Source organism: Zonotrichia leucophrys, chromosome 28 (genome assembly GCF_028769735.1).
Source record: "Zonotrichia leucophrys gambelii isolate GWCS_2022_RI chromosome 28, RI_Zleu_2.0, whole genome shotgun sequence".
In the NCBI taxonomy this organism is placed as follows: domain Eukaryota; kingdom Metazoa; phylum Chordata; class Aves; order Passeriformes; family Passerellidae; genus Zonotrichia; species Zonotrichia leucophrys.
The window spans coordinates 4,469,468-5,020,130 of record NC_088197.1 but is presented as its reverse complement, the minus strand read 5'-3'; the positions used below and the strand labels follow the sequence as shown (position 1 = coordinate 5,020,130).

The 550,663-nt window shown below is 53.7% G+C and overlaps 24 protein-coding genes, 1 long non-coding RNA gene and 2 other non-coding genes across 56 annotated transcripts; 12 read left to right on the top strand and 15 right to left on the bottom strand.

Moving 5' to 3' along the window:
- Positions 1-3,515: 3,515 nt before the first annotated feature.
- Positions 3,516-26,181, bottom strand: TIMM44 (translocase of inner mitochondrial membrane 44). Its single transcript, XM_064734463.1, has 13 exons — positions 26,123-26,181; positions 24,991-25,098; positions 23,502-23,672; positions 23,000-23,080; positions 22,042-22,191; positions 20,147-20,286; positions 18,766-18,851; positions 17,953-18,045; positions 16,112-16,236; positions 12,583-12,633; positions 10,924-11,013; positions 6,452-6,562; positions 3,516-3,996 (listed from the first exon to the last, which is right to left on the bottom strand). The coding sequence occupies exons 1-13, from the start codon at positions 26,144-26,146 to the stop codon at positions 3,877-3,879; spliced, it is 1,350 nt and encodes a 449-aa protein (XP_064590533.1). The 5' UTR covers positions 26,147-26,181; the 3' UTR covers positions 3,516-3,876.
- Positions 26,182-27,054: 873 nt separating this feature from the next.
- On the bottom strand, positions 27,055-40,186 carry HNRNPM (heterogeneous nuclear ribonucleoprotein M). Of its 4 annotated transcripts, XM_064734026.1 has the most exons (13): positions 40,093-40,186; positions 38,791-38,985; positions 37,733-37,886; positions 36,784-36,833; positions 36,434-36,494; positions 34,449-34,550; positions 33,821-33,865; positions 33,334-33,408; positions 32,447-32,545; positions 29,747-30,528; positions 29,403-29,454; positions 27,630-27,833; positions 27,055-27,526 (listed from the first exon to the last, which is right to left on the bottom strand). In XM_064734026.1, exons 1-12 carry the CDS (start codon positions 40,168-40,170, stop codon positions 27,670-27,672), a joined length of 1,857 nt encoding a protein of 618 aa, XP_064590096.1. In that variant the 5' UTR covers positions 40,171-40,186; the 3' UTR covers positions 27,055-27,526; positions 27,630-27,669. The 4 variants fall into 4 exon arrangements, with proteins under 4 accessions (XP_064590096.1, XP_064590095.1, XP_064590097.1 ...); XM_064734025.1 differs by having other exon boundaries at positions 27,055-27,833; XM_064734027.1 differs by having other exon boundaries at positions 27,055-27,833; positions 34,449-34,547.
- Positions 40,187-49,852: 9,666 nt separating this feature from the next.
- On the top strand, positions 49,853-56,751 carry YJU2 (YJU2 splicing factor homolog). Its single transcript, XM_064734172.1, has 8 exons — positions 49,853-49,953; positions 50,638-50,738; positions 50,973-51,117; positions 52,797-52,931; positions 53,115-53,296; positions 53,645-53,765; positions 54,767-54,938; positions 56,089-56,751. Exons 1-8 carry the CDS (start codon positions 49,930-49,932, stop codon positions 56,169-56,171), a joined length of 963 nt encoding a protein of 320 aa, XP_064590242.1. The 5' UTR covers positions 49,853-49,929; the 3' UTR covers positions 56,172-56,751.
- Positions 56,752-58,478: 1,727 nt separating this feature from the next.
- SHD (Src homology 2 domain containing transforming protein D) lies at positions 58,479-62,301 on the top strand. Its single transcript, XM_064734253.1, has 6 exons — positions 58,479-58,676; positions 59,213-59,297; positions 59,385-59,597; positions 59,920-60,049; positions 60,809-60,928; positions 62,061-62,301. The coding sequence occupies exons 1-6, from the start codon at positions 58,494-58,496 to the stop codon at positions 62,245-62,247; spliced, it is 918 nt and encodes a 305-aa protein (XP_064590323.1). The 5' UTR covers positions 58,479-58,493; the 3' UTR covers positions 62,248-62,301.
- Positions 62,302-63,240: 939 nt separating this feature from the next.
- LOC135458970 (uncharacterized) lies at positions 63,241-65,328 on the bottom strand. 2 transcript variants are annotated; one of them, XM_064734500.1, is made up of 5 exons: positions 65,000-65,328; positions 64,110-64,475; positions 63,784-63,807; positions 63,595-63,696; positions 63,241-63,441 (listed from the first exon to the last, which is right to left on the bottom strand). In XM_064734500.1, the coding sequence occupies exons 1-5, from the start codon at positions 65,034-65,036 to the stop codon at positions 63,290-63,292; spliced, it is 681 nt and encodes a 226-aa protein (XP_064590570.1). In that variant the 5' UTR covers positions 65,037-65,328; the 3' UTR covers positions 63,241-63,289. The 2 variants fall into 2 exon arrangements, with proteins under 2 accessions (XP_064590570.1, XP_064590571.1); XM_064734501.1 differs by having other exon boundaries at positions 63,784-63,804.
- A 605-nt stretch (positions 65,329-65,933) lies between these two features.
- On the top strand, positions 65,934-71,798 carry FSD1 (fibronectin type III and SPRY domain containing 1). Of its 2 annotated transcripts, none has more exons than XM_064734373.1 (13): positions 65,934-65,997; positions 66,748-66,855; positions 66,931-67,062; positions 67,558-67,659; positions 68,294-68,316; positions 68,530-68,651; positions 68,945-69,154; positions 69,263-69,361; positions 69,456-69,615; positions 69,691-69,770; positions 70,520-70,771; positions 71,323-71,411; positions 71,489-71,798. In XM_064734373.1, exons 1-13 carry the CDS (start codon positions 65,986-65,988, stop codon positions 71,591-71,593), a joined length of 1,494 nt encoding a protein of 497 aa, XP_064590443.1. In that variant the 5' UTR covers positions 65,934-65,985; the 3' UTR covers positions 71,594-71,798. The 2 variants fall into 2 exon arrangements, with proteins under 2 accessions (XP_064590443.1, XP_064590442.1); XM_064734372.1 differs by having other exon boundaries at positions 70,498-70,771.
- A 77-nt stretch (positions 71,799-71,875) lies between these two features.
- Positions 71,876-75,809, bottom strand: STAP2 (signal transducing adaptor family member 2). The gene is made up of 10 exons (XM_064734374.1): positions 75,508-75,809; positions 75,188-75,259; positions 74,708-74,803; positions 74,335-74,391; positions 74,037-74,260; positions 73,625-73,765; positions 73,333-73,402; positions 72,891-72,987; positions 72,333-72,458; positions 71,876-72,113 (listed from the first exon to the last, which is right to left on the bottom strand). Exons 1-10 carry the CDS (start codon positions 75,598-75,600, stop codon positions 72,052-72,054), a joined length of 1,038 nt encoding a protein of 345 aa, XP_064590444.1. The 5' UTR covers positions 75,601-75,809; the 3' UTR covers positions 71,876-72,051.
- A 336-nt stretch (positions 75,810-76,145) lies between these two features.
- MPND (MPN domain containing) lies at positions 76,146-79,955 on the top strand. 2 transcript variants are annotated; one of them, XM_064734056.1, is made up of 13 exons: positions 76,146-76,221; positions 76,826-77,043; positions 77,549-77,779; positions 77,855-78,017; positions 78,088-78,172; positions 78,252-78,348; positions 78,468-78,540; positions 78,614-78,690; positions 78,765-78,933; positions 79,011-79,081; positions 79,199-79,288; positions 79,488-79,580; positions 79,665-79,891. In XM_064734056.1, exons 1-13 carry the CDS (start codon positions 76,215-76,217, stop codon positions 79,749-79,751), a joined length of 1,461 nt encoding a protein of 486 aa, XP_064590126.1. In that variant the 5' UTR covers positions 76,146-76,214; the 3' UTR covers positions 79,752-79,891. The 2 variants fall into 2 exon arrangements, with proteins under 2 accessions (XP_064590126.1, XP_064590125.1); XM_064734055.1 differs by having other exon boundaries at positions 77,549-78,017; positions 79,665-79,955.
- Positions 79,956-80,203: 248 nt separating this feature from the next.
- SH3GL1 (SH3 domain containing GRB2 like 1, endophilin A2) lies at positions 80,204-106,066 on the bottom strand. Of its 6 annotated transcripts, none has more exons than XR_010442922.1 (11): positions 105,883-106,066; positions 90,136-90,204; positions 89,961-90,033; positions 89,347-89,490; positions 87,162-87,295; positions 86,168-86,326; positions 85,694-85,797; positions 84,943-85,067; positions 84,451-84,507; positions 81,738-82,384; positions 80,204-81,675 (listed from the first exon to the last, which is right to left on the bottom strand). XR_010442922.1 is itself a non-coding variant. In XM_064734057.1 (10 exons), exons 1-10 carry the CDS (start codon positions 105,925-105,927, stop codon positions 82,188-82,190), a joined length of 1,107 nt encoding a protein of 368 aa, XP_064590127.1. In that variant the 5' UTR covers positions 105,928-106,066; the 3' UTR covers positions 80,204-82,187. The 6 variants fall into 6 exon arrangements, 3 of the variants coding, with proteins under 3 accessions (XP_064590127.1, XP_064590128.1, XP_064590129.1); XR_010442923.1 differs by having other exon boundaries at positions 80,204-81,706; positions 81,800-82,384; XR_010442921.1 differs by having other exon boundaries at positions 80,204-81,768; positions 81,842-82,384.
- A 789-nt stretch (positions 106,067-106,855) lies between these two features.
- CHAF1A (chromatin assembly factor 1 subunit A) lies at positions 106,856-121,085 on the top strand. 2 transcript variants are annotated; one of them, XM_064734190.1, is made up of 15 exons: positions 106,856-106,935; positions 107,493-107,543; positions 107,722-108,476; positions 109,990-110,046; positions 111,783-112,024; positions 112,426-112,486; positions 112,868-112,936; positions 113,304-113,527; positions 113,659-113,827; positions 113,983-114,063; positions 114,143-114,232; positions 114,394-114,655; positions 115,930-116,375; positions 119,485-119,572; positions 120,766-121,085. In XM_064734190.1, exons 2-15 carry the CDS (start codon positions 107,495-107,497, stop codon positions 120,843-120,845), a joined length of 2,673 nt encoding a protein of 890 aa, XP_064590260.1. In that variant the 5' UTR covers positions 106,856-106,935; positions 107,493-107,494; the 3' UTR covers positions 120,846-121,085. The 2 variants fall into 2 exon arrangements, with proteins under 2 accessions (XP_064590260.1, XP_064590261.1); XM_064734191.1 differs by lacking the exon at positions 106,856-106,935 and adding an exon at positions 107,348-107,366.
- UBXN6 (UBX domain protein 6) lies at positions 120,688-126,895 on the bottom strand. Its single transcript, XM_064734192.1, has 11 exons — positions 126,670-126,895; positions 126,279-126,439; positions 126,006-126,067; positions 125,758-125,880; positions 125,435-125,532; positions 125,029-125,104; positions 124,860-124,944; positions 124,440-124,659; positions 124,225-124,355; positions 122,723-122,868; positions 120,688-122,208 (listed from the first exon to the last, which is right to left on the bottom strand). The coding sequence occupies exons 1-11, from the start codon at positions 126,750-126,752 to the stop codon at positions 122,080-122,082; spliced, it is 1,314 nt and encodes a 437-aa protein (XP_064590262.1). The 5' UTR covers positions 126,753-126,895; the 3' UTR covers positions 120,688-122,079.
- Positions 126,896-128,789: 1,894 nt separating this feature from the next.
- On the top strand, positions 128,790-137,661 carry HDGFL2 (HDGF like 2). 4 transcript variants are annotated; one of them, XM_064734415.1, is made up of 16 exons: positions 128,791-128,969; positions 130,531-130,607; positions 130,681-130,819; positions 132,460-132,639; positions 133,001-133,117; positions 133,259-133,330; positions 133,561-133,702; positions 133,885-133,960; positions 134,040-134,325; positions 134,907-135,001; positions 135,386-135,456; positions 135,772-135,842; positions 135,983-136,084; positions 136,187-136,400; positions 137,032-137,155; positions 137,318-137,661. In XM_064734415.1, the coding sequence occupies exons 1-16, from the start codon at positions 128,898-128,900 to the stop codon at positions 137,397-137,399; spliced, it is 1,920 nt and encodes a 639-aa protein (XP_064590485.1). In that variant the 5' UTR covers positions 128,791-128,897; the 3' UTR covers positions 137,400-137,661. The 4 variants fall into 4 exon arrangements, with proteins under 4 accessions (XP_064590487.1, XP_064590485.1, XP_064590484.1 ...); XM_064734414.1 differs by having other exon boundaries at positions 137,315-137,661; XM_064734417.1 differs by lacking the exons at positions 130,531-130,607; positions 130,681-130,819 and having other exon boundaries at positions 128,790-128,969.
- Positions 137,662-138,436: 775 nt separating this feature from the next.
- LOC135458891 (perilipin-3-like) lies at positions 138,437-141,452 on the bottom strand. The gene is made up of 8 exons (XM_064734349.1): positions 141,360-141,452; positions 140,925-140,982; positions 140,525-140,720; positions 140,181-140,263; positions 139,620-140,100; positions 139,324-139,514; positions 139,115-139,237; positions 138,437-139,042 (listed from the first exon to the last, which is right to left on the bottom strand). Exons 2-8 carry the CDS (start codon positions 140,973-140,975, stop codon positions 138,698-138,700), a joined length of 1,470 nt encoding a protein of 489 aa, XP_064590419.1. The 5' UTR covers positions 140,976-140,982; positions 141,360-141,452; the 3' UTR covers positions 138,437-138,697.
- Positions 141,453-142,224: 772 nt separating this feature from the next.
- Positions 142,225-146,566, bottom strand: LOC135458892 (perilipin-3-like). Its single transcript, XM_064734350.1, has 8 exons — positions 146,329-146,566; positions 145,285-145,346; positions 145,010-145,205; positions 144,704-144,786; positions 144,435-144,621; positions 143,600-144,021; positions 143,400-143,513; positions 142,225-142,887 (listed from the first exon to the last, which is right to left on the bottom strand). Exons 2-8 carry the CDS (start codon positions 145,333-145,335, stop codon positions 142,465-142,467), a joined length of 1,476 nt encoding a protein of 491 aa, XP_064590420.1. The 5' UTR covers positions 145,336-145,346; positions 146,329-146,566; the 3' UTR covers positions 142,225-142,464.
- Positions 146,567-147,307: 741 nt separating this feature from the next.
- On the bottom strand, positions 147,308-168,077 carry SEMA6B (semaphorin 6B). Its single transcript, XM_064734331.1, has 17 exons — positions 167,974-168,077; positions 155,609-155,757; positions 154,799-154,928; positions 154,362-154,422; positions 154,160-154,222; positions 153,750-153,851; positions 153,305-153,395; positions 153,112-153,231; positions 152,935-153,023; positions 152,310-152,527; positions 151,397-151,528; positions 150,911-151,060; positions 150,226-150,420; positions 149,561-149,701; positions 149,375-149,452; positions 149,180-149,238; positions 147,308-149,103 (listed from the first exon to the last, which is right to left on the bottom strand). Exons 2-17 carry the CDS (start codon positions 155,721-155,723, stop codon positions 148,121-148,123), a joined length of 2,727 nt encoding a protein of 908 aa, XP_064590401.1. The 5' UTR covers positions 155,724-155,757; positions 167,974-168,077; the 3' UTR covers positions 147,308-148,120.
- Positions 168,078-188,784: 20,707 nt separating this feature from the next.
- Positions 188,785-196,960, top strand: TNFAIP8L1 (TNF alpha induced protein 8 like 1). Its single transcript, XM_064734351.1, has 2 exons — positions 188,785-189,358; positions 195,595-196,960. The coding sequence occupies exon 2, from the start codon at positions 195,597-195,599 to the stop codon at positions 196,155-196,157; it is 561 nt and encodes a 186-aa protein (XP_064590421.1). The 5' UTR covers positions 188,785-189,358; positions 195,595-195,596; the 3' UTR covers positions 196,158-196,960.
- A 1,061-nt stretch (positions 196,961-198,021) lies between these two features.
- On the bottom strand, positions 198,022-201,751 carry MYDGF (myeloid derived growth factor). The gene is made up of 6 exons (XM_064734353.1): positions 201,557-201,751; positions 200,597-200,647; positions 200,000-200,061; positions 199,642-199,723; positions 199,035-199,107; positions 198,022-198,752 (listed from the first exon to the last, which is right to left on the bottom strand). The coding sequence occupies exons 1-6, from the start codon at positions 201,734-201,736 to the stop codon at positions 198,673-198,675; spliced, it is 528 nt and encodes a 175-aa protein (XP_064590423.1). The 5' UTR covers positions 201,737-201,751; the 3' UTR covers positions 198,022-198,672.
- A 2,105-nt stretch (positions 201,752-203,856) lies between these two features.
- Positions 203,857-223,610, bottom strand: DPP9 (dipeptidyl peptidase 9). The gene is made up of 21 exons (XM_064734332.1): positions 223,481-223,610; positions 221,661-221,748; positions 218,817-219,070; positions 216,115-216,227; positions 215,269-215,442; positions 214,496-214,664; positions 214,220-214,333; positions 213,841-213,969; positions 213,283-213,344; positions 212,668-212,768; positions 211,164-211,341; positions 210,826-210,991; positions 210,665-210,744; positions 208,733-208,885; positions 208,450-208,585; positions 207,585-207,730; positions 206,915-207,061; positions 206,623-206,775; positions 205,973-206,115; positions 205,564-205,675; positions 203,857-205,166 (listed from the first exon to the last, which is right to left on the bottom strand). Exons 2-21 carry the CDS (start codon positions 221,714-221,716, stop codon positions 205,074-205,076), a joined length of 2,679 nt encoding a protein of 892 aa, XP_064590402.1. The 5' UTR covers positions 221,717-221,748; positions 223,481-223,610; the 3' UTR covers positions 203,857-205,073.
- Positions 223,611-224,188: 578 nt separating this feature from the next.
- Positions 224,189-224,260, top strand: TRNAG-UCC (transfer RNA glycine (anticodon UCC)). The gene has a single exon. It is a non-coding gene; the product is annotated as a tRNA-Gly (tRNA).
- A 345-nt stretch (positions 224,261-224,605) lies between these two features.
- TRNAV-CAC (transfer RNA valine (anticodon CAC)) lies at positions 224,606-224,678 on the bottom strand. Its single transcript has one exon. It is a non-coding gene; the product is annotated as a tRNA-Val (tRNA).
- Positions 224,679-238,411: 13,733 nt separating this feature from the next.
- LOC135458895 (uncharacterized) lies at positions 238,412-254,950 on the top strand. 2 transcript variants are annotated; one of them, XR_010442945.1, is made up of 6 exons: positions 238,412-238,997; positions 240,708-240,758; positions 243,104-243,178; positions 245,898-246,010; positions 246,270-246,394; positions 253,907-254,950. It is a non-coding gene; the product is annotated as an uncharacterized LOC135458895 (long non-coding RNA). The 2 variants fall into 2 exon arrangements; XR_010442944.1 differs by lacking the exon at positions 253,907-254,950 and having other exon boundaries at positions 238,430-238,997; positions 246,270-246,442.
- A 641-nt stretch (positions 254,951-255,591) lies between these two features.
- FEM1A (fem-1 homolog A) lies at positions 255,592-259,640 on the top strand. Its single transcript, XM_064734348.1, has one exon. The coding sequence runs from the start codon at positions 255,785-255,787 to the stop codon at positions 257,777-257,779; it is 1,995 nt and encodes a 664-aa protein (XP_064590418.1). The 5' UTR covers positions 255,592-255,784; the 3' UTR covers positions 257,780-259,640.
- Positions 259,641-262,530: 2,890 nt separating this feature from the next.
- Positions 262,531-266,102, bottom strand: TICAM1 (TIR domain containing adaptor molecule 1). 3 transcript variants are annotated; one of them, XM_064734345.1, is made up of 2 exons: positions 266,035-266,102; positions 262,531-265,257 (listed from the first exon to the last, which is right to left on the bottom strand). In XM_064734345.1, exon 2 carries the CDS (start codon positions 264,763-264,765, stop codon positions 262,705-262,707), a length of 2,061 nt encoding a protein of 686 aa, XP_064590415.1. In that variant the 5' UTR covers positions 264,766-265,257; positions 266,035-266,102; the 3' UTR covers positions 262,531-262,704. The 3 variants fall into 3 exon arrangements, with proteins under 3 accessions (XP_064590415.1, XP_064590417.1, XP_064590416.1); XM_064734347.1 differs by having other exon boundaries at positions 262,531-264,903; positions 266,035-266,090; XM_064734346.1 differs by having other exon boundaries at positions 262,531-265,053; positions 266,035-266,082.
- Positions 266,103-266,615: 513 nt separating this feature from the next.
- On the bottom strand, positions 266,616-279,147 carry LOC135458887 (perilipin-3-like). Of its 6 annotated transcripts, none has more exons than XM_064734338.1 (8): positions 279,041-279,147; positions 271,749-271,825; positions 271,127-271,322; positions 270,500-270,582; positions 269,028-270,243; positions 268,432-268,631; positions 268,118-268,246; positions 266,616-268,044 (listed from the first exon to the last, which is right to left on the bottom strand). In XM_064734338.1, the coding sequence occupies exons 2-8, from the start codon at positions 271,806-271,808 to the stop codon at positions 267,484-267,486; spliced, it is 2,445 nt and encodes an 814-aa protein (XP_064590408.1). In that variant the 5' UTR covers positions 271,809-271,825; positions 279,041-279,147; the 3' UTR covers positions 266,616-267,483. The 6 variants fall into 6 exon arrangements, with proteins under 6 accessions (XP_064590408.1, XP_064590405.1, XP_064590406.1 ...); XM_064734335.1 differs by lacking the exon at positions 279,041-279,147 and adding an exon at positions 275,501-275,580; XM_064734336.1 differs by lacking the exon at positions 279,041-279,147 and adding an exon at positions 272,199-275,430.
- A 1,558-nt stretch (positions 279,148-280,705) lies between these two features.
- UHRF1 (ubiquitin like with PHD and ring finger domains 1) lies at positions 280,706-295,453 on the top strand. Of its 4 annotated transcripts, none has more exons than XM_064734340.1 (17): positions 280,706-280,893; positions 281,703-281,865; positions 284,596-284,859; positions 285,606-285,778; positions 286,183-286,398; positions 286,535-286,641; positions 286,812-286,998; positions 287,688-287,811; positions 287,886-287,993; positions 288,759-288,863; positions 289,653-289,759; positions 290,247-290,409; positions 290,497-290,634; positions 290,962-291,073; positions 291,192-291,349; positions 291,595-291,693; positions 294,014-295,453. In XM_064734340.1, the coding sequence occupies exons 2-17, from the start codon at positions 281,713-281,715 to the stop codon at positions 294,158-294,160; spliced, it is 2,361 nt and encodes a 786-aa protein (XP_064590410.1). In that variant the 5' UTR covers positions 280,706-280,893; positions 281,703-281,712; the 3' UTR covers positions 294,161-295,453. The 4 variants fall into 4 exon arrangements, with proteins under 4 accessions (XP_064590410.1, XP_064590411.1, XP_064590412.1 ...); XM_064734341.1 differs by having other exon boundaries at positions 280,706-280,933; XM_064734342.1 differs by having other exon boundaries at positions 280,715-280,842.
- Positions 295,454-297,148: 1,695 nt separating this feature from the next.
- Positions 297,149-371,041, top strand: KDM4B (lysine demethylase 4B). Of its 4 annotated transcripts, none has more exons than XM_064734082.1 (23): positions 297,149-297,232; positions 306,747-306,897; positions 308,091-308,266; positions 309,197-309,311; positions 310,499-310,692; positions 324,124-324,173; positions 326,440-326,543; positions 328,434-328,571; positions 343,910-344,106; positions 344,568-344,600; positions 347,558-347,727; positions 352,308-352,747; positions 353,770-353,890; positions 356,297-356,475; positions 357,753-357,975; positions 360,722-360,798; positions 361,393-361,448; positions 361,916-362,024; positions 367,185-367,370; positions 367,797-367,961; positions 368,655-368,774; positions 369,587-369,679; positions 370,345-371,041. In XM_064734082.1, the coding sequence occupies exons 2-23, from the start codon at positions 306,757-306,759 to the stop codon at positions 370,528-370,530; spliced, it is 3,273 nt and encodes a 1,090-aa protein (XP_064590152.1). In that variant the 5' UTR covers positions 297,149-297,232; positions 306,747-306,756; the 3' UTR covers positions 370,531-371,041. The 4 variants fall into 4 exon arrangements, with proteins under 4 accessions (XP_064590152.1, XP_064590154.1, XP_064590155.1 ...); XM_064734083.1 differs by lacking the exon at positions 297,149-297,232 and adding an exon at positions 299,670-299,705; XM_064734084.1 differs by lacking the exon at positions 344,568-344,600.
- Positions 371,042-381,683: 10,642 nt separating this feature from the next.
- Positions 381,684-499,385, bottom strand: PTPRS (protein tyrosine phosphatase receptor type S). The gene is made up of 35 exons (XM_064734076.1): positions 499,364-499,385; positions 477,186-477,353; positions 460,404-460,549; positions 459,448-459,589; positions 450,144-450,332; positions 439,668-439,778; positions 427,339-427,608; positions 424,284-424,865; positions 423,358-423,491; positions 423,064-423,208; positions 417,387-417,692; positions 415,186-415,379; positions 414,723-414,749; positions 412,750-412,867; positions 409,849-410,439; positions 409,076-409,173; positions 408,689-408,942; positions 408,248-408,341; positions 407,299-407,514; positions 405,630-405,787; positions 404,868-404,879; positions 403,094-403,206; positions 400,521-400,568; positions 397,067-397,164; positions 394,936-395,059; positions 392,071-392,246; positions 391,421-391,540; positions 390,087-390,241; positions 388,159-388,444; positions 387,635-387,813; positions 386,776-386,902; positions 386,554-386,679; positions 385,228-385,382; positions 384,398-384,533; positions 381,684-383,939 (listed from the first exon to the last, which is right to left on the bottom strand). The coding sequence occupies exons 1-35, from the start codon at positions 499,383-499,385 to the stop codon at positions 383,871-383,873; spliced, it is 5,889 nt and encodes a 1,962-aa protein (XP_064590146.1). The 3' UTR covers positions 381,684-383,870.
- Positions 499,386-550,663: the final 51,278 nt, after the last annotated feature.

Here is a 550,663-nt window from a genome sequence, read left to right as displayed (position 1 = left end):
CCGAGGGAAAACGAATTAAGGCTGTTTTAAAAAGCACCTCAGCTGAAAACATCCCGGGGAAAGGCGAGGTGGAGATCAAGGATGGGATAAAATCAATGGATCCATCCCTCAGCCCGTGGTCTGCTTTGCAATCCAGCCCTCCCGGAACACGCATGGCTTTTAAGGGATGGCACAGAGGTGTTGGATGCCATCCCTGCAGGGACATCCCCCAAAGCTCTCTGTGCCCCTTTGGTGCCACCCATGGGTGCTGGCACATCCCAGCTGCTCCAGCCCCTCTGGACTGGGGATGCTGTGCCAGGATCCTGCTCCTGTTGGGTGTCCAGCTGCTCCCAGGGGATGTTTGGAAGATTTTTTCCCTCTGGAAAACAAATTCTCTGCTCATTGTGCAGCCCCAGCCCAGCCCTCAGCGCTGGCATTTGGAATTTTCCTGCTGCTGCTCCCACCTCCTGCACTTCAGGGGCTGAAACCCCTCCAGTCCCACCAGCCCCATCCAACACCTGGACACCTCCAGCCACGGGCAGAACCTTTGCAAGTGGAATTTCCTCCCCGTGCTCCGTGGGGAGAAGCGTTCTCCAAGCCTTTGCCTTAAATTGAGCTTTATTTATTTCTTTTAATTGGCAGCAACAGTCAGAGGCAGAAGGATCCCTCAGTAACTCATCCCTGACAAAGCCCCCGCTCCTTCCAGCAGCTCCAGGGAGAACTCACAGCTCTTGGAGCTGATCTCAGACAGGAGAAAAATCATTTTGGAATCGTTCATCACAAAAAAAAAACAACTCAAAAAAAACCCCAAACCCAAACCATCTCCGAGGCTTTGGCAGAGGAGGCAGCACAGGAGGCTGCTGCTCCATGGATCTGTCCCAGATGAAAAACACCTCATTCAAAAAATCCTCCCCCCTCTAATGAATTGTTCCTAAACGAGCTTGGTGCTCGGGGCTTGGCTCAGAGCTGTCGTTTGGCACGGATGCTTTGTGTGCTAAAGGCTGGAAAGAGGAGCCCCAGTGCCAGAAAGGCCCAGGGAGGACAATTCCACCTGGCAGCAGGGGCTGCATCCCTCAAAAATGCACTGGAGGGAGGAGGAGAGGAGCAAAGAGCACTGAGGGATCACTGGGGACACCCCGATCATCCCATCCCATCAAATCCAGCACAGAACTGGGAAAAAGCCCCAAAAATCTCAGGGTGACAGTGATGGGATGGCCCAGGGGCAGCTGTGGGATCACAGAATGTGGAATGGGTTGGAATCCTCTCATTCCAACCCTGTGCAATCCCCAGAGCTGCCCAGGATCCCTGGCAGTGCCCAGGGCCGGGCTGGAGCTCTGGAGCAGCCTGGGGGCTGTGGGGGCTCAGAGCCCCCCACGGTGGGATGGGAACAACCCACGGGGTGTCACCGGCAGCAGGAGCAGCTCTGAGTCACCATCCCAGCATCCCCATCGCCATGGCAACCCTGCAGCATCCCTGGCACGGAGCCAGGGCAGGGCTGGCAGTGCCCTGCATCCATGGAACCCCATGGAACCCCCCAGAGGCCCCCAGGCCTTGGCACCAGGGCTGGAAAAACCCTCAGGGCCACCAGCACCAACCCTGCACTGCCCTGTCCCCAAGTGCCAGCACTGCCCTGTCCCCAGGTGCCAGCACTGCCCTGTCCCCAGGTGCCAGCACTGCCCTGTCCCCAAGTGCCAGCACTGCCCCTGTCCCTGAGTGCCAGCACTGCCCTGTCCCCAGGTGCCAGCACTGCCCTGTCCCCAAGTGCCAGCACTGCCCCTGTCCCCAGGTGCCAGCACTGCCCTGTCCCCAAGTGCCAGCACTGTCCCTGTCCCCAGGTGCCAGCACGCCCTGTCCCCAGTCCAGCACTGCCTGTCCCCAGTGCCAGCACTGCCCTGTCCCCAGGTGCCAGCACTGCCCTCCCCAGTGCCACACCCCTGTCCAGTGCCAGCATGCTGTCCCAGGTGCCAGCCTGCCCCCAATGCGCACTGTCTGTCCCCAAGTCCTCATGCCCTGTCCAGTGCAGCACTGCCCTGTCCAGGCAGCACTGTCCCTGTCCAGTGCACATCCAGATTTAATCCTGCAGGGTGGGCTCACTTTACAACCCTTTCCATGAAGGAATTTTCTCAATATCCAACCCAAACCCGCCTGGCACAGCTCGGGGCTGTTCCCTCTTGTCCTGGTGTCCCCTGAGGGCAGAGCCTGCTGTCCCCTGGCTGTCCCCTCCTGGCAGGAGCTGTGCAGGTCCCCCCTGAGCCTCCTTTGCTCCAAGCTGAGCCCCTTCCCAGCTCCCTCAGCCTTTCCTGGGGTCCAAACCCTTCCCTGGCCTTGCTCCATCCCAGCCTGGAGCGTTCCCTGGGCTGGCTGTGACCCAAATGCCACCCCCAGCCTGCCCTGGGGGTGACACAAACAGGGAATGTGACACCCCCAAACCCTGGGGGTGCTCCAAGGGCCGGGGCAGCCTCTGCTGCTGGGGCTGTCCCATGCCAGGGATGTTCAAAGCTGCAGAAATTCACAGAAGAGGAACTGGAATTATTCTCTTTAATCACTCTGGCAGGGCACAGCTGGCCTGCCTCACCCTCAGCACCACAGCAATCCTTGGATTTCCTCTCCAAACCTTTTCCCAAGCTCCCTTTCCACGGGCAGGGGGTTCCTCAGCCCTGGCTCAGCTCCCAAACCCCTCCAGAAGCCCAAACCCCACAAGTTCTGCTCCCCCTCAGCCATTCCCTGTGAAAGAAGCTCAAGGTGAGGGCCCCAAAATGCTGCCACTGAAATCTGAATTTGGGGAATTTTTTTCCATGATTTGGGATTTTCAATCCCCAGTTTTTAGATTGGGATTTCACTCCAGCAAACTGGGAATGTTTGTGCTCCTGGACCTGGGCTCTGTGCAGGGATGAGGAGCAGACAGGGCCAGGGAGGTGAGCAAGGAGCACAATGAGACAGGATGGGACAGGAAAATCAGGATGGGACAGGAAAACCAGGATGGGACAGGAAAATCAGGATGGGACAGGAAAACCAGGATGGGACAGGAAAATCAGGATGGGACAGGAAAATCAGGATGGGACAGGAAAACCAGGATGGGACAGAAAAATCAGGATGGGACAGGAAAATCAGGATGGGACAGGAAAATCAGGATGGGACAGGAAAATCAGGATGGGACAGGAAAATCAGGATGGGACAGAAAAATCAGGATGGGACAGGAAAATCAGGATGGGACAGGAAAATCAGGATGGGACAGGAAAATCAGGATGGGACAGGAAAATCAGGATGGGACAGGAAAATCAGGATGGGACAGGAAAATCAGGATGGGACAGGAAAATCAGGATGGGACAGGAAAATTCAGCGTTCCCAAAGCAGTCCCACTGCTCTGACACCCTCCCTGCCCCACACCGTCCCCACCACCCCAAGGGATGCAGCCGTGGCTCTTTGTGACCAGAACCAACACCATTCCCCCTTCCAAGCTGTGGATAATCAAATCTCCCCCCTGGATATTCAGCTATCAGCCCCATCCCACCACCAACCTGAGGATCCAACACCTCCATGTGCAAAGTCCTGGTTGTATTTGGTTTGGGAAAGTGCAAGACACGGCAGGGAGGCGAGGCTGGAGCCTGGCCAGGACTTTGGCAGCCAGGAGCCCCCTCCAAGGCCCTTCCAGGGATCTCCAAGGGTGCCAGCAGGTGGGAATGACAGCTCTGGGGGTCCCCAGCTGCCCAGGAGCCTCTGAGGCACGAGGATGAAGCAGCAGCTGCTCGTCCCAGGTGTCCCCGAGCAGGGATTCCCATTCCTCAGGGATTGGGATAATCAGGAGCTCAAATCCCAAATCTTCAGCTCCCCGTGGGGGTTCCAGGCTGGAGCAGCTTGCAGAGGGTGGGAAGGGCCCAGCCCTGAGCCCAGCCCTGCTCAGAGCACCTGCTCCGTGCTGGAGGAGGAAATGTCCAGCAGCCTCCAGGCCATGTAAGGGTTCAGCTCGTCCTGGTCCCGGCACAGGGCCCACACGTAGAGCATCCTCAGCACCTTGTCCTGGACAGACAGACAGACAGACAGAGGAGAGAGTGATCTGAGGGGCAGGGCCAGGCTGCCAGCAGGGCACCAGACAGCTCCTGACAGCCCCAAAACTCAAAACTCAACTCAAATCCTCCCAGTTCCTTCCAGCCCCAAAACTCAAACTCAACTCCAATCCTCCCAGCTCCTTCCAATCCCAAAACTTAAACTCCAATCCTTCCAGCTCCTTCCAGCCCCAAAACTCAAACTCAACTCAAATCCTTCCAGCCCCAAAACTCAAATCCTTCCAGTTCCTTCCAGCCCCAGAACTCCAATCCTTCCAGCCCCAAAACATAAAACTCCAATCTTTCCTGCTCCTTCCAGCCCCAAAATTCAACTCAAAACCTGACAGCTCCTTCCAGCCCCAAAACTCAAACTGAATTCAAATCCTTCCAGCTCCTTCCATACACAAAACTCAAATCCTTCCAGCCCCAAAATTCCAATCCTTCCAGCTCCTTCCAGCCCCAAAACTCAAATCTTTCCAGCCCCAAAACATAAAACTCCAATCTTTCCTGCTCCTTCCAGCCCCAAAACTCAAACTCAACTCAAATCCTTCCAGCTCCTTCCAACCCCAAAACTCAACTCAAATCCTTCCAGCTCCTTCCAGCCCCAAAACTCAAAACCCGAAGCTCCTTCCAGCCCCAGAACTCCAATCTTCCAGCCCCAAAACATAAAACTCCAATCTTTCCAGCTCCTTCCAACCCCAAAACTCAACTCAAATCCTTCCAGCTCCTTTCAGCCCCAAAACTCAAATCCTTCCAGCCCCAAAACTCAAATCCTTCCAGCCCCAAAACTCAAACTCCAATCCTTCCATCTCCTTCCAACCCCAAAACTCAAACTCCAATCCTCCCAGCTCCTTCCAAACCTCCAATCATTCCAGCCCCAAAACTCACATCGATCCATCTCCTTCCAGCTCCAAAACTCAAACTCAACTCAAATATTTCCAGCTCCTTCCAACCCCAACACTCAATTCAAATCCTTCCACCCCCAAAATTGAAATTCCAACCCTCCCAGCTCCTTCCACCCCCAAACTCTGGGGATTTGAGGTTTCCCTCTCCCCAAAGCTCCCCGTGTTCAATATTCCAGCAGCTCCACCCAAGCCCAGGCTCCTGATTAAAGCTGAGCTTTGGGCTCCACTGGAGAATTTCAATTCCTCTCCCTGATTTATTGCAGCCCTGGAGGGATCTGACAGCAAACAGACTTTGATATCCTGTTCAATAATTATCCCATCAATATTTATCTCCCAGGAATGCAGGAGTTTAATGCAGGGAATCTCTGGATCAGCTGTTTCTGCCCTGCTTGTGAATCAGCCCAGATGGGCCCCAGCATTCAAATGAATCCCATTTTTCCAGCCTGGACCAAAGGCCAGGGCTGCAAAAGCCAGTATTTGTTAAAAGCCTGTATTAATTACAAGGAAAATGAGCTGCCTGGAGAGAGAAATATAATAATAGTAATATAATAAATATAATATAATAAATATAATATAATATAATATAATTGTAATGTAATGTAATTGTAATTAATATATAATTAATTATATATATATATATAATATTATATATATATAACTTTTATAGTACAAAATATATATTATATTTTTATATATTCATCAATAATAATAAAAATTATTCTATTACATACAATAGAATAGAAATTATAGATAATAATTACATATTATATTCATTATATATTAATAATAACTACATTTTATTTTATTTTATTTTATTTTATTTTATTTTATTTTATTTTATTTTATTTTATTTTATTTTATTTTTTTTTATTTTTATTTTTATTTTTATTTTATTTTTCCTCCTGGAGAGAGAAACATTTATTCAGGGAATTCCACGGGCCAGGCTCAGCCTGGAACCAGAAGGGAAAATTCCCAAGGGCAGCCCAGGGTACCCCAGATGTGCCAGGGATTTGTCTCCCCAAAAACCCCACACAGCTCCAAGCAGGGTGGGAGGTCCCTGGGAGATTTTCATGGAATTAAATTCCTGCATTCTTGGTGGGAGTGTGGGGAGCTAAAAATGTGGATTTGGGGTTTTTTTGATGCAGTGACTCAGCCCTGCTCTCACCCTGTTTGCCAGAGGGCTCTGCCCTGCCAGGGAAAGGAAAAGGGGAGGGAACCCCAGCAGGGTTAGCTGGGAATGGGATGGAGCTGGGATGCAGTGGGAGACCCCAAACATGGCCAGACCCCAAATGTGACCCAGACCCCAAACCTGTCCCAGGCCCCAAATGTGACCCAGACCCCAAACCTGTCCCAGCCCCAAATGTGACCCGCCCCAAATGTGACCAGACCCAAACCTGTCCGCCCAAATGTGACCCGACCCCAATGTGACCCAGACCCAAATGTGACCCAGACCCCAAACCTGTCTCAAACCCCAATAAATCCCAAACCCAAACCTGTCCCAGCCCCAGACGTGCCCCCACTCACCGGGTCCCCTTCCACCACCTCCCCCAGGTGGTTCTTGATCACCATCACCACCTGGGCCTGGAAGGTGATGATCAGCACGGGCCCCTGCTCCATCATCTTCCCCATGGCCAGCTGGAGGGACAGAACCCCATGGACATCAGCCCATAAACCTCATGGACATCAGCCCATAACACCACGGACATCATTCCATGAACCCCATGGACATCACCCCATGAACCCCATGGACATCAGCCCACAACCCCATGGACATCACCCACAACCCACAGAGATCACCCCACAACCCCAAGGACATCACCCCATAACCTGATGGACATCACCCATAACCCAACAAAGATCACCCCATAAACCCCATGGACATCACCCCATAAACCCCACAGACATCACCCCATAACCCCAAGGACATCACCCATAAACCCCATGGATATTACCCCATAACCCAACAAAGATCACCCCATAACCCCATGGACATCACCCCATAAACCCCACAGAAATCACCCCATAAACCCATGGACATCAGCCCATGGACATCACCCCACAACCCCATAGAGATCACCCCATAAACCCCATGGACACCGCCCCATAAACCCCACAGACATCACCCCATAACCCCATGGACATCAGCCCATGGACATCACTCCATAACCCCAAAGACACCACCCCATAACCCAACAAAGATCACCCCATAAACCCCATGGACATCACCCAATAAACCCCACAGAGATCACCCCATAAACCCACAGACATCACCCCACAACCCCATGGACATCACCCCATAACCCAACAAAGATCACCCCATAAACCCCACAGAAATCACCCCATAAACCCCATGGACATCAGCCCACAACCCCAAAGACACCACCCCATAACCCAATAAAGATCACCCCATAACCTGATGGACATCACCCCATAATCCCACAGAGATCACCCCATAACCCCATGGACATCACCCCATAACCCAACAAAGATCACCCCATAAACCCCACAGACATCACCCCACAACCCCATGGACATCACCCCATAAACCCCATGGACATCACCCCATAACCCCATGGACATCACCCCATAACCCCCCATGGACATCACCCCACAACCCCACAGAGATCACCCCATAATCCCACAGAAATCACCCCATAAACCCATGGACATCAGCCCATGGACATCAGCCCATAAACCCATGGACATCACCCCACAACCCCACAGATATCACCCCACAACCCCACAGAGATCACCCCATAATCCCACAGAGATCACTCCACAAACCCATGGACATCAGCCCATGGACAACACCCCACAACCCAAAGACACCACCCCATAACCCAACAAAGATCACCCCATAAACCCCATGCACATCACCCCACAATCCCACAGAGATCACCCCATAACCCAATGGACATCACCCCACAACCCCAGGGACATCACCCCATAAACCCCACAGAAATCACCCCACAACCCCACAGAAATCACCCCATAACCCAACAAAGATCACCCCATAACCCAACAAAGATCACCCCATAAACCCATGGACATCACCCCATGGACATCACCCCATAACCCAATGGACATCACCCAATAAACCCCACAGAGATCACCCCACAACCCCACAGATATCACCTCATAAACCCCATGGGTATTACCCCATAACCCAACAAAGATCACCCCACAAACCCCACAGAGATCACCCCATAAACCCCACAGAAATCACCCCATAAACCCCACAGAAATCACCCCACAACCCCACAGAAATCACCCCATAAACCCCACAGAGATCACCCCATAAACCCCACAGAGATCCCCCCATAAACCCACAGAGATCCCCCCACTCCTGCAGGCCCAGGGAAGATCTCCCACACCCCCATTTCCCCCTGGCTGCTCAACCACATCAATCCCATCATTCTGATACGATGGAAAAGCTGTTTCCCAAAAAAACAAAAAAATCCCAAGTAAAACCTTGGGAACCCAAACCTTTCCCCAAACTGTTGTGGGTTTTTTTCATTATTTCCCCAAGTCCATAAATCTGGGAAATGGGAACGAGCTTTGCACCGTTAGCTCCAATTAGAAAGCAAATTCAAAGACACCCTGCTCTCCAAAAAAACGGAATTTTCTGAAGGAAATGTTTGGAACCAGAACATCCTGAGCTGGAAGGGCCCCACAAGGATCAAACAGAGCTTTTCTCCTTTTTTAAATCCGTTTTTGCCAGGAAGTTGTTCTGAACCAGACAAAAACTGCACAGAAACACTTCAAGGTGGGAACTTTTGTTTGCCAGGATTTTTTTCCCCCTCTATTCCCAGGCTGTCCCATTAAATATTTAAACACTTTATTGCAAGAGGAGTGAAAATTCAGCTTTTTTTTTCTTTTTAAATTCTCTTTCCATTGTGGGAAATCTCTTTGCATCCCTTTTTTTTTTGGGATGCTGCTCTTCAGCTCAGGAATTCCTGCCTGTGCTGCCCCAAAAGGAGCCACAGGCACTGAGGACAGCAGGATTTTCCTCTTTTGAAATGTTCCCAAACATTCTGTTTTATCCCTAATAAAGGAAGCAGCAGCAGGGCAGGGCTGGGGCTGTGTCACAAAGGAATAAATTTATTTTTAGGGTGATTTTCCTGCTCCCTGAGGGAATCTCAACAGCTCTGCCACATTCCAGGGAATGAGCGTCCTGATCCCAATCCACACCTGGAAGCTCAATCCATCCGATAAAAACCACAATTTTCCACCCAAACCCAAGCTTAACTCAATTTCCAAGATATTTCAGATATCTTGGATAGCTGGGATTTTCCCTTCCAGCAATGGGATTTCTCTTCCAGCAATGGGATTTCTCTTCCAGAACTGGAATTTTCCCTTCCAGCACTGGGATTTCCCTTCCAGCACTGGAATTTTCTCTTCCAGCACTGGGATTTCTCTTCCAGAACTGGAATTTTCCCTTCCAGCAATGGGATTTCCATTCCAACACTGGGATTTCTCTTCCAGCATTGGGATTTCCCTTCCAGAACTGGAATTTTCTCTTCCAGCAATGGGATTTCTCTTCCAGAACTGGAATTTTCCCTTCCAACACTGGGATTTCTCTTCCAGCAATGGGATTTCCCTTCCAACACTGGGATTTCCCTTCCAACACTGGGATTTCCCTTCCAGCACTGGGATTTCTCTTTCAGCAATGGGATTTCTCCTTACAACAATGGGATTTCCCTCCCAGCAATGGGATTTCTCCTTCCAAAACTGGGATTTCCCTTCCAGCAATGGGATTTGCCTTCCAGCAATGGGACTTCTCCTTACAAAACTGGGATTTCTCTTCCAATACTGAGATTTCTCTTCCAGCAATAGGATTTCTCTTCCAGAACTGGAATTTTCCCTTCCAGCAATGGGATTTCTCTTCCAGAACTGGAATTTTCCCTTCCAGCACTGGGATTTCCCTTCCAGCACTGGGATTTCTCTTCCAGCACTGGGATTTCTCTTCCAGAACTGGAATTTTCCCTTCCAGCACTGGAATTTTCTCTTCCAGCACTGGGATTTCCCTTCCAGCAATGGGATTTCCCTTCCAGCACTGGGATTTCCCTTCCAACACTGGGATTTCTCTTCCAGAACTGGAATTTTCCCTTCCAGCAATGGGATTTCTCTTCCAGCAATGGGATTTCTCTTCCAGAACTGGAATTTTCCCTTCCAGCATTGGGATTTCTCTTCCAGCAATGGGATTTCCCTTCCAGCATTGGGAATTCCCTTCCAGCAATGGGATTTCTCTTCCAGCAATGGGATTTCCCTTCCAGCACTGGGATTTCTCTTCCAACACTGGGATTTCTCTTCCAGAACTGGAATTTTCCCTTCCAGCAATGGGATTTCTCCTTACAAAACTGGGATTTCCCTTCCAACAATGGGATTTCCCTTCCAGCAATGGGATTTCCCTTCCAGCAATGGGATTTCTCTTCCAGCACTGGGATTTCTCTTCCAACACTGGGATTTCTCTTCCAGCAATGGGATTTCCCTTCCAGCAATGGGATTTCTCTTCCACAATTGGGAATTCCCTTCCAGCAATGGGATTTCTCTTCCAGAAATGGGATTTCCCTTCCAGCACTGGAATTTTCCCTTCCAGCAATGGGATTTCTCCTTACAAAACTGGGATTTCCCTTCCAGCAATGGGATTTCCTTTCCAGCACTGGGATTTCTTTCCAACACTGGGATTTCTCTTCCAGAACTGGGATTTCTCTTCCAGCACTGGAATTTTCCCTTCCAGCAATGGGATTTCCTTTCTAGCACTGGGATTTCCCTTCCAACACTGGGATTTCTCCTTCCAGCACCAGGATTTTCCCTCTGGGAGCAGAAATCCCAAACCCCAGAGCTCAAACCCAGCATTCAGAGCAAACAAGGTTGGACTGGATGATCCTGGAGGGTTTTTTTCCCCCAATCCCCCTGATCCTAAAAAGCCCCTCCTGATCCCCTGAGTTGGATTTTTTCCCCCATAAAAAAAAGGAATTTTGCAGGGAACTCACGTCGATGTTGTCGATGTCCAGGATCCTGGAGTGGAACTGGAGCCCCAGGGCCTTGGCCTGCTGGATGGGATGGGCCAGCTGGCTGTAGGTCTAAAGGGATGAACAAACTGGGGTTGGGAATTGTTTGGGATTTTCTGGCACCATCAAAGGAAAAAAAAATAAAAAAAAAAAGGGAATTTTTGCTCGGAGAGAAAAAAAAAAAACTCGCGAGAAAAATTCACTTTTTTTTTGTAAATGTGGTGAAGGAAGGGATTAAAGAACTGCAGGAAATGCTTTGGGATGCACAAAAATCCCATTTTTACTGGGAAGAATGTGAGGACGTGAGAGCAGCTGAGAGCTGAGGGACTCACAAATGGAGTGAACGGCAGGAACAGGGAAAATAAAGGAAAAATGGGAAAATAAAGGAAAAGAAGGGAAAAACAAGGAAAAGCAGGGGGGGAAACGGGGAAAACAAGGAAAAACTGGGAAAAACAGGGGGAAAAGCAGGGGAAAAGCAGGGGGAAACTGGGAAAAATAGGGAAAAAACTGTGAAAAAAAAGGGAAAAAAACTGGGGGAAAAAACAGGGAAAAAACTGGGAAAAAACAGGGAAAAACTGAAAAAAAAACTGGGGAAAAAACAGGGAAAAAAGTGGGAAAAAAACAGGGGAAAAACTGTGGAAAAAACTGCAAAAAAAAAAAGGGAAAAAACTGGGAAAAACTGGGAAAAAACAGGGAAAAACTGGGAAAAAAACCTGGGAAAAAAACAGGGAAAAAAGTGGGAAAAAACCAGGGGAAAAACTGGGAAAAAACTGCGAAAAAAAAAGGGAAAAAACTGGGGAAAAAACTGGGAAAAACTGGGAAAAAAAACTGGGAAAAATGGGAAAAAAATGGGAAAAATAGGGAAAAAACTGTGAAAAACTGGGAAAAAAACTGGGAAAAAAACTGGGAAAAAAACTGGGAAAAAAACTGGGAAAAAAACTGGGAAAAACTGGGAAAAAACTGCGAAAAAAAAGGGAAAAAAACTGGGGAAAAAACTGGGAAAAACTGGGAAAAACTGGGAAAAACAAAATGGGAAAAAACAGGGAAAAAATGGAAAACAAAAACTAGCACACGGGAAATATAGAGGAATTGATAACCTCAGCAAGGATCCATAAGGGATATCGAAGTTCCAGAAATCCATTTCCTCCCCTGGCTTATCTGACTGATTACTCTGGATTTTGGGGCTTCATTTCCAATTCCAGCTGCCCTGGGAATGTTTGATTTTGGATTTTGGATTTTCACAAAGTGCAGGGAAGCTGCTGCTTCCCTCCAGAGCAATCCAAGGTGTCATTCCCAAGGTTGCTGGAAGCAGGGAAGATTCTTTGCTTTCAGATTGGATTATTGTTATATTAAAAAAAAAAAAAAAAAAAAAAGAAAAAAGCTGATCAGGATTTATTAAATTGAAAAAAAAAATTGGCTCTTTCAGCCCTCTGGTGGTGAGGAACAGCACTTGGAGAAAATCAGTTCTTGGATTAATTTTGGGACTTGGAAGAGCAGAATTATTTTGGATTTTACAGCACAATAATTTTGGAGGAATGAAGTTACTCCCTGAATTCCAAGCCCTCAAAAAAAAAAAATAAAAAATCTCATTTTCAAGGGAGAATCTCAAGTTTTGGGGAGGTTTTTGGGAGCTTCACTCACGGCCTCATAGCACCAGTCCTTGAGGATGTCGAGCTCCCCCGAGATCAGAGCCTGAGGAGGAAATCAGAGAGAACATTTTGAAAGAAAGAAACATTTTAAAGCTCCTCCTATATCAAAGGAAATCAAACAGAACATTTTAAAGCTCCTCCTATATCAAAGTTGGGACCAATCAGCCCTTCCAGCCTTAAATCCCACGTTTTGTGGGACTCTGGGGGGGAACTGGAGCTGCAAAAGGGGAACAGCAAAAAGGATTTCTATAAAAACACAGGAGCTGAGGCCAAGGGACATAAACCTTGGGATAATTAAACTCTCTTAAAGCTTCCAGCTGAATTTTCCCGTTAAATCTCCCTGTTCCAGCTGCCAGGGAGGCAGCAGAGCTCCCAGTGCTCACAAATCCTGGGATCAAACGGGAGCAGAGCTGCAATTTCCCTGGGCACAGAGGGAACAGGACAATCCCACCTTTGGCTCCTCAAATCCCAGATTTCCAGCCCCTCCTGAGTCCCTCTGAACAATCCCTGCTCTGTTCCAAATCCCAAATCCCAAATTCAGAACGATCCCTGCTCTATTCCAAATCCCAAATTCAGAACAATCCCTGCTCTATCCCAAATCCCAAATTCAGAACAATCCCTGCTCTATTCCAAATCCCAAATTCAGAACAATCCCTGCTCTATCCCAAATCCCAAATTCAGAACAATCCCTGCTCTATTCAAAATCCCAAATCCCAAATTCAGAACAATCCCTGCTCTATTTCAGATCCCAAATCCCAAATTCAGAACAATCCCTGCTCTATTCCAAATCCCAAATTCAGAACAATCCCTGCTCTATTCCAAATCCCAAATCCCAAATTCAGAACAATCCCTGCTCTATTCCAAATCCCAAATTCAGAACAATCCCTGCTCTATTCCAAATCCCAAATTCAGAACAATCCCTGCTCTATCCCAAATCCCAAATTCAGAACAATCCCTGCTCTATCCCAAATCCCAAATTCAGAACAATCCCTGCTCTATTTCAAATCCCAAATTCAGAACAATCCCTGCTCTATTTCAAGTCTCAAATTCAGAACGATTCCTGCTCTATTCAAAATCCCAAATTCAGAACAATCCCTGCTCTATTCCAAATCCCAAATCCCAAATTCAGAACAATCCCTGCTCTATTCCAAATCCCAAATCCCAAATTCAGAACAATCCCTGCTCTACTCCAAATCCCATTTGTTTAAATATAAATATATAAAATATGTGTGTATATAATATATATTTTATAACGTAAATATATTTATTTTATATATTTATAATATAATGTATATATAGCTCCATATAGATATCTATAAATAATTTATATTTATATTTAAATATATAAATCATATATATTTATAATACATTTAATAGCATATGTTTATATATTTATAATATAATATTTATATGTATTTATCATATTTATCTATTTATTATCCCATGGTTTCAACCTACCTTTATGTATATATTTATATATTTATAATATGAATTATCTATATATTTATAGTATTTATGTATTTATTTACACATTTATTATCCCATGGTTTCAACCTACCTTTATGCATATATTTATATATTTATAACATGAATTATCTATATACTTATAATATTTATGTATTTATTATCTATTTATTATCCCACGGTTTTAACCTACCTTTATATATATATTTATAATATGAATTATCTATATATTTATAATATTTATGTATTTATTTAGACATTTATTATCCCATGGTTTCAACTTACCTTTTTATATATTTCATATATTTATAATATGAATTATCTATATATTTATATTATTTATGTATTTATTTATACATTTATTATCCCATGGTTTCAACTTACCTTTTTATATATTTTATATATTTATAGTATAAATTATCTATATATATAATATTTATGTATTTATTTATACATTTATTATCCCATGGTTTCAACCTACCTTTTTATATATTTTATATATTTATAATATAAATTATCTATATATTTATAATATTTATGTATTTATTTATACATTTATTATCCCATGGTTTCAACCTACCTTTATACATATATATTTATATATTTATAATATGATATAATATGAATTATATATTTATAATTATATATATTTATAATATGATATAATATGAATTATCTATATATTTATGTATTTATTTATACATTTATTATCCCATGTTTCAACCTACCTTTATATACATATATATATATATTTCTAATATGAATTATCTATATACTTATAATATTTATGTATTTATTTATACATTTATTATCCCATGGCTTCAACCTAACTTTATATATATATTTATAGATTTATAATATGAATTATCTATATATTTATAATATTTATGTATTTATTTATACATTTATTATCCCATGGTTTCAACCTACCTTTATATATATATTTATATATTTATAATATGAATTATCTATATATTTATGTATTTATTTATACATTTATTATCCCATGGTTTCAACCTACCTTTATATATATATTTATATATTTATAATATGAATTATCTATATATTTATGTATTTATTTATACGTTTATTATCCCATGGTTTCAATCTACCTTTATGTATATATTTATATATTTATAATATGAATTATCTATATATTTATATTATTTATGTATTTATTTACACATTAATTATCCCATGGTTTCAACCTACATTTTATATATTTTATATATTTATAATATAAATTATCTATATATTTATAATATTTATGTATTTATTTATACGTTTATTATCCCATGGTTTCAACCTACCCTTATATATATATATTTATATATTTATAATATGAATTATCTATATATTTATAATATTTATGTATTTATTTATACATTTATTATCCCATGGTTTCAACCTACCTTTATGTATATATTTATACATTTATATTATAAATTATCTATATATTTATGTATTTATTTATACATTTATTATCCCATGGTTTCAACCTACCTTTATATCTATATATATATATCTATATATCTATATATCTATATATCTATATATATCTATATATATCTATACCTATATATATCTATCTATATATATATATATATAATGAATTATGTATATATTTATAATATTTATGTATTTATTTATACATTTATTATCCCATGCTTTCAACCTACCTTTATATATATATGATGGTTTCAGCCTTTTTGTATATTTTATATATTTAAAATATGAATTATATATATATATATAATATTTATGTATTTAATTATACATTTATTTTCCCATGGTTTCAACCTACCTTTATGTATATATTTATATATTTATAATATGAATTATCTATATAATATTTATGTATTTATTTATACATTTCTTATCCCATGGTTTCAACCTAAATGTGGGATCTGATTCCCTGCCCAAGGTCTGTGCAAAGACCTTTCCTGTGCAAAGCTGGAGAAGCAAATCCCGACCCAACTTTTGAATTTAGCGGTGCAAAAGTAAAGACAAAAATCCCATTTTCCATGGGGAAACGAGGGGGAAATGAGGGGGAGCACCTCGAGGACGTTGGGGATGATGTCCCGCTCACACTGCTTCAGGAAGCGATCCTTGTCAAAGGAGGGATCCACCCGCAGGATCTCCGTCAGCACCTCCGACATCTCGGTCTTGGAGAACAAACCCCCTGCAAAAACAGCAAAACAGCCCGGGGGTGCTGGCACTGCCACCAGCACGGGGACACAGGGACAGAGCCCTGGGACAGACAGACAGAGGGAAAAACAGCTGGATACAGGGACAGAGCCCTGGGACAGACAGACAGAGACACCAGGACACAGGGACAGAGCCCTGGGACAGACAGACAGAGGGGGGAAAAACAGCTGGACACAGGGACAGAGCTCTGGGACAGACAGACAGAGCCACCAGGACACAGGGACAGAGCTCTGGGACAGACAGACAGACAGAGGGGGGAAAGCCACCAGAGAACAGGGACAGAGCTCTGGGACAGACGGACACAGAGGGAAAAGCCACCAGGACACAGGGACACAGGGACAGAGCTCTGGGACAGACAGACAGAGGGGGGACAGACAGACAGAGGGGGGAAAAGCCACCAGAGAACAGGGACAGACAGGGAGGAAAAGCCACCAGGACACAGGGACAGAGCTCTGGGACAGACAGACAGAGGGGGAAAAGCCACCAGGACACAGGGACAGAGCTCTGGGACAGACAGACAGAGGGGGAAAAGCCACCAGGACACAGGAACACGGCTCTGGGACAGACAGACAGAGGGAAAAACAGCTGGACACAGGGACAGAGCCCTGGGACAGACAGACAGAGGGGGGACAGACAGACAGAGGGGGAAAAGCCACCAGGACACAGGGACAGAGCTCTGGGACAGACAGACAGAGGGAAAAACAGCTGGACACAGGGACAGAGCTCTGGGACAGACAGACAGAGGGGGAAAAGCCACCAGGACACAGGGACAGCCAGGGAGGAAAAGCCACCCATGGAACGACTCCAGCCTTGAAGCCGAACCTGAGGTTGATCCCAAGGATTGTCCTCCCATCCCTCACCCACACAGGGACCCTGGAGGTGCTGCAGGGCTCTGGGACGTGGCCAGGGCTGGCAGCCCCAGCTGCAGGAGCAGCTCGGGGGTGTCCCTGGCCCTGTCCCTGTCCCCTGTCCCTGTCCCTGGCCCTGTCCCTGTCCCTGTCCCTGTCCCTGTCCCTGTCCCTGTCCCTGTCCCTGTCCCTGTCCCTGTCCCTGTCCCCGTCCCTGTCCCTGTCCCTGTCCCTGGCCCCGTCCCTGTCCCTGGCCCTGTCCCTGTCCCTGGCCCTGTCCCCGGCCCTGTCCCTGTCCCCGTCCCCGTCCCTGTCCCTGTCCCTGTCCCTGTCCCTGTCCCTGTCCCTGTCCCTGTCCCTGTCCCTGGCCCTGGCCCTGGCCCTGTCCCTGTCCCTGGCCCTGTCCCTGTCCCTGCCCCTGTCCCTGTCCCTGTCCCTGTCCCATCCCTGTCCCTGTCCCTGTCCTATCCCCGTCCCTGTCCCTGCCCCATCCCTGTCCCTGTCCCATCCCAGCCCCTGTCCCTGTCCCATCCCTGTCCCTGTCCCTGTCCCTGTCCCTGTCCCTGTCCCTGTCCCTGTCCCTCCCTGTCCCTGTCCCTGTCCCTGTCCCTGTCCCTGCCCCGTCCCTGTCCCTGTCCCTGTCCCTGTTCCTGTCCCTGTCCCTGTCCCTGTCCCTGTCCCTGCCCCTGTCCCCGTCCCCGTCCCTGTCCCTGTCCCTGTCCCTGTCCCTGGCCCTGTCCCTGTCCCTGTCCCTGTCCCTGTCCCTGTCCCCGTCCCTGTCCCTGTCCCTGTCCCTGTCCCTGTCCCCGTCCCTGTCCCTGTCCCTGTCCCCGTCCCGGTACCTATCAGGTCGGTGACGCGGTCGGTGACGGCGCGCGACGCTCGGATGAAGGCGTTGTCGCTCTCGTCGTATTTCATCTTCATCTCAAAGAACCCTGCAGGGAACAGAGAGCTCAGAGCCCTCCCAACCTCTCCTCCACCCCTCTGTCCAGCACCAGGCTTGCTCTCCAGTTTTCTCCCTGTTTTCTCTCCATTTTATTCCCCATTTTTCTGTTTTTCTCCCCATTTTATTCCCCATTTTTCTGTTTTCCTCCCCCATTTTCCTCCCTGTTTTCCTCCCCATTTTATTCCCCATTTTTCTGTTTTCCTCCCCCATTTTCCTCCCTGTTTCCTTCCCCATTTTCCTCCCCGTTTTCCTGCAATGTTCTGATCTCTCAGCAACTCCTCCTCTGCTAACACTCAGATTTAACCCCTCTGGGAATGGTATTTATCCAATGGAATGAGCAAATTCAGGATCAGGCTCCCTTTGAGCAGTGCTGTTTCCATCCCTGGAGGTGGCACTGAGGGTGACAAAGTGAGCCTGGCTCCAGGTTGGACTCAAAAGGTCCTGGAGGGCTTTTCCAACCTAAATTCTGCGATTATTTTCAGGGCATTTGCAGAAAAAGCCACAGATGATATCAAAAGTCAGCTTTATATGACAAAAAGATCACAGGATTTTAAAAAATTTTTTTAAAGCCTTTCACCAATTTGGAAGTTGTGTGAAACTCCCTCGATTTTTCAGGATTTTTCCTTGTTTCAGGCTCCAAGCCCACAGAGAAAAGTGGGAATTTGGGATTTGGAGGCCCAGATGGGAGCAGGGAATGTGCACAACTCACTGTTAAAAACCACATTGTTGTCCTTGAAATCTTTCCACTGCTGGTACCACTTGGAGTCTTTATGCAGCACCATGCCCATGGCTTCCCTAGAGAGGGCAGAAAACAGGGATAAAATGTGGATTATTTGGGAAAAATGAACTTGCAACAAACACAGACAACACCCTGAGGAATATCCCTGCAGCAGTTGGCATCACTGAGGCTGAGACAGCACAGAAATGATGAGCTCAATTACAAGATAAATGATGGCCCCATCAATTATACAATAAATTGCAGCCCCATAAATGATCCATCAGATAAATGAAACACCAGGCAAATAAAAACCCAGATAAATAAAACATTAGATAAACAAAACTCCAGATAAATAAAGCTGCAGACAAATAAAACTCCTCAGCCCAGAGGAGAAAAGCACCCCAGAAAAACAGAGCTCAGCTTTAGCCCTGCCAGCATCACCCAGCTGCAAGTTAAAACTGAACACAGAACAATGCCCAGCTCAGGATTTTGTGGGATCTCAGGATCTGAGTCCTGAGGTGCCACCGAGAGCACCCTTGGGGGGCTCGGGAGTCCTGGAATGTTCCAGAAGTGTCTGGTGGCTGGACTTTGATCCTACACAGGAGACGACACCTGTATGAGGATAGGAGGGTTTCACCGGGGTGAATGGTGAAGGGATTGGTTAATTAGAGGGTGAGACACAGGGTTTAGGATTTCTGTACAGGGGGGTTTAGAGAAGTAAGATGGAGGAATTGGGGCGTGTCCTGTCCTTCTTCTTCTTCTCCTCCATCTTCTTTGGTGATGGTGGCACTTTTGGATTGGTTATTACTGAAAGTGCACCGGGTAATAAGAATAAATGGTATTGGGGAAAAATGATAAATATTGTACACGTAACAATGGGTATAAAGATAGGTGGCTGCCCGGAGGGCAGCACAGTGTGCTCATGGCTGGCTGCTGAGCAGAGCTCTGTCGGGCTGAAAGAAAATCTTTTAGATAAACAATTAATAAACATAAAAACCGAAAGAAGAACTGAAGCCTCTTCTCGTCCTTTGATACGCGGGCTGCCCCAAGGCCACTCCGGGCCTTTCCAGGCCCTCCAAACAGCCGAAAACCCGACAATTGGCGTCCCTGGGTGGGCTCGAACCACCAACCTTTCGGTTAACAGCCGAAAACCCGACAGGATTTCACCTCAGAACATCAAATTTCACCTTTAGAACTTGAAATTTCCAATTTTACCACAGGAAGATCCAGGATCACCCACTCCTGCTGGGAACGTGCTGGACACCCAGCTGCTCCCCACAGCTCCTGGATTTTAATCCTTGACCTGTTTTTTTTTTTACCTTTTCCATCAAATTACACACAGAAAGATCCCCCCTGAGGAGCCCTCACGTACTCATTGGCTTCAAACACTCGCTGCTCTTTGATCCTCTCTCCGGAATATTCCGTGCGCTTCCGCAGCCGCTCCGGGCGCCTGTAGGGACCAGTCTGCCCCAAAACACTCTCATCGATTTCCTTCTTTACAGTTTCCACTCCCTGCAAGGAAAACAGCCCCGTCAGGGTGGGTTTAGTGCCAAAAGCTCAAAATCCCCATCCTGCGATGCTTTGGGACCTGGGTGGGTCAGGGGTGGGGCAGCCACAGCTTGGCAATAAAACATTGGGTATTTTCTGTGTTTCCTGCAAAAAGAGGGGTTTGAGAAAGCTAAAATTCCTCTGGAGAGGGGCATTTTCCAACCCTGCATGCAGGGAGCTCAGCGCTGCCAGGGGAGGTGTGATTGCACCCCTGCAGGATTTCAAACCTGCAGGATTTCAGATTTCAGATTTCAAACCTGCACAATTTCAGATTTCACCCCTGCAGGATTTTAAATTTCAGACCTGCAGGATTTCAGATTTCAGACGTGCAGGATTTCACCCTTGCAGGATTTCAGACTCCACCCCTGCAGGATTTCAGATTCTACACCTGCACAATTTCAGATTTCACCCCTGCAGGATTTTAAATTTCAGACCTGCAGGATTTCAGATTTCACCCCTGCAGGATTTCAGATTTCACACCTGCAGGATTTCAGATTTCAGACCTGCAGGATTTCAGATTTCACCCCTGCAGGATTTCAGATTTCAGACCTGCAGGATTTCAGATTCCACCCCTGCAGGATTTCAGATTTCAACCCTGCAGGATTTCAGATTTCACCCTTGCAGGATTTCAGATTTAACCCCTGCAGAATTTTAGACCTGCAGGATTTCAGATTTCAGACCTGCAGGATTTCAGATTTCCCACCTGCAAGATTTCAGATTTAACCCCTGCAGGATTTCAGACCTGCAGGATTTCAGATTTCAGACGTGCAGGATTTCACCCTTGCAGGATTTCAGACTCCACCTCTGCAGGATTTCAGATTTCACCCCTGCAGGATTTCAGATTCTACACCTGCACAATTTCAGATTTCACCCCTGCAGGATTTCAGATTTCACCCCTGCAGGATTTCAGATTTCACCCCTGCAGGATTTCAGATTTCACCCCTGCAGGATTTCAGATTCCACCCCTGCAGGATTTCAGATTTCACTCCTGCAGGATTTCAGATTCTACACCTGCACAATTTCAGATTTCACCCTTGCAGGATTTCAGATTTCACCCTTGCAGGATTTCAGATTTAACTCCTGCAGGATTTCAGATTTCACTCCTGCAGGATTTCAGATTCTACACCTGCACAATTTCAGATTTCACCCCTGCAGGACTTCAGATTTCAGACCTGCAGGATTTCAGGTTCTACACCTGCACAATTTCAGATTTTAGACCTGCAGGATTTCACCCTTGCAGGATTTCAGATTTCACCCTTGCAGGTTTCAACCCTGCAGGATTTCAGATTTCAGATTTCAGACCTGCAGGATTTCAGATTTAACCCCTGCAGAATTTCAGATCTGCAGGATTTCAGACTCCACCTCTGCAGGATTTCAGATTCCATCCCTGCAGGATTTCAGATTTCAGACCTGCAGGATTTTAAATTTCAGACCTGCAGGATTTCAGATTTCAGACCTGCAAGATTTCAGACTCCACCTCTGCAGGATTTCAGATTTCACCCTTGCAGGTTTCAACCCTGCAGGATTTCAGATTTCAGATTTCAGACCTGCAGGATTTCACCCCTGCAGGATTTCAGATTTCAGACCTGCAGGATTTCAGATTTAACCCCTGCAGGATTTCACCCTTGCAGGATTTCAGATTTCACCCCAAACCTCCCCAAAAAGGCCCTCCCGAGGTTCTGGGTGCCCTGGGAGCCCAGGGAGCAGCAGCAGCAGTACCTGGGAGATGGCTTTGAAGGCTGCAGTCCTGCCCAGCTTCTCCCCTCCCCTGGTCACAGACTCTGCAGATTGTTTGGCTGTTTTGGCAGCTTCCTCCACCCCTTCCTTGATCTTCCTGCCCAGGTCGCTCTTGCTGACCTCGTCCAAACTCTGCAAAGGAAAAGGGAGAAGGAAAAGGGAGAAGGGAGAAGGGAGAAGGGAGAAAGGGAGAAGGGAAAAGGGAGAAGGGAAAAGGGAGAAGGGAAAAGGGAGAAGGGAAAAGGGAGAAGGGAAAAGGGAGAAGGGAAAAGGGAGAAGGGAGAAGGGAGAAGGGAGAAGGGAGAAGGGAGAAGGGAAAAGGGAAAAGGGAAAAGGGAAAAGGGAAAAGGGAAAAGGGAGAAGGGAAAAGGGAAAAGGGAAAAGGGAGAAGAGAAGGGAAAAAAGGGAGAAGGGAGAAGGGAAAGGAAGAAAAGGAGAAGGGAGAAAGGGAGAAAGGGAGAAGGGAGAAGGGAGAAGGGAGAAGGAGAAGGGGAGAAGGAAAAGGAGAAGGGAAAGGGAGAAGGGAGAAGGGAGAAAAAGGGAAAGGAAAAGGGGAAAAAGGAAAAAGGAAAGGTCATTGCAGCTCCAGGCTCAGCCCCAGCCCTTCTGGAGCTCCGCTGGGCTCTGAGCTCTCCCTGGAGCCCTCTCCCCTCCAGGTGAGCACTCCCAGCCTGGCTCCAGCCCTGGGGGCTCCTCTGCATTCTCTCCATCCTCATTTGGTGCTCCCAAGGCCGCAGGTGGGGTCTCCTCTTCTCCATCCCCCCAAATCCCAGCGGAATCCCTGCCTGGCTCTCCTCAGATCACACCCAACCCAGTATTTTGTGAATGCCTCTGGTTTTAAAAGCTCCAGGAGCTGCAGCACCTGCGCCCAGCAATGGCAATTCCAGCCCCACCAAAACCCAACTTCAGCAGAGCTGCCCTGAGGAAAATTCATTTTTACCTCTTTAACCGTCCCTGTTATTTCTTCAAGCTTCTTTTTAATCACTTCTGAGGTCTTCACTGTTTCAGATTCAATGGTTTTCTGGGGGAAGAGAACATTAATCAAGAGACAGAAACCGCTCAAACCCAGCTTGGATGGAGCACAATCCATTAGGGCTGGAATTGAGGGCAGAAAAAGGAACATTTCAGGAGTTCACGGCCTGAGTCAGCAGCAGCTTTGCAAATGATGATGCTCAGAGCTCTCTGAACAATGCAAAAGAAACATTTGATGCTCAATTTGATGCCTCATTATTTGATCTGCTCAGAAATGCAGCCAAGCGTCTGCTGGAAAGGACTTTCCACTAGAATAAAAAAATAAAAAAAAACCCCAAAACATTCCAACAAATAAACATTCTGAGGCATAATGAGTGCTCCCAGCCAGGCAGAACAGCTCAGCTGTGGATTTAATGCTTTCACTCAGAGCAGTAAAAGCTCAATAAACCAGGGAAACCCCAAACACTCACATATTTCCTCCTGGCTTCCCTCAGGGCATCCGACTCCTCCAGCTTTTTGGCTTCATCTCGGAATTTTTTGATGCTTTCCTTCATCTCTTTGTTTTTGGCTAACTCCTGTTTGATGTTCTCCACAAAACCTGAGATGAATCCCTTCCTTCCTCCCGAGGAGTAGCATCTGGACTGGAGAAAACCATTCCATGTTGGAGAATCCCATGGAATCAGAGCAGACAGGACCCAAAAAATCACAAGTTTTGGGCTTGAGGATCACTTTTAGAACATGGGGAAAAAATGGAGCTGCTTGGAAAAGCAGCAGCTGATCCTTCAAAGAGCCACAAGGCCAAGGGATTTCATGGAATTTCAGCATGGATTGGGGTGAAATGACTTTAAATCCCACCCAGTTCCATTTAAAAAGTGGAGATTCCCAGCCTGGAACTGTCCCCAAAAATTCCTTTAGTTCCACTTAAAAAGTGGAGATTCCGAGCTTGGAACTCAAAAATTCCTTGAGTTTCATTTAAAAAATGGAAATTCCCAGCCTGGCACTTCCCAGAGCCAAAAATTCCTTGAGTTCCACTTAAAAGGTGAAGATTCCCAGCTTGGAACTGTCCCCAAAAATTCCTTGAGTTCCATTTAAAAAGTGGAAATTTCTAGCTTGGAACTGGCCCCAAAAATTCCTTTAGTTCCACTTAAAAAGTGAAGATTCCCAGCCTGGAACTGACCCCAAAAATTCCTTGAGTTCCATTTAAAAAGTGGAGATTCCCAGCCTGGAACTGTCCCCTAAAATTCCTTGAGTTCCACTTAAAAAGTGGAAATTTCTAGCTTGGAACTGGCCCCAAAATTCCTCGAGTTCCATTTAAAAGGTGGAGATTCCCAGCTTGGAACTGGCCCCAAAATTCCCTTAGTTCAATTTAAAAAGTGGAGATTCCCAGCCTGGAACTCACCCCAAAAATTCCTTGAGTTCCATTTAAAAAGTGGAAATTTCTAGCTTGGAACTGGCCCCAAAAATTCCCTTAGTTCCATTTAAAAAGTGGAGATTCCCAGCTTGGAACTCACCCCAAAAATTCCTTGAGTTCCATTTAAAAAGTGAAGATTCCCAGCTTGGAACTGGCCCCAAAATCCCCTTAGTTCCATTTAAAAAGTGGAAATTCCCAGCCTGGAACTGTCCCCAAAAATTCCTTGAGTTCCATTTAAAAAGTGGAGATTCCCAGCTTGGAACTCACCCCAAAAATTCCCTTAGTTCAATTTAAAAAGTGGAGATTCCCAGCTTGGAACTCAAAAATTCCTTGAGTTCTATTTAAAAAGTGGAGATTCCCAGCCTGGAACTCACCCCAAAAATTCCTTGAGTTCCATTCCCAGCCTGGAACCGTCCCCTAAAATCCCCTTAGTTCCATTTAAAAAATGGAAATTCCCAGCCTGGCACTTCCCAGAGCCACATCCAGCTGAGGGCTGTGCTGGGAACTCACCCTGGGGTGGAAATGGAATAAATTCAGGGGGCACCAACCTGTGGGGTGCCCAGGGCAGGGCTGCAGATGCGGGGCAGGGCGATCCTGGGGAAGGCAGGGCCGGGATAACGCCGGGAGAGCAGCCAGGGCCCGCGGAGGAGACATTGCTGCAAGGAAAACACACGGAGCGAGCTCAGGGCAGCACCCAGAGCTCCCCGCAGGCGGATTTGGGACGCACAAATCCACCTGGAGGTGAAATGTGAGAAGCGCTGAGGGGTTTTTATGGGAAAATTCCTCCAAAAGGAACTTTTCCCAGTTCTGGAGGGTCCCAGAATAACCCCAGGATGGTTGTGCTGCCCTTGCCGAGGTCAAACCCGCAGATCCAGCTCTGGAAGGGGTCAGGGCTGAGCTCAGGGCACAGTCACGGAAATCCCACAAAAATCTGAGCTGGCTCCCGAGCGGCACCGGGGACCGGGACAGAGATCCCGAGCAGCACCGGGGACCGGGACAGAGATCCCGAGCAGCACCGGGGACCGGGACAGAGACCCCGAGCGGCACCGGGGACCGGGACAGAGATCCCGAGCAGCACCGGGGGCGGGAGCCGCGGACCGGGACAGAGATCCCGAGCAGCACCGGGGACCGGGACAGAGATCCCGAGCAGAGGCACGAACGGAGCAGAGACCCCGAGGCTCCGGGCACACCGGGCTCATCCCGGCCAGGGAGCTCCGGGGGCAGCTCACGGTAAAACCGCCCCCATGGAGCCCCGGGAGAGCCCCGGTAACAGCTCCGGGCTCGGGAGCACCGGGAGAACCCCGGGAGAGGCCCCGGGAGCAGCTCCGGGCTCGGGAGCACCGGGAGAACCCCGGGAGAGGCCCCGGGAGCAGCTCCAGGCTCGGGAACCGCGGGATCCCGGAATGGTTGGGCTGGAGGAGCCTCGACCCCTCCAATCCCGGGGTCACGGTCCCGCTGGAGGCTCCGTCCCGCCGGGCCTGGCGGGAGCACCGAGCGCGGAACCGGAGCCACCCCCGGCCCGGGTGTCCGCACCGGGAGCCGCCAGCACCGGGGCCCGGCGGGCGGGGAGGGATCGGCGGCTCCGGGCCGGCCCCGCCGCGCCGCTCGCTGTGCCCGCCGGGCCGGGCAGGCCCCGGGGGTCCCGTCCCGCCCGCTCCCGGCCGGTGCCCCCGCGCTCACCCGGCACCCTCCGGCCGCCGCCATCGCCCCGCGCGCCCCGTGACCTCCGCGCGCCGCCGCCGCGCCGTGACGTCACTGCCGCGCGCCGCCCGCGCCACGTGGCCGCTGAACGGCGGGAGCGGGCCGGGAACCCCGGGGCTGCTCCGGACCCAGTGGGGCTGTCCCGTATCCTCCACAGCCCCACCGGGGCCGACCCCGATCCTCCCCGGCTCCACCGGGGCTGCTCCGGACCCTCCACCGGGGCTGCTCCCGATCCTCCCCGGCTCTACCGGGGCTGCTCCGGACCCAGTGGGGCTGTCCCGTATCCTCCCCGGCTCCACCGGGGCTGTCCGGGATCCTCCCCGGGCCCTACCGGGGCTGCTCCGTACCCGGCCTGGCCCCACCGGGGCTGTCCTGGATCCCCCCCGGGCCCACCAGGGCTGCTCCCGGCCCTCCCTGGCCCCATTCGAGGCTGTCCTGGATCCTCCTCGGCCCCACCGGGGCTGCTCCCGATCCTCCCCGGCCCCATTCGAGGCTGTCCCCGACCCTCCCCTGCCCCACCGGGACCCCCAGTGCCCCTCCATGCCCCACACCCGATCCATTTGTGTTAAAAGCGTTTCCTGCAGAAAAAGCGGAATTCTCCCCTCCTCGCACCTGCAGCAGGTGTTTGCTCCTTACCTGTCTCTGCCACAGGAGAGAATAATGAGGGTTTTTTAACCTCAATGCCACGCAGGGGAGATTATTTTTAAACCAACATTGCCACTAGAGAAAAAACTTGAGCTGGGACTGCCCATGGATTAGGTGGGATAGAGAAGAGGGAAGATCCTGCACCCTTGGATACATCTTAAAGAGATTCTGTCAGAAATCAAGGGGAACACTGAATATTTCTGACAAACTGGAGTTTACCTAGCTGAGCTGGCAGGGACTTTAAGCAGAGTAAAGGATGCTGCGACTGAAATACTGAACTGGCATTTATTATCAAAGTCAGACTGTTTACATCTGTCAGGTCAAGGAAATTCCACAACTACAAAAAAAGATTGTGCACATGGCAGTTCCAATGCAAAAACCAGTAAAACGGGGCTCCCTCGGTTAAAAAAAGGACTTAAAATTACTCCAGAAAGCAACCGGGTCGGGCTGAACAGCTTTACATCCAGTCAGAGAGGAGGAGGAGGCGCGGGGCAGAGCTGCAGCCCTGCAGAGGTGCAGAGCAGAGTTGCAGCCCTGCAGTAGTGCAGGGCAGCGCTGTAGAGGTGTGGTGCAGCCCTGCAGTGGTGCAGGGCAGCGCTGTAGAGGTGTGGTGCAGCCCTGCAGTGGTGCGGTGGTGCAGGGCGGAGGCGCGGGCCCTGCAGCGGTGCGGCCCCGCAGTGTTGCAGCACAGCCCTGCAGCATTGCAGCCCTGCAGAGGTGCAGCACAGCCCTGCAGCATTGCAGCGGTGCAGCACAGCCCTGCAGCAGTGCAGCCCTGCAGAGGTGCAGCACAGCCCTGCAGCATTGCAGCCCTGCAGTGGTGCAGCACAGCCCTGCAGCAGTGCAGCCCTGCAGCGGTGCAGCACAGCCCTGCAGGGTGCCTAGGCGTTGCGGTCGATCCGCACGTCGATCTCGCGGCCGCGCAGCTGCAGCCCGTTCATCATGCGGCACGCGCGCTCCGCCACCTCGGGCGACTCGAAGCGCACCACGCCGCAGCCCTTGGACTTGCCGTTCTCCATCTTGATGTCAGCATAGAGCACGTGGCCTGCGGGCACAGCACGGTCAGGCACTCCCCACCCAGGCCCTGTTCTCCACCCAAGGACTGCTCCCCATCCTGGCTTTGCCATCCTCCATCCAATCCCCATTCTCCACCTCCCCACCCTGGCTTTGGCACTCTCCATCCAATCCCCATTCCCTACTCCAAGAACTGCTCCTCACCCTGGCTTTGGCACTCTCCATCCAATCCCCATTCCCCACCCCAAGGAGCGCTCCCCACCCTGGCTTTGGCATCCTCCATCCACTCTCCATCCAATGCCAACTCCCTACTCCAAGGACTATTCCCCACCCTGGCTTTGGCACTCTCCATCCAATCCCCATTCCCCACCCCAAGAACTGCTCCCCATCTTGGTTTTGGTGTTCTCCATCCCAAGGACTATTCCCCATTCTGGCTTTGGCATCCTCCATCCACTCTCCATCCAATCCCCATTCTCCACCTCCCCATCCTGGCTTTGGCACTCTCCATCCAGTCCCCAATTCCCCACCCCAAGGAGTGCTCCCCCCACCCTGGCTTTGCCATCCTCCATCCAATCCCCATTCCCTACCCCAAGGACTGCTCCCCATCTTGGTTTTGGTGTTCTCCACCCCAAGGACTGCTCCCCATCCTGGCTTTGCCATCCTCCATCCACTCTCCATCCAATCCCCATTCCCTACCCCAAGGACTGCTCCCCATCCTGGCTTTGGCATTCTCCAACCAGACCCCATTCCCCACCCCAAGAACTGCTCCCCATCTTGGTTTTGGTGTTCTCCATTCCAAGGACTGCTCCCCATCTTGGCTTTGGCATCCTCCATCCAATCCCCATTCCCCACCCCAAGAACTGCTCCCCATCTTGGTTTTGGTGTTCTCCATCCCAAGGACTATTCCCCACCCTGGCTTTGGCATCCTCCATCCACTCTCCATCCAATCCCCATTCCCTACCCCAAGGACTGCTCCCCATCCTGGCTTTGGCACTCTCCATCCAATCCCCATTCTCCCCATCCTGGCTTTGGCACTCTCCATCCAGTCCCCAATTCCCCACCCCAAGGAGTGCTCCCCATCCTGGCTTTGGTGTTCTCCATCCCAAGGACTGCTCCCCACCCTGGCTTTGCCATCCTCCATCCACTCTCCATCCAATGCCAATTCCCTACCCCAAGGACTGCTTCCCATCTTGGCTTTGCCATCCTCCATCCAATCCCCATTCCCTACCCCAAGGACTGCTCCCCATCCTGGCATTGGCACTCTCCATCCAGTCCCTCTTTTCCACCCCAAGGACTGCTCCCCACCCTGGCTTTTCCATCCACTCTCCATCCAATCCCCATTCCCTGCCCCAAGGACTGCTCCCCATCCTGGCTTTGGCACTCTCCAACCAGTCCCCATTCCCCACCCCAAGAACTGCTCCCCATCTTGGCTTTGGTGTTCTCCATCCCAAGGACTATTCCCCACCCTGGCTTTGGCATCCTCCATCCACTCTCCATCCAGTCCCCAATTCCCCACCCCAAGGAGTGCTCCCCCCACCCTGGCTTTGCCACTCTGGGAGGTTATTCATATTAATTCCTCAGAGCGAGGAAAATAACTCACCACATTCATTGAATTTATCTTTCAGCATTTTCCATGTAAAATCAAAAGGCAGCTGTGGGAAGAGAGGAATAAACCATTACTGAGGCTCTGCTGAATCAGCTGCAGGCACCCCCAGCTCCCCAAAACCAGAATCTATCCCAGGACAGCCACTGCCATAAAACCATGGATCACAGTCAGCCAGGAGCTCTCCTGGTAAGGAAATGGCTCCAGCTGTCCCCAAAGAGTGGCAGCATCCAGTATCAGACATTGGGACTGGAAAACGAGCATGGATGAGATCAACACACCAGTGACAATGGGAGGGCAGGGAAAGGGCAGCAGTGGGAGAAGGCAAAAGGGGCACTCACATTTCTCACAAATATCTGACAGGCTTTCCGGGCCACGCCGGGCGCAGGGCCGCCGGCTCCTCCCAGGGACCCTGCAAAATTCCCTGCGAAGTTGCCCCGCTCCATGTCCATGGGCCGCTCGAAGTTGCCGCCCATGGGCAGCCCCATGCGCTCCATGCCCGCCCCCATGCCCTGCCCCATGGGCGGCCCCATCCTCTCCATGTTGGCGGCCCCGATGCGCTCCAGCCCCATCCTGTCCATGGGGGCGGCTCCCATCCTCTCTATCCCGATCCTGTCCATGGGCGGGCCCCCGATGCGCTCCAGCCCCGCGGGCATCCTCTCTATCACCTGCCCCATGCCCGCGCCCATGCCGGCGGGCACCATGCGCTCCAGGCCGATGCCCATCCTATCCATGCCCGCCCCCATGCGCTCCACGCCCGAGCCCATCCTGTCCATGGCGCCGCCCACGCGCTCGATGGCGGCGCCCATGCGCTCGATGCCGAAGCCGATGCCGGAGCCCATGCGCTCCATGCCCGGCCCCATGCGCTCCATGCCCGGCCCCATGCGCTCCAGGTTGGGCGCCAGGTGGTCGATGCCCAGCGGCGCCATGCGCTCCATGCCCGAGCCCATGCGCTCCACGTTGGAGCCCATGCGGTCCAGCACCAGCCCCATCCTGTCTATGTCCGAGCCCACCCGCTCCATGCCGTGCCCCATCCCCGCCGGGAGCCGCTCGATGCCCGAGCCCATGCGCTCGATGCCAGGCGCCATCCTCTCGATGCCAGGGATGCTGGCGTTGCCACCACCTGCAACACAGCACAGACAGCGTCAGCAGGGTGGGCGTGCAGGGAGCTGAGGGCTGCTCGCTCTGCTGGGATCAATGCCCAGCGCTCAGAACTCCCCCAGGCCAGGGCTCTGCGCCTGCAGGGTGAGGGAAACGCAGAGGGCTCAGCTCAGACCCCCCTGCAGAGCTGCCCCAGCCCTGGGACCCCAAAACAAGGATGTGGAGCTGCTGGAGAGAGCCCAACCTTGGGATCCCAAAATAAGGACATGGAGATGCTGCAGAGAGTCCAGAGGAGACCTGGAGCTGCCCCAGCCCTGGGACCCCAAAATAAGGACATGGAGCTGCTGGGAGAGAGCCCAGCCCTGGGAAACCCAAAATAAGGACATGGAGCTGCTGGGAGAGAGTCCAGAGGAGACTCTGGAGCTGCCCCAGCCCTGGGAGCCCAAAATAAGGACATGGAGCTGCTGGAGAGAGACCAGAGGAGACCCCAGAGCTGCTCCCAAGGCTGGGACCCCAAAATAAGGACATGGAGCTCCTGGGAGAGAGTCCAGCCCTGGGACCCCAAAATAAGGACATGGAGCTCCTGGGAGAGAGTCCAGCCCTGGGAAATCCAAAATAAGGACATGGAGATGCTGGAGAGAGACTAGAGGAGACTCTGGAGCTGCCCCAGCCCTGGGAGCCCAAAATAAGGATGTGGAGCTGCTGGAGAGAGCCAGCCCTGGGACCCCAAAACAAGGACGTGGAGCTGCTGGGAGAGAGTCCAGCCCTGGGAAACCCAAAATAAGGACATGGAGCTCCTGGGAGAGAGTCCAGCCCTGGGAAACCCAAAATAAGGACATGGAGCTGCTGGGAGAGAGTCCAGAGGAGACTCTGGAGCTGCCCCAGCCCTGGGACCGCAAAATAAGGATGTGGAGCTGCTGGAGAGAGCCCAGCCTTGGGACCCCAAAATAAGGACATGGAGATGCTGGGAGAGAGCCCAGCCTTGGGACCCCAAAATAAGGACGTGGAGCTGCTGGAGGGAGCCCAGCCTTGGGACCCCAAAATAAGGATGTGGAGCTGCTGGGAGAGAGTCCAGCCCTGGGAAATCCAAAATAAGGACATGGAGCTGCTGCAGAGAGTCCAGAGGAGACTCTGGAGCTGCTCCCAAGGCTGGGACCCCAAAATAAGGACATGGAGCTCCTGGGAGAGAGCCCAGCCCTGGGACCCCAAAATAAGGACATGGAGATGCTGGGAGAGAGCCCAGAGGAGACTCTGGAGCTGCCCCAGCCCTGGGAGCCCAAAACAAGGATGTGGAGCTGCTGGAGAGAGTCCTGCCCTGGGAAATCCAAAATAAGGACATGGAGCTGCTGGAGAGAGCCCAGCCCTGGGAAATCCAAAATAAGGACATGGAGATGCTGGGAGAGAGTCCAGAGGAGACCCCAGAGCTGCTCCAAGGGCTGGAGCCCCTCTGGAGCTCAGGGAGAGCTGAGGGTGCTCACCTGGAGCAGGGAAGGCTCCAGGGAGAGCTCAGAGCCTGAAGGTGCTCCAAGAGAGCTGGAGAGGGACTGGGGACAAGGGATGGAGGGACAGGACATAGGATAAGGTCAGACAGCTTGATTCTGAAATGTTATGATTTGGTCATTAAACCAAATTAAATCTGGAAGTTGATGGAGCTCTGCCTGCTTGGGTTCAGCTTTGCTCCAGAAATTCTGCACTTTCATTACTGAGATTGCCCAATATTTCCAGGGAATGTGCTTGGAAGTTAAATGCAGCAGGAGAAGCAGGATTTTGTTTTCACTGACAAAAATGAACAACTTCCCAACAGCATTTAAAAGCCAGACAGCAAATTCCTACAGCAAATCTAAAATCTGCTTTTTTTTATCTGTAACACCCCCATAATTTTTGTGAGCAGTTCAGGGATAAAAAGCAGGAAGGAAATGGATTTCACACACTGCACTCACCTATTCCCCTCTCCAGGGGCTCTCCAAAACTCCGGGACATTCCCATCTCATTTCTTCCAAACTCCCTCTCAAATCCCCCTCCCATGGCTCGATCCATCTCTGCAAAGAGGAAGTGGAGAAGTTTGCAGGGGGTTTTATGGCCCCTGAGAGAACATTTTACCACAGGAATCATCCTGAAGATTCACAGAACATTTTACCACAGGAATCATCCTGAAGATTCACAGAACATTTTACCACAGGAATCATCCTGAAGATTCACAGAACATTTTACCACAGGAATCATCCCGAAGATTCACAGAACATTTTACCACAGGAACATCCGAAGATTCACAGAACATTTTACCACAGGAATCATCCCGAAGATTCACAGAACATTTTACCACAGGAATCATCCCGAAGATTCACAGAACATTTTACCACAGGAATCATCCCGAAGATTCACAGAACATTTTACCACAGGAATCATCCCGAAGATTCACAGAACATTTTAGCACAGGAATCATCCTGAAGATTCACAGAACATTTTACCACAGGAATCATCCTGAAGATTCACAGAACATTTTACCACAGGAATCATCCTGAAGATTCACAGCACAGGAAGGTTTTTGTGATTTTCTCCTGATCATTCTGTCATGGCTTCAGGAGCATAAAGCCCCAAGGAAGAGCAGGATTTACCCCAAACACATGGGACAGAGCCATAATATTTCTGAATAAACCATGCAAGGTCCCATCAATAAATCAGTGGGTTTGTGCAGCTCAGAAACCACGAGGAACTTGGGGATACAACTGGAAAAACCCCAAATTATTCCCATAAAACTGAGAAGAGGCTTTTGGCAAGAGGGATCCCTGCCAGGGAAGGCAGCAGGACACACAGAGCCAGGGCCTACCGCTCATCCTGCCCATGTTCATCCCGCCGGGGAAGCGGCCGATGTTCTCCATGCCACCAAAGGGACCTTCCATTCCTGAAAAACACATTTGGGAATTCTTCAGCAGGGCATTCCACACTGCACAGCCAGCAGCTGCTGCCACACAACAATCCCACACTGCTCCCCTGCACCAGTTCCCAAAAAGGGGTCAGGATTTGGGCACAGCGTTATAAAACCATGGAATCACAGAGTGGGTTGGGATATTGAGGATCCAGTTCCAACCCCCAGGATGGCACTTCCAGATCTCCCGAGCTAAGGAAGCACAGGCCATGTTTTATGGGATGGACCCACCCTCCCCACACACCTGCAGCTGTTTGAATACCCAAAAAGGACCCAATTCTTGCTGAACTGGTGATGATTCCCCAGCACACCAATTCCTGCCCCACACACACAGCTCAGCCTGCAGGACTTGCACAAAGCTATGAACAGAGCAAGAAGCACAGCTTACCTCCCATTTTATTCATTCCAAAGCCCATGCCTTCCATTCCCATTCCTCAAAATAAAAGAGAAAGCTTTATATAGCAGGTGTCAGCCAAGAAATTCCAGCCAAAGGCTGCAGAACTCAAACCACACAACACATCCATGGCTTGGGCTGAAGAGCTTACATGGGATAAGTCTGAGGAGATTTCAACATTCCTGCTCAGAAAATCAAGCAGCAAAGGGGAAAAACCCACTGGCATTTCGACATGGAAAGCTGAGTGTGTGCTACTTTTTAGGTGGCTCTTTGAAACTTGTGCTATTTCAAGAGATCCTCACCAAAGATTTGCAAGCCCACTAGAGGTGTTAAAAGTGAGAGATGGTTTGGAGTTTCATGGATCTTTGCAGTGTCTGCTGCTCATGCTCAAGAGTCAGAAAATGAGAGCTGTGTCTTGACCACAGTGAAAAAAAAAAAAAATAAAAATGGAGCAGTTGGTTAAATTCAAGTTTCCATTATCAAGCTGAACAAAAAAAAAAAACTCATTTGGCTTTAACATTCCTAAGAAGCTACCAACTTTTTGGGGAGGCAAACAAAGCTATCTACCTTCTACACAGCTTAAAGCTCTCATGAAACAAAAGCATAGGAGTAATCTTCTTACCTCGAGGTCCCATGTTGCCCATTCCCATGCCTTTGTTTATATGATTTGCATCAATAGGTTGACCTCCAGGTCCTAATCCCATGCCAATACCACCAAGACCATCTGAAGAAAATATTCAGATATCAAAAAAGCCTTCTTTCCATAGTTTGACAAAACAGCAAGTTTTATTTCTTAAGTAATTGACTTTCATTCTCCAAAAAAAGCTTGCTGTGTCCCCCCTGTGGGGTGTGTACTGAAAGCAGGGAAGTGTGGAATAAATCAAGAGTAGATGTGTCTTGAAATAGGCTAAAAACTATCTCCAATTATTTGCCTTTCTATTTAAATTTCCATCTTACTGCTGAGAAAACTTGCTTTGGAGCTGACTCCTGAAAAATAACTGGCTAGAACACTGCTTCATTTGGGCAAAGCCCTCGTGTGAGGAGGGTGGAGTGGGCAATTTGGGAGAAGATCCCCTAAAGCTGGGCACAGTTCTCACCTCCAGCCCTGCCAGGGGAGAACTGAGGCACCCAAGGATCACTGACAGCCACCGATGCAATTGGAGCACACAGCCAGCCTCTCTCTGAGCAAACACAGCAGGCACGGAGCCCAAGCTGCCTCAAGGATTCCCCAGCCCAAACAAAGAAGGAAAAGCCCTTTTTTTTTTTGTTTTTCCTGAAGCAGGAAGAAAGCTCTCTGCTTGGCACAAACACCAGCTCATGGCATGCTGTGCCTGCAGGATTCCCTCGTTTCCAGCTCGGCACTGAACACAGGAGTGTTGAATCTTGTTTTAAAACAGCACAAGGTCCCCCTTCCCCGCCCCAGCAAAGGCCAAAATCCAGGCTTCCAGAGGGATTTGGGGACTTTTACACCAAGGTCATGGAACTGGAACCCAATGGTTTTGTCCTGAAGAGAGGAACATCCTTACAGTGACTCTGCTGCTGAGGAGGGCCTTGACAGGCACTGAGAGCTGAACTAGGCAGGGACTCATTAATGATCATTAATAATGGGCAATTTAGCAGCACACAACAGGCCTGGTTCCCAGGAAGAAAACAGCATCTGTGTGAATTCAGAGAATCCCAGAATGCCAGACTGGTTTGGGTTGGAAGGGACCTTAAAGCTCATCCACTCCCAGCCCCTGCCCTTGCACAGCCCAGGCTGCTCAGGGCAATTCAAATTCCACCAATTTAGCTGTGTTTGAGGCAGCTCAGCCTCCAGCTCTTCCAGTCCCAACTCTTCTCTTCAGCATTGCAGTATCTCATCCCAGCATGGCCGAGCTTGGGAGGGGCCTCAGCTCAGCCCAGATCACATCCACAGCTTTGGGAACTGCCAGGGATGGAGACTCCTCAGGAGCTCTGAGCAACCCAGTCACCCTCCCAGGAATGTCTCCTTACATCCACGTGGATTTCCACTGCTGCTTTAGACTTGATCTTTTAGTTCATTCAAATTCCAAGTTGGAAGGAGCAGCTTGGGGCAGCCAATTATTCTGAATTTTCATCTCCTGGGTTTTGGTCGGTGCTTTCTGCATCCTGCACCTCCAAGAAGAGCCTGGTTCCCCTCTTCTTTCCATATTTAATACATTGATAAGATCTCCTTTGGAAATGTGAAGGCCTGGAAGGCTCTCAAGTCCTGAATTCAGCCCTTCCAATTTAAGGGAGAATATTCCATTCCCAGAGCACCATCCCACAGCAGGAATTGCTGACTCACTATATTTCCATTAAATCCCACTATTAATGGAAGGCTCTGGGATCCTGGAATTGCAATGGAGAGCTCTGGAAGCCTTGAGAAGGTGAATGTTTTAAGACAAGCTTCTGGCCATGAGCTGAAAGAAGTATCCAAAAAATCACTGAGCAGCTCTTCTTCACTATTCCCCTTTCTGAAATGATTCAGGAATTTGGATCCCAGTTTTCCAGTCTGAACCAGAGTTTTACTGGGGCTGGGACTGGCTCCCAGGTGCTGAACAGCCAAATAAAAAGCAGAAGATGTTGAATCATGCAGGGGACACTTACGAGGGAGTTGTTGGGGTCGCTCTGGAGGGAAGAAATCTCCCTTGGGGAAGGCTCGTTCATCCTAAAAGGAATTCAACACATTAAAGCTGGCAGGGAAAGCAGGAAATTATTTCCTGGTTCTTTAAACTTTGAATTAAAATACAGGAATTTCCGTTAAAGCAGTCTTGACTGTAGTTTTGATTTGTCTTTTAGCAAAATAATCTGAATTAACCTTCCCTGATTACATCAATTCAGCAGGCAACAGGCAAATCACACATTTCCTCCTCTGGATTTTGATCCACCCTGGGAACCACAAATTCCCCCCAGATCAGGAGGGCATTGCCAGTCAGTGGGAATGGGGGTGTCCTCACCATTTTGACGTGCATGGGTCTGTCAAAGAGCAGCTGCCCATTGAACATGGCTGGGGTTGTTAAGGATCATTGTTCAAGCACTGAGGGCTCTGACAGGGAGCACAAAAACCCCTCAGAAAATCTCATCTCCTCAGTTATCAGTCACAGATTATCCCAAATGCTTCTGCCTTCTCCAAAACTAAAAAGCCTTGAAATACAAATATACCAAAAAAAGGCTTTTTGAAATTAAAAAAAATTTATAAAAACACATTTCTGGGTAAGATTAAGTTCACAAAGAGATATAAAATGTAACTCTAAGTCAGCCCAAGTGTTTTCTCAGTCACTTTATCCATTGAAAACAGGGAGAAGCTCCACAGCAATACCAATTCTGAAGTGTGCCATGCCAGCAAATCCTCTGCCCAAGTCTGGCTCACACGAGGTTTAGTGGGTGCAGTGCAGAAGGGAATTAACACTCACAAAAAACTTTGGGAAACGACAGTGGGAGTATTTTCTTCTTATCCAAACCATAAACAGGAGCTGAGAAAGTCATATCTGGAATTTTATTGCTGTTTGGTTTCTAGGTGGCAAATCATTGCTTGGCCAGTGAAAGGGAACAGGAAAACAGCAGCTCCGTGTGCCTTGGCACAGGGACCTTTCTCCTTTCCAGACAATTGCATTTGAATGCTAATTACAACCTAGAGACAGAAACTCATCTGGGATAGAAGTACATTTATCCAGGTAGGAAAGAGAATTTCCTTTGGGAAAGATCCTGAGCAAACTGCAACAATTCCTTCAAGAAGGAAAAGCGAAAGAGGGAAAAGCAAAAGAGAGACAAAATTCCCTTTTCCATCCATTACAACCTGACCTTCCCTGCCATGGCTAACATCCTGCTTTGGAATCCAGCTCCCCCCTCTCCCCTGGTGTGTTCCCTGGGTTCCCTGCCCCACGCCCAGGCTGCTGCCAAGGATACAGATGGCCTGCACGGCCTCGATGGCCTGCTCGAAGGTGACGGTGCCGATGCCGCGGCTCTTGCCGTCCTTGTCCTCCAGGATGTCGGCCCGCACCACCACCCCGGCCATGCTGAACACCTCCTTCAGCTTCTTCCAGCCCACCTTGTAGTCCAGCTGGAAAACAGGGCAGCGTTGGAAATGCAACAGAGAAAACAGCTTTAGTGGGCTCCTGTCCTTGCCTGGTATTGGCACTGAAGCTGTCAGAGAGCTGAGATAAAACTCAATTAAAGTTCACAGGTTTGTTCAAAAATTCTAATTAACAGAGACTGTGGTACACCTTAACTGAAAACCTCCTTTGCACAGATGCTGTGGTTGTGTTCTTAAGTTCGTTAGTTTGCTCCCCCCATTTTCTGTATTACTTCCTGCTGCTACCCTGCCAGTTAGGTTGCTATGGAAATGAAACTGCTCCTCCCTTGGTTTCTCTTATAAAGTGAAAGTTGTTTCCTCCTTGGGGTCAGTCAATCACTCCTTTTCTCCTCCCAGGTTTCGAGAATTTTCTTTTCTCTGGGAGGTATGGTTGGCTGTAGCCCCGGAGCCCCTCCTATGATTTATAACAGTTGGTTACTTTGGTATATCAGTTATGTTTCGTACCTCCAAATATGTATTTCTATTGGATAGCTGGGTTTCCCTGCCTTCTTCCCCCCTTTTCCCTTAAAATCCTCTCCTGCCCCTTGTTCGGGGCCATTTGCTGGGTGTTTCCCCTCCTTGTTGGTTCTTCTGTAATAAACCGACAGTTTACCCCCAACAAGTGGTCGCCTCCTAATTCGTCTCTCACCGCGCTGCTCCGAGCTATCCCCCAGCTCAGCCCGAGGCCAAGATGCCGAGAGAGGCTGGCTTTGGATGCACAGGGGCCCTGGCCTTGCCCCTCACCAGACAGCCGGATTCCAGGGCTGTTCACGCCCCCGCGCACACAGAGAACCAACAGGACACAGAGGAGCTTTTCCTGGCATTGCCAAGGCTTTTCCTGCCTCAGTTTGCCCCAGCTGAGGGGCTGCCATGCAGGATTTGCAGCACTCACGTTGGCCACGAAGACGGTGCTGCCGAGGCGGCCGGCCTGCAGGGCGTGGATGATCTCGTTGGGGATGTTGGGGTTGTTCAGGATGCTGGGGGGGATGTTGATCATGCCAGGGCCACCAGGGCCGGGCCCGATGCCCATCCCTCCTGCTGCCATCACCTTCTGCATGGCCCTCCTGGCGTGCTCCCCGTCGGGGTCCTGGGGACACAAACACACACTCAGATCAGATCAGATCACATCAGATCAGATCCCCCATCCACCAATCAGTGCCAGGGCTCCCACAGACACAGTTTCCCTTTATCCCAGGATATCTGCTCCCTAAGCATTCCCAGCCAACTGCCTCCCTTTCATTGGCAATTTATATTTTATTTACACCCAGCACCTTTTTATCATTTAAATGATACAGACATATTTTATGAAAAATCCTTTCATTAGGATCTTTTCTCCTGAGAAGCTGGGAAGTTTCAGCTTCTCCATGTTTTGCTGCTTTGGAATGTGATTTGGAGAATTGTTTACCCAGCACGTGAAATTGTTTTTACTTGATGACCAATGACAGCCACCTATGTCAAGGCTGTGAGCAGCCACAAGATTTTATTATCATTCCATTCCTTTCTATTCCTTGCTAGCCTTCTGATGAAATCCTTTCTTTTATTCTTTTAATATAATATAAAATAATAAATCAGCCTTCTGAAACATGGAGTCAAGACTGGCATCTCTTCCCTTGTCAGGGCTGCCTGCAAATTCAACACCTTCATTAATGGTACCCTTTATTATTGGAGTTATTCCTCCTCAGGCATTTCCCTGGTTCCCAAGGTGTTTATCCATCATTAATACCAAGAGCAAACCTCTGTTACATCTGTTCCAAACCCTGATAAATCCCCAGTGCCACTGGAGAGGGTTTGGAATGAACTCCCAGGACTGGCTGTCAGCAGCAAAGCCACTAAAATGGAAACACATCTTTGAGGTATTCCAGGAAAAAGCTGATTCTATGGAATTGGTGGTGGAATCCATTCATTCTGACGCAGATCCAAAGGGAAGTTTGTAAAGAACAAACATGAGGGTTTCTGTGTCAGATCATTAACAAAGGAACTGCAGTTAAAGCCAAACTCCTGCTTTGTCCCCACATCCAATTTAGTCTTGATAATCACAGTTCAGCAGTGGTTAAAACGATTAGAAAAAGGCTGACTGGGGTTTTTTATCCTGTTTAAGTCCTGCTTTCTGTCCATTATCCTCTGAGTCAGCCCTAAACCCTGAACAAGAACTCCCCCTTCCCTCCACCCCTGCCAGAACAGATCCCCTCCTTACTTCTTTCACTTTCAGGGGTCTCCCACCAAGACTGTGCTTGTTCAGAACTTCAGCAGCCTTCTTCATGCTCTCCTCCATCTTGAACTCAACCACCCTGTGGGGACACAGCACAGCTCAGGAGGTTTTGTTTGGAGAAGCCTCCTTGGGTTTCTGGGAAAAATTCAGAGAGAACTTACGCGCATCCCTGGCGAGGCGATTCCCCAGGGCAGTCACAGGGAGGAGGGAAGAGAGAAGAAATAAAGTCAGTGAAAGCCCAAACCACACACAACTATTTTATTATTAAAGCCAAATCACATCAGTTAAGCCCTAGCAGCGAAAATAAATGTAACCTTACACAGGCAAGCCTCCAATAGTGGAATTCCATAACTTCTTATGCCTTAAGAGGATTAACCTGGGGTCTCTGAGCTGCTAACAAACACTAAATCCCGACTCTCCAAGAAATGCCACACGCTTCCTGTGACCTGCTCTTCTTCCCTGGCATACAGCAAAACCCTCCACACTCTCACCCTACATCCATTTCCTTCAGGACACTTTGGAGTGCTCCTATTGTCTTCCCTGACCCTGGGCTCAAGGCCCATGAAGGCACTGAACGTTTCCATTTAGGAATTTCAATTTCCCTCTCTCTACTGGCCCAGGAGTGGAGCTTGCAGCACCCTGCTGTTGCACCCTGGCCTTTCCAAACTCAGCCAACCTCTCGAGTGACTTTTCCAAAGCACAGGAATCTTGCAGAGCCCTGTCCTGCCTGCTGGGCTCCAGGCTCACACGGCCAACGCCAACGGCACGCGGGGAACAGCTCCTGCCTGCAGAGCCCACCCCGCTCCTCCCATCCCACGGCACTCCTGACCTAGAGCCGCTGCACATCCACACTCTGAGCCTCCCTGGCCTCCTGTCCAGCACACAGAAACATTTCAGGTAGAAAATCCACAAAGAAACTCTCAAACACTTACCCTTGACTTTCCTTCAGCGTCCATTAAGAGCTCCACGTATGTTACCTCACCAACTACAAATCAGATTCCAGACGACACAGATACCAAGGGAGAAAAGCCAAGAAAACAATGGGAATTTAGAACAATCAACAACCGTGTATGGAGCCTCTGCCTTATAAGAAAGCCCAGAAACACTCCATGTTCTCTAGACCACAAAACTGGACAATTACAGGTATGCAGTAAAGGCTTCAAGCACTTCAATATGTTCTTGGTTTTCCTCCACCTCAAAAGACAAATTTCCACAGTTTCCCTGGATCTTTAGTGCCCATTCGTTACCTGAGGCAATCCAAACCCATGGGAAAAGCTGCAGGAACAAACTTCCCTCACTTCCCACAGGATGCAGTCCTGGCTCCACAATCCAGAATTTCAAGTGACTTGTTTTTGTCAGGATTTAAAAACAAAAAAAGAGTCACACTGAACCAACAGATCAAGAGATCACTGCCTGCTTTATTTTAACAGGTTGAACTGCATTTATTTTAACAGGTTTTTGTTAAGCCACAATAAATTCTATTTTAGCATTAAAATCTGCCATGTTTGCTCTCAAGACAAAACTGTCAACAGCAAAAGGCAGTTTATAAAAAATTCCACCTTTCCTCACAGGATTGGGATTGCCTCTCTAGGACCAAATAACCCTGGCAGGGACCTCCAGAATGCACCTACCCAAATGGCTGCTGCCTTTGAAGGGACTGGCATACAGAAGAATTGAATAAACACTTTTCTAAAAATATTTTTCATTTCTGGTTTTAGAAGTCCTAGGGTTTAAATTTAAACCAGGAGGACTCCAAGCTGCATTATCAGGACAGTGGAATGTTTAATTTGTGGGAAACCAGCTGAGCATGAATAGCTGAACTGGGGTTTCACAGGACTCTGCCAGGCACACAGGGAGATGCTCAGCCTGACCTCCCCAGGCCCAGCAATTCACAGGACACTGTGGAAAGCTGACAGCCTGGAAGCTGGAAAAAACCAGGAATCCTTAACAAAACCACTGATTTGTAATCTCCATTTCTTATTTTAAACAATAATTTAGCAGTAGGAGCATTGCAGCCAGAACAGGATGAACAGCTCTGACCCACTCCTGCTTTTGGGAGGACAATGTGTGAGGCTGGAGAAGGCTGGCAGGTCCCTCTGAAAGGGACTCCAGCAGGGTTTCCATTACCACCCACAGCTCCAGCAGCTGGATCCACGTTGGGATCAGCCTGAGAAGGAATTCCAGCTGGAAATCCCTCTGAGCTCCCACAGCACACTGGGGCTGTCCCCAAGGAGCCCTGAGGGCTCAGCAGTGCCCTGAGGTTCTGTTGCCATCCAGCTCAACAGCAGCAGCCAGAGTCCAGGATTCAGCTCTTCCCAGTGAGCTCCACTCCAAACCCTCTCTGAGGCCCAGCCTGCAGGGCTGGCACTGCCCACTGAGGGCTCTGCTCTCCTCTCCCACCTGCAGCTCCTCACCAACAGCTCCCAAGGACTCTGCCAAGCTTGAGGATATCCAACACCATTAAACATCTGCTCTTGTAACCAACCCCTGACTCTGAAGCACAAGATCTCCAGGAATCCCTTGGAAAGTTGAGCCGGTGCCAATTTTGCTCAGAGCTTCCTGTTGGAGCCTTACAGATCCATGAAAATCCAAATGTCCAGCCTGAAGTAGCTGCTTGGCTCTGAAGGACACCTGAAGTTCCTCAAGAGCCCAATTTCAGAAGAGCAGAAGGGGCAATGACAGCCCCACTGCCACAGCTCTGAGCCACTGCCATGAAAATGCAATAATTTCACCCTAAAATGTGTGAGAGGAGCCAACCCAACCCCTCTGCCACGAGAACCTGGTCTGCAGCTGGCAAAGGAAACATTTTTTAAGAAGCCAGGCTGGGTCACATTTTATTTGGGGTTTTGGGGTGCTTTTCTAGATCCCAAAGCACAGGATGCCATGGAAAAGTACCAGGAGCAGATATTCAGGTGCTGGACCAGGATAAATGCCCAGGGAGCCTGGCAGGACTCCCTTGTGCCAGAGAACAGCTGGATTCTGACAGGGAACATCGCAGAGAAATTTAATCCAAGCACAAAACCTGTCACTCCAGGAGCTTCCCAAGGGAGGAGACTTCCCAAAGACACTGGCTCCAGTCACTGCAGGTTCCATGAAGGAACATCTTCCCCATGGTGTCTTCAAGGCTTAATGCAGGGGAAACTGATTGATGGATTTATTTAAATCTCACACTTCAAGTTTGGAAATGCAGCTTTTCCCAAACCAAGAGACTGAAGCAGAATTTACTGCAATAAGCAGAAATCCAAACTGAAGGAAGCTTCAGTGCTATTTATCACAGGCATTATTTTTAATTATCTTTAAAATTTTGTATCACTTTTATCAGTCCAGAAAATGCCAATGTTGAAGCTGGGCTGCTCCAGCAGAATTCCAATACCCTGCAGGGCCTGGCCAGGAAGCTCAGGTCAGGATTCACAGGGTGACCTGAGGCCCTAAAGACACATCTGGGATCTCCCAAGAACAAGCTCAGACAGAAAGAACAACTTTAGCTTGGGCAATTTGATTTGAACAGTTTGTGACAAACCAAAGAGCTCTGAGAGGCGTGAAAGGTTCAAAGGGAAGTGGGAGCAAACACAGAACTGGGACAGAGGAAATGCTTTGTAGCAGTTATTCCTTGGCCTCTAGGGCCAAAAGTAAATACTAAATATGGAAGGAAAACCCCAAACTGGCTGGATGTCTCCTCATCTTCTGAAGAACCAGTGATCCAAGAGGATCAGAAAGCTTCACATTTGCAGTGTGAGGCAAAGCAGAGCTGGCCACAGCTCTCCCTCAATCACAGGTAAAAGCTTGGGACAGACAACCCCTGAAAAGTTACAGGGGGGAGAACAGGAGCAAGTTTTACATATGCAAAGCTTTGGCTGAAAAGGGAGAAGGAAAACCTTCCCAAAGCAGAGACAGCAGCCTGCACTTGTGTCCCAGATGGGGAAGGGAAACTTCCCTTTTGCAAGGGAACACCCAGACCAAGTGATTTGGGCTCTTGAAGAGCTCGGGCAGCAGAGGGAGTGAAAAGCTCCCTGCAGCCAGGAAGGGCTGAGATCCCTTGGAAAGATGGTGAAAGCCCAAGGGAAACAGAGCAACTGATCAGAGACTTCAGCCAACAGAAGGGGGAACAGGCCAAGGGCAGAACAGCACATCCCTCCCCCATCCCTCCCTCCCTGGCTCCCCAGAACCCCACACTGGGACTCTGCACTAAGGTAACACCTCGTGCCTGCCAGCTAAACCAGGGAGTTCCAAGCAAGAACATCTCTTCATTGCATTACCAACATTCCCACTGCATACCTGTAATTGAGTTTCTCCAACCAATCCACTGGGATGCCCGAGCCACGGCGTGGGGAGAGCCAGAGGTGGCGCCTGGACAGCCCCGAGCTGAGCTCCTGCTGCCACAGAGCCCTCACACACCCAGGGCTTCCCCTCGGGCACAGAACTCCACCTGCTCCCACAGCCTGGGACGTTTGGCCTGGCGTTCTTACGCTTCCAAAGCAAGAATTCCAAGGGGTCGGAGTTCCTGGGGCCTGGAACTGCTCTGCCTCGGGCCAAGGACTGAGCACAGCTCCAGAGAAGTCCAGAACAGCTCCAGGGCAAATCCGAACTGTTGGATTCACCAGCAGTGCCAAACCCCAGGAATGACCCCAGATTTAGCAGGACAAGCCCTGCAGCCAGAAGGAAAAGGCTCCAAGGTTCCCTCAGGAGCTCCTGCTGGAATGAGCAGCTGAACAGCCCAGCAGGAAACAATCCCAGCCCGGCCTCTGCCATCCACAGGAACTGCAGAGAAACCACAGACACTGGGAACGGGATCCCACACAGCTCAGAGAGTTGGACACCTCCACACCCGGAACACCAACGGCTCTGGGGCAGCCAGGGGGCACTGGGGGCTCCATCCACCATCAGGGTCTGCTCAAGCAGCCCTCGAGGCTGGCACTGCTGCCATGGCACAAACCCACTGCAGCCTCTCAAACAGCCCCTCATGAGGGAAGCTCCCAGTCCCCACGGCTGCTCCACAGACTCTGTTCCCTTCTGCCACTGAAGACAAACCATTGAGACCCTCTGGAACTTTGTTTTCCCCTTCTTTAGGCCACACCTCAAACACCTGAGCTGGCAGTCCTTGCCCAGCTCCAGCACAATGACCACTGCCCGCTACCCTGGCTGAGGCTCTGCATCCAGAAGTGCCCACAGGAAATGTTGTGCTGTTACTCTGAACTTGGTTTTTAGACATTTTAAGGCTGGACAAGCCAAGGATTTTCTTGCCACTCCACTGCACTTCCAAAGTGACTTGAAAACTAGAAAGCTGGGCACCAGCCTGAAGAAATGACACCACTTTAGACTTGTCACTACCTGAGTACTCAGCTCAATCTCTTCATCTTCCCCAAGAGATGAAGGTGTTCAGGTCAGCAAAGGCAGCTCCCATCCACACGGAATTAAAGGGAATTGTGGAAGGGGGAACACCACAAACCTGATGTCCAAAGCCCTGATTCCACATGCCAAAGCACCAGCCTGATTGTGCACATCACCCTTCCACACATTGAACTGCAAGCAATGGCAGAATGGCTCTGGGAGCCAGCCCAGAGCCCTGCGAGTCCGGGGACACCGCTGGATATCCACACACCAGAGCAGCACGTAACCCTGAATGCCCAGAAACATTCACATGCTTCAGAAAGTTCTGCTGCACTAAAACCTGCTGAAATCCTGGGGCTGGATCCCTAAGGAAACACTGCTAATGCTGGGATGAGGCTCTATCAGCTGCAAGCCACAGGAACCATCCCTGGAAGGCTGCCAGGGACGAGGTTGTGCAACACCCAGGAGGCTTCGGGAAGAGTTTTCCCAAATTCTCTGGCCAAGTGCACCCAGAGGTGAGTGCTGAGCTGCAGAGAGAGCCAGGCACGGGCTGGAGCACACACAGCCTCTCCACCTGAGCTGCACTTTACCTTTCTCTTTGACCAGGTCCTTCAGGGACTGCCACTTGACGTCGAAGGGGATGTTGGTGATGAAGGCTCGGTACCTCTTGGCGGGGTTGGCGTAGGGCTCGAAGCGATTCCCTCCCCTCTTCATCCCCTTCTCCTTCTTCTTCTCATTGGGCGTCGGGCGCTCGCCTTCGCTGCAAGGAGAGAGCCTGTGAGCTCTGGGGATGGGGCAGAACAGAACCAGAGGGACAGAACCAGAGGGACAGAACCAGAGAGCCCTGTGAGCTCTGGGATGGAGCCAGGCAAAACAGGGGACAAACAGAGGGACAAAACCAGAGGGACAAAACCAGAGGCCCTGTGAGCTCTGGGATGGCGGCAGAAACCAGAGAGCCCTGTGAGCTCTGGGGATGGAGCAGGGCCAGAACAAAACCAGAGGGACAAAACCAGAGGGACAAAACCAGAGAGCCCTGTGAGATGCTGGGCATGGAACAGGGACAGAACAAAACCAGAGGGACAAAACCAGAGGGACAAAACCAGAGGGCCCTGTGAGCTCTGGGGATGGAGCAGGGCCAGAACAAAACCAGAGAGCCTGTGAGCTCTGGGCATGGGGCAGAACAGAACCAGAGGGACAAAACCAGAGGGACAAAACCAGAGGGACAAAACCAGAGGGACAAAACCAGAGGGACAAAACCAGAGGGACAAAACCAGAGTGGACACGGGAGAACAGAGGCGACAAAACCAGAGGGCACAAACCAGAGGGCCCTGTGAGATGGTGGGCATGGAAACAGGGGGCCAGAACAAAACCAGGGCTGCAGCACTGACCCCTGAGCAGTCTGGGTGGGAAAAACCACAGAGGGAACAAAATCAGAGCAGTTTGGGTGGGAAAGGACAGGTAAGGAACAAACCAGGGCTGCAGCACTGAACCCCTGAGCAGTTTGGGTGGGAAAGGACAGGTAAGGAACAAACCAGGGCTGCAGCACTGAACCCCTGAGCAGTTTGGGTGGGAAAGGACCCCAAAAGCCCAACTCGACTTCAAAGGAAAAAAAACCAAACCAAGTGAAGAAAAAGCTTCAGCTTCAGTCTTACATAATTCCTTTCACTAATCCAATTAATCTCCTTGCTCACTCAGTTGGAGAAGATGGACCAACACCTCTTGAGGAGGAATTCAGAGCACATCAGGTAAAAAAGCTGAAGTTTCTACAATCTCTCTGGCCTGAGCTTTTCCCAACCCAGCACCTGTGCAGCCCTGCAAATTCTGGGTCAGAAATCCCAGGAAATCCCTTCAGGACCATTTCAACACAACAGCCTGCAGGGAAAAAGGAAATAAAGAATGTAGAAACCTCTGAAGGTTTCTTTTGATAATATTTCTGTTCTGCTTCCATCACTCAGCAGCCAAAGCTTTTCCAGGCACAGGGATGGGAATTTTCCAGTCTTTCACTGAACTTTTTAAAAGCTTTTTAATTAATGAAACAATTAAAACTTCAAAATTAGACTTGAAATAGGACAATCCTTTTTCCACCTTCATTTCTGTTTGGTTGATGAAGTAACACAAAGTGCAGCTGTGTTAAAAGCTGCACTCAGATTTTAGTTGTTATTTCTTAAACTGCATTTCCCCAAGGCCACAGGAGTGTTGGTGTTATCCCTGTGGAAATGTGGAGCTGGACATTCCAAACAGAACTGCACCTGCAGACACAAACAAATTCCCTGGAGGCATCCCAAACCTCACAGGGTCAGGAAAACCAAAATCACAGCACAGATATCTTTATTTATACTTCCAGGAATGAACTGGCTGCTCATGCAGACAAACTGCTGATTGCACATTCCCAGGAGTGCTGGGAACAGAATCCAGGGTGGGAAACCTTTCCCTGTCCCTGGGATGTCTCTGGCCCTGCCTGGCTCAAGCTGCAGAGTCAATGAAATGTGTCTGTCACTATTTTATTGCCCAAAGCACAGTCTGACTGCTCTCCAATGGAAAACAAAATGAATATGGATCTTTTTCCCCTAAAGCGACACTTGGAAAGCTGTTCCTGGTCTCGGCAAACACAAACCCAAGCTCGAGTCTGCAGCAGGAATCACAGCACACCAGGTTCAACCTGATTCTTATCACCCCGCCATAAAACCGAGCGCAAAAACGCCCTGAGGGAGAGAAGAACTTTCTATTCAGTGCATTTGGCACCAAAACCGGCTTTGCCAACTGTGGAATTTCCATCGAGCACCAACACGAGGAAGTGAGAAGCAGCAGAGGCTTTTTGTGCCCTTCATCCCCACGTTCACAGAGCCGGAACTGCAGCGGGGCCGATTCTGGTTTGAATTTCTGTAACGTTTTACCGAGGGATTGTGCAACCCCTCCCCGGAACCACCTTAAACTCTCTCACCCTCGAGGTGTGTGCGCTCCTAAATCCCCTCACGCGTAAATTACCTCCAAAAAGGAGCAAAAAAGCGAGCAGCAGGATCAGGGGGGTGCTGAGAGCAACGGAGTTCTCACAACTTACTGAGAGCACAGAAAGCAATGAACTTAAACATCCCCAAACTCCGCCAGAACTCAGCAGCAGCTTTTCCTGAGGGGATCCCAGAGGACTGGGGTGATCCCAGAGGATTGGGGTGATCTCAGGGAATGGGGGTGACCCCAGGGCTCCCCGCCCGCCGGGACCCGGCCCAGAGCGCCGCGGGAGCCCCGGAGGCGCCTCCGGGACGGCCCCGCCCGGGATCCCAAGGCGTGCCCGGAGGGAGCAGCGGCCGCAGCGCCAGGAGCGGCCCCGCACCGGTAACGATCTCTCCGGGACCCCCCGCCGGCCCCGGTCCGTCCCGCCGCCCTCAGGCCGGGCCCAGGAGCGCGGAGGCCGCACGCGGCCCCTCGGCCCCACCGGCAGCGCGGCCCCTCACGGCCCTCCTACCTCTTGGGGGGCGGCCCCCCCGCGCCGGCCGCCCCGTTGGGCGCTGGCGGAGCCGCTGCTGCCACCGCGGCCGCCGCCGGGGGCGGCTCCATTTTCCCGGGGGCGTTTTGCGAGGCCGCGGCCGCCGCCATTTCCCAGCACGTCCTTTGTGTGGGGAGCGCGGGGCACGACGGGACGGCGGCGCAGGCCGGGCCGCCAGGGGGCGCCGCTCCGCGCATGCGCGCGACGGGGAATGGGCGGTGCTCGGGGAGGTGGAAACGGGCGCGTGATGCACTGCGCATGCGCGCTGAGACGGCACCGCCGGCGGTAATGGCGGATCTGCGCGGGCGCGGAGTGGCGGCGCCGTGCGGGAGGGGCGGGCAGCACCGGCGAGTGAAGATCTGACAGTGCGCAGGGCTGCAGCCACGCGGTGCGGGCGGGGCAGCCGGCAGCGGCACCTGGGGCTACCCGCGCTGGGAGACGCGCTGTACGGAATGGCGGCAACGGCAACGCCGCATGCGCAGTGCGGAGGTGCCGTACAGCATGGCTGCCATGGCTGCGCATGCTCAGTGGAGTGAGCGAAAAAACGGCTGCAAACTTAACAGGACTCAGAGTCCTCGGTTTTTAGGAAGAAAGTGACATTTTAAACACGAACCAGACGGTTTAGGGACTGTTAGCTACATGATGAGTAGGTGTCAGGGGAGATCAGGGGAGACCGGGGCCCACATCCCATGTTGCTGTGAGGAAGCCGAGTTTCCCCAGGCCCAGATCGCAGCCCAGGGGAACCCCAGCCAGAGGACATCCGCCCGCCAGGACCCAAGAATGTGCGGAACCCCTTGTGAGGTTGCGGCTTTCCGGCGGACTCTAGGCTGGGTTGCACAACAGCCGTGGGCGGGTCCTTTGACAGGCAGCTGGATCAGCCAATAACAAGCAAGGGGCGGGAGGCCGCGGCTCGCTGCGCCAATGAGCGGCGAAGGGGGCGGAGCCACACCCGGAAGCGGTGAGGAGCGCGGAGGCCGCGCCGGTAGCACCGGGGATCGAGAGAAGCCGCAGCGATGTCGGAACGGAAAGTGCTGAACGTGAGTTGGGGACAAATCCCCGTCAGAGAGGTCACGGGAGCGTCCCGAGCCGGTCTGGGCCCGGGGAGGGCTCTGGGGGGGTCCCGGTTGATTCGGGATCACTCAGGCTGGAAAAGACCGGGGATCGAATCCCAGCTGTGCCCGGTGCCCGCCCTGTCCCCAGCCCCGAGCACCGCGTGCCCGTCCAGGCCGTGCTTGGGCACCTCCAGGGATGGAGACTCCAGACCCCCCTGGAGCTCATTCAGAGTTTATCAACCCTATTCCTTCTCATGAGGGAATTCCCGGTGTCCGGTTTAAATCCTCGCTGGAGCCGCTTCCTCTCATCCTGCTGCTGTTTCCTGGCAGCAGAGCCCGAGCCCCACCTGGCTGCAGCCTCCTGGCGGAGCTGTGGGGAGTGAGGAGATTCCCGGTGCTCCAGAATCCCCAAATCCACTCTGTGTCCATAAAAACACTCCCAGAACCCCCAAATCCGCTCTGTGTCCACAGAAACACTCCCAGAACCCCCAAATCCGCTCTGTGTCCATAAAAACACTCCCAGAACCCCCAAATCCGCTCTGTGTCCATAAAAACACTCCCAGAACCCTCAAATCCACTCTGTATCCATAAAAGCACTCCCAGAACCCCCAAATCCGCTCTGTGTCCATAAAAACACTCCCAGAACCCCCAAATCTCCTCTGTCCACAGAAATATTACCCCCCGGACTTTGATCCGGCCAAGATCCCGAAGCTGAAGCTGCCCAAGGACCGGCAGTACGTGGTGAGGCTCATGGCCCCCTTCAACATGAGGTGAGAGCAGCCCTGGAGCCCTGGGGTCACTCCTGGGACTGTGGGGTCACTCCTGGAATAATTGGATCACCCCTGGGATGGGTTGGGATGGGTTGGAATGACCTCAACACCCACCCAGCACCAGGAGCATGGACACAGAGTCAAATTCTCAATTCCACCTTCATCCTGGCGACCCCAAAACTACCCCACACCCTCCCTGCTGCCCCCTGAGGACGTTTCCCTGCCCCTGGCCAGGTGCAAGACGTGTGGGGAGTACATCTACAAGGGCAAGAAGTTCAACGCCCGCAAGGAGACGGTGCAGAACGAGTCCTACCTGGGGCTGCCCATCTTCCGCTTCTACATCAAGTGCACTCGGTGTTTGGCCGAGATCACATTCAAGGTGAGCCCCCCTGAGCCCCAGCCTGGCTGAGATCACCTTCAGGGTCAGCCTGGCCTCAGCATCCCAGGGTGTCACTGTCACATTTTCTGAAAAATCCCCTCTGCCCAGGATTTCTCTCCTGGGAAGCTGAGAAGCCTCAGAGAAAAATGAAAACATTAATTATCTGATTGCTTCTCCTGTGTTTTGCTGCTTTGGATGTTGAGATTTTTGAGATTGGTTTTTGAGATTTTTTTCATATCCAGCAGGTGGTTGTTTGATTGGTTTCATGTGAATTGTTTTTATTTAATCACCAATCACAGCCAGTTGTGTTTGGGACTCTGGAAGGAGTCACAAATTTTCATTGTCATTCTTGTTAAGCTCTCTGTCTATATCCTTTCTCTATTCTTTAGTCAGCATTCTTTGACATAATATAGATGATAAAATAATAAATCAGCCTTCTGAAAACATGGAGTCAGATTCAGTCATCTCTCCCCTCATTGGGGTTGCTGCAAATTCAACACCAGGGAGAGGCTGGAGCTGTGCCAGGGATGGAGATCAGGGAAAGATTTTCCCCCCAAGATGGTGGGGATGGAGATCAGGGAAAGGTTTTTCCCCTCAGGATGGTGGGGATGGAGATCAGGGAAAGGTTTTTCCCCTCAGGGTGGTGGGATGGAGATCAGGGAAAGGTTTTTCTCCTCAGGATGGTGGGATGGAGATCAGGGAAAGGTTTTTCCCCTCAGGGTGGTGGGATGGAGATCAGGGAAAGGTTTTTCCCCTCAGGGTGATGGGATGGAGATCAGGGAAAGGTTTTTCACCTTAGGGTGATGGGATGGAGATCAGGGAAAAGTTTTTGCCCTCAGGATGGTGGGATGGAGATCAGGGAAAGGTTTTTCCCCTCAGGATGATGGGATGGAGATCAAGGAAAGGTTTTTCCCCTCAGGATGTTGGGATGGAGATCAGGGAAAGGTTTTTCCCCTCAGGGCCGTGGGATGGAGATCAGGGAAAGGTTTTTCCCCTCAGGATGGTGGGGATGGAGATCAGGGGAAGGTTTTTCACCTCAGGATGTTGGGATGGAGATCAGGGAAAGGTTTTTCCCCTCAGGGCTGTGGGATGGAGATCAGGGTAAGGTTTAAGGTTTTTCCCCTCAGGGTGATGGGATGGAGATCAGGGAAAGGTTTTTCCCCTCAGGGTGATGGGATGGAGATCAGGGAAAGGTTTTTCACCTCAGGGTGATGGGATGGAGATCAGGGAAAGGTTTAAGGTTTTTCCCCTCAGGATGGTGGGATGGAGATCAGGGAAAGGTTTTTCCCCCCATAGTGGTGGGTTGAATGCCCCCAAGGAATGGGGGCTGCCAGGAGCCCTTGGACAGTGGGGTTGGTGGGGTTGTCCCACTCAGAGGCAGGAGCTGCTGTCCCTTCCAGCTCAGGCTGTTCCCTGATTCCCTGACTCCTGCCCAGCAAAGGCTGATGGAGTGGGTTATTTTGGTTCCCTGATTTGAGGATTTCTGGTGAATGTATTAAAGAGTGTGGTGGGTTTGGAGAACCACAAAACCACAGCAGCTGAGTCTCAGGGTGGGGTTTGGGCTGGATCAGCCCTTGCCCAGTTGATGGGGCTGGGGTTGTGTGGCTCTGGGGTGGCTCTGGGGTGCCTGGAGCAGGACCCCCACCCTCAGTGCTTGTGCTGCTGCTGTTCCCCCTCAGACAGACCCTGAGAACACAGATTACACCATGGAGCACGGAGCCACCAGGAACTTCCAGGCAGAGAAACTCCTGGAGGAGGAGGAGAAGAGGATGCAGAAGGAGAGGGAGGAGGAGGAGCTCAACAATCCCATGAAGGTACAAGGAGTGCAGGAAACCTCTGCCACTGCCTGAGCCTCCCCAGCCCCAGCAGAGACTTTGCAGCCATTCAGGCTTTGCTGTCCTACCCAAAATGAGGATGAGGAGGATCCTCTTGTGGGGAGGTGTTGGAGGCTCCTGTCAGGCTCTGCTGCCTCAAATATCCCAACTTCTCCCACCCAGGTGCTGGAGAACCGGACCAAGGACTCCAAGCTGGAGATGGAGGTCCTGGAGAACCTGCAGGAGCTGAAGGAGCTCAACCAACGCCAGGCCAACGTAGACTTTGAGGCCATGCTGAAGCAGTACAAGGAGCTGGAGGAGGAGCAGAGGCGCAGGGAGCAGGAGGAGGACGAGCAGGAGATGAAGTGAGAGGGCTGGGAGAGGGGGAATGGGTGACCAGGATTGGGGGGTGGGAGGAGATCCCAGCCTGTCCTGGCAGAGTGGTCAGGGGGAAGGAGTGGGGGGTCCTTCCAGGCCAGCCAGGCTGGGATCCTGTGGGGTCTGGGGCTGCTGGGGGGGTCCAATCCTCTGGGAAGGGCACAGTCCCTGCTCTAGGCTGCAGCTCCAGATCCCAGCGCTGCCACCCCTCAGGCTGGCACAAAACCCCTTGGGAAGGGGGATCCCGAGGCTCCTGTGCTGTCCCCAGCTCTGCTGGAGCCAGCAGGGCCTGGCAGAGGGATGGATGCAGCCCCAGCCCTCGTGTGTCCCAGCAGGGCCATGCTGGAACAGGCCCAGAACCGGCGGCTCCTGGAGGATTCCGACTCTGACGAGGAACCGACCAAAGCCCGGCCCAACCCCACGGCCCAGAGCAAACCCACGGACATCCTGCAGGAGGTGAGGGGGGCACAGCCTGCCCTGCCCTTCCCCAGCCCCTCTGCTCTGCCCTGGGGCTCTGTGTGTGCCCATTGTGTCCCTGTGTGGGTGACACCGGGCTGGTGTCACGCCTGAGCAGCTCCCAAAGGCCGAGTGCCTGTGCACTGGGCTGAGAGGAGCCGGGGATCTTTGGAGATTCCAGGCTGGGCTGGTGACAAAGGCAGGCATGGAGCTGTCCCCACGCTGTCCCCACCCTCCTTTCCTCGGGAAGAACAGGGCCCTGCTGCTGCTCCAGGCAGCGTTTCAGTGCTCTGGGCTGGGCTTTGGATTCAGGCAGAACAAAAGAGCTGGAGGGAGGGATTATCCCAGCAAACAGCCCTGCCCTCCCCCTGCTGTCCTCCCTGCCCCAGGGCTGCTGGGCTGGATCAAAGCTGCCGTGCCTGGGGTTGATCCCAGCCGTGCTCCCTGGCCTGGCACTAATCCCTGTGCCCAGGGCACCCAGACTCGCTGGGTCCATGGCTGGGCACCTGCAGGCACCCAGGGCTGCTCAGTGGCCTTGAAAGGAGCTGATAAAGCAGAGAGAAAACAACTTGTACCCTGCAGGGAGGGCTAGGACATGAGGGAATGGTCTGGAACTGAGGCAGGGGAGGGTTGGATTGGGTTTAAGGAGACTTTGGAGCAGATTTCCAGAGAAGCTGTGGCTGGAAGTGTCCAAGGTCGGGTTGGACAGGGCTCAGAGCCACCTGGGATAGTGAAAGGTGGGATTGGATGGACTTTAAGGTCCTTTAAGATTCTTTTCTCTGCCTCCTCAGCATCCCAGGGCCATCCCAAGGCTGGCTTTAGCTCTCTGCCAGTGGGACATGGATCTCCAGGGGCAGCTCTGCAGATCCACATCCCCTTTTGTCCTGTGCCATCCCTGCAGGGCAGAATCCCCCCTCAGCCCCCTCTCCTCGTGTCTCTGCTGCTTTTATCCCCAAAATCCCCTCCAAGCTGGAGCCCCCTGACCCTGGCTGTGCCCACAGGACCCCCAGCCCCAGAGCAAGAGGCCCAGGATGGAGAGCTGGGAGCGCAGCGTGGGCAAGCTCAGCACCAAGGCCCAGCTGGCAGGGCTGGTGGCCCGCAGGAAGGAGAAGGAGAAGGCAGATCCTGCCCTGGAAAACGGGATGGAAACCAGAGGGACCACAGCCAGCACTGGTACCTGCCCTGGCTGGGCCCTGGGGGGCTCTGACACCTCCTGGGTGGGATTTGGCTCCATGCTCAGAGCCTGGGCTGGGCTCTCTGGTGGGCTGGTGTGAGAACAGGGGGTTGTCCCCATTTCCAGGGGTTTCCTGTGAGAACAGGGGGTTGTCCCCATTTCCAGGGGTTTCCTGTGAGAACAGGGGGTTGTCCCCATTTCCAGGAGCTTCCTGGTGAAGCTGAGGCTCCCTCCTGGCTCTTGGCTCTCAGCCACGGCCTTGGGGACAGATTGGCAAGGCCAGGAGCTCCAAAACAGCAGATACAGCCCTGGGGACGTCACAACAGCGAGATAGGAGTGGAACAGCAGGAGAACTGCTTTGGTTTGGGGTTTGGTGATAAATCCAGCCTTGCTGCTGGAGCTGGGAAGCTTTAAGGACCACAAAACAAACTGGAAAATTTTTCCAGCAAGCCAGGGGAGCCATTGGGTTGGGGATGGATTTGTTCTGGGCTGGTTGATCCTGAGCCTTTGGCTTAGTGAGTTCCTCTGCCCTTGGGGCATCCCTGGGAAGGGCCAGCTCTTGGAATTGTCCCCTTGTCCCTGTGCTCCCAGCTCCCGCTTGGGGAGGGACAGCTTGAGTGTCCCCATGTCCTTGTGCTCCCCCAGCCTCCTGCTCTGGGAAGGGACAGCCTTGGAGTGCCCATTCCTGGTCCAGCCTCCTGTGGAAGGACAGCCCTTGGAGTGTCCCCATGTCCCTGTGCTCCCCCAGCCTCCTGCTCTGGGAAGGGACAGCCCTTGGAGTGTCCCCATGTCCCCGTGCTCCCAGCTCCTGCTTGAGGGACAGCCCTTGAGTGTCCCATGTCCTTGTGTTCCCAGCTCCTGCCTGCTGCTGTCCCAGGGTTGGGGTGGTGGGAGCCCAGAGCTGGAGCCTCCCAGGGGGCTGTGGATGGAGAGGGGGGTCCCAGACCTCGGTGCTTCCCTCAGAGCAGAGGAGGGAGGCTCAGCCGAGGGCTGCAGGAGCTGTTCATCCCCTGATTGATCCTCCCTGAGCTCCGCGTCCATCCAGGGATGCGGCTCCACCCGGGATCTCCCCAGGCTGCTGTTCCCTCACCGGGAACTGCCCTGGGGAGGCTGAACCTGACCGGATCCTCTCCCTCCCTCCCCTTCCAGGCTCCCTTCCAGCAGCAGCAGCCACGTCCTCGCTGGGTTTGTTGGGAGCCTACTCGGACAGCGAGGACAGCGCCAGCGACTGAGGGGACAGCGGGGACCGGGCAGGGACGGGGCAGGGACAGAGCTGTCCCCACTCCTGCTGCTCTGGAAGCGCCCCCAGGGGCCTGAGGGGTCCCGGCCATCGCTGTTGTCACCTCCAGCCCTGTGTTGTCACCTCCAGCCCTGCAGCAGCAGCAGTGCAGGAAGGTGTTTCCTTGCAGCAGTCCCAGCCCTGCTGCCAAGATGTGTTTGCAAGGCCAGGACTCTGCTGTGTCCATTCTGGGGGTGCCACTGCCCTCACCCCCTCCCAGTGACAGTGCCCAGGTTGGGTTTGGGGTGTCCTGATCCCCCCCCCAGCAGGGAGGGGAGCTTGGGGCTGAACTTCCACAGGGGTGCAGGGGAAGGTGGGTGCTCAGCCCCCCTCCTTCCCTGCCCAGGGTGTGTCAGGTGCCACCTTTGCACACACCCGGGGGCTCCTGCAGCCCCTCAGTGCGGGGACAGGGCTGTCCTGCCACCAGCAGCCCCCCCAGATGTCCCCAGGAGCTCGGGGACAAAGCCATCCCCGCCATTCAGCAGCCACACTCTGGAATAAATGGGATCAGGCAGAGCCAGATCTGAGCTTCATCTTCATCAGAGACTGATTTGTACGTGGGCACTGAGGGACCCCCACCCACCCCCCTGACAGGGACCCCCAGTGCCCACCCACCCCAAGTGGGGCTCTCCTCACCCATGGCCATCACATTCCCTCTCATCAAGGCACCCCCTCTAATTGCTGAGCAGCCTCTGGTTAATTAACGCCCTCACAGAGGGGTTGGGGGACCCGGGGGGGCTCTGGGGCATCAGGGAGAGCTGGACAGAAACCCACCCCCCCCATCCCAATTAGCATTCTGTGCACATGCCTTAATTAACCTCTTCAAATATTAATGCTGGCCGCTGGGCCCAGCAGGGGCTGGGGGGGCGTGAGGGGGGGTCTCAGGCCGTGTCCTCCCAGATGTGTCCCCCACTGCCCAGCTGTCACCACCCCCAGCACCAGGTGGGACCCCAAAAAGGGACCCCAAGAGTAGGGACCCGAAAAGGGACCCCAGGAGAGGAACCTTTGTTCTGGGCACAGACAATGCCAGGAGGGGACTCGGGGCAGGGCTGAGGGGGTCCCAACCTCCCGCCCCCCGTGCGGTGCCTGAGCCCCCCCAAACCCCGCGGAGGGGGGGGGCAGAGCCCCCCGTGCCCCCCAGGAGCTCCCCGGGGTGGGTGACGGAGATTGGGGGGTCCCTGCTCCCCGCAAAGCCCTGCAGCCCCCAGCCCCGTGTGGATCCCATGGCCGGGGCCTGGGGAGTTTCCCCCATCTCCCGCTGCGACCGGGGAGGGCCCGCCCGGTGTCACTCGGGGGTCCCGCCGTGTCACAGTCCCGGTGCCCCCCCGCCATTCGGGGGTCCGGCCGTGTCACGGTCCCGGTGCCCCCCCGCCATTCGGGGGTCCCGCCGTGTCACGGTCCCGGTGCTCCCCCCGCCATTCGGGGTCCGGCCGTGTCCCGGTCCCGGTGCCCCCCCGCCATTCGGGGGTCCCGCCGTGTCACGGTCCCGGTGCCCCCCCGCCACTCGGGGGTCCCGCCGTGTCACTGGTCGGGGCCGGTGTCTCCCCCCGCCATTCGGGGGTCCGGCCGTGTCACGGTCCCGGTGCCCCCCCGCCATTCGGGGGTCCGGTTGTGTCACGGTCCCGGTGCTCCCCCCGCCATTCGGGGTCCGGCCGTGTCACGGTGCCGGTGCCCCCCCGCCATTCGGGGTCCGGCCGTGTCACGGTCCCGGTGCCCCCCCGCCATTCGGGGTCCCGCCGTGTCACGGTCCCGGTGCCCCCCCGCCATTCGGGGTCCGGCCGTGTCACGGTCCCGGTGCCCCCCCGCCATCGGGGTCCGGGCCGTCACGGTCCCGGTGCCCCCCGTCATTCGGGGTCCGGCCGTGTCACGGTCCCGGTGTCCCCCCGCCATTCGGGGTCCCGCCGTATGTCCCGGTGCCCCCCCGCCATTCGGGGTCCGCCGTGTCACGGTCCCGGTGCCCCCCCGCCATTCGGGGTCCGCCGTGTCCGGGGCCCCCGCACGGGGTCCCCCGTGTAGGTCCTGCTCCCCTCCCGTGTCCGGTGCCCCCCCCCCCGGCCGACGGTCGGTGCCGCATTGGGGTCCGGGTGCGCCCGCGTCCCGGGGTCTCCCCCCGCGGTCCCGGCGGCGGCGCGGGGGGGTTCCGGGGGCTCCGGTCCGCGCCGCGCGCGGCGGCGACACAAAGCGGCTCCGGCGGCGGCGGCGGCGGCGGCGGGGGGGTCCCGGCGGGTCCCGGTGCCGCCGCTGGGTCCCGGCCGTCCCGGTGCCGCTCCCCGCCATGGCCAAGTGGCTCCGGGAGTACCTGGGCCGGGGGGCCCGGCGCTCCCCGCCGCGCCCGCCCCAGCCCGACTACAGCGGCCCCGGGGGCCCCCCCGGTGCCGCCGCCGCCGCCTCCCCGCGCCACCGCCTCGTGCGGGTGGGGGGCGCGGGCCCGGGGGGCGGCCCCCGCCGCCTGCAGCAGGTACGGCACCGGGGGGAACCGGGGGGAACCGGGCGGGAGCCGCGGCCAAGAGCCAGGAGCGGGGAGGGCGGCGGAGGAACCGGGGGGGCTGGGGAAGGGGAACGGGGGGCACCGGGAGGAGCGGGGGGGTCGGGCAGGTGTGAGCGGGGGAGCGGAGGGGATGAGGGACACAGAGAACGGGGATGCGGGAGATGGGGACCCAAAGCGGCCGGGAATAAGGACCGGGAGAGCGGGAACCGGGAACCGGGCAGAGCCAAGGGGTCGGGGGGCAGCGGGGCAGCCGGGGGGGAGCCGGGGTGACTGGAGGGGGAACTGGGGGGCGGCTGGGGGTGATGGAGGCACCGGGAGAGGGGGAAGGGGAGAGGGGGAGAGGGGCTGGCGGACAAAGGGAGCGGGTGGGCGGGAGCGGGCACGGGGCTGGGGACCCCCGTGCCGGGGTGTGGGAGCCCCGAGGGTCCCGTGAGGGCACCCCGGGACCGGGGGGCTGCGGGGGGGGGGCAGTGGGGGTCCCGTCCCACCCGAAACCCCCCCCCCAGGGCCCAGGTGAGAGCGAGTACTCGGAGCCCTTCGAGGGCGAGCAGGACCCGGCGCCCGAGGGCGGCTGCGACGAGGAGGCCACAGGTGGGTGGTGACACCCCGGGCCCCCCCAGCGCCCCCGCGGGGGTCCCGGGCGCTCCCACCGCCCCGTTCCCCGTTCCCCATCCGCAGGGTGCCCGCGGCAGGGCGAGGCCCGGCGGGTGCGGCCGCGCCGGGGTCCGCAGCTGTACGACACCCCCTCCGAGGAGTGGGACACGGCCGGGGACAGCCCGGGGGCACCCCCGGCCCGCCAGAGCCGCCTCCCCCGCGACGACGAGCGCCCGGCCGACGAGTACGACCAGCCCTGGGAGTGGAAGAAGGATCACATCTCACGGGCGTTCGCAGGTGACGGCGGCCCCGGTGCCACCTCGGGTGACAGCACCCATGGGTGCCGCTCCTGGCTCCCTCCTCCTTGTGGGGTCACCCCAGGGTCCCCCAACCCCACATCCCGCAGCTTCCATGGGTATCAGACCTGGATCTCAGCATCCCCCAGCATCCTGGGGTTCCCTCCATGTCCCCCTGCCACCCCAACACCCCGTGCCCCCCATGGGTACCCCCCAGAGCGCTCCTGTCCCCTGCAATGGGACACCACGGCGGGACAGAGCCACTCTGGGACATCCCTTTGTGGCACTTTGAGGAGCCGGGTGACGCCCCTTTGTCCCCGCAGTGCAGTTTGAGAGCCCCGAGCGCTCCCCCAGCCTGTCCCGGCCGCTGCCGCGCTCCCCCCGCGGCCCCCGGCCCGCCTGCCCCCCCAGCCCCAGGCACGTGGACACCTCGCTGCCCCTGGAGAAGCAGGCGTGAGTCTGGGGGCGCCCCGGTCACACAGCGTGGCACGGGGACAAGCCCGCGGGGGGAGGTCCCCAGGGGTGGCTCCTTGTGGGGTCAAGGATGTCCCTTGGTGTCCCTGGGCCCTTTGGCATGGGGGGTGTGGAGGGCCCAGTGGCGTGGGTGAATCCCATGGGGTTGGGTGCCCCATAGTGTGGTTGGGTGCCCCATGGCGTGTTGGGTGGCATGTTTGGGTGGCCCATAGAATGGTTGGGCGCCCCATAGGATGCTTGGGTGCTCTATGGGATGGCTGGGTGCCCCACAGCATGGTTGGGTAGCCCATGACATGGTTTGGTGCCCCATGGTGTGGTTGGGTGCCCCATAGGATGCTTGGTTGCCCCATGGCATAGTTGGGTGCCCCATGGTGTGGTTGGTGCCCGATGCATAGGGGGTACCCTGGCATAGGGGGTCCCCATGGTGTGGTTGGGTGCCCCACAGGATGCTTGGGTGCCCCATGGCATAGTTGGGTGGCCCATGGCATGGTTGGGTGCCCTGTAGTACAGGGGATGCCCCATGGTGTGTTTGAGTGGCCCATAGTGTGGCTGGGTGCCCCATGGCGTGACTGGGTGCCCCATGGCATGGTTGGGTGCCCCATGGCATAGTTGGGTGCCCCATGGCATGGTTGGGTGCCCCATGGTGTGGTTGGGTGCCCCATGGCGTGGTTGGGTGCCCTGTGGCCCAGGGGATGCCCTGTGGCCCGGGGGGTGCCCGTGTGACCCCGCTGTGCCCAGCTGGTACCACGGCGCCATCGGGCGGGCGGGCGCGGAGACGCTGCTGGCGCTGTGCCGCGAGGGCAGCTTCCTGGTGCGGGACTGCGAGACCAGCCCCGAGGACTACTCGCTGTCCCTCAGGTGAGCAGGGACACGGGCACAGCGCTGCCAGGGGCCGTGCCAGGCTGGGAGCGGGGCTGGATCCGTGTTTGGCTGTGCCAGCCCCATTGGGGATGTGTTGGTGTGTCCCCATGCATGGCACGGGCTGGAGGTGAGCTGGGTAGTGCCACCCCCTGCCCCTGCTCTGGCTGGGGTCCCCATTCCTGACCTGATCCCCACTGCTGTCCACATCTGTGCCCCAATCTCCACCCCAGTCCTCACCCATATTCCCATTCCCGTCCCTATCCTTGTCCCCCTCCCTGTCCCCATCCTCATCCCTGTCCAGATCCCCACTTTATCCCAATCCCCATCTTACCCCATCACATTTTCCCATCCCAATCCCATCCCATTCCATCCCATTATCCCGTTATCTTGTTATCCCATTATCCCGTTCCCGTACCTCATTTCCCGTTATCCCATTCCCATTCCTGTTCCCATTCTTATTCCCATTCTCCTGTTATTCCATTCCCGTGCCTCATTTCCCGTTATCCTGTTATCCCGTTCCTGCTCCTGTTCCTGTTCTTGTTCCCATTATCCCGTTTTCCCGTTATCCCGTTTCCATGCCTCATTTCCCGTTCTCCTGTTCCTGTGTCTCATTTCCCGTTCTCCCGTTCTCCCATTATCCCGTGCCTCATTCCCGTTATCCTGTTATCCCACACCTCATTCCCGTTATCCCGTGCCTAGTTTCCTGTTCTCCCGTTCCCGTTATCCCACGCCTCATTCCCGTTATCCCGTGCCTAATTTCCTGTTCTCCCGTTCCCGTTATCCCGCGCCTCATTCCCGTTATCCCGTTATCCCACACCTCATTCCCGTTATCCCGTGCCTAATTTCCTGTTCTCCCGTTATCCCGCGCCTCATTCCCGTTATCCTGTTATCCCACACCTCATTCCCGTTATCCCGTGCCTAATTTCCTGTTCCGTATCCCGCCATTCCCGTTATCCCGTTATCCCACACCTCATTCCCGTTATCCCATGCCTAATTTCCTGTTCCTCCCGTTATCCACCCTCATCTTCCGCGCCTCATCCCGTTATCGATCCCACACCTCATTCCCGTTGTCCCGTGCCTAATTTCCTGTTCTCCCGTTATCCCGCGCCTCATTCCCGTTGTCCCGCAGGAGCAGCCAGGGTTTCGTGCACGTGAAGCTGACGCGGACCCGGGAGCAGCACTTCACGCTGGGCCGGGCCGGGGCCGCCTTCCCGTCGGTGCCGGCGGCCGTGGGGCACTACACGGCGCGGGCACTGCCCGTGCGCGGTGCCCGCCACCTGTCCCTGCTCTACCCCGTGGCCGTGCAGCCCCTGTGAGCCCGGGACCCCCGCCCGCGCCCCCCGCCCCATTAAACCGCCCTGTCACACCGGGCTGGGGACGCTGTGCTGCCTCCGAGCGGGATCTGGGGATGTGGGCTGGGGGGGATTGGGGACAGGGGTGGGGACAGAGAAAGGGACGGATGACAGGGAGGAGAAATGGGATGGGATGGGATGGATGGGATGGGGATGGATGGGATGGGATGGGATGGGAGATGGGATGGATGGGGATGGGATGGATGGGATGGGATGGGATGGGATGGGATGGGATGGGATGGGGATGGGATGGGGATGGGATGGGATGGGATGGGATGGGATGGGATGGGATGGATGGGATGGGATGGGATGGGATGGATGGGATGGATGGGATGGAGAAAAACCTTTGGGATGGGTGAGGAACCTCTGGGATGGGATCCATGGGGTGGGATGGGGATGGGATTGGGATAAAGTGGGGATCTGGACAGGGATAAGAATGGGGACAGGGATGAGGAGCAGGGTGGAGGCAAAGACAGGGAGGGGGACAAGGATAGGGATGGGGATGGGATGGGATAATGGGGTGGGATGGGATGGGATGGGGTGGGATGGGATGGGATGGGATGGATGGGATGGGATGGGATGGGGACAGGGACTGAAATGGGGACAGGAACAGGGACAGGAATGGGTGCCTCTGGTGCGTCTGGGCACCCAACTCCGTGGTGTCCCTGAGGAAGGCAGGACAAGGTGGTGGCACTGCCACCCCGGGGGAGTCCTCGCTTCCCACCCCCAGTACAGCCCTTGGGTGCCGGGTGACACCACGCAGGAGCCCAGGGGACAGCAGAGTGGCTTCCCCTGAACGAGGGGTCCCTGTCACCCCTGTGGCACAGTGACCACGAGCTGCCCACACGCTGTGACCCGTGGGGCACCGGATGGCAGCGGATGGCAGCGGATGGCCCGGGGGCGGGGGGACACAGAGCACGCCGAGCCGGCTGACAGGATGCTGCCAAACACCTTTTTTGGGGGGTTTCCTGAGGAAGGCAGAGCCGGGGGAGGCTGTGGGGCGCCCTCAGGGCCGGGGGGGCAGGGGGGGGCCCCGTGCCCGCTGCGGCTCCACCTGGTACGGGCTGATCTCCGGCTCGGGGGGCGGCGGCTTTGGGGGGCCCCGCGCCCAGGGGGACCCCACGTTCAGGTAGATGGGCGAGTCGGGGTGCCCAGCGCCTGTGGGGGTCACTGCTGTCAGCCAGCACCCTCGGGGGACACACGGGGTGCCCGGAGTGGGGCACAAGCAGGGGGGTTTGGGGTCAGGGGACGTGGGGCAGGTGGGCACGGGGGCGTTTGGGTGTTGGGGAGGGGATTTGGGGACAGGCTGACCTGGGCTCCTGTGACAGCAGCGCTGGCCGAGCAGGACCAGCCCCAGGAGAAGGACGGTGCCCCCCAGGCTCCCCAGGCCCGCCAGGAGCGCCCAGAGCAGCGCTGCAAGCACAGCCAGGGTCACCCCGGCCCGGGGACACCGGGGGTGCCAGGGTGGAGGGGGCAGCAGGGACAGGGGGACACAGTTACCTGGCTGATGTCCTCCGAGAGCTGCTGCGGTGAGGGGAAAGAGTCAGAGATGTGTCCCTAGTTCCCGCGTCCCGTCCTTTCCCCCTGTCCTCCCCCATCCCTGTCCGCCATCCCATCCCTGTCCCGTCCCTGTCGTCCCCGTCCCTGTCCCTGTCCGTCCTGTCCCATCCCTCCGTCCCTCCCTCACTGTGGCCACCCAAAACCCCCCCCAGAATCTCCCCCAAAGGACCCCACCCACCGTGCTGGGGACCCTCAGTGACCCCCCAAGCCCCTCAGCAGTGCCACCTCCCCTGTCCCCCCGCTGTCCCCGCGGTCCCGGGCGGTACCGGGGGTGACGCGGAGCTCGGTGCCGTTGCCGGTGGCCGTGTCGTGCCGCGGGATCTCCAGGGTCACCCGGCACAGGTAGCGCCCGCTGTCGCTGCTCTGCACCTGCGGGAGGCTGAGGGTGGCCCGGGGGGGGTGCCAGGCCAGCTGTGCCCCCCCCGGGGCACTGCGGGCACAGGGGAGCGGGGACAGGGGCGTGCCAAGGCGCAGGCGGGTGGCACAGAGCCCCCCGAGCCCCCCGTCCCGCAGCCACTCCATCCGCAGCAGGACCTCGCCCTCGGCCACCTCCACCTGGCACTGCAGGGCCACCGTGTCACCCGCGGCCACCTGCAGCTCGGCCGGCTCCTGGGTCACCCGCAGGGCGCCCGCTGTGGGGACAGCCCTGGGTCACAGATGGCACCCCGGGGTCACAGGGGAGGATGGGTGGCACCCCCAGACCTGGCTGTTCCCCAGGACACCCGGGGGATGGGGGACGGTGACACTCCAGGCTCGCTGCCCACACATCCCCCGTCACCTCTGCCCACACACCCCATCCTGTCCCCACCACTGTCACCTTCCTGTCCCCACTGACGCTGTGTGCCCTCCACCCTGTCCCCTCCCCATGTCCCCCATCCATCCCCACCGGTTCCATCCTGTCCATCCCTGCCACAGCCATGTCACCCACCCTGTCCCCATGTCTGTCCCCACTCTGTGTCCCCAGCCCCTCTCTGGTCTCCCCCCCAGGACAGATGTCCCCCCTCACCCCTGGTGTCACACAGGGGCCAGCCTGAGCCATGTGCCCCCCCATTGTCCCTTGGGTGGCCTGTCCCCAGCCCCACAGCACCGCCACAGGGTCCCAGGCGCTGTCCCCGCTGTCCCCACTGTCCCCCAGCCAGCCTTGTCCCCCACTCACCTCCAAGGAGGGGGATGAGGACCCCGAGCTGCCACATCCCCCCTCCGGGGCCAGCCCAGCCACCCCCTCCTAGGGGCTGTGTCCCCAAGGGGTCCCAGCCCCACGCTGTCCCTGTCCCCAGAGCCTCCTGGCCCTGCGTCACCCGGGCCAGCTCGCTGTGACACTGTGGCTTCCGGCCCTGTGAACGGGGGAGGTGACAGGGACAGACAGTGGCAAGAGAGGGGGGAGAGGTGGGGACATGGGTGGGGGGCTGGGGATGGGGATTTGGGCAGGGATGGGGACAGGGAGAGGGAAAGGGACAGGAATAGGGACAGGGATGGGGACAGGGATGTGATTGGGGACAGGGATTTGGCAGGGATGGGGACAGGAATGGGACAGTGATGGGGACAGGAATTTGGACTGGAATGGGGATGGGGACAGGGAGAGGGAAAGGGACAGGAATGGGGACAGCGATGGGGACAGGGATGCGATTGGGGACAAGGATTTTTTCAGGGATGGGGACAGGGATATGGGACAGGGATTTGGACAGAGATGAGGACAAGGAATGGGGACAATGATGTGATTGGGGACAGGGATGGGGACAGGGATATGGGACACCATTCAGAGCGAGGACAGGTGCCAGCCCCTCCTCAGGCTCCACTTTGATCCCGGCTCCACTCCAGCCTGGGGGGAGCCCTGTGGGGATTTCCTCTGACCCCCCCAAGCAGGCTGGGGGGGGTCAGGCTTCCTGATCTGGGACCCCCCCTCACTGTGACAGTGTCCCCAGCGCCCCCCCCGCAGGGTGACAATGTCCCCCACCCCTCCCCTCGCCCCCAGCGCTCCCCACCCGCGGGGGTCGCAGCCTCCCCTCCCGGACTACAACTCCCATCATGCCCCGGGGGGCAGGGCGTGGCCGGGAGCGGGGCGGGGCCCAGGGGGGCGGGGCGGGGGCGCCGCTCCCCCTTTGTTGGTGTCGGCGGGGCCGAGCGCGGCGGGGCCGGCCCGGAATGGGCGACCAGGTACGGCCCGCACCCCCCGGCACCGGCGGGAGGAACCGGGGCACCGAGCAGCAACCGGGAGCGGCAGGAGGAGGGGATGGAGCGGGGGCGGCGGGCGGGATGGAGGATGGAGTGAGGGAGGGATGGAGGGGAGGGATGGAGGGGAGGGATGGACGGGTGGAGGGAGGGAGGGAGGAGGGAGGGATGGAGAGGGAGAGATGAAGGAAGGAAGGGCCGGGGGGATGGAGGAAGTGGGGATGGAGGGATGGGAAGGAGGAAGGGATGGAGGAAGAGGAAGGAAGAGACGAAGGAGGGATGGAAGAAGTGGGGATGGAGGGATGGGAGGAAGAGGAAGGAAGGAAGAGAGGAAGAGGAGATGGAGAGGCAGGGATGAGGAGCGCAGGTGTGGAGGATGGATGGAGCATGGATGGAGGATGGATGGAGGGCTGAGGGGTTCAGGGTGGCATCGGAGGGGTGCGGGAGGGCTGGGGGGGCACGGAGGGGAGCGGGGGGCTCGGGGCTGGCACACTCACACTCGCACTCACACTCGCACTCACACTCACACTGCCAAGTCATGGCCCCGCCATGCCGGGCAGCCCGGCCGGGTCCCCGCGGCGCCTGGCACGGCCCGGCACGGTCTGGCACGGCCTGGCACAGCCTGGCACGGCCCGGCACGGTCTGGCACGGCCTGGCATGCCCTGGCACGGCCCGGCACGGCGGGCCAGGCCCCGGGGGCAGCGCGGGCCCCGCGGGCACTGACGGCCGCTGCAGGGCGCCGGGCAGGAGTCTCTGCGCAAGATCATCACCACGCTCGCCGTGAAGAATGAGGAGATCCAGAACTTCATCTACTCCCTCAAGCAGATGCTCCAGAACGTGGAGGTAGCCCCGGCCGCCCCCCGCGTTCCCCGGGGCCCCGCGGGGCCGCCCCCGCTCAGGCCCCGCCGTTGTGCCCAGGCCAACTCGGCGCGGGCGCAGCAGGACCTGGAGGCCGAGTTCCAGTCGCTGTACGCGCTGCTGGACGAGCTCAAGGAGGACATGGTGATGAAGATCAAGCAGGAGCGAGCCAGCCGCACCTACGAGCTGCAGGTGAGCCCTGGCCCGGAGCCCTCCCTGGCCCGGAGCCCCTCTGGGCTGGAGCCCCTCTGGCCTGGGACCCACCTGGCCTGGGACCCACCTGGCCCAGACCCCTCAGCCCCAGAGCCCCCTCCTGGCCTGGAGCCCCTCCAGCCCAGAGCCCCCCAGGCCTGAAACTCCCCTGGCCTGGAATCCCCCTGACCCAGAGCCCCCTGGCTCGGGACCCCCATTATCCCAGAGCCCCCCTGGCTCGGGACCCACCCTGACCTGGAGCCCCCCAGCCCAGAGCCCCCCAGGCCTGAAACTCCCCTGGCCTGGAGCCCCCCTGGCCCCAGAGCCCCCTTGTCCAGGACCTGCCAGGCCCGGAGCCCCCCTGGTCTGGAGCTCCCCAGCCCAGAGCCCCCCCTGTCCCTGGACCCACCCAGCCCGGAGCCCCCCGGTCCCAGAGCCCCCCCAGCCCAGCCCAGAGCCCCCCCAGCTCGGCCCTCTGCCCTCCCTCCCGGGCAGGCCCAGCTCGTGGCGTGCTCCAAGGCCCTGGAGAGCTCCGAGGAGCTGCTGGAGGCGGCCAACCAGGCCCTGGGCACGGCCAACCACCAAGACTTCTCCCAGGTGGGTGCCCGCGGTGCCAGGGGTGGCCCTGCCCTGCTGTCCCCACGCTGGGGGCGTCCTGACCCCCCCTTGCCACCCGCTCGATGCCACCCTGGGCTGGGCACCCCTTTTCTGTCTGGGCTGGCTGTGCCTGGCGGGGCTGGGTGGGAGAGGGGACACCAAGGGTGACACAGAGGGGCACCATGGCAGGGCCACGGGGCATGAAGGGTGCTGTGCCAGGGGGTGCTGTGCCAGAGGGGTGCAGGGGTGCTGTGCCAGGGATGCAGGGGTGCTCTGGGATTTGGGGATGCTCTGGGATTCAGGGGTGCTGTGGGATGCCATGGGATGCTGTGGGATGCAGGGATGCTGTGGGATGCCCAGGGATTCTCTGGGATGCCCTGGCAAGCTCTGGGATGCTGTGGGATGCTCTGGCATGCTCTAGGATGCTCTGAGATGCTCAGGGATGCAGGGATGCAGGGTGCTGTGGGATGCAGGGATGCTGTGGGATGCTGTGGGATGCAGGGATGCTGTGGGATGCAGGGATGCTGTCCCGCTGGGTGCCACAGCTGGTACAGGTCCCGCATGTGCCCCCTGTGCCCGGCTCTGCTGCCTCACTGCTGCTTTTTCTCCTCCTCTTTCCCTCTGCGCTCACAAGGCGGCCAAACAGATCAAGGATAGGTACGGCCCCCCGAGCCCCCCACCCACTAACCCCTCATCCTCCTCCTCCTCCTCCTCCTCCCAGCCAGGGACCCACAGGGCTGGTCCTGGGGTGGTCCCGAGGGTGCTGGGGTGGCCCTGTTGGTGCAGGGGTGGCAGTGCCCACCCTCCCCAGGGCCCAGCAGGGCAGGGGCGTGCCCGGCCCCCCTGAGCCCTGTCCCTGTCCTGGCACAGTGTGACGATGGCCCCGGCCTTCCGGCTGTCGCTCAAGGCCAAGGTCAGTGACAACATGAGCCACCTGATGGTGGATTTCGCCCAGGAGCGGCGCCTGCTGCAGGCCCTGGCCTTCCTGCCAGGTACTGCCAGGGCAGGGGGACACGGGGGGACGGGGCAGGGCACCGGGGGAGGCTGGCACGGCGTGGGGCAGTGTCCCTGCCCAGAGGGGCAGGAGGGTGCCAGGGATGGGGGCAGGATGAGGGGTTTGGGTGCTGTGCCCAGGGGGGCAGCGGGGTCTCTGGGTGCCAGGGGTGCCACGCCTGAGGTTTGTGACTTGCTGAGCTCGTGGGGTGCCCTGGGGGTGCCCGGGAGTGCTGGGGAACCCCTGAGCGGCAGGGAGGGGGGACACTGGCACGGCTGCTCCTGCGGGCAGTGCCCAGCGCCCCCGAGATCGACCTGGCCGAGTCGCTGGTGGCCGATAACTGTGTGACCCTGGCCTGGAGGATGCCCGACGAGGACAGCAAGATCGACCACTACGTGCTGGAGTACCGCAGGACCAACTTCGAGGGGCCGCCCCGTGCCAAGGAGGACCAGCCCTGGATGGTCATCGAGGGCATCAAGGGCACTGAGTACACCCTCACTGGTGAGGGCACGGGGTGCCGGGCACTGGGGCTGCCCCAGGCTCTGCAGGGCACACGGGGGTGGCAGTGCCCTCCTGGTGGCCCGGCCTGTGACCCCGCTGTGCCCACAGGGCTGAAGTTTGACATGAAGTACATGAATTTTCGGGTGCGGGCGTGTAACAAGGCGGTGGCGGGCGAGTTCTCGGAGCCGGTCACTCTGGAGACCAGAGGTGGGTCCGGGGGGTGCCAGGTGCCCGTGTGCCCCCTGTGCCAGCCCTGTGGGGTGCTGGGGGTCTGGGCACCGCTGACAGGGGCTGTCCCCAGCGTTCATGTTCCGGCTGGACGCCAGCACGTGCCACCAGAACCTGCGGGTGGAGGAGCTGAGCGTGGAGTGGGACGCCACGGGCGGGAAGGTGCAGGACGTCAAGGCTCGTGAGAAGGATGGCAAGGGCAGGACGGCCTCCCCTGCCAACTCCCCTGCCAGGTAACGCCACCCCCGGGCCCCCCTGCACGGCCCCTGGGCCTGGCAGTGCCAACCTGCCCTGTCCCTGTGTGCCAGGGTGGTGCAGTCGCCCAAGAGGATGTCCCTGGGCCGCGGGGGCCGCGATCGCTTCACTGCGGAGTCCTACACGGTGCTGGGTGAGAGGGGCACCCAGGGGGATGGGGGTTTGGGCACCCAGGGGTGCTGGGTGAGAGGGGCACCCAGACGGGGGGGTTTGGGCACCTGGCCTGAGGAGTTTGGGTACCCAGGATGGGGGGCACTGGGGTACCAGGCCTGGGGCATTTGGGCACCTGGCCTGAGGAGTTTGGGCACCCAGGATGGGGGGCACTGAGGCACCCGGCCTGGGGGGTTTGGGCACCCAGGGCTGTGACTGAGGAGGGGGCACCCAGGGGTGTGGGGGCCTGGGCACCCAGGGCGGGGCACTGGGACACCCAGGGGTGTGGGGATTTGGGCACCCAGGGGTGCGACTGAGGAGGGGTCACTCAGGGGTGAGGATGAGGAGGGGGCACCCAGGGGTGTGGGGATTTGGGCACCCAGAGGTTTTGGGATTTGGTCACCCAGGGCTGTGACTGAGGAGGGGTCACTCAGGGGTGTGGATGAGGAGGGGGCACCCAGGGGTGTGGGGGCCTGGGCACCCAGGGCAGGGCACTGGGACACCCAGAGGTTTGGGGATTTGGTCACCCAGGGGTGAGGATGAGGAGGGGTCACTCAGGGGTGAGGATGAGGAGGGGGCACTCAGGGATCAGAGCACAGGGGGCACCCAGGGGAGCAGGGGACACCCCTGGCAGGGTGGGCACAGGGCGAGGCAGCCGCGGGTGGCCCGGGCAGAGCCGTGGCCGTGCCCAGGGCACACCCTGGTCCCAGGGGACACCCTGATGGTGCCCAGGGGACACCCTGATCGACGGGGACGAGCACTACTGGGAGGTGCGCTACGACCGCGACAGCAAAGCCTTCGGCGTGGGCGTGGCCTACCGCAGCCTGGGCAAGTTCGACCAGCTGGGCAAGACCCCGGCGTCGTGGTGCCTGCACCTCAACAACTGGCTGCAGGTCAGCTTCAGCGCCAAGCACAACAACAAGGCCAAGGCGCTCGACGTGCCCGTGCCCGACTGCATCGGCGTCTACTGCAACTTCCACGAAGGTGGGGCTGGGCTGGGCTGGCACCTCCCTGGGCATTGGCACCTCCCTGGGCATTGGCACCTCCATGGGTATTGGCATCTCCATGGGTATTGTCACCTCCCTGGGCATTGGCATCTCCATGAGCATTGGCACCTCCATGGGTATTGTCACCTCCCTGGGCATTGGCATCTCCATGGACATTGGCACCTCTCTGGGTACCAGTGTAAGCATTGTCACCACCATGGACATAGTCACCTCCATGGGCATTGGCATTACCATAGGCATTATCTCCTCCATGGCCACCACCATGGGCATTGGCACCTCCATGGCCACCTCCCTGGGCATTGGCACCTCCCTGGGCATTGGCATCTCCATGGGTACTGGTGTGGACATTGTCACCACCATGGGCATTGTCACCTCCATGGGCACCAGCATGTCCATACTCCAGCATGGACACGAATGTCCACCATGGGCATTGCCACCACCATTGTCACCACATGGCCATTGTCACCACCCCAGGCACTGTGCCAGGGTTGTGCCCACTCCATGCCCACCTGTCCCCCATCCCCACAGGTTTCCTGTCCTTCTACAACGCCCGCACCAAGCAGCTGCTCCACACCTTCAAGGCCAAGTTCACACAGCCCGTGCTGCCGGCCTTCATGGTAAGGGGGGCAGGCCCGGGGGTCCCGGGGGGCTGCCAGGCTGCCCGCAGCCCCCTGAGCCCGCGCTGTGCCCCCAGGTGTGGTGTGGCAGCTTCCAGGTGACCTCAGGCCTGCAGGTGCCCAGCGCCGTGCGGTGCCTGCAGAAGCGCAACAGCACCGCCAGCAGCTCCAGCCTGCCCTGAGCTGGGCACAGCACTGAATGTACCCCCCTGCCACCCCCAGCGCTGCCCGGGGGCTCTGCCACCCCAGCACTGCCCGCCGGGCGCTGCCAGCCCTGGGGCTGCCCACGGCCCCCCCACTCCGTGCCCCCCGTGTCACGGGGCTCGTTGCCCCCCCAGCACCGAGAGCTGCTTCTGGCCTGGAGAATAAATTGGGATGTAGGTGTGACCTGGCCGTGGATGGGGCACGGGGGGAATTTGGGGTCCCTGGGACACCCCCAGGGTGCCAGGAGCGGGATGGGACTTGGTGGGCACAGGGTTCTTTATTTACATCTATATGAGGGGGTTCCTGCCCTCTGCAGTGTCACCCCAGGCCTGGGGACACTGGGCACATTGAGGACACTGGGGACAGCTTTCCCTGAGGGTGAGGACGGTCCCACTGCCCCTGCTGGTACCACGGGGGTGTCCCCAGAGTGTCCCCATCACAGAGCCCGGCGCTGCTGCAGCTTCCTGTGCAGCTCCCTGAGCAGCTCCTGGGTCCTGCCTGTGCCACGGGGTGGGAGCTGTGAGCAGCTGGCAGAGAATCCAGAATCCCCCTGCCCCCCCATTGCCCCCCGAGGCGGTGACAGGACCCGGTGTCCCCATGCTGCCACCCCCCTGCCCCCCCACCGTGTCCCCTCATTGTGTTGGGGGTGACAGCGGGACCGGGGGGTCTCGGTGTGGGGGTGCCCCCTCCTGTCCCCGCAGTCCCGAGCGGCCTCACCGGGGTCGTTCATGTAGAGCTGCTGCTCGGGCACCAGCCCCAGGCCGGGGGGGTTCCTGCCCCTCCTCGGGGCCGCCCTGGGCACGGCTGCAGCCGGGGGAGGGTCCTCCTCTATGGGCACGAACTCTGGGGCAGAGCATGGGGGGGTCACGGACCCTCCGACACCCCCAGACCCCCCTGAGCCCCTCCAGGCTCAGACACCCCAGCAGCTCTGCCCCCCAACTCTCCAGAGCCCCGAGTACCCCAGACACCCCCCAGCCTCCCACGGCTGCTCCTGACACCCCAATAATGTCCCCCGACACCCCTATGGCATCCCCGACCCCCCAGCACACTGTCCCCCCAGGTCCCCCCCAGCAGTGTCCCTTGACACCCCTATGGCATCCCCTGACACCTCAGCAGTGTCCCCGACCCCCCAGCAGTGTCCCCGACCCCCCAGCACTGTCCCCGACCCCCCAGCAGTGTCCCCGACCCCCCAGCAGTGTCCCTTGACACCCCAGCAGTGTCCCCGACCCCCCAGCAGTGCCCCCCAGCCCCCCGCGCCCCCCAGCCCGTGCCCACCCAGCTGGGAGCTGTACTCGGGCTCCAGGGGCCGCAGGCTGCCCTCGCTCCTCCGCACGAAGAACTGCACCACGTCTGCCAGCGACGAGCAGCGGTGCTGGGGACACGCAGGGGTCACTCGGGGACCCCCCTTGTGCCCCCCATGCCCTGCCCTCCGCCCCGGGCCCCGCGTGGGGGTCCCACCCCCTTGGCTGCAGCTCTTTGGGGGTCCCAGTTCCCGGGGATCCCAAACCTGAGGGACTCTCTGTCCCTTCTTTTGGGGGTCCCAGTTCCTTGAGCCCCAGCCCTCGGGGGACCCCAGCCCCTTGGTGCCACCCTGGGGGTGCCCAGCCCTTGGCTGGCACAGCCCACACGGTGCCAGTCCCTCGGGTGACCCCAAGGGTCCCACCCCGGGCGCTCAGGGGGGTGCCCGGGGTTGGGGTCCCTGTCCCGTGTCACTCACCGGGGTCTCCAGGTCGATGAGGTAGCCCTGGGGCTCTCTCTTCACCCTGTAGTGCTTCAGCACCGCTCTCCTGCGGGTCGGGGGGGCTCAGGGGCTGGGCACCCCCTTTGTGGGGCACTCACAGCCCGCGGGACACCCCTCGAACGGGGATCTTCCCATGGGGCCACCCACCGAACCAGGACCCCCCCCAAGGGGACACCACTCACCCTGGGACCCTGCACCCATGGGGACCCTCACTCTAAGCCACCCTCGTCCCCCCTGGGGACCCCTTCCCGGTGTCCCCGGCACGGACCCGCCCTGCTCCTGCCGCGTGGTGACCGAGACGCCCTGGCCGTGTCCCCCGGGCCGCAGCAGGAGATTCCCCCCGGGCGCGCTCAGCTCCAGCAGCAGCTCAGCCTCGGCTCGAGTCACCTGGAAAAAACAGCTGGGGACCCTGGGGACCCCCTCTGTGTCACCACAGCCATACCCTGCCCTGCTCTGGGGACCCTCCCGCTGACAGTCCCAGCCCTGCCCGGCCACACTGGGACCGCCTCTGTCACTCCCAGCCATACCCTGCATTGGGGACCCCCACGCTGTCACCCCCAGCCCTGCATTGGGGACCCCCACGCTGTCACCCCCAGCCCTGCCCAGCCACACTGGGCCACCCCAGCTGGGCCATGCTGGTCCCCAGGGTGGATGGGGACCCCCCCCGGCCCCCGACTCACGGCTCAGAGGGGCTGGGGAACACGAGGCTGGTCGGGGACACGGAGGTGATAGGGGACACGGCAGTGGTGGGTGACACGGGGGTGGTTGGGGACACGGGGGTGGTTGGTGACACAGGGCTGGCCGGACACACGGAGGTGCCCCTGCGCTGCTGCTCCTCCCGCAGAGCCTCCAGCAGCTGGGAGATGTGTCCGGGCAGCAGCGCCAGGTCCGGGGGCATCTTCATCTGCGGGGGGACACGGGCAGGTGGCACTGAGGGGTCCCTGTCACCCCCGGAGCCCCGGGCAGCGCCGCACCCACCTTGGCCATGGTCAGGATGAATCCCCGCCACATCTCCTGCATCTCCCAGCTCTTCATCTGCCAGGGGACACAGGGACATGAGGGTGGCCTGTCCCCTGTCCCTTGTGCCCCACACAGGTCTCCACAGCCCCCTAAACCTGGCCCCAAATCCCAAAACCCGCCATCCCTTGTACCCCCAAGTCCTTCCGCTGTGCCCTCCAGTCTCCCCAGTCCCAAAATCCTGTCCCCTCTGTGTCCCTAAATCCTTCCCTTACCCACCTGCAGCCCGTCCCAAATCCCAGTCCCCTCATCCCCCCAGTCCTGAAATCCTGTCCCCTCTGTACCCCCAGATCCCCCCTCCAGGTACCCCCATTGCCCCCTGGCTGCCCCTCACCTTCATTGTCACCTCTTGTCCCCTCAGCCTGAGGATGAGCAGCCCGTCCTTGGCCTGCACGGTCACCAGCTCGCCCAGGTCCAGCAGCTCCAGGGGCTGGGGGCACCCAAGGGTGGGACCCCCGGCCCAGGGACACCCCCACCCTCAGCAGGGTCCCCCCAGTGTCACCCGAAGGTCCCATCCTCGGGGGTCCCTGCCCAGGAGGGTTTATGGGGACGGGTCCCCAATCCTGGGGGGGTTTTACCAGTCCCAGCTTGGGGAGGGGGCACAGGGGTCCCACCCTGGGGGGATCCTGCCCCAGGGGCATCTCTGGGGCCCGGACAGGATGGGGGGGTCCCAATCTTGGGGGTCCCAGCCCCAGCAGATCCCAGAGGCCCCGGTTTGGGGGAGCCCGCCCAGTCCCACCCGAGGGTTCTTGTCCAGGGGGTCCCACCCTGAGGGGTCCCAGCCCGGGGGTCCCGCCCGGAGGAGCCCCGGTACCTCCTGGTCCTGGGGCCCGCTGTAGAAGGCGAGTTGGAGCCCCCGCACCCCGGCCCAGACCTTCCGGTAGCCCTGCGGGGAGGGACGGGCTCAGGAACCGGGAACCGGGAACAGGGAAACGGCACCGGCAACAGGGAAACGGCACAGGGAGCCGGCACTGGCATCGGCACCGGGCTCGGCAGGGAGCACAGCCGGTGGTCCCGGGGGGGGACAGTGTCCGGGAGTGCCGGGAGCGGTCCCGGGTCCCCGGGTACCCCCGAGGGTCGCTCTTGGCGCTCGGTCCCGGGGGTACCGGGGTCGGTCCCGGCGGTGTCGCCCACCTGATCACCTGGCCCCCGCTTCTCCACGAAGCCCTCGTAGTAGTGCCGGGCGCGGGGCCGGGTTCCCCGGGACAGCGGCACCGGCCGCTCCATCCCCGCCGCCGCGCAGGAGCCGCCGCAGTTCCCGGTACCGGCCCCGCCCGGCGCGGGGCGAAGGGCGGCGGGCGGGAGTCCCGGCGGGGCCGGGGCATCCCCGGTGCGGGGCTGAGCCCCCGAGTCCCTCCCCTCGCACGCAGCAGGTGCGCCCCGACAGGTTCCTGCTCCCGTTCCCGCTCCCGGTGTCCCCCGTGCCCCTCCCGGGGGTCCCGGCCGGGCTGGGGGTCCGTGACCGGAGCGGGGCTGAGCCCCCCCCGTCCCCCGCCCGGTGCGGCAGGTGCGGGGCCGAGCCCAGCCGGTTCCTGCCCGTCCCCCCGCCCGGTTCCGGTGCCGATGTCCCCCCGTTCCCGGGGCGGCGGGCGGGGGGTCCCGCCGGGAGGTGTGTGGGGGGGTGTCCGTGTGTCAGTGCGGGGCTGAGCCCCCGTGTCCCCCCCGCCGGTGCTGCAGGTGCGGGGCTGTCCCGTCCCCCCCGTCCCCCCCCGCCGGTGCCGGTGTCCCCTCGCCCCCCCGGGCGGGGCGGGGCGCCCGGGGCCGCCCCATCACGTGTCGCCGCCGCCGCCGCCGCGCGCACCGGGGGGAGGCGGGAGCGGCGGGAGCGGCGGGAGCGGAGCATGGCAGGTACCGGGGGGCGGGGGCGCACCGGGCACCGGCTCCGGGAACCGGGAACTGGGAACTGGGAACGGGGAACGGGGAATGGCACACGCACCGGGCACGCACCGGGCACCGGACACGTACCGAGCACGCGCACAACGGGCGCGCAGCGGGCACCCGGTACCGGGCACGCACCGGGAAGCGGACACGCGCGCACGGACACGCGCCCCGGCCGGGGACGCGCACCGGTCACTCCCCCCCCCACCCCCGTACACCCGGGGCACGCGCGTGCACCTGCCCGAGCGCGCTCCCGCGGGACCTCGGCGGGCACATCCCGGCCCCGCGACCCTCAGCCCGTCCCTGTCCCCGCCAGCCGTGTCCCCGTACCCGCAGTCCTTCCCTGCCACCCTCCTGTGCCCTCACCCCCCTGTCCCCACGTCAGTGTCCCCCCTCCCACCCCCGAGTCCTCCTGTCCCCGTGTCCTGCCCCTCCGTGTCCGTGTGTCCCCTCCGTGCTTGTGTCCCTGTGCGTCCCTGTCCCCGCGTCCCCATCCGCGGGCAGAAACCCAGGGGGGACCCGAGGGAGCTCTGGGGGGACACCCGGGGCGCTGTCACACGCTGCCCCCCCGCAGCGCTCGCGGCCGCCTCCCCCGGCGGGGACGAGGGTCTGGAGGAGGATGAGGATGAGCTGGAGCCGGGGCTGGACGAGGCCGAGGCCGAGCCGGAGGTGGCGAAGGCGGCGGGGGCGGCCCGGGGGGCGGTGCTGACCCGCAGGGGCATCACCCTGAGGGTCCTGCTCCGAGACGGGCTCCTGGAGCCGGGCAGGGGCGTCCTGTCCATCTACTACCTGGTGAGCCTGGGGACAGGGGACAGGGGACACGGATGGGGACAGGGATGGGGACAGGGAGAGGGGATGAGGACTGGGAATAGGGGTGAGGACAGGGAGAGGGATGGGGACAGGGAGAGGAGATGGGGACAGGGGGCAGGGATAGGGACAGAGAGGGATGGAGACAGGGAGAGGGATGGGGACAAGGGGAGGGATGGGGACTGGGAACAGGGATGGAGACAGGGAGAGGGATGGGGACAAGGGGAGGGATGGGGACTGGGAATAGGGGTGGGGACAGGGGACAAGGATGGGGACTGGGAATAAGGAGGGGGACAAGAAACAGAGGTGAGACAGGAGACAGAGATGGGACAGGAGACAGAGATGAGGCAGGAGACATGGGACAGGGAAAAGGACAGCAAACAGGACACAGGATGAGCACAGGGGATGTGGGATGAGGACAAGGGACAGTGATGAAGCTGAGGGAGAAGTGATGTGGACACGGGGATGTGACTCCCGCCATTGTCCCCAGGGCAAGAAGTTCGTGGGGGACCTGGGCTCGGACGGGACGATCACCTGGCAGGAGACGGGGCAGGTGTTCAACTCTCCGAGCGCCTGGGCCACGCACTGCAAGCGCCTGGTGAACCCCGCCAAGAAGTCGGGCTGCGGCTGGGCCTCGGTGCGCTACAAGGGCCAGAAGCTGGACCAGTACAAGGCGGCCTGGCTGCGCAAGCACCAGCCCAACGTGCCGCCCCCCGAGGAGGTGGGACCGGGCTCGCCTCCCCCCGACGCCCCCAGCGTGCGGGGCGAGCTGGGTGCCAGCCCCGTGTGCCCGCAGAGCTTGGCCAGCGAGGGCGAGGAGGAGGAGCTGCCCGAGGATGAGGAGGAGGAGGCGGCCAGGGAGGGTCGGCTGGCGGTGCCGGAGCCGGCGGCTCCCAAAAAGCCGGAGGAGAGGAGCAAGAAGCAGCAGGGGAAGGGCCTGGCGGAGCCGGCGGGGACGGGTGAGCTGCCGAGGGGGTGCCGGGGGGCCCGGGCGGCCCGGCCGCGGTGACGGGACCGTGTCCTTGGCAGACGGAGGCAGCGCCGGGAAAAGGCTGGAGGTGAAGCCCCGGGTGCCCGTCCGCTACTGCACCCTGGGCACCCGCGACTCGGCCAGGTAGGGGCACCGAGGGGACGGCGGGGCAGGGCCGGGGACAGCGGGGACAGAGGGGACAGCGGGGCCGTGGCTCTTCCAGGAACCCCCAGACCCTGGTGGAGGTGACCTCCTTTGCCGCCATCAACAAATTCCAGCCCTTCAACGTGGCCATCTCCAGCAACGTCCTCCTGCTCCTGGTGCGTCCCCTCCCCAGGCCGGGACATCGCTGATGGCGCTGGGGACACCTGCAGCCAGCGGGGTGTCCCTCGTGCCATTATTTTCGTGCTAAACCGCTGATTTTAACCTTTTCCTTTAGGATTTCCACAGCCACCTGACGCGGAGCGAAGTGGTGGGGTACCTGGGGGGGCGCTGGGACACCAACACCCAGCGTAGGTGGGGTCCGGGGGGTGGGGGCGGCCCTGCCGTGGCCCGGGGGTGTCACCCAGCCCCGTGTCCCCGCAGTGCTGACCGTGCTTCGAGCCTTCCCCTGCCGGACCCGCCTGGGTGACGCCGAAGCCGCGGGCGCAGTGGAGGAGGAGGTGAGGGGCAGATCCAGCCTGGGGGGGCTCTGGGGGCTCTGCAGGCTCCGCACCCACGGTTTGTGCCCCCCCAGATCTGCCAGAGCCTGTTCCTGCGGGGGCTGTCGCTGGTGGGGTGGTACCACAGCCACCCCTTCGGGCCGGCGCTGCCGTCCCTGCACGACATCGATGCGCAGATGGATTACCAGCTCAAACTGCAGGGCAGCGGCAACGGCTTCCAGCCCTGCCTGGGGCTCATCTGCGGTACGTGAGCCCCCCGGGGCTGCCCGGGGGCTGCGGCTGCTGCCACCCCCCTGTGCCAGCCCCCTCTGTGCCCACAGGGCCCTTCTACCACGGCAACCCCGGCGTGGAGTCCAAAATCGCGCCCTTCTGGGTGATGCCGCCGCCAGAGGTAAGAGGGGGAGAATTTGGGGTGGAGTCTCCCCATCTGGCACCCTCGGGTGTCCCCAGGGTGGTGTCAGGTGCCAGAGCTGTGGGGTGACCCCTGCCTGGCTCCCCCATCCCCCAGCAACGGCCCAACGACTACGGGATCCCCATGGATGTGGAGGTCACCTACATCCAGGACGGATTCCTCACCAACGACGTCGTGCAGGAGATGGTGAGAGAGGGGTGGGGGCCCCCCAAAACCCCCCGAGCCCACTGGGACCCCACCACCTGTCCCCATCCTGCCCTTAGCCCCGGTGATGGTGGCCGTCCCATCTCCAGCCCCCATCGAGGCCTCGGTGCTGCAGGTTTGGGGTGGCCCTGCCTGGCTTTGGGGCACCCCCAGGCCTGCAGCCCCTCTGTCCCCCCCCCAGACGCTGCTGGTGGAGTTCTACAAGGGAGCCCCCGACCTGGTGAAGTTCCAGGAGCTGTGGAGTCAGGATCAGACCTACCTGGACAAGCTGAAGGTGGGAAGGGCTGGCAGGGCAGGGGGGGCTTTGCTGGGGCACCCACTCCCTGTGCTGGAATCAAGCGGGGTTCCCCCCCCTCAGGGCTCCCTGGCCTCCCGCACCCCCAAAGACCAGAGCTTCAGCCACGTCCTGGAGCAGATCTTCAGCCTGCTGAAGCTCAGCGGGTGAGGAGGGCCCGCGGCCCCTCGGTGGGACCAAGGCGCCTCCCGCAGCCCGGGCGGGGCTCGCAGCCCCGGGGCTCTCCCGGGCCCGGCCGGGGCAGCTCCCGGAGCGCCCCGGAGCCCGCCCTGCCCCGGGGGCGGCCGTGCCGGCGCGGGCTCTGTGGCTCGGTGGTTTGTGGAAGTGGTAGTTTGATTAAAGAGCAGTTCCTGACAGGTGGCTCTGCCATGGCCTGGACTAAAGGATGTGCGAGGGAATTCCTCCCTGGGAGGGTGGGCAGCCCTGGCACAGCTGTGGCTGCCCCTGGAGCCCTGGCAGTGCCCAAGGCCAGGCTGGATGGGCACTGGAGCAGCCTGGGACAGTGGGAGGTGTCCCTGCCCATGACCTTCCAGTGCCATCCAATCTGAGCCATTCCCTGACTCCACAAGGCAGCCCTTAGAAAGAAGAAAACATTTAATACTTTCATTCAGAGATACAAGTCAAGAATTGTGGGTCATCATTTTTCCCCCTAAAAACCAGGAGAAACCATTAAAAAAAAAAAAAACCAAACAAAAAAAACCAAACAAAACCCAAAATTAGACCTAGCGAGGTGTCCCAGCTGACAGAACGCATTTCAATCCACCTGAGCGGGAGCCAGTGTCCCCCAGCGGGGAGGGGACAGCGGGAAGGGCCCCCAGGACTCCGGTCCCATGGGCTCCCTGCCCTGCTGGGAGCAGGGGGGGCTGCCCTGTGCCCCCCCCGGGGCCGGGGTCACTGCTGGGGGGGGGGTCAGACACACGTGGACATGCACGGACCAAATCCTTACAGAGAACGGGGCAGGAGCTGCAGGGACAGGGACAGGGACAGGGACAGGGGTGCTGCAGCACAGCCCTGCACAGCTGGGGCTCACAGAGCTGCAGGGACAGAGGTGCAGCAGGGACAGGGGTGCTGCAGCACAGCCCTGCACAGCTGGGGCAGGGACAGAGGTGCAGCAAGGACAGGGGTGCTGCAGCACAGCCCTGCACAGCTGGGGCAGGGACACAGGTGCAGCAAGGACAGGGGTGCTGCAGCACAGCCCTGCACAGCTGGGGCTCACAGAGCTGCAGGGACAGAGGTGCAGCAGGGACAGGGGTGCTGCAGCACAGCCCTGCACAGCTGGGGCTCACAGAGCTGCAAGGACAGGGGTGTTGCAGCACAGCCCTGCACAGCTGGGGCTCACAGCAGGGCCCATCCCAGCCCCCATGAGTAGCAGAACCCACTTTTGCAGCAAGGGAAACCAAAGAGCCCAGCACACGCTGCCCTGTGGCCCCATGCCAACCCCATGCCCACCCCATGCCAACCCCCTGGCCAAGGAAAGCGCAGCAGAGGGAGAAGGGCTGGCAGAGGTGCCACTGAGATGAACCATCCCTTCTCCCAGCAATGCAGGGGCAGAGGGGGCCGGGGGCAGGCTGGGGGTGCAGGGAAGGCACCCGAGGGCCAGGTGAGCTCCAGCCACAGGAGGGATCCCCAGGAAGGGCAGAGGAGCCCCGACCTCTGTCCCATCACACAGACACCCCGGGCTGTGGCCCAGTTCCTCCCCTTCCAGGTGATCCTGCAGGTGGGACTGGCTTGGGAGAGTTTGGAGCAGGAAAAGCCTGAGGTCCATGAAGGAGCAGCCCCCCATCATGGGGTTGAGCTCAGTGGGGAGGGGGCCAGGAGGGCAGGGGACATCCCTGCTGTCCCTGCAGGGTGGGCAGGGATGGCTCTGAGCCCCAGGCAGGGCTCCAAGCCCCAGGCAGGCTCAGCTCCTGCCCTGCAGGGCTGTGTTAGTGTTCTCTGGCTGTTTTAGTGTTGCTGTGCCCCAGCTCCCCTCCCCTGATCCCTCTGGGATCTCCCTGGGATCCGTGGGGACAGTGGGGACAAGGGGCAGTGTTGGCTGGGGCGGGACTGGGGCTGCCCTGCCCTGGGGCCATCCCTGTGCCCAGGACACATCCTGGCTGTGCCACCTGTGCCCAGAACACATCCTGGCTGTGCCACTTGTGCCCAGGACACATCCTGGCTGTGCCATCTGTGCCCAGGACACATCCTGGCTGTGCCACTGGGGTCACCTCTGTGCCCAGGACACATCCTGGCTGTGCCACCTGTACCCAGAACACATCCTGGCTCTCCCACCTGCCTCACCCACGCACTGGACCCACAGGAAAGACGGGAAGTGGACAGGGACAGGGACAGGGCAGTGCCAGCAGCACGGCCAGGGGCTGTGGGGCGCACAAAGTACCGAAGTTCAAGCACCAGAAGGACCAAAAAAAAAAAAAGAAAGAAAAAAAAGGACCAAAAAAAAAAGAAAATAACCAAATTCACGGGGGGAAGGGGCCGTGGGACCCTTCTGGTTTGTTCCCTGGTAGCGCCTGGCCCCGAGGGGAGGCGGCGAGGGCGGGGCTGGAGCTGGAATGGAGCTCGGGACACTCGGGGCGGAGCGGCGCCGTCTCACTGAGGTAGCGGGACCAGCACTTCCACGTAGTTGAGCGGGAAGAAGCCGGACTGGCCGTGGATCATCCCCTCGTACCAGTTCTCGTCGATCTGGTTCGTCAGGGTGATGATGTCGCCCTCCTTGAAGCCCAGCTCGCCGTCGTTCTCGGGCTCGAAGTCGTAGAGGGCTTTGCAGCAGGGCTGGTCCAGGGGGGCTGTGGGGACAGTGGGGACACGTCAGCAGGACCCCACGGTGCCCTGGCACACCGGGCACTCCTGCCACGGGCTCTGCACCCTGCCAGGAGCGGCAGGGATGGCTCCAGTGCCCCTCACTGCTCCTGCAGGTCCCACACTGCCTCCAGAGCCAAGGGCTGCTCCTGCATCCCCACCTCAGAGGGATCGCAGACAAGCTGAGAGCTGAGAACCTGCCCTGGAGCTCGGTGGTGGGCTTGGACATGGAGGGGGACTCTGATGGGGTCACCCCACACCTGAGGGGGACAGCACAGCAGCTGCCTCCCTGGTCACAGGGCTCCAAATCCATAGGCAGCCCCTCAAAACTCAGGAGAAGCCCAAAGTCTCATCCCCCAGCTCAGCTCCAGGAGTTAAGCATCACCTTTGAGGCTGCAAAGGGATTTTCTGTGGGATTTCCTGCTGCTCACTCTGTGCACTGACATTTTGGGGCTCAGCTTTGGAGCTGGGAGAATCCCAGTGGGAAGGGACAGAGCTAAGAGAGACCTGCAGGACCCCCCAGCCCTCCCCACTGTGCTGGGGCTGTGCCAGCCAGGGCAAGGGAATGGCAGCAAGGGCACATCCCTGGCAGTGTTCCCAGGCCAGGCTGGACAGGGCTTGGGGCACCCTGGGGCAGTGCAAGGTGTCCCTGCCCATGGAATGAGATGGAATCTTGAAGGTCCCTCCCACCCCAAACCATTCCAAATTCCAGGACCCACAGCAGGGAGGGCCCAGCATGGGAAGAGCACTCAGAAATCACCACAAGCAGCAGCCAGACATTGATGGCCTTGAGAGAAATCCCCAAACCACCAGGCTGGCCCCACCACCATGGCCCTGCTCCAAGCCCCAGCATCCCAAGGTGCTGCAGGAGGAACCACAGACCTCACATCACCCCACAGCCCTCAGACTCTGTGAGCTGAGGCTCTGCCTCCTCCCTCCAGCCTTCCACAGGGACATGGGGAGCAGGATGGGAGAGATCCAGGCTGGGTGCTTGTGAGAACAGGGAAATCCTTGAGGTGTCTGATGTCTCTGGGAAAGCACCTGATCCCAGGGGACCAGGACATGCCTGGTGTTGATCCCAGGGGACCAGGACATGCCTGGTGTTGATCCCAGGGGACCAGGACATGCCTGGTGTTGATCCCTGGGGACCAGGACATGCCTGGTGTTGATCCCTGGGGACCAGGACATGCCTGGGTGCTGATCCCTGGGACCAGGACATGCCTGGGTGCTGATCCCAGGGGACCAGGACATGCCTGGTGCTGATCCCTGGGACAGGACTCTGATCCCTGGGACCAGGACATGCCTGGTGTTGATCCCAGGGGATCAGGACATGCCTGGGTGCTGATCCCTGGGGATCAGGACATGCCTGGTGTTGATCCCTGGGGACCAGGACATGCCTGGGTGCTGATCCCAGGGGATCAGGACATGCCTGGGTGCTGATCCCTGGGACCAGGACATGCCTGGTGTTGATCCCTGGGACCAGGACATGCCTGGGTGCTGATCCCTGGGGATCAGGACATGCCTGGTGTTGATCCCAGGGGACCAGGACATGCCTGGGTGTTGATCCCTGGGGACCAGGACATGCCTGGTGTTGATCCCAGGGGATCAGGACATGCCTGGTGATCGGGGATCACAGGGGATCCAGGACATGCCTGGGTGCTGATCCCTGGATCAGGACATGCCTGGTGTTGATCCCAGGGACCAGACATGCCTGGGTGCTGATCCCAGGGATCAGGACATGCCTGGGTGCTGATCCCTGGGACCAGGACATGCCTGGGTGCTGATCCCAGGGGACCAGGACATGCCTGGTGCTGATCCCAGGGGACCAGGACATGCCTGGGTGCTGGGAGCTGCTGCAGCTCCTCCGGACGAGCCAGGTCCCATTTTTGGAGGTGCAAAACCCCCAAAAAATCCCACTGGGGCATGGCTGGGTTAATTCAGGGCTCGGCTCAGGCTCAGCACAGGGGGATGAGCAGCTCCAAGGAGCAGCAGCAGCAGGGAGGAGCAGCCAGGGGGGGACACACAGGGAGCAGTGCAGAGGGAGGAAACTCACGGATACTCCTGACGGAGGCCCGGGACGGCTTGTCCGACCGGAAAGAGGTGGAAGCTGCTTCCAAACAAAAGAGAGACATGCTTAAACCACGGGAGACAGGGACAGGCAGGGCCCACAGGGGTCTGTCAGCAGCTACAGCAGGGCCCCCATGCTGTTAGGAACCCGCCAGGATCAGGGAGGGAGGGAGGGATGCAGCGGGAGGGAAGACAAGGAGGGAGGGAGGAATGGAGGCTTCGTTTTCCTGTCTGGCACTGACAGCGAGAGGCCCAGGCTGGAGACCCCTCTGGCACATCCCCAAAGCCAACACAGCAAAGGCTCCTGGGTCCCAGGAGAAAAGAGCCCCATCTGGAGGCATTCCTGACGTTTTCCAGAGCCACAGGCTCGTGCAGGAGCCTCCAGCACAGCAGGAACATCCTGTGCAGGCAGAGCAGCTGCCCCCCTTCCCTGGGAGGCTGCTCCAGAGGCACCAGGGAACACCTGGGACAAGGTTACCTGAGGCTTTGGGGGTGGGGTTGCAGGAGAAGCCCCCGTTGGACTGGTCAGGCTCCCTGAAGTCGTAGGTCTCCCTGGGCTTGGGTTTGTATTCCCTCTTGGGACGGGAGGAGGCCTCCCTCATCCTGGCACGGGGAAAGGAAACGAGGCTCAGTGCAACGAGGAGTGGAACAACACGGTGTTTATCCTCCTGGGGGCTGCACAGGGCAGGAAGGGGTTTGGAGACTGGGATTTGCACAAGCCCCTGTGCTGGAGCCTTTGGAAGGTGGGATTTCCTCAGGGTTTGGGATCTGCCCTTTGACAGGGCCCACACATGCCGGGTTTTGCTGGGGAATGCTCAGGAATTCAGGCCAGCAGAGGACACTCGTGCTGTAGTTTGGAAGCTCAGACTTGGCAGGGTCCTCCCAGCTCCTCCCAACTCAGAGCAGGCACGGGATCCACTCTGCAGCTTCTCCCAGGAGGGAACAGCAGCACTGCCAGAACCTCCCCAGAGTGGGGAGGCAGAGGAAGGAGAGGTGGGACTGAGCCTTCCTCAGCCAGGATTTGGGCTGGATCAAACACCCAACTAAATCCAAACCCCACCTGGAACAGCCAAAGGAATTGGCTTTATCAAGGCCAGCTTGGACAGGGCTCAGGGCCACCAGGGGCAGTGAAGGTGTCCCTGCTCTGTGAGCCCCAAGGTCCCTTCCCACCCATCCCTTGTGGCACTCTGTGATTCCAGGGGCACTCAGGGGATCCCACAGGGACTCACCTGCGCTTGAGCTTCTCGGCCAGCTCGTCCAGGATCTGCACGGCCTGCCTGTGGTAATCCAGCTGGGCATCCACCAGGGCTGACAGCTGGCTCACCTGCTCGATCTGAGCAACAGCAGGCTGGCATCAGCACCTGCCCACAGCTGCACAATCCTGCACTGCCCTGGGGCAGCTCTGGGATTGCCAGGACAGAGCCCATTCCTGCCATTCTGGCTTTGCCAGCTGGGAAATCCCTCCCAAAGCCTTCCCAGCTGGGTTACCTCCCTAAATGATCCCCCACCACCCCGAGAGGAGCCTGTTTGGTGCCAGGCAGAGCTGGGTCAGGGCTAAGCAAAGGGCTGTCATGTCAGATTTGGGCTTTCCCAGAGCAGAACCACACTCAGGAGAAGTGGAAACTGGTGTGCAATCAGTGCCTCCCTCAGGAGATGCCACCCCAGGGACACAGAAGGGCCCAGCTGTGCCCTCCCACACTCACATCTGTCTCCAGGAGGTTGTGCATGCTGGTCTCTGCCACTTCCTTGGACTCCTCAAACTTCTCCATGGCCTGGCGCAGCTCCTCGTCGGGGATCTTGCCCTGCCGCTTCTTCTTGTAGTCGAAGTCCAGGCGCCTCCCCTCCAGCTTCTTGAGGTGGTGCTGAGGGAGGATGGAGAGAGCAGGGAAGAGGGAGAAGCCAGAGGCTTGGGAGGGCAGCTCCAGTTACAGGCTGAGTTCACTGGTGTCAGAAACCTGATCTCCTGTGGCTCCCACCTTTGCTCCAGGTGGGACAGAGGCCCTGGGGTGTGATGGGGGAATGATTCCAGATCCTTTCCATTGAGGAATGATTCCAGACCCTTTCCATTCCAGGTCTGCTCCCCATAGAAGCTTTTTGGGAAGGTGAAGAGCTCTGCTGCTCCTTTCAGCTCCCCAGGAGCTGCAGGGGAATGTTTAAAGCAGCCCCATGGAACTGGGTACAGACAGGCACTGAGGTAACTTGGTGGTTATTTCAGCCAGGACAGCAGTGACAGTGAACACTCCCTCAGGAATTGGAGGTTGGGATGGATCCTGTTACAGGGCCTGCACTTTTCTGTGTGCAGCTGCTGAGCTCCCTGTTCTCCCAGTGAGACCCCAGAGAGCTCCTTGGGATGCTGAGTAGATTCCTGAGGGGAGCTTGCTCAGAGCTTGGAGCCCAAATTGATCCCATCTGGAAGCTCCCAGCACTAAGAGCCCAATGCAGCAAGCCCAGAAGGGTGTTGGGATGTATTCCCATGGCACCATCAAACATGGCAAATGGGGAACCATTGCAGCCTTTTGGGCTGCTCAGGAGCAGCAGGGAGGAAACACCAGAGAGCCTGGAGGGATAAAGCACACACAGAGTGCAGGCAATTCCTGGCAGCCCCTGCTCCCAGCACTGCAGAGCAGCAGCTCCGTGCCCCAGGAGCCAAAGAGAGAGCAGGGAGATGAGAGCAGAGCAAGGCACGGGGGAGGTTACCTGGATCTCCTTCAGGTCCTTGTCACACAGGTTCTGCAGGGGATCAATGAAGTTCTGTTTGACCTCGATGTCCAGCGAGTCCTTCACCTCCGCCAGGCGCTTCATGGATTCGCCGGCGTCCAGGAGCGCGTCCCCTGCAGGGACAGGGACAGGGACAGGTGTGGGATCTCAGCACCTCAGGACTGAGGTGCCGAGCCACCGAGACCACCCTTGGGGGGCTCGGGAGTCCTGGAATGTTGCCAGAAGTGTCTGGTGGCTGGACTTTGATCCTACACAGGAGACGACACCTGTATGAGGATAGGAGGATTTCACCGGGGTGAATGGTGAAGGGATAAGTTAATTAGAGGGTGAGACACAGGGTTTAAGATTTCTGTACAGGGGGGTTTAGAGAAGTAAGATGGAGGAATTGGGGCGTGTCCTGTCCTTCTTCTTCTTCTTCTTCTCCTCCATCTTCTGTGGTGATGGTGGCACTTTGGGATTGGTCATTACTAAAAGTGCACCAGACAATAAGGGGGAAAGGTATTGGGGAAAAATGATAAATATTGTACACGTAACTTTGGGTATAAAGATAGGTGACTGTCTGGAGGGGGGACAGTGTGCTCATGGCTGGCTGCTGAGCAGACCTCTGTCGGGCCGAAAGAAAATCTTTTAGATAAACAATTAATAAACATAGAGACCGAAAGAAGAACTGAAGCCTCTTCTCGTCCTTTGATACGCGGGCTGCCCCAAGGCCACCCCGGGCCTTTCCAGGCCCTCCAAACAGCCGAAAACCGGACAGACAGGGACAGGGGATCAAACACAGCCCAGCCCAGGGACCTGCCTCACATCCCCTCCTTCCCCCTTCTAGTGTGTCCCACAGTCCTGGCGTGGTTTGGCTTGGAAGGACCCTAAAGCCCATCCAGTGCCACCTTCAGCCGTCCCAGTTTGCTCCAAGCTGGCCTGGGGCAGCCCCAGAGCTCAGTGTCACTCACTGAAACCTGTTCAGTTCCATCCTTTCCTAAGGCTCTGGCCACTCTGGCACTTCAGCCAGGCAGGCTTGCAGCAAAGCATGTTCAGTGCTGGCTTTTCAGTGCAGAGGAAACACTTAGAGATGAAATGATTCCTGTGCAGCTTTGGCAAAACAACAATTGCAGCAGAGCATGAACACAGGAAAATACATGAGTGAGAGAGAGGGTCAAGGGAAAACATCTCTCCACTGTCCAGCTGGAAAAATCAATAGCCCAGAAGTGTTCTTTCAATTGTAATAACTCTGAATAAGCTGGAAGGGAGGGATGGAGTCCTCAGTGCTGCTTTAAGGAGGCCATTAAGGAAATAGAGTTTGCTGTGCTCTCCTAAAAGCTTCCTTCCCTTGCTCTCCTCAGTCCCTGTGAGCCAGAACTGCTGCAGAGCTCTGAGCTGGCCAGGGAGGATCTCCAAAATCCTCTGTCAGTTCCAAAAGCAGCCAGAGGTTTTTAATTTTCCTGAGGCAAGGCAGCTCCTCCCTGGCCTGGCAGGGCCAGCTGTGCTGCCAGGGGGCCATCACGTGCCTGGCCCAGGTTCCAGGGGATTAAAACTGATGTCACCAAAAGGCTTCACCCCCTCCTCCCTGCCAGCCACACGTGGCTCCAAGGAGCAGCCAGAAGATTTCTTGGCTTCAGCCTCCCCATGGAATCACAGCAAGGTTTGGGTTGGAAGGGATCCTTCAGAGCTGTGTCAAACTCCCAGTCTTGCTCTGTCCCGTTCCTGCTTCGCTGCTCAGTTCAGAGGGAAGTTTTTGTTTTATACAAATTTATCTCAGTGTTTAATAAAGAAAGTGGATTGAGATCCAGGATATTTGGGATCACAGAATGGTTTGGGATGGAATGGAAGGAGCTTAAAGCCCATCCAGTCCCAACTTTCACTATACAAGGTTGCTCCAGTCTGGCCTTGGGCATTTCCAGGGATCCAGGGGCAGCTGCAGCTGCTCTGGGTACCTTGTGCCAGGGCCTCACTCTCCCCACAGGCAGGAATTTTTTCCAATATCCCATCTAAACCTCCCCTCTTTCCCTTGCAATCTGCTCACTCTGGAAGTTTCTGAACCCCTTTCCAGCCCCACGCACAGTTCAGTGCCACAAAGTTCACCCAAACCCTTCCAGAATTCAGAGTGCCGGCTCAGCAGTGAACCAGCAGCCTGCCCCACTCCCCTCCCAGGCCCAGGAGCACTCACCAAAGTTGGAATCCTCTCCCAGCTCCTTCCCATAGCGGATCATGCACTCCCCCAGCAGCCCCTCGGACTGGGGGTAGCCGGGGTTCTTCACCTGCCCGCGGATCTTGGACATGGTGTTGAGCATGGTGAGCTTGGCTCTGGAAGCTGCCACAAAAAACACCTCAGCCTCTGCCCCCTCTGCATCCCCTGCAGCCCTCAGCAGGTTTCTGCTACACCCAAAGCCAAGAGGCTCCATTGTCTCCATCCCCCAGGAATATCTCTCATTCTTTTCCAAGACACAAAGCAAAAATAGTTCCCCACTGCTTGGTTAGGGAAAGCCAAAGGAGTTTCCCCAGCCCTCCCAGGTCCCTGGAGTGCTCTCTGGAGCAGCTGGCTGGAAGGATGCAGGGCTGACAGGGCCAGCCATCCCTTCCCATCCTTTTTTTCCCCTCCACCACTTTTCCTGGACATTCTGAGACAAACGGGGCCCCTTAGGGCCTCTCTGAGTCTGAGGCAAAAGCTGCACCTGGATTCAGGGCAAGAGGGGTACCCAGATCTCCCCCTGCTCCAAACCTGGAGCAAAAGGGATCTCCCTGTTTCCCTGGGAAGGGGACAGGGCAGGTGCAGGCCCTCACCTGGGTTGGGCTGGAGGTACTCTATGGTTCTGGTCAGGACTTCTGTGACAGCCTTGCTGGTCACGTCCACTTTCTGCAGGAGAGACAGGAGCCCAGTGAGGGTCAGCTCAGGGATTCAGCCAATCCCACAGGAGCCATGGGGTAATCTTGGGGATTCCTCTGCTTCCCCACTCACCTTTTCCATCTCCTTGAAGTCATCATCTAACTTGGTCCCTTCGGCCCCTCCGACCTTCTCGCTGACCAGCTGTGGGAAAGGAAAGGGAGGAGATCAGGCACTGATTGACCCTTCCCACCTCAAAGAGGAATTCCCTGGGACAGAATGGGAACAGGGAGGGTCCACACAGCACCTGCAAGAGAAAGGAGGCAGCAGGAACATCCCAAGCCCCTCAAAAATACCCCACCAAACCCCCAAAGATCCCCGAGCACCCAAAGCTTGGCTCAGCCAGGATGTTCCTCACCCACCAGGAGCTCCACAGCTCCCTAAATCCCAGCCCACGGCTCCAACTCCAACGCCTGCTGGAAAAAAACAAGCAGCACAAACGTCTCTCAGCTCCATTTGGAGCCAAGGAACTCAGTTTCACACACAGCAAAATCCAAGTAAACAGGGAATGAACACACTCAGCTCCCAGCAGGCAGCACAGCAGAGCCTGGGGGGAGAGCACAGCCACCACTCTGAACTGCTGGAGCAGCTCAGCATCCGGGACAGGGGCTGGAATTGTCAGAGGAGATGTCTGACAGGCTGGGAAGTCAGGGCTCATTTCATGGGAAGGCTCAGCAGCCTCCTGAGGGGATCCCTCAGCCCAAGAACAGCCCCAGCCCCTGACCCGCAGCGTTCCCTGCCCAGGGGTGACCAATGCCCCCCAAAAACCCCCCAAAGTGTCCTTCTGTCCATCCTCTGCAGCCCAGGCAGGGCAACGCTCCCTTCCCAGCCCCTGCACTGCCTGGGGAGGCAGGACACGGGAACTGGCCAAAACTGGAACCGTGGAATGGCTGAGGTTGATCACTGAGCCTGACCACGCTCACCCGTAACCCACGTCCCCAAGTGCCACATCTGTGTGATTTCTGGGCACCTCCAGGGATGGGCACTCCAGCACTGCTCTGGGCAGCTGTGCCAATGCCAGGCCACCCTTTCCATGAACAAATTCCCCCTGATTTCCAACCTAAACCTTCCCTGGTGCAATGTGAGGCCGTTTCCTCCTGTCCTGCTGTTCCCTGGGAGCAGAGCCCGACCCCACCTGGCTCCACCCTCCTGCCAGGGAGCTGTGGGGAGCAATTTGTGATTACTTTGCTCCAAACAGCAGCAAATTCCCCATGCAGACACCCAAAGTGCTCTGGGAAACCTGGCACTGGCTGCCAGGGCTCCAGGCCTGCCCCGGGGCATTGCCAGGATTCCTCCTGTTTGTGCTGAAAACTCCAGATCTGAAGGAACAATCGCGTTTGTTTACTCCAACATCAAATATTTGATTTTTATCGAGGCTTTCTTCCTCTGGAACACTCCTGCTCCCGTGAGGATACAAAATGGGGCTGGATGTTTTCTGAGGAAGAGGGGGAGGGATAATTTAGGGAATTATCCAGGTTCAGAAGCACCTGGAGACACGAAGGGAAGGGAAGGGAAGGGAAGGGAAGGGAAGGGAAGGGAAGGGAAGGGAAGGGAAGGGAAGGGAAGGGAAGGGAAGGGAAGGGAAGGGAAGGGAAGGGAAGGGAAGGGAAGGGAAGGGAAGGGAAGGGAAGGGAAGGGAAGGGGAAAAAAGAGAAAGGAAAGCTGTCTTTGTTAACCCATCTCTAGATTTCACTCTTTACTTTAACCCTCTGATAAGGGACAGAGGACACAGCCAGAGTGGACCAGGCTGGGCAACCTCTGCTCTCTGCTCTTATTCCCTGCCCCACCTCCCCCCTCAATCCCCAATCCCTGCTCCTCTCCATCCCTGCTCCCATCTGCTCCCCATTCCCTGCTCCCATTCCCTGCTCTCATCCCAATCCGCTCCAATCCCTGCTCCCATTCCCTGCCCTCCCTGCCCCCTTTCTCCAGAGCCCTCAGAAGCAGCTCCAGGGGATCCCATCACCCCCAGGAGCCCCAGAACCCCTCTGAGTGTGGTTTCCTGCCTTCCTTGGCTGCCTGCTCCCCGCCCCAGCCCCGAGCGGGCCAGGCACGCTTCTCCCTCGAGCCTGGCAAAGGTGCCAGGAGCAGCTGCCAGGCCTGCCAGGACAGGCTCAGCAGGGCACAGCTCTGCCCCAGCTGCCACCCCTGTCCCCTGCCAGGAACCCACAGCCAGAAGGGGATCCCTTGCACTGAGGTCGCACCCCTGGCAGCCTGCACTGCTCCCCAACACACCTGGGAAGGGTGCAGCCATCCCAAGCGGTTCCAACCCCACTTTTCAGCCTGGATTTGTGGCCTGGGAAGCTGTAAATAAATAACCCCTGGCAGGACTCTGCTCTGAGGGGCCTGCGTGCCAGGCTGGCAGAAGCCATCACCACAGTGATTCTGGAGGCTCCACACCCTCTGGAGAGCCCAGAGAAGCGAAGGAAGCAAAACCCCCTCATTTCCAGACTAATTTAATCCTCCTTTTGACGTCCAAGAAATGCTGCTGCTGCCCTGCTGGGAGGGAATAATGAGATTGAGGTTCTCTCCCTGCTGGCTCTAATTAAACTGGGAGGAGTCAGCATAGGAGGAAAGGAGGAGGGACCCCATCCCCACACCCCCAAACCCACCAGGAAGGGAGAGAAACCAACACAGATCCCTCAGACACAAGCTTGGAGGAGCTCCTTGTTTAACCTGGAGCCTCAGCACACTCAGGGAGGCAAATAAGGAAGGAAAGGGAAGGGAAGGAAGGAGGGAAAGGAAAGGAAAAGAGAAAGGAAAGGAAAAGGAAAGGAAAGGGAAAGGAAAAGGAAAGGAAAGGAAAGGAAAGGAAAGGAAAGGAAAGGAAAGGAAAGGAAAGGAAGGAAGGAAGGAAAAGGAAAGGAAAGGAAAAGGAAAGGAAAGGAAAGGGAAAGGAAGGGAAAGGAAAGGGAAAAGGAAGGAAAGGAAAGGGAAGGAAGTGGCGAAAGGGGAAGGAAGTGGCGGAAGGAAGGAAGTGGCGGAAGGAAGTGGCGGAAGGAAGTGGCGGAAGGAAGGGGCGGAAGGAAGGAAGGAAGGAAGGAAGGAAGGAAGTGGCGGAAGGAAGGAAGGAAGTGGCGGAAGGAAGGGGCGGAAGGAAGGAGGGCGGAAGGAAGGGCGGAAGGAAGAAGGGCGGAAGGAAGGAAGGGGCGGAAGGAAGGGCGGAAGGAAGGGCGGAAGGAAGGGCGGAAGGAAGGGGCGGAAGGAAGAAGGAAGGAAGGAAGAAGGAAGAGGAAGGAAGGAAGGAAGGAAGGAAGGAAGGAAGGAAGGAAGGAAGGAAGGAAGGAAGGAAGGAAGGAAGGAAGGAAGGAAGGAAGGAAGGAAGAAGGAAGGAAGGAAGTGGCGGAAGGAAGTGGCGGAAGGAAGGAAGTGGCGGAAGGAAGGAAGGAAGTGGCGGAGGAAGGAAGGAAGGAAGGAAGTGGCGGAAGGAAGTGGCGGAAGGAAGGAAGTGGCGGAAGGAAGGAAGTGGCGGAAGGAAGGAAGTGGCGGAAGTGGCGGAAGTGGCGGAAGTGGCGGAAGTGGCGGAAGGAAGGAAGGAAGGAAATGGCGGAAGGAAGTGGCGGAAGGAAGTGGCGGAAGGGGCGGAAGTGGCGGAAGTGGCGGAAAGTGGCGGAAGAGGCGGAAGGAAGGAAGGAAGGAAGGAAGGAAGGAAGGAAGGAAGGAAGGAAGGGAGGGTTTATCCATCCATTGCTTGACCTAGGGAAGGCAGCTGGAGGAATGCTGGTGCTGCAGATTCCAGCAGCCCTTCCCCCAGCAAGCAGCTATGGGGCTTTTTGGAGGATGTGCTGATTAATTTTTCTGCATTTTGAATTTCCTGAGGCACCAGGAGAAGGTTTGGGATACATCCCTGCTCCCCCAGCTGGGATCTCACCTCTCCTGAAGCCAGATTGGGCAAGGATGAAGGCAGACATGGAAATGGTTAAAAAACAAAACCAAACCAAACCAAACATTCCCTGGGAGTGGAAGAGCAGAACAAGTCTGGCCTCCTTGGTCTGTGGATGGGAAACATCCAAGGGGTTCACCCTGGGAGCAGTGAGAGCTGGAGCCTTTGGCCAAACACCTCCCAGAGCAAATATTGGCCCAGGGCGCTGCAGCTGGCACTGGGCAGATACAATCTGCTCCTGCTTGGCTGCTCCTGGCAGGGATTGCACCTGGAATTCCACAACTGAGCTGAGGGCTGGGGCAGCCAGCTGACAGCCAGCAGCTCACATCCCTCACTTCAGCAAAATGTCACAGCTCCAGTGAGCTCAGACAGCTCCAGCCTGGGATGGCAGCACTGCCTCAGCATTCCTGGGAGCTCAGCACCCAGCCAGGCTCAGCCTCAGGAGAGCTCATCCACAGGGATGGACACGGCCCCTGGCCAGCCAAGGATGCTCCAGAGCTTCATTCTGGAGCTCGGGTGGGATTTCTGCAGATTCCTTCAGATTCCTTGGCAGATTCCTTGGCAGATTCCCTCAGATTCCTTGGCAGATTCCTTGGCAGATTCCTTCAGATTCCATGGCAGATTCCTTGGCAGGGCTCATCCACAGGGACTGGACACAGCCCCTCTCCACAGCTTTGTTTTGCAGCTCACAGGGGATTCCTGCAGATCCCTTGGCAGGGCCGTGGGAATGGGAACAATCCCGACCTCCCCTTGTGTGGGGGAAGATCTCAGGAATGAAAGAACCATTGTTGGAAAGAGGCAGGGTGGCCAGGGGAGAGGCAGGAATGGTGTGTGTGCATGGAAAAGGGCAAGGAGGGATGCACAGGGACTCTCCTGGCAGCTGGGCTGGGATGTGCTGGGGTAAATCCAGGAGCTGGGAGGAGCAGGAGAGATTTTGGGAGCAGAGCTGGGGAATTCCTGCATCATCCCAGGTGGAGAGGTGGGAAAGATGTGGAGAATAAAAGGTGATTTTTGGGCTGCACCATCAGCAAAATCCCTGATAAACCTGGGAAGATGCCAGCAGCCAAAGAGCTCCTGGAAAGCTGGAGAAGGGCAGATTCCAGCACATCCACCCTGCAGGTCTCATCTGCCCAGCCCAGGGATGAGGGAGCACAAGTCTCTGTTATTCTCTGCTAATCACCAGCTTCCCCACGGGATTTCACAGATTTTGATATTTTGCTCTCCAGCCTTTAAATATTTTAAAACGGAAAATTATCCCTAATTCCCTCAGCCTCAGACAGGCAAAACACACCAAGAGAAACCCAAAAATCAGGTTTTTTTTTTTAAACTCGCTTTCTTTTTTCCATCGCAGTCAGCCCTATTTATAACACATCAAACATTTGCCATCCTTGCAATCAAAACAGTTCCCTACAGTCGACTGAAAACCTCATTCCTGCAGACTCTGGGGTATCAAAGCCTTCCTCTTCCTCCCCTCCACCCTCCCAACAGCGAGTTCCCCTCAAGAAATACAAAAACAAACCCACAGATGAGCAAACAGAGGAGCAGCTCTACCCTGGCTGCCTTCATCCCAGCCCAGGGCAGAAAGCCAACCTACAAACCCAGGGAAAAAGGGGTGGGAATGTTTTGAACCCCCAAAGTTTGGCACAGAAAGAGTGAAGGAAATTCAGGGTTAACTGGGATTGCTGGTGCCCAGTTTAATTTGTGGGATGCTCCATGGAACCTAAATGAGCAGGGTGTGACTCCCTGGCAATCCAGCTTCATTTTGGGTCATCCCCATCATCCTGCAGAGCCACCGTGACCCTGCCCAGCCCCGTGTGTGTGTGTGAGAGCTGGGGAGCACAGCAAAGCCTTCAGCCACCCAGCCAGTGGGGCTTGGCAATGGCAGGGCTGGAAAGGTCCCAAAACCTCCTGGAAAAACTCACCAGGCCAGCTGCAGCCTGGGAAAGCCTGGGGGCTCTCCTGGAGTGCCCCACACGGCTCCATGGGGCTCCCTGCAGAACCAGCTGGTCCTGGGAGGGGTCCTGGGCCACCCTGGGATCCCAGCCCTGGTGGGATCAGCCTACCCAAGGATCCCAGCCCATCCCAGGATCCCAGCCCTGCATCCCAGCCCTGGTGGGCTCAGCCCATCCCAGGATCAAAGTTGTGCTTATCCCAGGATCCCAGCCCATCCCAGGATCCCATCCCAGGATCCCAGTCCTGCTGGGCTGTATCTATTCCAGGATCCCAGCCCTGGATCCCAGCCCATCCCAGGATCCCATCCCAGGATCCCATCCCTGGATCCCAGCCCATCCCAGGATCCCAGCCCTGGATCCCATCCCTGGTGGGCTCAGCCCATCCCAGGACCCCATCCCAGGATCCCAGGCCTTGCTGGGCTTAGCCTATCTAAGGATCCTATCCAAGGATCCCATTCCAGGATCCCAGCCTTGCTGGGCTCAGCTGATCCCAGGATCCCAGCCCTGGATCCCATCCCAGGATCCCATCCCTGGTGGGCTCAGCCTATCCCAGGATCCCAGGCCTGGATCCCAGCCCTGTTAGGCTGAGTCTATCCCAGGATCCCATCCCAGGATCCCAGCCCATCCAGGATCCCATCCCAGGATCCCATCCCAGATCCCATCCCTGGATCCCAGCCCAGATCCCAGCCCTGGATCCCATCCTGGATCCCATTCCAGGATCCCATCCCAGGATCCCATCCCAGGATCCCATCCCAGATCCCAGGCCTGGATCCCAGCCCTGTTAGGCTGAGTCTATCCCAGGATCCCATCCCAGATCGCATCCCTGGATCCCATTCCAGGATCCCATCCCAGACCCCAGCCCCGTGCCTGCCCCAGAGCAGCAGGCAGCCCGGGTTGGGGTGAGCCGGGCACACCCACAGCACAGCTCACCCTGATCTGAGCAACTCCTGACCTACTTTGAGCAGAAGAAAACAGATCCCAGTGTTTGTTGTGCAGAGGAGGGGAGGAACAATTCCCTGCAGCCTTGGCAGAGGGAGGCACACCCCGAGCTCCCAGAGGCTGCCCCATCCCTGGCACTGCCCAAGGCCAGGGCTTGGAGCAGCCTGGCACAGTCCAGGGTGTCCCTGCCACGGCAGGCGGGACTCTGTGACCTTCAAGGTCCCTTCCAACCCAAACCACTCTGGGATTTCTCACATCCCCTCCTGGCAAAGCAGAGGAGGAGGAGGAAGAGCAGCCAGAGCTCTCTGGCTCCAGCCCCTCTGAGCACACCCTGCTGCTGGCTCCAAATGTCACCCCCACGGACCTGACCTGCCTGGGGACACCTGGACACTCCAGCAGCCCCTCCACTGCCTGGTTTTCCCCACAAACAGCTCCCAGGAACGTTTCCACCCCATTTTCCAACTCTCAGCCCTCTCCTGCAGCTCCTTCCCTGTGATTTCCCATTCCCATCTTCCATGAGAGGCCAGTCCTGGCTGAGCCTTGCACCCAGGAGCTGGGCATGAGCCCCATGATGGAACCATGGCAAGGACTCGTGCCAAGGCACTGGGGGTGCTCGGCTGCCTCCAGACACGTGCTGAGGGAAAACGTGGCTCGGAACACCCCGAGCCTCCCACCCCCTCAGCAGCTGAGCCTGGGATCCCTCCCTCCCTGCAGCACCACAGGAATTCCTTCATCTGCAGCAGGAAGGTCAGGCTGGAACAATGAGCAGCTCCTTCCCTTCCCTCTGCAGAGGAGGAAAGGCTTCCCAGTGACCTCGGGCCGTAATCTTATCCCATGGAACGGGCAGGGAAGAGCTGCACGGGCACAGGCAGCTTTCCAGAGCCACCTGCCAGCCCTCCTCCTCCTCCTCCTCCTCGGGCTCGGGTGACTCATCCCCATCCAGCAGATGGGCTGCAGGAACGAGGACAGCGGGAATTAAAGGCGAACCCGGGATTGCAGCAGCAGCAGCGGCCCCGGGGCAGGGCCAGCCAAGGGCACCGGGAGGATGCTCTGCAATGCAGCTGCTCCTTCCTGGCCCTGGCAATTCAATCCCTGCTCTCCTGGGCTGCAGGGCACAGCCCAAACCCTGCTTGGGAGCTCCCTGCTCATTGGGGTGATCCCCCAGCTCCTTTTTACCAGGAGACAGAGAAAGGCACAACCCAAGGTTTCCATAGGAGCGTTGGAATGCTGGTGCTGGAGGGATGGCATTTGCATCCTGTTTTCTCCTGTTATTATTTCTCACATGCTCTGAACCAAACCAGACACAATTTCTACTCAGCTGGGGAAAAACAAAAAAAAAATAATCATGGAATTGGGTCAAATTCCAGGGAAAACACAAACACAGCAGCAGCAGCAGCTCCTCTCTCCCCTCAGAGGCTTCCAGTGACTTCAGCAATGGAGAGGAAGTTCAGTAAACTGAGGGGAAACATGGAATAGTGGCCTTGCATCCAGACTTCCTGCACAGCCTGCCCCAGTGAATCACAGCCTGGCTCTCCCAAAGCTGCTGAGCCATCACTCCTGGGCAGCTCCACCCGGCCCCAGCAGCTGGAGCTGCTCCTGAGATGGGACAGCAAAGGGAAAAGCACTAAAAGAGCCTCCTAGGAATTGCAATCCTTGGTTTTTCCCACCTTTTCCTGTGCCTTGTGCTGCAGTCAGCACCCACACGGTGCTCTGAGGGATTTCCCAAAAAACAAGGGGGAAAATGAGGGTGTGAACAGCTGTAAATCCCTGGAGAGAACACCAAGCAGCAGAAGGGATTTCTGCTCCCTGTGAAAAGCAGGAGAAACTCCTCCCTGAGGTGCTGGCATCACCCAAAGTGAGGATACAGCAGGAGGCAAGTCAGGAGCTGGGAAGGAGCCAGAAAACCTCTGGGTTTGCAGGATGATGGGAGCAAGCCAGGCTGGGGGCACACACAGAGATGGTGACACGGCTCTAGAGCCATCAGGGACATCAAAAAAGCTCCAAATCCCCCCAAAGGAAGGCAAAATCCTGCTCCTGGTGTGGGCTGGGTGGGACAGCCCCGTGCAGAGCACGTCCCACACGGGGAGCAGGGCCCACACATCAAAGGGCCTGAGGACACTGTAAACACTCGTTTTCCTTGTTCCTTTGAATTCTAGGAAGAGCTCTGTGGCTATCAGAGCACAGCACAGCATCCTAAGGAAAGGGAGAGTGGCAAGGAGCGACCCCAGTGCCCCTAAGGCTGCCAGGGTTGGATAAAATCCTGCATCAGGTCCTTCCCCAGGGCCTTCCCCACATCCCAGGGCTTCTGGAAGCTTCCAGCCCATCCAAGGTGCTGCTAGATCTGGTTTTTCCCTGACTGCACACTGAGATTTATTTTGGGATGGTTTAATTGGGATAAAATCCCCCCCATAGCACTTGGCATCATTGTGGCATCACTGTGGCATCACTGTGGCATCACTGTGGCGCTCCTGCCCTGCAGGCACTGCCAGAGGTGGCTCAGAAATGCTGGGAGATGACATCTGGATGATGTTTTATCCCAGCAGGCACAAAAGGCCACAGCTTTTGCCCTTTATACCCCTCCCAGTACAATCAGGAGGAGCTTTACTGGGACAGGAGCTCCTCCAACATCTGGCACTCTGCATTTGTGCTGCCCCTGCTCCCTCACACTCACATCAGCAGCAAAAGGTGGTTCCTAAACCAGGGAAGAAAATCAGGAAAAAAAACCCAAAACAACCCAGCACCTTCTCCTGCAGTGGATTTGCTTTGGGTGTGGATCATTGTTTACCCTTCTTCTGCCTTTTTCATCATGAAAGTGGGAAAATTAAGTTTAAATGCAGCCAATCCTGGGATGCCAAACCAGATTTGGTCAGGAAAGTGGATAATAAATTATCACTGGGGAATAAAGTCTGGCCCAGCCAGGGGGTGCAGCCGGGTTTTCAGGCTCTAGGATGAATTATGAAGCATTTTCTCAATTAGGAAAAGCCCTTTAAAGCTTTAATCATGCAAATTTAACCTTCTGTCTCAAAGACAGAATTTCATTATGGAGATGTTTAACTCATCTTTTTTTTCTCCTTTGGAGCAGGAAAGCAATTTAATTAGTGACAGTACCGTGAACTTTATTAATAGCCAGGCATTAGGAGATCCTAAAATTCCCAATGGCTTTAAAAGGGCTGCTTCTATTAATTAGCTATTGGTGGCAATGCTGGGAGGGGGGTTAAGGCTTTTCTTGGAGGCAGGAACAATCCAGACTCTGCTGATGGATTCTCCAGGACCTTGGGGCACCTCCAGGCACTCCCAGCCCCAAAAACAGGAGAGGAACCCCCAGCTCTGAGTCTGGGCCAGGATTTTCCTGCCAGAGGAAACTTTCCTGAAAGCCCTGGGATCACTGACTGCAGGGATGGGGCTGAGGGGAACAGGAAATCTGTAAAAAAAAATATTAATTATCATTTTTATAACCCCGGAGAGAGGCCAAGATGGGCTGGATCCTGCACTAGGTCCTGTCATGGAGCAGCTCAGGAAAAGGGAAGCTCTGGGATGCTCTGGGGCTCTCCCAGGGCCATGGGCTGGATCTTTCCCATCTGATCCAGGCAGGAAAGCTGAGACACAGCCATGGCCCAGCTCAGAGGGAGCAGATCCACAGGGAAAGGCAGGCTCAGCCTCCTGCCTGTGCATCCACCCCAGGCTGGGTGAATCCGTGCAGTTGGGGATGGGAGGGAGCAGGGACAGCAACCTCAGAGTTATGAAACACCCAGGGCTGGGATGAGTTTCCATGTGAATGAGTTCAGCTGGAATTACACGGCCAAAACCATCTGGATTAAGGATTTCTTTCATTTCTGGGCTTTTCAGGGGCTCCCCATCCTGCCTGGGAGGGAGCCAGCAGGACCAGCCCCTCACAGCCCTGCAGGCACCAGTTTTGGCACTGGGAGGAGCTGCCTGAGGTATCCCCACAGGGATGGGGCTGGCAAAGGCACTGCCATGTGCAGGGATGGGGGAGAGGAGGAAGAAGAAGGAGGGAAAAAAAAAAATAAAAATAAAGTGCTAAAGAAATGAATCAGCTTTTACAAGGCAGGCCAGGCTGCCTGAGCTCATCCCCACCTTGCTCTTTCCCAGGAGGAAAGCAAAGCAGTGGCAGGGAAAAGGGGGAGGAAGGATTTCCTTTTGCTCAGGCAGGAAGCATCCCCTGTGCAGGCAGCTGGATAAATCCAGCATTTCATGACGTGGATTCAGCATCCCTGAGTCACAGCTCCTGCCCTGAGCCCAGAGTCCCCCAGCTGCAGGATAACACAGGATAACACTTTCCCTGGCTGACCATCAGGGAAGGGGAGCAAACAGGGCAGGATATGGAGAGCTGGATTTCCCCAGCTCTGCTTTCTGCCTCTGCCTTCCAGGAATCAGAGCTCCCATCACTGTCAGAGCCCAATGGCTGCAAAAAAACAACCTTAAAGTGGGGGAAAAACCAATTTATATAGGAAACTCTGCAGAGAAACAATCCTGGAAAAAATGAAAGCTGCTTGGTTCTGGGGCAGGATATGGAGAGCTGCACTTCCCCAGCTCTGCCTTCTGTCTCTGCCTTCCAGGAATCAGAGCTCCTGTTATTGTGTGCAAAAACAACCTTAAAAGGGGGGAAAAGCCAATTTATATAGGAAACTCTGCAGAGAAACAATCCTGGAAAAATGAAAGCTGCTTGCTTCTGGGAAACTCTGCAGAGAAACAATCCTGGAAAAAATGAAACCTGTTTGGTTCTGGAGCTGCTCAGCTCCAGCAATGATTGACCAGCCAGTGCAGGGACAGAATTTGATGGAAATCAGGCAGGAGAAGGAGAGGGAATCCACAGGAAAACATCCTGGCTGCAGGTGTTCCCTTGGATGTGGCACAGGCTCCTCTGTGAGGGGATGCCCTGGCACCTCATCCCTGTCTCCAAGAGCTTTGGGGGACACTCAGCCTCTGCTTTCCACCTGCCACAGGTGGAACCATGGATGGGTAAGGCTGGAAAGGAGCTTTAGGAGCCCTGAGTGCAGCCCAGCACCAGGCTCACCACAGTGTCCCCAAGTGCCACATCCACACTTCAGGGATGGGGACTCTCATTGCCCTGGGCAGCCTGTTCCACTGCCTGACAAGCTTTTCCATGGAAAAATTTGCATTAATATCAAATTTCAGCCTCACTGAGGCCGTTCCTGCCTCCTGTCACCTGGCAGAGCTGCAGGATGTCAACCCCAGCAAATCCAGCTTTGCCCCAGCCTCAGGAGCAGATGAATGTGGAAAGATAAACCCAGGAGAGGCAGGGGAATGCAGCCCAGGTTAATGTTAACACAGCAACATCAGTGCTGTGGGACAGAGGTTGGCAGGAGGCTCCAGGCTGGCAGCAATCAGCAAAAAAATCCCTCGACTTCCCAGTCCAAATTCCCATGTAGAGATAAGGAGCTTAGAGGCTGATGCTGCCAAATCCCTCCCACAGGAACTCCCTGCTCCCCTCTTTGCTCACAGGCTGCTCAGGCCCTGGCACAGCTCCCCAAAAATGCTGGGGCTGCCCCATCCCTGCAATCCCCCCTGGAAAAGCCCCCTACAAGGCTTTTCTTGGAGGCAGGAGCAACCCAGAACCTCCTGATGGATTCTCCAGGACTTTGGGCACCTCCAGGCACTCCCAGCCCTGCAATTATCCAAGGTTTGGAGCAGTGCAAGCTGTCCCTGCCCATGGAATGGGATGAGCTTTAAGGTCCCTTCCTACCCAAAACACCTCCAAGAGAAAGCCTGGAGAGGCCAATGGGAGCAGGGCTGAGTTAATATTAAAAAAACCCCAAAATTAACAAAAAAAAAAAGGAGTTTTTGAAAGGTTCACCTGGGAAAGGGAAGAAAAACCCCACGTGTGAAAGCAGAGCACAAAATCAGCACAGAGAACCTGGGCTGAGGAGGGAAGAAAGGAAGTGAAGGAAATCCCAGTTCAGCAGCACCAAGAGCAATGAATGACCACAAAGGCCAAGAAAAAGGGGAAATGCCCTTGGTGGCAGCTGCAGCTGTCCCTCAGTGTCACACACGAGCACATCCCCAGCCCACAGCAGCACCTGGAGGGAGCTCCCAGGGCAGGGAGAGCTTTCCCTGCTGGCCCAGGGAGCATCGGGCTCTTGATGGCCAAAAATACCCCTGGAAACCCTGGGAGCTGTCATCAAACACAGGGAAATGTGTGTGTGTGTGTGTGTGTGTGTGTGTGTCAAGGGCTGCTGAGATTTAATTAGCACTTGCCTTTTCCCCTTCTGGAAAACGGCTCTGGGTGAGGAGGAGGAGGAGGAGGAGGAGGAGGCTGGGCTGTGCCTTGGGCCAGCACGAGCTGCTGAGGCCAGGCAGGCCTGGCAGGGTTTAGGCTCAGCTCACACAGGCCTTGGGAGCACGTTAATCCAGTTTGGAATGGCAGGGCTGAGCCCCAGCCTGGCTGGGCTTGGAAGGGACCTCAATCCCATCGTGTCCCAGCCCTGCCACTGCCCCAGCCGGCCTTGGGCACTGAAAGGAGCTCAGATCCGAGCTCTCCTCCATCCCAAACCCTGCTGGGCTCCAGAGCTGGGAATGCCAGAGCTCTCACCACAGCTGGGCTCTGGGAAGGGCAGCACAGACCAGCCCTGGATTGCCTGTTCCCAAAGAGCTCCAGGTGAGCAGCACAGACCCATCCCTGCATCCTCAGAAAGCTTCTCCATGTCCAGGTGAGCAACACAGACCCATTTCTGCATTCCCTGACCCCAAAGAGCTCCAGGTGAGCAGCACAGACTCATCCCTGCATCCCCAGAGAGCTCCAGGTGAGCAGCACAAACCCATCCCTGCATTCCCCATCCCCAGAAAGCTTCTCCTGCTCCAGGTGAGCAGCACAGACCATCCCTGTATTCCTAGAGAGTTCCAGGTGAGCAGCACAGACCCATTTCTGCATTCCCTGACCCCAGAGAGCTCCAGGTGAGCAGCACAGCCCCATTTCTGCATCCCCTGTCCCTGCTCCTGCTGCAGGTGAGGCAGGAACCCCAGGATCCCTCCAGCCCTGCTGCCGCCCCTCAGGATTCCCCAGGAACGCTGTCCTGCCCACTGCCTGGGAGGATCTGCAGGATTTGAGGATTCCCAGCAGTTTGTACAAAACCCAAAGGGTGCAAAGGAAGCTGTTTGCACACCAGAAGGTCCCTGTGAATCCCAGGCTGGATGAAACCTTGGACCAGGCACTTCCCACCCTGTTCCCAGCTCCAAGCTGCTGCTGCTGTTTCTTTCTCCCCCTTCCTCAGGATGTTTCCTTCAGAAACATCTTTATTTTATTTTTTTTTAAATTTTTTTAGAGAACAGTTTGCCGCGAACAGGCAGAACCTGTTCTGGACACACTCAGAGCTGCTCCCCATCTGCAGCATTTGCCAGCACGACTCAGATTTATTTTATTTTTATTTTTTTCCAGGATACTCCAGGCTCTCTCCTGCGTGTGGGCGCCCGGCTGCCTCACCCAGGGGAGACGTGGGCTTGCAGGAATTACATGGAGGAGCCCCAGGAGCCAAGCCCTGCACCCCAAACCCTCTGGGGTCCCTGCAGACCCCGCTCCTGGCTCTGCTTGCCCTCAATTGAGGACAGCCGTGGAACGAAACGTAACGTTTTAGGAAAGATCTTCCACATGTTGGGCTTTGGCAGCTTCTGATGGTTTGGAGGGAGCCAAAAAATAACTAATCCTGCTCTCCTTCAGCCAAGGGCTGAGTGGGACCAGAGGGGAGAAAGGGGGGAAAGGGAAAGAAGGGAGGGGGAGACAAATAAAATGGCCAAACTGGAACCAGTGAGCTCCAGTTTCCAGTCAGAGCATCTCCAAGTCATGGACGCCACTGCAAAGGGTGGCAATTTGCAAATCCTCCAAAAAAACAGCTTCATCTGGGGTTTAAAATGATATTTTTGGGCTTAGGAACACGTTAGTCCTGAGTCACCGAGGGGTTTCCACCTCCTGGCACCAGCATAGCAAAATCCTCCCACAGCGAGCCCCCAGCACGACTTTTCCCCATGGAAGTTGTGGAAAAACACCCAAAACAGCACCCCAGGATGGGTTTGGTGGGAAAGGGGGTGGAGGATGACTTCAGGAATTTGTTCTTTTGCTTTGCTGGGTAAATGAAATGGATTTCGGGGAAACAGAGCCGAGGAGGAAGGCGACACACGTCGCGCACAGGGGTGGGATGAGCTGCAAGGGTTTAAATTCAGGGATGGAAAACACCACCCGTGCCAAATTCATCTGGAATTCAAACCAGGGGCAGGAAAGCGGCAGCAGCAGAGGGGGGATTTGGGATTCCTGAACCGTTCCCAAAATGCTTTAACAAAAGCTCACGACTGTGAACAGGAAGCGCTGGGAAGGGGAATTCTGCTCGGGGGGATTGGGGAACGGTCACCCCTCATTTCGGGAGAGGGAAAGGAGTTTGTGAGCCTTGTTTGGGGTTCATTCCCACAGGGAATTATGGAACATGGAATATTCCTGTCCACGGAACATCCCCTGCACCGCGCCAGGCTGCTCCAGCCCGGCCTTGGGCACCTCCAGGGCGGGGAAGAGCTCCAAGGCCGAACGAGCTCCTCCGTCCTGGCCGCGATTCCCGAACCTCCGGGGATCCCCAGCCCCGCACGAACCGGGAGCTGCCCGGGGTTACCGGGCCCGCTGCTCCCGGGGCTCCCTGCGGCTCTCCCGGCCGGTTTAGGGCAGGATCCGTCCCGGTTTAGGGAAAGGGAAGCGCTCCCGGGATCCCCGCGGTGTCACCGGCCCCGCACCCGCCGCTCCCCCCGAAGGAGTTTCCGTGCCCCGGTCCCACCGGAGAACGGCTCCCCCAAACCGGGCCCTTCCCGGCTGCTGAGCTCCGCTCACGGCCCGCACCGAGCCCCGGGAGCCTCACCGGGAGATACCGGGGGTACCGGGGGATGCCCGGCGGGCCCAGCTTCGGGATACCGGCACGGGATAACGGCGGGGAGCGGGCACCGCCGGGGCAGCAGCGGCTTCTCCGAACCGCCAAGGGAACAGCGGCCTCCCCGGAGCCCAACGGCGGCGGGAACGGGCGCGGAGTGCCGGTGTCTCACCTGGGTCGCTTTGTAGAACTGCTTCTTCAGCCCCGCCACCGACATGGTGCCGGTGCCTGGCCCGGTAGCGGCGGGGAGCCGGTGTGCGGGCGGCGGGACCTGCAGCGGGGGCGGCGGGAGCCTCGGGAGCCTCTGAACGCTCCGCCCGTCCCAGCCCGGCCCGTCCCCGCCGCCGCTTCCGCCGCCGCCCGGCCCCGCCCCCCCGGCAGCCACCACCGAGCGGCCCGGCCCGAGAGCCGCCAGCGCGCCCCCTGCTGGCCGGGCGGAACCGCCGAGCATCGCGACTGAGCGGCGATAGAGTCGTTCTGTCGCGACACGCGGGACGGGCGGTCATATCGGGAGATGACTGTGGTGCAGCCGTGTCTTTATCCTGAATGATCCTGTGGGGAGCGGACCGCGTGTGCGACACGGGGACAACCGGACCGGGAACACCGCCATAGGCCTGGGGGGAAAATGGGGAGATAGACACTCTAAATGGAAAACTACGACTCCCTGCATTCCTTGCGACAGCCACTGCGCCTGCGCCTCGCAGCGGCGGGCGCTGATTGGCCGCCGGAGCCGCCGCCATTTCGCGCGTTGGCTCAATGCCCGTAGCGGCGCGGCGGGCGGCAGTGCTGGCTCCGCCCCCTCCGCCTGCTGCTGCGGACGGGCCGCTCCGGCCCCCTGCGGCATCGGTCCCGCCCGGTGAGCGGGCAGGCCTCGGGCCCAGGCACAGGGACCCAGCGGTGCCCCACGGTCCCTTTACAAAGCCAGCCAATCAGCGCCTGCAGCGCGCCAGACCGACAGCCCCCTCCACCAATCAGCGGCGCTCGCGGCGGCGGCCAATCCAAAGGCGAGACGCAGCGGGGAGTGTGGCTGGGCGGGTCACGTGGGGCGCGCTCGGCCAATCAGCGGCGCGGGACGCGGGGTCGCCCCGGCTCCCGCCAAGTACGAGCGGGACGGGCCGGGCGGGACCGGGCCCGGAGCGGCGGGGGCTGCGCGGGCCGGGCCGCCTCAGGGTCGGCCGCCGCCGCCCGGCACCGCCGCGAGCCGCGCCCGCCGCCGCCGCCACAGGTAGGGCCGGACTGGGGATGCGGCGCGGCCGGGGCGCGCGGTGTTTCCGGCGGCGGTTGGGCCGCGGGGTGCGCGGGGCCTGCCCGGGGTAACAAAGGAGGTGCCGGAGCTGCCGCCGCGCCCCGGGGCTGGGCCCGGGCCCGCCCTGCAGCCGCACCCGTGCAGGCACAGACCGGTTTGGGTGGGGAGCGATCTGAGAGCCCATCCCGTGCCGGCCGTGCCATGGGCAGGGACACCCCGGGTGCTGCAGCCGGGCCCGGGCACTGCCAGGATCCAGAGGCAGCCAGGGCTGATCTGGGCACCTGTGCCAGGCCTGCCCACCCTCACGGCCAGGAATTCCCTCCTCGCATCTCCTTGGGTGCGGGCACACGCTGCTGGGGATGTTCCTGCCCCAGGACAGTGTGAGGGGGACAGGGTGGCTGCGGGACCCGGTGGGTCGGGGGTTCCTTTGGCTTGGGGGTGACACTGGGACCCCTTTGTGCTCCCTCAGCCGTCCCGGGGAGGCAGCAGCTCGCTGGGAGCTACCACAAATGCTGAATTGTTGTTTTCTTCCGTAGCCATGGAGTGCAGAGACAAAGCTGCTGTTCCTCCACGGAAGCTCGTCCAAGGTAAGGGAGTGTCTCTCATCCAGCACACATTAAGAACATCTCAGACTTGTATTTTATTAAATACACTGGCTTGGTTGTGATTAAATAATCTCTAAGTGTTATCTCAGTTTTCAATGTGCTCCAGAATGAATGAGAGCCTTTGGTGTTTCCTGTCTCTGACCTGCTGTTGTTGTTGCAGCCCGGCTGCCCTTCAAGCGCCTCAATCCTGTGCCAAAGGAGAATCTCGACGTCAGCTCAGAAGTCAAAAAAGTCAAGAGCTCCCCGAGTGCTTTTGCTGCCAGCAAGGATCCCTCCCTGGATGCCTCAGGTGCCTCCCTGGACAATGTGGAGAACGACTGCCAGCTGGGCTCCGACGGGAATTTGACTCCAAAACTCGTGAACGGGAAAGGTCCCTTGGACCATTTTATCCAGAAAACCCCAGGAGGTGACACGAGTGACCCTGGGGGTGCTCCTGAGCCCTCCAGGGACCCTGCCCACGGACCTGGGGACAGCACAGAGCGCGGGGCTGTGGATTCTACAGCTGCTGTGAGCAATGGCACCATAGGAAAGGAGCTGGGCTGCCTGAGCCCCGTGCAGAGCAGCCCAGCCGGTGACTCTGTGGGGACTGAGGGGCCCTGTGCAGCTGCAGGAGCTGGGAGCCCCCCACGCTCCAGCCCCACGGCCTGCCAGGATGCAGCAGGCAGGAAAGGCTCTCAGGGAGAACTGAAGGATGTGCTCTTTGAGGGGAAGGTGCCCGTGGTGCTGCTGGAGGACATCATGAGCCTGAAGTGCCCCCAGGTGGCCTCGTCGGAGAGCGAGGCCCTGGAGTCGTCCCACGAGGGGGACTCGGGACTGACCAACTCCTCCCTGAGCTCTGGGGGCTCCCCCGAGCTCCTGGCACAGAGCAAGGGCAGCAGCAGCAGCCCCCTGGCTGCCTCCACACCTGCCAGGAAGGTGGGTCTGCTCTGCTTTGGGCTGCTGGGGAGCAGGGTGACTGGGGCACTGAGGAGTGTAGGAAACGTGCTGGGGATTAATTACCAATTAATTGCTGAATTGTTGCCCTTTAGGGTCTCTAAATCCTTGATCCTCCCTGCTTCTGGCTGCTGCTGTATTTACATTTCTTTAGTGAAATGCCTTCTTGGGGCTTGGTGTTTTAGGAACAGCACTTCTGTGTTTAGGTGGTTTTTCCCAAGCTCTGTTCATCCTCCTTGGAGCTGCTGGGATTCCTGTGAGGATGTTCCCCCAGAACAGCCAGTGCAGGTGCTTTTCCAGCTCTGAATTTCTGCTCTCCTGCCTCATCCCTGGCACTGCCCAAGGCCAGGCTGGGTGAGGATTGGAGCAGCCTGGCACAGTGGCACATGCCCCATGGCAGGGGTGGCACTGAGTGGGCTCTAAGATCCCTCCCAACCCAAATCATTCTGGAATTCCATCAAAAAGCTCTGGGTGAGGGGGTTTTTGCTCACCTGAGCTTCAGCCACCCTGATTTTTGGGGCACTTTGGACAGAGAAGCTTCCAAGGGTGGCAGCACCTGCTCAGGTGGCTCCAACACCACGGGGATGGTTCTCCCAGTCCTTCTGTTGTGTTTATCAAGTCAAGTGATCAATTAATTCCTCCTCTGTGAAAACTCCTCATCTTCCCTCTCTAAAATAAACAGACACACTCCAGCAGGCATGAAGAATTTCCAGTGTAGCAGAACAGCAGAAAGCACTCCTGGTGTAATCCAGCACTGCCAGTGGGGCTGGATTTGCTCCTGTGCTGCTCCCCAAAATGAGGGTTTGTACCCCAAAGCTGTGCAGCTGGCAGCTTTGTTTTCCTGGGAGGAAACAGCTCTGAGGAGCTGAAGCCCCCACTTGACAGAACTGCTGTTTTCTATCAGATAAATATAGAAAATAAAGCAGTTGGGCTGTGTTAGCCTGTTAATCACAATTTAAATGTGATGCTGTGAATGGCAGCAGGAGGAGGGGGATCCAGTAAATCAAGTCCCAGTGTGCTGAAATATTGACAAATTAGGCTTTTAACCAGTCTATGAGCTGTCTTATGCATAAAAACATAATTTTTTTCTTTTTTCTTCCCCCATAAATAAAAGATAAATGAGAAATATGCCCTGACTGGAATTTAGGGTCAGTGAGCTGTTACTGGTGGAAGATCAAGTGGACTGTGATGACAACACAAGAAAAATGTTAAAATGTGGAAAACAGTCCTTGTGTTTATAAAGTTACAGCTAAATATCACAGCATGATAGGTGGATAAAAAAAAGACAAAAAAACCAAAAAACAGCCCAAACAAATATAAGTTTTGCTGGAAGGGACAGGAGGTGGATCCAGGCTGGGGTGGGAGTGGGGAGGTTGGATATTCCTGATCTGTGTCCTCATTCCCTGCTCTGGGGGAAATTGGGGTGACTGGATGGGATCTGCAGGGATCCTGTCCCTCAGGATCTCCTCTAAAACTTGCATTTTTGTAATTCCAGGTACCTCAGAAATTCCACAGGAGTTCAGCAGAGAAGGAGAAGCTGAGATTGCAAAGAGTAAGGCATTCCCCTGACACCCAAACCTCCCCTTTGCCTTTTATCTCAGCCCAGCTGCAACATCTCTTTTGCCATTTTTCCTCACCCTTAGGAGCGTGCAAGAACCTTTAATTCAGGCAGTTAAAGTGCTTGGCTCTTTGCAAAGCTCCTGAATGGATCTCTGGCTGCATTTTGGGGCTCTTTGGGGAGAGATTGAAGCCCCAAGATTTAGGTTCTGATTTTATTAATACACAAGGGAAATGGGGCACTCTGTGGCTTCCTAGATGTCACCACTGGGAATGCTCAAGCTCCAGGTTCTGTTTGCTTGGGTGCAGCTCCACAGCAAACTCTGCTGCCACTCATGTAGAGGAGGCTGAAGGGTCACTGCTGCAGGAATTGGGTTTTTTTGGGTTGTTTTTATCTGCACTGGCAAGGTTTGTGCTCAGGAATTGTGTGTCTCTCAGTGCCTTGTTTATAAACTCGTGTGTTTTATGTAAGTTGTAGCTGTAAAGCTTTTCAGCTTTTCCCAGTGCCCCCATATAGAATTCCAATCTGTTGTTTTCTTCCCCTTTCTATAGCTGTGTTAAAAATAGCAGGGATGGGAGGGAGAGAAAGGAGAATGGAAGCTAAAAATGATGCTGGGAATGAAGCAGAGCCACCAGTGAGCTGTCAGCTTCACACCAGCACCCTGCACATTCCATGACTCAGGCTGACAGTGTTGTTTCCTTGCCATTGGCACCATTTGGCTGTTTGGTGCCTTTCTGCAGTTATTTGTGTTGTGACACTGCTCAAGGAAGCCTCGATGTTGACAAGGAGAGATGTGAAATCAATAAAAGAAAACTGAAAATACCCAGGGATGAGTTGGGAGTGTCTGGGCACAGGCAGATCCTCCTTTCCTGGTGACATCACCAGTGCCTGCAGCACAGAAAAGCTTTTTCTCTTTAATTTGACATTTTTCCTCCTTTGTGTCAGCAGAGCCACGGTGGGAATTGCAGTTGTTTTGGCAGGAAACACCATAAAAGGCAACACTCCCAATAAAATCTGTTCTCAGAGTGCCCCTAGAAAAATCTCAGGGCACTGGTGATGTCTGATGATCTGGAATGGAAGAAAACAAGGGATAAGCTCCACAATCTGGGGTTTGGAAAATGAGTTTATTCCCTGAGATCATGGAATAGCCCAGCTGGGGGGGACCCACAAGGATCATCAAAGTGATTCCTGTGCTTGTGGAAACAATCAGAAAATCCTTGTGGGCTTGTGATGTCAAACCAGCTCAAATTCACTTGTAGAAGTGACACCACTGTAGCCCTGTGATGACACCAAAGCATGAAAAGCTTTGCTCAGGGGAAAATATTTTGCAAAGAATCTGAAATCTCCTATTAAATAAGGGAATAATTGCGATTTTTTAATTCCCATCTAATTTTCCATAATGCCACTGCGGTAATGAAGATGACTCAATACAAAGCTTTCTTTGATGCTTAGAGAAATGAAAATACCTTTTTTCTTTTGCTGAGGGAAAAGAATAATTAAAGCTTTCAGAGAGGCAGCCCAGGGAAGCTCAGCTGAGGCAGGGGGGCTGTGGATGTGCTCCCACCTGCATTCCTGAGGAAAATGAGGCTCCTTCCCATTCCAGGATATTTTGTGATGCTGCAGGTCAAGCACTGGGTGGGCCCAGCTTCCTTTTTGAGCAATCAATGCTGATTTTCAGCAGTTTTGGGGAGCCCAGAGCTGCAGTTCTGAGTGTCCCCTTTGTGCCCCAGGACCAGGAGCGTGCGGACAAACTCCAGAAGCTGCAGGCAGAGAGGGAGGAGAAGGGGAGGCTCAAGGAAGAGGCAAAAGCTGCGAAGGAACGAGCCAAGGAGGAGGCCAAGAAGAGGAAAGAGGAAGAGAAGGAGTTGAAGGAGAGAGAAAGGAGGGAAAAGAAGGAAAAGGAGGAGAAGGAGAAAGCTGAGAAGCTGCGAGTGAAGGAGGAGAAGCGCAAGGAGAGGCAGGAGGCTCTGGAGTGAGTGCCTGGGTTTGTGCAGCCCCTGTGCTGATTTCCATCCCTTCTTTCCCTGTCCTGCTCCAGCAGCATAGGCCTGGGGTCTGAAATGGGGTGGCTCTGAAATCCTGAGGGACTCTGTGCCCTGAGCTTCCCCTCCTGACCTGGCTCTCTTGTGCTGTTTGTGGAGGAAGTTACTGGGACTTGGTAACCCCTGGAACTCCCTGGCATGGAGGGAAACTTGAGGCAGCCCATGAACTTGAAATGGGTCAATATTTGCTCTGGAAGGAATGAACAAAGTCTCCTCTGCACTTCACCAAGTGTGGTTCTTGGCTGGGTTTGACAGATGATCCTCGTGGTGGGGTCTGGGGCTTCCCACCTCCTCCTCAGTGCAAATAAACCCTTCCATCTTTGTTTTCAAGGGCAAAACTTGAGGAGAAGAGAAAGAAAGAAGAGGAGAAACGGTTAAAGGAGGAAGAAAAGGTAAAAATGTTTTCTCTGGCTTGTCTCTAAATTCTTTCTGCGGTGAAATGGTGGAGCTGGTTCCTTTGGGTGCAGCCTGACCTGCTGGGGCTGCTCCATGCAGGTTTTACCTGTTCCTTTCACCCCTGTTGGTTCCTTTGCTTTTCCCCTCTGTGTGTGTGTGTTTCTGAATGGCCACAGGTGACCCGTGCCCTGGCAGTGCCACTGGAGCCCTGCTGGTGCCAGGGAGGACAATCAGAGCTGCTCCTGAGTCACAGGAGCTGCTGACTGCCTGAACTTTGCTTTGTGCCTCATTTGAAGTTGAGTCATGCATGAGATGAGCTCACCTGGCATTGCAGAGCTTTGTCCCACCTCACGTTTGCATTTGGGTTCTCGTTTCAGCGCATCAATGCCCAGAAAGCAGAGATCACCAGGTTCTTCCAGAAACCAAAGACTCCACAAGCCCCCAAGGTGAGGGATTGCTGTGTGTGTTCCTACAAAAATACCCTGATTTCCTTCTCAGCTGCCCCTTACAGCTTCTTAGTTGGTCAAAACATTGATTTTTCTTAATTTCCTGGTCTCAAAAGTGCAAAGGATTTTGAGAAAATGCCCAGAACAGAGGCTACAGAAGACATTTGTGGTTGGTTCAGTGAATCTCAGCTCTGTCTTCTGCATTGCCTGGAAGATCTGGAGTCCTGGACAGGAAGGGCTTAACTTAATCTTGACTTAACCTAAATCTTCACCTCAGACAACACCTCAACAGCAGGTGTTCCTTGCATGTGTTGGTGCTGCAGCTTCTCAGTGTCCAAACCCTGACATTCCTCACTTGATGTTTCAGACCCTTGCTGGCTCCTGTGGCAAGTTTGCTCCTTTTGAAATTAAGGAGAACATGGTCTTAGCCCCCCTCAGCCGTGTGGCCCTGGAACCAGAGGACCTGGAGCAGCTGGATAAGCTCCTGCACGCCCAGAATGCTGAAGATTCTTTCTTGAAGGATCTAAAAAGTCGTAAACCACGAAAAACTGGGCCCACTTTGGTCAGTGACAGCAGCGACAGCGTCAACAGGTCAGTCTGCACATGAGGGCTTGCTTTGCTTCTGGTTTCTGGAATGAAGTGCAGAGAGGGTTGGAGGATTGGAGAGGAGGGAAGGCTGGAGCTGCTCAGTGGGGCTCAGCCTCCTTCCCCTGTGTCCCCAGTGACGTGGTGGTGGTGGACAGCTGCCAGGCAGATGGTGTTCCTGAGAGGGAGAAGTTTGGCAGGATGAAGCTGCTGCAGTTCAGTGAGAATCACCGTCCTGCCTACTGGGGCACCTGGAACAAGAGAACCTCCCTGATCCGTGCCAGGAACCCGTGGTCCAAGGACACTGTAAGCACCTCAGCCTGCTGCATCCTTTGTGCTCTAGAAGTGAATGTGCTTGGCCAAGCCCTCTGCTTCCCTGGCATTTCTGAGCCATTTTGTTCCCTTTGAAAGCCCAGCCTGGCTTTGGTGCTGATGGACAGAAATGTTGGCATTTCTTGCAGAAACTGCTGGACTATGAAGTAGACAGTGATGAAGAGTGGGAGGAGGAGGAGCCAGGGGAAAGTCTCTCCCATAGTGAAGAGGTGAGGATCCTGCATGCTGAATAAAATCAGGCACCACTTGCTCTGGGTGTGGCTCTAACTCTAACCCGTTTGTTTGTAGGATGACGAAGAGGAGGGAGAGGATGAAGATGAGGACGATGGGTTTTTTGTACCCCATGGGTACCTATCTGAAGATGAAGGTGTGACAGAGGTGAGGCAGCTGGCTGTCCCTGAGTTCCCATGTGTTTGCAGGGAACTGTGCCATGTCAATGCTGGCAGGGGAGGGCAGCACGTGCTCTGTGCCTCAGGGAACACCAGGCAAAGCTGCCTTTAAAAAGCTCTTTTTTTATCCTTTGTCCCCTGTGGCTGCAGGAGGGTGACCCAGAGAACCAGAAGGTTCGTCAGAAGCTGAAAGCAAAGGAGTGGGATGAGCTGATAGCCAAGGGGAAGAGGTTCCATGTCCTGCAGCCTGTGAAGATTGGCTGTGTCTGGGACAGGGCAGCAAAGGACAACGGCACCAACCCCGACCTGAAGGTGCTCCAGCAGTTCACAGCCTGTGTCCTGGATCCACCTGTGCCAGAGGAGGAGCAGCAGACACAGAAATGTAGCAAAAAAAGAGCAAAAGATCAGCAAAGTAAGACCTGAAGGGCTGAGCAGTGCTTCCACAGGGCTGTGCTGTGCTTTGGAGGGAGTGGGGGATTAGTGAGTGCTGCATTCAGAGTGACCTGTTTGGGACAGGGCTGGAATCCAAGGAATCTCTGAGAGCTCTTGGAAAGGACTTTTCTGGCACTGCCTCTCCACAAAGTCTTGCTCTGGGCAATCTAGGAACTGAAGCCAACCAGACTTGAGCAAGCTCAGATTTAGGATGGGCCTGAGCCTGTTTATTGTTTGGGGGAAAACAATTTGATTTCTGTGTTTGGTTCCAGTCCTGAGCTTTTCCTGCACCTGATTAACACAAGGCTGTGAATAACTCACAGAAAGGCCAAGCAGGGGCTGGGGATTTCACTCCAGGCTGTTTCTACATCAGATCTAGCTGCTGTTACAGCCATGGAATCCCAGAGTGGGGTGGCTTGGGGGACACCTCAAAGGCCATCCAGTCTCTGCCATGGGCAGGGACACTTTGCACTTGCTCCAAGCCCAGCCAACCTCACCTTGGAGCCTTCCAGGCATGGGGCAGCCCCAGCTCCATCTCTGAAACCAATCCTGGAGTGCCTGTGCTGATTTCTGTCCCTGTGGTTTCTGAACCTTTAACCCATTCTGTGCCCCTTTTCCCCTCTGCAGTTCTGGAGTGCCCGTGCTGATTTCTATTCCCCCTGATTTCCCAGCCTTTAACCCATTCTGTGCCACTTTCCCCCCAAAGTCCTGGCCCAGCTCTGGAGTACCTGTACTGATTTCTTCCCCATCTTTAACCCATTCTGTGCCACCTTCTCCCCCACAGTCCTGGAGTGCCTGTGCTGATTTCCATCCCAAAGCTTTCCCAACCTTTAACCCATTCTGTGCCACTTTCTCCCCTGCAATCCTGGACCAGCTCTGGAGTGCCCATGCTGATTTCTATCCCGGATTTCCCAGCCTTTAACCCATTCTGTGCTGATTCCTTCAGCATTCTGTGCCCCTTTCCCCTGTAGTTCTGGCCCAGCTCTGGGGAGTACCTGTGCTGATTTTTCCCCACTTTAACCCATTCTGTGCCACTATTGCCCTGCAGTTCTGGGCCAGCTCTGGAGAGCCCATGCTGATTTCTTTCCCAGCCTTTAACCCATTCTGTGCTGATTTTTCCCCACCTTTAACCCATTCTGTGCTGATTTCTTCCCCACCTTTAACCCATTCTGTGCCCCTTTCCCCTGTAGTTCTGGGGAGTACCTGTGCTGATTTTTCCCCACCTTTAACCCTTTCTATGCCGTTCCCCCGCAGTCCTGGCCCAGCTGCTGCCGCTGCTGCACGGCAACGTGCACGGGAGCAGGGTGATCATCCAGGAGTTCCAGGAGTGCTGCCGCCAGGGACGCTTCAGCCACGGCCCCAGGAGCCCCCCAGAGCCCGGGGGGGGCGAGGACAGCGGCGTGCCCTCCAAGGCCAGGCTCAAGAGGATCATTTCCGAGAGCTCCGTGTACGAGAAGAGGCCCGAGTTCAGGATGTGCTGGTACGTGCACGCCGAGGTGCTGCGCAGCTTCGGCCAGGAGCAGCTGCCCGTGCCCTGCCAGTGGAGCTACGTCACCCAGGTGCCCTGCACGGGCAAGGAGGAGGTGGGCAGCGTGCCAGGAGTGCCCGTGCCCCAGCCCACCCCGCTGGCAGCCAAGAGGAAGGCCATAGGAAGCATGTCCATCACCAAGTTCATGAAGAGGCCTCGGGGCGCTGAGCAGGTGAGTTCTTTGTGCGCCCCTCCAGCCACTGTCAGACCCTTTTTGTGGGGAAATAAGTGAAATTATGGGGATAAAGAGATGGGTTTCTTTTGTGTTGTCTGCAGCTTGGACTCTGTGTTCCATTGGAAACGTTGCTCTCCTGCTGTTCCTCCATTCTCTGCTATTTGGCAGTGATTGCATCCAAGCTGTGAATAGTTGGAGAGTCTGCTTGGCCTTGGTTTTACAGCTGGGTGTAATTTGTGTGCAGGTTTTATGTGTGCCTGTGGCTGCCAGATGTGCAGCCCGGGCTGATGATTTACAGCAGTTGCATGTGAACGGATTAAATGTGGTTCCCAAGTGCTGCAACTCAGCCCAGAGCAGTCTGTAAAGGCTCCAGCTCATCCTGACACACATAAAGCTGAATTTCAAGAGCTGCTTTAAAAATACAATAACTCATAGGGACAAAATGAGGTGGAATTGCAGTGCTTGCTGCCTGGGAGCTGTGTTGTGGTTTTCCTGTTGTTGCTTCTGCTTTTCATGGTGACCACAGGTAGTGCTGGAGCCTCCTCATGACTGAAAAATGGGAGCATGGAATTCCACAATGGTTTGGCTTGGGAGGGACCTTAAATCCCACCCAGTGCCATGGCAGGGACACCTCCCACTGTCCTTGGGCACTGCCAGGGATCCAGGGCAGCCACAGCTGCTCTGGGAGCTCCATCCCACCCTCCCCACCATCACAGGGAGCAATTCCTTCCCCAAAAAAATCCCAAAATCCCATCCAGCCCTGCCCCCTGGCAGTGGGAGCCATTCCCTGTGTGCTGTCCCTCCATCCCTTGCCCAAAGTCTCTCTCTGTGTTCCCTCTTGGCCCTTTCAGGCCCTGGAGGAGCCACAGCTGGGTCCCCACAAAGCCTGGGATGCTCTGTGGAGGCTTTAGGTGCTGGAAATTGGGGTTACCAACCTCTGGCTTCCAATCCCCCGGGCAGGGCAGGGTGTGAAATCCCTGCCAGTGGATTTATTCCTCCCTCCCTGTGCACCAGCTTAGGAAAGAGCCCCAGAATGGTTTGGGTTGGGAGGGACCTCAAAGCTGATCTCATTCCACCCCCCTCCCATGGACCACAGATGAGGCTTTTGATGCTTTTTATGCTTTGCCTTCCCAATTTATTCTTGGCTTTTTTGGCTTTTCTACTGAAAAAGCTCAGCATTCAGGTATTGATAGAGATCAGAGGCTTGTGAGAAGCTGTTCAGCCCCCAAACTCCATCTGCTTGGGTTTTTTTCTTGTACACTAAATAAAGGCAGAGATAAAAGTCTCTGCTTGGCACCCACTGGAAATTCAGCTTATAAGGGAGCAGAAATAGCAAAACAAAGGCTTTTAGGAGAATTACATCACCAGCCTGAATGCTTCAAAGCTCCTCAGAGCTGTGCTGGGGAGGTGCAGCTCCGAGCAGAGGTGTCACAGCCCCAGAAGCTTTTCATTGCTGATGTCTCAATCAGGTGCTGAGATCCCACCCGAGCTGTGGAGCCAGGCTGGGGCATGGGCAGAGCCTGGCAAAGCCTGGGAGCTGCCAGGTCCCCACTCTGGCACGTGTTTCTGTGCTGGGGAGCTCACACCAGGGCTTGTGTGAGTCAAGGTGCTCTTACATAAGAGAAAAACGTGGTGCTGAAGTGGGCAGTACCTGCCCACGTGTAGGAGGGATTGCATTTGAGAGCTGGGATTTTATTGAAAGATGGAAATTGAAAATTTTCTTGGCTTGGAAGAGTTTTTTAGGGGATGGGGATCAGGATTTTCATTCCAGTTCCAGCTGAAGGAAAAATACCAAAACTCAACAGACCCTCAGAGCTGGGCAGCTTTGGTTTGTGTCACTCCTTGGGCTCTGTGTTCTCCATTCCAAATGGGGAATTTGGGCTTTTCCCCTGGCAGGAAACCTGGGCAGCAAGGGAGGAACTGGCACCACTCCCTGAATAAAAACTGATTGGCAAAGAGGAGGAGGAGCCAGGAGAGAGCAAGGTCCAAACTTGTCAAGCAACATTAATTCTCCATCTTCAGAAGGGAGAGCACATCCAAAGGGGCTCAGCCTGGAGCAAAGGAGGCTCAGGGGGGACAGCCAGGGGACAGCAGGCTCTGCCCTCAGGGGACACCAGGACAAGAGGGAACAGCCCCGAGCTGTGCCAGGCGGGTTTGGGTTGGATATTGAGAAAATTCCTTCATGGAAAGGGTTGTAAACAGCTGGAGCCCCCAGCCCTGCAGGGATTTAAAATCCATGGGGATGTGGCACCTGGGGACAGGGACAGTGCTGGCACCTGGGGACAGGGCAGTGCTGGCACTTGGGGACAGGGCAGTGCTGGCACTTGGGGACAGGGCAGTGCTGGCACTTGGGGACAGGGCAGTGCTGGCACCTGGGGACAGGGGCAGTGCTGGCACTTGGGGACAGGGCAGTGCTGGCACTTGGGGACAGGGCAGTGCTGGCACTCGGGGACAGGGACAGTGCTGGCACCTGGGGACAGGGACAGTGCTGGCACTTGGGGACAGGGCAGTGCTGGCACTTGGGGACAGGGCAGTGCTGGCACTTGGGGACAGGGGCAGTGCTGGCACCTGGGGACAGGGCAGTGCTGGCACTTGGGGACAGGGCAGTGCTGGCACCTGGGGACAGGGCAGTGCTGGCACCTGGGGACAGGGCAGTGCTGGCACCTGGGGACAGGGCAGTGCTGGCACCTGGGGACAGGGGCAGTGCTGGCACTTGGGGACAGGGCAGTGCTGGCACTTGGGGACAGGGCAGTGCTGGGGAGCAGTTGGACTCTCTGACCTTTATTAGGCTGTGATTCTATGAAAATAATAAACAGAGAGGGGAGAGATTTCCCTTCCACAAATGCAGCAGGAGTCAGGTTCCCGTGGAGCCTGAGCTGTGCTGCAGTTGTGTCAGAGGGAAGGATCCTGGAGCAGAGCTTGGCCCCTTTCCCACCGTGTGTGCCACTGCACTGAGCCCTTCTGTCACAGCTCCTGGCGTGTGGAGCTGGGGATTGCAGATTTCCTCCCCTCCAGATGTGCCCACCTGCCCACAGGGTGCCCAGCGCTGCCTGTGCCAGCTGTGGCACCTCCTGGCTCACACCTGGTTCCTGCTCTTTCCCTCCAGGCTGCAGAGATGGATGGATTTCAGGCAGACACTGAGGAAGATGAGGAAGATGATGACTGCATGATTGTGGATGTACAGCCAGGAAAAGGTGGGAAGGGAGATGGGTACCAAGGGAGCAGGACCCCCTAAACTTGGTTTTTTCTGCCCTTTTCACCATTCCTTGTGCTTTTCTCTCTATAGATATCTTATTCCAGATACTGCTGCTTTTTATCCTTTTTAAAAGAAGTTTCTTTGCTATTTATGGCCTTCTCTAAGCTGCTCTTGCCTTTTCTGCCCTCCTCCTCCCCTTTTTGTCTCACACAAAGCCCCTGTGAGCAGCCAGGGTGCCCTGCCTGTTCCTGGGGGCACAGGTGGGCACAGGTGGGCACTGCCAGCACATCCAGTGGCAAATGGTGGCAAACATTGCTGCCCTCTGGGGCACCAGAGCCCTTCCAGCCTGGCAGGGGCTGGGTTATCACCCCTGTGCTGCAGCCACAACCTGAGCACTTGCTCGTGTTTGTGTCCCAGTTATCCCTTGGAAATGGCTTCAAAGCCCCTGTGCTGCAGCCTCTCCTTCCAGGCCACGCTGGGATGAGGATGTGCAGCAGCTCCTTTCATCTCCAGGAGCTTTTGGATGTGATCACACAGATCAATGAGCTGACTCCAAGCACGTGCTGTGCTTTCCAAAGCTCTGGGCTCTTTTCTTGCTGCTCACAATGGAGCTCTCCCAACCTGCTCTGAGGAAAGTGGTTTGTGTTGGGCAGCTCCTCTGGCAGATAAGGACTCGTGCACAGAAATTCTGGAGTGTTTGACCCATTCCAGGCATTATCTGGGCTCTCCTTGCTCTCTGAGCTCCTCTCACCTCCCAAAACAGACGTTGGGACTGCCTGACAAGGAGCCTGGCTTTAATCTTAAGCTGCTTTTGCTTATTACCAGGCTCTGAGATGAAAACCTCGCCTCAGGTTCGTCCCCTCTTGTTCTGAGGATGCCACTGAGCAGCTTCCCTCCCTCAGGCCCTGCTGACACACAAGCAGCTCTGTTTGTTTGGCTCTGCCTGACTCTAAAGCACTGAAAAGATTATGGAAATCCTTTTTATGGTTGAAGTGATTTTTTTTTTTTTTTATTCTGGATTGGTGATATTAAATACGAAGCCAGTATTAGAACCAGTTTTTAAATAGTGTTGAAAAGGAGACTCACAACAGATGCAGGAAGCTAAGACAGATAACACATAAAGTAGTCAAATTTTACTGGATTAATGAGGATATTTATAAAAACAAACCCAACACATTCTCTCCTTTGCAGGTTCCACAGCTTCAGAATCCAGTGGCACAAGAGCTGCTCACCAGGACAGCAGCATGGTCAGCCCATCTAATACAATTTGAGACTTTAATGCTACTAACTCCTCTGTATGTATGTAGAATGAGCTAGGAAGTTTTAAACCTTGTGTATCTTTGACCAAGATACTTGAAAGTATTCCACATTTCTTGTAAAGAGAAGACAGCACTTTGTTCTGCTTCAGACCAGATGGAAGCTTAAATTTTTAGCTTTAGCTTTTTAGCTTTTTTTTTTTTAAATACTGCATATTAATCTGTCCTTAATAAAGCATTATTGAAATTTTGATACTTCTTTGTAATGGAAGGTATCTAAGTTATCTCTAAAAGTAGCTGAGGGATTTTGGAATAAGCTTATTGTGATGCCACTGGGGAATGACTGTTCATAATGTTGTACAGCGTGGCCTTGGGTATAAATGATGTACAATTATATATGAATTTATGCTCTTGTACCATCCTGTTTGTGGTCTTACTTGCTCCAGAGAACAGCAGCAGGGCTTTACCTTTGGAAGAGGGGAAAAATGCTTTGTTTCTCTTATTTTGGGACAGGCTGGACAGGTCAGGGCTAGATTCTCAGTCTCTTGTCTGCATCAGAGCTGGGCTCTGTCCCACAGGAAAACTCTGCTTGAGGTATTAAAGGACTGAGCTGGCATCAGACTTGGTGACACACAGGACAAACTTGCTGGGGCTTCCAGCTTTATACGACAGGTGAGTTATCAGTTATTTCTTTAGAAGATTGTCTGTAATTTCAGGTTGTTCTGTTCCCTGCTGTCACTCTCTGAAGGGACAAGGGGGTGATGCTGCCCCAGTAACACCAGTGCCAGCCCCAGCACAGACTGGTTTGGCATCTCAAACCTACAACAGCAATGCAACTCAAGCAACTGGGATCAGGACTGAGTCTTTAAATAATTCCATTTAATCGGACTAAGTGTAACTTTATCCAAATAGCTTCTCTCCAGTAGGAGTTACAGTGCACACAGAAGCAGAACGGGAAGCTGAGCTCTACACCCAGCCCCCTCCCCAGGCTCAGGCTGCTCATCCAGCCTTACCAGCCCCTCATCCCTGCTCCACCACCGCCTCGGGAACACCTCGGGCAGCCCCTGCTCCAGCTGGGTGTTGGCAGCCCCAGGGAGGAGCCGCCGGTGGGGCCACCTGTGAGTCTGGAGCTGGGAGGGGACAGCAGGGCCCGGCCCCTGTGCAGAGCCAACCAAAGCCACCTCCAGCAGTCTCGGCAAAAGGAGGGACGAGTCCAAAGCCAGCAGCACTGGAGGCTCTGCCCTTTATTTCAGGACAGGGGCTGGGCCCTGGCCAGCAGCTCGGGCCTGAGGGGGCTGCGCTGCTCCTCCGCCGCCGCCGCCTCCACGTCCGCCATGACCGCGGCGTCCCAGGCCAGGCTCAGCAGGGCCGAGGGCACCTGGGCACGACAGCAGCACTGAGCACGGCCAGGGGAGGCTGCCAGGAGTCCTGAGAGCCACCCAGGGCCACCCCTGCCTGGGGCAGCGACACCTCCCACTGCCCCAGCTTGTGCATCCCTGGGCACTCCCACACTGCTCTGTTCCCGAGGGTGGGACAGCCTGAGAGCTTTCAGAGCTGGGACTGCTCAGGCTGAGAAGGACAAGGCTGGATTCTGCAAGCAGCTGCTTTTAGGGGATGCTGCTTTGGGGTTTCTGTTCATACCCTCCCTCACCATCGCTGCCTTCCCTCTTTCCCAGCCCCTGACAGCTCTGTGCTCCAGCAGGAGGAACCTGCACTTCCCTCCACACCTCCAAGCCCCCCAAATTAACTGCTCTGTCCTTAAAATGAGGGGACAGAGCACAACTTGGGGCTCTAAAAGTACACAAACTTCCCCCCCAGCTCTGAGCAGCAGAAGTCTCTGACAGCCTCAAGATGCTCTGGAAGGTACCAACAATAATTTTTTTTTTACTCACCAACCCACATTCATTGAAGGCCAAGTTCTCATCAGTCAGTTTGAGACCTCCAGGTCCCAGGAGCTCAAAGGGCAGCCAGTCATCTCTGAGTGCTTCTCTCACAAAGTTGTAGAGCGCAGACACTGATTCTCGGGCATAAAAAGTCCCTGCCATGAGAAAACAAGGTGAGAGAGTCTGGCATTTACCAAAATCTAACCTTTTGTGGTCGGCTCCGTGGGGCTTCACCCACTGATGCTGACTTGATCAACGACTTCCCTGCCACACAGCCAGCCTGATTTAACTGAAACCTATAAAAGCAGAATCCCCAAAGAAAAATAGTCAATTGTTGGGAGCCCCTGCCAGCCTGTAACAAAGAGCTGGGGAAGCCTGAAATGATTTCCAGAGTTCTGTAGGAAAATGTGAAGAGGATTTATGCTGTTGTACAGTCTGACATCACACAGGCAGCCTCACGCTGGCTGCTGCCACACTCTGATCTAATGAGTCCAGCTTGGGAAGAGCAGACTTTAATTAATGATGCCTTGAGATTCTTCCCTCTCTGTCCAATCCTGGCTTAAAATCCCAACCCTGAGCAGGGGGAGGGTTTGGAGATGGGGAGAGTTTACAGGGAAACATTACCCTGGTGTGGTTTTGGGGTGGTTTATCCCACCAGCTGCACTCAGCACCTCGTCCTTACACTCCATGCACCCTCAGAAACTTCTGGAGGTGCCCAAAGGAAGGGTGAGGAATCCCCCTTACCCTGGAGGCTTTGGACATGGGGAGAGTTTACAGGGAAACATTACCCTGGTGTGGTTTTGGGGTGGTTTATCCCACCAGCTGCACTCAGCACCTTGTCCTTACACTCCAAGCACCCTCAGAAACTTCTGGAGGTGCCCAAAGGAAGGGTGAGGAATCCCCCTTACCCTGGAGGCTTTGGAGATGGGAAGAGTTTATGGGAAAACATTACCCTGCTGTGGTTTTGGGGTGGTTTATCCCACCAGCTGCACTCAGCACCTCCTCCTTACACTCCATGCACCCTCAGAAACTTCTGGAGGTGCCTGAAGGAAGGGTGAGGAGTCCCCCTTACCCTGGAGGCTTTGGAGATGGGGAGAGTTTACAGGGAAACATTACCCTGGTGTGGTTTTGGGGCGGTTTATCCCACCAGCTGCACTCAGCACCTCCTCCTTACACTCCAAGGACCCTCAGAAACTTCTGGAGTGCTCTCAAAGGAAGAGTTTATGGGAAAACGTTACCCTGCTGTGGTTTTGGTGTGGTTTATCCCACCAGCTGCACTCAGCACCTCCTCCTTACACTCCATGGACCCTCAGAAACTTCTGGAGGTGCCCGAAGGAAGGGTGAGGAGTCCCCCTTACCCTGGAGGCTTTGGAGATGGGAAGAGTTTATGGGAAAACGTTACCCCGCTGTGGTTTTGGGGCGGTTTATCCCACCAGCTGCACTCAGCACCTCCTCCTTACACTCAGAAACTTCTGGAGGTGCCTGAAGGAAGGGTGAGGAGTCCCCCTTACCCTGGAGGATGTATCCATCGGGGAAGCGCACCCTCAGCAGCGTGTAGTTGTACTTCCTCATCTCCCTCTGCTCGTCCTTCTCGCGCATGGCTCTGGTCCTCAGCATCGACGCCTTCTCCACCGCCTCTGTCCTGCGGGCACAGACCCTTGTAGTGCCCGAGGAGAGGGCACCAGCTGCTGTGCCCTGGCCCTGCCGCCGCGCCCTGAGCCCTCACCGGAGCCGCTGCTCGCGGCGCAGCTCCTCCGCAGTGAGGCTGAAGAAGTCGTGGGGCAGCTCGAAGCGCGCGGCCGCGGGCGAGGGGTGGAACACGGCCAGCTGCCGGTGCAGCTGCGCCCGCACGGGCTCCGAGCTCAGCAGCTGCTCCTTGTGCTCCCTCAGATCTTCCAGCCTGCTCAGCACCTCCTCCTTCAGCACGTAGAACTCCTCCGTGGTCTCTGCAACGGCAAGGATGGGGCGTGAGGCTCTTGGTCTTTAGGGCAGTGACACGGGGATGAGGAAATGTCACGCTGGGACAAGGAATGCGCAGGCTCAGAGGGTGTTTTTGTTACAGCTTTGGAGGAATGACCTCTGTGGAGCTGTCAGCAACCAGAGCTGCCCCCAGCATCCCCCAAACTCCACATTAATGAGTTCTTGCCTTGTCCTGGAACAGGCAGTGTTTTTGTCTCAAACCCGACAGCCTGGAAAAATTTATGTGTCCCTTCCAAGCAGCTTATCCTTTCCTGGAAAAAAAGGACAGAATTTAGATGGAGTTTGCTCCAAGCAAGGGCTTTCCAAAGCTGAGCAGCTGTGGTGCCTGAGCTCACCTGAAACACCTTGTTCTGCAGTTTGATTTTCCGGTATTTCTCCTCCTCTGGATGGAGATAGATGTTATCCAGGTACCTGCAGGAAGAGGAATGCACTGCCTGGATCAAAGCAGGACACTCCAAGGTCAGAGACAAAACAGAGACCTCACAAAGACAAAAAGCTGAGAAACTCAGGAAGATAAAATATATCAATGTTTTGGGGCGAAACTGAACAACCAGCAACTCCCAAACCTCTTGGATTAGTGGGACCAACAACTCCTCCAGGATGCTGACATCAGGTCAACTGACAAACTGGGTGGTTCAAGAGTTCCATTTTCTTCCGAAAAAATGACTTTGCTAGAAGCAGAGCAAGCAAACCCAGCAGGGAAGGAAGGGATGAGCTGCCCGTGCCCTCAGTGACACTCACTTGGCCATGGTCTCCACGCACAGCCGGACCTTCTCCCGGTCCTTGTTGAAGGTGTGGATCTCCATGATGGAAGCAGCCACCGGGTCCACGGAGAAATACTGGGGGAGAGGGAGAGAAGCTGCTCAGGGAGGAGCTGACCCCAGCCCAGCTCAATTGTTCCCCATTTGCTGGGCTAGAGATGATTGAACAGGTAAAATGAAATTGTCCTGGGGGAGATTTTACACGAAGGAGGTGGAGAGTTGGCAAGGTCACTGCTGAAGGGGAGCCACAGCACAAAAGGAGTTTGAAGAGGGAAGGGAAGGAGTTTGAAGGGAAGCACTCACTGCCTGGATGGCTTCTCGGAGCTGCTTTTCCTTCTGGTCTTTCCTCACAACAGTACCAGTCAAGGGGCAGATGAAATAAACCCCTGAGACAGAGGGAGCAGCTGCCCCTTCCTCCTCCTGCTCCTGAAGGAGATCAAACCAAAGTGAGCACGGGGAGGTTTTGGTGGGGATTATGTTTATAAATCCTCTCAGGATAAGGAGAGCAGCCCCAAGGGGTGCTGAGCAGGGAATGGCAGCATCTCCCTCACCTTTTCCTCCACGGAGAGCCGCTTCTCGCTGGCAGCTGCCTCGGCCATCAGCTCTTTCCTCACTACAACACACAAACCTCGGTTGGAGTGGAGGCTCAGCACATTCCAGAGCCTTTTGGACAGCTCAGCGCTGCCCTAGGAAGCAAACACCTGCCCAGGTGTGGCGTCCCAGCCCAGGGCTGCCCATGACCCCATTTCCAGGACAGCTGCCCCAAACAGGCAGGACAGGGAGCCGTCCCCGGGCGCTTTTCCAGCCGCGATTCCCGAACCTACCCTGGTTCCTGATGGCCTCCTGCGACGCGGACGGAGCCTTTCCTCCCTTGGGCTTCACCTCCAGCCGGGCCAGCGCCGCGGCCGCCGCCCTCTGCGCCTCATCCGTCGGGGCCTGCCGGGGCTTCGGGGCCACCTCGGCTTTCGGCTTCTCCCGGGGGGCCCTGGCACGGAGGACACGGCTCGGGGACGGCCCGTGCGCGCCCACCCGCCGGTGGCACCGCGGGGACAGGGGAAGGAGCGCTCGGGCCCGGCGCTGTCACCGCTCCCTCCCCGTGTGCCCCTCGTGCCCCGGGCAGGTACCGGGCCCAGGGCGGGCGGTACCGGCCGCGGAGGGTGCCCGGGGGTGGCGTTACCGGTGGTGGCGTTACCGGAGGGTCCCCCCAGCCCGTACCGGGACGGCTCCGAGAGCTTCTGCCCGGGCCCCGCCGTCTTGAACTTCAGGTCGGCCTTGATCTCCTGGAAGAACTTGCGCATGGCGGTGCCGGGATGGGACCGGGCCGGAACGGGAGGAGCACCGGGACAGGAACAGCACCGGGACGGGAGCAGCACCGGGACGGGAGCAGTACCGGGATGGGAGCGGGGCCGCCGCGCCCCCCCCGCGCTTCCGGCCCGCCCGCGCCGTCACCGGAACGGGGCGGGACCGGCCCCGCTCGGGCGGCGGGGATGGGGCGGCGGGGGGGGGCGAGGGATACCGGCACCGGCATCACCGGGGGCTGCGGCACCCGCGGAGCCGTGAGCGGGACCTACGGACCGCAGAACGGGACCTACGGACCGCAGAACGGGACCCACGGACCGCAGGACGGGACCCACGGACCGCAGAACGGGACCCACGGACCGCAGAACGGGACCCACAGACCGCAGGACGGGACCCACAGACCTCCACAGAGCGCCGGTTGCATCTCTGGAGCCCCGGCGGCACCCACGGAGCCTCAGGGAGCCCAGAGCGCCCCAGACCCCCCCAAACCTGCACCCGCAGCCCCACGGAACAGCCTCGGCTCGCGGTGCCCCGGGAGCAGCCCCGGTGTGAGCAAAGCAGGGTGAACGGAGCCCTGGGCAGCTCCGGAGTTGGGACACAGCCGGGTAAAGCTCATGGACAAGGAGCCTCGTGTCTCCCATACCTGGGAGATCGGCCGAGGGCTCCAAACCTGAGGATGCGCACAGTGAATATCCCCATGTATGCTGCGGGTTCACGGGGTTATTTCCATGGTACAGCTTCTGCTCGTCCTCCTCTGGGACACGGGACACTCGCAGCCGAGGAAGGGACTGCGACTCTCGGCATCGGGCGGACCCCACCCCGAACGGGGCTCTCGGCACCTGGCACTGTCCCTCCGGTGGCACCGAGAGCCAGGAGCACGTGGATGAAGGCTGGACACACACCAGCATCGCCAGTGGGAGTCACGGGCTGAGACACGGACCTGCCCTCCAGTGACACCGCCATGGCACAGGACAGGCTGAGGGGAATGTACAGAGAGAGCCCTGACGCTGCTGGGATGTGGCAGAGCTGGGAGACAGCACGGCCAGGATGTGGCACAGCCCGAAATATGGCACAGCTGGGACGCGGCACAGCTTGGGACACGGCACAGCCTGGGACATGGCAAGGCCAGAATATGGCACAGACTGGATGTGGCATGGTCAGGATGCAGCATGGATGGGATATGGCACAGCAGGGATGTGGCACAGCAGGGACACGGCACAGCCCGGCAGGAGCGAGGCCTCACTCACAGTGTGACAGGGAGCACTCCCAACACCCCGACACCACCTTCACGATTTCCCCTCCTCACACACCTCCCCCCAAACCCCTGGGAATGAGGAATTTCTCCCCGGAATCAGGGCTGTGGTTTGGGTTTTGCAGCCCGGTGTGGGCAGGGACTGTTTTCCTTTCCATGACCTTGCAGAGAAGCCAGTTTGGGTTAAAAGCGGGTTAAACCCCAGTGCAGCTCCCAGGCCAGCTGCACAGTGTTTGCTCCAGCTTAGCCAGGCTCAGCCCGACTTTGGAACCCCCTGGGTCAGATTCCCTCCATGTGGCCCCAGTGACTCTCCTGGTGGCCCTGTCCTGGGCCAGAGACATGGCCACCCACCACCCTCAGCTGTCCAGAATGAGTTTGGAGTCCAAGGATGGCCCCAGGGCCAGGAGCCCCATCCCCAGGCTGGGGGCTGAGCTGGGGGCAGTGAATGGGGTAGGATCAGCATTTGTCCCACCCATAGCCCTGACCCTGTCCCCACACCCTTGTCCCCCACAGCGCTGTCACCCTCCCATAGTCCCCAGCTCCCCCATAGGTCCCAATTCCAATCCTTGTCCCCATCCCTGTCCCCCCTCAGGCCTTGTCCCCGTCCCCCCCGCCCCTCAGGCCCCGCCCCCCAGCGCCCCCCGCTTCGGCGCCTCCGGCGGCGCGGCCCAATCCCGTTATCCCGCCATGCCGCCACCTCGCTCCTATTGGCCGGGTAGGCTGAGCGACGTGCTGAGGAGCCAATGGGCGGCGCGGTCGCGACCGGGGGCGGGACATCCTGCGTGCCGTGCGGTGCGGGCCGCCCCCGCCGCCTGCCCGGTGCTGCCGCGGCCTGGGCTGGGCCTGCCCGCGCCCGGTGCCCCCCGCGCCCACCGCGCCCCCCGGTGCCGCCATGCCACACAGCTTCAAACCCGGGGACCTCGTCTTCGCCAAGATGAAGGGCTACCCGCACTGGCCGGCCCGGGTGAGACCGCGGGGCCGCGCCGCGGGGGGACGGAGCGGGAGGGGGGCGGGGGTCCCGGACCGGGATGGGGGCGGGATCGGGAGGGGGGACTCGAGACGGGATGGGGATGCGTACCGAGCCTTGTCCCCGGAGCGGAGGCCCCTGCCGGGATGGAGATGCCATAACGGTACCTGTACAAGGATGGGGATCCCGCACCGGGATGGGGGCACGGTACCGGTGTGGGAACACGTACCGGGATGGAGATGCCGTAACGGGACCCGTACCGGGACGGGGAGCTGGTACCGGGGTGGACATGCTGTAACGGTACCTGTACCGGGATAGGAGGGTCTGTACCGGGTACGAATGGGTGTCCCGTTCGGGACGGGGTACCCAGGTCGGTGTCTGTCATGGATGTGAGCCGGTGGTGGCATGAGGGACCTGTCCCAGCACACAGACCGGGATGTGGGGTCACACCCCAGCACCTGTACCGGACTGCGATGTCCTGTCCTGGGATGGGGCCCGGTACCGGTGCGGGGTGTCCCATTCTGGGATGGGAGCTCCCATTCCAGCCCCTCCACTGGGTGGGGGCCCAGTACTGGAATGGGGGGTCCTGTACCGGAATGGGGACCCCACATGAGCGGCTGTGCTGGGATGAGGGTCCAGCACTGGCTCAGAGATCCCCTATGGGAACTCATGTTGGGATGGGAGCTCAGCACTGCTCTGTGGGGCCTGGCCTTCTGTCCCTTGTTGGGGACAGCGAGGGGACACTGGGTGTGACATGGGTGGGGGGCTGCTGTGAGCGCTCACGGTGCGGGATTAGCGGGTGCTGCTGCGCTTTGGGGGGGTTATTTGGGATGCTGCAGCCTTTGGGGAGGGGGACAGCTGGTGCCACCGGCCGGGTGACAGCGTCGTGCCGCGGTGCTCCTGGAGAGCAAGAGCTGCTTTGGGATGTGCTCAGCTGGGGCGTGCTTGGGGGCTCTGCGGGGAGCAGCGAGGGCACGGCAGGTCCCCACGCTGCCCTCGGACGGGAAGAGACTGGCAGGTGGAACCGTGCGGGCTCGGGGAGCTCAGGGGGCCGGAGCTGACACCGCTTGGCTGCACCTCGCCGAGAGACCGGGACTGCCGCTCCCGCCAGGACAGCCCCTCTGCTTTAGCTCGCTTGCTTTCTGGGGAGGGGTCCCCCCGCCCCGAAGACCTCCCCAGCACCCCCTGCTCACCCCGAGGCTCTCCCTGCCCACGGCCCAGACGCCCGGAGCACCGAAGACGGGGGTGTCCGGCCGGCAGCGGGGCCTCCAGCCAGGACGGACCCTGCGGCCGCTCGTCCATCGCCCCCGCCCGCGCTGCCGGGCCCGGCCACCGACCCCGGGGGAGTAGCGCAAGGCCCACGTTGCCCACAAGACCTCGGTGCCGGATCCTTCCCGTTTCTCTGGTAGAAATCCCGCAGGGACTCGGACCCGTAGCCAGGGCCCCGTCCGGGTGCTTTCCTGCCGCGCTTGGCTCCAAGCGGGTGCCGGACCCGACGCCGCTTGCCGGGGCTGAGGACGCTGTCTCTGACCTCCTGGTGCTTTGGGTTTCCTTTCAGATCGATGACATCGCGGACGGCGCCGTGAAACCCCCCCCGAACAAGTACCCCATCTTCTTCTTCGGCACCCACGAGACGTAAGCGCTGCCTCGCTCCCCCCGCCGGGCTCTGCCTCCGCTCCGGCCTCACCTCTGCTTTGTCTCTCTCCAGCGCCTTCTTGGGCCCTAAAGATCTGTTCCCTTACGAAAAATACAAAGACAAATACGGGAAACCAAACAAGAGAAAAGGCTTCAACGAGGGCTTGTGGGAAATCCAGAACAACCCCCACGCCAGTTACAGTGCCCCTGCGGTGAGTGTGGGCTGGGCAGGGCCTGGGGCTGCGGCCCCTCCGTCCCCCCGAGTCGCTCCTCCTGTCTCTGCTTCTCCTCGCTGCTGTGCCGATTGCTTCCAGCTTCCAGCTTGGCTTCCTTGGGGTGGAATTAGCTCCCCTCTGCTTGCCTGCCCTCTCCCTTCCTCAGGGAGTCTGCTCTCCTCATCTTCCTCCATGGAGGGGTTTCCCTCAGGCTTCCAGGAGCGCTGGAAGTTCCCACTTGCTCTGGAGGAAGGCGCTTCTGCCCCGTTGTCACAGTGGAACTGGGGTTGTGCTTTGTGCTGCTTGCCCAAAATCATGGAGATTTTGTTGTCAGAGCAAGAATTTGAGGCTTGCTCATCCCTTGCTCCTGGATCTGCTTGTGGACTGTTGGGAAGTCCCCTTCTCCATCCATTCCTGAGGTTCCTGAGCCCTCCACCAGGATTTGGAGCGAGCTGGGCCAGGGAACAGCTCTTTGTCAACTTCTTGTAGGAGCATTTCGTGACCGTAATTGGGATCCAGTTTCTTCTGTAAAGATCATCACAGGAGGCATCAGCTTTGTAGGCCGTGGGGCTGAAGAGGCAGAGGAAGGTTTGTAGGGTGGGCAGCAAGGTCCAGGTGGTCCCTGGAGGTCAGCAGGTGCAGGGAATGAGCCCCCAGGCCATGCCATGGCCAGGCAGGAGTGAGGATGTGGTTTGAGGGGCAGGGGTTGAGAAATGCTCCACCCAAAACTGGATGTAGGGTAAGGTGAGGCTGTGGAGGTGCTTGAAAACCTGGAGATTGGTGATGGTGAGGGAGGCAGCACCTGCCATGGCCAGGAATCTGCTGGGAACTCCCATCAGGGACCCAGCAAGGCTGAGGGTTCACCAACACCCACTGCGTCCTGTGGGCAAAAGGAGCAGGAGAAGACACTGAAGTTTCCTTGGCTTTGAGACCTGAGTGAAACGAGATGCCAGGAACAGCCAAGGGTGAGGAGAGGCTTTCCAGCAGCTGGAAGAACTCAGCTCTAGGAATGTCAGTGCTGCCACAAGGGTGGCCCAGCCAGGGGACACCGTGGCTCCATCACAGAGGAGCAGCCCAGAAGATGAAGCTGGGGTGTGATGTCCTGTGCGAGGAACCTGGAGAAACAAGGAGACCTTCAAGGAGCAGGACACAGGAGATCCCACCTGGGAAGAGCACCTGGACTCCTTGTGTGGATCTTTCCCATGGGGAAAGTGTGTGAAGAGCACAGGAAGAGGCCTGATCCAAGTGGAGAGGCTGAACCCGGCCACCCCGGCTTGTCTGGCGCCGTCAGGGCAGAGGAGGGCTGGGCTGGGCTCTGCTCCCAGCTCCAGGCTGCTCCAGGGGTTCTGGCAGGGCGTGAGGATGGGGGGCAGAGGGCTCTGAGGCAGCAGCATCCCAGCACTGTGTTACTGGTGCTCTCTGTGGGGCTGTGGGAAGGGGGACAGGCAGGGTTGGTGCCGTTATCCGGAGCTGCTCCGGAGGGATCCGTGCTGGGAGGGGGGGGCTGCCCTGCGCTGCTCTGCACACCCAGCTCTGCCCTCCTTCACTCCCCACCCTTGGTGCCCCCTCTCTGTCCTCTCCTGGCCCCCCAAATGCCCCAGAGCCCCCCTAACCCTGCTGTCCTCTGCTGCCTTTAGCCCGCGAGCTCCTCGGACAGCGATGTCCCCGAGAACGACCCCATGGCGGGCAGCGACCCCGGGGACGACGAGGACGACGCTGCCATGGCCACGGGGCCCGCGGACAAGGTGGACAGCGACGAGGACTCGGAGCGAGGCAGCGACCACAGCGGGCTCAAGAGGAAATCCCTGGCCATGAAAGTGAGTCTGGGCTGGGGACGGGAGGGTGGCCCAGCCAGGGGACACCGTGGCTCCATCACGGAGCTTTCCTTGAAGCCACCTCAGCAGAAGTGATGGAGAAACCAACTGCCTCTGGATTCTCCAGTGGGAAATGGGGCTCAGCGTGGTTTGGGGGTGTCACAGCTGTCTCATGGTGCCTGTGGGATGGTGGGATGGCCTGTCCTGGCTGGGTTTGCAGCCTGGAGGAGGATCCAGAGCTGCAGATCTGAGTGCAGGGCCCGTTGGGAAGAGTTGGAGAAAGCCCTTCCCAGGAAGCATTTGCTTTCCATGGAGGATGGAGAAGGAATGGGCTTCTCTCATCTTGTCCCCTCTCCTTTGCCAGATGCCTGTGACAAAACGGCCTCGGAAATCCTCCAGTGACTTGGATCAGGGCAGCCCCTCTGTCACAGAAGAGGAGAACTCAGAAACATCTTCTGAGTCAGAAAAAAACAGTGACCAGGTGAGAGGATTTTGGGATACACAGGGAGGGTTGTGGGGAGAGCATCCCTGTGGGAGTGGGGCAGAGGCTGAAGGGAACCCGACTGGTTTGATTTCATGGTGACACTGTTCCACATTTCCTCATATTCCTGTTTTCCTCCAGGATTTCACTCCTGAGAAGAAGCCAGTGGCCCGGGCTCCACGCAGGATGCCGGCAGCGGGGAGGAAGAAGAAGGTAAAGGACCCCAAATCTGAGGAAGGCTGGAGAGGAGCCAGGGTCTGCACTGTGGGGAGGGGGGAGCTGGGGGTGGCAGTGCTGTGCCCTGGGCTGGAGCACCTGGAGGGACCTCACTGAGCTCTTGGTGACCTGTGGGGGCTCTGGGTGCTGCATTGGGGGTATTGCTGGGACTGGGGCAGTGCCACCCCACAGCCACCCTCCATCCCAGCCCTGCTCTCTGCCTGCAGAAGGTGGAGTCTGGCTCTGACTCTGACTCCAAAGTGGACTCGGATCTGGAGATGGGCAATGCCACCGTGGACATGACCAAGTCAGACTCGGACTCGGACTCGGATGTGTCGGTGAAAAAGGCACCGCGGGGCCGCAAGCCAGGTACCCGGGGCTGCTCCTGCTCCTGCCACCACCTCAGCACGGGACTGTGGCATTCCCAAGGCTCTGGGCTTCCATCCCAAATCCTGGGCACATCCTGGAGCCCCTCTGCCTCTGGAGCTCGGGGCTGTTTTAACAGAGGGACGTGCAGGGCTCCTGCTGAACACGTCCCTGTTGTCTTGCAGCTGAGAAACCCCCTCCCAAGCCCCGGGGCAGGAAACCGAAGCCAGAGCGTGTCCCCAGCAGCTCCAGCAGTGACAGGTGAGCTCAGCTGGGACAGTGCCACCCTCGGGCTGGGCTGGGGGTCACGCAGGGGTCCCAGCCTGCCCTGTCCCGGCAGTGACAGCGACAGCGACGTGGATCGCATCAGCGAGTGGAAGAGGCGCGACGAGGAGCGGCGGCGGGAGCTGGAGGAGAAGAGGAAGAGGGAGCAGGAGGAGGAGATCCGGCGGCTCCGGGAGCAGGAGAAGGAGGAGAAGGAGAAGAGGAAGGAGAAGGCAGAGAAGGGAGAGGAGGTGCACTCGGACTCGGACAGCAGCGCCGAGGATGAAGCGGCCAAAAAGGGCCGGAGGGGCCGGGCCAAGGCTCCGTCCTCCTCGGACTCTGAGCTGGAGCAGGAGAAGGAGGTGAGTGTGGAGCTGTGGGGGCCTGGGGTGGATGGACAGCCTGTCACCTCCCTGTCAGGCCATCAGGGACCTGCAGGAGTGGTCCTGGGTTAGCCTGCAGCTGCCCACATGGTATTGGGAAGGGTTGTATCCATCCTGGGAGTGGGAGCTCTTCCCCTGGCCCAGGATGCCTCATCCAGCTGTGGGTCTCACATCTGGCACAGGGTGCCCAGAGCAGCTGTGGCTCCTCCATCCCTGGAAGTGTCCAGGACCGGGTTGGACAGGGCTTGGAGCACCCTGGGACAGTGGAAGGTGTCCCTGTGTCCCTGCCCATGACAGGGGTGGGACGGGGTGAGCTTTGTGTTCCCTCCCAACCCAAACCATTCTGTGATCTCCAAAATGCTCTTCCACCACAGTCAGGGGCTTTGCTGCACTGTTCCCCTGGAGCCTTTGGGAGCATGTAGGGTGCCTGTGTGCCATGGGGTGATGCTGTGCCATGGCAATGGGGTGACCATGGGTGCCGTTGTGGTGTGGCCGTGGCTCTGTCTGTGCTGCAGCAGGGAGGGCTCTGCTGCTCTCCCTGCATTGTTCTCTCCTCCAAGGTAAAGAAGCCGGCGAAGAAACAGCCCTCGGAGTTGTCAAGGAAACCAAACCAGAAGGAGAAGAGGGGCCGAGCAGAGGAGAAGCCACGGAACAAGTCAGCATTTCCACACCTCCCTCCCTCCCTGCCCTTTCCTCCTGGGAATGGAGCTGGTCCTGCACAGCTCCAGCCCTGGCGCCCCGGGGTGGGCATGGGGCTCCTGGGGCTGCAGCACCTGCAGAGGGGCCGGGCCTGTTCCTGCCCTCCTCCTGAGCTGAAGGGGCTGCAGGAGCTCTTGGGGGTTACCAGGATGACATTTCTGGTGTTTTCTTTCTCATGGGGCTTTTCCTGTCTGTGTTCCTGGGAAGCTGGGGCACAGGGGAGCTGTGACCAGGGTGGAGGGATCTTGGATGCTCCAGCCAGTGCCATCCCCCTTGTTAGCCCAGTGCTGAGCAGAGGGATCACCACAGCCATCTTCCCTTTTTCCTTCCCTTCACACAGACCTCTGAAAGTGGAACGAGGCCGGAAGAAATCCGACCCGATCCCTGAAAGGAGGGTGGAGAAGAAAAAGGGTGAGAAACCCACTGCTTCCCATCACAGAGGGGAGGAGAGAGAGGAGAGGGCTTCAGGGTTGGTTCCCCCATCCCTGGGACAGGGAGGGATCAGTGAAGTTGTGCCAGGTTTTTCCCAGCACTGCTTTGATCACTTCCCTGCATCCCCTCCCTGTCTTGGCACATCCTCTCCAGAGACATTCCTGGGGCTGGGCTCAGCTTTGGAAGTGCAGGAGGACACAAAGCCCTGCCTAGGAGTGATTCCAGGCCCCAGAGCAGACCCTGGGCTCTGCTGGTGCCCTGACATCTCAGGCTGTGTCTCTCTCTCTGCTCCAGAGCCCACAGTGGAGGAGAAACTGCAGAAACTGCACAGCGAGATCAAGTTTGCGCTGAAGGTGGATAACCCGGTGAGTGCCTGGCCTGGGACATCCCTGCTCATGCTTGCCCTGCTGTGATACCCAGGAATGCTCCTCCTCCTCCCTTTGGGGGTGCTGGGAGGCCCCAGGTGCCCCCAGGGCAGCTCCTGAGCCCGCTGCCACCCCTGCAGGACATCAAGCGGTGTCTGAACGCGCTCGAGGAGCTGGGCACGCTGCAGGTCACTTCCCACATCCTCCAGAAGCACACGGATGTGGTGGCTACACTCAAGAAGGTAGAGCAGAGGGCTGAGGCCTCCCTGGGGCGAGCAGGGAGCCTGCCTGGCCCAGCTTTAAGGGGGACCCTCCTCCTCCTCCTCTTCCTCCTCCCGGGGCAGATCCGGCGCTACAAAGCCAACAAGGATGTGATGGAAAAGGCGGCTGAAGTCTACACCCGGTTGAAGTCGCGTGTGCTGGGACCAAAGATGGAATCCATGCAGAAAGCCAACAAAGCTGGGCCTGAGAAGGACAAGGGGGAGGCAGAGAAGGGCCAGGAGAAGCTGTCGGGAGCAGAGACACGGAATGAGAAGGGGGAGGAGGAGACAAATGCTGGTAACGTTCCTGGGCATCCCTGAACATCCCTGCCCTGTCTGGGCAGGTCACAGTCCCCTCCTTGGGCATGCCCTGTCCTGCTGGGGACACAGGACATGGGGAGGTGGCTCTTGGCCTCGTGGTGGAGGGATCAGCACCTCCAGGCCCTGCTTTGCTGGAGTGCCAGGAGAGGGAAAGGGCTGGATGGGGAATGCACTGAGAGCAGAGGGCAAACCTCAAACTCCACACCCGGGCTCTGGGGGCCTCCCCTGCTGCTTTTTGGCTCAAGGCAGCTCTTCCCTGCCAGCCTGAGCTCTGGTCCAGGCATGGAGGAATGTGGAGATGTCCTTGGACACTGGCTCAGGCTCTTGCACAGGGAGTGGTGACTGGGATCTTCCACCCTCGGAGCCAGGTCTCTGTCTGGGGCCATCCTGGTGATGCTGCAAGAGCCTTCCCAGAGGAACTGACAGAGAAAATCCACCCTGATGGTGTCTCTGGGCTGGGGGATGGAGGTTTTTGGGCCCTTTTTGCAGCTGTGGGGGTCAGGCCAGTACTGGGGTCCATCCATGTCTGTGGCCATGGATCCTCAGTCCACGAGGGTCGGGATGGATGAGGGGGTCCGAGAGCCTGAGCCTCTCTCTCTTCCCTTCAGACCTGTCAGGTCCTGTGAATGGTGAATCCCTGTCCCAAAAGTCAGAGGGCGCAGAGGAGAAGGACAAGAGCCAAGGGCCAGGAGCTGTGGAGCTGGAGGCACCCACAGAGGAGCCCCACAACAAGTGAGTGTGGGGAGCTGGGGGCTGCAGGGATCGTTTGGGGACATCCTGTGGGTTGTGAAAGGGTTCTCCCAGCTTGGCCAGGAGCTGGGATGTGGGAGAGGGGCCAGGGGAGGCAGAGGGGCGTGGGGCTGAGCTCTCCCTGCCCCTGCTCTCCCCCAGCAGTGTCCAGGACTATCCCAAGGCCGGGCCGGAGCGAGCTCGCGGGGAGTCGGAGGCTGCGGATGAGGAGGAGGAGGAGAGCTGAGGAAGCAGCTCCCACGTGGAGGAGGAGGAGGAGGAGGAGGAGAGGCTGTGAAGGGAGAGCAGCCTCTGCCTCATCTCCTGCCTGAGTCACTTCACTCTGTCCCACCGTAGCCGATGTCCTTGGTCTTGTCCCGTGTCCCGTCCCTGCGGAGGCAGCACCCGCGGGGGGGCTGTGCTGGTGTCTGTATTTGTCCCCCACTCCCCCCCTTGTTTTTAATTTTTGGTTTGTTTTTTTTTTTTTTCCCCTCCTACCTAATTTCTTGTGATTTCAACCGACATTAAATGAATATAAAGGGTTTTCTAATGAAAAACACAAGGAACCGCAGTGTGTCTTTCTTGAGGCTGGGACGAGGGGAGAACCTTAACCCCCTGCCCAGGGCTGGAGAACACCCCATGGGTCCCCAAATTCCCTCTGACCAGGGTCAGGCACTCAGGAGCTGCTCCAAGCCCCTTTCCCCACCATCACAATCCTCTCTCCATCCAGAGGCAGCTGCTGGAATTGGATCCCTCTGCCCCAGGGGGAGCAGCAGGGCTGGGCACCAACTCCTTGGGGTAAAATAAGGGTAAAAAGGGTGTGTGCCAGGGAGGGACTGAGCCTGGCACCAGCTCAGTGGTTTTGCTGTGTTGCAAGGCTCCGGAGCTTTTGTCCGAGTCCAATAAAGAGCTCCCGGCCCCGCCTGCTCTTTGTGCCCGAGCCCCGGGGGAGGATGCCCCGATCCCCTCCCCTGCAGGCTGCAGTAACTCTGCCCTGGGGACACTCGGCTTTGGCTTTTTCCAGGACTGATTTCACACTCGCTCCGTAAACAGGACCTAAATAAAGCCCAAACCAGCCCCAGTGCCTCTTGCCCAACTGCTGGAAGTGGGAAGTTCCCTCCAGGACCCCGCTCCTGATCCCACTGCCAGCTCCTCTCGTCCCAGGGCAGGGACAGGCTGGGGAGTGGGGGCTCAGGACATGGGGGTCCCCAGCTCTTGGGGAGGGGGTTCTTCCTCCAGAGCCCAATTCCTCCCTCCCACACCCCCAAAGAAACCTCAGTCCAGTGCAAAACTAACCAGAGTTTATTGCTTCTTGTGCTCTTGTGACCCTACAAGGGTGAGAGTCTGAAGGCACCGAGGACACGGGGGACCTCCAAGAGGCACTTGGGGCAGCCAAGGCACACAACTGCAGGTCCCCAGCAAGGGGACAAGTGACAGAGCTGGGGCAGGCAGGAGGGTCCCCACAGAGACAGGCACAAGGTGAGGGGTGTGTAGTAGCAAAGACTCCTAACGAGGGTTTTTGGGGAGGGAAGCAGCCCAGAATCGCTACTCCGCCTCCGGCTCCACCGGGCGCTTGCCCGAGGGGGCGAAGGGTCCCACCAGCCACGTCAGGGGGGTGTTGAAGGCCACTTGTTCCACCAGCTCGTCCATCAGCAGCCGGGCTTGGGCGGCGTGGTCGCGGGCCCGGGCCAGCACGGGGCCCGTCACGTCCTGCAGGGAGCGGACCGAGCCCAGCGCCGCCCGCAGCCCCTCCACGTTGTGCCGGACCTGCCCCGCCTTGTCCTGCACGGCGGCGGGGAGGCCCTGCAGGCTGCACACCAGCGGCTGGCAGGAGCTCTGCAGCTGCTGGCTCAGGCCCTGCAGCATGCTCACCGTGCCCGACTCCACCGCCTGCGGGGGGACACGGGGGTGAGACCTTGGGGACACCTCGGTCACCCTGGGCACCCCCTGCCCCGCTCCTACCTCCGGTGGCACCTGGTCCTTGCCACCATCGGGCTGCTTCTTGCTCCACTCCAGCCACAGCTGCTGCAGCTTCTCCTGCCCTCCCTGCAGCTTCTGGTCCACGCCTTGCTTCAGGGTCTCCACCTGGCAGAGGGGCACAGCCCGGCTGGGTGGGGGGACCATGGGGGCACACCCCGGGGTGGCACAGGGAGCGCGGGGCTGGGTCTTACCAGGTCGAGGGTGCGCTGGAGCTGGGCCAGCTGGTCCTGGCAGCTCTGGCGGGCGCTCTGCAGTTTGCTCAGGGAGTGCTGGAGCGCTCGCTGCCGCACCTTGCTGGACAGGGAGCCCAGGCGCACGAAGTAGCTCTGCTGCTGCCGCTGCTGCTCCGGCTCAAAGCCCTCCACGGCCGTGGCCAGCTGGGCTGTGGGACAGGAGCTGCTCAGGGGGTGCCAGCAGCACCACCACCACCCCTCAGAGCCTCCCCTGCTCTGCCCACCCTGTCTGAGGGTTGGGATCAGCTGCTCACCCAGCTCCCCGTCTGTCAAGGGCAGGTAATGGTCCACCAGCTCCTCCGACTTGCCCAGCATGGAGTCCACCCTGCTGGCCACCATCTGGCCCACGGTGCTGACACCGCTGCTGACCGCTGACCTGGTCATCTCCACGCCACCCTGCACTGCTCCTTTGGTCATGTCCATCACACCGGTCACTCGGCTGGTCACCGCGTCCTTGGCCCCGGTCACGGTGCTGGACACTGCATCCCTGGCTCCGGCCACTGTACTGGACACTGCATCCCTGGCCCCAGACACCGTGCTGGACACTGCATCTTTAGCCCCAGCCACAGTGCCGGACACTGCATCTTTGGCTCCGGCCATCCTGCTGGACACTGCATCCCTGGCTCCGGCCATGGTGTTGGACACTGCATCTCTGGCCCCGGCCACGGTGCTGGTCAGCACATCCCTGGCCCCCGTCACCGTGGAGGTCACCAGCAGTTTGGTGTCTGAGATGATCTGGGCAGACACACAAAGCTCTGTTAAGCACTGGGGGGCCCCAGGTGTGCTGCCCACCCCAGCCCAGCCCACCCTGGTACCTTCTGGGGGGGCTGCTGCAGGATGGGCAGCTTCTCCTCCAGCTTGTCCAGCCCTTTGCAGGCGAATTCATTGGCAGAAGAAACTGGAGATGGGAAAAGAGGTGGGTTTAGCACCCTGCTGCCCCGCAGGAGCTCTGCCAGGCCCAATTTTCCACCACCCCAAAACTCAGGGCGTGCTGCCCCCACATCTTTTCTTCCAGCTTCTCCACCATTTACCCCTCAGCCACACAAACCAGAGACACAAAACCAGGTCCTGCCTCTCCTGGTTCCTCACGAGAGCTCAGTGAGAGCCACTTTTGGGGTCCCCCATCCCCGTGGGGTGCAGTTCTCCCCCTTGCACTCACTCTGGGGCTCCAGGCGGGTGAGGAGGGGCTGGGCCCCGCTCACCGCTGCCGCCGTCAGCGTCTTCACGCCCTTCTCAGCCACATCGCAGACGGAGCGCACGTAGGGGTGGCTCTCCTTGGTGCAGGTGTAGGCGGAGGACACCATGTCGTAAGCTGAGCTCACCAGGGGCAGGTTGGCCACGCGCGTCCCGATGTTCTGGGGGGCAGAAGGACTCAGCGTGAGACTGAGGAATCCCCCAAATCTCACAGGGCGTGGTGTGTGTTCCCAACACCCCGAGGATGGTTTTGGGGCACTCCCGTGGCTCTCCAAGCCCATCGGAGGGTGGGAGAACCCCGATCCCCGTCTCCAAGCAGGGAGCCCGAGGGTTGTCCCCAATTTCCCCGCCCTGCCCGCACTCACCTGCTGCTCCTCTGCCTTGGGCTGCGCCGGCGTGGGCTCGCTGGTGGCCATGGTGGGTCTGGGGGCACAGAGGGGACCGTGAGCGGGGCCAGGCCCCCCCAGCGCCCCCTCCTGCCCCTCCTGCCCCAAGTTACCGCCCCCGGAACGGGGCAGCTCCCGCGCGGTTGGGAAATCCCGGAACAGGGGGGTCCGGGGAACCGGGACCGGGATCGCGATCGGGACTGGGATCGCGATCGGGACTGGGACCACGATCGGGACCGGAATCGCGATCGGGACCGGGATTGAGACCGGGACCGGGATTGCCATCGGGAACAGGACGGGGATCGCGATCGGGAACAGGACCGAGATCGCGATCGAAACCGGAATCGGGATCGGAACCGGCACCGGGATCGCGATCGGAACCAGGATCGCGGGCCGGCCCCGGATCGTGCTCACCGCTGGCGGCTGGGGTCGGTCCTGCTCCGCTCGGTTCGGCTCCGGGCTCGCCCCGCTCCTCCCCGCCGCCCTTTATAGCCCGGAGCCCGCCCCGAGCGCATGTGACCGGGGCCGCCCACCGGGGCCGGCCCGGGGCGGACCGGGAGCAGCGACCGGCGGGGAGCGCGGGGCCGCCACCCCCGGGAACGGGAGGGCAGCGAACCCCGGGGAACCGCCTGCACCGAGTCCCCGGCCCAGCACCGGGTCCGCCGGGACTGGGCTGTGCTGAGCCCCCCGGGACCCCCCCATTCCTCGGTCGGTGCTGCACTGACCCCCCCACCCCTCCCCGGTACCGGATCCCCGGGACTGGGCTGCACTGAGCCCCCCGGGACCGCTCTGCAGTGACACCCCGAGCCCGGAACCACAGAACCCCCGCCCCTCCGTGGCACCGATCCCCCCGGGACAGACCCGCCCCGAGCCCGGGGCTCCCGGTGCTCCCGCCCACCTGGCCCGGTGGAGTTGGTCAGGCTGGCCCCGGCGGGACGATGGACGGTCCTGGAGCTCCCGGTGTCGCCCCGCGGGTGCTGTGACCCCGCTGCGCTTGTGACGTCGGGGATACCCCGGGCAGGCCCAGCCCCTCCACGGTGACAAGTGGGACAAAGTTCAGTGCCACACGGCCGCGGGGCACAGTCCAGATGTCCTGGCGCCTTGTGGCACCCTCTGTCCCAGTACCCCAGGGAACCCCGTCCCACTGTCCCACCCTGGCACCCCCTTATTGAGCCCCCTCAGGGGTGCCCCCGGCTCTGCCGCCCGTTCAGAGCCCCCCGGAGAGCCCGGCGCGGTGGCTCTGCCACAGCACTGCAGGCTCTGAGTCATTTTAAGGCCAAAAAAGTTGTTTTCTTCCTCTTTAAACTGGTTTGAAGCTGTTAAGACACGAAATTCCAGTATTCCAGGGGCTTAGGGCAGCGCTGGATCCCAGACAGACTCATGCTGTGTCCTCCTCGTGCCACCATCCCCACAGGAGTGGCAATGGGGTCCCATGCTGGGTCACCAGGTCCTTCACCCCCTCATTCCTGATGGGATTGGGGTTCATGTCCCTGGGTGGGTGCCCCAGCTCAGTGGCACCTCAGTGGCGGCCGCAGAGCTGGGGGGCAGCGGGCACCCGGCGCGTCCCCCCCACGGTGACACAGCCCTCCCACTTGGACATGTCCACCGGGACATCCTCCGGGTACTCCACCAGCGCGGGGGCGAAGGGTCCCAGGAGCCAGGGCAGGGGCGTGTGCTGCCCCACGTGCTCCAGCAGCCCCTCGAGGCTGAGCTGGGCCCGCGTCACCGCCTCCCTGCTCTGCGCCAGCACCAGCCCCGACAGCTCCTGCAAGGAGCGGGCGCTGCCCAGGGAGGCCTGGACGCCCTCCACGCCGTGCCGGACGTGTCCCGCTGTCTCCTGCACGCTGCTGGGGAAGGCGCGGGCGCCCGCGGCCAGGTGGGAGCAGGCGGCGTGGAGCTGCTGCAGGAGCCCCTGGAGCATGGCCAGAGTCCGGGCCTCCACCTGCGGGGTGGGCAGAGGGCAGCGGGGCTGGGGGTGATGGACCCCAGCCCCGCCTGGATGGAGCCACAGCTGGATGGATCTACAGCTGGACTCCATGGCTGGATGGACCCACAGCTGGATGGACCCACAGCTGAACTCCATGGCTGGATGGACCCACAGCTGGATGGACCCAATGCTGGATGGACCCAATGCTAAATGGACCCACAGCTGGATGGACCCACAGCTGGATGGATCCACAGCTGGATGGATCCACAGCTGAACTCCATGGCTGGATGGACCCATAGCTGGATGGATCCACAGCTGGATGGACCCACAGCTAAATGGACCCACAGCTGGATGGAATCACAGCTGGATGGATCCACAGCTGGACTCCGCGGCTGCTGCTCCACCCCAGGTGTCCCCACCCCAGGTGTCCCCTTGCCACATGTCCCCACCTCCAGGGACTCAATGGCCGCTGTCCCCACCCTCTCCAGATGGAGCCATCTGTCCCCCAGGGTCCCTCCAGCCCGTACCTCGCTGTCCTCCATGGGCACCGCGTCCTGCTGGCTCCACTCCAGCCACAGCTGGTGCAGGTGCTCCCGGGCGCTGTGCCAGGGCCCGTCCGTGCCCTGCTGCCCCTCCTCGATCTGGGGGGAGGTTCAGCCAGGTGGGAGCACGCCTGGGGGTGCCTGGGGCCGGCATGGGGCTGGCACGGTCCCTGCCCCGTCCTTACCAGCCGGATGACGTGGTGGAGCTGGCCCAGGAGCCGCTGGGCACGGAGCCGTGCCCGCTGCAGGTCGCCCAGCGAGCGCCGCAGGGCCCGGTGGGGCAGCCTGGCCGACAGGGAGCCCACGCGGACAAAGTAGCTCTGCCACCGCCTCTGCCGCTCCTGCGGGGCCACCTCCGTGCCCGTGGTCACCTCCGTGCCCCTGGTCACCTCTGTCCCTGTGGCCACCTCAGCGCCCGTGGTCACTGCCGTGCCCGTGGTCACCTCTGTCCCTGTGGTCACCACTGTCCCTGTGGCCACCTCCATGCCCCTGGTAACCTTTGTGCCCATGGTTACCTCCGTGCCCCTGATCACCTCCATGCCCGTGGTCACCTCCATGTCCGTGGTCACCTCGGTGCCTCTGGTCACCTCCGTGCCTGCTGCTGCCACTGTGGGAGCAGGGGTGAGGGCAGCGTGGCTGGGCCATCCTGTGCTGGGCACTGGAGCCCAGTGTGAGCACCCACAGGATGCTTGGCCACCAGGTCATGTGGAGATGCCACCCTCAGCGCCAGGTGGCTTCTGCAGTCACCTCAGCTGTGACATGGGGCCAGCTCTGCTAATGTCACCCAGTGCCAAGCTATAAATACCCAGGCGGGCACACGGGACTATATTTGCTCTTGGGTTTCCAGGTGAGAGTTCACCCAGTGCCATCCCGTGTCCTTCAGACAGGGACTGTCCCCTGCCTGGGGTCACGGTGGCCTCACTGGCACCACTGTGGGACCACCACCATGCATAACCAATGCCAGGGTGATGGTCCCAGGAGGGCTTGGCACTGGGAGATTTGGGCATGGTGGGCACTCACCCAGCTCCTGGTCCATCCCAGGGAGGTACCGATCCAGCAGCTGCTCTGATTTGCCCAGCACGGTGCCCACGCCCGAGGCCAGCAGCTGCCCCACGCGGGTGCCAACCACGGCCCCGAGCGCCGAGCGCGTCCTCGCTGCCACCCCGCTCACCGTGCCCGACACCAGCGCCCTGGTCCCGGCCACCACCTGCCAGGGACAGCTCAATGACAGCTTGTCCCCGCTGCTCAGCCACCCCAGAGCCCTGCCCGTGCCCCCCGGGTGGCATTACCCTCTCGGGGGGCTGCTGCAGCACGGGCAGCTTCTCCTCCAGCTTGTCCAGCCCTCTGCAGGCCAACTTGTTGGCGGTGGAAACTGGGGATGGGAAAAGAGGTGGGTTCAGCACCCTGCTGCTTGCAGGAGCTCTGCCACGGCAGGGTTTGGGGTACCCCAAAACTTGTGGGGTGCTTCCCCTTCAACCCTCCAGCTTGTCCAGCCCTGTATTTATTCATTGCTGATACAAAGCGGAGATGTGAAACCAGGTCCTCCCTCTCTGGTTCCTCAGCCAGTTTTGGGGTTCCCCCACCCCTGCACTCACTCTGGGGCTCCAGCCGGGTGAGGAGGGGCTGGGCCCCGCTGGCTGCCGCCGCTGTCAGGGTCCTCAGGCCCTTCTCGGCCGCGCTGCAGACGGAGCCCACGCTCGGGTGCCGCTCCTTGGTGCGCCCGTACGCCGCGGCCACGGCCCCGCAGGCACAGCTCACCAGGGGCAGGCTGGCCACGCGGCTCACCACGCTCTGAGGGTGGGTGGGGGACAATGACATGGGGTCACCAGAGCCACCTGCAGCCCCCCCGAACCCTGGGTGCCCCCCGTACCTGTGTGTCCAGCCCGGGCTCGGCCGGCACCGCGGCGCTCTCGGCTGACATGGCAGCAACGGCTGGAGCAAGGAGAGGGAGATTTTGGGGGGAGATTTTGGGGGGCCGTGGGTGGGTGAGACTGGTGGGGACCCCCCTGGGGATGACACCCCCAGCACCCCCCAGCCCCTGCTCCCTGAGGGCTGAGAGCCACCAGCTCATGGCCGGAGTGGGAGCGGCTGGCGGGTTCTGGGGGGCTCTCGGGGCTGTTTGAGGGGTCTGAGAGGGGTTTTGGGATGGGCTTGGCCTCTTCCCCTGCCAGGAAACGGGGGGACTGGCTCCCCTCAACTCCCCTTGGACCCCTCTACCCCCTCCGGGATCCCCACACCCTCTTTGGGCCGGGGAGGGGTTTTTGGGTGATTCAGCGAAGCCAGACGGGACGGGTCTGTCGCAATCCCGCGCTGGGGACTGGGGACGTGCCGCCCGTCACCGCCGCCTCGGCCGGGGCAGCCCCGGCAGGGAACCGAGCCCCGGCAGCCCCCCAGGACCCTCGGCAGCCCCCCGGGACCCCCGGCAGCCCCCCGGGACCCCCGGCAGCCCCCCCGGACCCCCGGCAGCCCCTCCAGACCCCGGCAGCCTCCCCGACCCCGCAGCCCCCCGGGACCCCCGGCAGCCCCTCCAGACCCCCAGCAGCCCCCCGGACCCCCGGCAGCCGCTCCAGACCCCGGCAGCCCCTCTGCCCTTTGGGGTCTCCCCCGGCCCGGCCCTGCGCTTTCCGGGGACGAGTTCTGGGGGGATTCAGGGGGCTTCGGGCAGGTCACGGCGGGGGACAGCTCCCCTGGGATCCTGCGCTGTTCCCCGGAGTTTCTCGGGGTGTCCCTGGGGTGTTCCGCGGACTTTGGGACCCCCGACCACCCCCGCAGCCCCCGGAGGCCCCCGGGGACCTCCGGACTCCCCCCGGGACCACCCGGAGCCCCCCACGGAGCCTTTCCGGAGCCTCCTTGGACGCCCCCGGCCCCGTTTCCCGCCCTCCCGCTCCCGCCAAGCCCCGGGCCCGGTACTCACGGGGTGGGGGTGGGGTTCTGCCGCGACCCCCGGGCGAGATCGCGACCCCGGGCCCCGCCCAGCCCGGACCCGCGGGGAGAGGCGGGAGCCAATCAGAGAAGGGGCGGGGCCGGCTCTCAGCCAATGAGGAGGAGTGGGCGTGACCGAGGGCGTGGCTTGGGGTTGGGGCGCGCTCGCCGCGGGGTCCGGAGACAGCGGCGGGGACAGCGGGGACAGCCCAGCCCGGGCGGCGGGAACGGGTCCCCGGTCACCTCTCACGTGTCCCCCGCCGAGGGACCCCGTGGCCGGTGTCCCACCCCCGCCTCAGGTGTCTCCGCCCCCGCTGTCCCCTCCCCCGGTGTCCCCACCGCAGGTGTCCCCTCGCCACGTGTGCCCTCGCCACTTGTTCCCTCCTCAAGGGACTCAATGGCCGCTGTCCCCACCCTCTCCAAGTGTCCCCATGCCAGGTGAACCAACTCCAGGAGACCCGACAGCCGCCAGCCCGGTGTCCCCACGGCAGATGTCCCCACGCCAAGGGACCAATGATTGGCGTCCCCAACCCCAAGGAACCCAAAGCCGGCTGTGCCCACGCCACTTCAAGTGTCCCTTTGCCAGATGTGCCCACCCCAGGTGTTCCCGTGCCACCTCAGGGTGCCGGGTGTCCTCAACCCTTCAGGGTGCTCAGGCCGGGGACAGAGGGCCTCGTGGGTGGCATCGTGGGGCGAGAGACAGCCGGGAAAGGGGACAGACAGGGGACACGGCGGGCGTGGGGTGGCACGGGCAGGGACACGGCACTGGCACCGCCTTATCCCAGGGGAATTCGTGGGGAAAGTGGGGTGGGGACCTTCGTGCGCGGGTGGGTGCGTGTGTGTGCGCTGGGTGTGCGGGTGCCCACGGAGCGGGTGCCACCCTGCGGCCCCTCCCAGCCCTGTGCCCCCCTCCCCGGCCGGTCCCGGCTCCCGGGGGAGGTGAAGAAGGTGCCGAGGCGGCGGCGGGGGAGTCGCCTCCGGTAACCGGGTGTTTATTGGGGCCGCGGGGTACAGCCCGCGGGCGGCCGCATGCATGGCCGCTGGGGGGGGGCTCCCGCCGCCCCCTGCCCTATTTACAGCCTGCCACCCCCTGGGGACCTGCCACTGCCCCGCGACGCGACACGCCACCCCGGGTGGGTGCCGGGCAGGGGTGGCACCGAAAGGGCACCCTTTGCCAGCAGAGAGTGGGTTCGGTGGGGACCCCCCCGCGGTGCCCCCCACCCCGGCTGTGCTTTCCAGGAGGGGGTGCCGGGGGGTAGGGAAGGATGGGCAACCCCCAGGCTGGCACTGGGAAAGGGCTGACCCCAGACTGGGGGTGGGAGTGTGCCCCATCCCCAGATATCGCCACACTCGGGGGGCCCCCAGCCCCCCGCCCCCAAAACGCTCACCAGGTTCCATCACCACAACCAAAGCACCCCCGGCCGGGTGTCCCCAGGGGGGTGGCAGCACCCCCGGGTGCCACTGGGGGGCTGCGGGCTGGGGGGCACAGCCCAGTGCCCGTGTCCGTCTGTCCATCCTGCTGCCCCCAGGGTGCTGCGGGCCCTGGCTCCGGCCTGGGGAGGGGACACTCTGGACGCTCCACCCCAGCACAAGGGACAACAACGCAGCCGGAGCGCAGGGCGCTGCCCCACGCCAGCCGGGGGCACCCCCAAACCCTATCGGGGGCACCCAGGGGGTGCCTGTCCCCCCTCACCCACGCAGCACCTCAGCCCGTGCCCGTCCCTGTCCCCAGCGAGCCGGGTCCCCATCAGTGTCCTGGCCGGGGGACGCGCACAGGTGCCACCCTATTTTCCCGAGGGAGTCCGCTCCACGCCGTAGCGCAGGAGGTGCTGCAGGTCCGTCAGCGGCCGCGGGGTGCCCGGTGCCCGCGCTGCCCGGTGCCCGGTGCCCGTCCCGTGCCGCCCGTAGCCGCCCGCCGCCGCCTCGCCGCTGTTGAACGTGTGGTTCCTCTTGAGGTGGGCGCCGGGGCGGCCCGTGCCGTTGTTGGCGTTGAAGTTCAGCTGCTCGGGGTGCCAGGGCGGCCCCTCGGTAAAGTCTCCCCCGTCCCCGCTGGGTGCCGACACCACCCGCCGGCGCTCGGGGCTGGGGTGCGGCGTCCCCCCGAAGTCGCCGTAGGAGCTGCGGGGCTGGCGGCGGGCACCGGCGGGCGGGTGCTGCCGGGTGCGGGGCCCCTCCTGAGCGTCTCGAGCCCAGTGCCCGTCACCTGAGGAGTCGCTGAGTTCGGCCTCCAGCTCCTGGTCCACCAGGATGGCGTGGCAGGACAGGGGGATGCCCCTCGGGGGGCGGCCGGAGCCGCCGTGCCCCCGCCCGGTGCCCGCGGGGCCGGAGCCGCCTCCAGGGTCCCGCAAGGCCGCGTTGATGATGTTGTGGCTCTGCTCCCAGGTGCAGTTCTGGAGGGCGCCGGGGCAGCGTTTCTGCTGCAGCGGGGTCTGCTCCGGCGTGGGCAGCACCCCCGAGTCCAGGTCGTGCTGGGTGACCTTGCCCAGCTCCTTGGGCCACCCGTTGGGCATGAGCGGGGCCAGCAGCGCTCCCCGTGCCCGCCGCTCGCCCAGGCGGCTGACGCTCACCACCGACTCACTGTGCGCCAGAATCGTCTCCTTGTCCTTGCGCCGCGCCAGCTCCTTGCGGTCCCGGTGCCCGATGAACCAGCACACGCTGAAACCGGAGATGACGGCGCCGATAACGAAGGCGGCCACGGAGGAGATCACCAGCAGGTTCACCGACACCAGCCCGTCCGGCTCGTCCACGAAGCTCTCCGTCACCAGCCCTGGCGGTGGGGACACGTCAGGGACCCGCGGGCGCCGCCACCGCGTCCCCGAGCCCGGCCCCGGCCCCGCACTCACCCTCGCACTCGCCCAGGTGGGACGTGCTGCCGCCGGCGATGTCCTGCTCGAAGGCCACCCTGGGGGGGCAAATTGGGTCAGTGGGTCCCAAACGGCCTGGCAGGGTCTCCCAGCTCCCGTCAGTTGGTTGGGGGCTGCAGGAGCTCTCTGGGGACACCCCTGTGCCCCACATGTCCCCAGGCCTGGCAGCGTTACCTGGGGCTGGGCTCCAGGAAGATGCAGGAGCCCTCGGGTGTCCAGCCACAGTAGGGATCCCGGCTGCCCAGGCAGTTCCTGGCAGGGAGCAGAGATGTCAGGGCCAGCCCTGATGGGAGGACACAGCACCCCGGCCTGTGCTGTGCCTCAGTTTCCCCAGGCACGCTCCCAGCCCCCAGCACTCACTTCATGCAGCCCGAGTGCTGCTGGCAGCGAGCCACGGGCACCCTGGCCACGCACGGGGGGAAGGCCAGCAGCAGGGACCCCGCAGCCTTGTCCAGCTCCAGCCCCAGGAGCCGCCGCTCGTCCTCCGTGTCCCGGCCACACCTGGGGACAGGGCAGAGCTCATCATGGCCCCAGCCCTGGGGGGCCCTCCAAAGCCTGGCCCAGTCCAGGGGAGATTTTCTCATCCATTCCCCACAGCCATCCATCCATCATCCATCCATCCATCCATCCATCCATCCATCCATCATCCATCCATCCATCCATCTATCCCTCCATCCATCCATCCATCCCTCATCCATCCATCCATCCATCCATCCATCATCCATCCATCCACCCTTCCATCATCCATCCATCCATCCTCCATTATCCATCCATCCATCCATCCATCCATCCATCCATCCATCCATCCACCATCCATCCGTCCATCATCCATCCATCATCCATCCATCCATCCCTCCCTCATCCATCCATCCATCCATCCATCCATCCATCCATCCATCCATCCATCCATCCATCCATCTCTCCCTCATCCATCCATCCATCCATCCATCCATCCATCCATCCATCCATCCATCCATCCCACCCACCCCTTTTACTGCCCCTTCCCCTGGCACCCTGGCACTCACCTCCCGGGCTGGTAGGTCTCAAACTCCTCCAGGAAGACGCTCTGGCTGCCGGGGGCAGTGGGCCCAGGGCTGCTGGTGGCGTTGGGCAGGATGAGGAACTTGAGCACGGTGCCGGTGCTGGAGCCCAGGAACACCACGGTGTGGTTGCCCCACGGCCCCGCCGCGTTGTCCACCACGATCTTACGGAGCTGGTACCTGCATGGGGGAGGGAGCAGTGCTGGGGTGTGGGGGAATCCAGGGGTCCCAGGGAGGGGGAAAAAGTGAGACCCCCCAGCCCCACATCCCCATCTCCATGTCCCCATCCCCAGCCCTGTATCCCCAGATCCAGTCTCACATCCCTGTCCCCATTCCCACCCCCCATCCCCAGCTCCCTGTCCCCATTCCATGTCCCTGTCCCCATTCCTGTCCCTGTCCCCATTCCTGTCCCTGTCCCCATCCCTGCTCACGCCCCGGCTGCCCTGCCGGCGGGAGGCTGCGGCCCAAGAGCGCGGCTTGATTAATTCCCCATCAAGCAGCAATTAAGGCAGATTTAATTAGGACGAGACAATCTTGACTGCAAAGTGTATGAGATTTATCAGCTCTCCCAGCGCTCCCAGCGCTGACACAAGCATGGAAAGGCAGCACGGGAGGCTCTGGCCAGCCCCTTCCAGCCCTCCCAGTGTCCCCAAGCCCCTCGGGCACCCACCGGGTCATGGTGCGGAGGATCCAGGGGGCGTTGCCCAGGGCTGGCACTGCCTCGTCCATCAGCGGGTGCGTTTTGACGAAGTTGAGGATCTCGTCGGGGAAGGCGCTGGAGGAGTTGTAGCGCATCCCCGGGGACGCGCAGCAGCCGGGCCTGCAGCCAGGGCACGGCTCAGTGGCGCTGTCCCCAGCCTGTCCCCAGCTCCGCTGGTACTGGCCGTGGTTGTCATCACCCCTGTCCCCATCTCTGTCCCCATCGCAGTGGGTACTGGCCATGGTTATCATCACCCCTGTCCCCATCTCTGTCCCCATCCCTGTCCCTTTCTCAGCAGGTACTGGCCCCTGTCCCCATGCCTGTCCCCTTCTCAGCAGGTACCGACTGTGGTTGTCATCCCTGTCCCTGTCCCCATCCCTGTTCCTTTCCCCAGTCCCACCACTGTCCCTGCCACTGACAGTCCTTGCCAGCTCTGTCCCCAGCCATGTCCCTCACCGTGGCTTTGGCACCATGTCCTCTGGCACGGGTGTCCAGATGGACTCGGGCGATTTCTGCTCCCGGAACCGTCCCTCGAACACTGCGGCCACCTGGGTCATGTCGAAGGCGCAGACGGCGGAGCCGGGAATGCTGTGGGGACACGGCTGTGGGGTGAGCATGGGGAGGCCCCAGCGAGTGCCAGGGGCCCTGCACATCCCAAATGGAAACGAGCCCATTTCCTGTCCAGGACCCATCACAGATCCCACTCAGGATCCAGCTTTGATTCCGCCCAGATCCCACTCAGGATCCAGCTTTGGTCCCGCCCAGATCCCACTCAGGATCCAGCTTTGATTCTGCCCAGATCCCACTCAGGATCCAGCTTTGATTCCACCCAGATCCCACTCAGGATCCAGCTTTGATTCCACCCAGATCCCACTCAGGATCCAGCTTAGGTCCCGCCCAGATCCCACTCAGGATCCAGCTTTGGTCCCGCCCAGATCCCACTCAGGATCCAGCTTAGGTCCCACACAGATCCCACTCAGGATCCAGCTTTGATTTCACCCAGATCCCACTCAGGATCCAACTTTAATTCCACCCATATCCCACTCAGGATCCAACTTTAATTCCACCCAGATCCCACTCAGGATCCAGCTTTAATTCCACACATATCCCATTCAGGATCCAGCTTTGGTCCTGCCCAGATCCCACTCAGGATCCAGCTTTGATCCCACCCAGACCCCACTCAGGATCCAGCTTTGATTCCACCCAGACCCCACTCAGGATCCAGCTTTGATTCCACCCAGATCCCACTCAGGATCCAGCTTTGATTCCACCCAGATCCCACTCAGGATCCAGCTTTGATCCCACCCAGACCCAGCTGGCACCCAGCTCTGAGCCCGGGCAGTCTGGGCAGGGCACAGGAGGCTCTGACCTGTTGGTGGGTGTGGAGAACACGGCCAGGACCACGGGGCGCCCGTCCAGCTCCAGGATGTCCGTCACGGCTTGGATGACGTTGAAGTAGAAGTGGGAATCGCCCGGCACGGAGCAGTTGAGCCGGGCCTTGAGGAAGGACGTCCACTGCTTCTCCAGCACCCGCTGCGAGCCCCCCATGTCGTTCTTGCACACCCGGGCCACCCGTGACACCACCACCTGTGGGGGGGACATGTGTCACCACCCAACCCCTGTGTCCCTGTCCCCACCCTGGGTGTCCCTGTGGGTGTCCCAGAATGGTTTGGGTTGGAAGGGAGCTATGGGATCATAGGGAAATATAGGTTGGATACTGGGAAAAAGTTTTTTACAGGAAAGGTGATAAAGTTCTGGAATGTTCTGCCCGGGGAGGTGGTGGAATCACCATCCCTGGGTGTGTTTAACAAAGCCTGGATGTGGCACTGGGTGCCAGGGTTGAGTTGAGGTGTTGGGGCAGGGTTGGACTCAACAACCTTTAGGGTCTCTTCCAACCCAGTGATTCTATGAATTCTGTGCATTCTGTGAGTTCTGTGAATTTGGGAGAATTTGGGGAATTCTGTGCATCTCCTCCCCAGTGGGACAGGTCCCACCTTCTCCAGGTAGTTGAACTCCATGGCGATCTCGCGGAAGAAGAAGTAGACGTGGCTCCTCCATTCCACGGCGTGCACAAAGTAGGGCTCTGAGGGGACAGCAGGGTCAGGGATGGCCCAGCGTGGGTCACAGGGGACACGTGCCCTGTCCTGGCACGGCCCAGGGTGGGGACACACCTTTGAACCACTTGGAGTCGTGTTTGACGGTGCGCAGGGTGGGGCTGTCCCCGAGGCTGCGGTAGATGACGGCGTCGATGGCCAGGAAATCCGTCACCGTGGCGGTGAAGAGCATCCCCCCTGCAGGGGACAAGGTGTCAGTGGGGTTTGGGGACACCGTGCCCACTGTGACAGCGGCAGTGCCACCACTGACCTGTGAACAGGGCCACGTTGGCGTGCTTGGGGTCGTAGGGACAGCGGGCCATGCCGCTGATGTTGTCCCCGACGGGCTCCAGCGTGTCCATCTAGAGCGGGTGACAGGGGGACGTGAGGACACACCCGGGCACGGGGGCACCCGCGCTCCCCATCCCCAGGGGGGCTCTGCCTGCAGCTGGCACAGACAGGGCTGAAGGTGCTGGTGCTGCAGACCCCTCCCATGGGTGCCCCTTTCTGCCTTCACCCCCACACCCTTCCTGTGGGTGCCCCCTCCTTCCCTGACCTCAAAACCCTTCCCAGGGGTGTTCCCTCCTGCCTTCACCCCAAACCCCTTCCCATGGGTGCCCAAAACCCTTCCCTGACCCCAAAACCCTTCCCATGGGTGCCCCCTCCTCCCCTGGCTCCAGCCCCCTCCCTCACAGTGACCCATCCCGGGGGCTCACGCTGTAGTTGGCACAGACGGGGTTGAAGGCGTTGGTGCCACAGACGAACAGGAGGCTCTCGTTCCTCACCAGCAGCACCTTGATGAAGTTTCGGCACTCTGCCTGTGCCAGGAGAGGGGACCGTCACCCTCAGCACTCCAAAACCCCCCTCACCTCATCCCACCCCGCCCAAACCCTCATCATTGCCAGGGGATGGCTTGGAGGGGGCTGTTCTCACCCCAGAACTGCATTTATGGGAGCTGGCAATGGGATTTCCGGCTCCCAAGAATTAATTACAAACCAATTTAGCCAATCAGCCAATAAATCAGTGACACAACCGCTGGGAGGGAGTGGGGTGGTGACACTGGGGAGGGGACAGGCTGTGACACGGCCACGGAGGGTCCCCAGGAGGGCAGATCCCACAGCTGTACCTCGTGCTTGCCCTTCATCCTGCAGATGCTGATGTCGTGCTGGTTCGAGCGCCACGTCAGCTTCTGGGTGGGGAAAAGCAGTGTGGGGATGGGGACGAGGCAACAGCACCCCCGTGAGACCCCCCTGAGACCCCCCAGAGTTCCCTGGGGCCCCTCAGAGCTCCCTGGGACCCCCAGCCCCCCCTGGAACCCCAGCACTCACCCGGTGGTAGCGCATCTCAGCAGCCCCGCTGGGCTCCAGGCTGACCCGATAGACATTGTCCCTGGGGAGGGGGACACGGGTGTCACCACCCCCCAGCTGGGGTGTGCCCCCCAGCACTGGGGGTACAGGATCCACCCCCACCCACCCCGGGAAGGTTTGGGGTGCTGGGGTGGACAATGAAGGAGGTTTGGGGTGCTGGGGTGGACAATGGGCATCACCAGGGCACTGTCAGTGCCAGTGACCCCCCAGTGCCCCATGGCAGGTTTGGGGTGCCCTCCTCCCCAGCAGAGAGGAGTGGGGAGGGTGTGGGGTGCCCCCCATGATGGAAGGGAGGTTTTGGGGTGCCCTAGGCAGGCTCCTCCCCAGCAGAGAGGAGTGGGGAGGGTGTGGGGTGCCCCCCATGATGGAAGGGAGGTTTTGGGGTGCCAGCTCCTGACCTGTCCCCGATGAAGAGGGTCCTGTTGACCTTGAGGATGCGCTGGATGTTGAGGCGCTGGGTGCCCCCTCCCTCGGGGCCCCCCGGGCGGGCGGTGCCGTGCCCCACGAACACGGGGTAGTGCTTCACATCTGGGGGGGCACGGGGGTCACACGGGCACCCCCACACAGCCCGGGTCACCTCCCTGCTGCCACAGGCCCAAAATCCCTCCCCACGAGTGCCCCTCGCCTGCCTTCACCCTAAAGCACCCCGAAACCCTTTCCATAGTTACCCCCAAAAATACCCCAGAGCCCAGCCCTGGTTCTGTCCTGTCGTATTCCAAAACTCTCCCTTGGGTTCCCCCTTTTCCCTTCACCCCAATTCCCCCCAGCGCCCCTTCCCTTTCCATGACAGGCCATGCCCCCCATGCCCCCCATGCCCCAGTGCCCCCTGTACCCCAGTGCCTCCCATGCCCCAGTGCCCCTTCCCTTTCCATGCCAGGCCATGTCCCCCATGCCCCAGTGCCCCCTGTGCCCCTTGTGCCCCAGACCCTCTTCCTTTCCATGCCAAGCAGTGCCCCCAGTGCCCCCCATGCCTCAGTGCCCCCCATGGTCCAGTCCCCTTTCCATGCCAACCTGTGCCCACCGTACCCCAGTGCCCCCCATGCCCCAGCCCCTCTTCCTTTCCATACCAAGCCATGCCCCCCACGCCCCAGTGTCCCCCAACCCCCAGTGCCCCCCGTGCCCCAGCCCCGCTTCCCTTTCCATGCCAGGCCGTGCCTGCCAAGCCCCAATGCAGGCCCCCGCTCCCCCCAGCCCCGGGGGGCACTCACAGTCCGGGGGGGCCGTGGCGATGGGCCCGGGCTCCTCGGGGAAGGTGCCCCTCGCCGTCCTCTCGGCCGCCAGCAGCAGCAGCAGCACCAGGGGCACACGGGCTGGGGGTGCCATGGTGGCCCCCGCCCTGCCAGGGCACCCACCGCACCTGCGGGCACAGGTAGGGGGCTTGGGAGGGGGCAGCACCCACAGGGAACACCCCCGAGCACCCCAAACCTGCGGGTGTCTCCCCTCATTGGGGCCGTGCTGGGGTTTGTCACCAGCAGAACGTGGGGAAGGGGTTGGGGACATGGGGACATGGGGACAGGAGGGTGAGGACACATGGACAGAGAGACACGGGGACATGGGGACAAGAGGGAAGCCAGAGAGGCTCTTCCCCCTCCCAAAACGCCACCGGGATGTCGTGGAAGATCTCCGAGGACGCCTCAGAATGTCACAGCACCCCCGCACCCAAACAGCCCCAGTGCCACCGCCAGTGTCCCCTCACCACGCCGGGCCACCATGCCCACCCTGCCACGCGTCCCCGAGGGGCTGGGTAATTAGCAGCCGGGCAGGGAATTAATTGATCATTAATTCCATGGGAGCCGGCAGCGGGAGCGATCGAAGCGGCGCCCTCGTCCCCCGCGGGGACCGGGCACGGTGACATTGTGGGGACCGGGGACAGTGACATTGTGTGGGGTTGGGGACAGTGACATTGCGGGGACCGGACACGGTGACGTTGTGGGCTCTGGGGGTCACGGGACACATCCCCAGCCCCTCCATGGTGTCATCGGCCCCCCGTGAGACCCGCCACTGTCCCCAACCCGTCCCCTGGCCGTGCCACTGCCCCCGGGGACATCTGACCCCGACCCTGCTGTGCCACAGCCCTGGGCAGGAGGTGACCCCGGGGGGACCCGACCCTGGTGTCACAGCCCCTCTGGGGACAACTGACCCCAACCTGGGACACCCAACCACGTCCCCACTGTGTCAGGGACACCCAAACCTGTCCCCACAGTGCCACAGCTCCCAGTGACACCCAGCTTTGTCCCCACGGTGTCCCCAAATTTCAGGAAATGAGCGTTTGTGCCCAGTTTGTCACAGAGCGGCCCCCGACAGCCACCGATCGCCGGAGGGAGGATGGGGGACCCCAAAAGCCACCCCAGGGCAGGGCTCGGTGAGAATCCTCCCTGGGGGGTTCCGGGGGGCCGTGCCGCGGCCCCGGAGCCCGAGCGGGGCTCCGGTGTCACCGTCCCCGGGCGGGCGGTGACAGCGAGCGGCGCAGGGAAAGCGGAGCCTCCGGCGCCATAAATGCCCGCGATTGTGCGGGGAAAGAAAAGGCAGCGGCGGGAGGAGGGGGGCAAGGGGAGGAGGGGGCACGGCGGGGAGGGGGACACGGCCACGGGGGGGGTGACAAACAGGGACCCATTCATGGCAGTGGCGGAGCAGGGGGACGGTCACCAGCGCGGCTGTGGGGAAACTGAGGCAGCGTGGGGGGACATGGGGATGTGCCGGGGGTGAGGGGGGGTCTCCACTCGGGTGTCCCCGACACGGAGCGGGGGAGCGGCCCCGGGCATGTCCCTCATCCCCGTCCCTGCTCCGTGCCTCAGTTTCCCCACGGCAGAGCGCGCTCAGCCCTCACCCCCACACCAAGCTTTGGGGGGCGGGCGGAGCTGCTTGGTCTGTCCCACCCCCCCTCCCCAACATCCCCGCGACCCCCGGCACTGGGGAATGGGCCAGGAAAGGGGGGGCAGCCCCAGTGTCCCCCCCTTGCTGCACTCCCGGCGGCTCTGAGCGCAGCGGGATCTCTGATCCCACTGATGGGGTGTCCCTGCCGGGGGGCCCCCCATTCCCGTCCCTTCCCGGGGGGGTGGGAGCCCCTCCCGTGCCATCCGCCCCCCCAGCGCCGCGCTCTGCCCACCTGAGCCGCTCCGGCCGCCTCCGCCGCCGCCCGGTGTCACCGCTGTCCCCGGGGCCGGCAGGGGGGTCCCATGTGCCACCCCCCCCTCCAGGACGCCCCGAGAGCCGCTCAGCTGTCACACCAACCCCCCGCGACCCCCGGGGAGGGGGCCCGCGCCCCCCGCCCGCGCCAGGTGGGAAGGTAGGGCTGATGTCACCGTAACCGGAGCCACCAAACCCCCCCCGCCCCGGCAGCTGTCACCCGGGGGGGCACCCCTGGGACCCCCCCCCGAGCGGCACCGCGGCGTCCCCGCGGGAAAACAGCGGCACGAGGGACCCTGAGAGCCCCCCGGACACGGAGCGGGGACAGAGGGACAGCGGGGACACCGCCAAGGGTCCCCCATCCTCATAAACCCCTTAGGAGGGCAGCGGGAAAGAGGGGGGGACACACCGGGAATGGGGGGGACACCGAGAAGGGAGGGACACCAGGGAGGGGGACACACCCCGGGAAACACGGGGGACAATGGGAAAGGGGGGACAGTGCAAAAGAGGGGACACTGGAGAATGGGGGGACATTGGGAAGGGGACAATCTGGGAAAGGGATGACGGGTGGCAAAGGCGCAGGACACCAACAATGAAATCCCCGAAAATTCAACTTTTTGGGACACCCCTCCCTGCTATAATCTCAATATCCACATCCCTCTCTGTCGGTCTAATGCCGGATTTTGGGGTCATTTCCTTCAGGAGGCGCCCAACGCCAATAAGAAATCAGTAATTAGTTATGCTAATGAGGCATTTACACACCACCCCACATGCTCCAGCCCCCCAAAAGGCGCTCGCTCAGTGGGGTCACCCAGCGCCACCCCCATTGGCACAGGGGGGTTTGGGGGTCACCAGCAGCGCCCCCCCAAGCGCTGCCCCCCTCCCCAATCCCAGCTGCCGCTGCCGCCGGGGCCGGGGGGCTGAGCCCCCCCCGGGTTTCCGTTCCGGGCCCGGTTCAGATGGCAGAGCCAGGAAGCAGCTGTCCCCACGGCAGGGCCGGAGCAAATGTCACCCCGGCCACCTGGCACCGCGCGCTGGCCTTGTCCCCGTCCCCGTCCCTGTCCCCGTCTCCTGTCGCCGGTCCCCCCCTTTGCGGGCAGCACCCCCAGAGCTGCCCAGAGCTCGGGGGAACACCAGCACCGGAGGGGTCCCCGGGCGGTGACAGGGCTGGGGGGTCACCAGGGGGGGACACAGCACCCACGGTTTACCTTGGCGCTTCCCCGGCCCCGCCGGCGGCTCAAATGTCCCCCCGGGCCTCCCGCTCCGGTTACCGGCTCCGCTTACAGCTGCCGTTTATAGCCCCGCTCCCTGTCCCTTGTCCCTTGTCCCTTGTCCCTTGTCCCTTGTCCCTTGTCCCTTGTCCCTGTCCCCTCCCCATCGCCCACCGGGTGGGGACACAAGCTCCGAGCCCCCCAGGACACCGCCAGGGACCAAGGGCACGGGGGTGGTGCGGACCCCGCGGTCACCTTGGGCGGCTTTGTCGCCCACCGTGGGTGCCCAGAGGTGGCCCCGGTTGCTGAGAGCCCCCTCGATGCCCCCCGGGTGCCACCCATGGGTGCCCCGACACGTCCCCTCCGGCAGCCGCCGGCGCTGGTGGCCGGCCAGAGCCGCATGGTGATTTGCATATTAAATCCAGGCTCATCTGCATATTAAGAACGGTTTCCTAGCGAGGAGGATCACGCGTCACGCCGAAATAAACCCCGGGGAGGGGGGGGGGACAGAGGGGGTGGCAGACGGAGGGCTGTGTGTCCCCCCTCCCCAATTCACAGCGCTCGTCCCCTGTTGTCCCCCCAGTTCAATGCCTTTGTCCCCTTGTCCCCCTCAGTTCCATGGGACGGGATCCTCCCGTGTCCTGCTGCTCTCCCCAAGCCACACAACCACCCCTGTCCCCCCCAAAACTGTCACCCCCCTTGTCCCCAAAGGGCAGGCACGTGCCTGACCCTCCTGTCCCTGCAAAACACCCATTGCCCTCATCCCCCCTGTCCCCAAAGCCCCACTTCACCCATTCCCTTCATTCCCATTGTCCCCAGGGCACTCACCCTGGTCCTGTGCCACCCCAGGGGCTCTGTGCCCAGGCGGGGTCCCCTCGGTGTCACCCTGCCACCCCTCTTTGTCACCCGCATGGCCCCAGGGCGGTGACAGGAGCAGCTCCGAGTCACCTCCTCCGGCCTCGTGCCTCAGTTCCCCTTTGGGGAGGGAAGAGGGAACCCCCTGTTCCTGCCCCGGCCTGGCACCGCCCTGGAACCCCCACCCAGAGCCATGCCAGTCCTGGATGGCACCTCCCCTGTGCACCCTGCCTGTGCCATCCCTGTCCCCAGGGGTTCCTGTCACCTCCTGATGGAGCCCCCGTCCCCAGGGTGTCACAGTCCCCCAGTGTCCCCTTTCCGTGTCCCCACGGGATCCCTGAGGGGCAGCAGCTCCCGGCTCAGCCCCACGGGGACTCTGCAATAACAACACCGGCAGTGTTTACATCCGGCTCAGGGAACCCTGCAATTACAGCCAGGACAGGGAGCCCCGGCATTCCGGGGATGGGAGGCTGCTGAACACACCCACAGCACCCACAGCACCCACAGGCACCCCAAACCCACCCAAATCCACCCCAAACCCATCCTAAAACCACCCCAAACCCATCCCAAATCCACCCCAAACCCACCCCAAATTACCCCAAACTCACCACAAACCCACCCTGAACCCACTCCAAACTCACCCCAAACCCACCCTGAACCTACCCCAAAGCCACCCCAAACTCACCCCAAATTAACCCCAAAGCCACCCCAGTGCTCAGGGAGCAGCCCTACAATCACAACCCATCGATCCCAGAGCCAGATGAGTTGGGGGAGGCTCTGGGAGGTCGGGACCAAGGGTCAGTCCCAAAGCCAGGTCAGTTTTTAATCCCTAACAAAGTTGCTTTTGGGGGTTTTTTGGGCGTTTTTGGGGGTTTGTTGGATTCAGGCCCCCCTCCCCGTGTCACCTATGCTGCCCTGCTGGGGACAATGGGGCTGCTCCACTCTGCAGGCCCAGAACCAGCAGTTCCCATTAGGATTATCTTCAAACTCCTACTTGTATTTAAATAAGGTTAAATATAAGTATCTGCTGGCTTCAATGGGCAGAGAGGGGCTGGGGGTGGCAGATCACCTCAGTGTCACCTCAGTGTCACCCAGTGCTGTCCCCTGCTGATGATGGCCCTGCAGGTGGCACTCAGGGTGCCCCCCTGCCCCCCTGGAGCCCCTCACCTCCCAGGGACACCCGGGATGGGGACACCAGAGGGGACAGGAGACAAATCTCCTCCTGCCACCCCTGCTGTGCCCAGAGGGTGACAAGGTGACAAGTGGCTTCCTGTGCCAAGGTGTGGGTGAGAGCACGTGAGCCTTCACCCTCCTCCTCCATCCTGCTCTCTGTTTTGGAAGTGTCCTCTGTCCTGGGGACAGGTGGGGGTTTGTGGGGTGACCCCCAGCCCCTGAGCCCCCCGGAGGGGCTGGGATGGGCCCTGGCAGTGCTGGGGGACGGGGGGAGTGGAGGAGGAGGAGGGAGGGTGCAGGGGGTGCAGGGGATGTGCAGATGGAGCAGGGATGTGGGATGTGCAGGGGGACGTGGGCTGGAGGCAGCGGGGAGGATGGGATGGAGAATGGGATGGAGGATGGGATGGAGGATGGGATGGAGGATGGAGGATGGGATGGAGGATGGGATGGAGGATGAGGATGGATGGAGGATGGGATGGAGAATGGATGGAGATGGGATGGAGGATGGAGGATGGGATGGAGGATGGGATGGAGGATGGGATGGAGGATGGGATGGAGGATGGAGGGTGGGATGGAGGATGGGATGGAGGATGGGATGGAGGATGGGATGGAGGATGCAGGTGGGATAGGGACAGGGTGGGATGGGATGCAGGATCCAGGCTGGGATGCAGGATGCAGGATGGGACGCAGGATAGGATGCAGGATTCAGGCTCTGGGACCCAGGATGGGATGCAGGATTCAGGCTGGGATGCAGGATGGGATGCAGGCAGGGCTGTGGGATGCAGGATGGGATGCAGGATGCAGGCTGGGATGCAGGATGCAGGATGGGATGCAGGATAGGATGCAGGATTCAGGCTCTGGGATGCAGGCAGGGCTGTGGGATGCAGGATGGGATGCAGGATGGGATGCAGGATGCAGGATTCAGGCTGGGATGCAGGATTCAGGCTCCAGGATGCAGGATCCAGGCTCTGGGATGCAGGCTGGGATGCAGGCTGGGATGCAGGATGCAGGCTGCGATGCAGGATTCAGGCTCTGGGATGCAGGATGGGATGCAGGATGCAGGATCCAGGCTCTGGGATGCAGGCCGGGCTCCGGGATGCCAGAGGCTCAGAACAAAGGGCCATTGTTCCCAGCGCCGCCTCCGCGCTGCCGCCTCGCCGGAAGGTCCGAGCGGCCGAGCCGCCCTCGGAGCCGCTCCTCGTTCTCGCACCGCTGCCACCACTGCCACTGCTGCCACTGCCACCCCCACCGCCACCACCGCGCCAAAAGCCTCGGGGCACGAGGGTGTCCCTGTCCCCTGCCAGGCCCTGCCAGGTGTGCCAGGTGCCATCTGTGCGTGGGGAGGTGGCACGTGTGCGCGGGGGGTGTCACCGTGTGCCATGTGTGTGTGCCATGTGTGTGTGTCATGTGTGTGCAGGTGTCGGTGCGCACAGCAGGTGTCACACGTGTCACATGTCACAGTCAGCGTGCGTGTGCAGGGCTGGCAGGAGGCACCGGGTGACACACATGTGCAGGAATGTGGGCACCAGCTGGCACCTGTGTGTGACAGCGTGCGGGCACCGGGTGGCACCGGGGTGTCTGTGCAGGGGGTGTCACACGTGTGCAGGGGATGTCACGCGTGTGCAGGTGTGTTCATGGCTGTCACATGTCACACATGCACAGGTGTGTTCATGGCTGTCCCACGCGTGACCAGGGCTGCACACCCAGAGCTGGCACGAGGGACGGAGCCCAGCATGGCCGGGTTATTTCGGGCACATGGCGAGGATGGATCTCAGCTCCCGCCTCCCAGAGCTCCACCCTGACCCTTCCTGCTTTCCCGGCGCTGTGTCCCGGCGCTCCCGGCGGGAGGCGATGGATGGGGCGGTCACAAATGCCCGCGGTGTTCCCACCATGCATCTCTGGGGTGACCCATCCCACCCTCCTCATCACCCTGGGGCTGCCTCCCTCCACTCCTGCTCCTGCTCCGTGCCTCAGTTTCCCCACCCGAGCCCTCACGGTCCCTCCCGCCGCCGCCGCTGCCCCGGGGCCACCGTGTCCCCTCCCGTGTCCCCTCCCGTGTCTCCCCCAGATCCCCCCGGCGCCAAACGCGGCGCTGAGCTCGGCCGCGGCGCTGCCGGGTTTGATGGGATTATCCCGGCGGGCGGGATTACACGGCAAGAGTGAGGATTAGCCACGGCGCATCGGCACGACACTGCCACTGTCACCACAGCCACCGCCACTGACACCGCCACCACTGCCACCGCCACTGCCATTGTCACTGCCAGGACACTGCCACCACAGCCACTGTCACTGCCACTGCCACTGTCACTGCCACAGCGACAGCTACTGCCACCGCCACTGCCACTTCCACTGGCATTGCCACTGCTACCGCCACCACTGCCACTGTCACTGCCACAGCGACAGCTACTGCACTGCCAGGGCACTGCCACAGCCACTGTCACTGCCACTGCCACAGACACTGCCACCACCACTGCCACCACTGCCATTGCCACTGCCAAAGCCACTGCCACAGCCCTGCCACCACCACAGCCACTGTCACTGCCAGGACACTGCCACCACAGCCACTGTCACTGTCACTGCCACCGTCACCACATCCATTGCCACTGTCACTGCCACAGCGACAGTTACTGCACTGCCAGGACACAGCCACTGCCACTGTCACAGACAGAGACACTGCCACTGTCACTGCCCTGCCACCGACACTGTCACTGCCACCGACACTGCCGCAGCCACTGCCACAGACACTACCACTGCCACCACTGCCATTGCCACTGCCACTGTCACTGCCACCGCCAAAGCCACCGCCACAGCTACACCACTGCCACAGCTGCTGCCATTGCCACTGCCAACCGCCCAAACTGGGCTGAACTGGGAGCAACTGGAGCCCAGGTGCGGTGCCAAGCCCCAGCCTGGCAGGGCTCCACTGGGAGCGGTGGCTTCAGCAGCCACTGTTTAATTAACCGGCTGCTGGGAGCCAGCACAAAGACACGAGAGGGATCTCTTTATCCCCCTCTTTTTTTTTTTTTTTTTTTTTTTTTGTGTTTTAATTTGACAAAATTGTAATTAAATAGGGAGCAAAATCCCGCCAGCACACGGCAGCCCCTCTGGGTCTCCTCTGTGCCAGCCCCCTGCTCTTCCTGTCCCCCTGCTTCACTCAGGGAATGCAACCCCTCATCATCTCCTTCTGGGGGATGCCACCACAGCCTGGGGGTCCCTGGATGGCACCGAGGCCATCGTGTCCCCTTTGCTGCTGGGGTGGGCACTGCCAGGGCTGCAGAGCCTCCTTGGGGTGCCCTGTTCTTGTTCCACCTCCAACCTGGGCACGGGGGGCAGAGCCTGGAGCTCCCTGGGACACAGCTCCCAAAGCTCCAGTGCCAATCCACGATGGGCACCAACAGGTTCAGCTCCTGCCCGGAGCTGGGATCGCTCCTGCTTTGCTTTGCCACTCTTTAATGTCCCCCAAACGCAGCAAATGCCACCACAGCGAAACCATCCCGGCCCTGCCGGCCTGGCACAACGAGGAACAGCCACCCTGGACAGCGTGGTGTCCATGTCACCGTGCCCGGTGTCCCTGCCCGTGTCCATGTCACCGTGCCCGGTGTCCCTGCCTGGTGTCCGTGTCACCGTGCCCAGTTCCAACCCCCCCAACAGGAGCTGGGATCCGGCCCCAGCTTTGGGAGATGCTCCAAGGGCCCGGCGCAGCTCAGCCCACTGAAAAATGAAATCGCATCCAAACTGGCAGGTTTAATTAAAAATATTCCAGCTTGTCTGGGGATACAAACCGCATCCGGCACTGCAGCAGGGATCTGCATCCAGCTCAGGGCCTGGCGGGCAGGGCCCGGCTGTGCCCCAGCAGTGCCAGGGGAGCAATGGTGGCAGCACAGCAGTTACTGCTTTAACTGGGAGCCGAACCAGCCAGGGCCGAGGTGACAGGGACACCCAGCCCGATGGGGACAGGGACACCCAGTCTGTGGGGACAGGGACACCCAGAGCTGTGGGGACAGGGACAGCCAGCCCATGGGGACAGGGACACCCAGAGCTGTGGGGACAGGGACACTCAGCCTGTGGGGACAGGGACACCCAGAGCTGTGGGGACAGGGACACCCAGCCCATGGGGACAGGGACACCCAGAGCTGTGGGGACAGGGACACCCAGCCCGTGGGGACAGGGACACCCAGCTCAATGGGGACAGGGACACTGAGCTCATGGGGACAGGGACACCCAGACCTGTGGGGACAGGGACATCCAGCTCAATGGGGACAGGGACACTGAGCTCATGGGGACAGGGACAGCCAGAGCTGTGGGGACAGGGACAGCCAGAGCTGTGGGGACAGGGACAGCCAGTCCATGGGGACAGGGACACCCAGCCCGTGGGGACAGGGACACCCAGAGCTGTGGGGACAGGGACACCCAGAGCTGTGGGGACAGGGACAGCCAGAGCTGTGGGGACAGGGACACCCAGCCCGGTGTCACTGCCCTGTCCCGTGCCTGGGGGCTCCTGCTGGGGCTGGGAGGGACACAGAGCCAGCAGAGCCCTGGTTTGTGGGGCACAGGAGCCCCCCCAGAGGGGACAGCGCTGCCGTGGGGGGCACACGTGGGCACCCCTGTGACTGAGCTGGGCCGCCCCCCTTTGTTTATGGGAATGTCACCAGAACCATGGGGGGCTCTGGGGAGGGGGGACGAGCTGTGCCCCCCACACTGACACCCCTGGCACTGCTGGTGGGGGCTGAGCTGCCCCTGGCACCCTCAAAGCTGAACCCGAGCCCGGGGCCACCTCCTGTCCCCCCACACAGCCACGTGTCCCGGTGGCAGCGGTGGCAGCAGTGACCCAGTTCCCGTGGCACCCCGGGGACGCTGCCCGGGGGCTGCAGAGCCACCCTGGCACCCAGAACTCACCAGGATGGCACCCCGGGACCCAGCGGGGACACCCACAGCACCCAGCCCGTGTGGGGGACACACGGCACTGCCCGGACCTGGCACACAGGGATGGACCCCAACCCTTGGCGTCGTTTTGTGGGGTACACAGCCAGGGGGACGCACAGGGGACCCCCAAAGCGACCCAAGCCTTCCCAAGGCTGTGTCTGTAGGGCAGAGAGCTCTGCCCCCCCTGACCCCTCCCCAGGACATCCCCGGGGTGGGACCCGGCCCTGCCGGACCCCAACAGACCGAGGGGGCACCAGGGGGGGACACGGCGGTGCCATTGTCACCCCCATCCCTCCCAGGCAAGCAGTGCCAGCGCTGAGGGGTCACTCATGGCAGGCGTCTGACCCCCCCCCGCACCCCAGGGCTGGGGGATGGATTGGGGGGGTCCCGTCTGCAGCCCCGCCGAGCTCATGACCTGGTTCGGCAGAGGGAAACTGAGGCACGGCACGAGGCAGAGCTCACCCAAGGTCACCCCGTGCCGATGGCACAGCCCCGTGGGCATCGCCCCCCCCCCCGCTCTAACGGGGGGTGCTGAGCCCCCTCCCCAAATGCCCTGCGCAGGGAGGGGCTCCTCACTCCCCTCTGCCCCATGGGGGGGCTGGGGGGGCTCGGGGTGCCCCAGCCCCGGCTGCTGTGGGAGATGTGGGCATGGAGGGCAGGCTGGGGGAGGGCAGGGGGCTTTGCTGGGTCTGGGGGTGCTCTGGGCACCCCAAGTGAGGGCGGCAGGGGAGGATTGGGGTCAGGCAGAGCCCCCCCAGCCGTGGTGCTTCGGGGTCCCCCCTCGGCTCCGTGCAGCGGTGCTGAGCCCCAAAAGGGGGCACGGAGCCCCCCCGGCCCTGCCCCGGTATCGGGGGGGGTGTCAGAGCCCCCCCCCCCGTGCACGGCGGGTCCCCCATTCCTGCCGGCTGCCCCCCAACTCCTGTTCCCACCAAGTTACAGCCCCGAGACAGAGCAGGGCACCCCCTGAGTTTGTGGGGGTCTGGCTGTGCCCCCCACCCAGCCCTGCGGGATTATTTGGGGTGGGGGGGCACAAGCACCGAGCCCCCCAGGCTGACCCTCGCTGCTCCCTTTTGGTGGCTGCACTGGCCGGACCCCCCCAGCCCAGCCGAGGCTGCCGGGGGTGGGGGGGCACAGAGGGACCCCTCCTTTTCACCCCCCCCCCCAAAAAAATAACAACAACGAGCCCTGGCTGCTGCCCAAAGAAACAGCGGAGGCAAAACGGAGCGCGACGAAGCAGAGACACCCCCCGATCCTCATCCTCATCCCCATCCTCGTCCCCATCCTCCTCCTCATCCCCATCCTCATCCCCATCCTCATCCCCATCCTCATCCTCATCCCCATCCTCGTCCCCATCCTCATCCCCATCCTCGTCCCCATCCTCATCCTCATCCCCATCCTCATCCCCATCCTCATCCCCATCCTCATCCTCATTCCCGTCCCCATCCCATCCTCCCGGCTCGGGGTTGGGGGGGCTCCGGTTCCCGCGCCCCCCGCCGTGTCCCGGGGCTGGGGGGGGGGGTCGCGGTGCCGGCCCGGGGGGGCTGATGGGTGGGAGGGGGCGTGGGAGGGGATGGGGGTGGGCCGGGGTGCTGGGTGAAGGGGATGGGGGGGCTCAAGGTGCGGGGGGGTGCCGGGATGGGGAGAGGGGAGCGGGATCGGGGCGCTGGGGGGGTGGGATGAGGATGAGGATGGGGGGGTATCGGGGCGCTGGGGGGTTGGGATGAGGATGAGGGGGGTATCGGGGTGCTGGGGGCACATGGGGGTGCTGGGGAGAGCAGGGGGGCTGGGGTGGGGGCATGGGGCTGCGGGATGAGGGTGCGGGGAGGGTGTCGGGGGTGCCGGATGAGGGTGCCGGGATGCTCGAGGGGTGCAGGGGAGGGCTGGGGGTGCGGGATGGAAGAATTGGGGTGCGGGAGGGACCCCCCCGGAGTGCCGGGTGGGGATGGCGATGCGGGATGGACGTGCTGGGGGGGCAGCGGTGCCGGGGGGGCTCAGGCTGCGGGGAGGGGGCGCAGAGGGCTGCGGGTTGGGGGGCGCGGGGGGGGCCCCTCCAGCCCGTGACCCTTCAAGGTTCCGCCCGCTCCGCTAACAAAAGCGCCGCTTCCCAATGCAGCAGCGGCGGCGGCGGGAGGGGGGAGGGCTCGGGGGGGGGGGCACCCCCTTTTCTCCCTTCCCCCCCACCCCAGGAGGGGCAGCGGATGGAGAAGAGGAGAGGAGGAGGATGGAGCGGGACGGGAGCGCATGGGGATGGGGGCGGGCGGGGGGGGCACCGGCCGCGCTCTTACCTCTCCGTCCCGGGGGGGTCCGGGGGGGCTCGGGGCTCCGCGCACCTGCGCCCACCGGCAGAGCTCGGCCCGGCCCCGCTCGGCTCCGCTCGGCCGCGCCGGGAGCGCCGGTACCGGGGCCGGGCGGGGCGGGGCCGCGGGGGGGGGGGGGGCCGGGGCCGGGCCCGCCCGGTGGCTGCGGCGGCACCGGGGCCGCTCCGGCAGCAGCGGCGATGGAGGAGCCGCCGCCGCCGCCGGCGCTCCCGGAGCGGCTGCGCCCCCCGCCCTGCCCCCGCCCCGGGGAGGCGGCTCGGCCCGGGCCCCCCGCCCCCGGCACGGAGGGGGGAGCGCGGGGGGAGCGGCCCCGCCTGCCTCGGCCCCCCCCCGGGCAGGGGCAGCGCTCCCCCCGCATTCCCGGGCACCGGCACGGCTGGCACCGGCCCCCCCGCGGCCCCTCCAGCAGTTTCGCCCATCCCGGGCCCCAGGAGGGGCTGGGGTCGATCCCCCCCCCATCTCCCGCCCCGGTTCCCTCCATTCTTGGCACCAAGAGGGGTTCATACCGAGCCCCCCCATCCTCTGCCTCCGTTTCCCCCAGCCCTGGCACGGAGAGGGGCTGAGGCCGATTCCCTCCACCCCTTGCCTCAGTTTCCCACCATCCCCATCCCGGCCAGGGCTGGGACCCCATTCCCCCGCAGCCTCCAAGGCGATTCCCCTCCGCTGCTGTCCCTGTCCCCAGGCTGAACCCCCACTCAATGTGAGCCCCCATCTCCTGCCTCAGTTTCCCCTCACCCTCAGGAGCTGCTCTGCCCCCCTCGGGCTGCAGGGGACACCAGGATGGGCCCTGGGGGGCACCCGGGGCTCTGGGGGTGACACCAGGGTGGGGGCCTAGCACGGCGATCCTTCGCTCGCTTTGTTGCTTTGTCCCGGTTGTTTTAGCCTGAAAAACCTCAAGTGAGGGTAAAACCCTGTCCGGGTGCCCGGGGTGCCCCGAGCCGTGCCCGGGCTCAGCCCGCCCTGGCCAGCAGGAGGTTCGGAGCTGATTCACCCCTTCCTGCATCCCTCCGGTTCCCAGGGCAGGGAGGGGACGGCCACCCCCGGGGGGACACTGACGGAAGGGGGGTCTCCAGGGCAAGGAAACACAGCCGTGACTCAGCGCCTGAATCAGCGTCCCCAGGGGCGCAGCGAGGGGACACCGCCAGCCCCTTGACCTGTTCACACAGCCCCGGCCCTCCGCTCCCCCAGCTCGGGCTCATTAGGGCCAATTAATCAACGCTCCTCGGAATTCATTCCTCCGCAATTGCTGCCGGCACCGTCCTGACGCCTTTCGCTGAACATCCTGGGGCAGGCACCCCGATATCCCACAGATACCCCGTGGCACCCCAATATCCCGGTACCCCCATCCCACTGCACCCCATACCCTATGGTACCCCAATATCCTCCGTACCCCCATCCCACTGCACCCCAATATCCTCAGTACCCCCATCCCACTGCACCCCACACCCTGTGGCACCCCAATATCCTCAGAACCTCCCATCCCACAACGTCCCTCAATATCCCACTGCACCCTAACACCCGGTGGCACCCCAATATCCCCAGGTCACCCCGACACCCCCGGGCCATGGCGGTCCCAGGACTCCTCCCGTGCAGGAATTTTGGCCGCCACTTTGGAAAACATCGGCCCTGGGAGGGCTCTTCCCATCCGCAGCCTCCAGCTCGGGATTTACTCCCGGATTTGGGGATTTGGGTGACCTTTAAGGGAAGAGCGGCGCCGCGGAGGAGTCCAAGGGCTCGGGTGGATCCCACGTGCGAGGAGCGGGGCCGGTGGGATCGGGGGGTCGGGGCAGGGCCGGTCTCACTTTGGGGTGCGGTGGGATCGGGGTGGGGGGGTCGGGGTGTGTCGGCCCCACCGGCCTCGTGCATCCCGAGCACGCTGGAGGCAGCCGGGACCCCTGGCCTGGCCCGGCACGCCTCGGCTCGGCACGGGATCCCAGTGCTGACCCCCGGCCTGGCCCGGCACGCCTCGGCTCGGCATGAAACCCCAGTGCTGGCCCCGGCCCCCCCCGCACCCTGCTGGGGCCCAGGCTGGGCTTTTGGGGAGCGGCGCCTCCACAGCCCCCTGTGTGCGCTGGTGGATCCCCCCCAGCTGGGGATGGACCTGGCAGCCCCTGTGCCCTGGGGAGGGGGCAGGAAGGAGCCCCAGTCCCGGGGTACCCTGGCACGGTAGCCCTGGGCCCCTCTGCCCTGGGGAGGGAATGTGGGGGGCAGGAGGAGCCCCAGTCCCGGGGTACCCTGGCATGGCAGCCCCGTCCTCCCCCAGCAGGACCCCCGGATCAGGCATGCCCCTCCCTGTGTGGGTGTGGCTGTGCACACACGTGTGGCTGTGGGTTTGCAGCTGTGTACATGTGTGTGTCCATCTGTCCGTGTGTCCATCTGTGTGTCCATCCATGTGTGTATCCATCCATGTGTGTATCCATGAGTCCATCCATGTATCCATCCATCCATGTGTCCATCCATGTGTGTCCATTCCATGTGTGTCCCTCCATGTGTCCATCTGTGTCCGTCCAACCATCCATCCATCCATCCATCCATCCATCCATGCGTCCATCCATGTGTGTCCATCCGTGTATGTCCATTCCACGTGTCCATTTCATGTATGTCTATCCATGTGTCCATCTGTATGTCCATCCATATGTCCATCCATGTCCATCCATGTGCCCATGTGTCCATCCATGCATCCATCCATGGTATATCCATCCATGATGTGTCCACCCATGTGTCCATCCATCCATGTGTCCATTCCATGTGTGTCTATCCATGTGTGTCCATTCCATGTATCCATTTCTTGTGTGTCCATCCATGTGTCCATCCATGTGTGCCCATCTGTGTTTGTGTCCATCCACGCGTCCATCTGTGTGTGTCCATCCAGGTGTCCATATGTGTGTGTCCATTCATTTGTGTCCATTCCATGTGTATGTCCATCAGTCCGTGTGTCCATCCATGTGTGTCCATTCCATGTGTCCATTTCATGTGTGTCCATCCATGGTATATCCATCCAGGGTGTGTCCATCCATGGTATATCCATCCATGGTGTGTCAATCCATGTGTGTCCGTCCATGTGTCCATCCATCCATGTATCCATCCATGGTATATCCATCCATGATGTGTCCATTCCATGTGTCCATCCATCCATCCATCCGTGTGTCCATCCATGTGTTTGTCCATCCATGTGTCCGTCCGTGTGTCCATCCACGTCCCCCTCTCCCAGCCACATCTAAGGCCTCCTTGCACTGCTGTGAACACGTGTGTGTGTGTTTGTGTGTGTTTGCACATGTGTCTGTGTGTGTATTTGCACATGCGTGTGTGTGCGTTTGCACAGGTATATGTGTGTATTTGCACATGTGTGTGTTTGTGTGTGTTTTCACACGCGTGTTTGTGTTTGTGTGTGCTTTCACAGGTATGTGCGTGTATTTGCACCGGTATTTGTGTGTGTTTGCACCGGTATTTGTGTGTGTTTGCACACGCGTGTGCCGCCGTTCCCGCAGCCGCCGCCCCCGGCCCCGCCGTTCCCGCAGCTGCCGCGGCCGTGCCGGGGCCGGCCCTTCCCGGCACGCGGGCGCTGGGGAGGAAGAGCGGTAATTAAGTTAATTTGCACATGCAAATCATCCGCAGTTGGAATCTGTTAATTTTATAATTTGATGTTTAATGTACATATCTGCTGTGTTTTCCCAGGCAGAAACCCAACATTTTCTGGGTGCTAATGATGGGGGCCGTGCCCCGGGCGGGGGGACAGGGACCCTCCGGGGGTGTCGGTGCTGGTGGGGCACCGGCGCTCAGCCACCACCGGGACTGGCTGTGTCCTGCCCGGTGAGGCCGGTGCGTGCTTGGGCCAGCCCCAAAACTGATGGGATTTGCCCCATTCTGGAGGTGGGGAGGCTTCTTTCCACCCCTCCTGCCCAAGGAGTGTTTTGGGGTGATGGGGGTGAGACCTGGAGACTCAGCTGAGGGGGTGTGGTGGCCACCAGAGCGTCCCCACCCTGCGGGGTCACCGATGGCATTGGTGGCATCACCCAGCACTGACCATCAGCACCCCAAAATGCAGGAGACACGGACAGAGTGTTCTCTGCCCTTCCCCTGCACCCAGGGCAGCTCTGCTGCCTCATCCCCAGCCCCAAGATCCTGCTCTGAGGCTGAGGAACACCCCAAACACTGTCCGGAGGATAAGGAACATCCCAAATACTGCCCTGAGGATGAGGAACAACCCAGATACTGCCCTGAGGATGAGCATGGCCCCAAATACTGCCCTGAGACTGAGAATTGCCCTAAATACTGCCCTGAGGATGAGAATTGCCCCAAATACTGCCCTGAGCCTGAGAATTGCCCCAAATACTGCCCTGAGGACAAGCATGGTCCTAAATACTGCCCTGAGGATGAGAATTGCCCCAAACACTGCCCTGAGTGAGCATCCCAGGACCTGGGCATCCCTCCAGGGCTGAGCATCACCTCCAAGTCGAGCATCACCCCAAGGCTGAGCATCACCCCAGGGCCAAACCTCACCCCAAAGCCAACCATGCCCCAGAACGAGCGGCTGAGGCCACGCCAGGCCGGTGCCCGGTTATCTGCAAGGCCAGCTGGGGCTTTGCATGTGCCGGATTTGCGGGTTCCCTTTGAAGCTCCGCTGCCTCGGCCGAGATAAGGCGGCACCCGCATCCCCGGGGCTCTGCAGGATGCGGTTCCCGCAGCCCCGGGGCTCGGCAGGACGCGGTTCCCGCAGCCCCGGGGCCCGGCAGGACGCGGTTCCCGCAGCCCCGGGGCTCGGCAGGACGCGGTTCCCGCAGCCCCGGGGCTCGGCAGGACGCGGTCACCGGCCCTGCCCCGCCTGGATCCGCCTGGGAGCTCCCAGCAAGGCAGGCACCGTCCCCCGGGGAGCAGGGCAGGGTGATGCCACCTTTCTAATGAAAACTAATTGCCATTAATCCCGTCTCATTGTTTACCCGGGGCTGATTTAAGCACATTTCAGGCAAGACTGAGCAGTTGAACATTTCTAATGTATTTTTCTTTCTGCTTTAATGACCTTGTTGCTGCCACCCCGCTGCCATCTCGCTGCTCCGAGAGGCGCCTGGTGACTTCATCGGGTTCCTCCGGAGGGACAAGGACCCTCCGTGGTTGTTCTGAGGGGGCTGGGGAGGAGCTGAGCTCCCCGAGCCCCGGGGGGACCTGGGACAGCCCCTTGTCCCCATCGGTGTCACTCATGGCTGTCACCATCCAGTTATGCCCCAAGGCCAAATCCAGATGTTTGCAGCCCTGTCCAGCCCCAGATGTGCCCGCCATGCCCCCAGTCCAGCTGTTCCCGCTGTCACCTCAGGGCCATCCATGCAGCTGCTGCCCCCATGCTCCCAAACCAGCTGTTCCCGCTGCTTCCCCATCCAGATGTGCTCCCAGGAGCCCGGTCTGTCCCGGCCCAGCTGTTCCCCCCCAGTCCATGGCCAGTGCCCCCCGAACCCCACCCCAAGCCCGTGCCCCCCAGCCCCACACCCAGCCGGGGTTATTTTTATCCTCCTTTATTTCAGCTCTCTCCTGCTCCGGTTCCATCCGGAGTCGGTGACTTTCACAACCTCCTTTATTCCGAGCCCAGATTTTCAGTTCTCCCTCCCTCTGGCAATGAACCAGAGCCGGGCTGGGGGAGAGCCCACAGAGGTGCCCCCAAATCCCCGATGAGGGACTTTGCCTCACGAAGAGCTGCCCCCACCCCTGCTCAGCTTTCCTCCTTTCTCCTCACCAGGATAAAATCCCCAAGATTTCCGTGTCCTACCAAGGAGCAGCAAAATCGAGGCTTTTGGGTGTGCAGGGCTTTTCCCCTCCCCGCGATCTTGGTGTGGCGATGGGGGGATGCTTCACTTCACCCCCAACCCCGTCCCCTCCGTCCCTTTCCCTGAGCCCGTCCCTCTCAGCTCGTGCCTCAGTTTCCCCAGTGACCCAATGCACCAACAGACCCCCCCAAACCCAACCCTAGCCCCCCAAAATGACCCTGCCAGCTCCCAGGAGCCCCCCCATGTGGATCCCCCATGTGGATCCCCCCTGGCTCTTCCCGGGGCCGGCTCCTGGCGTGGGGCCCCGGCAGGGATTGTGATTTTCCCCTCAAGCGTGGCTAACGCCGGCCCCGCAGCCCAAGCCAAAGCATTTCCCACCCCCGGAGAAGCTCTGGCAACTCCCCCTGCAGGGACAAACCTGGGAGTGGGGGTTCCCTCCACAGCCATCACAAAGATTTCACCCAAAATAATGCTGCAGACTGGGAGCGGGCTGCTGAACTCATCCTGCCGTTTACTGGGGTTTTTTTGCCCTTTCCATCAGCTATTTTCCAGCTTTCAGCCCCTGATATCATTTCTGCACGAGGATAAACCCCGAGGAACTGGGGTTCTGTTTCTCAAAAAGATTCATTAATTCAAGGACAATCAGAGTCCAAAAAGCCGCTTTAAAAAACCCCAACTCTTTATTTATGCCATTATTACAGCCTCCGAGTAAAAATGATGCGCTCCTGGCTTTGAAGCAGAGCAAACAAACCGCCCGAAATGGTTAAAAAACCCCAATTAAACGGTGAAAATCCTGCCCTTCCTCCCTGCCTAAGGACTGGAGTTAAGGTCAGCTCTTTCCTTCCTTAATCTGCGATTTTTTATCTGGATAGCGATTTCCCCTGGGCTGCCAGCCGCTTGGTAAACGGCCTCTTTTGTCTTTAGCCCTTCCTTTCTCCTCAGGAAAATGGAATCCGATTTTTTCGTCGGCGTTGTTGGTACATCACCGTGCCCGGTGCCACGAACCGGGGATGCTCCCGCGCACCCCGGGCTGGGCTCGCTCCCGTTGCCGGTAGGAGCGGCGGGCCCCGCTGCCTTGGGCACCGGCCCGTGCCTTGTTGAACGTGCCCGTCTGTCACGGCGAGCGCCCGGGACACGGTCCAGGCGCGGTTTGTGGCGGGGCCGTGCCAAGCCGGCACGCCGCGGGCGCCTGGCAGGCGCGCCCGGGGTTCATCGGCGTTTCCCATGGCCCAGCACGTCCCCACCGCGCCAGCCTTTGTCCCCACCGGGCTTTCTGTGCCTCCAGACCCCAGGCAGGACCTGCACCCCTGGCTGGGGAAGCCTCGGGCCTGGCTGAGCCTGGGCTTTGCTCCAATCGATGTTCCAGCCGCTCTTGACACCTCGCAGGGATCGATGGACAAGGCAGGGAATTGCCGGCGCCGAGGGACGGGGATAATCCCCCTGGCAGGGCTGTCACCTCACCCCGGTGTCACCCGGGCGGTGCCACCCTCTGTGCCCATCACCGGGGCTCTGTCAGTGCCTGCCCTTCCTGCAGCTGCAAAGAGCTCCGAGAAAACACCAAAATCCACCAAAATCTCCCCAAAACCGAACCAGCTGGTGGCACTGGGTCATGTCCCTGAGCGGGGGGACACCACCGCCCATTGCTGAGCTTCCCATTCCTGGATCCCTTCCCAAACCCTTTCCCTGCCCTGCCAGACCTTTTCCAGACCCTTTTCCAGATCCCTTCCCAGATGCCCTGCCAGATCCCCGCGCTCCACTTCCACAGAGCAATTTAATCACTAAAAGGCGATTTGACACCTTCAAATGACGCTCTGCAGGGCTGCTCCCGGCTGGGTGCGCGTCCTGAGCGGGCTCCAGGCCGGGCAGTGCCCTCATCCCTCCCTGCAGAGGCGGAGGGAGCATCCCCAGCGCAGGAGGAACCGGCCCGGCCCATGGCAGAGCCCTGTCCCAGCTCAGCACAGGGGTACCCGGGGGGTGACACGGCCAGGTACACCGGGGACAGCGACATCCCGGCCAGGAGCTGGATCCCATGCTGGGCAATCGGCTTTCGAGGAAAAGCAATGTGGGGAGAGGGAAGGGGAAGCTGGAAAAGCTCCAAGATCAGCGGCACTGATACGAAACCATAAATTATCCTCCGGCTGGGGAGGAAGCGGCACCGGGGAAGCGGCACCGCCGGCACCGACCCCGGCCCCGCCGCTGCCATCGTTAGCGGGAGCTGCAATTCCTCATCAATCCAAAGCCGCTAATTAACAGGCGCCGCGGCCGGGGCTGCTCCCCGCATCCATCACGGCCCCGCATCCATCACGGCAGGGTCGGTGCCCGCCGTAAATCACCGGGACCGGGGCTCCGCGCCAGAGCTCCGCGCCGCCGGGAGGGGCCCCGGTTCCGGCAGCACCGGGATGCGCTGGGAGGGCTCCGGTTCCCTTCATCCCCCTCCGGCAAGCGTTAACCAGCTCGGCTTCCCGGCATCCCCACCATCTAATTACAGCCAAGATGAAGCAGGGAACGATACCTCGCCGTTAATTAATAACTCGTCACGGCTCAGAGCAGGCGGGAAGCGTGAACGCCGGGTGCTGGCGGATCAGGGCGCTCGGGTTTTGGGGTGCAGGGGGGGCACAGGCACCCCCGGAGCCGCAACGGGAGCGAGGAGCTGAAAAACGACATTTAAATAATAAATTCCAGCTATTAAGAGAGGCTGTACCTGGGAGCGCCGGGCAGCGCCGGCGGCCAGCGGGGTAATTAGACCGCGGCTGAAATGATGAAAAGATATCTGCAGGCTTTGAGGCCGAGGCTTTGAAGCTGTAAATCCTGTGAAGGCAGCATCCCCGCACGCACCCGCCGGGAGATATTTACCCGGGACCTGCTTCCCACCATCCACGTGGTGTGCAGAGCCGGGGAAAAAAAAATCCCCCAGCCACGGGGAGACGATGAGCCCGGAGGGATGTTCGTGGGCACCCCAAATTCTGTGCTGCGGGGAAGGGTGACCCCCGTGCCAAGGGTGCACCGGGCACCGGGGTGGTGCCGGGGCTCCCCCGGTGCTGGAATCGGCTGTGCCAGGAGTGCCAGAGCCTCGTCCTGTGCGTGTTGGAGCTTCTGGGGCGAAGTGAAAGGTTTCAGTCAGGGCAGGGGCTGGGTGAGCTCGGCAAGGGGAGCCAACATCACCAAGTCGCTGCTGGGTTGGTGTTGCTGAGGGGTTCGGGGTTCCACCATCCTGGCCCGGGGAAAGGTTTGGATTTCAAACACCCCTGTCCCAAGCTGGCCTCGCACCCCCCATGTGTGCCCGGGTGTTCACCCAGCCACCCACGGCAGCCCTCGGTCCTTGGCACCGCTGTGGCTGTGCCAGCTCACCCAAAGGGACGTGACCGGGGTGCGGGGTGGCACCTGGCACAGAGAGGCCATCCAAACGGGGAGATCGTTGGATTTGGCCTCTCACCTGCCCGAAACCCCCTTGGCACCGGGGTCTGGCCGGGCGGTGCCAGGGATGCCACCGGGATGCGCGGCCGGACGGGCAGAGCCCAGCAGGAGCGATGCGGCAGCTCGGCACAGGGGTAATTAGCAGCTTTGATTCCAGATCCTCATTAGGGGCTGGCACCCCCCGCTGTTGCGCTCCGTGCAATTAGTCGCTAAGTAACACACGGATATTTATACCCCGGCACAGAACCGGGGCCGGCATCGCCATGGCCGGGATGCTCCGGCTGGCACCGGCCCTGCCCGGGACATTTTGGGATAAACAGCCCGGCCTTGCAGGCCAAGGAGCTGAAAGAGGGTCCCAGAGCCACCCTTGGGTGCTCAGTGGCCGGGCAGCACCCAAGGGTGGGCACCCACAGGGGCACGGGTGGCACCGCCACCCTGGGGAAGCCACAGCCCTGGCACCTCCGCCAGGCACCGGCAGCTCCAAGAGGCTTTTCTATGGGGAAGATGGTTTATCTTCCCTCTCACCCCACCCTAATTAATTGTTTTAATTAAGGAAATGCCACCTCCACTCCCGACTGCCATTTGCCTGCAGAAACGTTGCTAATTACGGCGAGGGAATCGCGCCGGGGCTCGTTCGCAGGCAGCTGCGAGGGGGGTTGTGAGTGGCGGCGAGGAGGGGGGGGGCTAAAAATATATGGGAAAAAGGAAAATAAATGAGCTCGAAGATGCAAATCTTCCTCCAGGCAGCGGAGGGAGTTTGGGGTCCCCTGTGAGGGAAGGGGTACCGTGGTGGGGATGCGGTTTGGTGCCTCCATCCGCCCCCTCCGGGTGGGTGCCGAGGGATGCGGGGCCCTGGTGGTGTCACCCAGCTGGAAATCGCTTTGGGAAGGGGGGCCCGAACCCCGAATTCGCCGCTGCACGGAGCTGGCACCGCCGCCTCCCTCGCCGGCTTTGTCAGCAGCAGCAGCCGGGAGCTCGCGCTGCGCTCTGCTTTTTAACAGCTTTCATGAATTTTAATGGGCAGTTGCTGCTGGATTTCTCCTCTTCCCGCTGCTTTCCCGCCCCCCGCAGCCCTTTCGGGTCGCCCTTTCCCTCCTCGGGGCTGCTCCTGCTCCCGGCATCATCCGAGCCTCCCAAATCCTCCCCTCTGTGCCCACTGTCACCCCCTCGGAGCAGATTTGTCCCCACCGGTGGCGGCTGTTCGTGGGTGCCGCGGGTCTGCCCGGTGCCTCCGGGCACCCCGGTGGCTTTTCCCGAAATTCCACGGATACAAAGGCTCCGGAGACGCCACTTCAGAGCCATCCGTCTTTATTAGCAGCTGGTTAACACCTCCCCGAGGGACCATAACGAGGGGAAGCAACTTAATCACCGTCATGCAGCAAAGTGCGGGCGGGCACGTCTGCCCCGGCCACTGCCACCCCCAGCGCCGCCGCTTCCCGGTGTCCTCGGCTGCTCCCACTGGTGACAGGGACCGTCCTGAGCATGTCCCTGCTGTGACAGCCTGGCCCCTGGGCCTGAAGGTTTGTCCCCAATGGTCCCTCCAGGTTCTCCCGGTCCTTTGGTTCCTGCAGACCTGCTGGTTCTCCAGCCATGTCCCTCCTGGCCCCAGGCAATGGTGCTGCTCTGGTGTCCCCTCTGCTCCCTCCTGGTGCCACAATGACATCCCTGCTGGTCCCTGCTGGTCCCTGCTGGTCCATGAAGGGGTCTCCCATGGAATGGATGCTGGATTCTGCCCTTTTCCCAGGGGATTTGCAGTGTGGGGCCGGGACGTCGCAAAGCAAAGGGGTTTGGGGCTGTGAGGGAAAGGCCACAGCTCCCCAGACCACCTCAGGGACAGGGACACAGGGCACCAGGGGTGGTGACAGCACCCCCCGAGGTGCCACAGTGCAGGGACACGGTGGGGGTGTGGATCAGCTGCCAAACCCCACCAGGCCTCGCTGTGGCTCCATCCCAGCTCCCAGCAGCTTTCCCAGAGCTCCATTCCCAGCTCCTTCAGATTTGGGTCCCATTCCCAACACAAAGCGTCGCTTCCAAATGGCTCATGCTTGCCAAAGGGATGGAAATAACATTTTCTGGCGAAGATTTTTGCTTTGTTTTTTAAAAACGCTGCTTAGAAAAGGCTCAGCGCTGTCGGTCCCTCCCCTGCCACCGCCAAATCCCAGAGATTTTGGAGCTGATCCCACCTGGCTCCAAAATTCCTCTTATTCTGGGAGAAATTTCTCAGCTCCATCCCCCGCCCTCAGAGCCAGTGTTGGACCTGGGCGAGCTTTGGGAAAGATAAAAACAAGCTTGGAATGCTGTGGGCCTGCTTGGCTCCTCGGGCTGGGAAAAACTTGTTCCAGGAGGAGCGTGCAGGAGCAGGGGAAGGAGTGGGAGCAGCTGGGTCAGTCCTGCCCAGGGCTTCTGCTGAGCCAGGTCCTGCTGTCCCACCAAAGGGTCTCTGTTCTCCCATCCCTGGTCAATGAAGTGCCCTGCTTGAATGAGGGGACGTGGTGGTGGCCATGGGGAGGAGATGGTGGTGGCGATGGGGACATGGTGGTGGTGACCATGGGGACATGGTGGTGGCCATGAGGGGCAGGAGATGGTGATGGCCATGGCGAGGAGATGGTGGTGGCAATGGGCACATGGTGGTGGTGGCCATGGGGACATGGTGGTGGTGGCCATGGGGACATGGTGGTGGCCATGAGGGGCAGGAGATGGTTGTGGCCATGGGGAGGAGATGGTGGTGACCATGGAAGGATGGTGGTGGTCATGGGATGATGGTTGTTGCCATGGGGAGGAGATGGTGGTGGCCATGGGGACATGGTAGTTGTGGCCATGGGGACATGGTGGTGGCCATGGGGACATGGTGGTTGTGACCATGGGGACATGGTTGTGGCCATGGGGACATGGTGGTTGTGGCCATGGGGACATGGTGGCTGTGGCCATGGGGAGGAGATGGTGGTGGCCATGGGGACATGGTGGTTGTGGCTATGGGGACATGGTGGTGGCCATGGGGAGGAGATGGTGGTGGCCATGGGGACATGGTGGTTGTGGCCATGGGGACATAGTGGTGGTGGCCATGGAAAGGAGATGCTGGTGACTATGGAGGGATGGTGGTGGCCATGGGGACATGGTGGCTGTGGCCATGGGAGGGAGATGCTGATGGCCATGAAGGCATGGTGGTTGTGGCCATGAAGGGATGATGGTTGCAGATTCAAGCACCTGATCCCAACCCCAAGGCCACCTCCATTTCCCCAAGGTCACACCCATCTCCCCATGACATCTCCCTTACCTCCACCTCCGCCTCCCCAAGCTGTGCCTTCACCCTCCACTCTTCACCTCCATCACTCCCAGTCCTGCTTTCCTCTCCCACATCTCCCCCAGCTCCTCCACGGCCACTCCCGGACCCCGCGGCTGCCGCCGGCTCCCGCATCCTCCCCACGAGGCGAGGCCGCCGGGGAGGAGCGCCGGGAACCGGCGGCGGAAGATCAAGAGGGAGATGATCAAAGGAGGGATGTGGGTGAGCGCTGGCAACCCTGTCACCCTGGAGACGGGAAGCAAATATTTGGGCTAATGGCACTCCCGGGGAGCAGGACCGGGCGCTTGCCATTGTCGGGTGACAATGGGGACGGGCAGCTGCCACCGAGGGGGCGGCAAGGGGGGAATTTGGGCTGTGGGCGGCTCCTGATGGGAACTGGACACGACGCAGTGCTGGGTACCCGGCCCGAGGGAGGCTCTGGGGCAGGGATGCTCGTTTGAGGGATGCTCTGGCTGAAGGATGCTCATCCAGAGTGATTTTTATCCCGGGAATGCTCTGGATCTGGGATGCTCTGGCTAAACAATGCCTGTCCAGGGTGATTTTTATCCTGGGAATGCTCTGGCTGTGGGATGCTCGTTTGAGGGATGCTCTGGCTGAAGGATGCTCATCCAGAGTGATTTTTATCCCGGCAATGCTCTGGCTCAGGGATGCTCGGCTGGATTCAGGGGCTGTTGGGAGGGTGAAGGCTCACGGCACTGGCGCTGTCCCGCAGTGCCACCGTGTCACAAATTCAGCAGCACCAGGGGCGCTGCCAGCCCCGCTCTGTCCCCTCCTGTGCGGATCTGTCACAGCCCTGGGCTCAGCCTTATCCTGAGCTCAGCCTTTCCCTGGGCTCAACCTTTCCTCACCATCCCTCCTGAGCCTTCCTCCCACAGCCCCCAGGTGGTCCTCCAGCCCAGCCGGGAGGGAAACTGAGGCACAGAGCGCTCAGACAGGCAGCGAGTGCTGGGAAGGGGCTGCAGGAGCCGTGTGTGTACACAAATAAATACACGTTGCTTTTTTAATATATCTTTTTAATAAGCTCGAGCAAGCGGCTGAACACAGAGAAAGCTTAAAATTAAATATAGCCTCGAATATGTGCAGCTTTAATCCAATGGTGTGTTTGTAAACACATCTTTAAGGCACTGGGAGAGCGGCCAGGCTGCCACCTCCCACCCTCCTTCTTGGGGACACCTGTAGAGGTGACAACGTTGCCCTTGGTGGCCCTGGGCAGATGTGGGTCTGTCTGTGCAGGATGGGCACAGCCCGAGGTCCTGGGGAGCACAGGAGAGTGGTAAATAATAATAATAATAATAATAATAATAATAATAATAATAATAATAATAATAATAATAATAATAATAATAATAATAATAATAATAATAATAATAATAGTAGTAGTAATAATAATAATAATATCCAATTTCCCATAATAATACCAATATTATCAATAATGATAATAATAATGATGATAAGAGCAATAATAATAATGATAATACAATTATTTCAAAATCTTAATAATAACAATGCTGGCAATGGAAGTACTAATATAATTAATAATATTATTATTAACGCTAATTATTCCCGGGCTGCCAAAGGGCTCTCGCCTGGTGCCCGGGTCCGTCCCCACAGCGCAGCACCTGCCGGGGCGCCGCCGCTTCCAGGAGCACGATGGAATTGGAGTGACAGGGAGGAAAATCAATCTGAATGAATGAGGTCACCTGCCTCATAAATAATTCATCAAAGGCGCGTGGTAACACACCTCGGCCCCGGAGCCGCGGGGGCAGGCGGGGAGCGCGGCCGGGAGGGGTGCGGGGACCGGGTGGGTGCTGGGGATGGGGATGGGTGTTGAGGACAGGGATGGGTGCTGGAGATGGGTGTTAAGGGCTGAAATGGGTGCTGGGGACAGGGATGGGTGTTTGGGGACAAGGGTGGGTGCTCGGGATGGGTGTTAGGGGCTGGGATGGGTGTTGGGGTCAGGATTGGGTGTTTGGGACAGGGGTGGATGTTTAGGACAGAGGTGGGTGTTCAGAAGTGGATGTTAGGGGCCAGAATGGGTGTTTGGGACAGGGGTGGGTGTTTGGGCCAGGGGTGGGTGCTGGGGACAGGGGTGGGTGCAGGAGATGGGTATTAGGGGCTGAAATGGGTGTTTGGGACAGGGCTGGGTGTTTGGGACAGGAGTGGGTGCTGGGGACAGGTGCTGGGGACAGGGATGGGTGTTTGGGACATGGAAGGGTGTTGGGCCCAGGGGTAGGTGCTGGGCCCTGCTCCAGCTCAGCCATGCCAGGTGCCAGCGCTGCACAGGTCACAGGGCAGTGCCCAGTCCCAGCAAGGCTCAGGGTGGCGTGGCACAGTGCCCTGGGGTGGCACAGTGCCCTGGGGTGCCTGCTGAGTGCTGGCTCTGGTGCCACCCTCAGTGCCCTGAGGGACAGCCCAGCACAGCCAGGGCAGGGCTGCAGCCTGGCAGGACCCCCATCTCTGGGTCCCTTTGCAGCCCCCCAGGGCCCCGAGGTGACCCCCAGCACTCAGCTGCTGCCTCCAGCTGCCCCCAGACGTGGCAAAGGGGCTTTTGTGCCCCGGGAGCAGCGGGCAGGTGCTGGAGGTGCGGGCAGGAAGGGCAGCAGGCACAGGGATTACAGAGGGAAGAAAGCACCGCAGTGTGAGCCCGGCAAATGTTTTAATTCCCTTTAATTCCCCGCCTCTGGACTCATCCCCGGGGTCACCAACCCTCCCCATGAGCTCAGGGCTCTTCCCAGCCTCCTCCTTGGAGCTGTTTTGGAGGAAGGCGAGTGAAGGAGCCCAAAATGTTGGAAAAGAACATCTTGAAGCCCTTCTGCCATCTGTTGTGCTTTCAGCGCAATTAAGCAGGCAGCAGCCGTGCCAGGCAGCAGGAGCAGCCCTGCCTGCAGCAGCCGTCCCCCTGCCAGGCCTGGGGCTGCACCCGCCGGGGCTGCGGGTGCGGGTGTGGGTGCCCAGGGCAGCTGGCGGGCAGCTGGCAGCGGGCACAGATGGCCGGGCTGTGTGTTAGCAGGTGCCTGGCAGGAGGAGCTCCGCTCTCTCGGCTTGCCATGGGGGTGCCAGCCCAGCTGTCCCTCCCCGGGGTCAATGGGGAGCTCTGGGCCATGAGGGGTCATTGCGGGGTGCAGGTGGGCAGCAGGAGGGGGACAGTGACACAGCAGCAGTTGGCACGGGGCTGTGGCACCCCAAACCTCCCCTCCTGCCGGACCCGGGGATGCTCGGCCAGGGGATGATGTGCCTGGCTGGTGTCAGCACACAGCGACAGACAGGGCTGGGACCCGCGGGCTCATCGCAGCATCCCCCAGCTCCCCCCGAGGCTCCGCTCCCGCCCCACCCCGGGCTCGTCCCCGCCTCCCGGAGCTGCCGCCGGCCTCAACTTTCCCCGCTTTATCCGCTTGATGCTGACGGGAAGCACGGGGAGCATCCCCAGGGATCCTCCGAGCGTTAATCAGGGCTGGGAAATGGCCCCAGCGAGCCCGGCACGGATCGGGGCCGCAATTCAATGGTGTGCAGCGAAACGGGAGCGGAGCGCTCCGAGAGCGGCTCCCGGTGCGCCGGGGGAGCGGGAGCGGCCGTGCCCGGGGGATCTCGGCAGATGGCCGGGACACGCCGCGGGAAATGCGGGATGGAGCCGGGCCCGCAGCAGCTGCGGCGAGAACAGCCCTGGAGCGGCTCAGATGGGGGTGGAGGAGCCGCTCCCAGCCCCCTCCCCTGTCCCCCCAGGGACCCCCGCGCTGGTGGGGACAGCGGGGACAAGGCCACACCCGTGGGCAGGGATGGGGATGCACCATGCAGGGCTGGTCCCTCGCACCCTCCACAGCCACAGCGAGGGCTGGGGACACGTGTGGCACTAGTGACACGCGTGTCACCTCCCCCTGCATGGCCCAGATGGCACCGAGGCACGCCACAGACGGGTGCCCACCCACCAGCCACCGCTCCTGCTGTGCCAGGGCCGTTCCTGGGGTGCCACACAGCAGTTCTGGGGTGAAACCCTGCAGGATTTGGATCATTGGTGTGCCAATGTCACAGGGGTGAAGCCACCACCTGAGCCCCTAGGGGTGGCATCCATCCCTTCCCTGGGCCAGCGTGGGTGTGCTGGCACGGGGGGACCCAGCACGGTGGCACTGTCACCATCCCTGGCTGTGTCAGCACAAACCAGCAGCTCCCAGCCCGGCCGGGGATTAACCAGCCAGCTCTGCAGCTAATTAATAATCCACTTGATTAAGAATTGTCAGTCAATATGTCACCAGCACAAGGACAGGCTCGGCAAACATGAGCTGGGGACACCACTCCCACTCCTAGGGCCACCATCCTGCTCCTGCTCCTGCTCCTCTTCCTTCACATCCACAGCCCAGCCTGCTCGGGCCCCTCTCTGCCCCCTGTTCTTTGCCACCTGATGATGTCACGGATCATCCTGATGACGCCATCAGCATCCTGTCTGTCCCCTCGCCCAACCGTGCTGCCATCCCCAATAGGCTGAGGGTCTGTTTGTCCCACCGGTGACACAAGGACCCCCTCTGATGATGTCATTTGTGACACAAGGAGCCCCTCTGATGATGCCATTTGTCACTCAGGCTCCTGGTGGCGTCACAGCCTCCCACACTCACCCCAGGTTCCCACTCCACAGCTTGGATGGAATTTGGCCATGAGGGATCCTGAAGCTTTGGGGTGCAGCAGGACACCCCCAAAAAGTGGAGGGAAGTCAGATCCATCCCTGGTGTTAAGGACATTGTCCCCATTGTCCCCAGCAGGTGACACCAGGGATGTCACATCCAGCAGGGCTGGGAACAGCAGCTTTGGGGGGCTCCCCTTCCCTCCATCCTGACCCCTCCAGCGCTGAGCACAGCACGGGGGGCAGGCGGGGGGCACGGCGCCCCCCAGGGCAGTTTTACCCGATGGAGAGTGAAGCGGGGAGCAGTGACAGGAGCAATTAGCTAATTGCAGCGGTGGGCCCTGCCCCGACCCCCCCCGTGCGGTGAACAGCAGCACTTTGTGCTTAACCTACATTCGCTTTTGTCCCGGAGCCGCCCGGGGCTCTGCGCTGGGCTCGCCTCGGATGTGCGGGGCCCTCCCCGCAGCCCCCAGCCCCAAATGCAGCAGCCAGGGCTCAAATGCAGCAGCCGAGCCTGGCTAAGTGGGTCACACAGGAGGGACACACAGCAGCGTCCCCAGGACGGGGATGGAGCTTCGTGTCCTCGCAGGGAGGGGAATCACAGAAACCTCATCCCCAGGGTGTGCTCTGCCCTGGAGCCTCCTCCTCCATCCCTCCCCGGCAGCCTCTGGAGGAGCGGCGCTGCCTGACAGCTTCGATCGAGCTTTAATTTTAATTAACTAACGAGGCTCGGCGCTCCCCGCTCTGTGAGCGAACACCGGAGAGAGGAGGGCCCGATCCAGCTGTGGCACCAGGCCAGATGTGCAGGGGGAGGGTGGGAGGGGCAGGGACTGCTCTGCTCGGGAATGTGGCACTGGGGACCCGGGAGGCCTCTTTGCCCTGAGGGCGGACCAGCAGCTCGGACACTCAGGAGCCACAGCCTGTCCCCAGGGCTCGGGGACAGCCCCAGGGTGTCACCAGCTGCCTTTGGGTACCGCCAGCACCCCAAAGTGACACCTCCATTGTCCCTTTACTCCCATTCAACACCAGCTAACAATCCTGGAGCATCACTGGGATAACTGGTCAGGGGAGCGGGCTCTCCTCCGGAGCCGGTGCCTGCCAGGATGGATTTTTTTCTCTCGTTTTTTTTTTTAAACTGGGATGAATTTTTCCGCCTCGGCTGCCAGCGGGGTGGCTCGGGCCCGGGGAAGGGGCCGAGGGAGCGCAGCCGGAGCCGGTGACGCGGCAAGAAGGGGCCATTGTGGCCAGGCACAGCTGCGCGGCGCGGGCAGGGAGCAGCGGGAATGCAAAATGCTGCGGAGGGAAGGGCCTGGGGACCCAGCGCCCCCCACGAGGGTGCCCCCACCCCGCACGTGCCCCGGTGACAATGGCGGCTTTATGGGCAGGGACACCAACCCCTGTCCCAGGAGCTGCTGAGGTTCTGGCTTGTGCCATCAGGGGCGCAGGTGGGTGTTGGGGACACGCTGTCCCCGTGCTGTCCCCGTGTGCCATCATGGGCACAGGTGGGTGTTGGGGACACGCTGTCCCCGTGCTGTCCCCGTGTGCCATCACGGGCACAGGTGGGTGCTGGGGACACGCTGTCCCCATCTTGTCCCCGTGTGCCATCATGAGCACAGGGAGATGTTGGGGACGCGCTGTCCCCGTTCCGTCCCCCTGCTCAGCCAAATGAGGTGTTGGAGCAGCAGCAGCCTGCTCCGGAGGCTGATGGGCCCTGAGGTGTCCTGGCACAGTGGCACCAGGGCTAAGGGCAGCACAGAGAGTGGCTCCGTGCCCTCCCCAGCGCCCTCGGTGGCCGAAGGGCAGCGAATCCCCCTTGGCTGGCTGAGATCTCCTGAATTATTCAGGCGCTGCCGTCCTGGGGATGCTCCCCCTGCCCACAGCGCAGCCCCCGCTCCCGGCCCGAGGGGAGCACCGGGACTGGAGCTCCCGGAGCTCTGGGGGTGTCCGGGTGGGAGCAGCCCCAGCACAGGGAGGTGGATGAGCGGCGCCGCCTCCCCGAGTCCGGGCCATGCTCTCGGGCAGGAGAGCGGCGGCTGCAAAGCCCCATTTCATCTCCCTGAAAGGAGAGGAGGGACGAGGGGAGAGGCCGCTCGGAGCTGGCCCAGATCCTGCTGCCTCTCTTTTTTATTCCCAGTTTTCACGCGGCGCCAGCTCCCGTCCCCGCTGATCCGCAGCGGCTGCTCCATGCACTCCGGGCAGGGACGTGGGTTTGTGGGGGCTCCCCCCGTGTGACCCCAGCCAAGCATCCCCCAGCCCCTGGGGAGGTGCAGAGCTCTGCGAGACGTGGGGACATCGCTGAGATCCTTCCCGAGCTGGGAACTGTGGGATCTGCGTGTTGGGCACACCCGGGTGCGCTGGGGGTGCTCCCACACGGTCACCCCATCCTGTCACCCTCAAAACACCTTCAGCAACAGCCTGAGCCAGTGAAAACCTGTGGGGGTGTCCCAGAGATGGGAATGTGGGATGGGAGAGTGGTGGGGTGCAGGACAGGGCAGGAATGGGGACACGGGAATGGGGACACAGGACAGGACAGCAGTGGGGACACGGGATGGGGCAGGAATGGGGACACAGGACCGGGCAGGAATGGGGACGCAGGAATGGGGACACAGGATGGGGAAATGGTGCCGACGCAGGACAGCAATGGGGACGTTGGGCAGAGCAGCGGTGACAGTGCCGAACAGGGCAGTGATGGGGACACAGGACCAGGCTCCTGGTGGCCACCGGGACCGGAGGAGCCCGGAGGGTGATTGATGCCGGGCGGGCTGAGGCCACAACTGTTCGGAAGTGCGGCAACAGCTGCTCCGGCTGTTCCGGCACGATCCGGCACCAGAGCAAATCCTCGGGGGTATTGGGAGCGGGGGCGATGCCCCGGGGGTGTCGGGCACTGCCGTGGGGCGGGGGGCAGCAGGGCCGGGGGTGCTGGCGAGGATCTGGGGCTCGCTTCCCAGCCGCTGCGTGAGACCGGGACTCAAGTCAAGGCTCCCGTTAATCCAGATTTTAATCCGCTCTAAATCCCACCTTTAATCTGTTTAATGCCACCTTTGGGAATTAGCATCCCGTGCCGCGGCTCGCACCCACTGAGCCGGGAGGAGGAAGAGGAAGGATGCTCCGACACTCCCGAAGCTGGGCACCTCCGAATCTCTGGGATGTCGGGGGTCACGGCATGAACCGGGATGACCGGACAGCCCCGACCCCCGGGCCCAAACGCTCCGGCAGCCGCTGCTCTCGGTGGGCAGCACGGCAGCCCCCGCGTGTCCCATCCCCTCGTGGGGCCGCGGTGCGTGGAGGAGGGGGGGGGGAGCTTTGCCGGACCCCGCGGCGCTGCCCCCGCTCCTCCCGGTCCAGCAGCGCCCTCCTCAGCCCCGGTTCATCAGCGCCGCCGCTCCCGCCCGCCGTCCCGCGCCGCTCCCACGCGTGATGCTCTCACCCCGCTCCTCCCCGCTTCCCACCGGTGTCACCCTCGCGTAGCCCCGTCCCCCTTCGGTGTCCCCGTTCCCCCAGTGCAGCCGGAGGAGCCCCGAGCCCGCCCCGCGCGCGTTACCGGGACCGGCCCACGCGCGCGGGACCCACGGGGACGCGCCCGCCCCGGCCCCGCCCACGCACCGTCCGCGCCCTCCCATTGGCTGCTTCGTAGCAAGCCCCGAGCCACCATTGGCTGGAGCCCCCCACGGGACACGCCCTCCCGATCCCGCCCCCGCCGCTCCCGGCCCCGCGCGGGACTTGGCGGCGACCGAGGGCGGGAGGCCCCGACCCGCCGGGAACCGGGAACCGGGAACCGGCACCGGGAACCCGACACTGAGAGCCGGGAACCGGCACCGGGAACTGGCACCGGGAACCGGACACTGGGAACCGGACACTGACAATTGGACACCGGGAACCGGCACCGGACACCGGACTCCGGGAACCAGCATCGGTAATCGGGAAACAGACACCGGGAACCGGCAGCGGGAACCGGGTACCGGGCACCGGACACCAGACACTGGACACTGAGAACCGGTGAACCGAGCGGGAATCGGGAACCGAACATCCGGACACTGGGACTGGCACTGGGCATCGAAGACCGAGAACCGGACATCGTCACCGGGCACCGACACCGGGGACCGGGCACTGGTAGCGCCTGCGGGGCCCTCCGGGCAGGGAGAGGCGCCGGGGGAAGCGGGACCCTCGCCTGGCCCCGCCCCGTCCAGCCCCGTCCCGCCCCGTCCCGTCCCGCCGTGGGCACCGGAGAAGCCCCGGTCCCGGTCCCGGCGCTGCTCTCCCCGAGGCAGGCTGCAGGTAAGGGCCGGTTTCCGCTGTACCTCCCGGTACCTCCTGGTTCCTCCCGCTTCCTCCCGGTACCTCCCGGTTCCCCCGGTTCCTCCCATCTTCCCCGGTCCGTGGGGGCGCTCGGTACCGGCCCGTTCCGTGCTTGCACTGCGGGGTGAACCCTCTCACCCTCCATTCCAGGAATCATCCGTGTGTGTGTCCCCCCCGCCCGGTGTCGGGGGCCCGGGGTCGGAGCAGGTTCGGGAGCTGCGGGCGGGCAGAGCCCGGAGCTGCCCCGGCACCCTCGGCTGTGCCGCGGCTTTCCCCGGTGGATAAACACGGGCCAAGGGCGATTTCCCCCCGAATTCACGGGAAACGCGATGGGGATGGGAAGGGCACCGGGCCCGGTGGGTGCTGGATAACGGGAGCCGGGAGGAGGCACCGGAGCCGCCCCCGTGGGGCTGTCACGGCCCCACGTGCCCGGGCAGGGCCGGTGCCCCATGGCAGCGCTTGGCTTCGAGCATCGCCTGGCCCTGCGCTCCGGAGGATGAAATTCCTCCATTCCTGGAAAGAAAATCCCTTGGGAGCGGCCGGATGGCCCCGGGGCAGAGCTGGGTGTAAATGGGGCAAAACTCCCGGCTCTGCCCGATCTTCCCTGGGGCAGGGAAGGGTTTGGGCCGTTCCTTACTGACCCCAGGCCCAGCACTGGATCCGAATCGTCCCGTGGAGTTTTCCTCCCTCCCCGAGCGACTTTGTCCTCCCGATCCCGGGGCAGGAAGCATGTGATGCGCCCTGGCCCCCTCCGCAGCCGGACAGACGGACGGATGGTGGTTTGGCCTCAGTTTCCCCTCTCCCAGCCTCTGTTTGCTACTTCCCCATGAGTCTCCGGCTGCTCCGAGCGAAGGAGAAAGGAAGTTGCTGCCAGAGAGAGCAGCTTGATGGCAGCTGGAGAAAGAAAAGGAGGAAATGGAAGGCGAGACAGATGCTCCAAAATAAACCCCTCTTCCTTCTCCTTGTAAAATACCCCCCTTCCTCCTCCTCTTCCTCTGCCTTTTCTCCATAAAATCTCCCTTTCTTCCTCCTCTTCCTCCTCTCCTCCATAAAACAACTCCCCTTCCTCCTCCTCCTCCTCTTCCTCCTCCTTCTCTCCTTAAAATAACCTCCATTCCTCCTCTTCCTCCTCCTCCTCCTCTCCAATTTGGCAGCTGCCTCCCCCGCGGGGCACAACAATCCCAGGGGGAATTCCTTGGTGCCAAACCAACCCCCAGGATGCCCCCCCTGCCCTGTGTTGGGGTGAGCACCCCTGATTCCCCTTCCCTGTGGATCCAGGGCCCCATTCCCCACCCATGCCCGGGGTTGGCACCGCCGGAGCCCCCTCGGACGGGCGGCTCAGCTCCTGCACAGACACGTCGGAGCTGCCAGGGCAGATCAGCATTCCCAGGCAAAACCAAAACCCATCTCCTTCCCATGGCTGCAGCTGCAGCCCCGGCGAGGAAGGAGATTTTGGGATGGAGGAGCTCAGCTCGGTGCCAGAGGCAGAGGGGACGGTGATGGGGACATGCCAAGGGCTTGGCATCGGCGCTGGCACAGGGAGGAGCAGGGTGAGAGGGAAGCACCGGGTGCGGCGATGCCAGCAGCATTCCCTGTGCCCGCAGCATTCCCTGTGCCCGCATCATTCCCGGTGCCCTGCAGCATTCCCTGTGCCCAGCATCATTCCCTGTGCCCTGCACCATCCCTGTGCTCAGCATCATTCCCTGTGCTCAGCATCATTCCCTGTGCCCTGCACCATTCCCTGTGCCCTGCAGCATTCCCTGTGCCCACATCATTCCCTGTGCCCCACATCATGCCCAGTGCCCGCAGCATTCCCTGTGCCCGCAGCATTCCCTGTGCCCCGCATCATTCCCTGTGCCCGCATCATTCCCAGTGCCCACATCATTCCCTGTGCCCCGCATCATTCCCGGTGCCCGTTCCAGCCGCGGATTCACCCGGCCGTGCCAAGAGAGGAGCTTTTCCTGGGGCGAGGTGTTTACTCAGTGCCTTCCTCCCGGCCTCACCCCGCTGGGCACACACGCGCCCGGGCAGCGTCTCCGGCTGCTCTTTGCACCCATGGCAACCTGCGAGGGCCGGCACGCGTCCTCCCTGCTTCCTCCCGCTCCTCTTCCTCGCCTCTCCCGGCGCTGGTAACGGGGCACGGGAGCTGCGGGGGGCACGGAGGGTGGGGGACAGGATGGAGATGCTGCTGGGGCTGGGTGTGGGGTCAGGGATGGTGGGGACAGGATGGAGGCACTGCTGGGGCTGGATGTTGGATCACAGAGTGTGGGGAAAGGCTGGAAGCATTATGGGGGCTGGATGTGGGGTCAGGGATGGTGGGGACAGGCTGGAGATGCTGCTGGGGCTGGATGTGGGGTCAGGGATGGTGGGACAGGATGGAGACATTGTTGGGGCTGGATGTGGGGTCAGGGCTGGTGGGGACAGGATGGAGGCATTGTTGGGGCTGGATGTGGGGTCACAGATCATAGGGACAGGCTGGAGACACTTCTAGGGCTGGATGTGGGGTCATGGATGGTGGGGACAGGCTGGAGACGCTCCTGGGGCTCTCAGGTTACTGCCCAGCGCTCCGACCTGGCTCCTGTAATCCAGGAGGGTTTAATTAATTAATAGAGGTTGGAGCACTGGGAAAACGATGCTGGGGGATGGAGAGCAGGGCAGCAGGATGCCATCCACCCACTTGGCATTCAGCCATGGGTTCAGGGGGCTGGGAATGGTGGGGGGCAGAGCAGGGGTGTTTCCCAAAGCAGTGGGAGGGAAATCCAGGGAGATGGCCACAATTCAATGTTTATCCTGTTGGGAAACGACGTTTCCGTGTTGGAGAAAACTTGTAGCAAGACAATCCCAGTTACTACGGCCACGGTGGGAAGGTGGAGGAGGCAGAGGAGGAGGAAGAGGAGGCAGAGGTGCCTCTGCTCTGAGCTGCAGCTTTGTGGAGCCTCCCCCTCTGCGCTGCTCCATGAATTAATGAAGTGCTTTTCCTTTCCTGCATGAAATATTCACCTGCTGCCAAGGGAACTGGGGGGGCTCGGGGAGCCAAGCCCGTGGAGCTGCTGGTGGGAGCCAGGTGGAAGGGACAGGCAGGGAGAGGGAACTTTGGAGCAGGTAGAAATGATAACTGGGGTGATATCGCTGCTGGGTTGTCACTTGGCAGCTCTGCTGTGGTGCCACCGGCGCCAGGTGACCACAGGGTGACAGGGTCTTGTCTTCCCCCCTCAGACAGGAGCTTTCTGATGATGGTTGATGATGGATGCTTGTGCCCTCAGCGGTGTGGAGAGGTTTTTTTGGGCCATCAGGTCACAGCCGGGTGTTGGGTGAGGTGCAAGCCCAGTGGGGTGAGCGCCAAACCGGAGATGAGCACGGCACGTGTCTGTCCCCAAGGGGACCACGTCTGTCCTGTGACAGGGCCACCCTCTGTGTGCTCACCCCAACCCTCACACCACCGCTCAGGGCTGCAAGACTGCCCCAAAAACCTCCAAGATGGGTGGAAACCCTGCAAGAAAGGGCTGTACCTGTCCCCAAAGCCACGGTTGGGACCGCAGCCCTGCCGCACTCTTCCGGAGCAGGGAGGAACTGGGTGACAGCAGCGCGGGCTGCTCCACTTAGGAAGAAGAAGAAGTTGTTGTTTTTTAGGGTGTTTTCATTAAAAAGAAGAAGGGGGTGGAGGGGAGCCCAAGCCCTGAAGCTTCAGCGACAGGAAGGAAGTGAAGTGGGTTATTTCAGGCTCCAGTTGGCTGCTCGGGGCACGGCTCGACTCCTCCTTGCTCTGATAGCAGCCCCTGGTGAACAATGGGGTCCCGGGGCCCTTCCCGGCAGGAACACGGCTCGTTCCGGTGAAATCTCCCGCTCCTGCTGAGTCAGCAGCTCCTGCTGGGCCGGGTGTGCTGTGAGGGCGCCCGGGGAACCGTCCCGGTGCAGGAGGTGAGCCTGCCTTGCCTTGGGGTTTGCAGGGAGCAGCCTATAAAGCATCCCTGGGCACTGCAGAGGGAGCTGGTTGCATTTTTGGGATCCCCATATCACTTTTGGGGTCCCTAGACCCCCCCTCAATAATGCTTTGTGCCTCAGTTTCCCCCCGGAGCGATGCTCCTGCTCTGGAGCAGGGGAGGGCTGTGAGCAGCCAGGTGTTGTTTGCTGCAGGGAGCTGAGGGTTGATCCATTATTGCAGCTGGCGTTTGGGAGCCGTGGGCAGCTCGCAGGACTTGGCACTTCCTATTTTTCATGTGCTCTGGAGGTGGAGTTTGCACTCGGTTTTGTGTCTGTGGTCAGCCAGGGCAGAGAGCTGGGGTGTGGGAATCCCTATGGGTGTGGGAATTCCTATGGGTGTGGGAATTCCTATTTATCCAGGCTGTCAACAGCACAGCACAGCCCTGCTCCTTCTGGACAGGATGCCTGGCACGGGTGAAATGAATTCCCTCACAGCCAGGGCACAGGAGCCGGAGCTGCCCCTGCCCATCCTGCCCATCCCTCCCTCCTGCACGCAGCCACTGCAATTCCATCAGCCCGACCCAGGAGCTGCTGTCACCAGGCTCTGCCTTGTCATTTTTGTCTTATTAAGTGTGAGAGCCTCAGCTTGAGGCTCAGGCTGACAGAAATCAATGTTTTGCCACCGTAGGAAATGCTCCCAAACCTCCGTGTTTTTCCTGAGGGCTGTAAATAACCCTGCAGGCGACGTCTCTGTCACTGCTCCTGGAATTCTCATCCCCACAGAGCCTTGGCTGCCCTCGGGTTTGGGAGATGCTCAGGGAGCCAGGGCTCAGCTCCATCATCCTGGCATCACTGGGGGAGCCTTGGATGATGGATCCAAGGAGGGATCCCTGAGGAGCTGGGGTTTGCTCCGGAGGGGCTGCTGGGTGCTCCAGAGGGGTGGGAGCAGCCCTGGGGATCCCCAGAGGGGTCTGGGGCTTTCAGCTTGGCCAGGGGGGAATGGCAGAGCTGCCTGTGGTGGGGACATCACAGACTTGGTTCTGTGACAATCCCAGAGTCGTGGAATGGTTTGGGTTGGAAAAAGACCAAAAGTTCATCTCATCCCACCCCTGCCATGGGCAGGGAAACCTTCCCCTACCCCAGGCTGCTCCAGCCTGGCCTTGGACACTTCCAGGGATCCAGGGACAGCCACGGCTGCTCTGGGCACCCTGTGCCACAGCCTCAGCTCCATCTCAGGGAACGATTCCTTCTTAACATCGAATCTAAACCTGCTCCCTATCCATGGCAATTTATCCCCATCCATCCTCACACCAGCAGCATCCTTCAGCTGAAATATCTCCTCTCCCCTCCCCGGGGATGTATTTATAGGCTGATCCCCTCCCCTCCTGCTCTGCCAGCCTGTCCCTGCCATGTGCAGGCTCCTGCAGAAGCAGCTCCCAGCTCTGCCCATCCATCCTGGTTGTTTTCCTGCTGTTTCTCCCCTCCCTGTGATTTGTAGCTCTGCGGTTTCCCAGGCCAAGATGCATCTCCAGGGTTGGTTTTAATCGTTCTCAGCAGAGTTTAAAGCCGTGCTCTGCCCCAGGTGATGGATTTGGTCCCGCCGGGATGTGGGAGCGGGGCTGTAGGTGAGGCTCCTGTCTGGGTGAATTATTCACCTCTGGAGGAGGCTGGGGCAGCAGCACAGCAAGTCCCAGCTCGTGTGGGTGTTCCAGGGTGAGCAGTGCCAGGGAAGAGGGCTCCCAGCCAGTGCTGGGTGCTGCAAACCGGCTGTGCCACCGCGGCCAGAGCAGGGTGGAAGTGGCACATGGCAAAAGGGGGTGACTCAGCTGCCACCTGGGCTGTCCCCAGCTCACCCTGCAGGAAATGAGTCAGGTTTGAAGGAAGGAAAAATGCTCAAACGATGGGGCAAGAGTCCTTCCTGCAGCAGGAGGAGTTGGTCACAGGAGGGACAGGATGGAGGGTCACAGGCTGTGCTCAGGTAGGGACACCTGGCTCGCTGCAGCCTCTCCACAGAGTTTGGGAAAAGGGAGGTGGGAACAGCCTGGAACTGATCCCACCAAGCAAACCTGGGGGGTGAGCTCAGCTCTCACCTGCCCTGGCACCCAGGAGCTCCCTCAGTGTTGCCATTGGCTGGAGATGCTCTTTCTCCTGCCAAAAGTCTGTGTGGGGAGGTCAGGAAACATAGAACATGGACTGGGACATCCCCTGCCATGGACTGGGACACTCCACCAGCCCAGTGAGACGGGGATGGGTGCAGAGCAGGTTCTGACCCGTGTGTGCCTCTTCCCCCGCAGAGATGGACACCTTCAGCACCAAGAACTTGGCCCTGCAGGCCCAGAAGAAGCTCCTGAGCAAAATGGCCACCAAGACCATCGCCAACGCCTTCATCGACGACACCAGCAGCGAGATCCTGGACGAGCTGTACCGGGCCACCAAGGAGTACACCCACAACCGCAAGGAGGCCCAGAAGATCATCAAGAACCTCATCAAGATCGTGATGAAGCTGGGCGTCCTCTACCGCAACGGGCAGTTCAGCCCCGAGGAGCTGCTGCTCATGGAGCGCTTCCGCAAGAAGGTTCACACCTTGGCCATGACGGCCGTCAGCTTCCACCAGATAGACTTCACCTTCGACCGCAGGGTCATGTCAGGCGTGCTGACCGAGTGCCGGGACCTGCTGCACCAGGCGGTCAACGGGCACCTGACGGCCAAGTCGCACTCGCGCATCAACCACGTCTTCAACCACTTTGCGGACTACGAGTTCCTGTCGGCGCTCTATGGCCCGGCCGAGCCCTACCGCACCCACCTCAAGAGGATCTGCGAGGGCGTCAACAAGATGCTGGAGGAGGAGAGCATCTGAGCCGGACTCTGCCTCGCGGTGTCTGCTTTGGCCTTCGCCGGGCTCGCCGTGCCCTCCTCCTCCTCCTCCTCCTCTGCAGTGCTCTCTCGTGTTCTCCTCGTTTCTCCAAGAGATTGAACCTCCTGACTTTGTGTGCCCAGGGTCTGCAAACCCTTCCCTGCACTGGGCTGAGCCCTCTCCAGGCCATGCTGGGATTTTGGGCCCCTGCTGTACAGTTGGATTTCCTTTGCCCACCAAGTGCCTTTAGCTCAGAGTCCAAGAGTTTGGACTCTTTGCCTTGAACTCTGTTCCCTCTGAGGGGAAACTGAACCAAAGACTCGCGGTGTGAAGCACCTCTGAGGTGTCTCTGAGCAGGTGGGAGGTGTTGGGGGATCAGTTCTGAGACCCCATAACTGCAGGGCTGTGGGACGCCGTGGTTTTCCTCCAGCAGCTCCACAACGTGGTTGGGAGCAAATCATGGTCCAGACTTGTGCTGGGTGCCTCAGGCAGGAAGGGGCTTCTGCCTGGGCTTAGGTGTCCTCAAAGACAAATCCCTGAGGCCAGGAGGAGCCAGGAGGATCCCTCCTGACCTGGGGGAGGGCTGGGAGGAGCTGCTCCATCCCTGGATGCCTGGAACCACCCAACAGCCCACCAGCCTGCAGTGGTGGTGCCACCTGGCAGCTCCAACGCTGCCCTTGGTGGTCAATCCAAAGCCCCCCTGGACTTCCATCCCTTTTCCACACCCGTGACTGAGTGATGTTCGTTTTTAGCAAACTCTGTAGCCCTGATGAGTTATTGAAATAAACTCACTGTGTGGCCTGGGAGCTCTGTGAGGGTGTTCTGGCAGTGGTTACAGTGACAGGATGAGCCCTGGGCACAGCTGGCTTTGCCCCCAGCTGCTGCTGGCTCTCTGTGGCCTGGGCCTTGTGCTCTCCGTCCCCTGGCACTGCTGCTGGTTGTGCTGTCCCTGGATTTGCATGGACAGAGGGAAATGGCTTCCCCTGCCAGAGGGCAGGGCTGGGTGGGATATTGGGAAGGAGTTCCTCCCTGTGAGGTGGGTGAGGCCCTGGCACAGGGTGCCCCTTGCCTGGCAGTGCCCAAGGCCAGGCTGGACAAGCTTGGAGCAATCTGGGACAGTGGAAGGTGTCCCTGCCCATGGGAGCTTTAAGGCCTCTCCAAACCCCAACCATTCCATGATTTGGTGAGATCCCGCTCCCAGCAGAACCCACAGGGGCTCCTCTGCACCCCCACACCCCCTCAGGGCCCAGGAGCAGAGCCCTGGCAGCAGGGGTGGCTCTGCAGGCACAGAGCAGAGCGGATGCTCAGGGCACTCCCAGCACGGCTCTGAGCACTGGAAATTGCCCTTTTAGCACCCGAGACACCACAAAACCTCCACTGGCCTTATCTCTGTGACCTTCTGGTGCCTCCTGTTCCCTGCATGTCTGAGGCACGGGCTCCTGCTCCCCTCCCACCCCTGGCACTGATAACTCTCAGCCTTAGAAGATGAAAGAAAAGACACAAAGGCCCTGTCTCTGTCATTTCACAGGCCTGGCTGCAGCTGTCACCGGTAATTGTGTGACACAGCTTGGGTGGAGGCAAAGCCCATTCACAAGGGGGTGTGGAGAACAGCAGGAGCCCTGGGGAGGGCAGGAACCAGAGCTGGGAATCCCAGGCAGGTGTGCTGGGATGGGGCTGAGGAATGCCCAGCCAGAAATGCTTTGCTGTTCCCAAGGTGTGTGTCTGTGTCAGCTGGAAAATCCCCCTAAAGCCTGTGCAGCCCCCAAATCCCTGTGAGACACCTCAGCTCCTCCTGGCCAAGCAGCAACAAAGGTCCCCAAAGCTGGAGAGGGGAGGATTGACAGAACAAAGCAGCTTCAGGCCAGAGCACGATGCTTTATTTCTTTATTTGCGCTGTATTTACACAGGAAAGGAATTGCACATTCCCTGTTATTACTCTGGATAAGAAAAAAATCATTTTCCTGTAGGTATAAAAGAGTCCCGTGGTTGTGCTGACACGTGGAAGTGATGCCTGGATTGATTCCTGATTGTGGCAGAATGAGCTGCTCTGCCTCTCCCCAGCCCAGCCCCACACTCACCACAGAGTCAGAGCTTTGCCCAATCCCCTCCCTCCCCCTGGATTAATTATTTCCTCCTGTCACACTGGTGGAGAGAGCAATCCCATCTCCCCTCCAGGGACCACAGAGTTAAAACCTCCCTTTAGCAAGCCCTGCTTAAGTCCAGCCCCTTATCTCCCTGCGCTGCTCTTGCCAGGCAGGCAGATAAGGAGCCCCTTTGCAGAGCCAGGCAGGAAGGGGCACAGCAGGATCAGGAGCCTCCTGGGCTGTTACTCTGACACAAGGCAGAACAAATCTGTCCCCAGCCCTCCAAGCCCCCACTCGTGTCGGTCCCCAGCACATTGCAGTGTGGAAAACATAAAAGGTTTGGCCAACCAAAAGAAAACCCTGCAGGAAATGCAGGAAATGCCTTCCCTGCCGTGCTGGTGTGGCCATGGCCCCTGCCCAGGGCTGGCCTGGGCTCACAGCTCATCACGGGGGGATTTTGCCACAATCATCAGCTTGGACAGCTCGAAACGGAACTTGCCTTCCCTGTGGGACACTGCAGAGACAGAGAGAGAGAAACCAGGGTCAGCAGCTGGAAAAGCAGCAACAAAACAGCTCCACTGAGCCCTTCCCAGGGTGCTGGGCACTGCTCTTGCACATGCCAGGCTGGGGTGAAACCTCTCCTTACCCAGGGATTTAACCCACAACATGCAGCTGCCAGTGGTGGGCTGAGAGCACTGCACCCAGCTCCATGGCACTGCCAGCAGGATCTGAGATAAACTGGTGCCTGGCATGTCCCCCAGCCCAGCCCCTCTCTCACAGCCCCTCAGACACACACCTGTGGTTTCAGTGACCCCAAACTCCTCCTGCTTTAGGGGGATGTCGTTGAGGGCACCCGCAGCAGCCTGAGACTGAAACAGGAAGGAAGGAAGGGTGAGAGGCTGAGGCAATCCAGCAGGTCACACAATTCAAACTGACTGCAAATGAAGGGGTTTGGGATTTACGTGCAGGGAAAGAATTAAGAGCACAAAGGAAGTCTGAAGGAAAGTCTCTGTCTGCTTTTCTATGTCCTATTAAACCACGGGCTCGTGTCCTTGGGGTGAGTGAAAGCCTCACCCCTGGAAACTGGGAAATGGAAGAATGAGCCAGACAAAAACACCAGCAGAGGTTTCATTTGCTTTGTCACATGCAATTTGTTGAGGCAATCCAAGACTCCCTTTGTGCCCTTTGGAGCCCCCTCCCAGGCAATGCTGTGGCTGAGGGCAGGCACACAATGGAGCAGGCTGCCCACCTGCAGCCCCTCTCTGCCTGCCACCAGCCTCTAATTAGGGACGTGATGGAGCACATTTCATGGCACAGATGTCTAATAAATGTTTTCCATGTCTAATTCATGTTTTATAGCAGCCTCCCACACTCCTGCTTCCCCGGGATCAGCTGGGACTTACATAAGCCATGGCATGCTCGATCTTGGCTCCTTTCACTTCAGCTTTAAACTGGGTAAAGAACAGATAAGACTTCCCTTGGGGCCTGAAAGAAGAAAGCAGAGCCTTTGTCATGGGCACAGAGGTGCAGAGGAGAGGAGGATTCCTGGCTCCCTCCCTGCCCCCACAGCCACCTCTGGATCTTTTATTGTGCCACAATCTCTCTCTGTGCCACCGAGCAGGGCAGAGTGGAACAGAGAATTTACAAACCAACAGCTGCACCAAACGCCCCCAGAGCATCCCTGGCAGAGGGAAACCCTCCCTGACCAGGTGTAAATCCCTGCAGGGTCCCTGTCCCTGCCCCGCTGTGCTCAGGACACACCTCCAGATGGAGCAGGAGAAGAGCGCGCTGTCCTCGCTCACTCCGACCGTCATCTGCCACTGCTGCAGGGGGAGAGAGAGCCGGGTCAGCCCTGCGGGGCCAAGCCTGCCCTCCGGGGGCAGCAGCAGCTCCAGGATCACCCAGCACCACCCCCAGCTACAGCAGGACCTCCAGAATCACCCAAACCCTGCCCTCCGGGGGCAGCAGCAGCTCCAGGATCACCCAAACCCTGCCCTTTGGCTGCAGCAGCAGCTCCAAAATCATCCAACCCACCTCTCCAGAGGCACCAGCAGCTCCAGAATCACCCAGCACCACCCCCAGCTGCAGCAGGAGCTCCAGAATCACCCAAACCCTGCCCTCCAGAGGCAGCAGGAGCTCCAGAATCACCCACCACCATCCCCAGCTGCAGCAGGAGCTCCAGAATCCCCCAATCCTCCCCTCCAGCTCCAGAATCACCCAGCACCACCCCCAGCCGTTGTTGGTGTCCCCTCCTGCTCCCTGCAGTTAGGACTGGGCTCTCACACAAACAGTTCCCAGCCTCTTTTCCTTTCAGGGTGAGCAAAAGGAGCTGACTGCAGCAGGAGGTGCCCGGCTCACCTCGTTGGTGCCGCCCTGGGCCGAGTAGGTGAAGGAGCAGCTATAATCCCCCTGCAGAGAGAGGAACAGCAGCAGCCTCGTTCAGCACCAGCTTTTCAGGAATTGCTGAGCTTGGAGAAGCCCCCCCAGACCACCAAGTCCAGCAGTGCCAAGGCCATGCTGACCCTGTCCCCAGGTGCCACACAGCCTTAAATCCCTCCAGGGATGGGGACTTTGCCAGTGCCACTGTGCCAGTGCCCACCTCCCTTCCCATGAAGAATATTTCCCAACATCCAGCCTAAACCTCCCCTGGCACCACCACGTCCTCCTGCCTGGTGTGCTGGGGTGAGGAATAGCGTTCTGGGGTGCCCAGGGACCCCCAGCCCCTTCTGCACTGGGGCCTTTCCCTTGCTGAGCCCCCTCCCATGAGGACCTGAGACCCCCTTCCCCTCTCCCTGCCCTTGAGGTGCCTCCCCCCTTCTCTTGTGGCATCCCCGTTTGGGACCACCTTTCCCTTGCAGACCCTGGCACTCCCTGAGGTTCCCCTGCCCTTGCAGCCCCTTTGGGACCCTCTTTTCCTTGCAGACCCCTGGAGTCCCCCTTCCTTGTAGCCCCCTTTAGGAACCCCCTTTCCTTTCCAGATCCCTGGGGTCCCCCTGCCTTTGCAGTCCCCTTTGGGACCCCCTTTCCCTTGCAGACCGCTGGGGTCCCCCTGCTTTTAGAGACCCGCTTTGGGGACCCCCTTTCCCTTGCAGCCCCCTTTGGGGACCCCCTTTCCCCTGCAGACCCCTGGGGTCCCCCTGCCTTTGCCGCCCCCTTTGGGGACCCCTCTCTCCCTGGGGACCCCCCCACCCGTTCGCCCCGCCCTCCCTCGCGCTCAGCCAATCCCCACAGCAGGCGATATGAGTGACGTGTCGCGCAGCCAATCAGCGAGGGGCGCGTACCCTCTCCGCTCCCGCTCCCTCCCTCCGGGCCGCTCACCAGGCTCCGGGAGAAGGAGTGAACCTCCCCGCCGGGCCGCACGTCGAACTCGGCCGTGCTCGAGGCCGCTCCCGGGGCCGTGTCCGGTCCCGCGGCCGCCCGGGCCGCCAGGCACAGCAGGGCCGCGGGCACCAGCGCGGCCCACGCGCGGCCGCCGCTCCTCCAGCTGGGCGCCGCCATCTTGGAGAGGAAACGCGAGTACGGCGGCCGGCAGGGGTCAGCGCGGCGGCGGCCGCACGGCGGCCATGTTGGGTGTGGGCAGGAGCCCGGGCGGGCAGAGCGGATGGACAGGGGGACATGAGGACAGAGGGACACGGGCACGGTGGTCAGGGGCAAAGGGACCAGACATTCCTTGGCATAGAGACTCTTCCACCCTTGCCTGGCCTCCTCCAGGCAGGGTCCGGTGCTGTGGCACAGCCCAGCAGGGCCAGCAGCAGCCCCAGGGTGAGGGCCATGGGATGGGGCTGGGGAGAGAGGGTCAGGGACCCTGGGCTGAGCCTCCAAAGCAGGAAAATCCTGGATTAGAGCACAGGGGAAGCACAGAAATCTGTGCCAGCTCCGAGAGGAGCTGTGACAGGAGGGTTCTCTGCAGAGGCCATGCCCTGAGCATTCCCTGTGTCCCAGCACGGAGCTGGGATGCCTGTGATTTCACCAAAATCCCTCGCAGAGGATTCTCCAAGATCAATTTACACCCTTTGGTTTGGGCAGCACAGACACACCCAGAGCCCAGCCCTGTCCTTGGACACCCCACTCCTCCTTTGGGGGACCCTGGGATGTCTGAGCTGCTCCAGTTGTTCTGCACGGCCCAGGACAGAGATCAAGTGCCTGAGACCCCCAAGCACCCACCAGAGTTTCCACTGACGTGGCTTTCCCAGAGCCAGAGCTGTGGTGGCACCTTTATCACACCCACTTTGGGAATGGAGATGCCAGGAAGTTTTCCATTCGAGCATCTTTCAGGGCAAGGAGGGACTTTTCTGAGCTAATTCTGTAGCTTGAGGAGTGATTTTGTTTTAAAAATAAGCCCTCCAGAACATCTGTTCTCCCTCCACACCATCCACCTAAAAATAAAGCCCCACAGGGTGAGTTTTAGGAGGGAAATGCCTCCCAAGGCACTCTCAAGTCCCAAATTCTTGAAGAAAAGTGCTTTTTGCCTGGTTTCCCCAGCACCTGCTGGTTCCTCTGTCATTACCATTCACTCAGGAAATTAACTCAGCTTCATTTCATCCTCCAGCTGCAAATCCTCCACCCAGAGCCACCCTGCTCCCATCCCTTCCCGGGGTGGGGCCTCCCACATCATTTGTGTTTCAATCCCTGACAGAGCCTGTTCCATATGGAACAGCTCCTCGAGGAGATTTCCCAGCTAATTCCTCTCGGGATTCTCAATCCCCAAAAGATGACCAACCCCTTTTTAGGGTGCCAAAAAATCCAGCAGCAAGCTGGGGGATCAGAGGAGCCAACAGATCTGCAAACTCTTCTAGACAAGAGCATCTTAAGATATTTTAAGAAACACTCAGCTTTTTGGGGAGAGGAAAAAGCAGTTCAAATTAGGCCTAAAAATTAAATTAGGGAAGCACAGAAACAAACTGTGCAAAAATAAAGCTTCTTACCATCCAGCAGCACCCAGCTGGCTGTGAGGAACAGAGGGTGCAGGGTGCTCTTATAGACACATCTCAGAGGTGCAACTTTCTCCATCCCAGTCCTTCCTTTCAAAACTCACACCTGAGGTGCTTTGTACCTGCTAAACCACAGCTGCAATATTTGGGACAATTATTTGGGCACAGGGACAAGAAGAACGGGGAAAATCTGCTCCCAGGCATCCCCAGGAAGCCAAATGCTCCATCTGGAAGAAGCTCTGCATTTAGAACAAGCCTCCAGCAGCACCCTCAGGGCATTAACAGCGGGTTAATTAACAGCAGCTCCCACGGAGGAAGGCAAAGCAAGGCCAGGTTTGGGAGCTTTGGGCTGCGAGGGCGAGCAGAGGCAGGCCCAGCCCTGCACAAACAGCTCAGTGTGTCCCAGAGGGGGAGCAGAGCAGCTGCACCCCCAATCCCACGGCAGGGAGGGAGGGAGGTGCCCACCCCAGGCTGCTGCTGGCTGCTCAAGGTCACTGTGAGCCAGCACACAGCCCAGGATTCCCAACCCTCAGTTGCTTGGATCGTGCTTCCCCCGAGGAACATCAGGGATTTAATATTCTCTCCACTGCTCGGCACAGAAAGAACAGAGCACTTGGCTTGCAGCAGAGCTGCTCTGGCTGTGGCAGCAGCTGCTGCTTCCTCCTGCCCCCCAAAGCAGCCACCACGTCTCTTTCCAATATTTTAATGAGTCGCTACATCTTACACTCATAATTATAAAAGAATAAGAATCCATAAAAATATTTTCTTTTCATAATACGCACTTAAAATACTCCAGGGCAAGTCAACGTGGTTCATTTGGGTGGGTTTTGTTTGTGTTTTCGTTTTGCCCCTGGCAGAACCCTTGGCTTGAGGGGGGGATGTGCTCCCCTGAGGTGTGATTGCTCAATCCCCCTCCCCAGAACTGCAGTTCCTGTTGCCCAGGTAAATAAAAACCAGGAGAGAGCGTTGCTGAGTAGACGGGCAGGGCAGGGGGACCAGTCACTGACCCGCAGAGAACTGAAGCACAGCCAATTTCAGTGCACATTGGAAAGCTCAGGGAAGGACAAGGGGACAAGGAGGCGGCACAGAGAACGGAGGGAGGGAGGATTTGCATAAATATCATCCATCTTGTGTTGCAAAAACCCAAATGCTGCTGTGAGCTCTGGAGAGAGGCTCTGGCTGTAGCCAGCTGCCTGTGCTACCTGTTGGCACAACTCTGAGTGAGAGCGGCCATGAGAGGAAGGATCAGAGGGCGCCGTTACCAGCCCCGGCCACTTCCTCCATCTGCTCTGCAAATTGAAACTTGAAAATAGACAGATATAAAAAAGAAAAGACTAGTGTTGCATGCTTCTGTAGACCTCTCTTCAGCTCCCAGGGCTCCAGTGTGGCAGCAGGGCCAGGACACAGAGCAGATCCCCAGGTGAGCAGTAGGTAGTTCTCTTCCCTCGCACTCCTGGCTTAAGGCAGCTTCTGATTCGGCTCTTCCGTTTCCAACACAGGCACTGAGTTCTTGCAGGTGAGAGTTTGGGAACTGCACAGGTGCAGTGGAAGAGGAAAAGGATTGGGGAGAGAGAGATGGACACAAACCTCAGCCTCGGGACACAGACCACTGTCCATTGATTCCCAGGAGAGAGGGAGTAGCAGCAAAAAAAGCATTGAACAGCCAGGCTGGAGGAGAGGAGGAGGACGAGCAGCCGAGCAGGAGCAGACCTCCAGCTTGGAAAGTGAGAGAAGGTGGCACTGTCCAAAGGGAAGGTGCCCTCCAGCTTTTCCCCCTGGCCTGGGGGTATCCCCAGCCCGACGTGGGCACTCAGCCCCTTGTGCTCTGGGTTGGACGCTGCCGGGGAGCGGGAGGGCACGGGGCAGGTGAGCTGTCAGTGTCCAGTTTGCAGAGGCTCGTGCTCTCAGAGGTATTCTTGTAGAAAGTGCAGCAGCGTGATTTCGTAGTGCTCTCCTGACTCAGGGCACCGAATACTGTGTCTCTCGTTGGGGTAGATCTGTGCCAGGGCAGACAGGGGGCATTGGTCACTCAGCAGGCACAGAGCTCCCTCCCCTCAGCCCTGCTCCCTCCATCCCGTCTCCATCAGGATAAATAATGCCAGGGAAGGTCTGGAGCACCCCCCCTCACTGCAGCCTCCCCTGCCAAGTGGGACACAGCAGCTCATGGAGGAGGAAAGTTCCAGGCCCCGGGGCAGCAGCTCTGCCTGCACATGGCACATCTGGCAGCTGTGGAACAGCCACAGTGCCACCTCCCGGCCTCCTCTGAGCCCAGCGAGGTGTTCACTGGCACCAGCATCACACAGCATGTGGGGATCTGCCTCCATCCCCTCCCATGCCCAGAACACACAGCAGGGAACTTCCTCCAGATCGATGGGACCTTCCCTCCCCTCCTACCTGCAGCTGGTAAGGTTTTCCAGCCCGGATTAGCTGCGATACCAGGAAGTTGGTGTGAAAAAAGTGCACATTTTCATCCAAAAAGCCATGGAGGATCAGCAAACGATTTGGCCTGAACATGGAGTGAGAGATAAGGAGAGAAACAGGATGAGAAACCAGATGGAAAACACAATGAGGCACCAGATAAAAGCACTGCAGAGGGTTTGAGCAGAGAGCTTCCAGCTGGACAAGCCAAACCCAAGCAAGAGCAGTGCCAGGCCATGGCCGTGGGCCTCAAGCCCTCCTTGCCAGGGGGGCTGGGGGTGCTGTGGCCCAGCTGCTGCCAGGTTAAAGCAGATCAGAACCCCTCCATTTCCATTCCTGTGGCACTGAGCAGAGCTCCAGGAGCAGCTCTGGGGTGGGTACTCACTCATTGGGAAGCTTTTCCACGTGCAGTGCCACCGAGCCAGCCTCGTAGCCCTGCTGGTTGTTCTCGGGGACGTCCATGTAGCGCTCGGTGTAGCCGGTGTCGTAGGCCATCCACACGGTGACAGGGGCACCTGCTATGGCAATCTGTCAAACAGAGAGGTGCCACCAAGCCTCCATTAGCACCTGCTCAACAGCCCAAGTGTCCCCTGCTTTCCTGGAGAGGCAGCAGAAAGGCTCTGGGCTGTTCTGTCACTGAGACCAGGATTCTCCTTCAGCAATCCCACACACAACCCAGATTCCTCCTCCTGCTGTTCCTCTTGTGGTCACAGTGGGGAAAATTCCTGCACATCAGCACTAAAGGGCTCCCCTCTGCAAGGAGGGGTTGAGAATGATCCAGAAACTGTGCTGGGCACTTGGGATGGGGAACAGCACATCAGTATCTCCCTGTATGGCAGACCAAGCCCATCCCAGAGCCATCCTCCTCCAGCCCCAGCCAGGGATGAGCTGCAGCAGGACACAGGACTGGAGTCGGGAGCTCCAGGCAGGCAGGACAGGGGGACATTTCCACCACAAATAAACCAAAATGCCAATTCCAGCTGCCAAGAGGGACAGAAGCTGTGAGAATGAAGTGTCCCAAAGGTGCAGGCTCACCTTGAAGACGTTGGGTTTACAGATGAGCCCCATGAGGGACAGAAAGCCCCCATAGGACCAGCCGTGGATGGCGACCCGGCTCAAGTCGATGAACCCGTATTTTTCTGCTACATAATGTAAACCTTCCACCTGGTCCTCTATCTCCACCTGACCCTAAAAGGCAAAAAGGAGGCTCATGTTAGTGGACTTGATAAATGTAGAAACTTGAGACAGAAACACCCACACAGGCAATGAGCAGCCACCACCCTTAGGAAGGACAACCAGAGATTCCCCAGCACAAGGAGGACGTTACCATTTGGTTTTTCAGGGCTCCTTCAAATTTGAGGCCTCGCTGGCACGATCCCCTCCCATCAATCACCACCACAGCATAGCCCAGGGATGCCAACGTGTTCAGCCGCAGGTACTTGATGCCTTTGAAGGAGTTGTTCACCAGCTGCACCTGCACAAGGAGGGAGGAAGAGTTTCAGAGCTCAGCAGCTGCCTTCCAGTGCCTTCCTGTGTCAGTGGAGGATCCTGAGCTGGACAGCAGCCACTCATTGAGCTATCAGAGCCATAGAAATCAAACCACATGCTGGAAAAGTCATCTGAGGTTTGAAGCAGAGGTCAAACCCAGGGACAGAAAGAGTCGGTTTAGATTAGATATTATGAGGAAGTTTTTGCTGTAATGGTGGTGAAGCCCTGGCACAGGGTACCCAGAGAAGCTGCGGCTGCCCCATCCCTGGATGCATTTGAGGCCAGGCTGGATCTCTGAACAACCTAAGACAGGGGAAGGTGTCCCTGCCCATGGCACAGGTGGGACTGGATGGGCTTTAAGGTGACTCCAACCCAAACCATTCCATGATTTCATGATTCCATGACAGTGTTCATTGCTACCCAAAGTGCAAGTCTTGCTGTGTGACTGACAGAGCTCTGCCCTGGGCAGCAGCCCCAGCCCTGACCCCAGCATTCCCCTGGCTTTTTACCTGAGGGCCTCCATAGACAAAGAGCACCGTGGGATGTTTCTTGCCAGGCTGGACATCGTGGGGTTTGTAGACCATTCCGTAGAGCTCCACGTCCGACTGCGTGCGGAAGTGGAAGATCTCCGGGGGGACGTAGTCTGGGGGACAGCCTGCAGCAGGAGGGGCACACACAGTGCTGAGGGGCTGAGCAGGCTCTGCTCCCAGCCCCTGAGCCAGCCCTGTCCAAAGGTGACCCTGAGCAGGGCTCCTTCCACACCAAACCATGCCAAGGCTTAGCAAAGCCCCTCTCTGGGAAGCACAGCCTCCCATCTGCCTGCACAGGGAGGGGATTCCACAGGAAAACCTCACCAGGTGGGAGCTCTCCAATGGGCACTGTGCCCAACAACAGGGATGGGACAATGTGTTTGCAGCAGGGGTTCAGGTGCTGCTGTGAGCTGCACCTAAACCTTTAAAATCTGCAGTACAGAATGGAGCAGCCACTGTATCCCAGGTACTTGTCCCTTCCCTCTTCAGACAAATCACAAATTAAAAGCACCTTGAAGTGTTCAAGGCCAGGTTGAACTGGGCTTGGAGCAACCTGGACTAGTGGAAGATGTCTCTGTCCTTGGCAGGGCATGAGAATAGGATGGACTTTAATGTACATTCTCATCTATATAATTCAGTGATTCCACAGCAAAACCACACCCACAACTCTGGACATTCCAGAGCAGGACATTTGAAACACATCAAAACCCACAGAACATTTTCTGGTCAAGTGAGAAGTATTTCCCTCACAACACGATTCACTTTCCCTCAGAGTGAAGGTACCCAGACCCCTTCCCTCCCCATCACTGCTGGGAGTTCTCACTGCCCCCTCCCCAGGACTTACTGGCTGCCTCCATCATGCTGGCCCAAAACTTGGGCTGCTTGTGGAGAGGGTCATCGTCAGGGCCGCTGAGCTTGTAGATGTGCACACAGGGAGGAGTGCTCACGCTGCTGTAGTGGCTGATGAACATGTCAAAGTTCTGCCAGGGAACACAGCACAGTCAGGGCATGAGGTGCTGCACTGCCCTCGTCTCGAGCAGCACTCAGGACTCGTTACTGGCCACCAGTCATTGCCATTCCCAGTCAGGATCCCTGGCAGTCAGGAATCAATCCAAGGAAGAACAAACCTGGCTCATGGAGCAGCTGTGGGAGAAGCCTGGAGTGGTGAGGCGCATGATCTCCCCGGGAGACTCGTAGCTGACCACGTAGAGGTGGTGCTCCAGCGGGGTGTCCTTGGTGCCTTGGAAATACACCAGCTTGGTGGCCTCATTGACCCAGATCTGTGCCAGGAGAGAGCCCTCAGGGACAGGCAGGGACAAGCTCTGCTCCTCTGCCAGCCCACAACACACACAGACCATGGCAGGGCTGCTCAGGGCAGGGGGTTGAGGGGCCAGAGAGCACACACAGCACTTGGGAGAACTGCAGGCAACACAATGCAGTGACAGAGAGCAGTCCCTCAGCCCTTCTGTTAAAGACTCTAAACATTTGCTTATTAATGGGCATAATAATCTGGGCTTTGCTCCCTGCAGGTTAACAGGAAGCCATCCTCTTAACAAGGAACGTTCTGTGCTTATATGGCATCTTACAGAACCATGGAATCATCTAGAAAATGGAAAAACCCCTCCAAGATCAAGCATGAACCCAGTAGCACCGTGTTCACCACTAACCCACATCCCCATGGGCCACATCCACACCCTGCTGAACATTTCCAGGGTTGGTGATTTTGTCCTGGACAGCCTGTTCCAGCTCCTGATCACCTTTCCAGTGCAGCCATTTCCCCCATCTCCAGCCTAAATCCCCCTGGAGCAGTGTGAGGCTGTTTCCTCTGCTCCTGTCCCTTGTTTGGCAGAAGAGCCCAACCCTCACCTGGCCACAGCCAGCATGGCTGGATTATAAAGGTACAGGTCCCTTTTTTCCAGCCATCATGGTAATGAATTCCCATTCGTGGGAGGACCAGTCTAACAGCTCTCAGCACCAAACTTTGAGACACATTAAAATAGGTTTTACTGTCCAGATAAAGCTGTTTCTAAAAACCACCCAGTCAGGCAGGAACAGAGGCGACAGCTTTTAAATCCTGCATTGATCCAGCAACAGTAACTGAACTGTTTTTCCACCTTACAGTTTCCAAATGCTATTTCTGGCTAACCCACAGTTTGAAGACCCCTGTGAACAGCAAAGGGAAAAACATCCAACTCAATTGGCCAGGAAAACCAGGCAGAGCCCTGTGGAGCAACAAATGCATCAAAATAATTGCTGCTAACACAATTTTAGCCATAACACATGCAGGGAAGAGCTGTGGCCAAAATCAACAGCATGTACAGTGAGAATCCACATGGGGAGGGACAGCAGGTTAATTGCAGATTGAGGAAAAGCAGCAGAAACCAAAAGCTTGGAGCTGTTGGTCTTTTAAAAAGCGAGAAGTGAAAATCCAGATTAATTGGAAATGAACAGCCAAGGTCTTTATTTTGACAGAATCACCTGGGAGTGTTAAAGATCAGGCTCGGAGTTAATTCCTGAAGCAAAAATGAAACTGGGTTTCTACAAGATTAATAAAAATTCATTTCTGGCTGTTCTGCAAGCGACAACAGACACAGCTTCTCCATATTCTAAATTGCTTTATATTCCCCAGCTGCCTTGTTCCTAAAGGCTCTGTTGAGGGATCAGCTGGAGACCAAGAGTTCACTCTGAGTGCCAGGACACATTTCCACATTGCAAGAACTCATTGGAGTTAAAATGCCTCAGCAAAGGCAGCAATCCCCAGCTTCTCCACAAAATGGTTCTTTGTTGCTCTTAAACCTCAGACTTGTGTCCTTTTTTATGGCCTGACCCACTCCTGGGATTTACCTAAGGAGCAATCTGAAGTCTGATTAAGAAGGCAATCAGCTCCATGTGCACTGGCCTACAGCACTTCTGGGGAAAGCAGAGGCAGCAATAAAAACAGCAACAAAATGAAGCTTAAGCAGTTCTAGCAGGTCCCAGGCGTAAGGGAGGACTCAGGCCAGGACTGGGGGCAGACAAAGCAGAGCTGAGCACTGCAAGAGAATAAAAATAACCCCTACCTTGGATCCATGCCTTGCCAGCACCTCCCATTCCCCACCAGTCAGGGCAACCTCCTCCTTGATGGGACATTTGAAATCATCTACAAGAGAGACCACGAGCATCAATCACTGCCCTCCCCAAAGGCCAAGGGAGGGGCAGCTGCCAGGGCTGCAGCCCTTACCCTCACTGTGGACACAGGGCTGCACCCAGTCGTGGCTGCCTGGCTTCAGGATTGCTGTCACCCTGTACAGGTGGCAGAACCCTGTTTTGCACTCGTTGGCTCGGATAAAGCAGAGCTCTTCCTCCTCCCCCTCCGGCTGGATGAAAGGATAGAAGATGTCATGAACCTGCCACACAAGATGAGAAACCTGTCAGTGATTTATTCAACACCAAATTTGGGTCTGAGTAGCAAAGCTGCCATAGCAAGGATTTAACTGGACACCAATCAACATGAGAATGGTTAACTGAGGGGAGGGAGGAAGGAAGCCTGTGTTCTCCTCCCAGCCCTGAGCCTCTTACATTTATCCACACATCAGTGGTTTCTTCATAGATCACAAATGGCTGGACATTTTCTGGCACAGTTTTGGCAAATTCAGCACGCTGCTCCTCATTTTCTGGGACTGGAATAAAGAGTGCTGGAGGCAGAAGGACTAGCTGGAGCCTCTGCTGAGGTCTGTCTAGGAACATAGCCCAGGCACTGGGGAAAGAAGTCGGAGGTGAATGTCAGCACCACAGAACAGAGGTCCCTTTCCAACACTCAGAACATGCATCCCTTTCTTCCCCCCGCTGCCAGAAAGGATTTGGGCATCTGAATGCAAAGCTTTTCTCATCACTGCTGCTTTCTAATCCCCTGGAAGCTGTGCCAACACACACGTACTGCCAGACAGCTCTGGTATTTCACAGGGGTATCGCTCAGGCGAGATGTCTGACAGCTCTGCCAGTGCCTGTTCCAAGGGAGCACTGCTGAGGAGGAGAATGGAACTCCTCCTTGGACACCCCTCCACCAGGAAGCGCTGTTTGTGCTCCAGCTCTCCTCGCAGAGCTCTGTCTGCAGCCTCCTCCTCGTGCTGTGCCAGGGAGAGGCACAGACCCAACACGGGTGCCAGGGGAAGGAGCTGCTTCAGTCCCAGCCCTGCTCCCCTCCAAGGAGAGTCCCTGGAAGTGGTGCTGCACTGCAGCTCTCAGCATGACAGATGGCAAAGCACAGCCACCCCAAGGCCTGTGAGTGCATCCAGGGGAGTTTCATCATGAAAGACAGATTTGAAAAGAGCCAGCTCTCCCCCAGCACCGCAGGATTTCAGGAACTGAGATATTCAGCACATTTAGATAAGCTCTGGTGCAGAACATCACAATCACCTCTGGGATTACCTGCTGGAAAGCTCTCTAAATTTCCTTTCCAGAGCAGAAAATTAATGATGAGTTACAGAATGCCACCTTCAAAGACAGCCAAGTCACCTTAACTTAATCTGCACACACACCAGTTAACAGCCAAGCTTGGGAGGGGGAAAATTAAGAACTTTAAAATTTCAATCAGATTGGGGTGAATTCTGTAACTCTTCAGGCAAGATTGTGTGTCCCATTTGGAGCCATAGCCAGCCCCAGAGCAATCCTTCTCTTTGGACATGCTGCATGAAGGATGTGGCACCACAGACCCTGTTCTGTGACTCAGTCCAAACTGTGCCAATGAACAAAGATAAACTGCCCACAGAACACCCCCATTTTCAGCAGGAAACACCCTGTACCTGTGTTAAACATCTTCAGCTCCAAAGAATTCCCCACTTGAATTCCCACTTACTGTATCAATGTCATTTAACTCTGGTTGTGACAAACCCCACAGCCTGTCACTCTGCTCTGCTTCGTTCCTACTTTTAGGATGTTACAGCACTGAAGAAGCCAAATATTCATGTGCCATTTCTGGCACTCAGGGCTTTAAAACCAGGTCATGAACACAGCAGAATCATGTCAAGGGTCTGCAACCAGAGGAGCCCTTGGGAAAGTTATTTTGGGAGGAAAATGAACTTACTATTTGCCATCCCGGGTCCATCCAGCACGGGCAATGTACTCCACAGTGGGAAACAGGGCAGCAAAGGGTTGCACCAGCTCTTTGTCCTGAGCACACACAATCTGCAGCAAAACCAAGGCCCAACATCAAATCAGAGCACCAGAGCTCATCCCCTTCTCCCAGGGAAGCTCAGGGAGATGGCAGAACAAGGTTAGCTACTGGCATCAGCAAGGGTCAGGCCAGGAGAAGCCAGCCTTGCTATAAAGAGCAGGAAGAGAAGGGAAAAACAGCTTCAAAGCAAAATGATTTTGGCATTGAGCCACAGGAAAGGACACAGGCAGGGACTGAAGCCCCAGATCAGACCTGGCTCCAGCCCTCCTGTCTCTGCCATGGTGCACCAGGCAAGCCCCAATTCCCCCTTCCCTCCACATTCCCAGCTGACTCTCCCCCAAAATGATTCCTGTCAGCATTTTCAAGTCTTTCTGTTTCTTGGATAAACACATTAGAGATCCAGATATTACAAGAGAGTAAAAAAACCCAGACTAACACTATTTAGGATTTCTTTGTGACCTTCTTTTAATTCTAGGGAGCTTCAAAACCCTCCAGTGCAATGTCCCTTTCTGAGTTATCACTTACCTTACCCTTGCTGTCTGTTTTAAATTCTGCCAGTTTCAATGTAATCTTGGGGTTTTTGCTGCCTGCAGAGAAGAAGTGAAAAAACACCAAGATGATCAAGCTGAACATTCTGTGGTAACACAAAACACAGCTTCTAAAGGAGACCTGCCCCTGGTCCTACTGAAATGGCTCTGTGTGAATTTACAAATATCAAATATGTATGTGAGCAAACACCAGAGTCATTCTGGGAATGGGAACAGTTTGCTTTGCCTTCCCTTGCTGGCTGTGCATGTTCCCAGGAAGGAGAGGAAAGATGGGATTCAGAATGTATTCCACAATTTACCACCAGATATATTCCACTTTCTCAGCAATCTTTTCATTTAGGGCTGGGATTTAAACTTCAGCCTTTCTTGCAGCAGATTTTGGGATCAGAGAGTCAATTAGGTCCCAACTTTTACAACCTGTTTCTACATCCCAGCATGTGCCCAGATTAATGATGCAGAGTTTATAGCCCCAATTCCAGTGCTGATTCCAGCAGGAGTCCAGAGCTGCCTCAGCAGCCCCACGTGTTTCACCCACCTGTCCTGGGGTACCGATAGGAATCTGTTTTTCTCTCCTCCAAGGCAGGTGAAGGAACATGAATTATCTCCACCTCTGACTCATCAACTTCCTCATACAGGATCCGCAGTGTTTTCAAATCCTCTGAACCTGGGACAGAGAGCAGGAATGTTTACAACAGCATTTCCTGCTGTTTCTGCCTTGCCTGCAGCACTGGTGCAGAGGGAACACCTGTACAGCCCCAGCTCTCAGTGACCACCTGCAAACACTGCACAATTGTAATCCCCTCAGTGCTTTGTTCCTTCAGGTGATCTCTCCATGAAAATCATGCTCAGAACCTCATTCCTAGCCAGAGGCAGCAGTCACATGCCAGGATTTGATGAGCAGAACAGTGACTGACCTTCTGTGGAAGCTGTGGGACACCACCAATAGCCCGTGAACCGATCAAACTCCTCCTGAATGACAAAAGTGGCTACACCAGCAGACTTGGGGTCATCCAGAACATTGGATAAGCCTGGAGAGGAACAAAGACCAGACAACATTTGCAATTTGCATTTACACCTCCTTGAAAAATGCTGACCCAAAAGACAAATGCACTTGTAAGAAATAAGCCAGGAAGGTGGGTATTGCAGAGATTCCCCAGGGAATTCCCTCAGGGGTGGAGGGAGCCCCACACCTTTGTGGCAGTACGTCAGCCGCCTCTCCTCGCCCGTCTCGATGTTTGCCACCCACAGGTCGTTGTTGTTAATGAAGGAGAAGAAGGCTGGGTCAGCAGGGCAGATTTTGGGATCCATCCGTGGCCCCGTGCACTGGGTCTTGATCTCCAGAGGCTTCATTGGAGACACCTGTGGCAAGAGACACACACAGAGCTGATGTGGGTGCCACATCAGCTCCCAGCTCTGCAGAGAAAAAGCCTGAAAGAGACACAGCCCAGCCAGGGGATGATGGCAAATGTGGCCCTGCAGGACACAAGAGCAGCCACCACAACCAAAGGGATGAACATGTGGAAAATGTGGACCTGCTAGAGCAAGTCCAGAGGAGCCACAGGGAATCTCCAAGGGCTAGAGCCCCTCTGGAGCCAGGCTGAGAGAGCTAAGAATGTACACTGGAGAAGACCTTAGAGCCCCTTGCATGCATGAAGTTCTTCCAGGAGAAAAAGTTCTTCCAGGAGAAACTCCTGTAAGGGTGGGCAGGCCCTGGCACAGGGTGCCCAGAGCAGCTGGGGCTGCCCCTGGATCCCTGGCAATGTCCAAGGCGAGGTTGGATTGGGCTTGGAGCACCCTGGGATAGTGGAAGATGTCCCTGCCCATGGCAGGAGGTGACACTGGGATGGGCTTTAAGGTCCCTTCCATCCCAATCCAGCCTGGGATTCCACGTGCAGCCATCTCCAATCCAAACCATCACGCCCCTTTGAGGTGAGCCCATGAAATCAATCCCTGGCAGACTCACCATGAAGCCATTCTTGCCCCCATCTCGACAATGGAAGAGGCTGTTGCTGGCCTGGAAGAGGAACAGGCCACTCTCACTGTGGAAATCATAGGATGTTATCCCAAACACTCCCAGTCTCTTGCGCTCCCTCAAGAGCTCCTCCTCTCTGGAATACATCCCGTGGTGAGGGGTTGCCTAGAAGTGAAGGAAAGGAATATCTGAAAGGATCTGCAAGGAGAGGAACATTCACAGGAGTGCTCTGAGCCTGTCACAGCACCCAGCTCAAACAGGCAGCAGTGTCAGGGTACAGGTGCCCAATTCCTGCACTCCAGGCTGCAGCTGTGGGGTCCAGGAGGCCAAACCCCCCAAATTCCCCTCTACAGGAGGGCTGAGCTGTGAATGTCTCAGTTCTACAGTTGGCACCTCAGCATGCAGTGAGAACAGCTGCGCTTGCTCTGCTTATGCAAATCAGATGTAACCAATTAACTTAATGACGTTATCTGCAGCCTTCACAAACAGTTTCCATGTCAGACACTGCAAACAAAAGTTCTTCCGGGATCTTGAATTACCCTGGAGAGAACTCGAAGCCCAAATGGGGTCAAGGCAGATAAATTCTGTTCCACCAGGAACCTTTTAAGTAGGGCTGAAAAGACCAACACCCTGCAATGCTGCCAGTGACAAAGGACACGAAGATACTGAAACAGGGAGGGGAAAGTTCCCTCCCTTCCTGGTGCACTCACAACAGTCTAAGGCAGAAGCAGCAATTCAAACTCAACATTTTAAAAGCAGGAAGGATGACAGACACCACACACATGTCCCCACCACAGCATCACCCAGTTTCCCCAGGCTCTCCCCACTCTGGCTTACCTGAAAGTGATCCAGCATCTGTTTCCAGGACAAGAGCAGCAAGGCCTCCTTCCGTACCTTTTTGGGAATCTCTGAGTAAAGAAGGGAATTCTCTCTGCTACCATATGGCATTCCTGTCAGGAGGACAAAAGCATCATCCTACTCAAGATGAATTAGCCAGGACAAAGAGCAAATTCAAACAGAAGTCTGGAAACAGGGGCTGGGGCTGCCCAGGGACCTTTACCCACATTCCTTCCCAAGCAGCTCCCAGATCAATCCCAGAACAACATCTTAGACTTTGATTTGTTCGGAATTTTCCTAAGCAAGATTTAACAAACCCCACCTCTCCAGAATGTTTTAGGTCCAACTTTCCCCTCTGTGCCTGTCCTCCCATGCTCCAGCTCCACTCTAAGAGCACCACTCCCTGAATGGGTGACTCAACATTACTCTCACACTTCTCATACAGAAATTTGCTACAGGGACCTGATTCAGGCCAAGGCAGCAGCTTGCAAGGGGGGAAGGAAAAGCCTGGAAGCTCCAGAGAGCCCATTCAAATGTGAAACAGTTTCCTACAGAGTCAAAAGACCTTGTCATTTTACATAAGCCTTTGACTGCGGTTATCAAATGAGCTCCTGGCCTTAATCCAACTTCCAAAACAACCATCAAATATCCTGACTTGTGATTTTGACAGCTTCCACCAAAACAAAGACCATGAACTTGCCCTCTACTTATGCTGCAGAGACTCCCTGGATCAGAAATTCACACAGGGATCTGTGCCCTGATGCTGCCCACTCTGCACATGTTCTGGGCAGAACAGAGAGATTTCTGAGCTGGCTGACCCAGCAGTAGTTACTTCAAATTAAAACTGAAATATTAATAAGTGCTCAGGAAGCAGAGCAATATGTGAAGATGTAATCCTCAGAGATCCAGGAACACCAAAGTGCTGAGCATGTGGTGTTTAACATAAGCAGCATCTGCCACGATACAACACAAAACTCTGTGGGGATGGCCCAGGAACGATTGAGGATGGCCATGCAGGAAACTGCAGAGAGGAACAAATGACTGGACACACATTTGAGGCAAATGTGACCTGGACTTCCCTTCCCCTTATGTTAAAACTTTCCCCAATGACCTCAGGCTGACTACAATCAATTGGCATTTACAAGGAAAATATTGCCGTCCTCCCCAGAAGACAGTTTACTTTGCTTCCAAATGAAATATTCAACCCTACAGCAAAGTTCATCAGGACTCTCCATCCACTGCTCAGTTTTATTTAAACACTTTAAAATGTTATTTCATGCTGGGGCAGTAACAGCACACTGAGTTAAACACTTGTGAACTTACAGGCTGCCCAGAGAAGCTGTGGCTGCCCCATCCCTGAGAGTGTCCATTTATTATGGAAAAGAATCAGCATTTAAATCAGCATTTCCCCTTTATTAGGGACATCTGAGCAGAGGTACCCTGGGATTACCTGGCTGATGCTGATCTTAACTAAGGGATTAATCTGCTCTGAGCCCTGCACAATTCCTTAAGGAAGGAAACACTGAAAAGGCACTTGTGTATCCTCATTCCTGGTTCTGGCTCCTGAACAGTCACACCCTGGCAGAACACCAACCACCCAGTAGCTGGTTTGGTTGCCATTTCATACAACAGAACATTAAAAAAAATTTTAAATTAGCCACTTAGTTCTTTAATCATCTAGATCAAAACCAGTATGAAAGTGAACTGGAAATACATTCAAGCTTTAAATCAAGCCTCACTGCTCAGACTCGACAAGAAAAATATGCCAGTTCTGTATCCTGCCCTTCAGAGACTTGTGTCCCAAGAATTTATGAGAACTACACAAATCAAGTCACTGGCACACAGGAGCTGCCTAGTGACAACACAAATCAGTCCCTCAAATCCAGCATCCTACAGTGACCTCCACTCAAAACCTGGAAAAAGAAGGAAGAACAGCAGGGTCACTTCAGGGCAGCAGTAACTGCACAGAGTTGCACATCAGGCAATTTTTGTACTGGCCCAGTAATGATCAGCTCATGCCCCAAAGCACAACAAACTCTTTATAGTCTATAAAGTTTCCCATGTTACCAGCCACAAAATGATCCAGCAGTTACTAAAATCCAACAACTCTGTCACTAATTACATCGTGGCTCCATCTGTAACAAGGGACCTGTACAACACAGAATTCTGCTTCAGTCCCACTGAAGGAAAGGGATATTTCCCTGCAAATGCCAGGAACAGCTCATTCCCACCTCAATTTTCTTCCCTGCTCTTGAAAGCATCCTACCTTCATGATACCTAATACAGCAGGAGACACACCACCCTGCCATTAATATGTTGCAACATGTAATTAGTCATTACTGACAGCGAATTTCTTGGAAAGTCAGTCTGGTTAATGAAGCAAGTAAATCCCACTTCTCCCAAGCTACAGAGGCACGAGATAGTCCCTTCTCTTGGCCCATCCCCTGCGTGACAAAGCACACAGAAGTGCTGCTGGCCAACACTTCCCCTTGTCACAGCTGATCCCTGTGTTTGAGGCTTGTCTGGGACCGGGGAGTCCCTGCTCAGTCCCAGGCTTTGCAGAAGATCCTGCAGGCCCTGAGCCACGTTAGCCAATCTCAGTTCCCAAATCTCACAGGGGAGATCTCTCCCATCCCTCCCCTTCCCTTCCCTGCTGAGTTTGGAAGAGCCCCAGGTTCCCCTGGTGCTGGCACGAGGCTTACCCAGGTAGTAGAGGCGGTGAGAGTGCGGGCTGGACTCCTCTGTTTTCCGGACAAACTGGAAATCATGGGGAGCTTTGTTCACTATCATGCCCGAGTACTTCCTGCTGCTGTGAATTATGTCACGCAGCCCATCCCAAGAATGCTTTTGCACCTGGAATTGGGAAGGCACATCCTCCATCTCGACCACTTCGGAGCTGTCTGAGAGCGTGTCCACTGCAGTCATCCTCGCTTCCCCTTCAGAACTGGGCAAAAAACTGAGGGAGGAGTAGAGGGAGAGAATTGAGCCTTAAAATCAAGCAGGTGCTCCCTAAACTACAGATCTCTGGGATTCTCTGCACTCAGGGATTATATTTTAAACACATTGAAAGGAAAAGTCCATCTCCCATCCCATATGGAATCCTGTAAATGAAGATATTGACCTCAGAGAACTCCCTCTCCCAGGGCTGGCTCTGGAATAAGCTGTTAAAGGAAGCTCAAGCAGCAGATTCTGGTGCAGACAAAAGGCAGCTTGACTCAAAGGAAAACCACTCCAGGAATTCGGATGGATATGTCATCAAAGCTATGAGCTATCATAAAGGCACATAAACTCCTGCCCTGTGAGACCATGGAAGTGGAATCCTCTTCCTATCCCAAAGGAAAACCTGCCCATCACTTGGGGAGAGAGGTTCAGACCCACTCACTTACCTGAGGAGATACTGAGGCCAGGAATGATGTAAGAGAGATGGGAAATCAGGACAAAAAAGTGCAAGTGCTTTGCTAATAGAGAGAAGGCAGCAGGAGCAGACCCTGGCTGTATCCTGAGAAACGTGGCACACATTCCTCAGAGATTTCCAAGTGAGCAGGTGTGGAAGGAGAGGATAAGAACCACCTCCACATTAACACAAATGTTAATTTGAGGTGAGGTGGACCCACAGACTTGCCCAAGGTCAGTGATGTCATCCACTGCAAAGCAGGAATGAGCTGAGGACTAGGGAAACCTGTTTCTGACACCCCACTTGAGAAGCAGGATGTCCCTCCAAGAGGTACCTGAAAGAATGTCACAGAGAATTTCAGAAGAACTTCAGTTTACTGGACAAAATTAGCTTGGATAATTTTGCTCCAAGGAAACAGAATCAGCCTTGTGCAAGGGCTGAAAATGTAACATCTCCTCAGACTCCTAAGTCCCAAAATTGTACAAAATGTGCCAATAGTAACACAAGAACAAGATCCCAAAATAATTCTGCAGGTACTCCTGGTACCTACTGCCCAGCAGTAAATCCACAGCTTGAAAATGGATAAAGAGGAGTATTTTCCAATCAAAGGCAGGCAGGAAGCCCAAGTGAAACCACAAAAGAGATGTGGGATGTTTTAAGACTGTGTGTCTGTGGCCTCTGCCTGTATCCAGGCTCTCCACTGCAGCAGCTAAAATCACAGCTGAAGGCAGAAGTGCTGCCTGGCAGAAACACATGACAGCAAGACCATGAAAATCCATAAACTGAGAGCAATTCTCCAACCCCATCCCACTGCAGGTCAACTCAGTTAAATACTCTGGCTTTAGCTCACAGAGCCTGGCCCTTGGGTAACTCTCACCCAGCTGATGAATCCATCTCACTCAGCCAGGCTGGCTCCTCAACAGTGAAAGTTTAACCTTTAAAACCAATCCACAAATGTGATACTGGTACCTGTCCTCAGCTGAACTGGAGCTTGGAGCCCCTTCCAAAATATACTGCCATGATTTTATCATGTGAACAGCACAGCTCTAAGCTTGGCACTGTTCTCATCCTGGTGATTTCAACACCAGAATGGAGTGGGGAAGTGGGATAAGCACAGCAGCCACCACACAAACTGAGGTGGGAGTGCTGGGAATTGCCACTGGCACTGCTGCAGCTTGGTGGACTCCCCACAAAATCACAGAATGCTTTGAAGTGGAAGTAACCTTAATGATCATCTAATTCCAAATCCCTGCCATGGGCAGGGATACCTCCCACTAGAAGGGAAAAAAAAACCCTGGTGTTCTCATCCTGGTGATTTCAACACCAGAATGGAGTGGGGAAGTGGGATAAGCACAGCAGCCACCACACAAACTGAGGTGGGAGTGTTGGGAATTGCCACTGGCACTGCTGCAGCTTGGTGGATCCTCATAAAATCACAGAATGGTTTAAACTGGAAGTAACCTTAATGATCATCTAATTCCAAAGGGAGGTATCTAGTGGATACCTCCTACTAGAAGGAAAAAAAAAACCTCCTAAAACAGGTTCTGGCATGATAGAGAGTAAAAGGAAACTCAGATTTCTGCCTCTGTCACTACAGCCACCTCTGGAAAAAGTCATAGTCAGTGTTTGGCAACACCATGTATGTAAGTAAATAAGTGCATGGAGTAACTTATCTCAGAGAGATTTGGGGATTACATTACTCAAACGTGAGTGGATCAAGACACCAGTTATTAACCTGTATATAAGACAGGCAGCAATGGCACACAGAAGATTTCCACCTTGCTGGAGAGGCCCACGCTGGGGCAGGGACTGAGGTGACTCAGAGCTGTTGCAGGAACACTGCTCTCTCCACTCCCAAAAACATGGAGCTGCCCCTTGGGGGTCTTTTAATGCCATTGGTGCCCTGTCAGGTGAGGTGGGTGAGCCACCTCTGGGCAAGGTGTTAGTCTGGAGGGGACACCAAGCACAGGCAGGAAATCAGAACCCAGGAAAACTGTAAAGCTCAATATTGGAAGTGAGTGAAACAAGTTATTGTCCTGAGTCACTTCCTGCCTCTCAGATCCTGGCTGGACAGATGGGGCTCCTCTCAGGGCAGAGGTGATGGCTGCTCTGTCCCACAGCACACAGAGGCCACACGGGGGCCTGGACATACCTTCTCCAACTTCCTGCAGTCTCGTTTTCCAGACGAACCCTCTTTATCTTCTGCATTAACTACTCAGAGAGCTGGGCAGGACAGCAAACTGGGGAGGAAGAGGGGAGAAAGGAGATTTCATACAGCTGCTGGGTAAAAGCATCTTCCATAGGTCACATTTCCAGCTGAGTGGGGAGGCACAAATAAATCCTTGGCTTTCATTCCTTGGTCCAAATCTGTTCTGCCAGCACAGCCTGGGTTTGAACAGCCCTGATAAATCTGAGAGGCTTCATCTGAACAATGAGGCCCAGTGAACTCTGTGGTGTGCCTTGTTCCTTCCCAGAAAATTCTTACTGAACCTTTCTGTCATCCCCTTCCCAAAATCCTGGAATTCTTGCAAGTATCACATACTAAAAACTGATAAAACAGAGGTTTGCTCCATACACTTAGAGGGAAGAGGCAAACAAAGGACACACCATAAGGAGCCAGCCAGAGGGTCACAGCCCCACCTGGGACGTAAAACCCACATTTATCTTCCAAGCCTGAATGCCCTGTGCCTCAGCCTGCTGCCACCCTGGCTCCCCACACCCATCTGCTCTCCAGGAGCACAGCAAGGTGCTTCCCTGCTGTCCTGTCTCCCCAAGTACAAAGGTCTTTACCTCTGAATCACAGACACACTCAAGACCCGGCAGTGCCCTTTATTGAGGCTCCTGCTCTCCCCAAACAGCCATTTCTCCACCAAAAGCAAACTCACAGGGGACCAGGAGGGACAAAGCCTCACAAAGAAACCCCTCTGCTGCAGAGGAGAGCAGAGAGGGAGGAAGCAGCAGCGTTCAGCAGTTGAAGGGCAGTTTTTGATGCAAGCACAGAGCGATGCTCAGGAATGCTGAGTAACCTGGGCTGATCTCCCAGCTGACCCTGCCTTGAGCAGGGGCTGGACCAGAGACTTCCCCAGGTCCTGCCAGGCTCGGCTGCTCTGTGATTTTAATGACTCTGAGGAACATCTGAACCCTCATTGCACCCAGCCCAGATCACGCATTTCACACAGGGAAGGAACGGTAAAATCTCGAACCAGGGAAAAAAAAAAAAGAAAATGAGCAAAACACACAAAAGAGATCAGGAACCAGCGTGAATCATTCGGGAAGAGCCAACAGAACACAGGAACAGAGTCACCTACAGGAGCCCTTACAGCGTGGCCGGGAGCTTTAAGATCTCCAAAAATTAAAGCAGCGAGGGTGGGATAAAGCTGCGGAGATTTCTCCAGCGAGGGATGAGCTCTGGCAAAGGCTGCCAGCAGCCCGTGTCCCTCTGCAGCTCTCGCCGGGAGCTCTGCCCTTGGTGCAGAGGAAAGGCCGGGATTCGGGACAGCGGAGAGGGGGAATCCCCGGGGATGGAGCATCCTGTGCCCCTCGTGTCCCTCATGGCTCCTTCCCATGCAAGGCAGCGAGCAGCCCCTCGCCCTCCTGCGCCCAGCGGGGGCTGCTGGGGGCACACGGGACCCCCTCCAAGGGCAGGGACCCTCCATCACCCCATCCATGTGAGGGGGATTGAACTGCGAACCCCCCGAGGGCCAGGCCTGGGCCCAACCCTGGCGAGCAAACGCCCCCCGGGGCAAGGAGAGGCCGCCGCCATCCCTAGGGAAGGAAAGAACCCACGGAAGGGGCAAACCCCGCACCCCCCGGGCACCCCCCGCCCCGGGCAGCGGGGATGCGGCCCACGGAGCGGGCAAGCGCTCCCCGCTCGCCTCAGCCGCCCCTCACGGGCGCGGGCCCCACCCAGCCATGCCCGTGCCGGGGCGGGACCCTCCGTCCGCGCCATCCCCCCCTCCCCTCCTCACTCACCGCGGGGCGCGGCGAGCTCCCCGTGCCGGGCGGGGGTGGGGGCGGCTCCTGCGCGGGAGGGAGGGCGGGGGAGGGAGGGGGCGGCGGCGGCTCCGTCAGTGCCGCTCCATGGCCCGGGCGCGGGGCAGCCCCGGAAACGGGGGCGCGGGGGCGGCGGCGGCCACGGCGCGACCTCTCACCCGGCGGCGGAAGTGGCGGGAGCGCGCGCGCGCGCGGCGGCGGCGGCGGCGGCGGCGGGAGCGCGCCCGGGCGGCACGGGAGGAACCAGTGCCTCTAGCGGGGGGGAGATGCGTGTGGGAGTAGGGAGCTGTTAGAAAATGAGCACATTAGGTGTCGGAAAAGCTCTCTGAGGTCATCCAGTCCAACCTGTGGCCGATAGTCACTTTGTCATCCAGACCGTGGAGCTAAGTCTGTCTTTAAACTCCTCCAGGGACGGTGAGTCTGTCGCCTCCCTGGGCAGTCCGTGCAATACCTTCTTGGAGAGGGTGGGCACAGAAAGAATTGAGGCTGATACAGGGTAAAAAAAGCACGGAGAAAAGATCCTTCTCTCCCTCAGAGATGGGCCCCGAATTCAGCATTTATTGCCGTCGTGGAGCGGCTGTGGAACCATTCTCATCTTTCCTTGTGCTTTGCCCGCCGTTTCGAGAGAATGGTTGGGTCCCGCTGGGTGATGCTCCTGAGAGAAGCCGGAAAGATGATTGTCAGCAAGCGTTGGTGGTATAGTGGTTAGCATAGCTGCCTTCCAAGCAGTTGACCCGGGTTCGATTCCCGGCCAACGCAACTTCGTTTTGTTCTTCCTCATTATATTTTTTTTTTCCCCCCATTTCTCACTGATCCGAACCGAATTGAGATTCACCGGCACGCGGAGCGCCCGCCCGGCTGCGCTTTGTCCACTTGAGCCCCGCCGGGAGGCGCGTGCTGCCGGTTACTTCTCTTCCGGACTCCCGGTGGAGACCCCGAGTGGTGAGGAGACGGCGGGGAAATAAACAAATAACTCAGAATAAAAAAAAAAAATAAACAAACGAAAAAACCAAACCAAAAACTTAAGCTTCCCCCCCAAAACAAAACAACAAGAAAATGAACAGACACCAAAAAAAAACCACTCCGAGATGATGGAAAAACAGGTGTTTCCGCCCGGGATCGAACCGGGGACCTTTCGCGTGTGAGGCGAACGTGATAACCGCTACACTACGGAAACCCGCTATGTATGGAGTTGCCCAGCGATGGCCCATGTTCCCACCATGGCCACTGAGGGACGTCAACCTCCCTCACGGCGACCTCAAAATAAACCTGCAAACCCCGAGAAGCGCCGCGCGGGACCCACAGTGATTATCATCAATGACTGATTGGAGCTCCCAGAGACCCGCTGATCTCATGAGAGGACTGAGGTGCGTGTCCCGGGCAGTGTTTCGGGGGTCCCCTCAGAGACGACACAGCTCCACAGGGAGGTTCCCGTTGAGGGGGCGCAGGGCGCTGCTGAAGAAATGTCGCTTTTCCCTAAGGCAGCTGCCGCCAGATGTCGGTAGAATAGTGGCGACAGGGAGTGGAGCTCCCTGGAGAGCCGCCCGGGAGGGACAGGACCCTCCTGGCCCAGGGGACAGGGGCTGGAAGAGGAAAGGCCCTAGGGCCAGACCTGTTGACAATCACAGATTGACAAGATGTCAGACTGGTTTGAATTGGAAGGACTTTAAATCTCATCATTCCACGCCCTGCCATGAGCAGGGACAGCTTCCACTGTCCCAGGATGCTCCATATCCCATCCAACACTTGGACACTTTCAGGGATCCAGGGGCAGCCACAGCTGCTCTGAGAGTTCCATTCTAGGGCCTCACCACCCTCAGTCAAGAGCTGACAATCACAGATAATTCTAAGTTTGTTCCTCTTACCCTACTGCAATGTTAACAACTTATTTAATGGCAGTCCTTCTCTTTTTGGTAAAACCTCAGCCCTTGGAATCAGGTGGTAACATGAGAATTATGTTTTCCTGTTTTGTTTTCTTGGTTGAAGTGTATTTTATGCTCTGCTGGCTGCAGAGAAAAGCTTAGAAGGGAGAAATGAATCATAAAATCAGATGGAAGCAAAAAGAACCTCACTTTTAATAACACTTGCTCTTAATAAAATAAACTTTTAATTTTCAATTTTATTTTACAATTTTGTAGCTAATCTTTTGATTTGGGGCCAAAGGGGGTAGAGAAGAGGTTGTCACTTGTCCTTTAACTTCAGGACTTGCCAGTGCTTTATTCTGATCTGATTTATGATAAGGATTATAATGTTACATCCAAGTCAATGACAAACCCAACGTCTCAGGAGTTGTTTGCTTCATGTTGTTGTTAAACATCCTGGATTGAAACCCTTTTTGCCTGCAGCTGGCAGAGCTGCGGAGAGGATTGGTTACAACCTTTGCACTGAGCATCAGCTGAGCGTGCTGGGGCAGAGCTGATCAATAGCTGGGGGCAAAGTTCCGTCCCTCGAGCAGGGGGAAGTGGATCTGTGAGTGACCCCAGACCATCCATGGGAAGATTCAAACACTTTGGGGTTTGTTTTCTTCTGCAGCCCTCTTTCAGCCTGGCGATGGTGGAGAGAGGCGCTGCAGAACAAACAGCGCCAGCGAGGGAGCTCTTGGAAGGTACCTGTGGGAGGCAGAGGCAGGAATTCCATGGAAGATGTTGGTGTGAGCTCCCAAACCACCTGGATCCCATGGTGGTGGCTGGTTCTGGCAGCACCACCTGCCAGATGGATGCTCCTCGTGTGGGCAGCGCTGGCTTTGGGGCCCTCTTCCAGCTGCTTGCTGCTTGCTGGTGTGACAAAGTCTGGCCTTTCTGACAAAGATCCATTGTCAGGGACGGCTCAAACTTTGCCCACAGGACAAAGATCCTGCAGCATTCTCCCTTCCAGTCCGTGACCTACCCCACTTTCTTGCTGCCAGCACTTCCCACCCATGTGGCACTGCATCCCTGGGCCTCACCCACTCCCCATGGATGATCCCCAGAGCACCAGGAAGGGCTGTGGCAGGGAAAGAAGAACTGAGGGCTCATTTGGAGGGGAAGGCTGGATATTCTCTTCTATTATCACCAGCATCTGCCCTTTCTGAGCGAGGAGCCCTCCCCCAGCTCGGCTTTGTTTCCCTGACATGCTCGCTGGCTGCACAGCCCCATTCTCCCCTTCTCCTCCCTCCACTCCCAAACCCTGCGTGGCTGCTCCAAGAGGGGAGCTGGAGGCACCCTGAGCAGCAGAGCCGACAATCAGGGCCGGGAGACGACGCTGCTGCCGTGCACAATACCCCCCCCCAATTAGCCATTCATTTCTTCTGCCTCTGAAACGGGGAGCGCAGCCCTTGTGCCGGGAGATAAAACAAGGACGGCTTCAATAGCGCTGATTTAAATTAGGTCAGGCTGGCTTTTGTGCGGCAGGGACCACACAATGGCTGTCACACGACGGCGGAGGGGAGCAGCACAAAGGAAAAGAGGCCAAGCAAGTGGCACAGATGCTGGGAGTTGCTGGGTGCTGGGACCTCGGGGGTGTGTGGAGGGGCAGAGCCATAAAAGGGGTGCCGTGGTCAGCAGGGGACAGAGGGGTCACACACTGCCTGGGCACAACGAGCTCTGCCACACCACAGCCGTGTGCCCCTGGGAAATTGGGCTTTGGCCATCACTGGTTATGAGACAAAGGGGTGACAAGGTTTGGATCTCTCAGGACAAGAAGGATATTGAGGGGCTGGAGTGTGTACAGGAAAGAGAGCAGAGCTGGGGAAGGGTCTGGAGCACCAGGAGCAGCTGAGGGAGCTGAGAGGGCTCAGCCTGGAGAAAGGAGGCTCAGGGGAACCTTCCTCATTGTTGGGGTGTCCTGTGCAGGGCCTGGAGTTGGATGATCCTTGGGGGACCCTTCCAACTCAGGGTATTCCATGATTCCATGACCTCAGTTGCAATCCCCAGCATTGCCCAATTTCTTTCCCCTCATAAGTTCCCCAAAAGTCCATTCCTGGCCTGAGCACCTGGTGTGCTGTGAAATCCTACACTGGCTTCTTTATGGATGGGTGTGTTTGGGGAAATGCCAGCAACTCCCTCAAAATTAGCTCAGGTTCTCAAAGCCATCCCAGTGTCTGCCTTCAGAGAGAGGTCCTGGGGAGAGTTTTGCAGGAGGATGTGAGCACTGGAGCCCCATCCCAGTTCTCCCCCCAGTTTCATTAATATCCTCATTGCTGTTTTTACAGTGGCAATGCAGATGTTCATGTTTATCTGGCCATGGGAGGACACAAGAGCAGCGTGCTCAGAGCTATCAGCCAGAGCCTGATCTTTTCAGCAAGCTGTTGTCATGGTCTAAATGAATTTATCCAGGTAAATCCATATGCAAAGGAAGGGCAGGTAAGTTTAAAAATAAGAGTCCACCCCTCCAAGTCTCCCAGGAATAAATAAATGGTCTTTTGTACCCCAGATTGGACTTTTACAGATCCCACTTTGCTACATTGGGCCAAAAACTAGTGGGGAAAATTGTGGGTGTGGAAAAGTGGAAAGAGATAATCAGCCATTTAATTCAGTCTTTTTGGAAGGACAGCTTGATATTCTTTTGCAGTTGCAAGAAAAAGCTGTAAACAAAAAACAATACTTAATAAAAATGTTCATTGTATTACAAAGTCATAATTTGCATGCTAAAATTGCAAGTGTCATAATTTCTACTACTGATAGTAAAAAAGTAGGTGAGCCAAAGCACTGAGTGTGCCAGCCAGTGCCAAAAGGAGGAAACTAGGTTAAGCCATAGTATCAGTTGTTCCTATTCCCCTTCATTTGTTTGTTCACACATGAATAATTTTTTTTTTTTAAATACAAGACAGCTTAGAGCTACCCTGGGCCATCAGCTCCAATGGCCTACATAATTCCCAGGCTGATTGAAACACGCTGCTTCCCATGGGCACACACAGGCAGCGGAATATTCCGTGGCCACCAGCTGATACTGGAAAGACAGGCACTAAAAATAAGTTGTCCTTTTTAACAGTAAATGTAATTAAGCACTGAAATAGTGCCTGTTGTAGGGAGGTGGCCCTGAAGGCACGGAGCCAAAACGAGACATGTTGTTAAAAGGTATGTTCCCTTCAGCAGATGGGCAGAGCTCTGGTGCATGAAGCACCCAGTGAAATTATCCACCCAGCTCCTGTAGGAAGCCCGTCTGGAGCAACCATAATAGCCCTAATTTCTCTCAAAATACAAATATATGGTTGCTAGTTTTCACTGCTTTACAGCTATACTATTTGGTGTATTTTTAGCTGTTTAGTTGTGAGAACACAACAAAAACAGCAACAGCCCACTTTGGTTTGCATTCTGATTTACATTCTAAAGCCCACACTGCAGCGGAGACTGGAGGTGCCCAGGTACCAAAAGCAGTTTAACCGTGGTAGCACAAAAATGTGTTGTCTGTCAGGGCAAGGTTAGGTGGGATATTAGGAAAAGGTTCTTCCCCCAGAGGGTGGTGGGCACTGCCCAGGCTCCCCAGGGAATGGTGACAGCCCCAAGGCTGCCAGAGCTCAGGGAGCATTTGGACAACACTCTCTGTCCCTGCACATGGGGTGACCCAGAAGCAGAAGAGGCAGGAATCCAGCTCTTGCTGACAGCTTAGGAGTGTGACCATTGTAGGTTCCAAACAAGAAGACATAAAAGTTATAGCTGATCGTGTTATTAGTGCAGACATCCATGTATGAAAATAAATCAGAACGATACAATTATGTGGATATAGGTAGAGGTTGTTATTTTCCAGCAAATGGCATCGTCTGAGATGCTCCTGAGTTGTGACTGTGTAAATCCCAGTATTCCTGAGATGGCCTCTATAACCTGAAATACTCATTGGAGTCCTCTCCAACAACCCAAAATCCACTGCAGAAAATAATATGTTCTGCAGAAGATCGGTTCATTCTCTGAATATTTATTTGCTGGTTTGGGCTGGGGTATTTTTCTATTCTTATTACTACTATTATTTGTTTTGTTTATTTCTTCTCCTTTTATCAGCTCCAGCTGAGACAAGGGAGGGTGGGAGGAGGGTTTTGTTCCTCTGGAGATAACAGGAGGCTGTGCCTGTGCAGCCATGGTGACAAGATCCAGGGCGCTTTCTGGCTTCCAAGCAATTTGCTCCCCACCCCTGGCTCCCAAGTAAAAGTGGGGCAGAGATAGAAAGGAGCTTTTGTTTCTCAAGTGCTTCAGCTGTTACTTCTAATTAAGCCAAGAGCTCCGGTGCCTTCCCACTCCCCAGCCAAGGAGGATGGAGCTGGGGCAGAAGGAGAGCCAGGAGGCTGTGGCAGCTCTGCTCTTCCCTGCCTGGGTGACCTGTGCCACCCCAGCGCCTCAGATTCCCTGGCTGCAGGGGGGAAGAAATGAGAGAGCCCGAGCCCCGCACGGGGCCAGCTGGGAACGACCACCCTGCTGTTCAAGGTGTTATTATCGGGTTAGTGCAATATGTTCCCAGCTCCCCAGACATGCTGACTAGCAGCAAATTGCTCTTTCCTTCTCCAGCTTTCCCTGGATGCCATCCCCTTGTCTCTGAGATGCCAGCCCCTGCCCTTAGGTCTGACAGCATTTCTCCAGCCTCCCCAGTGTGCCTCTTTTTAAACCCTGCTGGTACCACTGGGATGTGCTGCAGGAGCCAGGTGAAGTGTCAGCAGCCAGGGATTGGGCAGGTGGCCTTGGCACAGCCAGGTGGGCTCTGTGGCACAAGGAGGGTGGCAGAGGGCAGAGCTGTGCCAGCTGTGAAGCACACAGCCCCTGCCCAGCTCTGCAGCAGGGAACACAGACTGCTCCACAGCACTGCACGAACAGGGGAAGGACTGCCAAGAGGAAAAGAGGGTGGAGATGTGGAGAGAGAGAGAAAAAAATGAATGTAAGGAATGGGAACGCTCAGGAATCCAACAGCTCACAGACTCAAGGTCCAAGCCCTGGCTCAGCTCTGGAAGTTGCCCACCAAGGACTGAAGGAACCCTCCAGGCCACGGCTGCTCCCCTGTGCCTCTGCACCCACTGAACTCTGTTGGATCTCTTCAGCCTGGGATCTCACAGGGAGAAGTTTAGGGCTTCTCTCACAAACAGATGGTCTCCCTCTTGGGCCCCATCTGCCAGGCAACGCTGGAGCAGTTGGTCTCTGCAGTGCTGAGCAGAATCTTGTTTACTTTCCCCTCCCATCCCAAAGGTGATCGCAGGGCAACCCAAGCCTTCTGTTTCAGCCCAGATTTCCAGGAACTGCCAGGGACTCTGAGGTGTGGGAGTGCAGCCCAAGAGCAAGAGAGGGCATGTGGCATGGGCCAGCCCTGTTCAGCGATGGAGAGATGGAGCAGCACCTGGCACCTGCCCCTTTTACCCCCTCAGGACACAAAGAGTCTCCATCCAGCAGCGATGCAGGGAAGTGTCTCCTGACAGCATTAAGCACACACAAAAACAGTAGGTGAGACCAGCTCTCCTTGAGCAGCACCAGCCAAGATTGTTGCAGCACGCCTGATAAAAGAACTTCACTTCTTCCTCTCTGTGTTCTGCTGCTGCAATTGTGTGCCAAGGACTGGAGGATATCATCCATCCACGCACCAGCCCGTGTTTTCCAGAGACCTCGGCCCCAGCAGGCAGAGCAGCGAGGTGCCGCTCTCTCAGTTGCCAGGGTAGGCAGTCGGTGCTCTAATGGCGCTCGCTGAGCAGAGGGCACGGAGCGCGGCTGCAGCCCTCCCCCGAGGGCTCCCGTCCAGCCGGGACGCTGCCGGCGGCAGCTCCGCGCTAATCAGCCCCGAGGCGGGAAGTGGAAACTTTCTGCTTGCAGCCACTTAGTTTCATTAGAAGCATCACGAGAGAAAGCAGGGAGAGGCAGGAGGTGGGGAGAGGGGTTTGCAGCTTGTTTGTCGGGGCGCTTGGCACGGCAGCTTCAGCTGGAAAGGGGCAGAGACAGCCTGGGGCTGGGGCCTGGCACCCACACTGCTCAGGGCTCTGCAGGTCTGTAGCTGGGTAGTGATTGTTGCAGGATATATTATTGCCATCACTGCAAAGAATTTTTCCCCATCTCTAGTCTAGATCTTCCTAGTTCAACACAAACATGGTACTGGGCAGAGGTGGAATATTAAGGGCTGGAGTTGCTGCCTAACCGTGTATTGATTTCAGTGGAGCTGGATGAGAGGAGTCTGCCTGGCCTTGCTCCATCCCCCTCGTGCCCCAGGAGAATGTTTTGTGTGAGACTAAATGCCTCTGTAAGTGCCTCTCAGCTCCCTGCTCATTGAGAGCTGCTCTGCACAGACACATTGGAGCAGGGAGGGTGCAGGATCCTGGAATCACATTTCCTTTTGGCAGGAGGGATTTTATCTACCTCAGTCTCCCTGGGCAGTGTGCATGGTGGGGCTGTCAGCTCTCCTGAGCAGGACTGAGCCCAGCCAGGCAGGAATTCTGGCACCACCAGCAGCCCTCTACCCCTTGCCTCCCATTTCACTGATGTCCTCACCCAAGAGCAGAAATAAACTCAACTGCTCACCTCTAAGTCTGCATTTTTCACTAAGCCAGCTCAAATAAAGCAACACTTTCAGGAATTGGACTTGATGATCCATGTGGGGCCCTTCCAACTCAGGATATTCTACACTCTGTGTACCCTGATGGTTTTGGGAGAGATATGTGAGAGGAACAGAGCTGGCAGGATAAATAAGACAGGAAAAAGTGACCAGAAGAACAGAACTCAGATTCCTGAAGTCTCATTCATGAAAAAGTATTGCCCCTTGTTCCTGGTTTGTGCCTTGTTTGTGAACACAGATGTTCTATTACTCCCACATGGATGAGCAGTTGTTTTCATGTGAGCTCCTGTCCATCTTCCAGTTAAGGGTTCATTTGTTGGCCTTGGAGATTTCAGCAGCAATAATCCTGTTTGGAGACACCCACGCAGCCCTGCAGGAGCTCTGCCCTGGATGGAGAGGAGCTGGGTCAGGGAATGCAGCAGCCAGGAGATGGAGCAGCTTGGCTCCTCAGCACAGAGCAGGAGCAGGCTCGGGAGAGAAAGGCCAGGCCCTTACAGGGCTCTTGTCCCTGATGGAACAGATGTGGCAGCTGCTTTGTGCCACAACCTCTGCGTGTTTGCGGAGCGGCCAAAGGACTCCCCGGGCTGTGCCTGGGGCTGGCACATGGGGCCTTTCATTTTCCTCAAGGGCTCTCGAGGAAGAGCTCATTGTACCTGCTCGGAATTAATTCTGCCAGTCCCCAGCCTGCTCATGGACTCCCTGTGCTGGAGTTCAAGACACGCCTTTCATTTTTTTCCTTCTGTCTGGGACAATTGATATCCTGGGATGGAGCTGCATCCCAGTGAGCACCACACAGACCTGGCTTGGAGCCTCCAGGAATTGGATTTTCCAAGTCTCCCCACAGCAGCTGCTGGCTGACAGCTTTGTCCCGTTCCTTGGTTGCACAGCCCTCGTTCCTCCAAGCCCAAGGATCCCCCTTTGTGCTCCATCAGCTGGAAGTGCTGTTCTGTTTGGGGCTACCTCAGAACTGCTGGCACAACAGAGCTGTTTTGGTTCTGGCTGAGCACTCGGCATCTGAGCTCTCATGTGGTTGGAGCCCATTTTTTTGCAAGAATGAAAACAGTGGATTAATGAGCTGCTTGTGGCTAATGTGCAGGGTTTCTCAGAACTGGTGCTATTAGAGCCCAGCGTCATGTAGGAGGTAAATGGCAGCACACGGTGAATAAAGCAGTGATATAATAGGTTTAAGTAGTCCATTTCCCTTTGGAGTGTCACTGATAACAGGCCCAAATGCATACAAGACCATTCCCTTAATGAATAAGACTGCTCTCTAGCAGAGCACACACTGCAGCGCCTCACAAGGGGTTTATTTTCCATCATTTTCATCCAAAACAAGGCTTGGGTGTTTGAGTTGGAGTGGGGTGCAGGGAGCACTATAAGCATGGTCTGGCTGCTCCACAGGAGACACGTCCTTGTCCCAGTGTGCTGGGCCTGGGTGTGACCAGAGGAAGATACCCAGGACAGGTCACAAGGCTGAATAAAGAATAAGGCTTCTCCCAGCTGCAGTTTTGTAGCTTCCAGCAATCTGTGGGGTCTGCTTGGATGTTGCATCCAAACTATTAGGTTTAATCATCACTGATAGACCAAACCTCCGTAATCTTGTCTAAAACCTTTTGAACCTATTTATATTTTCAGGCTACAAGATATCCTGTGGCAAACGAGTCCAAGATTTAATTATGTTCTGTGTGAAAAACCAATTCTTTTTGTTTGTTTTAAACTGGCCTGGTAATTTCACTGGGGCACTGACTCCCTGTGTTGAGAGAGGCAGCATCTAAAATACCTGAGGGAAGTAGAATCCCAGATTTTATTGGAAGGGCATGTGATTATGACTTCTGTGTGTTAAAAGCACTTCTGAAAATGGAGCACAGGTTCTACTTTTAATGCTTGTGGAAATATTGCCTCCAGTGCTCTTGTTTGCTCTTCAGCTTGTTTTTATTTATTTAATTTTTTTCCCTTAACCTCTCTTTACAAGCTACCCTAGTCCCTGACAGATCCCGTTCTCAAGCTCCTTGTTTACTCTGTTTGCATGGGCTTTGTTTTTTACAATATTCTCCTTTCAAGTGCTGCAGCAGCCGAGCGTCTCCTGCGGGAGCTGCGAGCACAAACCCCAGCAAGGCCAGGCACACGCCTCGGAGCGACCTCTTCCTCCTCATTATGTCTGTGATGGTCTCAATGTCACCAGTTCAAGCACAGGCACACGGGGTTCAATGCGGCACCGAGATAAAGGCACGAGAGACATCCCCACTCCCCCGAGGCGTCAGCGACTCTGCCGCTCCTTGATTGTGCCTTTGGCAGACGCCTCATTAAAAGTGGGTTATTCCACACAAACACCCCCTTGTCCTTTCGCAGGCGTAATCTGAGCGTGGAGGGGGAGCTCAGCCCCACAGCAGCGTCTGAGCCTGTCCAGACCTCGACTCTAACGAGCTGCTGTTCATTTGTAGCCTCCCCTGCCCCTCCTGGAGTTGTACTTTCCTGGTGCATCCTTCACTTAACGCTGTCTCGCAGGCAGTTTTGGTCGTGCCTCCAGCTACTAGAATGAAAATTAACATTACCCGAACCAAACCCAGGACACTCCTCTTGCAAATCCTTTGGTCTTAGTCCAAATAACGTTTCTCCTCAGTCGGATACACCTCCTGCATGAAACGTTGTGATGTAAGTTACAAAGTAGAGGAACCAGACTGAATCTTTCCCTTCCCATCATGTAAATGGTTTAGTGGAAGGTGTCCCTGCCTGTGGCAGGGGATGGAACTGGGTGATCTTAAAGGTTCCTTCCAACCCAAACCACTCTGTGATCCTCTGTCCTGCAGCCTCCTCCTGCTGTGCTCAAAGCTGTGGCTCTGAGTACTCTCTGACCTGCAGAGAGGTTACAGAGACTGCCTGTGCCTCAGTTTCCCTTTGCACTGGAAGGTTTGTAGGTAGGTTTGGCAGTACTGAGTTAACAGCTGGACTCAGTGATATTAGAGGTATTTCCCAACTTGTGTGTGGCTCTGTGCTGTGTGTGCAAACAGGCAGGGATCGCTCCCGGGCTGTGTGCTCAGAGCCTGATGCCTGCAGGTAGCACCTCCACAGGGAGGGACTGTGGAGGGAGGTGCGAGGAGCTGCTGTGCGTGGAGGCTGCCCCGCCTGCGTGTGGGCAGAGCTGCATGTGCAGGGAAAGGGATTTGGGGGAGGGAGAGGAGATTGGTCTGCGTGGGAGCTCCGTGCCAGCCTGCAAAGGATGCAGGTAGGCTGGATCCGTGCGTGCAGCGGCGGAAAGCTTCCACTGAGGCCTCTGTGATTATAAGAGACTTTTGAAACACACCTCAGGAAAGGGATCTGAAACATATCCTTGAGCTCCTCTTGCAGAACTCCCATGGAGCATCTCTGCTCTGGAGCTGTTGTTGCGTGTGTGGTGTGGTTTGCTCGGACGGGCGTGTGCGGGGTGCATGGGCCGGGATGGGTGAGCAGCGGCCGCCAGGGCTGAGCCAAAGGCACTCAGGGCCGGCAGGGCCGAGCCAAAGGCGGCTCAGGGCCTGCAGGGCCGAGCCAAAGGCGGCTCAGGGCCGGCAGGGCCGAGCCAAAGGCACTCAGGGCCGGCAGGGCCGAGCCAAAGGCACTCAGGGCCGGCAGGGCTGAGCCAAAGGCGGCTCAAGGCCGGCAGGGCCGAACCAAAGGCACTCAAGGCCGGCAGGGCCGAGCCAAAGGCACTCAGGGCCGGCAGGGCCGAGCCAAAGGCACTCAGGGCCGGCAGGGCCGAACCAAAGGCACTCAGGGCCGGCAGGGCCGAGCCAAAGGCACTCAGGGCCGGCAGGGCCGAGCCAAAGGCACTCACAGATTGGGGAGCCGGCAGGGCCGAGCCAAAGGCGGCTCAGGGCCGGCAGGGCCGAGCCAAAGGCACTCAGGGCCGGCAGGGCCGAGCCAAAGCAGTCACGTGCGGAGCCGGCAGGGCCGAGTCCAAAGGCGCTCAGGGCGGCAGGCCGAACCAAAGCGGCTCAGGCCGGCAGGGCCGAGCCAAAGCGTCACGTTGCGAGCGCAGGGCCGAGCCAAAGGCACTCAGGGCCGGCAGGGCCGAGCCAAAGGCACTCACAGCTCGGGGAGCCGAGCACGCCCCGCAGGGCTCTGCCCGAGCAGCATCACTGAACTCCACGCGAGTTCTTTCTGTTTCGGGTGTTCCTCCGCACACCTTTGCTCCCATCCTCTGTCCGGTTGGCGTCGGGACCGAACCGCGGCTCTCCCTCACTTGTTGAGGAGCATCGGCAGGAGAGGGAGCGGTTCCCTTGGAAACCTCTGGATGCCCAGCAACAAGTCGCTGACAGCTGCCATGTGACCAGGTGCATTAATCAGAAATGTTGTATGGATCAGGTCAGATGGGGCCAAAGTCCAGCGCGCTCCCCCTCCACTCCACTGCTAATTACTGAGCGGCGAGGGCTGCTCCGAGTACAGGGTGGAAAACAACTCAAAATAATTAAATCAAACAGTGACCTTTCTTGTTGTGGATTCTAAGTTCACCCCAGAATTTCTCCATGAAAAATATCTGTCCGATCCCCTCTTCCACTGAAACAAACCTTGAATGCAAATTAATGAGGCAGAGGAGTCTCCCCAGGTGGAAAAGCCAGGGAGAATGAATGTGCCATGGACACAGAGAGTTCCCAGCTCTCTACTCAAAACAAGCCAAACATTTCAAAAGAATCTTTTGAATGAGTAGATCAGGCTTGAGACAGTTTGGGCTGGACAGGTACAGCTTGTGTTCATCACTTGGATTCCTTTGAAAATCATATTTCTGAAGCCTCAGCTGAATTTGCTGGACAGCATCACCAGTTATAATGCAGGGAAAGGACTTGAGTCCAAACTCCTGCCCAGCAGCCCTAAAAGAAGAGTCTGCAGCTCTCAGGAAAACAGGCAGTGCCTGTGCACGTCTCATCCCTTGTGAACAGCTGTAAAATGGCTTTTCTTTGTGATACAGACACCTGGAGCCCCTCTGCTCTGCAGCCAGGCTGGGAGAATTGGGCTTGTTCCTTTACCCTGGGTTTCCTTTCTAGGATCTTCTAAGGGAATTAGGTATCCAAGGACTTGGACACGGGCTTTTTTCAGCATTTTCCACAAGATGTTGTTTACAGCTTCAGCTCTCATTCTTATCATATTTCCTCCAAATTTCTGCTTTGCCTGGACCAAGTGAGAGCAGTGGCTTCCAGATTTGTCTCCTGAAGGAAAATCTCTTGCAGACACACGTCCAAGGCCAGGCACCAGCAAGGCTGTAACGTCTTCTCTTACCCCAACACCAATCTTACATTCTTTGTGCTGTGACTAATTCATGGCAAGGTCATCAGGTCCTGCCAGGCTCATGCCCTGCTGCAGGGTTTGTCTCCCAGGCTGTGATTTGTGTCACACACAGGTACATTCTGTCCCAAACCAGCTTTTATCTCAGGAAAAACAACGCTGTTGCTGTGGCTGGGCAGGGCCTGGGCTGGCATAAGCCAGGCAAAGGATTTGGCCCGTGATCCATGGTAGTGGGGGAAGACAAACAAACAAACCAAAAAGAGCTGGAAACAGAGCACCTGGCTTTATTGTAATCGCTCTGTAATTTGAATAGCATCCAGTGCCACTTGAAAATGGGCTCCTTCATGTCATCTGCTCTTACTTGCAGGTCTTAAGAGCCCCATTTTACCCACAGGTCTGATTTGTAGCAGAAATTTCCCAAATCAGACATGAATGTGGGTCTCAAGTATTACCCAGACAAGCCTTCAGCTCTGGACCATTTTGATTTCTATCTAATTAATGTTCCCACCAATTATTATTTTTCCTTTGGTATCATGTGGTAACACATCCCATGCACAGGATATACCAGAAGACAAAGCTTTACACAACAGGCTGACCATCTAGGGTAACTTTAGGGCAGTCCTGAAAAATTGGTGTCTGCAACCTGTGTGTTTTCCATCCTAGAGGTGCAACTCAAACCCATCCCTGCTGACACCCCCAGCCAAACCCAGGGACATGAGTGTTTCTGGAGATGAGGGTTAGGAAATAAATTTGTTCTCGGTGCTGAATGCTGTGCTCCTTGGCACACTTGAGGGAGTAGTTCCTGACCTCCTTGCTCTGGAAACAGGAGAGGTCCAAACGGATTCCAGCTACTCAGATGTGGGCTGTCTTTTCAGTTTGGTGTGTCTGGGAAGAACTGGAGGGTTGGGGTTTGTGCCAGCCCCAAAACAGGATGATGAGGGCTGAAGCTTGGCTGGTCGATTGGAGTGGGAAAGCAGCGGGTACGAGCCCCCGGTCTGAGGGACACTGCGGCAGGATGGAGAGGACAGGCTGGTCCCGGGGAATCCGGAGCGAGTGACCCGCACAGAGCAAACCTTCCGTGCTCCCGCTGGAGCCAGGCGGGCTCTCCCTCCCCGCGGGCCATTCCCGCTGTTCTCCGTCCCAGGGAGAGCTCGGAGCGCGCTCCGCCGGCGCTGCCCCGCTCCCGGGGCTCGCAGCTCCCCGGGCGGACCTGTTGCCGTGCGGCCCCGGTGCCGCCGGCCGGTGAGACTCTTACACTGAAGGCGGGCGGGCGGTGCCATGATGTAATGCTGCCGCACTGCCCGGAGCGGCCGCTGCCGTTGGCCGAGGCGCGGAGTCCCCGCCCGGGCACTCCGCCCGCCGCCCCCCCGGCGGGCCATAAAAGCCCCGAGGCTGAGGCAGGGCAGCTTCCCCGGCCCCTCCGCCGCTCAGGTGAGCCGGGCGCAGGTGAGCCCCGCAGGTGCGGAGGCGGCTCGGGGACGCTGCGAGGGTTCCTCGGCCACCTGTGGAGCCGCTCCCGCCTCTACCGGGCGGCTCCGCGGGTGCGGGGAGCGCTCGCTCGGGGGACGGGGCCGCTGTCCCCCGGGGCGGGCGATCCCGAGCGGATCCCCGCGGATCAGCACCACGGACAGCGGCCGGCGGGGCCGCACCGGGACGCGAGCCCCGCACCGGGAGCCGGCCCCGCGGGCAGGACTCTCCCGGGACATCACCGCCCACCGGAGGCACCGAGGATGGATGCTCGCCGGGCCGGGTGAGTCCAGCCCGGAGGGGGCTCTGCGGGAGAGGGGAGGCAGGAGAGCGGCAAAGGGAGCGGCACAGCCCGGTCACCTGCCCGCACGTACCGGACACGGATCCCCGGTCCCGTCCCCATCCAGCCCTGCCCGACACCGACCCAGGGCCCGGAGTCGCTCGGGATGGGAGCCAAGGGGCGGCTGAGGTGGGAAGGGACGGTGGGATGGAGGCGTTTTCCAAACATCCTCAGGTAAGAGACACTCACAGCCTCGGGTAGGGCAGGGAATGGAAACATTTGGGAGCACGGTGTGACTGCGAGAATCCAAACGTAACCTGCACTTCACATCTACTCAGCATCAAAGCTTTATGCTGGAAAACCCAACGCTCTCGTTTTGAAAATGTGTCTGACTGGTAGTTCATGTGTAAAGTTTAAAATTAAAATTCCCTAGTTTGTAGGAGAAACAGGATATTTCACCAAGGTGCTGTTGGGAGATGATGCTTCATGAACAGTTAATTGAAATTATTTTTCCTCCGTGACTGATTCTATCTGGCTACTCAAAATCTGCCTTGCAGTAGTGGCACACTTTGGGTCCATTGACAGATTGTGTTATCTTGAAGTGCTCGATGGCCAAATCAGAGTGGATTTTTCCCCAAAATGCTCCAGAGAAAAGAAATTTAAAATTGAATGTGATCAAATTAAACAAAGTAGCTGGTTTTTATTTTTAATTTTGACAAAATTAAAACAACCAAGTGTTTATCTCTGGCTCACGCTGAAATAAAATATTATTTTCTCTTTAGATTATTAAACCAAGGATCTTATCTAGAAAATAAAAAAGATAAAATGTTCAAGTGTTTGAGCACTTTGGAAATTAAGCATTTCACAGAGCTGAAGTGATTTGCTGCATTTGTTTTATGTCCATTTTTGGAAGCTGGGATATTCCCTGAATGAATCCCTGTTCATTAGAAATTCTCCCCCAGCTCTACTAAATGTGTGTTTAAACACTTTGCTGAACAGAGGCTGGAGGTGATTTAATCCAGGCTCAGCCTGGCCACATCTGTCCTTACACTTGTATTTTTCCTGAGTGATGTTGGCCTCTCAGAGGAAAAGGAAACAAGCTGTTCTCCATTTTAAAACTCCTATTTTTTACTTCAGAATTAAATATTTCTGGGGAAAAAAAAGAAGAAAAACACTTGAAAAGAAAGTTATTTCCTTTCAGGCCTTGATCATCCACACAACCTTTAGACATATTTTATAAACACTGAACAAAGTAAGGGTGGTAATGTTTCCCTGTGGAAATGGAGTGGAGAGATATCTTTGTTATCTCTCTGTAAATCTCCCAACATCTCCCAACAACTGCTGAGGTTCAGTCTGGGCAGTGCCTTCTCTCTGCCAACACCAATATCAGGTTTTTCTCCTTGAAGTGCCCTGTAAAATAAGGGGAAAAAATCCCATATTCTTCACCTCCTGCCCCAAAAAGCCATGCAGAAAAAGCCAGAAAATGATATTGTACCAAATACCTATTCCTGCTTTTATGGCTTTATCTCCACATTCTGGGAAATTACCTAATCAGATTTCATATTTAATATAAAAAATAGTAGGACAGGTGATATCATATCCTCAAAGCCAACTAAATTTTGTATTGTGCAGTCTTCTTTAATCAAAGTTTTATTTCTATTTGTTCAGGGCTTATTTTGTCACTATTTTTTTTTTACTGGCCATTTTCTGTAGATCTCATAGATGGATCCAACCCAGAGGTCTCTGAAGAACAGGGGACTCAGGGTAAGGTCTGAACTTAATTCAATTTAATTCCTGACCCTTTAAGTATTCTTCAAAATGAGTAAACTGGAAATGAATCTGCCAGGAGGGTTCCATGTCACCTACTGGAAGCAAATATTTGAAGTTTTGCTAGAAATAAACACCATCCAGCCATCCAGATTTTTATTGTTTAAAATTCAATGGAAATAAAGCCTGTCAAAGGCAGGATCCTTTTTTCTTGGCCTCTCCCCTCCCAGCACACAGCCAATGTTCCAGGCTCCTGGCTCTGTGTGCCTTGCACAAATATTTGTCTGTGTGTCGCTGCCACTCCACTGCAATCGCGGCATCTGGTAGTGCCTGGGAGACTGGGAGGTGCTTGGGAATCCCAGCAGGAAAAAGAGAGTGGATTTCAGACACGAGATCTGCCACAGCTTTTGAGCCTGGATAAACAGGATGAGGTTGTGGTGCCTTTGGTGGGGATTTGTTCTGCCCCAGGGTTCACCTGCAGCCTCTCTCAAACCAAACCCACCCCACTCCTGCAGGATTCACAGTCCCTGGCCAGAGTGGGATCTCAGGGGACTCTGAGCAAAGGATTTGGTTTTCCTGCTCATACAATCACAGAATGGTTTGGGTTGGAAGGGACCTTAAAGCTCCTTGGGATGTGGAAATTGTGTTCCATGTGTGTTCAGCACTTAAAGATTCTGATTCTGGGACTCTGGCTCAGGAAGGGCAAAGAGAAGCTCTTCCATGGCACACCCAGTCTGTGGCTCTGCAGGACCTGCAGCAAACCCTGGCCTTGGGAAGAGAACTTTGCCTTTTGATTTATTTTCATTTGGAGACTCAGAATTTTTCATAAACCTACAGTAACTCACACAATGTCAGGCTCCACTTCAGGAGAATACAAATGCACAAACTTCAGCACTGAACTCCCTCAGGAATCAAACTAAAGTCAAGCACTTGGCTGCACTGAGGATTAAAGGATGTTTCCATAATGTTATGCAAAGATCTCTTTATCCTGTGTTACTTAAGGCTGTACATTCTTCCCAAGTCATGTTCAGAAGCACAACTCCCTCCCCTGTGATTTTCAAAAGCATTTTACTGTTTTCAGGTGCTCAGCATGACATATTCCAATTAATCCTGATTTTCAGGGACTTCTAAGCACCTGCCTCTTGTAATCGGTCCCTTTCAGAGTGTCTCAAACACAAATATAAGGTGTCCAAAATTGCTAACTTCTTTTGAAAATCCAGAGCCATGATGAACAGTCCACCTACAAGAGTCCAGCCCAGGTGAAAATTGCATGGATTCAAGCCCCCCAAACTCAGAGGCAATAGTCAATACCTGCTCCTGTGGGATGACAATGCACCCTGCCATTAGAGCAAAGTTTCTCTTAGAAAGGAGAAAATTGCACTATTCCCAGTGAGAACAAGTGCAAATCTTTTCAGTTCAGCTCACAAAATTATTAATGTTGTGGTCTGTAATTCTGGCTAATCAAATATTCCATTGCTCTGTGTTGCAAAGTCGATTGTTCATGGAGAAATCAATGCCACAAAGAGATGGAAAACTTATCCTGAGTTCTCTGCTCAGACAAGGAGTCCCCATCTGGGGGAACAAAGCTTCAGCAAAGAGCAGGGCTCTGCAGGCTCACACCTTGCATGGATCAGGAGCAATGGGAATTTCTCAGGAGCAAGGAGAGCAAAGGCCAGTTCAGACAAACCCTTTCCCAAGTGGGAAAGTTTAAAGAGTTTTCAGTTGCTCCAGTGGGTGGTTTAGATCTGCTCAGAGATAATCTGGAGCCTGAAAGCAGAGGGGACAGGAGGACAGTGAGGGGCTGAATCCAGATCCCAGCAGGATCAGGGAGCTCTTGCACAGTGCCTGGCTCTGTGACAGCTGCTGGGGACAGGGACACCCCTGGCACAGGACAGACTGACTCCCACTCTGGCTCAGCTGGGAAAAGGAGCTGCAGCTCTGCTTTGACCAGCTCTCCTCAGCCCTGCCTGACACACAGCAGGAGATGAGACACAAACTAAGAAAAGGCAATGCTTTGACTGATTTTTGCAACCCTCATCAGAAACCTAAAGCTGTTCCTAAATGAGGCACCTCAAATCTCTTGTCCATAAAGACAGACCTAGTGATCCCCATTTCCCGGGTACCAGAAAACCAAATTCAGTGATATCTGTAAAGCTGTGGTGAGTTGAGAGCAAATGGAACCAGAGAACAGAAAAAGGTGATTATCCTGTCAGGTTTGGCCTGGGAGGAAGATTATCCATCTATCTTGCCAGACCTATTTATCGTCTGATTTTCTCCTGGCTTAGCTTTTATCACCTTTCTAATCCTCCCCATCTAATTCAGACAACATTTTATCTCAGCAGTTCTCACCCAGCGCTGACGATGGCGGGCTCAGAGCTCTGGGCAGGTTCTGTGTGACCTCAGGAGGGGCTGCACAGGTGGGTGGAACATTAATTGCCAGCTAATGACTTCACAACTTTCAAATATAAATGAGCTGCTGTATTTTTCTAGGAGAGCAATGTTATATCTCTCTGCTGGTCTGTCAATGAGGGAATGGGTTTGGAAGAACTTTTCCAGAATTTTTAAAGAATGGACTAATTCCATGTAACACACAAATCTAAATGTGTGTGTGTACCTATACCTGTTGTCAGTGTGTATTTAAGTGGATGTGGTGTATGGAATTGCTTTCTGGGATGGGAAGTACTGGGATGCATCATTTGAATCAAGCAGGACTCAAAGATAAATTTGAGGCAGATGATGTTTTTTGAGTATCGCTCATGGTTTGAACCCACTCTGAGAAAACAATGAAATTCCAGGGCTCCCAGTCCCTCACAGGGTTCAAGACCCAAATCCCAGTGAGATGGAGGTTTCTGTGGGTACCACAGCCCTTTGCCTTTCCCTTTTCATCCCAAATCAACGGGCACTTTCCTCACCTTGCTGCTGGTGAATGCATTAGGGGCTAAACTTTATCATGTCTGCAGCAGTTCCTGGAATAGCTGCAAGCTGAGCACTTGCTTAGGGACAGCCAGGAGAGATGATTACCTTGAGGCAGTCTCCATGGAACATGCCAGGGTTCCTACAGGCACAGCCTAATGTGGGACTTAGGATGCTGAACAGACTCCCATTACAGGGCCAGCCATCTCCACGCTTCCACTCGGAGAGAGCTCCTCGTTAACATGCACACCAGTGGCTCCAGAACACAGCAGCCCAGTCGGGGCTCATTAAGGGCAAAATCATTCCAAGGGACATTGTTTCAGAAAGGAAAGAATTTAATTTCTCTCAGGGCTGGGGTTGAGTTGCAGAGAGCCTGGGGATTTTGCTCAGGGTTGTGTTGGAAGCTGTCTCAGAGTGTGGAGCTTGAGGCTGTGCTGGGGTTACCTTGAGAGGGACCCTGGCTCACCTCAGGGGCACATTAAAATAAATCTTTGTTAAAAAGGTGACTTAAAAGCCTGTGTGTCCTCTGGGATGGGAATTGCTCAGGCCCGAGCCACAGGCTCTGCTCTGCTGGCGGAGGCTCTGTCTGTGTGCCTGGCTCTGCTCTGTCCCTGCCCCAACCTGCAAAGCTTTTGAGACCAGGAGGGGCAGTTGTGATGAGGAAATCTCAGTCCACTTTTATCAGCAGGTGTTAAAAACCCCTAAGAATTATCATTAATAGATACAAATGAGTCACTGCACAGCTGAAATGTCCACTTTCTCCTGTTTACCATGGAACAATGCACTGGAACACACAAGACATCCAATGCTTTAGTAATACACTGCAAATAAACATCTAATTATCAGGGCTGAGAGGGGAAGGCCTAAAAAGGAACAAGGATGAAGCCATTTGTCATCTCAGTTTGATTTCCTGTACAGAGTCCTGCATGGAGTGTGCTGGTAGCTCTCCTCTCCCACGTGTGCCACTGCTCCTTGGGAATAACTCTGATGCCTGCTCGTTCAAAGCTCAGCTCTATTTTAAAAATCTACTCTTTCTGAAAGGGCTGTCTTTAAAAAAACCAAAAAATTGTACAGGAAAAAGGACAAAATTGCTTCTCAACAAAGGGGCTTATCAACAGCCTGTCAATAATGTGCCAAAGGCCAGAACCTGCCTTTCAAAGAGGCTCTGAAGCCTCGACTGTACTTTGAGAGCAATTAAGGGATGTAAGCAACATGATTATTATCTCATGGGTGACATTTTCATGGGCTCTTTGGGAAAAACGAGAGATGGGCTTGAGATGGCTGTGATCAATGTTCACCCCAGTCCTGCAGAAATGGCAGGAAAACATGTGGAAGATGGGCCTGGAAATCAAAATGCACAAGGAAAGGAAGGGTGGGAGGAAGGGGTGATGAGGGCAGAAGGATTTTAAATCACAGAAGCTGAAAGAATGAGTTACATGAGAAGGAGAGAACCTGAGAAATGTGAGTGGGAACCTGTGACTTCCTTTGCCCTTCTCAGGCCAGGTCTTCCACCTCTTCACTTATCAGGGCACAGCTCCATCCTGAGCCTGAGGAAAGAGGAACAGAACATTCCCAGGCACTGAGGGATGCCCAGGGCTGATGTGTGTCATGGTCACTCTGCTCTTTTTGCCATTGAGTTTGGGGATGAGCTCAGCCCTGGCTGGATTGGGAGCACAGAGCCCACATGGACTCTGCTCCAGCCCAGCACAGAAGCCAAGCAGAAGCTCAGATGTTGCACACACCCAGCTGTTTTGGAGCTAGGCAAAATGCTTCATGGAAAACACATCTGCAAAAGCCCATTTGGCGGCAAGATTTCCCCAGTTTTGCTGAATTTCTTGTTTAGGAAAACAAACTTAATTGCAGCAGAACAAATTGTTGCTTAATTTGCTATAAAAAAATCTCCTTCCTACATTTCATTTTATGAAAAAAAATTAGAAATGTTAATGTTGAGTGAAAGAAACGATTTTTTAAATGTTTGGAAATCTCCCTTGTCCCAAAAGATGCTGTTATATTCCCAGCTCCTCTCTGCATATATCATCTCAGAGGAGCACATATCCAAATTTCTGTGTGCATCCCCACAAGTGTGCACTCACACCCTGGGCAAACAACTCCAGGCAGTCCTGACAGGCATAATTCTCCAGGAGTGTTTTTTGAAGAGGATCTTAATAATAAAAATAATGTTCTGTTACTAGTTAAACACTGGGAATAATTCCTCCATCACAGGCAGGAATGAACCCCCGTTCCCTGCGAGGAATCCCCAGGGTCCCAGCAGGATGCATTAACAGCACGTCTCTCCAGTGAGCCGTGATGGGAACAGCACGGAGCAAAAAAAAAAGGTAAAGTGCTTAAAAACAACTTGTATTTTTAGAGCCCAGTCTCCCACAGAAATCTTCCGAGATGCTGAGCTCTCCACTTCTGATTTGCAAGGAATAATAGTTTGGAAGCCCAGCTGAGACTCCTGGGCTGTAAATTTTCTGTAATGTTTTTCTCCAGACCCATTTGCTGTCCTGCTAATTAATCCAGGTAATGGCTGGGTTGTTTTTTGGTTTTTTTTTCCCCTTCAGCAGCAGTTTTCCTTTTTGTTAACACGAACAGAGGAGCGGAGAAGCGATCTCTCGAAGGATCCTGGCTGGCAGCAGCATCACCATCTGACTGAAGAGAGAACTCAGCCACACGCATAATCCTGGGGAAAATTCATCTCCACCCTCCCGCAGACCCCGGTGAGAGCCCTTGAAGTGGTAATTAAAGTCTATTGAGTGGCAACTGCACCTGTTTAGAGAGGAGAGTGCGGGTAAGAGGTGCACAAAGGGAGATGAGCAGCGCGCAGAGAGGAGCTGCTGGAGGTGGGGAGGAGGAGAAGTGGAAAGAAGGGGGAAAAAGGTGTTTGTTGAAGTCGATCCAATCAGTTGTGCATTTCCATCCTGCCCTAGATTTGCTCCTGGGGTGGAAATCTGCAGTTCTGTAGGGTCTGTGAGGGCTCACAGCACTCCCAGCTCACTCTGCTCAGCAGCCCCTGGTTCCTCGGGCAGGCCCTGGGATGTGCCAGCTCTCGTCCCTCTGGGTGTAAGAGGGGGATCTAGGTGCAGGCTCCAGGGAAATTCTCATTCTGAGACCCATGGCTTGATGACAGAACTGCTGGCTCCTTCTGTCACATCCCAGTGTGACCTCGGGTGGCAGCAAGCAGGGTCCCAGGCTATCTGGGATGATGAGGCTCTAAAATTTAAGTCAAAGAGCCCTGCAAAAGCTTTTTGTTGTAGGAGTAAATAATCACCCCTACACTCTACACAGAGTGTAGAGATGAGGCTCTAAAACTTAAATCAAAGACCTCTGCAAAAGCTTTTTATTGTAGGAGTAAATAATCACCCCTACACTCTACACAGGCACTACTGATACCCTTGGCTCCCCTTACCCATTCCCAAATCCATTGTTTAGGTGGCACTAGAGCAGTAATGTGGGCTTTGTCCCTTGTCACTGCAATTCCCTGTGTGCCCAGAATGAGCTGGGCTGAACCAGGACTCCAGGAGGGGCCCGAGGTTCATCCTGAGAGCGCCCCGAGGCTGAGCTGAGCAAACGAGTCAGGCAGAAGGATTCCACCGGTGTTGGCAAATTCTTCTCCCTCACTGGGCTCGATGGCAGCCAGTCCCCTGTGAATCCCTGACCTTCACACTCCACAGGCTGCCTGGGATGGCTCACAGAAACCACAGGAGGTTTTCTCCTGTTCCTCATTGTCAGAGCACACAGCAGCTCTGGTGTGAATGTTGTTGCATCTGCTTTGGACAAGCCCTGTCAGCAGCACCTCTGCAGCTTCCCAAAGCTGTGCCAGGATGTGCTTCGGGGTGAGAATGAGGATAGGGAAGAACTTGCACTTCACAGAATCCCAAATGGTTTGGGCTGGAAGGAGCACAAAGCCCACCCAGCTTCCACTATCCCAGGTCACTCCAAGCCCCATCCAGTCCCATTGACTGTTCCAGGTGGGGTTTGACATTAGCTGGCTGTCTGATCCAACCATTGTGCTGCAGTTTGTGGAGACAGACAGACATCCCTGGACAGCAGGAAAACCTGCCAGTCAAGTCCTGTCCCAGGGGGAGAGGAATTGTTGTGCCAGCTGGGCAGGGAGGCTGCATGACAACACTGAAAGCCCAAGTGCTATAGAATCCTCCCTGAAATGCCCTCTGTGCCTCCTAAACTCCAGTCCTGTGCATGAACCAGCTCACTGGGTGGAAGGGCACCATGTGATAACTCGCCTTGTTTCTGCCTTTTGACTCCCAAACACTCCTCTCTCATTTTTCCCTTTTAGCCCTTCTGTCCCTCAGCCCTTTTCTCTCTCCACCTTCCCTCTGATTGCTGAGCAGCTTTTTGACTTTTCCATCAATAAGTCTAAAGAGCATTTGAACCGCTCTGGTCCCCCTTCTCTCCTCCCTCCAGTTCCAAATCAGGCGAGCTCATCGATCAGAGGAGCTCAGGAAATATCTGCTGTTTTGTTGTCAGGCTGATAATAACATTGCAGTTGTGAATGGGCTGCTGCAGGCCTGATCATGGACACCTGCAGGGTTTGTTTAATTGCATTTAATGACAAATCCTATACAGAGGAGCATTGCCAGAGAGATTTATTATCCGCCAAAGAGGCAAAGCACAACAGCTCAAAATATAATTTGCACTGAGCATTTTTCCCCCTGCCTCTCTTTAAAGCACGGTAATAAATGACAAATCGGGTAAAGTGGGAGACACGGGGCTGGGGAGGAGGTGGAGGGCAGAGGACAGAGATTGAAACCAAAGGAAATAACAGCAATAAGGCCACATTGTTCTCTCTGCCCTCCCTGTGGTCTGGTGTGCAGGAAATTCTGTTTGTTTAATTTACAGCCTGGAAGTGCAGCTGGGGATCTCTCTGTGATGAGCCTGCTCGGAGATAGCTGCAGGCCAAGAGTCCCCACTCTTTCCAGACAGGATTTTTCCCGTGGTCTGGAGCTAAGTTTAGCTCCCATCCTTAGAAATAATTCCCAAGGAGCCTCCCAGGGTCAGGGAGAGGGGTGAGGTCCAGCTGCCACCAGGACAAGGAGCCACATCCCTGAAATCTCTGGGACAAGCAGGAGTGGCAGATCTCTCCTGACAAATGCCACACAGAGAAATACAGCCCCACTGAGACAGTCCAGACAAAATCCTCACATGCCTCTGAGCCTGCAATTTATGTTTCCTACTGAACACCTACCTCACTCTGAGCAGGGATGGCTGGGTGTGAAACCAAGAGAGGAGCTCTTGTTCACATCTCTGTCTTGATTTTTACCTGACTGTCTGGCAGTGATTTGTGGTAAATCCCTTTGTGGAGCTGTGTCCCAGAACAAGGACTGAAAAGTGTCCTGGTCACCTGGAATTCCAGTCCAGCTTAGCACTTCCCAAACTGTCTTCTCTCTCAAACTCATTCTTCTTTACAATTCATTCTCTCTTCCCGTTATCTTGGGCTGAAGACTGAATTGTCCTGAGTTTCTATTTCTAAATATTGTCTCACTTCCCAGATGTTTTCACTGGATACTCACTGCTGTTCCACTTGATATTCAGATTAGAATCACAGAATATCCTGAGTTGTAAGGGACTCACAAGGATCATCCAAGTGCAGCTCCCGGTTAAATTTTACCCGGGAGGTTTGGGGTGACAGCAGTTCTGTACAGGAACACATCCCCTGTGTTCAGCAGCTGGCTCAGTCCTTACACAAACAGGGTGTTGGGTGACACCTGGACCCGTTTTTATCTGATTTCCTGGACAATGGCAGTATCACTAATGCTCCCTGTTAAATAAGACCACCTGGACATCTGCTGGTATCAGCCCCAGCTATCACAAACACTCCTGCTACCTAGGCCAGCACAAAGGGCTGTTATCTCGGGGCAGCACAAATCCCCAGGCTGAAACACCCATCTGGAGTTAGAATAAAGTGTCCATAGAAAGCACATATGTTATAAAAAAAGAAAGGGAGGGATGGGACTGCTCCCCATGAGCTCCCACAGGGCACAGCCCCTGCCAGCAGAGCAAACCCAAACCCTCTCCTGTTGCTGCACCCTCTTCGTCCTCCCATGGAAGGAGCAGCCAAGGCTGCAGAGGAATTGTTTTATTTCTTTCCCTTTTTCCCCACTGCTTACAAAAGTACCCAAAACAGCTGGGTGAGGATGGGAAGAGGCTGTTCCCTGCCTGATTTCAGTGGCTGAGGTGAGCACAGCTCTGCTGGACAAGGAATGAAGTCAGATCCTTTCCATGGGTGCGAGCCAGCACTGTCCCTCCACACCTCATCCACGTGAGGGATTCACAGAGAAAACCTGGGCAGTGAAAGAAAAGCTGGACCTGAACCAAAGATTGCTCATCAACAAATCCAGAGAAAGGGAACAGCAAAAGGGGTTTGTTTTCCTGGCTGAAATCAGCCTCTCAGTGGGATTCCAGGAATCTCTGCACTATCATTATCTTTCTCTTTGCAGAGTCCTTTTCTCCAGTGTTCCCCAGCACATATTGCATTTGCTTATTGTAGTCAGACTCAAATTCAGCTGGGAGAGAGTTGTCAGAGCACTCCTGGAGAAGTTTATCCCAGGGTGAGGCAGAGGAGCCCCTGCTGAGCCCTGATGTCCCTGTAGAGTCTCTGGAGCGAGGAAATGGAGCAGAAACTCACGGGAACAGCACAAATTGGAGAGATGATTACAGGCAGGTTTGATGTGGGCTCAGGAGGAACTGCGAAGGGCAGCGCCCGCCCCTGAAGGAGGGACAGGAACAAGGAGTGCAGGATGAGAAGAACTGAGGAAGGATGCTGGGAGAAGACGTCCCTGAGGAGGAATGGCTGCTCTCCTGGCCTGGCTCTGTGTGGAAGACTAGTGATTTTGTTGTTGTGTTTGTAAAGGTGACAACAAATCATAGCCTGCCATACAGCCCAGGCTGCCACGGCCCAGGTGTGCACGTGTTTTGGGGGGCTGGAGCTCCTGTCCTGTGAGCTTATTCTGCTCCTCATGGAGTCCAAATGTCCCCCAATTCCTTATGTGGCCCCGTTTATATCCTGTGGTCATCCCTGGGGTCAGTTGGGTCAGTCCCAGGCACCCCCAGCCCCTCCCCAGCGTGGCTGGACAAGGACAGGAAAGGCTTTGGCTCCGAGTGAGCTCAGCAAGAACAAAAACATCTCTGAGTTATCAGCACAAACCCAAACACAGCCCCAGAGAAGGAAATTCACTCTGCCCCAGCTGAAAGCAGCACAGGAGCCAAGGAACCCCCCAAAACACCAGAGCAGGGTCAGGGCACCCAGACACTGCTGGGCCTTCAGTGCCTGGCAGGGCTTGTTTGGAGAGCTGAGCCCTTTGCTTCCAACAGGGCCCTAAAATATAAAAAGAACAAATTTTCAACACCACTCAGAGCCTCCATTCTCAAAGGTATTTAGGTGTGAAAATGAAACTCTTGAATCCTGCAGAGGCCAGTGGTAAAAGCACTGAAATATCTTTAATAATTTGGGTTGTTCGTGCTGTCGAGCACTTTTCTCTTTTTCCTTTTTATTTCTTTAACTCCCCTGGCTCAGCATTGTCCACATCACTGGCACTGTGGCAGGTGTGATTTAGGAATCACAGAATGGTTTGGGTTGGAAGGACCTTAAAGCTCTCCCAGTGCCACCCTGCCATGGCAGGGACACCTTCCCCTATCCCAGGCTGCTCCAAGCCCCAAAGTCCAACCTGGACATTCCAGGGATGCAGGGGCAGCCAGAAATCTGCTGCCAGAAGAGTTTTAAACCCGTACAAATCGCTGCCATTTGATAGTGCCTGAAAGGAAAGATGCAGGTTTCATAAACCACAAGGACTCTCTCTCCCCTTGTTTTTTACTTCCCCCCTGACAGATTAAATCCACACCAAATGTCGAGGGCAGCAGTGCAGCCGTTAACGCTGCAATGGCCGGGCTGGTGTCTGATGTAAATGAAACTTTGATTTAGTGTTCCCCCAGAAGCCTCCCCAGCGTGTTCATCCTCGGCAGGCTGATCAAAATCCCCCCTCCCAGGTACCTGCAGCCTTGTGCCCCACAGAAGCACAGAAAATAATGTCATCAGAGCCCTGCTGATGGAGGCAGTTACAGGACAAAGGCCCTGCAGCAAGGTGGGGATTGGGTCATCGTTCCTGCTCATGTCAGGGTGCCATTTCTCCCTATTTTTAGAATTGTTCCCTTTGTACAGCAAATTGCTTAACTATAGAGACAATCTGGTGTTCACCGGCTCTGGGAGCGGGGACCCATCTCTCCTGCCTTCAGGAAATCACACAAACTGCTGAAAGCTGGAGATGGATAGAACCTGGGTACACAGGAACCTCAATTTACACTGAAAAACCTGAGGAGCTGCTGCAGCCCTGACTGAGCACAAAGGAAATTTCTGCAGGTTTCTAAATTATCCATTCTGCTTCAGAAGGAACTCAGGGATTCAATAAATCACTATGGACTCTGCTCCTAAATTATTTTGATGCTTTTGGAACTCAGCACAGCTCCAAACTTCTCCACATTTTGAGGGAAGAGATGGATCAGGAATTCTGGAGCCTTTCACACTGAGGATGTCCCAAACCATCCATCCCAGCCCTTTGTTGTTGTACCCCGTGGTTGTCCCAGACACCTCAGCACAGACTGAAGCTCTTGGGCTTCAAAGCAAAGCAAACACGAGCTGTAAATTCTGAGTTTGCAGCCTAAATAAGCCAGGCAGGCAGAGAACAGTTATTATTCCTGTGTTATTGGCAGGGAATTGAGACACAGGAAGATTAAATGACTGGCCCAAGGTCACCAAAGGAGCCTTCTGTAAAGGTGAGGGCTCAGCCTGGATTTCTGAAGTCTCTGCCCAGTACTTCAGCCATCCATTCACTTGCTCTTTAAGTACCCTGTCATTATTTCTGTGAAGGAAATTATGCTCCTCCTGCAGCAGCCAGCACCGTGTAATTCTGCTTGTCTGAAAGGGAATATGAAATGGCAGTTTCACAAAAAATTAACCCTCCTGCCACGCAGCCTGGCAGCCCTGTCACAACGTCTCATTTTTTATCTGCTCTTCCTCCCCTGAGGATTTAACTCCTCTCTTATTCCCAGAACTCTGGCTGGGGCTTTTTCTGTGTTTTCCCAAAAACCCTACAGGGGTGTCCCTGCAGGGAGGGATGTGGGGGCTCAGAGCCCCCATTCCTGCCCCAGCTGTGGGGATTCACCCAATTCCTGAGCTGGGGAGGATCCTGGCAGCTCCTGGGAGGAGCAGCAGCAGCTGGAGCTCAGCAGGGAGCAGCCACAGGGCCTGGCACCCTCAGGGGATGGCACAGATCACAGGGGAGCAGCCACAGTCCCTGGCACCCTCAGAGGATGGCACAGATCACAGGGGAGCAGCCACAGGGCCTGGCACCCTCAGGGGATGGCACAGATCACAGGGGAGCAGCCACAGATCCTGGCACCCTCAGGGGATGGCACAGATCACAGGGGAGCAGCCACACATCCCTGGCACCCTCAGGGGATGGCACAGATCAAGGGGAGCAGCCACAGTCCCTGGCACCCTCAGGGGATGGCAGGGATGGCACAGATCAGAGTGGAGCAGCCACAGTCCCTGGCACGCTCAGGGGATGGCACAGATCAAGGGGAGCAGCCACAGGGCCTGGCACCCTCAGGGCCTGGCACGCTCAGGGGATGGCACAGATCAGAGTGGAGCAGCCACAGTCCCTGGCACCCTCAGGGGATGGCAGGGATGGCACAGATCAGAGTGGAGCAGCCACAGGGCCTGGCACCCTCAGGGGATGGCACAGATCAGAGTGGAGCAGCCACAGGGCCTGGAGGGGCTCCAGGAGAGCTGGAGACAGAACTGGGACAAAGGACAGAGGGACAGCACACAGGGAATGGCTTTCCAGGGACAGAGGGCAGGGCTGGATGGGATTTTGGGAAGGAATTCCTGGCTGGCAGGGTGGGCAGGCCCTGGATCTCTGGCAGTGCCTAAGGCCAGGCTTGGATCTGTGATCTATAAAAGGTTTGGGGTGAGTTCCTGAGGCTCCAGGGATGTGCAGGGAGAGGCTGCTGTGCCACTTCTCCTCCTGCTCTTTATTCCATCATTACTGAGAAATCTCTTATTAATGGCAAACCCATTTCCATCAGCTGCACTTTACCCCACGACGTCTCTGAGCCCACCCAGAGCTGGGTTTGGGACCTAAAAACCTGTGTGGTGTTCTGGTGAATTCCTAATGGATTCTGTGGAGGGGAAATTAATAGGAAGCTTTGGTTAATAGATACTTCAGATAAAAGAGCGAGTGCATCTGGTCACCATGGCAACACGAGAGCCAGCGGGGAGAGGAAATGTCACCGTGTCTGTGCCTTGACCTGCACACAAACAGCCTGGCAGCTGGGGGTGGCACTGCCTGCGCTCACAGGGGACAGGGACGCTCCCAGGCTGGATATTCACAGCCAGGAATGCCCTGACACACCACATGTGTGTCAGATGGAACTCGTGGGGCTTTTTCTGGGTGCAAACGTGATGAACTCGTGCCCAGAGTTGTGTTTCCACAGCCCTGAAGGGAGAGGTTGGACTTGGTGGTCCTGGAGGGCTTTTCCAAGCTGAAGGGTTCCTGGTTCCTCCTGCCCTTGCTCAGCCCAGACACCCTGCAGGTGTTCAAGGCACCTTTGCCCCTTTTCTTCTCAAACACAAAGTCGCTGTGCCACAGAATTCCAGGAAGTTTTGGGACGGGGGGACCTCAAAGCCCACCCAGCCTCACCCCAGCCATGGCAGGGACACCTCCCACTGTCCCAGGGTGCTCCAAGCCCAATGTCCAGCCTGGCCTTGGACATTACAGGGATCCAGGGGCAGCCCCAGCTGCTGTGGGAATCCCATCCCAGCCTGCCAGGGAACAATCCCCGGGCACAGACCTGCAGTGGGAATTGTGCCACGGACACTCTGCTCCAGGAGCAGCTGCTGCTGCTCCCGGGGACTTGCAGAAGCTGCTGGAGTGAAAATTGGGCTCCTGCTGCCTGTTATGCAAAAGCAGTTTCTTAGCAACAAAAGTGATATTCTGTGTGAAGGCAACAGGCATCAGTGGGATAATCCACTGTAATTCCAGACAAGACCTAAAACGGGTGGATGGACTGAATAATAATAATCATGACAGACAGAATAATAATAATGGAAATAATGAGACTAAGCTTATTTCCCTGGGTAGGAAAAACCCAGCTATAAATAAAATACAATGGGAGAAACCCTGTGCCAGTTCTCTGTATAAAGATTAGGGACACCTAAACTCAATTTATGCCCTAAAAATAGACTGTGGTGAGTAAAGCTTTGCTCATATAAGGCGAGCTATTTATTGCTTGAGTGTTTTCCCTCATTCTGGGCAGGTATTGTTGCTCAGGGATGGAGTGAGCTGGACCTAATGCCCGGTGGGGGAAATTGGAGCGAATAAATCTGTGTTCGCTGGTGGGGACCGAGGCTTTGCCACCTCCAAGGCAGGAAACTCGTACTTTAAAATGCACCACCAGACCTGTGCAGGACTGTGGACTGGCCTGCGTGATCCATGCGGCTCCGTTACAGCTCAGGACATTATGGCTTCATAAAACCTGCAATTAAACCACGTCACGTTAATGCTGTGCAGCCGCTGTGTTTTGAAGTGCCATAACATCAAGGGATTTAAGAGAAATAAAACCGCTATGAAAGCAGCACACGCTGGGAGTCACGGACACACCTGGACAGCGCCTGGGCCGCGCGGGGCGCACTGGGAAGTGTAGTCCTGGCTCTGGTACAATCCCGTTAGCGGCGCTACTGCAGCGGGTCGAGAAAACTACACTGCCCAGCATGCCCCGCGAGGAGAGGGTGCACATCCTTCCCACTTCTCCCCCCCCCCGCTCTGCCTTCTGGGAAACAGAGTGCGCACGGTGCGGCGTCGGCTGAACAGCGCCGCTCCCGGGACTACAATTCCCATCATCCACCGGGAGTCCCGCTCCGCCCCGCGCGGCGCCATTTTGTTCCGCGGCGCAGCCTGAGATGGCGGTCGGGCCCGGGCGGTGAAGGTCCCGTCGCACTGAGGGCAGGGGGGTCCCGCCGCCCCCCGCCTGCCCCGCGCCGCGCTGGGGCCGCGTCGCCGCCGCCGGTCCATGGCCTGGAGGCGGCCGCTGGCGCCATGGACCTGCGCACGGCCGTGTACAATGCGGCCCGCGACGGGAAGCTGAAGCTGCTGCAGAAGCTGCTGGGCAGCCGCAGCCGGGAGGAGCTGGAGGCACTGACGGCGGGGCCCGGCGGCGGGGGCGGCCCCGGGGCCGGCAGCACCCCGCTGCTGATCGCGGCCCGGCACGGGCACCTGGAGGTGGTGGAGTACCTGCTGGATCACTGCGGGGCCCGCGTGGAGGAGGGCGGCTCCGTCAGCTTCGACGGTGAGACCATCGAGGGGGCCCCGCCGCTGTGGGCGGCCTCGGCTGCGGGGCACCTGGGCGTGGTGCGGAGCCTGCTGGACCACGGCGCCTCGGTGAACCAGACCACGCTGACCAACTCCACCCCGCTGCGGGCCGCCTGCTTCGATGGGCACCTGGAGATCGTGCGGTACCTGGTGGGCGAACGCGGGGCCGACCTGGAGGTGGCCAACCGGCACGGCCACACGTGCTTGATGATTTCCTGCTACAAAGGGCACCGGGAGATCGCCCGGTACTTGCTGGAGAAAGGGGCCGATGTGAACCGGCGCAGCGTGAAGGGAAACACGGCCTTGCACGACTGCGCCGAGTCGGGCAGCCTGGAGATCCTGCAGCTGCTGCTCCGCTCCAAGGCCCGCATGGAGAAGGACGGCTATGGCATGACCCCACTGCTCGCCGCCAGCGTCACCGGCCACACCAACATCGTGGAGTACCTGATCCAGGGGGGGCTGCAGCAGGACGAGGCCGCGGGGGACTGTGCCTCAGGTGGGAGCCATCAGAGGGGCTGCCCTGAAGAGGGCTGCGAGGGCTGCGGTGCTTCGGCTTCCGGTCAGGACGAGGTCCCGAACGTGTTCTGCACTCGAGAGGCTGCCGTGGAAGCGCTGGAGCTGCTGGGTGCCACGTTTGTGGACAAGAAACGAGACCTGTTGGGAGCCCACAAGTACTGGCGCAGGGCGATGGAGCTGCGCTGCGAGGGCGGCAAGTACCTGCCTAAGCCCGAGCCCCGGCAGCTGGTGCTGGCCTACGACTACTCGCGGGAGGTGAGCTCTCTGGAGGAGCTGGAGGCCCTGATCACCGACCCCGACGAGATGCGCATGCAGGCGCTGCTGATCCGGGAGCGCATCCTGGGCCCGTCCCACCCCGACACCTCCTACTACATCCGCTACCGCGGCGCCGTCTACGCCGACTCGGGCAACTTCGAGCGCTGCATTAACCTGTGGAAGTACGCCCTGGACATGCAGCAAGGCAACCTGGAGCCCCTCAGCCCCATGACTGCCAGCAGTTTCCTTTCCTTTGCCGAGCTTTACTCCTACGTGCTCCAGGACCGTTCCAAAGGCACTTTAGCCACCCACCTGGGCTTCTCCGACCTCATCGGGGTGCTGAGCAAGGGGGTCCGGGAGGTGGAGAGGGCCCTGGTGCACGGCAAGGACCCCGTGGCCGACTCGGCGCAGTTCACCAAGACCTTGGCCATCATCCTGCACCTGGTGTTCCTGCTGGAGAAGGTGGAGTGCACCCCGGAGCAGGAGCACCAGAAGCGCCAGACCATCTACCGCCTGCTCAAGTGCAGCCCTCGCGCCAAGAACGGCTTCACCCTCCTGCACATGGCCGTGGACAAGGACACCACGACGGTGGGGCGGTACCCGGTGGGCAAATTCCCATCCCTGCACGTGGTGAACTTGCTGCTGGAGTGCGGGGCGGACCCGGACAGCCGGGACTATGACAACAACACCCCCCTGCACGTGGCCGCCCGCAACAACTGCCCGCTGATCATGAGCGCCCTGATGGAGGCCGGGGCGCACATGGACGCCACCAACGCCTTCAAGCAGACGGCCTACGAGCTGCTGGACGAGAAGCTGCTCACCAAGAGCACCATGCAGCCCTTCAACTACATCACCCTCCAGTGCCTTGCTGCTCGCGCCCTGGACAAGCACAAGATTCCCTACAAGGGATTCATCCCCGAGGAGCTGGAAGCCTTCATTGAGCTGCACTAGGGCGTGACACGATGGTCCCCAGCCTGTCCCAGCCCGCTGAGGTTGTGCAGCTGGAGGGCTCGGGCTGGCTGTGCCAAAGTGCCCAGGGCTGTCGCTGTGCTGAGCTTTGTCCCCATCTGTCACCACCCAGCTGGCGTGTCGGGGCAGGGGAGGAGGAGGCCCCAGAGGTCATGGCTGTCCCTCGTTGTCACCTTCAGGTACCAGCTCTCTCCAGTGCACTCTGTCCACAGAGGCCACAGCCCCTGCCCTTCCCCATGCCACCATCGTGTCCTGAGGAGGATGGAAATGGAGATTCCCTGGGACCTGCTGCCTCTCCCGTTAGTGCTGGATTAACTCAGTGTTCAGCTTTGGAGCAGCTACACATCCCCCACGTGCTCTGGCCCTTCCCACCCCACACACCCAACAGATAGAAAGTGAGTGAGGAATGAAGTTCCTCCAGTTAATCCCTTCCCCTCCCTCCTGTCAGGTTTGGGACAGCCCATGCCCAGCAGCTGAGGGGCTCCTGCCCAGGGATGGCACAGGGCTGGGTGTGCTGAGGATGGGGTTTGTCTCTCTCTTGGTTGGCCAAGTAGCAAATGGTGTTAAAGGCCTGAGATTTCCATGATTGTGCATAAAGCTGGGATGTTTTTTCTCTCGTAGAGCCAGGCCCTATCTATGCTGCAAGACTTCTCCAATCCTGTAAGATAGAGGAAGGTCAGTTCTGGTTATACAGTTTCATCCATAGATGTTGTAGTTTATGAATGGGGAGGAAAAAAACTAAGAACAAAATCCTGATGTGGTGTTCAGGCCCTTGGCTTGTCCATTGCACACCCATTTGCTCCATTCCCAGTGTGAACGTGCTTTGGCTCCAGCAGGGATTGAGCTGGAAAGGTGAATGTGGATGGTTTGGGAGCCAAAACAGCACATTTTGAGCTGTTTTCAAAGCTGAGCTCTTGTAAGCCCTTTAGGCCAGGAGGTACCTGCAGTGTGGAGGTGCTTGGAGGGGGCTGTGAAAGCAAGTGAGTGTCTGTGCTGGGTTTGCACCAGGGTGGGCTGAAGGAAGAAGCAAGGAATGAAAGTTGAAGGTGCCTCCTTGTCCTTCTGAGGTTTTAGGATTATGTGCTTGGGCTCTGTTATTGCCCCATTCTGAAATCTCATGCAGTGGGTTCTTAGCAGCTGGTTTGGGCTTTTGAGTCTTCTTTTTTTTTTTTTTCCTTTTTTTAATTTTTTTTTTTTTTTTGTAACTTCACTGAGGATGGTGCTACTTCCAAGGTGGAATTTGAAATCTCACCTGGCTGCTGTTTGGGCAAGCTCCTTCCTTTAATGAGGATCTGCACACACCTTGTTTTTAACTCTGTAGTCTCAGGGCAGGTTTGTTGCCTCTATGAGCAGACCCCTCCGTGGTGGAAAACAAAGAGTTTCCAGCAGTTTGTCCTCATGCAGGCAGTGATGGGCAGCCTGTGGCTCCTTGCCTGGCCCTGAGCAGGGTGGGAAGCACAGCTGAGAGGGGGAGCAGCTGCCTGGAGCTCTGGGAAAGGCCCACCTGGGAGGGAGAGCAGACCCCTGGCCCCAGCCTCGCTCTCTGTGCTACTGAAGCTTCTCTACTTGTATTTATCAGCCTCAATAACCACGCTCTCTGCCCCTTCAAGGTATTGTAGATCTGCCAGTACATTTTGCAGTGTTAACTATAACATTTATTTATAAAGCGAGGAGGTTTAACTTGAATTGAGCTGTAAAGTGCAGAGTTAGTTTAGCTGCCTTCTATTTTTTCTTTTTCCTTTTGGCTGAAACCTGAACTAAACTGCAGGAATGGGATTTGTTCCTTTGTGAGCTGATGAGCGCTCTTAACTTTAAATAATAAAACAAAAAATGGCTGCTAGAATGCAAGTGCCTTGGACTTCTTCCTGATAAGCCTCTGTATTCAGGTGTTTTCCCTCATTTTCAGTTTGTTTTCCAGGCATGGGACACTGTAGGTGTGGAATTCTGGGATGTTTGCAATTCAACAGGTGTGATTGGTTCATTTCATGGTTACTCCTGTGAAAAACCAAACTCTGCTGCATTGATAAACTTCCCCTGGAAAAGAGTAACAGTGACACTGAAATTACATCTCTTCTTCCATGTTTTGCTTTATATTTTGATGCAACTCAAACAACGTGAGAGGATCTGTGTTGATTCAGGAATTACCTGCCTTACACATGTGGGACAGTGGGCACAGCAAGCAGAAAGAGAGACTGTCATCAGTTTGGTTTCCAACCCCAAATCCATCAGGGATTGTAAAAACAGGAATTAATGGTACTGGAGTTAGTTCCACACAGAGACCTGGACCCCAAAACTGCTTGGTCTTCCCCAGGGAGGGTGGGTGGATAAAATATTTGAATTTTTGTCCTGTTGTTTATTGCTCCCTCCTTAGTTCTTGCTGAAGGATGGTGCCTTTGTGCTAAAAATGCCATTTAAGCAGTGTCTGTAGAGCCTGGGGCTGTGCTTGTCCCATTCCTCCTGTGCTGCAGGTGATGTCCAGGTGTGGCAGAGCAGCTGCCAGGTGGCCTCAGGGCAATTCCATCTGCAGCCAAGAGAGGTGGGAGGGAAGGGGTTAATCCAGACAGGAGCAGCTCTGGAGCTCTCGTGGTCAGGGAGCTGAGGGACCCAGTCAGGTGCAAGAGCCCCAAGGAGGAGAAAATTCTGTGTGATGGAAAAAGCTTCACTTTTTTTAAACACACAAATAATCTGTAATTACATAGAGGGCCCAGCAATTAAATGTTGATAGTAATTACAGGGTGGAAGAAATCACTGCATGATTTAGGGGTAATTACACTGAACAGGCCTGATTGACTGTAGGGCCAGCTCCATGTGGGCAAAACACGGAGTTGTGAGGAGCAGGGCGATGTTTCAGTGATTATTTTGTTAATTCTTGGACAGACAGGAGCTTTTTCTCTGCTGTGGTGGCTGCAGAGCCTCCTGTACCCCAGACACAGCTCTGCCTCCCCTGTGTGTGATCCAGGCCCGCTGGATGTGGCTGTGTGAGGTTGTTTACAAGCTGGAGCAGCTTCCAGCTGACTAATTTTGCATGATTATTTATAGTAGGAGAGGAGCTGGGAAGGGAGAGATGTGGGAGGGCTCCCAGGGGGAGGGACTGTCCTGCACCAGCAGCAGGGGACAGGAACTGCACTAACACAACTCTGAATGGTGCTATGGAGGAGAGAAACCAGGAAAATCAAAGGAAATCGAGCACTTGGAGGATGCCAGAAGCTCTGGAAGGAGTGGATGAGTTAATCCATTGTCACTGGGTCCTGCAGGGTTAAAATCCAATCTTTGAGAGCTGGAAGCCAAGAGTTGGGGGCAGCTCAGAGCCTCCTCCATGGATTTCATAACATCTGGCTCACTCAGGGGCTGGCTTGGGGCTCAGAGGGCTCTGGGACCAAGGCTGAAGTGTGGAATAAAAATAAGCCCTGACAGGGCAGGGATGGGCTTGGATCCTCCTGGAACTGCTGGGACAGCCAAGGAGCACCCACAGACCTGCAGTGGGGTCACTGCAGTGGGGTCACTGCAATGGGGTCACTGCAATGGGGTCACTGCAATGGGGTCACTGCATTGGGATGTCACCTTGCAATGGGGTGTCACCCTGCAGTGGGGTCACTGCAATGGGGTCACTGCAATGGGGGGGGGGCCCTGCAATGGGGTCACTGCAATGGGGGGTGACCCTGCATTGGGGTCACTGCAGTGGGGTCACTGCAATGGAGGGTGACCCTGCAATGGGGTCGCTGCAATGGGGGGGTGACCCTGCAATGGGGGGTGACCCTGCAGTGGGGTCACTGCAATGGGGTGTCACCTTGCAATGGGGTCACTGCAATGGGGGTGTCACCCTGCAATGGGGTCACTGCAATGGGGGGTGACCCTGCATTGGGGTCACTGCATTGGGGTCACTGCAATGGGGGGCGACCCTCCAATGGGGTGTCACCCTGCAGTGGGGTCACTGCAATGGAGTCATTGCAATGGGGGGTGACCCTGCAATGGGGTCACTGCAATGGGGTCACTGCATTGGGGTCACTGCAATGGGGGGGTCACCCTGCAATGGGGTCACTGCAATGGGGGGTGATCCTGCAATGGGGTCACTGCAATGGGGTGTCACCCTGCAATGGGGTCACTGCAATGGGGTCACTGCAATGGGGGTGTCACCCTGCAATGGGGTCACTGCCACCGGGTGTGACCCTGCAGTGGGGTCACTTCCCTGTGCTGATCCCAGCCACGTTAGCAGGGAGTGGCTCCTGGACAGGCTGAGCTGGCTCCAGGCTCTGCTCCAGGAGGGAACAGCCCCATTTCTGTCTCTCCCTGGCTTTGGGGTGACCTCTGCTGACGATCAGGAAAATGGCTGTGCATGGCAGGAGCAGCGAGGGCTTTGCTCCAGGTGCCCTCCTGGTGTTAAAGCTCAGTAGGCACCACCCTGGTAGATCCCTTGCTCAGATCCTGCAGAATTTCCCCTCCCACTCTCCATTCCTGGATTTCTCCACCCTTCTGCATTATTCTGCTGACTGGTTTTGGTTTTTCATTCTGCTTTTTCCTTAAAGGCAGCTTCCCAAAGCATCCCTTGCAGATTGGCCCTCAAGTCATTTGGGCAGTGCCCTCTCCCAGCCCCTCCAGCCAACATGCAGAATAGTTTTCCATATATCCCTGACAATCCCTTTTCTAATTCTTCAGGAAAGAACCAGAGGAACACAAATAAATTAATTAAAATTTATTTATAAAATCTTCAAGTAGTTCCAGACAATCAAGAAAATAATTTTCTCAGTTACTTGAAAATAAGCACAAGGAAAAACATTTTCAAGAGATCACTACACCTTTTTTCCAACAAAAATTGAAGAATTTTCTTTTGTGCTTCAGGAAAATGCATGGAACAACAGTCCTAGTAGGATCACTGTAATCCAGGATTTGAAATGGATTTTGTCTCTGGGTCAGAGGTTGTGCCTGGGTTGCTCCTGGCTGTGCCCTGGCCCAGGTGGGGCAGTTCCCACCTGCATCACGTTGTGGTTCCCGATCTGAACCATGCTGGCATGTTGGATGATGAGGGGTGCCTGGCCTGGTGTGAGGCTGTAGTGGCCTGGGGGCAGCTGTGCTTGGGAAGGGAGAGGACCCCTCTGAGCAGGAGGGGGGTCCCTGGGGGCAGGGGGACACCAGGGTCGGGCTGATGGCCCTGGTGGCCCTGCTGCTGCTGGGGGCACCCAGGGAGGGGAGCCCAGGCTCAGGGCAGCCAGGTTCTGCTGGGCTTGGTGCTGTTCCCAGCGTGCCTGGAGCTTCTCCCTCTGCAGCTGCTCCCACATGGCTTTCTTCTCACTGATCCTCTTGGGCTTAAACGTGTTCTGCACTTGCCTGGAGAAGAGAGGAGAGCTCTCATCCAGGATGAGGAGCGCACTGAGCATCTTGGGGATCTTGTTGTCCTCCAGAGTGTTTGCCTTGGGTAGAAATGGGATGACTGAGTCTGCCTTGGAGGGGTCCAGGATGGACTGCATCAGAGCAGTGTCTGTGTGGTACAGGCACAGCTTGCAGGCAAAGTTCTTGGTCAGCAGGAGGATGATGAAGGCAGAGTTCTCCATGGCGTCCTGGAAGCAGCTCATGTGGCTGCGCCCGGCGATGAAGAAATCCTCGCTGAGTGTGGCACCATTGGGCACCCCCATGCTCTCCAGCAGGTCCTTGACCTCGTGGGCCACAAGCTCATCTTCACTGGCGTGCAGGACAACAAACGAGAAGAACTTGGCACCATCTGGCTCTGCTGGATCCATGGCTGGGGGAGCAGGAGGCCTGGCTGGAGAGGGGGATGAAGGCAGGGGAGGGGGATATGATAGTTTGGAGGGAGATTCCTGAAGAGGAGGAAGAGTTGAGGAGAAGGAATAAGTAGGAGGAGGAAGGGAATGGGTTGAAATAGAAGCAGAGTTACAGGGAATGGCTGCTGGAATGTAGGAGCCCTGTATGGACGTGAGGGCAGGGGCAGTATCCACTGCAGCCCTTGAGTCAGGGACATCAGCAGGTAATTGCTTTTCATCCTGCTTTTCATGCTGCTTTTCCCTCGCTGTGTGAGGCTCTGTCACTGTGCTGGACACGTCACTGCTTTGGGCAGGCTCTGAGGGCAGTGGTGGCTCAGGAACGGGGAGAGGGCTGGGGTGACAGGGACTGACCTGCAGCACCTCCTCTGGCTGGGGCCCTTGAGCAGCTGTGCCCTGCCCAGGAGGGGCAGAGCTGGGTGTGCTGGCCCAGCTGGATTCCTGTGGGTCGTGGTTCTCTGTGTCCCCATTGGGGTGTCCAGCACGGCTGGGCCAGGGGACACACTCAGGGACAGAGGGCTGGGTGTGAAAAGCAACTGTTGGTGATGCACTGATCTCCAGACAGCTGGACAGGGAGGAGTTCCCCACAGAGCACAGGGTCCGTGGGCCTGAAAGGTCTGAGCTGCCTCTGATCTCCACTGGTGAGCTCCTCACCATGCAGTGGGAGCCGGCTGTGTGGGGAAATCCTGCGTCCTCATGGGATCTCAGTGTCCCAAAGCTGTCCCCTGAGCCCCCGCTGGCTGCAGAGCCCTCGTTGTCCTGTTCCTTGGGTGGGATGTTGTTGGATGTCCCCCGCTGGGTGTCCTTGCTGGCGTGGCAGGCTTTGTCCCTGGCCTCAGGACTGCACAGCTGTTCCTGTGCCAGCACCGTGTACACCTGTGCCAGCAGTGCCACAGCACCTGCATCCAGCTGGGGAGGCTGCAAATCCTCTCCGTTTTCCTGCACTCCTGCAGTGCCCAGTTTGATCTGCTGGACGTACCGGGCTGCCTCGTTGTCCCTCAAGGCATCCAGACAAATTCTTGCATCCGTTTCTTGCCCCAGAGTGAGCAGGACCATGGCTTGCAGTAACTTGCTGCAGGGCCCAGGTATCAGGTACTTCAGTTTGAGTTTGAGGCTCAGCAGTTTCTCTGCTGGGACCTGGGACAGGATGTTGAACACGTCCTCAAAGCTGGGCTGCAGCTCAGCGCTCTGTGCCATCTCAGCAGCTGCTGGCCCAGAGCACGGACTGGAGCAGGGATGGGAAAAGCATCTTCTGGCAGAGGGTTGGCAGTGCCCCACTCACACTCCTGGTACCACACAAACCTTCAGTGCCCGGGGTCTCTCAGTGCTGGCAGTCTGTGAGGAGAACAGAGGACAGCGTTCAGAGGGGTGCTGTGGGCACTGGGGGTGCTCTGCAGCTGCCAGGCTCTCTCTCACACCTCCCAAATGTTTCTGCATCTGTTCCGTGCCTGCAGCTGTGCCACTGCTCTGTGCATTATTCCAACTCTGTGATTAAGCAAAGAGAGCACATTCTTTGCATTCATTTCGCATTAATTACAACTGGTTTAAGATAATTGATGAAATAATGCTATATTTAGGTAAATCCAAATGTCTCCTTCAGGCAGCTGGTTCCAGGGGGTCTTGCAGGCTCCTTGTGCTGGCAGTCAAAGAATGAAACCGGTGTAGAGGAAACCCTTGCCAGCCAATAACCTGTGTTATCAGGGAAGAGTCACAGGAAAGAATTCCTGCCCAATATCCCACCCAGCCCTGCCCTCTGGCAGTGGGAGCCATTCCCTGGGTCCTGTCCCTCCATCCCTTGTCCCCAGTCCCTCTCCAGCTCTCCTGGAGCCCCTTCAGGCCCTGCAAGGGGCTCTGAGCTCCCCCTGGAGCTGCTCCTGTCCAGGTGAGCACTCCCAGCTCTCCCAGCCTGGCTCCAGAGGGGCTCCAGCCTTGGAGCAGCTCCACGTCCTGCTTTCATTGGGAGACTTCATATCCCCGTCCACAGGTGATCCCGGAGCCCCTGCACTCACCCCAGGCCTCTGATGGGATTTTAATTAAACAACAGCAGTGTCTGGAGGGCAGGAGTGGGGGGTCCCACACTGCTCCGGGCACTGCCTGAGCCTGCTGCACAATATTTCCCTATTTAAAGGCAGCTCCAGCAAACGCCCCGAAATAACTCAGCTAGAGAGAAACTTTCCAATTTCAGTTTTGTTTTCCTGTCTCATGAAAAGCCTGCAATTGCCCAATTGCCCTTCCTCCCTTCCCGGGGCCGGGGTGGCACGGCCGGGCTGCAGGAAGGGGAAGGAAGGGGTGGGTCAGCCGGGAAAGGAGGGAATGGAAGGGAAGGAGGGGGAGCAGCCGGGAGGGGAATGGAAGGGAAGGGAAGGAGAGGAGCAGCCGGGAAAGGAGGGAATGGAAGGGAATGGAAGGGAAGGAGGGGAGCAGCCGGGAAAGGAGGGATGGAAGGGAAGGAGGGGAGCAGCCTACCTGCGGCCGGTGCCCGGGACACGCGGAAGCGGCGCGGGCCGATGAGCGCGGGCGGGGCAGAGCGGGGCGGAGCAGGAACCGGGCACCGGGAGAACACCGGGAACCTCAGCACGAGTGCCCTGCCCGGGTGAGCCACCCCCACCTTCCCCAGCCTGAGGTGACACAGAGCGCTGGGGACAGGCAGGGACCGAGCTTCCCCTGCGGGCACTGCTGGAATAGGGACGAGCAGTGCAAAGCCCAGGATGCAGGGGTGAGGAGGAACAGGGGGACATGGACAGATTCACCTGAGCCTCAGGAGTACAGAAGTCAGGAAAATAAAACGATTAAGGTATCTTTCTGGTTAAGAAAGAATGGGACCTGCTAAAGGCACTTTGTTTTTTCCCCTCCAGCAAGAGAAGGGAACAGACCAGCTGGCCAGGGACAAGATTTGGTAAAGGCAAAGCTTCATCACAAGCAAGTGCAGGGAACAGACCAGCTGGCCAGGGGCAAGAGTTGGTAAAGGCAAAGCTCCATCACAGCTCAGGTAAGAGGAGAACAGAGAACACAACCCCGCAGCTTTAGGTACACACAAACCCCCATGGTTTTGAACACAGGTCATGCTTTATTCCAGTGTCTGCTCACCAGCCCGGGCAAAGGGACAATGCCAGGAACAGTTACCAAAATAAGTTACATTAGAAATTATTACAAAGTAGCATTTTCTGGGAAAGAACCAGCACCTGGATTAAAATCCCCCCTATTTTAATAACAGGATATCCTAATGGCAGAGTAACTCCTGGGAAAAGCTGCCTCATTTAATGGCTGTGAAGTGTTTCACACATGGAGTTACTCACAGATAATCCTTCAAGTCATTCACAGAAATTAGAAAGATGATTAAGGAAAACCCCACACTGCTGAGTGCTTCTCCATGAAGGAAGAAGAGTTTGGCTGATCCATGAAGAGAAATCTCTTCTTGAGCTCCTTGCCCCCAGCTGTGCCAGATGTGCTGCAGGACCGAGCCTTCCCAGAAGCACAACAGGCACAAAGGCAGTTGTGTCTGAACCTGTATTTTTAAATGTGGAGAAGGTGGGAGATGGTATCAAAGGTCAAGCATAGCATCTTCTCAAGAGTTCCACAGCTTGGGCAAATTAAAAACAAGTCCAGCATTAAAAACAAATTGAGATCACTTCTCTCCCACAACTTGTCTCAGCAAGACTTAGGCACTCACAGCTACAGCTGGGCTGAGTTAAAAAGCTGCAGTGCAGGTCCCATCTCCCCTTTCAGCACAGCAGTTGGATTTAAAAACAGTAAATCAAGATTGAGAATCTCCCCACCTTGGTTATCAGACCTCCTTACAACTACATCTGACTCTAAATTCAGACAGCAGAGGCACCCATGGCACAAGTGGGCACACAATTAGAAGATCCAGTGCTGTTCTAGCCAAGTAGCCTTGGCCAGAAGAGCTGGGATTTATCAGAGATCTTCCTTTGCTGCACTGGTTTTTATCTCCTTTGCAGCCAGGGCCACCTCTGTGTCCTTCCCTACCTGCTCCTCCAGCTTGTCTAGCACTTCATACCATTTCTCTGAGAGCCTGTTGGTTCCCTTTAGCTCTTCAGGTGCCTTTGTCATCTCCTGTGATAGCGGAGCCTTTTCCAACTTGGGTAATTTTCTATCACACCTCATCTCTTCCTTCTTGTGCCTTCTGCTGTCCTGTGCCACCTTGGCCATGGCCCTGAAGGGCCCCACAATCCAGTTCAGAGGGGTGTTGTGAGTGACAAACTCAAAGAGGACATCCAGGGACCTGCGGGCCTCCGCCACACGGTCCTGGCTGCGGGCCAGGGTGGTTCTGGAGAGGTCCTGGAAGGACATAGCCCTGGAAAAGGAGCTGTGGAGCTTGTGGATGTGTCTTGTGGCCCGAGACACGGCTTCCTGGATGCTGCTGGGGAGGCCGTGGATGCTGAGCCTGAGGCGGTGGTAGGCGGGCTGCAGCTGCTGGGTGATGATCCTCAGCATGGCCAGGGTGCGCGGCTCCACCTGCCGGGAGAGAAGAGCTCAGGGCGGGCTCGGGAGGGCCCGGCCCCGCGGGGCTGCTCCGTGCACCGGGTACCTCTGCCTGGCACGCCGTTCTGACTTGGGTTCCTTTGGGCTGCGTCAGGCTCCAGTCCACCCACAGCTGATGGAGCTTCTGCTGCCCCTCCAGCAGCTTCTGGCCGACCTCCTGTTTCACAGATTCAATCTGATGGGGAAAAATGAGAGGAAAGGTTGTACTGCAAGCACATACAGAGAGGCACAAGCTCTTCCCTGCCAGGGAAGGATCCATGGTGACACGGAGCTGGCGGGGGATGGAGGAAGAGCTTCCAGCTGGATAGCAGGGCAGGAAAGGCTACAGACAGGAGGAAGGAGGGCAAAGCGTGTTGGTACCAGTCTCAGTGCCAGCTGCAGCCGTGCCAGGGGGTCCTGGGTGCGGTGCCTGAAGCCCTGCAGCTTGGCCAGGGAGTGCTGGTAGGCTCGGTGCCGCACGCGGCCCGACAGCGAGCCCAGGCGCACAAAGTAACTCCTCTGCCTCTTCTGCTCCTCCAGGGAGGCCACGCCAAAGCCCTGCACCGTGGTGGCCAGTTTACCTGGGGGAAACAAGAACACAGTGCAGCTGGGAGGGGTGGGAGAGGTCGGATCACCCACTGGAAAACATGAAGGCTGAGGCTTGCTGCGGGAGCAGGAGGTTTGTAGTTGCTCATGTGCTAAAGGCAGGTCAGTCCCTGCTCAATCTTCAGGTAAGCAGACTCGATGGAAAGGTTGAAGCATGAACCCATGTATTTATTTATTTACTTTGAGGACCAGCCAGCAAATGCTTGAACTCTGTCCCATGCCATGTGGCAATTTGGTGTTGACAGCCAGCAACTTGGTGACAAATTCAGAGCACCTGTCTGCTTCAGAAGCTGTGTCTTGCTGTGTCAGGTGCTCTCTACTCACATGGGAAAGGATTTGCATCTACAAGCGCCAGGTACAGATTTTCTTACCTAGCTCTTCCTCAGTCATTGGGAGGTAATGATCCACCAGATCTTCTGACATTCCCAGGACAGATTCCACACCTCCAGCCACTGCCTGGCTCACTGCCTTGGCCTTGCTTATGCTGTTGGTCACCACTGAGTTGGTCATCTCCACGCCCTCCTGGAGAACCTCCCTGCCCTGCTCCAGGGCTGTGTTGATCTTGCTGGTGATGGTTCCATAGGCAGCATCCAGAGCTGTGCTGACCGTAGAGGTGACCACAGATTTGGTCTTCTCAACGCTGTCTTGAACAGCCCCTTTGGTCAGGTCCACTGCTTCAGTCACCTTGTTGGCCACCAGGTCCTTGGCCCCCTGGGCAGCCCCCACAGCTGCAGTGATGGTGGAAGCAACAGCAGACTTGGTCCTGTCAATGCTGTCCTCCACCGTGTGCTTGGTGACATCCACGGCCTCTGTCACCTTGCTGGCCACCAGCTCCTTGGCCCCCTGGGCAGCCTCCACCGCATTGACAATCGTAGAGGCAACTGCAGACTTGGTCAGGTCAACACTGTCTTCTACAATGTGTTTGCTGAGGTCCACTGCCTTGGTCACCTTGTCTGTCACCAGCTCCTTGGCCCCTTGAGCAGCCTCCACAGCGCTGACAATCGTGGAGGCAACTGCAGACTTGGTCATGTCAACACTGTCCTCCACCATGTGCTTGGTGACATCCACGGCTTTGGTGACCTTGTCCACAGCATCTGTCACCTTGTTGGTCACCAGCTCCTTGGCTCCCTGGGCAGCCCCTACAGCTGCAGTGATGGTGGAAGACACAGCAGACTTGGTTCTGTCAACACTGTCCTCCACAAGGTGCTTACTGAGGTCCACAGCCTCTGTCACCTTGCTGGTCACCAGCTCCTTGGCCCCCTGGGCAGCCTCCACCGCATTGACAATCGTAGAGGCAACTGCAGACTTGGTCCTGTCAACACTGTCCTCCACCATGTGCTTGGTGACATCCACAGCCTCTGTCACCTTGCTGGTCACCAGCTCCTTGGCACCCTGGGCAGCCTCCACAGCACTGCTGACAGTGGAGCTGACCACAGACCTGGTCAGCTTGACACTGTCCCCAACAACGTTTTTAGTGAGGTCCACAGCTTCAGTGACCTTATCAGCCACCGCTTCCTTGGCCTCACAGGCAGCGTCCATAGCAGATGTCACTTTGGTGGCCACCAGCTGCTTGGTGTCTGAGATCACCTGCACCAGGGAGAGGCAGAGAAAGATTTTGTTGTTGTTGTTCCAAAATATATTTTCCCTCCCTGAAAAAGCTTTTCCACTTGGGTTAGTGGTGCTTGCAGTGTGTGGGAGGGCCAGGGAGGTGAGCACACCTCATGGACATGTTCACACCTCTCCAGCTTTGCCTGCTGCTGAGCTTTATTTATTTCCCCATATTCTTCTGTACCCACAGCAGTCCCACCAAGCCATGGCTTCCCCAGGAAAAGCCTTTCCTTACCTTGTCTGCTGGCTGCTGCAGGAAGGGCAAGTTCTCCTCCAGCTGATCCAGACCTTTACAGGCATATTCATTCACAAGAGCAACTGAAGGGACAACAGGCACCAGTTGATTGTTACATTTGGGGATGGGTTTTTGACCCTACAATGGCTATTTCAGGATACACTCATGAAAACAAGACCCAGAAAAATAAATCCCCATTCTAGGGTGGCATGTGTGTGGGCATCTTGTTAAAAGTGAACAAACCCTAAAATTCAGCAGGTTCAAATAATCTCCATTTTGCCTTCCCAGCTTTCTAACAGCAGACTTTAATCCAATTGCACTGTAGCACCTGCCCTTGGTGGGTTTAAAGGGTTGAAAAGTGTTGGGATAGCCAGACTGAGCTCTGTTCCAGCCCTGGGATGGTCAGAACGTGCAGTGAGAGCCAGCGAGCAGGGAGTTACTGCTCTGTAACCTCAAGAAATCAAACTTCTGCTGGAAACAATTTCACTCCCAGGCAGTCCAGTGTCCAGGAGCTGCTGGGTGGGAGGCCCAGAGCCAGAGCAGAAGGGATGGGAGGTGGGATCACCCTGGAGGCACCTGAACCTCCCCTGCCCTCCTGCCCCAAGGGTCCCCCAGCCCTGCACTTACTCTGTGGCTCGAGCTGGCTCAGGATGGGCTGTGCCCCTCCGACCACGCTGCCCACAGCCACGGCTGCCACGGTCTCAGCCACGCTGCAGACACCGCTGAGGCAGGGGTGGCACTCCTTGGTCTGGTTGTAGGCAGAGGAGACCAGGTTGAAGGCAGAATTGAGCAAGGGCAGGTTGGTGACTCGATTGACAGCGCTCTAAAGCCAAGAGAAACGCTGACATTAGAGCCCAGCCCGAGCTGGTGGTGAACACAGCCCATTGTCTGTCCAGAAGGGTCCCAGCAAATCCCTCTCCTCATCCCTCAGCTCATCCAGAGGCCTCCAACAAGCCAGGGTTAAGAACTCTGAACTCTGTGCTAGTGAACCCTGAGTCACACTGATTTCAGCACCAAACCAGGTGTGAAGCAGGACCTGTAACAGCTCCTGTTTCAGAAATACTTGCATCATTTGGCCAGCCCTGAAGGTGTCTCTTGAGCAAAACAGTTCTGCACTGAGGGGGTTTTGATTTGGCCACAGCTTCACAGGGCTAATCTTTCTGTCCCCCCAGCCTGGTTTTGGGGTGCTGGCAGAGGTTTGGTACATGTGAGTGGGTGATTTAACTGCTGTGGGTGCCCTGGCACCTACCACAGTGTGCTGCTCCTCAGCCTTCAGCAGGTCTGGGGTTGGGGTCTTTCCTGAGGCCATACTGACTTCAGCTGCAGCTGGAAGGAAAAACAAGGTTATCGTGAGCACAACTTCATTGCCTCCAAAGAAATCAAATCCTGCCAGGACAGGGGAAAAGCAGAGGGCAGCAAAGCTGGGATCCATCATTCAGCTGCTCCCAGGAAAGGTCAGGTTAGGAATAAGTGAGAACTATTTTATCTGTCTTGTGCTTGCTCTGTGGGGTGGGATGACCCTGCCTGGACACCAGGTACCCACTAAAACAACTCCATCACCCTCTCCTCAGCTGGGCAAGGGAGAGAAAATACAACAATCCACCCAGTGTGTGAAGGACATGGAAATCCTGTAGAGCTTTCCCTGGAGGGTGAGCCAGGATTCCCAGCTGCAGCATTCCATGGCTACCTGGAGACTTGCCTTCACATCCTACTGAGCAGCAGGGCAGGAAATCTCACTTCCTGTGAAACCGAGGCTCAGAGACGTTCTCATGACATAATGGGATTGAAGAAGTATAAAATGTTGCAATAATCTGAATGAGTATTGGTCTCCCAGCACAGATCTCCTATGGTATCTGGACACTCCTGTGTTGGTAATAAAGCCAGCATTACTCTGAGCCTTAGCCAGGCACAGCAGGGATTTCAGCACATTTGTTCTTTGGGACAGAGTCTGCTTTTCTGTCCTTTGCCAGTTAACTCCTATTCTTAGATTTGCTATGACATTTTCCAGTGGAAAACCCTCAAACCAGAATTCCTCCCAAGCTGGATTTCCAAGCCATGCACTGCTCCAGGCTCACTGGCACACTCTTCCCAAAAAAGCTTTCCATCTGAGTTGTGGTGGAGCCCATTGTCTTGTTTCTTGTGTTCTTTGCCTCGTGCAAGGTTTTGATTTTGCTGAGAAACAGGAACAGAGAGATGGAGAGCAGTAGTGAAACCAGAATTTGTGAGCCTGGATGGGCTCTGCCACTGGCCAGGGACATCTCAGGAGGTGACTTGGCAAAACACCAAATATTTGCTGCATTAACCACTGAGTTAGTCAGAATTCTGTGAGATTTGAGCAGGGCCCCATGCCTATAGCAAAAGTGTCACACAAGTTGTCACCTGCAGCCTCTCCAGTGAGAATCTGGGAGCCCTCCCTGTTTATCTATTATTAACCACCACTGGATCCTCACCAGGCTGGGAGAAGTTGTAAAAAGCTGCTCCAAAGAAAGCAAGGCTGAATAACAAATCTGAGTCCCAAAGTCCACAGGGTTGCTGTCAGGGGCTGTCCCTCCTGCTCTGCCTCAGGGCAGCTTTGTTATTTCTTTGGAGCCTCGCAGGGCAAAGCACAGCTCTTTCAACACCATCACAAACAACCCCTTTGCTCAGTTATTTTCCTTCTGGACAGGTGGAAAAAGCTCAGACTGTGGAGTTTGACACTGTGGTGGCCTTGGTGTCAGGGCCAGCACAGAGACAGCAGCAAAGGGAAGAGGGGAGGACTCTGGTTAGAATAATTCAGGAGTAACTTCTTGGCTGATGTAAAAACTGCCGTAAGGTTAGCTCAACCTCTGAAGTACAGAGATCCTGTGTTGATTATAGATGCAGCCTGCCAGGGACAATCCTTCAGCACAGTCATGTTGGAACAAGGTTTGTTCTGCACTGTGGAGGAGAAATCCATGTTTTGCAAGACCCAGATTTGCAGTGTGGGCAGATCTCCACAGCATGGCTTTATTTTCTTTTTCCCTGCAGAAATGCTGAGCAGCCCTTGCTTTGCTTCAGAGATTGCAGGAAAGCCCAGTGCTTGGCAATTCTGGGTCAGGTGGTTCTGAATCCTTTGGAGAAGCCACAGCCAAGCCAGGATGGCTGGGAGTGGAAATCCCAGTGGGCAGAGGAACAGAAACAGCAGCACTTTGGTTTGGTTGTGGTTTCCTTCATATGAAAGTGATGAGCAGATGACTTCACACCATTGCTACATCTGAAATATTAGGTCACTGCTGGAGAAAGCTCTTGCAACAGGTGGTGTCAGAACAATGAAACTTCAGTGCTCTTTTCTGGCATCAAGGTCAAGAGATTGTCTGGTTTCAGGAGCTGAACTCCTCATCATTGCCCATTTGGAGTCAGTGAAGGAGCAAGGGCTGGCTCCCTGATTTCTGGCACTGACCAGTTCATGTAAAACTGGTTCTTTGCTCCCCTTGCCTGGGAGGTTTCCCTGTGGGAAGCAGCTCAGCTCCATCAGAGCAGGCTGCTGCTGTGGGCTCCTGCAGCATCTTCACGTTCAGGAAGCTTCCCCCCCTTCCAAGGGATTTCACCTTGGGAGATAAACCGAGCCACAGCCAGCATGGCTGGTTCCGTGGCTTAACTGGCAACTCCTTAATGACCACTGAGGAAAACAAACTAAATTTAGTGCTTTAGATGTGAGCAGGGAGGGCTAATCAGGGCACAGGAATTCAATTGTGGTTAAAGCACCTATTTACATTCTTTTCGAGATTTACCACTGATACCCCGTTCCCAAAAATGCAGAGCTGGGTCATGGGATGTCTGTGGAGAATGGGCTGCAAATGCTCTGAGGACAGAATTAGTTTTAGGAGGAAGATCAAACGATTCCCAGCTTTGACCTGAGGACAGTAGTTTCCAGGGCTGGCAGAGGTGCCCATCTCACCTTTCTGGATAAACCAGCAGCACTGGGAACCCTCAAAGATCAAAGCCACCCTTGCTGATGGATGCAGGGCTTCCCCCACACACCTCCAGCAGAATTAAACACCAGCGGGTCAGTAACTGCTTGGAACAGAGATATTTTATGAAAGAGGAGAGGAAGTTTTAACTGAAAGAGTTTCTCAGGGCTTCCCAATCTTTCCATGAGGACAGAGTTCTTGGTTTCATCTGGAAGCTGTAACTTGCAGAGCAATCAGCTCAGCACATTCCCATCTGGAATTTTCAGCAGAACCTGCTACAGGAGCTGCAATCCTTCCCATCCATCCACAGCTCAGGGTAGTCATGACCACATTTAAAGCCTTGTTAGTCTTGGGAAACGCTAATCCCGTTTGCCAAAGCTGCCTCTGGGGGCTGGCAGAGCCGTGCAGGGACAGGGTGCTCCCGAGCAGGAGTTCTTGTGTCACTCAGCTCCCGTGCCTCCACCAAAGCATCACGAGAAACAGCCCCGGGCAGGGCTGGCAGCGCTGTCACAGGAAGGGAATGCCGGGCTGGTCACCTGCACCTCCTGTCCCCGGGGTGTCACCTGCACCCGGAGCATCCACCTTGTCCCCACCATCACCCGTGCACATGCAGGTGACTGCTGGGAGTCACCTCCTGTGGATCCCCAGCAAACAAGAAGCAGGACAGAGCTTTTAAACCCCAAAGTGCTCCATCACAGGTCAGAGATGCACAGAGTCACCAAGGAGCCATCTCAAAGCTGGGAAGGAGCCTTTAGGGAATGGTTTGGGTTGGAAAGGATCACCTGGTTCCACCCCCCCCCAAGCCTCTCAGCTGTTACCCAAGGCAGACACATCACAACACCAGAAAATGCCACCTTTGGCCTCAGAGAGCAAAGCCCCAGACAGAACAGAACTGAGAAAGCAGGGACACAGCACCCAGCTCCTGCTCTGCAGGGTGCTGAAGGGTCCTGGGGCACACCCAGGGAGCTCTGAGCCACAGCTCCTGTGGGGACCGAGCCGGGGCCACCCAGCCAGCCTGGGGAGCCACCCCCAGCCAGGTCACAGAGCCCCCCACCCCCCAGCCCAGCCTTACCTGCCTCCTCCGCGCCCGGCACCGGTATGACTGGGAGCACTGGTGAGACTGGGAGCACGGGGCGCCGCCCCAGTTAAATACCCCGCGGGGTGATTGGCAGCGGGGCTGAGGGAATCAGGAGCCAATGGCAGGGGAGCTCAGCGGGGAGGGGCTGCAGGTGAGGGCTGGGGTTCCCTGGGGGCTGCAGGTGAAGGGCTGGGGTCCCTTGTGGGGCTGGGGTTCCCTGGGGTCCATAGGTGAAGGGCTGGGGTCCTCTCGGGGCTGCAGGTGAGGGCTGGGGTTCCCTGGGGGCTGCAGGTCCCTGGGGGCTGCAGGTGAAGGGCTGGGGTCCCTTGTGGGGCTGGGGTTCCCTGGGAGCTGCAGGTGAAGGGCTGGGGTCCCCTGTGGGGGCTGGGGTTCCCTGGGGGCTGCAGGTGAGGGTTGGGGGTCCCCTGTGGGGCTGGGGTCCCCTGGGGTCCATAGGTGAAGGGCTGGGGTCCTCTCGGGGCTGCAGGTGAAGGGCTGGGGTCCCCTGTGGGGGCTGGGGTTCCCTGGGGGCTGCAGGTGAGGGCTGGGGTCCCCTGTGGGGGCTGCAGTTCCCTGGGGGCTGCAGGTGAAGGGCTGGGGTCCATAGGTGAAGGGCTGGGGTCCTCTCGGGGCTGCAGGTGAGGGTTGGGGGTCCCCTGACGGGCTCTGGTCGCCTGAGGGGCTGGGGTCCCCTCGTGGCCATGGCGGGTGTTGGGAGTTGCTGTTTGTCCCCTCAGGAGGGACAGACCTCGTACAGGATCTGTCAGAGGGTGTCCCATCCCCTGGTGCTTTGGCTTTGGGACCATGGGATCCTGGAATACCCTGAGTTGGGACCCCTGGCCCTGCACGGGCCCCCCAAAAATCCCCCCGTGCCCCAGAGCTGTTCCTGCTCAAGGAGCTGCTCATGGAGGCCGAGCACTGGAGCTGCCTGGGAATGGGGTGCTGGGACAGGAGTGAACCCCCCTGTGTCCCCCAGCCCTGGGGCTGCTCCCTGCAGGGGTCACAGATTTTGTCACCAAGTCCCAGAGAAGCAGGATGCGCTGTTTGTGGTATAAACCATCATCATCATCATCATCATCCTCCTGATGTTTTCTTGGCAAAACTCCCCCTCCCCACATGGAGGTTACTGTGCCTCCCTGAGGAGTCAGAAGTGCTCTCCCACCTCAGCCCGTGCCAGGCCCTGCAGACACCTGATGATGAAACTTTCTGCTTCTCCTGTTTGCTGGGATTTTCAGGGTAAGAGTTGATTTATGTTTTTATCCTTGCTGAGGGCCCAGCAGTGCAGGACTCCAGGGAGCTCAGGGCTTTTTAACAGCTATAACAAACACTGAACACTCCAGTCAATGCTTTTCTTTTCTGTTTGTGCCTTTTCATCTTCAGCTCTCAAAAGCTGGTTTGAAAACATCAATTAAGCTTCCTGTTGTCTGTTGTCAAGATCAGCGGGGGAGGAAACTGAGGCACAGGTAAAAATTATCTGAAGTCTTCTAACACTATTACAGTGATTGAGTCACCTTGTTTTGGGCCTCTGGATGCAGGAGACCTCGGCTCTGGTTCTGTATTGCCATTCAGGCAGGTGGGGGTGCCAGTGGTTTTTGAAAAATGTGCTGTTAAGCTGAGAAAAATGTGGAGAATTGTCACTCCTGAGCTTTGGGGCTGGAAGGAATCCTCGTCCTGAGGCTGAATTAGCTGGGAGTGCTGGCTGGAAAGGGCTCTGGAGCTCAGGAGGTCCTGGGAGATGGGACCTGGGTGAGTCTGGGAACCTCCAAAGGGATGGAAGTGTCCCACAGCCTCTCTGGCTGCTGGACCCACTGGGTCTGGATGTTGCATTAATGGAGAAGCTGCTCCCAGTGTCCACTCTGAGCCTCTCCAGCTACAAACTGTGGCTTTTGCCTCTTGTTTGATCACCTGCACTGCTGGAAACAGTCCTTGTGCATTTGTCTGTGACATAAACTCCATATTCCTTCATCACCAGAGTCACAGGATCCAGAATGGCCTGGGTGGGAAGGACCTTAAATTTTTGATGCAGTTCTGAAGTGTTTGATATCCTGTGCTAAAACTGAAGCCAGCTTTTAACAATTGTGGTGTTTGTAAGGGAAATAAAAATTGTTCTTTTCCTGTGAAGAATTGATGAAATTAAGTTTTTTTTACAGGAACAGGGAGTCAAGAAATGAGTCCTGTGCATTTTGGAGTGTTGGCCTGCCATGGCCAGTGCTGCATCCCCAGGTAAGGTGGCAGTGATCCAGCTGGAGGTGTTCCTGGGTGTGAAGTGCCCCAGTGGGTCAGTGCTGTGGGGATGGTGAAAGTCTCATGGGACAGGTTTTATTTCATCCCCCAAGTGAGTGAAACAGCACTGTCTGCATGATGCACAGCAATGGTGGGGCACAGGGGAATGGGAGAAGTGATAACCAGTGATTAAAATTAACCAGGCAGTGCTTAATATCTAATGAGTGGCTTTGATATTAGGGTAAAATGTCAGTGCTGGGATTTCCTGCTGGGTGGCAGAGCTGCCTGCAGGGTCAGGACACTGGATTTGGGAGATTGCAGTGTCAGAGCAAAGCTTTGCACAATTGCTTCAGTGACCCTTGGTGCTGTATGAAAGACACAGATTTAAATCTGAGATAAAATCACCCTAAGATGTTTGGTGGGGTGGGAAGGGCGTGGGAGGAAGTGGAGAAACACGTTTGGGGAATGAGGAGCTGTGCTGGTTGGGAGCCCCGTGCAGCCCTGAGCAAAGCTGCAGCATCCAGACCCAGGGCAGGATCCCTCAGGTGTGAACTGTGAACCCCACCTGCTGCTCCTGTGGGGGTCAGGAGTCCCTGTGCCTCTGCCCTGCTCCCTCAGCTGCCTCTTGAGTCCTTCAGCTGCCTCCTGGCTCTGCCTGGGGACGAGGCCTCAGCCTCGAGCTTCTCACTTGTCCCATCCTGGGATTTCTGTTGAGTGCAAACCTGCAGGTGTGTGTGGGATTTGGAGGGTCAGACCCCTGTGTTGGGAGCCATTCCTTTCCCTGCTCTGAGGTGTGTCACAGCTCAGCATTGTCCCCCTGGGGCCCAGAGGCCACACGTGACACTGGAGTTCCCACTGCAAGTGTTCATCTGCTGCAGCGGAAATCATGCTGCTGCTCTCCCAGTGCATGAGTAACCTGCCACCATGCCATGGTCACCTTCCCCTTGTCACCTGCCCTGGGGCAGGCACAGGCACGAGAAGGGATGAGAATGATGATTCAGGGCTGGGGCATGAGGAGCTCTGGTGCTGTTCCTCAGGTCAGTGAAGCCCTTGGGCATGGAGGGGACAGCTCTGGGTCATTGTCATTCACTGCTGTGCAAAGCCCACCAAGCTTCCTAGTGCCCCCAGGCCTTCAGAGCCCTCTCCTGGGTCAGGACCTGCTGCAGGTCTCTGCTGCCCTCCCTCTGCATGAACCCAGCAGGACCCTCCTGTCTCCTGTGCCTGCTGAAGGTGAGCCACTCCAGGTCCCCTTCCAGCACTCACCTGAGCTCCCCATCCTGTTCCCTGTCCAGGTCCCCTTCCAGCACTCACCTGGGCTCCCCAGCACCTGTCCTTGCAAACAGCTATGCAAGAATAGCTGTTTATGCACATAAAAGCATAAATGCCAGTGCCTCTGTCCTGGTTTTGGCTGGGATAGTGTTCATTTTCTTCCCAGTAGCTGGTCCAGGGCTGTGTTTTGGATTTAGCATGGGAATAATGTAGATAACAACCGATGTTGTGGTTGTGGCTGAGTTGTGCTTACTCCAAATCAAGGACGTTTCAGTTTCCCAGGCTCTGCCAGCGAGCAGGGGCACAAGGAGCTGGGTGGGAGCATGGCCAGGAGAGGCCAGAGGGATATTCCATTCCACAGAACATCCTGCCAGTGCAGAAACTGGGGGGAGCTGGGACCTGTCTGTCCCTGCTGTGGGAGGGATGAGCTGGGTCAGGGGTGGTGAACGACTCTTGGGCACTCTGTCAGGGAGGAATTCCAATCTCCCAGAACCCTCCCAGGCTGCAGGAAGTGCTGTGGTGGGTTCAGCTTCATCCTCCAGCACATCTGCAAGGGCAAGCAGTGACTCTGTGTCAGGCAGAGCCTCCAGCCCTGGGAGGAGATGAAGCCTGGCAGCTCCAGGCAGCCTGAGTGCCCCGACACCGAGCCCATCCGGGCTCCTGTGACCGTGGCTCATCCCATGGCGGCTCCAAGGAAGATGGGACCCGTCCTGCGTGTCCCCTACATGTCCCCTACTTTAAAGGGCACCACATCCTGCTGCTGGCTGTGCTCTGGTGCCGAGGGGAGGCCGTGGGGGCGGGGAGGGGAGCACGGAAGCGGGGTGTGCCGTGCTGTGCCGCGCCGTGCCGGGCCTCCCGCGCCTCGTGCTCCTTTGTTCCAGCCCAGGCCGCGCCATCCCCGCGGCCCCAGCCCGGCCTCTCTCCCCCACAAGCGCCAACCCTCGGCCTCTCATCCTCCTCTTGGAGCAGCCTTCTCTCAGGGGCCTCTTGGCCACGCTTTCCCCCATCCAACGGTTGTTTTAAGCAAATATTATCATTTTAGATTTCCTCATCGCGTCGGTGGGTTTGGGGATAAACATCCTGCTGGATCTGCCCGTTCTGTCGGCTCACGCGGCCACACCACGGCCCTGCCGTGTCACCCGGGCCACGCTGCCACCAGTGGGGCCCTGCACAGCGCCATGAGCGCCCCTGGAGCTAACGGCCTGGGGAGTTAGAGCCCTTTTGGGGTTAGTTGCTTTATTCGGATTGCTCTGTTTATTCAAATTCGGTTATTCGGATTATTCGGTTTATTCGGATTATTCGGTTTATTCGCATCAGGGTAGGGCCTGGAGACCCCCAGGGGGACAAGAGCCCTCTGGGAGCCCCCCAGGGTGAACAGGACCCCTGGGGAAGGGTGGCTGTCATAGAGGGGTCATTGGAGTCTCCTCTCCCTGGGGCTCACCGGGTTTTAGGACAATACCCGGTACCGTGCCCGCGGCCCCGGGGGCTCAGGGCTGATGGAGCCCTTGGGGATTCGGGGGGATTTGCCCTCGGTATCGCAGCAGAGCGGGGGGCCCCGGGCCGGGTCACTGGCGGGGATCCCCGTTGTCCCCCCCGGTTCCCTGCGGTTTTTTCCCGGTCCCGTTTCCCCCCCAGGGCCCCCCCAGCACCGGGAGGTGGTGGCGGCGGCCCCGCCCCGCCCGCGCGTTCCCGCCAGCGGCGGCCAATGGGCGCGCACGGGGCACGCGCGGGGCTTTTCCGCGCCAAACTCCAAAGCCCGCGGAAAGCGCGCGCGGCACCGGCTCCGGCAGCGCACCCGGTGAGTCCGCCGGGACACCTCAAACCCGGCACCGGCACCGCACCCGGTGAGTCCGCCGGGACCCCCAGCCCCAATCCCGGCACCAGCACCGCACCCGGTGAGTCCGCCGGGACCCCCCAACCCCAGCACCGCACCCGGTGAGTCCGCCGGGATCCCCGGCACTGTCGCCCATGGCGATGCCGGCGCGCGCCGGGGAGCGGCCGGCGGCACCGGGAGCGGGAGGGCAGCGAGGGGCGCGGGGGTTTCCCCGCCCTGCCCGGGGGGTGCGAGAAGCGGCGGGAGCGCTCCGCGGTTCCCGGGCGGTGACAGCTGGGTCTGGTGGCCCGGAGGGGTCGCGTCGCTCGGGGCTGCGACAGCGGGACCGACCCCCGCCCCCGACCGGGCCCGCGGGAGGGGGTGTGGCCGTCAGGGGCGGTGCCGGCGGCACCGGTGCCCTGCGGGCCCGGGGAGTGGCATCGCCCCGGGGGCTGCGCGGGGATGACGCGGCGGGGCTGGGGCGGGTCCGGGCGCGGCGGGGGTCGCTGACGCCCCGCGGTTCCCCGCCTGTCCCGGGCGGGTGTGCGGCCGGGGGGCCGCGGGCCGCGTTCTGCCGGTGACGGCCCCTTTAAGACCACGCGCTTCGCCCCCTACCCCCTTTATCCCCTCTCTCATTTGCATGATCGCGCGAGACTTGGCGCGTGGGCGCGGCGGGCGGGTTTCAATTGTGGCGCGAGATACGGCCGGCGTGAACGGAGCCGTTAGGCTCCCGCGTGGGAGGGCGGGGCCGGCCCCTCGCAGCCAATCAGCGGCCGAGCCGGCCGGGCCGCCGGCCAATGGCGTGCGGCGGACTCGTTAGGGGGGCGCGGCCGCGGGTGCGGGCCCGCCCCGGCGGTGCCGCCGCTGAGCGCGGTCCCATTCCCGGGGCAGCGCCGGCGCCATGTGGATCCAGGTGCGCACCATGGACGGCAGCCAGACGCACCGCGTGGACTCCCTCTCCAAGCTCACCAAGGTGGAGGGGCTGCGCCTGCGGATACACGAGGTGTTCGGCGTGGAGCCCCACCGGCAGCGGCTGTTCTACCGCGGCAAGCAGGTACCGGCGCGGCGCGGGCATTGACAGCCGGGAGCGGCAGCAGCGCGGTGCCGGACACCCCCAGCCGGGCCCTGCTCCCCTCCAGCTGGGGACGGGTGTTTTAATTTATTTATTTTTAATTGCATGGAAATAAGGGGTTTTGCTGCCATCTAGTGATCCCCGCTCCCTCCCGCGTCCGTGGGTTTGCCAGGACAGGAGCCCGCTGCAGAATGGCCTTTATTCTTACTTTCCTTTACTGTTTTCCACCTGATGTGTTGCTCTTCTGCCTTGACATCTTCTTTATGAAGTGTCTGAAAATTACCAGTGCTTTTTATGTTCTTTAAAGCGCTTAATGTTTTTGAGCTTTGCAAGTTTCACCGCTCTGAAAGCCATAAAGATCTAATTTTCCTTTGTAAATTGGGAAAAGCATCTCATGATTTTGAAGTTTCTCAGCTGATATCAAATTCTCACTAGGTACAGAACACTTGAGTGGCTCAGTGCTGTATTATGTTCTCAATAATACGTTTACTATTGCTGTTGCACAGCTGTTTTATTCCCTGTCAGTTCATAATGTAACTAAATTAGCAGTGAAGTCAATCAAAACCATTTGAAAATACAATTGCTGTAGTCTACCTAGTCCTATGCTGCTAAACCTTCGTGCTAGAGAAACTCCTGAGCTGGTGTTTGGTTGATCACAGGATTAATTTTAGGAAAAGCAGCGGGATGCTGAGCTGGCTGCAGATGGACAGTTTTTGCTAGCTGCTTTTCTTTCTGTTTTAGGCAGTCCTGAGCTAACTGTACTCTGTAATTAGCAGGTGTGGCTGTAGAACGTGGAAATACACCTGGACTAGCCTCAGTGTAAGCTCAGGTACCAGCTCTAGCATAAAAGGAGGCCTGGAGGATGGTGTAGCATCACCTTTCTGTTGGGTTGGTGTAGATTTGGGTGCATTAATGACCCATTTGTGTTGTAAATCGAGTGATAAGGGAGGTTGGTTCAGGGCAGGTGCCACCTGTCAGCCTGTCCCTGAGGCCTGGGGTGAAGCAGGTTTTCAGAAGTGGTGACTTTCATTCAGTTTGCCCTTGCCCTGCAAAGGGAACCCCTCCTCCTGCAGCTCCAGTGTTCCCTGGCTCGGGCAGGAACGTGACCCAGCCTCTCTTAGGCCTTGTTCCCACTGTGCTTTGTCTGGCTGTTGGAGCCCCTGCAAATCTTACCCGTGAGCGTTTGTCAGTGGGGTTAGGAAATTAGCTGTTAGTTCAAACCTGCCGCCTTTGTTTGAGGTTTGTCCTCGGTGCTGGGCTCTTCTTTCTGCCTGTGCTTTGAGCTCCTGTGGTTTCCTGTGCTGTTCCTGTGCTCCTCCATTTCACTTTGCACCTGTTGTCACTCGTGTCCTCTGCTGCTGTTCCCGTGTTGGTGACGCTGTGTCCTGCCTGAGAAGGAACAACCCATTCCTGGTGTGTTCTTCTGCACCTCGAGGAGTTTTCATCTCTGAACCAGCAAAAAGCTCAGACCTCTTCCTGTGCAGTCAGATTTCCAGGGATTGTTCCACAGCCATTTGATGCCATAAATCAGAATGGAATTATCATAGTGATTCCTGTGAAGTGTAAATTTTTGTGGTTTTGCTCTGCTTCCCCCTGATAGAGAACAAAGCTCCAGGGATTGCTTTTTCTGGTGGTTTAGGCTGGAAAGGGATGATCATTTCCTGTATAATTTCTTAGTCAGACCTTAAATATGTGGGGAAGCTTGTCTGAACTTCTGACTGCTCCGTGGGCTCCAGCCTTACATGTTAACTCTAAAATGGTTGTGCTCCTTCGAGCTCTTGAGAGGTTATTGAGGGGCCTCTTTCTGCCTCTGCACTTCTCTTTTTGCAGGGGCAGGGTCCTGGTTTGACTACAAACTGTGCCAGATAAACTCTTAGAATTAGAGGGAGTGTGAAATTAGAACACGCCAGGCTACGCTGAAGAGCGATCGAGCGGTTTCAAGTTGAATTGACTCTTTTTTTGATTTTACTTTCAATGGAAAAAAATGTGTGTTTGCTGGGAGAAAAGTGTGTGATTAACTCTGGCTTCTACTTAATGCTACGAATTATGGTGTAACAATTCGTAGCATTATGGAGATGGTGTAACAATAATCTGGATCACACACAATCAAAATATAAAGACAAGCTGCATTAGCATTTGGGATGTGTCTGAATTGAGGAAGAATTTTTTTTTTGTAGGTAATGTGGAATTATCTTTGAATCCTGATGGAAATGTGGAGGGCCTGTAGTTGTTTAATTGTAGGGAACGTGCTGCAAACTTTTCCAGATCTCCTAGAGGCTGGGTAGCGAGTCCAGAGCGGCATGGACGCCTTGCTGTGGCAGAGTGAAAAAAAAAGCATTTAAATATCAGGGGGCTGAGAGAGAAGAAGGGCCCAGATCTGGCTGATAATGGTTCCCAAGCCACGTGGTGGATGTTGGCGGGCTCTGAGCTCGATGGGAGGCTGGAGGCGGCGCGGGGAGCGGATCCGTGAGCGGATCCGTGAGGGGTTTGGTGAGCGGATCCGTGAGGGGTTTGGTGAGCGGATCCGTGAGGGGTTTGGTGAGCGGATCCGTGAGGGGTTTGGTGAGTGAGTCAGTTGGACGGATCCGTGGGGGTTAGCGGATCGTGGTTGTGGCGGATGTGAGGGGTTTGGTGAGCGGATCCGTGAGCGTCGTGGGTTGGTGAGCGGTCGGAGGTTGTGGTCCGTTGAGGGGTTCCCTGCTTTCCCTGCAGATGGAAGATGGGCACTCCCTGTTCGATTACAGCGTGGGGCTGAACGACATCGTGCAGCTGCTGGTCAGACAAAGCCCGGCCGTGCTGCCTGCTGGCAGCAAGGACAAGGACCCCGAGCTCTCGGACAGCGACTCCGGCTGCGGCTCCGGCCCCAGCGAGTCCGACAAGAGCTCCCACAACGGGGAGGCTGCGCTGGAGCTGGAGGGACAGCCGGGCACGGCCGCCCAGCCCGACTGGGCAGACCCCTGCTTCGGCCTCTACAAGGTGGGTGCTCACACGCTGGGAGCCCTCAGACCGCGCCTGGCCTGGGGAATTGTTCTCTGTGCTGGAGAATCGCTGAAAATCTGTCTCACTCCAGTTGTGTGGGCAGCGCCTTTCTTCCTCTCAAACACCCCGACAACAAAGACAGAAATACCAACCAAGCCACAAAGCAATTCAATGCAAAATGCTGTAGGTCCAAAAACTTAATTTTTTCATTTTGTCCTTTGAAATTAAACTACAATACACTATTTTTTTTTTAAAGTATTCAGAGTGTCTGGTTTGATTTTTTTTTTTACAAATTTTCCCAGTATTTTTTCCTGGAGTCACTACATTTGTCAAAGCTGAAACTTTCTTGAATGAACAAAAGAAAATCTTGAGCAGCTGTTCAGAATAATTTTATTTCTCTGTTTCAATGGGTTTTATTGCAGATCTAGTGATGTCTTTGCCAGGTTATGAGCAAGACACTTTGAAACTCTATTACAGACTAACCAGTAATGGTTTGGGCTCACCAGCAAGGCTGGGTTTACATGTGCTGGTGTACAATGGATTTATAACCTTACAAATTCAACCTAAACAGGTTGTAGGGCTGCACAACCAGGAGAGCAGAGAAAATATTAATTTTTAAGGTGATCAGTTAAATATCTTGATGATGGTGCAGTTTTTGAGATGGTTAAATCTTTAAGTAGATTGGAAATGAATGCCTAATTTGCAGATCCCTTTTGGTGAGCTGTGCTCTTGGCTCTGTACAGATCAATGACCTGGTGGATGCTCGGGACACGGACATGGGAGCGTGGTTTGAAGCCACAGTTGTGAATGTAACCAGGAAAAAACCCACCAGTGGATCAGCTGAGAGCTGCACAGACCCTGACCAGCCCACAGCTGTCCCTGAAGAGGATGTGATTTATCATGTGAAATATGATGAGTGAGTTTTGTTTTGTTGCCTTCTTGGCCAGTAAAGTCATTGAGGTCGTGATGTTGATGGGAAATTTTATTGCAGATATTGCACAAATTAAAACAGAACTGGGCAGTGACATAGTCATTATGTCATTGGGCCCTGGCAACTGTAAGGTTGTTTTGCAGTTGGAATTCCTGGGGGCTGGAATCATGTTTTTATGGATACCAGCATTTACAGGAAATGCTGGTGTCCAAGGGTTGAAGGGAGGCAATAATATCAAAGTCAGACTGGTTGGTTCTGGCTGTGTCTGTGTGGGAGGAGATTTTATCCTTGATGATATTCTTGTGTTGCACAGCAAAACCAACCTGTCAGCATAACACCTGTTCCTCCTGAGAGCTGAATGTGGTTTCTGTTGTGTCCCTCCCTTCAAGTTACCCAGAGAATGGGGTGGTGCAGATGAGCTCGGGCAACGTGCGGGCGCGGGCACGGACCATCCTCAAGTGGCACCAGCTGGAGGTGGGGCAGGTGGTGATGGTCAACTACAACCCTGATGAGCCCAAGGAGAGGGGCTTCTGGTACGATGCTGAGATCCTGCAGAAAAGGGAAACCAAAACCACCAGGGAGCTCAATGCAAAGATATTACTTGGGTAAGCTGTTCATGTGGGATAAATGGAATTTTCCTGCTCTGCTTCAGCTTTCTGAGGTCTGAGTGGCTCTGCTGGTGTCTGTGAACTTGAGCTGTGGGACACTTCCAAACTCTGATCTCTCCTCACCTTCTTCTAGGGAAGCTGGTGATTCCTTGAATGACTGCACAATTATATTAGTGGATGAAATCTATAAAATTGAAGAGCCAGGCACTGCTTCTCCCATCAGTTCTGGAACTCCAAAACGTGAGTCTGATGTGGAGTTCTTGCATGTCTGTCTTACCTTGTCATGTCCTGCCAGTTGTCTCTGTGAGGGTTAAAGGTTTAAGGACTCCAAGTCACATTCAGCTGTGCCTCCTTTGACCGTTTCCAGTGGATCTTGGCAGTGGCTGAGTGTGGTTTGTGTTTGCCCACAGGACAGAGTGGACCCGTGTGTAAAGCCTGCAAGGACAACCCAAACAAGACCTGCAGGGTCTGTGCTTGTCACATCTGTGGGGGGAAGCAGGATCCAGATAAGCAGCTCATGTGTGACGAGTGTGACATGGCCTTCCACATCTACTGCCTGAACCCTCCCCTCAGCAGAATCCCAGATGATGAGGACTGGTAGGTTCTGAGGAGGTGTGTGGGGTGTCACAGTTACATCTAATTAGGAGCAGGGATGTGGGTGTTTAGGGTTTTTTTTTTTAAACTTCATAGCTTTTCATGAGCTTAATGAGAGTAGGTTTTAAGCCCATGGCTTGCACACTCCTTTTCCTAGTTTTGGGATCTAGATGCTTTTTGGTTTACCTGCCTAAGGCTTGGAGCAGGCTGGGATAGAGGAGGGTGTTCCTGCCATGGCAGGGCTTGGAATGAGATGAGCTTTAAGGTCCTTCCACCCCAAACCAGCCTGGGATCCAAAAAGGACCAAATGAGAGCTTGATGCTGGGAGGCTTCAGCCGTGCAGTGGCTTTTAAGGGTCACTGCAGGCAGGCCCCATCATCAGATCAGGCAGGTTTGTGCATGAGAAATGTACAGTGAGAGTTTTGGGTAGTGAAATACATCCTTCAATAGACACAGAGCCAGTGAAATGCACTGGTTTATTATTGTGTTTCAACACTGTATACAATGATTTTGTATCACAGCTGTTTTCTGATACATCTGCACAGGAGCTGTTGTAGGTTAAATTCCAGTATGGAAAGTGTTTCCATGTCCTGTCTGGTTTCACATGGGGAAATTGTAACATAACTCACTGTGGTTGGAGGAAATGCTCCTAACTGAAGGCTTTGCTACTTGTTAATTTTCACTGACTTTAGGTATTGCCCTGAATGTCGAAATGATGCAAGCGAGGTGGTTTTAGCAGGAGAGAAATTAAAAGAAAGTAAAAAGAAACAAAAGATGGCATCTGCTAATTCCTCCTCCCGGAGAGACTGGGGCAAGGTCAGTCCAAAGCTGTTTTACTTGGAGTTGTGTTTGTTCCTTTGGGCTCTTGGCTGATGCTGCTCTCTGCCCAGGGCATGGCGTGTGTGGGGCGCACCAAGGAATGCACCATCGTCCCCTCCAACCACTATGGACCAATCCCTGGCATCCCTGTGGGCACCATGTGGAAATTCAGAGTTCAGGTATGAAGCTGAATCCTGGCCTGACCTGCTGTGGGGAAAAAAATTGGAGTTACCCAGCTCCTGCAAGAAACTGAAACAGTTAATGTGGAAATGTGTGTGTCACTGGATATATGGAAGTGCAGCAGGAAAAGAATTCTGGCTTTGTCTGGATCAAGTGTTCCATAACTAATGCTGCATTGTTGGACCATCAAGTGCTGGTTTATTTTGTTGTAGTGCTCTTTTTGGTAACTCAAAAACCCCAAAGCAAGTGGATTTGTTCCCAGTGGTTTGTCCTGGAGGTGTGCAGTGTGCCCTGCCAAGGGTGTCTCAAATATCCACGTACATGAAACAGAAGGTTTCTCATCCTGTTAGAAAGCTGGGGCAGAAAAAAGCACTGGCCTATCCAGATCTTGCCTTCAGGTATTGAGGGAAGGTTGCTATTACAACTCTTTCAAACTTTATACAAATATTTAATATCTGTATTATTCTTAAACACCTGGAGCCTTTTAATAAGCAATTTCAATTATAAATATCCAAATAGTTAGATTTGCACACAAACCTTATCCATGTGTTCAGTTTACTGATACAGTCAGTGCCTTATTTTTTAGAAGCATTTTTATTTTTCTTCCTTCTGTCTGGAGCTTTTTGGGGGATGATGGTGAGAGCAGCTTCCCCCTGTGACACATGGAAAGCAAATGTGAAGTAGCACAGTTGGTTCAGCTCAAACCCAGTGCTGGTGGGGCCTGTTGAGGGCAGGTGCCTCCAAAGCTGATTTTTGTCTCCCAGGTGAGCGAGTCTGGGGTGCACAGGCCCCACGTGGCCGGGATCCACGGCAGGAGCAACGATGGGGCCTACTCCTTGGTGCTGGCAGGAGGATATGAAGATGACATTGTGAGTGGATCCTGATTATTTATGCACAGAACCAAACAAACCTGTTAAAACTCCACACCAAACACTTGCCCAGCTTCACCCATTTCCTTCAGAAGCAAACAAGGCAAGGAAAAACTGCATTGGTCTGTGCCAGCCTGGGCCACAGGATCATCCCAACCCAGTTTGGTATCCCTGTGTCAGCTTTTGATCCCAGAGTTCTGAAAAAACTGCATTGGTCTGTGCCAGCCTGGGCCACAGGATCATCCCAACCCAGTTTGGTATCCCTGTGTCAGCTTTTGATCCCAGAGTTCTGAAAAAACTGCATTGGTCTGTGCCAGCCTGAGCCACAGGATCATCCCAACCCAGTTTGGTATCCCTGTGCCAGCTTTTGATCCCAGAGTTCTGAAAAAACTGCATTGGTCTGTGCCAGCCTGAGCCACAGGATCATCCCAACCCAGTTTAATATCCCTGTGCCAGCTTTTGATCCCAGAGTTCTGACTTTTCAAGGTCTGCCTTACACCCACATTGGAGCAGTCTGGTGGGCTGTGCTGCCAGCTGTTCACTTGCAGCAGATCCTGTGTGAGCCTGGGCTGCTCAGGGGTGTGACAGGGCAGCATTGTCACCGTTGTCACCTGGTCTCCTCTCCTGGCAGCCTGAGGGACAGCCAGAGACTGCCCCAGTCTGGGAGTTTAAATACACAGGAAGCATCTTTCCTTTTTGAGAATGCCCTGCTAAACCTACCTGATTAAAAGACTCCTGCTTTTGTTGAATTCTTTTTGTGACTGTGAAATCCACCCGTGTTCATTTCAGGATCATGGGAATTCCTTCACCTACACGGGCAGCGGGGGCCGGGACCTCTCTGGGAACAAGCGCACGGCAGAGCAGTCCTGTGACCAGAAACTCACCAACATGAACAGGTTGGCAGCGTCTGTGCTCCATTCTGGCCTCAGCACCTGGCACTCTGTCAGCACAGGGGTTGTTTGGGCTGTTCCAGCTTTGGAACAAGGGCCAGAGTTGGGTCTGGGCTGTGGTTTGGCTGCAGATCAGTTACAGGATGGGAATGCTCCTTTCAGTGCCCTGTAAGGGGACAGAGCTGGCTGGGGTTGGTGTCACCTGCAATACTGGCTAAAGAACAGAGCAATAAATTGGTGTGGGAGTTCTGCTCTCTGCTGGAGACCCTTGCAGCCCCTGGTTACCTCAGGAGACCAGAACATTTGTAATTCTGAGCTGTTTCACAGATAAGCCTGGACTTCAGTGGAGGAGCTGCTCTGGGCTGGTGCATTGGGGTCATGCCATGAACAATCGGCTGTGCCCCCATCAGGAGGGTCCCTGAGTGCAGAGCTGTCAGTGTCACACACAGGGCTTCCATGGCAGTCACACACTGACCTCTGGCCTCTCCTGCAGGGCCCTGGCTCTGAACTGCAGTGCCCCCATCAACGACAAGCACGGGGCTGAGGCCAAGGACTGGCGGGCGGGGAAGCCGGTCAGGGTGGTCAGGAACGTCAAGGGAGGCAAGCACAGCAAGTATGCTCCTCTGGAGGGCAACAGATACGATGGCATCTACAAGGTGAGGAGGGCTGAGCTGGGACAAGAGCGTGTGCTCGTGCCCAGGGGGCTTGGACAGAGGGTGATGGACTTGCTGTGGCTTTTGCAGGTGGTGAAATACTGGCCTGAGACGGGGAAATCTGGGTTCCTGGTGTGGCGTTACCTGCTGAGGAGGGACGATGAAGAACCTGCTCCTTGGACCAAAGAGGGGAAGGACAGGATGAAAAAGCTTGGCCTGACAATGCAGGTACTGCCCTGGGCTCTCAGCTTGATGGAGAACAGAGATTTTTCTCTTACATGCTCCTTAGCTAAAAATTGAGACTAATAAATGCTTCCAGTCTGCTAGGTTGTTTATTTTTATACATCAAGAAGCTAAAAGGACTAAACTCACTTTGTTTCTGGTATGGAATTTCTATAGGCTGTGAAGTGCTTCCCTACAGCAGGGATCTGTTGCTTAAATAGATGAAAAGTGCCCCTGGAGCAGTTCTCCAGAGGTCACTCTTGGACCTGGCTTGGTCTGCAAGTCTGACCCGGTGTGTTGGCATTGAATGATCTTTGATTTGTTTCCCTGCAGTATCCTGAAGGATATTTGGAAGCTGTTGCAAACAAAGACAAGGAAAAAGAAAATAATGGAGATGATGAGTTGGATACCCCAGGGAAAGGGAAGAGGAAAAGGAAATCAGCAGGTTTGTGGAGTAGGCAAGTGGATCTAGAAAACCTTGGAGGTTTTTGTGCATTTTACTTGGTTACTCTGTTCTGGTGGTTTTTTGGTTTTTAAAAAAAAATTTTTGTGTTTTCTTTCAGGTGGGGAGGAAACACCCGTCACCTCTCCAGCAGGGACTCCAAAGAAAACTAAAGTTGAGCCATACAAGCTGACATCCCAGCAGAAATCTCTTATAAAAAGTGATGAAGCCAATGAAAAGCTGTGGAATGAAGTCCTAGAGGCTCTCAAAGATGGACCGGTACGTTGGGCTTTCCCCCAGCTGTAATTGTGCTGCCCCCAGCCACAAACCCTTGGCTGAATTAAAGAACAGCCTCAGACCTAAAATTATTTATTTTAGTGTAAACACCCCCAGCAGGTTTAATGGGACAGGTTTTGCAAATTAAGATTTGTTGAGAATCTTTCTATGATCAATTGCATTTAATGGTGGGGGTTTGGGTTAATTTATCTTTCAGCACTAAGTTGATTGAAATGTTCTTTTTGCAGAAATTTCTGAATAAAGTGGAAGAGGCCTTTCTGTGTATTTGCTGTCAGGAGGTCGTGTTCAGGCCAGTCACCACCGTGTGCCAGCACAACGTCTGCAAGGTGGGCTGGGCTCTGCTGGGCTGGAATTGTTCCCTGGGAGGGTGGGCAGGCCTGGGATGGAATTCCCACAGCAGCTGGGGCTGCCCCTGGATCCCTGGCAGTGCCCAGGCCAGGATGGACAGGGCTTGGAGCAGCCTGGGACAGTGGGAGGTGTCCCTGCCATGGCAGGGGTGGCACTGGGTGGGCTTTGAGGTCCCTTCCATCCCAGCCAGGAATTCCCTGGTCTCTGCTGTGTCCAGCAGCACTGGCAGTGTGGCATTTAGGGTGTCTCCATCCCAGCCCTGATCTCTGCTGTGTCCAGCAGCACTGGCAGTGTGGCATTTAGGGTATCTCCATCCCATCCAGGCTGGAATTCCATGGTCTCTGCTGTGTCCAGCAGCACTGGGGTGGGATTTAAGGTCCCTCTATCCCAGCCAGGCTGGGAGAGATCAGTTCTCTGCTCTCTGCTGTGTCCAGCATCACTGGCTGGATGGGATTTAGGGTCTCTCCATCCCATCCAGGCTGGAATTCTCTGCTCTGTGCTGTGTCCAGCAGCACTGAGGTGGGATTTAAGGTCCCTCTATCCCAGCCCTGCTCTCTGCTGTGTCCAGCAGCACTGGGTGGGATTTAGGGTATCTCCATCCCATCCAGGCTGGAATTCCATGGTCTCTGCTGTGTCCAGCAGCACTGGGGTGGATTTAAGATGTCTCTATCCCAGCCAGCCTGGGAAGGTCAGTTCCCTGCTCTGTGCTGTGTCCAGCAGCAGTGGCTGGGTGGATTTAAGGTCTCTCCATCCCATCCAGGCTGGAATTCCCTGCTCTCTGCTGTGTCCAGCATCACTGGGTGGGATTTAGGGTCCCTCCATGCCCAGCCAGGCTGGGAGAGATCAGTTCCCTGCTCTGTGCTGTGTCCAGAGGCAGTGGCTGGGTGGGATTTAGGGTCTCTCCATCCCATCCAGGCTGGAATTCCATGGTCTCTGCTGTGTCCTGCAGCACTGGGGTGGATTTAAGATCTCTCCACCCCATCCAGCCTGGGAAGATCAGTTCCCTGCTCTGTGCTGTGTCCAGCAGCAGTGGCTGGGTGGATTTAAGGTCTCTCCATCCCATCCAGGCTGGAGTTCCCTGATCTCTGCTTTGTCCAGCAGCACTGGGTGGGATTTAGGGTATCTCCATCCTACCCAGACTGGAATTCCATGGTCTCTGCTGTGTCCAGCACCGCTGGGTGGGATTTAGGATCTCTCCATGCCCAGCCAGGCTGGGAGAGATCAGTTCCCTGCTCTGTGCTGTGTCCAGAGGCAGTGGCTGGATGGGATTTAGGGTGTCTCCATCCCATCCAGGCTGGAATTCCATGGTCTCTGCTGTGTCCTGCAGCACTGGGTGGGATTTAAGGTTCCTCCATCCCAGCCCTGCTCTCTGCTGTGTCCAGCAGCAATGGCTGGGTGGAATTTAGGGTCTCTCCATCCCATCCAGGCTCGAGTTCCCTGATCTCTGCTGTGTCCTGCAGCACTGGGGTGGCATTTAGGGTGTCTCCATCCCATCCAGGCTGGAATTCTCTGCTCTGTGCTGTGTCCAGCAGCACTGAGGTGGGATTTAAGGTCCCTCTATCCCAGCCCTGCTCTCTGCTGTGTCCAGCAGCAATGGCTGGGTGGGATTTAGGGTCCCTCCGTCCCATCCAGCCAGGAATTCCCTGCTCTCTGCTGTGTCCAGCAGTACTGGCAGTGTGGGATTTAAGGTCTCTCCATCCCAGCCAGGCTGGAATTCCATGGTCTCTGGTGTGTCCAGCAGCACTGGGTGGGATTTAAGGTCCCTCCATCCCAGCCCTGCTCTGTGCTGTGTCCAGCAGCACTGGGTGGGATTTAAGGTCCCTCCATGTCCAGCCAGGCTGGGAGAGATGAGTTCCCTGCTCTCTGCTGTGTCCAGCAGCACTGGGGTGGGATTTAAGGTCCCTCTATCCCAGCCAGGCTGGAATTCTCTGCTCTCTGCTTAGTCCAGCAGCACTGGGGTGGGATTTAGGGTCTCTCCATCCCATCCAGGCTGGAATTCCATGGTCTCTGCTGTGTCCTGCAGCACTGAGGTGGCATTAGGTATCTCCATCCCAGCCAGGCTGGAATTCTCTGCTCTCTGCTTTGTCCAGCAGCACTGGGGTGGGATTTAGGGTCTCTCCATCCCATCCCTGCTCTGTGCTGTGTCCAGCAGCAGCAATACTCCCAGCTGGGAGCGCAGTGCCCCTTCTCTCTCTGATCCCATCCCACGAATCTCAGGGCTGGCTCTCTGTGTCAGAGCTGTCCCCAATGAGCCCAGCTCAGCTCCCTGTCCCTGACCCTGCTCTCTGCTGTCCCCAGGACTGCCTGGACAGGTCCTTCAAGGCCTCGGTGTTCAGCTGCCCCGCGTGCCGCTACGAGCTGGGCCGCAGCTACAGCATGGAGGTGAACGAGGCCCTGCAGAGCGTCCTGGCCCAGCTCTTCCCCGGCTACGGCAGCGGCCGGTGATCCCCCAGAGCACTTCTCCCTCCCTGCCTCCCCCCTGCCTGCCACACCCACCCTGGGCTTAATTTAAAACAAAAAAAAAAAGGGTTAGTCTGTGTTTTCTCCCACCCGCCTCCCCGCATAAAAATGGTTTGAAGTCTTCCTGGTTTTGAAAACAAACCTGTAAACTCCAAGGATGATCCTGTTGTATGTTCGTGGGTTTTGTTTTTGTTCTCTGTGTTGAACTTTGCAATTTTATTTTTGGTTTTTTTCATCCCCTCAAACCTGCCATTCATCAGTACAGAATCATTTGTTTCTAATAATGGACTGAAAGTGCTTCCGGTGAGGCTGCTAATGATGAGGGAAGTTCTCAGAGTGCCCCTCTGCCCCCTTTATTTTTATTTTTTATTCCAAAAATGGCTTGGTTGCTAGAACAATCTTCACTGTCTGGGGATTTGGCCATCAAGGTAGACTCGTGCATCACCTTGGCAGCATTTTGATACTCAATTTGTACAAGATGGTTCCTGGCTTTGTACCACAAGTGGGTTTTTACTATTTTTTTGTAAGAACTGGGTTTTATACATTTGACAAAAAGCCATTTCCCGCTAATTTTGTATCTCAGAAGCAGAAGGCTGCTTGCTTAGAGCCAAGTGGTTGGAGCAATATGAAGTACTACCTCACTGGACTTCTCTTAGGGAAGGATTTGTTCAGCTGGGCGCTGTCCCCTGTCCCGAAATGCCATTGTGGAATATCCTAAAGCCATTCTTAAGTGCCTTTTGTCCTTTGCTGGAAGACTGGGCTCTGAATCACCATCAAGGTCTCCTTTTTTTCATAAGCACTGAATTGTTGGGACTTGCCAGCCGGATTCTTTGGGAGCGTGGATCACTGTAGCTGTGTGTGATTAGTGGGGATTTGCAGAGGATCAGGTTTCCTAGTTATAGGTGTATTGGGGAGTTTTTTTCTTTGTTCACTGCATTTCTACTTGGAAATGAAAAATAACCAATTCTGGCTTTTGTATGAACCATTTTGTATTGGCCATGCCTGGAGAAGGCTCCCTTGGTCTCCCTCTAACATTACCAAAGTTTGCAGTTTGATACCTCAGCAAGACAGGGATGTTTTTAATCACACTTTTCTGCAGACAGACTGGAACAATTGTGCCTATTATTGGTTTCCTCAAATCTTACCCTTTGCAAAGTGATTATGTTAATATGTTAGGGAAAAAGACCCTGCAACATTTTATACGTTTTTTGGTGAATTTGTCAATTTTTTGTATAATGTGCGAGTTGATGTTCTCAAAATAAATATCTTTTCAGATGAGTTGTTGACTGTTCTCCTTCAATTCTTTTGATCCAGAGTGCGTTTCCAGACCCAGTTCCTTGTGCAGAAATTTGAATTTATGTTTGAATTTATGCCCCATTAAGCCAAACCTTTTATTTTTCTAAGGCTTAGGATTTTCATTATGATTTTTCACTGCAAGTTTGGACAATCCTCATTTCCACTGCTCCAGAATCACAAATACCAACTGGCAGTTGGAATTGTTTGTCCATTTAATGAATAAACTCCAAAACTGTTGCAAATGCCAAGTCCTGCATCATATTTGAGGTGTTGCAGGAGCAAGTGTGAGCTTCTCCACAAACCAGAGGAATAAATTCAGCCACTGAGGTTTCCACAAAGGCAGATGAAGGAAATAAAGCAACATTAAGGTGGTAAAAACAAAATCTGTGAAATTAAGCAGCACTAGCACCATCTGCCCTCTTTAAAATAAGTTTATTTTAAGGTCATTGTTAACATGAAACACTTTGAGATATTTAGATTTCATAAAAAATGTCCTTGTGCTTTTTATTCTGTGTTGTGATGGGAGGAATTGAAGGTGAGTGAAAGTGAGGAAGCATTTCTGCATTTAAATTGCAATAACTGCAATGACTTCCTTCGTTTATTGGTTTTGCTGTTATTTGGAACTTGAAAAACAAACTTTGTTTCCTCCATAGGTGCCAATGTACTGTTCTGTTGGTGGCTTTTTTAAGCAACAATTACAATTCCCCTGCAAATTGGACACTTTCTGGTGAGATGTGCCAAAATTATCTGTCCCAAATTACAAAGCCCTAGCAGGGAAACGCCTGTGCTGCTCAGGGAGGGATTCCGTGCTGGGGCTGATGTGCTGGGCTGATGTTTCACCTCCCGCCCTCAGCCGGGGCCGTTTGTGGGGCAAATCCCCGAGATGGCACCGGGAACAGAACAAAGTTTCCTGGCGAGAAACAAAGTTTCCTGAGGAAACACTCGGAGAGGGGAGTGACAGCAGCAAAAACCCAACCAAAGAATTCCCAGGGTGGGCACGGACTGCGAGCTCTGCTCAGCCTCATTGAGCGCAAATGGGCAAGTTCGGGATAGGAATGAGCTGTGCCCGGACACTGGCGGCGACCGGGGTCCCAAAGCTCTCCGGGCAGCGCCGGCCGAGCCTCGGCTGTGCCCGGAGGCTGCGGGGATGGGGATCGCTGGTCCCGGGACCCCCCAGCCCCCTCTGTCCCCCCCGATCCCCGCTGTCCCCCCTGTGTCCCCCTCAGTCCCCGCCGTTCCCCGCCCGGCCGCGCGGGGGCGCGCTCGCTCGCCGCTCCCCCATTGGCGCAGCGCGGCCGCAGCGCCCCCGCCCCGCGCTGTGCGGCTCCTCACGTCCTCACTGCCCCGCCCCGCGCCTGATGGGCACCACACGCTGCCAATCAGTGCTCGCCCGGTGCCCGCCTCACCCAATGACCGCTGGGGGGCGGGCCGCCGGTAGAAGAAGGCAGCGTGCGATTGGTGGAAAGCGCATGAGTGACGGGAGCGCTCCCCGCTGCCCCGCCCGTCGGTGGGCGGACCGTCGCTCCGCGCCGCTGACCAATCAACGCCAGCGCTTGCCTTGTTATTCGGCGATCGGGCTCGCCACTGGCTGACCCCGCCGTCCGTCCCCGGCGGGGCGGCCAATGGGCGTGAGGGCGGTGCCGCGCACGGCCAATGGGCGCGGTGGGGAGGCGGGCGCAGGTGGTGGCCGCGGGGCGCTGCGCTCGCCTGGGCGCCCCCCCTTCGCTGCGCCCCCCGCGCCGCCGAGGGCCCCGCGCGCAGGTACGGCCGGACCGCGCCCCCGCCCCGCCACCGGCACCGCCACCGGCCCCGGCCCGAGCGGGCCCGCACCCCGCCACCCGCGCTGCGCCCCCCGCGCCGCCGGGCCCGCCGCCGCTCCCGGCCCCGGCCCCGGCCCCGCCGCTCCCGGCGCGGCCCCGGCGCTACCGCTCCCTTTCGGGCCCGCGGCCCCCGCGCGGCCTCCCCCGCACCGGCCCGGACGGGCCCGCACCAGCCCCCCCTCGCTTTGTGTGGGTGGCAGCCCCGGGGTCCCGGTGCCCCGAGCCGGGGCTGCCCGCGGGGATTCACCGCCCGCGGGGTTCGGGCCGCACACGGGGATCAATGGCGATCCCGGGGGCTGGGGGCGAGCAGGAGCTGCCGCTGGCTCCGTGATTCGGTGCTGGGAAAACCGGGGGCAGGAAGGTGACAGCGGCCGGGGCTGGGCTGTTCTGTCGGCGCTTCCCTTCCCTCCTCCGGCACTGTCAGAGCCTGGGCCCGGCCGCGGCGCTTCTCTCCCGTCCCTGTCAATTCCCCTGTCAATTCCCCTGTCAATTCCCCTGTCAATTCCCCTGTCAATTCCCCTGTCAATTCCTCTGTCAATTCCCCTGTCAATTCCCCTGTCAATTCCCCTGTCAATTCCTCGGTGTGACCCGCACAGCCCCGCTGTCCCCGGGCACAGCCCGGGACCCTCGGGAGCTGCGGGGTTCGTGTGCCCGCCCCGGCCCAGCCGCTCCCGGGTGTGCAGCGGAGGGGATGGAGGGGATGGGGTGGAGGGGGAACCCTTCAGGAAATCCTTCCTTGGCATCTGCAGCGGGGACAGGAGCCCGGGAGGGGCTGGAGCGGGGCCAGAGCTTGGCATGGGGCTCAGGGCAAGGTGCTGGGCACTGCCCAAGGTGCTGGGCACTGCCAGGTTCCCCTGGGAATGGTCCCGGCCCTGCCCAGGGTGGGATTGTTGGGGTCTGTGCAGGACCAGGGGCTGCGCTGGATTCTCCTGTGGGTCCCTCTCTGTTTGGGATGCTCTGGGATTCACCCCAAGGTGTTCTTGGCTTTCCTGGGGCTCGTGGTTTTGAAGGTGTTGAGGAGCCAGGGGTGTTGCAGAGAGGCAGCTTTGGGCCCCTGTGTGCTGAGCAATGAGGGCACCAGAGAGGATCCATTTCATCCCTGCTCCCTCTGCCTTGGGATGGAGCTGCTGCAGGGCTGGGCTGCTGCTCTGCCCTGGGATCTGTGCTCTGTATCTCGTTTGTGCCAGTGGAAATCTCTGTTAGAGCAAGCATGACCCTCCCCAAACAAAGTTTCCTTTAACCAAAAAGAGTCAATTTTGAAATTGACTGAAACCTGATAGCGTTTCACCCACAACATTGCTTATTTCCTGGGAACTTTTGCTTTTTTCTCGTCACTTTCCTTTTCCTGTTTCACTGAAATTCACAGGGTCAGGGAAACCTCAGGCCTGGAATGCCAAACTTACAGTTACATTTTAGCAATTACATCGAGTAACTGTTGGAGCACCCAGTAATTGCTCAGTGACAGCGAGTTCCCAGTGCTTGGGCTTCCCTGTAACAAGAGAAGGAAGTTGGGGCGGGCTGACCAACTCCTGCAGTGCCAGAAGGATCCTGAAGGAATCCTAAAGGGATCTTAAAGGAATCCTGAAGGAATCCACGGCTGTTCCTGCCTCATGACAGGCAGGAGTTCCTCCCATGCAAAGGGGATGTAGGTGGATATAAAGTGATTCCTTGTTCCAGAGCTGATGTTCATGGATGAGACATTCACTGGAGCATCTTTTGACAGGAAAATTCTGTCTAACCCTCTGTGGTGGATTGTTCTTTTTATGCTGATTGGAAAGAGACAATTGCATTGACTGGCCCAGTGGGACTAGGAAAAAAAAAGAATATATATATATATATATATATATATACACATACACACACATATATATACATACATATATATAATGTGTATATATATGTATATATATATATATTTATATGGTCCTATATATAAACATGATGTATGAAATATGTAATATATTAATATATATACAAAAGGACATAAAATATATTTATATATATAAAAAATATATAGAAGGAGTCAGTTTTGTCAGTAAGTTCAGAGCACTTTGGTAAAGACTCAAAGTATACAGGTCACATTCCAAGTTTGGCTTTGGGATGAATGTGGGCTTTTATAAATTAAAAAAAAAATGAGCTTTTGATGGGAAGTCAGGAGCAAAATTCACTTTCAGGGAGAATCCCACCCTTTGGAACTGTTCTCAACTCCTGTCAAGCACCAGGGAAAGATTCAGCAGCTAAAGTGGGAGTTCCACAGCTCTGCAGGTGTTTTAGATCACCCAAAATACAGACAGCTCCTGAAAACTCGGAGCTATTTCCATATAAAAGGTGGTAAGAAATTTGCTGTGAGTTGGGAGAACCAGTTTGGCCAGCCCTGCTGGAAGGGCTCCGTGGGGATTTCACATTTATGCAGGGTTGTGTTTTATTTCCTCCTGGGATGCCCAGCAAACACTGTCAGCATCAGGAGGCTCTGATTCACCTTGCAAGTTTAAATCTCATTTTTGAGAGCAGGCCATGCACCTGAGAGCAGAAATAATCATTGTGAGCCACCCAGGCAGCAGGGGAGGGAAAGCTCGTGGCAATCAGGAGGAACTTGGTGTTTCAATGAGTTCTGGGCAGTCAGGAGGGCTCAGGACCGGTGGATTTCTCCTTCCTAACTCACCCAGGCTCGGGCTGTGCTGTGGGGAAGGGTTTGCAGAGCCTGTGCTGCCCCACGTTCCTTCACTGGAGCATCTGTTAATAGCAAAGATGGATGGCAGCTAAATGTGTCACACAAGTGAGGGATTTGCTTAATGGCTTTGGATGCCACTGGGATCCTCCGGGGCTGCTGGAAGGAATTATTTGTCATCTGCTGAGGAATTCAAGGGGGTTTGTCCGTTTGCAGTAGCGGCTGAAATCCTGGATGCTGCAGAATGTTGGCAGAAATCCTGTCATTTCCCACAGGCTGGGGGATATTAATGACTTATCACTGTGGGATATGAGAGAGGTGTTCCTCCCTTTTCAGTGTTCCCCACTAAACTGATTGTTGCTTAATAAGATTTCCTCTTTTTAACCTTTGTTCTGGACCAAATATGTTCTGTCTTGTCACAGCTTAGGGGTAGAGCCATTTGCTACCATGGCTTAATTAAGGTGCTTATTTTCATTTATATTTTCATTTATATTTTCATTTTCACTCTCCTTTATAAATGAGGCAGCTCCTCAGCCATGCTCTCACTGGATTACACAGGAGGACACGTTTGTGTTCTGCCCTTCCTTGGTCTGGGTGTGCCTCACTCCTGGCAGAAGTGACCTGAAGCTTCATTATTTTTATGTTTTATAAGGCTCATGAACAAGCCACAGTTCCCAGATCCCCAGAGAACACAGGATTGCCCTTTTGTTCCTAAATCTCCTAGAAATCCTGCTTTTCAATATGGCCCAAGAATGAATGTTGGAGGTTGGTGGGGGGCTGAGGTGATTTCTGAGGTTTTCTGATATTCTATCACAATTTTTGGCTACAGCCCAGGGCAATGGAGAGGCCTTTGGTGAGGTTTTGGTGCAGATAAGAAGTTTTGATGGAGTTTCCCACATTTGATCTCAGTTGGCAGAACAAGCAGCACAGCTTCACCTGGGTGGGGTGCGTCAAGTTTGGAGCTGCAGCTTCCAGAGAGACCTGGATAAAACAGAGCTGGGAGAGATCCAAATTGTCTCTGGGGTTAATTCAGGCTTTAAATTGTCACTCCTGGAGCTGCGGGTTTGGCTGAGAGGTGTGAAATTGAGGTTCCTGGGGGTACCTGGGCAGGTGAGCCAGGAAAGGGCTGGGATTCCTGGGGGTACCTGAGGGTACCTGGGAGTACCTGGGCAGGTGAGCCAGGGAGGAACTGGGATACCTGGGGGTTCCTGGGGGTTACCTGGGCAGGTAAACCAGGAAAGGGCTGGAAATACCTGGGGGTTCCTGGGGATACCTGGGGGTTACCTGGGCAGGTAAACCAGGAAAGGGCTGGAAATACCTGGGGGTTCCTGGGGATACCTGGGCAGGAAAACAGGATAAGGGGCTGGGGTACCTGGGCAAGTGAGCCAGGAAGGGGGTGGTATACCTGGGGTTCCTGGGGATACCTGGGGGTTTCCTGGGCGGTAACCTAGAAAGGGATGGGGGTACCTGGGCAGGTGAGCCAGGAAAGGGGCTGGAGTTTCTGTGGGTACCTTTCCAGGTGAGCTGGGGTTTCTGGAGGTTTCTGAGGGTTCCTGGGGGTATCTGGGGGTACCTGTCCAGGTTAGATGGGGATCTTCTGGACCATGCTGGGCTGAGATTTCTGGGGATACCTGAGGGTTCCTGGGGGTACCTGTCCAGGTGAGCTGGGGATCTGCGGGGCTGTGCTGCAGGCTGAGGTTCCTGGGGGTATCTGGGGGTTCCTGGGGTACCTGTCCAGGTGACCTGCAGTTCTGCAGGGCCGTTCCAGGCTCGCTGCTCCTGTGCCCGAGCATTCCCGGGATGTGGCAGCAGCTGGAAGTGGGTCAGTGTGTCACACCCAGCCCGGGCATTGCCTCGGGCACAGAACCAGCCCAGGGCTTCCTTTTGTATGGGCAGGGTGGTTAAAAACGCCGCTGACAGCCCCATTTGTTGAGGGCTTTTGTTGTAAAAATCTAAAGGAGCTTAGGGAAGTTGCTGAGAGCTCCAGGCTTTTTGTTCTGGCAGAAGGAAAACTGGGAATTAGTCCTTATTGAGGTGTTTTCTGATGCAGGAATCACCTTTTGGGCAAAGCTCTGCAGTGATCGAGGTTCCTGCTTGCTTTGCAAGGTTCTGATGTCCTTTCCTGTAGGAATAAACACTGAGGAGCGGCCTCATTTATACAGGAGAGTGATTGACCGATGAAAATATAAATGAAAATAAGCACCTTAATTAAGCCGTGGTAGCAAATGGCTCTGCCCCTAAGTTGTGACAAGTAATCGAGGCTCCTGCTTGCTCTGCAAGGTTCTGTTGTCCTTTCCTGTAGGAATAAACACTGTGGGATAGTTTATTTTAACATTTGCAGTGCTGCTGCCTTGGATTGAGGTGCCATGGGTTAAAACTTGGAATTCCCGTTCAGATTCCACGGCTCAGCCCATGTGAAGTGCCTTTTATAATATTGGTTTAAGTTGCTTTTAAAGACTCCTGAGGCAGTGGAGATAATAAATGCAGCAGAGATATCTGGTGCCATGCAGCAAACTGAGCCTCCTGCAGTCCTTGGGAAGGCTGGGCCTCAGCACTGCTTTGTGAACTGATTTCTGTGGTTTTGGGGTGACTTTATCTTGTCTGTTCAGTCAAACTGTTGAGTTTTTGAGGTTCTGATCTGGATTTAGTCAGAAATAACCATTACATGTTAACTACCTTGCCCCAGGCAACAATAAACTGGTTTAAAGTCATCCAGATTTATTGCTCCTAAATGTAACCACTTTTTTTTTTTTCCCTTTTAAATACAGTTTGTGACTAAATAATTTTGTTGCTAGAGAAGTGTGTGAGTAACTGTGCACTTCTACAGCAAAGAGGGTGTTTTGGGGGAAAATTTTATTTTCCCTTAATGAGCTACATATGCTGCTTGATTTCAAGTACAGGAGGATCTGGAATTGTGGAGGAGTTTTGTGGAGTGTAAAATTTAATAGAAAATAACTCTCAATTTGTCAAATCCCAAGCACTGTAGATCTTCATCCCTGTGCTGGGTGGGAATGTTGTCTCTGTTCCTCTTTCCCAAATATTTCCTCTGTTGTGTTTACTTAACCTTTATGGAGGATATACAAAACTCAAAGCAATTTGAATGTTAAAAATGTGATGAACTGAATCTATAAATATTATATCTATAATAATATAATAATATATTCATATTATATAATAATATAATATTATATCTATAATAATATAATAATATATTTATATAATCTAGAAATATTTATCTATCTATAAATATTTTGGGGGGAAAGGTGTTAGTTTAAATCCTTGCTGTAATTGCACAGTTGTTTAAAACTGGGCTGAGCAACAGCAAACTTCACATTTAAAAATTTACATTTTGTTTGTCCAAATGCTGGAATCTGATTCTTGGGAATAGAGGGGAAGGAGATCAGCAGTGGGGCAGCAACAGGAGCTGCTCAGAAATCCCAGCCCTTTTTGTGGAGGAAGGATTCCCAGTCTGTCAGTCCTGTAGCAATCCTTGATCTCAGCTGGACTTTTTCTGTTTCAGTCCACAGGTGCAGGATTTCAGTCACAAAAGTGCCTTGGTTCACATCACTTTTGGAAGGGAAATGTCTCATTGAAAAGTAAAAGTCATTGAAATTAAAACTCAGTTCTTTGTGTGCACCGAGATCGTCCCTCTGGAGACAAGTTTTTGTGCTTCCTCACAATGGTTGAAAATGAGAAGGTTTTCATAATATTTCGGGTTGTTACTGTCTCACAAAGAAACAGAACGTATCCAGCTGAGACAAATACCTTCACTCCTCTTTTCAGGAGCTGCTGGGGGCTCTGAGTGCAGAATCCTCCTTGTCAGTACTCAGAGAAGGGTTTGTTCCCACCTGGCCCTCACCTGGGGCTGGGAGGGCTCTCAGTGTGCTCACAACAGTCAGATTCTGCTCTGGAACCTTCCAGGGATGCTGGCAGCTCGTTAGGGCACTGCTTAATTGGGGTCATCTCCTGAAAATCCCAGAGGAAGCTGCAGCCCTGTCCTGCTGTGTGGGATGTGTGATCCCAGGAGCTGGGATGGAGGTGACCACAAGTCCTGGTGACCACAAATCCTGGGATGGAGGTGACCACGAGTCCTGGTGACCACAAATCCTGGGATGGAGGTGACCACAAGTCCAGGTGACCACAAATCCTGGGATGGAGGTGACCACAAGTCCAGGTGACCACAAATCCTGGGATGGAGGTGACCACGAGTCCAGGTGACCACAAATCCTGGGATGGAGGTGGCCACAAGTCCAGGTGACCACGAGTCCTGGCACTGCTTTCTCAAAACAATTCCATATGGGAAGCATTTGGGGCAGAAATTCTCCTGTCCCCCACCTTTCCCTGGCCCTGGATATTCCCATATTCCCAGCTCCCTGGGGCTGGTAGGGGAAGCTCCCACATCTCACTGAGCTCATGGACCTGATTCCTCCCTTCCCATGAGCTCTGTGGCCATTTTATTGTAATAGCTTAATTGGTTTGATTAGCTAAATGTACATTATCTCGGGTGGGTGTTGAAATGTTCTTTAGATGGGGCTGCACATGGAAAAATCCTGTGTTTTGCTGTGTCTGGACTAAAGAATTCCAGAGTGCCAGGTGATGCTGCTTGTACTGAGGCAGTAGACCTTTTAATTAATTAATTAAGCTTTGCAGGAAGTAGTTTTATCCTTTAATTAATTGATTAAGCTTTGCATGCAGTAGTTTTTGATCTCCCTTCCTTACAGGAACACACATTTCCACTCTTTGCTCTGAGTTTATCGACTAAAAATTGGAATTTTGTGAATCTTGAGGGAAGGATGGGATCGAGCCTGGCTCTGGCTGTTTGTTTTGCCCTGGCTGTGGGTAAAGCTGCAGATCTGGGAAGCCTCTGTGGAGCAGATGGTGCTGGCAGGGCTCCTGCTCAGGATGGAATTCGCTCCTGAGCCAGCTCCTGCTCCGGCTCCCCGCTCCCCTCGGCCCCTGCCATCTCCAGACCCTGCCCAAAAATAGCCCCAGCGTTCCCAGAAGGTTGTGGCAGGATTCGGGGTGCTTTCTGTCCCTGTCCCACTCCCCTGCAGCCCCTTTCCCTCCATCTCAGCCCTGTTTTCCTGGGGGATTTGAGCAAACCCCTGGCAGATGGGTCCCCAGCTCCCCTGGCTCATCCCAGGGATTTCCTCCTTGTGTTCCTGCAAAACATTTGTGCAGGAAAAGCTCCCCATGGGCAGGGATCAATCTGCTGCTTCTCCTCCAGTGCTGACCCTGAAACAGCAGGTTTTGTTCTCAAAAAAAAGGCAATTTTTGTTCCTTCTTTGGCAAGGTTGGGAATCTCCCTGGGCAGGGCCACCCTGAAGATGGAGGGGTTGCTTAAATGGCCCTTTTGTTTCCAGCAATTCCTGTTGGAGATGAGAAGTGAAGTATCTTGGGGTGAATGGGGCGAAATGCTATTTTTCTCCCTCAATTGGTTTTGCTCTGGGATTTCCTGCAATACTGGGATTCATAATTTGATTTTATTCTGGACTGGGTTCTGCATCTCTGGCTCCTGGCTTGGGAAGGGCTTTTCTGCCTGTGAGAAACTGTGATTTTATGCATAAAATTCCTTTAAAGACTCCTTGGGGAAGAACATAAGACTTGCAGATCCTTGTTTTGAAACAAATTTGCATAAAAGTTACTGTGTAAAATTCTAATGTTTTCTGGCTTCTAAAATTTCACTCCAAACTGTTCATGTGCCTTTGAAAGGAAAAGTTTTATCCAGTTAAAATGAAACTTTGGTGCCCTGGGTGTGGAGTCTGCCCATTTTAGCTGGTTTTAATTCTAGGAACTGGGAGCACTGGTTGTCTCTGGGGCAAGTTCTGTGCCACACTCACCCATTCAAACACAGAGCTGGGAGTATTCCCTGCTTCATTTTGTGTTTTCCCAACACTGTGACTACTTCCAGGAGCATCTGCAATACTTCTTGGCTGCTCTGAAATCAGTTTAAACACACTTTAAATGATTTTTTTTCCATGTGAAAGCCTGGCAGGAGCTGTTTCCCTGCAGTTCATCCTCCACAGCCCAGCACTGCCATCTCGTGAGTGCTCAGAGTGTGGAGCTGCTGCAGCTCCTCCTCATGGAGAATTCATTCCTGGGGATGTTTGCAGCTGAAATGCCACTAAAACCTTTTATTTCCCTTACAGATTTCCATCATAACCTTAAAAAAGTCTGTTTTAAAAATCATTATTTCATCCTGAATGGTTTGAGAGTTTGTTTTGGATGTTTGGAATTGTGTGTCTGTATTTCTTGTGAGGCTTGCCTGACACTTTGTTCTGTTTATGTACATTGCAAAGACAAAGTGTAATGAAGCTATGTTAAAAAAAACATAGCTTTATGTTTTATAATTTTTAGTATAGTCTAGAACATGAAAAAAACCCAGATTTGGGAAAGCTGTTGGGTTGAACCTAAACAGAAAATGGTGAAGCATTTTGGTGGAAAACTTGTGTGGTGGCAAGTTGTGCACAGTGACAGAGCTGAAGGTGGTGAGGAGTTGTTATTTTTGTGGCACCACTTTCTGTGCTGAACTGGGGGCAGATGTGGTTTATATTTAGCCCCTGGCCAGGCTCTCGGGTGATCCTGGTGTCAGGAGTTCCTGACTAAGTGGATTTTTGGTTGGGAGCTCCACGTGTCCATGTCAGAGGGTCGTTCTTACAAATCCCCCTTGCAGGAGCCGCGTGAGGAAATGAAAAATCTCTGCAGGCTTTCTGTGGAACTCCTTAGAGTTGGGAGTTAGAAACCAAAGGTTTAACCAGTATATTTCCCTCCCTGTGTCCCTGTGCAGGACTGGAGCTATGGGGTCGGAAAACCCCAGCCCGCAGAACCCTGGCTGTAAGATCATGACCTTCCGGCCCTCGCTGGAGGAGTTCCGCGACTTCGGGAGGTTCATCGCCTTCATGGAGTCCCAGGGAGCCCACAGGGCAGGCCTGGCCAAGGTGGGGGCATGGGCAAGGGGCTGGGCAAGCTGAGGGGATGGGTGAGGGGCTGGGCAAGGTGAGGGTGAGAAAGGTGAGGGGATGGCCGAGGTGAGGGGATGGGCAAGGGCTGGGCAAGGTGAGGGTGGGCAAGGTGAGAGGATGGCTGAGGGCTGGCCAGGGTGAGGGGATGGGCAAGGGGCTGGCCAAGGTGAGAGGATGGCTGAGAGCTGGGCAAGGTGAGGGGCTGAACAAGGGCAGGCCTGGTCAAGGTGAGGGCATGGCTGAGAGCTGGGCAAGGTGAGAGGATGGCTGAGGGCTGGCCAAGGTGAGGAGCTGGGCAAGGAGCTGGGCAAGGTGAGGGGATGGCTGAGAGCTGGGCAAGGTGAGAGGCTGAACAAGGGCAGGCATGGCTAAGAGCTGGGCAAGGTGAGGGTCTGGGCGAGGTGAGGGGCTGAGCAAGGTGAGGGGATGGCTGAAGGGCTGGGCAAGGTGAGGGTCTGGGCGAGGTGAGGGCAGGAGCTGGCCAAGGTGAGGGGCTGGGTGAGGCAGGGCTGGCTGACCTGGAATGCTCAGATTAATCCTGCAAGCAAACTAATTTCTTTACAATATCTGGAAGTCACCAACAAGCTCTATTAAAATAATCTCCCTAGCAAAGTCCTGGAAGGTAATTGCTTGTACACTTGAGTGGACAAGGAAACATTCCACGGAGAGCTCTTCATCAATAGCCAGCTCTCTTTAGAGCAGCAATAAACCCAGTAATTGACCTGTGTTTTAGAAGAAATAAGAATTATTCCATGCCTAACAGCTTTATTTCTCCACTGTGCTTTATTAAGGCCAGCTAAACACCACTCCTAACAAGTCCTTGTCAGAGCAAACGATCTCATCAGCCTGTGCTGGCATGGCCCAAGTGCTGACAAGCCCCCAAAGCCGGGGCTGCAGTGTCTGTGACAGTTCCATGGTTTGTTCCCTGCAGTATCTGTGACATTTCCATGTTTCTGTCCCCATTGCAGGTGATCCCCACAGTTGCAGTGTCTGTGACAGTTCCATGTTTCGTTCCCTGCAGGGTCTGTGACATTCCCATGTTTCTGTCCCCGTTGCAGATGATTCCCCACAGCTTCAGTGTCTGTGACAGTTCCATGGTTTTGGTCCCCATTCAGGTGATCTCCCCCTGCAGTGTCAGTGACATTTCCATGTTTCTGTCCCCGTTGCAGGTGATCCCCCCCAAGGAGTGGAAGCCACGGCGCACCTACGATGACATTGATGACATGGTGATCCCAGCTCCCATCCAGCAGGTGGTCACGGGCCAGTCAGGGCTCTTCACCCAGTACAACATCCAGAAGAAGCCCATGACCGTGGGCGAGTACCGGCGCCTGGCCAACAGCGAGAAGTGCGTGCCTGCAGGGCTCCACACGGGCGTGGGGCAGCTCCTGGGAGGCTTTTCTTGCCCAAAACTGGCTGATGAGAAAGTGCAGCCATGTTAAATGTGGAGCATTTGGGGGGAAACTGCTTTTATTGAGTCTCAAACCAGTTTGTGGCTTGGGTTTTGGTGTATCTCGGAGCTTTTTCTGAGAGCTGGTGTAGAAGGATTGTTCAGGGTCAGCATTTGGCTGAGAATCTTTCTGAAAAGGATGGTTTGGGACCAAAAAAGGATCTTTTGGCTCTTCTGGAAAAGGTGTTCCGTGGCTGGGGTAGAAATGCAAATACTTTGGGGTGCTTGGGCTGACACTGGTGACACGAGTGTCTTCCAGAGTGCCCGGGGGCTCTGCAGGGCACTTGATCAGCTGGGATGTGCCACTGCAGTGTCATCCTGGTTCCAGAGCCTGGAGTGCTCCACAGTTCTGGAGGACCCTGGGTTTTAATCAGGACTGAGATTATGCAGCCATGGCTTTAAGCTGAAGGAGGGTGGATTGAGATGGGATTTTGGGAATTAGAAATTCCTGGCTGTGAGGGTGGCCAGGCCCTGGCACAGGGTGCCCAGAGCAGCTGTGGCTGCCCCTGGATCCTGGCAGTGCTCAATGCCAGGGCACTGGGAGAAGCCTGGGACAGTGGGTGGTGTCCCTGCCCAGGCAAGGGTGGCACTGGATGGAATTTAAGTTCCCTTCCAAGCCAAACCATTCCAGGATAATCAGCTTTGGAGTTTTCCTGGCACCTGAGGGCTGTGGGATAACCTCACCTCACGTCTCCATGGGATGGGGATGTGGTGCTGCGCATCCAGCCTGCCCCAGAGGGGTTGTGCAGAGGTGGAAAAGGCAGCAGTTGTGTGAATTAAAGGTGAAATACACCCTCAGAGCTGCTCAATGCCTGTGTTCCCTGGCAGGTACTGCACCCCTCGGCACCAGGATTTTGAGGACCTGGAGCGGAAGTACTGGAAGAATCTCACCTTTGTGTCCCCCATCTATGGGGCTGACATCAGTGGCTCCCTGTATGATGCAGTAAGTGCAGTGCTTTCCTTCGTTTATTTCCTTTTTCTGACTTACTTTTCTCATTGAGGAGCAATAATTCAGAATTTCACTGATGTAGCCACACTAAAAAAACTCCAATACCTTTGTGGTTTTCCCCTCATTGCAAAACTTCCCCTGAGATTCAGGATAACAGTCAGTGGAAGCTGTGAAAAGCTGACTTTTAGTAGAAAAATGAGGAAAAGTGTGATTTAAACAAATTCTTTTGTGAACTGTGGCAAAAAATTGTCTATACTTTCGGTTTTGTTTCTTTTTTAAAGGAATAAATGGAGATTTCTGCTGAAGCTCCTTAGAAAGCCAGAGAAAAACAGCATTTCAAGGAAATGGTGCTACATCAAAAATATTTTTCGAGTCTTAACATAAATAATTTGCATTTGGATTTTAAATTATTTACATTTGGATTTTAAATTATTTGCATTTGGATCTTTTCCTTGTAGGCAGCTCCATTAGGATACAATGCACCTGCACACTGAATTATTTTACAATTCAAATTGTTTAAGCTTTTCCATGGTGAAATTTCATCCTCTGCTTCAAGTAATTCTGTAAATGATAAAGGTTTCTCTCTTCTTACTCTTTTTAGGCAGATAATTTAAATCTCTTCCTCTGTAGTTTTCTTTTGAGTGGGAAGTGGCTTTCTTTGGAGTGTTGTCTGATTGTGTGTGAATGTATGAGTGTCTTTTTATTATCAGCGTGGTTTAATATGGGATTAATTAGAATAAGCAGAGATATCTGAGGTGCTCAGAGCCCTGCACATCTCAGGGGTGCAGAGGATTTGGTGTTTGGTGGGAGTGTCACATCCTTCCCTGCTGGGATCAGGGTGGGACACAATGAGGCACCAGCACAGCTGCTCCCAGGTGGTTTCTGGTTTCACCTGAAGCTCTGGGCTGAGGTAGAAGGTTCTGCCCCTTTGGCCACACTGGGGTGTTTGTGATCAGGGGAACATCTGAGAGAAGTGTGTTTTACCCTGTGTGCTGTGTTCATTACAGAACAGTTAATTGCACAGTGCAAGAGCCTCTGCAGAGTGCTGGAGCACCAAATGAACCTTCCTGGGGGCAGGGGGGGTTCAGTTAATGCAGGTGGCACCAGGAGCAGCCCCTGAGGCCCTGAGGCTGTGCCTGCCCCTGCCCTTCCCAGCACAAACCATTCCTGTTGGCTTCCAGGACGTGGATGAGTGGAACATTGGCAACCTGAACACCCTCCTGGACATGGTGGAGCACGAGTGTGGCATCATCATCGAGGGGGTGAACACTCCCTACCTCTACTTTGGCATGTGGAAGACAACTTTTGCTTGGCATACAGAGGACATGGATCTCTACAGCATCAATTACCTGCATTTTGGGGAGCCCAAATCCTGGTAAGTGAGGGCTCTTGGGCACCACTAAAACATCCTTTCCCCAGCTCTACCAAATTCCATCAGGTTTACCTAATCTCTCAATTCCCATTTTTTCTCTCCTCTTCCCTCCTACTTTACATTTAAAAGCAATTTCACTCTTTCATGCTGGCTTGCTCAGAGGCCTAATTCCTGACTTTCAGCAGGATTAGGGAGACTTGTTGACATCACGATTAAAACCAGATTTCAGCACTTGGGGATTTTTGCAAACGAATGCACAGGAGAGCAAATGGGGATGGGAATGTGTGGATGCTTCAGAGGCACTGTAATAATGAAGCACTGTTGTTCTTGCTCTGTGCTCTAGGCAGGAAACATCTGTTACTTTCACATTTCCATTATTTAAATACATAAATATGTTCACAGCTCCAGGGACAAGTTAAGTGAAAAGGTTACTTTTCCATGGTCATTTTTTGGCGTGATGGTAAAGCATTTTTCAACACTGTTGATGCATAGACTGCTTGGAAATCACTTCCCACAAAAGCAGTAGATAGTTAAGGATGAAATAAAGAATGTAGGAAGTCTGGAATAAGTTACCAAGAGCCAATATGCTTCTTTTAAAAGCAATTTAAAAGTATAAGTGCAGAGACTCAGCAACCCATGGGAGCTTTGCTGAAGATCTGGATGTGACTAATAAATATTGACATTTGCGTGCAAATGAGAGCAGAAATGTCACAGGGAGGCTGTGCTGTCACCGTGCCCTGGCAGTGGCAGCAGCATCCTCCCACCTCTCGGGGCTATGGCTCCCTGGGGGCTCTGGGGTTTGGTGCCTGTGGCACATGAAAGCCCCCAGGAGCCAGGAGGCTGTAAATGAATGGCTCCAGTGCTCTTTTCCAGGCCTGGGAAGGGTGCAGGGAGGGGCTGGCTCTCTGGAACATCAATGGCAGTTTTTAAAACCCTTCCAACACATCATGAAATCTGTTTCCCAACATTCCTGCTCCTTGGGCTCGCTGTCCAAGGCAGCTGCAGGAGGATTTTGCAGAATCTCTTGTGGTACCTCTGTTAAACAAGTGGAACTCCAGAAATGTGGTTCTGGGTTATGACTGGGATGTGACTGATCCCAGGGAATGGTCCCAGCCCCAAGGCTGCCAGAGCTCCAGCAGTGTTTGGGCACTGCTCTGGGATTGTTGGGGTGTCTGTGCAGGGCCAGGGGTTGGACAGATGATCCTGTGGGTTTCCAGCTCAGTTTGGATCCTGTCAGTTCTTCCTCCAGAATCCCTTAATTCCAACTCATTTTCCTGGTGCCATCTCCAGCAGATGGTGCCACAGCCCATGGGAAGCTCCTCAAACCCTTTGGCCATGGAGCTCAGGGCCACCAGCACAGACCCAGCAGGACTTTCAGTGCAGTTCTCATGGGTAGGTGACAGTGTGTGACACAGACTGGGATGGATTGTGACAGGATTTGGTTTGGCAGGGCCTCCCTGCCCTTCCCTTGAGCATCAGGCAGGAGTTTGCCACTTGCCAAGCCACTCCTTGTTCTGCACCATGACAGCTCCTCTCAAGAGTTCTCCAGCTCTTCTCTGAGCAAGCACTGGCTGCAGAGAGTAAATCTGAATCCCCTTGGAGCAGGTCTGGAACTTTCCAGGTACCTGAGCCGTGCTGGGAGTGAGTGCAGCTGTCGCAGAGCTCAGCTGGGGGAGCTGTTGGACTGCACTGCTGGAATTGCAGTGCTGCAGCCTGGCTTTGCTGGGGATGGCTGAAATGTTCCTTCTGTTTTGCTGGCACCACCTCTGTGGAAATTTCCCAGCTTCCTTCATCCTTTTTATAGACTCCGTGGCTCTGACAGTGATCATCTTGGAAGCACCTCAGGGAATAGCAGGAGTGTGGAGAGTTACAAAGTCTACCAGTTTGGGGTTGAGCTCTAAAATAAGAGGCAGAGTTATTGTTTGCCTGTCAGAGATATTTATTCAGTGGAACCAAGGACTCTGTATATTGGTAGTATCTGCTTCAAAATTGCTCGTTAAAAGCCGTAACTCTTCCTTTGTGTCTCCCATAAATTATCTGGGGCTGTGGGAAGGGTGAGGAGCCACCAGCCCTGCTGCCTTCTGCAGGGAAGGGGAGAAAGGAGCTGCTTCCCTCAGAACCCTCCTTTCCAGGGGGATTTTCCCTGTGGGTGTGCTGTTCCCAGGCACAGGCTCTGCTCCTCACCTTCTCACAGTGCTGCTGCTGCAGCTGGAAATTCAGTCTGACAGCTGGAGCAGCAGGCATGGGAGGTGTGGGCACTGCCACGCAGCACCCCAGGGCTGGGAGCAGTTGTGTAACCTCATGTGAAGCCCCTGAGGCAGGAGCTGCCAGATCCAGCCTTTCACTCGCTTTTTTCTCAAATTACACTAAAATGTCCCTCTCGCATTAGGAATTTAATTGCCACCTTTTCACAGTCTCAAACTTTTGAAATAACTGAAATGTATTTAATTCTGCAGCCCCATATTAAACCTCTGGTGGTGGGAATTTTTGCTGTATCAATTATACATATTGTGTATAATTACCTCATACACTCCTGTGTGAGATCTAAAATTGAGCATATTGTCAAACGGTGCGAGCAGAAACTGATTTTATAATGACAGAAGCAACAAAGCCGAGTGCCAGGCCTCATTCTTCATGGTGATTATGGCATTTTAGTGAGGAATGGATGTGGCTCAGCCTTTACAATTCCAAAAGAATATTTTTAGATGCTGAGGTGTTCCACCAGCACTTTTATCTCCATAAAGATGTGCAGTCCCACTTGGAGGCTTCCTGGCTGGGGAAGTGCTGCAGGAAACTTTGAATCTGGGTTTTGTGAATTTGCCTGATACACTTTAGGAGTGTAACATTTTATTTTGTCAGTACCACCTGATTGGGTGATACAGTTATTTTTCCTGGATATTTTGTGGTCGTGCTGTACAGTAACAGTATTGATGTAATTTACTAACTGTACAGTAACAGTATTTAATTTACCTTCCCTGGGTGCTGGTGGGGTTTTACACTCTCCCTTCTCCCAGAAACCACAGGTGTTAAAGCAGACTGACACTGAGGAAGGTAATTGATTTTTATAAAATGTCCCTTTTCCCTTATCATGATGGATGTTTAATCCCCTTTAATTAAAACAGGGAGCCAGCTTTAGCTTTTAAGTTATATCATCTCCTCTCCAAAACACTCCCTCGCTGGAAGTGGATCATGCCTAATCTGTTTGACTTTGATATCACAAAGTACACTTTATGCCAGAGCAGCAGTTTGTGTGGAATTAAGGACAAATTACCAAAGGAACTTTAAAATAATATGATTAGTTGGAAGCAGTGGTCACAGATACAATTACATCCCAGAAACACTTCTGGAATTCTGGCTTGTGAAAGGACTGCAAACCTGAGAGTCCATGGAGTTACCCCTAAGCTTTGTTGGTTAAAATATTTTAGAATTTCAGCTTTTTTCCCTCCAGGTGCCCAGTGAGGCTCCCTGTGTGGGGCAAGTCCAGTCAAGGAGGGCAAATCCTGCTTGTGGCTGCCCCTGGATCCCTGGCAGTGCCAAAGCCAGGCTGGATGGGAATTGGAGCAGCCTGGGACAGTGGAAAAATGTCCTTGCCATGGCAGGGATGGCACTGGGTGGGATTTAAGATCCTTTCCAAGCCAAACCATTCTGGAATTCCATGGCTCTCTTGGAACATCTACAGTTTAATGCATTTGTCAGCAGGGAAAGCTCCCCTTCCCACAGGCCTGTGAGGGGAGGGGGATTCCAGCCAGGACTGGCTGTTCCCATGGGAGGGATTCTCAAAGGAGCCCCTCCTGGAGCAGCAGCAGCAGATCTGAGCTGCCCAGCATCTCCCTGGGTTCATTTCTCACTCTGCTCTGCAAGAGCTGCAGCTTTGTGTGCTGAACTCTTGTCCTGCGCTCTCCCCTCAGGACAGGAAATGTTAATCCCTGGAAAAATGCCTTGGAGGAGGAAAATGACCTAAAGCAGTCATGGAGCTGAACTGTTCATTTGCAGGGTGCTGCCCCTCACCCTCTCACCATCCCTGTGCTGCTCTGCCCCTGCTCCAGCCCCTGCACCCTGGAGATGCTGAGGCTCCCTAGGCTGCATTCGCTGGAATCACAGCTGGGATTCACAGCTGATGCTCCACACAAAAATTTTTATTTTTCTGAGTTTTGCTTTTCCTGTTTCTTGGTGTTAGGCTGCACAATCTTCTCCTGAATTCCCTTTCTTCTCTCAATCCCTAAGGCCTGCATCATCTTCCATGGGAAGTGTGTGAGGTGTCCTTGCTCCTGAAAGTGTCCCAGGCCTGGCAGCAGAGGTTTGGGTATTTTTGGGTGGAGTGGGGAGAAAGGAGAAGCAGGGAAGGCCATTTGGCTGTGGTGGCAGCTCCTCACAGCTCCCAGATTTCCTTCCTGCCTCTGCTGTCCTGTGTAATCTGTTTTACAGCTCTGCTGTTTTGGATGGAGAAAGAGCAGAATTTATGGTGATGGTTGATTTATAGATTAACTGCAACACCATTTGCTCTCAGGCAGATTTGGCAGAGCAAGACCCTTTTCTGTTGATAAAAGGGAGAGAGAAAAGAACAGGGATATTCATTAAAGGGGATAAAAGGAAAGTGAGATAAAGTATGGCCAGGCAGAACAGCTTTTCACTCTCCTGACTTTTCTAAAATGAAGGTGAAATCTGCTTTGCTTTCTGCCCTGAGAATCCGTGTGCTTGTGGGTTTGCTGGAGATGCATGGGAGGGGGGATGTGTTGGGATGCAGAGCTGGATCCCCCTGTAATTCCCTGATAACTGAGAGCAGGGAGTCATTAATCCAGCCCTGCAAGCTGCAGTCATTAGTTAATCAACACAAAGCACTCCCAGCCCTTTTTTCCTGGAGGTGGTGCTGTGGGAGAGGGATGAGGGGTCCCTCAGCGAGGGGACAGTGCTCACTGCTGGTTTGCTCTAGAATCCATGGGGTCACCACGTTGTGCAGCACCTGAACCAGCTCTGCCTTGGATTATCTTCCCAATCAGGTGCTGCAACTGGAATAGTGGAGATTTCTCTTTTTAATAGACTCAGGTTTTTGTGGTCTTTCATTAGGCTGTTGTAGACAGATTATTAAAAGGTCATTTTTGTGCCGCAGAGGAGGCACAGGATTTGGGGAGTTAGGACTCAAGTATTGCCTTTCTTCATTCACCCTCTTCTAACTGAGAGAAAATGCCAGAAAATGAAGGTCAAGCCAGACTGGGGATTGATGGAATCAGCTGTGGGACTTGTCTGAGGAGGCACAGATGGATAGATCTCAGCCTCAGCACCCCTTTCACTCAGCTCCCTGCTCTTTGTGCTTCCCCTCCTTGGTTTTTATTCTCACCCAAACCCACTGCAAAAGGCATGGAATTATTTTGTGCTTTGCTGCCATTTCACTTTTCAGTCCGTGCATTTTATGTCCATCTTTACTGAGCCTGTTCTGTTGGTTGAAATTAGAAATCTTAGAGGTTGAGGTTCATCTGTGGTACCTGAGCCAGCAAAGAGGAGACCCTTCCCACCTGTGCTTCCTCTTGGCACTTTCCAGGATGGTTTTAGCAGGAGGAGGGGCTGATCTGGGGCCACAGCAGCGTCCTGGGGTGGTCCCTGCAGCCCAGCAGCCCCAGCTGGACTGGGAGAAGCAGCTCTTTGATCCAGGAGAGCTCTTGCTCCAACCATCCCTGCCTTCTCAAAGTGTCTGCTCAGAGCTCAGGCCTGGTTTGAAATGAAGATCTATGGAAGTCTGACAGGATCACAGATTGGTTTAATAACAGAGGCTTTTGAGCAGAGCAGGGGCTGGAGGGGAGGGAGATGTGCTTCCATGCTCCATCTCACTCCTTCAGCCTGATCTGCCTCCCCGTGGGACAAGAGCTTGCAGATTCCAGCTTGGCACAGAGCTGGCAGCAGGGCTTGGGAGGGCTGGGAGGGAGCAGGAGTGCTGCTGCAGAGCTTTGTCTTTATTCACATTTTGTTAACACGTTGGCAGAAATCAGCGGGGATTTTTTTTTTTTCCTTTACTCAGCAGGGAAAATTGTCGAGGGGTGATGCCAAGTGCAGCACAAGTGAGGTTTAAAATAAGAGGAGCCTGTAGTAATGACAGCACTTAAATAGCACTCGGTGCTGTCTGAGAGCTGAGCACTCGTTAACCCCTTAATGTTCCAAGGAATGAATGTGCTGGGTTTGCATCCACTTCATTTCCAGCTGCCCAATCAGCCGCACAGAGGGGATCAAACAGGAGAAATAAAGGAAACTTTACAAACTGTGTCAGTGATCTTTATCAAATCTCAGCTACAACACTTGTGGCTTTGATGCTGACAAGAACACAGCTCTCACTTCAAAGCAGTTGTACTTGGGAACGGTGCAGTTTGATGGATGAGGAGCATTAAACCTTTGGAATGCTGGATTGTTTCCTCCTCAGAAAAGAAAAGAGTGTGTGTGTGTGTAGAGGCATTGCACCTCTAGCACAAGGGGTTTCCTAATCTAAGAATATCTTTCATTACTCAGGAGCAAATTTCTTTTGTTCTGCTGGAGGCAATTATCCTGTTTTTTTCAGGAATTTGTGTTGCTGTGCCCGGTGAGGGAGGCAGCTCACACAGGTCACTTGGTACAAGGCACAGATAGCTCTGATCTCCCCTGGTTACCTTTTTTCTCCTTGTTTCTGGAGCTGAAATGAGCTATTATTTCAGAATACAGGCTCTTTGAAGCATGATCTTTGCTTTTCTTTCTATTTGTATGGTATCCACTACAAAAACAACCAGTAATTAATAATCTGATTGCCAGTTTAGGGAAATAAATCTGATGTGAACAGGTTCTTCCAAACAAATAACGGGGAATGGCAAGGGGATGAATATTGTAGTCATTCATCTCTGTTGAATTGTGTACTAATTATCTTCTTGGCTAAACTGAATGAGTAAATGACTTCATAATGTTTTTCCCCAAACACCTTTTCTTAGTAAAATGGCTCCTTCATGCTGCTCATTCACTGCAGGCAGAGGCAGGCTCTGGGTTATTTTTACATGTGGAGGGAGAAACTCCAATGTGCTCTGCAATTTTGTGCTTTGTGCCTGGCACTTGTGCTGTGGAGCTGACTGGACTGGGGCACAGAGAGTCCTTCCAAGAGCAGATGGTTGTTCACATTAAATTCTCTGCATTTAAAAAAAAAAAAAATTGTATTTGAAAATTGCATTTGGAGTTCTGGAAAAATCTCCTCTTTGTGTTCCTCGAGTCGGGGGTGAGTGAATCACACTGAAAGTAGCCCATTGTGCTAATCTTGGAGCTCAGTTGTACCTCTTGAAAATTCATATTGCTTTAAAATCTGAATTTTAAAAAGCTCCTGTCTAATGTCACTTCTTGAAACTAATGGCTCTTTAATCCTATTTCTAGCTCAAGGCAACTCTAAGGGTTGGAGAGTCTTTCAGAAGTACATGATTGGCACAAGTTAGGCTTGACTCTAATCTCCCAATGCTCAATCTCCAGGGATTTGATCCCAGCTTCAGAGTAACCTGAGATATTCTGCCCGTCCTTACTGGAAAACAAATGGAGATTTTGCAGTCACAACTTCAGTTTCTTTGGGGAAGGAGGAAGTTTTTCATCCTGCTGCTCTGTTGGCAGCAAAATCGCTGCCATTTCTTCACATTGTGGGTAATGAGCAAGTTCTGTGTGTGGAAAGGGATTGTCTGCAGTGAAATGGGCCCTGTGGGTGATACTGGGTGTGTTTGGTGGTGCCCAGGCCCTTCTGAGCAGGTTTGCCCTGATTTTCTCCCTGTGCTGCTTGCCCAGTGAGCATTTGTGGGAGGCAGGTGGGTTTGGTGTGTTTTGGAGTTGTGATTTAGTCCTGTCATTACCTATTTACTCCTAATTATGGCTTTTGGAGCTGATACTCCCCAGCCTCTGTGTTTATCTCTCACTCTGGGTGTATTTCAATAAAAATGTCATTATTTGAGATCATTGACACTGCTGGTTAAAGTTACTGAATTCCATCATCCATTGTCCTGTGAAGTGATCCATTCAAGATAAAACTGCAGGCACTTGATAAAGGCTCTGTCCTAGGAGCTCTCTGCTCCCTGTGTGATCTTATCTCCAGGCAGGGCTGGCATTGCTGATGGAAGGAGCCACAGCAGAAGGGGAGAGGAGAGGGAGGCCAAGGATTCTCCTTTCCTAACCAGGATCTTGAGAAGGGAAATGAGAAATTTCCAGCCCATTCAGCATGGCCCAACCTCAGATTTGGTGAGGGGAAGAAGAAAGGGAGTTGATTTCAGTGTTTTAATGAATTGTTGGGAGGGAGGTTAATTATGGAGGAGGGTAAAGGTGAGGAAAAGAGAGGTGACCATGATACCAACAAAGGAACAACCTGTTCTTCTTAAAATACCTTTTTTTCTTTCCTCATACAGGCAAAACAGCTTAAAAATAGTGATGCACAGCAGGATCCCTTGGGTCCCTTCCAGCTCAGGATATTCTGGGGGATTCTAGCATGGAAACCCCCACTTCTACCCTGAGCTGTGCTCTGACACAGCGAGGAGATGTTGTTTAATGTTTTACCTTGGAGAAAAATGAGGCCTGATGTTGTTTAATGTTTTACCTTGGAGAAAAATGAGGCCTCAGGAGCAGGATCTGAACTTTGCAGGGAGGGACCACCCTGTGCTAATGCTGGTTCTTAATGCTTCTGTTGGGTGATAAATATTCCTGATGGGCCAAGGGGTTTTCTTTGGAGGCTTTGCTGCTGTCGTGGGGGCTAAAGATGTTGAAGGTCAGGGTTCAGATTCTGGGTTTATGGGCACCCTTTGCCTTACAGGGGCTGAAATAGCAGCTTTTCATTCTGCCTGTCATGGCTGAGAGCAGGTTGGCATTTGAATCTTGAAGGGTCACTGTTCTTGGCACAATTAAATCTGCTTTGAAGACAGATAACTCACCCCAGCTTGACACGTTGGCCTGGACATTTTAAATGTGCTGCTCCTGTTCTGTTTGTGTTCCTTATTCCATAATTATGGTGTGTTAAACTGTGTGGGGCCTGCTTGGGCAGACCTTGTGCAGACACTGTGAAATTGAGTTTCTTACCTTCTCCCAGGAATGGCACTGAAGTGACATTTCCAGAGTCTTGTGGTTGAACCTGCCCCTGCCCATGGAGCCCAGAGTCCCAGAGAGTGGGGTGTGGGATTTGATGAACTAATCACTGCTTAATTGCTCTGTGTTGGTGCAAGAGAGTGTAAATGAGGTGTGGAACAAGGTGTAACTGGCAAAACCTCTGGGGGTGACAGCTGGAGTGGGAAAAGGTCTTGGAAGCTTTGGGTGAAGGGACAGGATGGTCTGGTCCTCTGCCAAAGGCAGGGATGGCTTCAGGTGAGAAAATCCCTCTTAAATAAGCAGGAAACAGCTATGAGGCCTTTGCTGTGGATGGAGTTTTAGGGTTTTGGCCACTGGAAACCAAAACTGAGCTTGGCTCCCTTTGAGGAAGCAGCAGGGAGGGGAGAACCTGGGCCTGGGAGGTCCCTGAGCAGCACAAGCTGCCCAGGTGAATTCTCTGTCACATCATTCCTTGGTGGCCCCCAAAGGCATCCCTGCATCCCAGGATGGCCTGAATGCTCCTTTTTACTGACACACTTGTTTAATTCTTAATTCACAAGACATTTGCTTATTTATTCTCATTGTTCCTGATAATAATTCTAAACCATTAGAGGGGAAAATTGTATTCAGAAATGCTGTTTCACACTTTATTTGTTTGATGATTTAGAGCGATAGAAAATAGCACATTTGCTGGCTTTTATAGTCTGATAATTATCCACATCCATCAAGCCCCATTCCAAGGGAATAAACAAAACACCAAGAAAATTACTCTATTAATGATATCCTATGATGGCAAATAGGACAGACCTCTCTTTTGTGTTAAGGAGAGAGAGGGGATTGTCCAGTTCAGCTCATGTTGGGAAGGAATTCCTGGCTGGGAGGGTGGGCAGGCCCTGGCACAGGTGCCCAGAGCAGCACCAGGGTCTCTGGAATGCCCAAAGCCAGGTTGGACAGGGCTGGGAGCACCTGGGACAGTGGAAGGTGTCCCTGCCATGGCAGGGATGGAAATGGATATTTAAGATCTCTTCCAACCCAAACCATTTTGAGATTCCATATTGACAAAAGCAAGCCACCACTCCAGGAAGATCTTTTTCTGATTCATTTATAGCTTTGGGGCAAAACCTTTTGGACTTGTGATTCTGACTCAAGGGCTCAGAAAATTGCGTGGAAGTAGTGCTCAGAAATGCTGGATTTAGGTTTCATGAAATAAGTTTGGGAGCTGAGAGTCTTTCCCAGAGAACAGCAAGTTCTAGATGTGTACAAGTGGTACTTGATCCACTTCAGGGATTTTCTGTTGTTTTGGTGGAAAGTAGAAAAAGGTAATTTAAAAGGCTCAGTATATTACTTTCAGGTTGTTGACTTGGGGGTAAGATGACATTTGAGTCACAGAACTATAACTTTTTTTATCTCGAGCTGCTTTTTCTTTCCCCATTGTGTAAATCTCCTGCTCCCTGGCAGAGCAGCAGCACATTTTTCCTGCTGTAATCCCCAAAGTGCTGAGTGGCAGGGTTTGGGTGAAACCTGGGCCTTTTGTCTTGGTCACCCTGTGCAAGGCTGACCCTTGGAATTGGGCTGGGGGTTTGATTTATCTGCACCCAGAAAAAACCACACCTGCTGCTTTGGCTCTGTGTCCATCAGTGTCCCTTGTCCTGGGGACAGAATGGCACATCCAGGCCAGTGTTCCCAGCAGTCATGCCTGAAGAAAAGGGAATTATTGGCTGTTTTTTACCTGTGGAATTGAGGTTTTACAGCTGAGCTGAGCTGTGGGGATGGTGACGAGCTGTGCTGAGGGACACAGGGGTGCCGGCTCTCACAGAGAGCAGGGGGCATCAGTGGCACCCAGAGCCAGCCCTGCTGGGTGCTCGTGGCTCAGAGGGACAGCACCCCTTGGATTGCAGCAGTTTTTAATCTCTCCATTGTTGTTCTGCCTCACAATCAATCATTTTGTGTGTAGATGCAGCTCAGTCTGTGCCGTACATGCAGGAACCTTCTGCTTCTCTTCCTGATTTTAAATAGCAGCCCAAATTCTGTCTTTATTGCCTATCTTTATGTAAATCAGATTTGTGAGCATAACTTAAAGCAGAATTTGACCTACTTTTAATTCTCTTCTGCAGTTAATATTTTGAATTCCTAAGAATAAACGCAGAGGGATGTGTAGGCTCTGCTTCCTAAAGACTGGCCCAAAGAAAAAAGTTAATTTCTAAAATTGGACTCAGCTATTACCATTCTGTGCTGGGGTATTTTGATTTGTATATTATTACATATAGTTCTTTTTTATGAGCTGGAAATTCCTCCTCTCTGGCTGGTTTCTATCCAAGCAAGTCTTTTTTCTTTGTCTCTCCATGGGCTGTTCTCTGAAGCCTTGCTTGGCTTTTTGCAGGCTGCAGTTTCAGATAACACAATAACCGTGTTCCAATGTATTAAACTTTTAACATCCTCAAGATTCAATTAATCTTATCTTTACAACTCCCAATTACAGGCACTAATTAAGTGAAGGTTGCATTGTAGACTGGGGATATTACATTAATCATCAGCAGCCTTGTAGCCATAAATTAGTTCTTTCCCAATCCTTCAGCATTTTTCCCAGAAGGAATGGAATGTCTCATTTCCCTGTTTTAAGGGACATTAATCCCACAAAGGAGCTTTGGATCGGGATTAGTTTTATCACATTTATGTAAGTGATGAATGGTCTTTGTAAAATAAAAGCCACTAGCTTTGTCCCAGACAAATGAAATTGAATTGTTTGATAATTATGCAATTTAAGGCACTGTCAAACTTTGGTCAGGGAATGTTGGGAGTCCATTGCTGCATTTATTATTTCACAAGATTAGGTGCTGCATAGTGTTTTACCTTAAATTTTTTCTCAAGCCATCAGTTCAAATCAGCTTAGTGCCTAAACCCTGCAGGGCCCCGTGTGGGATTTGTGTGCTGTCATCCCCCTGCCAGGCCAGCCCAGGTGTGTTTGATTTCCTGGCACAGGTTGGGTGTTGAGCTGCTTCTCCCATTCGTGGTTTTACACTGGAAAATGCAGAATTTGTCTGGCTGAAACCCCCAAATTCAGGTGCATTCTGAGGGGGCAGTGCTGGGCACCTGTTGCTGAGTCCCCTCCTGCAATTTTCTGATCCCAGCGAGGGATAATGAGAAGGATGGGTTTGACATCTTTATTGGAAATAGCAAAAATAATGCATTTTTTATTATTCACTTTGAAGAGAAGTTATAGCTGGCAATAAATGCCATTCCCACAAATGTAAATTCTCAGAATTCTCTGTCACAAAAAGCAGGGAGAGCCATATTTAATTTGCTGCAGAATGTAACCAACGATTTACAAATTTCCACTGGCAATATTATTGTGTGTCATCATGTTAAACACGTTGAAATGTGTCCTGGTATTCAGCTCCCTTCTTATAACCTGAACACATAAATCTCTGTCACCTGGGCTTTGCTCCTGAGGATGTTGTGAACCTCAAAGCACTGAGAGAACTGACGGCTTTTGGGAAGAAAAAGCCATTTGAAACTTCCCTGGTGTTTGTACGTGCTGGGCACACCCAGCCCTGTGGCTGGGACCTGAGGGACAGTTGATTGTTTTTCCAGAATTACGTTCAATAATTTGCACTCCAAAAAAATTCCAGCCCAATTCTTTTGCACTTTACTGACCCCAAATCTAAGAATATTGTTTTTAGGAGGTGTAGAAGTTGTTCCCTACACCCTTTAATGAGGTTTTCATCAGCAGGCCCTGCATTTTCAGGGTCACCTCATCAAGAAAATTATTGAATACTTGAATTCCATTATTTCACATCAGACAATAAAATCCAGCAGGACATAAGGATTGAGCCATGACTGCTTGAGCTGAAGAATATTCACTTTTTTGAACAAAATGAAAGCTATTTGCACAGAAAAAGGTTTATTCTTTTCCAAAGCACACAGACCCTCCTTCACACCTTTCCAGCCCATCTGTTTCTTGCTTATTAATATTTAGCACAGTTTTATTTTGCAGATATTTTCCCCATGGAGAACACACCTGCTGTTCCCTGCACTCAGTTATTCCTGGGGTTTCCAATGCTGCATCATCACTTTGTCTTCTCCATTTTCCTTGTACCTTGTGAAATCTTGTGATGCTGTTTGAGAAGGTGCCAGAAAAACACACACTTCATGTAACATGTCTGAGAACTTTTATTAAATGCTGTTTTTCCCATGGATTGTGTGTTACTGATGCCTTTCAGACACACAGAATTTTGGTTTTATTGCCAGCCATTGTGTGCTGTGCTCAGGATTATTGCCCCACTTGTTCTTAGCTTTTTCCTCCCCCTGTTTTTACATTGAAGATGTATTGATTTCACCATATCTAATGATCTTTTGGTTTCTGCCTGTTGTGTTCTCTCCTCCCAGGTACGCCATTCCCCCGGAGCACGGCAAGAGGCTGGAACGCCTGGCTAAAGGTGAGCCTGCCTTTGGGCTTTCCAAACCCTAACCCAAACCCTGGCACTGCCTGAGCCTGCTGGGCACTGCAGGGGCTGCTGGAGGAACCTGCTGAGCTGGGGAGCAGCTTCAGAGCCACAGAACTTGTCAGGGAATTTTAATTTTCCTTCCAACCCTTCCCTCCAAGCCTCGGTCTCCTGGCATGGCCTGACCTGAACTAAACTAAACTCAACTAAACCTGACCTGAACTAAAATTCCTTAAAAACCCCCTTGGATTTTGAGGCATTGAGGCCAAACCCTCCCATGGCTGGGCAGTGGATTTAATCCATAAGGATTTGGGTTGGAAAAGACCCTAAAAATCCTTTCATTGCACCCTGCCATGGGCAGGGCCACCTTCCATCCCAGGGATGGGGCAGCCACAGCCTGTTCCAGTTCTCACCACCCTCACAACAGACATTTCCTGCCTGATATTGAACCTAAATTTCCCCTCTTCCAGTTTGTAGCCATTGCTCCTTCACCCTATAAATATATTTGGTATTTGGTGGTTTTCCTTTTATCTTAGCCTCATCCTCCTTTATTTTTCAGTGCAATAAAGTTCGTCTTAAAAAGGAAGAAAAAAATGAAAGGGAGGGAAAAAGAAAAGGAAAATGGGAGTGGGGGGACGGGAGAGTTACTTTGAGCTGTGGCAAACTCCCACCTCAAGCTTCAGGGAAGATGTCTGGCTGCAGAAGTGGATATGTTTTAATTTGTTGGTGTTGTTTCTATTTTTGTCCACTTGCAAATGTTCAAGGAGCTGCCCAGCTAAAAAAAGCTGCTGGGCCAGAATAATTAACTCCAAATCTCTGTGGTTTATCTCCAGCGAGGCAAGTGGGGTGGTTTAAATCTGCTGGTGAAGGCAGGAGCAGGCAGGGAAATCTGGAAGGTTCCACCCTGATGCAAAAGAAAAGAAGTTCTAATGCTGATTTCCCAGAAAACAGACAAATTCCTGAGCTGCCTTTCTCTGCTGAGCACACTCCAGGCTGTCCAGCTGGTTGTGTGGGGTAAATGCAGAATAACTGGGATGAGTGTCCTGGGGCTTGGTGCTGTTCTCCTGGGCACTAAATACAAATAACACTGGAAATGGCTGCTCAAAAACATTGCATTGCAAAGCTACAGCTCAGTAATTTGCCAGGTTTTAATAGATGAAAAAAGTAATTTTTATAAGAAGTCAATCAATCAGATGACTTGTGTTCTGCAGACTCTGAAATACCACTCCAAGTCTGACAGGAGCAATAATAAGTTTCTTGCTGTTTGTAACTAATTTTTACGGATGATCAATTTTGAGGCACGGAGATGGTTTGTGCTGTAAAACCAGGAGCAAATTATCAATGATCTGGTCTTTATTTTAGTTTCCTGTCTCTAGAAGCTGGGTGGGTGATGATTTAACTCTGCAAAGAGCCAAAATTGCTGCCTGGCCATTCCCCTGTCCTGTGCATCAGTGGGGAGAAGTTTACTATGGAGAAATGAGTGTGCAATTAATATGGAAAATGAATAGCTGAGCTGTAAATGGGCTCACTGGGAGAGCCATGGAGCCCATGGAGAGAATGTTAATGTGTTGCCATGTTATTGGTGCTAATCACTTAAAATGTGCTTCTTTATTAGTGGCTTTAATGAGAGCCACTTAAACTGTGCATTAAAAAGAGGAACTGCAGAGAGGGACGACAGACTGGGTAGCAGACAGTCATAATTTGAATTGAAATGCTTTTAGTGCAAAAATATAAGTAAACCTGGAATCCAGTAATCCTTTTGACTTTCTGAAACCCCTTCCATTATGTCTCATCAATTAATGTTGGTTCCAGAGCTTGGGTTGTTTGTTTTGCTAAGCTGTGATGGGTTTGAGTCCCTACAAACACAGAATTTGTTATGGAGTCAGCCACTTGGAGGAAAGGACATAGTGAGGAAAATTGGGTTACTTTGGCTGAGCTGCCATTGAGGGGTTTGGGCAGTGGTTACTAATTAATTATTTGTGATTAGTGGCAGAATTTATAACTCAGTGGCAGAATTTAACACTTGAGGGTATTGAGGTGCTGACTGGGTCAGCTCCTGCTGCCTCTGCCACTTGTTGGTGCCCACTGTGAACGTGTCCCTCGTGCCACTGCCTGGGATGGAGCCCTTTCCTTTCCCTGAATATTTACATTTTTCCCTTTAGGTAGTGATATGTAGGGCAGGTTGATGTGGGATCTGGCAGGTTGTGTTGTTTTCCCAAGGACATTCCTTAGTGATGATCCCCTCTGAATGTCTCCACAGGATTCTTCCCAGGAAGCTCTCAGGGATGTGATGCTTTCCTCCGTCACAAGATGACCCTCATTTCTCCCTCCATCCTGAAGAAATATGGGATTCCCTTTGACAGGGTAGGTCCCTGCAGGCTGTCCCTGCACAGCTCCTCTTTCCTGTCAACCCAGCAGAATCTCTGGGGGGAATTGGCTTCATTTCCAAGGGCATTGTTGTGCTGGGGTTCAAAACCAGCTCTGCTGCAAAAAGGAGAGTTTGGGTTTTGGCTGAGACACTGAAGAGAGGCAAAGCTGTCACCGAACAAACTCTGACAGTGAGGGAGCCTCTCATGTAGAGAGGGACGAGCTGATAAGGATGGTCTGGCTTATCAAGGGGCAGCAAAGCCCCACTGGTGATTCTGAAACTCTTTTTGATTTTTTTGTGGATCCAGTGTGACCCAGAGTGGAGCTGGCTGTGCTGGTTCCCTGTTGTGTAAGTGTTCATGCTGCTCTCTAAGCCTGGAAGGATCCCTGCAGCTCTTAAGCCCTGATTTGAAAAGAGGGGTCATGTTTATTTGGTATGATCGTTTTAATGTGCTTATTCTTAAAGTCTTGTGGCAAGAAGTAAATCTCCTCAGCCAGGGGTGGTTACAGGGATTTGTATCTGTGCAGAATCACTCAGACTGCTGCTGCTGCTGCTGGCTGTTCCCAGCACACAGAGCCAGAGCTGCCTGTGGGTGGGAGAAGTGTCACAGAGGCCTGCTCCAAACTGCTTTCATGGAATCATGGAGTGGGAAAGGACCTTAAATCCCCAACATGGGCAGGGACACCTTCCACTGTCCCAAACTCCAAGCCCTGTCCTGAAACAGTGAAGTTTATTATTCACAAACAGGGGAAAAGTGCCATTTTTCCTGAGGAACAGAGATAGGATCCCTTCATCCAAATCCTTGGCAGATTTCAATGAAGTTGAAATAGGCAGCATTTATAAATCTCTATAATGCTGTTCTGGAAAAAAAAAAAAAGAAACAGATCAATACTAGGGCTTTTTAATAATTAAAAATGTGTATTTCTGTAATCTCCTATTGATTTCTCCATTTATTCCTCAAGAGCTTGCAGAAGTCAGTAAATTTGGGGCTTTCTTCATGAGTGGCAGTTTGTGCTGGCTTTCCTTCAATAGTTATTACTTTTCTGCATGGCCTATCCATCATCTGGAGTGTTTTCTAATTTATTGTGGGATAATGTTGACAGCAGTGCCATGGATGATGTGGGCTTGAAATGGAGACATCAGGATGTGCATTCACTGACAGGAACATCATCTGTCCATCTCCTGGAGCCAGCAGAGTGGCACTGCTGGGCTTTGTGGAGGAGCTGGGTGCAGGCTGGACTTCAGCACCTCCTCCTGAAATCCTGCACGAGCTTCTTGTGCATCACAGCAGCTTTTATTCCCTCTTTCTTGAATTATTCTTCTGTCAATGACATCTGCAAGTTTAGCTGTTGGCCCAGCTGAGGGGGAAGTGTTTGAAGCTCTGTGTGTTTCCATTTTGCATTTGGCTCCATCCTTGTGTTGGGAAGTGCAGTCCCCTGGGGTCTGTGTGGGCTCAGGGCTGCTGGGGTGTGGGCTGTGGCTGTGGGAAGGAATCCAGGCTGAATTCCTGCCCTGTGACAGCTGGGAGAGCTCTGTCAGCACTGCTGGTTGGAAGGACAGGGAAGGTCAAGCTCTGCCTCTTCCATTATTGCATTGATCTTCTGGAATGTGGCAGCCTGAGACCCCTTTGTAACTGGAGCCTGCAGGTGTAAATAGTTCAGGGTATGTGACCCCTTCCATCCACTGTTGTGAGTTTTTCCCTTAAGAGAAACCCTTGAGCATTCCTGCAGATCCCCAGGAATGTTCCAGGCTCAGCCAAGAGCTGCTCTGCCGACCCTCCAGCAGGAAGAGATTTCATCATTAGGGTTTTTTAATGGGTCTCTGTTCTCAGGCTGCTGCATTAAGTGACCTGTGGGGTGTCTCCTCCTCTTTCCTGTGTTTTGCAGATCACCCAGGAAGCCGGGGAGTTCATGATCACATTTCCCTATGGGTACCACGCTGGCTTCAACCACGGCTTCAACTGCGCCGAGTCCACCAACTTCGCCACCCTGCGCTGGATCGACTACGGCAAGATGGCAACGCAGGTGGGCACGGGGAGGGACAGCTGGGGCAGCCCTGGCACACACAGCCATGCCCCCTGTTTGTCCTCGTTCCTGAGGAGGGCACAGAAAGTGCCTCTGCTTTGGGGTGTGCTCACTCACTGTCCCACTGTCGCTGGTTTTGCCTCTCGATAATTTGTTTTCATGGAATTCACAGAATTCACAGAACTCACAGAAATCACTGGGTTGGAAGAGACCTTAAAGGTCATTAAATCCAACCCAGCCCCAACACCTCAACTAAACCCTGGCACCCAGTGCCACATCCAGGCTTTGTTAAACACACCCAGGGATGGTGACTGAACCTGGTCACCCCAGGAAAACCATTCCAGAACTTTATCATCCTTTCTGTAAAACACATTTTCCCAATATCCAACCTTTATTTCCCTTGGTGTAGCTTGAGTCTGTGCCCTCTGGTTCTGCCAGTTCCTGGAGAAAGAGCCCAACCCCAGCTGAGCACAGCCACCTTTCAGGGAGCTGTAGAGAATGACAAGTTCACCCCTGAGGCTCCTTTTCTCCAGGCTGAGCACCCCCAGCTCCATTTTATTCTGAAGGTGTAGGAATGGTTTTCTCAAGTGCTGCATTCAGGTTCTGAACAGGTTGTTTTGGGATTGGTAAAGTGGAATTAGTTTTCTGGTGCATCCAAACCACATTTCACAGTGAATAAGGTGACTGATGTAACTGAGCACAACTCATTAGGTACACACTGGAGGGGAAGGAATAAGCTGGAAATACTTTTAAGCTTTAATAACACTATGGTAATAACACTGAAAATACCTGAATTCCTCTAATCTGTGCACTCAGTTAAGTTTGGAGAGTTATGGTTGTGTGGTTATTTCTCATTAGGGCAGGCTCCTGGTGTACTTTGGTTTGTGACAGCTCTTCTGTTTGAAGTCTGCAGAATAACTGACCAGCAAAGCTCATTCAGTAGAATCTGGGAAGTTTTGCCATGAGCAGGGACACCTTTCACTATCCCAGGTTGCTCCAAGCCTTGTCCAGCCTGGCCTTGGACACTTCCAGGGATGGGTCAGACATTTGAATTAGTTCTGGAGTTAAAGGGATGGTAAGAAAAAACTTAAACTGGAAGAGACCTCAAATCAGTGTCAGGTGTCTGAAACTCAAAAATAGCCAAGCAGTCTTGGTTTAAAAATGTAAAAAATGGTGATTGTCTGCTGTGACCTTGTAAAGCAGGTTTATGTGTAGTGAGTGGTCATGGTATTACACCCCAGAAAATGGGGTTTATCATGGAAATTCAGACAGACCCTTAACTACAACAGAGCCAGCAGGCACCACTCGAATATTAAAAGCAATTTTGGGCTCAGCCATGTGTTCACAAACAAGTGACATTTGGGAAGTGCAGTTTTAGATGGAGCCTCCATGCTTACATTGTTAGGCAGCGTAGCGTGAAATTACCGAACAAGCAGCAGCAGGGCAGGAGCAGATCTGGGGACACAAAGTGGAAGTATGGAAGGAGATGCCCAATTTATTCCCACTGCACTCTGTGGCACTTGTCTGTTCTGAGCTTTTTTGCTTAATGCTGCTCCAAACCAGTGTTAATGAACCTGGGTGCCTGCCTGGGTCCCAGCTCAGGGGGAGTTTGTTACTCTGTGAGGGCAAAGCTGTGTTTAAATCTCATGTGAGGTTAAGCAGGGACCTGGGGAATGATCAGCTGAGGGTGTGCCCTGGAGCTGCCTGCACCTCTGTGGGGAGAGAATTCCTGCAGAGCCATCAGGAGGAAATTCCTGGCTGGGAGGGTGGACAGGCCCTGGCACAGGTGCCCCCTGGATCCCTGGCAGTGCCCAGGGCCAGGCTGGACATTCCAGGACATGGAAGGAGTCCCTGCCATGGCAGGGGTGGGATGAGATGGGATTTAAGGTCCCTCCCAGCCCACACCATTCCTGAGTATATGATTTTTAATTAACTACCACAACTTTCCTATATTTCAGAAATGGCTTCATTGATTTATATGCTCCCAGGCACAATTAGATTGTCCTTTCTCACATGCAGACAGGTTTAGGGATTTTTTTTCTTACCATATATTCATTTAGAGAAGTTCTTAGGAAGTCTGAGCTGGGCAAAGCTCTGCAGGCTCCTGCTGTTCCTGCAGTGACCCAGGTGGGGATTCCTCCTTTCCCAGCACAGCTCTCTTGTCCTGCCTGCCCTCAGGAGAACGGGGACAAGGCCAGGTTCATAATTAGCCCCTTGTAATGCTCTCCTGGACATTATCCTGGGGAGGAGGTTTGGGCTGTGCTGTGCTGAGAGCTGTGTGGCAGTGGTGCAGTGCAGGGGAGGAAGGCAATGGTTCACCTCAGAGAGCAGAGCTGTGCTAATTGCCTGCCAGATGGGTGCAATGTTCTGCATCCCACAGAGAACCTGTAAAAAATGCAGGATAACCAGCCTGGAGTGTAAAGATCAGCTGCTGAGACACTGGTCCTGCTCTAATTGTAGAACAAGTGTCAGGATTAGAAAAAAAAAATAGCAATGGCTGCAGAGTAGTGTGGGAAACTAACAGTGGGTAAATCCTCTTGTATCTGTAAATGAGTAACCAGGATGGGCAGATCCTTAGAAATTCCAGTGGAATTTGGTTTGGTGAATACCAAGTGAATAATCAGAGCTGTCCTGTTTGGTCCAAAGCTTTTTGAGAATGTGGAGTCTTTCTCTCATTGGGTTTTTAGTTAGAACAGGTGCTGTTGTCCCTTGGGTCTGATTTTCTAATCCTCCTGCTCCTCCAGCCCGAGTGCTGAGTGTGGTTTGTGACAGAGAAATTCCACGAATTGTCTTTTGTGATGTGCAGAAATCCTCAGGACTGGTTCTCTGTGCTCTCAGCCAGTGTCAGGTCCAGAGGAAGGGTCTGGATCCTTCACAGCCTTGAGGGTATCCCAGTGAGAGAGGGATGTCCCCATCCAGCTGGACAGGGCCCAGAAGAAATAACAGCTTTTGGCTGTTGTGCTGATGGAAATGTCTCCATCTGGCCTGGAGGAGCCTGGTGCTGCAGCTGAGTCCTCCCAGCCAAGGTGACTCTGAGGCCAAGCTCAGCTTTCCTCCTGCACCTGATCCTGGGCTGAAGCTGAGCAGAAGATCCTTGTTTAGGGATGGGAGAGATTTGCAGTGATCCTGGGGTAATGCTGAGCAGCAGATCCTTGTTCAGGATTAGAGAATCCTGCACCTGATCCTGGGGTAAAGCTGAGGAGCAGATCCTTGTTTGGGGATGGAGAAACCTGCAGTGATCCAGTGATCCCAGGGTAAAGCTGAGCAGCAGAGAGACCCCCAGTGATCCTGGGGTAAAGCTGAGCAGCAGATCCTTGTTCAGGATTGGAGAATCCTGCACCTGATCCTGGGGTAAAGCTGAGCAGCAGATCCTTGTTTGGGGATGGAGAAAACTGCAGTGATCCTGGGGTAAAGCTGAGCAGCAGATCCTTGTTCAGGATTGGAGAATCCTGCACCTGATCCTGGGCTAAAGCTGAGCAGCAGATCCTTGTTTGGGGATGGGAGAGATCTGAACTGGTCCTGGGCTAAAGCTGAGGAGCAGATCCTTGTTTGAGGATGGAGAAACCTGCAGTGATCCTGGGGTAAAGCTGAGCAGCAGATCCTTGTTCAGGATTGGAGAATCCTGCACCTGATCCTGGGCAAAAGCTGAGCAGCAGAGAGATCTGAAGTGATCCTGGGGTAAAGCTGAGCAGCAGATCCTTGTTTGGGGATGGGAGAAACCTGCAGTGATCCTGAGGTAAAGCTGAGCAGCAGATCCTTGTTTGGGGATGGAGAGCCCTGCAGTGATCCTGGGGCTGCCAGGGCTGGTCCCATGTGCTGCCAGCAGCCCTTCCCAGGGTTGTGCTGTGGGTTCATCCCATTCCAGAGCTCTGGCAGGGAATGCTCCTGGGAGCTGCAGCCCTGTTTGGTGACGAGGTGTCACTGTCACAGTGCAGCAAGAAGAGACAGGAGAAGGGAGCTCAGAGGGGTTTTCACAGCCTTGGAGATCCTGGCACAATGTTTCAGAGTCAGCTGTAATCCAAATATTTGCTTTGGACTTCAGCGTTCCTGATTCAGCTGAGGAGGGATGGGTTTATTTGTATATACCACAGTTAATGTTTGCCTGCATAGGCAGAGCTTAGGAATTAGGGAGAAATATTTCCCTTTGTTCTCTGTACTTGGAGTTCCTCAACCATTTGTCTTCCATTTGTCAGATTTTTTTTCTGTTTGGTTGTTGAAAAAAGCTGCTGAGTGAAAGGCAGGAAATTATAATTTTCATTCCTTACTATATCTTTTATTAAATTTCTTTTTATTTTGCACCATGAGCCTGCAGTTCCTGCCTGGCTTTTTGTTTCTGAAAACCCTTGGATGGCACCACCAGAGGATTTTAACAGCTGTGTCTTTGCCCAACAACCCTTTTAAAGCAGGGGCTTCAGGAAAGTGCCCTCCCTGTAGTCACTGTGAGCCTCCTGCTATTCAGAGACCCTTTCAGAGTTTCAGCAGAAATTCAAATCCCACCTCAGCTTTTCTATTTCTTTGGCAAACCAGACTGAAAATAAATGGATGGGAGTGGAACAATCTCCCCACTTTCCTTTCAATTAAGTGCAGCCACTCCTGGAGAAGGTCTGGGTTCCTGCTGGCTGCCACTTTCACACCTTCCTTTATCTCCTGTTTACTGCAGAAAAACTGCTGGAATTCTCTCTCTCAACATAAAACAGGGTCAGGCTGCCCCTCCTGCCCAGCTCCTGCATTTTGGGCTTGAAATAAACAGCTTTCGCCTCATCCCAGGATCCTTTACATGGCTTCTTGCTTCTAAACCTTCTGCTCACTCCTTTTTCTGCACTGTATATATTATATAGAAATAATCTCAAATTTACACTTGGAATATCTGTGATTTAATGTTGTCTAGCATATAATTTTCCAGCTAAAATTGAAGCTTTCTTCTTACTATTCACGTTTTGGTAGATTTTTTTTCCCTTCAATATGTCTGTATTTCCCAAGAAAATAAAACTTGTGAGGTTTTTGCAGAAATCTGTTTGGTAATACTGCAAAATTAGTCCCCAAAATAAGGCAAATCAGAGCTGTATTTTTGCATTACTTTGTGTCTATGCCTCAACTGACTCTAATTAGACCTTTTAAGCTTAGAACACATAAAAAAATCTATTATGAAATAGCATTTCCATAGTTTATTTTTGTCAGACGTTCAAAATTGCTCTTTTACTCTAATTAGACCTTTTAAGCTTGGAATACATTAAAGAAATCTATTATGGAATAACATTTCCATGGTTTATTTCCATCAGACAGATTCAAAATTGCTCTTGTACAAATTCTTCCACCTTTCTTCATACTTATTTTCTTGTATTATTTGTAAACACTCCTAATGCTCTTGATTCTGTGCAAGAAAAAAGGAACTTTTACAGCTTTTTTTTTGTGCTGAGGTGGAAAGGGGATGGTTATTTTTTTGGAAATTGTCTGGAAGCTTGGTTTTATCAGCTCTTTTCCAAGCTCTTCTTCTGCAGTTCTGGCTGGGAGGTTCTGGGCAGGATTTTTGTTAATGAAAAGCCAAAGTGGGGTTCTGTGAGCAGGATTGATGCCGAATTTTGCCCCAAAAGGCGAGAATAACTGCCTAAGAGGCTCAAGTAAGTCAGCATAGACAGGAGGTATTTTATTACGACGCGTCGGAGAAATCACAAAGGGATTTCTAGCTATCTCATGACAGAAGCAAGCTTTTATACAGTCTTGGGTGCAGGGTTACATCATATTCATAAGAGGCGTGGTGTGGGCGGAGCGTGGGCGGAGACATCTATTTTGAGGATTATTCATGGTGGTCCTTCGGTGCCTTCCTCATGTGCAAGGGTCTTCTGATGAGTCTTCCTCTTTAAACTTTTGAACTCCTATCCTAATATGGTCAATTCCCGGTGTACTTGGCTTGGTTCCCATGGCTTGGCACGGCTCTTAGGGTCAGTTTGACACTGGCACGGCTCTTAGGGTCAGTTTGACATTATTAGCTCTGATCATGCTTAGCTCGACAATTCCCTTATCCCTATCTCTCTTTATTGTTTGCCCTGCTTACCAAACTTCAAACAGAAGGATCCACCAGGATTGCTTCTGGATTAATGAATAACCTATCATACAGCATTATCAATAATTCCAGGATTGCTTCCGGATTAATGAATAACCTATCATACACATAATCATGCATATTCATAAGAGGCGTGGTGTGGGCGGAGCGTGGGCGGAGACATCTATTTTGAGGATTATTCATGGTGGTCCTTCCGTGCCTTCCTCATGTGCAAGGGTCTTCTGATGAGTGTTCCTCTTTAAACTTTGGAACTCCTATCCTAATATGGTCAATTCCCGGTGTGCTTGGCTTGGTTCCCATGGCTTGGCACGGCTCTTAGGGTCAGTTTGACATTGGCACGGCTCTTAGGGTCAGTTTGACATTATTAGCTCTGATCATGCTTAGCTCGTCAATTCCCTTATCCCTATCTCTCTTTATTGTTTGTCCTGCTTACCAAACTTCAAACAGAAGGGTCCACCAGGATTGCTTCTGGATTAATGAATAACCTATCATACAGCATTATCAATAATTCCAGGATTGCTTCCGGATTAATGAATAACCTATCACACAGCATTATCAATAATTCCAGGATTGCTTCCGGATTAATGAATAACCTATCATACACATAATCATGCATATTCATAAGAGGCGTGGTGTGGGCGGAGCGTGGGCGGAGACATCTATTTTGAGGATTATTCATGGTGGTCCTTCCGGTGCCTTCCTCATGGGCGAGGGTCTTCTGATGAGTCTTCCTCTTTAAACTTTTGAACTCCTATCCTAATATGGTCAATTCCCGGTGTACTTGGCTTGGTTCCCATGGCTTGGCACGGCTCTTAGGGTCAGTTTGACATTGGCACGGCTCTTAGGGTCAGTTTGACATTATTAGCTCTGATCATGCTTAGCTTGTCAATTCCCTTATCCCTATCTCTCTTTATTGTTTGCCCTGCTTCAAACAGAAGGATCCACCAGGATTGCTTCTGGATTAATGAATAACCTATCATACAGCATTATCAATAATTCCAGGATTGCTTCCGGATTAATGAATAACCTATCATACACATAATCATGCATATTCATAAGAGGCGTGGTGTGGGCGGAGCGTGGGCGGAGACATCTCTTTTGAGGATTATTCATGGTGGTCCTTCCGGTGCCTTCCTCATGGGCAAGGGTCTTCTGATGAGTCTTCCTCTTTAAACTTTTGAACTCTTATCCTAATATGGTCAATTCCCGGTGTACTTGGCTTGGTTCCCATGGCTTGGCACGGCTCTTAGGGTCAGTTTGACACTGGCACGGCTCTTAGGGTCAGTTTGACATTATTAGCTCTGATCATGCTTAGCTCGACAATTCCCTTATCCCTATCTCTCTTTATTGTTTGCCCTGCTTACCAAACTTCAAACAGAAGGATCCACCGATGTTGTGGTGTGTTGCAATATCCTGTTTTACCTTCTCCCTTCCCCCTCGCCCCTCGCTGAGTGTGCCCTGTCAATCAGGCTAACATACCAGCAAGGCGTCGTGTGATAGGTGTCCCCAGTCCTTTGAGACCCTGCCCCTTCACCTGGTTGGTGGCTCACCTGTCCCCTCCCCTTCCCCTGTCCTGAGCTTAAAATGTTAATGAGACCATGCGGCCTCCATTCTGTTAGCAGCAGTGGCCCGGTGCAGACATCTCTGTACCCATGGAATAAACATCTGGCAACCTTCTAGCAGAATCCACTCCCTTTCTCTCCACCATCGCCAGAAGCTCTCTCTCCTGAGGAAACGGAGTCCTGACAGCCTGGATTTGCCCCGCTGCACTCTCCAGCAGCCAAGGTATCTCTGGGGTAAAACACCGCAGTGCTGCCTTTGGCCCAGCAGCGAGGGTCAGAACTGGCCCAGGCACCATCTAACTGGTTATATTGGGATTCATATTCCAATACACCAGGATTGCTTCTGGATTAATGAATAACCTATCATACAGCATTATCAATAATTCCAGGATTGCTTCCGGATTAATGAATAACCTACCATACAGCATCATCAGCAATTCCTGAGTGTGGATGGGGGCGAATCCCCTTGTACCTAACATGAGAGCACCCGCCGGTGATATGGGATATGGCTCCAGTGTTAGGGGTGGCGTGAGTAGCTAATGGGATGGGAATGGGATAGGACTGCTCAGGGTTGATTCTCAGTCTGTGGCTCTGCCTAAGCATTTTGATAACAAAGTTATGTTCTTGTGCAGTAGTAAAATGCTGATCGGATGGGCAGTTTGGTGTCCGGTTATCTCAGCTGTTTGAGGGGCCTGGAAAGGCCCGGGGTGGCCTTGGGGCAGCCCGCGTATCGAAGGACGAGAAGAGGCTTCAGTTCTTCTTTCGATTTTTATGTTTATTAATTGTTTATCTAAAAGATGTTCTTTCAGCCGAACAGAGATCTGCTCAGCAGTCAGCCATGAGCACACTGTGCTGCCCTCCGGACCGCCACGTATCTTTATACCCATTGTTACGTGTACAATATTTATCATTTTTCCCCAATACCATCTATTCTTATAACTCGGTGCACTCTCAGTAATAACCAATCCAAAGGTGCCACCGTGGCCAAAGAAGATGGAGGAGAAGAAGAAGAAGAAGGAGGACAGGACACACCCCAATTCCTCCATCTTACTCCTCTAAACCCCCCTGTACAGAAATCCTAAACCCTGTGTCTCACCCTCTAATTAGCTAATCTTTTCGCCATTCACCCCGGTGAAGTCCTCTTATCTTCATAAAGGTGTCGTCTCCCGTGTAGGATCAAAGTCCAGCCACCAGACACTTCTGGAACATTCCAGGACTCCCGGGCCCCCCAAGGGTGGTCTCGGTGGCTCGGCACCTCAGGACTCAGATCCTGAGATCCCACAGTTTGGGGCTTCAGGATCAATGCTGGATTTGCTGGGATTTCCAGTGCTGGGGGTGCTGGGTGGGGGGCTCAGTGCCACCAGCTCCTTCTGGGTGTTGGCATGGGTTATTTATTGATTTTTTTTTTTTAAATCCCAGCTCTGGGATAATGTTTTTTATTATTTTATATATTTAATATGATAATATTTTAAAAATTTATTTTATTTTTTTTATTCCAGCTCTGGGATAGTATATTTTATTTATTATTTTATATATTTAATATGATAGTAGTTTTTATTTAATTTATTTTTTTATCCCAGCTCTGGTATAATGGTTTTTATTTATTATTTTATATATTTAATATGATATTAGTTTTTATTTTATTTATTTTTCTATCCCAGCTCTGGGATAATATTTTTATTTATTATTTATTGTTTGTTATTTTATATATTTAATATGATAATAATTTTTATTTTATTTAATTTTTTTTTATTTTTTTATCCCAGCTCTGGCATAATGTTTTTTATTTATTATTTTATATTTTTAATATTATAATATTTTATTTTATTTATGAATTTTATTTGTATCCCAGCTCTGGGATAATATTTTTATTTATTATTTATTATTTTATATTTGTAATATGATAATATTTTTATTGAATTATTTTATTTTTTATCCTAGCTATGGGATAATATTTTTATTTATTATTTTATATTTTAAATATGATAATATTTTTTATTTTATTGATTTCTTTTATTTTTTTTATCCCAGCTCTGGGATAATATTTTTATTGATTATTTATTGTTTTATATTTTTAATATGATAATATTTTCATTTTATTTATTATTTTTATTTTATCCCAGCTCTGGGATAATATTTTTTATTTTTTATGTTTTATTTTTTCTGTTTTATTTTTTATTTAAATTTTTTTTTATTTGTTATTTGGGGTTTTTTTTAATTTTTTATTTTTAATTTTTAATTTTTTAAAAAAATCAAAAGCTGTGGGGCAGCCAGGGGAGCAGGCAGGCAGCAACGCTGCCCTGCAGCCAGGCCGGGCCAGGGGGTTCATGGCAATCCTTCCTAATGGTTTTGTTTGTGAGCCTCGGAAGGGTTTCCAGTGGGTTTGCTAATGAGCTGGGTTGTTGTTGATCCCGCTAATTACTCTGCAAACGGGGGGTCAGGGCTCATCTTCCTTCCCACCAGCTTCCAACCACCGGCATTAAACACACAAACTGCGCTTTGGGCTTCTCCTCCTCCTCCTCCTCCTCCTCCTCCTCCAAGCTGAATCCTCATTCACTCCCGGAATTGCTGCCGTTCATCCTTCAGGAGTTCACTTGGGCTGGCTGAGGGCGAGGAGAAGGAACCTGGAGCCCCAAACTGGGTTTTTATGTTCTGTTAGATCTCAGAAACACACCTGATACAGGAACAAACTTCATTCCTGCTGAAATAAAGAGGACCAGGAGACTTCTTCTCCTTTATAATGCCTTTATTAAAAGTGATCAGCTCAGGATTGGGCGGCTCGGCAGGGTTGCAGTCCCCGTCGCGTCTCCCAGGGCGACTCAGAGGAGGAGGATTTGCGCAGCTCCGTCCATTAGGGCAGAGTCGGGGGTCCAGCCCTCATGGGAGCCTTAGGGCGTGATGTCTCCATCAGATGTTGCTTTCCCTGGCTCGGTCTCGTCTGCTCCCGGCGTTGGGACCACTCCGTGCTCAGGGCGAGAGGGGCTCCGAAGGTGTTCAGCATCTCTGCAGGCTCAGCACTCGGCTCCTCACGTCCAGACACCACTTTAGTCTCTCAATTCTTATTTGGCTCGTTGTTTTTGGGGTTTTCTCGTTGCATCTCGAGTCGGGGTCCCACAAAGCATTCTGGACTTTGGAGTCACTTTGCATAACCCCCCCCACCCTCTCAGGTGTCTTCCCTATGCTGGAAGGGCGCACTGCCTCGGGGAAGGGCCATTTCCCCACCCAGCCAGGCTTTTTACTAATACAAAAGAAGGAGATAAGCCTTAACGACCCGGTATTACAATAACAAAGCACTAAGAATCCTGGCAGCGCCTGAGACCTGGCTGCCCCCCTGCAACTCTTTCTCACAAAAAAAATATTAACTGAATTTTTGTTCATAACACCTGCTGCTTGTTGGAAGCCCTGATGGTGCTGGGGGTTTGTTTCTCCCAAAAGTTGAAATTCTGTGCTGGGAGTGCTCAGGGAGAAGCCGGGAGCTGTTGTCTGTGTTCCTCTGCTGCCTTTCCTTTTCCACCCCTCCTTCCCAGGAACTTGCTTTTAGGCTTCATTTTTATTGTAAAGCAGGTAGAAAAGCTTTAAGCAAAGATTTTAGTCTGGCATTTAAAAGCTGAAAGAGCTTCAATTTCGAGCATGTTGGGTTTTGTGATGGATGAATTTCCATTAAGGGAAAGTGGGAGGCTCAGCTGAGTCTTACCAACTGCTTTCATCTGAATATGAAGGGTTTTGTCCATGAAAACCAGTGGTGCCACTTAAAATATGTAATTTTGGTGGCTATTTCAGAGTAAGGAAAAGGATTATTTTCCATTAACCTTTCTTGTGTGCTGGAACTGGTTCAGTTCAGTGTTAATAGCTGGGAATTGAGGGAAATATCCTCCCAAAACTGTTGCTGAAGGTTGAAGTTGAATGAGTCTGCACTTTTCCATAAATCATTTGATTTTATGACTTCAAGGAGACAGCCATTTTATTTGACTGTTATTTTATAGAGACTTATTTGTGTTTTTATGTTTAAAAATATTGCAAATAAGATAATGGTTGTACATTGCATAGCCACAAATTCCCCCCTATCAGTCTTGGAGTTAGAATTGATGGGACAGGGCTCCTGGTGTGGTCACATATTTTACCACAGGCTCCAAATTAGAGTTGCAGATAATAAAATAATGAGGAAAGGAAGAATGTTGTGGTTTTAGGCTGGAAAAAGGTTTAATTGTGCATTTCCTTACAGTGTTTTTCCATGTGCTTATAGTTAATAAAGCCATTAACTTATGAAAAAGGAGAGGTGAGGCTGGGAAAAGCTTTCAGAGGGTGGAATAAGTGAAGTTCCTGCAGATTTGGTGAATATGGAAACTCCTCTCTTGTTGCTCTTTTGGGTCTCAGCTCCCCTGTAGCCAAGGGCACAGAACTGACCCTAAAGCTGTTGATTTTTGTTTGGTTTTTTTCCACTGCCATTTTCAGGACTTGCAGTGGCTCCTTGGAGATGGCAGTTATGAATATTCTGTTGTTTATTCCTTTGTTTGATCTGTGGCTCTGCCAGCCCTGCTGCTCCCAGGGATGGAGGGGAGAGGGGAAGGTGCTGGGTGGGATCTCAGGGTTCCTGGAATTTCTCACTGCCATTTGCACAGAATGTTCGTGCTGCCTTTCAGTGCTGTGCTTTGGGTGATCACATCACCCTGAAATCCTTCTCAGGGCTATTATTGATCCATAGGAATTCTGTGAATTCCCAGACTGGAGCTTTGTGGTTCAGTTTTGTCTCATGTAAAGGAAATGAGGTTTCAGATCTCTCCTTAGGGGTGGTGTTTTAGTGTTGACATGTTAGTTTTTTAGGTTTTTTTTTTCTATAAAGTTTAATAATAGTGGGATAGAAAAGTGTCAGAATTGGAGGGAATTTGGGAGGATATATTCAGCAGAAACTGGGGTAGGGAGGGACAGAGATGGGGGTGTAGGCACAATGTCTTTTAGGAAATACATGTGTTTATGACCACAGTGAAGCACTTTGAAAGAAATACAGCTCTGTGTGTGTGTGGAAGGGGGAAGGCAGGGTGTGGGACTGGAGATCATTGCCAGGAAACAACCAGGGCAGGGATTGATTGCAAAGGCAATTCCTCAGCCTCCTGTACCCTCACTCTCCTCCTGGTCTCCCCCATTCTCCCACACACACAGAACATTCCCTTCTCCAGCTGTGTTGGAAGCATCAGCAGGATCCCAGTGCTGTCTGAGGAGAAGGAATGGAACAATGTCCTGGCCATGCTGGGGATGTGGCTGTGACACAACTGCAGCAGCTGAGGAAACAGCACTGCACGCTCCAGAAGGAGCCCCAGAGGAAGGAGGCTTTGTAAATTATTCATGCTGGCTGCTGTGAAAGCAATAGAATTAAATTAAAATTGAAATATAAACATCCATCATGGTAGATTTGTGGACAGAAAGGAGCTTGGCTGCTGTGGGGGCCACAGTGGCAGTGCTGAGTGCAGCCCAGCAGCATCCCCAGAGCTCAGCCTGGGCTTCTCCAGCTCTGCCCAGGGGCTGGGGGAGCCTCTGGGGCTGCTGGGGCTGGAGCTGCTCTGCAGCCCCTGCCCTGAGTGCCCCGGGCTGTGCTGGCAGATTTGAAGGTGTGGGGGGGTCTGTGCTGCACCCCTTGGGTCCAGCTCAGCATCACCAAGGGCAGAGCTCCCGTTTGGAGCCATTTTTCAGCCTCTGAGGTGTCCGGTTTTCGGCTGTTTGGAGGGCCTGGAAAGGCCCGGAGTGGCCTTGGGGCAGCCCGCGTATCAAAGGACGAGAAGAGGCTTCAGTTCTTCTTTCGGTCTCGGTGTTTATTAATTGTTTATCTAAAAGATTTTCTTTCGGCCCGACAGAGGTCTGCTCAGCAGCCAGCCATGAGCACACTGTCCCCCCTCCAGACAGTCACCTATCTTTATACCCAAAGTTACGTGTACAATATTTATCATTTTTCCCCAATACCTTTTATCCTTATTGTCCGGTGCACTTTCAGTAATGACCAATCCCAAAGTGCCACCATCACCACAGAAGATGGAGGAGAAGAAGAAGAAGAAGAAGGACAGGACACGCCCCAATTCCTCCATCTTACTTCTCTAAACCCCCCTGTACAGAAATCCTAAACCCTGTGTCTCACCCTCTAATTAACTAATCCCTTCACCATTCACCCCGGTGAAATCCTCCTATCCTCATACAGGTGTCGTCTCCTGTGTAGGATCAAAGTCCAGCCACCAGACACTTCTGGCAACATTCCAGGACTCCCGAGCTCCCCAAGGGTGGTCTCGGTGGCACCTCAGTCCTGAGGTGCTGAGATCCCACACTGAGGAGTTCAATCCCCAGAGCTGTGCTGGGGATGCTCTTTGTGTTCCTCTTTTAGCTCTGCACAGGTGCTTTCAAACTTTCTTAAGGGAAATCTGCTCAGTCCCTCAGGCCAGCACTGAGGGAGGTGCTGTGGGAAGCTCCTGCCTGGGCTGGGGTTGGAAGCTTGGGTGCCATCTGTGTTCCTGCCATGCTGTGGCCAAATTGCATTTCCAGCCTTTGTGGCCTCAGCTGTTTTTCATTAAATGGAGTTTTCCTGAAAGTGCCTGTCCATAAATGCTCCTTCCCACTCAGCACACTGGGGTTACCAGCACTGCCCCAGCCCCTGCACAGTGAGAAACAGGAGCTGGAGGGTGTGGGATGGTGGAGAACTGTGCAGAAGGAATCTTCTCTCTCCCTCTTTCAGTGAATTCTCAGCTCTGGCCATAAATTATTTAGTGATGGTGGTGAAAAGGGAAGGGAGAAAAGGGAGAAGCAGGTTTAATTTCAGGCACTTCTGCCAAAAGAATGGATAGAATGTTTTTGAAAAGGTATGAAGGAAAGGTGGAAAAAACCCCAAACCAATCCTGCAAAGTGGCTCCAATTACCTCAGCCTCAACTTGGAGTTGAAAAGCAATTTAGTGCAAGCAAAGCTTTGCACCTTAGAGCAGGAGAGCTGTGGCTGCAGCCCCCAGAGGCACCTGGGGGTTCCTGGGTCCTTTTCCATCCTCTGCCTTCTTCTGATGGAGTTTATAAAGGCTGACTCTTTGAGACTGCCATCAGTGCCCAGGGTGAGAATCCCTTTGCTGCACTCAGTCTGTTGATCCATCACAGCAAAGGGATTCATCCAAGGAAAACCACCTGTGAGTCCTCTCTGTGCAATGGCAGGGGTGGAACTCCAGGTTAGTTTTAATGAGCATATGCCAGCTGAAATGAATAAAGCACATTTTCTCCCACTTCATGCTTTGGATGCAGGTTATTGTTACTGCAGGGTTTTTATTTCTTCCCTTTTGTGCAGCATTGCTGTGCCATGTCAGGATGTATCATTATGAAGTTTAACTGCCCTGTGCTCTAGGTCAGGCTTTGGTTCCTGTAAGGCTTTTCTGAGTTATGAAGTGATACCAATAACATCTTTTCAGCCTGGAAAACCCTGCCAGAGAGAGGCTGGTGGAGGGAAATGGGCTTGAGGGCAGGCTCAGACAGAGTAATTGTGTCGAATGCCTGCAGCACAGAACTCGAGCAGTGCCACTCCCAGGAGGCTTTGGCTTGTTGGGGGGCTTGGAGGGAGAACAAAATCCTTGGGAAGGAGTTTTCCATTAACCTTGGAGAGCGTTGGGGTGGCAGCTGGTGTTCCAGGAGCAGGCAGTGTGGGGAGAGCTGGTTTTCCCCTGGCCAATGCCATTGCTGTGACCCTGTGGGCTCTCTTGCAGTGCACGTGCCGCAAGGACATGGTGAAGATCTCCATGGACGTGTTTGTCAGGGTGCTGCAGCCAGAACGCTACGAGCTCTGGAAGCAGGGCAAGGACAGTGCAGTGCTGGACCACATGAAGCCCACGGCCCTGAGCAGCCCCGAGCTGGATGCCTGGAATGAGACCAAGGCAGAGCTGAAGGCAAAGCTGCTCCGCAGGTAAAGCCAGAGAGGTGCTTGGAGTTCAACTGCTCAGCTTGGAAATGCTGCACTCCTCCATGGAGATGGTTCAAACTCTTTTATTTTCCCCCTTTGTTCTTTTCATACAGTTCCTCGTGCCGTTTGTCTGGGGTAATGTGTCCCTCGTGGTCCTGTTTCCTTCCCATGTTATAAAAGCACGTGCTTTTCAAAGTGGGACACTTTGTGCTTCCTCACATCTCATCTCTTATCCTGAAGACAAAAAAAAAAAAATCTATAGTGAACATTTAGAGCTTCACTGATCAGAAAGCAGGAGTTTTAAAAAGCCCATCAGTTGCAAAGGGGATTTAATGCATGCCTTTCTGTGCTTCCTTTGATCTTTGTATTAATTTTCTACAAGTCTGTGATTTTTGTGTGTTACAGCATGCTTGAATTGAAAATTTGGCATGCTAACCTTTTCCTGTTGGAATCTTGCTTTATAGGATAGGAGATGAGGAAGAGGACAACAAACACCGGTATGTGACTTCCCTCAGCAACATCAACCCCTTCATTCTTTTTCCTGGCAATCCCTTAAATAGCAGCTCTGGGACTCCTTTCCTCAGTCACTGAGCTTTTTGTGAAAGCCCCCAGGGAATCTTCAGGCCTTGAGGTTCCTCAGGTTTCACCTTGGTTTGGATTTCTGTGCTCTCCATCGCTGGAGAACCTCAGCTGTCTGATGGCTCCTCTGGTTTTCCCTCTGGAGCTGCTCTCCTGGGCTGGCAGGGGTGTGTGATGTACCTGGGGTGGGAAAAAGGAGCTGCTCACTGCTGGAAGTGCTGCTGCAGTTTTGGGGCTGTTCAAGTTCCTGGTGCAGCTGGTGTGCACACTGGAAGGTGCTGTATGAACACCAAGGATTATTTTCCCTCCCTGAGCCTATTACCCAGCAGAGAAGCCTCTGTCTCAGCCTGAGCCTATTGCAAAAGATCCAGGTGCTTTTTTTTGCTTATCTATTCAGCGTTTCCTGGATTATTCCAGCATTATCCTGAAGGAGTTTTGAAGCTGTTCAATGCTCCTTAGCTGTACTTTCTCCTGTGCTTATGTCTTTCCAAGACATGGTTTTACTTGAAGCCTGACTTTTCTCAGCAGGATGGAGGGATGGGATTCACCTCTGCCCAAACCTTCACAGTTGTAGCTACTTAATTTAAGTCACTTTGTGGTTCTGTTCTTCAAAGAGTACAAACACTGCTTTTTTGTCAGCTCTCTTGGAAAAATGGAGCTTTTAAACTCTGCAGAGAGGTGTTATTTCTTCTCTAAGGTCAGTCAGACTTGGTTACCTTAAAAAACCCAACTTTGTTTACTTTATGGCTTCAGCATGAGACTGTTTTAGTCCAGTCCCCATTTCGTTTCTGCTGTGTGAATTTGTCAGACACAGAACAGCTTCACTTCTGGAAGTGCTCAGCCTTCAGCCTGTAGTTCTGGAAGCACTTTCTTTAAATGCTGAGCTTTCTGCCTCTCTCCCCCACAACCCCTGAGTGAGAAGAGCCCTGCAAAACAGATCTTTTTTTTCTCTCCTGCGAGTATAAAGCTCTGTGCTGTAATTTTTGCCTGGCACTTCCACACCACAGGAGTAAAGCACACTTTGCTAAAACCAGCCTGTAACGCTTGACTCAACTCCTCCTTCAGCCACAGAACATTCCAGCTGCAGTGGCAAAGTCTTACAGCTTTATCTTCACCTCCCACCCTGCACTCCCCTCCCTGGGAAGGTGCTGTGTTCTTGGAGTATGGGTGAAAAGCAGAGCTGATCCTTCTGGGCTCAGCCCCTGTTCCTGCTGGTGGCTGTCCTGCAGGTGTGAAGGCACCAGCTCCTCTTGGAGGGCCACCATCTGCTCAGAGTCTGGCAATTAGAGGTCCCTGTGCATATGGATCAGCGTGCTTTTCTATTCATCATTCAGCTCAGGTGGAATTTTTTTTCTCCCTTCTTTGTCAGTTTAAAGGCTGATTAAGGGCTCTTAACTCTGTTGTGCTCCAAATGTAATTAGCAGCTGAGTTTTCTGGGCTCTGAGGATGAGGAGCTGCTTTTTAGCTTTTCTAGACTTTGGGACTGATGAGTAAAGTGTGTTTTAGTCTCTGTCACACGATGATGGATGTGAGGCCATAAGGAAAATGCAGCTTTCAACCAAAGAAGAAGTGCCTACATGCTGAAAATGGGGAAAAATCACAAGTTTCTGAATCAGTCCTTTTGGAAAAGGAAAGCTTGTTAGATTTAAACTTGAAATTCAAGGAGAAATTCTGCAGATTCTGTAAAGCCCTGTGCTGGGGCTGGCTGGGATGGAGTCACTGGGATTTGGGGCTCTGAAGTTTGGGCTGTTGCTTCACAGTGTCAAGGCTTTATCTGGTCCCACTCTGGCCCAGAGGGACCCTGGGGCTGGGTGAGAGCTGGGGAGGGGACCCAGCTGGCCCTGAGTGGCCAAGGGGAAATTCTGTGCCATAAAATGTTATGGGGAGCAATAAAAACTGGGGGAGAGGAGGAAGGAGGGGTTTGGCTTCTGAGGTGCCTTTTTTGGGGACTGGCTGGGCATTGCTCTTCCTGGGGAGGTGGTGAGTGGATTTCCTGGGCTTCTTTCTTTCTTTCTTAATTCTTTTCTTCACCTCTTAAACTGCATTTGTCCTGACTTTCAAGTTTCTGACTCTTGTTCTTCCAATTTTCCCTCCCTGTCCCTCCTGAGCAGTGGGGAGTGTCTGTCAGGGTACAGTTCCCAGCCCAAAAATCTTGTCCTGGCTTCTGAATTTCCATTTCTCTTTGCATTGTGGCTCCTGTAATCTTTGCCTTAGTGGCATTGACTTTAAAAAGAATGAGCAGCATTGCTATTGCCTCGTTAGTATTTGTCTGTTCTTATTAATAAGCATATTTTTTAGTTAGATTTCTTCAAGGACTTGGACCTTCTGAATTTACTGCTGAAAAATCATAGACTGCCTATTGATTGTGCTGTGAGCATTCATTATGGTGTGTTTTTGGGAACTGGCAGTGCTGGGTAATGTCTCAGAGCTGGAAGATGATGTTTTGCAGACTTCCAGCAGTTTGCCAAAGGGAGGCACGGACAGAATGAAAAGAAATAATGGAATGAAGGCAGAGGATGAAAGAGAGATTTAAACAAGTTTTCATCTGTATGTTGAAATACAAGCAAAATAGATTGAAAACACAATTAAAATCACTTTAACTGCAGCTTGTGAGCTTACATTAGTAATGGTAGGAAAAAGCTCTTCAGGAAACCCAGACAATTAATGGCTGCTGTGAATGGATCTTAAATGTTGTGTTATGCAAGGTTCATCTGCTCCCTTTCAGATATCTCTTCTGCCCTGTAGCTATTTTAGCTACCTTGTGTTTTCTCTGCAAAGAAGATCCTTTTGTTTTTTATTCAGCTTTTAAAGTCAGTGATGGTTTTCTATTTTGAAGGCTGTTCTTTTATGTCAAATCACACTTCTGTACTTTCAGGTCTCACAGAAAAAGGAGTCAACCCAGAAGACACAAAACAGAGGATCAGAAATCTCTTGGGGATGTCATGGCTATTGAAACTGCCTTGGAAGATGTGAAAGTAAAAGAGGAGCTGAAAAGGGGGCCAGATCTGGAGGAAGAGGAGAGAAGCAAAGGGATGGAAGGAGAAGGTGAGGCCAGAGCAGTGAGGAGCTGGGGTGAGCTCTAAAACACCTCTGTGAATAACTTGTCTGCTGCTGTTGATTTCTGTTGAAATATCAGCAGAGTTTTCCCCAATATTAAAAACTCACTGAAATATGTCATCATTCACAGCAGCAATTGATTTTTCCCTCCCTCTAAGGATTCAATCCAAATAGCTTTTTTGGCAGGGCCTGAAAATTCTACAGGCTCAAACTATTCCAGGATTGTAAAAAATATATATTATGTGAGGAATATTTTAAATTATTTCATAGAGAAACAAATAGATGTATTTTTATGTCCTGCCCTGAAAAAGAATGATTTGTGCACTGCCTTGTGCAATTCATCTTTCCTCTTCCCCTCCCTTTGTTCCCATTTTTCAGAGACTCAGTTTGGGTGGGATCCACAGCTGCTGCACGAGTCCCACTTGGGTTTCTTTGAGTTTAGCTGGGGCAGGGAAGCTTTGCAGCTTCCTCTGCATGAAATATAAAACCTTTGCTGAAAATAAAACCAGGCCATGACAACTCCCAGTCCTTTGGGATTCCTCCTGCACATCCAGTCCCCCTTTGTGCAAGGGGCTCTTTCTGTTGCACCTTTTTCTTGGCTGTGTAGAAAAGGTTGGAGTTATTGCTGGGAAAAAGCTGATTTTCCCCCCTGATGTGTGGAGAAGTGTTTTTTGTGTCTGTGACACACTCACTCCCTCTTTGAGGCTTCTCCAGCACTTACAGGGAATTAATTTACATCTATTGTATATATCCATTATTTGTTTAGCATTTGGAGAAACTGATGCTGCAAACTGTTTAGAGAACCTCGATAATGATCATAAAGGAAATCTGTGGAAGCTCTGGGAAGAGCACTGAGGGCTTTGTTCAGTCTCTCAGCTAGACAGTGTATTTTCTCTTTTCATGGGAAATAAGGAGTTGGAAAACCATTGTTGCACAGTGCAGATACTTAATTTCTATTGCCCTAAGCTTGAGAGCATCAGCAGTGTGTTAAATTGTCTGCTCTTAGCTCTTGTACAAGTTTAACACTTGATGCTTGTAATAAATGGCCCGAAAATGCTGATTTTTCTTCGGAGACGAGAGATAAGTGACAAGGACAGATCTGAGATCATTAGAATGGCCAAGGAATAATAAAAACTCTGTTCTAGCTGAATGGCTTCCAAATCATACACTTCCACTACTTCTGAAGAGCTCTGTAACTGTTGGCTCAGGAGGGAAAAGCTTATTTTCAGCACCATTGCAGAAGTGCCACTGGAGCAAACTCCAGCTTGGTGTGGCTGCTTGCAAATGTTCAGCTTTCCTACTGCAATACAGCAATTAAATCCCAATGGCTTCTCTAGTTTTCCACATCCTGCTGTCTGCATTGCCTCTCACCAGTGTCTCAGGGTTTCATCTTGAAGAAGAAAACAGCATCTGTTTGGATGGCCCTGCTTGTGGTAATGCTGCTCCCACCCCCTCCTGAACTTCCTTTCTTTATTTCCCTGGTTTTAATTTGACTTCATTTTCTATTACACCAGAAGACATGACCTTGAGAAGGAGAAAGACTGAGATTTCAAAGTAGTCATGGTTCCAAAGTAGGTCTTGTGCTTTGTGTTGGTTGTTTGGACAAGCTGAGTATTTATAACTCGAGGTTTTCAGGATTTCTGACCCAGATCCCTTATGGTGTTTACTTTTGGTTTTTATGACTCAGCTTTATATCCATAATTTATTATGTTGCTATTAATACATTTAGAATTTTAGCAGGTTGTCTTGGGACGTTAGGAAGGAGAGTGTTGAGGCTTTGCCCTTGTCTGGGGGTGCTGAGCAGCAGAAATCCCCCTGTGAGTGAGCAGGGGAACTGCAAACCTGAGTGCACCTCCAGGGCTGGGGGCTCCAAACCTCCCTGGCAGCCCCTTCCAAGCCCTTTCCAGGGAGGAATTCCTGCAGGTGTCCAGCCTGACCCTCCCCTGGGGCAGTGTGGGGCTGTTCCCTCTTGCCCTGGTGTCCCCTAGAGCAGAGCCTGCTGTCCCCTGGCTGTCCCCTCCTGGCAGGAGCTGTGCAGAGCCACAAGATCCCCCCTGAGCCTCCTTTTCTCCAGGCTGAGCCCCTTCCCAGCTCCCTCAGCTGCTCCTCAGTTTCCTGAGCTGGGAAATTCAGATTGTGGCAGCACAGCTCTGCCGCTTGTGTTCCTTGTGGTGTCCCACCCACAGCTGCCATCCTTCTGCAGTGGAAGGACAGGAAAGACATTCCTTCTGAACCCACCTGTGCATGTGTGCCCTCAGGTCCTTTTCCTTCCTGGAAGTGTTCAGGATAGCCAGATAAGGCTCGTTGGAATTTTTCCTCCCTTTTTCCTGGCTTCTGATTCCGTAGATTCACTTGCAAACTGGTTTGTTCATCGTAATGCAAAAACTTTCAAGCACAGTTCTCGGTGCCAGCTGCTGTCAAATTACCCTTTAGAAGTCAATAAAGCTGGTGAATGGCATTTGTGGTGCTGTTGGGGAGAGAATTCTTGGAGTGTATAGAGAGTAAATATGATCTGGTTTTGTGCAACTGGGGAGAAATCCAATTTGCCTTTCATTCAATATGTTTGTTTCTCTAAGGAAATTCAATATTCCTTTCTCTGTGATAGAACAAACCAGTTTATCTGAGGGACTGCCTACATGAGTACAACTATAATTATTTGAGCTGGACTTGTTCCCATTTTTATAAGTTAGTGTAAATTGTAAATAAAGTGATCAGACTTCTGTGGAGTGCTGGGGTTAAGGTGATCCCTAAGGGATTTCAGCAGGGATTTTGGCACTTTATCCTATTGTGGGAGTATTCACCCTTCTTCATGCAGAAACCTCGATTGTGTGATGGTTATTCTGGTTTTCCATTCATGGGTTGGGCTGGTCAGGTTTGGTGTAGCCTGAAGTGGAGGGGTCTGGGTGGGTTGGGGTTGGTGAAACCTTCCCTGGCGTGAGCAGGCTGTCCCTGATTATCCCAAACTGGAGACTCCCCTCAGTGGAGAGCAGGAATTTGAATCCCTGCTGTAAAATGGGAGTGTGTGAATCCCTTCACAGGGAGGAGAGGTGGGGAAGACTTTTACAGGCCAGTTCTGCCTCTGGTGACAATGCTGAGATGTTTATCTGCTCAAGAAGTGTTGTCACATCCATGAGGGCTGTGCAGATAAACCGAGTGACAGTGAGCTGGGAGAAACAAGGACATGGGTGTGAGTAAAGGATATCTCAGGATCCAGCTGAGCTCTGTGCTACACCTGATTTATGCTTTAAAAGCATTTTTTAAAAAAGCTTGATAGCAGAAATCTTTGGGTAATAATGATGCAGGTATCTTTTTTTCAGTTCTTCATTTCCTGGGGCTGTTGGGTACATTAACACACAGTAATACCCAGATAAGAGCTGTGCTTGCAAACACAGGGAGCAGCAAACTACTGATACACAATGGGGGTCTCCAAACTCTTGATTGCACCTCCTTATCAGCAAAAAAAAAAAAAAAAAATCTGAGCACACCTCCTGATGTATGTCTTTATTTGTACTTATTCATATACAGCCCAGGAATACACATGTACATGTGTATTTCTGTGCTAATGTGAATATACAGAAAAACAGAGATTAGAAAAGGAAGGCATAAAGATAAAAAAATGCTGTTTAAATATTTATTTTATTAATGGTACAAAAATATTTCATTCCTGCACCCCAGTGGATGGTTTTGTGCCCCTGACTTTGGAGGACAAAAAACCTGAAGCACAGAGTCATGGCTAATGTGACATATTACAGGTTTTTTGGCACACTGTCCAGTTTCCTAGGGATTTAGATATTTTCCCTCCAGGAAACGTTGCTTTTAGCAGCCTTTGTGTTCCAGTCAGGAATTTAATAGTCCATAGAAATGACACAAGTATTTTCTTTCTGAAGTGGCTTCTCTAGGTCAGTGCTGAGGCACAGCTGAGTGTGTGCAGCTTTCAGAGCGCTCATTGGAAAGCAGCAATTCCATGGTGGAATGTGCTAGCCCAGAGTGGAGCTCTGGGAAGGGAAAGCAGCAATTCCATGGTGGAATGTGCTAGCCAGCACTGAGCTCTGGAAAGGGAAAGCAGTAATTTCGTGGTGGAACGTGCAGGCCCAGCAGAGCTCTGAGAAGGGAGGGAAATGCTGAATTCCATGGTGGAACATGCTAGCCCATCATGGAGCTCTAAGAAGGGAGGGAAATGCTGAATTCCATGATGGAATGTGCTAGAATGGAGCTCTGGGAAGGGAAAGCAGTAATTCCATGATGGAATGTGCTAGCCCAGCACAGGGCTCGGGGAAGGGAGGGCAATGCTGAATTCCATGATGGAATGTGCTAGCACGGAGCTCTGGGAAGGGACGGAAAGCAGTAATTCCATGATGGAACGTGCTAGCCCATCAGGGAGCTCTGGGAAGGGAGGGAAATGCTGAATTTCATGATGGAACCTACTGAATTCCATGATGGAGCTCTGGGAAGGAGAGAAAGCAGTAATTCCATGGTGGAACATGCTAGTCCATCAGGGAGCTCTGGGAAGGGAGGGCAATGCTGCATTCCCAGAATTTCAGGGCTCAGTGTCGCCTTTCTCTCCACAGGGGAGTGCAAGGCCAAGGCGCGGCCCCCGAAGGCCAAGGGCGAGCGCAAGAAGAAGCAGCTGTTCCCCCCTCAGCCCCCGGGGCCTGTCCCAGGGCCCATCCCGGCCCCCCAGCCGCCCCCCGAGGCCGGGCCAGGCCCAGCACGGCCCCCAGGACCCCCCTCAGCCCCAGGCCCGGAGCAGGCCCGGCCCGCGGCCCCCCTGAACGTGGTGCAGCCCTCGGAGGCGCCGGCTGAGGAGGACGACTTCAGGCCTCGGCCCATCATCCCCATGCTGTACGTGGTGCCCCGCAGCAAGAAGGTGGTGTTTGACAAGGAGCACATGTCCTGCCAGCAGGCCTTCGAGCAGTTCGCCACGCAGAAGGGGCTGGGCTGGCGCCAGCAGGGCCCTGGCAAGGAGCAGGATGGCGCCGAGGCCGAGCGCGCCGAGATCGCCGCCGAGGTCAGTTCTTGTGGTGGGATGGAATGGTCAGTCTGACTCCATAGATTCACTTGCAAACTGGTTTGTTCATCTTAATGAACAAAAACTTTCAAGCACAGTTCTCAGTGCCAGTCACATTACCCTTTAGAAGTCAGTAAAGCTGGTGAATGGCATTTGTGGTGCTGTTGAGGAGAGGATTCTTGGAGTGTATATTCATGTTCTTGAAGGCTGATTTATTATTTTTTGATACTATATTAAATTAAAGAATACTATACTAAAGAATACAGAAAGGATACTTACATAATGCTAACAAGATAATAATGAAAACTTGTGACTCCTTCCAGAGCCCCAACACAGCTTGGCTGTGATTGGCCAATGAGTCAAAAAATTGACATGAAACCAATGAAACAATCACCCATTGGTAAATAATCTCCAAACACATTCCAAAGCAGCAAAACACAGGAGAAGCAATGAGATAATATTGTTTTCCTTTTTCTCTGAGGCTTCTCAGCTTCCCAGGAGAAAGATCCTGGGCGCAGGGATTTTTCCAGAAAATGTGACAGTGACAATCAGTGGCTCGCAGGCTGTGGTGGCCAGTGGGAGGACAGCCCCAAGGCCAGGCTGGGTGCAAGCACCACCTGGTCTAGGGGTCTGCAGCCCCATGGCAGGGTTGGAACTGGATGGTCTTTTGGGTTCCTTCCAACCCAAACCAGTCTGGGACTCCATGAGTCACGATTTCCGTGGAGTTCCCAGCTGTGTATGTGGTTGAGCAGACTTTTCACGAGCTGATGGAATTGGCAGCTTGCAGATGTTCTGAGGCTGTCCTGATTTGAAGAAAACTCTGTAGATTACCCAACTTCTTAAGAGTTGGTCTTGGCTTTTATCTGCTCCAGGAATTGGCTCGGAAGCCTTCAGTGGTTCAGCCAAAAGGCAGAGAAAAGTTTTCTGTGTGAATCCAAGAGCTCTCTTTGACAGGTGCTCTGCCTCTCTTGTCCTGTTCCCTCCTTTGGGGTGCCCAACCAGCTTGTTGTGTTTCCTTCCAGGCTGCTTCTGCCTTCTCCAAGATGAAGATGGAGATCAAGAAGAGCCGCCGGCACCCGCTGGGCAAGCCCCCGACGCGTTCCCCGCTGTCCGTGGTCAAACAGGAGACCTCGAGTGACGAGGGTGAGTGAGCAGCACCAGGGCCCTGGGCAGGTCCTGTCTGAGCCAGGGAACTGCTGCAGCCTCTGACAGAACTGGGTGGCCTGAAACCCTGTGTTACACGGAGCTGGTAGGAAATGCAGCGTGTTCCCGTTTTGATAACCCAGCTGGAAACAAAACTCTCCAGTGGGAGGTGTCGCTTCTCGCCTCCCACCCTTTTTTCACTCAAGAAAAATATTTTGCTGGCTGCAGAATGAGGCAGCATTATGGGTAAAGGGAAAAGAAAAGTTTGCAGAAAATAATATCTTAAAGGCAAAGCTCTGCCTTGGATATTGCAGTGGGATGAGAGCTGGTCCTTGGAGGCAGTGGAGGTCAGATCTGCTCTCATGTGTGTGAGGAAAGTCAGTTCTAAGCTTTTTCTTGCCTCCTAATTCACATCAGTGTTGAGGTCCAACTTTCCTTGGCAGATGCAGAAATGAGAATTAAAATGTTTTTTGGTGTTTAACTCTACATCACTGATTCTTCTTTCCCCACATTCCAGTCTCCAACAGTCTGGACCAAGGGAAAAGAAAAGATTCTTACCTCTCACTGTTTTGTGGTGTAATTTCCAACTTTGAGGCCTTTTCCACATTACTCAGAATATGGACAATGCCCCAGTAAGGAGCTTTTGTGTGCTGGGTCAGGCACGTGGGTGTAGCTGGCAGTCTGCTCACAGCTCCTCATCATCTTTCCCATTCAGCCTCCTTCACGAGTGCATCCATTGATTTTAGAGCCTTTTCCTGCCTTTCCTCCTGCAGGAAAGGCTTCCCCTGAACTCACAGAGCTCCTTCCTGACCAAGGAGGATGCATTTGATGCCTTCCAAGTGTGTAACACGGACTGAAGTGTGCAGAGGCAGCTGAGACTTGTTATCTTGTTTTGGTGTGAGACCTTGGAACCAGCTCAGAGCTGGAGGATCCTCATTAGGCAGATTCTTCTCACTGCTTTGACTTGTTGGAAGCTGTTTGGGGACTTGGCTGGTGGAGCAGGAGCAGCTCTTGTGGAAGCTGGCATTTCTTGGGGAGTGATTTACAGCTCTGGTGGGCAGAATCTGATCAAACAGATTCTTCCCTCCCCACCAGGGAATAGAGGCAGCTCTCTGCACCCCAGGCTTTTCCAGGGAATGATGTGCAGGATGAGCTGCAGGCTGCAGCAGAAACAGTGAGCATGTAAATTAAGGGAATGCACATTTTACACAGAGATTCAGCCCAGACGAGCTGTTTGCAGTGTGGGAGCCATCCTGAATGCCTTGTGGATCCATCCTGGGAGGAGCCAAGGTGACAGCACACGACAGCCATTCCCTTTCTTCTCTCCATCTGTCACTCTGGATTAGGCTGCTGCTTTCACTGATTTCAGTGGTGTCATAAATCCTGCACTGTCACCTGATGTGCCTCGACTGAAATTTGGAGAAATGTGGGTTTTGATTCATGTCTTGTAAATAAACACTTTTTAGAGGGTAACCCTCATATGAAATGTGACAGAGCCACATACCCAGCACTCATCACCTTAAAAAAGGGATTAATAAAACACAATAAAATTTCCACATTGTCTGACAAATATGTTATGGGCAACATTTAAAATCTGAGATGCAAACTCAGCCATTAACATTTACTCCAAGCTCCTTTTATCCTTTCAGGTAACCCAAGAGTCAGAAAATCTTCAAAGGGAGGGAGAGCTGGGGAGGAGACTTAGACTTGTAGAGCAGAACATAAACTGCTTATTTCCAGTAATTAACAGTGAAGCAGTGAACAATTTGGTTTAATGTGCTGAGCTCTGGGGATAATGTTCTTCCAAGATGTTGTTGAGTTCCCTGTTCTTTTGGAAACTTTGCAGATTGGTGATGCAGGGAGTGATTTACACTCAGCCTTGTGTGGAAAATGTCTTTAACACTTACAGTGACTCAAAGCTCCTTCGTAAGGAAGGGTAAGGAACTCAGACCCCCAGACTGCCACAGATGGATTCAGCAGTGGTTTAATCATGAAATGCCAAGGACCTTTGAAAGGTTTATAAAATAAAGAACTTAACAAAGTTCAAATGAAATCTTCATGAAAAGGATGGTGGAGGTTTCACAGCTGGAAAAGGGAAGGAGTTACAGAGGCAGTAAATCTCCATTCTCTCCTAACTCGTGGCCAGTTCCTTCGGGTCACTGCTGCTCCTGTCTTGTGTATCCTGTCCCCAGAGGGGATATTCTGTCCATTTAAGGAAGTGTTTGGGGTATGAGCATATGGGAGACCATGGAGGAGTTGAATGCTTTTGTTTATTGCACTTCTGTGTTGTTGAGACCTGAGCTGTTTAACTCACCCTTGCTCCTTTTGCCTCTTCTAACCATAAACTCCTTTGCCTTTACTTATTGCTCATTGTTTTGGGATTTCTTTTTTTCCTTTTCATTCTAGAAATGTTTCCATTTTCTGGAGAGGAAGATATGAGTGATCCAGAGGCTTTGAAATCTTTACTTTCCTTCCAGTGGAAGAACAAAGCACTTAATTTCCCAGCTGAAAGGAAGTTCAATGCAGCTGCTGCCCTGAGTGAGCCATACTGTGCTGTCTGCACCCTCTTCTACCCCTATAACCAGGTAATTCCTCATCCCAGAGGCAGGGAATCATTAGGGTTGGAAATAAATCTAGGATCAAGTCCATCTGTCAATCCCCACCACTGTGTTCACCCTAAATCCACATCTCCCCTCTGTATCCATGGGTTTTGTATCCATGATTTTTTTGGGATGGTGACCCCAGTTCTCTGGGCAGCCTGTGCCATTGCCTGGCCACACCTTCCATGAAGAGATTTCCCCTAATATCTCATCTAAACCTCTGCCACTGCTCACATGGCAGAGTTAGGATGCAGACATTTCTGGTACAGACAAACCCACACAAATTTGCACACCAAAGAAATGTGTTTGGATTTGGCAGTGGCTGGAGCCTTTTTTGTTATCTTTCCTGGCTTCTCTGGCTCGCTCAGTGTTCATTTTGAAATCACACTGAAAGAGCTTTGCAAACACTGTTCCATGCAGAGAAAAGTCACACCAGGCTCCTGTTTCCATACGGGCCCCAGTTGCTGAATTTATGCAAACAAGCCACAAAATAAAAATTTACTGAGTAAGCACATCCATCACCTTTTTTTGGAAACTACCAATATGCTTTGGGAGATGTTATAAGCAGAAAGGCAAAATTCATCAGATGAATTAGTTATTTGTGCAGTTGTGCATTGATTTGTTCTCACATAGAGCCAAATCTGGCTTTGTGTGCCCACCAGGAATTCGTGCCTTAGATACTTGTAACTGTGTTGGAAGCTTTTCCTGAGGACAGCAGAACCCACCTCCCCCTTCAATAAAATCTCTTGATTTATTATACAGACTGAAAATAAAATATCTGTTCTGATTGCTGGCTGTTGTGAGGAAAACTGGGTGCAGCTGAGCTGGTTCTATCCATTGCTATTAACTCTGTCAGCTACCAGAAACCTTGAAATGTCCTTCAGGAGAACTTCTTGCAGGAAAAGTAGGGAAGGATGCCAAGGGGGTGGGAGAGAGGGAGGGAAGGCCTTGCTTTTAGTAATATTTTCCTTTTTATTTTTCCTTGGTGTTTTCAGCTGCAGTTTAGGAATTTTTTGCAGAAGAAAACCAGGAAAAGCTGCTCGTTATTCTAATGCTTCTTTGAGCTTCCACAACAAATTACAGATCCCAGCTGATGCCTGAGGAAGAGGGGGAGAAGCAAGGGGGGAATCAGGATTTTAGGCTGTTTGTTGGCTGTTTGGTGTCAGGTGTTGGGTGACCTTTTTGCAAGGGGAGTGCTCAGGGTGCAGAGTGAGCAGCATGGCCAGGAAGAGGAGGTTCCAGTGATGGGGTTTTCTCTGCAGTCCTCACAGGTGGAGAAGGAAGCTGCCCCAGCCTCCACAGGGGAGCCGTCCTCGTTCGTGCACCTTTCCAAGTGTGGGCAGAAGACCAAGCCCCTGATCCCAGAGATGTGCTTTACCTCAAGTGGAGAAAACACCGAGCCCCTTCCTTCAAATTCCTACATTGGAGAGGATGGAACCAGTCCCTTGATATCCTGTGCCAAATGCTGCCTGCAGGTTCATGCTAGTGAGTGTTTCACCTTCCCCAGAGCCTTTCAGGGGTTTGTGTGTTGCTGTATTTGAGTTCCTTCTTGGCAGGTTTGTATCCTGTCACTCCCATTTTTATCTTTCTTGGTACAAAGATATCAGGAATCCCAGAAAGGTTTGGGTTGGAAGGAGCTTAAAGCTCATCCAGTTCCCATCCCCTGCCATGGGCAGGGAACTTTCTCTCAAAGCACATCTGTGTATTCAAGTCCATCTTGGCAGCCACTGATCTTAAAAATACGCACCAATATTCTTTTTACTGCTTATTTTGTTGGCTGATTCTTCTCTGTCTCAGAGAAAAGATTCTTTCTTTTGATACCTTTCATTTTTTGTAATAAAGCAGAACTCAAAGGCTTTATTGCACTCTTTTCTCTCACATATTTTGTTCCAATATTGTTCTGCTGGGGGAGGCTATATTGTTCCTGCATGCAGCAGAGATTATGGAGTAGTTTGAGATATATTTTATTAGTGTCTGTGATAGTGTTTGTAGTAATGGCACTTGATTACAAAAGGGAACATATGTCTGTTTGCTTCCCTGATAGTTATGTCTAAAAGAAGATCTGATTAATCCTGGTGGAGTGTACCTTCAGTGGAGATTGTACAGCATCCAGTTAACATTTGTGACGAATTACTGTTCAGCTGTTTGATCTTGACAGATGGGGAATCTTATTTGACTTGCATCAGCTGGAATTACTTTTGTTGTTCCAATTTTAGAGTCTGCAGGTCCCCGTGCAGCTCAGCAGGGCTGGGGAACTGGAAGCAACTTTTGTTTCTGTGCTGAATCTCTGATTATGGTCATTTCTGGCTAATCAGGCCATGGGATGCAGAGTGGATGTGAGGAGGAAAATTTCATCCTCCCTTCACAATTCAGTGCTCCTGCATCTTGTCCATCCTTAGGCCTGCAATAGTCCAGTCTATAGAATGGTTTCTGTGGCCAAATTCTATTTAGGGATAGAGGGCTGTGGGCAAGATGATTTTAATCTGCAGGCTCAGACCTAGGATCCATCTTTTTTTAGAGAAACTCAGCTTTGTATTTTGGCTGTACTCTCCCCTTGAGGGTAGGACAGGACAGGTGTTAAATCTGATGGAGGCTCCAGTGCCTGGTTGTTTCCTTGTGCTCTGTGATATCCCTTTGACTTTGCTGCAGAGAATCCATTTGCTTTTATTGCAGGATTGCAGTGGTGAGGTGTATTTTGGCTGACTGTAAAAGCAGCTGGCAGCCTGTGTGTTCTTGGGAAGTGCCCTCTCAAACTGTGCTGGGCTCCAGCAGCCAGGCCCTACGGAGAGGGGAAGATCTGGGAAGGTTTCTGGGCTTTTGAGGCACTGAAAAATCCATAAAAATAGCAAATTTTTCTTGCTTTATCCCTATGGGACAACCTGGGGTGAGGTAAATGGGACTGTTCTGCCCTCACAGAATCACTGAGGTTGGAGAAGACCTTCAAAGCCATCAAGTCCAAACATCAGCCCAGCACCACCACCCTGCCCACCAGCAGTCATGTCCCCAGGTGCCTCATCCATGGATGTTTTTAACACTTCCAGAGATGGTGATTCCACCTCTGCCCTGGGCAGGCTGTTCCAACCCTTTCCATGAAGATATTTTTCCTAAATTTCAATCTAAACCTCCCTTAGTGCAGCTTGAGGCTGTGCTCAGGGTCTGGCTCTCCCTCAGCTCAGTTTTGGACTGAACACCCCTGTCCCTGTTCTAGCCTGGGTGGAATTTGCTGCCCTGATTTGCCATGTGATGAAAAGAGACCTCAGATGTGGAGAGCAGCTGCAGATCCATAGTATTGACTTTTTTTGACATGCTCTTTATCTGGTTAAGTGGATGATATTTATAAATCAGGCTGTGGTGGCAATCCCAGTGCTTTCTGAATGTTTTCTTTTAAGTTTAATTCAGTAATTTGAGATTGTTGTTCCCAGCTGAAATTTTCTGTTCAGTTTGTTAGGACAGGTGAAGGCTGGATGAGATTTTGTTAGGAGAGATAGAGGCTGGGTGTAATGAGCTGTGTGTTAGTTGAGATGCTTATCTTCAATTTTCCACTCACTTTACAAGCTTGCAGGAATCACATAGATCTACTTTTCCAAAACTGTATTTGTGTCTTTCCCCCATTGTTTTCAGTGACAAACCTCAGTGCCTTTTACAGAATTTTAAGGACTTTTTTTGTTCTTATTTCCCTGTCTTTATAATGGGCATGATACCACTTTACTATTTTGGTGGTGTTGTAGGAGGATTTGGTGTTTGCATGTTACAGTAATTGATGCTCTGTAGAATGAGATGGTTTTAAGACTTCCTATAACCATAAATTAAATACTGTTAACCATGTGGAATGCAGGTATTTAATTTCCTTGCCCTTATCCTTCCTCATAACACCACTCAGCAAAAGTAACTGCTTCAACCTTGCTAAAATTCATGTGTGTTTCCATGTGTGAGTGCACTCCAGCAGTGGTGGCATCACCTTGGAGCCCAGTTCCTGCCTAAAGAAACAAAGTCTTGCTGTTGTAGTCCTTAGAAAAGTGATGAGAAATAAATGTGAGGGATACCTGTGTAGGGGGGTTGGTTGGTTTGTTTTCAGACCTGCTGGTCCCAATTCCGATTTTGTTGGAATAGAGTTCCTCAAACGCTCTCAGAGTTGCTTCTGAACTGGAAAATCATGAGAAGGGAAAGTGAGTGGAACTGAGAGGTGCTGAGGAAGGGCTGCTGTGACAGGCTGTGGCTCTGTTTGTTGCAGGCTGTTACGGGATACGCCCGGAGCTGGTGAACGAGGGCTGGTCCTGCTCGCGGTGCTCGGCCGGCGCCTGGGCAGCGGTAAGGGCTGGCACAGCTGGCATCACCCATCCCCTGCCCTACTCACACAGGGGGCAGGATTCACATTGCCTTTGACATCCCAGGGGGAGATGGGCAGTGCTATGGACTGGCACAGCACCCCTGGCACTGCTGGCATCACTCCTGGCACTGCTCCACACACACAGGGGAGGATTCACATTGCCTTTGACATCCCAGGGGGAGATGGGCAGTGCTAAGGACTGGCACAGCACCCCTGGCACTGCTGGTGTCACCCACTCACTGCTCCACACACACAGAGGGAGGATTCACATTGCCTTTGAGATCCCAGATGGGAGATAGACAGTGCTAAGGGCTGGCACAGCACCCCTGGCACTGCTCCACACACACAGGGGAGGATTCACATTGCCTTTGGCATGCCAGGTGGGAGATGGACAGTGCTAAAGACTGGCACAGCACCCCTGGCACTGCTGGCATCACCCACCCAGTGCTCCACACACACAGAGGGAGGATTCACATTGCCTTTGAGATCCCAGGTGGGGTGTGGGCACTTTCTGGGGAGGATGAAGAGCCTGGCAGAGCTTTTGGGCCCGTCCTGAAGGAGTTGTGTTCCCGCAGGAATGTTGCCTGTGCAATCTCAGGGGAGGAGCTCTCCAGATGACCACTGATGGCCGGTGAGTGCTGGTTCTGAGGGTGTTTTCCTTATATGCTGCACCTGATCTCCTTGTCTTATGGAGAATTTGGTCTTAATGCTCAGTGTAGCAGCAAATTTTGGGGTTCTGGAGGGAGCTGCTCCTCATTGACTTGGCAGAATGAGCCCAAGGGACTGTGCTGCCCTACACTGCAGCACAGCAGAGCTCCTGAACTCCTGCTGAATGTGGTTGTTTCTCAGAGAAAAGTCTTCTCAGGGAATGTTTAGCATTGTGCAATATCAGGTGTAGGGGAAGGTTGATCTCTGTTGTTCCAGAGACATTTACCTTGTGCCACCCTGATTAACAGTCAATTGGGAACATTGCCACGGCTGCCAACCCCTGGAAATGTGCCTTGATGCTGAGAGAGGCAGGGAAATGTTAACTGCCCTCCTGAGCATTTCATGGAGATGATGGCAGGCCCTGATTTGTGTCTTCTCTCTGCTCCCCAGGTGGGTGCATGTGATCTGTGCCATCGCTGTCCCCGAGGCGCGTTTCCTCAATGTCATCGAGCGTCATCCTGTGGACATCAGCGCCATCCCCGAGCAGAGGTGGAAACTGGTGGGTGTCTTTTCCTGGGGACAGTGGTTGGGAGCAGGAGCCAAAGGGAAAAGCTGTAACCAGACAGAAAATCATTGTGTGGGTTCGTGGAGCAGCTGAGATTGGAGGTGATGGCGCTTTCATTCCCAAACAAAAGCTGCATTTGTGTCTGCTGGGCCCTGTCAGTGCTTTGACACACAAACAGCTCTGATTTCCAGATGTGCCTTTACTCTCTGGGAGTGTGCTGTACCCTGGGCAGAGCCTGGGACTCCTTCCCACCTGCAGTCAGGTGTAAAGTGCCTAAAAGCTCCATTTACTCCAAGTGCTGCACAGCAGGAGTGCAGAGGGACACGGTGACTAGAGAGAAGCTGAATTGTTCATCTCTAATTCACCTTTCCTTACAACATTTCTCTCTTTCTATCAAGAAATCTCTTGTAGAAATGGATAAACATTTCTGTGACCCTGACTGCAAGGCAAGACTGCAAGGATTTTAATACAAGCCCAGCTCCAAGTTGTTATTTAGCTGTGTGGCCTCATCCGAGGGATTAGTAATGGACGATTCATTAGCTCAGAGCAATTTATCTTAATGTTAGTTAATGCTCCATCACTATAGTGTGTTATTGCAAAATAAATTGTGCTTTTGCTGCTTTTTTTGGTACAGAAGTCAGCTGGGTGACACAGTGTGGGATGGGGAAGGTGCTGGAGCAGTGATAGATGGGCTAGTGCTGATGGATTCGTTAACAGAGCTGCTACTTAGTGCAGCCAGCCCGGGTGAGAGATTAGGAGGAACCTATCCCTGCTTCCAGAGTTATTTCTCTGTTGTGCAAATGGGTTTTGTACACAAATGTGAATGTAAAAAGCATTCATTATTCAGCAGGAGTGATGGGGCAGCGCAGTGCCAGGGTGATAAATCTTGCAGCCGTGGCTCTTTATGGATCAGCTGACACTTCCAACGTGCATCCTCTTCATTACCAGCACTTGTAACGCTGAACTTAAAATCCTTTTACACAACACTCACTTGTATTGCTTAATGGAGCCTCACAAGGAAACATGACTTAATTCTTTAACCCTTCCCTGGCTGCCTGGCAGTGCTGCAGAGCCAGGGCAGTGTCTGTGTGTGTCTGACTCTGCTGCTTTGCTCTGCTCCAGAGCAGAGCCTGTGCCTGCCAGAGCCTCTGCACGGACCCACTGCACCCATTTCTCATTCATTCCTCAGTTCAAGCTGCAAAGTTTCACAGAATCCCAGAATATCCTGAGTTGGGAGGGTCCCCAAAGGCCATCAGTCCAGCTCCTGGCCCTGCACAGACACCCCAATAATCCACCCTGAGAGCATTGTCCAAATGCTCCTGGAGCTCTGGAAAGAAATTTTGTTTGATTTCTTCTGTTGTATTCCATTTGCACCTTGTGTTTTCTTCCCGTCTCAGGGAACCTGGAGAATTTTTACTTGAAGTGCCTTGACTTACACAGGCCAGTGTTGGAATTTACAGGCACATTTTCCTTATGCTGCTGTTAGCCAGAGCCTGGCTTGTAGCTCAAATGTCAAAGCCTGGCTTTAAGCCCTTCACTTGGAAAGTTTTAGAGTTTTCAATTAGGTAAGGATTAAACAATTAATTTGGATGGCAGAATACAGAGGCAGTGGTGCTGTGGGGTACAAAGAGAGTGTAAATTGAGTAAAATTGTGTGCAGAGACTCATGAGCCATGGTGGGGAGCTTTAGGATTCTTCATGGGAATTTGCAGGTAATTCCTGGAGCATGTGGGGAGTCACTGGAGGAGCTTTGGAGGTGAGCAGCTGCAGTTAGGAAGATAAACTGAGGGAGACTAAAAGGTGATGGCATTGGAGCTCCTGACTTTGGCAATGATGGACTTGGTGCAGTACTTGATAAAATTGGAAAGATGACCTTTGTGGCTGGAAAAGCTGGAAAAGGAGAGAAGGAATGATGTGAAGGGTGAGGATAGTTGATGTAAATAGATGAGGGTAGTGGAGGAGAGAGGGGATAGGGGTTATCCATGGTTATAAATTGATTTTTTTAATATGTTTTTATTGTTTTAAGTTCCTGTGATGAGGGCTGAGGTGCCAAGGAGTGGCAGTGATCTGGTGAAAGGTATAACCTGTTCTCTAAGCATGGACCAAGCACAGACTTTCAGTCCATTTGTGGGTATGGCACCATTTTCAGAACTGCAGTTTCCTGCTCCCAGATTGATGGCACATTACAGGCCTGTGCACGTAAATTATTTATGACGTGGAAATTTGGAATAATTAGCTGTCATTCCTCAGTGGAGTAAATGAATTGCAGTGTTCATCATGCAGCAGACAGCCCATTTCTTACTCTCAGCAGTGACCTGACTCTGGTGTGCATTTATTCCGAAGATTTCTCTCCTGTGCTTTGGACTCTTTTCCCTCCCACAGAAAATGCTTTTAAATCTCCTTGTGCAGCTTTCCCACAGCACTTGGCACTGGTGTTTCTGTCCATCCCATCTCCCACACTTCCAGATCTGCATTTTCATAGATCCCAGACTGGTTTGGGTTGGAAGGGGCCTTAAATCCCACCCAGCGCCCCCCTGCCATGGGCAGGGATCCCTCCCACTGTCCCAGGCTGCTCCCAGCCCTGCCCAGCCTGGTCCTGGGCATTCCAGGGATCCAGGGGCAGCCACAGCTGCTGTGGGCACCCTGTGCCAGTGTTTTACCACCCTCAAGCCAAGAATTGTCACTTCCCCCATCACTCCTTACACATCAGGCTCACTGTCACTCACATTTATCTTTTGATCATATTTGCTGTGAACATCCCTTTGCTGTCACAGGGAGTTTGTGCGGGCACAGGGTGTGTGCTAATCCTGGCTTGGCAGAGCCCTGTTGGCATCAGGAGGGGCAGATTCCTGCCCTGGCAGGGTTAATGCTCCCTGAGCCCCCCGTGTGTCAGCAGCTGCTGGGACAGGGGGATATTGACAGGTTAATAATGGCATCAGTGCCATTGACTCCCCTCAGTCCTGCTGTGCACTTTCCTGCTGCTTATCAGCTCTGGAACATGGTTTGCAGAGTGATAAAGGCTCAGCTTATTAAAGGCTAAACCCACGTTCTGGCAGCACTCAGGCTCTGGCTTTGAATTTCCTGGCTTTTGTTCGTTTGTGTAAAAAGGCCAAATTAATCTTTGGTGTAAACAAACTGCCTTCAGTTAATTCATGGGACTTATTTCATAGAAATGTGGGGAGAGCCCAGGCAGGGAGGGGGTGTTGCACAGGAATAAGGAAGAACAAATCTCCTGTTCTTTGGCATCTTTTGCTTTCAAGGAAGAGAATTGTTCCTGGAGAAGGAATCCCTGAATGGTTTGGGTTGGATGGACCTTGAAGGGTTTGGAGTTCCACCCCCTGCCATGGTCAGGGATGCCTTTTGTTCATTTTAATCATGAAAGGCACATTTGTCTCATGTGTTTGGTATTAATTTTACCTTGATTTGCCTTGTGCCAGCCTCAGATAAGGTAAAGAAGCTGCCCCACCCCTGGAAGTGTCCAAGGCCAGTGGATGGAATGGATGATTGGGATGAGCTTTAAGGTTCTTCCAGCCCAAACCATTCTGGGATTTGCTGATCAGTGACAGATTCCTGGAAAAGTTAAAAACTGAATGGTGTTTCCAAATGGATCCCTGGAAACATTATGCAAGGATCCATTTTTTAGACTGGGATTCCCAAAATCTCCTTTTCTATATTTCTGAGGGGCTGGAAACAAGAATTGGTGCTGTTATAGGGAGTGAGGAAATTTGTCTTGTTCCCACTACAGCTCCTGCTTGCTGTCAGTGCCATCAGGCTCAGGATTTTTAGCTTTGAGAAAATGCAATTTCTTTTTAAAGCAGTCCCACATCTTACATCGATTTACCTCATAACTGGATCTGCTTTGCAGAAAATGAGTGTGAAAATGTCTCTGAGATTTCAGACTTTTTCCCTGATAATTCTGGGTATTTTTCATACAATATTTTTATTTCTTTTGTTTGCAAAACTGACTGAATTATCTACAGTGGCTCATCTGACATGGATGCCAATAAAATATTTATGGTTGATATGCTTATGCATCTGAAATAAACACACAGTATTTTTGTTCCATTATGTGATTTTATATTCCATGAGATCTGATCAATACAATGTCCCATTAAATATAATCGAGCAAATTGCCACCCAGTTACTGTGTTCTGTTCCTTCAGAAAAATGGAAATGTTATTTTCCAGCAGTGCACCTGAGAGCATCCAGCTGCTGTTGGAGTTAATGAAGTGTAGGTGCACTGTTGGTGTGAGGAGGATGAGGGTGCAGCAGTGCCCTGGTGCCACTGGTGGGTGTTTGCCCAGCCCAGTGTGTCTGTGCCCAGTGTGGCTCTGCAGGGCTGAGTGACTGCAGGTGCTGGCATGGCCACGGGAGTGGTGAGGCAGGGAATGACAATTCTGCTGGATATTGGCTTGGAGAGATCCTGAGTGGATGCACACAGACAGTCCTGACACAGAGCATCAGTGTGGCTGTGGCACTGCAGCCACGGGCTCTGTGCCGTGTGCCACCTCCTGTGGGGGCTGTGGGGGCTCTGCAGGGCTCCAGGCTCTGCTCCTTGAGAGATCTGAGCTCTGGGTGTGTTCCCCTGCAGAGCTGGGGGTGTTTCCAGCTGTGTTCCCCTGCAGAGCTGGGGGTAACTCCAGCTGTGCTCCCTTGCAGAGGTGACTCCAGCTGTGTTCCTTGCAGAGCTGGGGGTGACTCCAGCTGTGTTCCCTTGCAGAGGTGATTCCAACTGTGTTCCTTGCAGAGCTTGGGGTGACTCCAGCTGTGTTCCCTTGCAGAGCTGGGTGTGTTTCCAGCTGTGTTCCTTGCAGAGATGACTCCAGCTGTGTTCCTTGCAGAGCTGGGACTGTGTCTTGCAGGCTCCGTGTGTTCCTTGCAGAGCTGGATGTGTTTCCAGCTGTGTTCCATGCAGAGGTGACTCCAGCTGTGCTCCCCTCAGAGCTGGCTGTGACCTCAGCTGTGTTCCCTTGCAGAGGTGACTCCAGCTGTGTTCCCCTGCAGAGCTGGGTGTGTTTCCAGCTGTGCTCCCTTGCAGAGGTGACCCCAGCTGTGTTCCCCTGCAGAGGTGATTCCAGCTGTGTTCCTTGCAGAGGTGATTCCAGCTGTGCTCCCCTGCAGAGCTGGCTGTGACCCCAGCTGTGTTCCCTTGCAGAGGTGTGTGTACTGCAGGAAGAGGATGAAGAAGGTGTCTGGGGCCTGTGTGCAATGCTCCTACGAGCACTGCTCCACGTCCTTCCACGTGACGTGCGCGCACGCGGCCGGCGTGCCCATGGAGCCCGACGACTGGCCCTACGTGGTGTCCATCACCTGCTTCAAGCACAAAGCAGCAAACCAGAACGTAGGTGTTGGGCTGGGCTGGGGGATTTGGGGTTTTGTTGTTTTTTTTTTTGTTTCTGTTTTTTTAAAAATGGTTTCTCCCCACCTGTGTTGGCTCAAAACGTTTTGTGTTTTTAATGCAGAAGGATTGTCCAGGAAGGTATTGTTGGGGATGGCTTTAATCTGCAAGAGGGCTGGTTTGGATGGGATATTGGGGAGGAATTCCTGGCTGTGAAGAGGGTAGAACAGTGGCCCAGGGTGCATCCCTGGCAGTGCCCAAAGCCAGGCTGGATGGGACTTGGAGCAGCCTGGGAGTGTGGGAGGTGTCCCTGCCATGGCAGGGGTGGCACTGGGTGGGATTTAAGGTCCTTCCCACCCAAACCATTCCATGGAATTTTGGATGCTGCTTTTGCAGCTGTGTCTGGCAGCTGTTCCTGTGTCCCTGCAGGTGCCATTCCGCAGGGAGGTGGCCCTGGGGCAGACAGTGATCACCAAGAACAGGAACGGGCTCTACTATCGCTGCAGGGTCATCGGCACCAGCACCCAGACCTTCTACGAGGTCAACTTCGACGACGGCTCCTACAGCGACAACGTTTACCCCGAGAGCATCATTGTAAGGCAGCTCTGGGACTCTGCTGTGGCACAAACTGAGCTGTGCCTTGGGCTGGAACAGCAAAGCAAATCTTAAACTTTTTCATTTTAATTTTTAAGTTGCTGCTCGCCTAGAAAATCTCATCCCGCTCTTCATGACAGAGCTTGTTTCTGACATTATCTCATTTATTTTTTGGTTGCTTTACAAAGATGTGATCTTGCTGAATGCAGATGACTTCACAGAAAGCAGTGTTTGTTCTAAATTTCATCCTATTTGTTTTGTGGTTGAATAATCTTATTTTTCAACTGACAAGTGTGATTCATGGGGGAAGCAGATTGTTCGTAAGCACTTCTGGTTCAAAACAGGGAATTCACTTAATAGAGGGAATGTCTAGAAGAGGCTGATTTGTCAGCTCATGCATTGCCTTCCTGATTGTGCCACTGATTCACTGAGTTGCCCTGCTTGTTTTTGAGATACAGGAGATGTGATGCTGTGGGATTTGTAATGAGAAATGTCCATGAACTGGGTGCTGGCAGCAGAAGGAGCTGCCGGAGTCGATTGCTGCTCTCTCAGGCTGGTTTTGTTTGAGATGCCCACAATTAATCACAAGTGCAGAAATACATCCTATTGCTCATTAGCATGTGATTTTAGCACACCTCTGGCTCCTGAGCTCTGCTGGAGCTGTGTCTCTGACCCCTCTCTCTCTGTCCTCAGAGCAGGGACTGCATCCAGATGGGGCCCCCTCCCGAGGGGGAGCTGGTGCAGCTGCAGTGGACGGACGGGATCATCTACAAGGCCAAGTTCATTGCAGCCCAGATCAGTCAGATTTACCAGGTGAGTGGCAGAGGCAGCCCTGGGTGTGCTCCAGGGTGGGAGAGCTGAGCCTGCAGCAGGGATGGGCTGCTGGAGCTGGGCAGAGCAGCAGGAGGATTTGGGAGCCGATGATTTATTCCCTCTGAGTTTGTCCAGCCTGAACTTGACACCCCTATTAAACTGTGCTCTGTGTCCTTCTGCTTTATGCAGAAAAGTGTATTAAAGTCTTGGGCAAAGGAAATAAGAATCCCTTAAAAACTTTTAATAGTTTTAACATTTTGCTGTGCACGTTTCCATGAATAAACATCCCTGGAACATCTGATGCATAATTCATGATATAATCAGTGCTTAGCAAAAAGGGTTTCATGGGAGGAGTTTTTTGTACCTGGCTGACTATTTCTGCTGGTTGAAATACAAATGTACTTTAGTAGCTGCAGTTGTTTCCTTGTGACCTGTAAAAATGCTTTGTTTAAGATGAAAGAAATTCTTATTACCATATTGGCCTGAATAGAGGGCTGCTTTTATCATAAGTGAAAAGCTGCTTTTTTCAGGATATGAATCAAAAATCAGTAGAAATGTGAGGTGCTGGGCCAGCTGGAGTACAGATATTTTGGGATCCATGGAGCACTGAATGAATGCACTTGGATAAGACAGAGGTGCCTGGACAGCATTGAAAGCAGCACTTTTTGGGCTCAGCATCCTCCCCAGAGCTTGGGAGTGCTCATTCCACAGAGACACCCATGGGAGCTGGCCCCTGGGGCTTCCTGCTGTGCCACAGGCTGGCCATGGGCTGTTCAGATGTGGCTCTGAGTTCAGCTTCTGCCTCCCTGCAGGTGGAGTTTGAGGATGGCTCTCAGCTCATGGTGAAGCGTGGGGATATTTATACCTTGGAGGAAGAGCTTCCCAAGAGAGTCAAGTCTCGCCTGGTGGGTACCAAAATAGCAAACAATAAACCAGCTGCAGCTTGCAGAACCTCTTCACATTTTCTTCATGTATTTTTTAGACATTAGGTGAATGCAGCCTCCAGTTTCTGTGGCTGTAAAAGTGCTTGTCATTCCCAAAATACACAGAGTGGAAGAAATCCTGGCCATGGATGCTTGAGAGGCACAGAAATGATTTCCCCTTGCACGTGTTCAGCTCAGAGTTTTATTTTCTCTGGTTAAAAGATTATGTTCAGATCATTTTACACCGTATGAATTCAGTTATATGGAATCATCCTGTCCAAGGGTGAGGTGAGCTGGGCTGCAGCTCAGGGCTTTCTGGAGAACTGATTATCTCCGTGGGACCAAACCCCCTTTTCTCACCAAACTGGAGATTTAGAGTGTGGCTCTTACCTATAAATCTCTTAATCTACAAGATCAGGCAGTCTTTAAGTGCATACAGTGGAATTACTGAGCCTAGAAAAGATGAGGGATTTATTTCATAGCTTTTTTTTTTTTTGATTCCAGCCTTAACTGGGTGTTTTTAGACCCTTTAAAGCCATTTCATTTAAGCAGGTGGTGGGGCTGGAGAGTGTTCCTGGCCCGGGGGGACTGTGGGTGTCTCCCTGTGCTCCTGCTGTGCCCTGATGGCTGTTTTGTGTCTCCTGCAGTCCCTCAGCACCGGGGCCCCTCAGGAAGATGTGTTTTCAGGAGATGAAGTGAGAGCAGCCAAGCGTCCCCGGCTGGGGAATGCCAGGAATCCTGAGGAATATGGACAAAGCCCAGATTACCTGGCCTTCATGGAGAGCCTGCTGCAGACACAGTACCAGCCTGGGACTCAGAGCAACATGTTTTAACCAGGATTCATCCAAAAGATTCGATTAACCCTTTTTGAGTTAGTGGAAAAAAATAAATAGGAAACTGTGGAATGGAAGACCAGCCCTGTGCAATAGCCTGCTGTGAATTTCTTTCATCTCCTCTTGGTTTGGACTGCAGGAAATCCCTGTCTGGCTGCTACCTCGACCTTGCCAGGAGTTGCTGACCAAGAGCTGGGGAGCTTGGAAACCCTTCAGCTTTTCACACGGAGACTTTGGAAGAGTTTCTACAGATGGAGCTTTGTGACTGGTTCTTTTTTTATGAGGAAAGGGTTAAAATTTAACGAAATGACTTTTTCAAATCTGTCAAACTTTTGTCTTTCAAGGTGCTATTACATTGACTACTGAAGCAGCCTTTGGAATTGTGTTTTCTGTACATAGACGTCACCTTTGTGAAGTTTTCTATGAATGAGCATTATTAAAAAAAAAAAGCAAGCAAAAACAGGAAAATGAAAGTTTCCACAAAACATTTTTCTAGATTATGGCTTTAAAACAGAAAATAAATTAAATCCTCCCCCCTCACCCCCAAATGAATTGTGACTGATGTTACAGCGGGGAGAGGGAGAGCAAGAGCAGATGTCCTGGAATGTTCTGGGTTCTTCTTTTTGTAAAGAAACACTATCTCTGTGAGCTGGGGAAGGTGGGGAAGCAATGTTCACGCTGGGATGTTTCTGCCATTGGCTCTCTGCACGCCCTGGCATGGATGTTGGCATCTCTGCCACGTCCCCAGGGAGGGGCTTAGGGAAGAAATGGCCAGGTTTGGGTCATGCCTCTCACCTTCCTTCCCCATCTTTGCCATCACAGTTGCTTCCTAGTTCAGGATCAGCATGGCTTTGAGTTCCAGTGTGCCACCCTGGTTTGGCAAGTGTTCTGTTGCTGCTTGTGTTAGCTCCCCACGAGCCAGAGGCTCCCTGGCAGCACTTCTCCCTTAGCACTTCTCCTTTCTCTTTCCTTTGTCTCTTTATTTTTTAATTTTATTATTATTTTTTTTTTGAGTTGTGCTCCTTACAGTGTGAGAATCATTCCATGACAGAAGCTTGGGAGGTGTTTGTATGTTTTTCTTTTATCCTATTAAAGAAGAAATTCCTCAAACATCTGATTGTCGTGACATCCTTTCCTTAAGCAAAGACTGAGCCTGTGAGTTCCTCCTGGGGAAGAGGAGTGCAAGCCCTGCCTTGAGTGGACTCGGCTCTCTGAGGATTGAAGGAGCACTGAAGGCAGAGCCCAGCCCTGCGGTGTGGAGGGGCAGCTCCCACCCGGACCTTTGGAATGCCCTGGGGCTGAAGAGCTGATGTGGAGCTCGGCAGAGAGAGCCCGCTCCAAACCCTGCTGGAGCCGCTGGAAAATCTTCCCCTCTCCTGGAGGAGCTGAGGCAGCTCAGAGAGGAGGAGGAGGCAGAGCTGGGCCCGAGCTGGGCAGGTTCAGGGGCAGGGGCAGAGCAGAGCTGGGGGCACCCAGGCCCTGCCCACCCTCCACAGCAACCTGGAATGCTGCACTGCAATCTCTTCCACTTAATTCCCTGAAATTGCTGGATGGAGAGAGACAATATTCTTGTTTTGATTATTATTTTTAAGCCCCTTTGCAAGGTGGTCGTTGTTCTGGGGAGAGGCTGTTAAGCAAAGCTCTGGCTGCATCTTTAAGGGAATAAGTGGGAAGGATTTGTGGGCTAGCAGATGGTAGATTAGCATCTTAAGAGACTCCATGGGTATTAAACTGTCCTAGTGAAAGAGTGGAGATAGAATAAAGCAATTTAATTCCTCTTTTACTTTGGTTTTGTTCTCCCTTGAGGATTGGAGGTCCCATCCTTTCTCCTGCCTCTGCTACGGGTCCTTTTCCTGTGCCTGCAAACAGGGTTCTGCTTTTGGGTTCTTTTATTCCTGAGTTTCTGACGTTTTCAGTAGATGTCTCCACGAATAAAACCAAACTGAGACTAATAAAAGTTTAAAAATTGGCAAGGTTCTCCCGAGCCTGGGTTGTTCCTCCCACAGAGCTGTCTCCTGTCGGGTGAAATGTGATTAAATAGAAAACTTGCTGTATAAAAGACTAAGAATGTTGCCAGGCCACGAGAGAAATATTTAAAACAATTGCAAGAGAAATTTAACCAGCAGAGGAATTTTTTTGGAGGTGGGAGGGAAGGGTGGGATGGGATGAGGGGTTGTGAGCGACGGGGAATTTCCTCTGCATGCTCGAGTCCTGCAGTAGCCGTGTCCATGTGTAGTCCCTTTCCCAAATGCTATTTATATTGTAAAAACACAAATGTGTCCCCTCACCCCATATTCAGATGATGAGTTATGTTGGAACATGAACCTGGAACTGTTGAATGCCCTTCCTTAGTGCAAGGATTTTCTCTCTTTTTGGTGATTTTAAAATCCCTCATTTTGGTTTAGGAATGATTTGTGCAGATTCAGGGCAGCCTATTGAAAAGGAAATAGGAAATGCACATTCCTACCCCTTCCTCCAGTGAAATATATTTGTGTCTGATTATGTGCTATAAAAATAATGAATTTTTTTTCCCTTTCTCCCCCTAGATTAAGGCTGTGATGTATTTTTTGCCTATTTTTTTTTCTCTGCCTCTAGGTTCAAAATGAATTAAAAGCTGTTGAGCATTTCAGAATGACACTTTTTGGGGGGCTGAAGTCTCTTCATTTCCGAGTTTGAAATCTTGTGCAGCAGGAGGTTGTTGAACCTCCTCAAACAGCATCTCCCTGAAACTCCATTTAAACACCTTTAATTCCCCATCCAGAGCTTTCAGGTCATCTCTTGTTCCCAAGAATGACTGTGCTGGCACAGGCACACAAAAAAAGGCAATTTTGGCACAATCCTGAGACTCAAATGAGCTGGAGCTGTTGACACAGAATTATTTGGCAGCTTTGGTAGCAGAAGAGGAGAAGTCCTTGGGTTACTTGCTCACCAATAGAAAATCACTGGGAGTTGTTTATTCTGCATGAAAGCAGCAAAACAATTAAATTTTTGATTTCCAGCAGGGGAAATGTAAAGGTCACTGTGCAAATACTGTTTGGAATTGCACAGTGACCACAGTTTAACCACTTTTCCTGTGGAACAAACAGGATTTTGGCTCTGTTTCAGCACAGTTCACTTTGGCTCAACCTCTCCAGCCCAGCCTTGCCATTTCAGATGCCAGCTGCTAATATCCCCTAGCAAACGAGCCAGCCTGTCTCTGAAACAGGAGTGATCCCCTCCCCTGTGCCCCAGATCAGGGTTTAAAAATAAAGAAATGGCCAGATCCTCTGCTCATCTGCTTCATTTAACGGAGCCATCTCTGGAAAATGCAGCAAATTGTGTTTGATCAGGGGTGAATGGTCAGTTCCCCTGCTCCAGGCCAAGATGCTGCTGCAGGGATTCATCTGCCTGGCCAAAAAGGTGAATTTGAGCTGATTCAGGTGCAGAAAAGTCCCTGGGCAGTTTTGTCTTTGGAGAATCACGAGGAGGGAGAAGGGCTCTGGTGCAAGTGTGATTTGCTCTGCTCAGAGCTGAGGTTTCCTTCTCCTTGTCTCCTGAACAGCTCAGAGCCTCTGTGGTGTGCCTGGTTAATCTGGGATTCAGCTGGAACATGGAATTAACACTGCAATCCAGGAGCTTTGTGGCCTGGCTTGGGTGATTAGTGTGAGATTTTTGTCAGCACGAAGGGAAAAATCTGCCTGAGCACAACAGAGTGAGATCCCTCAGCTCAGGGGCGGCTCTGGGCTCCAGGAACAATTTATCATCACAATTTTCACTAATTCAGCTTAGAGACAATTGGCTGCTTGTTAAACGCTGCAGTTCCTCTCACTTCTGTGATACTCCCAAATCAATGGCTTGGTCCATTTTGTCCACATAAATTTTCCTGCAGTTTTTCTCAGAAGTGAGAGATGTCCTCAGGTTTTTTCTGGCTTCAGGTGTTTGTGCTCAGACCCAGGTGTGAAGCCCCTGCAGGTGACCTGGTGGAGCAGCAGACAGTGGACAGCCCCCACCTGGCCAGCGGGCCCCTGGGGGCTGCCCCTTGACCCCTGATATGCCCAATTTTCCCATCCTTATCCCTTTGTGCCCTTGACCATTCCCTTTTCCCTGTTCCCTTTTTCCTCTTCTCTTTTCCCTTTTCCCCTTTTCCCTTCTCCTTTTTTCCCTTTTCCTTTCCCTTTCCCCTTTTCCCCTTCTCCCTTTCCCTTTCCTTTCCCTTCTCCTTCTTTTCCTTTCTCTTCCTTTCCCTTTCCCTTTCCCCTTTCCTTTCCCCTTTTCCCTTTTCCCTTTTCCCTTTCTCCTTTTCCCCTTTTCCCTTTCCCCTTTTCCCATTTCTCTTTTCTCTTTTCCCTTTTCCCTTTCTCCTTTTCCCCTTTTCCCTTTCCCCTTTTCCCATTTCTCTTTTCTCTTTTCCCTTTTCCCATGTCCCATTTCCCATTTCCCATTTCCCTTTTTCCTTTTCCCTTTTCCCTTTTCCCTTTCCCCTCTTCCCATTTCCCTGTTCTCTTTCCCCTTCTCCCTGTTCCCTTTTCCCTTTTCCCTCTCCCTTTTCCCTTTTCCTTCCCCTGCATTGCACCCTCTCTGTGCCACCATTGTTATAATCTGGTTTTCTCCTGCCATCCTCCTCCTCCTCCTCCCTATTTCCATGTCAGTGCTCAGTGGGGGAAGTTTTCCCTTTTGTACAGCTTTGCTTTCAGTGTAACAGCTCTGCTTTCCTGCAGAAAATTGCAAAAAGGCTCTCCCAGCTCCTTTGTTCCTTCTCCCTGTTCCTTTCTTTCCTCAGGATCTGTGTTGGGAGAGGAGGAAGAAAATTCAGAAAATTCCTTCCACGAGCAGTTCAAGGAGCTCCTGGTGTTTCCCTTGGGGCTCCCTCCAGTCCAGAGCAAGGAAAACAAATTAAAACCAAGGCAGTGGAACCCACCAGAATATTTCACATTTATTTTGGTGATTTATTAACTCCAGAGTAGATCGGGGAAATTTATGGCATTGTGTTTTTGTGTTGTTGGAGCATCCTATGTGCATAATTTGGGGTAAGATTAATTCCTGTGTGATAAAGGAATAAAAAACCACAGTGAAGTCAGGCTTGTGCCCTGGAAATAGTTTCCAGTCGTTGCTAGAACACAGTGAAACAAGATAATGGGAAAAATAATGGGAAATGTGGTTTGCTGTGTAATCACTGGCCTCTGGAGGTTTTATTTTGGTGACTCAGCAGACACAGAAATGAAAACTTGAGGCATTTGGCCACTGCCAAGGTCGTGGCTGTTGCTCTTACAGCAGGATTTGAAGTTTCACAATAAATTTGGGGCAAAAATAAAGAGAATTCCAAGGTGTTCCTGGCGCCCTTGGCACACAGGGACATGGGCCTGGCATGAGATTGGGAACGGGCAGAATGATTCCAAGTGTGAATTTCTTTAAGGTGATTATTTGTTTCCAAGTCAGCTCTGCCCTGCTCTGCTCAGCACATCCAAAGAGGGGGATTAAAATAAACCAGGGGATTTTTTGGGGGTGTTTTGAGCTGAGGTGTGGAAGCACCTTTGGCACAGCCCCAGTGTCCCCCCAAAGCCAGGAAAGGCTCAGGGGGCTCCAGGACAGAGGCAGAGGCAGAGCCAGGAGAGGGAGGAGCACTGAGAGCTGCCCTGGAGCTCCTCTGGAGCCTGGCAGGGAGGGAAGCTCTGCTCCATCCTGTTCTGCTCCATCCTGCTCTGCTCCATCCCTGCTCTGCTCCATCCTGCTCTGCTCCATCCCTGCTCTGCTCCATCCCTGCTCTGCTCCATCCTGTTCTGCTCCATCCCTGCTCTGCTCCATCCTGCTCTGCTCCGTCCTATTCTGCTCCATCCCTGCTCTGCTCATCCTGCTTTGCTCCATCCCGCTCTGCTCCATCCTATTCTGTTCCATCCTGCTCTGCTCCATCCTGCTCTGCTCCATCCCACTCTGCTCTTCTCCATCCTGCTCTGCTCCATCCTGCTCTGCTCCATCCTGCTCTGCTCCATCCTGCTCTGCTCCATCCTGCTCTGCTCCATCCTGCTCTGCTCCATCCCACTCTTCTCCATTCTGTTCTGCTCCATCATGCTCTGCTCCATCTCACTCTGCTCCATCCTGCTCTGCTCCATCCTATTCTGCTCCATCCTGCTCTGCTCTGCTCCATCCCTGTTCTTCTCCATCCCACTCTGCTCCATCCTGTTCTGCTCCATCCCACTCTGCTCCATCCCGCTCTGCTCCATCCTATTCTGCTCCACCCTGCTCTGCTCCCTCCTTCTCTTCTCCATCCCACTCTGCTCCACCCTGTTCTTTTCCATCCTTCTCTGCTCTGCTCCATCCCTCTCTGCTCCCTCCTGCTCTGCTCCATCCCTCCCCTGGCAGGGGGATCCAGCCCAGGGACCCCCCAGCTCTGCCCCCTCCCTGCAAGGAGCAGCCAAAAGCCGAGATCTGATAACGGAGCCTGCTTGGAACAGCTGCCTGCTGACAAGTATAATAAACTGTATTAATGGTGTCATTATTATTCCCTAATTAAAAGCTAATAACTAAGAGTTAATTGCCTTTAAAAGATGAAGCAGTGCCATGGCAGGGATTTATCTCTGTTTTTCTTTGCTCGCCTGGCTGTGCTGATATTTTCAGGCTAATTAATTGAATCAAATCTTACTGAAAACTAATAATCTCCCTGTGTCGATTCAGCCAATTGAATTAAAAGGTATTTGCTGTGTGCTGGGCTTAAACAACCCCTCACATTTATAAATAATATCTGTGTGTGTGTGGTGTCACCTGGGGTCACAGGGTCAGCAGGACACAGTGGGAAAAGCTTCAGGTGGGGAGAAGTTTCTGCTCATGTTCTGAGCAGGGACAGATTTCATTTTCATATTTTATTTTCATATTTTATTTTCATATTTTATTTTCGGGTGCAGATGCAGCCACAGAACCACGTGTGAAACTCCCCAAAAAGTGAAAAATCGACCCCTCTGCACCCCCTCTGCTGCTCCTGTGGTGCCAACTGTGGGGAACCAAATGTTCTCTCTGGAAATTCACTTTATCACTGTTCATCTTCAGTGCAGAGCAAATTTTATTAAAGTTCCCCAAAGAGCAAATTGTAAATTCATTAGGGCCCGTTTTGGACTGCACCTTCTCTCATTTTGGGTAAAAAGGAGATTAGAAGTCATCTGGGCTCCGTGATAATTAAAAAGAAGATGCTCAAACATAATTCTTAATTAAACAGCAATGAGATAAGAACTTGTGTAGTCTGCTTTTGGTGTGTTGGAAAGATGCAGAGGTTCCCATTGTAATTATGTGATTTATGATCTTCCACACAAAGATGTAATTAGTTTTTTCTCCCCCCTTTTTAAAATTTAAACATTATTTAGATAAAAAAATCATGCAGCAATTTGAATCTGCTTTTCCTGAAGGAATAGTAATTTGGTTTGATTTATCTTTAGGTTTCAACATAAAAAAATTATTTGGAGCTAAAAAGGGATAAATAAAATAAAAATAAATAAAATAAAAAATAATAAACATAAACAATTAATAAAATAATAACCCGTCCTGCAAGTCCAAGAGCTCTGAGGGCACCTCCAGCATCTCCTCCCCAGCCTCTGAAAAGATCCCATGGCCAAAATCTGCAGGGCCCATGGTGGGTTTATTTTAGTTATTTTTATTTTATTTTATTTTATTTTATTTTATTTTATTTTATTTTATTTTATTTATTTTTATTTATTTTAATTTTATTTTATTTTAATTATTTAATTTAATTTAATTTAATTTAAATTTAATTTATTTTAATTAATTTATTTTATTTTATTTATTTTATTTATTTTATTTATTTTAATTTTATTTTATTTTAATTATTTTACTTTATTTTAATTTAATTTCATTCATTTTATAATTTAATTTAATTTAATTTAATTTTTATTTTATTTTATTTTATACTGTGTTTTATTTTACATAGAGATTTTTTTTTTTAATCATTTGGACACAGTTTTTTTCCCTGAGGGGTTTATTATCCTCAGTAAGCCCGGGCTAAGGCCCTTGTGTAACCCATTAATCTGGGGCTGCCATCTGCCCCCTGTGTGCCCCCCGCGGGCACAGCGCCAGCTCCTGAACCCCAATTTCTGTCCCCATGGCTGGGAGGAGCTGGGATTTGGGGTTTGGGGAGACAAAGGCACGGAGGGGTTGGGATTTGAGGCTTGGATCCCTGGGCAGATCCCACAGGGATCCCATGGGGGGTCAGCAGAAAATGGGAAAACCAGGGAGGTTAAAGGGTGGATGCATCAAAGGGTTGGAGAGAGTGAGGTTATCACACTTTATCACACATTATTGTACTTTATCCCACTTTATCACACATTATTTTACTTTATCAAACTTTATCACACATTATCACACAGCAGGGTCACTGCTGCTCTGCTCCAGCCCCAGGGCACCCCATCCTGCCAGGGACAGGGACAGGGATGGGGACAGGGATGGGGATAAGGAATAGGATTTGGGACAGGTGTTGGGACAAGGACAGGGACAGGGATAAGAAACAGGGACCAGAAACAGGGACAGGAATTGGAACAGGGATTGGGATTGAGACAGGGACAGGGATAGAGAACAGGGTTTGGGACAGGGATAGGGAACAGGGACCAGAAACAAGGGACAAGGATAGCGATTTTGGGACAGGGACACTTCCCACTGTCCCAGACTGCTCCAACCCTGTCCAGCCTGGCCTTGGACACTTCCAAGGTTGCAGGGGCAGCCCCAGCTGTGCCAGGGCCTGCCCACCCTCCCAGCCAGGAATTGTCACAATTGTGGTGTTGCTGCAGTGCCTGAACTCGTGGTTTCCTCCCTGGGAATGTGGGAGCAGGCTCCCTGTACCCCTTTCCCACAGGATGAACTTGTAGCAATAGTAAGACAATTTTCTCAGCACCTCTGAGGGTATTTACTTTTTCCATTTCAGTTCTACATCTGTTCACTCGCCGGCTTGGAATTTGCAACCATCTTATTTAGGAGAAGGAATTGATTTCTCGCTCTGTTACTGCTGCTCTCGGTATAATTAAAGCATATTGCAACGTGAGGAATTTCTCCTGGCCTGGGAACTGCTCTGCCACTTGGGTAATTCTGTAAACCAAGAAAAGCTTTTCCTTTTCCTCTGGAATGTAAATCACAGCTACAGCTGCTTTAAAGCCTTTGTTCTGCTGCAGGGGCTGGGGGCTCTTGGTTCAGGGCTGTGCAGGGGCCTGGGGGCTTTTGCAAATCAATCCCTCTGGGATTTGGCATCCAGGCTGCTCCAGACTGGCTGTGCCCAGTGTGAGAGTGGGAGCTGAGCCCTTTGCTGCTCTGAGCTTTGTGGGCAGCACTGGGATGGGGCTGGGGGGCCTGGGGCAGGGCCAGGGGTGGCAGAATTGATCAAAGCAAGACCAGAATTCCCTCAGTGATGGCACCAGCACTGGTCAGGGTTTGGGGCAGCTCTGAGCCCTGCCAGGATGGTCCTGCCTGGATCTGAGCACTGAGCCATGCCCTGGGCACCCCCAAGGAAAAGCTGGGCTGCAGGGGTGGGTTTGGCTCTGCTCTCATTGTCCTGCTCATCTCTAATAAAAGGGGGCTCTGGGATCCCTGGTGAAACCTGTCCGTGCCTCAACCCTGCTCCTGCAGCCCCTGCTCTGTGAAATATTCCCTGCAATGATTTGCTCCTTCCCCCCTGCTCACAGCTCTGATAAACTGTCAAAGCTGTCATTTGTGAGAGAGACAGAGAGAGGGAAAAATCCTGGGATCAATAAGGAACACAAGCCCTCCCTCCCTGCTGTAACAGGCATTAATGGGCCATCACTTGGAGCTTAATTAAAACCAAAGTCAGCCCCGTGCCAGCTCTGGCACAGCAAACCCACAGAGACCGAGCTCAGAGCAGGAATTCCTCTTTCATTTGCCCTTTGCACCTGGGATGGGCACCAGGGTGCAACCCCAGAGCCTGGAATAATTTCTGTTATCATTTGTTTTACCATTTATTAACCCCTGTAACTGGGATGTGATTCCAGATGTGATTCTCACTCTTGCTGGGCACTGCCAGGATCCCAGGGAATGGTGCCAAGGCTGCCAGAGCTCCAGGAGCTGCCAGGGATGCCCAGGCTGGGATTGTTGGGTGTCTGGGCAGGGACATGGGCTGCTCTGGATGATCCCTGTGTGCCCCTTCCAATTCAAGATATTCCATGACTCTGTGAAAAGATTTGATGCTGTATTTGCCTCCCCAACTGGCTTCCTGTGGAGCTGGTTGGGATTTTTTGAAAGATTTACTCAGCTCCCAGCTGCTGTTCAATTCTCTTTGCCACTCACCTTCCTGTGCTCCTTGTGGAATTTATTTCAGTGCTGTGAGGGGTTTGCATTTCAACCTGGGGGATGGTCATGGCAGCTCAGAAAAAGATGGAAGCAGAATGAGAGCCTGGAGAGCAATGCTGGGGATGGTTATTGGCACAGAGAGACAGGAACGGCAGAGCTGGGAGCGCAGGGAAGGCTGAGAAAGAGCTCAGAAGAAGAATAACCAGTTTTTCCTTCCTCCTCTTCAATGATGACATAAAGTGAGCATCAAAAATCCCCTCCCTGATGAGAGGCTGCTGAGGTGCCTGTCCTGTGTCTCGTGGCTGGAACCACTCGTGCTACAAATTCCCTTTGAGTCCAGATTATGAAGGCAAAACTCGTTGCTATTCCCAGACTGCCTGGAGGGCCACGAGCTGTGGGTACAAACCAGGAGATTTCTGGGTTTTATTCCTGCCTCTTTTTCCCTGAGCTGCTGCTGTTTGATGTGTGCTTGGCTCCCTCCCCTCCATCTCTCACATGGAGTAACAGCATTTTGGAGGTGGTGCCATCCTCACCTGATGCTGATCATGGCTCTCTGGGAACCTGTTAATTAATTTTTTGTTCATTTCTTTAAGCTGGAGCCGAGCTGCTGCTGGTGGTGCCAGTGTAAGGAAGGAGAGGGGGAGCTGTGGATGTGGAAAGGGAGGGAAGGATCCCAGATCAACTCTCCCTTCAGTGCCACCCCTGCCATGGCAGGGACACCTCCCCAAATCTCCCCAGATGAGAAATTTCCTTCTTTGCAGCCACATTTGGCTTGTACAGGCGCCTATTTCCAGCAGGAGCAGAGGAGAGGGACTGCTCTGTGTTCCTGTTGAGCAGCAGGATGGGTTTGGGAGGCCCTCCCACACACACAGGGCTGCAGCACGTTCAGACAATCTTCCTTTAATACAAAGTCAATATATCTACATACACCGTGGTATGAAAACCACTTACTGTTTCAGTTTGAAATAACAGTGTGAAAGCAACAGCACTTTGCTCTCATACAAAGAAAAAAACCTCCCCCCTCCCCCCAACTTGTCCAGTAAGATTTTTGCTGCAACATACTTAGAAATTTGGGCAACTTTCACACAAATAAGTAAAATCTCGAAGAAGCCTTTCAGTCGGTTCTTTTTTTTTTTTCTTTTTCATTTTTTCAGTTAAAGACAGGAAATGGGTTGTGTGGGGGGTTCTGGGCAGCACTTGATGGCCATGATTACCCCTTCTAGAAAAATAAAACAAAACAAAAAAAAGAGAGGGCAGAGGTGAGCAGAGTTAGGGGCAGGGTGGCTTTTCTCAGATATTCTGAGCTCTGGATGCTGAAACTCCTGGGCACTGGAGCCACGAGCAGCACAGAGAGAGGCCAGGCTGGGTCTGCAACACACCTGGGATGGTAAAACACCTGATGGGTGTCAAGGCTCCAAAATCATTCTGTCTCCAGTCAGCAAAAGCCACTGGTGGTGCTGAATGTCCCAGTTCAGCCCTGGCCCTGCGTGGCCACAGCTGGAGGGGAATTGGCACTGCCACCACCCCTAAAGGGAATTGGCACTGCCACCACCCCTGCACCTCCTGCTCCCTCCCTTCCAGGGACCTGGGATATGTCTGTGATTGAAAACAAGAGAACCCAAAAAAAAAAAAAAATTACTAATAATAATAAAAAAAAAATCCAGAAAGGACATTTTGTTCTTACATGAGCAAGTTAAACCTTTTAAATGGTAGAAAAGCAATATGTAGAAGTAGCAATTTGCACTGCATTTTTATATATCACAGCCATTACACGTAACATTTCTACAGTGAAAAAATAGACTGTCTTTGAACATAATATGAACAAATAAGCAAATTTTTCTTTTAAATTCATTGACTGATATTCTTTGTCTTTAAAAAAAAAAAAGGAAAAAATACACTATTTAAAAAAAAGGTAATGTCACTTGTTACAGTTACATCGATACTTTAAAGAAAGCCACTCACAGTATTTGCCATTGGATGCACCTTCCTGGATCTTTCCCAGTTCTTTTACAGCTGGGGCATGTTGGGGACAGTGGGAGATGTGCAAGGAGTGCCTGGTGCTGGGCCAGTCCTGAGAGGAGCTCCCGAGAGCTGCTGAGTTCAGAGGCGAGGGGCTGGCACCAGGAACCAGCTGGGTTTGGGAAATCAATTTCTGCAGGGGGTTCTGGGGCTCCTGCAGGGAGATGCTGCTGGCAGGAGCAGGGGGACACGGCTGTGGATGTGCAAAGAGCCTGGGGAAGGGGCTGCCTTCGTCCCACCCTGCTCCAAGGAAAGCCTGGTGTGCTGGGAGGGGGCCCAGACCCAGCAGCCAGAGACCCCAGCCCAAGCAAGGCAGGGGTTACCCCCCACAGCCAGCTCTGGGGGTTGTAACTCGCTCTTTTAGCCTTTTAAATACCCTAAAAAATAAAATTTTGGAATTAGAAGAAATGAGGAATGTTCCAAGTATTCAAAACGTGAGCTATAAAACCTCTGGCGTGGCAGGGGCATCCCGTGAATGTTTGCAAGGTGCCTGCAAGCCCAGAATCATCCCAATGCTGATACTGAGGTTATTAAGACTCCAGCTAGAAGAACTCCTGACCCTAAGTCTGCCTAAGTGTTGAGATTTTGCTCCTTTTCTTTCACAGAACACCTTCAATTCTGCAAGTGACTTCCTTTAAAGACTGCCAACTACATTAGTAAATAAACTGAACTCTAATGATGTAACCAAAGTCGGTTTTTCCTTCCCTTCTCCAGCAGAAACGGTTCCCAAGGTGTGTTGTAGCTTTTGGATCAGTTTCCCCATGTCCATCCATCCATCCATCCATCCGTCCATCCATCCTCCCCAGGGAACACCTCCTGAGGTTGCAGAGCAGGTGTGAGCAGCCCTCCTGGGCTGCCCCTGCGAGGGCCAGGTCACAAGGTGGAGATGCCCAAGGGGTGTTCCTTCCAATCCTCCCCCCTGCTCCCGATGCACTGTCCAGATGAAAAGGTTCTTCTTCTGAGTCAGTTTTGTAAGTTCAAGCGCTCCTCCTGGGTCAGAAGAGGCCTTCCAGGACTGAAGTGGTTGGTAGAGTCTGCACAACGATGGCTTTTTATGTTGCATAGTGATCAAAACTTCCCAGATACTCCAGAGCTGCCTGGTAACAGAACTGGTATTCATCCTGCCAACAGCAAAGAGAAGCAGCCTCAGAGGTGGGAATGGCTCCTCAGGACCCCTGTCCTGCTTTCCAGACAGCACCAAGCTGAGCAGGAACCTCTGTGATTCTCAAAGAGCTGAGAACTCCTGGGAGAGGGAAGCTCCAGCTCTCCTTTATGCCTGTGCCTCTCAGGTGCTGAACATCCCCCTCTCCTGACAGCCCCACAGATTTGTGTGCTTGGCTAAGAATAGAGCCTCCAGACTGGCATGGAATCTTTAAGGGACTTTCTAACAATAGGAATAGGGTTTTTTTTAAAATTCCTTTTGTATTTTTTAGTCAGTAGTGCAGCCTGGGCCAGTGAAGGCAGTGAAACGAGAGGGGCTGGAGGTTCCTCTCTCAAGCCAAGCCAAGCCAAGCCAAGCCAAGCCAAGCCAAGCCAAGCCATTTCCTGATCCCTGGGACAGGCTGGGGGCCCCCCTCACCTCTGTTTGCACCATTGCAGGTCGTTGTGTTCGCAGCATCTTCACTGTCTGGAAAATATCTACAACCCCCTCGTAGCGCATCCGCTCCAGGACGATGCTCAGGGTGATGAACACTCCGGTCCTGCCCACGCCAGCACTGCAGCAAAGGGGGGAAATCATCAGGGAATTGTGTGCTGCAATGTCCAAATGTTCCTGTCAATGCTGCTTGGGGTGGGGCTGAGCCCTGTGAATGCGTTGGAAGTGGAGAGCCTGGGTCAGTCCTCCAGGAGAGACACCCAGAAATAACCCAAGTGCCACAGTGTGACCCAAAAAATGCTTGAGGAAGGGAAATTTAAGAAGTTAAAAGCTTTGGGTAGTGGTAAACAGTGTTGAGTAGGAAAATGATTCATAATATGTAATATTGGGCTTTTGAAAATGAATAATTTTAATAAGAATGGATCATCCTGTCCTGCCTGTGGGTAAGGAGGTACAATTCTTGCTAGCAGCAAACAGCCCAGCAGTGCTGGAGGTGTAAATTGGGTTGAGACTGGTAAAAAATACTTCTAATTCTGCAGGTCAAATATAACAGATATTCTAAAGATATATATATGTCACACTGTGGCTCTCATCTCCTTCAGAGATATTTCATCTCTCTAAATATAAAGAGTCAAAAGCCTTGTGGGCAGTGCCAGGGCTGAAGGGAGATGAGTTTGGCTGGCAGAGGCAAATGTTTGGCACCAACACCCCAAGAAATCTCCCTGCAAGGATGGGGTGGAAAGGGAGGATATCTGGATTGCAATTCCCTCTGCTCTCCCCCATCCCATCTGGGTGAGGTGTGTCCAGGTGCCTACCTGCAGTGGACAGAGATGGGGCCATCCTGGCCAAACTGCTCCTTGGTCTTGTGCACCTGCCCAATGAAGTCGATGAAACCTTCTCCTGATTTTGGCACACCTTGCTCTGGCCAGTCAGTGAACTGGAACTGACGAACAGTTCGTGACTGACCATCCTGGGGGACAAAACAGGAATAGTTCAACACCTGTGTTTGTGACAACACACAGAAAAGGCAAAAAAACCCCTCTATTTTTGCTGCTGGTTTGTTAAAGGGCATGAAAAGTTGAGGCAGCTCAGTGTTGTAGTCGAGTGCACACGTATTTATTATCCAGCCCCATGGTGATGAAGCTGCTTGTGTTGCAGCTGACATTCCTGGAGTCAGGCTGTCAGCACAGATCCATATCCTGGCAGGTGCTGAAAGCTCTGACCACTGCAGACAGCACAGATGGAGTCTTCAGCAAAGGAACGTTCAAGGTGAGGTGTTGGCCCCTCTAATCAATCTTCACAAAGAATTGCCACAGTGTCAGAATTACAGCTGACAGGAAGATAAATCTTGTTCTACGAGGACTGATGAGGCATCCTCCTCCTCAACCTTGCAAATTGAATTATCAGGTTCTGGAATACTTTGGCAACCTCAAAAGCTGTGCTGTGAGAGGGAGGGTTATGTTTGCTACAGAAATTTGAGAAGGTATTGAAATGTTCCTTCAGATGAGAAAGCTGACATTGAATCGAAGATTATTGGAGTGAATTTGTCCCTTTGAACATGACTGACAGTGGCTCCTCTCCAAGCCATAGAAGTGCTCATTTTCTGAAGGGTGCAGAAAAACCTTTGCAAGATTTTTATCAGCTTTTGCTTTCTGCTTTCACCTCAAATAAGCTGCAGCTAAACCCCAAAGCCAGGCACCTCTCTAACAAAGCAACTCACGGCAGTGAGAGAGGTTTGAAACTACTTTCAATTTGTAAGAACAAATACTCCAGTCCATCCTGTGTGTGTGGGTTCTGTTCCTCATCACAACTGAGCTCCTGGGCACATGGACTCCAAACCTCCCTGGGCAGCCCCTTCCACTACCTGACCAGACTTTACATGGAGAAATTCCTGCTGATGTCCAACCTGAACCTCTCCTGGCACAGCTTGAGGCTGTTTTGTCTTGTTCTGTGAGCAGAGCACCTTGTTCTGTGCAGGGGCTGGACTCGATGATCCTTGTGGGTCCCTTCCTACCAGGACATTCCATGAGCTCTCCTCCACTGATGACCCCAGAGAAAGTGTGGACACCTCAGCCAAGCCCCCCAAACCCTCCTGCCAGCCCCATTCCTCCCAGTTTGAACTGCCCCACACCAACACCTACCCTGGCATCTGTGACCTTGAACTCCCTCAGGATGTACTGGGGCATGTTGTACTCAGCCATGGGGTCCACCACGAAGTACTGGTACCGTGCTGAGCGCTCTGCAGGCCAGTACTGATGGCACTTCTCCTGTTGGGACAAACAGGTCCTGTCAGCCCTTGTCCATCCTGCAGATCCCCTCCCAGCCCTTTCCTGCCCTCCAGGATCCCTCCCAGCCCCACTCACCCGCCCCATCTCCCGAAGCTTGGTCAGCATCACCACGATGGTGGAGTTGTTTTCCCAGAGCATCCTCCAGAAGTCCTCGGTGGTCTCTGCCAGTGGCCCCTGCGTGGCTATGTAGGCTCTCTGCTGCCTGGGGAGCCCAAAGCAAGGAGGGGTCAGGGGGGTGAGCACTGCATGGGCAGCAGCTTTGGGGAATGCAGGGAAAGGCTGGAGAGTGGCAGAGCACATGGAAGTGCTGGGGAAGGACTAGAACTGCACAGGGTCTAGAGGGGTTGGGATGTCTTTGGTGCCAGTGGTGAAGCTCTCCTTAAATATCACTTCCAAGGGGTAAATTCAACCTAATCCCAGTGCCACAGCCATGGCCAGCACTGCTGGTCCTGGACAGGAGGAAAACCTGCACATTGAGTTGCTTCATTCCCTCCAATCCCAGCCACGGAGCGCTGCAGCTCCCAGGGCTGGATTTTCCTGGGGGAAGCTTTGGGGATTGCAATGCCCCCAAATCAGAGAGGTAACAAAAGGGCCAATCCATATTAAGAAACCTCCCAACGGCCAAACCCGCACTGGGCTGACCCTCTGTGCTCAGGACCTGCAGCTGAGGAGGGGCTGCACTGCTTTAGAGGATCATTTAATAATTTAGCTATCATAGAGGTAATTTAAGACTACCACAGGGGAAAAATCTCCTCAGCAGGCTGGATTTGAGTGTGGGGTGGGATTTAGCCCTGGCACCTGTGATGGGGCAGGTGATGGGCAGCACAGGTGATGGGGCAGGTGGTGGCCAAGAGAGGTGATGGGGCAGGTGGTGGCCAGCAGGGGCTGCCCGTGCAGAGGCAGCCCGGGCTCAGGGCTCGGGGCAGAGCCGTACCTGTAGCCATCAATGAAGCTGGCGTTGATGTAGTCGGAGCCCTCGACGCCGCGGATGGGCTGCAGGCACACCCGCGTGGTCTCGTAGGGCATGATGTTCACCAGGCGGTTCTTGAACTTGTTGCAGGGCAGGTTGGCGCTGATGAAGCGCGAGGTGTGGGCCTTGGAGTTGGCCAGGCGCTGTGGGCAGGAGACACTCACTGGAGGCTGCTCCTGACCCATACCAGCCCTTAAACCTGTCCTACCCTCTGGGTGCCCTCCTGGGGTTTGTTTCTGGGGGTGAGGCCTTTCCCTAAGCAAAACTTTCAGAAAATAGTACTGCTACTAAAAAAGTTAAAAATCCCTCCAATTTAAGAGGGAGTAAAGTCATTCTGGATCTGGAATGAGCAGGGAAGCAGCCTGTGGTGCCAGGCAAGCTTTCCCAGGGAACTGCAATGTAAGTACCTCCCACATGGAAGCAGCAAGGTGCCATCAGCCTAACGAAGGCTCCCTGTGACCACCCAGCCCTGGGCAGCCCATCCTCACCTTGAACTCCAGCTCCATGCCCGTGACGTGCTCCCTGGCCTCGATCTGTGCCAGTTTCTGGATGTAGCTGTAGAGGTTCCGAGCCGGGACCTCGGTGTTGCCGCAGGCCACGGCCTCCAGCAAGGCATCGTGGATGAAGCTGTACTGGTCCTCAGTCTGCACCATGTAGTTGCGCTGGGACCTCATGAGGGTGACGTGCCCGTAGATGTCCACGGTCTTCTCGTGCTTGATCCTCTCCAGCATGGCGTCGATCACGATGAAGCAGCCGGTGCGTCCCACGCCCGCGCTGGGGACAGGGCACAGGGGGTGAGGGATTGGCCTTCACTGGGTGGTGCCTGCTGCCCCTGCACGCTGCTCTGTGTCCCCTGCACACCTCTCTGTGTCCCCTCCATGCTGCTCTGTGTCCCCTCCACGCTGCTCTGCCCCCTCTCCACCCTGCTCTGTCCTGTCCCCCCTCCACTGTGACACCCCAGGCCAGGCACAGCTGTGGCAGCCCCCCCTGAGGCTCCAACAAGGGGCTGGCAGGATCTAAACCCCCCTGTTTAATGTCTCAGATCTCTGCAGCTGAAAGAGCACTGATGTTGTAATGAGCAACATGCGTCACCTCTCTCCCTCAATGTTTTTGTGCATCAGGTAACATCAGACCCGTGTGTAATGGCATTTGTGCCTCAGCAGGGCTCTGTGCTCTCTTGTGCCACTGCTAATAAAGGGTTTCCTTTTACCATTCCAGTGCTGTCCCTTTTTTCCAGGAGCCCCCTTGATCTCTGTTAATTAGACTGCCTAACACCTGAACCAAGCAGGTGACTGGAGCTTTGGCAAGAATTTAGCAGCTGATCTGGGAGCTGGTTGTGAGCTGACAGCTCTTTATTCATTTTCTGAGGTGCACAATAATTGCCATCTGCAAGGGTAGTGATAAGTTGCCCACTCACAAAGACTGTTTAAATGGCATCCTCCAGCAGAGGCAGGATTAGCTTCCCCAGCAGCCTGCACAATGCAGATCTTCCCCCAGTGCCCAGGAACCTGCAGGCTCCTCCACACCCTCCTGAGGAACACAGGGATTTATCTGCATTGAGGCCTCGAGGATTCCTCACTGGGTTGTAAATTAAATTAGGGAATGCTACCTGCCTTCAGCCTGGCATTATCAGGAAGGCTGCAGCACTCAGAAACCCTCTGTCAATCACTGTCAGCCCTGCCTTGGGCAGCTGAGGCAGCTCTGCCTCCCAGACACCTCCAACACCCTCTGAGGTCACACCTCCTCCTCCTTTCTCATTGTGACCACAGACAGCCCCACCACACAGAACCAGACACTGCTACAGCACCAGGCACTTCCCATGGCTTAACCAGATCATCAAATCCCAGAATGGTTTGGTTGCAAAGGGACCCTAAAGCTCATCCAGTGCCACCCCCTGCCATGGCCAGGGACACCTTCCACTGGAGCAGGTTACCCCAAGCCCTGTCCAGCCTGGCCTGCAGCACTTGATCCAAGTGATTTGGCCCAAATAGTAACCCAATGGTCTCAGGAGCCACTCATCTTGGTGCAAGTCCAAGTGAAAGTAATGGACCTCTCACTAGTCCTAAACACATTCACACTCTCAACCCTAGTAACCCTCTCCACCCCCATCCTATTCCCTCTTCTATCCAACAACCTCAAAACCACTCCTAGCACAACTACAAACACAGTCAAAACTTCTTAATCAGCCTAATCCCAACAACAATCTACATCCACTCTGGAACAGAAAGCCTCACCTCCTTCTGCGAATGAAAGTTCATTATAAACTTCAAAATCCCCATCATCCTGTTCCTCATCATCTCAGGACATGCTGAGCTCAATGGAATCCCCAGGTTCCCTTCTCAGATGCTGCCTGGGGATGCACCTGTGCCCAGGTAAACCCACCCCCTCCAGAAGTGCCAGGGGAGGGCAGCAGTACCTGCAGTGCACCACGATGGGCCCAGCATCCGGGGGGTTGCAGGTTTTGACCCGTCTGAGGAAGGCCAGGAAGGGCGTGGGGTACTCGGGCACACCGTGGTCGGGCCAGGCCGTGAACTGGAACTGCCGCACCTCGCGCTTCTCGCTGGAGCCGTTCTGCAGCACAGCACAGCATGGGGGTCAGGGACAGCAGCACAGCACAGCACGGCATGGGGGTCAGGGAAAGCAGCACAGCATGGCACGGCATGGCACGGCATGGGGGTCAGGGACAGCAGCACAGCACAGCATGGCACGGGGTCAGGGACAGCAGCACAGCACAGCACGGGGTCAGGGACAGCAAACTGCCTGGGCTGGTGTGCCCTGGGCACAGCACAGCACAGCACAGCACAGGGCCCAGGCACAGCAAAACCAAACTGCCTGGGCTGGGTGGGCCCTGAGCCACAACCCCATCTTGTTCCCCCACTGCATACAGGAAAGGGCAGGACCTGCTTCAGAAGGACCCTGTTTATTAATAACATCTGTAATGCTTGCTGTTATTTTAATTTTATTGAAGTCGAGTCACGGGATGGTTTGAGGGGGATATTAAAGCTCATCCAGTACCACCCCGTGAATGTCCCATATTATTTGTTGATAATGTACAGGTGTAAGCTCGCCTGGTAGAGGGAGGACCCTGGTTACTCATTCTAGCACTAATTCTCCTACTTAAATATAGGTTGTTAATGGGGAGGGAGTTATAAAGTTCTTATATTTTTGTAGTGTAGAGCTTTAATGCACTTTTTGTTGATGGCTGCTTGATGTCCCACATTATAATTGGAGAATCAATATTTATCTGCTTGTAGAGATTGTATTCCTTTTTAAAAGGAGCTGTACCCCCTTTAAATAGCCCTTAATTCACTTCATTAGGCTTCGTGGGTTTTCCCTGGAGAAGAATTAAGAGGGAACTTAGATTCTCACCCATCTCTGTTGGGAATAATGGGACATTCACGGGATGGTGAAGGGGACATTGAAGCTCATCCAGTGCCATCCCTGCCTTGCACAGGCTGTGCCTCCCTCCTTGTTAGGAGGGAAATCCAGAGCTCTTAGGGGTGGGAATGAAGGTTTGGAACTGCCATGAGCCAAAGTGGTGACATCAGAGATTTATTGATCTTTTGGAATGTTGCAGCCTGAGACCCCTTTGTAACTGGAGCCTGCAGGTGTAAATAGCTCAGGGTATGTGACCCCTTCCCATCCACTGTTGTGAGTTTTTCCCTTAAGAGAAACCCTTGAGCATTCCTGCAGTCCACCAGGAGTGTTCCAGCCCCTCTCCAGGGAAAAGAGGAGCAGGAGCCAGCTCACCTTGTGCAGGGAGAAGGTCCTGACGCAGAAGGTGGCCAGCTCAATGGTGTCCAGCAAGGTCACCTGGATCATCCCATAGGTGTCTGTGCCTCGGCCTGGCCAGTACTGGTCACACTTTATCTGCAAGGCAAGGAAGGATGGCTCAGTGCTGGGCAAACCCAAACTGGGGGGTGCTCATTCCCAAAATGCCCTGGTGGCAAAGGCAAGGGGAGGTGCAAGAAGTGTCTTTGCACAGCACCAGGACAGGGACAAACCCACCAGAAAAAGCTCCTACTGATTAAGCACAGACTTTGACGCTACATCAATCCCACAGACAACAGACTGGAATGATCCTGAAGATTAGAGGGAATGTACTAGGGCTTGTTAAACAAGAGAACTGAATGTGAAACTTGCCACATGATTAACTCCAAGACAGACATGCAGTGGGCTCCAGCAGCCCCTTCTCCTGGAGTTGCCAAGGAGGCTGCAGCTTTCCAGGGTGAATGGTTTGTTTTTTTTAAAAGCAATGAATCACTGAACTTTCAGGGTGCTGGCAGAGCAGGCAGAAATCCCCCCCTGGCTGCACATCAAAGGGATTTGCTGTTCCCCCAGCTCTCCCCTCCAATCCCCCTGGATTATGACTAACCAGTCATCCCTCTCATGCATCTTACCCGTGATTTCTCCTCCAGCTTAGTCATCATGACAATGGTGGCTGAGCGCTGCTCCCACACCATCCTCCAGAAGTCCCCAAAGGTCTCTGGCAGGGGCCCCTGGGTGGCAATGTAGGCGTTCTGCTTCCGGTACCCGTCGATGTAGTTGGCATTGATGTAATCACTGCCCACAATTCCTGTGTCAAATCAGCAAAAATCAGCCATCTGCAAGGACTTCACACAGCTGGAAGCTGCGCTGAGGAGATTTTTGCAGGGATGCTGTTAGAGAGAAGCTCCCTGCAGAAACACCCGAGCCTTGGTGGGTCAGGATGACCCAGGCTCCTGGCAAGGTGTTCCCAGCTCAAGCTCCTGCATTGCAGAGAGACGGTAACTCCTTGCAAAAGGTATTAAAGAGACCAAATATCAGGCCTTGAAACCGTGGTGTTTTTACTCATGTGCTCAACAGGAGCAAAGTCCTGGAGCAGGGCTCCTGCTGCATCAATGTCCATAGGACAAACCCGAGACCTTGTCCCAGCCTGCCCCGAGCCCAGGCAGCAAATGCACCTGGTCAATGACTGTGTGGTCCATAGTCTAATGCCAGGCATTGAGCTACAGCTGGACAGAGTAAAGAATAAAGCCAGGCTTGATTTAGCCAACGAAGGCTTTGAAATTACAGGCTTTGACTTGCTGTAAATTGCCCGCTGTCATTTTTAAGAGTGTTTTTTTTTCCCTACCCGCATGAGTTACAGGCTATTGAGCTCCAGCTGCTCGCCTGGGTCCCTGCTTGAGGGTTTGGGATGAGCAGGAGGCACTGCCAGAGTGAAGAGGTTGATTGGGACATGGCAGGAGAAAGCTGCTCTGAAGTTAAAACGCCCCTGGCAGGCGGCGCTGCCCAGGTTCAGCTCCGGAGCCGGCGCCTGGCACGGAGCACTCGGGGCTGGTTTGGCTGCTCCCGAGCACAGCGAGTGCCTGGCAAGGCTGGCAGGATCTGCAAACCCATGATTAACTCGGTGCAGAGCCCTTCACTCCTGTCTGCAGGGGAGCCAAGGCTGGGGAGCAGCACCAGTGGGGCTTGGGCTGCAGCAATGGGGGCTGCAGCAATGGGGGCTGCAGCTGGTGAGGGGAGAGCCCAAGCCCTGTCCTCAAGGGCCCTCAGGAACTTTACCTGCTGGGAAATGGCTTTTGATTAAATTTCTGCAGGGTTCCCTACCCTTGCTCCCTCCCAGTCTGAAATTTCAGGAGGGAGAGAAGGTGGCTGCCATGGCAGGAGTGTGTTTAGAGCTGAGCTTCCGGAATTAATCTCCTCTGCAGCCCCCTGGGGTCCACTCTGTCATTTGAAATGGTGGCGTGAGCTCCTGCAAGGTTTCACTGTGTGACAGGCACAGCTTCAGAGAAGTCACAGAATTAAAGCCACTGCTTCTTCCTGACCAAGCAGTCAGTGGCAGTCTGCATCCTCGACAAATCCAGATTTCAAACAAAGAAAAAGCAACAAAACTATAATTCCTCCAGCTCCTTTCATCTTCCAGCCCTGAGCATAAAATAGAGCCTGGTAGGAAGGAGCACAGCAGCCAAGGCATGTCAAAACCTCTCACATGCTTGAAAATTCAACCTTGGCCCATCATCCTTGCACTGTTGGTCCCTCACAGAGGCCTGGGCAGAGCTGGAAGTGCTGCCTGCATCCAGCCCCAGATCCAAGACCAGCCCAAGTGTCCTTCACTCCCTCACTTGTGCTCTTCTCCCCTCCCTTGAATGACAAAGCAACTTTTTAAAGCCTCTGCTTTCCTTGGCTCATACAATATTAATCTCGGAATTAAACCAAGGCAGAACACAGTCAGCTTCACAAGGAGAAACATTTAAAGCCCTCTAATAGCAGACCAGAGCAATCCAGATTTGTGCAGTTTTTTGGCAAATCACCGTGCTCTGCTGCTGCCTCAGCTCTCCCCCTTCCCCGTGCCCCTCAGAGCTACCGCGGCACAGGGAGATTATTTTAGCAATTCCCTGGCCTCAAAGGCTTTGGAATTAACCTCTCCATTCACCAGGCAGTTACCAGGACATCCCACATCCTCTCTGCTCTGATGATCAGCTCTTGGCAACGCAAGACTGGCCTTGAAGGCTTTATCCACCCAGCACAGCCACATCCTGAGCCCATGAAACTCCAGCATTATCTTGGCAGCAGCAACCCAAGCAGGTGCCCTGTTCAACTCCATCTCAAGCCCCTCTTATCCTGGCGTGCACTGGAGCAGCTCTGTCAAGAGCCACGAGTTGTGAAATTTAATGTAAATTTTCTGACTGCACCATCGCTCACATAAGCAGCTCAGGAAACAATTTATGACCCGCCAGGCTTGCTCTAACCCCTTCTTATCCCCAGCCTTTTAGGGGCCAGGGCTGCAGCAGGGGCTGCATATCAAGTGATCTTTGTGCTTGTACAACTCAGTGGCCACATCTTTGCTGCTGCTGCCTCTCACATTTGCTTCCCACTCCTCCCTGAGCAGCCCTGCACGTTGTTCCACCACCCTGCTCTGCTCCCTCTGAAGCACTATGTGGTCTGAATGCTTCCTGTTAGTCAGAGCTGTATCAAACAGGCATCTCCAAGCAAAGGGAAGGCAGTTTCTTGATAAACCAGCCCTTGATATGAGGGATTGCAGCTCCAGGGGAATATGTCAGTCACCAGAATTTAACAAATGCTTGGTTTACAGAGGTATCTCCTGCTTGCCAAACTCCCAGGGAGACGTTAAGAGAAGAATATAAATAGAGATGAGAGAAGAGCGTGTGCAGTGTGCTCCCTGCAGGAATCCATCCTGGGGAGGACAGAGCAGGGGGAGAAGAGTGTGTTTCCTGCAGGAATCCATCCTGGGGAGGATGGAGCAGGGGCTGCTCCCTCCCTACCTTCGATGGGCAGCAGGATGACACGCGAGTGGTCGTAGGCGATCACGTTGGCATAGCGGTTCTTGGGCTTGTTCACCTCCAGGTTGGAGTGCTCCCAGGTGAACTGCTGGCCAGGGTCGATGGACTGGAGGGATTGGGAAGGGAAATGGGAGAGTCAGTGAGGAGAAAAGCAGCAAATGCAGTTCAGAGCTCTTGTTCTGCAGGAGCGCAGCAATCACCGTTTGCCAGAACCCAGCTTTGCTGTGGGAATGCCCCAGCCCCATGGAGCAGCTGATGTCCCATCTCCCTTGGCCCCAGGTGGAACATCTGAGGTCATTCCCCCTCTGGACTCAGCACCAAAGGTTTCCAGTGCAAATGGGGAGGAATCCCCACAGGAACCTGGCAGGGACAAGAGTGCATCCCTCAGCACAAAACAGGGGTAGGGACCCCAGCCCTAGGACACTCAATCAACATGGGTTTTTCTTAGAAGGGATGAAAGAATAAACAATGAAATGCACTGGAGAGAAAAATCCCCTCTGCCTGTCCTAGTGATTTATGCCAGGTTTGGTGGTCGGGTTTTTTTTCCTCTCTAAAGTCCAGCTGTCCCAGATATGGAAATTAGGTTAATTACGTTTACCTCTAAATCCTCAGCCAGAGAATTAAATAAAACAAGGGCTTAATTCCTTCATCATTTTGCAGAGCCCTTGGGGTTTGCCTCAATTGGAGGCTTGGCAGGAACGTGCAGAGCTGTGTTTGCTGCTGCTTGCTCTCCCTCTGACTGCCACCCTTTGGGGACGGGGTCCCAGATCCCAGATCCACCCCTCTGAGCCAGCCCCACTGCCCTCCCTGGCTGTGCCCACCCTCCCCGGGCACAGCTGGTACAAAACCATGCACAAAACCAGCTCAGAGCTCACTCTGGCTGTGGAGAATTCCTAACTAATGGGTATTTATACTATTGTAATGTGTCTGTTTGCTCTCCATCCCTCTAATCATGCCTCGCCTTCACTTCATTAGCGATGTTTGTTCAGCTCTGGCTCTCCCTCTGGAGGAGGCTGGGCTGGCTCAGAGCCAGGGCACTCGGGATGTGGCATTATGCAGATCAGCCTCTGGAATCTGGATGGAGCTCAGAACGAGCTGCTGCTGCTGCCCCCGAGACCCAGCGTGGGAGGAGAGACCCAGGCAGAGCAGAATGCGCCTTCTCCAAGGCCTGACCCTGCTCCAGGTGCCCGGGGATCAGGGAGTCAGGGCAGGGAGAAGCAGCCCTTGGTTGGAAAACATCCCCTGGCTCCCTGCCTGCAAACAGACAGCCAGTCCAGACTCACCATTAGGCTGAAAATGCCAGGGCATTTGGTGTCTTTCAACAGCAAAACCAGGAGCAAAGAGAGGCTTTTTGCACAGGCATGGGATGATATCTCAAGGGGCTTTAAACTGACAGGTTTTAGGGTGGGTATTAGGAGAAATTCCTGCCTGTGAGGTGGGGAAGGCCCTGAGCAGCTGTGGCTGCCCCTGGGTCCCTGGCAGTGCCCAAGGCCAGGCTGGACAGGGCTTGGGGCACCCTGGGACAGGGGAAGGTCCCTGCTGATGGCAGGGGGACACTGGATGGGCTTTAAGGTGCTTCCAAACCAGACCAGTCTGGGATTGGTCATTACACTTTCCCTATCACTGCCAGACTAGAGAAAATGAGCACAAACCCCTCAGACATGACAAGCAAGCACAAACCATCCTGTTTTCCCATCTTTAGCTCCATGGCTGCTTATGGCATCAGCTGTGGAGCACTCCCTGCTCATCTCACCCACACTCAGCTGTAAAAACTGGGTGTCACTGTCCTTCACTTGGTCTCCTGTGTCCTGCAGCAATCATGGGCACCCCAAGGACAGCTCCATCCCATCCAGGACTGCATCCCTTCTCTGAGGGAGCTCAGCCTCTGCTGAGCCAACAGGAGCAGCTCCTGCACCAACCTCTTTCTTTTTATGAGCTAGAACTGAACCCAGCAAAGCTCTCAGCAAGTACTTAATTTTCAATACATAAATAGCTTTTAAATTTCAGCTAACCAGGTCTTTAAAATGAAGCTGTTCATTTGGATGAAGGCCTGTCTGAATTCCCTAATTCCTGGCTCTGCAAACCCATGCACAGCACTCACTCTTGCTCATACCTCATACTCTTGGGATAATTTCAGGTTATCATTAGCTTTGAGATGCTCTGTGTGTTCAGCCAGCTCGGAAACGGGGATGGGTGGGTGGCTGAGCATACCTAAAAGACAAGACAGCAGGAAAAGGATCTCATTTAATAATGACTAAAATTCACAACCGTTGCGCATTTTATAAGAAAGAAGGAACAAGAAAAGAAAATAAATTACAATGTAAGATCTGCAATGAAAGTAGGGAGGTTAGAAGAGAAGAATTCAGGGCTCGAAATTGTGTCCTTGGAAGTAAAAAAAATAAAAATCAAGGAAATAAAAAACAAAAAACAGTAAAATGAGAGTGTTCCCGTGATGGCCCCATTTTCGATGTGGAAATCAGAGCAAAAACAAAAAGGAAAATCCGAAGAGCAGATGCGTGTTAGCGATTCCAAAGTGGACTTGGAATGAGCAAACGCTGCCAGAGGAACCCACGCAGCAAATGGCACAGCACCCGCCAGGATCAGGAACCAGCTCCAACAGAAAGGGAGGCAGGGGCAGATCCAGCCAACCATGGAATGTGGGCAGGAGATGGGAATATGCAGATGGGGGGAAGCAGGGGAGGCTTTTCAGGAACTGGACTTGATCTTTAAGGTCTTTTCCGACCTCTGGGATGCTCTGGGTTGTTTTTTGCACGGCATTGAACTCTGGAAGTTCTCGGTTTGCTCATGGGTACTGAGCTCTGACCTCCACCATTCCCAGGGTGCAGCCAGGCCTGGAAGCACCCAGCAGGCTCCTGTTCCCTCTCCTGGCTGGTGAGTGATGCTCCTTCTGCAGCACAGCCCTCCCTTCCTCCCAGTGCTGTGGGCTGGGTTGTGCAGCCCCATCCAGGCACCTTCTGGGATGGACAGGCAGCAGACCCTCCTCAGGCAGGGGGATTGGGCATGATGGTCCTGAGCTGGTTCAGCTGCTGCCCCTGCAATCCCCCAGCACTTTGGTGTGCTGGTGTTGAGGCAGCCAGAGCTGCCAGGGAACTCACTGGAGCCATACTGGGAGGTCCCACTGGGTCAGACTGGTCCAGCTGGGGCAAATCTCAGCCATGGCTGACTCAGTTCTCAGCCTGGGATTTGCACATCCTGCTCTGGGAAGGGCAGAGACCCTTCCCTGCCCACAGCCCCTCAAAGGCTGTGTTGCAAACCCACAGGAAAAGCTCTCCGTGCTTTGCTCATCTGCATGGGATCATGTTTTTCCAAAGGCTTCCCATGCTGTCTGCCAGCAGCAGAGGCCTGGAGAGCAGCATTGTGAGAAGCCCTGGGCAGTGCCCCCGATGAGAAGGACAGGGGTGGAGAAGAGATGGAAGCCAGGGAGAATTTCGAGCCCCGTGGGTGTTGGTGGGTGACAAAGCAGCGGCGTGGCAGCAGCATGGTCAGATACTCTGAAAACTCAGCACAGAGATGGCAAAGCAAGCATGACATCCTCAGTTTTACAGTGACTTGGGAGAGGTGCTGCTTCCCCCAGGCCTGGGCATGGGGTGAGTCTGCCAAACCTGGACAGGTTTCTCCTAAGCTCACCACACATCTATTTTCAGCACAAGGAAATAGGGCTGAAAATAGATGAAGAGGGGAAATATACCAAAAAAGCTCACAAAAATAACCCTGAACTATCCTGGGGGCTGTGCTGGCTCCATTCCAGCCTGCTGGGATCAGGGCAGGAAACCTCTCTGGGCCCATGGAGGAAAAATTCCCATTTAATCTCTTGCTGTCCTGTTCCATCACACCTGGAGGAGGGTTATTGCTCCTCCTGCATGGAGGGGGCTGCCATCCAGCCCAGCACCAGCTGCAGGCTGGGGTGGTGGCAGGAGCTGGTCCTCTCCCAGTGTGGGATGGGGAGGCCACCCTGGCTGGGATGCTCCAGATCAGACCAAACCAGTTTAACACCACCAACACTCGATGGGTATGTAGGCTAAAAGGAGAAGATAAACAATCAGAAACTTCAGTTATAACAAGCAAGAAAAACCCCAGATCCTCCTTGGCTCAGAAGTCATGGAGCAACACGAGCAAGAACCTCTGAGCCTGTGGGCTGCATGGGAAAAGCCCTCTGTGCCAATCTGGAATGAGGACTCACCTTCCCCTTGAAGGAATTTCACAGATTTCCTTCATAAAACTCCAGGAAAAGCCCAGAGTGTGACCCCAGCAGCTGTGCCCTTTGCTGGGACCATCCTGCTTCCCCTCCAACCCTCCCTGCACAGAGCCTGGCTGGGAGCAATGGGAACTTGTTCTGCTGCTGTTAAGGACAGAAACTCCTCATGGGATTGTTTCCTAGGGCTCTTTGGAATAAAAGAAGCTCTGCAGCAATAAACACTGCCCTGGTCAAAGTGCCAAGTGCAGGGGGTTTGCAGCAGGATCCAGGAGTTGGCCATGGAACGAGGCAGGAGTGGCACTGCCTCAGCTCTTCTCTCCTTTATTCAGGAACTCATCTGGGGTGTGAGGGGCTGAGTTAGCCAGGAAAATACCCACATCCCCTCTGTTACAATGAGGGGACAATTGTGATATATTCCATACCAAACAAACCAATATTTGGTGTAAATTTCCCAGCCCTTGCATCTCCCAGCACAAGCAGCATCTGTGACTCTTCACATTTGTCAGCTGAAACCTCACATCCTTCCCTGCCCAGTATTAAAAGGAAAAATCCAAGCCCACACCACCCAGCAAGGCTGGGATCTTGGCTCCTAATGGGATGAAATCTTTCCGAGCCAGTCTCATCTAACATTTCAATCACTTGAATCTCTCTAATCTTATCACAAAAGACTTGATTCTCTGTGCACCAGCCAAGTCGCCAGAAACGTCACCCTAACAACATCTGCTCCGTGCCCAGAGCCCATTTATCCTGCAAAGTCACCGTGGCTGGAGGCACTCTGTGAGATCTGGGGTGGCCTCTGCTCCCTGAGCTCCTGGAACAGCTCAGTGCCAAGGAGCAGGCCCTGCCACAGCTGGGAAATAATTTTTCCCCCCTGAATGAAAAGGTGCTTTCATGGCTCTTTCAGAGGGGGATCAGCAGCTGCAGCTCCAGTTTTTCTTTCCCTGCATTGCAAACACCAAAGCACAACCCCCAGTGACACCAGGGCACAAAAAACAGGGGACACTGAGGACACTGAGCCAAGCAGCAGCCATGGAACAACTTCCACAAGGGGAAAGGCAGCCCTGGATCCTCCTGGGACAGCGAGGGCTGGATGGGAACCCAGCTGCTCCCCTGTCCTCCAAAGGGCTCTAAGGGGGAACTGTAAAACTGGAAGCACAGTTCAGACACACAGATGGCACAGAAAAGGGATGAGATGGGCAAACACCGCAGGAACACGGAGAATTCGGCAGGAAAATCAAAAAATAGTAACAGGAACAGAACAAGAATTGGAAAGGAAAGTGGTAGAAGAGGAAAATAATAATGGGAGGGGGAAAAATGAAACCAACAGGAACAAAAACACACAGGAACTAACTTTCCAAGTCAAACTCAGGGTCACTGAGAGGGCTGCTCAGACCAGAATCTGCAGAAAACAGTAAAAAATAAATAAATAAAAGATACACTTTTGTAAAAATTTCATGCTAATTAAAAAAAAAAAACAAAACCAACATAAATCTAAAGAGGAAAAGAAAGGTATTTTTGTGTTGATTAGGACAGGATATCTAAGGTGTGCTATGCTTTCCCCTCTCTGAGCTGCACATTCCCACTCCCATGTCCCTCCTCTGTTTTGATGGAGATTCTACCTGGGATCACCTGTCTGGAGAAGAGCCCACAGGCCCCTTCTGAACCACAATTTATTGAATTTAAATGCCTTTAACTCAGACAGCTCCTGTGGACTCTTCCCCTGCAAACTGCACCACGACCACCAACACACTCCAAGCTCATTTTTCCATCCATTTCCATTTTCACCCAATGTTTCCAAAATTCTGTGGGAGGCAGGTGACCCTGACTCTCCCAAATCCTTTAAAACCTTTTAGTGCTTAACAAATGACAGAGCAGAGTAACACCAGGTGGGTCAGCTCTGGCCAGAGAGACTTGGGAAGGAAAGCATCTCCAAAAGGCAGACTGGACACAGGCAGTCTTTTGGGATCTGCAGAGCTTTCATACAGGTCTGGGTGTCTCAGGTACCCTTTATAAACCTCCCAGAGCCAGAATTGAGAGGTACAGCATGTCCAAAGCAGTGGGGTTAACACAAGACTGACCCCATCCATCCCATTACCTGCTGGAAGCACCCTCAGCTGACTCTGCTGTCCTGTGGCACACAGACAGGGAAACACATGGACCAGCACTTCCAGCTGCTTCTTGGCACCAAGCTGGAAGGCCACAGCTTTTTATTTTTATCTCAGCACAGTCTTTTCATCTGAGGCAGTGCAGCTCCTTCTCTTGGGTCTCCCACCTCCCTCCACCTGGAGCACCCACAGGATGCTCCCAAAGGAAGCACCAAACAAACCCAGACAAACTGCTGAGCTGCGGCTGGGAGCACTCAGAACATCTCCAACACCTCCAGATTCTCCTGCAGCAGCACTAAGAGCTGATTTAGGGACCTACCTGTGCTGGACTGCTGTCCCTGCAGTGAACCTGCTCTGCATTGCTCCTAAGCCTGGGCTGATTCCAACAGTGCTTCCTATCTCATTTTGATAAGAGCCCCTCAGCCCAGCCCTGCCTTTGAGCCTCCCCTGCTCTCTGTCCCTCCTGTCAGCCCCACCCTAAGGAAACTGGACAATGCTAAGCACAGGACTGGGATGGGGAAACAGGAGCTACAGAAACATTACTAACGAGCACAAACAGCAAAAAAAACAAAAACAAAAACCAAACAAACTGAAAACAACAGCCAGCCCCCAAAAAGCACAATAAATTCCCTTCCAAAGCCTCGAGCACCAGGAATTGGAGGCAGAGGTGTGGACAGGCACTGGGTCAGCATGGCCACGTGTCCCTCGGGGTGTCAGTGGTGCTGCAGAGGTGCCATGCAGGCAGTGGGACATGCATGGACATGGGGACACGTGTGTGCAGGAGGGAGGAGCACAGAGCTCAGCACTGTGACACAGGCTGGCCCAGCCCTGGCACTGCCCAGGGCCAGGCTGGACAAAGCTTGGAGCAGCCTGGGGTGGAACTGAGTGGCCTTTAAGGTGCTCCCACGCCAAAGCAGCCTGGGATTCCATCACAGCATCTGCACCAAGTGAGGAGAAGCTGCCTCACCTGCTCCAAGCAGCTCCTTTCCCCTTGCACAGCCCAGGGGCAGGCCTGGCTGCCTGCAGGAGTGGTTTGGCAGCAGAGAGCACCAGTTCCAGGTGTGGCTGGAGCCCTGGGCAGCACTGCCACACTGCATCTCCCCACCCAGGAGCTCCCAGCTGGGGCACAGGGCAGCACTGGCACAGCCATGGTGTTTGCAGCTCAGCCCAGAATGCACCAATTTCTCTGGAAATCCAGGAAAACTCTTCTTCTGCCTTGCCAGCACTGGGCACGGCCTGTGCAAGGTCCTTGAGGATGCCAGCAAAGGTGGCTCTTAGCATCCCCACTGAGCACAGACAGGGCTGGGGCTCCCTGGCAGTGCCCAGGGGCAGCTCTGGCTCTCCAGGCTGTGCCCAAGGGCAGCTCTGGCTCTCCTGGCTGTTCCCAGGGGCAGCTCTGGCTCTCCAGGCTGTGCCCAAGGGCAGCTCTGGCTCTCCAGGCAGTTCCCAAGGGCAGCTCTGGCTCTCCAGGCAGTGCCCAGGGGCAGCTCTGGCTCTCCTGGCTGTGCCCAGGGGCAGCTCTGGCTCTCCTGGCAGTGCCCAAGGGCAGCTCTGGCTGTGCAGGCAGTGCCCAGGGGCAGCTCTGGCTCTCCTGGCTGTGCCCAGGGGCAGCTCTGGCTCTCCAGGCAGTGCCCAGGGGCAGCTCTGGCTCTCCAGGCTGTGCCCAGGGGCAGCTCTGGCTCTCCAGGCTGTGCCCAGGGGCAGCTCTGGCTCTCCAGGCCGTGTCTCAGCAGCTGCAGGCAGGCAGGGAGGGCTCAGGGAAGGGCCAGGTGTCCCCTCCTGCCTCCCCAGCAGGTCAGGCTGGTCAGCAGCAGGTTACCTGGAGTCTGGAAGTTGATTCTCCTCATCTCCACGGGGTCCTTGGGGTGGTGGGGGGCAATCTCAGCGTTGTTCAGGAGGCACTTGGTCCGTGGCTCTGAATCTTTGCGTTTGCTTCACAACAAAGCCAAAAAAGAAACAAAAGAGACCAGAAAGAAAAAGCAGCTTAACTTCTGGGCCTTGAGGTCTCAGCTGTTTCTCAGCTACTCATGTTCAGGCACGAGCAAAGCTCCCACAGAAAAGCAAAGGTGCAGCCAAGGGTGTAAAGTACATAAAACACATCAGAAAAGGGATGAGGTTTGGGAGCTTTGCCAGGGCTATGTTTTAGGGGCTCACAATGGCCTGAGCAGCTTTCAGGTAAGTCTGGAAGCTTCTCCCAGCAGCAGCACAGACTGGCAGCCAGGAGCAGCTGAGGTGCTGTGAACTCACACCTCACCCTCCCTGCTCAGAGCAGCCTCCACTGAACTCTGCAGAGCAAAAAATGTTCCAATCTGGCCAAGCCACTTCCAGCCTGAGAGCACCAGAGCCAGAGGAATCGTTTGGAAAAATACAGAACCTCCTGGCCATGACCTTGGGTTTTGAGCTCTGATATTGCTGTTGGCTTGTTCAGGAGCTCTCAGAGCTGCCCTGCTGCAGGCAGAGAAGTCAGAGCAGCACTTTTCAACCTTCTTTGAACTGCAGAACCCTAAAAATGTGGGTTCAACAAACAGTGTAGACACATCCTCTCCCAGCACAGCTGTGCCTGCTGAGATCCACCTCTCCCTGCCAGGCACCAGAGCCTGCTCCAACCCGCCAGCTGAGCTGCACATGCAAGTGCTTCCCAATATATTTCCCTCCAAATGGCTTAGGTTAGCTCAGGCAGCTGAAAAAGTCTTTGCTGACCTGGCTCATTCTCCTTGAAGAGAATTTAGAAGCAAAGCCCAGTGCTGACCTAAAGATGTGATAACTCCTTGCAGAGAGGCAGAGATGAGCTGCTGGGAGCTGAAGCTCTGCAGAGAGCAGAGAATGTGGCCCCCACCCCGAGGTGGGAAAGGTGGTCCAGCCCTTCCAGCAAGGGGCTGTGGAGCTCCTCACCTCTCCTGCTCAAGCCTCCAATCATCTGCCTGCAGCAGCAATGGCAATCACTTAGGCAGACAGGAGGTTATTCAGGACATTTTGAGCTGTCTCTTGATGTCATTAATAGCCAGAAGAAGTGGTCTGAGCCCTGCCAGCACTGCATGGGGCAGCATTTTGGAATGACACCACTTTGCAGTTCGGGTTTATTTTTGCTGCAGTTCTGAAGCTGCTGTTAACAGTTCATGGACTGAACCCATCAGTGAAAGCTCTTCCAGCCTTGGGAATGGTTGGGGAAAAGTCTCATTTCTGCAGTCATAAACAGACTCTGTCAGAAGCCCTTGGCTGAGGGGCAAGAGCAGCTTCTGCCACAGCACAAGGCCAGCCCAGCTGTGAGAATGCTGCTTGCACTGTGCCAGGGGCTCAGGACAGCCCGTGTGGAGCAGCCAGACATGCAGAAACCCACTCTCACCTCTGCCTGCCACACAAATGAGAGCTGCTCTGCCCCATTAACCAGCACTTTATGAACCATTTACTGTCACTGCTGCCCAACCTGGGGAAGGGCCGTTTCATTTAGGAATGGACAAACAGGAGAAAGCTGGGCTTGCTTTGCTTTTTCTGCCCCAATTCAAACATGGTCCCAGCCCCAACACCACACAGCAAACACTGCTTAACACACAGCAAGCAAGAACCCGAATAAATGGCAAATCTGGTGCTCTTACCTGTCTGGTTTGCTGTCCAGGAAAGCAGTAAGTGGAGAGAAGACAAGACAAATGCTCAGGTTAGAAAGGACTTGCAGAGCTAGGGAGAGGCATTTGCTCAGCTCTAACCCTGGCAGCAGAGGTGGGAGCAGCAAAGATCACCCAGCCACAGGGACACCAACCAGCACCCTGAGTCCTGCCCAGAGCAGAGATGGAGCAGGGCTGGGAGAGCTCCCCCCACCCTGGGAATGAGCTGTCCTAGCTAAGGACACCTCTGCTGGCCATTGTCACCTTTGTTTACTTTGCTCAGCCCCTGCTGTCCCCTTCCCTTGCCCTGTGTGTGCTCAGGGACCCCCAGCTCCCATCCACACCCCATGAGCTGCTCAGAAAGCCAAGGGAAAGGGAGACAAAAAAAGGTTTTCCCTTCTCTCTCCTGAAGACTCACAGCCTGCTCCTGCCCCCAGCTCCAGCAGGAAACCAGTCTGAGGGCAGTGGAGGTCTCTGCTGCCCCATAGCCCAGGGGTGCCTCCCTTGCATCCCCCAGTGCCCACAGGGAGTCCTGACACTCTCAGTGCCCAAGGGAGTGTCTGTGGGACAGGCACAGCTTTCCTGGGAGGGCACAACCTGCAGCAGCAAATCCCTGCTAATCCCTCCTGTGCTGGGCACACTCTCCCATCCCAGCATTTGTGCCTCAGGGAAGGATTTCCCCTCATGAGCAGGACAGAAATCCCCTTTAGGGCCCTGGGCACACTCAGAACCATCTGAGGAGTGAGCAGCTCTTACTTTTTGTAGAGCAGGATGGCGATGACGATGCAGATGATGAAGACCACGGCCAGGACGGGCCCAATGACCCAGATGAGCCCCTCCTCACCATCAATGATGGGCTGGGGGTCAGGGTTGTCCAGCTGGATGGGGTCAGAGAAGGGACTGGCAGCATAGGTCTGCAAGACAGGGAATGGGGTGGAACACAGCTCAGAGGTGGGATGGGACTGAAGAGGGGCCAAGCACAGGATATTCCACAGGAGGAACTGCTGGAGAGGGTGTGATCTCTCTGCAGCACAACTCAAGTGCTGACAGGGAAAAATGCCCTCTTCAGCCCAGAGAAAATGCCCTGTTCCTGGGGTATCTTCCAATGCTGCAGTGAGACAGAGCATGGAAAGATCTCACTCATGTGAGGCTGCAGCCTGCCCTGTGTCTGTCTGTCATTCCTGCTGCTCCTGTTCCAGCACAGCCCCGAGCCCTCACCACTGCCACAAACACACAAACACTGCCCAAGCTCTCACGTAACCATCTGGATTTTGACAGTCAGAGGGGATTACAGAGCAAGAGGGAAGGGATTAAAACAAGAATTAATGCTTGGTCTGGTGACTGAGAAAAAACAACCCTGACAAATAAATACAAAATAGTAAAACACTGTGTGTGTCCTCTGCTGCCTCTGCACTGAGCTGGTTCTTGAGGAGGATCAGAGCACATTCAAATCCTTCAGAGTTCTGACAAAGGATGAATTTCCATCCTACCCAGGAGCTGAACAGCACAGAGAACTGGCACGGCCTGCTTTGGGAGAGCAGCCAGGGACAGGACAGGAACAGGGGCTCTGGGTCCTTGAACTCCATCAGCTCTGAGCAGGCTGGAATGCTGCTCCACACTCAGGAGCTGCTGCGGATCCAGGGCACTGGGAGTGAGTCTGCAGCACCTTGTTCTAAAGCAGAAATTACCTCAAGCTGCAGTAATCCGATTGAGAAACCCATTCAGGAGCGTGTCAGCCTAATCCTTTAATATCAAATACACAAGTAAATATTTATTGGGGAAAAAAACCTCTGAAAACCCTTAATTTCCAATAGCTCCCCGCTACAATTCCATAGGGGGATTTAAAAACAACAAAGCATTAGGCTGTTTCCTATTGTGTGTGAGGGAGGACTCAGGTAAATATTAAAATAGTTGTTTTCATAAAGCCAAGTACAGCCCCAGTGAAAACAGCAGAGATACTGAATTGGTAGACAGAACTTGTAGTTTTCCATAAAAAAATGGAAATCTCTGTGCTTGAAGAGGAACTCAGCAATGCCCAGAGTGTGATATACTCTAGGAGCAGGATGTCTGGGGTCATTGCTCTGAGGAGTTAAAGAACAGCCTTTAAAGAAAATTACTGTTCAAAAAGGGGTTTGACCCAGGGCTCTCTGAACTCTGGTGCTGTCCTGAGGGGATATTTCACTGTTCCTCCCACTCTGGACTCCAGTCTGGAGTCACAAACGTGCAAGTTCTGCCCACAACAACTGGGACAATCACAGCTCCTCTTGTCCTTGGTGCTTGGAGGAGACAAATGCAGGCACAAGCACAAGCAGCTCATCAGGCACAAGAGCCACAGCTGGAAAGAAAAAATCCCCTCCAGGATGCCAGGAGGGCAGCAGGGCTGGGGCAGGGAGCAGAAGGGCCGGGGGAAGCAGGCAGCACTTACAGCCTCGGGTTCCTGCAGCACGGCCAGGATGAAGAGCACGTATTTCTGTCCTGGCTCCAGGGCTCTGTTCTCAAAGTTGTCGTAGTGTTTCATGTCCCCCAGGATGAAGTGGGAGGGCAGCGAGCGGAAGCGGGCGGCGATGTAGGGCCGGGGGAAGTCCAGCTGCCGCGAGTGCCGCAGGCTCCGGCGCCGCAGCCGCGCGATGTCCTGCACCAGCTGCGGGGGCACAGAGCACCTGAGAGCCTGCACTGCCCTGGGGGCAGCAGGGAGAGCCAAACCCCTCCCAGCCCTGAGGAGGAGCACAGGGACCCCAAATCCCCCTCCCAGCCCTGAGTGAGGAGCACAGGTACCCAAATCCCCCTCCCAGCCCTGAGTGAGGAGCACAGGTACCCCAAATCCCCCTCCCAGCCCTGAGTGAGGAGCACAAGAACCCTAAATCCCCCTCCCTCCCAGCCTGGCTGCTCTGAGTGAGGAGCACAGGTACCCCAAATCCCCCTCCCAGCCCTGAGTGAGGAGCATAGGTACCCCAAATCCCCCTCCCCGCCTGGGGAGCACAGGTACCCAAATCCCCCTCCCAGCCCTGAGTGAGGAGCACAGGGACCCCAAATCCCTCTCCCAGCCTGGGGAGCACAGGTACCCAAATCCCCCTCCCAGCCCTGAGTGAGGAGCACAAGAACCCTAAATCCCCCTCCCTCCCAGCCTGGCTGCTCTGAGTGAGGAGCACAGGTACCCCAAATCCCCCTCCCAGCCTGGCAGCTCCCTAGCTGCATGAATGAGGAGCACAGGTACCTCAAGATCCCCTCCCAGCCTGGGGAGCACAGGTACCCCAAATCCCCCTGCCAGTCTGGGGAGCACAGGTACCCAAACCCCCCTCCCAGCCCTCAGGTCCCCATCCCATTCCCGCTGTTCTCTCTCCCCCTGACCTGAGTCTAGTTTCACCCACACTCACCTCCTCCAGGTCCATCTCCTCAGGGCTGCCCAAGGGGTTGAGGAACTGTCCTCCCCGGGACTTCCTCAGAGGCACCACCACGATGTAGAAAGCTCTAAATGTTGGGAATGACAAGAAGAAACAGAAGGAATGAGCCATGGAAGAAGGGAGCACACACACTGATGTGAGTTTGCCCAAACTGCCCCACTGGCTCGAGCCCCTTATTCTGCATTCAGCACAGCTGCTGTTCCTGGAAAGAGCTGGACGCAGTGGCAGCCCCACGTCTCCTTGTGCACTCCCTGCACACTTCTTTGGCTTTCCCTGTTAGCTGTGGAACAGTCAGGAAGGCTGGAAATGCAGGGATCACCCTCCTGGTACTGCCCCTGGGGGTTTCCAGCCATCAGGGCTGACCCCCGAAACACAAACAAAGCCCCCCACCCCTGCAGTTAAACAGAAACCTACTGGACAGGCACAGAGCTCTTCACGTCAGGGAGAATCACCACCACGTTGCCATCAGCATCAGGCTTGTGGGTCACCTCTGGCTTCTTGGACAACATGTCAGCAGCAGTCCAGGCTGCCACGTTCTGCTGCAGCCCCCCCATGCTGTTGCCCTGGTTCATCAGCACGAAGTTGTAGAAGGTGCGGGGCCTCAGGTGCGTGATGAGTTTCTTGGTGGTCCGGCCGTCCACGTCGACGTGCAGCCCGTTGTACTGGATCTGTGGGAGGGGAGGAGGTTGTTCCCTGAGCAAGCTCCTTCCTCCCCATCCCTTCCATGTGCAGGGAACATGGAGCACCCAGCCCTGCAGAGCTGGGGCACACACGGGGGAGAAACTCCTGCCCTCCACTTGCCTTGTATGGGGTAGGAGAGTTGTAATTCTCAGGGAACTCCCAGCTCAGGAGGACAGATGTCTTTGTCACCATCTTCACCTTGAAGTTTTTGGGTAAAACTGCAGAGAAAAAAGTGAGGAGGAAGGGGAGAAAGGAGAAGAAAAGGCAGCAGAGGGAAGGAAGAGCAGGAAAGAGAAGGAAGAGAATGTCAAGTGCTGGAAGAGGGGCCTGCCAGGCTGGGTCTGGCTGTGGCTGCAGGAACTGAAGGGATTGCTCCCTCCTCCACTGTGCTTGAGTTTTGCCAAGGTCCATCTCCCAGTGCTCCCTGTCCCCGTGCCTAACCCCAGCAGGGCACGTGGCTGTGCCCCCACACTCTGGGCCTGGGTGGCTGCTGCAGGAACGAGGTGCTGCCTGGCTGAGCATGCTCAGGTGAAGAAAAACCCATCCCAGGTCACGGCTTGAGGGTTTTGTTTGTTTTATTTTTTTAATTTTTGCTCTTTTCTTTTGGCTGCTTGCAAAAGCTGAAGAAAATGCTCTTCCCACCTGTAGAGTGACTGGCCCCCCCTTCAGGTGCCAGTGACAGGAGGTGTCCGGACTTAACTTAGAAGAAAGCGGTAAAAGGGACTTACCTGGCCCAAGGCAGAGAGGAGCGGAGGGACTGAGTGTGACACCAGAGTGCTTTGCATTTACTCACGAGCCTGGCTGAGCCCGGCCTGACCTCTCCAGCTCTCTTGCCTCCCGGCACCAGCCCCGGATACAAGGGGAGAGAGGGAGGAGAAACCGGTGAGTCCTACCTTGGTCCAGCTGGAACGTCCGATACTGGACGGTCGGGCTGTAGGGCCCGGGGCCTTTACTGGTGTGAGCACGGATTTTAACGTCATAGGCGGTGTTGGGTTTGAGGCCGTTGAGGGTGTACGAGTTCTCTGGGGAGGGGGGCAGCTCTTTTTCCAGCAGGTTCCCGGGAGAACCGGCTTCCCGGTAGGCCACGGTGTATTTGACGATGGCGCCGTTCCTCTCGGCCAGCACGGGGGGCAGCCAGCCGAACTGCACCGACATGGATGTGACATTGCTGGCCTCCAGGATCTGGGGGTACCCCTTGGGGATGTCCTCGGGGGTGCTGAGTTCCTGCACGGCTTCCTCCCCGAAGCCAGCCCGGCTTTTCACGGCCAGCTTGAAGATGTAGGTGGCGCCCTTGTGGATGCTGCTGGCGATGTACTTATCCTCCTGAGCCGAGAACTCCAGCGTGGCCAGAGGGGCCACGTCCTTGCGGCCAAACTGCAGCCGGTAGCCCAGCACCTGGCCCTCGGCGCCCAGCGGCGGCTCCCACTTCACCAGCAGGGTGTTCTCCTCTGTCTGGTGCACAGACAGGATGGGCTTTCCTGGGACTGGGAGAGAAGAGAGACACGGGAGCTGCAGGGACTCTTCAGCTCCATGGAACCCCAACTGCTGCCTCTCTGTACACCCTAAACAGTTTGGGAAATGAGGAGCACTGCCAACATGTCAGCTGTGAGCTGCTGACACATTCCTGAATTTATTTCCTTCCCTTTGTTCAGGATGTGCACAGCTCCTCCCTCATCCCTGGACCACTCACCCTCCACCACTGGGAAGGACAGGCTCAGGAGTCAGGCTCCCAGCCTCCTGTCCCAGTTGCTTCCCAGGGCAGGGAAAAACAAACCTGGAGTCTCCAAAGTCCCAGCCTCCCTCCCTCTCTCCATTACACAGCCCAGCTCATGCAGAAAGAGCCTGGAACAGATTGGCCCAGGCTGGGGAGTCCAGAGCAGCTGAGGGTGAAGCAATGAAGGATGGAAGGAAGTCTGGGCAGCCCCAGGTCCTGAGCAGCAGGCACAGGGCCAGCTCACACGGCTGGCAGGCAGCTCATCACCCACTTGGGTACAGAAGGAAGCACAGGCAGAGGAGCCAGAGCCCAAAATGTGTGTGAGGCAGAGGGCAGGGAGAGCTGCTGCTCTCTCTGTGCTGCTCCTCTCCTCTGGAGGCAGGGAACTCACAGTGCTGGTGCATTTTCAGTGAGCTCCTCCACGTCTGGGGGTTCTGGGGAGCTCAGCAGTGCCATGTCTCTGCCTAATGAGCCCTGGCACTGGCTGACTGCTAAGCAAGCCCACAGCCACAGTTAAATGACACGTGCAGGCCCAGAGATCCCCGAAGCCAGAGAAAGCAGAGCATTAATTCCAGCAGCTCACGCGTCATTGACACTCAGCTCCACTATTAGAGATCTAATTTCCTTCTCTCCGCCTTGGTATTCCTCCTGCTTGGACAGGAGGAGAGAAATGGAGCTGGGAGATGTCCCACAGCAGGAGCCTGACCAAGGGGTGAGGGCTGCAATGCTGGAAGGAGGGAGCAGGGCAGGATCTGAAAGGGTCACACTGGGGAACTCTGCCTGCTGCCTCCACTGACACCTCGCTGGGGATGAGGGGCTGTCTGTGAAACAAATGCTGCATTCCTTCCAAAGTGCCAAAGAATGGCAGGGAGAGCCAGCCTCCTCCCCTGGGAATGCCCAAGGAACACATTAAAGAGAAAAAGAGTGCCATTACCTTTATGTTTCAGTTTTTATCACAAACGTTACTGTAATCAGCTGAGCTTGGAAGTATTACATCTGCACAACAAATATTGTTTGGAATAAAGGTGAGAAGAAAGTTCAGAGAGGGGGAAGTGTTTTATTTTGCAATTGGTTTGGACAGTAAAGGAGAAAATTAGATGTATTACTGTATTTAAATTCAGCCCCCAGCCCTGAGTGATAAAGAAAGAAATCTCTCCTCTCAGAAGGTGTATTGACTCAATACTGCAAAGAAGGTAAGAATGTTACAGAGCCATTTGAAAGATTTTTTTTTTTAAATAGCTATTTCAAGTCAGGGGAAATTGAGTTTTGGGTAATAGCTGCTGTGCTGGAGAAAACATCCCTCTGTGACTGATCACCTGCACTGCAAATCCTAATGGAAGAGATGAGGGAGGGTGACAAGAGAGAGTGACAAGGGAGCCAGGCAGAGAGAAAGGCTCCAGGAGAGGAAAACAGAGAGGGTGGGGAGCCTCAGGAAGAAGGAAAGCAGAGAAGCAGGGAGTTAGTGAGGAGAAACATGGGCAGAAGGAGAAGAGGGTGAGTGAAGGAAAAGGCTTTGGCTGCTATGTGCAGGCAGAGCCCAGATCCCAGAAATGGGAGCCAGGAAAGGTCAATACTGTCAGAGTTTCTCCCTCCAGCAGTCCTGAACACAGAGGATGCACACCAGACATGGTACCAGAAGAGAAGAGTGGGCAGGACAAGCACCACTGTCTGCCTGCTGCTCCTCAGGTCTTTGCAAGTCAGCACCCTGAGAGCAGAGCTGTGCTGTCCCCAGTGTACCTGCCTGGGCCACCTGCAAAGCTGCAGTCTCTCCAGTCCTTCTGATGCACTGGAATTTACAGCCCAAGACACTACAAGGGACAAATTCATCCTGTGTTGTGCTTCTGGGTGTGCCTGGGCTTTCTGAAGCACTGGACAGAAAATGGTGACATTTGGTGAGGGCTGCATGTGAGGAATGAAGGGGTTTCTGCCGCCCTCAATCTAATTTTGCCTTTGGGGCAGTCTGGCTCTTGCTGCAAGTCTGTCCTTTGAGAAGGGAGTGGGATGAAAGAAGGTGAGTCTGGAGAAGCCCCTTGGCTTTAGGGAAGGGGTGAATCCTACTGGCAGAGGAAAAGGCTCTCACCTGCACCCTTGGTGGTGACCACTTTGGGTTTGCTGCGGGCACCATCTCCCTTCATGGTGTAGGCGGCCACGGTGATGGAATAGGCAGTCTCGGGCTGGAGCCCAGCAATGATCATTTCCTGTTTGCCAGATGCCAAAGGGAAATCGTGTCAATATTCAGGCCCACACCCAAGAGCAGCCCTCTCCTCCTGGCAGGAGGCTCAGCCCTTTTCCAGCATGCAGGAACACCAAATCCAAGGGCACGAGACACTCTGGGGCTTCTGTGGGAAGTGGCAGAGGGGGAGAGCCCCGTTCCCCTGGAGAGGCACTCACAGCTCTGCAAACACAGCCTGGCTCTGCAGGGCCCTGTGCAAGGCAGCCTCCTCCAGATCTGCCTCTCACACATTCCCTGTCTTCACACAAACCACTTCAGCATCCAAATGCTGTCTCTCCCTTCAAAGCTTTCCTCTCCACTCTGCGGCCTCAGAGGAGGCTCAGAGGTTTCAGGGAGATTACATTTTTTTTTTTTCACCATTACCCCTCTCTTCCCTCCTCAAGAGATATTTTTAATGCTTTCATAATATTAAAGGGATTGCTTGAATGCAAAGTGCAAGACGACACATTCTGCTCACGCTAAAGCTCCCTGCTAAATCCCACCCCCTCCTTCCCATCCTCTATCAGCCTCCCCACACCTGGCTCCCAGGAGCTTTTGTTGGAACACTGGCCTCAAGAACAGCCCTTCCCCAGGAGGGATGCAGCCTTTCAAAGGGCTGTGTTGGAAAAGGAACACCCGTGCTAAATCAAACAGGATGACAGCACATGCAGCAGGGTTTTCCCCAAGGCCCCAGAAAGGAGGGAGATGGGAATGTTGTGCATGTTTTATGGCTTTCCCCTCTCCTCACCCCTTCGTGCATTCAATATTAAATCTCAGGGCAGCACTTGGGAAGAATTTGTTAGTCCTGGAAATAACTATTTCCCCTGATGGTGAGCTGGGAGTGGAACAGCAGAACTTTGCAACAGTGGGATTTTGATCAGTGACTTTGGAGACAGGGTCAGGTCTGGCTCCTGGAAGTCAAGAAAATTGTTCTGCTCTCACATCTGCCACTGAGCTTTATGAAGATTTTAGGAAAGGGGCTTTGCCTCCCTGAGGCTCATTCTCCATCCCTCAAAGGGAGGCCCCTCACTTGTGCAGGGCATTGGCAATGCCCAGGAGACACAAACACCACCAGTTTAGTTGTGTTTTATCTCAGAACTCTGCTGTTCCAAGAAGAAAAAGCTTTCTCCTACTTCTTGGTAGCTGTAGGATTTTGGAAAGCATTTATCATTTTAGCAGAAATAGAAAATGCCAAACAGCCAAGCTGATTTTAAGGTACTTCAAAAGGAAAAGCACCAATAATGATTCAGTGCTTTGCATCAATGAGTTTCTAAGAATCTCGGCCCTTTGAGAGCACAAAGCATTTGTTCATGCTGTGGTAGCTCAGGACTCATGGATTCTGTGCTCCCAGTGCTTCCCAGGCTATCTTTTCCAGACACAGAGGTTACAAAGCAGCCCATCTGAGCTCCCTGGCCTGGTGGAAGGTGTCCCTGCTCCTGGCTGGGAGTGGAACAAGATGGCCTTTAAGGTCCCTTCCAATCCAAACTATTTTAGGATTCTCATCTGTTCAAAGCAGTCCCAAATTCAATATGCCATCTGCTTCCCCGTGGAGGAGCAGCAGACCCATCTTTCCTTCAGAGCCAAAGGGAAAACCCTGTGGGATTGCTGCGTGCTGACAAACGACACGATTACAGAGGGGCACAGAGCAGTGACAGGGAGGGGACAATGCATGGGAACACCAAAACCAGGCTCTAAAACAGGCACACTTGCACTGCAAAAAACAAAAACAAAAAAAAACCAAAAAAAAAAAAAAAGGAAAAGGAAAATATCACACCACAACAGGAAGTGGGAGAAGGGAAGAGGCAGAACCAGCATGGGAGGATTTTGATGTTTTTACTTACGTATTCAGCAGTGTCATCTGTTTCCCACTGGGCAGAGAACAAGAGAGGTTTGGCACGTGAGAATACAAGAGGGGAAAGAAGGGAAAGACAGAGACACAGCATGAGGAAGGAGTCCCTGAGCAAGCAGCCACACAAGGTCAGAAGTTACCAGGCAAGCATGAGGGAAGAAGTAGAGTGGGAGAAATTAGTAGATTCCACTGCGGCCTTGGCCTGAATTAAAAGACTTCCCAGACACAGCAAGGATGAATGGATGGATGGATATTTATCTATCTCAGTGCTGGGACAGCAGCTCATACTCTTCCACAGCAACACTGGGAGCACAAACGAGAGACAGAGGTGCGGCAGAGACACAGCCACACCTTGTCCCATATCCCCTTTTGGCCCTTCAGCAGAGTCACACTGCCCAGAACAGCCACATCCCCCCTTCCCCAGCCTCCCGGGGCTGGCCCAGGTGAGCCCTTACCTGGGCATCAGCCAGCATGATGTCCTTGATGTGGGGCAGCCCCCTGGCCTCGCCGTTCTCCATGCGCACGTAGTGCACCTGGTAGCCGCGGATCTGGCCGTGCTGCCGGCTGGGCACCGGCGAGCGCCAGAACACCTGGATGGCCGAGGAGTTGAGCACCTCCACCTCCACCTTCCGTGGAGGAGCGCTGGGCACTGCAGGGAGGGAGGGAGGGAGGCAACCAGGGGTTCTGGTCATTGGGTGTTGAAATTTGAAAAGTCTCTTTTCCCAGCCTGGCACTCGAAGGAGTCAGAGCTCTTCAGTTCTTGGTCTCAAGGTTGTTTATTGTTCTTTATCGATAAAATTTTTTCTCCTGTCCTGCTGAGGTCAGTTAGGCAAGACAGCTCAGGACACTCTGCCTGCCCCCGGGGTGGTGTTATGTCTTTATACTAAATACTACATGGACAATATTTACAATTACTTTCCAATATCTATCACCTATGTTAGACAGTGAGCTTCTACTCTAAACCAATCTAAAAGTGCCAACATCACAGCAGAAGATGGAGGCCAAGAAGAAGAAGGAGAAATGCAGGACATGCCCAGATCCCTCCATCTTGCCCTCTGGACCTCCATTCTAGAAACCCCAAAATCTACTTTTTCACCTTGTGATAAATTCACTGGCACTCAATTTATTGTGGCTTGTAGATCTTCATCTAAGGTTGGTAACTTGCTCCATGGGTCATAATCAAAACCACAGGGGCATTTTGGGCTCCGTGCCAGGGTCTCTGAGACCCCTAGCAGGGGTTCTGGCTGCTCAGAGGGATTTCCTGGGTCCTGACAATTGGGGGTTTGCTGGGAACCCATCCCTTCTCCTCTGGATTTGAGCTCTGGAGGAGACCTGAGCACCTGAGCATCCCATCACCTGGCACTGCCCTCCCAGCTCTGGGGGATTGTGAAGGTCTGTGGGACCTGATCTGCACAACCTGGACACAGGGATGGTGTCACTGTTGAGAGCCATCAGAATGCTGAGTGGCATAAAGCACACATCTTTACTTCAGACTGCTCCTTTTATACATTGTTCTGATACAGGTAGACCTGATTTGTCATCTAATCAATACATTTCACCTGATTGGCTAATTAACAAGACACCCATTTATAAACAATCTTATGAGAATAACAAGAAAACAGCTATTAGGAAAACAACACCTGCAGGTTGTTTTTAATAATAAGCTATCATTGTTTATCTCCCTAAATTCTCCCAATATTATTTGAGGTCCTACCCTCACATTGAGGGTGCTCCTCTCCCTTCATGCACCCATTGATGCTTTCCCCTGGTTTTATTTTACTGTAGAAATATCAGGACCATTCAGGTCTCTGAGTGGGGTCACTGAACTGTTGTCACTCAAGGTTTTTGAAACTTTAACAGATTCCTCCTTTCTACAACGGACAAAAGCTCTGAGGTAGTAACAAGGAATGCAGTAACAAGGAATGTGTGGGAAGAACTCTTTAAAACATGTGCTCTCAGGCACAGGGTGGGATTCTTGGGGCTGTCCCATGCAGGACCAGGAGCTGGACTTGGCTGATCCTTGTGGGTCCCATCCAACTCAGGATATACAATGATTCAAGTTCTGGCAGCAAAGGTTTTCCTCACAGCAAAGGTTTTTAGTGCCTTGGCTGCTCCTGGCTCAGTGAGAGCATCTTCACAGGGGGAGTGGTGCAGTCAAGACTCAGAGATATTAAGAAAGACCCCATAAATGCAGGGGAGGGGAACCCTACAGACCTCATAAATGCAGGGGAGGGGAACCCTACAGACCCCAGTGCTCAGATAGCACCAGAGGATGGTGCAGTCAAGACTTGGAGATATTAAGACCCCATAAATCCAGGACAGGGGAACCCTACAGACCCCATAAATCCAGGAGAGGAGAACCCTACAGACCCCATAAATGAAGAGGAGGGGAACCCTACAGACCCCATAAATGCAGGGGAGGAGAGCCCTACAGTCCCAGATGGCACCAGAGGATGCCAGGTGATGGGGTGATGGCACCAGGTGATGGGATGATGGCACCAGAAGATGCCACACAACCCACATCTTGGATCCCACTCCAACTCTGGCCTGGCACCATTCAAGACCCACAGGAAGGCCCTGCCTGTGATTTTTGATGGGAACAACCCCCTGCAGGAACAGGAACCCCCCCAGCAGAACCCAAACCCTTCTCACTCACCATCTTCATCCGTGCGCACGATGACCGGCGAGCTCTCCGGGCCCGGCCCCACCTCCGTGTGAGCCACCACGGTGACGCGGTACTCGGTCCACTTCTCCAGGGACTCCAGCAGGATCTGACTGGTGGTTGGGGGGATATCATTCACCTCCTTTAGCTCCGTGTCCTCCGAGTCCAGCGCTCGATAGTGGACGCTGTAGCCGGCCAGGACGCCGTTCTGGCTCTCGGCCGGCGGCGGCCGCCAACTTACCAGAATGGCGGTGGAGCGGGTGCTGACACATTTTACATCTTGAGGGGGGGCAGACGGTTCTAGGAGGGGGGGAAAATTCAGGAGCAGGGAGAAAGGGGAAAGAAGGGGGAGGAAAAAAAAAACAAACAAAAGATGGGAAAGATAAAAGAAAAAAAAAAAGGAAAATGATAACAAAAAAATCTAAAATAAAACGTACGAAAGTTTGGTTTAGGAAGATAAAATTAAAAGAGAAGAGAGCTTTTTGTTGTTGTCTTTTTTTTTTTTTTTTCCGAAATGAAGAGAGTTTTTTTTTTCCAAAAAAAAAAAAAAAAGCCAACAGAAATTAAATGGGGCATCAAAACTGAAATGGTGTAAAGCAAAGGACTAAACCAGCAAGCGGGCCAGCCAAGAGGGGTCCTGCTGCTTCCACTAAGCTGGCACCAGCTACACACCCAGCTGCACCCTATAAAAGCCCTTTCCTTTGGCTCCCTGTTTTACAGCAGCCTGGCAAATCCTGCTCTGGCTCAGAAAGCACTTTCCAACCTCAGTCTCTGGGATCTTGAATTTCTTTGAAGGGATCTGTGAAAATTAAGTAAGAAAAGCAAATCTTTTGCCAGGAGGCTTAAATTTAAGAGTCTGTACCTCCAGATGGAAGTGATTAGTTGTCCCCAGACTGGAGGAGGCCAAATCCCACAGTGGGAATGCCCAGGACACTGCCAAGCCATGGTGTTTAGAGAGGAGGGTTTTGAGAAAGCACTTGCAGAAGGAGGGAGGCAGTGGGTTTGGTGAGGTATTTGTGTATCCAGGGGATTTTTCAAAGCAGCAGCAGGTCGAATTCCCACTGCGCTCTCTGCCTGAACTACACCAGGGTGTTTCTGGGAGGAAACCTTGGGAACTGTGGCCCTACCCAGGCACCTTCTCAGGGTGGCAGCAGGAGGGTGACCAGGAGGTGGGGAAGGTGGAACCCACAGCTCTCCCTTAAAGCTCCTCTCTTCCATCCCCTGCCCTGGGCAGGAACAGCTGCCACCATCCAGGGGGCTCCTTCCTGGCCCTGAACACTTCCAGGAACTAGAACACACTTCTGCCTGTCACTAAGGAGAGCTGATCAGCACAGGGAAGCAGAGTGTGACACATTCTCAGGGCAAATCAATAAATCCAATATCACCCAACTGCAATAAAGAGCTTTTAAGTCTCTGCAGACAGGGCAGGAAACTGGGGTGGACTCACAAGCCCCCCAAGTAGCAGTAGATCAGTGCTGGTCACTGCTTCTCATTCCTCTGATGCTCTTTTTGTGAGGAATGATTGTTTTCAAGCCTCTTACTCCCATCCTTGAGTCAAACCCAGATGTTTAGGCCCAGTTTGCCTTGAGGACTCTGCTAAATCCAGTCCCACTTAGCCCAGCTGGCACTGGAGTGAGAGCCACACAATTCCAGGAGCCTCCAGGAGACAGAGGGAAGTGGCTTTTCAAACAGGGCAGAGATAATCCCTCCACTGCTGTCTGAGCACCCTGCCCAGCAGGACATTTTGGGTGTTTTCCTTCTATTTTTATGCACTATTACTATCTTTAACCTGGCAGAATGGCTCCCTTCTCCCCAGCACTCCCAGTGAGGAGGCTGACAAGCCCTGGCCATGGCTGGCCACGCAAAACAACACAAAAGATGTCAAATGAACCAAACCAAACGGAACAAACTGGAAAATAAAATGTAAATCAAGCCAATAATTTGAAACAAAAAGAAAAAAAAAAACAAACACCAGAAAGGAAATCATAATAATAAAATAATACTGATATAAAAAGTGACTCCTTCCAGAACATTCCCAGTCTGTTTACCTACCTTCCACGCTTCAACTGCTAACTTATAAGACTTTCTTACAAGAGAACAAGAGGAACTGAGCTACGAGGCCAGACCAAGCTCCTGGTGGGTTTCTGCACATGACTGGCTTTTAAAATGCCACTCTGCTCATGATGATCCCCCCAAGTCCTCCCCCACCAGCAGAACCCCAGCTACTATTGCGGAAATGGCAATTTTGGACCCCAATCTGTTCTCTTTTTGCTAAACTGTCAGCACAGAGAGCAGGACAGCACGTTCCCAGTCACAGATCTCCTTCCCTCTGGCTCTCTCCATCTGCTGTGATTGCTGCACCACCTCTCCAGGACAGAGGTGCACTGCTCATGCCATGTCCCAGAACCAGCTCAAGGATGGTTTCAAGGAGGGACAGACTCAGCCCTCTCCCATCGCTGCCATGGTGCCGTTCCCGTCTTGTTTTTGTCCTCATCAGAGGCTGGGCATATTAAAAATCCACCTTTCCTGCTTAGCTCCAGCCAAAGCCACCACAGCTGAGAAACCCACTGCAGAGAGGGTCTGACCTGACCTACCCTTCATCCTGCACCTCATTCTGAAAGCCCCAGAAGCAGAGCTCAGCTCCAGCTGGCCCTGGGCTCACTGTCTGCGCTGCCACGCTCGCTCACTCACCCTCTACGCTCCAGCACAGGGACCTACTGAGAGGCCCTGGGGTGAGGCCTCCTTTTGGGATGGTTTTGCACTTTCTCTGGTCAAAGAGGCAGGGTTGGGGGTGGGTGATGGGGGAGAAGGCCCAGGGGCTGCCTGGCCCCCTCCCCGTCGGAGGAGAACAGCCAGGGGTGCTGGCTGGCCACGCTGGACACGCCTCTGGGAGCTCATGGCCCTGTTCCCTTCACAATCCAGCCCAACCTGTGTGACCCTGGGGACGCTGGGGACAGCGCCGGGAGCCCAGTGCCACCAACCCCAGCGGGGCTGCGAGCTCAGCTCTGCAACGGCCCCTCCCTGGGCTCAGCCAGGAGCCCCCAGGCAGGAGAGCTCTGCCTCGGCCTGCTGGCTGGTCCCACCAGCCTTTTGGGACCCCTCCCCACCCTCCCAGGGCTCCAGGACATCTGGGAGTGTGTGCAGAGCCACCAGCGATGAGCCTGCAGCCACAGGGTGGACTGTATTTGTGAATCTGCTTGAGACCAGCCAGTACTCACCTGAACTGCACCTTTTACATGCTTTAAAGTTGACTGTCCAAGCCACAAGAATGACCCTTACTGACCTTGCACAATATCATGTTTTTTAACCCTTTAGGTACCACAGACTTTGGGGATTTCATTCACTTGGTGTTCTGTGAGGAGGGGGACAGGAGGGAGAGCGGAGCTACGTGGGGGGAAATCCTTCCTTGGGCAGGAACAGAGGGTGAGAAAGGCCCATTGTTCCTGTACACCTGCATGTGCAGCCTCACAGCGCCCACCCGGCCACCCCTGCCTGCTGAGCACGCTTTGCCCTCTGCAATTTCCCAGTGGGAGAGTTGCCAGGGAGCCTGGGAAGGTCATGGCTAACCAGAAAGGGCAAACCAGCTTCTCCCAGCCATGAGAGTCTGTTTTGTTTGTTTTACAAGCTATGTCTCTGGTACTTGAAGAGTTAAAACCCAGCTACTTCAAGAAGAAAAAGATACTTTACCTTTAGTTTAATGGATTTTACTTGGGTTATGATGCTCAGGAGGAGCCACCCTGGCAGGGAGGTGCAGGGAGGGGATGCCACATGCGGGTGGGTGCTGAGAGGGGACAGCAGGAGCAGGGGGGGAGCAGGGAGAGGCTCTGTCACTCCAGGGACAAGATGCCACCGTGGTGTGACATGGCCCAGCCAGGGACAGGGACAGCAGGGAGCTGGCTCATCTGGGTGCAGGGCATGCAGGCAGGCAAGCAGAGAGCAGAGAGAGAAGAAAGAAGAGGCATGGAGCAGGCCAAGGAGGAGCTGAACGGAAAAGGAGCTGAGGAGGGAAGACACAAAAGCCTGTCCCGAGCCAGAAGGTCTGTGAGCCGAAGGATGTCACCCGGAGCAGGGAGAATTGACTCGTTCCTCCAACAGCCAGCCAGGAAAAAATGTTTCACCGTGTTACAGGACACTGACAGCTCCCAGCTGATGTTCTTAAGAGCATTAAATTAATGAGACTCTCCCTATGAAAGCTGAGCTACAGAGAGAGAAACCCGTCCGTGTTCTGGGCAGATGCCAAGTTAGAAAAAGCCCCAAAGCTTTCCCTTTTCCCAGATCCCCTTTTCCTCACCCTTAAGGGACAAATTTTCACTGAGGCCTACTGCCACCAGCTGCCACACCCCTCTTCCAGCTTGTTTTATTGAACCAGAAAGCACAAATCCCAGACCATCTTTGCCTCCCATCCCCACAGGTCTCAAGGAGAGAAACCCCTTGGAAAACAGAAGCAGAGTGTAAGTTGAACACTTATTTTTCAGGTCCTTTCAGTTCATTTCCCCCACCCCACAGAGATGCTCCCTCTGACAGTACCACACTGGGATCAGAACCAGCAGATGTGCAGCAGAGTCAGGAAAGGATTTTCCTATGAAACGTAGAGAGAGTATGGAGAAAAAGAAAAGAAAGAAAAAAGGGGAAAAACATTTGAAGGAAAGAAAAACCAAAAAATCTTTGAATGGAGCGGAGGCCTGAGAAAGCCCCAGTAAGGAATTCTGTCTATGCAGAAACAGACTCCCCTTTCTTCCCACTCCTCAGGGGACAGAAAGAGAAGGAGACAGGGAAAGGGAGAGACAGCAGGATGTGACAATTAAAAAGCCCAGCCGAGAGCCTGCTGCTCCCCCTTGTTAGGGATTCTGAGGGATGGGAGCAGGGCTCTCCCTCCTCACACTGGTGACCAGAGCCACTTCTGAGTTAGTTCTGCTCCCGGCTACTCCAAACTGCAGCGGAGTGATTTAGTAGAGATGAGAGGAGACAGAAAACACAAAGAACAGCTGCCACAGCCACTCATGCAGTGAAAAAACACCTCATTTAAAAGCAAAGATCTGTGAAAAGCCCAGGTTGAAATATTGCCATCCAGGGTTATTGTCCCCAGGGCAACAGCGAAGGGAGACAATCCATTAAACTAAAACCAGCACGTTTTGAGTTGCATACTCTCCATCCTGGTGTCATCAGCCTCCACAGGGCTCCTCTCTCCCGCTCTGCTGGAGCCCAAACGGGGCCACTCCCAGAGCTCCAGCCTTCCTCCCTTTGGCTGTGGAGGTGTTCATGGACAAGAGCATGGGGACAGCTTCCCCAAAGGCTGGGGAAGGCTGGGCCTGTGAACAATCACCTTCCCTGCTCCTCTCCCTCCCTCTTCCCCTTCCTGGCAGCGCTGGGCCTGTGTGGGACAGGCTGTGGCTGCCATCCCTGCCATCCCCTGAGCATGCTCAGCACCACGGCCAGCATGGCCAGCCTGAGAGCACGGTGCTGCCCGGCCCCAGCACCCCAGAGCCCAGCTCTGCTCCTGGCTCACGTCTCAGCTAGCTGGAGCGGTGAGGGGAGAGGGCAGCAGCTCCCAAAGGTGTCCCCACCTCCCTGGAGTGAAACAGAGCCCCCAGCTCCGTCCCCCTGTGCCCACCATGTCTGGCTCCCTGACTGTGGTGCCCTCAGAGAAGGGTGGGAAAGGAGAGACACCTACTAGACTGCAAGGTGCGCTCTCGGACCTCCGGGGTGAAGGCCCCCAGCCCCAGGGCCGAGCGGGCGGCCAGCCGGAAGACATACTCAGTGTTGGGCTTCAGGCCTTCCACCGTGAACGACGTCGTGGGCTCGAAGTTCTTCAGCACCTGGGGGTGGGCGAGGGGGGAAGAGAAAAATAAACCCAAACAACAGGCAGCAGAGGTGAGGCCTGCCCAGAGACACTGCCCTGCTCCCCTCGCTCCACAGTGGGATCGGGGAGCTCCTCGGCCCCAACCCTGCTGCAGTTTGGGCTCACCTCCTTGCTGTGGTCTCCCTCCTTGTAGAGGAGCTCGTACTTCACTATGATCTCCTGGCGTGGGGGGCTCCACGACAGCACAATGCTCGTCTCGGTCTTGGCTTCTGCTCGGAAGTTCATCGGCTGCCCGGGAACTGGCACGGAGAGGGGGCACAGGAGGCAAGGTGAGAAACAGGAGAAACCACATTAACTTGGCTAATTTGGAGGCTCATGCCCTGTTTTCTTCAAAGCCTGTGTGGGAAGAGCACGTCAGCAGCAAAATGCCACACTGCAGCGTGGGCAGGTCCTGCCTCTAAAGCTGTGGAGTTACATCCCACTGCAGGACTCCAGTGTGAGCAGAGCTGCTGGAGATGGAAGAATCCCAGTGGATCATATGCCTCTTTCTCAGCAGTGCAGAATACAGCCTTTCCCATCAATCCCAGTATTACAAGATTTTGGAAGAAGGAAGCCCATGAGCAGCCCATTGAGAACAGAGGGTTTCCTCCCATACCCCAAGGCAAAAATGGGCTGGGTGACAGCCCATGGTAAAACACCTTGTGTTTGCAGCTCAACACATAAGGCTCATTCCCCACTCAGCTCTGACAAATAGTTCCTGGGTACTTTAGGGAGAGTTAAAGTGTCACCACTACCTGGGCAGTTTTACATCTATTAAAGACATTTAGAATCATGGAATGATTTGGGTTGGAAGAGACCATAAAGCTCATCCAGTTCCATGGACAGGGACACTTTCCACTATCCCAGTTTGCTCCAAGCCCTGTCCAACCTGGCCTTGGACACTTCCAGGGATCATGGTGCAGCCACAGCTTCTCTGGGCACCCTGTGCCAGGTCCTCCCCACCCTCCAAGTAAACAACATCGCATCTAAGCCTCCAAATCCAACCAGCAGCTCTCCTTCCCACAGCCCAGCTCAGCCACTCAGGTGCTCACCTCCTTGCTGCGTCTTAACCTGGATGGGGTCGGACAGGGGCCCGTCCCCCACGGAGGTGAAGGCCAGCACTCTCACGGTGTAGGTCTCATCCTCCAGGAGGCTGCCCACGGTGGTCAGCAGGCTGTCATCCACGTTGTGCTTCTGCCAGTTGCTGACAGGCTGCTCGGGCTCCATGGTGTAATAGACGCGGTAGCCGCGGATCTGCCCGTTGGGCTCCACCGGTTCCTCCCACTGGATGATCATGGTGGTGCTGCTCAGCATGCGGCCCTGCACGTTGCGGGGGGCACTGGCAGGGGCCTGCTCCCCCGTGCGGGTGACCACCGACTCGCTGGGGGGGCCCTGCCCGATGCTGTTCACTGCAGACACCCAGATCTCGTACTCGGAGTTGGGGCTGAGCCCCCCGATGCTGTAGCGCGTGGTGGTGATGTCCTCCTTGATCTGGTAGGGTCCGTCCTGGCTCTTGGACTTGTACTCAATGACATAGTAGGACACGGGGTCTGGGTTGCCAGAGTCCCAGGTGATGGTGATACTCGTTGCTGTTGTCTCTGTCACCACTGGCGTCCCAGGAGCCTTGGGAAGTGCTGAGAATCAGGAAGAACAGGCATTTAAAAAAAACCACAGATGCTGAAACGGCACCTAATTGGTCTGGTTAGGGCTGCAGGAGCCGGAGGCACAGCACCAATCCCAGCAGCTCAGGGAAGTGCTGCTGGAACATGAGGAACCTAGTTATCCACTCTATTATACTCCTTAAACTGCTCCATCAAAGGCAAAGTGTTCAGCTAAACATCTGGAATCATTAGCAAGGCTTCAGCTGCACATCCGCCCTCGCGGGGCAGGGAGGGAGAGCAGCTCCTCAGCTCCTTCCCAGCACGTGCTCACATCTCTCTGCTGAGCCTCCACGGGCAAGGAACGGCACAGGACAGGCTCTCCTCTGCAGAAATGCTGGGAGGGCTTCCTCCCAAGGCACACACTGTGTTAATCCCCATCTCCCCTCTCCCTCAGCCAGGGAGTCCCTCCTGAGCCTGCTGGGGACTGCATGCTGCACCTGATACCTGTTCTCACTTCACCTGTTCTCAAGCTTCATGTGCAGTCCTCACTGCACACTTCAGACCCTTTTCAACCCTCCTTATCAACTTCTTCTTATCATGGAATCCCAGAATGTTTTGGGTTGAAAGGGGCCTTAAAGCCCATCCAGTGGACACTTTCCACTGGCCCAGGTGGCTCCAAGCCCTTTCCAACCTGGCCTTGAAGCCTGACTTCTCTAGACCTGGTCATAGTAAAGCTCAAACTTCTCCTTTCACCTTCTGCCCAGGAGAGCTCACACACAGGAACAGCACAGGGCAAACAAAATTACAAAAGACAGAAGGTACCAGCAGGGTGAGATTCCCCATGTGAGGAGATGGGAGAGTTGGAAGCAAACGCACTCAGCCCTACACATCAGCTTTTTAGACTGAGGGGGTAAGACAGGGAAAAAAGGAAGGAAGGAAATACTGAGGAAAATAAAGAGCACCTGAGTCCAGCCCCAGGCATCCTTCTGCTGGCACGAGAGCCCCACTGCCTGTGCAGCAGCTCAGAACGGGTGTCATGCCAAGATTCTCTAGCCCCTACTCATTCCTCCTGTCAGACCTTCCTCAGACAGATCACTGATACAAGAAGATTGTTTTTCCTTATCCCTCCCTTTCTCCCAAGCGTTTCTCCTCTCCCCCACCCTTGGATCCTTTCCCACCCCGCCTCTCCCAGATCCCTCATGGGCAACACCAGTACTTGGAGCAGACAGCAGCTCACACAGAGCTCTACACTCACCCAACCTCAGGGGTTCCTGCTTGGGTTTAATACTCCCCTGCTGAGGACAGAATAGATTGAAGATGGCACCCGTGCTCCTCTTGGGAATCACTAGCTGGAAGCTGGGCTTATTCCCCATCTTGCTGAGGCAACAACGGCCACTAAGATGCTGGAACTAAGCTCTACTGCAAGGGTGCACATGCCAGAGATCCTCAGGGCCTTGGCTGAATCTCAGGCCTTGGAACAGGATGGCATGCAGGCTCCAAGCCATCCAAGGCTCCTTGCACAGTGCCCAGCCAGCCTCATTTATCAGGACAGACACAGCATGCGGGGATTTGAGCCACAGTTTTCTTCATAACAAGCAGCTCAGGTGTCCTAAAGCCAGGGAAGGTCTCCAGCCACCAGCTTCCCCTCCACTGTGGGTTTCCCTGTGTGGGGGATCCCCAAGGACAAGCACAGATCCCAGCAAAGGGCACTCATGGTGCACAGGTCTGTCCTGCACAGGTAAGGACAGGGACTGACACTCCTGCAGCCAGGTGCCCATGATACAGACATGGTGCCCCTGGCCATGCACACACATCCCAGTTGACGTGGACATGCAGAACTGTCCCTATCCATGGACACACATCCCACTTGTGCAGGAGCACCAGGACATGCAGAACTGTGTCCCTATCCATGGACACACATACCTCATTCATGCAGGAGCACCCGGCCATGCAGGACTGTCCCTGTCCATGCACACACATCCCACTTGTGCACCTGGCCATGCAGGACTGTGTCTCTATCCATGGACACACATACCCCATTCATGCAGGGGCACCTGGCCATGCAGAACTGTGTCCCTATCCATGCACACACATTCCACTTGTGCAGGAGCACCTGGACATGCAGGGCTGTCCCTGTCCATGCACACACAGAGCCCATTAATGCAGGGCTGTCCCTGTCCATGCACACACAGAGCCCATTAATGCAGGGCTGTCCCTATCCATGCACACACATCCCACTTGTGCAGGAGCACCAGGACCACCATGGGACCACCATGCAGGACCATGTTCCCTGTGCAGGTCAGGCAGTCCCAGGCTCTCCCCATGCAGACACACGATGCCACAGGCACAAACCATGGCACATTCCCATTTTGTACAGGCCCCACCAAGGCTCCCATGCACGAGCAGGACACGTGCCCAGGGCATCCCTGCGCTCATGCTGGGACACTCAGCTCCGGCCGTGCCCACTCCCACACGTGCACTCAGGACCCTGCTCCCACTCCCTTACATTTCACCGTGATCTGGGCCACGGCTTCTATGACTCCCAGGCTGGACATGGCCACGCAGGTGTAGTTGGCAGAGTCCTTGACGTCCGTGAGCTCCAGGACGTTCCTGCCCACGGGCATGTCATCCTCGGGCGTCAGGTCCTCTGCTCCCTGCATCCACTTCACGTAGGGCATGGGCGACCCCACGGCCACGCAGGTGATGTTGACGTTGCCCCCGGGCATGATTTCATGGCTGACAGGGAGGATGGAGAAGCGAGGGGCCACACGGCGAACTGTGGACGAGACGCACAGAGGTAACAAAAAAACAAAACGGAAAAGCAAAACCAAAACAAACGAACGAACAGAAAAACGAAGAGGGAAAAAAAATAAAAATTCAAAATAAAAAAAAAAAAGAAAAAGGAAAGGAAAGAAAAGAAAGGAGAAAAAGAAAAAAGAGTAAAAGATAATTTAAATATAGATGGGGTTTGTCACAGTTTATTTTCTTCCTTCATTTAAAAACAAAACAAAAAGGCAAAGAAATTAAAAAATCAAAAACCGAAAACCAAAAAAATAAACTCCAAATAAATTCGTACTTCACAAACAATATATAGAATATAGACATAAAAGCGATATTTCATAGCAACAGGGTTCCATTGATCAAGATTAGACCCATCACAGCACAGATAAATACACAAAAATTTATTAGCAATTTCTCATCTTTACTGGCAAGAGCTGGCATGGCGAGAGCCCAAACTTCTCCTCCGTGGCCTCTGGGGCCCCCAGCTCCCCGCTCCACACCCCGGGAACCTGCTCCTCCCTCTCTCTCCCGTGGGGTCTGGGTCCTGACCCCCTTCTCCTGAGGAACAGCCCCTCCACCAGCACCCAGCGTGGTCCAGGTGCCCCCTCCAGAGAGGGGCCCTCTCCCACCCGGGGCTGCTGCAGACGTGGGATGGGCGGCCAGGAGAAGGTTGGGATGGGGATGGAAACTTCTCAACGTTTTGCCTTGTTGGACCCAGAGAATTCAACAAAGAGAGAAGGATCGCATCCCCAGATTCCAGACGCTCCACTTGGGAAGTGAAAGGCGAAAGGATAAACGAGGGAGGAGAGGGAGTCCCCGGAGCGGGACAGAATTTGGTTGGTGTCTGCGTGTGAGAAGCGTCCAGGGGAACTCAGCCCCCCTGGAGCGAGAGAGAGTGTGGAAAAGATGAGAAACTCTAATGAAATTTTTGTGGTTTTCGGGTATAGAAACCCTAACGAAGCCTCTTTAAGATCTGACACGGTTCCATCGATAGATGCAGCTCTCAGAGTCACAAACATCATGCAAAATAGGTAAAAAAGAGAGAGAGAGAAAGAGAGAAAGAGAGAGGAAAATGCAGAGAAATATAATTTCTGGGCGGTAGCAAATGCCCACATGGATACTGGATAGAAAGTGAGCGACAGAGAAAGGAAGGAAGACCAGGAGAAGGAGAACAAGAGGGGAAGGGAGAAAGAAGAGAGAGAGAGAGGGAGGGGAGGGGGAAACCCACTTTAATGCTGCATACTTTTTCTAGCTGATGTGACTCAATGTGGTGGCTCACATTGTCACATCTCAGCCCTGGCGGAATAATAAATAGAATAGAATTAATAAGAAAAACAAGGTAATGAAACTTTTAACGTTGAGAAAACAGTGACATGTTCTGTGCATCTCCTTAGCAGAGAGGTGGATGCAGCTTCCAGACCTTACACAGGAAGAACATGGACGCAAAGGGGAGGCTGTGGTTTCCTTGGCTCCATTTTCTGAGCTGCCTGGGCTGGCTGGAGGGATGCTGGGTGCCCTTCCTTAAGGGGGAAAGCAGGGGAATGGACAAAGGAGAATGTGTGTGGATCAGAGAGGGCCTGGGGAGGGGGCTGAGGGCAGGGTCTCCTCCCACAAGAAAGACAAAAGGAGACAGGACCCGGGGAAAATACAGGAACTGCAGCAGCTGGAGGGGAGCAGGGGTGCAGGGTTCCTCCAGCTCCAGGGACAGCCATGCAGGAGCTGCCACAGGCAGGGTGGGCGAGGGGCAGGAGGGTCTGGGGGGCTGAGAACTCCCTGTTCCTGCTCTCTGTTCCCAGGTAACCTCTGCACAACCACTCCAAAGCTTGGTGGTTTTGCCTCGTGCCACAGCAAAGCAAAGGACAGCAGGGCTGAGCCTGCCATTGTCCCTCCCAGTGCCTTCAGATGTCCCCTGGAACTGTCTTGGGGCTTGCTGGTGTTTGTCTTGCAGCTTTGTGGATCTTTTCCAAGGGGAAGGGCACTGCCAGGAGAGGCTCTTTGTTATTTAGTGGGGCTTTGGCAAACAAATGCCAACTGCAGCCCCCGCAAGGTGACAAGGGACATTGTCACAGCAAGGTCTGCTCTCCCCATTGGGTTGTCAGACCCTTTTCTGTGAGAACCAGTAGCCAGGAACCAGCACTGGGAGGCAAGGAAGAGAAGACTTCCAGACTGGTGGCATTTGGAGCTCAGAGGGGACAAAGGGAATTCCTGCATGCAGGGATTTGCAGAGAGAATGGGGGCCATGCCCTCAGCTGGGAGAAGGATGGGGATTTGGAGGGAGGGGCTGCAAGCTCACCACTGACACTAGAAGATGATTTTCTACCTGCAGAAAGGTGTAGGGAGGTGTTTGTTCCAGCTCTGGCTCAAAGGATCAGGCAAGCTGCTCCTTGCTCCCTCCTGCCACTGGGGAGAACACTCAGCCCTAGGCACGAGGGTGCATCCCTGTTCCCCACTCCATCCTGCTTCCCACTGCTCCCAGAAGTTCCACACTTCAGAAAATGGAGCCAGGTGGAAACCACACCTGTCACAGTCTGAGACAAGATGGAGAGAACTCGGAAAGAAACAAGTGGGGTCAACATGCAGACAGATCTTGGGGTGGGGATGACTCTTCTGAGGGGGGGCTGGTAGGTGACCTTCTGGAGAGGGGAGGCAAGGTGGGAAAGGTGAGGAGGAATGGGGAGACACGTCCGGACAGGATCCGGGCAGCAAACAGCATCAACAGCAACAAACAACGGCAGGTGGGATGCAAACACTGAGTTGTCATGGGAACAGAACAAGACAATTAATCCAAACCGAAGCTAATCGCAAAGAAATGAAACCCAACTGAAAAAGAAAGGGAAAAAATAAAATAAAAATAAAAATAAAAAAAAAAACGAGAAAAGAAAAAGAAAGAACAAACCAGAATTTAATAACTGAAAAGCATCATCTGATGTAGGGCGGAGTGCTGAGAATCGGAGTCTGAAGGGAACCCACTGTTCCTGCCTGTGGTTTTGGGCAGGGAAGGAGAAATCCACTCACAAAACACAAGCTCAGGGGCTGCACAGAGCACGTTCCCAAAAAGAGCAGCCCTGCCCTCCTCCTGACAGCTGCCAGGGTGCAGGTCAGCCCTGGGGTCTCAGGAATCCTTACTTTGGGCTGGTTTAGTGGCATTTGTCCCCTACAAGGGAAGCACCCAGCACCTCTGGATGCCAGCCCTCAGCACCGCCCCTTCCACAAGGAGGGAGAATTTGGATTACGGCTGATACGAGCCCAAAACAGGCAGCAGCACTTCCTTGGTGCATCCTGGTTTAAAAAAAAACTAAACTCTCCTGTGTGCACAGATATACCAACATCCACACACTGATCTAAGATGGGAAAAGAACTCCAGTTAAATGTTGGGGACCTCAGAGAGTCCCCTGGATACAGCCCTGCTGTGAGAAGCACAATAAGGCACAGGGTTCATCTCTGGCTACCCAGAACCATCAGGCTGCTGCTTATTTTAATTGCTGTAACATTTGCATTTGGCTGGGGACAGGGAATTTGTCAAGCTGAGAATCTCTAGGTCAGCCTTTAGGTCAAGGCCCAGGAGGAGGAGAGCGTGGTGGAAAGGAAGCTGGAGATGGAATCAACACCAATTCCAGCTCTGGGTCCAGCTCCACAGCAGCTGAAGGAGGGGAATTTCACAAGAAAAAAATCAGGTGAAGAGATCCCTTCCATTTTGCTATCCAGCACCTTCAAAGGATCGGGAAGAACAGAACTGCCCTCTCTGGAAAGGAAACATCGGGATGGGGCAGTCAGGGCTCTGCTTTATAAACACTTGCCTAATAACACTTTTCCCAGTTTCTGGTGCAAGAAGGACCTTCCCTGAGTTCCAGGGGTGTTTGGTTTCCAGGCCAGCTTTGGCAGACCCCGCATGCGTACACGGATGTGCATGCTCCATGTGCAACAGCTCCCGACAGACACACACAGGCAGGCACACACAAACAGACATTGTCCATGGCCAAAAAACTCTCAGGAGCTTTTTTTTTCAAACAAGGATACAGCTTGTTACGGATAGAACCAGATTCCAGGACTGGAGCTGGATGTTTGGGATGCAATTAAATTATTTCAATGCAGAGAAGCCATTTCAGAGGCACAGGAAAATTTTGTAAGTGCAGTTAGTTATGAGTCTGTTGAATTGTTGGATAAGCATTTCACACTGCAAATCTGCACCCCAAATTGTGCTCTTCTTTAAACAGAACAGATCCATAACTTTTCACACCCTTGGGAAGCCAATTGGTTTTGTTGCTGCTCACGGAGGCAGAGATTGACCCAGTTTGTGTTCTGTGAGTGGCATTTTTGGCTTTTTTTGGTCCCAATCAGCATGGCTCAGGTTCCCCATCACCACTCAGGGTCCACAAGGTGAGAGGTGTTTTTGCAAGATTTACAGACCTGATTGGAAGAAACACTGGGAGGTCCAGGGTTGACTTTTGCAACACCAAAATCCATCCTTAAAATGTGTTCCCATAATGCTGCTAATGAGAGAAACCTGAGGACCAACCAGTTTGTGCTGAGGAACCCCACCAGCTGCTCTTTTAAAGCCCCTTCCAGATTCCCTCAGAGAGAAAAAATGTTGGAGGAGGAGCGAGGTGGGGAAAGGAGAATGTCCTGGACAAGAACCTGTCACTTCAAACCCCGATTCACATTAAACCAACTCAAAGAGAAATGCATCTTATACCTTAAAGAAGAAATCAATCGAAAAAGGGAAACGAAAGAAAGTGAAGTGACTGGTTGAAAGCACCAAACAAAACCAAATGGTATTAAACATTTTGACACTCAGCAAGCTGCTGCTCCAAATGAGGTGAGAAGGCGGACATTATTGGCCATTTTGGGGAGACAGGAGTCATTCCGTCTTGCTCCAAAATGAGGAGGGGTAGGGGAAAGGGTGCCAAAATAATGTGCAGCCTCTACATTATTAGTGAAGCTTAGATTACACCTGTCCTCCCCTCCCAAATGTGGTCTGTCCCTGCCCCTGCGTGTCCGTGCAGCCGCCTCTGCCTCTCCCTGTCCCAATTCCAGGCTCATTCCCCTGGGCTGAGACCTTTTGGGCTTTGGATTTCCGACCTCTGCCCCTCCACAGGACGAGAAGCTTCCCTCCTCCTGCCCATCTCCTTCCTCATTTCCTTCACAGCAAAGAAAATAAATACGTAAATAGGTAGATAAATAAAGAATGAGACCAAGGCTTGGATTTGGTCTGGAGGAAATCCATTACCTTCCCAATAATTGTTACTTTTCACTTAAAAAACCACATTAGCTGAGCGACAGGCTGGCTGAACATCTCTGGTCTTTTGCAATTCTTTTTTTGTTTTTCCTGTTTTTTTTTTTACAGGATTGAACACAAAATAATCAGAATCCAATTGTTTTTCACGCAGCTCTGTAATTTTAAACACAGACTTGACTGGTTTAGTTTGTGTTATTTTAATTTGACAAGGTGTAATCTAATTTTTTCCCCTAAAACAAAGAGAACAGCGATGCAAAAGGTGTAAGAGACACAGGCAGGCAGAGATTTCGAGATCAGTACAGCACAGTGTTCCTGCAAAGTGCCCTCTATAGAGAGATAGTCATGTATATACATAGATATATACACAGTTTGGATTTTTTTTTTGATTGGTTTTTTTTTGGGGGGTGGCTTTTTGTATCCATTTCCATTTCCTGATACCCTTGAGAAATCCTTCTGCAGAAACACAGTGAAGTTTTTGTTTGCTTTGTTTGGTTTGGAACTAGAATTTCAGAGCTGAGGACACCCCAAACATGGACAGGGCGCTCCCCCACCCACAGAAATGCTAAAATAACCCTTTAAAATCATCCCAGAACTCTCCATCCCTCAGTTTTAGCACCTGGAAACTGGGCACTGCAGAGGCAGCTGTACAGCCCAGTGGTGGTTCTGCCTCCCTCCTTCTCCATTAAAGAATTTATCAATCTAGTCTAAAAAGGTATTAAAATTCCTACAGTTTAAACTACCAATGACTGCTTTGACCTTGTGGCTATTTGTTAAATCTCTAGTGCATGTGGAATTATTTCCTTCAACCTCTAAATGGGACTGAAAGGGAAAAAGCTCAGCAATGGTTCCACCTGGAACCAACCAGCAGCTCTGGTCTGATGGCCAAATTACTCATGTGCCAAACTTAACCCAGGCTACAGGCTAAATTATTGCTTAAATTAGTCACATTTTAATCTATTTTGAAGCTTTATTTCCTGAGGTGCTCGGCACACTATCCCTGCCCTTTCTGTGGGTTTTATTTTAATTGATTTCCACTAGTTCAGCTCTTACATGTTTTGCCCTGGCCTGGTTTCATCTTTGGTCTCTCAATGAGCTGAGGTTTTCCAGAGAGCCTTGGGAATGTTCTCAGCAGGGCCTGGGCTTCAGAACCTGGCTGGGGGTGACAAAGCTTGTGCTGATGGTGACAAGCAGCAAAGGCAGGGCCTGAGCAGGCACTGGGCTGCTTTAAATGCCTGCTGAGCCATTCACAGCTCCCTGGGCTGGAAAAGAGCACAGCCACAAGAAGCTGGAGCAGAGAGCAGGAAGGATTATCCCTGCAGCATCCCAACTGCTGCCTTTTGTACCTCCTGACAGGGGCCCACTTTGTGAAAAAGGGGAAAATTCTTCATTCTGCTAAATTCAACCACGACAAGGCATCCTGTAGCGGCAGCAGCAGCTCTGCACACCCAGGGGATCTGAAACTCAGCCCCCACAGCTCATCCCTCCTTCCTCTGGGACATGAGGTCCTCACACACAGGGCTCCATCCCAGCCAGCAGCTGGATTTTGGGATCAAACCATAACAATCAAGGTGGCCACCTGCAGCTTCCTAAATTAAGAGGAGAGCTGCAAAATAATCCATTTCCAGGGGGCAAAGCAGCTCTGGCCACAGGCCCAGGCTGAGGGGACACAGGCCCAGGCTGAGGGGACACAGGCCCTGGCTGAGGGGACACAGGCCCTGGCTGAGGGGACACAGGCCCTGGCTGAGGGGACATTTGTCCTCTCTGGGGTAATGGCTGAGACCCCACATGGTTCCTGAATACAAACAAAAACACCACAGAGTGCTTTGGGCTGGAAGGGACCTCAAATTCCACCCAGTGCCACCCCTGCCATGGCAGGGACACCTTCCACTGTCCCAAGCTGCTCCAAGCCCCATCCAACCTGGCCTTGGGCAGCCTCTCAAACACCACCATGGGCAGACAGCTCTTTGCAGGATTTTGAATCCATCCTTTCCTGCAATCACTATGGGCCACAAGTCTCTTGGCACTTGTCTCCCTGGGGATACAGAGAAGCATCCAAGGAGACTTTTGAAAGCCAGGTGAGCCCATATAAACCAGGATTCCCACTGAGGTGCTGGCGTGCCCCTAGAACTGCACCCATCTTTTCACCAGCCACAGGTGAACCCTGGGCAGGTGGCTCAGCCTAAAGTGCCACACACCTGGGCTGGTGGCAGAGATCACCTCACCTGCTTCTGACCTGCTTTTGTGGTCTCCAGAAAGAAGCTTCTGCCTCTGCCCTCTGTTAGCACTCTGTTATTCTGGACCATGGCATGATCTGAGCTGCAATAACACACAAGGCAAATCCTGCACCAATAATTTCAAGCCCATGCCCACGGTTTGGGTTGGAAGGACCTTAAAGCCCATCCTGTTCTCCCAGGACACCTTCCACTAGACCAGGCTGCTCAGAGACCATAACTTTAACAAACCACACAACCTCTTCTAGCCAGGTATCAAGTCCCTATTTCCTCACCCAGTGTCATTCCAGCCTATCATGATTACATCCCGTTTAGCTTTAGTTTATTGTTGTTGATGTCATTATCATTACTTTTATTTTTATTGGCTCTTAAGGAAGAATTTAATCTTCAAGCCTTCTCAGATCACAAGAGATTCTTAGCAGCAGCAGTGCAGTTTGGCCATGTTAGAAATACTTTATAAAAGAGAAAATAAACAAATAAAAAATAATGGTGTATAAATCCCTTTTTAATTGCACCTAAATCCTGAAACTCAAACTCCTAGTCATGAAGGAAAATCCTGTAATTAGGAGTGATTATCACCTTTTAGTCCTAGGCAGGAGGGAGGTGGGATGGGAAAACCTTATTTCAAATGCTATTCCTTTTTCTTTTTTTAAATAGAACAAGCATTTTTTTTCTTTTTTTCCTTTAAAAAGAGCCTTGAGACTCAGGGATGTTTTTTTGGCTATTGTTGGCATCCAAGTCAGAAGAGCCACAGCTGGTCTCTTCCCAGAGAATTCTCAAGAGAGCAGCATTTGGGAGTGGTACCCTGGTACCTATGGGGAGGGAGGAGACTCAGAAGGGGAGGGGAGAATACCAGCACTGAGGGTCCGAGCACTGAAATCTCAGCATTTTAAGAAAAAAGAGAAGGACAGACAGAGAGAAAGAGAGAGAGAGAGAAAGAGAGAGACAGATACTGTGTCAATACTGCACTGGATTTCTCAAAAAATCACACAGCTTTAATACCTGTGCCCTAGGAAAGCCACTCCTTTGGTAGCTGATTGAGAGGTGGGGACTGGCAGGAGAGGGAAAGGCATAGCCAGGGAAAGGGCTGGCATTCTGCACAGGGGAAGCACCAAGCACCACTGGTACCACTGACACACTGCAAACCCCCTGTTCACTCTCCCATGTGCCTCACCCGCGCGGGATGCACACATGGGAGGCAACAGGAGCTTCTTGGGGATAAACAGGGAGATGAGAAGAGGGAAAAGAGGCATTTTCAGCTCCAATGTCACTGGCCAGATTGCTGGTTGCTGTTTGCAATAGCTGCAGCTGCCAGATGTGCCCCGGCACTGCTGCAGTGCCTGCACAGCTGCACTTCTCCTTTAGGAAGGAGGCTCTGCCTTTGCTGGGCTGGGTTTTGAGGTGCCTGCACCAGGCAGCAGTGGGTAAATCCCAGAGGGGAGCAGGACAATGGGGAGAGGCAGAGCCAGGAGGCAGCTGCCCTTCCCTCCCAGCCCTCCCAGGATGAGGTGTCACCTCCTCCACGGGATTCTGCCTGGGGCTGGGGCTCTGCTTGCACTCGAGGGTGCTTCAGGAGAGAGCAGAGTGGGATTTGGGATCAGCAGCTCTCTGTCAGTGCCCTGCTGGGCTGACAGCTCCTGGTGTTACTGGAGGGAACTGGGCAGTGACCAGTGAGCGAGCTCCCACGGCTGGGGAAGCCTCTGGAGCAGGGTCAGGGCTTTTCTTTGTGTGAACAAGAGCCACACCTCAAGAAATAAATAAACAATAACGTGACCCAGGGTCTGCTCTAACTCTTGGAATGACCCCCTGGGTTCTCACCATCTTTTCCACTTCCCAGATCCCTCCCTCCCCCAAAACAAAGGCTTGTCCCAAATAGCAGGGCTTCCATGGACAGGCGTTAGAGCTGTGTGACTCCTTTCCTCCTGCAGGGATTGAGGAGTTCAGTTACCACCGGGTGGGCAGGAACACTGGCTTCTCACAATGCGTTTGGAATAAACTACAGCACAGCATAACCAATCAAAACAGAAACAGGAAATCAAGAGAAAGCAAAAAACCCAACAGAACCAAAAATTTGGAAAGTAAGAGTAAATCCACTTCAAAGAAACCAGAATTGTAGAACGGAAAAGAAACGATACATATTTATATATCGAAAAAAAGAATTCATAATTTAAAAAGTGGCATGCAAAGAAGATTGTTACATTCTCCTATCATGCATCAGGCCCAATGTCCAAACGGCAAGGTAACCATGACGACAAAAAAGTGCAAGAACTCAGCAACATTACCAAAGGATGCATAGAGAGGCCCACAATGCAACTCAACTCATCTCCGTGAGACCCGGGAATGCGCGGGTCTCGCTCATCTTAAAGATTTCTTGCTTTTTCTCTTTTCATTTTTTAAAATTTTTTTTTCATTTTTTTTTTTCTCTTACGAATGTAAAAATGTGGGTAAAGAAAGTAAAAAAGAAAAAAACCACACCAACCTTCTCGTAGCTCTGAGGGATGTTAAGGGGGTTTGATGCGGAACACAATGACATGAGGAGAAGAGAAAAATAGGGGAAACACAGAGAGAGTAAAAAAAGGCCTTCTCAAGGCTGTCAGCTGCAAATTGATTGATTTTTTTTTTTCTCTTAACCGAAATAAAAAGAAAGGAAAAAAAAATGAAGATAGTAACGACCCTCTTTCCTGCCTTCCTAACGCTCCCCCTCCCATCCCTTTAAGCCCAACCAAGCTCCGCAGGGAGGCCAGGCTGGGAGCAATCCTAGCTCAGGGTCAGCCCCACAGGGGTGCTGAGCCCAGGCAGGATTCTCCCTCCCTGCAGTCCCTCTGCTCCTCGGAGAAGGGGAGCGGAGCCCCCGGGCAGAGCAGCCCCCCGGCCCCACACCCAGCCCTGCTCACTCTGCCTCCACCATGGGACTGAATAAGGAGAAACAGAAATAATTAGAAGAAGGAAAAAGAAAAGCAAAAAACCAAACCAAACCATTTCCTTGCAATGTTCAAACTTACAACTCCTATCCCAGGTGGTCTATAGAGACAAGCATGTTATGGGAGAAACAAGTCAATTGGAAACACAAGAGTGCTCGAGACTCTTTTAAAACAAAACAAAAAAAAAAAAAAACGGGAAGAAAAATGTGCATGAACTCTCCCTCCCACCAAAGCAAATCCATTTCAGAAATTTGTTACCTTTCCACGATATTAACACACAAGAAACAAGGAATTAAACAGCATGAAAAACACCCAAACCACAGGCCGAGCTGGCACACGCTGTGTTCTGCACTCTCTCGGCAGGTTAGTGCTGGTTTGCAGGCAGGCCCAGGTACACACGGCCTAACTGGGGTAGGAACAGGGCTATCACCACCTGGAGCCCTCTCATCCAGGTGTGGAGACAACACCGTGTTACAACCTTTGTCTCCTGGGTAGTTTCCGAGTGGCCAGAAAAGTAGAGGAAATTTAGAAACAAAACAATAATGAAAAATCCCCACATTTTTCCTGTTTCTTTTCTTTTTAGTCTTTTTTTTTTTTTTTTTTTTTTTTAAAAGAACCCAAACCATTCCAGCTAAGCTGTCTGCAATGGATTCAGCCCTGAATTAGTATTGGATCCAGATTGACACTCCCAAAAGTGGAGTTTCGGGGGCCCAGGCGACAGGGCAAATTTCAAACGCAATTTTCCAGCTGGCCACAAAAGGCTATTTAAAAATTTAGCTTGGAAACATTAAATTATTAAAAGCCTTCTCTCCATGTGCATGTGATTTAGTGAGCGTGAGACACGAGAGAGAGAGAAAGAGAGAGAGAAAGGAGTGCACACAGGAGCATGGCTCTGCATTGGACTGCAGATTAACGTGAGTGTAGGTGGGAGGCGCCTCCTCTGTCGATGGGATGGAAATGGGAACAGTTTGCTGGGATGTAACTTTTCTTTTTTTCCTCCCAACGGCATTTTTCTTTTTCTTTTTTAAAATTTATTTTAAATCGAGAAGGACCAGCCCTGCTCTCTCATTACCAAAAGGGCTTTTGCTGTGGAAAGATGTTAAACCGAAGCTACACACAAAATATTACAGGTCAGAGAGATTAAAATAAGAGAAAGTGGAGAGGCTGTTGGCCCAGGGGGTGGGAGAACATCGAGGGGACATGGAGCAGAAGCCAATCCCCTGTCATCTGTTCCCTGCTGCGGGGTGAAGGGGGCTCAGGGATGGCTGCTGGTGTCCCCAGCTCCGTGCCCAAGGAACCAGGGGCAAATTACTGCTGGCAGAGGGAAAAGCAGCTGGGACTGAGGGCAGCAGTGCCAATGCACCCTCCTGCTGCAATCTGGGGGCATCCAGGGACACAGAGGGGTCCTGCCCTCCTCTCACAGCCACAGCAGCAGCGCTGAGAGCAGGGATGCTTTGGGAGGAAGGGCAATTCCCTCTGGGGCCGAAGGGATTCTCTGCGGGCCGACCTGGCACATTTTGGGGCGCGCTCTTTGACTCGGCCGTGGGTGAGCCAGCCCTGCAGGGATTCGGGGGCAGCGGGGACCCCCCGAGCTGGGGAGGGCTGGGATGGGCCGGGAGGAAGAGGAGGAGGAGGCTGAGTGCCGGTGAGCCGCTGTGCTCCCTACCTCTCACGTAAAGGTTAGCGGGGGACGAGTAGCGCACCCCGGCGCTGTTGCTGGCCACGCACTCGTACTTGCCCTGGTCCGTCTCCTCGCTGCTCTCGATCTGCAGCCCACCTGTGAGGGGACAAGACACGGCAGCACAGACACATCATCAGCCTCTGCTGGGGCTTTTTCCTCCCCCCGGGCTCACGCACGCCGGGACGGGAGCACGGAGCCCCCGCGGAGCCGACACGGTGAGAAAATGAAATTCTCCCTCTGTGGTGAGCGTTGCTCTTTGTCCTGAACTCATCAGCAAAGGCACCAAGTTTTTGTGGCTTCTGCAATGCAGGCGTTCTGCACCAGAACTCCCGAAATCAGCCTCAATAATCCATATTACTGTGATCCCCAGAAATCCATCAGCAGGCAGTTGACTTTCCCTTGCTCAATTTGAAGCAGTGACCATAAAAGTGAAAGGCTTTGTCACCCACTGCCTGGGGAATTTCTATCACTGCTGCCTTTGTTTTGTGCCCAATACCTGCTCCCCAGGAAGCCTGCTGGAGATAAGAGCCCCTGTGAAAAGCACCTTACTGATAGTAAATATTCCCCAGGGAAAACCCTGTAAATACTGCATTGGAACTTCAAAATTGCCTGCATGGTTTACATCATCTGGGCCAAAAGGATTAAGGCTTTTCTTAAACTTGTATATTATTGCAGGCTACAAGAATATACCCAGAGCCCAAACTAAAGATTCCTGTCAGCAAATATGCAGAGAGATGCAGCATGGAACTACATGGAAGAAAATTGCCTCATTTACCTCAGAAGGCTTCATCCCTGCAAAACTCCAGTTAAAATACATACTACATAAATAATTCAACAGGCTCTCAAATGTTTTATGTATTAGGAGTACATGATTATACTACAGATATGGACAGAGCTCACATGTGGTAAGACTCTTAACTCCCATCTCTGGAAAAAAAAAAAAAAAACCCACCTAAATATGAAAACCAAACAATTCCAGCTCAGTGTAATAGTATTGATAAAATCTTAAGTGAGAGGAGTGCAAATGAGATCATTGTTGGTTGCAGATAGAGCCTTTTCAGGAAGGAAAAAGCAGTGTGCTCACAGAGGAGGACACAGAGCTCACGTTCCTCTGCGTGTGCGTGGGTGGGAACGATGCTGGTGGGGGGACGTGGGGCTGGGAGAGCATTGGGGACAAGGCTGGGGTGTGAGTGCAATTCCCCACAGCATCCCCTGTGCCTGGGGGCTCTCCCAAAGGCAGAACAGAGGGAATTAAACCCCAAAAAACCCCACCCAGAGCAGTAAACCAAACAAAACCCATTCCAAAAGAATCTGCGGGTATTTCAGCACAACAGGAGTTAAAACCCAGACTGGCTGGAGCTTCCCACTGGGCACCCAGCTGAGCATTTTTCATATGGAATTACAGCTCCAACTCTGCTGTTGGAGAGCTCCACTTGGGTGGAAAGCTGCTGGTGAGTTTTCCCAGAAATTTCTGTTAATTTGGACAAATCTGTGGGTTGTTTCCATCGGTTCCTGATCCATTTTCTGTGCTGCTCATGAGCATCACTGGTCTGAGAGTACCCAGGGGAGGTGAAGCCTCACTCCAGAGCAGGAAGGGAACCAAGGACTGCAGGGAGCAGCTTTCCCTGGGGAACAGGGACTCACCCCTCCCTCCCTGCCCACTCCTCACCCCTGCTGGTCAAGGCAATGGCAGAAATGAGGCTGCAGAGAGGGTGAGGAGTGTTCAGCACTCGTCAGGAGCCAACGGACACGATGTGTGAAAACGTAAATCTCACCTACAGCACCTCCTGTTGCTTTTACCAGCAGAGAATTATGGAATTCTAAATGTGCCAGTGGAGATAAAAACCAAAGCAGGGTCTTCCAAGGGGTGCACACCCAACCCCTCCTGCCTTTCAGCTTGAGGTCAATTTTGGACTCCATTAAAGAGACAGTGCAGAAGCTACTTACCGTGGATCCTTCCCAGAGAAACCTAAGGGTAAGAGAGTGGGGAGGAAGTGGAAAGAGGCTCTGGAGCCAAACAAATGAGTGGGCTGAGATGGTAAGTGCTGAAGATCTGCCTGAGCAAAGGACTGGAAAACTCCCATCACCATCAGCAGCTCGGGAGCACTTTGCACCAATCAAGAGAAAGTCCTAAGTATTTACCAAGCTTTGAGAGCATTTAATGCTCGAGATAAACTTCAGTCCTTCATAGTCCTGGAGAGATTAGCTCTTAAAACTCTGCCATAAATCTGAGGCAGCGCAGCCGGAGACGTTATTAGAATAACAGGATCAGTATTACTGTGCACCCAGCAAACAAAAAAGGACATTATAACCATAGATAAAATAAAGACAGGTATAAAAAAGAAATATCCAGAGGTGAAGCAGGACAAGGAAACGTAACAACAACACGGATCTGTACTGAGCAGAGGGCAATGAAACGGGATCTGTGTGGAGAGAAGTGTTTGGAGAGTGGGTGAGTGAGTGAGCTGGGGGTGTCTTACCTCGGATCGGTGTACCTTCTGCAAAGAAAACAAAGAAAATGAGTGAAATGACTGCAAAACCCCAAACACCTGCACTGCCCGTGGGAAAAGGACCTGAGGCAAGGAAGACAGTTCCCAGTAGGAAACTTCTTGGTCTGTCTCAAATTACAGGGCACTGAAGAGGGCTTGGGATACTTTAGTGGGGTGTCCTTTCCAGCAGCCCAATCCAGCTGGCTGTTTGCAGAGCCTCCCATGGCTCTTGGCTTCAAAAGGCCTCAGACTGGCTCCATTTTGGTGCAGGAATGTCAAGAAACCCCTCAGGCTCTCAGCTAACATCCCTATCTGCTACTCACTGAACCCATTTACCTTCCCCACTCCTGGGGACACAGGGCTGTGCTAGCCCAGGCAGGGAGAGGGACACGTGGGCACCTTGCAGCACATTAATCTGCAGGTTTGGTCCCACCTTGGCTAGCCCCAAACTTCAGCTCTTGGCCCAGATGTGTGAGCTCAGTGCATGTGCTGCTCAGGACCTCTGGCCATCCCTCAGGGTGGGCACTCAAGAGGTGACAGGGCTACCTGGAACCTCCCGCAGTGGCTCTGGAGCCACCCTGATGCCAGTGTGGAGAGAAGAGCCCTGCTGCTCTTGCCTGCTGGGTTATTTTATTTCAAGCCTGCTGGCTGCCTCTCCTTTGGGTTATTTCATTCCAAGCCTGCTGGCTGCCTCTCCCCTGGGTTATTTCATTCCAACCCCTCCTGCTGTCTGTCAGTGCCCAGCCCCGGGCAGGGCTCCCAGGTGGGAGGGAGTGACCATCAGGGTAAAACCCCTGTCCCCCACCTGGGCTGGCAAGCAAACCATCTTCCTTTGAAAACACGGCAGGTCCTTTTGCTCACAGTGGCATTCAGAACTTATCAGAGAAGGGGGTTTAGCTGGTGGGTTTTTTACCCCAATCCTGAGAACAGGGCAGATCCCGCAGGGCCAAGTTCTGCCTCTCGCCAGGGAGGGAAGCACGAGCTCCTCTGCAGTGGTGACACTGCTGCCACCCTGCAGCGCTGCCAGCCAGGGCTGCAGAGCACCTTAAATGACAAACACCAGCCTCTCACCTCTCCTCTCCCCTGGGGAGGAACAGCAGAGCTGTGATCCTGATTTACACACGGGGATAACTGAGGTAGAGGTGAAGCAACTTGCCCAAGGTCACGGAGGGAAGACTGGCAGAGGCAGGAACAGGAGTCAAAGCCTCCCCCGTGCCAATCTTCTGCCTTAATCACCAAAAACCCCTTCCCTCCTTATCCTTCAGCCCTGCTCATCCTTCTGCTGCGGTTCAATCCTCCATTCTCAGGATAGGAGGTAAAAATATACAGATACTAAGTAGAGTTCACCTTTATTTTTCAAAGGAGCTAAGGGAACAGAGGCATTATAATGTTAGGGATTAGACTCTAGTTAGACTCAGCTTCTAGTTATGAGGTTAGGTTATTAGCTAGAGAAAAGTTAGCATCTAGTTAGGGTTAGGAACTAGCTAAGGTTAATGAAGCAGGTTGTTAGCTCTCAGGACAAAGGTTGGAGAGACAGCGCTTGGAAGAGGTGGGGGAGCATGGCCTTGGGCAGACCCCCACCCAGGAGGTGGCAGGAAGGTTTAAAAAGCAAGAGAGAGAGAGAAAGCAGCAAAAGGTTATAGATCAATTCAGTGGAAATAAAAACAGCCTCTGATACATCCTTCTGTCTCAAAATTGGAGTGAAAATCTGCCATCTGTGGCACCAATATGGAACAAGGCTAATGGGGAGAGGCTAGAGAAGGGGAAGAGATCCCAACATCACCCATGGCTCAAAAGCTTCTCTGGCCTTGGCTAAGCCTGGCAGTTTCCTGCACAAAATTCACTCTAATTGACAGCAGAAACATGCTGGGAGTTCGAGCTGTGCAAGCCCAGGCACAGGATCAGCATTGCCCTGGTGTCACTGCAGGCTGTCACTCCCTGAGCCCCTGGGATGGGGCTGCCAGAGCTCTGGGGACAGCCTGGCCTGGGGACAGCTCTGGGGGAGCAGGCAGTGCCACCCAGCTCTAACCTGGCACACAGGGAGGGGCAGGACAGCTCTGGGATGAGCCCCACACCAGAACTGGGGTGAAATGGGCTCGGGCAGCACTTTGGGCGGGGTGCAGACACAGATGGGAGATTTTCACTGCTGGAGTTTCACATCTAACCAGCTCCACGGTCAACACAGGGGCAGCAGGAGGGTGCTGGAAGAGGATGTGCACTGGATTAATTATTCTGAGGGACTCTGACAGGCCCTGGAGGGTTTGGTATGGGGGTGCAGGGCAGGCAGTCCATACCTGGTGTGCTGTACAGGGCAGGAGCACCTGCACGAGGCTGCCAGGTCTGGGGCACAGTGAGGGCACCTTTGCAGGACTACAGAGGAACAGCTCCCACTGGATGCTGACTTTGGGAGTGAAAAGCTGGTTCTGAGATGCTCCCTGCAGCCTTTTCACACTGCCTTGCACAGCCTCCCTGGATCTCCAGATCTGCCTATCTAGGGCACATTTTGAGGTTGCGTGAGCCCAGATGGCCAGCCCAGGGTTCAGCAGCAGAGGCAAAAGGCAGATGAAAGGCCTTGCCTCTGGATTGTAAAGGCCCAGGATGGTGCCAGGCAGAAGTCCCTGTGCAGGTGTCCCCCTCTGTCACTGGGGTCTGCTCTCCCACAGGCTGAGCTGCCCACGGCTCCCCTGAGCCTGGGGAACAGGAGAGGAGAGGAGAGGAGAGGAGAGGAGAGGAGAGGAGAGGAGAGGAGAGGAGAGGAGAGGAGAGGAGAGGAGAGGAGAGGAGAGGAGAGGAGAGGAGAGGAGAGGAGAGGAGAGGAGAGGAGAGGAGAGGAGAGAGAGGAGAGGAGAGGAGAGGAGAGGAGAGGAGAGGAGAGGAGAGGAGAGGAGAGGAGAGGAGAGGAGAGGAGAGGAGAGAGAAGGAGAGGAGAGGAGAGGAGAGGAGAGGAGAGGAGAGGAGAGGCAGCATTGCCATGGCAATGGCAGGAAACACGTCCCCACCTTCTGTCAGCCACGTGTGGCAACATGTGTGTGCTGGGCTCTGTCCCCAGGGCTGCAGCAGCTCCTCTGCTCCACACAAGCAGCATCCCTGCACTCTGCAGGGTGGCAGAGCTGCAGCCCCACATCCCTGGGACCAAAATGGACTTGGCAGGGACAGGGACACGAGCAGGTCCTGCCTTTTGGGGCTCTTCCCTTCCTCAACCCTTCCCCTCTGGCCTGTGATTTACAGCTTCACTCTGGAAATGCTGCGCTGTCGCAGACATCTTTTATGGAAAATCCTTTCGTTAGGATTTTTCCTCCTGAGAAGCTGAGAGGCCTCAGGAACAAAATGTAAGCAATGGTTATCTGCTGCTGTGGAATGCAACATGTAAATCTTTGATTAGCTCATGTTAGTTGTTTCTAATTAATGGCCAATCACAGTCAGCTGGCTCAGACAGAAAGCTGAGCCACAAACCTTTGTTATTCATTCCATTCTTTTTCTATTCTTAGCCAGCCTTCTGATGAAATCCTTTCTTCTATTCTTTTAGTATAGTTTTAATATAATATATATATAATAATAAAATAATAAATCAAGCCTTCTGAAGCATGGAGTCAGATCCTCATCTCTTCCCTCATCCTCAGACCCCTGCAAACACCGTCACACTGCACCCCCTATTCCTATTCTCCCTCCTCAAAATGCCAATAACCCCGTTAGATGTGAAACTCCAGGACCTCCTGCAGGTGTGAACACAATTATCACAGTTCCAGGGTACAAGCTATTGTGTAATTGGGGAATTCCAGGACAACTGTTGCTAAGATACCACAAAAAAAAAAAAATCTATCCAATGTTAGGAGGTTGATATTTAGCTGTTATCTCTTTATACAGATAAATTAATTAGAATTAGTATTACTAGTCTTTTTTTTTTTTTGTAGCCTGCAATACCCCTGCAGAAATTAATTTAGAGGGCAGAACATCCCTACTGAAAGAGTTAGTAGAAGAAATGCAGAGCATGCCTCTCAAGAAGCTGTTACAAAGGAATTAGTTTAAAGGGCAAGGGTTACAAATCTGCACGTTAGCAGGTTTGGGGTTTTTTGGTTTGATTTTAAAAAAATTTTTTAATTGAACAAACTTACCAAAAGTCTCTGAATGTTAAATAAAAAGTGAAAAAAAAAAAAGAAAAGAAAAGCTTGTTATAGCCAGTTATTTAGCAAACAGAAGACACACACAAGACACAAAAGGTTTTAGTGTTTGAGTGCTGAGGAAGGTGCTGAAGGCTGCCTCCCGTGTCCCCCCTAGATGGCAGCTGAGCAGAGGACATTGCCTTTGCCTTCTGCTTTAAATGTCCCAAGATAAGCAGAAATATCCATTTTCCAAGGCCACTTAAACTCTTGTCCAAGCTGGATCTCTAAGGCTGAGATGTCCATGATGTCTGAGAGAAGCAGGAGCCCAGCCAGAGCTCCTTCCCATTCTCTGGCTGACAACTGAGCCTTGCACTCAGCCCAAGCCCCCAAGCACGAAAAGATTTCCAACTGCTTGGCAATTTGATCTGGAGATGGAAAGGGGAAGCAGAAACGCCCGCTAGAGAAAAGCCACTGTGGTTAATGATGTGTCACCCTGCCCTGATCAGAGTGAAGATCCACATTCCACAGGGGCTCCTGGCATGGTGGCACCGTAATGGCCATGCTCTCAGAGGTCTGTTTGTACTGCCAGCCAAACATTCAGATTTAACATAAATGAGAAGCAAACCCCATCCCACAATCTCCTCGTCTGACATTTCACTTGTTCCCTTTAATGAGCTCATTTGTGTATCTGCCACTAACTCATAATTGATAAAAATCCAGCTCGTCACACTCCCTGTCCTCCAGCAGCATGGCTGTTATCCTGGTGGCTTCATGGCCAGGGGGAATCTGGGTGTCTGTCTGTCCTGTCCCAGCCACACACAGAGGGAACAGTCACTAAATCCCAGCCTGGTTTGGGTTGGATTGGATTAAAGCCCACCCAGTGTCACTTCTGCCATGGTGTTCCACCTCCCAGTGCTCCAAGCCACAGTGTCCCAGCCTGTTTTGGGTTGGAAGGGACCTTAAACCCACCCAATTCCATCCCTGCCATGGCAGGGACACTTTCCCCTGTCCCAGGTTACTTCCAGCCCCAGTGTCCCAGCCTGTTTTGGGTTGAAAGGAACTTTAAACCCATCCAATTCCATCCCCTGCCATGGCAGGGACACCTTCCACTGTCTCAGCCTGGTTTGGGTTGGAAGGAACTTTAAACCCATCCAATTCCATTCCCTGCCATGGCAGGGATACCTTCCAGACTGCTCCAAGCCCTGTCCAACCTGGCCTTGGGCATTCCAGAGATCCACAGCTGCTCTGGGCACCTCTGCCCACCCTCACAGGGACAACTTCTCCCTAAATCCTCCTAAACCTGCTAGCAGGAGGTGTTTTGGCAGCTGTGATGTATCTGCAGAGCTGCTCCTCCCTGAGCTCTGTCAGACACCCTGCCCTGGTGCCACTGGGCACCCCAAGGACCTTGAACAGAGTCCCACTGGCGGGGGACAGACCCTGGTGCCATCAGCAGTGTCCTGGAGCACCCCCAGTGCCCTGCTGTGTGCTGGTGCCACTCTTCTGCCAGCAGAGTTTGTTTTCTGGAAAGATGAAGGTATTAAATGAAGGTCTGACCTTAGCAGCTCAAGCAGAGCTCACCTCACTCAAATCCCACCCCCAAATCTGCCCTGACTCCCTTGCACAGACACAAGCACTGACACTGTGCTCATTAACGACCCTAATGTTGATATTCTGCACTTCTGCAGGCCTTTCTTTGCACAAGGTTTGGAAGGCCATGGAAGCAGATGGAACTGGAGAGCTGGGAAGCCCTGGCTGCCCAAGGATCTGCACTCCCTGACACACAGGCAACAGGTTTGTGCCCTGCAGACTACAGGGATGCTTCAGGGCTCCACCAGTTTACTAATTTAAAGCAGCTGTAAATGAGATTAAATCTCAGCAGGTATCTTCTATTTATCAGAGGGGTCAAGGGTTCACTCTGAGGTTAATAAATTCACTGGAATAAAAAGGCAGCACTCAGGTGGCTTCAAGGAAAACACCAGATCAAACCCAGCTAAAGAGTAAAGGCATTCTAGCAAGATGATGAATGTATTAAAAATAATCTGCCTGTGCATTACTCACACTTCAGATCATGGTCACAGAGCATAATATAATTCTAGTTTACCTCTCATTATTTATGCTGAGTGATTTTTTTTTATTTGCATTTGCCTCAGCTGTTATGATAAAACAGGGAGGTCAATCTCATCTGCGTTCGTGGGATTCAACAAGCCATTCTAATTCAACAAAGCAGTTTAAGGATCTGCTTGTGACTTTGCTTCACTGAACAAGGAGGCATTTATGCAGGTGTGTAAAAGCTACATTAAACTGCAGCTATGCTGAAGCTTTTCCACCAGTGGCTCACAGAACTTTGTGTAGAATCTTTGCCAAACAGGGCAAGAGAAAAGCCAGGTGTTTCCATGCCTTGCTGTGCAGATCCAGCAGGAATCAGAACTGATTTCTCCAGGGCCAGCAGAGATCTGGGCAGGAGCAGGTGGTTTTCACTTTACTAAAGAACTTGTGAAAGGTCTAACATGAATAAATCAGCTCCAGTTGCCTCACCAAAGCCTCTGCTTTCCCTCTGCTTACAACAATGCCTTTCTTTTGCCAAAGAATCCTTGAAAATGAACCATGGACACCTTTCCTCTAGGCTGGGTCAAAGCAGTCAGCCCCAGCAGTTTGTGAAAAGGATTATTTCTTGGGTTAGTTTTTGTCAAAAGGTAGAACTTCCAAAACTTGTTTCATTTCTGCAGCTATCAATGGAAGTGTTTTATCAGTAGTACTCAAAAATAAGTCCACCTATGCCCTCCTTGCACACACTCTCACACAGAGAACTGGCAGATTTAACAAGTACAAAAACAGCTCCTGAAACGTGAATATTAAGAGATGTCACGTTGCCACACACACAAAAAACAGCAAACAGAAAACAAACAAGAGAGACAGATGGACAAGCAGATGGGGAAAGATGGAAAACTGACAAGAGCCACGGAGCTGGGGTACATCTGTTGGTGGAGATGGACTCCATGGGCAGAGGCACCGAGGGGTCACTCCAGAACATTCCCAAGAGCTCTCCAGGTGATGCTGGGGACATCCTGCAGGAGCTGTTCTTCACCACCAGCTCTGAGGGGCTCTGCCCACACTCACACCATCGTGCTGGACAGCCAGAGGCTGCCTGAGCCCCTGCACCAGGTGTGTGTGGCCTGAAAAGCCGTGTTGGCTAGAGGGGTTCTGTGTTCCTTTGCCAGCAAACCCCCAGCCCCAGGCAGGCCCCAGCTTCCCCTGAGTGCTGTGATCCAGGGAATTCATCTGGATGGGCTTCCCTGCTGTCATTCCCTTCACACCAGCTGGGCAGCAGAGAAGACCAGGAGGGCTCAAAGCGGAAACTCCAACCCCTCTTGGTGTAAAAACCCAAAAACTCAAACGCCCCAATCCACAGCAGCGGGGCCTGCATCTCTCAGCCCTCCCCTCTGCTTCAGCCATGATATTTTCTGAAAAATCCTTTCCTTAGGATTTTTTCTCCTGAGAAGCTGAGAGGCCTCAGGAACAAAATGCAAACATTGATTATCTGCTGCTGTTGAATGCAACAGGTGCATCTGTGATTGGCTCATGTGGTTGTTTCTAATTAATGGCCAATCACAGTCAGCTGGCTCAGACAGAGAGTCTGAGCCACAAACCTTTGTAATCATTCCTTCTTTTTCTATTCTTAGCCAGCCTTCTGATGAAATCCTTTCTTCTATTCTTTTAATATAGTTTTAATATAACATATATCATAAAATAATAAATCAAGCCTTCTGAAACATCTGACGAGGAGTCAGATCCTCACCCTAACACCCTGCCAACACCACCACAAGTCCCCTCAGGTCTATATCAGCTCTCACTCCTGCAGGGTGAGCCCTTACCTGATCTCAGCTGTTTTATCCTGCCGTTGCTGGCGCTGGGGTCCACGGGCAGGAAATCCTTGAACCAGGTGATCTCGGGGTCGGGGTTGCCGCTGGCCGCACACAGCATCGTGGCCGTCCGCGTGCGCTCCACCACCTTCAGCTGCGGCCCCATGTCGATGTTGGGGAAGCCAGGGGGTAGCTGGTCCTCTGTGGGATGGAGAATAAAGGGAAGGGATTCAGCAGGGTGCAGCGGAACAGCCCAAGGAAAGCAGCACTGCCCCGTGCAGTGTCTGGGAAACACTGAGTGCTCCAAGATGGAAAAGGCGCGGCGCGGTAAGATTTACCAGCTTGTACATTTTGGGGGATTATTTCAGTGTCCCACAGGATTCTACATTTAAGTGTACATTCTACATTAAGCCAGGGGGTAGCTGGTCCTCTGGGGATGGAGAATAAAGGGAAGGGATTCAGCAGGGTGCAGCGGAACAGCCCAAGGAAATCAGCACTGCCCCGTGCAGTGCCTTGGAAACACTGAGTGCTCCAAGATGGAAAACGCAAGATTCACCAGCTTGTGCATTTTGGGGGATTATTTCAGTGTCCCACGGGATTCTACATTAGCCAGGGGGTAGCTGGTCCTCTGTGGGATGGAGAATGAAGGGAAGGGATTCAGCAGGGTGCAGTGGAACAGCCCAAGGAAAGCAGCACTGCCCCGTGCAGTGTCTGGGAAACACTGAGTGCTCCAAGATGGAAAATGCGCGGTGCGGTAAGATTCACCAGCTTGTGCATTTTGGGGGATTATTTCAGTGTCCCACGGGATTCTACATTAGCCAGGGGGTAGCTGGTCCTCTGGGGATGGAGAGCAAAGGGAAGGGTGCAGTGGAACAGCCCAAGGAAAGCAGCACTGCAGCAAGCTCAAACACTGAGTGCTCCAAGATGGAAAACGCGCGTCGTGATAAGATTTACCAGCTTGTACATTTTGGGGGATTATTTCAGTGTCCCACAGGATTCTACATTTAAGTGTACATTCTACATTAAGCCAGGGGGTAGCTGGTCCTCTGGGGATGGAGAATAAAGGGAAGGGATTCAGCAGGGTGCAGCGGAACAGCCCAAGGAAATCAGCACTGCCCTGTGCAGTGCCTTGGAAACACTCAGTGCTCCAAGATGGAAAACACAAGATTCACCAGCTTGTGCATTTTGGGGGATTATTTCAGTGTCCCACGGGATTCTACATTTAAGTGAAACCTTTTAAAACCCTTTGGGGAATGCAGAATGGAATTAGAGAGCCATTAAGGTTGGAAAAGGCCTCCCAGATCCACCATGTCCTCAAGTGCCACGTCAACTCATTTTTTGAACACATCCAGGGATGGTGACTCCACCAGGCAGCCTGTTCTATGTTTATTCATATCTGTGTTCTATGTTTATTCCCTTTCTCAGTGAATAAATGTTTCCTGATACCCAACCTGAGCAATTTGGAGCAACTTGAGGCCATTTCCCCTTGTGCCTCTGAGCAGTCACAGGTAACAGGAATTTTTCCCTCCAAACCCCCCAGTACAAAACACACTGCACAAAAGAAATAATGGAAGAACCCACGTGGAAATGCTGTCAAAGACAGTGGGACTGGCAGAGAAAGGAGAGGAAAATCTCCTCCTTCAGCTGCAGTGACCAGAGGGGACACACACACAACAGCAGCATGCCAAGTGCTGTCAGCCAGGGTGTGATTTTTGGGTTTATTAATTCTGAGTGCTGCTGCCCTCCAAGAACAGTGGCACCAGCACCCAGCAGAGAGGCTCAAGTGAGCTTCCTGCTCCTCTCAGTGCTGCTCTTGCCTTCACTAATGAGGGTGAGGAGGGCAATCCCAACAATGCTGACAATTTGTGGTAACCCCTACAAAACCCCAGTGTTTCCCCAGCAATATCTGACCCAGCCCCTCACTCTGGGATGGGCAGAGCTGTCTCATCTCAGCAAAGTGCATTTTTTTCTCCCAGAACATGTTTGTGGGAGGGAAGCCTGGCAGGAGGATGCCAGCAGCAGGGTGAGGTTTGGGAGGGTTCCTCTGTCATCTCCAACGAGCCATGTCAGGGAATCACAGCCCTGGGAGTCTGTGGCATGGAATCCATCCCAAAACAGGTGAGGGAACAGAAGGGAAATAATGCAGGGAATTAAAAAGAGGCGGGATTCTTAAAAAATGAACATCCATCACAACCAGCCCCCCGGTGACAGCGGTGGGAGCTCTCACAGTGGCACTGAGGTGGGGCTGGCCTTTGCTGGGAACAATCCTGCCAACAGCAAACACACCCAGAGCTTCTTTCCTAGGGCTGGCACATGGTGGATCAGGAGGAATGGAGCCAGATACAAATGGCACAGCCCAGAGACAGCAGGACAAGGGAGAAACCCAGTGGTGGGTGCTTTTCATGGAATCCCAGAGTGGTTTGGGCTGGAAGGGACCTCAGAACCCACCCAGTGCCACCCCTGCCATGGCAGGGACACCTTCACTGTCCCAGGCTGCTCCAGACCCAATGTCCAGCCTGGCCTTGGGCACTGCCAGGGCTCCTGGTGCTGCTCTGGGCACCTGTGCCAGGGCCTGCCCACCCTGCCAGCCAGGAATTCCTCCCTGGTATCTAATCTAAACCATCACTCCTTCAGTTCAAAGCTGTTTTGGTGCATCTGAAGCACCTCTAAAGCAGAATTTTGCATCATAAACTGGGGCTGTTCACACACATCTCTAAGCAGGGACTGCCCCAGCCCTGTGAGCTCCCTGGGCTGTGCTGGGGCTCTGCAGGACCCCCCAAACCGAGCGTTCCTGCAGCCCCCAGCAGCGCTGTCAGGCCAGCACAGGGGCTCTGGGGATTGCTGTGCCTGTGCTCAGCTCTCAGGCAGGCTTTAATGGCCCTCCCTCCCTCCCTGCTCTCCCCCTGCAGCCGTGGGAGGCTGAGCAGCCAGAGCCGCATTGGCTGCAGATGACATCACTATTGATCCCTGCTCTCCTCCTGCTTTGCTCCTGCTTTGCTCCTGCTTTCCTCCTGCTCCCTGGTGATGCTGCTCCACCTGCTGCAGCCCCTGCCCCTTCCTGCACAGAGGGAGCAGCCCTGGTGGGGTGTGTGTGCACATGAGTGTGTGTATGTGAGTGTGTGTGTGCTGGGGGAGGCCTCTACAACCATCGTTACCGAGTGCTCCTAATTAAACAAAAACGTTCATCTTGCAGCACAATGTGCAGAATTCCTCTGAGTTTAATTAAAACAACTGCGACTGGAGGCGTGATCGGATTCGAGGATCAGACGAGCAGGGGAAGCATCTCTGAACATCACAGGCTGCTCCCATTCAAGGGCTCACATTTCCTTCCTCTCAGGGAAGCGGAGCTGCTCCATCCCCTACCAGCTGGGTTCCCTGTAACAACGCAGCTACAGCCTCATTGCAATCCCCCAGGACGTGCACACACGTGCCCTGCCACCCTCCCCACCCATCCCAGCACCCCCAGAGCTGTCCCTGAATAAACAAGGAACGGTTCTGGTTGTGAAATCTCCTCCTGAAGGCAACTGCAGGAACAAAAGAGGCAGGCACAAGCTGGAGATGCTTCAAGGGCACATCTGGGCAGCTGCTGCTGCTGGTGGGGCTGTGCTGGCTCCTGCAGGCAGAGCTTTCCTGAGGTGCAGCTGCCATGGCAAGGAGCAGCCCCACACCTTGTTCATGCCATGGGAAGGGAGCAGCCCCACACCTTGTTCATGCCATAGGAAGGAGCAGCCCCACACCTTGTTCATGCCATGGGAAGGAGCAGCCCCACACCTTGTTCATGGAACAGCCCCACACCTTGTTCATGCCATGGGAAGGAACAGCCCCACACCTTGATCATGGAGCTGCCAGGTGAAGGAACAGCCCCACACCTCACACCTTGTTCATGCCATGGGGAGAAGCAGCCCCACACCTTGTTCATGCCATGGGAAGGAGCAGTCCCACACCTTGTTCATGCATGGGAGAAGCAGCCCATACTTTGTCTCCATGGGAGAAGCAGCCCCACACCTTGTTCATGCCATGGGGAGAAGCAGCCCCATACCTTGTTCATGCCATGGGAAGGGAGCAGCCCCACACCTTGTTCATGCTATGGGAAGGAGCAGGCCCATACATTGTTCATGGAGCTGCCAGGTGAAAGAACAGCCCCACACCTTGTTCATGGGGCTGCCAGGTGAAGGAGGAGCCCCACACCTTGGTCATGCCAGGGAAAGGAGCAGCCCCACACCTTGGTCATGCTATGGGAAGGAGCATCCCCACACTCCACACCTTGTTCATGGATCTGCCATGGGAAGGGAGCAGCCCCACACCTTGTTCATGCCATGGGGAGAAGCAGCCCCACACCTTTGTCCATCCCTGACTCACACCCAGCTCTCACAGCCCCCTGAGCTGGTGAAACACCTCAGTGCCTCACTGAGCAAAGGAGGGTGAGAAAGAACAGGGGAGGAGGGATGAGGAGAGGCAGGGGAAGAGAGAGAGGAGCACTTCAGCTGCCATTTACAATAAATCCCACCTGGGGACAGGTCCTGTGCCTGGACCCAGCCCAGCCGCACACACCCAGCCCCAGCCAGGGCACAGGGCTGCTCTGGCCCCCTGTCACTCTGGGCGTAGCTAATTAGCTGTGCTGGAAATGAGGATGATTAAGGAAGATAAAGAGGGTGTTGCTGTGCTCTTTTCCCCGCAGGGTGTACACAGTTGTTTAATAATTTAGAGGAGGAGGGTGTGAGCGTGAGCAGCCGTGCCATGGAGCCGGTGCACAGAGCCATGAGGATGCTCTGAAGGGAACAGGAGGAGGGATTTTTCACTCTCCTCTGGAGATGTGGATGCTGGCTGGTCTCTACTGTCCTCATTCAGGGTGGAGGAAGCAGGAATGCAGGGATGGAGCAGCTCGAGTGCCACAAGTTTTAATCAGGATCGAAATCAAAACCCAGCACTCTCGAAGCTGTCCCTGCTCCTTTCATTACGTTTATGAGCACTAGAGCTGCCCTGTCCCCAGGTATCCTGGCACTGTGTGCCTTGTGAAATTACATCAACAAGTTATTTCCACCCAAGTGTCTGTCCCTGAGTCTCAGCTCTCTGTTACTGCCCAGCCAAAGCCAATTTCAATGCAGGGAGGAGTCTCAGCAATGTGCTCTGTCTGTCGATTCCATTTCTTTGGAGCTGCAGGTTCCACTGTGAAAGCAGTAACAGCCTAACAATGCTATTAAAATTTGTGGGCTCCCAGGCAATAAAGGCACCCTCAGATATGTGTGAGCACCCCAAAGCAGCGCAGGCAGTGCCTGTGTTCCCTCCTCTAACGTGTCCCCAGGTACCCTCCCTGCACAGGCATCTCTGGGAAAATTACTTTGATGTTATTCAGGAGCTACAGAATTAATCTGCTGTCAATGTCACCCAATTTTCAGGTCACTACAAGGAAAGCAAAACAAGTCAAGTTTGAAGAAAGGCTGCCAGGAATTTTCCAAATGGCAAGGTAACATTTTGGAGGGGGCAGCTTCCCTTTCCCATGGGACTCTCTGCTGAGCATCCAGAGCTGCTTCTTGTTTACATTTTGTGATTTAAAGCCAACAATTACCAAAAAAAAACCCCAAAAAAAACAACAAACCACATGGGATGGGGAGTCCACAACCTCTCAGTCTGTATCTATCCCAAGAGATGCAGATACTTTAAATTTATAAATCTATTTAATTATAAATATTATTAATTTTAATATTTTTATATATTTTATATATTATAATTATAGATAATATATATTATATTTATATATTTATATATTTATATATTTATATATAAATGTATTTTTATCTTTTTATCTTTTTATCTTTTTATATTTTAATTTAAAATTTATATTTATATATGATATTTACATCTATTTATATGTAATATAAATGTGTAATATAAATAATATATTTTATTATATATTTTATATTAAAAATATAAATATCCTTTTTGGCAGTGGGCAGCTTAGAGAATCTCCACCAACTAGGGGCTGGGGTGCCTGTGCCAACAACCTTCCTTCCTGCCTAAGCTACAACGAAAAATAACAACAGCTGGAGTCAAAACCAACTGGAAAATGCTTCCAAAATCCACTTTCTTTCCTTTTCTCCGAGCCCTGCAGGAGTCAGGTTTGCAGGCAGTGTCTCCAGCCAGCTGTGGAAGAACAGCCAGTGCCCGGAGCCCTCCCAAAGTGGGATCCCAGAGAAGCAGAGCAGGAAGGACAAGCTGGGAAGGGACTGTGTGAGTTGAGCAGTGTCCATCCCAGCTCTGCTGCTCAGGGGCTCCCCAAGGTTTCCTCTCCTGCAGTTTCCTGTTTTCAAGTGAAGATTTTCAAGTGAAGGCATGTGGGTTTCTACCAGGGTCTGATCCAGGAGTAATCATAGAGGGGCTTATGCTCAATCCCTTCAGTAGGGAAGGATGGATTGTTTTCTCTTCTGAAAGAGGAAATATTTTCTGTGCTATTTGCTGTTAGGAGGCTGAGGACATGCTGCAGTGCTGGAAATGCAGGAAGGCCCCCCCAGGAATGTGTGGGATCACACTGCACAGGCTGCACAGCTGCCCCAGAGCCCCCCGAGCTGTTGGCAGCAGCTGGGCTCAGGTTTCCACCCTGCAGAGCGTGCCAAGGTAACAGGTTCTGCCAGTGACAGCTCCCATCCATCTGCAGGCTGTGGAGCAGCCCCCTCTCCCTGCTCAGCACCAGCTCTGCAAGCCAGAGCAGAGACACACAGGAGGAGGCTGAGCAGGGAGAGAAAAGACAAACAGGAGAGTGGGTGAGTGCAGAAGAGGGGAGGAACAGGAGAGGAGTGGATGCCAGCATGCTCACTTTGTCATTGTGCACATCAGTGCCTTTGGCTCGGTGCTTTTCACTTCCCCAGCACTTGAAAACGCAGATAAAGAGGAGACAAACTCTGCTGTGTGAGAGCTGAGGAGTGATGGAGGATGGAGTAACTCCAGCTTAGAGAGAAGCTACAAAATCTGCTTCCCTGATGCTGTTCAGCATTGCCTTGCCCACCCTGCAGGTGATTCCTGCTCCCCCAGGTTCCATGAACAGGTACCCCCAGCACTTGAAAACACAGATAAAGAGGAGGCAAACTCTGCTGTGTGAGAGCTGAGGGGTGATGGAGGATGGAGTCATTCAAGGGGTAAAAACTCTGAATTTCACTGCAGGGGCAGAACCTTCCCTTGCCACTGCTTGTAGCTGAATTTAAGGGGTACAAGTTCTGAATATCACTGCAGAACCTTCCCCTGCCACTGCTTGCAGCTGAATTAAGGGTAAAACTCGAATATGACTGCAGGAGAACCTTCACTGCTTGCAGCTGATTAGATCAAACTCTGAATATCACTGCAGGGGCAGAACCTTCCACTGCTTGCAGCTGAATTTAAGGGATACAAACTCTGAATATCACTGCAGGGGCCCTTCTCCCAGGCTGTCACAGCTCCAAAGGAATCCATGGGAATAAGTGTGAAGAATAAGGCTCCCACCCTCTGGGATAACCACAGTTAGACACACTCCTGTCACACTGCACCGTTCCAAGCTCCTGACAGCTCCATCCCACCACCTCCCTCCAACAGAAGGTTAAATGCCATGCCAGGCACAGGAGCTGCACACACATCTAAGGCACCTACACAAATCTGTCAGGCATGACTGGACCACGGCCCCCCACGCTCCCAGGCAGCCAAAATCCTGACAGCACCGAGCCCAGGCAGGGATATTCCCAGCTGAAAAGGGAGGCTGGGGGCTTTGCCTTGTGCCCCTCGTGTCTGGTGTGAATTCCCTGCTGCACTTTGGGGAGCCACACACCAATTCTGCTCTGCAACTATGAAGGATGTGCTCGTTGCCTGCTCAAACATAAATATCCAAAATTTATGGATATTTATGGATTTGAGCTGCTCCTGGAGGGAACACTGGAGTTTCTGACTGCCCCATAGGCAGAGCTACCCCTTGGCCCTGTGGGGCTCCTGCCTGCAGCTCCTGGGATTGTTCACTGCAGAGAGAATGGCTTTTACTGCTGCTGGTGCTCAAACACCCATGGCTTCATCCACAGCTAAGCTAAATTCCCCTTGGGAGCTCTCAGGCTCTAATCCACCACCCCAATTCCCACCAGGATCACCTGCACTGCCCTGTGCTTTGAACAGAGAACATCTCTGGGTGCTCCAAACCCTCAAATGGGTCACTTTTAGCACCCAGCCTCGCCCACAGTGATTTTGGGGATCTCCAGGGCAATAACAGCAAACATCCAGAGGCATCCAGAGCAGCAGCATATTGTTCCCTCCCCCACATCCAGTTCAGGGAGCATATTTCAAACAGATGACACGAGGGAGGCATCCACGTAAACATCCTCTGTAACGGGGACAAGTGGGAAAAAGAACCAGAACAAAATGGAGAAGGGAATTGTTTTCTTGGAGAGTGCACAGAGCCAAGGACCTCTGGGAAGAGGGGAGAAGCCCAGAGAGGCACAACAGGAATCCTGCACAAGGAAAAACGTTTGTGCTGCTACCAAATGTGTGAAAGCCCATGCAGATCCATAATAATGGCCTTAACCCCAGCCCATTAAGTGGTTCCTCAGTGAGGGTTTTCCTGGAGCTGCATTTCTGTGTGTGTAATGGGGAGCTCCTGGTGCTGCTCCTGAATCTGGGGAAGGAATTTTTGGAGGGGAGGAAGATCATAAGGGTCATGGGATAACTCAGGGTGGAAGGAACCCCAGCACATCATCAGTCAAACCCCCTGAAGGGAGGTTTAGCTCTATTTCTTACACAGCATTTTTATTCCTCTTGGGGGTAAAGAGCAGCAAACAGATCTGATGGGTCAGAACAAACCAAACCAAACACAACAAAATCCAACAAAACCAACCAAACCCAAGGAAATCCACAAACAATCACAACACAATCCAACAAACCAACAAACCAAAAAACCCAACCAAACCCAACCAACCAAATCCAACAAACCCAACTAAACGCAACAAACCCAACCCAACAAAATCCAGTCAAACCCAACCAAACCCAACAAACCCAACAAACCCAACAAACCAAATCCAACAAACCCAACCAATCCCAACAAACAAATCCAACAAACCCAAAAACAAAAACACCAACAAAACCAACAATCCAACAACCAAAACCCAAAAAACCCAACACAACCAACCAACAAACTCAACTAAACAACATCAACAAACCCAACACACCCACCAAAAAAACCAACCAAAACAAACTCAACCAAACCCAACAAACCCAACTCAACAAACCCAACCAAACCTCCAAAAAGGGAGGATTTTGAACCTCAGCCATGGGTTTTTGAGAGCCCTCTCAGCCAGCTGGTGCAGGTTCTTACCTCGGAGCACGGTGAGCTTGGCGTGGACAGTGACCTCCCCATGGGGGTTCTGAGCAACACATTCGTAAATGTTCTCATCCCGGGGGGTCCTCAGGGGCTGGATCCTCAGAACAGCTCCTGCACTCTCATCAAACTCAATGGTCTGGGGACAGAGAGAGACACACAGGATCAGTGCCCTGGGCTGCTGCTTCTGAGAGACACCACACACACATCATCAGTGCCACAGCCAAACCCTGCCAGTGACCACTGACCCACCAAACCCTCAGGGTGCATCTCAAAAGCTCTGAAAGAACAAGCCATGGTGATGGGGTGGGGTTGGGGGGGTGTTCAGAGCACAACTGGGGTGAAGGAGGACGAGACAGACCAAAGGAAAACAAAATAAAAATGGACCCCTGCCTTGCTCCTCCATCTGCAGGGGCAGCTGACAGCACAGAGCTCCTCTGAGCACACAGCTGCCTGGCAGGGCTGAGTCCCACAGCAAATTCCACAGCATGACCTCCCAGTCCTTGCTCCTCTGCTCTCATTTCTATCTAAACAATGCCAATTGCTTGGGTCTGGCTGCCAACAACTGCAGTGTTTACTCCAGACTGTCCCAGGGTTGAAATGCTGAGCCACAGATGGGTATGAAAGGTACATCTACAGAGCTGAAGCACCACCAGCTTAGCTGGGGTTTCTTAGGAAAGCAGGAAGTTATATTACATCCCAGGAAGGGGAAAAACCCAACAAAACAAAGTAAAAATCTTCAGTAACATAATTGAGCCAAGTTCTCTCTTGCTTTGGAACAAACCCAGCTGTTGACATGGCCAAGAGCTTGCATTTCTCCCCTCCTGCTGTTAAAACTCCTCCCCTTCCAAATTTCCCTTTATTATCAGTTCTGGGGTGGCCAGAGAGGAGCAGGGGCTGCTTTGTGTCAGTCTCTCTTCCCAGTGACACCAGATTTCAAGGACATCTCTTACCTCAAACCTCTGAGAGTTGACTTTCTTCCCTTTCTTGTTCCAGGTGACCCTTGGCTTTGGGTCTCCAGTGGCTTGGCACACGAAGGAGGCCACCCCTCCTGACACACCAATTTGGTCCACAGGCTTCTTAATGAACACAGGGGGACCTTGGGGACAAAAAGGAAACACCATCAGTGGCACTCACAAAGACAAACCCCAATAAACACGGTTTTTAGTTAACAGTAGTGTTGTTGTTGCTGCTCTTAATGATCCCAGTTGAAATTAAACCTCTTGGCCTTTTTCAGAGCAGCTTTTACCTCCACTCTACATATGAAGTAGCTCCAGCAGAAAATGATGAAGGGCCTGATCCTTCAAAGAGATTTCAATGCTGCAAAGCCTCTTTTTACTCCTGAAAAGTGGACTTTTAAATTGTTTTGTACAGGGGAAATTGCCCTTGCAAAAGGCATCTAATGAGCATCACCAGAAGCTGGTAGAGCTGAAAACAACACTTAGAAACAGTGAATTGCACTTCCCAGCCCCTTGGACACACCAAAACACCAAGAACAGGGGAGATTTACAGGAACAAAGCCAGGGAAGGGGAGAAGGTGGGAGAAGGACCTTGAAATAGATGCCCAGCACGAGACTCCCAGAAAAGACTCCCATGGGGAAGGCTAGGGCCAAGTTTATAGATAGTTGGGTGGCTGGGGTGAACATGTAGGGTAGTAGTCCTAGAAGGTTAATGAGTAGGAGTAAGATTATGAGGGATGTTAAAATTGGGGCTCATTTGTGTCCTTTTTTTATCTAGAGAGAGCCAGGGTCTCCTGCAACCTCCCCAGAGCCAGCAGCAGGGCAGCAATGCCTCAATACACCTGAAAAAAACCAACACCTGAGCCCTGAGCATCTCTCCCTCAGCCCCTTTCTGGTCCCATCAGCATCCCCCTGCCCTCAGAGCAGCTCTGCAGGGATGGCAGAGCCTGGCATGGGCCCTCTGAGGTGCCCACGAGAGGAAGCCAAGGCCAGCAGCGTTTGTGCACAGCCCACATTGCCCCCACCCTCTGGAAACCCTCCTTTCATGCTCTAACCTGTTTTCCTCGAACGCTTTCCTCTCGTCTCGTTAGTTTAAAATTTATTGAAATATTTAAATCACAAGGCCAACAGCTGTCTTCAAATAAAATCACTCAGATCATAAAGCTGCCGTCTGTTTTCTTGAGGAGAGCAGAGCATGTGACTCTGAGATGTGTGTATTTATCTGTTCATACTCGGGGGGCTATAAAATAAGATGCAAACAGCTTTCCCCCATGGGGGCAAAGGGGAGCTGAGGAGAAGTCTCCAGGGTCTTTTAGGGGTCAAAAGACAAAAGGAAACCTTCTCCCCTTCCCTGGCCAGCAGTATATAAATAAAAGGCACTGAGCAAGCTCATGTGATGCAATCAAGCATTTGTTTCCATGCTGGAGGTAAATACAATTTGCTGGAGCTGTTTACGTCCCACCGAATGCTGTGTGTACAAAGCAGTGCATTTATAAATATCCAAATCTATATTTAGAGGTCAGAGCCTTCTTTGCAATGTTACAGCTAAAGGTTATCAGGCAGGTCCCACTGGAGGAGCTGGCGCTGGGGGATCTGTCTTGCATCTGAGAAAGGTAAAACCCAAACTTTGCTCCAGGCTAAGATATAAATGCTCACTCTGGCCCCGACTTCCTTCCTGCCCTCACCTCCGCTCGATATCTGAAGGGTTTGCAGAAGTCAATGCTGAAGGTACAGCTAAAAACATCCAGGGCTTTTAAGAACACTTTATTGATGCGAGTTCATTTCCTAAAATAAAAGCCCCTAATAAACCTTAATGTCACGTATACATTTAAATGGGTGCAGGCTGCCTGATGAGAGCTGAGACGAGGAGAAAAACAAGGTTCTATTTCCGTCCTCAGAACGGGATGGTGCTTAAAAAACCCACTGAATTTGGAGCCATGGCTCAGCATCCCTTTGTGGGGTCAGGGTGGGGTGATTGGGGCTGAGCTCTCTGTGCTTGGGGCCTTTCCTGAGCTCCTGCAACTCCCAGCTGCCCACAAGGGACTCAGTGTTAGACACAAGGAGCCAAATAAAAAATCCCCAGCACCCAACCCACTGGATTTTACTGCTCGCTTGGAAAATGGGTGAGAATCAGAGCGAAAGTGTTGATTTGAAAATTGCCCTTGGATGGAGAGATCCCTCCTGATTCCCGTGGCTGTGGACAGAGAGAGCACTTCTGGCAGCTCCACCAGCACACAAGAACAGAGAGATCCCTTCTGGTTCCTATGGACAGAGATCCCCCCTGATTCCTGTGCCCTTGGATAGACAGAGATCCCTCCTGGTTTCTGTGCCCTTGAATAGAGAGAGATCCCCCTGATTCCTGTGCCCTGAGCTCCACTGGCACATGGAGAACAGAGAAATCCCCCTGGTTCTCATGCCCTGTGCTCCACAGGATTTTGGGGCTCAGGTGAGAAGGGTGAGGGTCTCCTCCTCCTCCCCCAGCCCACGGCACACCCAGGCAGTTCCTCACCAAACACAAAGGTGCTGCTGCTGCCTCCTCTCCCCTCTGCTCCTTCCCCCGTCCCCGCGACACCAAGGCAGGAAAAGCCACTGGAACACAGTCATGTAAAAACCAGCCAGCATCTCCCTGTGAGGATGACACAACAGGCTGGGAGCTCTGCAGCAGCGAGGCTGGAGGGGTGTAGGAGTGGGGAGAAGGAGGGGACAGCTCAGCCTTTCCACCAGAGCCCCTCAGGAGGGGCTGCCACGCTGGATGGGCGGTGATGGACGAGCAGCGAGGGAGACAGCCCAGCCACCATATGCCTGTCTGAAACATCACAAAACACAGACAGGGAGAGGGATGGGGAGCCCAGAGGTGCTCTGAGGGGTGGGAGACAGGCAGGAGAACAAATGAGCTCCACAGATCCGAGCTGACAGCTGATGGCAGCAGGGGGAGAAGAAGGAAGAAGCAGTTATGGATGGGCACCACGTCCCTGCCTTGCCCACACCACGTCCCTGCTGACCCACACAGAGCTGCAGCTCCTTCCTGGCCGGTGACCAACCCTCATCACCCCACTGGGGATGGGGCAGGCTGTCCCCTGGCCCCCAGAGTGCCCCAGAGCTGAGGGTGCAGCAGGGGCACAGCAGGGAGGGCATTTCCTGCTGCCTGATGAGCTGCAACCCCTGCCCACCAGCACAGCCCTCCTTGTGCTCATCATTCCCATTCCACCTCCAGCAAATCACCCATGTGCTCATCATTCCTCTCCACCTCATCATTCCTCCACCTCCAGTGGTCTGAGCCCCACATTCCCCATGGAGAACCCACTTGGGAATGTGTCCATGCTGCAGGAGGGGCAGAGACACCTTCCATCCTCACCCAAAACCATCCAGCAAATTCACCATTTTGTGCACAAACACACACACAGCTCCACCTCTGAGAGCAAAGGTAAAAGATGAGACCATGAAGGCACTCATGGCTGAGGTTATTTTGCTTTTAGCTGCACAACCCAGTGAGCTGCAAGCCCTGCCCACCAGCACAGCCCTCCTTGTGCTTATCACTCCTGTTCCACCTCCTCAAACAGCCCCATGGTCTGAGCCCCACGTTCCCCATGGAGAACCCACTTGGGAGGGTGTCCATGCTGCAGGAGAGGCAGAGACACCTTCTATCCTCACCCAAAACCATCCAGCAAATTCACCATTTTGTGCACAAACACACACACAGCCCCACCTCTGAGAGCAAAGGTAAAAGATGAGACCACGAAGGCACTCATGGCTGAGGTTATTTTGCTTTTAGCTGCACAACCCAGCGAGCTGTTCTGGGCTCCAGAGCGTTCCCATAATTGGGATTCTGGCTCTGGTGCCAGCCCAGCTGCCCTTGGGCTCGCCCTTGCTGCACCCCCAGCTGCCACACGAGGCAGGGAGGTGACAAGCCTCATCTCTCACACCTGTCTGTCTGTCTGTCCTGCTCCAGACACCACACGCAGCTCGGGGCAGGGCACAGACTGCTCCACGCTCAGCACCCCAGGTGGCACCGAGCACAGCTGCAGCCTTGGAACGCACAGAGAAAAACAAAACAACCACAAAACAGCCACAAAAACCTCGCCAGAGAGAGCTCAGACACCTTCCCCAGGAGGTGCTTCTTGGGAAAAAGAGATAAACATTGAAATTCTTCTGGAGTTTCCCAATAACCAAGCCATGTCAGCTGGAATGAGACATCTCTCCCTGTTATTTCTCACCTCCTGCTAATTTCCAGAGCAATCTGGAGCAAATTTGATGTCATTCCCACTGCCATGCACAGCATTAAACCCCCCTTTCCCTCCTCTCTCTTCCCTTTGGTTTCTGGGCTGGAGCTTTCTGCTGCTCTAGTAGAACTCCATCTCCCTTTTCCACAATTTCTCCAGCTGGAGAACGAGCCCAAGGTGCTCCACAAAATAGTTGTGCTTTGAATTTCTGTCTAGGAAGGTGGGATTGGGGTCTAGGAAGGTGGGATTGGGGCGCAGGGTTTTTTTGCTGCTCCTAGGATTTGTCTCCTTCACCAAGGATTTGTCTCCTATTGCTCCCAGAGTTTTCCTGCTGCTCCCAGGGTTTCTTTTCTGCTCCAGGGATCAGATTTACACACAGCTGCTGTTCTTCTCTACCTGTACATGGAGACCCCTGCCCTGAACTGGGGACAACCAGAGGAGCAGCTCTGTCGCCTCAGTGGACAGGGAGATAAAATGAGGAGCAGGAAGGATGGGAGAACCAGTGGGAATGAGAAGACACCAGCAGGGAAAATGGCCCAGAGTGGGATTCCTGGGGCTGATTCCTTGGCCAGGAGTTGGACTTTGCTGCTCCTCGTGGGCCCTTTCCAAGTGAGGAGAACTGGGGCAGGCTGGAGAGGAGGGAGGCGCTGAGAGCGAGGAAGTGAGGGTTGGATGGAGGAGAAAGCGCAGAGCAGATGAAAACAGGAGAGAGCAGCCAGATTTGAGACAGATGGAGAGTGGGGAGCAGGGATGGGCTCTTGGGAATGGGTCTGTGCTCCACAGCAGCAGCGTGGGGGAGATGCACACAGGCTACAGGAACACAGCTCCAGAATTCACATTTTCCTTCAGGACAAGTGGGAAAACTCCAGAATTCTCCAGGATTCACATTTTCCTTCAGGACAACCAGAATCCACATTTTCCTTCAGGACAAGTGAGAAAGCTCCAGAATTCACATTTTCCTTTAGGACAAGTGAGAAAGCTCCAGAATTCAGATTTTCCTTCAGGACAACCAGAATTCCCATTTTCTTTCAGGACAAGTGAGAAAGCTCCAGAATTCTCCAGAATTCACATTTTCCTTCAGAAAGCTCCAGAATTCACATTTTCCTTCAGGACAACCAGAATTCACATTTTCTTTCAGGACAACCAGAATTCACATTTTCTTTCAGGACAAGTGAGAAAGCTCCAGAATTCTCCAGAATTCACATTTTCCTTCAGGACAAGTGAGAAAGCTCCAGAATTCACATTTTCCTTCAGGACAACCAGAATTCACATTTTCCTTCAGGACAAATGAGAAAGCTTCAGAATTCTCATTTTCCTTCAGGACAAGTGAGAAAGCTCCAGAATTCTCCAGAATTCACATTTTCCTTCAGGACAAGTGAGGGAGAAGCACTGGGGAGGAGTGTCTATGGATGCACTCCACAGGACTGAGGACACCCCTTGGAGAGCTCCTGCAGACACTCAGGATCTCACAAAATCCAGGGTTTTACTGACAGGTTTTGCACTTTTTTTCTTTCCGAGGGCTGTTTCTCGGTGCCTCGCAAATAAAATTAAAACGAGGGTTTTCTGACAGAACAAACAAACAGGGAGTGAATTATATTCCATTTCCCCGTCAATAACTTCTCCCCAACCCAGTCTTATCATCATAAAAAGTCCATTAGGCAGTAATTGGGGAGGGCAGGGCTGGCCCAGGGAACAGGAGCATGCCTGCTCCCCAACTGGCCTTTTCTGGGAAGGCAGACAGGATAATTATAGGCTTCAGATGGAGACTTCCTCTGACTGTCAGCAGCTCTTGGCTCTCTTCAGGGAGATGGCACTGGCAAGGTTGGGCAGAGGAGGGTAAAAAAAGACTGAGGATGGTTTATTTTAGAAGTGAAATGCTTGCACCTGGCTATTCCCCTGCTGCTGAGCCACCAAAGCCCTCACCTGCCTCGGAAAAGCTGGGTTACCACAGGATGCTGTTCCCCTGTGGGCAGGGGGAATGTCACTTGGAGGATTCCTTTCCACCCCTCTCCTTTCTGCAAGGCTCAGAGGAGGAAGGAAGGATGGCACAGGAGTTAACATACACAGAAAATGGTGAGGAAGATGTTTGGAGGATTCCTTTCCACCCCTCTCCTTTCTGCAAGGCTCAGAGGAGGAAGGACAGCAGTGAAGGATGGCACAGGAGTTACCACACACAGAAAATGGTGAGGAAGATGTTTGGAGGATTCCTTTCCATCCCTCTCCTTTCTGCAAGGCTCAGAGGAGGAAGGAAGGATGGCACAGGAGTTAACACACACAGAAAATGGTGAGGAAGATGTTTGGAGGATTCCTTTCCACCCCTCTCCTTTCTGCAAGGCCCCAGAGGAGGAAGGACAGCAGTGAAGGATGGCACAGGAGTTACCACACACAGAAAATGGTGAGGAAGATGAAGAATTGATTCAGTACACCTTTACTACACAAATCCAACAGCCCCAACCCCTGTGCCAGCTCCCCTGGTGGAGGCAGCACATGCCAGGCTGTTCTCCCTTGAGGATGGTGATTTGGGGATCTGGCACACCCACACAAGCTCCTGCCTGCAGTGCCCTGGGATCCAGACCTTTGGGAGCCTGCAGCACTGAGGCAGGAGGAGGCTGAGGCTACCAAAAATCTGCTCCTAATTCTGACATCCAAGGTGAGAAAAACCACCTTATCCTGCCTGCTGGAGGGGAAGCATAATCCATGCTCCTGGTCTGTTTAAATGCTGGTTTTCAGGGATGGGCTGCTCCTTATCACCTGGGAGCAGCAGCTGGGATGAATTCATCCTGCTCTGGCAGGATTCCTCCAGGCTGCACATCCCATGCATGGAAAGGATCCACCTCTCTCCATGGCAAACAGGATGAGCCCCAGCTCCAGGGAGTGGCACCTTGATACAGCCCAGGAGAACACAAATCCTCCAGCTGGATTTATGCAAAGGGGCAGGGCACGTGTGGTGCTACACACAGGGGATGCAAACTGCTGGGTGGGACAGGACAGGGAGTTGTGTGGCCACTCCACAAAGCTCCTCCTCCCCTGCCTCAGTTTCCCCACCTGCCTTCCCTCACCCATCCCACTGGGAGCACAGCAGGTGCCCCAGCTGCTGATCTCTGCTCCCACCAAGCAAGGAGTGACCAGGTGGGGATGCAGCTGGAGCTCTGGCCAGGATCCTCCTCCACCTGCTGGAACTACCAGGAGAAAGCTGCAGGTGCTGGTGAGCAGCAGGAGCTGAGGGAGATGAGCACTGCTGAAATGGAGGATGGCAGCCTGGGATTCACAGAATTCACAGAATCACCGGGTTGGGAGAGACCCTAAAGATCATCGAGTCCAACCCAGCCCCAACACCTCAATTAAACCCAGCGCCACATCCAGGCTTTGTTAAACACTCCCAGGGATGGGGACTCCACCACCTCCCTGGTCCCTGGGAATTCCCAAAATTCCCCCAGATTCACAGAATTCACAGAATCACTGGGTTGGGAGAGACCCTAAAGATCATTGAGTCCAACCCAGCCCAGATCGACCTCAGTATTGATGGGTACTGACAGCAGAGCCGGGCAAGGGATCTGCCTCTGGATTTACAGATTCACAGAATGACCAGGTTGGAAGAGACCTTAAAGATCATGGAGTCCAACCCAGCCCCAACACCTCAATTAAACCCAGTGCCACATCCAGGCTTTGTTAAACACACCCAGGGATGGGGACTCCACCACCTCCCTGGTCCCTGGGAATTCCCAAAATTCCCCCAAATTCACAGAATTCACAGAATGACCAGGTTGGAAGAGACCCTAGAGGTCATAAATCCAACCCAGCCCCAGCACCTCAATTAAACCCTGGCACCCAGTGCCACATCCAGGCTTTGTTAAACACACCCAGGGATGGTGACTGAACCTCCTCCCCAGGCAGAACATTCCAGAACTTTATCACTCTTTCTGCAGAAAACTTTTTCCCGATATCCAACCTAAATTTCCCCTGATGAGGAAGCTCCAGCAAGCACAGGAGCGTGGCCAGCCAGGACCCTGGGGGTACCCTCTATCAGCATCTCATCCCAGATCTGTCCACACGTCCCATAACGAGGCATAACAACCCAGGGCAGAGCCAGAGACCCCAGGAGCTGTCCTGGCAGCTTAATGAGGGCCCCTTGTCCATCAATGACAGCAATCCCAGGCTGTTAGCAAGCAGCAGCTCTGCCCTTGCCATATCGCTCAGACAGCTTCTCCTCCAGCCAGGTCATTGGTATTGGCACCCTGATTCACCACCCACCTAGAAAAGAGCCAGCTGGAAAGGATTTGGCTCTTTGCTCAACCTCCACTGCTCTGTTTGAGTCACTAAAGGACCAGAGTCCACAGAACATGGAAAAACATGTCAAGGGATGGCTCGTCCTGCAGCCCTTCCAGGCACCAAGGAAAAGATCCCTCTCCCTTTCATTGCCTCAAGGGGCAGCTACTGGAATTAATCACAATTAGTAGTTCCACAATTAAAAGCAGTGTATCATAGCACTCACAGAGAAAAAAACCCACAAACGCCCTCAAAAGCAAGCAGATCCTCCCTGAACAGACAGATAAAGGGAAATGAGAGCTGCAGGATCTTCCTGGCTCCCTGGGAGATCACTGGAGCCAGTCTCAAGGTGATCTTTAAGAGCTGAACTGAAAAAACAACCTCACACCATCTTTTCACAAATTCATCCAAACAAATCAAAGTCCAGGCTAAAGATTTGTAAGATCTGTCAGCACTCCTAGCAGCATGCTCGGACTAATTTATAAATAAATCCATGGATTCCAACGGAGGTGAGGGAGGATGAGGACACAGTCAAATTAATTTGACTTTATTAATTAAAAAAACCACCAAGTTTCATCACCCCACCACTCTTTAGAGGTTGCGTGAGAGTGGGGGGAGCTACGCTCATTAATTATGCAGAAAATGCAAAACTATCATCCTCTGAATGAGTTTAAAATAAGGAGAAACCCTTTCAGAATGGGGAGAAATTACTCCCCAAGGCAGCTGAAATTTCTCTTGCAACTTCAAAGGACAATAAATTATTCAAATCACTCGCGCCACTCGCACGCTCTCTCACTCTCTCCCCTTCTCAATTTTATGCTCCTGAGTCAATTAAAGATTTGGAGGACTCGGAGAAACTTTGTAGAATGCTAAACCAGTTGCAGCTCCTTCTATTTATTATTTCTTTTCCCCCTTCTTTAAAGCTTTGCTTTTCCTCTCGGCCTCAAAAGGAAACAGAAACGACTTTGTGCGCCGCGGATGAAACGAGCGGCGCTGGTTCCACCCCGCCCGTGGAAACGTTTCATGTCTGCACCCACCAGGGTGGGACAGGGCTCTGTGAGCACGATTCTGGGAAAACAGGTCAGCCCAGAGTCCCTCCTGTCAACGCCTTAAATCATTCATCCCAATCTCCCCTCTCAAAGCCAGAGCAGCAGACATCCAAAATGCGTTTGTGCTGCTCTCTCCTCGGGTCTGTGGTCGCTGCTGCATCCCAAAGGTCTCTCTGTCCCTGGGGTCTGCTGCTAAACCCCACAGGGGCTGCAGGAGGAGAGCCCAGGCTGCTGGAACCAAATCTGGGGCTCATCAGAGACCCCCAAACTGCTCAGGGGCTGCTGGAACCAAACCTGGGGCTCATCAGGAACTGCAGGAGGAGAGCCCAGGATGCTGGAACCTAATCTGGGGCTCATCAGAGCTCCACAGAAATGCTCAGGGGCTGCTGGAACCAAATCTGGGGCTCATCAGAGACCCCCAAACTGCTCAGGAGCTGCTGGAACCAAACCTGGGGCTCATCAGAGACCCACAGGGATGCTCATGAAATGCAGGAGGAGAGTCCAGGCTGCAGGAATCAAATCTGGGGCTCATCAGAGCTCCACAGAAATGCTCAGGGGCTGCTGGAACCAAACCTGAGGCTCATCAGAGACCCCCAAACTGCTCAGGGGCTGCTGGAACCAAACCTGAGGCTCATCAGAGCCCCCCAAACTGCTCAGGGGCTGCTGGAACCAAACCTGGGGCTCATCAGAGACCCCCAAACTGCTCAGGGGCTGCTGGAACCAAACCTGAGGCTCATCAGAGACCCCCAAACTGCTCAGGGGCTGCTGGAACCAAACCTGGGGCTCATCACACTGAACAAGCAAGGGAAGCCCTTGCTCCAAAAAGCCAATGGAGGCAAGGCAAAGGAGCGTTGGGAAGGTGCAGTCACAGAGTGAGGATGCTCCCCTCTCCCTGGCCAGCAGCCTGTACCCTGGTTAGCTCCCTGCACACAGCAGATGGTGTAAAACGTGACTGTTTTCGTGAACTTTAACAATCCCCCAAAAAATTAAAGGCAGCTGCAGCGCGCAGAACATCACAGCTTTCTAAGGTGGGGACTGGGACCAATTATGCTGCAAGAGAACATCCTTGGCTGGAGGGGAAGAGTGGCAGGGAGTAAATAAAAGTGTTCTTGGGAGATTGTGTCTCACAGGCCAGCTCGAGCCCAGATTCCATCCCACGCACGCAGGAATGACATTCCTCTGGTCGGGCGTCCTTGAAAAACACTCTGCCTGCCTTCTAAGAATAATACTGGGCTTGCCAGGCCACAAAAGGGAGGAATCCCTCACAGATTCCCTTCAGTGACCCAGGAGATTTGTGCTGAACTGGTCTTGAGAAGACAGAAGCACAGAGACAGAGGAAAAGCCAACGTGAGGCTTGATCTGGAATGATCCCGTCCTTCCTGGCAAGGGCAAGAAGTGCTGGTGTGAAAAGGACATTAAGAAAGAAGCCTTGGCTTCTTGGCAAAGCCTGACACAGAGGAACAGCCCCAGTTTTGCCATCCAGGTATGAAGACAGACATTTCCCCCATCCCACTCCTCTGCAGGTGACATTTTCGCACAAGCCACTTGTTTACACAACAAACAGATGCTCTTTTCCCCTAACTTAACCATCTAATGAAGCTGAGCAGAAAGAGCCTCTGGCTGGGAAAAGATCCTTCAGCAGGAGACACCCATGGCTGGGTCCCAAACACCGTGGCTGCTGCTGTCCCCAGGTGCTCCTCAGCAGAGATTAATCTAATGAGCATTCCCAGCGTGGGGCACAGCTGAGACCTGGCAAGTGACAGCCCCCTCTGCCCCCAAGGAAGCTCTTTCAACACATGATTGATTTCCTCTCTGGATCCTACAGGAGACACAAACTTTCCAATTTGAGTTATCTTGAAAAAAAAAAAAAAGGAAAGATTCATCACTTGATCCAGTCAGGCAAGGTTTAATTTAATCAGGCACTTAAACAAGGTGACACAGAAGCTTAATTCAGTGTCCTTGAGTGAGACAACAACCAGCCCAGAACCCTCAGCAAGATCACAGCTGGCACATGGAGAAGGCAGCAATGGGAAGGGAAAAGGGAAGGGCAGTGCACACAAGGACAGGGAGATGTTCCCTGCCTGCAGAGGCAACCGGTGCACGAGGAGCAGGAGCAGCAGGTGGATCTGGGCAGGGGAGCAGGGATCTCTGCCTGTCCAGGATTCACTGCTGTCTCCTCTCTCAGACCCCACTCACTGCAGGGACAATGTGCAACTCCAAGGGAAAACTCCACCGCGCTCCAAACGACCACAAAACCTCCTGTATGCTCCCACCTTAAATTCATAAATTCTGCTCCTCCTCCAGCCCATCACTGTGGGAACCCAGAACATCCCTCTGGCTGTTCTGGACTGCCCAAACCCCTGCCAGGGGGCTCAGAGACCCTGGCACAGAGCCCAAAACACCTGTGGGTTTGATTATGACCCCTGGAGCAAATTACCAACCTTAGATGAAGATCTGCAGGCCACAACAGTTTAAATAGAATATTAGTGAAGTTATCACCGGGTGGAAAAGTAGATTTTGGGGTTTTGGTATGGGGGTTCAGGAGGCAAGATGGAGGGAACTGGGTGTGTCCAGACTTCTTCCTTCTGCTGTGATGGTGGCACTTTTGGATTGGTTTAGAGTAGAAGCTCACTGTCTAACATAGGTGATAGGTATTGGGAAGGAATTGTAAATATTGTACACGTAGTTTTTAGTATAAACACACAACACTGCCCTGGGGGCAGGCAGAGTGCCTGGACTGTCCTGCTGGATGGACCTCAACAGGGCAGGAAATAATTTTTTATAGATAAGATAAAATAAACAACCTTGAGACCGAGAAATGAAGAGCTCCAACTCATTCTTCAAGCGTCCGAAGAGCGCTTGGGAAGAGAGACTTTTAACAATCTTGGGGTCACAGCAACCCAAAAGACCCTGAGAAGCCACCAGCTCCTGCCCCTGGTGTCACAGAGCACAGCCCTTCCATGCCACACACCTTCAACAAGGCACCAGCTCCCAAAATACAGCCTGAACGTGGACCTGGAGGGGCTCCAGTGCCATCCCACCACAGCTTCTCCATCCCACCACAGCTTCTGCATCCCATCACAGCTTCTGCATCCCATCACAGCTTCTCCATCCCATCACAGCTTCTCCATCCCATCACAGCTTCTCCATCCCATCACAGCTTCTCCATCCCACCACAGCTTCTCCACCACCTCTGTGAGCCCCACGTGCTGCAGACCTGGCTGCTGCCTCTGCTGGATGCTCACAGAGCCCCCCTCACATGCACCTCCCATGAATTACTGCGCTCTGCAAATTAATGATGGAGCAAGGGCAATTAAAAGGGAAGAAAGCCAGGGTAATGCATCATAAAAGGGGCTTTATTCTTTTATTTTGTCAATTGCAATTTAGATTTAATTATTTATGGTAATACTTCAGAGTGTGCTGGTAAGGCTTCTATACGGTGATTTATAAAAGGAAGGAAATGTAAGTAATAAGTAATGTTCCCTGCCCTTAAATCTTTGCTGGGGTGGAGAGAGCCATGCACCAGCCTTCTGTGTATGCAAAGTGCCAATTAGCAAAGTGCTACTGTAAAACACAAAGGTTTAATCAATGAGAAAAATCCACTTGAAAACAGCGAGCATGCTGATTCCAGTCAGAAAAATGGCCACATTTCCTTGCACTAAATGGCTTTTTATGTGCAACTGAGGAGCACTTGGAGGGGGCACGTGGTTCCTTTGGGGGGCACAGGGGCCTGACCAGTGCCCTTGGCCAAAAGCAGCTGTGCCCTGCACATCTGGGCAGGAGCAGCTTCTGCCCAGCTGCTCAAGGGACAGACAAAATGAGAGGTTTTAGGGTGCTCAATCTGCACACACAGAAGGGGAGGTTTTAGGGTTCTCATTCTTATATACAATAAGGTTTAGGTGCCTCATCTGCACGCACAGAACGAGAGGTTTTAGGGTGCTCCTCATTCTGCACATCACAGAACAGAGTTTTAGGGTTCTCAGTTATTCTGCACATACAGAACAAGAAGTTTTAGGGTTCTCAGTTATTCTGTACACACAGAATAAAAGGTTTTAGGGTGCTCATTCTGCACACACAGAATGAGAGGTTTTAGGGTGCTCACTCATTCTGCACACACAGAACAAGAAGTTTTAGGATTCTCAGTTATTCTGCACACAGATTAGGAGGTTTTAGGATTCTCAGTTATTCTGCACACACAGAATAAAAGGTTTTGGGGTGCTCAGTTATTCTGCACACACAAAATAAAAAGTTTTAGGGTTCTCACCATGGAGGTTTTGTGGCTCTGGGTGTGTGAACAGGAAACAGCAAGGCTTGGTGCTGTGCCCGGGTCCATCAGCAATTTGGGAGCAATTCCTCTCCCCAGACTCATCTGTCTCTGCTGCCTGGTTCCTCTCAGCTCCAAGGGGCACATTTGGCTGTGCAGCTCCTGGGGATGCCTCCCTAATTCCCTGCAGCCATGCCAGTTCATGGTACTCACACAAACAGCAGAACTCCCAAGGAAAGGATCACACTTTCCATTGAATGGCTGAAAATAATAATGGAATCAGTAATTTCCAGTTCCATGGCTGCCTTTGAGCACATGGAAGAAACAAAGAAAATGTCCATGTTCAACCAAAGAGAAAAGAGAAAGAACATGCCTGTGTCACACCTTTCAATTATTGTTCTCTTCAGCTTCCCAAGGAGGAACAGCGGGCAGAAAGTAGCGTGGTGCTTTGGATTTTTAATTTAAATGGCAGTTTCCTTTAAATAGAATGCTCCTGCCACAGAAAGACTTAAATCACTGACTGAGATCAATTAGCTTGGGAGAGAAGGGAAGTATTTTAATGGTCCTTTGATTGCAGAGGCCACAGAGCTGCACTGGGAGAGAGGAGAGCCCCAGCTCAGCCCAGGCTCTGGGATCTGCTCCCTGCCAGGCTGGGAGGTGATGCCCTCCAAAATCCACAATCCCAGGGGTTTCCCATCTCTCTTCCCAGCACGGTGTGCCCGGGGGCTGCAGGGCCTGGGGTGAATCAGGGCAGAAATGGGGTCAGCACCGTGGCCAAATGGAAGCTGGCCAAGGGATTACAGGGATGTGACAGAGCCCGGGGCCATCTGATGGGAGGGGACATTGTCAGAGCAGGGACAGCTCCTCTCACAGGCTCTGCAGCCCTGACAGACAAAGCTGTTTGCTGCTTGCAGCTCAGCCTGGCTGCAATGGGATCACCCAGGAGCCCCTCCAAGGGCAGGAACCATCACCAGCTCGCTGCACACTCATCCTCAGCAGGCTGGGAGCTCCAGAGACAGCTGGCACCAGGCAGCATCCCCAGGGCACAGGGCAGGGAGGTGCTGGCATGCTGCAGGTCAAGAGCAGACACAACATCTGGCCCAACATCTGCACAGCAAGCAGGTAAGAGCAGCCAGCCCCATCCCAGCAAGCTGCAAAGTTCCTGCACGGACATCTGTGAGCAGCCAGAGGGAAAACAGCACCAAACCCTCCCAGTTCAGGATCCAAGGACACTGCAGAGCTACAAGAGAGGGAAACTCGGCTGCAAGCAGCAAGGTGTCTGCAGAGCAGAGACAGATTTCAGCAGGGCTCAGGCCACACCACGGGTGCATTCTGTGTGTGGCCAGCACCAACCCTTCCTGAGGGCACAATTCCCCCAAAAGGGCTCTGTAGCAGCCAGGCAGCACAAAGAATCTCCCAGCTCTGCTGGAATCCCTGAGCAAACCTCACCCCAAAGAGGAGGGACACACAAGATTGTTTGCTCCTTCCCAGGAAAATGAAAAGCACGAGAGAACTGAGGTCACTCAGCCATGGTTTGGAGAAGCCTTGATGCTGCCATGTCCCTGTCAGCACTGAGCACACAGGACCCCTGTGCACTCAAAATTCAAGTGGACCCCAATTTTCACAGGCACTCAGGTATCAATTGGGGATCTCCTTACACAGAGAGGCTGCAGAGCTGCAGAACACCTGAGCTCTCCATCCTGCAGAGCTGCAGTTTGCTTTGCAAACTGATTTTGCCAAGTGTTGTTATAGGAAACCAGTGGCAAGAACAAGACTCTGGAGCCCAGACTCCAGATTTCCACCGATTCCTCTCCTGACTGCACTGCACCAAGAGCCAGGAATGGAGATTCCCAGTTTCACAGCCAACAAAGCCACCCTGAGCCCACAGAGCAGCACCCACTGATTCTGGGTGCTCATAAAGACCCTGCATAGCATCAGCTCCATCACCAACATAGGATAAATCCCTGGATAAATCCTGGGGCAAAAGGCAATTCCCTGCCACACTCTGCAGTGCTGCTGCCACTCCACACAGCTCAGCTGAAGCTGTGGGTCACTTTTTGGACACCATTTGAGGTGCAGACTGATCACCCCACCATGAACCTCCCAGAGCCCAGCTCACTCACCAGACTCACAAAATGCAAAAAGAATAAAACACAGCATTATCTTCCTGCACGTGAGTGTTCCTCTCTGCAAAGAGGGATTAAGCATGAACCCAGCAAAACTCAGAGAGAGGCAAGGGCAGGCACATCCCCACTTGCCTGCTGCAGAGAGGATGGAAAGGACCCTTCCAAAAACATCTCCCAGCAACAAAAGGTCGCGGATCCATTCAATCCCCGTCATCCTAATAAACCCTGATAACCAAGTGATTACGTGAAAAGCTGTCAAGGGCTGCGCTGACCAGAGCAGCCCTCTCACCAGCTTCAAGCAGCTTTGCTGGGGAGGAAAAAAAACCTCATAATTCAATCAGCCTGGAAAAGTCTATTCCCCACTGATCCCAAGCGATCAGCCTTCATGTCAAAGGAACATTACACTCAAGTCGCTGAAGATTTTCACTTCTTTTTTTTCTTTTTTCCTTCCCCTTTTCATTTTTTAAAGCAGGAATTGAAAGGCAGCAAAGATAAAACCTGTGTTGGACTGGAACTGGTTCACTCAGGGGAAGGAGAAACATAAATGCTCTTTCTTGAAATGCTGTTTGGAATCCAGCCCCAGAAAGGAACGTGACAATGGTCACCAGTGAAAGGCAGGAGCAGGAGGGGACAAAATGGGTGAGATGGGGTTGGAAAAGGTGGGGGAAGGCTCTCAGGCAGCTTCCCCCCTTCTCTCCAGCTCTTGGGAACAACCTGGAACTCAAAGCAGGCTGTGAGGACGCAGCTGCCTGTGGGGCTGGGAAGGCACTGGTGGAGAGTTAAGGGTGCTGGAAAATGAAAAACTACTGAGAATGGTGAAGAAAGGAGCAGGGAACAGCAGAGTCACTCACTCTCAGCAAGGCAGTCCATCAGCAGCACGGAGAGGACGTTCACGAGGGACAGCAGCGAAGACATTCCAGGGCTGGGAAGGATCCTCATCCTCTGCGCAGGCCCTGGGCCCCGGCCGGGCAGGCTCCGGCTCAGCCTGGTCAGCGGCGTCTCCCCAGCCTGGTCAGCACCTGTGGGCACAAAGGGGCAGATCTGAGGGGCTGGGGACGGGCAGGGGGTGGGCAGGGCCTGAGTGGCCACGGCAGCGCACGGGCCTGCAGGGACATGGGCACCTTCCCTGGGGTGGCACTGAGGGGTGGCATTGAGGGGCAGCACTGAGGGGTGGCATTGAGGGGCGGCACTGAGCACCCACCCGGCTCCATGGGGTGAGCCTGGCTCCATCAGGGGCTCCAGCTCCATCAGGGGCTCCAGCTCCACAGGGTGACCCCAGCTCCATGATATGAGCCCAGCTCCATGGACAGAGCCCAGCTCCATGGACCAGCTCCATGGGGTGAGCCCAGCCCCACAGGTTAAGCCCAGCTCCATGGGCAGAGCCCAGCCCATGTTTAACCCATCAGGTTCAGCCCAGCTCTAACCCATCAGGACTTTAACCCATCAGGTTCTCTCCCTCCCCAGCAAAGGACCCAAGGACCCTCCGAAAGGGAGATTTTTCCACAAAAGCACAGGGCAAAGAAGCAAACCTAAAACCGATTTAATTCCAATATAAAACCTCACACATGAAAAACCCAGCAAGGAAAGCAACAAATCCCCCCCAAGAGAGATGCTCCTGCCCAGACAGGCTGTGCTCCCCCACCACAAGAGCCAGGAGTCATGGGGGTGTCCCAGAGCCCCTTTTGCACAGCAAACACACACTGGAAATGCTCCAGCAAGGCTGGGGCTGCAGCAGTCTGAGAACCCCTACCCACTCAGTGCCTCAGTTTCCCCACTTGCAGCACAGAGAGGAACTGTGTCACTGAGGAAGACAATGACAATACCTGTTCTTACCAAGTAAGAATACCTGGAGCAGGGTGTGCCATGGCTGATCCTGGTGGATCAAGCCCACACAGCCTCCATGGGAGGTGAGGGAGATTTTCTCCTGAGCAGTTCTGCCCTGGACGTGGCAGAACGCGGCAGCAGGGGCAGCTCCAGCTCAGCACCAGCCTGCTGCCCTCACCCTGCCAGCACATTTCCATGGAGACCACTGCTGCCTCCAAAGGGAGCTCCCTGCCCACAGCTTCACCCTGATCCCTGTGCAAAGCTGGAGCGGCATTAGGGCAGCTGTGTGTTCTCACCCACCACCTCAGCGCTGCGTGTCAGCACTGGGAAATGCTTCCCTCAGCCACACGGGTGGGACCTGCCCCAGAAGGGCTGAAAATAGAGTGGAGCTGCAGCCACAGCCTCCTCATGGCGTTGGCAGCTCAGAGGTTTCCATCAGGGATAATGGCCAGAGCTGGGCGAGCATCGCTCAGATCTGACGGATTCCTTCCCGCTATCGTTGCTCCAATTAGAAATCAAACCCAGGGTTTATCACCTTTTGGAGGAGAGCCAGGTAGGAGATACTGTGCAATGATCAAAGGCTTTGAGAGGGCTAAGGGGATAGTGAGGCTGTTGAAGCTTTCTGACACACATCAGGGCGGGAGAGCGTCGGGACAGGCAGTGTGAAGGGGCATTTTCATCTTTTTCTGTCCCATTAACTCTCCAAGGCTGAAGTGTGCAGAATTAAAAGAAAAGCCAGGATAAACAAGACGTCCCCATACGTACTCAGGCCTAAAGAACAACTTTTCAGAGAGAAGCTTTGCACTTTGAGGATTACAAAGCCTCTGCTGTGTGCTCTGTGCTAGCCCAGATCCACCGTGCTTCAGAGCACAAATACTGGAACAAAAAAAGGGAAAAAAAAACCCCAATCCTATCACTGGGAATCTCTTCAAATGTTTGCTCTAGACACACTCAGAGAAACACAGAGAGGCTGCAGCCAGCCCTAGCTGGGGTTCACAGGGTTCCAGGGCACAGAACAGCACGTTGGGGTTTCTTTTGTGGCTGTCAGGGGCGAGCAGAGAGTGGGAACAGCGTGAATGGCTGTGATGGGAACTGTTAATTAAAGTGGGGATGTGGCAGTGGTGCCAGCACAGCACAGCACACAGAGCTGGGCTGCAGCTCCCTGGCTCTCCCTCCTTCAGTCCCATTCCCACCAGCGAGGTTGGCACTGCACAGAGCAAGGATGCACCCAGCTATTTTAGGTATTAAAATAAAATAAATATGTATTATTATTAGGTATTAAATTAAAATAAAATAAATATAATAAATAAATAAAACAAAAATGTATTAAAATAAAACCCAACAAACCCCGCTGGCTCAGCCACCATTTCAGAAACTCCCGTTTTCCTTCACCAGAGCAGCATCTCCACCCCCACCAGCGCCAAAAATGCCACCAAACACCTCCTTGAGCCTCCTGTGCTCCCCAGACACGGCACCAATGATCTTCCACAGCTGAGAGCAGCCATGAGAAGCAGCACATCCCCAGAGTCCCCCCGGGATGGAGCTGAATGTCAGGGAAATGTTCAATTTGCCTCCCCCAGAGAGAGGAGCCTGGCAGCGCCACCCTCCCACACCCAGCACGGCTTTTCCTGCCCTGTAATGGGCTCTGAAGGAGAAGGTCTGGAAAAGGGGATCCAGAACAGCTCCAAGACGAAGGGAGGAGATGCCAGAGGGTGACACTTCCACTCCAGTGCTAACGTGCTTCCCCAGCCCCTGCCGGAGACACAGAGTGCTGGCACAGATATTAGGGCATGTCAGCTTCAATCCAGCAGCTCATCCTTCAGAGCAGCTCCGTGCCCGCATGAGGGATTGCCAGGACAGCAGGATGGGCACCCACCTGGCTCCCCTGAGGATGGGGAGGACAGGCTGGGGCAGAGCTTGCCCTGGAAATGGGAACAGACACAATTCCTGCCCCCAGTGCGGATCACCCTGCTGCCGCACAAGGAGGCTGAAACCCAGTGGGAATTGCTCTGATGAAAGCTCCAATCCCAAAGGGCTCTGCCACCTCTCCTCAGGGCTTACCTTGCTCTCTCTGGAGCAGCTTTGCTCACCCCTGCCTGTCCCTGAGCACCCAGCCAAGCTGCTGGCACCAGCCAAGCCAACATAATGGCACTTTTCCTGTGCTGCTCCACAGAGCTGCAAAATTCACTAAATTCCCTGGCACAGGATCCCCTGCAACACAAGCAAACCACCTAATAGACCTCAATCCTTGCTAAAGAATGCAATTAAGTGAAGCCATGGCCCCCAGTGGGGTCAGATTTGTGCTAGATACGGTCACATTTCAGGAATAAGATTAATTCTTACAGTAAAGGAGCTCCTGTAAGACATTCATTCCTGTGTGCTGCCTAATCTCCAGCTCTAAGCAAGGCCATGTGTGCAGCCTGTAAGCACAGGGCATTATTAAAAATAATAAAAGTGAGGAGTGTTTGCAAGGAGCAGCTGCTGGGAGGCAGCCAGGAGCCAGGGGAGCGAGGCACAGAGGGTGAAATGCTCCGAAGCACCCACATTTCTTAAGAGCTTAAGTTCCCCTGGGAGTCAAAGGGACTTAAGCTAAGCTGCTAAGATGCTTTTGAAGATTTTCCCCCCAGCAAGTCCCGTTTCAGAGGGTGCTGGACACCTAACTCCCTTAAGCTACTTTGGGAATGGAGGGGATACAGGAGGAGGGGGTTTGGCTGCCTTGGTGCTCAGGGACCAAGAGAGAAATGCTGCTGAAAACATTTGAGAGAAATTAGGGAGGGAAATGCTGCTGGAAGCATTTGAGAGAAATCAGAGAGGGAAATGCTGCTGGAAGCATTTGAGAGAAATCAGAGAGGGAAATGCTGCTGGAAGCCACAGTGACAGACACTGGGATGGGGCAGAACTGCTCACAGGAACACAGAATGCTGCAAGGGACATTAAAAACCATATTGGAGACAGGGACACCTTCCTTTAGACCAGGTTACTCAGAGATGGCCTTGAACAGTCCCAGGGATGGGGCATCATCCACAGCCTCTCATATTTTGCCATATGTTACCTGTTCTTAGCCCCCACGGAGCTGGTAATTGAAACATTTGCTGTGTGTTTGAAAAAAATCCAGCAGGGAGGAACCCTGCATTCATTTCAATATGACAACTTGGAGAAATAAATCACCAAAAAAAAAAATTTAAAAAAATTAAAGAAATTTAAAAAAAGCACTTGGGCTTCTCTCGTGTTTCGCCTGATTGTGTGAGAAGGGCGATTTTAAAGAAATTCTCTGCAAAAAGTTCCACCAGGGTCTAGGAGATGATTAAATATCTTCATTTGCAGCAGCTGCTGTGGGAGAATTGCTCCCATTAGACACATCAATGGAAGCAAACACCTTGCAGGCAGAGGGCTGCACTGGGGGCTCCTCCTTGCAGCAGCAGCAGCTTCGTTTGTGCTGCACATTAACAGAGGCCACTGGGTCACTCCATTTCCTCCCAGCAACCTCTTGAAAGAGAGAAGGAAAAGCTTTTAGCACAACCACCAGCTCGTTTGGCACCTCCCCTGGGGAGGGCAGAGATGAAATTTGAATTTGCTGCCCCACAGCTCCAGCTTGCCCCTCTGGCCTTGGCAAAGCCAGGGCTGGGACAGGGAGCTGGCACAGGAGCCCACCTGGGCAATGAGGGGGTGCCAAGGTGCAGAGCTGGCTCTGGAGCCCTGCAGAGCCCACAGGATGGATTGGGCTGGATAGGAGCCCAAAGATCCCCTTGTTCCCCTCAAAATCAGGGATGGCACTCAGGGATCGGGGTACCCAGGAACCCAGAGATGCCCCCATTCCCACAAAGGCAGGGATGCCACTTAGGGTACCCAGGACCCCAGAGATGTCCTTGTTCCCCCAAAGGCAGGGATGGCACTCAGGGATTGGGGTACCCAGAGCCCCAGAGATGCCCTCGTTCCAAAGGCAGGGATGGCACTCAGGGATCAGGGTACCCAGAGATGCCCTGTTTGCCCAAAGGCAGGGAGGGCACTCAGAGCATCCCTGGGGTACCCAGGGCCCCAGAGATGCTCTCATTCCCCCAAAAGGAAGGGATGGCACTCAGGGATTGGGGTACCCAGGACCCCAGAGATCCCTTCGTTCCAAAGGCAGGGATGACACTCAGGGATTGGGGTACCCAGAGATCCCTGGTTCCCCCAAAGGCAGGGATGGCACTGAGGGATTGGGGTACCCAGAGATGCCCTCGTTCCCCCAAAGGCAGGGATGGCACCCAGGGCATCCCTGGGGTACCCATGACCCCTTCCAGCCTGGCCTGCAGCACTGCCAGGGATGGGGCAGCCACACTCTGGCTGCTTTAGGTGCCATCTCCACCAGCTGTGCAGATCTCAAATCTGCCTGATCCTACCCAAAAAAAGGAGATGATGGAGCATTTCCCCTTTGCACCCCAAAGCTGCTGGACAGAGTTTCCCCTCTAGGCTTGAATGCAGCTCCCCAAGGCACTCCTGAAGGCAGGCAGGGGTTTGGCAAACACAATTAGAGCAGGCAGCAGAGATCCTTCAGAGTGAAGCATGGCTGTTTATCTATCACGGAGTCACTTAGATCTTAAAAAAATATTTACAAGAAAGAGGCAGAGCATTATCTTCCACGGGGAAACAAACACAGATGGAGGGAAAAAAAAAGAGCTTTGATCAGGACTGTCTCGGTCCTATTCGCTGCTTTTCATCCCCAGATCTCCAAGTGCTTTAATATGACAGCGTTATCCCTTTTTACAATGTGGGAAACCAGAGGAAACTGCAAACCAAGACAGCTCACTGTGTTTGCATGTACACACACACAGAGCCTCTCTTTCTCTCCTTTTTTTCCCCCTGTGGCATTTCTGCTGCTCCCATGTGTGTGAAGTGCCCAGCACTGTCCCCAATGGGCATTTTGGGGCACAGCTGTGTGGGAGCTCCAAGATTCGCTGCTCCCTGCATGGGGGTGTGATGGCACAGCAAGGGTTAAGCCATGGTCACTGCAGGACAAAGCAGAGGGAGAGCTCAGGGCTGGGCTGGGATGGTCAGGAGGAATTAATTCTCCATGCAGTGACAGCTGTGACAGGAAGGGATGTGTCAGGAGCGTTCAGCAGGTGCTGCCCAGCACGGACAGGGCACAGGAGGAGGAGGAGGAGGAGGAAGCACAGCTCCCCATTCCAGGCTGCAACCTGCCCAGGGAGGACCCCAAAGGATCCCCCTTGCTCAAAATCCAGACAGAAACAACCCCAGAACCACCAGAGCATCCTCCTGGACCAGAGCAGAGCAGATGTGGCTCTCTGCAGGGCTGGGCTCTCCTCCAGGACGCACAAAGGGAAGGATCCGACCCATTCCCATCCCCTTCCACACAAACTCTCCCCATCCTTCAGCATTTCCCAGCAAACCAGCCCAATCTCTGCCGAGCGCCCCTGGGCAGCACAAGCCGTCAGCTGAATTGCCTTGTGGCTCAGGGTAATGCTTCACGTTTCCTTTTCCCTGCCTCTGAGCTTTATTTATTTATTTAGGAAGTCATTCATCATTAGGCCCAGCTCAGCTGCCTGACAGACTGGGAGCTCCTCGGGGCACAGGCTGCATCCCTGTGTGTCTGTGCTGGCACTGAAAATGCTGGGAAGGAACTGCATCCCAGCCCTGTCCTGCAGCTCTGCCAGGGCCACCAACACCACCCTGTGAGAAACAGCACTGCTAAACCACCAACATTCCCATCTCAGGGCCACCAACACCACCTTCTGACACTTAGCATGGCTAAACCACCAGCATCGCCCTCCCAGGGCCACCAACACCACCCTGTGACAAACAGCACTGCTAAACCACCAACATTCCCATCTCAGGGCCACCAACACCACCTTCTGACACTTAGCATGGTTAAACCACCAACATTCTCCTTTCAGGGCCACCTTCTGACAGACAGCACTGCTAAACCACCAGCATCCCCCTCCCAGGGCCACCAACATCACCCTGTGACACTGAGCACTGCTAAACCACCAACCACTGCTAAACCACCAATATTTCCCTCCCAGGGCCACCAACATCACCTTGTGAGAAACAGCACTGCTAAACCACCAGCATCCCTCTTCCAGGGCCACCAAATTCACCTTCTGAGAGACAGCACTGCTAAACCACCAATATTTCCCTCCCAGGGCCACCAACACCACCTTGTGACACTGAGAACTGCTAAACCACCACCATGAATTCCAGCCCAGCAACACCCCAAGCCAAGAGCCTTGGAAAACACAAAAATAAATAAATAAATAAATAAATAAATAAATAAATAAATAAATTCCCTTTTTAAGGCCTGCAGACCTTATGGCCAGCTTTGTCTGCACATCCCTGGGCACCAGGCTGGGGGGTGCCACGGGATTGCTGCAGTGCTCAACAGTGAAAAACAAACAGGAAATAAAAGTAGGGAGGCAAACAGGCAAAGTTTCTCCTAATTGCTGTTTGGTGGTAAATGAAAATCCTTGTGGCAGCAGCACAGCTGATGAGCTGCTTGCTCTGCTCACACCCTGTGGAACAGGCAGGGCTGTGCCCCAGTGAGGAGGGGACAGAGGAGCAGCCACAAACCCCCCCAGCAAATCCCCCTGCAGGCCTGGAGGGGCTGCTGAGCTGCAGCAAGCAGGATAAAGAGCCTGGTCTTTCTTTGTCCTGGCACAGAGCTGCCTTCATCACCATCCTGCTGATTAGTGACCAGCGAGGAAAGCTAATCAAGGTGATTAGGAAGTGTTCTCCTCCCTGGGTGTTGCTCGGGAGGGCTCAGGGCAGGGTGGCTCCACATCCACAGGCCCAGCAATGCCTTTTGTCCATCGGTGCTGCCACCAAGCCCCACTCAGAGCGCACCCCTGGGCACTGGGATGTTCCTGGGCCTCCCCTCTGGAGCTCACCCTGCCTTCTCCTTCAGCATCCACGTGCCAGGAGCTCCAGCCCTGCCAGCCAGCACAGGGGGTTAAATTCCACAAAGAGGATTTGGTTCTGAGCTCGCAAGACAGAAGATGAGCAAATCCCTTCCCTTGCTCTGGCAGGAATCCTGTGTCTCAGACCCACCAGCCAGGGGAGATTAAGAAAGGAGGGGAGAAAGAAAAAACCCCATCCATCACTTGCTGCTGTGATCTCATCTGAGTTTAAGAGCTGAGCTGGGAGGATGCTGGGTCACTGCTTGGGCTGGTGGAGCCCTGCAGACCTGTGGACACCAGAAGAGACTGGACAGAGTCTCAGGCTGCACTGCTCAAGGTCAGCAGCGGGGTCAGGAAGCCACATCCACGCTCTGTGCTTGCTTTCCTTGATTTAATTCCGGGCTGTCTGTCTGGGGAAGCCTCTGGCTCTTGTCACATCCTTGCAGAGAGCTCCAGCTGCCTCCAGAAATCCCCCTCATGCACTGAGTGAAGCCCCACAAACCACAGCAACCCTCAGATGCCACAAGCCAGGGGTGAGCAGCTCAGCCAGGCAGGGCTCTGCTGCCATTCCATCTCCCGTGCAAGATGCAAAATTAAGAGGCTGCTAACCAGGCAGAAACTGGGAGTAACACCATCCCCAGAGCACTGCAGCTCCTGCCTGACAGCCTGATCTCACCCAGCTGTTTGCTGCTGCTGAATGTGTGTTCCTCCCCTTCCCTGCAGCTGCAGAGCCCAGCCCAGCGGTGGCTGCTCACACTGCCTGGCATCCAGCAGCCCCTGCACAGCCCAGCCATGCATCAGAGCTGCCTTAAAACATTCATAAGCATTTGGAGGTTGGTACCATCGCTGCTGTAGGAGAGGAGCTTGTGAGAGTACCGTGGGAGCACATCCCCATTACCCAGCATTCAGGAAGCCTCCACCTGCTCGGCACGTCGGTTTGGATTTCACTCTAAAGCAGCATAAGGGCTCCTCCTGACAAGCTGCTGAGATCATCCCGGGGTCTTGGTGGCAGTCAATCAGCAGCAGGATCAGCAGGAGGAGGCTGGCTGAGTGATGTTTGTGCAGGGCCATGAATTAAACATGCAATAATATTTCCTGGGCAGGCGAGGAGCATCCCCAGGCCACGGGGATGTGCGTGCTCCATCTCCAGCAGGGCACTGCCTCCCAACAGCAGATTCCTCTCCTCTTGTTCACCAGGGCTGCAGGAGCTTCCCAAGGCCCTGACCCTCAGCCAGGCCTTGGAGTGACTCGTCCACCTTTGGGGCATTGAGCCAAGCAGGAGCTGCTCCAACAGCAAATCTCTCCTTGGACAGGCAGAAGCCACCATATTGCAGAAAATGGCTTCATTGTCACTGCACCATCTGGAGTCGCCAGGAAATTCAACTTTTTTTGTCCCCATCAATTAGCAAAGGGAGAAATCTGCTGTCCCCTGAAAGGCAAAACTTCCAGCTTTCTGCTGGGGCTGGCTTGGGAGCTGAGCCCCTCTCCAGCACTTTTGGGATTTATAACACCCTGTACCAAACCCTCTCTGCTTTTGGGAGCTGAGCCACAGCCTCCCCTCAGAATCCCAGAGTGGTTTGGCTTGGAAGGGACCTTAAAGATCCTCCTGCTCCCATCCCCTGCCATGGCTCCACCAGAAGGTGGAACCACCCCAGCTCAGGCTGTTGGCAGCACTCAGGGGTTCCCACCTTGCTGGAGAGCAAGAGATTCCTGTGGTTAAATTTCCTAAAACCAGAAAAGATTAAAAACCTCCATGCTAACCTTTTCACCAGAAGCTGGGCATGGTGGGGATGATCCAGAGCACCAGGGATGGGCACAGCCCAAGGATGAGAACACCACCACTGCAGTTTTAGGAAGGCCAGGCATGCATCTGCCTCCCAACGACTCCCAAACACACTTGGGCCAGCCAGAGGGACTAATTGACCTTCCAACCTCCCTTCTGTCGTTACTTTCTGTGGTTTTACAACCTCTCTAAATGGTTCATTTATCCTGAGTGAATTCCTGCTGCATCCTGCTCATCAGCCAGCTGTGAGCACCTCGTCCGTGTGAGGGCAAAGCTGCTGCAGGTTCATGGATGGAGCCAGCACAGGGAAGAAAGCAGGGGGTGGGGAGAACCCCAAACAACTCTTGCTGAAAGAATATTAATGAGAAGCATCTTAAACCCCTCCACTTCAGGGCTGTTTACTGGCCTGAATTAAGGCCAGGCCCTGCAGGTGATACCTCGTGGCCAGGCTGCTCTTGCCTGGAAGGGGTCAGTGATTCCAGCAACAAGGACACCAATTAAAGCTTTTAATGAAGCAAGCCCAGGACCTTGCAGAGCCCTGAGCAGCCTCTGCCCAGAGCTCTCTCTGCTAATAACCCTGGGCTGGGCTGAGCAATGGGTGCTGGGCTGCCTGAAATATTGATGGCAATCAAGGATTGCTTCTTTCCTGCCCCTAATGAAGCCCCCACACGCTCCCTGTGTGCCTGCCACAGACCAATCTCCTCCCAGTGCCTCCAAGAGCACCAGCACAGCTCTGGAGCAGCGGGGCAGGCTGCCAGGGAGGGATTGGAGTTTGTTTTTAAAGCCTCCCCCCAGCCCTTTCCCACTACAGCCTCGGCTCGAGTTCTCTCGTTAATCTAATTGTTCTCCTAATGAAGATCTGCAATTCCTCAAACATTAATTACCAACGGCAGCAGCAGCAGCAGCTGTGGAACAAGAGCTCCCTGTTCCTAATAATACGCTTCACACTTTCGCCTGCCACAGCTCAATTTAGCTTTGCGTGATTTGGCTGGGGGCAGATAAATCATATTCCAGCTATGGGGCTCAGCAGACAAACCCAGGAGGAGGCAGAGCTCTCCCCACACCCTGGGGCATGGCAGGTCCTCAGCTGGCTCCAAAAATCCCTGGGTTATTCCACCTGCAGCTCTGTCAGGCACCGTCCCCATCCTGCAGCTCTGGGCAGGGGCAAAGGGCTGGGCCAGGGAGGGAGGGAGGTAGAGGGGCTGAAAACTCATCCCCATCCCATCCCATCCCATCCCCACAGCTATCCCCCCCCCATTCCTATCCTATCCCCATCCTCATCCCAATTCCATTTCAATTTCCATTCCCATCCCATCCCATTCCCATTCCATCTCTATCCCATCCCCATCTCATCCATTCATCCATCCCATCCATTCCCATCCCCATTCCATTCATTCCATTCCCATCCATCCTCCATTCCCTTTCCATCCCCATTCCATTCCATTCCATTCCATTCCATTCCATTCCATTCCATTCCATTCCATTCCATCTCCATATCCCCATCCATCCATCCATTACCCCCATCCCATTTCTATTTCCATTTCCATCCCATCCATCTCATCCTGTCCCATCCTCATTCCATTCCATCCATTCCATTCCATTCCATTCCATTCCATTCCATTCCATTCCATTCCATTCCATTCCATTCCATTCCATTCCATTCCTTCCATTCCATTCCATTCCATCCCCATCCTCATCCCCATCCCCTCAGCAGCACAAATGCACCAGGAGGAGGTGAGAGCAGGGCAGGGAGGGAACAAACAGCTCTGGCATCAGGAATGAGTCAGGGCATGGAGGAGGACAGAGGAGGGAGAGCAAAGCTCCAGCCACGATTTGTTTCACTCACAGGAAAATGGAGCAGAAATGAAGGGAAAGGTTGGTGGGAATGGTGGAACTCAAGCAGGACCAAACTGGGGTTGCCCTGGATCCTCAAGGCCAGGTTGGAAGGGCTTGGAGCAGCCTGGGACAGTGGAAATGGTCCCTGCCCATGGGATGGGGTAGAATGGTAGAATGGGATGGGGTCTAAGGTCCTGCCAAGCCAAACCACTCTGCCACCCCATGATTTTGGGGGGCGGTTGATCTATTCCACACCCCTGCTCCACTGAGATCCATAACACAGAAATGGAAAATCACTGCTCGTGTTCACTGAGGCCAGCCCCTTCCATCCCTCATCCCTGGAGCCCATGGGCACGAGGGGCAGTGGGGAGGAAGCTGTGCCCAGGCAGAGCTGCCAGGCAGGTGCCACCTTTCACAAGAGGCTCAGAACCCCTTTTGGGCTGGGAGAAGCAGCTGGAAGGAGAGCAGCCAGGAAAGGCTGTGGCAGCCCCTCTCGCCAGCACTGCACAGCCAAAAATACACAAGGGGAACAAAACAACGCACACACACACACAAAAAAAGCCCACAAGAGTTTTCAATGACAAAAGCAAACAAATAGATTTGTGAATAAATATTGATTTGACAGGAAGTGAGACAAACCCTTCCAAAAGCACTCTCTGGCACTGGGTCCCTCTCCCAGCACAATGAGCAGTCCTCATCGTTTCCTGGGTGCCTTTGCATGGTTGGCAGCTTCAGCAGCTCTGAAAGGTTTTGGGTTGTGGGGGTTTTTGGTGTCCCCTGTGCCTGGAGCACCTTGAGAGATCCCCAGAAATAAATGCACAGCCTGAGGAGCCTGTGCTGGGCAGCACAGTGAGCAAAATCCCCACTATTCACCCCAATTCCTCTGCTGGGGTGACCCTTAATTCTCTCCAGCACTACAGGCCCAGTTTGGTCTAAAGGAGTTGGACAAACCTGAGTCAGGCAAAAGGAGTTGGGCTCCCTTCAGCCAAAGCTCAGGGCTGAGTCAGACCCACAGTCAGAGGGGCAGGGTTTGCTCCTTCCCTCGCTTCTTCCTGACCACAACCACATCTGCACACTCCCTGATGCTCCCCAGACACACACAGGGCCCTTTCATGCTGGAAAAGCCCCAGAGCTGCTGCTCTGCATTGACGTGCCCATGCAGGGAATTTCAGCTCCTGGTTCCCACCACAAAGCAGGCGTGGCTGGGAGATGGGTGGGGGAGATGGGCACTGGTTCCCCCATGGCACCACTGGGATGCTGGGGGAGGCTCAGACCCACGGAGCTGCCCCTGCCCTGCCTTGCAGAACCTTTGTAGCACCTTGGTGAACGTCCTGCTGAGCCCACTGTGCCTCCTGCAGCCCCCCAGAGCCACAGAGGGGCAGCAGAAAGCACCAGGACCAGCACTGCTCCTATTTGGCGGTTTCCCACTCAATTCCCAGCCTTGCTCTGCTGGTGAAATCCAGTGAGGGACCAAGGTGGCAGATTTCACCTGGTTCACCCCCAGAACCACCACATCAGGGGATCTCAGGTCATTGAGACCTGAGGCCCTTCACGGTGCTGGGAGAAAGCAAACAAAGAAAAATCCTTTTTTGGAGGCAGGTGAAGGAAAAAAAAAACAAAACGTTTTTTGGTGCAGGATCCATGCTGAGATGCTCAGGCCAGAATCAGGTGTGTGCCCAGTGCCTGGGGAGCTCTGGGATGCAGCACCTCCACCTTGGATAGGTGTATCTCCAGCCAGTGTGCCTGTGGGGATGGGATGGGGATGGCAAAAGGATGAGGATGGGGATGGGATGGGATGGGATGGGATGGGATGAGATTGGGATGGGGATGGGATGGGAATGGGATGGGGATGGATGGGGATGGGATGGGATGGAAATGGGATGAGAATGGGGATGGGATGGGGATGGGATTGGGGATGGGATGGGATGAGATTGAGGTGGGGATGGGGATTGGGATGGGATGGGATGGGAATGGGATGAGAATGGGATGAGAATGGGGATTGGGATGGAGATGGAGATGGGATGAGATGAGATTGAGATGGGGATGGGATGGGATGAGATTGAGATGGGGATGGGAAAAGGATGGAGACGGGGATAGGATGGGGATGGGATAGGGATTGGAATGGGATGAGATTGAGATGGGAATGGGGATGGGATGGGGATGAGACACTGGCTGGAGATACACCTGTCCAGGATGGAGGTGCTGCATCCCAGAGCTCCCCAGGCACTGGGCACACACGTGATTCTAGCCTGAGCATCTCAGCATGGAAGCTCCAAAAAAGGGTTTTTCTTTGTTTTCTCCCTCCCAGCACAGGAACCCCAGCTCGCAGCTTTCCTGCTCATTTCGTTTTCAATGAGTGAATTAGCAGGCAGCCAGCTGACTTGAACATCCCCTTATCTCTGCACCAAGCTCGCTGCCGAGGATTTGCATAATTTTAATCTTTCCCACCAATGAGCATGAAAAAATGAGTTTTCCAGTATTTTATCTCCTATTTGTGTTCAATAAACAGAGCTGGCGGCTCTGCTCGGGGGGTTCACACTGGGAACAGCGAGGAAGAGGAGGGGGAAGTTCCCATCTCCAGCACTCAGCCATGTCAAGGGTTAAACCAGAGGGGGAAGGCTCTGCAAAACTGCTCCACAAGCTGCAGCTGGAGGTGGATTTGAAGCCCAAATTTCCTCATTCAATCCCAGCTGTTTTCTCCAGAGTCCCTCTCCTATCCCCCAGCTCCAGCTGTCCCTCCCATCACCAGGACCTTTGGTTTCCCTCCCAAGAAAAGAGTTTGCTGGACTCACCCCAAGCGCAAAGCTGCAGATCCCAAGAACATCAGGGCTCCAGGGATGGGGCGGGAAGAGCTTGGAACAATGAGGTCCCACCTGGAGGAGCCTCCTTGTGCAATCACAGGAGCCATGCAAATGTGGGGACACGCACAAAGCTGCCAACGCAGGGCTCCAGGGGTTTTGTTTTTAATTAAATGCTTTAAAAGAAAAGCACACCCCAAATATTTCAGCTTGTCTGTATTGAAATAAGGCACTGAAAAGAGAATGGTGCTGCTTCACCCTTTAAAACATTATTTTGGGTAGCACACAGAGGCAAGACATGCATTAGGATTACAGCTGGAAATCAAGGCAAGGAAATGGAAATGCAGAGAAAGCTGAGGCTCTCCCTGCTGGTTCCCCACTCACAAGCAGAGTGCAAGGTACAAATGTGGAAACACTTTTTAAATGTCTTTCCTCCCTATGGAGCCAAGTGCAGGTCAGGGCACACCCCAGCCAAAGGCAGGGGCACATCCCCACCACCTCCAGAAAACCTGCGCTGGCTATTGCACCCAGGTGCTGCAAAATGTGGAATATGTAAAATTCTCTTAAGTAAGAATGTTCTTTGATGTTTGGCCTTTGTATGCTTTCAAGCCTAATCAGCAAAAAAAGGGAGATTTAATCCACGAAACAGAGTAACAAACAAGCTCTAAGTGATATCCAGGTGTTAGAAAAACAAATTACTTGCTGGTAGAATTGCCTTGTTAAAGTTTAGGGCTGGACATGCTCCTCATGATCTCAGAGCTAGAGGGAGGTTAACAAAGCTTGGAAAGGAGGATGTACCACTGATAATGGATGCAAAGAATGCAGAATTTACAGGCCACAAGGACATCTGGCAGCACTCCAAAGATAATGAAGAAACTAATAAAGCCAAGTCAGCAATTGTGCTGAAATCAGCTCCAAGTGGGTAAAGGGGAATTCTGGCAGGGGCAAACCACAACCACGATTTTTGTGGGTGACTCAGGGAGGGCCCAAGGGCTGGTTTGCCCCAAAAAGCAGGGATTAATGGCAGTGGGGTGACACCCAGGGCTGGTCCCCTCCTTCCTGGGGCTGTGGAGCACCATGGAGAGGATGGAACATGGGGTGCAATGCTAATTCCAGCAGCTCCAAGGAGCCCATTCCTGCCTCTCCTCTCACTGATCCTGCCCCCACACAGCCTCTGCCACCACCCATCTGCACCCAGAGGTGCAATTACCTCTCTAGCTGTGCTTAGGAACCATATAATCCTCCAAACCAAGAACATAATTAAAGAGTCCGAGTGCTTTGGGATGGAGACCTCGCTCCTGCCACCACTTTGATCTTCTCTAAAAATTCCCCAGCCCAGCAGCCCCGTGCCAGGGCCAGCTCAGAGCCCTGGGTGTCCCACCAGGGCAATGCCCCTAAATGCCCCCAAATGCCCCCATTTGGCCCAGGAAGGGTTTTCCCCCCTGGGAACCAGCCCTGCTGCCCCTGGGGTTCCCCAGGGGTCGCCTGTGCCAGGAAAGGTTAATTCAGATTTAACTCTAATGCGCTTTATCTAACCAATTTTAAAGCCTTGGGTAGACAGACTAATTGGGAATTAAGGGGCTTTGATGAGCACTGCTCTCCCAGCAGAACCAATGTGGAGTTGCACCCAGTTCATGCCAGACAAATCCAGCTTCCAGGTGGGATGGAGAAGCACAGGGAAATGGAAAATTGCACAAGGGAATATCAGAACCCAAAGAGTTTTCCCCAGAAAAGGAGGTGGAGGGACAAGAACAATAACAGGGAGCAGGGAGAGGGGAAAAAAAGAGAAGCAAAACCCAACTCTGCAAGAGCCCTGGGGGAGAGCCACTCGCCCAGACTTGCTGTAATTACACTCCTACTGTGGGTACAAAGCTCCTGCCTTGGCCCTCTCATAAAGCTGCAAGAAGGGAGGTGAAAGAAATATTCTTTAAAAAAAAAATATATATCCCGAAGGGTCAAAACAACCTTTTAACTTGTCAACTAACAAGTTCAAACAGGACTGCAAGTGCTGCTTTCCATAGCTCCCAGGGAGACACATCCAGAGCAGCTGAGCTCAGGTCCTCAAACCCTTCCAGCTTTTCTGCAAGCCAGAAAAACCAAGGTGAAGGTGCTGGAAATGGGCACCAGTGATCCAGCACTGTGGTGGTGTTCATAGGGGTTTCAGGATGAGGGAAGAGATGAGGATCTGGCTCTGTGTTTCAGAAGGCTTGATTTATTATTTTATGATATATATTATAATAAAACTATACTAAAAGAATAGAAGAAAAGGTTTCATCAGAAGGCTGGCTAAGAATAGAATAGGAAAGAATGATAACAAAGGTTTGTGGCTGGACTCTCTGTCCAAACCAGCTGACTGTGATTGGCCATTAATTAGAAACAACCACATGAGACCAATCCCAGATGCACCTGTTGCATTCCACAGCAGCAGATAATCAATGTTTACATTTTGTTCCTGAGGCTTCTCAGGAAGAAAAAATCCTAAGGAAAGGATTTTTAATGAAAAGATGTCTGTGACACAGCACAAGAACCATGAGCTGCAGCCCAGCTCCATCACCCCACATATTTCCCTGCTGCCTTCCAGCACACGAGTTTCCACATCCTTCCCTGTAATTAAACCCTTCCCTGCCAGCACAGATCCATGGCCCACTCCCTCTTCCCTTTTCCCTCTTCCCTTTGCAAATGGTTCAGCCAAAGCGAATCCCCAAGAAAAACATTATTTTATTTTATTTTAGAGCCCTGCTCCATGCAAACCCAGGGCTGGCACAGCTTTAGCCTGAGCTTGTCTGGGCATTGCCCAGCAGCCAAAGCACAGATGGAGCTCCCACGAGCCAGGCAGGGAAGGAAAAGCCAAGGGACCCCACAAGTTCTGCCCTCACTTGTTGTTTTGCAGGGAAATTTAAGTCTGCTTTGATATAACTTTCTCCTCCTGAGGCTGCTCAGCCCATACAGAGCCTGCAAGTAACCAGGGAGGAAACAAAAGGAGCATCCACAAAGCTTCTGGCGCTTATTTCAGTAAATCCAAACCTTCCTCAGCTCCCCTTGGCTGCCTGTGCCAGGTCTGGACACCATCCATGTCACCCCAGTGTGAAAACAGGGGCACAAAACTTCCAAAAAACTCACTTTTATTGCTTGAAGTGCTGGCCTGGGGGATGTCCTGATGGGGTCCAGCACAGCTCAGGCTGGATGCTCCTCTTCCCTTGACTTTCAGGCTATTTTATGTGCCCAGTGCACTCCTTCCCAGCCAGAATCCACCTGAGGAAGGAGCAGAGGAGTTCTGGAGGTGCCCTGGTGGTGCTGAGCCCCTGCTCTGTCCCTGCAGCCCTTCAGAGCAGAGCTGTAAAAGCTGGGATTGGTTTCACAGGCCTGTCCCTGGTGCATCTCTGGGGGCACATGTGCAGCACAGCCCAGGACAAAGCTGATTTTCAGGTTCTGAAGCGATCAGAGGAATGCTCCGACGAGGACTTTCCTCTGCTTGGTCTCTGTGTTTTTCTTTTTTGGCTCCTTGCGCAATATTTACAAGGGGAAAAAAGGTGTCTGAAGCAGCAGCTTATAAACACAAGCATTTTTGTAAATCCTCCTCCCACTTCCAAGATTGTATCAACAAAAGAAAAGAGGAGGCAGAGAAAAAAAAAAACCCCAAAAACATAAATAGGAGTTTCACATTGACAGAGTCTCTTTGAAGAACTTTCAAAGAGCTCCAGTACCTGTTCTCCCATTTGATTTTGGCTTTTTTCAGAATATCTACAGCGTGTTCCTCCACGTACCAAAGGAATCCACCAGCCCAGGTCCCTTTTCTGAGCTGGAAGAGAAGAGCCCTGGCTCAGCAGCTCTGGACTGGCAGGGGTTTGGGCAGTCCAGGACAGCCAGAGGGAATTCCTGAATTCCGACACCACTGGAGCTTGTTGCTCTGGCCATTATTGATATTTGCCATTCCCAACTTGTGCCAACATCAGAGCAGGAGATGGAGGCCAAGAAGAAGAAGAAGAAGGAGAAAGGCTGGACACATCCAGTTCCCTCCATCTTGCCTCCTGAACCCCCATACCAAAAACCCTAAAATCCACTTTTCCACACCGTAATAACTTCATTATTATTCTACCTAAACTGTTGTGGCTTGCTGATCTTCATCTAAGGTTGGTAATAATCAAACCCTCAGGTGTTTGGGCTCCGTGCCAGGGTCTCTGAGCCCCCTGGCAGGGGCTTGGGCAGTCCAGGACAGTCAGAGGGATGTTCTGGATCCTGACACAGGGTGAGGAGGGAAGGGGAAAAGATCAGGACCCAGCAGTCCCAGGAAGCACTGCTGGACCAGGGTATTTCCATCACACACCACGCCAACCCATGAGAATCAAATTCCCACTTTACTCTTCCCATGCTGCCCAAATCTCTCTGCCTCAGTTTCCCCCCCTGCTCAGTGAACAGAGGATGCTGAAGAGCTTTTTAACACCACCAAGTATCTAATTCACTGAAGATGATTAAGTGCCTTAAAGATTTCTGAAGGAGCCGCTATAGGAAGGCATTAATTTAAATATCTAGTGGCACAGAACATAATGCCAGGCAGATTTCCTTCCATTCTTTTATAACAGCTTAATAATCCTCAAAATAGTTTCATTGTTAACACTCCTGTTGTGTATTTTATTAGGGCTTTTTAAACTGTAAAGTAAGGTAAACACTCCACATTTCTCTAACACCTACCAAAGAGCTTCTGAGAGAGAATCACTTAAATCTTCACAAACACCGCGTGGGGGGACCAGCCCTGAGCATCATGGAAAATCCTCTTTTCACCCAGGATGCTGGGAGGCTGAAGGGCAGCAGGAGGCTGCTTCTTCCCCCAGATTCCAGCAGTTTTTGCCTCCTTTCCTGTCCACAGAAGCAGCAGCACACAGGGTGCACCTTGCTGGCAGGGCAAGGACACAGCAAGTTATTTATCTTTTAAACCATGGAAAGCCTGGGGGTGTTAAAGCCTGTCCAGACCCACAGAAAGCACCGTGCCCATGTCCTCCCCGTGATGCCTGGCACTGCCAGGTGATGCTGGCACTGTTTGCCATCCTCTAAGCCCTGCTGCATCCTCTAGGGGAGCCCACAGCACTCGTTATCTCCATCCCAAAAATGCAAAATGGAGCCATGGAACACCCTGAGCTGGGAGGGATCCACAGAGATCACCCAGCCCAACCCCTGGCCCTGCTCAGCCCCAACAATCCCACCCTGGGCATCCCTGGCATGTGCCCAAACACCCCTGGAGCACAGCTACACCAATGCTGTGGCTGGAGAGGATGGGAGGTGTTCAACTTGTAGATAAAGCTCAGCTGGAAATAGGAAAAAACCCCAACAAACAAACAGGTTTGGCTCTCTTGAGAGGTAAAAAAATAAGAAAAATGAAACAAAGTTTTCTAAGGTCTACAGTGAAAACCACCCTCCCCGTCCAAGAAAATACACAGAAAGGAAAATGCAGGATCAGCCAGAGTTGCTGATGGAGAGGCCCCAGGGTATAGTCAGTTATTGAAGTTTTGCAACATAAAGCCTAAATTATTTATTATTATTATATTTTTTTTCCTAGAAAAAGAGAGGAACAAAGCATCTCCCTCCTCAAAAGTTAACAACTGTGCGACATCATCTCCACATTGTCTCCCTGTTTTATCACCACAGCACAGCGCTGAGCAGATTCCACCCCGGGGCAGGCACAAAACCACAGGGCCACGGTTTCTAATTATACCCTCTATTCTCAGGGAAATGGTTTATTTATTAGCTCTTTGAGCTTCCCTTTCATTCATCCTCAGCCCCAGTCCCGGCAGCGAGGGGCTCTCGACAAGAGGAAATTTATTAGGTTTTCTCCTTTTCTCCCTCTCCACCTTCCCTGCTCTCCCACCCAGGCTCTCCCTCCTCTCCCCACTCAGCCTCATCACTTTTAATTCAATAACTTGCAGTATAATTACTCCGTAATAACACCATTATCTTAACATTTGCTCAGCAGCTGTGATCCCCTTACAGCGAGGCGAGGAGGGAGAGGAGAGGGGATCCTCTGGGGACAGCGATGGAGAGAGGCCAAAAATCCAAAAATCCCCTCAACTGGATGAGCCAGGGAGGAAGGGGCAGTGCTGGGGGGCTGTGATATTTATACAAGATATATATTTATATAAGATATTTAAACAAACAAGCCCAGCCCCTCCATTCCAGTTCCTCTCCTCAGCATCTGAACCAAGCTCTGCAGTGATGGGGAAACCTCTCAAACCCACACTGAGCTCCCAAAAAACTCCTGGAGTCATAGAAACAGGCTGAAAATGGGTAGGCAAGAGGGAAAGAGCCACTGGGAGGACAGAATTGTGCTTTCTGCAGCAACAAAGAGCAGCATCTCCTGCAAAGCCACCTCTTTAAACACAAATATCAACCACCATCCATTACCCCAGCCACGGCTGCCTGCAAAACTGGGTTTAATTTTTACTCCAGAAACCCTGCAGAAAATGGTTTTCACATCCCACAGCAGCACATCTGGTAAATAGGGTAAGAAATTCTTCTAAAGCCAGACACTAAAACTCCAATAACTTGTGCAGCAAATGAGGCAGAGAACAGCCCATTTAATACCAGCCAAGCCCAGCTCCCAGCCTGCCTAGAAAGGCAGAATTTCACCCACAAGCTTCACCCAGCCCTGACAGGGAGCTCAGGTGTTGGCACCTCCTGCCTCCCTCGCTGTGGTTTGAATCTCTGAGATATTTAAACAAACAAGCCCACTGCATATTTAGGCAGAAATGTTCCTACACGCACCATTGAAAAAGCAAGTTACTACAGCCCCTGCTGAAGGCAGCAGGAGTTTGAAGCCTACAAGGTGAGGTCAGGCTTGCAGAGATATCAGATCCCAAAATCACACCCGAAACTGAGCACAAATGCCAGCGCTGAGGGAGAATTCCCACTCAGATGTGTCTGTTTCACACACAGAGGGGTAAACACCGTTTATTTTGATCGATTATCCATCGTGTGATGCGGAGCTGTAATTCCATCAAGCCATCAAAGCCGTTTGGCAATTATATAAATCACGGCGGGAACGTGCAGGGGTTTTGCCGTGTGAAACCCAAAATGGCATTTCCTCCCATTCTATTGCTGCACACTGGCTTGTTTTTTCAATAATGCACAAGCAGATTATTTTGCTTTTCAAATTTGTTTACATGCCTCTCATACCCCAATTCACTGGGTATGCCAAAGCCAGATCCCATCAGCATTAATCAGACATTTTACGCCGTCCTCCCCTCCACAGGAAATTTCCAAAGCAAGCTCAGAGCGAAACGCAGGCTGTGACGAAAATCACACCCCTGCCACCACAGCCCAGCCCCCTGGAAATGGCTGAAAATCAGCAAAACCCAGCCCTTGTGTCACTCATGTGGAAAAGGAGACTTCCCATTTGCAGGGATGCTACAGGGAGCTCTTGCCACAGCTCAGGTTTCATTATTTATAATATTATATAAACCCCGTGCTACTGCACGGATCTTGTGCACAGACATGATTATACGTGTGTGCATTATCATAATTAAATTCACAATAAAGGGAATCAGATGGTTTATGATGCATTATCTAGAAACTGTCGCTGAGTTTTTACACCTATTTAGTTTGAGTTTAGTGGAAGTGACAGCCCCCAGCTCTGGGACACTCCCGATGGCAGCAGCTGCTCTGCAGGCTCAGATTCCTGAACATTCCCTCCTTATTCCTCTCCTGCAGGAGCTGGGCAGAGGAAAACCCTCACAGAGCTCCCTCAAGCCCATCCTCTCCAGCCCAGAACGGGAGCAATTCCCAAAATCTGGGCAAAAAGCAGCAAATGTGGAGCCCCACTGGTGTCAGTGGGCTCAGGCTCAGCTGCAAACACAGGGAAGAGAAAATCATTCAGGATTTGCAAGAGGTGATGGCAAAATTATCCCTACCTGTGATGGGAGCAGATTTCATTTGCTCCTCTGCTCTCCCAGCCCAGCAGAACTCCACTCAGCTCACTGGGATTATTTGCCTTTGGTGGTTTTCTTTCTTTAAAGATAAAAATAAATCCAAGCACTTGGCTTGAATTGTGGGCCCTAAATCAGTATCCATAATCTGACTTTTAGAGTTTTTGGGGGAGAAAAAAAAGGGAAAGGAAAAGCCATTCTGAGCTGTGGGCTGAAAAGCCACCCAAGATAAACTGGAAAAAAGCACTAAACATTGAGCCATTAAGTGAGAGAAGACTACAACTTTGATGTGACACTTGGCTGTTTGCTGGCACTATAAACTATTGCACACTAAAAAAGTTTGTTAAATGCTCCATAAACTTTAACACATTGCTGAAACACTTTGAACTGAGAATTTTATTTGGTTATCCACAAACCACGCTTGGTTACAGGCAAGGAACAGCAAATGCAGATTTTTTCTCAAAAAAAAATTCTTTCACTTTGGAACAGTGAAATGAATACAGGTAGATTTAGGAATTTGTAAGAAGGCACCCACATTTGGAATTTGTAAGATTTAGGAATTTGTAAGAAGGTCTGTGTTAGGAGAGCCAAAGCCTCAAACAGGGATTGAGGGTTTTTGGGGTTCATCTCTTTTCAGTACCCCAGCCTTTAAATTTTTAGGAACAACCAAGTCCTGGACATTAAGCAGAGCCAGGAGAATGGTGAAGCACGAGAAGAGTTCTGCAAATCATGAGGAAAACATCACAGTGGAGTCCACACTTCACCTTTTCTCTGGGTTTGCCTAAACTTGCATTTCCAGAGCAATTCCAGACCTAAAGCAGAGTACAGCCAAGAAGCAAAACTAATCTTAAAATAAAAATAAATCTCCAGTTTTAATATTAATGGTTATTCCTTGCCACAAATAAAAATGTGTCTTTCTCCTGACTTTGACGTTTTCTTCCCCAAAGCAGGAGGGAAGGAAATCAACTCCCCAGAGTGGCAGCAAGGTGTGAAGCAAAAGTCACCCACTCCCATCACCCTGAATCCACTGAAATGTCACAAATTTCACACTGGACATGAGACACCTGCCAAAGGAATTTTTTGCCCAACAAAACTTGCTGAAAACCCTAAAATTTCCCACCTGTCTTAAGCATCACTGGCTCTGCATAAAAGCCAAAGCCACTTTTAGCACCTGCCCTCTTCAGCCCAATGGAAGGTGTGCCCTGCTTGGGGACAGGGATGGATTTGGATCTCTCCATCCCAAAGACAGACTGGGATTGGCACCAAACCCACCTGTGCTGGCACAGGGGACACAAAGGGACAGCCACATCCTCCTGGCACAGGGGCTGCCGCAATTTCCTCGCGGTTTACAAGGAGTTGCTACGGCGGAGAAGCGCGGACAGAAATTCATTCTGAATCACAACAGCACCCGGGGCTAAATCACTCAGAGGATGGGATTTACACATCCCCACCTCTCAGGGCAGTGCATAAAGCAGGTTTGGGGCCATCACTCACGGGGGATATTGCTCTGGAGCTGCTGTCAGAGGTGTTTCATGGCCCACGAGCGGGAACCGCGCTCCACCCTCAGAGAGAAATGGACTCGTGGTAATGGACTGCGATTCCTTCCCTGCAGGCACAGCCCTGCCACCATCAAACACGTCAGGCTCTGGTGATTCATCGAGTCCTGCAGCACCCAAAGGCAGAGCTTTGGAGGAATTACCTGTCTGGGTGAAGCTTCTCCTTGATCCAAGCCAGAACTGCTTGGCACAGAGGAGAACGTGCCCATGGCTTGCTGTGCCATTCAAATATCAAATCTAGAAATGCTGGAGAATTTCTAGATTCTCCAGCATGAAATAAAATAATAAATAAACAATAAATAGTAATAGAATAAATAATAATATAATAAAAATAAGAATAAAATTTATAGAAATATATAATGTTTATAAATAATGAGATATTGATAATATAAAATATATTATTATAATTCTATAATAATATAGAATATATTACATTATATATTGCATAATATATATAATATAATATACAGTATATATTATATATAATATAATATAATATATAATATATTGTATTGTATATTGTATATAATATATATTATATTGTATATTATATATTATATATTATATATAATATATTATATATTATATATTATATTATATATTATATATTATATATTAATATAAGATAATATAAAATGTTTATAAATAATATTAAATTTATATATAATATATAAATAAACATAATAAATATAATAATAAAATAAAAATAAATAACCAAGTTTTCTCTCCTGCACACATATTCAGTGCTCCAGGAACAAGGCGTGAATGGCACCAGAGCACTCCCAGAACAGGACCCACTGCAAAACCAGAGCTCTTCTGGCTGCTGGAGCTCTGCAGGTCCTTTCCAGCCCCAGCCATTGTGTGATTCTGATTTTCCCTTCCTCTCCAATTCATGCTTGGGGCTCCAGCCTTCAGCTCCAGAGCAAACACCAGGTCTTGGTTAGTGACATAATCCTCTGAATCCCAGCAGCTCCCATTTCACAGGACACAGCTGTTCACTTCCCTGCACGCATTTTTATAGTCACTTCTTCCCTCCTTCCCCCCCTCCCCCAGATTTTTTTTCTGCCTTTTGCTGCTAAAGTTAAATAAACACATTTTCAGGATAAGAGTTGTAACTTTATCCCTTATTTTTCATTCCCCTGTCATCTTCAGACCAATATGTAAAGGTTTTGTGTCCTCAGAAACCTTGCAGACACCAGGTTTGCTGCACTGCCACTTTGCTTGGTCACCACTTTGTTCAACACAGAGAAGAAACCAAAATTCTCAAGGCAGTTCAGCACCTTGGCATCGTGCAACACAAGGAAGGACCAAAGACCCCAGAGTACCAACACTCCTCATTTCATCTTCTGCAACACCATCCTCATCTCATCCCAATGTTCCCTCCATTGCACACAAATTTCCTGCTCCTCCTGGCTCCAAATTTTCTCAGTTTCTGATGGAAAAGACGTAAAGAAAATCCAACATCCTTCCCACATGGAACAAACCAGCCCTGAACAAACCCAGCCCCCAAAAAGACCCAGATCCAAAAAACCCAGCCCCCCAAAAAAACAGAGTCCAAAAAAAACCAACCCCAAAAAACCCAGCCCCAAAAAAACTGAGTCCAAAACAAAGCCAACCCCAAAAAACACAGCACCAAAAAACCACAGCCCTGAACAAACCCAGCCCCCCAAAAACCCACCTCCCCAAAAAACCCCAATTTCCTACTCCTTCCCTCAAGGAGATCAGCAGATGCCCCATGTGCCCCTCCAGAGCTGCCAATCCCCATTTGGTGACCTCAGGGACAGAGATGGACAGGGCCACGCAAAGTACCCAGATCCTGTCACAGAGCATGGGGAGAGCCTGCTTGCTTCCTTAAGTAAAGGATAAAGTTTTAATTTAAGCTGATCTCCGGGGAGAGAAGAAGGTTATTGAATCCATAGGAAGCAGCAGGGAATGAACTGAGTGACCCCGAAGCCAGGCACGAGCAAGGAGGGTTCCCAGGGGTGACAAAGCTGGGGGGACACACCAGAACCAGATTTGCTGTGGATTTTTTTCATCCCCTGCTCAGGACACACAGCCATTTCCCTTGTGCTGCCTCCCAGAGCAAACAAATGTCATCTCTTCGGGGAAAACAGGAAAGAATATTTTCTTCCGAATCCTCCCCCTCTGCAGCTTGCCCCTAATCCCCAAATTCTCTCTCTACCTGCGGGGAGAGCTGAAACCCAACCCGTCCCCTCCCCCAGCCCTCCAACCACACTAATCCATCAAATTCCCGGCCTTGCAGCCCACCCCCAGCCCCGACAGCAGCAATCCTGGCACCAGATGTCCACTGACAAAGGCAGAGCCAAGCATCAAAAAGCAATTGCCCATCACCCCTGTCCCGACGGGGCTCCGGGAAAAAAAAAAAAGCAGAGTTCAAAGCCCAAGGAGCAGAGCAGCATCCCAGCATCTTTGTGCCACTCCCACCCCTCGCAGGAGGGACCACCGCCCTCTCTGGGGACATGGGGACAAAACTCCAACCACCTCCGAGCCCACCGAAGGGTTACAGCTCCCCTCTGGCATCAGGGATTTAAACCAGGGGTCGCTGATAGAAAACAAAAGGGATTTTATTTAAAAAAAAAATAAAATAAATAATCAAACCCTGAGCAAGACATCTGTGCTGTGTCCACACGAGGCTGAAGCTGCATTAGCAAGGACTTTGTTGGAAGAGCGCTGCTCTGCTCCCGGCACCCTCCGCGCCCTGCCAGGGCTTTGCTGGCCAAACCCAGCTCCAGATTTGCCATCTGGATTATCTGGTTTAGCTAAACCTGACTGCCAGCCCGGCCTTGGAGACAGCACAGCCATCTCCGGGGATCTGCTCACAGAAAGAGGTGCAGGGAAGGATAATTTTCACTCCACACTCTCAGTAACCTTTCAAACACACGATTTTTTTACTTTTTTCTCCCTTTCCCTTCAGTTTAGTATATTGCTTCCAGTTACTACATCAGCCTCTGTCAAGTCCTGCTGGCTGTTCACTTTCCCAACCTCCATCATCATTTCACAAATGCAATTTCGAGCCTTCCCACATTTCCCCCGGAGAAGAAGAGACGTGTGGGCAGGCACAGCCTGTCCCAGCCACACAAGCTGGGCACGCCAAAGCCATCCCCAAAAATCTGTGTTAAAGGAGCCGGGAACAACACCCAGGAGAGGAACAACGCCCCGTTTCTACAGCTAATTAATTACAGCAATCTTCCTGGTTGGTTTCTGAAAGGACTCCAGCTGATGGTTGTGAGCATCCCTCCTCCCTGCCACCCACGCTCCCTCCTCCTCCTCCTCTGCCACAAATCCGGGGGAAATTTGAACTGTCATTTTCCCTCTCACACCCAGGTTTAGTGCTGCTGCTACAGCACCATTTTATTTATGGTATTGCTTCTGCCGTTGTAACGATCCCACATAAATTCCACGTCCCGATTCCCCGACAATACTTGCTGCTATTATAATAATGATCCCATCTGAATGGCACAGGTGCCATTATCAGAAAATCTGTTTGTAATAGGGAAGCAACTGTAAAAAAAGGCATTACACCCAAATGAACTACTTAAGGATTACCATAACCAGGGGCCTTGCCTCAATTCCCTCTGCTGCTTCCTGCCTGCTCAGAAATAGATAGCAAGTCAAAATTAGCAGGTAAGTCATCCTGTGATTTGGGAGCTGCTGCTGCAAACTGAGCACTCTGTGGCTTCATCACACAAATAAAATCTACCTCCGCACAGATTTAATAAAGAATTTTTGCAATGCACTTACTAAGTGCTAACGAGAGCACTAATCAGTACATGGAGAAATGGAAACATACCCTTACCACCCCATAAAAGTAACCTGAAAATAGCAAGGAAGGGCAGAACAGCTCCTTTAAGAGTCCAAACTCACCCAAGTCCACACGAGATCATGCAAAATTAAGGCAGAAGTCACTTCAGAAGTGGCATAAGAGACAAGAAAAATCAAAGTCTTGTAGAGTTCTTGTAAGATGCGAGTTTCACAGACCTCAAATCTCCATCCCTGCCTCAGCCTGTGCACGTTCACAGCTCCCAGGTGCCTCCTGATTCAGGAAGTTTCACCTACCACAACAGTTATTACTCCTACAAAGGAGTTCTGGAAGGGCAGCTACTCCTTCAAAGAGAGCTTCCAACAGATGTTTTCCCACCGTCAGCACTTGAACAAACTCGGTGTCTCACACCTTCCGCAGTCCCTAATTTTACCAGTCCATTCTTCGCACCCGCAAACGCAGCATGAAATAAATTCGTGTGTAACGAGATTGCACTTCCCTGGCGCTGCAAACTCTGCCTACTCCGACAGCAAAGGAACAAAATACAGCCAGGGTTCAAAATCTCTTCAAACAGAGGGCAGAGGATGGCTGGGGGGGAGTGGTAATGGGATGCAGTGCCTTTCATCCCAGGTGAGCCTCACACCTCAGCGCAGGTGAGCAGCCTCACCAAGCTGTTACTACACAGAAGGCAGCACGAAATGAGGATCCAGCTCTGGGCTGAGCGGTGTGTTTTGTGGAGATAAACAAAACCCCACAACTTTGGTGAAACTTGTAAAGCTGGTATGTTTATTACAGCTCTGGACACATGTGGGAATTGACATGTGTACCTCTGGGGACTTCAGGTCCCTTTTTATCCCCCTCTCAAATCCATATGCATACAATTTCACAATAGGTTCATACATTTAATTTTTACTAATTTTGTATGACATTTGCCACTAGTTCTTCTTTATCAGAAAGGATTCTGAGGTCAGGTTGAGCTGCTCTCACAGCAGTCTCCCTGTCTCTCTCTATCACCCTCTGTCTCCCCCCTGCCCCATCACAGACATCTTTTCATGAAAAATCCTTTCCTTAGGATTTTTCCTCCTGAGAAGCTGAGAGGCCTCAGGAACAAAATGTAAACAATGGTTATCTGCTGCTGTGGAATGCAACAGGTGGATCTGTGATTGGTCTCATGTGGTTGTTTGTAATTAATAACCAATCACAGTCAGCTGGCTTGGACTCTCTGTCCAAGCTACAAGCCTTTGTTATCATTCTTTTTCTATTCTTAGCTAGCCTTCTGGTGAAATCCTTTCTTCTATTCTTTTAGTATAGTTTTAATACAATATATATCATAAAATAATAAATCCGCCTTCTGAAACATGGAGCCAGATCCTCATCTCTTCCCTCATCCTGGGACCCCTGTGAACACCATCACACCTCTCCCTTATCTCTGTCCTTCACTGAAGCAGTTTCTCTGAGCTTAGGCTTTTTGCAGTCACACTACACAGCAAACTACACACTTAAAGATGTACATTCCACCTAAATCAAAATGGATTTCTACTGGTGACACCTCTCCTCGCTTTGGGCTGGATGACTCAGCCACGGCACTTCAGCTCTGTTCACCGCCGGACCCCAAAGCTCTTCCCAGCAAGGAGCTGCACGTTGCCATTCCCATTCTGCAGCCAAGGAAGCCAGCAGATTGCCATTCCCCCAAAGGCTGTTTTTCTGGCACGCTCCTTAGAGATTAAATCTAGTGAAATAGCTTTGCCTTACAAGAATCTGTACCCACAGGGCACTCAACAGCCAGGGTAAAGAAGGTGTTTGAAACTTGCTGTGATCAAGGTTAAGAAACATAATAAAACACCGTATCCTGCTTTTCCAGCTCTTCGGGGTAATGAGGGATTTCCTCATGTATCTGCCGCAACTGTCACCTTCGCAGGAATTTAGTACTTAACACTAAATTCACTCTCTCTCTGCACACTGAACCTTCAGCGGGTTTATTTTGGAACCTCCACCTCCCAAAAAAAACCCAAAAAACCCCGATGCACATCTCTTCCAAGTCAAAAGTATAATTGGGCCTCCTTCTCTGGTTTCAATGCCTTTGATAAATCCCTGCTTTGGCTGCAGGAGGAGGCTGCAGAGCGGGAGCTTTGTGGAATGGAGGGGATGTCTCATTCCTTGGGCTCTGCTCGGACTCGGCAGGAAAATTTGGAATTATTCCCCGGGAGATGCTGTCCCTCTTCCTGTGCTAGGGACCAACAACGATTTCCCGTGGAGATAAAAGGCAGCAATCCCTTCCCTGCCTCTCTCGGGGGCTGCTTTGGGAGCAGGAACGTGAAGGAGCTCGGCTGCAATCTGGGGATGGACGGAGGAGGGGATGGAGAGGAGAGGAGGGGAGAGGAGGGGAGAGGAAAGAAGATAAGGGGATGGAGAGGATGAAGGGGAGAGGAGGGGATGAAGAAGATGGAGAGGATGAAGGGGAGTGAACGGGAGAGGAGGGGAGAGGAGGGGAGTGAAGGGGAGAGGAGGGGATGAAGGGGATGGAGGGGAGTGAAGGGACGAAGGAGATGACGGGGAGTGAAGAGGAGTGAAGGGGAGAGGAGGGGATGAAGAGGAGATGAGGGGATGAAGAGGATGGAGAGGAGTGAAGGTGAAAGGAGGGGTTGAAGAAGATGGAGAGGATGAAGGGGAGAGGAGGAGATGAAGGGCAGTGAACGGGAGAGGGGAGAGGAGTGGAGTGAAGGGGAGAGTCGGGGATGAAGGGAAGTGAAGAGGAGAGGAGGGGATGAAGGGCATGAAGGCGAGTGAAGCCCCCTCCTCCAGCCCCATCCCACCGCCCCCAGCCCCAGCCAGCCCAGCGAGGGGGCGGCAGAAGGCACCAACCCCCTCCCGAAGGCTCCTTACGCAAATCACCGAGAGGTGCTAAACCAGCCCTGATTCACTGCGAGGCAGATTTCTCACTCCTTCCTTTTTACCCCTCAATAAACCCCGAGCAGCAGCGTGAGCCCCCAGAATGGCAGGGCTGGCTGAGCCCCACGCCAGCAAACACCGGGCTGGCTCCAGAGCAGGAAAGCGTCTCAGTGCAGGTGGTTTGTTATTCTCAGAGTCTCTTTCCAGCAGATGTTCCCCTGTACCATGTGTGGCAATCCCAGTGCGCTTGAATTTGTGATTTTTCCTCCGCTAAGTGACGTTTTCAGGAAAAGGGAAATTAAAGGATAACAAGATGCAGCTATAGAAAGATAGAGCTGCACAGGCTAGAGAATTCTCTCTCTCTCTTTTTTTTTTTTTTTTTTGGAGAAGAATCATAATGTTAATGTTAGAAACCACTTTTCATATATAGCAATGATCAGCTTAATCTTTACACTTCTTTCCTTAGCTGCAGGAGAGTTCTCAAACAACGAACAATATAAATTTAAATTTAATTTCAACTGTTGCTATAACTGCCTCCAGTCAGACCAACTGCTGCGAATTCAAGTCAGAGCCTTGACATAAAAGTTACCTGAGTTACCTGCAACAGAAAAGTTCTTTGCTTTTGCCAAAGTGAGAAAAAAATAATAAAGGGATGAAATGTGGTAATTTCTCATGAAAGCTCCAGCTACACAGTTCCCGCAGCCAAATGGAGGTTTTTTCACCCATCTATTACGTTTCTAAAATTACACATTTCAGACAAATCTGCATCTTGAGCTTGAGCAGTAGCCTAATAGCACTAGCAAACGAGTCATGTAAAGCCGAGAAAACGAGTTGTATTTAATCCTGGGAACGGAGCACAGGAGTTGTGCAATGTTTACAGTGAATAAACTCTGCCCGTTACTCAAAGGCTGCAGCCCGTGTCCTGCCCCGAGAGCATCTCGGGCTGCCTCGAACTCATTAAAAATAAAAGGCATTTCCAGCACGGAAAGGAAGCGTAGTACGAGGGGTAATTTGGGCAAGAGGGCGAGCTGCAGAGCCGCTCCTTTGTGCGGCCACGCTGGATGCGGCTCGCACATTTCCTCGCTCCGCAGCAAAACGCCCCTGCGAGCCCTCGGCTGGGGGAAAAAAGGGGGAGAGGGGAGAGGAAGTGCGAGAGGGATGGGCAGAGCCAGGGGAGGGGGAGAGGGACGGGGAGAGGGAAAGGGAGCGGAATTGGGAGCGGAATTGCCTCCCCAGCGCCGCCCCGCAGCCCCCCTGCCATCCCCGCTGCCATCTCTGCCATCCCCGCTGTCCCCGCTCCCCATCGCCCACCCCGGGGCCCCTCCGCCCTCCCGAGACCCCCGCCCGTGCGCGCCTAGGGGCAAACAGCTTTCCCTTGTTTAAAAAAAAAAAAAAAAAAAACCTTCGATTCGATAATTACATTTTCAAATCAAACCGACCGTCTCCCACTCGTCCCGGCGCTGGCGGCGTGCGGAGGCTGCGGGGCGAGGGCGGCCCGGGGACCCCCGACCCTCGGTGGGGGAAGGACCCTCGGCACAGGGAGGGACCCCCGACCCTCGGCGGAGCCCACGGCGGCCCGGCCGGCTCGGGCCCTGGGCGGGGCGGAGGGGCCGGCCGGGGGGCCCGGGGCGGGGGGCCCGCCCGCCGGGGGACCCCAGAGCCTGCCGGGGCTCCGCCAGCCCGGTGCACTGAGACCCCCGCCGACACTCCCTCCCCGTTTCCAAAAGCTGCTGTGGGCTCCAGCCGGACCCGGGACCTCTAGCATTCCCCCGTGCTGGACCACTCGTCCGACCTTCCCACCCCGTTTCCAAAAGCTGCTGTGTCCCTCCATGCCGGACCCTTGGGACCCTCTCAGCCATTTCCCTGTTCCTAAAGCTGCTGTGTCCCCCCGTGCCGGATCCTCTCCGACATCCCCCCGTTCCACAAAGCTGCTGTGTCCCTCCATGCCGGACCCTCTCAGCCATCCCCCCATTTCCAAAAGCTGCTCTGTCCCCCCGTGCCGGACACTCTCCGACATCCCCCCGTTTCCAAAAGCTGCTTTATCCCCCTATACCGGACCCTTGGGACCCTCTCAGCCACCCCCTCGTTCCACGAAGCTGCTCTGTCCCCCCGTGCCGGACAATCTCCGACATCCCTCCGTTCCTAAAGCTGCTTTCCCCCAACCGGACCCTTCCTCATCACCACCCCCCGTTCCAAAAGCTGCTCTGTCCCTCCATGCTGGATCCTTGGGACCTTCTCAGCCATCCCCCATTCCAAAAGCTGCTCTCTCCCTCCATGCTGGACCCTCTCAGCCATCCTCCACCATTCCACAATCACAGGAGAATCCCCTCGCTGCACCCCGTTCACCAGGGCAGCCCGAAGGGGAAACTGAGGCACGGGGCTGGGAGAACCCTTGCCTTGCGATTCACGGCCATACAAAGCGCCGTACCACTAATCTGTGATGAGATAAGCTCTCACCTCTAAAAACACCAAAAAAAAAAGAAAAAAAAAAAGGAAGTAAAACCATCAACAAAAGCCACAACCTCCTTCATTTATTTTTCATGGAGCTGCACAGCCGCGCTGAGCTCTTGCAGCCATCTGTAAAGGGAGAAGGTAATTCCTAGCCTAAGGACTTTAGAGTTTAAATAAGATATAAACGCAGCGTGAGAGGACAGCGAAGGGGGTGTGCAACAAAGGCTTTCTTCAGAGGGAGATTAGGATATCACCATTGCAACGTATACGCCTTTGCATTGACTCTATATGGGATTTCAGAGCAGCTCTGTTATCTCCAGGCACGAACAAAACACTCTGTACTTGCTCTTTTCCAAATCACACCAAAAAAGTTGGAACCGACCAGGAAAAAAAAAAAAAAAAAACCAAAAAAAATCACAACAACAACAAAATTCCTTCTTCCCTCTGCTCCCCTCTCAATTTTGCCTGTTTTTTTTTTTTCCTTTTCCACACAGAGAGATATTTTTCTGGGTTTTTTTTTTTTTTTTTAAAAAAAAAAGCTCTGGGTTGAAAATCCTGGGTCATTTGGGAATTCTCAGAGCCAGCGGCCGTAGCGGGGCTGAGCACAGAGAGGTTCTTGGCAGGCCCCAGCGTGGAGAGGGCTGTGCTGGGAGAAAGGGGGGGAGCTCGGGGGGGGGCAAAAGAGGCCACATACATTTTTAGAAGAAAAAAAAAAATAAAAAAACAGGAGGAAAAAAAGAAAAAAAAAAAAAAAAAGCGTCAGCGAGGCCTGCCTGGCGCACACACGGCAGCTCTGGGGGCTGGGAGCGGGGGAGCAGAGGCTGGGTGGATGGAAGTGAGGATCCAGATTGAAAACAGATGGGATTTTTCTTGCCAACCTGACATCCGAGACCGCGGGAGGCGGGGTGAAACTTCCCTTCAGAGAGGCTGGCAGCCAAGAGATATGGTTGGGGGGGGGCCCCCCAAAATAAAAAAAAAATAAAAAATCCCCAGTTTGGTTTGAAATCCTTCCTCGTTCCTGCTCGGCGCTGGGGCTCTGGGGTCAGCAGAGAGGAGCCTCATGGAGCTGGGTTGTTTTTTCATACTTTGAGGGGCTCGGTTTTACCATGAAGTGTCTGATTCATCTGTTCCTGCCTGCTGGAGCCCAGCCCAGCCTGGCAGTTAATACTTGCCCTGGGAGACATTTTAGGGGCATTTTGCGCTGCTGCGGATCCCTCTGCGTGTGCTCAAAAGGGAAACCCGTGTCTGTGCACAGAAATAACCCCACAGGGCACAACCTCCACCCAGGGGTGAGCTGGGATGCGGGAAACATGCTGGAATGGGGCTGCAAAATCCACATTTCTGTGTAAAAATGCACCATAAAATGTTGGAGGACTCTTGGCACCTGAGCTGGTGGCCACCAGCAGCCCAAGTTGTGCAGGTTTAAGGAGTCCAAGATTAAGGACATGAAGGTGCTGAGAAAGGAAAGGAGCTTGGGAAATTCTGGAGAATCCCTGAGGGAGCTGGGAAGGGGCTCAGCCTGGAGAAAAGGAGGTTCAGGGGGGACCTTGTGGCTCTGCACAGCTCCTGACAGGAGGGGACAGCAAAAGAGTGACATCTTCAGTGCCATGCTTTTTATAAGCTACAAGAATGTAAAATTTGGTGGGTTGATGATTTATGATCATGGTTTGTATTTTTGTTTGGTTTTTTGGGGGATGGTAGTTCTGGGGTTAATTCTGTGTTTGTTAGGGGGTGGTTATGGAGTGATGATGACAGTTGGTTATTGTTTTTGATACTAGGAAATATAGAGGAAGGTTAATTGAAAGTGTATTGATGACATGATTTGGATAATGTAGGGATATATGGTTTAATTATTTGATTTAAAAAAAAAAAAAGCCAAGATATAAAAAACGAATGCGTAAAATGGAGTTTAAATATTAGTTCCTAGTAAATGGTAAAATATTTCATATGTCCAGCAATGATTACATTATCTGTATCTTCCCCACCCTGGGGATGCAGTGGGCACACGAGTCTGTGTGATGAGGGGGATTTTTAACCCATTTTGGAATAAAAATCACTGTAAAATGCACAAAGTCCTGCCCAGCTGCCCCTCCACCAGAGCACGGGTGTCCCACAGGCCTGGCAGGGACCTGGGCTCCCCGTCCCCCCAAGATTTCACAGCTACTTTACAAACCAGAAACAAAAAGTTAATGGTGTGGGCTTGACCACATATTTTCCAGGGGCTCTGGGAGACCAGCTCTCCCCAAGCCGGCTAACACACACTCTTTTCATTCAGAGCTTTAAATACCCAATTGTGTCTGTTTTCAGCACGCTCATTTTTAGCATTTTAATGATATGGTCCCCGGCTTTCACCCTCCTTGGATTGGCCCCAGCGTGGGGGTTTTTTTCCTTTTTTTTTCCCCTTTTTTCCCCCCCTTCTTTTTACCATCTTGCAGAGCGAGAGGGGAAAGGGAAGAGGGTGAGCACGAGGTCACACATTTCTCTCAACCCCAGTGTTTTTGCAGCAGGCAGGGGGTCCTGCTGGGGACAAAGAGGAGCAGCCCCTCAGGCTGTGTTGGCTGCAAGGGCTCCATCCAGGGACAGACGGACAGACAGACAGACAGCGGGCAGCAGTGCCCACCCCAAACCTCCCTCACCACAGCCAGCCCTGCAGAGTGTGGGTAAATTATGGGATTTGCCATTGCAGAGTATGGGATTTGCCATTGTAATCCCCTTCCCTCCTTCCCCTGCAGGCAGGGCCTTCCCCCCTGGCAGGATTTGGCTTGGGTGTCCTCAGATATGGGCAGGAGACCCAACTGCAAACAGCACCTGGGTTGGGTCTGCATGCCCATCAGTGCACTGACACAGTGCCCATGGTGACACAGAGTGACACAGAGTGACCCACAGCGCCCACAGTGCCCCACCATGATCCATAGTGACACACAGTGACTCAGAGTGATCCACAGTGCCCACACTGACCCACGGTGCCCTGGAGTGACCCAGAGTGTCCACAGTGACCAACAGTGCCCCCTGTGACCCACATTGCCCATGGTGCCCCAGCAGAGCCAGACAGGAGCAGGAGACTCACAGCTGCACCTGAGAGACCCTAAACTGCCCCCTGCCACCTTCCCCAGGCACTGTCCCCTTCCCCAAGCACATCCTCTCTCTCCTGTCGCAGACATCTTTTATGAAAAATCATTTCTTTAGGATTTTTTTCCTCCGGAGAAGCTGAGAAGCTTCAAGAACAAAATGTAAACAATGATTATCTGCTGCTGTGGAATGCAACAGGTGCATCTGTGATTGGCCTCATGTGGTTGTTTCTAATTAATGGCCAATCACAGTCAGCTGGGCTCGGACAGAGAGCTGAGCCACAAACCTTTGTTATCATTCTTTCTTTCTCTATTCTTATCTGGCCTTCTGATGAAATCCTTTCTTCTATTCTTTTAGTATAGTTTTAATGTAATATATGTCATAAAATAATAAATCAAGCCTTCTTGATTTATAGAGTCAGATCCTCATCTCTTCCCTCATCCTGGGACCTCTGTGAACATGGTCACACTCTCCTGCCATCCCCAGCACACCATTCCAACCTCCAGGGATGTCCCATCCCCTCTCCCCCACACCCCACATCCCCACCAAGCTCCTTTCCTCTCCAGCATCAGCCGCTCAGAGGAATTTTTTTTTCATATTTTTTTTTCCCCCGCCAAGTAATATCGAAATGATATTTATTAAATTTGCTCTCTAAGTCCCTCAATCTGCTCCATAATACAGTGGATCTGCGAGGTGGTTTCACTGATCCTGCCTCAGTGAGACCAGATTAGCAGAGATGATCCCGGCTTTGCAGCTCCCTCAGCCCACAGGGTCAGAGGTGCTGCAGGGAGGCAGAGCCTGCTGGCAGAGCGAGCCCAGGGCTGGGGAATGTCCCCAGGTAATTCCAGGTGGGAAGGGGGGAGCACTCAGCCTGCATGGTGACACAGACATCTTTTATGGAAAAGCCTTTCCTTAGGATTTTTCCCTCCTGAGAAGCTGAAAGGCCTCAGGAACAAAATGTAAATATTGATTATCTGCTGTTAATGCAACAGGTGCATCTGTGATTGGTCTCATGTGGTTGTTTCTAATTAATGGCCAATCACAGTCAGCTGGCTTGGACAGACAGTTCAAGCCACAAGCCTTTGTTATCATTCCTTCTTATTCCATTCTTAGCCAGCCTTCTGATGAAACCTTTCCTTCTACTCTTTTAGTATAGTTTTAATATAATATATATCATAAAATAATAAATCAGCCTTCTGAAACATGGAGTCAGATCCTCATCTCTTCCCTCATCCCCAGACCCCTGTGAACACGGTCACAGAATGGATGGATGGATGGATGGATGGATGGATGGATGGATGGATGGATGGATGGATGGATGGATTGTTGGGATTTTAGCTGACTAGAGATTGGAAAAGTACAAGGCTGTGGCTAATTTTAAGTCTTGCACCTGCAAGATAGCGTGTCTTTGGGCTTAGCTGTGGTATGATAACAAATAGGGAAAGAGACATGAGAAAAGAGAGATGTAACCCCTGAGGAATGGGGAAGAGCTGGTGTTGTGGTGTGACCAAGGGACGGTGTAAATTACAGAATATTCATGAGCTTATTACTTGCTGTATAAGTGTCTGATGCCCTCTTCAATAAACGGAACTTGCTGATGACTCATATTGAGCCCTGAGTTTTCCCTGCACCCGACAAATGGCTCATTCTGCAACAGATGGATGGATGGATGGATGGATGGATGGATGGATGGATGGATGGATGGATGGATGGATGGATGGGAAGCCTCTGTCCCAGCCCCCCCTGCTCTTATCTCCCTGCCCAGGCACACTGATTGCACCTCCCCAGCACGGCGCCCATTAAATCTCAGATCAGCTCCAGAAAGGTTCATCAGATCCATTATCTCTGCATTCAGCTAAATTATGAAAATCATTAAGATAAGGAGGCATGCAGCCTATTAGTTTCCTGGAGAGGATGCTTTACAATTCTTTTCCTTCTGCTTCCACATTTAATTACCTTAAGTTTCACAGTATTTAATTCCATTTATTAAACCTTTAATAGGTAAAAAAACAAAACAACAATGAAAGCCACTGCTTGTCGCCCAGGGCTTGGATGGAGGCACTCCTCCATCCATGCATGGACACTCAGCTGAGCTGGAGCTGTGCTCATGGGGGATGCAGCCACTAATTAAAAAATTAAGGATGTGCCCTGGAGTCTGTGCAAAGGGAAAATGAGCAGCACCAGCCCGTGGGCTCCCCCAAGCCAGGCTGGTCCCTGAGCTCAGAATAACCCAGAGGGATGACACAAAAAGCAGTGGGAGTGTGGAACTCAATTTATTCTGTGCTCTGCCCCCAGCCCCAGCAGGGATGGGGCTCCTGCAGGTACCCAGGGCATCCACACCTGGATTTTGGGTTATCCCCTGCACAGATGATATTCCAGCACACACAGCAAGGCTGTGGGAGCAGCCAAGCCCCACATGCTCCAAGCAAGGTCAAGCCGCAGCATCAGCTGCTCATTCTGCCTTGCAGAGATGCCAATTAGCAGAGCTGGTTCCTCTCAGAGCAGCATCCACAGGCTGTACCCTCACTCTGGGCTAGCTCTGCCATCCTCACAGGACAAACAGACGCAGGGGCACAGCCAGGGAAGGGCTGGGAGCAGGGACACCAACTGTGCCACCAAAGGGAAGGTGCCCAAGTCCATCCCACCTGGAGCAAAGGCTGCAAATCCCCTCCCTGCCAGCACACAGACCCATGCACAGCATCTCCAAACACCTTCCTGCAGGGGATTCCAGCATTTGGACAATTTATGGGGAACTGAAACTTCCTGCAAGGAGCTGGGGACAATCATGGAGCACCTTGAGCCATTCCTGAGGGCCCAAGGCCAGGCTGGATGGGGCTTGGAGCAACCTGGGCCACTGGAAGGGTTTGAGGGTTGGAAAAACATCATCTTTAAGGTCCCTTTGAACAAACCCAAACCATTCTGTGATTCCATAATTCAGACACTTCTCCCCAGCACAATTTACAAATGCTGCTGCCTTCAAGGCCTGTCCCGTCATGCATCCAAACAGGGCCCCACAGCTCCAAGCACTGCAGCTCCTTTCCCTCCACATCTTCTGCTGGATTAAACCTCAAACTTGGCCTGCACTTTGCATTTGGTTTCTAAATCACGAACCGCTCTGGAAAAGTAGCACCAGGAAGAAAAAAAAAAAAAACAACTTGCTGAAGTGTTCCCCAGCAGCATATCCACAGACTTTAATATAAAAAAGCTGCTGCTAATTTAAAAAACAAATGTTTAAGCAATCAAGCATGTTTATTTAATTTGTCCTTTCTGTGCCAGAGCAGGGCTGGGCTGCTGGCAGTGGCTGCCACATGAGGTTATCAGGAGCTGGTGCTGAGGGCCCTGCCCGGTGGGATGGGGGCAGATGGGGGCTCCAACACAACCCAGAGGCTCTGTTGGAATAATCCAGCCTCACACCTTGAGATGATGACATCCACAGCCTAAGGATGAGGCTGGGGATCTGATCCATCACTGGCATCCAGCAGGAACCAGGTTCCAGGCGCAGAATCAATCACAGAATAATGAGGTTGGAAGAGCCCAACCATGCCCTAACACCTCAACCAGACCATAGCACCCAGTGCCATGTCCAGTCTTTGTTTAAACACATCCAGAGATGGTGATTCCACCACCTCCCTGGGAAGAGCATCCCAGTGCTTTATTTATTTTTTCCTAATATTCAACCTATCCCTTCCATGGTGTAGCTTGAGGCTGTGTCCTCTGGTTCCGTCAGTGCTGCCTGGTGGGAGTTGTAGAGAGCAATAAGGTCACCTCTGAGCCTCTTCTTCTCCAGGCTAAACAACCCCAGATCCTTCAAAAGTTCCTCACAGGGTTTGTGTTCCAAGCATTCTGCTTTGGCACAAACACAGGCACAGCAAAGGATGAGAATTGTGTTTTTCCTTTCTCTGAGGTTCAGAGCCCTGCCCTGCCCCAACACGCCCTGCTGTGGGCTCACAGGGAGACCTCAGAGAACCTTCCAGAACCTACCAGGGCTGCAGGAGAGCTGGGGAGGGACTTGGGAGGACAAGGGGGATGGATTCCCACTGGCAGGGGGCAGGGATGGGATGTTGGGATGGGATGGGATGGGATGGGATGGGATGGGATGGGATGGGATGGGATGGAGAAAAACCTCTGGGATGGGTGAAGAACCTCTGGGATGGGATGGGATCCATGGGGTGGGATGGGGATGGGATTGGGATAAAGTGGGGATCTCGACAGGGATGAGGAGCAGGGTGGAGGCAAAGACAGGGAGGGGGACAAGAATAGGGATGGGGACGGGATGGGATGGGATGGGGATGGGATGGGATGGGATGTTGGGCAGGGACGGGATGGAGCCGACCCATCTGTGGCTCCATGGCTGACCCTGCCCCATCTCTTCCAAAAGGGCCTCCAGAGATGCACTGCTGAAAATGCAGCAAATAACCCACTGCTGGAAATACAGCTGATATCCCACTGCTGGAAATACAGCTGATATCCCACTGCTGAAAATGCACCAAATAGCCCACTGCTAGAAATACAGCTGATATCCCACTGCAGGTACCACCCCTCCCTCTCCCTCCTGTCCCAGACACACTTCCACTCCTCTTCCCACCATCCCAAAGGCTGCAGAGGGGCCCTGCCAGCTGACAGATGAATCTCCGGGTTAACAAATCCAATTTGTCAGAGACAAAAAGTCAAAGCATTTCATTTCTGCTGGCTTTTTTTTTTTATTTATATTTTTTTTTCCATAGAATTGCTCAGACATTCAAGAGCGGAAATGTCACCGTGTCACTTGGTGGCAGCTGAGGGCACAGAGCTGGAAAGGTCGGGAGAAGCTCTCCAAGAGTCCCTCCTGCTCAGTCTGAAGGGAACAGGGCAGACAGGGCCACTGTGATTGCAGGGACAGGGCCACCAGCCCACACACAGCCCGGGGCAGAGCACAGGGGGTGTGTGATGGCGCTCACAGGGGTTTTAGGATGAGGGAAGAGATGAGGATCTGACTCCATGTTTCAGAAGGCTTGATTTATTATTTTATTATATATATTATATTAAAACTATACTAAAAGAATAGAAGAAAAGGTTTCATCAGAAGGCTGGCTAAGAATAGAAAAAGAAGGAGTGATAACAAAGGCTTGTGGCTTGAACAGAGTCTGAACCAGCTGACTGTGATTGGCCATTAATTAGAAACAACCACATGAGACCAATCACAGATGCACCTGTTGCATTCCACAGCAGCAGATAATCAATGTTTACATTTTGTTCCCGAGACAGAAGCTTTTGTTATTCATTCTTCTTTCTTTTTCCATTCTTAGCTAGCCTTCTGATGAAACCTTTTCTTTTAGTATAGTTTTAATGTAATATATATAATAAAATAATAAATCAAGCCTTCTTGATTTATGGAGTCAGATCCTCATCTCTTCCCTCATCCAAGAACCCCTGTGAGCACCATCACAGTGTCAGATCCCAGCCCTGACAGAGGCACCTCTGCCTTCATCCCCACCCTGAGGTTCTGCTATGAGCAGAGATGCACATACAGATGGAATGGGATGGACAGACACGACTCCAAGTGATGCCAGCCTGGCAGAGGGCACTGAGCAGCACCACCCTTCTTGTGACTTCAAAAAGCCCAAGCCCAAAAATTATTTACATAGGCAAGATTTCATGATATAGGGCTTTTTTACTCCTAAAGGAGTACTCACAAAAAAAAAAAAGGGTTTAAAATAAAGTGACTTCCAAAGAAAATCCAAGTTGAAAGCCTTGCTTTGATTTTATTTTAAGATTAAAGCTCTCTGCAGAGTGTTCCAGGGCCCTGATGTGAGGAGCACAAGCTCCTCTGATACTTCCTAGAAAAACCTGCAATTGAGCTGCCCCTAAATGCTCCTCATGAGAAGGCTCAGAGGGCAGGGAGGAGAACAAGGCTCTGAGGGGACACTGCCCAGGGCACTGCCTCTGTCTGCCTGCAGAATGGGACACGGATAAGGGACACAGCTCACTCAGAGACTCTGGAAAACGCCAAGGGTAAGTCAAGAACAAAGCACAGGGATGGCAGATCGGGTTGCACACAACACAGCTAATTACAGCCTGCCTCTGTGGGCTGGAAGGGAGAAATCCAAACCCATGCTCTCCATGGGCTGGGGACAGTGGGGCCACCAAACCCATCTGTCCCCCTGCAAAGAGCCTGGCAGGAAAGGCAGGAGCTTCTCCCCAAGCTTCCCTTCCCTGTTGGATGATTAAAGAGAAAGTGAGGCATGAAGTGAGCATGGTAAAAAATCAGGGGCTGGGGTTTCATTGAGAGATACCATTAAGGATGGGGGAAACCCCTCTTTAAACTCCTCTTTTTTAGCTTAAAAGCCTAATGCTGGTTCATAGCTTCTTGATGATATTCGAGAGGATCAGTGTGAAAAATGCATGTACTTTATGATTGGCCTTTTGCAAATATTGAAATGAATATTGTATGTGTTGTGTTAGAAAGTGATGCTGTATTCATTCTCTTAAGTAGTGTGGTAAATATAGTTTTAGGTTATAAAAAAATGTATAAAAATGTATAAAATGTATAACCTATAATGTATAAAAATGTATAAAATGTATAACCTAAAAAAATTTAGGTTATAAAAAATAGAAACTATGCTATGTAAGATACTTTTTTAAAAGAAAGGACTCACAGTGAGATAGCAGCCACAGGACACCTGAATCTTTCAGAGAAAAAGGATTTTATTTTATCAGAAGAAATGAACTTCTTCCCACCTCAAAGGCGCTGTTGGGATTCAGAGGAAGAAGCTGATGATGACCAAACAGAATCCTGTATTTTAATGGAATTTATGCATCATGTGTGAAGTGTATGAATATGCAACAGGCTATTTGTTTTAAGCGTTAATCCTTTGTTAACTGTGTCCTTTTTCAGGCTTGTGCTGCCCAGAAAAAGGTACCCAGATGTCCATAACTCTTTGTATTTATGTCTCATATGGTCCTAATTCAAATTGTCCAAATTATTATTACTCTAATTGCATTACTATTTTTATAACCATTTTATTACCATTAAACTTTCAAAACTTTAAAACCAAGAGATTGGCGTTTTTCACATCATCACTGCTCAGCCAGCCCAAAATCCAGCTCCAGAAACCCAAGGCACCCACGTGAGCCCCAACCTGAGCTCCCACACCCTTGGCGTGCTCCGGGATGAGAAGCTGTGAGAGCCATCAAGGATTTCATTCACCTTTCTCTGTTACTCCTCAGAAACACTTCAGTTCCTCCCACCTTCCTTCTTTTCCTCCTTTCAAAGCAACCTGACAGTTATTTTTAGTTATTTTCAGAGCAGCACATCCCAGCGCTGCCGGATGGGTGCCACCCACGCCGGGAGGAGAGCAGAGGGAACCTCCTGCTCTCCCTCCACACCTCTGGGGCAGCTGCTTTCCACAGGGAGCACTGCAAAAAGCATGGAAGATGTAATCCCAGTGCCTGGCAGCAGGTTTGTGTTTTCCTAAAATCCAGCAGCATCACCTGAACCCCCTCACAGGACCATCAGCACTGCAGTCCATGAGCCAGAAATGCCCCTGGTGCTCCCTCCTCATGGCCAGCCTGCTGAAATGGTGCTGAGACACAAAGGTGATGGTTGCAGCTTCATCCTCATCCCTCCTGGAGGAACCTGGACACATCTGAGGGTGGTGGGGCTCTGCCTGCACCCATCCCTGCTCAGAGCTTCGCTGTCGGTGCAGCCTCAGCCCTTGGGAGTGCTGAGTTTTGCTTTGGGCTCCCGGAAAAAAAAAAATCAATCTTCCCATCAGCACGGTGCAACGAGTCCTTCCAGGAAGGGGTCAGCAGGATCTTGCTTGGCTGCTCTCCTGGGGGCTCTGAGCACATCCCAAAGCAGAGCCAGGGTGGAGCAGCTCTCAATTCCACATGGGTGGTGCTGGGGAACTCCAAATCCAGGGGTTTTCCTCTTCCAGACAGGTTTTGCAAGAAGACAGCAAAAAGGCTGCAAGTCTCAGGACCTGGATGCCAGAAAGGAGCAGAGGTGGCAGGAAATCCCAAACCAGCAGAAAATGCAGCTTTTCTGTTCTGGGTCAAACGCAGAGGAGGAAGTGGAGGCACAAGAAGAGGAAAGCCCTTTCAAGAGGTCAGGTCTGTACGAGGCTCCTGGGGATCCACAACACTTCCAATTCTGAAGGACAACAGGCTGGAGATGGTCAGGAGCTCCATTCTGAAGGACAACAGGCTGGAGATGGTCAGGAGCTCCATTCTGAAGGACAACAGGCTGGAGATGGTCAGGAGCTGCCTCCCCAGAGCATGACCAGCCAAGTGGAAGCAGAGCAGTCCCAGTGGCACGTGGGACCAGCAGCTGTCACCTCCCAGTGCTGCTCTGGCAAAAAAACCCATCCCAGGCACAGATGTCACCTCAGATGTCACCTCAGCCCTGTTTTGGGGTGGCCGAGCTGGGACATGCTGACCCACCTGGCTGTGCTGCACAGGGAGCTGGCCCCATGTCACTGTAGGACACAAAACACACACACTGCTGCTCTGAAGGTGAAGAATTAAGAGAACTTTATTTTCTGACTCTAACATTTATAGTTTTTCCAAAAGTGGCAGTGGATTGGAGGGTGACAGTGCCACCTCTCCGATGACACTGGACAAACCAACAGTCCATCAACGTTCTCCTCCTCCATAAAGGAATGCAAAACAATGAGTTATTCACAGAAAGTGTGTGAGAAAGTTCACTACAAGAATGTCAGCATCAGAAGGCTTAGAAAATCTTAAAAAAAACCAGGGTGACAACCCTGAGCTCCCACAGCCAGAGCTCAGAGAAGCAGCAGCCTTTGGGGCAAACCAGTGAGGAGAGCAAGGAGAGGAGCAGCAATGTGATGGATGTTCCCATTGTGGGGGCACAGAGGCTGTGCTGGAGCCCCAAAACAGCCTGTCCTACTGGGATCACACTGAGCTGCTGAGGTGGAACCATTCCTGGGGCTGGCTTTGGTCCTGTCAGCTCCTGTGGACCAGCAGGGAAAAGGTAAAACCACGTCCCTTGTCATACAGCCCAGGGAGAGCTGCATCCCCTCCTGCTGAAATCCAGCTGGGAGAGGGGCAGGGATTTACCACAGGGCCAAAAAGGCTGCCCAGCACGGGGGGATTCATTGGGGATTCATTCCTGGCACTGGGTTTGGTCCTGTCAGCTCCTGTGGACCAGCAGGGAAAAGGTAAAACCATGTCCCTTGTCATACAGCCCAGGGAGAGCTGCATCCCCTCCTGCTGAAATCCAGCTGGGAGAGGGGCAGGGATTTACCACAGGGCCAAAAAGGCTGCCCAGCACGGGCAGATTCACTGGGGTGGTGCCCTGAACCCTCAGCCAGAGCCAGGACAGAGGCTGTGCTCAGAAATCCCTGTTAGGTATCATCTAAAATCCCTTTTAGGTATTTAGGGACACCAGGTTACACCCAGCTGCCACCATTTTAGAGCCCTGAACCCACCATTGCCACATGTAAATCCACCTGGGGAAAAAACACAGATTGGCTTCTTGCTTTATTTATCAGCCAGGGCTGGGAGAGCAGGGACACATCCCTGAGCCACCTTCCCTGGCTCCAGAAATGTGTTCATTATTGCCAGGCTGTGTCTGGCAGGGTGAGGATGGCTCTCAGATTACAGATGTTTATCAGTGAACTATAATAAAGGTGGGGACAGTGACACCAAGATGAATATTATATTTCAGGGGAATTTAAATGAAATGATCCATCATGGCCAGCAGATCAGCACCACCTCCTGCACTGAGCAGAGCAGCCCCACAGTCACCTTGGCTTTTCCAGAGGAAAAGCAGCAGTGACAGGTAAAGAGAAACACTGGATTTCAAGGGTAAACAGCAGCATGGAACTGGGCTGGGTGGCAAGGGAGCCACAGCATGGCACTGGGACACCCCCAGAACGTGGGGACAGCCCCTGGTGCCACACTGAGCACCCCAGGATCAGAGAGCCCTGGAAACGGGCCATGGTTTGGGCAGGATGTGCAGGGGAAGGGTTATGGAGTTCCTTTTCCCTTCAGTGAATTATTGCCCCTGGAAGCAGGAGGTTGGTGCCCCCAGGGAGGAAACAATCAGAAACCACTCTCCCTCCATTGGCTCGCCCACAATTTGCTACCTGTTGCATTTTACAATCAAGAAGGTAAGAGGACAGGAATAAAGCACGGAGTGGGTGCAGGGCAGGGACACCAGGAGTGCTCCGAGCCGCTGCAATCCAGCCACGCAGGCATTACACATTCATCTGAATTTTAAATACAGAGCATGATGACTGGCATCCTCACAACTGCCACCACAGCCTCACACTCCAGCTTTTATGGTAATTCACAGGGAGTTACCCACAAGGCACCGCAGAGATTTTCTTGGCAGCCATCCTAAACTAATTTTTATAGGTTAGTGTACGGTTATACATAAACGTTTAAGAAAAATAAAATGGCGACTTGGAGGGAAGGACATGGCTGGGAGGTGCTGGGCTGTGGCACCTGATGGTCCAAAATGCCACAGGCCTGAGTGTCACAGATTTTATGAAAAATCCTTTCCTTTAGGATTTTTCCTCCTGAGAAGCTGAGAGGCCTCAGGAACAAAATGTAAACATTGATTATCTGCTGCTGTGGGATGCAACAGGTGGATCTGTGATTGGTCTCATGTGGTTGTTTCTAATTAATAACCAATCACAGTCAGCTGGCTCGGACAGAGAGTCCAAGCCACAAACCTTTGTTATCATTCCTTCTTTTTCTATTCTTATCTGGCCTTCTGATGAAATCCTTTCTTCTATTCTTTTAGTATAGTTTTCATGTAATATATATAATAAAATAATAAATCAAGCCTTCTGAAACATGGATCAGATCCTCATCTATTCCCTCATCCCAAGACTACTGTAAAGACACAGTCACACCTGAGGTGCACTGCTGGCCACCATGGCAGGGCCAGGGGACAGAACCACTGGCTACCACAGGGTCCAGCCCTGCCCCAGTGCTCCTGGGTGTCCTGAGCCCCCCCTGAACCCTTTGCAGGATGCTCAGGACAAGCAGGTCCCACCTGGCCAGGGGACAGCACCTGCCTGCTCCCAGGGACCTGGCTGTGATGCTCAGCACCAGCCTGGAGGGGATGGGAGCAACCCCAAGGAACAACAAGTTGGTGTTCCTGATGGCATTTTTAATGGTAGAAATCCCAGCAGCCTGAGAAACCCTTCACAGAAGTGTGGGATGGTTTGGGATAGAAGAAGCCTCAAAGAGCATCTCCTTCCACCCCAGCAGGACACACTGCCTGTCACCTTTGCTTCCCGCATTTCCTGGCTGTGCTGGACAAGGGGAAACTGCTTCTCATTTTCCATCCCAAGCAGGGAAGGAGCTGGAGCTGCTGCCAGGGAAACAAAGGAGAGAGGCAGCAGGAGGGAAACCTCGAGCACTGCAAGCCCGGAGCAGCACCCATCTGTGATTCACAGGCACCAGAACAAACACTGGGTGATGTCAGAGCTGACGATCAGCTCAGAAAGAGCCAAAAACCCCTGAGCTGCTGCAGGTTGTGCTGCACACACACACACACACGCCTGTGGCAGCAGAGGGTCTGTCCATCCCTGCTGGATCACAACGGCAAAATGGAGGGAAGCACCATCAGAAAAAAGCTCTCAGGCTTAAATCAGCCGTGGAATTACTCACGAGGCTGATTTGGATACAGGGACACCAGGAAGAAAAGAATGAAACAACAAATCAGAGGGAAAGGTGAGGAGATTCAGCTCCGGCACCACAAAGAGACAAAGCCCTGGATTCCCGAGCAGGCAGCTGCTTTCCCTGGATGGGATCAGTGCAGTTTGAGAAGCCACACACACAGCACAGCCTCCCTCCCATGCTCACCATGTGCCACCCCAGCTGGCTGCTCCCATGCAGGAGGAGGAGAGCAATTTTGTCCCAGCTTTGTGCCTTCTGCACCCTGAGTGATCCCACAGCACCTCGGGTGTCACTGCCCACAGAGAGAAGGGAAAGCAGGGGAAAATCCCCATCATCATCATCATCATCATCATCCCTGCAGGCCATGGCCAAGAACCCCAAGGGAAAGCAGGGGGAAAATCCCCATCATCATCATCATCATCATCATCATCATCATCCCTGCAGGCCATGGCCAAGAATCCCAAGAGAAAGCAGGGGGAAAATCCCCATCATCATCATCATCATCATCATCCCTGCAGGCCATGCCCAAGAACCCCAGACTGATGCAGAGATGGCAGCAGGAGAGGCAGGACCGTGGGTATGGATTCACCTGTGAACCCTTCACTCCTCACACCCCAACAGCTCCAAAACCCTCCAGGACAGAGAGATCCTTCTTGCAAACCCCTGCAGGAGCTGCCACACCAATCCAGCCTTGTCCCTGGGCTTTTTGGGGACATCCCAGCTGCTCAGAGGTCACTGCAGCCCCTGGTGTGGTGCAAACCAGCACTGGCAGAGCACTCACCTATGAAATGGGGCTGAAAACAAGGGATTCAGCTGCTGTCATGCAAAACCAACCCTGACACGGCGGCAGGAGTGGAGAACTCCAGGATCTGGGCACAAACAGCCACAGGCTTCCCAACCTGAGCCATCCCACAGCCCCGCTTTAATCTGATTTATGCAAATGTTAAACCAATTTAGGTGTACACATTGTACGGGTTGCCTGGCCCAGTTTAATTTGATAGGTTTTTAAACCTGTTTAGACAAACTAGTATCTGCTGTCTGATCTAGAGCAGCTCTTGTTTTTTTGTGCAAATGTTGCCAGGGAACTGGAGCACGGAGGTTCTGATGGATCCTGGCTGTGCAGCCCCGCTCACAGTGTGCAAGCACTGAGTGATAGCAATGCATGGAAAGCAGGAATGATAAAAATCCCATTTCCCTCAGGGCTGGCTCCCAAATCCCTCAGAGCTGGCTCCCAAACCCCTCCTGCAGCACCAGGAGCTGTGCAAAGGCCAATAGCACAGGCAGCCTTTGCAGCAGCAACGCCAAGCTGGATGAATTACCAAGGCAAGACAACGATACCCAAGCTAGAAAAGAAAATAAAAAGTCCGAAAGAATTATGTTGGATCAGGCTCAGAACTCTAGAGGGGTTTATGGGTTGAAAGACGGGGGGAAATAAAAGACAATTTCCAGTTTTCTAGGCTGATGTCAAGGAAAAAAAAAAATTGGTCAAGTTATAAAGAAAATAATCAGAAAGAGAGGACAAGAGTAAAAAGAAAGGTCTGACAAACAGAGCCTGCAGATTGCTCCAGCTTATTGTGTAATAAACTTTGCAGAAAGGAAGCTGGACCGAGCGTTACTACTTCAGGGCTCAGAGGTTTAAAATCGACCACAATTTTTAAAAAGCAATACTGACATAGCCAGAAGCTGCCCAGCCTGGCTGGCCCTTTCCATTTGCAAATATTAAAAAAAATAAAAATATATATGTCCTGGGGGTTGTGCCCAGAGACCCCAAAGCCCCCAGGTCCTGACCCCATTCCCTCCATCCTCTGCAGGAACCAAAGAGCTTCAGGGATGGACTGAGCTGGACCAGGGGAAGGGATTATTTGGAGTACAAGCCAGGCACATTTTTCATGCTGCTGAAGCAATGATATTTAACAGCAGTCATTTACAGATTTTCCCTTTTGGTTGAGGAGAGAGTTGTGAATAATATGCACGTTCTTATCAACTCACATAAGAAGAATTTAAAGCTCAAAGTTCAGCAAGTGAGGATTAAACCACTTAGCAGCATCCTTTTAATGCAACTGAGTAACCTCTCTCCTTACCATAGGCTGGCACTGCCCACACTGACTCGGGTTAGATCTGCCTTCCCTTTATCTCGGGGTTCCTACACTGGCAATTTTATCTCTGCAACGCAAAAGAAAAACTGTGTGAGCAAAAGAAAAACTGTTTCGGGAAAGGAAAAACTGTTTCAGGAAAAGAAAAACTGTTTCAGGAAAAGCAAAAACTGTCTCAGCAGGGCACAGAGGAGCGAGTTCAAACGCAGCCCCGTGCCACGGCCACGCTCCATCCGTCACACAGCTCCCCTCCCACGCTCCACGTGGGGAGAGCATCCGCGGCTCACGGTTTACTACCTGGAGTAACTCTGCTCTGGGAGAGCAGCTGGACGGGCTGCCAGCCTGGGGAGCTGCCCCGAGGGGATCCCCGAGCTCAGAGCAGCCTCAGGTTGGGGTGTCGTGGCTCAAAATCAGCTCTTGGGTGCCTTAGGATGGCTCAGAGTCAGCTGTGGGGTGCTTTAGGATGGCTCGAGCCTTTTCCCGGTTCAAAATCAGCTCTGGGGTGCCTTAGGATGGGCTTGAGCCCTTTCCCAGCTCAAAATCAGCTCTGGGGTGCTTTAGGGTGTCCAGAGTCAGTTCTGGGGTGCCTTAGGATGCTCGAGCCCTTTCCCAGCTCAAAATCAGCTCTGGGGTGCTTTAGGATGACCTGAGCCCTTTCCCAGCTCAGGGTCAGCCAGGCTAAATTACCAAGGATAGATTTTTTTGAGCCTTTCCTGGCTCAAAATCAGCTCTCAGGTGCCTTAGGATGGCTCAAGCCCTTTCCCAGCTAAAAAATCAGCTCTAGGTGCTTTAGGATGCCCAGAGTCAGCTCTGGGGTGCCTTAGGATGGACTCGAGCCCTTTCCCAGCTCAGAATCAGCCAGGATAAATTTCCAAGGATAGATTTTTTGAGCCTTTCCTGCCTCAAAATCAGTTCTGGGGTGCTTTAGGATGCCTGAGCCCTTTGGAGCTGTTCCAGGGCTCTGAGGAGCCACCAACACCACCCCTCCCCAGCCTCAGTTTCCCTGGAGCGTGGCCACGTCATCTCCTTGGCCATCCCACCTGGCTGGAGCCCAGCTGCCTCAGTCCCACCCCTATTCCCAAGGCAGCAGCAGGATTTGGGGTCTGACAGGAATCCAGGCTCCTGGAAAGAGAGCACAGCCAGGTTTGTCCTCTGCTGCTTGGGGAAGATGTCACACTCCTCAGCACCCAGCAAAAGGCAGAGCAAAGCTGCTCCCCTCGGGATGAGACAAAAGGGACGCCCCAGGAAGAGGCTTTGCTTATCAAACCTGCATTTATCAACCCAGTGAGCATCAGGGAGGGCAGAGACACCTCTTGGGGGGCACAAAGGGGCAAACCCTGTCCTGCCAGTGAGGCCAATGCCAAAGAGCCACCAAAGGACCCGAGGAGCTGCTGTCCATCCCCTCCATCACCCCACAACCGAGTGTACAAACAGCTCTGCTGCAGGGCACCCCTTTCCCTACAGCCCTTGGTGGCACAGCTTCAGCTGGAAGCTCCTCGCACATTACTCAAAGTATTTATGACTTTTTCCCATCTGAAATATGGGCCTTTACCACGCACAGGAAGGAGGAGGAGAGTGCCAGCAAACCTGTTAATTTATAAGTCAATCTGGCAGGGAACAATTAAGAGCATTCCCACTGTTGGGTGTGCAGAAGGGGGGGTATATTCTCCCCGGGGGAGGCAGGAGGGGTCTCTCCATCAGCACACGCCCTGCCCTGCTGAACCCAGCAGCCTTTGTGCCCAGCACCCTGGTCCAGCTCCATTTCCCTCCCTGGGTGCTCTCACAGGGACAAACAGCCCAATCCCCCACAGCCAGATGACACAAACAGCTCCCCTGGCCAGGCGCAGCTACACAACCCCCAAAACACCATTTATGGGGAAAATCATAAAAATCCTGAGTATTTTGTTGTGGCCAAGCCAAGCTGTGAGAGCAGCAGGAGGGCCACAGGAGCATCCCTTGCACAGCCTGGAGGGGACGGGCGGCACTTCCCTCGCCCCACAGAATGGCTGAAACCCCCCAGAAAAAACAAATCTGCTTTTTTCCTTCCACCTTTGTGGGAGCAAAGCCTCCCGGGAGTCAGAGAGGGTGAACACCCCAAAAGCAGAGATGTCCCTGCCCCAGGGAGTCGGGACCCACCCTGCAGATGCCGGGGCTGTCACCTCCACACCCGCACCGCTCCCCTCATCCCACACCGCACCCTCTGCCTGCCCAGCAGGGACTGGAACGGGATCCTCCTGGAGAAGCACAAACATTATTCATCATTGCTTTTATTGAAGGGCTGGGGGGGGTTTCACCCTCATTGTGATAAATTTTGGCTCTTGCCGGCTGCGGGATGATGCCAGGGCTGGAGATTTCAGCTGAAATCCCCGAGGGCAGACGGAAAACACCACCTGCTGTCACCCCAGGGGTGTCCCTCGGTGACTCCACGGCTGTCCCCAGCGCCGGAGCCGATTCCCCTTTCAGAAGGGGGAGGTTTGGTGTAGGGGAAGAAACCTCCCCAACATGGGGATTTGGCTGGTTTTGGGGTGATCCACGTCCCTTCCTTGCTACTGCCGATGACAGCAGGACAAACCCCACCTGCTGCGGGGCTCGGGGTGGCGGCAGGACAAGGCAGCGCGGTGTCTGGGCTGGGAGCAGGCAGCACCCCGGGGGACACAGCCGTGTCACCAGGATACGGCACCGCACAGAGCAACAACGCTCCGAGGGCTCCTCCGACACCGCATCCCGGCGATGCCGCTCCGGCTCCACCACCGGAGCATCCCAGCGTGCCCGGAGCTGGGAGCGGCACCGGCTCCACCACCGGAGCATCCCAACGAGCCCGGAGCTGGGGAAGCCCCGGACGGTTCTGCCGAGCATCACCGGGCACGGGCGGTCCCACGGTGCTCTCCGCGGGAGCGCAGCCCTGAGCACAGCGGTGATGCCGGAGCCCGCACGGAGCCGCACCCCGAACCTCGCACCCCGAACCCGCGGGGACCGCGCTCGGGAGGCGCCGGAGGGACGGGGCGGGGGCGCGGCGGCAGCGAGAAAAGAGCACGGCGGGGAACCGGGGGGTCCTAAAGCGGGGGGGAGGCAGCGGCAGCGGGGCGGGGGACGGAGCCGGGCGCGGACACATCGCGGTGCGGCGGGGGACGGAGGGGGCGTGGGGCGGGCTCTGCCCCAGGACCCCCCGACCGGGCTCCAGCGCACCCCGGAGCCCCCGCCCGGTCCCCGGCGCTCCCCCTCCCCGCACCCCCGCTATAGCGCGGCCCCTTCCCCCCATCCCCCTCCCATACATCCCCCCCATAACACGCCCCCCATTCTCCGGTGCCACCCACCCGCGACCCCCCATCGGCACCGGCCGCGCCCCCGCACCGAGCCCCCCGCCCGCCTGCCCACCCACCCCCCCCGAGCGCTCCCCGTTACAACCCCACCACCCCCGCTATACCGCGCCCCCTCCCCAGCCCCGCGGCGGAGCGGAGCGCTCCCGCACCGTGCCCCGTTATAGCGCGCCGCCGGTACCTGCCGGCGCGGCCGCCCGCTGCCATGCTGCCGGCGGAGGGGCTGCGCGGGGCCCTGCTCCGCCTCGCCGCCGCCCGTTCCGCCGCCGCCCGTTCCGCTCCGCCCGGGGCTGGCGAGCCGGGGCCGCGCCGGGCGCGGGGACACTGCGGCGAGCCGCGCTCCCGCCCGCCGCCCGCTCGCTCCGGTGATGTCATTCCCCGGGCCGCCGCGTGACGTCACCGCGGGGCGGGACACCCCGGACACGCCCCCGCAGCGCCGGGAGGGGCCCGCGGGGGCCGTGACGTCACCGCGGGAGGTTAGGGCGTGGCCGCGCCTTAAAGGCGCCGCGCACGTGGGAGCGGAGGCGCGAGGAGCGCGCCGGTTTTGGGGGGTCCTGGCCCGACCGCGTTTGGTGCAGGCGCTGTGAGCCCCGGTTTTAACACACCCCGAGGCTGAGAAAATAAAATATATAATATATAATATATAATATATAATATATAATATATAATATATAATATATAATATATAATATATAATATATATTAGATAGAATATATATAATATAATTATATATTATTATATATTATAATATATAATAATATACTATATAAATAATATAATATTTATATAACAAATTAATATATAATATATATATATATATATTATTAAATATTTAATATATATTAATATTTAAATATGCTATAATAATAATATCTTATATTTCCGTGTTTAAATATTTTAAAATAATTAGTAATAGATATTGCCATTTTGTTTTACCATTCAGAACATGGAGGATAGGATTTTCCCATGATCCTATAGGAGCCAGGGGACCCAGGAGGCACCCCAGGGCAAGGCACGGGTGGAGGTCCAGGGCCCCACCCTCTCACCTCAGGGAGGGTCCCATCCCCTACCCCAGACCCTTTTCCCATTTTTCCTGCAGAGCAGGGACCAATCCCCAATTCTCTCCCTCTCCCCCAGCCCCTTTGCACAGGCCCTGCATCGCCAGGGCCTCCCGTCCTATCTGCTGCATCTGTGTTCTTAATGGATGTATCATATTTTACAGTAATTTCCTCATTTGTCATGCAATCAAATCCTTTGATCAGACACGGGAGAAATGTAAATATCAATTATTAACCAGCCCATTCTGGTCTTGCTTGACTGGATATTTATTTTTTTATTATTTTTTTTTTTGGAGGAAGGAATTGATTCATTTGCAATTCAAGTCTCCAACTCATTCTTAATTTGGATGCTTGCATTTCTGGATGGGCTGTATTTTTGAAGGGGGAGATATTTGATCACTAGAGCGATCAATGGCTCCATGTATATTTTATAGTGGAGAGATAGTTGTGCAGAAAAATGTAAAATAAGAGGGGGGTTTTAAATCCTGTGCGTAGAGAGCTGCTACACCGTGGTTCAAAATCTCAGTAGCCAAATTTGCTGCTCTACAGTCATTTATAGCCCTTCAGAGCGTTGGCATGAAATGGAGAGGTGGCCAGGAAATTTCTGACAGAATATTTTTCCATCTGCAAATAGTTCTATTTTTTTTATTATTTTCTCGTGAGAGTGAGGCAATTTGTATAAACACACTGCCTTAGGCAAAAAAGGCTTTGGAAATGAAAATAATAACAAAAAAAAAAAGTGAAATAAAATTACAAGAAAGATGAAACTCAGTTGCTTTCTTTTTGGTTTCCCATTTGGAGATGGTTTTCCACTCAAAGCTTTGGAAGTTTCTGGTGTCTGTATGGCCTGAAAAGTCAAGCTGGGGCTGTGACACGCATTTGTCCTGGCATTTCAGCATCCACGCTCTCCTGACATTTCGCTGGTGCCAGTTTTGCAGGAGGTAATCCCCATCCTTCCCCCCAAAAATCCCAATTTTGGCTCAAAACTCAGGGAACTGGGAGCGCTCTCCTCTCAGCCAGGCTGTTTATTTGCTTTCTGGAGTTTTATTGAAGCTCTGAGAGTTGCATTTTGCAAGCTGTCTTCCTCCTGAAAGCGAGCAAGCTGCGCCTCTTCCTTAATCATCTGCTTTTGTTTGCTGGAAGGAAAATACCAAATATCTCATGACTTGCCACGGAGCCGTGAATGACTGCAGGGATGCGCAATTCCTGCCCGGCCTCTCATGACTCACGGGTGAGCTCTCAGGTGCACGTGGAGCCTGGCGAGATGTGCCCCAAATCCTGCCTGATTTGGGCTTTTTTATCAATCTAATAAAGGGGATGACAACATTTCACCAGCCCAGCAGAGAATCTTCTGCAGTGTGGAATAATCATGGAACCATGGAATGGTTTGGGTTGGGGGAACCTTGAGCATCCTCTTGTCCCTTCCACTGTCCCAGGTTGCTCCCAGCCCATCCGTGCCTCACCCCAGATGTGATCCAGGCCCTGCATTCACATTTTGTGAGGCTTGCCCGGTGTAATAATGCATTTTAACATCCTGGAAATCCAACACACACTTCCCATCACCTAAAGGAATAAATGGTTTGGGCTTGACCTTGACACCGGGGGTTTGTGCTGGAGCCAACTTTACTCCCAACTCCTTTTCCAACCCTTTTTTGTTTCCGCTGGGAATTAATCCATGTAAAAGCTGTGTGAGGAGTGAGTCTGAGCTGCAGCTGCTGAGCCCAGACACGGTCACTGGTGGGTTGTGAGAAAAGCTATTGATCTCCCCTGATGGTGTTTGAATTTACTCTTTCAGCAGCGCTGCCAATCCAGCAGCTCCAGCTGGGCACCATCGATCCCGGCTGGGCGGGCACGTGCCAGCCACAAACCCAGACCCTGCACCATGACCCCGAGCCCACTGCAGGTGCCAAATGGGCACAGAGCTGCTCCATTTTCATTTCCATTTCCTTTCATCTCACAGGAAGGGTTTGGCTGGTCAGAACGAGCCCTGACTTCCAGAACCTGCTTCATCCATAACCTCTGGGAGAGGATTTCAGCAGCAGCTGAGAAACCACTTCCCAAAGCGCATCCCTTTCAGAGCCTGGGGTCTTTGTGAGGCAGAAATCATCTCCTGATGGAACTTCTGGAGAAATTCTCCGTTGCTGTCATCCCACTGGATGCTCCCACGCAGCAGCAGTGAGGATGAAGGAGCAGCAGGAAGGGTAAAGCTGAGCTCACCACCAGGAACCCGCTCAAGCCTTGTGCCCTCACCTTGCTCCAAGTCCTTACCACATTGTTTTGACAGGAAACCATCGAGGAATGGATTCCTGCAGAAGCAGGGACACGGAGGAGCTCACTGCAGAGTTGCCAAAGCTGGTACAGAAAATTGAAACCTTTCTCTGGAGTAAAGCAAACAGTGGCAGGGAGTGCCCTGGGAGCCTCAGCACACCACTGAACAGAATCCAGAATGGTTTGGGTTAGAAGAGACCTCTAATTCCAGCCCTGCCATGGGCAGGGACACCTCCTGATGTCCCAGGTTGTGCCGGCCTTGGATCCAGCAAACCTGCCCTTCTCAGGCACTGCCCAAAATCCCCGTGTCCATGGAAGAGGCTCCCTGGGCTGCAGGAGGCACAATTTGAGGCACAATTACACACCTGGGGCATTTGCCATGGAGGTAATGCCTCCCAGAGAGGGCGTTTGGGGCTGGGGGTCTGCAGGGTGGCAGGTGGGGCTGGAGCCATGCAGGGACACAGTGCAGGGACACCGTGCAGGGACAGTGCAGGGACACAGTGCAGGGACAGTGCAGGGACACAGTCTAGGGACACAGAGAAGGGACAATGCAGTGACACAGTGCAGGGACAGTGTAGGGACACAGTGTAGGGACACAGCGGGACAGTGAAGGGACGCAGAGAAGGGACACAGAGAAGGGACAATGCAGTGACACAGTGCAGGGACACTGAAGAGACACAGAGAAGGGACACAGTGCAGTGACACAATGCAGGGACAATGCAGGGACACAGTGCAGGGACACAGTGCAGTGACACAAAGGGACAGTGAAGGGACACAGTGTAGGGACACAGTGGGACAGTGAAGTGACACAGTGTAGGGACAGTGCAGTTACACAGTGAAGGGACACAGAGAAGGGACAGTGCAGTGACACAGTGCCATCCCCAGACACAGTGCAGTGACACAGAGAAGGGACAGTGCAGGGGTACAGTGTAGGGACACAGTGGGACAGTGAAGTGACACAGTGCAGGGACAGTGCAGGGAGAGTGCAGGGACACAGTCTAGGGACATAGAGAAGGGAGAGTGAAGGCACACAGTGAAGGGACAGGACACAGTGGGACAGTGAAGGGACACAGAGAAGGGACACAGAGAAGGGACAATGCAGTGACACAGTGACGGGACAGTGCAGGGACACTGAAGGGACACAGAGAAGGGACACAGTGAAGGGATACTGAAGGGACACAGTGCAGGGACACAGTGCAGGGACAGTGCAGTGACACAGTGCCATCCCCGGTCACAGTGCAGGGACACAGAGAAGGGACACAGTGCAGGGACAGTGCAGTGACACAGTGCCATCCCCAGACTGGTTTCCAGCAGCCTCGCTGGTGCCTGGGGATTTCTCCTGGGGTTGGAAGACAGGCACGTGTCAAACACGTCAGGCACGCTCCGGCACCGTCTGCTCCCGCAGAACAATAGTTACTCTTCATGTTAGTTCAGTTACAGATCAAATAATCTGAAAAATTCACAAGTGGCTGCGGATACAAATTAACTTAACAAAACATTTTGAAAATGGCGCAGTCCTGGGGAGAATACAAATGTGGCAGGCACCGGTGGGAGAGCAATCCAAGTGTCTGCACCGGAGTCCTCCCATCCCCATTTTCCCCGCGTCAGATAACACAGAAAGCAGCTGAGGCTGGATGAAATATAATAACCACGCCGTCCAAGATGGAGCCATGCCATATGGAAGCCCAGGGAAGTTTTCTCCGCTCTTTGCTCCGCTGATGTTTTTCAGCTGTGTCATTGGTGCTTTGCTTTATCAAGAACATTATGGGCTGAGTTCTGTCTGTGCAGTGAAAAATGACAGGCTGGGCTTTGCCTCTCCATTGCACCAAAGTCATCGGTGTTGCGGGAAGGTAAAGGACACAAGCATTTGGCTTGTGGTCACCGTTTCGTAACTGCAGAGCAAAAAGCCATAAAATCCTGATGAATCTTTTCAGCTTTGGAGCCTAAAAGAGCTCTTTGCTTTCCAGCCTGGCTGGGTGCACACGTGGGTGCTGTGGATGAGGGCAGGAGCATCCTGATGCCCAGTGCTGGTGGGAACTTGTTACACACAGGAATTGCTCTCTTGGGGAAATAACCCAGCAGGGATTCACTTCCAGCAGGGATGCTCCCAGCCCAGCTGCTCAGAGGGGCTGCAGCTCATCCTCTGTGCTGTGGTGGCTGGATCCAGATCGCTTTTGGTGTGGGGAGAGGAGACTGTGGGATAAAAAAGGCTCGGGCTAAATAAGGCAGAGCTGTGTGGGATGCTGCGAACAGCTCGCCGCAGATGTAACCCACTCCATATGGAAGGTCCAAATCACCCACGCTGGGTTTGGCTTTCCCCACCGTCAGCCAGAGCTGGTGGGGAGCCACAAAGCGGTGGGGGGACCTCCCAGAGGGACTTCCCAACCACCAGCTGGACCCGGTGCTTTATCCTCATCCTCCTGCTTCCCCAAGCCACGCTCGCTTTCCCCAGCTCTGCACAGGAGGATCCTTGAAGGGCTGAGCCAAATCATCCCTAAATCCCTTTCCCCACTGCACCCCAAGGTTCCGCTGAGCTCCAGTGCCCCCATTCCTCCTCCCCTGTACTCAGGGCTCTGGAATCACATAATGCTTTGTGTTGGAAGCGACCCAAAGCATCCTCTCGTTCCAACCCCACTAGACCAGGTTGTTCCACACCCCACGGACCCCCCAAACCCGGTCACCCCACGGAGCTGCCTCCAAACCCCAGCCCTTGGGGCAGCTCGGAGTGAGCAGGAGCCGCCTCCGCTCCCGCTGCTGCGGGAATTACACTCACTGCTCATTATTGCCGCTCCTCCCCAGCCGGAGCAGGCAGCAGAGGCTTTTTGTCTGAATGAAATGAGAACAAAACTGGATGGAACGGTGCGGGGAGATTAGTCATTAGTCATTTCACCTTCCTCAGGAGCTGCTGTTAATTGAGGCACTCAGGTACTGCTGCGGCTGAGTCACCCCAGCCCCGCTGCTCAGGCCGCCCTGCCGTGCCCGTGGGTGTCCGAACCGCTTTGGGTCAGTCCTCAAGGGCCCTGGGAACCGAGAGAAGAGGAGAAATGGGGTTCAGCAGGTCCAAAGGGCCGTGGCAGAGCATTGCAGCTCGGAGAGGAGGCACGGTAATGTCACCCCCGGGCTGGCAGCTGGCTGTGGGCAGGAGCAGATGATGCTCCACCATCACCTCCTCTGTGCCTTTGGTCCAGCAGAGCTCCCTGATGCTGCTCCCTGATGATACCCTGGTGCCTTGGGAGGGAAAAGTGCACCCAGAGGAAATGTGTGTGTGCACGTGTCCTGTAGGATCAACCTGCAACAGGATCCCATGGCTAAGAAGCCCAGCTCTGATCCCCAGGGCTCCTCTCTGCAGGTCTGTGGCCTGTTGGGGTGCCAGAGCCTGGTGGGGAATTGCTGTGCTTGGGGCAGGGAGAGAAGCTTTTGTTAGAAGTGGGTTCAATTATCCAGAATATAAAATAGGAAAGAGTCTACTAAGGCTGGATGAGATGTGCCATATGGGACTCCGTGATCCCTGTGCCAAACAAATGAGGTCTTAATGCTGTGCCAGCCCTTGGGGAGGAAAAGATAACTTTATATATTTATAAACTTTATATATATTTATATTCCTTCCTTCCTTCCTTCCTTCCTTCCTTCCTTCCTTCCTTCCTTCCTTCCTTCCTTCCTTCCTTTCCTTCCTTTCCTTCCTTCCCTTCCTTCCTTTCCTTCATTTCCTGGAGCTGGTAAGCAGTGCAATGAAGATTTCCCCATCCTGGAGGAAATTTCTCCATCCCAGAGAGCTGCAGAAGGGAGACAGGACCAACCTCTCCGCAAAAATCTCCTTTTCTAATTGAATTTCTCCCCGCCGTGGGTCCTGACGCTTTGCTGGTGCACGGGGGAAGCGGAGTTGAAAAGGGAATTTCTGTCTTTTATTTCCCTGCCAGCGCAGGCGGGTGGGCGGGCGAGGCGCTTGGAACGATGTTTTCCTTTCGTTTTCCACTCTCATTGGGCCGCTATATTTAGGTCAGTTTCTAATTTTCTGGCCTTAATTAATGAGCTGAAGTTTTCATGCACAGGCACTCAAACAGCTTGGGAAGTTCAGCCTGGTCACTGAGCAGGAAAAAAAACAAATTGTCTTTCTTCTGTGCTGGTGCTGGGAAGTGACCTGTGGATAACCTCGAGGAAACATCTCTGTGGGATCACTGGGACACGCCAGCCCTGACCCTTGGGCACCTGGGCATGACAGGTTTGTACTTATGATGGCACCTGGGTGTGACCCTGGTTTGTACCTGGGGCTGTGCTGTGTGTGCTCCCAGCACTCAGCTGGTGCCAATCCCAGGGACACAGGTACCCCTGGGATGTTCTCCCTGTGCTCCCAGTGCCCTCCAGGTGCCAATCCCAGGGAAATTCCTGACCCTGGAATGTTCTTCCTGTGCTCCCAGCACTCTCTAGGTGCCAACCCAGGTACTCCCTGACCCCAGGATGTGCTCCCTGTGCTCCCAGTGCCCTCCAAGTGCCAGTCCCAGGGACACAAATACCCCTGAGATGTTCTCCTTGTGCTTCCAGTCCCTCCATGTGCCAGTCCCAGGGACATTCCTGACACTGGAATGTTCTCCCTGTGCTCCCAGGACCCTCCATGTGCCAGTCCCAGGGTCACAGGTACCCCATGGATGCTCTCCCTGTGCTCCCAGCACCCTGCAGGTGCCAACCCAGGGACATTCCTGACCCTGGGATGTTCTCCCTGTGCTCCCAGATGTCAATCCCAGGTACCCCTTGACTCTGGGATGTGCTCCCTGTGCTCCCAGTACCCACCAGGTGCCAATCCCAGGGACATTTCTGACCCCAGGATATTCTCCCTGTGCTCCCAGCACTCACCAGGTGCCAGTCCTAGGTACCCTCTGACCCCATGATGTTCTCTCTGTGCTCCCAGGTGCCAATCCCAGGTACCCCTGATCCCAGGATGTGCTCCCTGTGCTCCCAGCCCACTCCAGGTGCCAATCCCAGGGACACAGGTACCCCATGGATGTTCTCCCTGTGCTCCCAGCACCCTGCAGGTGCCAATCCCAGGTACCCCTTGACTCTGGAATGTTCTCCCTGTGCTCCCAGGTGCCAACCCAGGTACACCCTGACCCTGGGGCGACCCCCTGTGCTCCCAGCACCCTCCAGGCACAGTCACACCAACACCCCTGGATGCCATCAGGGGCACACAGGATGCTCTCTCTGGCACATCTGAGCCTCCAGAGCCCTGCAGAGGGTTCCAGGCTGTTTCTGCCTCTCTCTGGAAGGAGCCTTGGATGCCCCATGGCTGCACACTGGGTACAAGCAGTCCTGCTCCTCCCTGGCACCCAGCCTGTGCCCATCTCTCCAATCATGTAAAAAGGTTTCAGAGCGCAGGGCGGCCGTAAATCTTGGGAGTTTTGAGCCCCTTCCCAGCCTCAAGTTGCCACCTGGCTGCTTGCCCGATGCCTTGGCTGATTTTCCTCTGGACGTGCCGGCTGCTCTTGGAGCAGCTCCCATTGTCCATTTGTCCATTTGTCCATTTGTCCATCTCACCTGCGTGGCTCTCAGCATTTCCTGGGTTGGGGGTCAGGGATAAAAAGCCACCAGGTGTTTGTGAGTGACAGTGGCACAGATCCCCCCATGTACACACACTCACTCTGCCTCACTTCCCCTGGCACCAGCACCACCTTAAAATAGATCTGCCTTAAAATAACACCCTGCTAACCCCAGGCAGATGTGGAGTTTTTATTTTTCCAGCAATCAGGAGGTCGGTTTGTTTTTGTTTTTTGGAGTTTTTTTATTTATTTAGCTAGAAATAGACACCAGGAGAGGGGGTTGGTGGCACCAGAACTAAAAACTGCACCCCAAAGCCAGTGGCTAGGTGGCTGCCCTGAGTGAGCAGCCCCCCCAAACTGTTTTGAGTGGAAATCACTCCGATTTGTGGGCATTGAGGACATTTCTGGCACAGGAGGTGCTATAGCAACCGCCTGAAGGTGCTTGGAAAAAGCTGAGAGGGGAAATAAATAAAATAATAAAAGCATTGGTGGAGAGCAGAGTGATGGTAAAAGGAGGAGAGGAGGAGAAGATCCCAGGGTGCAACCTGGTGCCAAAACATCCAGTGGGATTTCTCTGGGGTGCTTTTAAACTAAAAAATTCCCAAAGAGCAGAATGGCACAGGAAGGAAGGAACTGGGTGTTCCAGACTCCCAAACTCCCACATAAATTCCCAGTTTCACCTCCCTAAGGGTCTCTGTCACATCCCTTTCCCTCCCAGCAGTGGGAACTGTCACCCCTCATCCCCCAGCACCATCCAGCCTGGATTTTTGGGGCTAATCCTCCATCCCTACCCAACCCTTGGCTCTAAAGGAAACTGGAGCTGTGTTCTTGCTGCATCCCTTCCTCAGGGGTGCTGTGATGTGCTGAGCAAGAGGGAAAAAATCAAAAAATCCCAAATCTGGCACTTGGGGAGCTGTGTCAGAGCTGTGTCACAGGGCTGGAGCTGCCAGATACCCTGAGCAGAGGAAAAAAAACCCACTTTTTGATGACAACTTCCTCCACATCCCATCTGATTTTATTTCCCCCTTCCCCTCCCAGCCCTTCCCTCGCTGCCAGGGTTTTGGCAGGATTAATTCGAGATAAAGTCACCCTGAGTGACGGCCTTTGCTTTTGTGTTCTCCTTGTCTATTTTCCACCTGGCTGAGCCCAGGAAAGCTCCAGAGGAATCCAGGGCTGCCAGGGGAACCCGGCTCAGCCGACACTCGTCTGCTGGAGCGCCGAGAGAGCCTCTGACAGGGGTTATTTTTATTTCTGATGAAAAGCAGAGCCTGCTGTGCACAGGTGGGGCGGGACGGATGGCAGGAGCCGAGGGGCACACGGCACAGGGATTGAGGGATTCACCCATGGAGGTTCTTGGGGTGCAGGGGGAGGATCCCCCAGGTCGCTGATGGTTTGGGGTTTCGCAGTTTGGTTGGTGATAAAATTCTCCATTTTTGGGAGGGTGCAGGGTGACAAAATCCCCCCTTTGGTGACAAAATCCCCCTTTTTTGGGAGGGGTGCAGGGCTGTGTCTGCACCATGGCTCTGGTTTGTACTTTGCAGCCTGATTGGTGATAAAATCCCCATTTTTTGGGAGGGGGTTCAGGGTGACAAAATCTTCTCTTTGGCGACAAAATCCCCCCTTTTTAGGAGTAGTTCATGGTGACAAAATCCCCCTTTTTTGGGAGGGGTGCAGGGTGACAAAATCCCCCCTTTGGTGACAAAATTCCCCCTTTTTTGGGAGGAATGCAGGGTGAGACGCTGTGTTTGCACCATGGCTCAAGCCAAGCCTCTGGTTTGTGTTTTGCAGCTTGATTGGTGATAAAATCCCCAATTTTGGGCTTTTTTATTTTCAGGGTGAGGGGCTGTGATTGCACCATCACTCAAGCCAGGCTTGTGGTTTGTATTTTGCAGCCTGATTGGTGATAAAATCCCCTTTTTTTGGGAGGGGTGCAGGATGAGGGGTCATGGCTGCACCATGGCTCAGGCCAAGCCTCTGGTTTGTACTTTGCTGGTCCCACAAGCACAGGGTCAGTTTGTAGCATAAATATGGGGCATAAAACACATTCCAGAGACATGAAAATGAGCCAGGGCTTGGTGTGTAAAACACAGGCAGGGGCAGAACCTGGCTGCCCTCAGCAGGGTCCATGGTGGGTTTTCCTCCTTGATGTGAGGCTGTCCTGACCTGCAGGGCTTAGAAAATGATGAAATTTGGTTTCAATAAGTGACTTTGAGCTCTGTAAGCGTCCAAGGCCAGGTTGGACAGAGCTTGGAGCAGCCTTGTCTAATAGAAAGGGATGGACTGGATGATCTTTTGGAATTCCAGCTCATCCCTGGTGGGTTTCAGGCAGGGGATGGTGGCACACAGAACAAGAGCCGGGCTCCCATCCCATGAGCCCAGCCAGTTACTGAGCTCTGTCATTACTTTTTTTAACATTTATTTCTGGCCTGGCAGCAATTATTTCTCCAGCAGGGTGGAGGTTATTAGGATAACTGCTCCTGTGGTTCGTTTAGATTAGTTTGAGATGGAGGAAGGCAGAGGGAAGCTGCTGCTGCTGCTGCTTGGGAGGCAGTGTGGTTATCCATTGGAAAGGGCAGCTGGAGGAGAAGGCAGGGAAGTCCTGCTGTCCCTGCAGGCTCCACAGGGCCACGGGAGGGTCCAGCCCCTCTCCTTGCCAGGGATTTCAGGAGTTCTGCAGTTTATTGCAGCCCTGAGACACGTGCAAATTCTGTTTCGAAGAATGAGTCAGAGTTTGTGATGGTGCTCACAGGGGTCTGAGGATGAGGGAAGAGATGAGGATCTGACTCCATGTTTCAGAAGGCTTGATTTATTATTTTATGATATATATTACATTAAAACTGTACTAAAAGAATAGAAGAAATGTTTCATCAGAAGGCTGGCTACGAATAGAATAGCAAAGAATGATAACAAAGGCTTGTGGCTCAGACTCTCTGTCCAAGCTAGCTGACTGTGACTGGCCATTGATTAGAAACAACCACATGAGACCAATCACAGATGCACCTGTTGCATTCCACAGCAGCAGATAATCATTGTTTACATTTTGTTCCTGAGGCCTCCCAGCTTCTCAGGAGGAAAAATCCTAAAGGAAAGGATTTTTCATGAGAAGGTGTCTGCGACAGGAGCTCTTCATTTCTCGGTCTCAAGGTTGTTTATTGTTCCCTATCTATAAAAATTTTTCTCCTGCCCTGTTGAGGTCCATCCAGCAGGACAATTCCAGGCACTCTGCCTGCCCCTGGGGTGGTGTTATGTCTTTATACTAAAAACAATGTGTACAATATTTACAGTTATTTTCCAATACCTATCACCTGTGTTAGACAGTGAGCTTCTACTCTAAACCAATCTGTAAGTGCCAACATCACAGCAGAAGATGCAGGTAGAGAAGAAGACGAGAAGATAACGAAGATGAAGAAGAAGAAGAAGAAGAAGAAGAAGAAGAAGAAGAAGAAGAAGAAGAAGAAGAAGAAGAAGAAGAAAGGCTGGACACGCCCAAGTCCCTCCATCTTGTCCCTATAACCCCCATACCAAAAATCCCAAATCTACATCTTCACCTTGTGATAATTTTGTTATTACACTGCTTAAACTTCTGTGGCTTTCAGATCCTCATACAAAGCTGGTAATTTGCTCCACAGGTCATAATCAAACCCACAGGAGTTCAGGGCTGTGTGCCAGGGTTTCTGAGCCCCCTGGCAACTCTGGACACCCAGAGGGATGAACTGGGTTCTGACACAGGGAGGCACATCCTGACACACAGAGCTGGCAGCAAACCCTGCTGGTTCAGCCCCCTGGGAATTGGCACTTGTGGGGTTCTCCATGCAAGCCCTTGACCCCACCAAGCCAAGCCTGCTCCTCCTTGCTCCTCAGCAAGGCTCTCCCAGCTTTCTGCAGGTTTCCAGGAGTCAGGGGTGTTTGTTGTCACTCCCCCTCGCAGCTGCATCCTGCAGCCCCAGTAAATGCCCTTTCCATCTTGCTCTGATCATTAGCCGCGAGCATTCCGCTCCAGAGCTCTGCAATAATGAAAGGCACTGAACTCGGGGATCTCAATTAACTGTAGCAAATGCTCCAGATCCTAGGAAAATACTTTGCTCAAATTATGTTGCAATAATAATGTGTACATGCATTTGCTCCCTGGGAGCGTGGGCCATGGATCTCAATCCTGCTCCCTCTCACACCCCGAGCTCCAGCCCTTCATCTTCCTCCTGCTCAATGCACAGAGCCATTCCCAACCCCTGGGCTGCTCTGCCACCTCCCAAACCAAAACTGAGCCCCAGTGCTGCATGGACATCCTGATGAATGCATCCCAGCTCTTAATGAACAACACCACGTTGTTATAATTAACGAGCAGACGTGCCCAGCCCTTGGGCTGCCAGCTCCCTTCATTGCATCCTCCCAGCTCCAGGGTCACGCTCCAGGGCTCAGGGTGGTCTGGGGAGGGATGAGAAGAACCAGGATCTGCAGCCTTTAAATAAGAAAAGGGATGGGGGAAGTGATGGGGAAGGGTCTGGGCAGCTGCAGGGTCCCCCCCATGCCAGGGCTGGGGGATTCTCTGGGGACAAGATGGGTTTTGTTTGCCTGGAAAAAATAGGAAAATAAGAAAAGGGATGAGGGAAGTGATGGGGAAGGGTCTGGGCAGCTGCAGGGTTCCCCCCTGTGCCAGGGCTGGGGGATTCTCTGGGGACAAGATGGGTTTGGTTTGCCTGGATCCACGTGAGGATGGGCTGGAGGTGTGTGGGGTGTGGACAGGGATGGCAAAGCCCTGACAGAGCTCTCACCCAGCCCTACAGAGCTGCCTTCCCAATCCCATCCAGCCTGCAGGAGTCTAATAAAACAAGTCCACACGTTACAAAATCAATTTCCTCTCTATTAATTTGGGTCTCTTAAGATTTATCATCATCTTTCATCACCAGATTAAAAGCAATTGGCAAAGTCTCAAATAACCTTTTAATTCTGAATTGGAAGCCAAGATCCAGAACCGTGGAGCTGTGTCCTCTGGAGGGGCACTGGATGGGCAGGATGGGGTCCAGCACCCCAGTTAGGGACTGGGAATGGGTGCATCCATCTCTGTGAGTCCCAGTTTGGGATTGGACATGGGCACATACATCCCAATGAGTCCCAGTTTGGGACTGGGAATGGGTGCATCCATCCCAGTGAGTCCCAGTTTGGGACTGGGAATGGGCACATCCATCCCAGTGAGTCCCAGTTTGGGATTGGGAATGGGCGCATCCATCCTTGTGAGTGCCAGTTTGGACTGGAATGGCACATCCACCCCAGTGAGTCCCAGTTTGGGATTGGACACAGGCACATCCATCCCTGTGAGTTCCAGTTTGGGACTGGGAATGGGCACATCCATCCCAGTGAGTCCCAGTTTGGGACTGGGAATGGGCACATCCATCCCAGTGAGTCCCAGTTTGGGACTGGGCATCTCTGGGAGTCCCAGTTTGGGATTGGGAATGGGCACATCCATCCCAGTGAGTCCCAGTTTGGGATTAGATATGGGCACATCCATCCCTGCCCTGCCCACACTGAGTCTCAGCCTGGCTCTTGGTTTGTGGTGGAATTAATTACAGCTCTTCCTCTGCCTTCAATCGAAGGCTGCACTTTGATATTTATGTTCCCAGTTGTGGGTTGTGGCCTTGATTCATTAAGATTTGCATAGTAATTGTTTTCTTCTAACGAGCTGGGAGGATGGCACCGTGGGGAGACGAGTCCTGCACACGTGGGCAGAGATCTGTACCTGCATCACCAAACTGCCAATTCCTGCCCCAAAATGTGCTGCACCTCTCCTGACCATGGCAAAGTGATTTGGGCCAGCCCAGCCACGTCCCTTCAATAATTTGTGAAGATCTCGGTGCTGCCAGCCCTGCAGAGAGAGATTTGATCTGTGCTGGTTCCCCACAGCCTGCTTTTCTAGCTTTTATTTATGTTCTTCTTCCTTTTCCTTTTCCTTTTCCTTTTCCTTTTCCTTTTCCTTTTCCTTTTCCTTTTCCTTTTCCTTTTCCTTTTCCTTTTCCTTTTCCTTTTCCTTTTCCTTTTCTCCTTTCCTTTCCTTTCCTTTCCTTTCCTTTCCTTTCCTTTCCTTTCTTCCTTTCCTTTTCCTTCTTTCCTTTTTTCCTTTTCCTTTCCTTTCCTTTCCTTTCCTTTCCTTTCCTTTCCTTTCCTTTCCTTTCCTTTCCTTTCCTTTCCTTTCCTTTCCTTTCCTTTCCTTTCCTTTCCTTTCCTTTCCTTTCCTTTCCTTTCCTTTCCTCTTTCCTCTTTCCTCTTTCCTCTTTCCTCTCCTCTTTTCTTTCCTCTTTCCTTTCCTTTTTCCTTTCCTTTTTCCTTTCCTTTTTCCTGTTTCCTTTCCTGGAATCCAGGGGCTGCAGAAGGAAGAAGATGATGACGATAATAAATATAAATATAAATATAAATATAAATATAAATATAAATATAAATATAAATATAAATATAAATAGAAATAGAAATAGAAATAGAAATAGAAATAGAAATACAAATACAATACAAATACAAATACAAATACAATACAAATTACAAATATAAATGATAGCATTATATAGGAATCATTATTTTTATTTTTTATTTTTATTTTTATTTTTATTTTTATTTTTATTTTTATTTTTATTTTTATTTTTATTTTTATTTTTATTTTTATTTTTATTTTTATTTTTATTTTTTTGTTTTCCTGTCTCTGTTCCCATCTGTTTGCAGAAGATATTCCCTCTCCCAGGGCAGTGATGGATGACCAGTGATCTCCTGATGGGGCCACATCCAGAAGGGAGGTGATGGGTTCCAGGTACCTCTCACCTGTGGAGCTGCCTGGGTCTCTCCTTCCTGCCAGTGCAGAGGTTTTCCCTCCTTTTGCTGCTGCTGGAGGTGCCCACAGGTTCCCAGGACCATGGCACTGTGTTTGGGGTCCAGGCTGGGTGGGCACAGCGCCCCTGCCCTCCCAGAGATCAAAGCTCTGGGTTCAATATTAAAGAGAGCCCCCCCAGCTCCCCCAGCCCTTTGCAGCCCTGCCTGCTTTTCCCCAGGCTGGCTCCTGCCCTCCTTCCACCCTCATTAGACGCTTGGCAGCCTCCTGAGCTGCTCCTCTCCAGCCTCCCGTGGGATCCCAGCCCGAAATCCCTCCTTTGAAGGGCCCACACCAAAGCCTGAGTGGAGCTTTGAACCTACCACGTGCCACTGCCTGGAATAATTCATGTTAAACATCTGCTGGTGGTGGTGTGAGAGCAGAGCTGCCCTCTCTCCTGGGCTGGGACAGGGACAGGGACAGGGAAGGGATGGGAGCATCCCCTGTGAGTCTGTGGGAGAATTTCTGTTCAATCTTAACCCTAAATTAAGCTTGGGCAGGTAAAATTCACTGCTAAAGCTAAAGAATAATTCATGTTAAACATCTGATTGTGGTGGTGTGAGAGCAGAGCTGCCCCTCTCCTGGGCTGGACAGACACAGGGAAGGGATGGGAGCATCCCCTGTGAGTCTGTGGGAGCATCTCTATTAAACCTTTCTATTCGACTTTAACCCTAAATTAAACTTTGGCAGGTAAAATTCACTGCTAAAGCTAAAGAATAATTTATGTTAAACATCTGCTGGTGGTGGTGGTGTGAGACCAGAGCTGCCCTCTCTCCTGGGCTGGGACAGGGAAGGGATGGGAGCATCCCCTGTGAGTCTGTGGGTCTGCAGAGCATTTCTATGAAACCTTTCTATTCAACCTTAACCCTAAATTAAACTTTGGCAGGTAAAATTCACTGTTAAAGCTAAAGAATAATTCATGTTAAACATCTGATTGTGGTGGTGTGAGAGCAGAGCTGCCCTCTCTCCTGGGACAGGGACAAAGAAGGGATGGGAGCATCCCCTGTGAGTCTGTGGGAGCATTTCTATTAAACCTTTCTATTCAACCTTAACCCTAAATTAAACTTTTGGCAGGTAAAATTCGCTGTCAAATCTGTACCAAGTGCCTCCCACAAGTTGTCAGGGCTGGGGGGCTGGAATAGAGGAGCAGCAGAAGCAGAGTGAGCAGAATTCAATATTTCTGTTTGTTCTTACCCAAATAAATTGAGATGTATTTGTGGAAGTGTCAGAGGAGCCCGCAGGAATGATACTATAAAATAACACAGCTGCTTCATGAGTGTGTGACAGACAGCACAGATTAATGTAGCGGCGTTTTTATGGTCTGTTAACAACTGATATGGGTTTTAAATATATTATCTCCCATTGTATTGTCTGTCATTTTAAAAACTGCTCATGTCTATTGTGTTTGCTTTTAAGAGGTGCTTATGGAACAATCAGCCAGTTGCTTCCTGATCTCTCCTCTTCCCCACTTCCTAGATACATCATTATCTCACCCTCTTTCTCTCCTTTTTTTTTTTTCCCTAGGTAGTTTTTCCCCAGCACTTTCATGGGCAATTTATTCCAAAACCCATCGAAGCCCCCTCGTGTTCCTTAATTTTCAGGAGCTCTCAAAAGCTTTTCCACCTTCACACCTGGTTATCAGTGAGATGTGGGTGAGCCAGGGGAGGGCTCGGGGGGGTGTGGAAGGGGAAGGTGGGTGCTTGTGCTCTGCTCTGTGAGTTTTGGGCTGGAACAGTGAGAGGATGGGTTTAATGAACTCTTAGAAACAAATGTGGGGTTCTGAGGTGGGGAGAAAACCCTGCATTGGCTCTCAGGGCTCTTTTCCACCCTTTAAAACAAAATGGGGCAGCCTGGGGATGCTTTGCTCCCCAGGGCCCTTTGTGAGAGCATTTTTGGGGCACCGAGGGAGGTGCTGGATGTGTGTTTGTGCCCATAACTTCCTCAAAAGGCTCGAATTGCTGTATTTGGAATTATATTAGATTGCAAGAACAAAGATGCCCTTTTGATGCTTTGTAGCAGCGCTGGAGATAATGAAAGGAGAGGAATTTTGATAAGGATGAAAGATAGCTTCCCTCAGCTTCCCGTGGCTGATAAAGTGCTGCCCAGATGAAGAGAGTTTAGAATTAAAAGCACCACAAAAAGTAAAACAAAAGTAAACAGTGCCCAGCGCTTTTCTAACAAGATAAAATTACAGGACAATAAAGAGAAGCAGGGAGGGGGACAGCAGATGGGTTTGGGGTGGGAGCAGAGGCCCTGGGAGCTCAGCAGGGGCAAAACGAACCAGGAATGTGCTGGAGGTGGGAAGGTTGGGGTCTGCAGCCCTCCCTGCCTCTAAGAACCTTCTGGAAAGGTTCTTGGCCAACCTTCTGATGGCCAAGAACCTTCTGGAAAGTGATGGACAAGAACCTCCTCAAAAGGGGTGGTCATGAACCTCCTCAAAAGGGGTGGCCAAGAAACTTCTGGAAAAGGGAGGCCAAGAACATTCTGGAAAGGTAGTTAAGGATCTTCTGGAAAAGGGTGGCCAAGAACCTTCTGGAAATGGGAGGTCAAGAATCTTCTGGAAAGGGGCGGCCAAGAATCTTCTGGAAAGGGGTAGTTAAGAATCTTCTGGAAAAGGGTGGTCAAGAACCTTCTCAAAAGGGTGGCCAAGAACCTTCTGGAAAGGGTGGCCAAGAACCTTCTGGAAAGGGGAGGCCAAGAACCTTCTGGAAAGGGGTGGCCAAGATCCTCCTCAAAAGGGATGGCCAAAAATCTTTTGGAAAGGGATGGCCAAGAACCTCCGGGAGATGGTGAGCAGAGACCTCCTCCCTGGAATCCCAGAATCACAGAATAATGAGGTTGGGAGAGACCTCTGAGACCATCGAGTCCAACCTGTGCCCTCACACCTCAACGAGAAGCAGTGGAAGGAGCTCTGGGAGCTGTGTTGGAGCTCCTGGGTGGGGATGGGGTGTTCCTGCTCCCAGGCAGGGTCCCAGCCCAGCCCAGGGCCCCAGGTTTGCTCTCTCAGAGCCTCTCTGCAGTTTTGGGGCTGCAGTTTTGGGCTCTGGCTGGGTGTGGCCAGTGCTGGCCTTGCTCGAGGCAGTGCCTGCGCTGCCATGGCAACCATGGGATGCAAAACTGCTGCTGAAATCCCCAAACAAACAAATCCTGCGCACCTCCAAAGCCAAGGCATCCTTCTCACCTTGCTCCCCACGCTGTTTCTGCTCTGGGGAGCTGCTGGGGAGCTGCTCCTGGCTGGGGACACGCTCACACCAGGGCTGTGACACCCCTGTCCCCCACATCTCTGTGCCCCCAGGCCTCAAACAGACCCTGCTGTGGGTGCATTTATCAAAACAGCAGATTTCCCCCCCATTTTTTGCACTTTCCTTAGTACAGAGCAGTATCCACCTTGACCACTGAGCTGCTGCAGTTTGGGGTGTGCTCCTTGCCACAGGGTTTAGGTGTTTGGTCTGCCCCAAATCTGGTGTTTATATGTCGCAGACATCTTTTATGAAAAATCCTTTCCTTAGGATTTTTCCTCCTGAGAAGCTGGGAGGCCTCAGGAACAAAATGCAAACATTGATTATCTGCTGCTGTGGGATGCAACAGGTGCATCTGTGATTGGTCTCATGTGGTTGTTTCTAATTAACGGCCACTCATAGTGAGCTGGCTTGGACTCTCTGTCCAAGTCACAAACCTTCGTTATCATTCTGTCTTTTTCTATTCTTAGCTAGCCTTCTGATGAAATCCTTTCTTCTATTCTTTTAATATAGTTTTAATGTAATATATATCATAAAATAATACATCAAGCCTTCTGAAACATGGAGTCAGATCCTTGTCTCTTCCCTCATCCTGAGACCCCTGTGAACACCGTCACATTTCTACACATGACAACTTATTATTTTTTTGCCTGAAAATTGAGATTTGTTTTTCCTAACGGGAAATATTCAGCTTTTCACCTTCATCAATGCTCACTGGATGGGTCCAAACACCCAGCATAGGCAAAGCCAGGTTGTGTGGCTGCTGTCAGCTCACCAGCCTGGGTCAGATCTCCCAGAAAATCTCCATTTAGGGGCTCCAGGCTGCTCTGGGAGCTGCAGGGAGAGAGCTTAGACTGATAAGAGTTACTCCCTTGGGAATCCTGGTAAGTCCTTATGAAGGAAATCCTGAGGGATGCTTGTAATATTTAATGGGGATAAAAACCAATGGGTGTCCACAGAAATGATCCTGTAGGGAAAACAGCCCATCTCCTGTAGGAAATGAATCTGTAGAAATGCTGAAGATCTAATTACATTTCTATGAGTATTTTAAAACCTGGAGGGGTGGGGTGAACATGAGGGTTTGCCTTTAATTGAATGAAGCTTTGGAAAAGAAGGCGAAGCAGTGACAAAGTGAGCACTGGAGCCAGAGGATCCCTCAGTGTGCAAGGGGACAATTTGTGGATGGAGGACTCTGCAGATGTTTTGGGCAGCTTTTAGGGAAAGCCCTTGAGAGGTGTCCTGGTGCATCCCATCTCATTGGGACAGCAGGAGGGTGATTTCTCCAAACCCCTGGGGTGACACTTGCTGCTCCAGAGCTTCCTCTGATGGCAAAAGAGCCAAAACCTCACTTTTGGCAGAAAATGGGGCAGTTTGGGGATGTTTATCCTGGTTTGAAATTCTCTGGTGGCATTGGACAGGTCTCTTTGGGATTGGAGGACATGGGGGTTGCTGCAGGAGGGAAATGCAATAAACATTTCCAAAGGCAACTTAGAAGAAAAGTTCTGAGCAGATTACAGTTTAATCATTCGATCTCCCAGGTAAACATTAACACTG

What these genes read in the sequence shown, in the direction of transcription:
- TIMM44 (XM_064734463.1), bottom strand. Translation starts at nt 26,146, where the DNA reads ATGGCGGCGGCCGGAGGGTGCCGG. An exon ending in CTGCCCTGGGCACCCCACAG is followed by an intron (nt 23,673 to 24,990) that starts GTTGGTGCCCCC and finishes GGTTTTCTCCAG; the next exon opens with TCCAGATGCTACTCCTCGGG. An exon ending in TAACAGGGACGGTTAAAGAG is followed by an intron (nt 22,192 to 22,999) that starts GTAAAAATGAAT and finishes TTTCCTTTGCAG; the next exon opens with AGTTTGGACGAGGTCAGCAA.
- HNRNPM (XM_064734025.1), bottom strand. Translation starts at nt 40,170, where the DNA reads ATGGAGGAGAGCATGAAGAAGGCTGCTGAAGTTCTGAACAAGCACAGT. An exon ending in GACCCCTGAAAGTGAAAGAA is followed by an intron (nt 38,986 to 40,092) that starts GTAAGGAGGGGA and finishes TTGTGTCCCCAG; the next exon opens with GACCCCGACGGGGAGCACGC. An exon ending in CGAGGCCGTGCAGGCCATCT is followed by an intron (nt 36,834 to 37,732) that starts GTATCCTTGGCA and finishes TAACAACCCCAG; the next exon opens with CCATGTTCAATGGGCAGCTG.
- YJU2 (XM_064734172.1), top strand. Translation starts at nt 49,930, where the DNA reads ATGTCGGAACGGAAAGTGCTGAAC. An exon ending in GAGGACGAGCAGGAGATGAA is followed by an intron (nt 53,297 to 53,644) that starts GTGAGAGGGCTG and finishes GTGTCCCAGCAG; the next exon opens with GGCCATGCTGGAACAGGCCC. An exon ending in CCACGGACATCCTGCAGGAG is followed by an intron (nt 53,766 to 54,766) that starts GTGAGGGGGGCA and finishes CTGTGCCCACAG; the next exon opens with GACCCCCAGCCCCAGAGCAA.
- SHD (XM_064734253.1), top strand. Translation starts at nt 58,494, where the DNA reads ATGGCCAAGTGGCTCCGGGAGTACCTGGGCCGGGGGGCCCGGCGCTCC. An exon ending in GCCCCCGCCGCCTGCAGCAG is followed by an intron (nt 58,677 to 59,212) that starts GTACGGCACCGG and finishes CCCCCCCCCCAG; the next exon opens with GGCCCAGGTGAGAGCGAGTA. An exon ending in CATCTCACGGGCGTTCGCAG is followed by an intron (nt 59,598 to 59,919) that starts GTGACGGCGGCC and finishes TTGTCCCCGCAG; the next exon opens with TGCAGTTTGAGAGCCCCGAG.
- LOC135458970 (XM_064734500.1), bottom strand. Translation starts at nt 65,036, where the DNA reads ATGTGGCAGCTCGGGGTCCTCATCCCCCTCCTTGGAG. An exon ending in CGAGCTCCGCGTCACCCCCG is followed by an intron (nt 63,808 to 64,109) that starts GTACCGCCCGGG and finishes CCCTCACCGCAG; the next exon opens with CAGCTCTCGGAGGACATCAG. An exon ending in TCTCGGAGGACATCAGCCAG is followed by an intron (nt 63,697 to 63,783) that starts GTAACTGTGTCC and finishes CTGTGCTTGCAG; the next exon opens with CGCTGCTCTGGGCGCTCCTG.
- FSD1 (XM_064734372.1), top strand. An exon ending in GCCGCACCTACGAGCTGCAG is followed by an intron (nt 67,063 to 67,557) that starts GTGAGCCCTGGC and finishes CCTCCCGGGCAG; the next exon opens with GCCCAGCTCGTGGCGTGCTC. An exon ending in GGCCCTGGCCTTCCTGCCAG is followed by an intron (nt 68,652 to 68,944) that starts GTACTGCCAGGG and finishes TCCTGCGGGCAG; the next exon opens with TGCCCAGCGCCCCCGAGATC.
- STAP2 (XM_064734374.1), bottom strand. Translation starts at nt 75,600, where the DNA reads ATGGAGCGGCCGGTGCCGCTGTCCCGGGGAACCCGGCCCCGCGCCCGG. An exon ending in TCATCGACCTGGAGACCCCG is followed by an intron (nt 72,988 to 73,332) that starts GTGAGTGACACG and finishes GCGTGTCCCCAG; the next exon opens with CACCGCTGCTCGTCGCTGGC. An exon ending in GCTCTACATGAACGACCCCG is followed by an intron (nt 72,114 to 72,332) that starts GTGAGGCCGCTC and finishes CCCGTGGCACAG; the next exon opens with GCAGGACCCAGGAGCTGCTC.
- MPND (XM_064734055.1), top strand. An exon ending in GGCACCCGCGACTCGGCCAG is followed by an intron (nt 78,173 to 78,251) that starts GTAGGGGCACCG and finishes TGGCTCTTCCAG; the next exon opens with GAACCCCCAGACCCTGGTGG. An exon ending in CCTACCTGGACAAGCTGAAG is followed by an intron (nt 79,581 to 79,664) that starts GTGGGAAGGGCT and finishes CCCCCCCCTCAG; the next exon opens with GGCTCCCTGGCCTCCCGCAC.
- SH3GL1 (XM_064734057.1), bottom strand. Translation starts at nt 105,927, where the DNA reads ATGTCGGTGGCGGGGCTGAAGAAGCAGTTCTACAAAGCGACCCAG. An exon ending in ACAACCTCCTGGAGACAGAT is followed by an intron (nt 85,798 to 86,167) that starts GTGAGTGTGGGA and finishes GCTGTTGCTCAG; the next exon opens with ATCGAGCAGGTGAGCCAGCT. An exon ending in GGCCTCCGTCAGGAGTATCC is followed by an intron (nt 82,385 to 84,450) that starts GTGAGTTTCCTC and finishes CTGTCCCCACAG; the next exon opens with CCCCCCTGGACCAGCCCTGC.
- CHAF1A (XM_064734190.1), top strand. Translation starts at nt 107,495, where the DNA reads ATGGAGTGCAGAGACAAAGCTGCTGTTCCTCCACGGAAGCTCGTCCAA. An exon ending in GAGAGGCAGGAGGCTCTGGA is followed by an intron (nt 112,025 to 112,425) that starts GTGAGTGCCTGG and finishes TTTGTTTTCAAG; the next exon opens with GGCAAAACTTGAGGAGAAGA. An exon ending in GGCCTCGGGGCGCTGAGCAG is followed by an intron (nt 116,376 to 119,484) that starts GTGAGTTCTTTG and finishes CTTTCCCTCCAG; the next exon opens with GCTGCAGAGATGGATGGATT.
- UBXN6 (XM_064734192.1), bottom strand. Translation starts at nt 126,752, where the DNA reads ATGCGCAAGTTCTTCCAGGAGATCAAGGCCGACCTGAAGTTCAAGACG. An exon ending in TGCAGAACAAGGTGTTTCAG is followed by an intron (nt 124,945 to 125,028) that starts GTGAGCTCAGGC and finishes CTTTTTTTCCAG; the next exon opens with GAAAGGATAAGCTGCTTGGA. An exon ending in ACTGCCTGTTCCAGGACAAG is followed by an intron (nt 124,660 to 124,859) that starts GCAAGAACTCAT and finishes TTGCCGTTGCAG; the next exon opens with AGACCACGGAGGAGTTCTAC.
- HDGFL2 (XM_064734414.1), top strand. Translation starts at nt 128,898, where the DNA reads ATGCCACACAGCTTCAAACCCGGGGACCTCGTCTTCGCCAAGATGAAG. An exon ending in ACCCGCACTGGCCGGCCCGG is followed by an intron (nt 128,970 to 130,530) that starts GTGAGACCGCGG and finishes GTTTCCTTTCAG; the next exon opens with ATCGATGACATCGCGGACGG. An exon ending in CAGCGGGGAGGAAGAAGAAG is followed by an intron (nt 133,331 to 133,560) that starts GTAAAGGACCCC and finishes CTCTGCCTGCAG; the next exon opens with AAGGTGGAGTCTGGCTCTGA.
- LOC135458891 (XM_064734349.1), bottom strand. Translation starts at nt 140,975, where the DNA reads ATGGCCACCAGCGAGCCCACGCCGGCGCAGCCCAAGGCAGAGGAGCAG. An exon ending in TGCAGCAGCCCCCCCAGAAG is followed by an intron (nt 140,101 to 140,180) that starts GTACCAGGGTGG and finishes GTGTCTGCCCAG; the next exon opens with ATCATCTCAGACACCAAACT. An exon ending in AGGACCAGGTGCCACCGGAG is followed by an intron (nt 139,043 to 139,114) that starts GTAGGAGCGGGG and finishes GTCCCCCCGCAG; the next exon opens with GCGGTGGAGTCGGGCACGGT.
- LOC135458892 (XM_064734350.1), bottom strand. Translation starts at nt 145,335, where the DNA reads ATGTCAGCCGAGAGCGCCGCGGTGCCGGCCGAGCCCGGGCTGGACACA. An exon ending in AGCCCGGGCTGGACACACAG is followed by an intron (nt 145,206 to 145,284) that starts GTACGGGGGGCA and finishes ACCCACCCTCAG; the next exon opens with AGCGTGGTGAGCCGCGTGGC. An exon ending in CACCCGGCTGGAGCCCCAGA is followed by an intron (nt 144,787 to 145,009) that starts GTGAGTGCAGGG and finishes TCCCATCCCCAG; the next exon opens with TTTCCACCGCCAACAAGTTG.
- SEMA6B (XM_064734331.1), bottom strand. Translation starts at nt 155,723, where the DNA reads ATGGCACCCCCAGCCCGTGTGCCCCTGGTGCTGCTGCTGCTGCTGGCG. An exon ending in GGATGAAGGGCAAGCACGAG is followed by an intron (nt 153,852 to 154,159) that starts GTACAGCTGTGG and finishes CTCCTGGCACAG; the next exon opens with GCAGAGTGCCGAAACTTCAT. An exon ending in TTCCTGGAGCCCAGCCCCAG is followed by an intron (nt 149,239 to 149,374) that starts GTAACGCTGCCA and finishes TTGCCCCCCCAG; the next exon opens with GGTGGCCTTCGAGCAGGACA.
- TNFAIP8L1 (XM_064734351.1), top strand. Translation starts at nt 195,597, where the DNA reads ATGGACACCTTCAGCACCAAGAACTTGGCCCTGCAGGCCCAGAAGAAG.
- MYDGF (XM_064734353.1), bottom strand. Translation starts at nt 201,736, where the DNA reads ATGGCGGCGCCCAGCTGGAGGAGCGGCGGCCGCGCGTGGGCCGCGCTG. An exon ending in TCGAGCATGCCATGGCTTAT is followed by an intron (nt 199,108 to 199,641) that starts GTAAGTCCCAGC and finishes TTCCTGTTTCAG; the next exon opens with TCTCAGGCTGCTGCGGGTGC. An exon ending in TGGGGTCACTGAAACCACAG is followed by an intron (nt 198,753 to 199,034) that starts GTGTGTGTCTGA and finishes CTGTCTCTGCAG; the next exon opens with TGTCCCACAGGGAAGGCAAG.
- DPP9 (XM_064734332.1), bottom strand. Translation starts at nt 221,716, where the DNA reads ATGCAGAAGATAAAGAGGGTTCGTCTGGAAAACGAGACTGCAGGAAGT. An exon ending in ACAGCTGCTCCATGAGCCAG is followed by an intron (nt 208,586 to 208,732) that starts GTTTGTTCTTCC and finishes GTTCCCTGGCAG; the next exon opens with AACTTTGACATGTTCATCAG. An exon ending in TTGTCTATGGAGGCCCTCAG is followed by an intron (nt 207,062 to 207,584) that starts GTAAAAAGCCAG and finishes CTCCTTGTGCAG; the next exon opens with GTGCAGCTGGTGAACAACTC.
- FEM1A (XM_064734348.1), top strand. Translation starts at nt 255,785, where the DNA reads ATGGACCTGCGCACGGCCGTGTACAATGCGGCCCGCGACGGGAAGCTG.
- TICAM1 (XM_064734345.1), bottom strand. Translation starts at nt 264,765, where the DNA reads ATGGCACAGAGCGCTGAGCTGCAGCCCAGCTTTGAGGACGTGTTCAAC.
- LOC135458887 (XM_064734334.1), bottom strand. Translation starts at nt 272,386, where the DNA reads ATGCTGGCTTTATTACCAACACAGGAGTGTCCAGATACCATAGGAGAT. An exon ending in CTGAGGAGCAGCACACTGTG is followed by an intron (nt 271,323 to 271,748) that starts GTAGGTGCCAGG and finishes TCTTGGCTTTAG; the next exon opens with AGCGCTGTCAATCGAGTCAC. An exon ending in TGCAGCTGGCACTGAGACTG is followed by an intron (nt 268,247 to 268,431) that starts GTACCAACACGC and finishes TTTCCCCATCAG; the next exon opens with ATTGAATCTGTGAAACAGGA.
- UHRF1 (XM_064734340.1), top strand. Translation starts at nt 281,713, where the DNA reads ATGTGGATCCAGGTGCGCACCATGGACGGCAGCCAGACGCACCGCGTG. An exon ending in CCCGGAGAGACTGGGGCAAG is followed by an intron (nt 287,812 to 287,885) that starts GTCAGTCCAAAG and finishes CTCTCTGCCCAG; the next exon opens with GGCATGGCGTGTGTGGGGCG. An exon ending in AGCTTGGCCTGACAATGCAG is followed by an intron (nt 290,635 to 290,961) that starts GTACTGCCCTGG and finishes GTTTCCCTGCAG; the next exon opens with TATCCTGAAGGATATTTGGA.
- KDM4B (XM_064734082.1), top strand. Translation starts at nt 306,757, where the DNA reads ATGGGGTCGGAAAACCCCAGCCCGCAGAACCCTGGCTGTAAGATCATG. An exon ending in GCTGGAACGCCTGGCTAAAG is followed by an intron (nt 324,174 to 326,439) that starts GTGAGCCTGCCT and finishes ATGTCTCCACAG; the next exon opens with GATTCTTCCCAGGAAGCTCT. An exon ending in ACGGCAAGATGGCAACGCAG is followed by an intron (nt 328,572 to 343,909) that starts GTGGGCACGGGG and finishes GCTCTCTTGCAG; the next exon opens with TGCACGTGCCGCAAGGACAT.
- PTPRS (XM_064734076.1), bottom strand. Translation starts at nt 499,385, where the DNA reads ATGAAATCTGCTCCCATCACAG. An exon ending in AGGGAGACCACAGCAAGGAG is followed by an intron (nt 423,209 to 423,357) that starts GTGAGCCCAAAC and finishes GCCCACCCCCAG; the next exon opens with GTGCTGAAGAACTTCGAGCC. An exon ending in AATCAACTTCCAGACTCCAG is followed by an intron (nt 400,569 to 403,093) that starts GTAACCTGCTGC and finishes TGTTTTCTGCAG; the next exon opens with ATTCTGGTCTGAGCAGCCCT.